This window comes from Ovis canadensis, chromosome 18 (genome assembly GCF_042477335.2).
Source record: "Ovis canadensis isolate MfBH-ARS-UI-01 breed Bighorn chromosome 18, ARS-UI_OviCan_v2, whole genome shotgun sequence".
In the NCBI taxonomy this organism is placed as follows: Eukaryota; Metazoa; Chordata; class Mammalia; order Artiodactyla; family Bovidae; genus Ovis; species Ovis canadensis.
Window position 1 is genome coordinate 74,546,857 of NC_091262.1, and position 544,803 is coordinate 75,091,659.

At 44.9% G+C, this 544,803-nt stretch overlaps 7 protein-coding genes, 1 non-coding gene and 2 pseudogenes across 24 annotated transcripts; 6 read left to right on the top strand and 4 right to left on the bottom strand.

The window, feature by feature from the left end:
- The first annotated feature begins 6,861 nt into the window (after positions 1-6,861).
- BDKRB2 (bradykinin receptor B2) lies at positions 6,862-38,215 on the top strand. Of its 2 annotated transcripts, XM_069559399.1 has the most exons (4): positions 6,862-7,375; positions 31,082-31,189; positions 34,187-34,466; positions 34,582-38,215. In XM_069559399.1, the coding sequence occupies exons 3-4, from the start codon at positions 34,330-34,332 to the stop codon at positions 35,669-35,671; spliced, it is 1,227 nt and encodes a 408-aa protein (XP_069415500.1). In that variant the 5' UTR covers positions 6,862-7,375; positions 31,082-31,189; positions 34,187-34,329; the 3' UTR covers positions 35,672-38,215. The 2 variants fall into 2 exon arrangements, with proteins under 2 accessions (XP_069415500.1, XP_069415501.1); XM_069559400.1 differs by lacking the exon at positions 34,187-34,466 and having other exon boundaries at positions 6,886-7,375.
- Positions 38,216-54,417: 16,202 nt separating this feature from the next.
- On the top strand, positions 54,418-65,819 carry BDKRB1 (bradykinin receptor B1). Its single transcript, XM_069559401.1, has 2 exons — positions 54,418-54,568; positions 64,115-65,819. Exon 2 carries the CDS (start codon positions 64,125-64,127, stop codon positions 65,184-65,186), a length of 1,062 nt encoding a protein of 353 aa, XP_069415502.1. The 5' UTR covers positions 54,418-54,568; positions 64,115-64,124; the 3' UTR covers positions 65,187-65,819.
- Positions 65,820-85,940: 20,121 nt separating this feature from the next.
- Positions 85,941-159,626, bottom strand: ATG2B (autophagy related 2B). Of its 2 annotated transcripts, none has more exons than XM_069559398.1 (42): positions 158,949-159,626; positions 150,834-150,996; positions 147,329-147,481; positions 146,304-146,406; positions 143,082-143,244; positions 142,108-142,287; positions 137,646-137,742; positions 136,969-137,154; positions 135,821-135,975; positions 135,625-135,730; positions 134,690-134,951; positions 133,305-133,455; positions 132,487-132,579; positions 132,162-132,350; positions 129,882-130,155; positions 127,151-127,253; positions 124,144-124,339; positions 123,716-123,858; positions 118,623-118,780; positions 118,062-118,234; positions 117,446-117,596; positions 116,067-116,266; positions 115,422-115,502; positions 114,133-114,239; positions 113,883-113,975; positions 113,246-113,316; positions 112,240-112,316; positions 111,810-111,974; positions 109,078-109,219; positions 106,770-106,972; positions 105,790-106,016; positions 104,847-104,955; positions 103,729-103,923; positions 102,632-102,733; positions 97,265-97,343; positions 95,991-96,198; positions 92,928-92,997; positions 92,574-92,656; positions 91,900-92,021; positions 91,156-91,310; positions 90,350-90,499; positions 85,941-87,268 (listed from the first exon to the last, which is right to left on the bottom strand). In XM_069559398.1, the coding sequence occupies exons 1-42, from the start codon at positions 159,108-159,110 to the stop codon at positions 87,038-87,040; spliced, it is 6,231 nt and encodes a 2,076-aa protein (XP_069415499.1). In that variant the 5' UTR covers positions 159,111-159,626; the 3' UTR covers positions 85,941-87,037. The 2 variants fall into 2 exon arrangements, with proteins under 2 accessions (XP_069415499.1, XP_069415498.1); XM_069559397.1 differs by having other exon boundaries at positions 111,804-111,974.
- On the bottom strand, positions 101,658-101,729 carry TRNAS-AGA (transfer RNA serine (anticodon AGA)). The gene has a single exon. It is a non-coding gene; the product is annotated as a tRNA-Ser (tRNA).
- Positions 159,627-159,698: 72 nt separating the features above from the next.
- On the top strand, positions 159,699-179,919 carry GSKIP (GSK3B interacting protein). Of its 4 annotated transcripts, XM_069559404.1 has the most exons (4): positions 159,731-159,789; positions 161,663-161,757; positions 174,030-174,288; positions 178,150-179,919. In XM_069559404.1, the coding sequence occupies exons 3-4, from the start codon at positions 174,031-174,033 to the stop codon at positions 178,309-178,311; spliced, it is 420 nt and encodes a 139-aa protein (XP_069415505.1). In that variant the 5' UTR covers positions 159,731-159,789; positions 161,663-161,757; position 174,030; the 3' UTR covers positions 178,312-179,919. The 4 variants fall into 4 exon arrangements, with proteins under 4 accessions (XP_069415504.1, XP_069415507.1, XP_069415505.1 ...); XM_069559403.1 differs by lacking the exon at positions 161,663-161,757 and having other exon boundaries at positions 159,699-159,789; XM_069559406.1 differs by lacking the exon at positions 161,663-161,757 and having other exon boundaries at positions 159,707-159,789; positions 174,004-174,288.
- Positions 179,920-180,032: 113 nt separating this feature from the next.
- On the bottom strand, positions 180,033-193,320 carry LOC138929782 (large ribosomal subunit protein P1 pseudogene; annotated as a pseudogene).
- AK7 (adenylate kinase 7) lies at positions 183,406-252,987 on the top strand. 2 transcript variants are annotated; one of them, XM_069559402.1, is made up of 18 exons: positions 183,406-183,552; positions 189,168-189,356; positions 197,232-197,340; positions 206,349-206,443; positions 213,547-213,657; positions 217,856-217,936; positions 219,223-219,311; positions 223,277-223,367; positions 225,188-225,265; positions 226,757-226,906; positions 230,669-230,797; positions 231,989-232,118; positions 238,806-238,934; positions 239,173-239,241; positions 243,338-243,535; positions 248,054-248,274; positions 252,055-252,213; positions 252,745-252,987. In XM_069559402.1, the coding sequence occupies exons 1-18, from the start codon at positions 183,448-183,450 to the stop codon at positions 252,781-252,783; spliced, it is 2,172 nt and encodes a 723-aa protein (XP_069415503.1). In that variant the 5' UTR covers positions 183,406-183,447; the 3' UTR covers positions 252,784-252,987. The 2 variants fall into 2 exon arrangements, 1 of the variants encoding a protein (XP_069415503.1); XR_011250282.1 differs by lacking the exon at positions 248,054-248,274.
- On the bottom strand, positions 243,777-244,676 carry LOC138423732 (small ribosomal subunit protein eS19 pseudogene; annotated as a pseudogene).
- Positions 252,988-264,821: 11,834 nt separating the features above from the next.
- On the top strand, positions 264,822-319,307 carry PAPOLA (poly(A) polymerase alpha). Of its 11 annotated transcripts, none has more exons than XR_011250284.1 (23): positions 264,822-265,108; positions 279,904-280,077; positions 280,487-280,553; positions 283,220-283,301; positions 285,042-285,151; positions 285,617-285,670; positions 287,996-288,107; positions 288,756-288,845; positions 288,936-289,074; positions 290,629-290,701; positions 292,028-292,148; positions 293,092-293,176; positions 297,709-297,762; positions 298,302-298,421; positions 299,551-299,660; positions 302,027-302,148; positions 305,175-305,317; positions 307,646-307,746; positions 307,942-308,162; positions 311,847-311,909; positions 313,763-313,837; positions 315,837-316,098; positions 319,038-319,307. XR_011250284.1 is itself a non-coding variant. In XM_069559408.1 (22 exons), the coding sequence occupies exons 1-22, from the start codon at positions 265,101-265,103 to the stop codon at positions 315,930-315,932; spliced, it is 2,220 nt and encodes a 739-aa protein (XP_069415509.1). In that variant the 5' UTR covers positions 264,822-265,100; the 3' UTR covers positions 315,933-316,812. The 11 variants fall into 11 exon arrangements, 6 of the variants coding, with proteins under 6 accessions (XP_069415509.1, XP_069415512.1, XP_069415514.1 ...); XR_011250283.1 differs by having other exon boundaries at positions 264,885-265,108; positions 279,892-280,077; XR_011250286.1 differs by lacking the exon at positions 311,847-311,909.
- A 181,587-nt stretch (positions 319,308-500,894) lies between these two features.
- Positions 500,895-501,779, top strand: LOC138423570 (small ribosomal subunit protein eS4, X isoform). The gene has a single exon (XM_069559629.1). The coding sequence runs from the start codon at positions 500,915-500,917 to the stop codon at positions 501,704-501,706; it is 792 nt and encodes a 263-aa protein (XP_069415730.1). The 5' UTR covers positions 500,895-500,914; the 3' UTR covers positions 501,707-501,779.
- Positions 501,780-544,803: the final 43,024 nt, after the last annotated feature.

Sequence of the window (544,803 nt, forward strand, 5' to 3'; positions counted from 1 at the left end):
TTTTTGTGCCTACTTTAAAATTTTTTTTTAGTTTTATGTTGGAGTATGGTTGACTAACAATGCTGTGTTAGTTTCAGGTGTTCAGCAAAGTGATTCAGCTATACATATAAATGCAGCTATTCTTTTTCAAATTATTTTCCCTAGTAGGTTGTTACAGAATACTGAGCAAAGCTCCCTATGCTATCCAGGGCAAAGCATTTTTAAAGGCCAGGTGAGGGGCGGGTGTCCCAGAGTCTGTGATCAGCTCACACACAGTTCTCTGATTGGCTGATGGTGAGGTGACAGGGCCGTGTCACAGGGTTAATCTTATCAGTCCTTAGGTGCCAGCAGATCCAGGGGGGTATGAGCTTGAGGTCATCCAGTAGTTAATTTTTTCCATTTGGTGGTGGTTTTAGCATCTGGAAAACTCAGGAAATGTGCATCGGGTACTGGTATCCAGCTACTTCAAAGAGGAAGAATCTACAGCAAAGGACACAGGGGTGGTATCTGCCCAGGAAGCCCCTATAGGGTCCTGCTTGGTTTTAGAATGCCCCCTGGGGCACAATCCTTCCCCACCCCAGCAGCACCAGTGCACTAAGTGTGTGAACCTGTGAGGACCAGCAAGACGCAACTACTGAGAAACTGTCTGGTTCTTCCTGCAAAAGCCAAGTGCAGAATCACCACGGTGCCTGGCACCTCCTCTTCTGAGTATGTACAAAAGATTGAACATAGGAACCCAAACGAATACTTCTACGTGAATGCTCATGGGAGCCTTATTCACAACAGACGAAAGGAAGAAACAGCCCCAAAGTCCACCCCGGGGGAGAAGGGGCAGATGGGTGTGGTCCAGATGCGATGCAACATTGTTGAGCCACAAACAAGAATGAAAGATTGACACGTGCTGCCAGGCGACTGGGTCTCAAAAACATGACCCAGAGTGCAAGAAAGCATGTGAACTGTTAGTTGCTCAGTCGTCTCCGACTCTTTGCAACCCCACGGACTGTAGCCCGCCAGGCTCCTCTGTCCCTGGAATTCTCCAGGCATGAATACTGGAGTGGGTTGCCATTCCCTTCTCCAGGAGATCTTTCTGATCTTGGAATTGAACTCAGGTCTCCCGCATTGTAGGTGGGTTCTTTACCATCTGAGCCACCAGGGAAGCCCAGAGTGTAAGAAGTCAGGCCCAAAAGACCACAAGTCATAGGATTCCATTTCTAGTAAATATCCACATTAGGTAAATTCAAAGACACTGCCCCCAGAATAAATCTCTCTGAGCATCAGCCTCTTGATCAGGGGTGTGAGGTGGGAAGGGGAAAGGAGGGGCCTCAGCTCAGTGCCAGACTGGTGGGCACAATGCCAGCCCGATGGGCACCAGGCCAGTTAATCAGACAGCCTGCTGCCAAGATGGGGGTGGAACACACTCCCAGGTTCTCTGGGAGGCACGAGGACCCTGCAGGCAGGGCCAGCTGCCCAGGGACCATGGCTCAGCACTTAGTCCCAGGAGATGAGGGGCCAGGGGTGCTAGGAACCAGCCTCGGCTGCTCACCTGAGGCTTTCCCAAACTCAGCAACCCCGAGAGCAGGAAGTGAGCAATCGCCTCTAGACCTAAAAGCAGCGTCAGCCCCAGGGCCAAGAACAGAGTTAGGAAGCAGCGTTGCCATAATGACTGGCAACCAAGACCCCCTCCTGAAACCAAACCCGGGGGCTGACAACCTGCCGGCCCCACAGGACCAGGCCCTGGTCCACCTCCCAGGACAACAGTGAGGGAGACAGACAGACAGAAAGACTGGCTGTCTTGTGCACGAGCTCCCTCCACCTCCTTCCCCACATTCCTCTCCGTTCTCAGCTCTGAAGTTCTTTGCACCAGAAATAGCAAGGATTTCACTCACTCCCTAAATCTGGGTAAGGGGTGTGGGAAAGTCCAGTAAGACAAAAGTTGTGGGAAAAACTCCCATATCAAAAAGTTAAATAAAAACAGATGAGTTTGTTTTCTGCTGTGTTTCCACTGTTCTGGAAAGAAAAAAAAAAACATATGCACATATAAATTATAAAATACAAATGGCGTCATTTTGGTGATTTCACATATGAGCTAAAAGGACTGATATTTGCACTTCCAGCTGAGCAGTATAAAGGTGAATGGTAAAATGCATATTAATAAACTAAATTTTTAGTTTTCCTTTACCCAGGAGGACAGTAAACAGCTAGTAATTCATCACTGGGTGGCGGGCAGTTCAGAGCTGAAAAGTGACCACAGGCGGTACCTCTGCTTCCTGTAGCATTGTAGGGGCTCCTGGATATCAGGGGACAGAGGCAGAACATGTGGGGTTGGGGGTGGCTACACACTGCCTGGGCACACTCTGCAGGGTCCATCAGGCATGGGCATCCATGCCAACCAGTCCACATTACAGGCTTTGTGCATGCTTTTCTCTAAAGCAGAATGTCTGCTCACCCAGTTTTTCAGGACTGGTCTGCCTGGGGTGTGGGGCTTCCTCGGTGACTCAGTGGTAGAGAATACACCTGCCAATGGAGGAGCTGCAAGAGACATGGGTTCAATCCTTGGGTCAGGAAGACCCGCTGGAGGAGGGCATGGCAACCCACTCTAGTATTTTTGCCTGAAAAGTCCTGTAGACAGAGGAGCCTGGCAGACTTCAGTCCATGGAGTCACAAAGAGTCAGACATGACTGAAGCAACTTAGCACACTAGCAGTCACTGCCTGGGATGTGCCGAGTGGCTGCTGAGAACAGAGGTTGCTTCTGGTCAAGACTATAGAGTTCTAGGCAAAAGCACAGCCCATTCCTGAAGGCAGATGGAAAAGGACCTTACTGGGGACGGGACTGAGGACCTCAGCCTCAAACATAGACCTTTGTAGAGACTGTTCCGCAACACCGGGTTAGAGAGGCAGATACATATCAACAAACGTGTGTGTACATGTCATAGCCTGCTTTGTGCTGTTCTATTCTATGGGGTCTCTTCTCCACCCTATAGAAAAGGTTTGATTTGGGGGCTTTTGCCCAAAAACTGAGCTGTGTCTTCCTTCCCTCAGCAGGAGCTCACAGTGGGCCCGCTATGCTCTAGATAACAAATAGTGATAAATAAGACAGAAGCCCCTGCCTTGTGGGGTTCCTGTCCGGGGACCACGGACAAAAACCCCAGAGCTGGGAAGGAAGACAGTCAGGCTGCTGAGTGCAGGCGGGGTGCTGTCCCCACCAGGCACATTAGGGAAAAGCCCCATAAGCAGCCCCTAAGAGAAGAGTGGATGTTTCCCAAGGAAGGGCGCTCCAGGCAGAGAGCACCGCAGGTATGTTTCAGCTGCCATCTGCTGCACCCAGGAGCCTTAGTGACTCCATGATGCTGAAGCTTAGGCTTGGACATGAGCTAGAGAGGCCTGGGGTGGGTTCTTTCCAAGCCACAGAGGGGCCCTGGTTGAATGCAGAGACTTGTCCAGGTCATGCAGGAGGAACTTGGTCCCTGCTCTGTTCATCCTGAAAACAGCCGCTGGCTGAAGCCAGAGTCCAAGCAGAGCTGAGCCCCACTGTGACCCGAGCCAAGCAGATGAGTGCAAAGGGGTATAAGAAGTCAGGGGTGCCAGATTTCACAGGAAAGGTTTCATCAAGTTTTCTCAAAGCAAAAATGAAGTGCTGATTCAGATATAAACGAGTGTGGGTTCTGACTGAGTCCGTGAGAAGTTCATTTTCAAATGGTTCCCCACCCAAGCTGTGCCCCTGGGCAGGGGACTGGCCTCAGTGATAGGCTTGGAGCCACTTTTCACCTCTGTACCCCAATACTGAATTAATTCTCAGAGACAGAATTTTGAGTGAATTTTAAAAAAAGAAAATCTTTATTGCTTTGCCAGGCCAAGAGGGCCACAGCAGGCTAATACCCTCAAAACTATGTGTCCCCAACCCCTGGGGGCTTGTGAGGAGTTTTATAGTCAAGGGGCTGGGTTGCTGACAAGGATGAGGGTGCGTGCAGGGCCCATACTTCTTCAGTCCCGAGACCATCCAGTAATGAAGGATGAGCTATGACCGTCTCTGGAATGAAGAGGGCTTCATCAAGTGGTTAACATCTTCCATTTGGTGTGGATTTTTGTTCTGCTGAAAAGGCTCAAAGATACATTATGTGTATCCCTTGAAGGGGAGCTGGGACCCTGCCCCAAGGTTGCACTATTGTTTCTTGACTGCTCTTCCCTTGTCTCTTCATTCCCTGATTAGCATGCTTGAACCTACCCTTTGGAACTCAGGGAAGGGGACACAGAAAGGCTTTTGTGCCCAAGAGCCCCATAGGGTCCTGCTCAGTTTCAGGCTCCTCCCAGGCATGGGAGTATAGGATTCATTCACTTCTGCCTATGGCATGTCTGATAAACGAGTGGATGGATGGGAGGGTGGGGGTTGGATGGGAGGACGGGTGAATGGGTAGATACAAGTGTGGATGAATGGAAGAGTGGGTGATTATTTTACAAGATTTAAGGATTCTTTTGCTAGGGAGAGACCATACAATGACACTCAGATTGATGAAAAGCAGCATGTTTTGTTACTTACAGCTCCAAAGGAGAGAGGGCTTCCAGTCAGGGCCACACAGGGGTTGTACCAGGGACACGGAAGCAACAAGCTGGTGCTGTAAGAGAGCTTACGTCCAGCAAGCAGGATGGGTTAGGCAGCTTTCTCAGGCTCCCTGTGGATTGGCTAATCTGAATGATTTTGCAAGTTCTGGGGCATGGGGTTGTCTGTAGGCACCTGGCCCCAGTCTGGTTAGGGCGGGCACAGAGTGGCCTGAAGTGTGACATCCTGAGAGAACAAGCGATGGCAGTGTGAGCCCAGCTGTTCAAGGAGAACTGCCCGGCTGCCAGCCAGGACTTCAAAACCGAGTCAAGATAGCATCCCCTTTCCCCTACCAACAAACTATGTTACGTGGTGGACGGAGATTTCTACAGACGGACAGATGCCTGTTGGAGCTCTCTCAGTCAACAGTACTTACAGAAGCATTGGCACTGGATTCAGGTCTCTGGGGATTTTTCATCCGGTAGATGAAGAACCCTAGAATATGGGAGCTGGAAGGGACTTCACCAGGTCTCTATCTGACGTCCAGGGGTCTGAAGATGCTTTGGATCATCAAAGATCATTTCAGTGATGTGATGAAAACTATAGATCCTCTCTCCCAGAAAAAGCCCTTAGCACTGTTCTGTATACCACGTTAGAGGCCGGGTAGACCCTGGGCAGCTCTGTCCACAGAGCCCTGCCCCCACCTGGAAGGTTAGAAGCCTCAGATTAAGGAGTTCTGGCAGGGTAGAACCAGTCACTGTGCAGAGGAGTCACTGAGACACCAGCTTGGGGAAGGGACCACAATCAAGTTTATGTGACCAGTTTATAGCCAAGCTAGGCCTAAACCCCAGATCTGCCCATAAACCTTTCCAGAACTTCCCCATCTCTCTGATGATTGTTGCTGTTCAGTTGCTTAGTCGTGTCCGACTCTTTGTGACCCCATGGACTTCAACATGCCAGGCTCCCCAGTCCTTCACCAACTCCTGGAGTTTGCTCAACCTCATGTCCCTTGAGTCGGTAATGCCATCCAATCATCTCATCCTCTGTCGGTCCCTTCTCCTCCTGCCTTCAATCTTTCCCAGCATCAGGGTCTTTCCCAATGGGTCGCTCTTGACATCAGGTGGCTATCTGATGATCAAGTCGGATTCCACTGCTGGTTTGAAGAGTTGGTAGAGAGAAGTTTCAAGCGAAGGGGAGACAGAAAGTGGGGTTCTGACCCTCCGTCTATCCCCCAGTTCCCCCAGGCTCATGTTATCTTCTCTGTTTTAAAAGAAAGCCTTTAAGACTTGTTTTCAAAAACATTTGAAGGCCCGTGCACTTTCCAGCTTCTAAGCTTCGGGAGTGTTAAGTGCTGTGGATTGTCAGTAAGTCTCCAGGGAGAAGCCAAGAAAGTCAATCAGTGTTTAAGTGAGAGGACACCATAGCCAGACAGCCCCCCCAAAATGGCTGAGTCTCAGGAGCACAAAACCCCCTAAGTGTCACCGGGAAACAGGACCGGGACAGGCCTTCTATCTCTGAAGATGTTTCTGAGTTTCTACTGCCATCATTCCTTTGGAAGCATGTGGTGTGTGTTTCTGTGTGTGTATGTCTGTGTGTGTTAGCTGCTCAGTTGTATCCAACTCTGTGACACCATGGACTGTAGCCACCAGTGTCCTCTGTCCATGGGATTCTCCAGCCAAGAGTACTAAGATGGGTACCCATTCCCTTCTTTAGGAGATCTTCCCGACTCAGGGATTGAACCCACGTCTCCTGCATTCCATGCTGTTGCTGCTAAGTTGCTTCAGTTGTGTCTAACTCTGTGCGACCCCATAGACGGCAGCGCACCAGGCTCCCCCGTCCCTGGGATTCTCCAGGCAAGAACACTGGAGTGGGTTGCCATTGCCTTCTCCACCTGCATTCCATAGATGGCATTGAAAAAAAAAAAAAAATTAGAACTCCCTGCCTCCCTGGTCAAACTCTGCTTCTACCTTCCGTGTAAATGCCCACTGTTTATACCTAAACTCAGACACAAAACAACCACCTAGGAAAAACAAATCGTGATTCATTGCTATTTAGAAAAATGTGTTCGCTTGCGGAGTGTGTCAGCTACCTCAACACCAGAAAGAAGAAAGCTAGTATTTTAGGGGTCACCTGCTAGGTATCCGATTTTCACATCCATAGTTTCATTTAATTGAGAAAAGGAATGGGAAAGTGGTTAAGAAAAGACTCTGGAGCCACACTGCCTGGGTTCCAGGGAGGATTAGCTGAGTGAATGCATTTATGTCTTTACAAAGCGCCTGCCACAGTAAAAGTCAAATGCTTGTCAGGACTGTTCCTAATCCTCACCACACCCCCTCTGAGTATTGTCACCATCAGCTCCATTTCAGAGTTCAGAGAGGTTAAGTCACTTGCCCGAGGCTTTTCGCTAGGGAAGCCGGGCTGAAAAACCCGGGCTGACTCGGAGCGCAGAACGTTTGCCAACTGGAGCCTCTCAAGGGCAGCCTGTCTACACAATAGAACACTCCGCGGACTAACTTGGAAGTCTTCCACGCGGCTCGCCCAGCTCCCCCGGCTCAGAAGCCAGGAGGAGCCCCGGGCAGCCGCAGCCACCCTGCCTGGCCTCTGCAGGTCTGGGTTCTAGAAACTGTAGCCATCCTGGCTAGGCAGGGTGCTGGGCAGAAGCTGGAGTGCTGGGCTAGGCTGGAGGTGGAGGGAGGAAGTGCCCAGAAGGGCGATGACATCACGACCCAGCCCTTGAAAGATGAGCTGTTCCCGCTGCCACTTCAGCTCCACTCCGGAGGCTCCTGGGAGGACTGGGGACCTGGAGCAGCCTCGCTGGACGAGGGAGCCACGGAGGTGTCCTCGATCATGCTCCAGACAAGGTGGGTGCTGGGCGGGGGCTGGACAGGCAGACCCAGCACAGAGGGAGGTGGGCAGATGGTTGACAGGTCGGGGGCTGATCCCCAGGCTGGGAGAGAAGTTTTGTTCAGCTGCTGGGGAGCTTGGAAAAGTTCCTTTCCTTCCCTACAAGTAACAGGAAAGGTTCCCAGCAAGAGAAATGTTCTTGTTTTGTTTTAGGTGTGTCTTCTTTTTGAACTGAGGAGACAGGCAGGCAGGCATGTGTTTGTGTGAGCAATTTAGCGGTCTGATTTTATAGGGTTCCGGGTGGATTCTTGCACTAAAGCAGGGAGAAGCGAGCGAGGTGCAGTGGAAAAGGTGTGGCGTTTAGACTCCAGAACCTGGCTTTGCACTCACAGCCCTGCCGCTCGTTGGCCCTGTGTGACCCTGGACAAGTTACTTAACCTCTCTGAGCCTCAGTTTCTCATCTGTAAAGTACCCTGCTCACCTACTTCCCGGGGTGGCTGGAGTTATTCAGAGCACAGATGGAAGGGGTTGTAAACTTTTGCTGATTTGCATTTGAGGTGGCTGTGATGATTCAGATGAGCTTCTCATCCCTCCTGTCTGGTCCTGGGTGGCTAGGATGGAGGGCTGAAACAGTGCCTTGGTTCAGAGCATCAGCTCTGCATCCAGACCTACTTGGCACCAAGTTCTGCTCTCACCTCCTGGGTAACGTGTTTGCGTCCATTTTTCTTCTAGTTTCCTGAGCCAGAAAGCTGACTGGCAGGGTGGTGGCCAAGAGAGAAATAGGCTGATTAAGTGTCACGTATGCAGTAGGTGCTCAATAAACCGTAGCCATTATCAGAGCTGCCAAGGGCAGGTCGTTTTACCAGCCTGGGTCAGGGTGGGAGGTGGGCCTTTGCTCTCCCCGGGGCAAGTTAGAATGTGCCTCTCTGAGTTAGGCTCCCTGCGTCTCCCGACAACCTCAGGAAGTGGGAGCTCCGGCCCAGGTATGAGCCGTTGCAGGGGGTCGGGGGAGGTGGGGGCAGGACCAACCTTGCCCCATATTCCTCCTCTGCAGCAAGAGAAGGGCTCGGCTGGCTGGGGGGTAGAGTGTGCAGCCCCACAGGTCGCTGGAGTCCTGCTGCGTTCTGTGTCCTTCTGTGCCCCAGCAGTACTTGAAGTGGTGGGGATATTCCACAACAGGAGACCCAAACGCTTGAAGGGCGCGTTTATTGTTCTCCTGCTCAGAACAGGAGCCAAACAGGGGTTGGAGCCAGGAGAAGCAGTTTTGAAAACATTGTAAACGCAGGCTCTGTGCTGGCCCCGCAGACAGGACTACAGGGTCTCATCCCTGCTCTGACCTGAACTCACAAAACCCCTGCAATCATGGGCTCTGGGGTCCTCACAGAACAGATGAGGAAAAAGAGCCTCCGAGTCAGGATGCAACCCAGCAAAGCCCTTCGCTTAGGGTCTCGGAAGTCCTCAACCTCTTGGTGACTCAAGTCTATCACTTATAAGAAGGAGGAGGTTCTGATGATTCACTGATGGTGAGATATAAGGACTTGGGATTAGGCAGAATTGGGGAGATGCTGTCCCACGGCATCAAACAGGGGAAACAGCTGTGCCACGTGGTCTCTGCTAACACAATGATTCTGTCTGGATAAAAAGTTCAGAGGGCGTCCGAGGGTAAGACTAAGCGCTGTCTTTCTGACCTGTGCCACCTCAGGGTCAGAGAGGGTGCACCCGGGGCACGGGAGGGGGGCTGCAGACCCAGCAGGGGATTCTGGTTTTCAAAATAAAAGCAGGGAGCATATCTGTCCCATTCACAGCCACCTTGCCTGCTCTTAAACCGTGCCTAGTATAAAGCAGACGCCAGTCAGTATTTGCTGAATGACTAAATAGTGGATGCATGAATGAACGGATGGATGGATAAATGAATAAGTGAATACTGATCACTTAGCAAGCACTACCAGCATACAGCATGTTGCTAAGTTAAAGAAGCCAATCTGAAAATGCTCCTATTACATAACAGCCTGGAAAAGGCAAAACTATGAAGACAGTGAAAAGATGAGTGTTTGCCAGAGCTGAGGGCAGGGAGGGATGAACACAGAGAGCACAGAGGATTTTTTACAGCAGTGAAACTACTCTGCATGAAATTATGACGGTTTGGGTCTTCCCTGGCGGTTCAGTGGTTAAAACTCCACGCCTCCATTGCAGGGGGCCTGGGTTCCGTACCTGGCTGAGGCCTTGATGCCCTGTGTGCCGCACAGCACGCAGCACACCATGATGGTGGATACATGTCATGATACATTTGTCCAACTCCATAGCATGTACAACAGCCAGAGAGAGCCCTAGTGTAAACCATAGACTGGGTGACACCATGTATCAGTGTAGGTTCAAGGACTGTAAGGACACAGCACTCTGGGTGCAGGATGTTGATTTGTGCACATGTGGAGCGGGAGGTACAATATTTGGAAACTCTGTACTTTCTGCTCAATTTTTCTGCGAACTTAGTTCAGTTCAGTTCAGTCGCTCAGTTGTGTCTGACTCTTTGCGACCCCATGAATCACAGCATGCCAGACCTCCCTGTCCATCACTAACTCCCAGAGTTCATTCAGACTCACGTCCATCGAGTCAGTGATGCCATCCAGCCATCTCATCCTATGTCGTCCCCTTCTCCTCCTGCCCCCAATCCCTCCCAGGATCAGAGTCTTTTCCAATGAGTGAACTTAAAACTGCTCTAAAAATAAAGTCTATCTAAAATTTTTTAAACACACACAGTGTTTTGAAGATTCAGAAGGCACGTAGGGTATCCCGTGAGTCTAATGAGCAAAACTTCCTAAGACTTTATACTAAGATTCAGGACATCACTTCTGATGCCCGCCCAGCCCAGGAGTCCCCTGAACTCCAAGTAACCGTCTTAGTGCACATGCTTTCAGGAACAGGAAGCTCACTACTTTTTAAGTCTACCTGCTTCATCTTGGGAGGATTGTAGTGTTAAAAAGTCCTTCCTTACTTAGACTGAAGCTAAATCCCTCTTCCACTAACCACTGGCCCACTTTCTATCTCTTGGAGTTGGACTGTATAATTCTCATCCTATGGGTCCTCCCTGAGCAAAACATCTACAGCTCCTCAATCAAAACACACTTTTCAGAACAAACCCAAGGAGTAAGGTGTTCCTTTGACTCTGGGATCTCAAGGGTTCTGGAGGCTAGAAAAATGTAAACCCCCTCTAGAAAAAAAAAAATCATCAGTGCACAAAGCAGAGTGGAACAAGCATGGTCTCTGGGTTCAAATTCTGACTGCTCCCTGCTGGAGAAGTTCTCTGAGCCTCAGTTTTCTCATCTGTACAATGGGGATAGTCATTCTTGCTTCTGAGGACCAAGGAGGGTTAGCTCAGAGGGTGTTGATGCAGTGCAAGTGGGCTTGGGGGACAGGTTCACTGCAGGTGCCCACCTAGCAGAGGGACAGCCTTTAAGACCACCAGGGTGTTGTCTGCCCTGCAGTGGGGTCATTGCAGCCTGTTCCCAGGGAACAGTCACCCCGCAGTGTACACCTAGACTCCTTATTCCTAGGCAGTGCATCTGTGGGTGGCGACAGCTGGATCCCTGTCAGTCTTCCCTTGAGGGCTTAAAATTCGGGTTTCTACTCCACACGCCCTAGCACCACTGGGCCCCTTCTGATCTCTGCGGCCAGTGGAACACTGGGCTGGGAGGGGGGTGGTCACAGAGATTTGGCTTCCAGACCTCGATCCAAACTTGCTAGCAGGCTGAGACACCTCAGTGAGGTCACTTTGCTTGTCTGAGCCTCACGAAATCAGCAGTACCCGTGCTGGACACCCCATGGGGCATTATGAACTGTAGAGTGCCAGGCATCGGGCAGCCCCGGGGCCTCTGTGACTGTTGCTGTGCTGTGTGTACCTGTGACATCGCATCTCCTCTTCCCTCCTTCGGGTCCCCAGGCGACCACACTCCAGGGTGGGTGTGGCCTGACCAGGAAAGACCAGCTGTGGACCACACTGCCTTAGCAAGGGGCTTTCTGGGGAAGCAAACTCGAGGGGGCCCTGCCCCAGGCCCCAAAGCCACCAACCCCAGACCCATCCTCTTAACCGCCATGGCTGAGATTCAGGGTCCCCAAACCTTCTAACTCGGGTTCCATCACTGTCCCTTCCATCTCATCTCAGGAACCGACAGACACACTGTCCCTGAGAACTCAGGGCCCCAGACAGCTCCCAGCCTAGCTCCCCTGCACTGGGATTTGGGGCTCAGGAAACACCATGTGGTGTCCTGCCTCCCCCACCCAACTGGAAGCCCCTCCTGCGAAAAGACTGACACAGCCCACTGGGAATGCCTGCCCAGCAGGGAAGACACCCTGACTGCCGAGGGAGGCTCTCTGGGGTCTTTCCAGAGCCTCTGAGATCTCACCTTCCCCAGCCAAATTTGATGAAATTAACCCCATCAAATAATTCAAGAAAAGGAAAGACCTGTTACAGGGGAAGAGTAGTTGGTCAGTTAAACCAGTTCAGTTCTAAGGTATGGCTAACAGATTGGAGGTAATGTGATTGTGAAGCTTTGTAACTGTTTAAGCAGCTACATGCTTAAATAAATGTAAAAATTAGGAAATAATCTGGAACAAAAAATTTCTTATGATTTCAGCTATATCTGAAAATGGGAAAAGAAAAAGAAGGGAGAAAGAAAAGTGTGCTAAAGATTTTTAAAATTGAAGTATTATTGATTTTGGAGAAAGAAATGGCAACCCTCTCCAGTATTTTTACCTGGGAAATCCCAGGGACAGAGGAGCCTGGTGTGCTACAGTTCATGAGGTTACAAAGAGTTGGACACAAGTGAGTGACTAAACCACCACCACTACCACGACCATGGTTGATTTACACTAAATATTTTATCTTAGCTGGAAAAAGAGTTACTCTTTTACTATTAATGCTAACAGGTGAACACAAGATTTAATATATTTGTTAAAAATGTAAAGATCATCATTAGAAGAACTGAAGAGTATATATATATAATTGTATATTATATTTGTAATATATTATTATAAATTATGATGTTAATGATAATTATGTTACTTTGTACTCGACAGAGTCAATACATTCTAAGGAATATTGATATAAATTGACTATGTTCTAGGCCCTAAAGAAAAGTTTAATATAGCTCTCTTACAGGCTGCATCACTTGACAATATTGTGGAAATTAACATCAAATACAGAAACGAAGCACAACAAATCACTGTAAATTTTACAAAACACTATTCCTCAGAACTCTTCTATCAGAGAGCATCAAAAGTGAAGTTATAGATCTTTGAGAAGTAACTAGTTATAAGAACATGGTTAATCAAATTTCTGCTGCTGCTGCTGCTAAATCGCTTCAGTTGTGTCCGACTCTGTGCAACCCCATAGACGGCCTCCTACCAGGCTCCCCCGTCCCTGGGATTCTCCAGGCAAGAATACTGGAGTGGGGTGCCATTGCCTTCTCCAATGCATGAAAGTGAAAAGTGAAAGTGAAGTCACTCAGTTGTGTCTGACTGTTAGCGACCTCATGGATTACAGCCTACCAGGCTCCTCCATCCATGGAATTTTCCAAGCAAGAGTACTGGAGTGGGGTGCCATTGCCTTCTCTGAATCAAATTTACAGGATGCAGCCAAAGCGATCTTCATAGGAAAATTCATGTTAAAATAATTATTATTATAAAGATTATCATATTATTTTTATACATAAACAGTAGAGATCACAAGTCAATGAATAAAATGTTCAGTTCAAGAAGTTCAGTTCAGTTCAGTCACTCAGTTGTGTTCGACTCTTTGCGACCCCATGAATCACCGCATGCCAGGCCTCCCTGTCCATCACCAACTTCCGGAGTTCACTCAAACTCATGTCCATCGAGTCAGTGATGCCATCCAGCCATCTCATCCTATGTCGTCCCCTTCTCCTCCTGCCCCCAATCCCTCCCAGCATCAGAGTCTTTTCCAATGAGTCAACTCTTTGCATCAGGTGGCCAAAGTACTGGAGTTTCAGCTTTAGCATCAGTCCTTCTAATGAACACCCAAGACTGATCTCCTTTAGGATGGACTGGTTGGATCTCCTTGTAGTCCAAGGGACTCTCAAGAGTCTTCTCCAACACCACAGTTCAAAAGCATCAATTCTTCGGCACTCGGCTTTCTTCACAGTCCAACTCTCACATGCATACATGACCACTGGAAAAACCATAGCCTTGACTAGACGGACCTTTGTTGGCAAAGTAACGAAGTTAGATAGACCCAAAAAAATTAGAAGAAAGAAAAAGATGTAGGAGAAAAACTAATGGTGACAAAACAAGATGATTAATTAGAAAGGGGGAAAAATGTTAATATCAGTATCTCATCTAAGGGAAAACCAAAACCTGGCTCTTTGAAAATAAGGGAGGAGAAGGAAATAGAGGAAGTGATTTGTGCTACGTGGAGAATTCTAAGTTGAGGGAGTGATGAGCGGTCACTTCACTGATGGTCAAGAGCGGCCTGCAGCAGAGCTGGGGCTCAGCATCCTGGCCTTCTCAGGCCGTGGGAAGGAGGTTCTGCTTGGCTAGAGGTTTCTGTCAGCCCCATGAAGGCCTTTTTTCATCCTGGCCTCCTGCTCTCTGGTGGGGAGGGGAGGAAGTGCTGGGTGGGAGGGTGGGTGTTCCATGTCCCTGAAGGCGGGAGAGCAGAGCTAAAGGCCTTACCCAGTGCCGTGGCCCAGGGCCTGCTTCACCATTTTATGTGTAAGTCTCATCAGGTCCCATGGACCAACAGCCTCACAGATGTGCTAAGTATGTAGCCACTGGTCCTTTTTAAAAGGATCAATATTTTAAAATTGGGATGTGTGAATGTGAAAGTCACTCAGTTGTATCCCACTCTTTGCTACCCCGTGGACTCTACAGTCCGTGGAATTCTCCAGGCCAGAATACTGAAATGGGTAACCTTTCCCTTCTCCAGGGCATCTTCCCAACCCAGGGATCAAACTAAGGTCTCCTGCATTGCAGGCAGATTCTTTACCTACTGAGCCACAAGGGAAGTCCAAAACCAGGATATGTCAAAAAAAAAAAAAAAGCTTAGATTGCTAACTTCTCTAGAAATGCAGGTGTCTCTGGCAAGGCTGAATTTGAATCCCCCCACCTGGCCACACTCAGCTCTTTAGGTAAGACCTTGAGCCTCCAGGTGCCCACTGCTCACCCAGCACGAGCATCTGGTATCTCCATTACCCCACCTTAGTGGGCCCCTGTGGGCATTTGAATTCAAGGCTCTGCTTTGCACCTTGGGAAATACAGGCTTAGTGAAGGCCACCAGGGTAGAACTGAGCTATTTATAATGTGGTGAAAGAACTCTCAGAGCAGATTTATGAGGGCCTGTGCTCCCCCCACCACATCCATCCCCCACAGGCTCACTGAAAAGAAAACCCCACGTAAGGGAAAGCAAAGGCAGGCCTTTCCCCACACCAGCCTCCAAGGGTTAAGCTATGAAAAGGGCCTGTGATAAAGCTGCCAAGAGACTTAGAGATGGGGCACTTCCCAAGCTTAAAGCAGGAACACCCAACTGTGGAGCTGAAACCGTATTGGATGGCTTGACCCTTCCCAGCTGAGATGGGACAAAGCTGGTGTGAAACCAAAGAAAATCTGAGCTACCCAGGATCCTATGCACATGACCTCTCCAGTCCTCTGAGCTTTCATTCATGCTGTTTCCACGCCTACAACGCTTTTCCACATCTTCTTTGAGCTTCTTCACCTGCCTTATTCCTAGTCAGCCTTTAAGACGAAGGGATCCTTCCTTCCAGGCAGTCTTCTACACCCTTCCCAGAGGGCTAGGTCTCTCCTCGGTGCCCCAACAATGGCCTTTGGCCCCTTAGGGACAGGACCAGTCATGCTGTGTTGGGGCCGTCTGTGTGTCTGTCTCTCCTGCAGTCCATGAGCCCCTCAAAGGCCAGGGGCTCACCTCAGCCATCTGTCTATCTCCAGCCCCCCCTTCAGTGCCTAGCAGAGCGTCAGGCTGCAGCGTGCAAGGGGGCCTGAAGCACCCTCCTAGCTGTTGCAGGCTGTACATTGTCACTGTGGACAGAGGTCAAGTTCTCTCCCAGGAGGCTCCGGACCTGTAAAGTGCAGGGCACGTCTAAATGGGGAAGGACAGGTGGTGGGCTAGACGAGGCTGGAGCCCAGACACAGGCATCGTGGCCGCCATACCCCTGACAAAGCTGCCCCCGTGCAGGAGTGGAGGAAACATTCTCTGAGGGGACAGAGATGCTCAGGGGCTTGCTGGCCTGAGCCCACCCGCCTTGTGCTCGGGGCCTGGTCTGGTTCCCCCTCAAGGACATCGTGCTTCCCTGGGCAGGCCAAGATGTCAGGGTGGGAATCAGGAGGTGCATTCCGGCCAGCCATGAGGAGACAAGCCCTGCCACTGGCAGGGGGTGGGGGAGAGGCAGGGAGAGAAGACGGGGAAAGAGGGGCAGGGGCTGGACACTCTGGGGAAAATCTGGGCCCTGGCCCGGGTGCTTCCCACTCTAGGGTGTCATCTCCAAACCCCATCTGAGTGCTGAGTGCCCTAATTGGACCACCTTACATGTCCCTAGCAGTGGACATGTGTGTTTACCGCAAAAATAAATCACAGTTGTGGGGACTTTCCTTGCAAGTTGCCTGGGGAATTTCTTTTGAGTGTGTGTGGATTGTGGTAGCTGGGACTGAGGGAGTGGAGGTGGGCCCCTAGGAGAGTCACCGCATGAAACACTCCTGGGTCTGGGGGGGCCTCAGGGGCAGCAGTTACTCCAAGGTGGGGAAGGGAGCCGAGTATTAATGAGATCCAGGACTGATCCCATTGGGTCCTCGCCACTACTTGCAGGCAGGACATAATGACCCCAGTTGTACAAATGGGGGGATCCAGGCCCAGAGAGGGGGCCACTGGCTCAGTCACACCTCTTGGTAATTGTCATAGCTGAGATCTGGAAGCCCCCAAACAGAAGCCTACCTCCCAGCCTCTTTCGTTTGCTGCACAAAGGCAGGATCTGGCCTGCGGATGCTCTGGGCGGTGGCGGGGGTAGGGGGAAGTTGGGGGGAAGGATGGGTGATCAGATAACCCAGAGGTGGGGAGAGAGGGAAAGTGGTGGGCAGCATGCAAAGGAAGGGTTTCCCACAGCAGCAAACACATCCAACCCAACAGAGGAGCATCTCCAGACTCAGGAGAGAAGCAGGCTGCGATAGTGAATGGTCTTCCTCCAGGGAAGGCAGCAGAGAGCCACGCTGAATGAGAAAGGGCTCAGGGAACATGCCATCCTTGCTGTCGTCATGAGAAAGCCACCCAAAGATGAAACCTGGGTGACAGAGACATGAGTCAGAAGGAGGAACAGAGGCTGGGGAAGGATGTTTTTGGTTCCTTGGGACCCCAAATGCAAAGAATCAGCCTGAATCCTGTGACAGTAAGTGGCCTTTGGTGGAGCAAGAAAATCCCACCTCCCCCAGAGTTTCCCTCAGTCATTCCCCATCCAGGTGCTCTTTCCTGGGTTCTTAGAAGCCCGTGATTCCACCTGCTTGATACCGACCAGGGTTCCTGGCACTCCCCAGTCAATAAGAATTGACTAGAAGCTGGACAAGAAATTCAGGCAAGACCTTATAGGGGTCCCTGATGCAGCAGGGAAGAACTAGAACAGATAATCTTCCCTTTCTTGGTCCCCAAGGTGAGGTGAGCTGGTTCCTTAGACAGGATAAGGGTGGGAGGGTGTCCAGGGATGGCTTAGGTGTTTTGCCCATTCCTTTGGAGGGCCATTGCTCCTGACACCCTGTTTTTGTCCCAGACTTTTCAGATCTGGCAGTTGGGTTTTTTGCTCTTTTTGTGTCTTCTTGTCTGAAATTTGTACCAACTGCACATGCACACAGCTATTTTTAGTCCCTGTCACTTTCTTTGTGTTTCGTAGCTAGGGGAGATGTAGTGTGTTCTCACGCAAGCATTGCAGCGCTGCAGCAAAGGGTCCCGAGTCCCAGGCTGTCTCATGCTCAGGACTGGTGGTTGGGTAAGACAGGAAATCATTGAAGACACAGCTCATAAATGCACGAACCATTTCATTCTAAATGAAAACCTGATTGCTCATTGATTTACCAGTTTTCGTGTAAGCAGAGTCTTTTCTTTGAACTTGAGCTGTCTGATTATCTCTTATACAAGCTAAACCAAGAACAAATAGAAGAGAAAACTTGGCTTATTTAAATAATTTTCTTCCAAGAGTAATCAACGTTCTTCACAGAAAATGTGAAGGCTACTACAAAGAATGAAGGGAACAGAAAGGGAACCCAGCATTCCATTGCTCGTTTGCAATAATGACTAATTATTAGTAGGGCATGTGTGCAGGCTCTGTCATGTCTGACTCTTTGCAACCCCACGATTGTAGCCCGCCAGGCTCCTCTGTCCAGGGGATTATCCCAGCAGGAATACTGGAGCGGGTTGCTGTTTTCTCCTCCAGGAGACCTTCCCGACTCAGGGATCAAACCCGAGTCTCGTGCGGCTCCTGCATTGACAGGCGAATTCTTTACCACTGAGCCACCTGGGAGGCCTGGTTATTAGTAGTAGTAATTTGGTATTCTGCCTTCCAGAGTTTATTCCTGCTGTGTTATACATATGATTTAGTGCCCAGCGTTTTCCCCACCTGACATTCTCTGCAAAGTGTTCACTCTCTTTTGGTGAACTCCTTGGAGCATCACTGTTCAATTGTTTAATCAGACTTCTAGTCTGAAAATTGTTTGCTTGTTTCTTATTTCCCTAATCCAAGGGTGGGAGGCTTTTCCTGTCCTTTTGATTGTTTTCAGAAATAACCAGCAAAAAGTAAAGGGTATTTTTTTAGGTTCTTGATTTGCTTCACTGAATTATCCCCAAATCCAATTTTCTGGGGGCAGGTTTGATACAACCCTCTGTATGTAGAGAAGACATAGAAGCTCTCATCCTCCAGCCTCCCTCCTTCAGCGTGTGACTGGCCCACTAAACATCTGCAAACCAGATTGTTTTATTGTTGTCGTAACTCCGAGGATTCCTGAGGTATCAGGGCCAGGCAGCCAGGAGCTGGAGATGGTGGACAGTGTGGTGTCTCACTCTTATAAGAGTAATCCCTAATTGAGTGCCCACGTGGGTGCCAAGTCACTTCAGTTGCGTCCAACTCTTTGAGACCCCATGACCTATAGCCCGCTTGGCTCCTCTGTCCATGGGATTCTCCAGGCAAGAATACTGGAGTGGGTTGCCATGCCTTCCTCCAGGGGCTCTTCCTGACCCCGGGATCAAACCTGGGGTTCCTGCGTTGCAGGACCACTGAGCCACCAGGGAAGCCCAGTTGACTGCCTACGAATCGTCAATCCCATGTCAGCAATAAGGAAACCAAGGTTCCTAGAGGTCCAGGGACCGAGCAGTGAGAAGAGGCACGGATCTGTGGTCCTGCGTCTCCCTCCTGGCCTTTGAATGGAGTGTGCCGGAGGGTGAGCAGCTTGGGCGTGGCCTCCCCCTGGCCCAGGCCCCCCATGGGCCAGGCGGGGCATCTTCCAGGCTCTTCCTTCTGCTTCCCGAACTGTTTCATAGCCGGGGACTAGGCGAGCTCATGCATGTCAGAAATGCTCCTCCACCCCAATTCAAAGAGTTGGAAATTTCCAGCTGCTTTAGCACTAGGAGTGATGAGCCCTGGGGGCCTGCAAGCAGTGTCTGTGGGGGTGTCGGGGCCCCGGACCAGGACACACAGCCCCCTAGTGCCAGCTGAGCTGCAAACTACAGTTCCTCTGTAGGGTTATAGGAGGGAGATACCAGTCCCCTCAGCTCCCCGCTACTTCTCCCCCTGACGCCCACTAGGAGAAGGCCGCCTAGGGAGGGTGGAGTAAGTGCAGAGGTTGGGTGGTCTAAGGCCAAACCTTGCTTCACAGCTGGGTGGCTTTTGGGGGATTAGTAACCTCTCTTCCCAGGTGGCTCAGTGGGAAGGAATCCACCTGTCAATGCAGGAGACATGGGTTTGATTCCTGGGTTGGGAAGATCTCCTGGAAAAGGAAATGGCAACCCACTCCAGTATTCTTGCCTGGAAAACTCCATGAACAGAGGAGCCTGGCTGGCTACAGTTTATGGTGTCACAAAAGAGACGAATACGACTTAGAGACTAAAACAGCAACACTGACCTCTCTGAAGTACATTTTCACCCTGAAGTTGGATGGTGTCACACTCAGAGTGACGCTGCTGTAGTGTTCTTGGGGAATTAAGGGAGATCAGGTCTGTGAATCTACTGACAGTGGGCAATTCCAGTACCTTCACATCATACAAATTCAAGATACGCGTCCATGTACACACTGCTCTATTTAAAATGGACACCCAACAGGGATCTAGTCTATAGCACATGGAACTCTGCGCAATGTCATGTGGCAGCCTGGATGCGAGGGGAGTGTGGGGGAGAATGGATACCTGCATATAGGACTGAGTTCCTTTCCTGAAGCTATCACAAGGTTGTTAATCAGCTATACTCCAATACAAACTAAAAAGCTAAAAAATAATAATATATATGTCTCAAACCAGAAAGGCTGAGGGGCAGGGAAGCCATGGGGTTAGATGGGACAACCACATGTACTCCCTGGGGCTAAATTCATAGCATTTAAGGAAGCTTGGTCCAAATACACCAAAAACACTGCCCAGACTTTACTTGAATTCTTCCAGTGACAGGGAGCTCACTACTGCTAATAGCAATACAATTCAGCAAACATTCAAAAGCAGTTATGCTGCTAGGACTTCAAATTCAGAGAAGCAAAGACTCTGTTTTGTGCTTGAGTGACTGACAATGTGGTGATCAAGACATGTGTAAAGAGAAAGAAAACTGCAGTGTGTGTGTGTATGTGTGTGTGTCTGTGTGTGTAGGTTTGTGTGCACATAGTGAAGTGAAAGCCGCTCAGTTGTGTCTGACTCCTTGCAATCCCATGGACTACACAGCCTGTGGAATCCTCCAGACCAGAATACTGGTGTAGGTTGCCATTTCCTCCTCCAGGGGATTGTCCCCACCCAGGGATCAAACCCGTGTCTCTTCTGTCTCCTGCATTGCAAGGGGATTCTTTACCACTGACCCATCTGGGAAGCCACTGTTAATGTAGAGTTGGACCCCCAAAAAATCTCTAAATGGCAAAATTCTTCTAGCTTGAAAATTCCATGGTCCTGACACATCTGGGGTACTTGGAACTTTACAAAGTATTTTTGCATCTAAATCCCTGAGTCCAAATCCTACCCCATCCCTGTCCACTTACTAGCTGATAAACTTGGCCAAGGCCATTTACCTAAACTTGCACAAGCCCTCTCTTGAATCCGAGCCTGTTTTATTGTTTATTAAGATGAGGACAAGGCTGTGAGCCCCACCCTCCTTACAGGACTGAGGGAGGCACTTCTGCACTGCGTCTCAGGCCAGGCTCTGAGGCTGAATTCTGCTGAGGCTCGGTTTAGCAATGTCTCTCTAGAGCTGTTGCAAGGACTGAGCCGGCTGATATTCGTTAAGTGCTCAGAACAGCTGGCGTACGGCAGATGGTGCATGAGTTGCTGTCAGCATCATCGTCATCATTGTTATTCATCCTCTGCACTACTTCCTGATCACCAGCCCTGGGCCCTACGTACCGGGGTTTCTCTGTAAGGTACTTGAAAATGTGGGCAACCAAAATTAAAGTTGTAGGCACTTTGCGCATTGTGGCCAGTCTTCACAAACCCTTTTCAAGGGAGGTTATACCTATTGGGGCTTCCCTTGTGACTCAGTGGTAAAGAATCCGCCTGCCCATGAAACCCACTCCAGTATTCTTGCCTGGGAAATCCCATGGACAGAGGAGCCTGGTAGGGGTGGGCTAGTCCATGGGGTTGCAAAAGAATTAGACAAGACTGAGCATTGTTGTTTACAATGAAAGGCCCATTTCACCAAGAGGCTACATCGCCTGCCCCAGGTCATCCAGCCAGACAAAAACCAAGACACGTCCCAGGTTTGCCCAGCTCCCATGTCCAGGCATAATATGAGTACCTAAGAGAGGAACAGCGGGCTGACATTTCCCATCCTCTCTGCTTCTCCATTCCTGGGGGATGCCAGGCCCATTCCTTTGCAGATCACCCTTTCATTCTTTTCTAAAGAAGGTATAACATGAACAGACCCTGGAGCTCTGGAATTCTGAAGGTTGACTCCCTGGATTCCAAGGGGATCAGCCTCCTGCTGTGGAATCACGCAGAGGGTAGTAGTCACATGGTTGGGGAAGGCTTTTTTATTTGAAGTATAATTGATTTACAATGTTGTGTTACTTTCTGCTGTACAGCAAAGTGATTTAGTTATACACATATATACATTCTTTTTCAAATTATTTTCCATTGTGTTTTTATCACAGGATTTTGAATATAGTTCCCTGTGCTATAGGACCTTGTTCTTTATCCATCCTATATGTACCAGTTTGCATCTGTTAATCCCAAACTCTCATTCCGTCCATTCCCTGGCTCCGTTCCCGCTTGGCAACCACGAGTCTATTCTATGATTGTGAATCTGTTTCAAAGATAAGTTCGTTTGTTATGCTTCAAGTTCTACATACAAGTGATATCATTGGGTGTTTGCCTTTCTCTTTCTGACTTACTTCACTTAGTATGATAATCTCCAGGTCTATCCATGTTGCTGCAAATGGCATCATTTCATTCTTTTACATGACTGAGTAATATTCCATTGTACATATGTACCACATTTTCTTTATCCAGTCATCTGTTGATGGACATTTAGGTTGCTTCCATGTCTTGGCTATTGTGAATAATGCAACTTCATGAACATGGGGTGCATGACTTTTTTGAGTTAGTTTTTTCCAGATATATGCCCTGGAGTAGGATTGCTGGATTAAATGATAATTTTATTTTTTAGTTTTCTGAGGAAACTCCATACTGGTCTTCATGATGGCTACACCAACTTACATTTCCACCAGCAGTGTAGGAGGGTTCCCTTTTCTCCACACCTTCTTTAGCATTTGACACTTGCAGACTCCTTAATGAATGACGGCCTTTCTGACTGGTGTAAGGCAATACCCCTGTAGTTGACCTGACTGTGGCTTTGACTTGGGCAGGCCTGACGGGGTGGGACAGGTACCCTGAACCTGGGAAGCCTGGAGGCTTCAGGGAGCCTAGCAGGAAGATACTTCTGCTTCACCACGCCCAGAGAAGGGAAACTTGCTAAGACTGACTCATTCTGCCCATCTCTATAAGAGTTTTTGGGTGCCAGTGAGTGAGGCGATAAACCCTGAGAAAGCAGTGCACCGACCCTGTTGTCTCTGCTTGCATGCTTCTCAGAACGGGGAGCTCACTGCTCCCTCACAGCAGCTCATTTCCCCTCTAGAGACATGATTCTACAGATGTCTCCAGAACCAGGTAGTACAAGCTCTCATTCTCCCAATGAGGAAATGAAGTCCCAGAGTTGTCAAGGTCACCCCTGGTACCCAGTGATGGAGGCAGGACTAGAACCCAGGCTTGATGCCCAAAGCCCTGGACCCTTCTACCTGTTTGCTATAGAGTCTCAGACAAGGGAGGGATCCCTGCTGACTTGAGAAGTCAAGGAAGGCCTCTCAGAGGAGGTGATGCTTCAGTGGTCCTTGAAGGGTGCCACTGGGATGTGGCTTGATGTCCACGTTCTTTCTGCCTGCCCAGCACACCTCTGCCTTTCCTGCTGTATCGCACACTGAGCGCAGCAAACATGAGGAGTAAAAGTTTGTTGAACGAATGAATAAATGGGCAGAAAGGCCACTCCCGGGAGGTAGATGGGTGTGGGTCCCTTCACAGCCAAGGGCATCTTGCTGAGACCCTGTGCAGGAAGGGATAAAACAGCACCTGCCTCAAGTTTGGTGCTCACCACTTATTCTTGGGCAGGACCCAAACCTCTTCGTGCCATGAAGGGTTGTTTTTTCTCTGCGGTTGGCTCAGAGTCTCCACAGTATTTTCCTCCCACGTGTTTTATAAACCAGGCTGGGTGGGAAGACTGGTCACGGCACACAAACTTGCGTGTGGCTGAAACCCCTGGCCAGCTCTCCCCTCCTCCTGCCCCAGCAAGGCCAAGGCCACCCTTGGGGACACCTTCAGGGAGCTGGGGCGTCTACTGGGAAATGAGGATCTTCAGGCCACCAAGTCTGAGCGGTTCCTGAACAAAGGCTTTGCTGGAAAACACACTCCCTCTGGACCTTACATAGTTTTGGCTTTTACTCTTTTGCAAAGATTTCTATTTCTTCCCTTTATAAATTATTTACATGCTCATGATGAAAAACCTCAGAACATACAGAAAAGTGAAAAGCAGACATCTTTCTTTTTAAAAAGTCTTTTTATTGAAGTATAATTGATTTACAATATTGTGTTAGTTTCTGGTATATACAAAGTGATATATATGGTGTGTGTGTATATATATATTTACATATATATATATTCATATATGCTTGCTAAGTCACTTCAGTCGTGTCCAACTCTTTGCGACCCTATGAACTGCAGCCCTCCAGGCTCCTCTGTCCATGAGATTCTCCAAGCAAGAATACGGGAATGGGTTGCCATGCCCTGCTCCAGGGAATCTTCCTGACCCAGGGATCAAACCCACATCTGTTACATCTCCTGCTTTGGCAGATGGGTTCCTTATCACTAGCACCACCTGGGAAGCCCTTGCAGGATCATATGGTAGCTCCATTCTTAGTGTTTTGAGGAACCTCCAAACTGTCATCCATAGTGGCTACACCAACTTACATTCCCACCAACAGTGGACGAAGGTTCTCTTTCCTCCACACCCACATTTTTCTAATAGTCATTCTAACTGGTGTGAGGTGATACCTCAGTGTAGCTTTGATTTGTATTCCTCTAATAATTAGTGATGGTGAGCATCTTTTCATGTTCTTATCAGCCACATGGACATCTTCTTTGGAGAGATGTATATTTAAGGTCTTCTCTCCATTTTTTGATAGGGTTGTTGGGGTTTTTTGGTTGTTGAGTTGTGTGAGCTGTTTGTACATTTTGGAAATTCAGCCCTTGTGTGTTGAATCGTTTTGTAAATATATTCTTCCAGAAGAACATCTTTCTAATCACGCAAAGGCAGCTGCTCTTACAGTTTCGGTGTGCGTCCCAGTACACCTTTGCAAGGGCTGGGAGTATGAGGCTTGGGTTTTGGAACATGTTCACAATCAGGCCTTAGCACACAGCCCTGTCTTCTGCACAGGATGAAGGCAGTTGTGGGATGATTTAGAGAAAATAAAACAAACAGGGGGCTTAAGTACCATAATTCCAGGACCGGGGTTCAATGTTGAGCTCTGGCGCTAAGTGGCTGTGTGTCCTGGGAGAATGTCCGCTGTCTCTGGGCCTCTGTGTCCACTTCTGTAACATGAAGGGGTCTAATGAAAAAGTGTCCAGGAGCCCTTCCCCCCAAATATTCCATAATCCTATCAGGCTAACCTGGGATTCTGGAATTATCCTGGAGCAGAGGGGAGAAGGAAGAATATGCCGGGTACAGGAACCCAGCTTTCCAGTAAGATGGCCCCTCGGGTTCTGTTCCCACTGGCCCCAGACCTGTGAGCACATCCCAATGCCTGGTCACCTCTGGCCTGGACAGACCCCTGACAGGTCACTCCAGCAGGAAACAGGCCAGGCTGTGGCCCTGCCTGCATACTGGCGTTTACTCGCTGTGTGACTTTAGGCATCTCCTCACCTCTCTGAGCCTCAGTTTCCCCCTCTGTCATGAGGAACTGGGGGTAAGTTGAACATTTTCTTTTTAAGTAGAACTCCTTTCTCCAAAAAGATTGTTTGCAGAAACCTAACATAGAGCAGAGAGGAGGGAAGCCTGACACATATAGCTCCTTTAAAGGGCGTCAAGCATTGTCCTAAGCACTTTACGTTCATGACCCTGTCTCTCCTGACAGCAACCCTGCAGAGCGGGCGCTGTTAGCTCTCCATTTGACAGACGGAGACGCTGAGGCCCTGAGGGGGTTGGTTATCCACAGCTAGTGAGTGTTGGAGCTGGGATTCTGAGGTGGTTGGATCTCAGTAGTGAAAGTCCAGGCCCCCTGTCTTTCCAACCCATTGAGGACATCCCCCAGCACCCAGCCCATGCTCTTCCGCGCACACACACACACTCTGTGGTTTGCCCTTTGCAGCTCCTCTCAAGGTCTAAACCACAAGTGACTGATGAGATTGAGACATTGAGGTTTCCTGCCCCCCCAAAACCCACATCACTGATGCTGAGCAGGGCCTGGGGGGCCCACGGGGCCCTGCTTGGCATCATCACCAAAGGTCCCAAGGCCCAAGGCCCATGGGCTACCAGCTTCCAGCCTGTGCTGATCTCCAAGCCGCACTCATGCGGCCAGCAGAGCCCTGGTTTGAATTGTCCACCCACAGCCACCTGCACAGACCTTCTTCCCTTGAAGAATGAAGTAACAGTGCCCCCTTCAGACCAGGGGCAGCCAGGCCTGAAAGCCCACATGACCCCTCAACTATTCACAGGGGGTGCCTTGCATCAGGAACTTTAAGGAGGGGGGTGAGGCCTTCCCAGGCAAGAAAAATGCCTTGGCATTTGGACTCAGGTAGATCTGGGTTTGAATCCTGACTCTGCCTATGGCTAGCTGTGTGATCTTGAACCATCTCAGATTACTTAGCTAAGTCTCTGCCTTCCTGTCTGGTATATGGGAATATACCATATATTTATACTCCCATATATGTTATATATATGGGTATTTATATTCCCATATATATAACATATATGGGAATATACATCAACCACACAGTATGGTCTTCAGGATGTACCAGGCAGAGCACACAGTAAGTTCTTCCACTTCCCTTTGTCTCTACTCTCTGAAGATGTGTCTGCTGGGGAGGAAGAGAAAAGTAAGGATCACCCTGCCTTCTATCTGTCAGTAAACAATCATTTATTGAGCACCTAGTAGGAGTCAGAGAAAGGAAGACACACACAAGCATTTCTGATAGGCCTGCACTAATCAACGTGGTGGAGAAGGAGGAGGGGGAGAGGAGGGAAGAGAACTCCGCTGCTCGAAGGTTCAGCTGAGAAAAAGAGCCAGTGAAAAAGAGACTGGAGTGCGGGGCTTGAGGCATGTGCTTGGTCGCATCTGACTCTTTGCGACCCCATGGACTAGTTATCCCCCAGGCTCCTCTGTCTATGGGGATTCTCCAGGCAAGAATACTGGAGTGGGTAGCCATTCCCTTCTCCTGGGGATTTTTCTGACCCAGGGATTGAACCCAAGCTTCCTGCATTAGCAGGCAGATTCCTTATCTGAGCCACCAGGGAAGCTTGGCAATGGGAGACAGGTACTAATGAATTTATTGCAAGGAATTGGCTTACATGATTGTAGGGCTGACTAGGCAAGCCCAGAATCCATCAGTGAGGCGAACAGGAGAGGCGACCAGAACTCTCAGGCATGGCCTGTGCACAAGTGGAACTTCTTCTGGGAAACCCTGCTTCTGCTCTGTCAACTGATTAAGCCAGGCCCACCTAGATACTCAGGATGATTCCTTTGCTTAACATCTGATGAGGGATTTCAATAACACCTTCAAAATGCCTTTACAGCAACATCTAGATCCATATTAGGTTGAATAATAGGGGGCTGTAGCCTAGACACATTGGCACATAAAACTAACCATCGCAGGGCACTTTGGGAGGCTCCATGGAAGGGTTGGTAACTGAGTAGGTCTCAACTTCAAAAGGTAGAAAGTGGGGACGGGGATTCAGGCATCGGGGGCAGCCTTGGGAAGCAGATGTGGGTCATCATGGCTGGAGTCCCATGGGGATACATTACCTACAAAGGGATAGAAATCAAGGAATGGTTTAATAAATAACAATAAACCAACACAATGCATTCTCTTAAAAGCATCCTTATGATGCTATAGAACAACATGGAAAATTTTTCTTGGTCTGATGGTCTATGTAAAACCACAGGAGATGAAAGGCTGGTTGAAGGTGTATGAAAAGAGTTGTTTGGGGATAGAATTCTGGGAGATTTGAGCATTTTTAAATGCTCTACTGTGGTCATATTATCTCTTTTTTTAAAAAGAGACATTTATTTTTTTAAGGGGAAAGATTGGTATTCGGCTATCAGCTAGGATTGCTCATTCATTCATTAAAACGACAAAGCTCAATGTCTGGAAAAGAAGCACAATAAGCTAATTCTAAGAAAGTGGAAACAGATGAAGACCAGCAGGAGCCCCAGACTCTGTGAGGATGAGAGTCCGGGAGGCATGCCCTGTCATCGCTGCAGAAAGCAGGGTCGGTGGCGGAGGGCGGGGGGAGTTCTGCTTCTCCCGGCTCCCCAACTTCCCGCCAACCCACCCCACCTCCACACGTGTTTCCAAAACGTTCCAGGCCCATAAAGTGTCCAAATGCCAGAAGGGCCTACATGCACGTCGGACTGAATGGATCTGATTCAGCTCTCTAGTTGTTCCTGGAATAGACGTTGAATCCCCAGAACCCCGTCCATCTCCCCACAGACAGCTCTGGCCTTTTCTCGGGGAAAAAGAGAAAAAGCCCCTTGGAAACTGTGCTCAGGCCACTTCTCCCTGGTATCGAGGCTGTTACCGTGCGTGCGGCCCCACAGCCTCCCCTGCCCCGGTACTGACAGTGGTCTGCAGTTCACCTTGGTAACTGTATAAACAACATCCTTCCTCAATGATCACGTGAAACAGATTTTAGAAGAAACCATTTATTCCAGGGAGGTGTCCGGGAAAGGGCTCTGAGCTGGATTTGGGAGACCTTGCTTCTTTCTAGCTCTGGCCTCGACTCCAACCTGGGTGGTCTGAGAGATTGTACTTATTTATGGAGCAAGGGTTTTCCAAGAGACTGAGATGTGCGAAACAGTACAGGCGCGGCGAAGGGTGGCGAGACGAGCGAGGGGAGATGAGCGAGGCAGGTGTTCTTTAATACCACAGTTGCGCATGCGCACGCGCACACAAGGCTGTCGCAGCGAGACCGGATGCAAAAGGCGAAAGTTGACGAGACCACCCTCGGACCGAGGAGAGACCTGTGTGGTCTCACGGGCTTCCCTGGATTAGGTGGGCTGGTGATGTCCCAGCGGCCTGCTCATCTCTCCGTGCGGCTGTGGAACTGTGTCTGTAAAGCATCGCTGGGGCTGTGCCACGCGGGGGCTCCTGCAGCAGACTGGCCCCCCCGGGTGCCCCTCTGGGTGGTGCCCGTTCTGGACACATTCACCACGTGCTTTGTGCGCTTGACACGGATTGCCTTGTTTGCTCCTCACAGCCAGCATCTGACAGTTGAGAAAAGCGAGGCACCGTGAGGTTAAAGAGCAACCCGATGGAGGGGGACCAAATTCCAGGTCTTCCTCCAGAGCGGGTAAGCCTGACCACCGGGCCGGGCCTCTTGTTTGTGACCTGGGTTTTCGGCTGGACCCCTCGGGCTGTGTTTCCCTCTTTCTGTCATTCTACGCACAAGCTCTGACATCTCCGTCACCTGTTCAACTACTTTTTTTTTTCTTTTTTGGATTTCATTTTTTCTTTTCTTTTCTGGGCCACGCTATGCAGCATGTGGGATCTTAGTTCCCCAACCAGGAATCGAACCCATGCCCCCCGCATTGGGAGCGGGGAGTCTTTACCACCGGACCATCAGGGAAATCCCACAACTATTTCTTTAATAGCGACTCGCTTCTTAACTGTTAACTGTATATCACCAACTTAAATGGAAAATGAGTATCATTTGTCACCAAAAATGCCCTGTTGAAATAAATACAATGGACCATAAGCAAGCCTATTAAAGTCTGGTTAGATTTGGGTGTCCAGCCCAGGCACTGGGCCTGCTGGTTTTGTTGAAAAGGGAGTTACAAACATCAGAGGGGTGATGAAGACACACAGCCCCAACCTGACACTTTCCTCCAGGGTTAACCTGGCGTTAGTGTGGCTGCTAACCACATTGAAAGGAGTGGGCCAATGATTGGGGTTTATTTATTATCCGATCCACAACCCTCGCTTTGGGAACTATCTCCCAGCTTCAGTACACACCCACGAAACACTGGGCGCAGTTGGTCACCGAGTCAGGGTTCCATAAAGGCAAACCCTGGCCCTGGTGAAAGTCATGCTGTGTGTCCTGGGACGGCCACAGCCTCACAGCCCTTCGGAGGTGGATTCTTGGGGAACCAAAATAGACTCCCTCTGGCACTGAAATAGAAATGAAGAATTTCCCTGGTGGTCCAGTGGCTAAGACTCCATGCTTCCAATGCAGGGGTTTGCAGGTTCAATTCCCAATCAGAGAACTAAGACCCCACAGGCTGTGGGTGGCTCGGGCAAAAAAAAAAGTGGAAATGACTCTCAGCAGCACCACGAGCCAGTGTTTATGTGATTCGACAGAAGGAAATACTTTTAAAGTTAAGTCTTCTTGGATCCAATTCTGAGGGAGATAGAGAACAAGTGAATCAGGATGTTGGATGTTTTTTTCTAAAACATCAGTTTGAAAAACAAAGGAAAATCCCAACTGTAGAGTCACCGGCCCGTCACCCCCACACAGACACGAGGATCAGAGTCTGGGGGGAGCATGGGTCTACTCCCCCACCCCCAGCTGTGTCAGTGAGAAAACTGAGGTCCAGGGAGGGCTAAGGGACTCCCTCAAATAGCACCCAGAGGACGGCACACCGACCATTGCCACCCCCTGTGTACCCAGGGGCCCACCACAGCCAGCTCCCCACCCCCCAGGCCCTCAGATGCACCCCTGACATCTGAGTTTGTAATCCCCAGATGTATTAGTTCAGGTCCAGTAGTAGGCTGAGAGGCCATGATCAAGCTGCCTAATATGCAGAGGAGTTTAAAGAGGGTCTACTTACAGAGTGTAGACAGCATGTCAGGGTGACCTCTGCGGACGACCCTTTCCTCCCAACCCGAGGCCTGAACCACGAGAGGAGACGGCAGTTGTCAGAATCACTGGGCTTGGAAAGGCCCCAGTGGGAGCTATGCACCGGCGCTGGGCCCAGCCAGTCCCTGGAGGTCCTCAAGGGAGGGAGCTAGGAGCCAGATCCCCTCCTCCTTCCCCTCCCTCCCCCAGCCTCCTGCTGCTGCCCTGGGGCCAATCCCCACGGAAGCCGGACTGCAGCCCCTCCTGGTGTGGTCTCTGCATCCTGGGGCAGGGCCAAGGAGAAGTAGGAATGACGATGCTCCCACACACGGAGCATCCGAAGCAGATGCAGGGAAACTAGAGTCGCCTCAGACCCCCACCTTCCCCCTGGTCCGCAAACCGCCCGCTCTCTGGACACAGGAGACAGAAAAGGCCTCCACTTTGTTTTGAACAGGAGAGCAATGTTGACGGACATTAACAAACGATTAGGATCCCGATGGGCTGACTCTGCCAGATCTGGGACGCCTAACCAGGCAGACCCATACCAGAGGGCATGGTGGGGGGGATCACTACCCAGGGTGACAGAGCTGGGAGGCCCTGGGTTACCTGGGTGGCTGTCACTGTCTCGATGGAAATGGTGACCTCAGCAGGCAAGCTGATGGCCCTTGCCTGGACAAGGAGCCCCACGGGGAGGGGAGCTCAGCTCCACCCTGCCCATCAAGTCTCCAGCACTGAGGGTCATGTCTGGCTTCTCCATGAGACCATGAGCCCCTGGAGGACGGACACTGTTCCTGTGCCCGCATCGTGTCCTGGCACTGGGTGTGTGATGGGTACTTAATAAATATTTAAGTGAAGACCCCCGTTTCTCTCCCTAGAGGAGAATGCATGTGTTTTATGGTCTCCAGTCCCACCATCTAACCATCTCCATCATTTCTCCTCCAGGGAGGCCCTCACTCACCTGCCCCTCTGAGTCCCAATGTTCTCAGCCTGGAAGAGACCAATGTTTGCATCCATTCATGAGGACACCGTGCCCATCACTGCCTCCTTTGGGTGAGTCAGAGGGGCTTTACTATTTCCGGGACAGGGGTGTGGGCACTCTGGGGTACACCTAGGAGAGCATGCCCCTCCTCTCTGGGACGATAATGGAAGCCCACTGGAAACAACACGCAACGTTAAATCCTGAGTCAAAAGTCCTCAAGGGCTGGTGTTCAAATCCCCCAGGGCCTGTCAGGGGCAGAAGGAAGAGGACTGACTGTTCTGCTTCTGGGCTGGGTGTTGCCAGAGGAGGGACACACCATACAGGGGGTCACATGTGAACCAGCGCAGGGTCGAGGGAAGATGTGAAAAAGAAGAGATGGAAACTCTGAAGGCAGTGCAAGAAATCAGACAGAGGCTGAGCCAGGTCTCCATGGAGACAGGATGTCTCCAACACATGGCCGACATCCGAGGAAGGTCTGGACACTCTAAGGAGAGAATGTTGGGGGTGGATCTTGAGTGGAAGCAGAGAAAAGGGACGGTCAGTCCTGAGGGGGCAGTGTTAGGGAGAGTGGGCAGTGGGGCCCAGCTGGAGCTTCCTATGGCAGGTGTGACCTGCTATGGAGATGACCAATGGTCATCTCAGTAGAGGCCATGGAACATGAGTCCGATCACTCCCAATGAAGCCCTCCCCAGGCCACCTTCTAACAACCCTGTGGCTCCTCGGAGTCAGGTATGGGCCAGGTGCCATCCTGTTAGGAAGGACTACCTTGCTGGAAAATTAACAAGTAGCATCAGGTGGGACACTCTGGTCTCTAGAGAGCCAGACCACAAGAGACAGCACTCCAGGTCTGGGGCTCTGGGGAAACAGGGCTTTTCTTCCTGCAGAAATGGGGCCAAAGGCTGGACCAATGGGAGCACGCAGGGCAGATCTTACCTTCAGAGGATCCGCAGAGAAGACTGCCAGTGTCCACGGGTCAGGACTTTAGGACTTGTCTCTGTTCCGTGATGTCTGGGGCCTCACTTGGGAGACCCACAGGCTAGGGGACCAGAATCAGCCAGAGGTTTCACTGGGGCCAGAGGATCCACACCCAGGGCGACAAGTCGGGGCCTCTGCACGGAGCCTCTCCGTGTGGCTGCTTGAGCATCCTTACAACGTGTCGGCCAGCCTCTTCCGGAGCAAGAAACCCAAGAGGCCCAGGAGGAAGCTGCAAAGCCACTCACGCCTTAATCTTGGACGTCACACACTGGCACTGCCACCTTGGGTGGAAAATGAGTCGCTCAGTATGGCCACATTCACTGGAGGAGGAATTAGACTCCACCCTTTGCAAGGAGGTTTATCAAAGAATTTGTGGACATATTAAAACCACCCTCCATGAGAAGAGTATTTCTAGTTCCATCGCTTGCTCCTTGAAGCACTCAGGGACAAAGCCTCGGACTGTCCTTTTTTTCTCTTCTTCAGCCTCATCCCTTGTCACTTCCCAACATCTCATCCACCTTCCAGAACCTGCCAGTGGCTTCCCCACTTCTGGGCTCTGCTCAGGCTGCCCCTTCCGCCTGATCCGCCCTCCCTCCCTCTCGGCCCCCGTTGGCATGCCCTTCATCCTCTGAGCCCCAGCTCTGGAGTCACCTCTGAACTCCCCCCCCTCCTCCCACCTAGGTCCCTTGACCCTCCTGCCACCCCGAGGCCTCATGTGCCTCGTTCCCACACTGGGTCTGAGGTGTCAGGAGCTCTGGCAGGGCAGGGATGTGTGGTGTCCCTTTCTGGGTCCCTACAGCCAAAGTGGAGCTCAACTCGGAGGAGATGCTCAAGAAACATGTAAGGATAAACTGCATCAATGAGTGAGTTCATCACAGGTCCCCAGTCTGGCCCTTCCAAGACAGTCAGCTGCTCCAGAATGTATAGGGGCTTGTCCTGGGAAATCCCAGAGGCAGTCAGCAGATTCTTTCCCATAATCTATTGCTCAGCTACTCTCTCCCAGGGCTACCCAACCATCAAACTGCCCAAGAAGAGTCCCTCCACCTCCACTTTTCCCACATCCACCCAAAAGAGCACTTGGAACACGTTCAGTTAGTCCTTCCCTCTGCCTTGCGCTTTTAGTTTTTTGATATGTCTTTACACCTACTCTTTGATTTGAACCTTGCAATAGCCATGCAAGGCAAATCAATGAGAGAGTAATACTATACTCCAAAGAAAACAAAGTGGAAGCTCAGATGTAATTTACCCAAGACCACACAGCTAGGATTGGAGCCCATGTCTGTCCAAGCCCCATGCCTCTTTGCCGAAGGCAGAAAGGAACTAGCCTTAGAGAAACACTTGCAGAAAGTGAACTGCCCTCTGGTCTCTCACCCCAGAATGAAAGAGAAGCCAGTGGGTTAATGATAAAATCAGCAATGTGAGAGTGAGGACTGGGACTTCCCTGGTGGTCCAGTGGTTAAGATTTTGTCTCCCAAAGCAGAGGGTACGGGTTCGATCCCTGGTTGGGGAGATAACATCCCACGTGCCTCTGGGCCAAAAACCAAAATCTAAACCTGAAGCAATGTTGTAACAAATTCAATAAGGGCTTTAAAAATGGTCCACATCAAAAAAAATCTTAAAAAAAAGACAAAAACCAAGAGTGGTGCTCGAGTTGGACACTGTTTATTTTAATAAGTTCACACACACAAAAAAAAAGGTAATTATTCTTGTTTATTGAACCGAGTGCAGTGCTTGGGACTTTCTGTACTTTATCTCAGATCTTCACCACAATGCCAAGAAGATTTTGTTATTTCTAGTTTATGAAGTAGACCATTACGATCCGGAGAGGTTAGTTAACTTACTCAAGGTCACACAGCTAATGAATGAGTCAGGACTGAACCCAGAGGACTCTCTGACGTCAAAGCCCCCACCCTCCCTTTCCGTCAAGCAACCTCATCAATGCTATGCTGATGGAAGGTAGCGAAGCTTGACAGCTACTCTCTGCCAGGAAGAGACAGGGCGTGGGCAGATGAGCTGTGGTCTCGGAGCCAGGCTGGAATCCCCCTGTCTGGCATGATACCACGTTTCTCTTCTAATTAATGGCTCACTCACAGGCAGGCCACAAGAGGCTGAAAGAGACCAGCGCCCTTAGGAGGAGTCCCTGTGATAAGGAAGGAATGTGCTGTGGATCCTCCCACCACGGAAGCTTCCAGGAGGGCCAGCATCTAAGACTCACGCTTGTTCATACGGGTGATGGATGCTGGCCAAGGAAACCTCCCAGTGGAGCCTGGAGGCCAAGAACACAAGCTCTCAGTTTAAGTGCAAGGAGCACAGAGACCTTTCCAAGACCCGCAGGGACTCAGATGCACCCGGACTGTCTATGAACACGGCACAGTAAGGGCCTGAGTTCCACCTCTAACTAGATGCACCCCCTCGCCCTCTGCACCAGTTGCTACTCCTTCCTCCCATCACCCCGAGGTGTAACTGCCTCTTTTCCACTTTCTTGCAGCGCCGAAATGTTCAACCTCACCTCCCAGGTCCTTGAACCTGCTCTCAACAGCACCCTGCCTGAGAGCAGCAGCTGCTTCCAGTCCAACTTGGGGAACTGGCTCAACACCATCCAGCCCCCCTTCCTCTGGATCCTCTTTCTGCTCGCTGCCCTGGAGAACACCTTTGTCCTCAGTGTCTTCTGCCTGCACAAGAGCAGCTGCACGGTGGCAGAGATCTACCTGGGCAACCTGGCCGTGGCAGACCTGATCCTGGCCTGCGGGCTGCCCTTCTGGGCCGTCACCATTGCCAACAACTTCGACTGGCTCTTTGGGGAAGCCCTCTGCCGCGTGGTGAACACCATGCTCTACATGAACCTCTACAGCAGCATCTGTTTCCTCATGCTGGTGAGCATCGACCGCTACCTGGCCCTGGTGAAGACTATGTCCATGGGCCGGATGCGCGGGGTGCGCTGGGCCAAGCTCTACAGCCTGGTGATCTGGGGCTGCACGCTGCTTCTGAGCTCGCCCATGCTGGCCTTCCGCACCATGCAGGAGTACAACAGTGAGGGCCACAACGTCACTGCCTGCGTCATCATCTACCCATCCAGCAGCTGGGAGGTCTTCACCAACATCCTCCTGAACTCGGTGGGCTTCCTGCTGCCCCTGAGTGTCATCACCTTCTGCACCGTACAGATCATGCAGGTGCTGCGTAACAACGAGATGCAGAAGTTCAAGGAGATCCAGACGGAGAGGAAGGCCACGCTGCTGGTCCTGGCCGTCCTGCTGCTGTTCGTGGTCTGCTGGCTGCCCTTCCAGATCAGCACCTTCCTGGACACTCTGCTGCGCCTCCAGGTGCTCTCGGGCTGCTGGTACGTGAAGATCGACATCTTCACGCAGATCGCGTCCTTCGTGGCTTACAGCAACAGCTGCCTCAACCCGCTGGTGTACGTGATCGTTGGCAAGCGCTTCCGCAAGAAGTCGCGGGAGGTGTACGCACGGCTGTGCCGGCCAGGCGGCTGTGCGTCGGCGGAGCCCAGCCAGACGGAGAACTCCATGGGCACGCTGCGGACCTCCATCTCCGTGGAACGCCACATTCATAAACTGCAGTAGCGGGTGGGGAGCAGCCAGCGAGCAGATGGTACCCGGGGATACCGATGCGTGTGATGATGGATGGACGGCAGCTCTCGGGATGCGCCCCCAGGAGGAAGGAAGGCATCCCAATTGTGACCTTGGGCAGTGAGTCGGTGTCTCCAGTAAATTCCTGCCCCGCCCAAACTGTGGTGAGCAGGGCTGCGAGGTTGGAAGGTGCAGGGCCCCAGGAGCCCAGGAGCCCAGGGCCAAGGGCCCCAGAAATAATGACAGTATTACCCTTCTTACTGGCTTCCATCCCTGGGCCAGTCTGCTGCTTCCCGAGGAGCAGAGGAGCCTGGGGACAGCGACAGGAGTGGCCGAGCTCCCCTCCTACGCGGTGTGCCACTCTGCCGGAGCACGACAGCTCAGATCTCCAGAAATGCCGCCCGGCTTTGGGGCAGCCGCTGAGAGGGCCGCGCACACTGGCTGACGTGTAGTTTTGGGTTTCTTGAATCCGCTCAGCTAGGGCTTTGGAGGATGATTCCTCAGGTCAACGAAGGTTAAACTCTGAGTGATCCACAGCGAGAGCCCAGAGACCAGGACTCTCGTTCCCCTTGCAGAAAGACAAGTGGTCTGTGCCAAAGAGGAACCCAGTAAGTACTTACCCAGCACTTGCTCTATACGCAGCGTGGAACCCTGTGGGCAAGAAAAAAGAAAATAATCTGTCCTGAAGGAACTTACAGACTCGCGATGATTCAGCAGCCACCACAAGGCTGTTCCAGACGCGGTCAAGCCAGGCACTGTGGACAGGGCGGGGAGGAGGAGTCAGGCGTGCCAGCTCAGAGGATAACTGGCTGCACGTGGCCGCGCCCGCGCCTGGGTTTCCTCCCGGTAACACGAGGCTGTTGTGGGGATTAAAGGAGGTAATAGGCACAGAAGTACTTTGACAAATGAAAGGTGCTATGTAAATATGAGGCATTATTATGCCCGCAGAATGGGAATAAATTTATTCCAAGGAGAAAGACAAGTTCAGCAAAATGTCTGTAGAAGAGAATCGGTGTTGAAGCTAATGGTTGTGGAAAACACTCCTTAGTGTCTGACACATACTAAGTGCTCCGTATGTTAAGCTCCCTTCCACCACCTGCCCTTCCCATCAATTTGCACGCGTGCACGTGCGCGCGTGCGCGCGCGCGCGCACACACACACATACACACACACACACGCACAAGCATTTTCAGGAAAGGTCACCCCTTCCGTGGAGGCGGGAGAACACCCTCCCCAGCCCACCTTCACCGGCTCATTCACCCGAAGAAGCAACTGCAGAGGGGCCGCGGGCCCTGCCTCCTGCGGGCGGGGCCAGGTGGGGAAGGGCGTGGTGGGCAGCGATGGGAGGGGCGGAGGGCAGGTACCAGGTGTCAGGCGGGAGGAAAATGGACCAGCATCCTTGGCCCTTAATGGACAGGCGCCTGGCCCCAAGCCCCAGGTCCTCCAGGGGGAATTCCTTTCTTCTTTTTCTACACGTTTTATAATCTGCCTCCTGAGGCCGGCCCTCTGGGAGAACAGACCATCCGACCCAACATCAAGCTCTTACAGTCAAGTCAGGGACGGGTGCTCAATAGCAATGGAGTTTAGGAGCTTCTGGTAATGTAGGCAGCACCCTGGAAGCACTCACTGGATCAGTAGATGGGTGATTCATTAGCGGGCTCTATCCTCCCCAGGGGTTTTATCCTCCCCAGGGCCAGCAGGATTGGGATGGAAAAGAGCCCATAAATCCTGACCAATCCAGCTCTGGATTTTAAAAGAAAAGGGGTCACAAAAAGATTTACTCCCCATCCCAGCCTTTGTTTGCTGCCATACAAGCCCCTGTGCCCACATAAACTCGTAGCTAGAGAAAGAACACAGGTGAAGTAAGAAGTACAAACCGTTTCATATTAGAATGAAGTGAAACCATGCGTGGATGTGCTGGTAAAGAAGCTGCCTGCAGTGCAGGAGACTCCGATCCGATTCCTGGAGAAGGGATAGGCTACCCACTCCAGTATTCTTGGGCTTCCCTTGTGGCTCAGGTGGTATAGCATCTGCCCGCAATGCTGGAGACTGGGTCAATCCTGGGTTGGGAAGATCCCCTGGAGAAGGGATAGGCCACCCACTCCAGTATTCTGTCCTGGAGAATGCCATGGACTGTATAGTCCATGGGGTCGCAAAGAGTCAGACATGACTGAGCAACTTTCACTCACAAACCACATGCATAATGAGAGTGGAGTTTCACAAAAAGAGGCTGGGCTGGGCTTTGGGGTGTGAGGAACTCATTCGTCAGCGGGTGTGTATGTTCTGAGGGTCTCCTGCCAGCAGAGCTCTGGGCTCCTAATGGCCATCTAGGGCCCACCCATGGGCAGAGGAGTAATTTGTCTGTGGGAGGGGAGCTGCCCTGTGGGTTGTGTTGATACTGTGATAAAGAATATCTGTCCTGTGAAAGACCCAAAGAGCTATCACATTATAAAGAGGGATTATTTCACAACTGAGGAGAAATGGGTGAATGGTGTAAATGTGCCTTTTCTGTCCAAAATAATAAAGGGATGAGGCATTTTTGTGTGGTTCTTTCTTTTGTTACAACTCCCAAAACTCTGAATCTTGTCACAGACAGTGCCATAGGCAGTTAGAAGTCTTGGGGGCATGGGTTCCATTTATTTCCACTCAACCTACTTAAAGGCTCTGTGCTATAAATTAGTGGTGTCCAAACCATTGTAATTGCATATCCATATAAGTAAAAAAATTTTGATTTTTACCCAATATGTACACTTATTAACAGGTGTTAAAATGTACACTCTTGAACATACCTAAGTAGAAATTTAAGAAATTTCAACCATTTGAATATTTTCTCCCGTCCCACATTGGTGACTCAATAAACTCCCATCAGGTGCCCATGAGACCCCATGAGGTCCTAGAATCATAAGTAAAAGTGAAAACGTGAAAGTATTAGTCGCTCAGTCATGTCTGACTCTTTGCAACCTCATAGACTGTAGCCTGCCAGGGTCCTCTGTCCATGAAATTCTCCAGGTGGCTCAGATGGTAATGAATCTTCCTGCAGTGCAGGAGACACGGGTTCAATCCCTGAGTTGGGAAGATCCCCTGAAGAGGGGAATGATTATCCACCCCAGTGTTCTTGTCTGGAGAATTCCATGGACAGAGGAGTCTGGCGGGCTACAGTCCATGGGTTCTGAAAAATCATAAGGATGACAGCAATTCATTTGTGCATGTGATATGTATCTATTAAGTATCTTCCATTTGATTTCCATTTGGCGAGGTCTAGATCAAACAGCTGTCTAACCACTGCTTGCATTCTCACAATGATGAGTGGGGAACGCATCACCCACTCCATTTTGAGACCCCTTCATTATTCATGTATTCAGTCATTCATTAAACAAAATTTGCATTCTGTGTCTACAGAAATGGCACTGCTCCATCTCTTCATCCATCCATCTCTGCTAGAAACCTGGGGTTCATGGTAAAGAAGAACAACCATCTCTGTTATTCCTTCCCCCTAGTGAATTGGTACCTTTTTAGATTCCCCCCAAGTGTTTCCTGGATCTATCTGTTTCTTTCTATGTCTAACCATCATCTCTTACTGGTCTCCCCAACTCTGACATTAACCACAGCCGTCCCACGATCTCCCAGTTCTTATTTTCCACTGTGCAGCCACTGACATCTTTTAAGAAGGCAAAGACGATGATAGGGAGGCTATACATGTAAAGAAGAATGTTTAGAACGTGATGACATAAAGCAAGATTCTCTATGACCCACCTCCTAGAGTAATGGAAGTAAAAAGAAAAGTAAACAAGTGGGACTTGATTAAACTTAAAAGCTTTTGCACAGCTGCCGGAGTCCAGCTCCAGCAGCCAGGGAAACAGCCTGAAGGGGTGAGCGGTGTCAGCAAAGAATGATGCAGCCTCTGACTCGAGGTGCAGGACTACATGTTTATTTCAAGCATCAGGTCTTCTTTTATACTTTGACAAAAGCAGTAGGTCAGAGGTTTGACATTTTCAGTTCCCCCTCACCCAGGTTTATTGTCTCATTGTTGCCCTTCAAACAGAGTTCCTGCTTCAGCCATTCTCTCAGAATCATGTTTACTTGTGATTACACTGTAACTCATGCTTATGTCTGGGCTGCATACCACATTTCTCAGTTTATTTCTTATCTTTCTAAGTCCTGCTTGCCCCTAGTATCCTAAGCTCACTATCTCCTAAAAAGGCTTCTAACTATTCTTAATTATTTCTAAACCTTAAACTCAGCAAACTTCCTTTGCCATAAACATTTCCCTCACAAACAGGTCTCAGATAACAATCCTTCCTATGGCCTCAAGCTGTGGCCTACGTGCTCATCCTGGGACATTCTTTCCAAAAACCCTTGAACAAATGTCAGTGGTTACTTTATAGATTATTTTCTGGGCACAACTGCAGAAGGCTTTGTGCTTTCTCATGCTTCTCTCAAGAACAATAAGCACCTTAACATTCTTTCCTGCCAACTCAACCAAAGAAAGAAAGAACAAGCCAGAATCACAAAACCTAACTCCTTCATCTCGGCACCATGCCTGCAGGATGAGGAGAGGGGGTTGCAGCCATGCCTCCGTTTTGTCAGTAATGCCTAAAGCGGCCCCTGACACGCAACAAAGGAAACTATATGCAAGGTGAAAAGACAACCCTCAGAATGGGAGAAAAAAATAGCAAATGAAACAAATAACTCACAAATAGTTAAGTTTCAAAATACCTAAGCAGCTCATATAATTCAATACCAAAAGAACAAACAACCAAATCAAAAAGTGGAAAAAAGACCTAAACAGACATTTCTCCATAGAAGACATACAGAAAGCTAACAAATATGTGAAAAGATGCTCAATATCACTCATTATTGGAGAAAAGCCAATCAAAACTATGATGTGATATCACTTCACACCATTCATAATGGCCATCATCAAAAAGTCTACAAACAATAAATGCTGGAGAGAGTGTGGGAACCTTCTTGCACTGTTGGTGAGAAAGTAAATTGATACAGCCACTATGGAAGATGGAATGGAGATCCCTTAAAAAACTAGGAATAAAACCACTAGATGACCCAGCAATCTCATTCCTAGGCATGTACTCTGAGTAAACCTGAAATGAAAAAGACACATGTACCCCAACGTTCACTGCAGCTCTATTTACAGTAGCTAGGACATAGAAACAACTTAGACATCCATCAACAGATGAATGGAAAAAGAAGTGGTGGTACATATACACAATGGAATATTAGTCAGCCATAAAAAGGAATGCATTTGAGTCAGTTCTTGAACCTAGAGCCTATTATACAGAGTGAAGTAAGTCAGAAAGAGAAAGATAAATATCAGTTCAGTTCAGTTCAGTTGCTCAGTCGTGTCTGACTCTTTGTGACCCCATGAATTGCAGCACGCCAGGCCTCCCTGTCCAAAGCCAACTCCCAGAGTTCACCCAAACTCATATCCATCGAGTTGGTGTTGCCATCCAGCCATCTCATCCTCTGTTGTCCCCTTCTTCTCCTGCCCCCAATCCCTCCCAGCATCAGAGTCTTTTCCAATGAGTCAACTCTTCACATGAGGTGGCCAAAGTATTGGAGTTTCAGCTTTAGCATCATTCCTTCCAAACAACACCCAGGACTGATCTCCTTTAGAATGGACCGGTTGGATCTCCTTGCAGTCCAAGGGACTCTCAAGAGTTTTCTCCAACACCACAGTTCAAAATCATCAATTCTTCGGCACTCAGCTTTCTTCACAGTCCAAATCTCACATCCATACATGACCACTGGAAAAACTATAGCCTTGACTAGACGGACCTTTGTTGGCAAAGTAGTGTCTCTGCTTTTCAATATGCTATCTAGGTTGGTCATAACTTTCCTTCCAAGGAGTAAGTGTCTTTTAATTTCATGGCTACAGTCACCATCTGCAGTGATTTTGGAGCCCCCCAAAAATAAAGCTGGGCACAAGTGTCTGACACTGTTTCCACTGTTTCCCCATCTATTTCCCATGAAGTGATGGGATCAGATGCCATGATCTTCGTTTTCTGAATGTTGAGCTTTAAGCCAACTTTCTCACTTTCCTCTTTCACTTTCATCAAGAGGCTTTTTAGTTCCTCTTCACTTTCTGCCATAAGGGTGGTGTCATCTGCATATCTGAGGTTATTGATATTTCTCCCAGCAATCTTGATTCCAGCTTGTGCTGCTTCCAGCCCAGCATTTCTCATGATGTACTCTGCATAGAAGTTAAATAAGCAGGGTGACAATATACAGCCTTGACGTATTCCTTTTCCTATTTGGAACCAGTCTGTTGTTTCATGTCCAGTTCTGACCAGCATACTGGTTTCTCAAGAGGCAGGTCAGGTGGTCTGGTATTCCCATCTCATTCAGAATTTTCCACAGTTTATTGTGATCCACACAGTCAAAGCTTTGGCATAGTCATATACTAATGCATATATACGGAATATAGGAAGATGGCACTGATGACTTTATTTGCAGGGCAGCAATGGAGAAACAGACATAGCGAACAGTCTTGTGGACACGGGGAGAGGGGCGGAGAGGGTGAGATGTATGGAGAGAAACTAACATTAGATGTATGGAGAGAAACTCACAAGAAAACTTACATTACCATTTGTAAAATAGACAGCCAACGGGAATTTGCTGTAGGTCTCAGGGAACTCAAACAGGGGCTCTGCATCAACCTAGAGGGGTGATGGGGAGGAAGATGGGAGGGAGGTGCAAGAGGAAGGGGACATATATACACCTATGGCTGATTTCGTATTGAGGTAGTGTACCACCACTCTTGGGATAAAGTTCCACTTCTAAAACGTGGCCCACAAGACCCTTCATTAGCTGGCCTCCGGCTTGCCTCTTTCCCTCTCCCCAGTCCCTGGCTCATTCCCTACCCTCAGTCCATGTTGGACACAAGTGTCTGGCAGGTATTTCATTCCCCCTCTGTTGCCTACACTTCCCTCCCTGCCTGGACCCCAACAGGACCTTGAGTTTGGAGAAAGCTACCCACAAGTGTGCCAGAGTGCTCACTCATCGGGGGACTTTGTTCACGGATGGGGTGTGACTCAAGAAAGTCTGGGATCCAGGGCTCTGAGCAGGGCTCTGAGCAGACAGAAACAGGGCCAGAAAGCCTCCCTCCCACCTCCTCTGCTCCCAGCCAGGTAGCAAGAGCAGCTCTCATCTCCTGACCCTTCTTGTCCCCCAGAGAGCTGATGCATTGGGGAGAAGTCCAGGTGGGTGTCTGGTGGACTCAGAAGCAAGCAATAGATCCAGCTCCTGAGTCTTCCCTGGCTAGAAAGGGTGAGGGCCCAGTGCCCGGAGTTTCAGACTGTCTGTCATCTGCCAGGTGCCTTGATGGGAACTAGTGCTGGTGATGCCGGCTCCCAGCAGTGATGAAGCCACTTATGATTCAGAGGTGCAGACTCCATCTGTGGACTCCCGTGACACATTCCATCACTTCCTAGTTCCTCCATCCCCGGGCATGCTGCAGAGCCTCACACAGCCCTGACCTCTGGCCAAGCCCCGGGAGGATGTAGGGGTCCGAGTTGAGCAAGCAGGTCACAGTTTAGCAATAGCCATGGCTGAAAGTTTAATGGTTTGTTTGTGGATTTTTGGCTGAGGTTCAAGGGGCCCCATGCAAATATCTCACCCTCTACTGAGCTCTTATTTACTTTTTTCTTGGCTGCTGTGGTTAACTACAGGATATCAAATATAGTTCCTTGTATGGTACAATAGGACCTTGTGGTTTATCCATCACTGAGCTCTTTTTAGAACTGACCCTCATGACCACTCAGGTAGGCAGGTGCCTGTCCCACTGCTGGTTCAGGATGTGGAAACAGGAAATAACCTGCTCAGGCCACTTGGTTCTTCAGGAAGGTGCTCAGAAGCCCGCCTGCTCTTGGTGTGTTTGTGACTTGGCAGGTGGATGCAAATACTGACACAGGAGGCTCCCGAGGTGACTTCATGCATGAAGGGTATCCGAGCCTCAGCTTGGGCTGTTTCTGCCCCAATAAACAGACTTTGTATTTTCTGGGGCTTGTGAATTCTTGCTTGCTACAGAATCACCTCCCCAGAGGCAGGTGGTTGACACCGCACAATGAGATATTTACTGAGATAAGATTTCCATGCCTTGTTCATTCCAGTGGCTTTTAGTGAATTCACAGGGTTGTGTAACCATCACTGCCCTCTAATTCCATTGCCTTCCTCTTTCCACATCCATTAGCAGTCACTTCCTCCCTACCGCCTCTGGAAGCCACTGATTTTCTCTCTGTCTCTAGATTTGTCAGTTTGGACATTTCATGGAGCTGTAATCACACACTGTGTGCCTTTTGTGCCTGGCTTCTTTTACTGAGCCTATAGGGAGATATAATGTTGGATTGTAGGGGAAGAACCTTGCAGGCCAGGCCTCAAGTCCCTGCCATGCCACCTATCACCGTGGGATCCTGGCAAACCACGAAACTCATTTCCCCCACACTGGCCTTTGGCCTCGGTTTTCTCATCTGTGAAGTGGGCAAATAGTACAATAAGTATACCTACGTCATGCAGAAATACTGACTCTGGAAAGGAGGCTTTGGAAACTGTAAAGGGAGGCCCCAACTTGGCAGAGACCACTCTGGACTTGGAGTCAGGGCCCTTATCCATGGACCAGCCCTGTGACTTCTTGGCTGTGAGGGTTTAGAGAAAATCAGTTAACTTATCTGAGCTTCCGGAGGGTTTTGCCTATAAAATGAGGATTCGGGTGTTGTGAAGGTTAAGTGAGGTAAAGGTGCTCTAATGAGTTTAATAGTGTCTCCTTCCTTCCCCAAATTCACATCCACTTGGAACTTTAGATATTACCTTACTGGGGGATAAGGTCATTGTGGAAGACCCTTCTCTGGTGGCTCAGATGGTAAAGAATCTGCCTGCAATGCGGGAGACCCAGGTTTGATCGCTGGGTCAGAAAGATCCCCTGGAGAAGGAAATGGCAACCCATTCCAGTGTTCTAGCCTGGAAAATTCCATGGACAGAGGAGCCTGGAAGGCTGTAGTCCATGGGGTTGAAAAGAGTTGGACATGACTGAGCGACTAACACTTTACACTTTCACTCTCATATGGGGTGAGGATGGGCCCTAAATCCAGTGACTATAGTCCTGATGAGGAGAGAAGAGGGTCCACAGAGACACAGAGATGGGAGAGGTTGGAAGCAGAGACCCGGAGCGATGGGATGTCAGGATTGCCACCAGAAGCCGGGCAGAGGCAGAGGACAGACTCCCCCTCCAACCCTCCAGGAGGAACCAAGCCTGCCAAGACCTTGAATGTGGACTTCTGGCCTCCTGCCATGCAAGAGAATAAATTCCTGCTCCCTTAAGCCTCCCCGCACGTGGTACCTCACTCCAGCGCTGTAGGAGACCAGTACAGGTATTTTCACAGCTCTGAGCCAGTGTTCACCATAGAGATGCTGGTCCCAGTCGACACAAAGCCCTTCCCCCAGCAACGGAGGCCCGAAGCAGACACGCTCCATGTTTCCGCGGCCAGCAGTGCTAGTTGGTGATAGAAGTTTCCTAAGAACAAATGGGATGCGGCATGTTACAGAATTTCAGAGATGTCTTTAGGGGAGATACTGAGGCCTCCCTCAAGGTACTGTAGCGTGCTGGGGGCTGACCCAGACCCCAGAGCGTGTGTGCCATGGGCCTCGACACCCCGTCTCTGCTGACCCAGCATCGGGACTGCCCCATTTCTCCCCTCCTTCCTCAAAACACAGGTGATTCCGGGAGCCTCAGCCCAGGTTAAGAATCGGCCACAGGGCCCAGCTCCTGGCTTCCGGGCAGCTCTGTGGCTAGCCCACGTTGGTGGGAGGTTGTTTATCAACAAGCCTGAAAGATGGCCCAAGACGAGCTCTGAGGCTCCTCTGAACACCTCCCTGCACGCTGAGTCACTGCACGGCCCGCTTAGTGGGCCACCAGGCACCCCTGCCGGTTCCTCCCCCAAGTCCTGGCGGAGACGGTGGACCTTACAAAGCCTTCCTGTTCTCGAGCTACCACTGGCCCGTGCAACAGGGAAGTGACAAAACCAGAGCCGCTCCTGCCAGCTCCTGGTCAAGGGCCGCTGTGTCAGCATCATCTCCTGTGATCCCCAAACTTGGAGAAGAGGCCCACTTCACAGATTAAGAGACTGAGGCTCCAAGGCAGGCGAGGGGGTAGATAAACTAGGGGCTTTGGATTATACATCCCTCTACTGTATATAAAATAGATAAACAACAAGGACCTACTGTAGAGCACAGGGAACTATATTCAATATCTTATAATAACCTATAATGGAAAAGAATCTAAAAAATAATTATATATACCTGAATCATATATATATGATATATATGATGAAACTGAATCACTTTACTGTACACTTAAAACTAACACCATATTGTAAATTAGTTATACTTTAATTTTTTAAAATGGTTTTAAAAATCCAGAAAAAATAAAGAGACTGAGGCCTCAGGAGGTGGTATAGGAAATAACCCAAGTTCACCCAGTTCCACAGGGATGGAGCTGGGATTTAAACCCCTTCGAGGTGACTTGTTGGCCAGACGTGCCCACCCAGACTTCCCCACCAGACCTCAAGGACTGGGGTCTTGCTTTGGAATCAGATTCTTTCACAAAGTATTGGTCCCCTTAGAGGAAGATAAAACAATGAGACTGCTGACATCTTGACTACTGAATGGCCTTCAGGGTAGTCAGACCCCTCCCCCTTCAGATCCATCACGGAAGAAGAGAAACTCTCCTTTGATGCCCACCTCCCCCTCCCCATTAGTTGCCCAAATTCTTCCTCTTCCACTCAGTACTGACCCCCATTTTCTTCTAGAGCTGTAGGGCTCCCCTTCCAAAGTTTAAGCCATTCTGATGCTATTATTTATGTACTCATTGGAAAGGACCCTGATGCTGGGAAAGATTGAGGTCAGGAGGAGAAGGGGGTGATGGAGGATGAGATGGTTGGATGGCATTGCTGACTCAATGGCATGAGTTTGAGCAAACTCAAGGAGATAGTGAAGGACAAGGAAGCCTGGCAAGCTGCAGTCCACGGGGTCACAAAGAGTCAGACACGACCGAGCCACTGACACTTTCACTTTCAACTTAAGTTCAAAACCAGCTTTTTGACTCTGTTTCTAAGAACCACATTCCTGCCTTTATCTTCCCCATCTTCATAAGTGGTACCACCCAGTTACCCCTAGAAAAATCTTTGATGCTTCCCTCTTCCTCATTCACCAGGTTCTCCTGGTTCTACCTCCAAACAGCATCTCAAATCCATCCTCACTCTGGTTCCTCTTCCAGCCTTAAACCCTTCCAGCCACACAGGAGCTAGGGTGACCTTTCCAAATGTTTAAAACCCTTTGGTGGCTTCTCGTTTCTGGGGGATGTGCCATCCTGACACTCCTTAAGGAAAGAAGGAGCTGCTACTCCAGCTGCTGAGATGCTGCTCAGTTAAAGCCCTTCTTCACCCAAGATCATGCCATCTTCCGGGGAATCCTTCATCCAGTGGCTGAGAGAAGGAGGGAAGCCCAGCCCTCCTGCCCCAACTCAGAGAGCTCGGAAGGGTCATCCCATCCAGGAATTTTCACGGGTCTGCGGAGGCTTCTCTTAAGACTCCCTGTAGCTCACTTCTCCCTTTGTCCAATCCGTCTTCCTTCCTTTCAGTTTCACAGGTCCTGCTCCCTCGGACCTCCTGCGACCTGCAATGCCATAGACCTGGGAAACTCTGAACTCTACCAGCTGTTGTGCCAGGCTCTGTCTCGGCTGGCCCTGCCACTGTTCACCTCCTCTCCAGCGGTTCAACTTTCTATGCTTGCTTCTTCAGCTCCTCACGCACATCAGGCTGTTGCAGCCTCAGGACCTTTGCTTATGCCGTTCCCTCTGCCCACCCTGAGCTCCTCCAACTCTACAATCGGTTTCTCTTCCTTTTCCCAGTTTTCCCTCTGCCTCCCTGACCTCCCTCAGTATGAACCCTCACACCCTCTCTGTTTTGTGGAACACTACATCCTGAGCTGTTTCTTTCTAGAACTTGCCACAGTTACAATCACAAGTGGTTTTCTCTGTCTGCTGGTCTGTCAAGGATGACCCTGAGTCTTGCAGAAAAGGTGAAAATTCTCTTTAGCATTCAGTTCGCCTATACACAGAGTTTTGCAGCACAGAGAAGCATCCCCAGTTAGGGGGACCAACATGATCTATGTTAAAGATAAACACTCTCAACATCAACTCTGTCTCCATTAAAAATATATGAGCACTCCTGGTTTTTAAGGAATGAATGTGCAAGCGTGCTTAGTCATGTCCCACTCTTTGCAACTCCGAGGACTCTAGCCTACCAGGCTACTCTGTCCATGAAATTTTCCAGGCAAGAATACTGGAGTGGGTTGCCATTTCCTACTCCAGGGTTTTTAAGGAAAAGGAATGTATTGGCTTGGCCAAAATGTTCATTTGGGAACATCTTATGGAAAAACCTCCCTAAACTTTGGCCAACCTGACACTTCATGCCCCTATTTTTCGCAATGCATGTGGATCAGTTAGGCATCTAGGTTGACTGGCCCTTCCCCAAAGATTACACAGAGAAAAGTCATAAAACTGGGAAACGCTACATCAACATACACGCATTCATCTTATCCTGTGAACATCTATATAATGTGATATTGACCGTTTTCACGCACATGTGTGATCTTTAGGACGGCTCTCAAAGTAGTCAGGGCACCTTCTCAGGTGAAGAAAGCGAGGGTCAGAGTGTGTCCAGGACAGTCTGGGTCCTCCAGTTCTCTTCTGGGAGTCTGACAAGTGGACAGCCTCCCTTTCTGTACCCACTCTCTCAGATCTAAAACTGTTTTCTTGTATTATTTATCTGGTTTTGGTTGTGCTGGATCTTAGCGGTCATGTGTGGCTTTTCGCTAGTTGCAGTGAGCAGGGACCCCTCTCTGGCTGCGGTGCGCAGGCCTCTCTTCGCAGTGGCCTCTCCCGTTGCGGAGCGTGGGCCCTCGGCGCTCGGGCTTCAGTAGCTGCAGCACGTGGTCTCAGGCTGCGGAGCACAGACTCAACAGTTGTGGCGCATGGGCCCAGCTGCTTTGAGGCATGTGGGATCCTCCCAGAGCAGGCCTCGAACCCGTGTACCCTGCATTGGCAAGCATCTACTCTACTACCAGGGAAGTCCCTCTAAAACTGTTTAATTTCCTTCTCTGCTCAAACCAAGAGCCCTTCCCTAAAGGCCACCTGCACAGGGCCTGCCCCAGGGTAGGACTTCTGAGATCTCACAGAAAGAATAAATAAATGGGGTAGAACAGAGGTAAGGGTTAGAATTGGGTTTTCTGACTCCAAGTTCCAAGTGAGTCTTCCACAAATACGTCTGTGTACCTGGGCATTTATGATATGCATGTGGGTCCTTTCATCTACAGTGTTTTTCTCAGCTTGCCTGCCATCCAAACTCCTATTCCTCTCTCAAAACTCAGCTCAAATATCCCTCCGCCATGAATTTTCCCAGCTCGTCGTTGAGCAGAATTAAATCCTTTCAGTCTTGACACTCAGATGGAATTTTGGCACTTCGTTGCCACTTTGCATTCCACAAAGGATGGTCCCCAGGTGTCTGTCTGTCTTTGTCCTCAGCCAGACCAAGAGCTGTTTATGGGACCAGTGAGGGCTTTGTTCATCTCTGTCTCTCCAGTGCCCACAAAGGACCTGGCACCCACACGTAGTTTGGAACATATATGTTGATATAGAGGCAAGCTGTTGATATTCTTGTATATAAATATTGTATCATCCCAGAAGTTTATTTGGGTTTTTCCATGAGATGTTGCAGAAAACTCAAATGAATTTTCTGGCCAACACAATAAATAGGTTTTTGAAGTCATTCAGCAAATATTTGTTAAGCACATGAGCCCTGTTATAGGAGTTGTGAACAAGACTTTAATCAAAAGTAATAAACCCTTTGCTGGATGCAGCTCACATTCTGGTGAGAGAAAGAGGAAGTGAAAGATAAACAGATGAATTTAACCAGGTGATGATAACCACTGTAACAAACCGTGAAGCCAGCCAAGTGGAGGGGAGATATCTCAGGGAGGGGCTCTCTGATAAGGGTGGGTGTGTGAGGACCACACAGACCTGAGGGAGTGAGTGTGCAGGTCCCAATGAGAAGGGCACTCCAGCCAGAGAGACTGGCCAGTGCAAAGGTCCTGAGGCAGGAGACAAAGTGGCTTATTCAAGACAGAGTGAGGAAAGAACTTCCCAGGCTTCCAATGCAGGGGGTGTGGGTTCCATCGCTGGTTGGAGAGCTAAGATCTCATATGCCTCCTGGCCAAAAGAAAAAAAAAGAGAGAAGCAATATTGTATCAAGTTCATATAAAGACTTTAAGAAATAGTCCTCTTAAAAAAAAGTAAACAGAGCAAGGATGCCAGGGAGCAGGCAGAGGCAGTGAGAGGGACGCCCAGAAATGCAGCAGGGGGCGGGCCCCCGTGGCCTTGAGGACCTCTATCAAGTCTTCATGTCCTCCTGGGCCTGAGACAGGACACACCATGGTCCGACTTCGGCTTTCCAACACACGGGAGCATAGCCGGCGCTCTCCGGCCAGGCCCCTTCCGAGTGCTGTCCTGGGAGGCTTCCTGAATGTCAGCACGTGCCAGGCCTGGGCTGTGTTAGCTCCCGGGATCCTCCCAGCTTCCCTAAGAGGAGGGTCCGGTGGGCCCACTGCCCAGTTAAGAGAACCTGATCTCCTCGAGTAAGGCCGACGTGGGGAGGGAGAGTTTTCCGTGAATTTTCTTAAACATTCCTGGTCCACGGCACCCCTGTCCTGGCAGAGTTTCTCTGCAGGGTGACCGGTGTCCAGAGCCCTTGGCTTCTAAATGGCCCTGAACGCAGGCCAGGGCAGCGCCGGTGGCTGTCTGAATGCCCAGGACACACAGGTGGGCAGCTGTGTCTCCAGTAGATTTCTGGGTCTTTGGGCTTTGGTAAACCTACATGGAGGATTTTATTTTCATCCTCCTGACATCATGACCCCTTACTATGACCCCACCCCTCCTGCCCTCCCACCCCCGGTGCTACAGTTGGGTTCTCTCCAACCATGACGCTTGCCACACTTGGCTGTGAGTGTCTTTTGCACACCTGCCTTGTCCATGTGACCGTGAACAACCCAGGGTGGACACTGAGCCATCCTCTCTGCCTCTGGCTCCCAGCTTGCACCTGGCCCCAGGGAGCTGCTCCCCAAGTGTTTGCAGAACAGGAGGGAACGCGACCAGACCTGTGCTCACAGAGGAGCAAAGGTTAGAGTGGGATTTGAATGACGGATGGACTTGAAGCAGAGACAGAGGACTGGGACGTGATTTCTAGCGAATGCTCACAGGTAGGCGAGTCCAGATGTATTAGGTCCATGGGACACCCCTGTCAGCTGGAACAAGACCCAGGTCGAGGCTGGCTCCAGGCGAAATAGCAGGACCAACAAGGAGCCTGTGCATTCCAAACAGTCGGGCCGGTGAAGTGACAAAATCTAAGTGCTTCTGGAATATTCATCTCGCCCAAGGATAGACTGAAAGGAGAAAACTCAGAAAGCAAGGAGATTGGTTTGGGGTTCTTTGCTGCAGAATTATTCATTGCAGGAGTGTTTAAAACTCAGATGGGAAGAAATGCTCGGGCAGGGGTGAAGCGCACTAGCTGGACAGAAATGAGAGCACTGCCATCCTGGCGGGAAGTTGCGCCGTGGTGTTTTCCTTTCTTTATCTGCAGTGGAAACAGTCAGAGAGACGCCAGATGTTGTAAGGCCTGAGTGGGGACCCCCACCCCAGATGCTTAGCATATAGTTGTCATTCGTAGAGATGTGCTGGGTGAAATATACCAGTCTTTGACCTTGAAGAAGCTGCTGGATGTGACTAGAAAGGAGAAGAGACCAGTGACTCCAAGGTTTAGGTGCTGAAGAGCTGGAAAGTGACATTGAATGTCACGGTGGGAACATGACCTGTGTGTCCCCAACCTCGAACTCCAGCTCATCCTTTCCTTGAATCTGCTTTGAGCGTCTTCTGAGCTCACTGTACCTACCTGGGGTCCCTCCGTGTTAGCATTAAGGACAATCCCAGGGAAGGTCATCTGACCATCCAGCTGGCTGGGCTACCCTCTGTTTGTGGACTGCAGCCCTGGGTCTTCCACTGGCCTCCTCTTTGTGCCTTAAGATGGTATCTGTTGTAATGACTTAAATTTTTTTTTTTTTAATTTATTGGTTGCATTGGGTCTCAGCTGCAGCCTGTGGGTTTAGTTGCTCTGCAGCATGTGGGATCTTGGTTTCCCTCCCAAGGATCAGACCTGCAAACCCTGCATTGGAAGGCAGGTTCTTAACCACTGGTGGTCACTGGACCACCAGGGAAATCCCTTATTGTAATAAATCACTTTAAATTGGTTACAATAATCGCTTTAAACCTGTTAAAATAATTTTAGGGGCTTCCCAGGTGGCATCAGTGGTAAAGAACCCACGTGCCAACGCAGGAGACGCTAGAGATGTGAATTCCATCCCCGGGTCAGGAAGATCCCCTGGAGAAGGGCATGGCAACCCACTCCAGTATTCTTGCCTGGAGAATCCCACGGACAGAGGAGCCTGGCAGGCTACAGTCCATGGGGTCACAGAGTCGGACACGACTGAGCACATTACAAGTCAGTTTTATTAATTAATGTGTATTAAGTTCACAAACAGTCTGAACAAAGCCTTTCACAATCCACTGCGTGATTCTCGATCAGAATACAGACTACAGGAATTCTGAAGCATTCTTTACTCTTCTGATATAATGATCAGAGGATTGTGATTTCTGTGGTTTATGAAATGGGGGCGAATTATTTTTTAGTAAACGTGGGTGTACATTCATTTTATGACCTTTAAGGGATGGGTTACCTATACTTATCTTGGATATCTGTGAAGATGTCTCCATGTCAGCCGTGTCAGCTAGTATTTGTGACTTCTATCTGTTGCTTTTGTAAATGCCTACACCGATACCCCCAAGGTCCCAGTACCCAGGGGACTTTCACCCCGAGTGGCTCACACCAGGCCCTGCCACGCCACTGTCAGTCTCCTCCCACATTCTCCACGTTCCAGCAGTCCGCGGTCCCTTCCTGCAGGTGGGGTTCCTGCATCCTGTCCTCAGAATTCAGGCTCCCACACCCCACAGCCCCAGAGGCAGAAGGAAATCCTGTCTTCCCCGGAAATCCACTTCCCTTTCTGCATTGCAAGCAAGTTGACAGTGGGGGCATCCATTTTTTTTTTTTTTTTAGAAAACTTTTCATCACACACATGGGGTGAGGCCCCCAAGGCCTCGGGGCCACAGGGCCGCTTACTCGGCCCTCTCTAGTGCCTGTGACACACTGAGAGTCCCGGCCATGTGGCCCTGCCACACACGCGCCACTTCCCACAGTCCATCCTCGGCATGAGATGAAGCCACGTCAGGGCCTGCGAGCCTCACCTCCGGGCAGGACTGGTGTCATCTTCTCTTGTGGGTACCCCTGTGCTGGAGCAGGTGGACATCTCCTGAGACCAGATGCTTCTCAGAAACAGTCCTGCCTAAATGCATAGCAAAGGGAGAAAAAACTAACCGCCCTCTGTGGCTGGGAGGGCTGGCAGGTGAGACCCCGATTTATGTTACTAATCAGGAAGCACTAGGATTCTGGAACTTTCTCTGGTCAAAATCTACCCCAAAATGATGGCAGGCATCCTCGGGACTTTACAGTCTCAAATCTTTCCTGACACGAAAGGTCCTTCCCCAGAGATAGATTCCAGCTTCCTCCCAAAAATACACATCTGCTTCACGGAGTGTTCCTTAAAAAAAAAAACCCACAAAACCTGCCTCCACAAGTTTAAGACGTCCAGCAATGTGGGCAAACCGCTGGCAAGTTCACGAGTGCAGTTTGTCCCCACTGAGATGTCATTATCGGAAAATGGAGACACGGTGAAAAGGCCAGATTCTGAAGACAAAGGGGATGTTTTCTGCTCCAGACACTCCAGGTTCACGGTCAGGTCAAGAAACACAAGCAGAGCATCCGAGAGGCAGGACTGGGGTTTGGGGAGCACTAGGGCCTGAGATTTGGGGGTCACTCCCCCAAAGCGGGAATCAAGCCCTGGTGTGGAGGCATTCTCCTGCCGTCAGGGAGGGAGCTTAAGAGCACCTTCATTTTTAGGAGCTAAAATAAAAAGTATTTGGCATTTGGCCCAAGGCTCTTGAGGTCTGACTCTCAAAGAAAGCCTGAAATTTCTGTCTGAACATGAGGTCCTGAATGGTTCAACTTGGCATCTGCAGATGTACATCAAAAACGGATTTCAGAACTGCCGGGGGGATTAGGGAAAGTGCATCTGATCTTACTCAGCTCTGCATGCCGCATGAGTCAAGCTTTCTGTGGCTCGCTGTTTGCTTAATGGGGTCCACAGTGATGGATTCTTGGCAACACACCTTTCATGATTAAAATTCAAAAGGAGGCATTCAAGTCAGCTCCCAGGAAATTTGCTGCAGAACCCCAGGCATTCAGGTCCCCAGTGTGAGCAGACCAAGTCATCACTCAGTGTCCATCAATGCCCGGCGAGGCTTGTGGGGCTCAGTGACGCCAAAATACGTTTCCAGGGTGGGTTGACCACTATACCATTCTTGGGCAGGATTGCAGGCCTTTCCAGATGTTGCCAAAGTAGAGATGGAGATGGTAGCTGAGTAATCGCTTGCCAGCCCCTAAGTGCAAAGCAGTTTTCATTTCAAAATCCCAGTTTGCTTCCTCCATCTGAAAGACTCATTTTTTCAGCAGTCCAGCCAATGACATCATCATCAGAGCGGGGGTTATGTAATTTAAGGCCACGACGCTTCCACGGTGGTTCCCAGAACAGAAAACATCTCCAAAGACAGCTCTCACCATCAGAAAGCCCAGCTGAAGTTGTGATACCTTTCATTTTGCCTGAGTAAGTAAATGAGCATCTTTTTTTCCTCTCTCTTACAAAAGTAAAATAGAAGATCCATACCTCAGAAGAACGTTTCATTTTACAGCTTATACTGGCAGAGTTTTCAACTTTCTTTGGATGTATTTTTTAAACATAATTTTAAATCAATTTAAGAGACCTGTATCCCATGCCTCCTTTGGGTTTTAGCTGCTTTTCCAGAAGAGAGGAGAAAGGACGTTTGAAATAGGAGATTATTTCCAGCAGCTCTTTACTGCAAACTCACGTGAAATATGTAGAGGCTGAATACAGCCGTCAGAGCCCCGAGTGGACTCTGACCAGTTACAGTCTACGAATTCTGAGTATAAAAGTCAAATTGGTCTCCAAGGATCACTTACAAAATTTCGTAACACTAATAGCTGGTTGGGTTATTTGTGGATTGAAAACAGCATCTTATATTGAACAACGTATTTTATGTCAGGTAAATATGGGAGGGAAGGGAGATAACTTCACATGTTCAACTTTATAAGAAATGTTGTGTGTTGGTTACTTTGTTAAAATGGTGATAGCCAGAAACAAACATATAAGGATTTTACAATGTTATAAAATATTAGACAAAATAAACCTACTCCTCTACTAAGAGAAATTGTGTTATCTGGCCATTTGTGGTGGAACATGATCAAGGTTTTATGATTTTTTAAATTAGATGAAGCCTTCTTGAAAATTCTAAAAAGGAAAATATAATGAATATTAAGTATCTGTTTACTATTCATAAAATATTTAAACTTTTATTTTTTATGAAAATTGTCCTTTGAAAATATGAGTCTAATGTTATATAGATATTCAAAGATAAGGATTACATCATGTAAAAAAAAATTGAACAATTTTTTGAAGTTTTGATTCTAGTCCATTTTCCCTTAACATAAACGTTTGAGGAAATCAAAAGGAAATGGAAGAGAAAAATGCATGAAACTGAGGAATAGTTTTGCTAAGTGATGTGCTATGATGTTATTTTTCAAAACTGCTTCTTGCTGAATTAATAGACGAAAATTAAAGAGAAATTCAAAATAAAAAAAACAGTGTCTTATGATGCCACTGGGTTGACATCCTTTAATATCTGTGTCTGTATTTCAAATGCCTTTATCGTCACCTCACTGTTGAAACTGGGATTAATTTGAAGAAGGCTATTTTGTTAAAGAAGCAGCACATGCCGATGTTTTCATGTGGGGAACTCAGAAAATACCAGATGGAAATTACAGAATAAGTCATTTCTAACATCCTTGCCCAGTATCACTTGTGAGTTTTTCAAATAGGATCAAATATGACTAATAATATCAATAGCTGCTGGATTCTGACCACATACTATGTACCAGGCAAATATCAGAGCTAAAACTCGGAGCAAACAAAAGATTTCTGCTCTCTGGCCAACTTTACATAAACATGAGCAGCAGCTGGTAAAGACCTCCTGAAAATAAGCTCGGCTTGAGCAGACTCATGCTGTGGCTGCCGCAGCCACAGACACAGCCAGGTCCCCTGGGATGGAGGGGGTTGTCTGCTGAACCAGCCAGACTCGGGCTGAAGTAAGAGGTCTCTGCAGGCGGCGCAGGTGACAACCCCTGGTTTCCTGGGCAGGGTGAGGCCTTGCCCCATGTATTAGTATCCAAATGGGGTTGGAACAAATTAGCACAAACTCAGGGGGCGCCAGTGGTAAAGAGCGTGCCTGCCAATGGCAAGAGACATAAGAGGCGCCGGTTCGATCCCTGGGTCAGGAAGACTCCCTGGAGAAGGGCATGGCAACCCACTCCAGCATTCTAGCCTGGAGAATCCTATGGACAGAGGAGCCTGGTGGGCTACAGTCCAGGGGATCGCAAAGAGTCGGACATGACTAAAGCAACTGAGCACGCACGCAGAGTGCCTTGAAACAGCACAAAATTATCTTACCGTTCTGGAGGTCAGAACTTTAAAGTCAGCTGTGATGAACTCAAGTCAAGGTGTTGGCAGAGCTGGGCTCCCTCTGGAGGCTTTTTCCAGCTTCTAGAGGCCGCCTGTGTTCCTTAGCCAGTGGCCCCTTCTCCATCTTCATAGCATCTTCTAATCTCTTTCTGACTCTGACCCCCTCCCCCACCTCCCTGTTTCACTTATAAATGGAACCACTTTCATCTGTGATGACATCAAGCCCACCTCCAAAATCCAGCATCTTCTCGCCATCTCAAGGTTCTTAATCCCATCTGCAAGGTCCCTTCCTCCATGTAGGGGACATATCTGCAGGTCCCAAGGACCAGGACATGAACATCTTTGGGGACTGTTGTTCTGCCAACCCCACATCCCTGGGGTTTGGCCCCAGCTTTGGTCTGGCGGTGCCTGGGCAGCTCCTGCTTCTTGCTACCCTGTAGTCCCTGAGGAGCACACAGGAGCCAGGCCCCATGCACTGCTCCCCAAGGCCACCCTTTCCTGCCCTGTCCCACACTTCAGAGGGGACTGAGCCTCCTGTCTCACATGTTCAAGGTGACCTGGAGGAGGAAGGAGAGAGAAGCTAAGCAGAGCGATCAGGGGGTTCTCTCAGTGCCCACAACAAACCTCTTCGCTCCTTCCAGCTCCTTCTTAAACCTCTCGGGGGTGAAGACTTTGAGGCTGGAGACAAATGAGAATCCTGCTGCCAAGAAGCCAGGCCTCCTGGAGCTCAGCTTTCCAAATTAAGTTGCTTAGTTTCCTAGTGTGCTGGGTGCCAGCTAACCCTTGAACTGGTCCACAGCTCTCAAAAAGCAGAAAGGGGCTCTTTTGATACTTTCTAACCTAGTGTTCCAACAGCAGAGTAGCCCACGTGAAGGAGAGGCTGCTTACACTGGACGGACCAGGGTACTTATCATCATCATTAGTAGTGCTGTTATTGCTACTGTACTCATCGCTGTGATTATTGTTGTGCGGTTTATCACTATTCAAGCCTCGTATTGGATGCTTTGCAGCCTGCAAGGGGATTCTACAAGCTGGATCTCATTCAATCCTCACCATGACGCTTCGTAATAATTGCTGTTACTCCCATTCTACAGATGAACAAACTGAGGCTCAGAGAAGTTACCTGGCTTGCCCTAAATCACAGCTTGGGGGCGCCAGGACCTAAGCCCAGGCTCCCTGACCCCAGGTGTGTTCTCTTTATGGTCACAGCACACTGGGTGAAAGAGGCCTGAACTCTGAGCTGAGCCTGGAAGAAGAGCCGTGCATAAAACAGACTGGCTCCCATCACTGGGTGAACGTGGGCAAGTCACTTCTCTTTACCTCTATTTGCTCATCTGTACAATGGGCACAAAGACATCCGTCCTCCTCCCAGGCAAGTTGTCAGGATTGGGCTACCTAAAGCCCCGCACAGCCCGCAGATACTGGTGTGGCTGCCAGTGAAGGGTCAGGTCAGGTGCCGGGGGCTCACTCTGCACCCCAGTGTCTGAGGAGACTGGGGATGAGGTGATATGCGGGCTTTCCATAGCACATAGAGCTTCCTCAGCATGCACAGAGAAGCACACAGGGAGGAATGGCATGACACCCAGTGGCGGTTTTAGGAGGCAGCTCCCACCCGTGTGTGTAGTACAAGGGGGCTGGAGGTGGGAGCCTGTGCTCACCACATTCCTGAGAAGTCAGGTTTCCTGGGTGTGTTGCTTTCCTGTGGCTACAATAGCACATCGCTATAAAACACTTCCAATGATTGTATTATATTGATGGAGTTATAAAGCAGTTCAATCAAAAGCTATTTTCAAAAAATACGCATATTTAATTACATTGGGTCGGTCAGAAAGTTCTTTCAGGTTACCGAAAAACTCAAAACTTTTTGGCCAATGCAATATATATGTGCATGCATGCTTGTCACTCCAGTCGTGTATGTGTATGTATATATGCATCCATCAGTGAATGTTATATTATATTAATATAGCTATAAAGTGCTTGCGTGCGTGCTCAGTAGCTTCAGTTGTGTCTGACTCCATGTGACCCTATGGACTGTAGCCCACCAGGCTCCTCTGTCCATGGGATTCTCCAGGCAAGAATACTGGAGTGAGTAGCCATGCCCTCCTCCAGGGGATCTTCCCGACCCGGGACTGAGCCCACATCTCCTACATTGCAAGTGGGTTCTTTACCACCTGAGGCACCAGAGAAGCCAGTTATAAAGTAGTTCTAATTGAAAACTATCTTCAGGGACTTTCCTGGTGATCCAGTGGCTAAGACTTCACGCTTTCAATGCAGACATCCCAGGTTCAATCTCTGGCCGGGGAACTGGATCCCAGATGCCACAGCTGAGACTTGGCACAGCCACATTTAAAAAGAAAAAAAACACCTATTTTCAAAAAAATTATGTATTTAACTATGTATGTATGAATGTATATGCATATATACACACACACCAACAAATTGCTTGTAAATATTATATTGATGGAGTTATAAAGTAGTTCTAGTAAATGTTTTTCCCCCTGAAATCTAAATACATACATAAATATAATAGCAAAATGAAACATTTTCTTTATGTTAAACATTACAAAATATTTTAAGCAAGATAATTAGTTTGGGTACATATCCATGTGCTACAATCAGTTTCTTAGGCTTGTACCTGACTCTCATACGTCACTGGCATTTTCAGAAGAATGTGTTTTTCTTTCAGTATGGTCCTATTATTTTGAATGGTCCCATATAATTGCCTGAATTATTTCTTCAAATTTTATGGTTAATAAATTGAAATTAAGCACCTTCAATTGTCTCTTCTCTTGGGCCAGAATACATTTAATGAAGATGGTCTCTCTGCAGGTGTTGAGGTATCTGACAAATTCTGAATAAATTCTGCCAAGCAGAGGCTATTCTCAAGTCTGATACTTTGCATATGGAATTATGTAAATATTTCAACCCAGATATTTTCACAGGTGCTGTCTTTTTGCCTTAATTTGAGCTCCTTCAAGAAATATTTTTAGCACATTAGACTCTTCAAATAAGTTGTAGCTACTTAAAAGTTTTGAACGCTTTGTCAAATTCAGATACAGAAAATTATGGGCTTTCTTATTTCATCTCATTTTTGTACAGAATATGAACTTCTCCAATTGAAAAATTCTTCCCACAAACTGAGATATTCCAAAGCTCATTATATAACTCAAAAATTAAATTTTCTGTGTCATTTGACCTCTCCTCACTTAGTTTGATCATTTTCTCCTTTCCTCCTTTGGCTATAAATTTCAATTATTTTCTGCATAAAGCTTTATTTTCAATAACTATGCTCTGCTAAAAGCTCTAGAAGCTGTTGTTTGGTGCTCCATTCCTCACTGATTTAGAACAAATTCAGCAAAAATTCTCAACTCTGCTATAACAAATAGTTTAATAACATTTTAGGGCACTTAGAGTCCACATCTTCTAAAATTGATTGATGAAGGACAGCAGAGAAAGAAAATACATGCTAAAGTTGTTTTTAATTCCTCATCAACTTCATCACAAAAGTTTGCAGTTCAGTAAGTCTGAACTACGAAACTTAACACTGCAAAACTTTGTAAATCTTGTCAACTATAATGAAATTTGGGGCCTTCCCGGTGGCGCAGAAGAATCCACCTGCTAATGCAGGAGATGTGAGAGATGCAGGTTCGATCTCTGGGTTGGGAAGATCTCCTGAAGGAGGAAATGCCAACCCACTCCAGTATTCTCGCTTGGAAAATTCCATGGACAGAGGAGCCTGCCAGGTTATAATCCATTGGGTCACAAAATCTCACACGACTGAGCAACTGAGCATGTACACACACTTAATGAAACTTACATGCAATTACACATTGGGTCTGCACTGCAACTTGTTGGAAGTACATTTCTGCTTCACTGGTCTCTTATTTTAGCAAGAGTATTGTTGTCTCTGTGACACTGGGCCCCACCAAAATGTGTGTGATCATCAGAAAAACACAACTTTCTTCCCAACGTGAACAATTTAAACTGAATTTAGAATAGCATTCACAAAATGTCCATTGTTTCACTTTGCCAGGGTGAACTTTCATAAGTTTTGGCTTTGATTCCATGAACTGGATTAAAAAATTGAATCGTGATTGAAATTGACTCATTTTTCTGTTGGAAGACAGTTATCAAACTGGCTCCGCTTCACTGCCTGTGGATTTCTTACGGAACTTTCTCACTAATCAGCTTTCACTTCTATTGTCGTGTGGGTCCAAGATAACATGATGCTGAAAATGAGCTGACTTAAAGAATACTTGTCTGCTCTAAGTGAAAAGTCATCCTTCCAGGGTGACCTATGACAGTATCTTCTGCAGTGATAAAGTGAAATTGATGTTTTCGGGCTGATCTTTGAAAAATAACAGTTTCTGAAGTAGCAGCTTTGTGTTGGGTTTCCTTGCGGTCAGAAAAATCGCTAAAGGCCCCCTTTGTGATGTAAGCATCAATACTTCGTGCAAGTTACATATTCATCATCAATTTCCCAGAGACAGAAGTTCAGGGCTTAAACTGTCATTAAACTTTTTTTGCTCATTGCTGCCAGAAGGGCTTATTGCTAAATTGAAAAGTATCACCAAATAACAAAATAAATATTTTGCTATGGATTTATGCCCTGAAATCAATGATGAAATAAGAGCATTCCTATTATTCTTTATGCTCTAGGTCAGAACTCTTTAAGCCGCCTCCTAACCCCTCACTTCCTGTGTCCTCTGCTGATGGGTCAGCTGGCAGCGTAGCAGCTGGTTCTCTTCTCTGCCTACACTCTCCCTTGGTGATTTCACCCAGTCCTGTGGCTTTAAATACCAAATACCATCCATGTGATTACAACTCCTAATGATGGGGACTTCCCCGCTGGCCCAGTGGCTGACTCTGAGCTCCTAGTCTTTGAGTTTGAGGGGGTTTGATTTTGATCCCTGGTCAGGGAACTAGATCTTCCAAGCCACAGTTAAGAGTTTGCATGCCATAACTAAGATCGAAGATCCCTCGTGCCACAGCTAAGACTCAGTGAATCCAAATAATACAATAAATATTAAAAACAAAAACAAAAAAACCACTTCCCAAGGATGAGGATGTATCAGTCTCTCAAACTTGGTCTCTTGACACCAATCTTGTGTAGCTTACTACCTTGACATCCCCACCTGATGTCCAACAGACAGCTCAGCCGCACATGTCCAAAGGTCAAGTCCTGACCGTTCCCCCAAAAAACTTGCCCTGTCTCCACTCCATCATCTCCAGCTCAGTTGATGGCAATTTCATATTTCCAGGTTCAGTTCAGTTCAGTTCAGTCACTCAGTTGTGTCCAACTCTTTGCAACCCCATGGACTGTAGCATGCCAGGACTCCCTGTCCATCACCAACTCCTGGAGTTTACCCAAACCCATGTCCATTGAGTCAGTGATGCCATCCAACCACCTCATCCTCTGTCGTCCCCTTCTCCTCCTGCTCTCAATCTTTCCCAGCATCATGGTCTTTTCAAATGAGTCAGCTCTTTGCATCAGCTGGCCAAAGTATTGGAGTTTCAGCTTCAACATCAGTTCTTCCAATGAACACCCAGGACTGATCTCCTTTAGGATGGACTGGTTGGATCTCCTTGCAGTCCAAGGGACTCTCAAGAGTCTTTTACAACACCACAGTTCAAAAGCATCAGTTCTTCGGCGCTCAGCTTTCTTTATAGTCCAACTCTCACATCCATACATGATCACTGGAAAAACCATAGCCTTGACTAGATGGACCTTTGTTGTCAAAGTAATGTCTCTGCTTTTTAATATGCTGTTTAGCTTGGTCATAACTTTCCTTCCAAGGGGTTAGCATCTTTTAATTTCATGGCTGCAGTCACCATCTACAGTGATTTGGGAGCCCAAGAAAATAAATTCAGCCACTGTTTCCACTGTTTCCCCATCTATTTGCCATTTCCAGGTTCTCAGGCCCAAAATCTAGGCATCATGCAACCCCTCCTTTCTCATGACACATACTCAATTGGAAAATCGTGGTGGCCCTACCCTCGGAATATGTCTAAAGCCTGGCCACGGCTCATCGCCTCCACGGCTGCCCCTCCCGGGCTAACGAGTTTATTCACTGAGCTTCCTGTCACTGCCTCTCTCCTCCCATGAGGCTAGAAACATCTTGAGGGCAGGGCGGGTTGGCTGTTTGTTACTGCTCGTCCCAAATGCCTAGAATTGTGCCTGGCATGTAGTGGGTGCTCAGTACATACTTGTCCAGTGGATGAACGAATGGAGGGACCCGTGGTTTTGACCCAATGTGAATGGCGCAGCATGCGGCTTTCAGTGTCACAGCGAGAAGGTCGGATGAGGAAAGTCAGGCTCAGCGTCACAAAGCGATCACCTAAGTCTGCAGAGCCAAATAGACTCTCTGGAGATGAGCTGTCTTAGGCGGTATCTTGTGTTGGATACTGTGAGTTGTGCCCAGCTGAAGATCTCTCAAGCATCACTAAGGATAAGCAAGATGATAACAACAGTTAACAGGTAGCAAGTGCCTACGGAGAGCCGGAGACCATTTGAAGCGCTATGCATATGTTAGCTCATCCAAACGGGGGGAGGGTTTTTAGGTGTGAAGCCCCAGAAACTCCACACCTTCTACTATGGACTCCACCCTCTCCATCCTACTGGTTCCAATTCCAGTGGACCAGTATCTCCACTGGCCAGGTTTCTCCCTTGCTTCATTCTGTCTTCAGCCATCAGCCACTGTCTCCTGTCTACTTAGATGGTGAGCACTTTCAGGGGGCTGGGCCCTGTATCTCCAGTGCCTGGCAAAGTACTGGCACAACGTAGGTGCTCATTAAATATTTGTTGCGCTGCTAATCATAATAGCATGGTTGTAAATAAGACTCATCCTCCCCTTCCACTGAGTGCTTCCTCTAAGCCAGGCGATCAGGTCAGGTATTCCATAGATACAGTTCTTGACATAATCCCACAAGAAGGATACAATTAGCTCCAATTTTCAAAAAGGAAAATAAAACTCAGGGGGTCTAAGTGGCCCACAACACATGGTTGTGTCAGGATTTGAACTTGGGGCTCAAAGCCTTGGTCGTCTTTTCCTTTATACTCAGAGTTGGCAAGCTTTTTCTCTAAGGGAAAAGTGAAAGTGTTAGTCAGTAGTTGCTCAGTCTTGCCCGACTCTCTGAGACTCCATGAGCTATAGCCCACCAGGCTCCTCTGTCCATGGAATTCTCCAGGTAAGAATACTGGAGTGGATAGCCATTCCCTCCTCCAGGGGATCTTCCTGACCCAGGGCTCAAACCCTGGTCTCCTGCATTGCAGGTGGATTCTTTACCATCTGAGTCACTAGCAAAGCTCTAAGGGAATGGATGATTAATATTTGCAGGCCAAATGGCCACTGTGGCAGCCACTCAACTCTGCACACCCATGGCTGATTCATGTCAATGTATGGCAAAAACCACTACAATATTGTAAAGTAATTAGCCTCCAATTAAAATAAATTAATTAATTTACAAAACTTCTGCTAGTGTAACACAAAATGTAAATGATTGGGTGTGGCCATGTGCCTATAAAACTTCATTTTCCAAAACCGGAGGCAGGCTGGATAGGTTGCGGATTAGAGTAGGCTGCCTCCTGCGTGATGCTCTGCGTACTGTTCCTCGCAGGTCACCGTGAATGGCGTCCTGGGCCCTCCTGGAGCTCCAGACTCCCAACCAGAGCCAGCCCCTGTCCCTGAACGCCACGTCCTGTGACGAAGCTTGGGAAGCCTGGGCCCTGCTGCACCGAGTGTTGCCCACCTGCATCCTCTCCATCTGCCTCTGCGGGCTGCTGGGGAACCTCTTCGTGCTATCCGTCTTCCTCGTGGCCCGACGGCGTCTGAACGCGGCTGAAATCTACCTGGCCAACCTGGCGGCTTCTGACCTTGTGTTCGTCTTGGGCTTGCCCTTCTGGGCGGAGAACATCCGGAATGAATTCAACTGGCCTTTCGGAGTGCTCCTTTGCCGCCTGGTCAACGGCGTCATCAAGGCCAACCTCTTCATCAGCATCTTCCTGGTCGTGGCCATCAGCCAGGACCGCTACTGTGCACTGGTGTATCCCATGGCCAGCCGGAGGCGGCGGCGGCGGCTGTGGGCCCAGGGCACCTGTCTGCTCATCTGGGCCGTGGGGGCCCTCCTGAGTCTCCCCACGTTCCTGCTGCGCTCCATCAAGGCTGTGCCGGAGTTGAATGTCTCCGCCTGTGTGCTGCGGTACCCCCACGACGCCTGGCCCTTTGCAAGGATGGTGGAGTTAACCCTGCTGAGTTTTCTCCTCCCCTTGGCTGCAATCGTTTTCTTCAACTATCGCATCTTGGCAGCCCTGCGGGGGAGGCGGGAGATCAGCAGGACGAGGTGTGGAGGGCCCAGGGATGATGGTAGGACCACCGCCCTGATCCTCACCCTCGTGTCTGCCTTCCTGCTCTGCTGGGCACCCTACCACTTCTTTGCCTTCCTGGAATTTCTGTTCCAGGTGAGGGCTGTCAGAGGCTGCTTCTGGGAGAATTTCATCGATCTGGGCCTGCAGTGTGCCAACTTCTTTGCTTTCGTCAACAGCTGCCTGAATCCAGTGATTTATGTCTTTTGGGGCCAGCTTTTCAGAACCAAAGTCTGGGAACTTTATAAACAATGCATTCCTGGGAGTCTGACTCCTGTAGCCTCGTCTCATAGGAAAGAGATCCTCCAACTTTTCTGGAGGCATTAACACAGCGGGGAGCCAGGAAGTGTGGCTTCCTTATCCATTGTTACTGACATCATAAATACGGAGAAGGGGGCAACAGAGGGTGAGATGGTTGGATGACATCACCGATTCAATGGACATGAGTTTGCGCAAACTCTGGGAGTTGGCGAGGGACGGGGAGGCCTGGTGCGCTGCAATCCCTTCTGTCACAAAGAGTCGGACATGACTTAGTGACTTAACAGCGACAGTAGACTGAATGATCCCCCTCATCACCCCCGCACATAACCAGGACCTCTTCCCTAGAGCCTGGGAAAGTCTATGTGGTAATGGGGGCTTTGCAGGCATGATTAAGCTAAGGATCTTGAGATGAGGAGGTTACCCTGGGCTATTTGGATGAGTCTAGTATCATCACAAAGTTCTTTACAAAGGGCAGGCAGAAGTGTCCAAGTCAGAGAAGGTTGGAAGGATGCAATGAAGGGGCCACAAGCCAAGGACTGCAGGTGCCCTGTAGAGGATGAAATGGCAGGGAAATGGACTCTCCCTGGAGCCTCCAGCAGGAACCAGCTGTGCTGACCTCCTGACTGCAGCCCAGTGACACTACTTTGGAGGCCTGACCTCCAGAACCGGAAGATAATAAATCTGTGTTGTTTTTAATAAGTCACCGAGTTTATGGTTAATTTGTCACAGCGGTAGGAAACAAATTTCCAATAAGCATCTCTTACTGCCATTCCAACTGTCCTTCCAAAATGTTCTAGGTTAACTACCAGGAACAGAGAGATGATATAGCTAGAGATCCTATCTGCAAGGAACTTACGGAGATCAAAATAATTACAGTATAAAAAAAGTAAATGAGAAATCGTGTACAGGTGACACAAACCCGTGCCCAGGGCGTTCAGAGGGAAGGAGGATGGGCTCCTTCCAGCATCGCCAAAATAGAGGTTGCCAAGGGAGTAAACGGTGAGCCGAGTTTGACAAGGGGTAGACTCTGGTACGGGCTTCCCTGGTGGCTCAGCAGATGCAGGAGACGCAAGAGATGCAGGTTCGATCGCTGTGTCAGGAAGATCCCCTGGAGGAGAAAATGGCAACTCACTGCAGTATTCTTGCCTGGGGAATTCCATGGATAGAGGAGCCTGGAGGGCTACCAGTCCGTGGGGTCACAAAAGAGTCGGACATGAGTAATCGACTAAACCACAACAGGAACCTGGTACATGGAGAGAGGGAGGCAGAACCGGGACACACAGGTAGAAAGCGCGGGCTGCGGGTGAAAGAATGCTTCCGTGCCCTTCTTGCTGCCAGGATCCCACTGGTGACTCTGAGAGGATCTGCCTTCCAGGAGCCCAAGGCAACAGGGATGAGAGTTAGGAGAGTGTCACAGAGCGGGAGCATCTGCTGTCAGGTGAGAACACACAGAAGGGGCGTCCAGCCTCGGGGGCGGGGAGGGAGCCATCCAGAGGGGCTTCCTGGAGGAAGAGACCTAAAATCCCCAAAAGACAAGCAAAACGGGGAAAAGGAGTGCTCTCGAGAAAAGAAACAAATCAGACCCAGAGGCAGGAGGGTTCACAGGTTAAGAGGGAGGAAGAAAGAAGGAAGGACGAGGCTGCCAGGGAGGGATTTGAGGTGTGAGGAGAAGCAGGTGTTGGGAGGATCTCTGATGGTCAAGGGCAGGAGGGAAGCATGGAGGTGTTTCAGGGGCTGTGAGCGCCTGGCTGGAGGTATGCATTTTTGCTAGATGATCATTTTGTTTGTTTGTTTGGTTCTGGCCCTGCTGGTCTTCATTGCTGCTCTAGGGCTCTCTCTAGTTGCGGCAAGCAGGAGCTCCTCGCTAGCTGGAGTGCACGGCTGCTCGTGGCAGCGGCTCCTCTTGCTGTGGAGCACAGGCTCTGGAGTGAGCAGCCTCTGTAGTTGTGGTTCACGGGTGTGGCTACATCTCTGCACGTGGGATCTTCCCGGATCAGGGGTGGAGTCTGTGACCTCTGCGTTGGCAGGTAAACTCTTAACCACTGGACCATCAGGGAGCCCACATGCATTTCTTATGTGAATTAATCACTCTGGCCAAGCTCAGTGGGCCCAGGTATGGCAGATAGTGGACTGCTCCAGGGGTGGGATTTGTCAGATGAGCAGCCATCGTTTAAGGGTGTTGGGGATTTGGGTGGTACTATGGAAAATGGCTAAATTAGGGAAGCAAATGAACATAGGAGATGAGGGAAGCAGAGTGATGCTGATGTGGTTAAAGGGCAGGGGTTAAAGGGAGCATCCAGAGCAAGATAGAAGCAAGAAAAATAGGAGGTTGTGGCCACAGAGTAGGAAGGTTTGCACTGAGCGTTCCACAGGTGGGGCCACCCCAGGAGAGCACGGGATCAAGGGTGGCCACGCGGGCCCCCTGGTGGCTCAGTGATAAAGAATCCGCCTCCCAGTTGGGGGACACTGGTTTGACCCCTGATCTAGGAAGGTCTCACCTGCCGCGGGGCAGCAAAGCCAGGGAGCCGCACCTAGGAGCCCACGCGCCCCAGAACCCTTCCTCTGCGACAACAGAAGCCGCCGCAGTGGGGAGCCCGTGCACCGCAGCTACAGAGGAGCCCCCACTCGCTGCAACTAGAGAAAAAGCCCGCACAGCAGCAAGGGCCCTGCACAGCCAACAATTAAATAAGTAAATAAACTTTAATGGAGTCTGCTAATTAAGACTTCCCTGGTGGCTCAGACGGTAAAGCATCTCCCTACAATGCGGGAGAACTGGGTTCAATCCCTGGGTCGGGAAGATCTCCTGCAGAAGGAAATGGCAACCCACTCCAGGATTCTTGCCTGGAGAATCCCATGGATGGAGGAGCCTGGTAGGCTACAGTCCATGGGGTCGCAAAGAGTTGGACACAGCTGAGTGACTTCATTTTCACTTTTCACTTTCATTAATTAAGATAAGGCAGTCAAAGACCAGTGAGGTGGGGGGTGGGCAGTCAGGCAGGCAAGGTGCTGGAAGGACCTGGGGAGGAGAGGTCAGTGGGCCCGGTGCCAAAGACAGTCTCCAAGGAAGGGCTGGGGAGAGGGGATCTCTCCTGCTGCACGAGAAGGGCCCGTCCTCATGGGACATCAAAGAAGACCCAGGTTCATTCAGGAAATGGCAAGGAGGCAGTGTTCCTGGAGCCCGGTGATGGAGAGGCAGGCAGGGGCTGGGCTGCCAGACACCTACGCCATCAGGGACAACCCTTTGATCTGCGGCCCAGCTCCTGTCGGCTTCCTGGAGAGGAGAGAGAGGTTCAGGGGGCCTGCATTTAGGTCAACAGGCAGGATCCCGCCTCCCCACATATCTACTCTGGACCAGGGGGTGTTTGACAGATATTTAAATTCCATAAAAAGTCCCCACCCTCGGGCTTCGCTTGAGCACTTGGAAGCTCTTGCAGTGCAGAGTCTGCACTCTTGTTCATTCAGCTAATGTCTATTAAGCATCTGCTGTGGCCAGGTGCTTAAGGCAGGATCTGAAGCAGGAGACAAGGCCGAGACACAGCCTGGTCCTCTTAGGGCTGACCTCCTGGGGCTTCCCCAGGACATCAATTCTTTGGAGCTGGGTAGCAGTGCTGCTGCCAACAGGCAGGCCCCCTCCCCAGGGGAGGAGGCTGGACTCAGCCAGCTTGCTTGACTCCAATGCAGTGTAGTTTCTGAGCCCCTGCATAGGACCCAGTGAGCAAAGCCCCAACAGCATAGTGGCCAGAATGGACAGAAGCATCCAGGCAGGAAGGGAGAGCTGAAAAGAGAAAATAAGACCCAGTCTCTTGTGCACAGATTCCAACATGTCCTCTACCCTTCTTTCTTGGGCCCTTCTTTAAAGTTGCGGCTTCAAAAATCCTGACAGGGCTCACGAAAAACAATCCCACATGCTATGGAAGAGCGTGCTGGCCTGAGAAGTCACGGCATTGCTCGTTGACCTGAAGTTCAACAGCAGACGGTCAACACGGGCTCTGATAAGCACACAGATGATTTATGGGATGCCTGTCACATTAACCAAAGCACAGTGCTCGCTCCTACAGCTGGGGAGCTGTAGGCCACCCCACCATAAGAATTCTGTTGTCCTTCTGCTGGGAAGGTCAATTACTCATTTGCAGGTAGAAAAATTCCTACCTTAGTTAAAAGGATCGATGTTGAGGGAGAAATGAATATTTCTGAGTTCCCATGGCTCTTGTTGACGTGCTCGCCTTGGGTATTTCACACCTGGGTCCAGGCCCAGGCTCACCTTATAGAGCTCACACCTGGCATGGCCGGATGAATCAGCCATTCATCTGGTGGGGTTTATCACTGGTGGCTCAGCCAATGCAGGGGACACTGGCTCAATCCCTGATCAAGGAAGATCAGGCAACTAGGGGTGCACGTGCCCCAGAACCCGTGCTCTGTAATAACAGAAGCCGCTGCAGTGAGAAGCCAGCACATCGCAGCTAGAGAGGAGCCCCATTCGCTGCAACTAGAGGAAAAGCCCGCACAGAAAAAGACCCAGCACAGTCAAAAATTAATTAAGTAAATAAAAGTTAATGGAACCTATTAATTAAGAAAAGACCCACCCTCACAGCTCCACGCCCCTGTTTTTTTTTTTTTCTCTCTCTCTCTCTTCTGAAGGGCTGCGTACAGCTTCTTCTCCAGCCCACTTCCAGCTTCGAACCTGTCCTGTGAATCCGTGGCTGCCGGCCACCCTCCCCTGTGGCATCCATCACCCCAACTGTCATGGAAAATAAGCAGCGCTAAGCCCCCCTAAATCCCAGCCTGGGGAGTCTCCCAAGTGTTGCAATGGACACAGACATTTTCTTATTCTCCGGAGATGAGTCACGGGTTTGATGAGGAGCAGGTGGGAAGTTTCCTCCTGTGAACTAGAAGACGCTTTAAATATCATCAAAATGAGTGCATGTCAAACTGGTGCAATCTGAAAAATTATATGGTCAGCTTCCTGGCTGTGATATCATACCATACTCAGACATTACTCGTAGGGGGTACTGAGTAAAGAGTACAAGGGATCTATGAATCTAATAAAAAATTTTAAAAAGAAAATAGCATCAAGCTCAACGTCATTTCACAGATAAGGATGGGTGGATATTCACTCAGTGATCGGGAAACCCAGCCCCAAGATGGGTGGAAACTTGCTCAGTGAGCGGGACTCCTGAAGCAGGGCTTGGTCCAGACCAGGGATGCCCATGAGACTGGGAGGTCAGAGAAGAGGCCTGAGCACCAGGGATCCTACCATCTGAGTTGCCTTGATGGTGGCAGAGCTCCCTGTATCTAGGGTAGGATTTAAGGCAGTGGGCAGGAGGCCAGGCTTACTTTCCAGGAGATTTTGGAGACAGAAGACATCAGAAGGCCATGCCAGTCAACAGAGATGCTGAACAGGGATGTCATGTTCAGGCCTGCATTTCAGAGAGATAATTTCACAAGAACATAGGACAATGGCTGGAAGAATGTATCAGTCATCTATTGCTGCATTAAAAAAAAAAAAAAAAAGCCCAAACAATGATTTAAAGCAAGCACCTCAGCTCACAGTTCTGCAGCTGACCACTTGGGCTGGGTTCAGCTGGGTGGCTCTTCCGCTGGTCTTGGCTAGGTTCACCGGGCCCACCTGTGGTCAGCAGCCAGTTACCTGGTAGCTCTGCTTCTAGGGGTTGAGCAGGGAGGTGCAGTAAACACAGAGCTGACCTCAGATGGAGTCAAAACCCACAATGGATTAGGTGTAATGAATGATGGGGGACTGGGGAATACCCCAACTCTGACCTTCCCAAACTCAGATGGAATCAGAGCAGGTAATTCATTCAGTGCTTTGACTACACGTATTAGTGTCCAATATGGACACTTAAAGGAAATCAACCCTGAATACTCACTGGAAGGACTGATACTGAAACTGAAGCTCCAGTATTTTGGCCACCTGATGTGAAGAAACAACTCATTGAAAAAGACCCTGATGCTGGGAAAGACTGAGGGCAGAAGGAGAAGAGGGTGTCAGAAGATGAGATGGCTGGATGGCATCACTGATACAATAGACATGAACTTGGGCAAACTCCAGGAGATGGTGAGGGACAGGGAGGCTTGGCAAGCTGCAGTCCACGGGGTTGCAAAGAGTCAGAAACCCCTGGCCGACTGAACAACAATAACAATAATTGTGTGAGGCATGGGGTGCAGAGTAAATAAGACCTTTCCACCCTAGGGGGTTCACAGGATGTGGAAGAGACCATCCAGTGCAACCTGTTCAATGTACTGATGGAAAAACTGAGGCCCAGAGTGCTTTGCCCGTCACATGGTGACGCCATCCACACGGCATCTGGGGTCAGAGCCAGCTCTTTTCCCACTGTGTTTATTCCTCCAGCCCAGGCAAATGGCTCCCTGGAAAACACTTCCTGAGAACTCCTTGTCTTTCCAGTGGAATCGCCCTTGCCCAGTGCTGATGGAGGTGGTGGGAAGGACAGGAAGTCCTCTTCACCCTCCTGGGAGAGACATGACTGCTGGTCTCCAACAATGTCAGTTCTCCTGTCCTTCTGGGAAGCAGGAGGGTTGAACTTCCTCACCCTGTTGGAGTTAAGTGTGGTCTTTGCACTCCTTTGCCCAGTGTGAAGGCAACCTGTGTGTCCCTTCTAGGCAAGAGCATTTCAGAGCACAGCTCTCCTCTCCTCTGCTATAGCAAACCCAGACAGTGGTGTCATTAAGAGGTGGAGCCCATCAGCCTGGATCCCTGAGGGACTACGTACCAACAGCCCTGTGTTAAACGCGAGTGAGAAATCTACGCTTGTTGTTTCAAGCCAGAGGGCTGGAGGATGTTTGTTACTGCAGCAGAATCCAGCCCATCCTCACTGATTAGCCAAGTTTCAATGAGGAGGGGTTGCTTCCAACCTCTGGGCCTCTTGCCCACCCCTTAACTCCTCTCTGAGGAAGAAAAGTGACTTAGCTGATTGACCAGTTTCAAGAAAAAAAGAATTGAACTTGCAGAGCTCAGCACCCCCTTCCATATTCACTCTTTGGAAAGTGCTGTCTGCAGACACTGGGCTTCTTTCAGCCATGAGGCTCTGCCCCAGAAGGGGAAACTCAGCATCGGCCTGTGTGGGTAAGTCCACCTGTCTCGGATTCAGAACTAAGAAGCCCACTGTGGCCACATGCCTGAGCGACACTGTGTGATAGAGGTCTTCTTAGAAACAAAGATAACGTGGCAGCCCCATCTGCTGACTCTTGTTGCCTCCTGTTTAAAACTGAGACACGAAAACAGGACTGTCCTCAAACCCCGACTCCTAGTTTCCTGCCCATCCCATACTCCAAGGGACTCAAATTCCAAATATCTTAGATAAAAACAGGGACAACTCAGACTTCCCTGGTACCATGGATAAGAATCTGCCTGCCAGTGCAGGGGACATGGGTTGAATCCCCGGTCTGGGAAGATCCCACATGCCGTGGAGCCACTAAGCCCGTGTTCCACAACGCCTGAGCATCTGGAGCATGAGAGCCACCACCGCTGAACCCCAAGCGCCTGGAGCCTGCGCTCGGCAACAAGAGGAACTGCTGCAGTGAGAAGCCTGGGCGCTTCAACTAGAGGGGAGCCCCCACTCGCCAAAACTGAAGAAAGCCCACTTGAAGAAACGAAGACCCAGTGAAATTAAAAAAAAAGAATGAAAGCCTGGTATGTATGTCACTTCTGTCTTGTCTGACTGTTTGCAACCCCATGGACGGTATCCCTGGAGAAGGAAATGGCAACCCACTCCAGTGTTCTTGCCTGGAGAATCCCAGGGACAGAGGAGCCTGGTGGGCTGCTGTCCATGGGGTTGCACAGAGTCAGACACGACTGAAGTGACTTAGCAGCAGCAGCAGGACGACATCCCACCAGGCTCCTCTGTCCATGGGATTCTGCAGGCAAGAACACTGCAGTGGGTTGCCATGCCCTCCTCCAGGGGATCTTCCTGACCCAGGGATCAAACCCACACCTCTTACGTCTCCTGCACTGGCAGGTGTGTTGTTCACCACCAGCGCCACCTGGGAAGACTGCTGGTGAAATGCAAATCTGATTCCTGAGAGTTTCCACAAAAGTTCTTGGCAAAGTTGGCACAAGTGTTCTTGACACTAGACACTTAGGGCAGACAGCTCTCGGTTGGGAGGGCCGTCCTGGGCATGGCAGGCTGTTTGGCAGCATCTCAGGCCTCTAACCACTGGATGCCAAGAGCGCCCGCCATCCCCAGTATGACAACCTCAGAGTCTCCAGATGTGACTGAATGTCTTCTGGGAGCAAAATCACCTTCCATCCCTAGCTGAGAACCACATTTTGGCTAATGTGATCCAGTTACGTTGACAATGGCCTCAAGGAAAGGCTAGCGATCTGGGGGGACTTCTCGGAGGGGGAGGACTTCAGCCCTGAAGGACTGAACTTAACAAAGGGAAGGGGAGGAGCCATGGTCCTAGGAAAGCCTGTACAAAGGGAGGCTGGAAAGCCAGCAGAGATAAAGGGTTGGCGGACGGGTACCACACATGCCACCGTTGGGACAGTTAAATTGCCAAGCAGAGAATCAATCACTCAGCATAGCACACACGGTCAATGTTTGCTAATCTCACTCCAGCAGAGGGTCTCCTCCAGTCCAAACAGTGACCTCAGTTGATAGCAACTAGCCACCACTGATTCTGGCATCACTCCCCGAGGCTGAACAATGAATCCCTCACTCCCGACCCGCACCTTGTGGCTGCTCCCTGTGGCATTTTTCCTGCCTTGCACTATAGACTGCCTTGTGATGGGCAGGGGTGGGTAAGATCGGGAGAGACGGAGAAAAGGCAGGAATGCGATTCAGTCATAATGAGCAAACTACCACATTTTAAGGAAAGACAGGATCCGGCAGACTCGGCTGAGAGGGAGGCCACTGAGATGAGGAGGGAGGTGCAGGGGCCGTGTTGTCTTTATTTAAAATGTTCCCGCTCTGTTCATCATGAGTATTTTACATTTATTCTGAGTTTTTAAAAACGTTGCATTCAGAGGCCTCCCTGGTGGTACAGTGGATAAGGATCCGCCAGCCAATGCAGGGGACCCGGGTTCGATCCCTGGTTCGGGAGGATTCTACGTGCTGTGAAACAGCTGGGCCATGCACCATGGCTACTAAATCTGCGCTCTGGAGCCCACATGCCGCAGCTACTGAGTCCCGTGTGCCTGGAGCCTGCGCCCTGCAGGAAGAGAAGCCACCACACCCAGGAGCCCATGCATGGCAGCAAAGAGTGTCTTCCACTCACAGCCACTATAGAAAAGCCTGCACGCAACAGCGGAGGCCCAGCACAGCCTAACTGATTTAAAAGAACATACGGCACTCAGTTACTATTTTGGTCACTGCAGTGCCCCTCTACACTGCTGCTGCTGCTAAGTCGCTTCATTCGTGTCCGACCCCGTGCGACCCAACAGACGGCAGCCCACCAGGCTCCTTTGTCCCTGGGATTCTGGAGTGGGTTGCCATTTCCTTCTCCAACACATGCATGCATGCTAAGTCGCTTCAGTCGTGTCCAACTCTATGTGACCCTATGGACAGCAGCAGCCCACCAGGCTCCTCTGTCCACAGGATTTACCAGGCAAGAATACTGGAGTGGGCTGCCATTTCCTTCCCCATGCCCCTATACACTACCCCTTTCCTGAAACTTTGTGCCCAAGGGAGGACCCCGGCCGCCTCACCTTAGTCCCAGCCCTGAGTAGTGGGATTCGGGGACGGGGGCTGCATTTTCCCAGAGAAATGAATTAGCAGAGAAGCTCCTCTTTCAGACTCAGTTTACATACCGGCTCCCCCACCTTGCAGGGAAAACACAACAAAAGATCTTTATATGAATATAAAGCACGTTTCAATTATCTCAGGTCACAAATATTTGCTTATCAACTTGCTGTGAACACTGACAACTTTCACAAGCCCTGGGGATCGAGAGAGGGGCCAGGCATGCTTTACCACCCAACCTGGTATTTACAGGGAGAAATTAATTGTGAAATCAAATGACATTTTTATATTCAATTTGAAGCCATGTCCTTGACTAAGAGGAAGCTGCCACAGACTAGCCTTGTGAAAGGGTTGGGATAATTAGGATTTTTCTAAAACCTTCCCACTCTGTGTGGGGCCAGGATTTGCTCAGGTTCAGCTGGGCTACGGGAGCTTGGTGGGGCAAAGGCAAGAAATCAAAGTTCCACTCAGGAGGAGAGCGGGCGCCCCCTGCTGGTATCCAAGGAGGAATGCTCTTTCCCCAGAAATGTTTCTGCATAAATTTTCAAAGCTAAATCCTTTGGAACATACAGCAGATATGTTCCAAAATGTAACAAAACACGAAATGTGAAGAGACAATTTCTCTTGAGCCCTGTTGGTGGATTCTTACGTAGATACAACTTCTACAAAAGGGAAATTGGCACTCAAAACAGCCACTCAAATTTTAAATGGATGTCACATATCATCGATTCGGCGTTTCCCCTCGTAGTGGTCCATCTGTGAGATAAGCGAAGACAGGCTGCAGATCAACCGAGACAGGCTTGGACATGGGACCCTTTGCTGCAGTGCTGCAAAGCTTGTGTGTGTGTTAAGTCACTTCAGGCATGTCTGACTTTGTCTGAGCCTATGGACTGTAGCCTGCCAGGCTCCTCTATCCATGGGATTCTCCAGGCAAGAATACTGGAGTGGGTTGCCATGCCCTCCTCCAGGGGATATTTCTGAACCGGCATCTCTTACGTCTCCTACAGTAGCAAAGCTTACACCAGGAAAAATGTTTCCTTGAGCTACAAAATACAAAGAAACTATATGGGACTAAAAATAACTGCTTGAAAAAAAAAAAATGCATGTATGCTGTAGGTGGGGCAAATTCTGGACAAAAGATAGAAAAAGACCAAAAACTCAACTGCCACTTCTGAGCAAAAACAAGGTGTTGGGAGAAAAAGCAGGGTCCTGCAATGCCCCTTGCACATACACCTAAGCCAGGGGCAAACCACCTAAACCACCCCTCCAGCTTGATGCCTGGACACACCCCTGCCCTTCACCCCCTATGAGGAACCAGCTTGCCCCCTCTTGAGAGCAAGCAAGCAAGCCTGTTGCATGTTTTCACACCCTCCTGCGACTGCAGGGGCCCCAATAAAGCCTTGCCTGAATTTCTCCTGATTGGGGAAGGCCAAGAATCCTTGTCCATGGGATTTTCCAGGCAAGAATACTGGAGTGGGTTGCCATTTCCTCTTCCAGGGGATCTTCCTGACCCACGGATCGAACCCGTGTGTCTTACGTCTCCTGCATTGGCAGGCAGATTGTTTACTGCTACCGTCACCTGAGACGCCCGGTTAGTATGAAAACCACTGAGAAACTGAGGTGCAGCCAAGTTAGGGGACTAGCTCAAGGTCAGTCTTTGGGGTAGAGAGTGGGCTGGAACCCCAGTTTAGCAAACGGGACATAAAGACTAAAAAGATGACTTTCAAAATGAAACCCGGTATGAAAGATTAAGGAGAGTTTTGCGGAAGATAGTATTTAAAAGAAAACAGGTGGGATGAAGGGGAAGTAAGTAAAACCAGTTTAAACTTAAATATTTGGCCTTACTGTTACATATATGAAAAGAGAATCTCTAACAATTGAGCTATGATATTGATGAAATGAAGTGAAATGAAAGTCACTCAGTCATGTCCACCTCTTTGCAACCCCATAGATAGTCCACACCAACTCTATGGACATGAGTTTGAGTAAACTGTGGGAGTTGGTGATGGACAGCAAGGCCTGGGGTGCTGCAGTCCATGGGGTCACAGAGTCAGACATGACTGAGCAACTGAACTGAACTGAACTAAGATAGTCCATGGAATTCTCCAAGCAAGAATACTGGAGTGGGCAGCCAGTATTGATGATATTGATAATGATTTTTAAATAGCATAGTTTTTTGAGGGGTGTGGGGATTGTGCATAACTTTTACTAAATGTTAAGTGCTTTTCAAATCATAGCCTTGAGCTCTTCATTGCTCTAAAAATAAATAGGCCACATCTGGGCTGACAAAGGCTCTCATTAGGTTTTGGAAGCAACGTTAATACTTGGCAGTGAGCAGTCATGTTTTCCTTTATACCTCAATGAAATCTAAATGTAAGAGAATGTTTTGCCCTCTTCTGACAGCCTTAGAAATTCTTGCTGTAAAGATGTGCTAATGTTCATTTTCCTCAGAAAACCCAGAACCGCAAAGACTTTGCCTCCAGCACCCTCCTTGACTTTTATTTCCACGTGCTACCCAAGATGTACCCTTCAAGTCAAATTTCCCTGGAACCAGTCAATCCTGAACATCAGGCTGAAAAGGGAACTGGCTTCTCTGGCTTTCCCAAAGCTGCCCCGGCTCTGTGTTTAATGCCAGGAAAGCAGACGTCTGGATGGCAGCAAAAGAGGAGACCAGGTGGCATCTTCAAAATCAGGAATTCCAGTTCTAAGACTATTTTGAGTGACTTCTCCTTTCCTTGGCTTCGTAAAATGCCACCCAATTTCTCAGAAGCAAGACAGACTGATTTTATAAGGAACAAAAGGCTGGAATAATTAGCCATGTCTAATCTGTCTTATATTAGATTTTGATATCTTCTCAGGGGGTTCCAAGTTCCCCAAAGTCGAGGACCATATCTTTCATAGGACTTGCCAGGTGACACTACTGGTAAAGGTTTCACTTGAAAATGCAGGAGACACAAGAGATGCAGCTTCAATCAATCCCTGGATTGGGAAGATTCCCCTGGAGGAGGAAATGACAACTCACTCCAGTATTTTTGCCTGGAGAATCCCATGGACAGAGGAGCCTGGTGGGCTAGAGTCCATGAGGTCACCAGGAGTTGGATACAACGAACACACACACACACACATGTATCTTTCAAATCTACCCCAGGGCGTTACTCATCGCAGGCATTCAGGAAACGGTAACCATAATATCTAACACTTAGATAGTGCTTACTATGTGTCAGCCACTATTCTAAGCACTTAGCATACGTGAACTCAAATAATCCTCATAAAATCCTATTATTAGCTCCATTTTATAGAGGAGGAAACTGATGCACAGAAAGGTTCAGCAACTTCCCCAAGGCCACACAGCTAACAAGCAGTGCAGCCTGGTTTTCTATCCAGGCAGTTTGACTCAAAAATATACATTCTTAGCCACTACCCCTGTGGCCCCCAATGTGTCTGCACAGTAGTCACCTGGAGAGCTTCGAAAACACACCTTCAAAAAGGGCATTTAATACATTGAACTGTGATTTAATTAGGATTTCCCTGGTGGCTCTGACGGTAAAGCATCTGTCTACAATGCAGGAGACCTGGGTTCGATCCCTGTGTTGGGAATATCCCCTGGAGAAGGAAATGGCAACCCACTCCAGGACTGTTGCCTGGGTTTTGGAATTTTTAAAAGCTCCTCGGGTGATTCCAATACACTGACAAGTTTTGAGAAGCACTACATTATACTATCCTGCCTCATCCCTCAGCCAATGTTTGCTGAATCTAATTTGTTTGCTCCATGAGGAACTGCTTTCAGGAGTGTAAACAAACAAAGGGGGGGGGGGGAAAGTCCAACTTAGTTGTATCAAATTACCTTGGAGTGTAACTAAGTGTAATTCCAGCAGAGCATGTGCTAAGAGCATGGGTCTGGAGTCAGACATTCTCTGATTAAAATCTCTGCACGAATCTCTGCAGGTAGCAGGTGTGAGTGGAAAATGTTGCCTGCCGATCAGTAAACAAACGATGGCTACAGCCACCTAGCCGCTGCAGCTGCCTTGGTGGTGAGGAAAGGCAGGATGCAGACAAACGGGTTGCCTGTTGCCGTGCCTGCAGCCACTGCGGCCGCCCCTACTGTGTGTACCCTGAGGGGACTCAGGATGAGAAAACACCAGGGGCTCAACCCAGATAGCTGAGGCGCACACCAAAGGAACGGGGCGAAGGAGTCTAGACTCTCACACCTTCCCACCCCCACCCCCCACCCCGCCCCCGCAGAAAAGTGCTAAAGTCCTTAATTTGAGACGAGTGTCTTCTTCAATTAACAGCTATCTTTGGATGTCCAACCACCTGGTATTTGCAAAAACTTCTATTTGCCTTGGCTCCCTCCATACCTCTTTAGAGAAGTCGCTCAGAGCTATCTGAGAGGCTGTCTTCTAGGTTGAAATGCTCAGAAAGGCTACAAAATAAAAAATTATTCTCGACCTTGAGGTTGTGTTTTTTTTTTTTTCCCCGACAGGAGTCTGGCTAGCTTCTCAACAATCCCTATTTCCTTCCTGGGCACACAGCAAGACTACATTCCCCAGCTTCCCTTGCAGCTGGATGGGATCACAGCTGCAAGGTCAGCTAGGTCAGATAAGATTCTGACCAATAGAATGTGGGCAAAAGTCTCCAGCCCTAGGCGATCCTCTCTCTCCTGTGAGGCAGAGCCACAAGATGGAAGAAGCCCGGGCTCCTCCATCACCACTTAGAGGAGGGCTGCCAGATATTCAGCAGCACTGGACTTGATGGAAATGAGAAATAAACTTTTTTTGTTAAACTGCTAGGATTTGGGGGTTTATCTGCCATCAGCATATTAAAAAGCAGAGACATTACTTTGTCAACAAAGGTCCGTCTAGTCAAGGCTATGGTTTTTCCAGGAGTCATGTAAGGATGTGAAAGTTGGACTATAAAGAAAGCTGAGCGCTGAAAAATGGATGCTTTTGAACTGCGGTGTTGGAGAAGACTCTTGAGAGTCCCTTGGACTGCAAGGAGATCCAACCAGTCCATCCTAAAGGTGATCAGTCCTGGGTGTTCATTGGAAGGACTGATGTTGAAGCTGAAACTCCAATACTTTGGCCACCTGATGAGAAGAGCTGACTCATTTGAAAAGACCCTGATGCTGGGAAAGATTGAGGGCAGGAGAAGGGATCACAGAGAATAAGATGGTTGGATGGCATCACTGACTCAATGGACATGAATTTGGGTAAACTCCAGGAGTTGGACTGGGAGGCCTGGCATGCCGCAGTTCGTGGGGTTGTGAAGAGTTGGACACGACTGAGCAACTGAATGGAACTGAACTGTCATCAGTGACTAACGTTTGTTAACTAGCACGTTGTATGGCTTTGGGTAGGTGACTTATCCTAAGGCTCTTGTGTTGGCATGTGCAGAATGAAGACAATAGTGTCTGAATGCTGGACAGCTTTCATTTGCCCCCCTCAGATCCATTCTCCACCCCTCTGCTCTGTTTTCCACTGTGCTTTCTGCCAGGATAAGCTTGAGATACTGGACTATAGGCTCAACCTGTGAGAAGCTCCAGCAGGAGATGGGAGGGTGGGAGCCCAAGGAGGCCAAATAGTTGTCGTACCCCTCTGGCTCCTTGGCTCCACCTAAGGCTATAGCCACTGTCCGGCAGCCCTCTCCTTCAGCTACAGGTTCTGTGAGTCCCTGCTTTGTCCCTCAGGCCTGCGAGGAGGCTTAGCCTCAGTATCCCGAAGGACGGACTAGAGGAGGAGAAGGAGCCTCACATTCCTGCAGCCAAGGGGAGCAGGAAAACGTCAGCCATCACTGGAGTCACAGACCTGAGGCCCGGGGAAGACCCAGAGTCAGCTCTCAAGGCGCTTCGGGTCTCCTGCGCCCCTGCTCACCTATGCCAAGTCCCCTCCTTACGCTGCCCTCGGTCACCTCAGTGGCTGTCTGCTCCCTGCCAGGACTCCAGCTGATAGTGAATGTGAACGCCATGTTGTTGAGGCTGAACAAAGTAGTAGTCACATAGCAAATACTTAACACACTTGACTTTAAAATGAGAAATGTGCCACAAAGTGTCTTGACAGGAGTGTGTGCTATCGTAAAGAGGTGAGAGTGGCTGGGCCTGTCTGAAAATTATCATCTTTAAGCTGAGATAAGGAGGAACCAGGCAGAATATTCTAGAACGTAACGTGGGGAAGCTCTTAGGCACTGTTCGCACTCCAGGTTGCACATGATTTTCACCAGGGAAGCTTTTAACCCAGCGATTTGCACCAGGGTTTTTTTTTTTTTTGCCACCCAGAGGACATTTGGCCAAGTCTGGAGACCTTTTGGTTTACACAGCTGGGGAGGTGCGACTTGCATGTACTAAGCCCAAGGACGTTATGAAACATCTCACAATGTGCAGGACAGACCCGCAGAACGTAACCAGCCCCAAGGGCAAGATTCTTTTAACTGGAAGGACTCTAATTTAGCCCCATTCCCAGCCTTATGACTGTGACTGGAACCCAACCAGGAGAGGGGAGAGGGGTGAAGACACAGGATAAGCAACTTTGTCAGACTCAAGCATTCTAAGAGCCTTTAACCTCAACTTTTTAGCAGAACTTCTTTCTTGGTTTCCTTATTAGTGAAGAGTTTTCACTAATTTAGACAATTGCACCTCTTAAATGAAATCCTAGAATGAGCATGGGCAACTACCTGACCTCTCTGAACCTCAGTCTCTTCCTCTGGAAAACAAAGACTATTATAACCATCCCTCAGAGGGGCTATGAAGTTATGCAAATAATATAATACCTGGCTCACAGCAGGCACCTCACAAAGCTTCGCTTCCCTCTCTCTCACGAGTATGGGGGAGAAATGGATACATACGAATGTATGGCTGAATCCCTTTGCTGTCTACCTGAAACTCTCACAACATTGTTAATTGGCTATATCCCAATATAAAATAAGTTTTTTTTATAAAAAGTCATGTGTGAGGTGTGTTGTGACCCATGACTTTTCTCTGATGGTGCAAAGTGAACGGTCATGTAATGAGATCTGTCATCAAAGTATCTTTCAAACTATTGTCTTTAAGAATAAATATTTCTTTAAAATATTCCTAAGTAATAAGATTCCTCCAAAAAGAACAGATTTTTCAAGTATTTATCTAGGTCCCTAAGACCAAAACTATGTGTTTGCTGCAAGTCTACATTTTAGAGATAAAATAACTAATGCAGCAATTAATATCCAAAAGGGGGAAGGAGTGGCAGACTCTAACAGAATATGCCCTGTATACTGATATCTCAGAAACCGGTAGCAGGTAAGCTACAAGATTTGCTCTAAGTACCAGGATCAGAGGAAGACCATTTCCCAAGAACAGGATCTGACACAGACCTACCCTCTGCTTCGAAAAATGTTAATACAGGCTTTTTATACAGGAAGCATTTCTTGGAGAGAGAGACCATAGTGTTTAAAGCAAACTCCGAAGAGTAAATATTTTAATTTTCTTCAAGAATATCCTTAAATTCATAATACTTTAAATAGTCACACTAACAAGTTAACATAGCCACAAAAATACTCAGACAGCATCAGTATTCTTAAAGTATTTACATTTAGAATTACTTCCATGAGGAAACAGCAACGACGACAGTCAACATACACGACGTGCTTTTCACTTGTGGTGAGAACAATTCAATGTCCAAAATAAATCGGGATGGATTAATGTAAGAGCTGAACTGGAGTCCCTACCAAATTTCGCAATGGAAAAGCAAACAGTCCTGTTGCCAACAGTCTTGTGTGACTGGCAAATTATACAAACAACGTTAAGACAAATCCAACTAGAAATTGGAAGCTGCCATGTCATATATACAAAATACATGGGAAACAGCAAAGTAAACATATTCTTAAAGGAGGGGCTGCGATTTCAACCCCGCCTCCCACCACCACCGCCCCGCAGCCCCGAGACACACACAGCACTAGAGATGCCCTTGAGTCAGCTAATGTCAAGTCTACAATCTCCTGAAATACATCAGAGAGCACTCTGGTGTTTTCTATGAGGCTACGTGCTTGAAACCAAGGGGCTGACACTGGGTACAGGAGGCAAAAAAAAAAAATGTGCAACACCTGTTTTTCAAAATCACTGACATTTCAAAATATGAATTGTTGAAACTCACTTAAATTTCGTATTCCCCGCCCCAAAGAAACTAATTGTGATGTACTAGACGGCCTTCTCTATCTTTGACTTGTAGACACTACCATGAAAAGGAAATTATTTTGATTAAAACTGGCTGACTTGCAACTGTGCATATAAAGTCTATTACAGGGAGCCGAGTGCCTAGCATGATCCTGAAACTATTGAGATAAAAATATATTGGCATTAAAGCACTCAGTTATTCTCAATGAAAAGACTGACTGTTATCTTCCAGTAAAAAGAAACAAGATTTTTTGGTAAGAGGAAAAAAAATCTTTTTTCCCCACCTTCATTATCTATACACTATCTAAACAACTTTCCTTTTTAACCTGAGACTCACAAACTTATATTTGATTTATTCAATTTGGTACCAATGGGTACATCCAATTGATGCATCTGCAGATAACCAAGTATTACTTTGTATTTGCATAGGGCCTTTTACTTTCAAGAGGCTTAAAGAACTTTACAGACATTTTCTCTCATGTCTTAGGTCATGTCAAGAGGACGTGAAGGGAAGCAGGGAACAGACTGCTCGCCACAGACCACTAGCCCTGCCACAGTCCCCATGAAGCTGAGGAAAGACTCCACGAAGGTCAGAGAAAACTGAAGCAAAGCAGAGTTAAATGATTATCCTTAAGTCAGGTCACGTGGCTTTTATATATGAGATCTAAATTAATGTTAAGATAATAAACTGTTAATCCTAAAACTACTTAGTGCAAAAGTGTGGACTTCTGGTTTAAAACTGCTGAACTCCACCTCTGCCCTGTCTCTTCTCTCTGGTGAGGGCAAGCTTGAGGCACACGACCCAACTCGACAGTACCCAAGGGTGGCAAGCGGCCCCCAAGCAGCAGGCGTAGTTGTTTGACCTGTTTGAGAATTGAACAAAGGCACCAAACCTACAGAACGGAGTTTTTAAAGGAGGTGGTTAAAAAGTTATTCCCTTAAAAACTGAAACTATTTCAACAGCATTTAAAAGTGACACACAGCAGGACCAAGAAATACTAGCTTTTTGTCTTTTTGCCATTTTAGGCACATTGCTACTTGGGAAGATTTTTTTTTTTTCTTGAGTTCTGTATTATAAAAATATTGATGTTGCATACATGTGCTTAAGTGGGAATCCAAATTGGACTCAAGCTTTACTAAAATGGAAGTCTTTGCTATGATATCTACAAAAAATATGCCATTCTATCTGTCCTAAAAGGCGAGCGCTGAGTGGACATTGTACTTGTAAACAATAGCCATCTGTGGACAGACAGGCAGGGAAACTGGGGGATCCCAATCAGCCCGAATCAAGAGAAGACGTCACCATGGCCCCTGCTGCCCTTATAACGTAAGGCAGTCTTACTGTGCTCCTGTAAGCCTGTGAGGTTCTGAAACTCACTGATGCTTCCTGATCGAGCTTGCTTACCTGGACCCTCGGGGGGATACACACACGGACTCAATGCAGCGATACATGGACATGCTCAGTCTGCCCCATGCAGAGGTCAGCCTTGAAGGCACCGTTCAGAAACACATTAGTCGAAGAGATCAGAGACCCGGAGGAGCTGGGGCTTCTGCGGGTGCCATACGGCCAGGGCTCTTGCTTGACAATGCCACCTGTTCAAGGTGTCACAGGCCTCGGGCCCACGACTAAGTGCTACATCCCACACCATCATTCACACTCGCATGCTTGCTCGCACACATGTGCACACTCCAATCATCTGAAAATCTCTGCTGTCGTAAGAAGCCTCTTCATTTACAGAGGGGGACACTGAGGCTTAGAGCTGAACGTCTTGGCAAAGTCACCACTTGGTAAGTCACAGACCTGGCCACACAAGCATCCTGCCAACACGCTTTACTGTGTCAGCATGGCGTAAAAGTTCGAAAAGACACTATTAAAAAAGAAAAAAATTAAGGATATTTAACAATGGCAAAGTGTTCAAACACACACAGTTCATCCACGTAAACACCTCAGGTAAAGAGCATCTTGGTTAAAGTGACAACGAACAGATCCTTGACACTGAATCTTTCTGAGACACAAGGTTTCTGATCCCTCAGGTAGATTCTATCAAAAGCAGGAGGGCAGAAGAGACAGCCATGGAAATTACATAATAAATCTATGCTTAATGGGACTTATAAACTCAACCTGTCAAAAAATGGGTCCATTTGCAACTCAGAGTACAGAGAAGAGGATGATTATTTCTCCCTATACTAATTAAGTTCAATTAGATACAGTATGGAAAATATATTTAAAAGTTAAGGAGATTTTATATTTTTAAATTTGAGCATTTTTCAGTTGGATTGCTCATCACAGATACCATACCCAGCATGTTCTGTGTAAGGGAAAATGCTGGGATTGATGCAAGGGTGCCCAGAGAGCGCCCCAGAAGCAGGCTGAAGCTTCATACAGTAAACAGCCATGATTCATGTTTACTCAGGACCACGTTCTAGGTGGGCTCCATCCAGCTGGGGCCTAGTAACAAATGGTCCTCTGACGCTTCAATAGGTGGTTTTCTGAGCACTGGCCTTTCAAGTTTTTCAGCAGTAAAAAGAGAACAAGACAGCATTACACGCTACTTAACAAAATTTTACAAATTTTAAATGTTCAGATTTTTGCTTTCTTGTAGAAAGTTTCAAGAATGAAACTGATTCAATGCCATTTTTCAAACCCCAAACTGAAAGTAGTTCTGAAATTCAACTTCAACTTGATGACATCCCCCCATTCTAGGAAATGAGAGAGTTCACATCATGACACTTTAAATAGAGGATGCATACAAAGTCCTATGTTTTCTTCCTGCTAGATTAATCTAAAGTCAGAGATGGAGTTCTGGAGAACCATTTCCTTCTCACATCTAGGTAATGATCTGCTTAACATTAACCAAAATCAATTTTGAGAAAGTGTTCCCAAGGATTTTGGAGTAAATCCTAGCATTGCATCTATGAATATGCTCTAAGAGAAGCAAAATATTCATGGAAGCATAAAACAACTTTACCTTTAAATAAAAATACTTTATTCATTCCTGACAGAATATCAAAATGTACATTGTTAACCAAGTAAAAATGGTGCTTCAAAATAGCTGACTAGGGCATATTTGGAGGATTTTTGGCTAATTTCAAAAGAGTAAAAACCACTTTCAATCTCTCTTTCCACAAACCACTTTCAATCTCCCTTTCCACACACCCCTAATAAGCTTGCATTATACCTGCTTAAATTTGAACAAATAAACAATTATATGGGCCCCAGTTCATCATAGAATGCACATTTTCATTACACTTAGAATAAACGAAAGTTACTACATTTGAGTTACCTTTCTTTGCCAAAAACCTTCAGACTTAGTCCTCTTTATAGTTTGTGTAACTCTGTAAATTACATGTAGAATATAGCACATGACTTGTATTAATCTAAACACACAAAACACACACACACACACACACATAATAAAGTGCAACACAACAGAACAAGCCTGCGACATTCATGTTCTCAAACTCCCACAGAAGGATTTTCTGAGCAAATGGAAACGACGTTCTTGACTGTGTGAACACTAAATCCAACAGACTGGGTTATTTTTTCCTCACTGATATTTATATTGAAAATCCTATTTGCTTTTCATTTTCCCTGTGGCTTCTGTCTCTCATTTTTAATGAAAGTTTCGAAGCTGTGATTCTCTTTAAACCTGGAGAAAAAGCAACTCCTTGGAGCAACGTAAATATAGTGCTTTCAAAGTACTCAAAATGTTTCTGAGCACCCTGTACTGTAAAAGGAGGTTTCCAATGACAGCTTGTCTGTAACAAGGAAGATTACAGTCATTTTAATAAAAGCAAGCATTTCACTAACTTGGCAGCAAATGCTTTACGGACTTTTGACATCAGCCACCAAACATGTCTACTGGAAAGTACCAACTAGCTCTAAAATGTCAAAAGGTTTTGGTTGCATGTTGCTTTGATACTAAATTATTTCACTAAGAAATGGTTTTGTTCCTGAGATGAGCACGATAACAGTGAATGAGTTTCCTCTGACGTTGCCGGTGGGACCCTCTGCTCCACATCTCCCCGCCTCGTCTTCATCAAGAACCTCGTCTGAAACATCAGTCATCCCCATGGCGCCACTTCTGCGACTCGTCCTGCCGAACATCTGGTCTGATCTGGTTTCTCATGCCGCCCAGGACGTTCGATGTCGCTTCTGTGGCGACGATCAGAGGTTTCACCACGGCCGGGGGGAGCTGGCGCAGGACTTCCCCCACGGCGCCTGTCACCCCCCGGCTCTCGTGTTCCCGAGCGGCAGTTTCATAAATGGTCTGAGCCGTGTCTGCGATTCCCTGAGGAAAGAGGGGAGAGAAGGGAGTAAATCACTGCTCAGAAGACTCTCTAAATAATCTCGTAACACACTAACTACAGAGTTCATCAAGAGCAGGTCTGTAACCAGATGGAAATCAAAGCAGAAACTGTACTTTTGAGATAACCCAGGATAATTACTTTTATGACAATTCTAAGGGAAAGTAGTAGTCCTTCGGTTGTGTCCAACTCTTTGTGACCCCATGGACCATAGCCCACTAGGCTCCTCTGTCCATGGAATTCTCCAGCCAAGAATACTAGAGTGGGCTGCCATTTCCTTCTCCAAAGGGAAAGTAAGGGACAATTACAATTCAGCATTTTGTTGTGACACTTACGTACAGAAAATGTAGCTAGACTATACAGTTTCACACAGGGATGTGCACGGAAATAGTTAATACTCCAAGAATAGCTTCTCTGGCACAATTAATCACTCTGGTTAAATCAAATTTAGCAAACAAAGCTTCCTGAATAAATATAATCACTAAATGAACATGGCGATAGCTCCTATGACTCAACTGCAACAGGAAAACCTAATTCTACTGAGCTCCAAAAAATAAGTTAATTAGTTTTAAATTACTGGCTATGCAGCAGAAAAGATAACTGGAACATTCAATTAAGATAAGAGACTAAATAAAACACTTTATTAAATAGAGAAAACTCTGAGAACACAAAGCAGGAACACGTTTAATAAGCAGAAATGAAGTTTTTGCAGCATTTTTCATCCTTCTTACAACAGTGTGACATGAAAATAATCATGACTGCTGAGCTTTAGAGCTGAACATGTAAATGTGTGGGTCAAGCCAGGGTGGTAAAACGTCGCACGGTTGTCACTGGTCAGTCGTCACATACGGGTTTCAAATCTTTCCTGTTTAACTCAGGATCCCTAAGGGCCACAAAGCACTGTCCTCTTGTGACCATGTCAGTGAAGGGCATAGAGAGAAGAACTTCACACTCTCAGGGAAATTGAGGAACCTTGTCCTGGCCCCAAATCTAGTCTGCACTTTCACAATCTGTGAAGTGTTAGTTGCGCAATCGTGCCTGACTCTTTGTGACACCATGGACTGTAGCCTGCCAAGCCCCTCTGTACGCTGGATTTTCCAGGCAAGAATACCGAAGTGGGTAGCCATTCCCTCTTCAGGGGATCTTCCTGACCCAGGAACCATCGTCTCCTGCGTCTCCTGCCCCGGCAGGCATTCTTTACTACTGCGCCACCCGGGAAGCCCAAAGTACTGCACACCCCAGTGCGGTAATATCCTGCTGCCAGCAGCCCCTGCTACGCCTCAAAGCCCAGGATCGTTTTTACAAACCTGATTTCTAACATGTCTACTGATAACTGGCCCAATCCTGACATCTACAGGAAGAGAACTGACAGGTAACCAGCTCTCTTTATTCTCCCGACTAAATCTCTTTTTAAAGAGAGGTGACCAATGGCCTTGCCTTTATTTAGCCATTAATACACAGCTTTACTTCAGTGGTCTTCCTGCATTTGGAACCACAGAGGTTACTTTCGTTAGGTAAAAGACTGTCCTAAGGCACTTCTGTCTGTCGGAATACGACAGGGGAAAATATCATTAATGAAATCCTAATACACAAATAATAAGTAAAATTGTTAGGGGAAGCACACTGATTAAAACCGCCCACCCTGGCCAGGCACCATGGTAACCATTTGCATGAGTTGTTTTATGACAGGAGATCCTGATAAGGAATACAGAACTAATAAGCCACCACCAACTGGAAGAGTTCAGGAAAGGTCTAAAGGAGACACCATGTGTCCGTCCACTTCCCAGAATCCCTCTCGCTAGCATTCGTCTTGGCTGAGTGATGTGTGTGCCACCAGGAAAGACTCTGAATTAGAATGATAATCCCATCAGCATAAAACCCGAGACTGCGAGCCATGCAGCAGAGCAGTTCTCCTGGGTTCCCTTACCCTACTGCTCTCCAGCCGGGTGCCCTTTCCAATAAAATCTCTTGCTTTGTCAGCACATGTGTCTCCTCGGACAATTCATTTCCGAGTGTTAGACAAGAGCCCAGTTTCGGGCCCTGGAAGGGGTCCGCCTTCCTGCAACAAAATGACCTCAAACTTCCTCATATGTCAATTAAAAAAAGAAAAAGATTAAGACAGGGAGGGAATGCTCCTGTCAACATCCATAAAGAACCAGGCTTCACCGGTGCAACTAAATTACAATCTGGCAATGCTTAATAAATCTGGCAACGCTTAATAAGTCTCAGGATTCAAACAGTTACAAATCACCAATTCCACCTTTAACAATCTCTTACACATGTGAACAAGTCAGTTCAGTTCAGTTCAATCGCTCAGTCGTGTCCAACTCTTTGCAACCCCATGAATTGCAGCATGCCAGGCCTCCCTCTCCATCACCAACTCCTGGAGTTCACAAGGGGCATTTAAATGACATTCCAATAGCAGTATTTTAGGAGAAAAAATGTAAATTGTCCACCAACACGAAGATAAATAAATTATGCTATATTCACACAATGAAACATGATAAAAGTTTAAATCAGACCTACATATATCAACAAGGATGTATCTTGAAAGACAAAATTTACAGATATATATGATACCATTTATGCTAACTTTTAAAATATAAACAATAGTATTTGCTTATGATGACATACTTATATGAAACTATAAAAATATGCACAGAAAAAAAATGTACCATCTTAAGGATTGTGAATGCATGGGAATGGAATTAGGTTTGTGATTAACCTAAAAAATTTTGCTTTTTAAACAAATCTGAGGAAACTAGCAAAATACAAACATGGGTAAACTTCCCTGGTGAGTTCATGGTGTTTCTACCACCCTTGCTTGCTTCTGTCCATAAAGAGACCAGTCTTCCCATGAGATCGCTAGTCTTCTTGAGAGCCTGCAGGCCAGGATGTAGCCCTCCCCTTTCCTACACACATATCTGCACTCATCAGTGGCAAAACAGTCCCAAAGCCATCCCAGGGGTTCCTTCAGAACAAAGCCCAAGCCCTGCTGCTCTTCAGACAAACTCCTGGAAAGGACGCAGACTGCTCCTGGTCCATCCCCTGGGGCAGCCACTCACCTCCTTCACGACACTGTAGGCCTTGGCCACCCCTTCCCTCAGGTCCACTGGCTGGTGGGCTAACCGGTGATGGGGGAACCTTCTGACCTTCTTGGGCTCGATAGAAAGGGTGCCTGGAGACACCATGTCATACGCAGTCTCTGCCGCTGCCTGGATCATTTCATCAGAGAGGAAAGAGTGAGTCAGAACAAAGTCTGGGGAGTTATGCTGCAGCAGCACACTTCCTAAGGGGAGTGAGGAACCACAGAGGGACTTGCACCCTCAGGCAGGTCCTTCTGCAGCGTCTGAATTCTAACAACCAGAATGCATTCCTTTTATAACAAGAACGTTAACGTATACATTAGTATCTGCACTGAGCAGCTTTTTTCAGTTCCTCATCTCTCCTCTGAGAACACTGTTACCACGCTAGACAAGAATGCATGGTCTGTGCACAACTGGGTAAGAACAATTGGAGCTTAATACTTACTAGCAAACCTGAATACAACTATCAGCTCTCTAGTGCCTTCACTGCGTTCAGCTATGATCTTCCCACATAAATGTGGTGAAGTAAATCTGTGGCTAACTTAATAGTTATAGTTTACCTGAAATAGGCAAACAAGTTTGGCACTGTAGTCCACCACTTTATTCTACTTATTATTTAACAATGGACAGCTAATAAAAAAAATTTAATGATACTAAGTCATTACAAATAAAATATTCTCAGTGTTTTATACATTTTCACAGTGCCATTTTAAAACCAAAATAAGTCAAGTGTTTCTAATGGCTCTCCTTCTTTCTGGAGATTAAGCTGGTCTATGGAAAGATACCTGTATGGTTTGAACCATTCTGTTTGTGAGCTCGAGAGCAGCCATCGCCGTCGAGGTGCCAAAGGAGGCAGCCCCTCTCTGAAATCCTCTGACAATGCGACCGTCCTTTCGGTACTGCTCAATTGGTAACCAGACCAAGTCCTTGAGGCCTTGCACTAGAATAGCAGTCAACATACAGAAATTAATAGGAGTGCTGGAGTACAGCAGGTGAAGACAAATACTGCTTGCTTCCATTTATACAAGGTACCTAGAATAGGCAATGTATATTCCTCAAATTCATAGAGTCGGAAAATACACTGGCAGATGCCAGAGGTGGGTTAGGCGGGTGGTGAGGAATGAGGACTTAAGTGTTCAATGGGGACAGAGTTCAGTTTAGGAAAGTGACGAGTTCGGGAGGCAGATGATGGTGAGAGCCGCACAATGTGAACGTCCTCAGTGCCCCTGACATGCACAGTTAAATGTGGCCAGAACAGTATGCTTTACATTATGTGACTTTTACCACAACAAGAAAACATTTAAAAAGAAAAATACGAGCACTGGAGCTCAAATCTCTGCTATCATCCTAACCCCTGGATTTTTAACCCCTAAAATGGGAAGCAACATTTTTTGTCTATGACTAACAGGTCGATTTTTCTAGAAAGATGATCCTCACATAGATTCTCAAAGGCATCATAATCCCAAAAGGGTTAAGAATCACTGATCAGGTAAAATAAATTATCTTCTAATTAAAAAAAGAACACTCACCTAGTTGTACTAGTGAATGCATAGGCCCAACACCTCCCAGGATTCCTGGAAGCTGGTTCTTCTTAATGTCAGTAAGCCATTCGGTGATTGCATATGAGAATAATTTGTCCACACCTAGCAAACTAGAGAAAATGACTATTAATATATGGGAAGAAGAGTGAAATTTATAGGTTTACACAGTTTTTTTTTTTACTTAAGACAAAAAAGTCTACAAATTACATGGACAAAATTTTATAGATGTTCAATTTTACTACATATATATGTGTGTGTGTATACATACATTTAACCTAATTGTAATGCTAATAATTTCTATAAAAGGCTAAGGTAATATATACAAGTGTGCATTTCCACTGTTTTTACTTCTTTAACATCTAAACTTTGGCATAGGATTAATTCAATGTCTATAAATTGTCACACAGTTCTTAGCTACTAAGGACCATTACCTTGTGAACTTCCATATAGGCTAATTTATAACTTTGGGAAATTATTTAAAAAAATCCTAACTACAGCTGCTTTTTGGGGAAATGCTCTCTTCAAACTGCTACTATTCTCTCAGAATAAAAAAAAAATGCCCCTAGCCGGTAAAAATCCTCTAAAAATGAGCTCTTTGCAAATAACATTGTAAAATAATTAAATTATTACATCTTAAAGTCTCATATGATAAATCAACTTACCCATGCCGATAGAAAAGCCTCTTCAGCTTTAGTTCAGAGCAGTTTAACTGGGCGAGACCAATCAAAATCCCAGCTAATGTACCCTTTAAAATTAAAAAAAAATTCACTAATTAAGCTAAAACACCTAAAATATTTATAGCAAAAAAATACATGTATTTTATAAGACCCAACTGACATCTAAATTTTACTCATAGATTCTTAAGTAAATTATATTTACTTTAAAAATAGAATTAAATTTTAAAATCTTACACTTCATTTCAAACATATAAACTACAATCGAAAAAGTTTCCTAAAAACTGAGCCACTAGAAAAACAAATGAGGTAATTCTGTATATTTGTGCAAAATTTCCAGACCTGATCCATTGATACATGTTTCCCATGATAATCAAGTCGAATAGGAACTTCTGATGTGAATCTAAATTCTCTGAAGATAAAGAAAGAAGGGGAGTTATTTATATTAAAAACTGCTAATAGCTGAAATTAGATGTAAATTAACCTTTTCAACTGGAGAATCAAAACCACAAAATAAATAATGTGGATATATTAAGATCTAAATAAAAGAGAATGTCTTTAAGCCATATACCTTCTTAAGACAATACAACAACTAAACGATGTTAATCTTATAAATTTTATTTTATTTTAAAAACCCTTTCCTTGTTTACTAAACAAAATTTAAGTTAGAGAAATTTATTCTGGCAGGTATTCTATTTATGCAGAGAGTAAACTAACAAAAATAACTTTCAAGATTAAACCAAATAATATAATCATCACCAAGAAGTAAAAAAGAAGAGCTGAGGCATTTATTTTAGTTCCATGATGAAACACACCTCCAGAAGACCCAGACATGAACCCTAGTTTTATCAGTTATATGGGATACAGTCAAGGCAAGTAATTTAAACTTTCTCAGCCTAAGTGTCTTCCCATCAGTTAATTTTTAAATCCCACCTACATTGGTGAATTTTGACAATCTTGAAATTAATGCTTGTAAACAGGATACTGACACACTTGGGAATTCTGAATGAAATTACAATTATACACATCAAACAAAAGCAGTTGGCTTCCAAAAGTTGGACTGTAAATTGCAAGTTGAAACACATTTTACTATAGAATTAATGTCAGTGGTTATATACTAAGTTATCCCAAGTCATCCTGCAAAAGTCCTTAACCAACACTAAGAAGGAAGTGCTGAATCTACATCAGTGACTACAGGAAGTCTGGGGTCCAGGTCACCCCTCATCTTCTGAACACCCATCTGTATCTGGTTCTACAGCAACAGCCCCTCAACACCTGTGTCACCCTTCTCACTCTGTTCCTCCAAGGCATGTAAGAGCACAGATCAAATGTTTTAATTATCTGTAAGCTCAACTCAATAGAGGGGATTTTTCTCTACTCTGTCCACTGTACCTAGAACAAAATCTGACATACATAAACTGTTCAATAAATATTTGTGGAGTGAATAAATGTTTGTAGGCGAGGAGACTATTATGTCATTAACTGGAAAATGTACTGAATTTGGGATTAAGAAAACCTCCATTCTAATCCTGGCTTGGCAACTGTGTGGCCTTGAGCAAGTCACCTCTCCTCTCTTGCATTAAGTTCCTCATCAGTAAAGTGAGTAATCTAAACTATCTCACTAAGTATTACACCAGGGTCCTAGACACTCTAGCAGTTTTTGAGAGTAGAAATAGAAATCTACAAGCTATTAAGTAGTCTAATGGAAAAAACAAATATTTACCTAAGTAAGTGAGGCTACACAAACTGATTAAAAAGTGCCAAGTTTCCATGTTCTCAGACCAAAACTGTAACGATTTGATTTTCTTTTTATAATGGTTATCCAGTGTTCACAAAGAACAAAAATCGGCAGCTTATACGTGATTAATAGAAAATGAGAATTCAAATTATTTCTTAGGATACACAATTTTTTGGTAGAAAAAAATTTTAATAAAAAAGCAAAGTAGGAAAATAATAAAAGAGGCTCTTCCTTTATGATGGAAAAGTTTAGAATCACCAGAGATCCTCTATTTCAGGATCTTTCCAATTCTCACATTCTATTATATTTTCTGACTATTTTCATCAATACACAAGATATTCAAAACATGAAAACACTTTAAAATAGTTGTACTGCCTACTTAGAACTTCCCAGGTGACTCAGTGGTAAAGAATCTCCTGCCAATGCAGGAGACAAGGATTTAACTCCTGAGTAAGGAAGATTCCCTGGAGAAGGAAATGGCAACCCACTTCAGGATTCTTGCCTGGAGAATCCTATGGATTGAGGAGCCTGGGGGGCTACAGTCCATCAGGTTGCAAAGAGTCAGACATGACTCAGTGACTGAACGACAACTGCCCACTTTGGGCCACACCTAAAGTCTAACCTTAGAGAGAAAGACAGAACTTGGGAACACTGCTGTCAGCAGGAGAGGAGTACAGAAAACCAGGGAAAGGAGCTGTCTCTCATAACAGAGGTGGTTTTGATCTTTGACCTCTTTCCTTCCAATAGATCCTAGGCTCCATCCCCACTATCAAGGGCTGGGAAAGAAAGAAGGGAAGAATGAATGGAACTGGAAACGGCAGACAACCAGTTAGTGGTTGGCTGTAGTCACAGCAGCCAGCAGCAGTATAGGGACCTGGGTTTCCCTATGATGCCAACTTAGCCAGAGGGCAGAGGGTCACAGAGACACAGCAGTGATGGGGAAGGGCAGAGAAACCAGACAGAAAATCCCCATGAGGGAAGAGGGAGGGATGCTGAAAGTGAGGTGCGTAAGGGAAAAAGACAGCATCATGGTCATGGAGACACTAACAGGCTGATCAGGAAGAGAGGGACAGAAAGAGGAAAAAGGAAGAAACTAAGAGAAGAGAAAATTCCTGCTACAGGATCAACAGGAGGACGAGTCCTGAGCCAGGGTTATTATGTGTAAATGAGAGGTACATGTGGATGGGGCCCACATATAAATGTGTGTGTGTGTTTGCGCGTGCTCAGCCATGTCCAACTCTGTGTGTGTCTGAGTGTGTCTGTGTGTGTGTGTGTGTTTGTGTGTGCTCAGCCATGTCCAACTCTTTAGAGTCCCGTGGACTGTAACCCATCAGGCCCCACTGACCATGGTATTTTCCAGGCAAGAATACTGGAGTGGGTTGCCATTTCCTCTTCCTGACTCAGGGATTGAACCCGCGTCTCTTGTGTCTCCTACACTGGCAGGCGGATTCTTTACCACTGACACCACCCAGGAAGCCCCATATAAATAAGCATGCATGCTTGTATGCGGAGTCGTTTCAGTCATGTCTGACTCATACCCACTGATTATTTGCCAGTGCAGAGAAAAGCTAAAGTAATCCCACGATTTCTGTGTCACACAAACACATTAAAGAACAACTTTCAAACTCTAAAATAACATCTTTTGTTATCAAAATTAAATGATTTACCTAAAAAACACGGGCTGATCACTAAACAACGCTTCTTCAGGAGAGAAGTCCTTCTCTTCTTCCCCATTAACCGCTTGCACTGAATTGGCACTGCCATTTGGGGAAGGCTGCTTTGGCCCAGGGAAAGAAAGAACTAGATTTGGCTCTTTTGAGGTGCTTAAATGCCTTGGCAAACTGCAGGTGACATCAGCCCCAGGAGACTTTTTAACTGAAAAGGTAATGTGCACATTTGGCAAATTAGGTATGCTTCTTTAGAGCAACTTAGACCAATCTACAATTAACTTGTTTTACAGTATTTCGTTTAATAAATATAACTACTGCTACAGATAAATCTTTCACAGTAGCCCCCTCTCCATCTTTAGTTTCACTTTCCAACTACGGTCCAAAACTATGAAATGGAAAATGTCAGAAATAAACAACTTCTAAGTTTTCAATCTCACACCACTGAGCAGGATGATGAAATCTTGCACCATTTCTCTGCCCCACCGGAAGGTGAATCAGCCCTCTGTCCAGCATATCCCGCCCGTGAGTCACTGGGTGGACGTCTCAGTTATCAGGTCGGTGCTTATGGTAAGTAACCCTTATCTGATTAATAATGACCCCAAAGTGCAAGAACAATGATGCTGGCAATTCCAATACACCAAAGAAAAGCCATAATATATAAAGTGAAAAGATGAAAGTTCTTAATAAGAAAAAAAAAAAAATATGCTCATCTTGCTAAGATCTACAGTAAGAACAAATTTGTAAAACTGTGATGAAGGAAAAAGGAATTCATGCCCATTTTGCTGTCGTACCTCAAACTACAAAGGTTATAGCTACAGTGCATAGTAAGTGTTTAGCTAAGATGGAAAAGGCATTAAATTTGTATAAGATATTTTGAAAGAAAGAGACCATACGCACCTAACTTTTATTATAGTTTACTGTTACAATTGTTCTTATTAGTTATTATTGTTAGTCTCTTACTGTGCCTAATTTATAAATTAAACTTTGTCATAGGCTAGTATGTAAAGAAAAAACGTAGTACATTTAGGGCTTGGTACTATCTGCAGTTTCAGGCACCCCCTGGGGGTCTTGGAACGCACCTCCTGAGGATAAGGGGAACTACAGTACTTTTACATAAACTGCATATGCACAACTTAAGAAAAATAATCATGGAACACATTTATATAAATGAGAGAAAAGATCTGAAAGTACATTCTCAAAAAGGTCTCGTAACAATCCAAATCAATCCAAGTACACATTAGAGACTGTTTCAGATTCTACAGATTTAATACCTTCTGGATCTGGAGTCATGAGCAGCTCTACTTCTGCAGAAAGACTTGTGAAGAAATCCTTCAAGAAGAACAAGGCATCCTAAAATTGAGAGATGTAATTATAACTAAAAGGGTTTAAAAAGGTGCAGCTATTTTTAAAACTGTGAAAGGAAGTAATGTGAAGTCTCACATTTCACTCATTGTTCATATACAGCTATAATTTATCCAGTGCCTACGCTGTGCCCGGCACTGTACCTATTCTCAATTCCTTTCTCTCTCACACTCTTCCTTAATTCTCACAACTCTGAGAAAATTAATTTATAGATGTGGAAATTAATGTACAGATGAGTTAGAAATTAAATGCTATTTCTAAATCAAAGAACATTTTAGTTTTCATAGAAATATACCAGTCTCTTTCTTATTTAGCATTGGGTCTCTGAATTGGTAGCATTAGTATTACTAACAATAATAATAGCAGCTAGCAAGTACTCAATACTTAGATGTGACTTAAAAGTTCTTAATGTCTTATTTCTGCTTTTACCACTGTGTTATACTGCCTGAGTACATTTTCTTCACTGGACATGATATTCAAAATAAAAACTAAAAGTAAATAAAATCACCCACTCAGTGTGGAATCTTCTGAAACTGGACTGGTCTTGATGTTGTATATGCAAGCCATATTTGCCCATTATTAGCAGCTTCATAGCAACTGACAAATCCATTTTGGAGAATATGAAAATTAAATACCTGAGCCTGTTCTTTCTTATTCTTCTTTCCATTAAAAACAATCTTAAATTAATTTAAAACATTAAAACTGCACCAAAACACAATGTGAAAGTGAATTACAAGGTCACAATATGCCACAGCGCACTGAAAGCCTGAGCAGCATTCCAAAGGGTCTGACCTACTACTGATCACACTTGTCAGAGGTATCAACGATGGATGTTAAAAAGGTACTTTTTAGGTAATGCTGCATACGAGAAACTGAGGGCTAGATGGAAGAACAAGCTTCAGTAGTATTAGAATATTCTGGTTCTGCAGTCGGGGAGTAAGTTGATGAATTGTTCATTATATTATTAGTCTTTACACATATGTATTTATGTAGACATTTGTATATTATTTATATTTTATATATTTATTATAAATCACTATATATGTGGTACATGTGCATGTTAAGTCACTTCAGTCATGTCCGACTCTTTGCGATCTTATGGACTATAGGCTTCTAGGCTCCTCTGTCCACGGGATTCTCCAGGCAAGAACACTAGCGGGCTGCCACGCCCTCCTCCAGGGGTCTTCCCAACGTGGGGATGAAATCTGCATCTCTTACGTCTCCTGCGTTGGCAGGCAGTTGTTTACCACTAGCACCACCTGGGAAACCCAGATATGATATATACATATATCAAATGTTACATGTTAATAGTATATAAAACGCTATTCTTTTGCCACCAGATGGCAATATTTTAATACTATAAATGTTTTGCCTCTATGACTGCCTTCAAAAAAGAGAGAAAAGGATGACTAACAAGGCAGCGGTTTTTACACATTTTTACTACAAACAACAGACAAAGAGATACTAACCATCAGCTTTTCAAAATGTTCTCCAAATGGCTGATTTTGGTGTCTATACTGAACTCTGCTGTTGTTCAGTCGCTCAGTCGTGTCCGACTCTGCAACCCCATAGAATGCAGGCGGCACGCCAGCTTCCCTGCCCTTTACCATCTCCTGGAGCTTGCTCAAACTCATGTCCACTGAGTCAGTGATGCCATCCAACCATCTCATCCTCTGTCGCCCTCTTCTCCTGCCCTCACTCTTTCCTACAACTCAGTAAGACAAACAACCTAACTTTGAAACTAGAAAAATACAGACACCTCAAAAAAGATGTACAAATGTTGAAAAAGCTCATGAGATGATGCTCAGCATTGTCAATCATCAGGGAAATCAAATTAAACTGGCAATGAACACCAAATAAGATAGCCAAAATTAACAAGACAACACCGAGTTTGGTCAGAGCATGGAGCAGCTGCCGCTCTCATCTGTTGCTGCCGAGAACCTGCAATGGTACAACCATGGCAGCTTCTTATGATCGTAAACACACATTCACCCTATGACCTAGACATCCTGTTTATAATTATCCAAGAAAACTGAAAAATATGTCCTTTAAAAGACTTAAAATTTCATAACAGCTTTATCCATTAAGAGCCAAAAACAAGAAAACAATCCATTGTAAATTAGCAAGTAAATGAATAAACAAGTTGTTGTACCCATACAATGAAACACTGTTCAGGAATAAAAATGAATGGACTGCTGATACATGCTATAACACAGAAAACACATTATGTCCTGGACATAATGTTGAGAACAGGAACCCAGATACAATTCCATCTATAAGCTGCAGAACAAAAAAAGCTGCTCTACAGTGATGAAATGGCATCAGCGGTTGCTTTGGGACGGTGGACTGACCACAAAGGGACCCAAGCGAATTTTGTAGAGAACAGAAGTTGCTCTGTATCTCGACTGGGGCAGCAGTCACTCAAGTGTATGTATTTGTCAAACTCAAACTGTATATCTAAAAATCTCTGCCCATTATTGTATACAAATTATACCTCAGTACAATCATTTTTTTTAATTTAAAAAGTATGGTTTATTTATACTAAATTTGAACTATAAAACAGTTATTTCTAGCTTTAAGGTCCTATGATAAAGGCTACTATCAGTGACACATGACTTAACGTTTAAAAGAAATACTTGCAATGTCATACTCAGGCGATGCTGAAAAAAAATCACAAACATGTGAACTGGTGCTGCTACATGCTCACCATTTCCAGCCTCAGCCAGGCCCTTGTCCTACCCCACGGCCTCGCGTCTCATCTCATAACCTGCATTAGGCCCTCAGTGCCTTTACAAATATTCAGTTTTACATTCCTTAGGACCAGCTTGAGTGTTACCTCCAGAAAGCCTTTCCTGATCACCCCCTATCTTCCAAATGCCCAGCCCAGGCTAAAAGCCCTCTTTCAGTGGGACTTATCTTTATGCCTATCTTCATCACACGGTGTTAAAGTCCTCTGTTTTTTTGGCAGTCTCTCCATTACACAGAGATTTCTGAGGAAGAGATGTTTCTTCATCTATGTATTCCCAGCATCCTAGTTCAGACCTGGGACAATCACTCAGCAAATGATTTGGAATTAATACGATTCATTGGAAAAGACCCTGATGCTCAGAAAGATTGACGGCAGGAGAAGGGGACGACAGAGGATGAGATGGTTGGATGGCATCACCAACTCGATGAACATGAGTTTGAGCAAGCTCTGGGAGTTGGTGATGGACAGGGAAGCCTGGCGTGCTACAGTCCATGGGGTCGCAAAGAGTTGGACATGACTGAGCAACTGAACTGAACTGATGTCTTCCCTACACAGATTTCCAGGCAGTTCAATACTAAAATGATCACTAGACTAAGAAAGTCAGGAAATCTGGCCCCTTCAGATTTTGGATCTCAAGCATCCTACTTACACAACCTCCATCATCTCCTTACTTCCCGTCATGGAAACCACTCCACCTTAATGACCCCAGTGTCCTGCCTGTCCTACCGGTACCGTGAGCTTTGAGCAATGCAGCTTTTTAAAAACATGAGCAAACAACATGTTGCTCTGATCCAGTTCAGTTTAGTCATAACATTTATTTCCCTGATTTTTTTTTGCTAAGATTAATATTTTTCCATTTTAAAATCATACTGTTTTATAGTTCTACAGAAGAAATTAACATTCAATATTAAAGAAAAGGCTTATTAGAGAAAATTGGGCTTGCTAAGGCTGATAAAGTCATGCCATAAAGATAAATCTTGCTCAAATTCTTGCTCACACTGGTGATTTTTCACAGACTGAATTTCATAAATACTGCATCACAGTCCTATTAGGCCAATATGGATAAATTAAAATACAGACTTCAAAAGATTCTTATCATAATGAGAAAACATAAATCTAAGTACACACTGGTGAGTCTGACCCAGCTCAGAAGCTACACATAGTAACGTAAAGTTGTGCTATACGTCTGTGCTTCACAATACATTTTCTCTGGGCTAGGCCTATAGTTTGTTTACAGTATAAACATCATTTAAGATTATTTCTGATATATCTGCTACTTATTTAAATAGTGACTCAACAATATTTAATCAACATTATTGAGCAAACAAATACTACTACCCAACATATACGCTGCTTCCAAACCCGAGCTCACACCGATATATATGATACAATAGGAAGGCTTCATTATTTCAAAGTGAAAGTGAAAGTGAAGTCGCTCAGTCGTGTCCTACTCTTTGCGACCCCATGGACTGTAGCCTACCAGGCTCCTCCCTCCATGGGATTCTCCAGGCAAGAGTACTGGAGTGGGTTGCCATTTCCTTCTCCAGGGGATCTTCCCAACCCAGGGATCGAACCCGGGTATCCTGCATTCTAGGCAGACGCTTTAACCTCTGAGCCACCAGGGAAGCCCCCTATTTCAAAAGCAGATTATTATAAAAACTCCATTTATTTTATATAGTTGTTATATGCTTCAGTTAATGATGGTAACAGTTAACACTTGTGACCTTTAACACTGTGTGCAAGGCACCAAGGTAAGTATTTCACAGACGCTAGTCTCATTTAATCCTCATGTTTTAAAAAATGCTACATGTACTATGTTTTCCATTTTATCAGTGAAGAAATTGAGGCTTAGAGAGTTAGTTACTTATCCAAAACCACACAATTAGTAAAAGAGAACTGAGATGTGAGCCTTTCACCACTACACTGCAAAGCATCCCATCTTCAGAAGCCTTGAACAGAGCTTGTACAGGAGGCACCAACTATGCTTTAGACTGCTCTCTGCGTGAGTGCAAAACCCAGAACTGTTTGATGGGGTGCTTGCTAGAATACAGGAACATGAATTTCTTTATTTCCATAAATCTGTTTCATTTGTGACCTGTTTAAGTGCCAATCTACTAATTTGTCATTTTGCCCAGGAATTCCTTTACAGGTGCTGTGATTATAGCCCCCTATACCTTTCAATAATATATATCAGGGAGTCCTTCCATCTCCTGAAAACACCTGTGTATCTGCATCAGGAGTATGTGTGTAAAGATCAGAGAACATAAGAGACAGGTATTAAGTGTTCTGTCATGTAGACAGCAAGTAGGAGACAGAAGGAAAACATCTAATAATGTTTACTCACAGTTCAGATTTCAAACACCTAATGAATTTGTCCTGTCCTTTACCAGCAAAAGTCTGTTTTAATTATGCAAACTCCATACACTTTAAATAATAACATTATAATTCTAATAAATTAAATTTCTCACTTTGAACACAGGATATCTATTTAATCATACCTCCATGCAATTATGTTTGCAATACAAACCTGGTCAATATTGAGGCGAAGTGGCATTAGTGATACTCTTAGGCAGCACTCCTGTGGGGACCTGCCAGACTCTGGACGCACGTGTAATGCTTTAATTGTCAACTGCAAGACGAGAAAGAGAAACACATTTTTCTCCAACGACATTATGACCTTGCTTTTATTTAAAAAAAGAGAGAGAGAGAAATCTAGTCCTATATTAGAACAGAAAGTTAGTTTACCCTCTTTCCTTAGAATCCGGAATCTAACTTTTTTTTGTAAGATACTCTTTCAAGAATCTGATGAAAGATATGGATTCTTTTTAGAGGAAAAAAAAAGCAAATGATAATGTCATACATGCAGTCTCAAAGGAGTCTGCTAAGCCCCTGAATCGAAATCCATAGATCCATACTCCAAAGGTAACCTCCATAATGTTTTCTTCTCAAAGTCCTGAGCTGAGAATTTCTATGCTACTAAAATGGTAAAAGTCAGAAATCTGGAGCACTGCTAACAATTCTGTGTCAGTATCATGTGTGTGTGTGTGTTCTGTGTCAGTATCATGTGTGTGTGTGTGTGTGTTCTGTGTCAGTATCGTGTATGTGTGTGTGTGTGTGTGTGTGTGTGTGTGTGTGTGTGTGTGACCATGCTGTGTGGCTTACTTCCCTAACCAGGTTATCACACCTGGGCCCTTGGCAATCAAAGTGCAGAGTCCAAACTATTGGACCAAAAGAGAATTCCTTGTGTGTTTTGTGTAGATCACAATGGACTTCTGGTTTCCTCAGGTAATTTGTTACAGAGTTTCTGTTTCATTTTTTGGTCCTCTGGCTGTGAGGCATGCGGGATCTTAGCTCTATGACCAGGGATCAAACACACACCCCCTGTTGGAAGGCAAAGTCTTAACCACTGGGCCACCAGGGAAGTCTCAAAATAATTTTTTAAAAATAAAACTTTAAGCAGCATATTTAAAAGGGATTTTAATAGTAAAGTGAAAATCTCATAATTTTCCCCAATCTAAATCTTCTGCAGTTATAATAGGTATAATTTATATATATTTTAGATATAATAGAAATACTTTTCCTAAACAAATATAACAACAAAATATATGAAGTTTTAAATCTTACCATGTTGGAATGAGCTTTCCGAGGCATTTCTTTACTGCAATACAGGTACAAAAATTTATTCATTTGTGATGTTGCCAGACGATCTCGAATTTCAAGATCCTGCACGATGAACACCTGCCGGGACACCGGGTGCTCCACAAGGCTAGACTCGCATTCTGGTTTGCAGGGCGGGTAGACCTCATGCTGAAACTTCACCTTCACAGACGGGAAAGAATACAGAACCACCTCTACACTCTAGTTAAAACAGATTTTCTCTTTAAAATGTAAAATATCACATTTTCATTAAATTTTCAGCTTCTGATTCCACTTTCAGAGAACAGTGTAACACTCCTACATTTGTTCACATATTTACTTATTAACCCATGTGTACTGGATCATACAAGGATAAGCCTGACTGACATTTCCTGTCTGACCTTGGTAAAATCCTCATCCTTTTCAAGCAAAACCTTCAACAGGATTAAGTCATAAAATTATCATCTTGTTTCCCTAATGAAACTGCTTAGAGGCAAGGTTCAAGTTCCAGAAGGGGGCAAGGATACAATTAAGTATATGGAGCTGCCACCACTACCATGATAAGCACCCTAACATATGACACCTATCAGAACCCCAGACAAGCTGCCAGAAGTAAATGCATCAGTGTCTCTGCAGTCTGGCCCCACTCGTCTCTACATGTTCACACAGGACCTGACCTGTGTGGTTATTCCACGGCAGGCCTCCCCAGAGACACTCCAGGGCAGCAGTTCCCCAAGTGTGGTCCTGGGTAAAGTAGCATCAGAATCACCTGGGAACGTAGTGAAAATGCAAATTCATGGGCTCCACTGCAGCCCTGCTGAACTAGAAACTCTGGACCCAGCAACCTGTGTTTTACTAAGTCCTCAAGGGGGTTCTGGTGCTTGTTCAACTCTGAGACACTGCTCTAGGGGGTAGCCTGGAAAAACAAAAACTCTAAATCTTTTCAGAATATCTGAAAAAGAGTTAAGAGGTAAGATTTATACAAGTCTGCTGCACTTTTCCACTTAGGCTCCAAGATCATACAGGGGAGGGGGCAGGATAGAACCAAAGAACCCTCACTAATGCTCCTACTTCAGTGGATTTTTCCTTTTAAAATGCCATCTTACCTTGCTTAACTGTATTTCCATTAAAAAGTCATGGTTTCTTCCTTTTCCCCCACATACCATATTATGTCCATGTCTTGTAGGTGTGTGAGAAGGTGAGCTATGGGGACTACTATAAATGAAAAAATAAAATCTTTTATTAAAGGAATAGTCAAAGGAAGGCAACGAATGACATCAGGAAAAATAACAAGATGAAAAGAGAAAACAAGATTACAGACATATCAAAACACTGCCACAAACTGTATTTATACATTAAAACCACATCTTTTATACCTTGGAGGCACTGAGAGCTAAATTTTATTACTGTCATCACAGCAATCATCTACTTGCTAAATATTTAAAACTACAGAAAAACCTAACTATGATGTTGGTGTGCATATCACAAGACAGACTTAGAAATGAGACCTCCTTATAAGTTCCTGTTACTTCAGAAACCCCTGAGAATCAGAAGACAAGTCCGAGAAATTCCAATTAATACAGAAAAGAATTACAGTAAAGTGTCAAGTTTTTTCAAAAGCACTTTTAAATGGAAAAAGTCCTCACAATGTTGTATCTAAGGTTCCTGCTACATGAAGCCTTTTCTGACCCTCCCCACCCCAATGAGAATGCTTGCCCCCAGTCTCCACCTAGTCTCTCTGTCTCGTTTTCTTTCAGAACTAAAGGATAATGCACTCACTTTTAATAGGTACTTCAGAGGCATCGACCCTGTACTTGGTACCCTGCCGGGTGCTGGATGCTACAGAACCAGGAGCACACAAGGTCCCTAACTCCTGACAGACCCTTCACTTCACTGCCCTCATTTGCTCATGTAACTGTTTCTCCCTTTTGAACACAGATAGGCTCTGGGTCATACTTATTAATAATTCTTGAAAGAGTAAATCCTATATATTTTTTATGAAAAGGATATATTGGCCTGCCAAATAGATGTATGTAGAAATTAACTTACATGTAACTTTTAGCTGGAGAAGTAGGAGGGGCTGTTCCAAAATCTTTTCCTCCATAAAGATGCCAGACGAGAGAGACTTCTTTAACCAGGTATCGAACGACAGGAACCGGAAAGTGTAACGGGGCTTTGCTAGTATCTGTCTTCGTAACAGGCAGACTAAAATAATTGTCTTTTATCACAATTGCATCATCAACCATTATTTTTACAACTGGTTCTTCTTCCTTCTCCTAAGACAAAGGAACAGTTAATACATACTCTCTTATCTAAGTAGAAACCATTGAGTACCATTCACATCTCAAGGGAACTTCTTGATTCTGCATTCTTTTGAATAATTTCCTTATATAAAGTGGACACTAAATACTGACAATAATTGTCACATAATACACTTTGTTTCATTCACTACAAAATGAATTCGCTCTTCTATGTGAATTATTCCTAAGAATTTTTTATAGTCTACAATTTGGCTTTTACTACTTGTTTGATAATAAAAAGGTATAGAGTCGATACTTAACCATTTTGTTTAGTGAACTGTGGATTCATTAAATGCAGACTATGCTTTTTAAATGTGAGCATGACAATAAAGTGGAAATTATATATATTAGTCAACCATCAGCCTCACACAAACCATGTCTTATCTTTCCCAATTCTTGTGTTAACACCTCTGTATAGAACTCTTCTGCCATTTAATTTCATTACCCTGAAGAGGTACTTCAGGGTGCAAACTACATACTTCCTCTGTAAGTTCAATAAACCATGCAGGAGATTTTACAAATAGCATTCTTCCGAGTCCCTCACAGATGTGTCATAAAAAGGGTAAAGTATAACAAACATTTACAAAGCATCAGTAGTAAATTACAAAAGGAAGTAATTCTGAATTGTGAAGAGTTAACAAAATCTAAAGAATCTTTTTCAGGTGTCCTTTGGTCACTTCTATTTATAACATTATTTCAAGACTTTTAATTTTGTTATCTATTTACTACCTGAACAGTTGCTCTTGGTGCAAAAAGAATGCAAAAGTCGTCATTTTCCGTGGGCACGCCTGTCACTGCATCACTAATCAAGTGGTGGGTGAATGAGGCGTAAGTGGGGCCAGGCTCCTGGGACACGTTTCCACTCTCATCAGGAAACAGGAAGAGGTCTGAACAACATGGTTCCTGAACTTGAGATTTTTCATCGGAAACACCTAGGGGATAAGATTACAACAGTCAATTTCGGCACATTTCGGAACATCAACAATAACAATATTTATTAGACACTTTAGTCATGTGTCAGTTATGCATTATGTTAGAGCTCTCACCCACAGTATCTCATTTATTTCTTACCATAATCTTCTGACTTCTAATGAAAAGACTAATAATAAGTTTGAAGTTTCCTAAGAAAACAGCAAACGATGGACTCATAAAGTTACAGACGTCTCCTCAAAGTTATTTAGTGTCAGAGAAGTTCAGGAATTCAGCAGCAGGTGAGTGTTGACTGCAGTTCTACTTTGGCCAGAATTTCGTACTGAATTATGTCCTGTAGGTGGCATTCTGGAAGAACCTCTCCTTGGACAATATAGCGAGGGGAAGGGAAATAGTTGCACCCAGTATTGCCTCACCTACAACTACGGGAAATCTCTACTTGGGGTCCGGGGGTGAGGGGATTGGAACAGTTCCTGAGCGTGTCTTCAGCCAGGGAATGATTCCGAGCAATAAAAAGACTCCTTGGGGCACTGGATACACAAACAGAACACAGATCAGCTACCTCAATATAAAGACAAAAAGTTGCATGCGTGCAAAAATCTGTATGTAGGAAACTTCCTGGTGGTCCAGTGGTTAGCAAGTGGACTTGCTTCCACTGCACGGGGTACAGGTTGGGGAACTAGGATCCCTCATGCTACACAGGTGCAGCCAAAAAATAAAATTAAAAAAATAAATCTGTATGTGAACACTTATTTTTATACATTTATATCACATATTAGACTCATTAATTCTTTCCCCATTCACTCATTCAAACCAAATCCTGTGATATGGACTAAAGACACTAAGATGAAAGTGGTGACATCTTAGCCTCACAAGGGTCACAAACTAAACTTTAAATTCTTCTGTGGCAGCATGTTGAACCCATTCACCCTTGTAAGTGCCCAGCACCCAGTACAGAATCTTGGGTAATGAAGCTGCTCAATAAATATTCATTAAATGTTCTTTCCAGCATAAGTAGGTTAGCTGCAAACATTTATTACAAATAATGCCTAGTACATAGGGAGCTAAAAATTCCCATTTGCTTCCTCAGCTCTGATTTATTCTAAATTAGAATGAAAGCAACACTGAATGCGAGACTTTTATCACATTATGAAACAATTTTTTAAAATTAAGATTTCACAACATGTAGAAATAAGAATGCTCATCTAAATAGAATAAAATGTTTTCTATATAAATACTTCAAAAATATTTAGACACTTCCACTTGGCTTTCAGAATTCTCTGTCTGGCACCTCCCAATTATCTAATGTTATTATCTAATTCTTCTCAATAAGAAGGGAACTTTTGCTACAGTATTAATAGCCTGAGTTACTACATCATTAAGGCTCACACATGCCTATCTGTGATTCTATTAGCATTAATGACCTTGCTAAAATTATCTTCTCTCTCCCTCTACACACCTAAGTCCTATCTACTTTTTCAAAGCCAACTCATCTCAGCTTTCACCAGTCTAAAGAGAGGATTCCAAATTTTTTCCAAACTGATAATAGAGTATATACTACCTTCTGAAGTGTTTTCTTCCATCATTTCTCAATCATTCTAAATACTAGCATCAGTCTGGTTTAGCGCCAGTTTACTTTACTAAACTATAAGCTACCAGAAAACATAAGCTTTATCTTATAATTTATCTGTCTCTCCTATAAAAATCTGTTGTTGTTGTTGTTCAGTTGCTCAGTCACGTCCAACTCTTTGTGACCCCATGGACTGTAGCCTGCCAGGCTCCTCTGTCCATGGGATTTCCTAGGCCAGAATATTGGCCATGAGTTGCCATTTCCTCCTCCAGGAGATCTTCCCCACCCAGGCAGCAAACCCACATCTCCTGCATTGGCAGGCAGATTCCTTACTGCTAAGCCACCAGGGAAGCCTCTAGCCAGTATTATTTATTTACTAGATACTCAATAAACACAAACTGACTGACTAATAAATACCCACCCAAACTCAGATTTGTCTTTTTAGTTACTTATTGAGCAATCTGTAAGAATGCAAACAACGTTAGCCTCAACTACAACATCGCAGCTCTCAGGGAAAAAGTCCTGGGTCTGTCTCACCATTAGACTGTGGTTTTACAGATGAAGCTGCTTCTTGCATGTCAATCTCCTCCATAGCATCACTCATCAAATCTCGTAGTATCTGTTGATCTGCTTCAGGAAGTACTGGACCACGTGAGGATGACCGACCAACAGAATCTACCTACAGCCAAAAACACTAATTAGAAACAATTGAAAATGCTCTAAACAGCACATTACTTGAAAGTTATTTTAACCTGGAAATAGACCACATTTTATACAAACATCAGAAACAGGAACATATTCATTTTTCTATATTCTACTCAATAGCTGTTACATTTTTAAGTCTTTAGTATCATCATTTTCACCCCAACAACTGCTGGCAAATAGAAATAAGTGTGTTATCATCTCAATGCCAGCACTGTTTAACTGAATCTTGATGAGGTAACAGATTAGAAGAGAAGAAAGGTGAAAAACACTGCACTGAAGCTGGGGGAGAAAGGATCTCTCTGTAGAGGCTGATCTGCTCAAATCTGACTGCTGCCATGACCTTCACCTTTGAGGCAAAGCCACTGCAGAGCCAAGTCTCATTTCTTGGAACAAACATATACCTAAAGACAGTAGGGGGAATATATGAGAGGGGAGAGCTACTAACTGGTGGGTCATGAGGTTCAAGTCTAGCACCAATGCTTAACAATTTATGTTAATGAATTATGGATTCATTAAATCCAAATCGTGCATTTAAAATGTCAGCATGACTGTAAAATGGAAAGACTTCATTTGGAACTGAAAGTGAAAGTGAAGTTGCTCAGTTGTGCCCGACTCTCTGCAACCCCATGGACTGTAGCCTACCAGGCTCCTCCGTCCACGGGATTTTCCAGGCAAGAGTACTGGAGTGGGTTGCCATTTCCTTCTCCATTTGGAAAGGATAATTCAAAATAATTTCTAATAAACTGTAGATTAACTTCTATGCAGTGTACATCATGCGAAATGCTGGGCTGGATGAAGCACTAGCTGGAATCAAGATTGCAAGGAAAAATATCAAAAACCTCAGGAATGCAGATGATACCATCTCTATGGAAGAAAGCAAGAGGAACTAAAGACCCTCTTGATGAAGGTGAAAGAGAAGAGTGAAAAAGCTGGCTTAAAACTCAATATTCAAAATTGAAGATCAGGGCATCCAGTCCCATCACTCGTGGCAAATAGATGGGGAAACACTGGAAAGAGTGTCAGACTTTATTTTCCTGGGCTCCAGAATCACTGCAGATGGTGACTGCAGCCATGAAATTAAAAGATGCTTGCTCCTTGGAAGAAAAGCTATGACAAACGTAGACAGCATATTAAAAAGCAGAGACACAATTTTGCCAACAAAGGTCCGTAGAGTCAAACCTATGGTCTTTCTAGTAGTGATGTGTTCGGGTGACAGCTGAACCATAAAGAAAGGTGAGCATCAAAGAGTTGATGCTTTTGAACTGTGGGGCTGGAGAACTCTTGAGAATCCCTTGGAGAGCAAAGATATCAAACCAGTCAATCCTCAAGGGAATGAACCCTGAATATTCACTGGAAGGACTGATGCTGAAGCTAAAGCTCCAATACTCTGGCCACCTGAAGCAAAGAAGTGACTCACTGGGGAAGACCCTGATGCTGGGAAAGACTGAAGGCAAGAGGAGAAGGGGACGACACAGGATGAGATGGTTGGATGGCATCACCGACTCAACGGACATGAGTTTGAGCAAACTCTAGGAGACAATGAAGGGAAGCCTGGCGTGCTGCAGTCTGTAAAGCTGCAAAAAGTCAGACATAAATGAGCAACTGAACAACAAAAAAAAACTGGAAATTGTTTTTAAAAAGAGAAGAACTAGGTAGGGACAGTATGTCATCAATCACTTTATTATCAATAAGACAATAGCAGGAACAAGGAAACAAAAACAGAAGTGTAACCTAAATGAGGAGTAAGATCAGCCCGAACGAAAGGTAACACAAGGCCTGCCAGATCATTAGTGTAGATCTATTGACCTAAGGGGGCTGAGAATTCTGTTCACGGAAGAGGCCATGAAGAAGAATGAAAACACTGAAAAACAGAAAGCGCTAAACAAACTGGACACTGTTCAATCTGGACATAAGAGGGCAAAGAAGTGACAGCTGGGGGCACAGGAAAGCACTGAACTGGGCATCGAAACAGAGGCATATTGTGGCTGTATCTGCTCTTAATTAGGGTAAATTCCCTAAATTCTCTGGGTCTTAACTTATTCATCTACAAAACAGAGACAATAACCTTTAACCTGTTGACTGTGCTGGGTAAGAGGAAATCACATTGAGAAAGCATACTCAAAATTGGATCCTTTCAAACATGAAAGATAATATCATATAAATGAGTCTTCTGGTAATAATACTAATTCTTGCCATCTACCTTCTCATAGCAGTTTTACACACAACTTGCATATAACAAGCTCTCACATGATGATAAATGTTTTCTTTCTTCCCTGAGGACATACGAAAATAACTTAAGTGTGGGAAAACATATGCTGGTTGAGAAGATAAACGTTCTGAAATCAAGAGCATCAAACAGCAGAACTGTTTTCCCAAAAGGCCCATGGAATCACCTTTCTAGGCCCCACTGCCTTAAAACTAAGGAACAGACAGATATTTTTCAGTTTCCTTTTTACCCTACAACTGCCAAGAAGACCTCACTAATGTCCCCATGCCACTCATCTGGATGGAATCGGGCAGAGTTAGTGATTTCTAAAGAATAAGGTTGGTAGCTATACCTTCACCTTTCTTTGAGGAGCTCCTGGCTTCACGTCTGCCTTGTTAGTGGCATGTAAGTCCCCATAGCTTGCAATGTATTGAATTAGATTCATTAGAGCAGCACAAGAGTCTGAGCACGTTCTAACATGGACAACGTCACTCGAACAGTGCAATTCAAAGTGTGGTTCAGTCTGGACAGGACAGAAGGAAAAAAGGATAAGAACGTTTACTAAAACAAGAGAAAAAACATTTTTTCATAGGTTTACATTAAATAAAATATTATAATTTGTTTTCCCACAGGAAATATGTATTTATAATAACTCAATCTTAATTTTAAAATATTTTATCCATTTCTGACCAAAATTAGGCAAGTGGAAAAAAGCTCAGTATGTTTTTAGCCTCTTTTATAAAATAAAAATACTCAAGTAAAAATATCCATTTATTTTAATAACTTACTTGCTCTCCATCGGAATCAGACTTTACTGCAGTTATGGTTAATTCCAAAAGTCCCATATCCATCACACGAACATAATCTAAAAAATTTTTAATTAATAAAATAACTGAGTATAACTTTCAAAAAATGCTTATCCAACAGACATCTAATAAAACTAGCATTTCTTTAAAATTTGTGGCAGGCAGTACTATAAATACTTATAATGGAAATATAGCTTCAACCTACAAAAATCCTACAGTTCTCTTTATTTTTAGTTAGAAACAAAATCTGCCTTATATTAAGTATACATAATTTGATGCATTTCACCAATGTTATTGATATTACAAACTGGTATTACAATATTCAAATTTATAAGACCCTTCAGTTCAGTTCAGTCGCTCAGTTGTGTCTGACTCTCTGCGACCCCATGGACTGCAGCACACCTGGCCTCCCTGTCCATCACGAACTCTAGGAGTTTACTCAAACTCATGTCCATTGAGTCGGTGATGCCATCCAACCATCTCATCCTCTGTCGTCCCCTTCTCCTCCTGCCTTCAATCTTTCCCAGCATCAGGGTCTTTTCAAATGAGTCAGCTCTTCACATCAGGTGGCCATAGTATTGGAGTTTCAGCTTCAGCATCAGTCCTTCCAATGAACACTCAGGACTGATCTCCTTTAGGATGGACTGGTTGGATCTCCTTGCAGTCCAAGGGACTCTCAAGAGTCTTCTCCAACACCACAGTTCAAAAGCATTAATTCTTCGGTACTCAGCTTTCTTTACAATCCAGCTCTCACATCCATACATGACTACTGGGAAAACCACAGCCTTGACTAGACGGACCTTTGTTGGCAAAGTAATGTCTCTGCTTTTTAATATTCTGTCTAGGTTGGTCATAACTTTTCTTCCAAGGAGTAAGCGTCTTTTAATTTCATGGCATTATTTCAGAGTTAAAATATTTTAAAAATATTGAGATACAAAAAATAAAACTACATTCATCTATCCTAGATGCTATTTTTTTTAACTCTTACCTCTATTCAAATTTATAGTAACAGTATTACACTTGTCAGACAGGTGTAAAGCAGCTTCATCCAAAATTATTCTGGGGGAGAAAAAAAAGGTAAAATCAAGACCTGAAAAACTAACCTCAAATATATGCTGCATGATCACGTACTTGTAACATTCTATCTCATATAAATGTTATCAAAGTCATATGAAGAATCTAACTTATAAATGTCATTGAACATTTTCTTTAAAACTCACTGTTTATGAGTAACAAATATTTAAATGGTGTGACTGAGATTAAACATCTGCTCAAATTAATTTTAAATTTTTAGCAGTTTTAATAGATTGCCAAATCACAAAGTTTAAATTAGGAAAATAAAGTGCATCAAGTATTATAGGAAGTTTATACATAAATGTTTTAAAAAGTAAACTAACAATCTCAAGAGTTAATTTTTGCCCTAAAAAATGAAATACAGTAACGAACTGAAGAGATATGACGAATCACCTGAGAAACAAAAATGGAAAACTTAAATAAGGGAACATGACTAACAGTAAAAGAATGTTGCTTTTAACAAATAATTGAGACTTTCATTACAGGGTTTAAGTCTCTATTAGTATGTGTTGAACGGCTGCATTCAGTAGACAGTGAGGTTTACATGGTACCTGAGAGTTGAAGATGATTTATCCAAGGCAACACTACTTGAAACGCTGAATGTTTCAACAGTAAGAAGGGATCGGATTGGCAAATAAAGAGGCCTAATATGACACAGAAACAAGAGAACATTAGTCTGTCACAACAAAAGAACCCTCCTTTAAAGAGCATTTTGAACCTTAGCTCTACTGAATACTTTTTTCAAAACTTAGGACATATCTTAAAGAGTAAAACTTTATTTTGCTCCACGTATGAACTCACCTATAATCAAGTGCACAGCTCCAGAGATGAACATGAAAGGTTGTAAATGAAGTTGGAGGATTGTATCCCAGAACAGGTTCATCAGCAATATTCAAGAAGTATAAAATCTATAATCACAAAAATATAAAATGCCCTGCTTTAGAAGAAAAAAAGAGTTTTGATATGATATCCTTAATACCAACATGAAATAAAATAGCTTACAAAAAAATCAACCATTTAGTGAAAAACCATAATGTTAGAAGAAAAAAAAAATCATCATTTGAAGGAATTTACAAAAAGTATTTGCAAAACTAGGATTTGAAATGAAGAGATTCATCTAACAATCACACTGCTACAAGGATCTTAGAAAAATCATCTATGAAACTAACAAAAGTATGTATAATCTACCATCAACATGATTTTGCTTGGAATAATTTTTTTTGAAAACAAACAAACAAACAAATTTTCCTAAAGTCTGTTTAAAACTCTCCTTCTGGTTTTCTATAAACCCATTGTTGGGAGAAGTTCATTTCCCTTTCATTTATACCCAGCTCAGTCTGAAAACCAATCCTCTCACCACCATTTATCCTCCTATATTTCTATCTAAATAAAAAGGTTAGGCTGAATCTCTCTCTTACCAACAGCCAGCAGACTAACCATATCTCTACCCTCTCTCTGTATACACTTTATGTTTCAGGATGTTTCTTAAAGCATTTAAGTTTAAAACAACTTATTTTCCAAGAGCAAAGAAAAGGTTTCTAAGAAAAATGAACAAGAATTACATAGAGCACAGTTTTTATTCTCACGTAAAGAAGAGTGAACTTTACCCAAAGTTTCCTCTGAAAAAATATAATTAACCAAATACAGTTATTACATTGGAAATTTATCACATAAATCCTTATAAATGCCTCAATGTATATTGTTGGCCTAGGGAATAATTCTGAAACTATGGTACTTGAATATATGGTTATTTAAAAAGGAAAAAAAAAGAATACACAGTTATAAGTGCAAGTCAACACATCATTTATTTTCCCCTATGACAGATACTGTATCGGTCCCTTCCTTTTAATGACAGAAGATAACTCTGTCTTCGAGATGTTTAAGAACCAAACATTAGGGTAAAAAATCAATTACATTCTGGGGTGGTGATAATGTCCTGTTTTCTAACATAGGCAATGTTTATACAGGAGTATTTACTTCATGAAAATTCAATGAGCACTGAAGATTTATGATTTGTGAACTCTTCAGTATGTGCAGTACATAACAACAGAGTAAAAAATAAATCAATACATACGGCCCAGCTCTCTTACCTGCTCATGCCAGCTAAGCCCAGAAGGAAGCATTCTATGCTGGAGAGTAGCTCCTTTTAGCCCTACAGCAATGAGAAACTCCTACACAGAACAACACAAAAAGGTATGTTTATCACCTACATGACCTTCTAGTTCAAAACTTGAAAAGCTTTTCTAAGAAAACAAATATCTTGTATTTATGCAATCATTTTTATTAGCTAGTAACTGAATCAGCTGAGAGCTGAGAATTGATGCTTTTGAACTGTGGTGTTGGAGAAGACTCTTCAGAGTCCCTTGGACTGCAAAGAGATTAAACCAGTCCATCCTAAAGGAGTCCTGAATGTTCATTGGAAGGACTGATGCTGAAGCTGAGGCTTCAATACTCTGACCACCTGAAGTGAAGAACTGACTCATTGGAAAAGACCCTGATGCTGGGGAAGATTGAGGGCAGGAGGAGAAGGGGAAACAGAGGATGAGATGGTTGGATGGCATCACTGACTCAATGGACATGAGTTTGAGCAAGCTCTGGAAGTTGGTGATGGACAGGGAAGGCTGGGGTGCTGCAGTCCATGGGGTTGCAAAGAGTCAGACATGACTGAGCAACTAAACTGAAGTGAACCAAATCAGGAACAAGTATTTAATGGTATAAAAGTATAAAATACACACCTTTGTATTGGACTCTGATTTATCAGACACTATTTTAACTGCAACAGACAGCATATTCAAAGTGTCTCCTCCAACACCATCTGAAGAAGTTCGACTGAGGCCATCTTCTTCAGAGGAATAAATAGTAGGTTCTAACCAATGTGGGCGGGTTGAACTAGGCAGTCGTGTTTCTGTAGAAGGAACTGCTCCATCCACTATGCCTATATCCACAATGAGAGGACAATATAACAGAATGATTACATGAAATTAACTCACAAACTTCTGTAACCCAAACAAAAATCCATGTTCTTCCACTGAACATAACATAATCCTGGAGGCAAAAAGACCAAGAACTAGCTTGGCATTAATAATTCATTCTTCTCTACTAATGTTGGAATAAGTGACAAACAAAAAATTGAGATTTGAAATGTCAAGGAAGTTACATTTAAATTGGGAAATCTGATAAACATTAAGAATGTGCAAGTTTCCCACTTCTATTCATGAAGTAACACAAGGAATGTGCTGAAAGACCAGTATATTCTGTATGTACTACCAAAAGGAAATACCACTTGAGAGAAAATAATCAACTGATCAGTGTATAATAAGATATGGTCTATCCATAAAATGGGCTATTCCTTGGCAGTAAAAAGGAATGAAACACGGGTACATTTGGATTAACCTTGAAAACATGCCAAGAAGCCAATCACAAAAAATCTTCTATTGTAGGATTGCATTTACATGAAACAGCCAGAATATGCAAATCCCTGGAGACTGAGAATAAATGAGTGGTTTCTTAAGGCTGGCTTCCCTGGTGGCTCAAACAGTCAAGAATCTGCATGCCATTGAGGCAACCCAGGTTCGATCCCTGAATCGGAAAGATCCCCTGGAGAAGGGAATGTCTGGAGAATCCCACTGACAAAGGTATTTCTTGCCTGGAGAATCCCATTGACAGAGGAGCCTGGAGGGCTACGGTTCATAGGGTCACGCAGCATCAGACATGACTGAGTGACTAACACTTCTTAAGGCTAGAGGGGACTGCAGGACTTCGGGGGTTTACCGCTGACCTTCTTTTGGGGGTGATGAAAATGTTCTCAAGTTGACTATGATAACCGTTACACAACTCTATGAAATACTAAAAACCACTGAAATGTATACTTTCAATGGGTGAATTACATGGAATGTGAATTATATCTCAATAAAGTCATTGTAAAAAAAAAAAAAGAACATAAAAACCAACTTTTAATTTACAATAATTATTACTTTGCCAGTGGAACAGAACATCCCATGGAAAATAATTTCTAATATCGATTTCTGTTCTCAGTACATTTTGTTTATCAAGCAAGATTTAAACGTGTCTAGCCAGCAGTGAACAAAGCACACCTACTGCACACCTGCCCTACCTTTGTGGTAGAGACTGAAGCTGCTGCAGTGAAGGCACACGTAGTGCTTGTCGTCAAAGCCTTCATACTTTGTCACACAAAACAACGAGCCGCTGCTGAACTCGAACCAGAATTCACCATGCTTGTTTTCCAACAGATCTCCATTATCTTGCTAATAAGATCAGAAAACACAGAGAAGCCATTAGTTAAGCGCAAAAAAGTAGGAACAGCCCTCGAGATGCTCCTTCTTGATTCGGGTCAGGAGGATCTCCCCACTGCGGCAAAGCTGTCGGGTTCCTGAACCATCCAATGTGGCGGTATGAAAAATGCTATGTCACAGACCTCTTCGGCCAAATGATCCCGTCCTGCATCCTCCTTTACAACAGGTAAATTACTGTTACCACTTCAAGAGTGCAACTGGCGTATTTTCCAAAAGAAGGTTCATATAATGTTTATCTTTTGATCTGCCATGAAAGCTAAATTTCCAAAGCTGCTGTCATCATGGCCCGCCTCAGAAAACTGACGGCTATCACTCACTGAAACAACCTCAAACCACCTCAATGACTGACTGAGTGTATCATGGCAGTTTTAAAATGAGATGCACTTGAAAAATCACTTTAGATTTGTAAATCCTTACCTTTACATCTGTAAACACTGCAATTAACCCATGATTAATACTCAGAAGAACTGAGAGAAAACTCTGTGAGTTCTTGTTCTGGGAGTCTAGTTTTTTTTTCCTACGAGAACGATAATTGGGATCAACAGTAGAAAAATACTGCAAAGTCTCCTCCTCAGATCCACTTTCCTCATCTATGAGAAATAAATGGCACAATTACAGCTGTTCTAACAGCTTATTAAAATAAAAGGGCATTCAAACTTGAACATTATCACAAGAATATTCATTTTCCCTGTTTATTTTTACAAAGAATCAGGTATGATAATAAAAATGTACCTCCTATGTTTTTCTCTACCACTGAACTTCAGACAGTGTATATACTATCACTATAACATTTAATTAATAACATTATTAATAAACAGAAGTGGGAAAATACTATAAGTCAGTAAAAGACATAATAAAATATTGTTATAAATGGGGAACACCAAACAAACATTTTTAAATCCATCAATTTAAAAGGTTACTACTTTGTTTACTGGTAAACCAGGCATTCTAATTCAGAAGAAATCTAAAATATATTACCATAGTGAACTGTAGATTTAAATGGACTAAAACTATCCTTGCTGAAGGTATTAATCAGCTGACTGGCTACTGAAAGCCCAATACCATACGAAATATTTTCAAATGTCTCTACTGGTGAAGGAGCTGTTGGTTCCCATAGCAGCAAATCATTAAAGATCCTATAAAGACAAAAGTTGAAAAATAAATACATAACTCCTACTTCAACTAAAGGCAAACCACAGGATACTCCTTTAAGAAGTCACATAAATAGCAATTTTTCTAAAGGGTGAAATGAAATTTCTTTCAATGGAAAAATAATTGATATACTTTTCAGGGCAGTGAGAAAGGAAGCTGTACAATTACATACCTAGTTAGCTATCTGCCTAGTTTCACCAGTGTTAATACAGATCAAATTACATACATCTGAACGCATTTAAAGGAGGTTTATTAAAAATAACAACACATAAATAACAAAAGGAAGACTGTTCATGTATATGAAAACACTCTGTAAACTACAGCCTCAATCCTATAGGACAGCCAAGGGAGAATTATTTTCATTTTACACTTGAAGAAACTGCCTCATAAAGGTTAAGTGACCTGCCCAAGGTCACAAAGCTCATTAATGGGAGAGCCGGGACCAGAGCCCAGATTACGTCCAGCTCCCTGCTCAGTTCTTTCCATTCCTCATGGTCTCTAGGGATATCTGCTTTTTCTTTCTTCAGCAGAAAGCACAGCTTCACTGAGAAATTTGTATGAGATGAAGAAGCATATAGAACAGGGAATAAAGAGAGGAAAATCTTCTAACTCATGGAACAGCCAAGTTAATACTGATAACTGCTGGGGTGATACATGTCCAGCCAGGCTAACATCACATCCCACTTTTTGAAAGAGATATTTGTCATTTCTCAGATATCCCCAGCCCCACCACTCACCTCCATGTTGTCATGAAAACCGAGACTTTACAATGCCCTTTACAGAGATTTTTGTTAGGCCTGGACCCACTGAGTATCCTTCACAGGCATAATGCAGTAGTCACTGCACCTAGAATACTCTATTTTCTTGTTTCCCTTCCCTAGGCTGTAAGCCCCTCAGAGAGAGGACTTTGTGGCTCAGTCATCTTTACACGTGCCGAGCACGGTGGCTGTGACACAGCAGGCACTGAAGGCTTGAAGGGAGGACCAGCGGATGACTCACATGGAAGGACTGCCAAAAGCACAGGCTCATCGTAAAGCCTAGCTGTGAATACCACTCAAGGTGACAAGCGATGACGCAACCCTGGCCCCTTCCTGTAAGAAGCCACTGGTCTAGGAACTTCCTGGGCCAACTCCTGAGCTTTTGAGGCCCTAGAAAGTATAAGCCAGGACTGAGTACTGTCACTCTCCATAAACTGCAATCCCCACCCATAAGGGCTCTTTTTGGAAGCATCACTGGGTAAAAAACACCAGACACTCAGGGCAGAAGCATGTCTCATCTCAGACACACAGACAGCGATGCCCACATCTGTTCAGTACTCATGTGGCTCCTCATCTCTTGGGCACACTACTCACAGGACAAAGAAACAAGTATCTAAATCCAGGTCTTAGTCTAAACTCCTATATGAAGAAACAGTGAAAGTATAAAATGAAGAATTTCCTCAGGAAACTTTCCTTTGCCTTATTCCCTACAGCTATAGGTTAAAGAGAAATTATTACTTGAAATAAAACCTGGAGTTTGTAGTATGAGGCCTGCAAACCTAAGCTTCATATGATTTTACTGTTTTCATGATTTTACATTTTGGTCTAAACACAGTCTTGACATCATTAATACATAAGATGATGTTTTAAATCAAGAAAGGAAACATTTAAGATATTTAGAGATATCACCGTGGTTTTGTGGCTATGAGCCTGAAACATAATGAAGGCTCAGTAAATATCTGATTTAATAAACTAGGTAGAGAATTTTTTGTATTCTATTCTAAAGGACTTTTGACATAGGAGAAAAAAAAAATCTTTCTGTATCTAAGACTATCTTTCTAAGAAGAATCAAAGCACTAAAGGGCACGCTCAGTCACTCAGTCATGTCCAACCCTACGACCTCATGGACTGCAGCCCACCAGGCTCCTCTGTTCACGGGATTTTCCAGGCAAGAACACTGGAGAGGGTTGCCATTTTCTACTCCAAGACTAAAGGAATAAACCATTACTTTAAATGTCTGCAGTAAAGGCAGAGTTGGTTATAATTCCTGCTCAGAAAGATATTTTTAAATTTTATATATAGTAAAGGGCATTACTGAGACATTTAACAAAATGTTAATGGGGTCTGAGAGTTAGATGTTAATGTATAATATTAATTTTCTCATTCTGATGGCTGAACTATGGTTAGGTAGAAGAATGTCCCTGTTTGTGAGAAATACACATGCAACTGCTCAAGGCTGAAGGGACAGAAACTCAGCAACTTACTGTCAAATGGTTGAGGGGATAAAAATCTCTTTATACTGTACCTGCAACATTCCTATAAGTTTGAGAATGTCTGAAAATTTTTAACATAAAAAAATGTAAATACAAAGCCAAATGAAGGGCAAAGAATTCATACTCTGAGTAACGGAGATACGTGATTTCTATGATCCAGAGGGTGGGAAGACTGCAGTATTTATACAGCCCTAGGGACCTGGGAGACAGAGAAGTGAGCAGAGTGAGAGAGAACAGAAGCTCTCTTAAGCAACCCTACCTAAGCAGCTCCCCAGATGAACAGGTGATCTCCAGCTTCCCGATTTACCACCCCACCTGCCAGACCGACAGGCCCCCCAGATCACCGATTACTATATTCCTTGTGAGTCACCTTGGGTCCACTGCATTTGGCCCCAGATCCGCTCATGCCAGCTACATGCAATTGTAAGCAGTTTAATTCAATACTGTGCTAACTGATGACTTTTAAGTATACAGAATGAAGGGAAAACATCTTAAAAACCTGAAAGGATTCTGCACTCAGACTGGCTTGAAACTATTTTTTCACTCTACTTTAAAGAAGTTGAAACTGATAGCTGTAGCCAAAGCCTTGCATACACATCAAGCAAACAAATTCTAACCAGTGGCTCATAATCAAAAAAGGCCTGGGCCTGTATTTTAAAACAAGTGGTAAATGAATAAATATTTGTAAATGCAATGTTTCAGGTGTGTATTACAATTTTGATGTCCCAATTTAACCTGCTCAATCAATGCAGAAGGAGACAGAAGCGGATGACGGCCTCTGACCTCTGGGCTGGAACTTGCATTAATTGTTTCATTTTGCTCAGTCTTAGCCTTGCACCTTAGTTAGTTTGGTAGACATTCCTCAGCCAAAAAACAAGGAGAGTGATCTAGAGATCAGTGGTTTCCAAACTCTAAATCATGTATAAATCCAAATCCTATTTGGCACTAAGTAAATCTACAGCAGGCTTCCCTGGTAGCACAATGGTAGAGAATCCACTTGCCAACGCAGGAGACGCCAGAGATGAAGCTTCGATCCCTGGACTGGGACAATTCACTGGAGGAGGAAACAGCAGCCCACTCCAGTATTCTTGCCTGGGAAATCCCATGGACAGAAGAGCCTGGCAGGCTACAGTCCATGGGGTCACAAAGAGTTGAACACAACTGAGTGACTGAGTACACAAACACGCAAATCTATAGAAGAAACAACAGTCTGCAGCTTCTGAAGATTAACAAAAATTTGGACAACTTGTTTACATGTAGGAAGCTACAATAACAGACACTAAGGACATCTTTTTTGCTAGAAACCCACATGGCCACCTTTCCACTATGCCAGAGTGGAGGGGAATGACGACAATAAAAGAGGACTACTGTGTGTTTACTCTTTGTCAGGCACTGTTCTCAGAACTTTCCAAACATTATACCATTTAATGCTGCAAACCAGCCTCTGAGGGCTGTACAAGTATCACTGCCATTTTACAGGTGAGGAAATGGAGCTCGTGGGGACTAGGTAAACTGTCCAAGATCTTCATCTGTGATCTTTCTACTCTAGAAGGCCATTTATTTCAAAATACTTGCTTGGTATATATGTTTAAAGGTATTTAAATATGGTAAATTTAAGTTTTTATACAAAAGTTGTAAGTTAGAGTTTCTAACAAGATGTGTTTGTGTGGTTTTTTTTTTTAACTCTCAGGAGGGACACTTCTTGTACAAAGACTCTAGGACTCTGATTCTACACCAGTGTCACTTGGCCCTCTATCCAAGTATCTTCCAACTCTTTTCACATCACTGTCAGTTCAGTTCAGTCGCTCAGTCATGTCTGACTCTTTGCGACCCCATGGGCTGCAGTACCCTAGCCTTCCCAGTCCATCACCAACTCCTGGAACTTGCCGAAACTCATGTCCATTGAGTCGGTAATGCCATCCAACTATCTCGTCCTCTGTCGTCCCCTTCTCCTCCTGCCTTCAATCTTTCCCACATCGGAGTCTTTTCCAATGAGTCAGTTCTTCGCGTCAGGTGGCCAAAGTATTGAAGTTTCAGCTTCAGCATCAGTCCTTCCAATGAACATTCAGGACTGATTTCCTTTAGGATGGACTGGTTTGACCTCCTTGCAGTCCAAAGGACTGGTTAGAATTAGAAGCTCTAACTTATAACGTGTGTATAAAAACTTAAATTTACCATATTTAAATACCCTGAAACATATATACCAAGCAAGTATTTTGAAATAAATGGCCTTCTAGAGTAGAAAGATCATAGACCCTGAAGAACTTGGATAATTTACCTAGTCCTCATGAGCTCCGTTTCCTCACTTATAAAATGGCAGCCATAACTTGTAGAGGCCTCAGTGCATTGTCCTATCACTGTGCACAGAGGCATTTTCTCAGTACTCTGTGGTAAGGGGACAGAGGGCAACCAGGTGACCTAGGGTGCAGGGGGTAAGTGCTTCACACACAAGAAACCCTGTTACCAGACGCACTGCTTAGGAGACACTACTGTGACAACAGCCCACCACACAGTGCTGGCTCTACAGTCAACACCATATACCGCACGCTGCAAGAGTTGACAACACTGAAACAGGAAAAGGAAGAGGGAAGAGGGAACCAGGGAGGTGGGGTGGCAGAGAGACAGGAAAGCTCAACCCCAGAGATTTAAGCAGATATGTGTAACTCACCTATTATAAAGCTTCTCATAAAAGCTTTTATTAGGCAGTGTTATATGAATATTGGGTAATGTAAGTTCCAGCACATAGTGAGAATTGCTGATTGCTTTATTCTGAAACTCGGTCATTTCTACAGGGTCTCCTGGCATCACCATCTAGAACATAACAGTTTAGTGGAAAAAAAAAAAGCATCAAATAACCATTTTATATTTAAAAGAGTAATAATATCTGCTTATCCTACCCATATGAAGTGGTATGTGAGCAAAGAAGTAAGCATATAACTTTTAACCAAGGGGGAAAAAAAAGCATGTATTATTCAATTTTGGAGCTAAAAATCTAGCAAAAAATCGTATACAAAGTATTTAAAAAATAAAGCACTAAAACCATGGCTATCTGACAGAGGGCAAATCTGTTGTTGCTTGCTCACACTTTTACTTTACCTGTTCATTTTCAAACATTACTCTACGGGAAGAGAAGGGAGACGGGGCTGGCCTTCTCAGATCACAGACATCCTTCAGGGAATGAGCTCCTCCCTCCTCTTCCTCCTGATAGTGGCCATCACTTTCCTCTTCCTCCTCAGCTGCTATTCTCTCCAAAATGGAATGCATGGCTGGTGGGTTCACTTTCAGTACAATTCTGACAGCAAAGAGGATTTTAAAAAGCAAGATCTAAGTGTAAACTGCAAAACTAACTTGCGTACAACCAACACAAAGGCCACTGATTAAATCATTAATGACAGGCATAAAGTTTGATTATATCGAATGTAACCCACTCCTGTAATCTTAAAAGTGGAATTGATGAAATAAGCAAATAAAAGAAAGGCATTAACATTTCACACTTGGATAACCGGAAATACTCATCTTTTGAGAATAAAAGGGATATTCAAAATTTCATTAACAAAGTTATAGTTACCAAAGGGGTAAGGAGGTTGGGGGAGAGATAAATGAAGAATTTAAGATTAGCAGATACACACTAATATATATAAAACAGATAAACATCAAGCTCCTACTTATAGCAAGGGCAACTATATTCAATGTAATAAATTGCAATGGAAAAGAATATGAAAAAGAATATGTGTGTGTGTGTGTGTGTGTAACTGAATCACTTTCCTGTACACCAGAAATCAACACACTATTATAAATCAACTATAAATCAATAAATTTTTTTTAAATTTCATTAACAACTAGCACATTTACCTTAGAATTCTATTTATTATCATTAAACTAAATCCTACATGCCAGCTGTTTGGATATTGTGGAAAACTCGCATACCGAAGAAACCTCATGTTATATAAACTGCTCAAATGGAAAAAGGAGAGATTAGCTGGGGAGTATTTTAGAACTGCAATAACAAGAGTAATCTTCCCCTTTAGGAATTTCAGTAATAAAAAGCTAGTGTTATTGGGGGTGTTCTGTATTATAGCTACAAACCCCAAACATCAGCTTTGGAAGACACAGAAGGCGCTTCTGTCCAGATAAGGCCAGTCCTTTCCTAACTGCTGCGGCACATCACTAGCACAAGGCTCTGTGGTCTCCTTCGCATTGCACCGGCCCGCGCCAGGAGGCACGGCACTCTCAGACAAGACAGCTCTGCTGCGTCTACAGCAGTTTCCTTGGTTTTCCTAAGAAGGCAGTGCCAGTTGCTACTAGCTATAAAACAACTGCTTCCTAATTTATAGATATCCTAATGTGAACTGTGCTTTCAGATTACCTAACTGAAGTAGATTCATTCATGATGAAAACTCCTGGTCGTTACCAGCCATGCACTGACATGCCTGTCCTAGGAGTCTGCCAGGTCGCATACACAGGGCGTGGGGATGTAGAAGGCAGCAGGTAGAAAAATGGCACAGGAACGATCACAATTGTTTGTTTTGTTTGTTTTTGGCTGCACCATGTGACTTGTGGCATCTTTAATTCCCCAACCAGGAACTGAATCTGCATCCCCTACAGTGGAAGTGCAGAGTCCTAACCACTGGTGACTGCCAGGTGAGTCCCACGATCACCATAATTTTTTACTCATAGGCTCAGTTTTCTTTATTCACATACTCAGTTTTCAGTATAATAAAGGATCATTCCTGCTGCTGCATTCCTGCTAAGTCAGTTCAGTCATGTCTAAGTTTCTTCAACCCCACGGACTGTAGCCCGCCAGGCTCCTCTGTCCATGGGATGCTCCAGGCAAGAATACTGGAGTGGGTTGCTATGTCCCTCTCCAGGGTATCTTCCTGACCCAGGGATCAAACCTGCATCTCCAGCAGCTCCTGCACTGCCGGTGGACTCTTCACCGCTGAACCACTGGGGAAGCCCACTATCAGGCTAATTTAATTTAAAAAAATCATTTCTCCTGCCTAAGAAATCCTAAAGCAGTAGTTCTCTAAATCCAACTGCACATTGGAATCACGAGGTGTACTTTTTTCCCACTGAAGTATAGTTGATTTACAATGTTATGTTAATTTCTGCTGTGCATCAAAGCAATTCAGTTATACATGTACATGCATTCTCGTATATTCTTTCCATTATGGTTATTATAGGATACTGAACATAGTTCCCTGTGCTATACAGTAGGGCCCTGTTGTTTATCCATTCGATATATAACAGAATCTGCTAATCCCAAGCTCCCACTCCATTCTGCCCGTATCCCCTTCCCCCTTGACAGCCACGAGACTGTTCCCTGTGAGTCTATCCTGCATCCTAGGTAAGTCCATCTGTGTTCTGTTTCAGATGCCACATCTAAGTGATACTATATGACATGTCTCTCTCTTTCTGACTTACTTCCCCTTAGTATCTGAATCTCTAGTTCCATCCATGTTGCTGAAAGGGCATCATCTCTTTCTTTTTTATTGAGTGGTTGACGGTATACAGGTGGCACATCTTTTTTAATCCATTCACCGGTCTACGTACATTGAGGCTGTTTCCATGTCTTGGCTATTTTGAATAGTACTGCTATGAACATATCACCTGGTATAATTTTTAAACTACACTGATACACAGGCTCTATCTCAGAATCTCAAGGTGGGGCCCAAGAATCAGTGTTTTGCAAAAGCTTCCCAGATATGAAAACACTTTCCTGAAACAACCGCTGACTACGAAATTCATCTGACAATTAACCAAATGGTGCTGTGTAATTTCTCTTCTACTAAAGCCCTTTATAAAAATGAACTATTTTTAGAATGGTTAATGATTCTTTTGTCCATCTAATTAGGCTAGGTAACCTGAGGCCAGAGAACATACTATACATGTCCATCTCAGTCAGTTTTCTCAGTCACCTCTGATAAAGTAGTACTCACTAACATATTTTAAATTTTTCCATTTTCCTCTGGGTTCTCTCATCAAAGCTGGATACTTTTAGCTTAAAGTTATGGCCAAAATGTCAGTCAAAAAAACTACAGTAATTTATTTTTAAAAGGGAAGTCTCATTAAATGCATGTGTCATATACACTGGCTTACTCACCGCGGCCAGTCAAAGTCATCTGATGACGTTGTATCTCCATCTCCTCCACTAGCCACATGGAAAAACTTAATGGATGGTTCTCCTTTATCTTCCTGGAATGACCCTAGTAAAACAAGACTGATTAATGGAAATGCATTTCTTCCCCCACATTAAGAGAAAAGATACTTGCTTCCTTAGATGAGCACAGATCCTCTAAATCAGGGACATGGTGCAGCACTAAGTTCAACAACACGTATTCATTTCTGCTGCACATGTACACATGAGGAGACAGGATGAGCAGATCAATTAAAGATGCTACATTCTGTACAAACTCAAATTCTTATGCACCGATGGTTAACCAATGGTGTAAGGTGCATAATCGTAACATATTAAATATAGCAATTGCCACTTACTGAGTGCCACTTATGATCATTCTACATGAAAGTTTATGCCGTTAATCTAGGAATGCAGAGATAACAACTACATTTCTAAATGTTTATTTTGACAAGCACTGTTTAAGAATTACCTCTTCACAATAACCTCATATATGCTTTTTCATTCCATTTTACAAAGAATGACTTTCCACCAGAACAATGAGTTTCTTATCACTAAAAGATAAGGGAAGATTCTAGATACCCCTTAAAGGTCTTTTCATGAGATGATAATTGGCAACAGTCACTACCCTGCTTATTTAACTTCTATGCAGAGTACATCAGGAGAAACACTGGGCTGGAAGAAGCACAAGCTGGAATCAAGATTGCCGGGAGAAATATCAATAACCTCAGATATGCAGATGACACCACCCTTATGGCAGAAAGTGAAGAGGAACTCAAAAGCCTCTTGATGAAAGTGAAAGAGGAGAGTGAAAAAGTTGGCTTAAAGCTCAACATTCAGAAAACGAAGATCATGGCATCTGGTCCCATCACTTCATGGCAAATAGATGGGGAAACAGTGTCAGACTTTATTTTTTTACAGATGGTGACTGCAGCCATGAAGTTAAAAGACACTTACTCCTTGGAAGTTATGACCTACCTAGATAGCATATTCAAAAGCAGAGACATTACTTTGCCAACGAAGGTCCGTCTAGTCAAGGCTATGGTTTTTCCAGTGGTCATATATGGATGTGACAGTTGGACTGTGAAGAAGGCTGAGCGCCAAATAATTGATGCTTTTGAACTGTGGTCTTGGAGAAGACTCTTGAGAGTCCCTTGGACTGCAAGGAGATCCAACCAGCCCATTCTGAAGGAGATCAGCCCTGGGATTTCTTTGGAAGGAATGATGCTAAAGCTGAAGCTCCAGTACTTTGGCCACCTCATGCGAAGAGTTGACTCATTGGAAAAGACTCTGATGCTGGGAGGGATTGGGGGCAGGAGGAGAAGGGGACGACAGAGGATGAGATGGCTGGATGGCATCACTGACTCAATGGACGTGAGTCTGAGTGAACTCTGGAAGTTGGTAATGGACAGGGAGGCCTGACATGCTGCAATTCATGGGGTCGCAAAGAGTTGGACACGACTGAGCGACTTGACTGAACTGAACTGAAAGATATGTAAAACTCAGACAGAACAAGGGAAGGAAAACTGTAGCCTACAGACAAGGAGGCGAGCATAACAGAAGGGGGTGAGGTGGCAGGAGGATGTCGTGGCGGAGGCTGAGAGGGTTGGGGTGGCGGACATGGGGAGGGGACCGGCAGAGGACAGACTGTTTAGGAACCACAGAATATGTCAGGATCTTCCAGAGACTTGGGTCACTCCAAGTCCATATATTGTCTTCACTAGTTGACAAAAGCAAAGTAATATGGGAAAACTTAGAACAGACTATACAAAGAAAACTCACTGGAGATTGGTATGATGGTTCAAAGTTCAAGCTCTAGAATAAGACTTGGGTTTGAATCTTGACTGTGCCATTTACTACACTGACCTTGGGAGGTACCTCTTAAGAAATAGGCAGATTCCTCACATATGATAAAAATAATTATCATGAAAATGATAATGAAATGAAATAACAAGCCTCCTATAACTATGATGATTAAAGGAAACAAGATCAGGTGTGTGCAGTGTTCAGCACATAGCAAATACAGAGTGACAGTCAAAAAATTTTGACTACTATTAACCCTACAACAAGAAAGTGGTAGGTGGTACTGAAGGTAGGCTATTGGAGCAACTTAAGTCCGTGCACCATAACTACTGAGCCCATGTGCCGCAACTGCTGAAGCTCACGCACCTAGAGCCTGTGCTCCGCAACAAGAGGAGCAATCACAGTGAGAAGCCTGTGTGTGCACCACAATTACAGGGCAGCCCCTGCCCATCGCAACTAGAGAAAAGCCCGTGCAGCCATGAAGACCCAGCACAGCCAAAAATAAGTAAGTCCTTTTTAAAAGTAAGCTAAAGCACTATTACTCACAAAGTGAATAAATTCTCATGCACTGCAGTTTCTTTTAAAAAAGTGACCTATATCACATTTGTATACAATAATGGAAAACAGGCGTTACTCTTGTTTTCTAACATATGTCCTTTAATTTTATTATATTTAGGGACTGTCATATATTTCTTTGGAGAAGGAAATGGCCATCCACTCCGGTGCTATTGCCTGGAAAATCCCATGGACAGAGGAGCCTGATAGGTTACAGTCCATAGGGTCGAAAAGAGGCAGACACGACTGAGCGACTTCCCTTTCACTATATACTTCTTACTTTAAGTTTCAGTAGCAATTGTTTTTATTCTGACTCTTTTACAGACATGGTCAATCTTACCAACTAGTTCTCTAAATGTAAGCTCCAATTTAACTTGTTCAGGGGTTGATCCTCCTAGGAATTCAGTTTTAAACTCTAGATCTGTGAATGCTAAATGAAGAATCTCCTTCTGAAGTGACTTCTTAAACCATGGTCCTCTCTCTTGATCTGATCGAAGATCAGGTATTGGGAAGCGAACAGAAAGGTTTAATGCTGGTGTGGCAACTTGTACTGATACCCGGCAGTTTGCAGGATTCTGTGAGTCATCTAGAAATACTTCAGTGAAAGCTTTGTGCTGAAATACAAAACATCAAAAATATGCCAAAATGTTAAATTAAGCAAATGAACACAAATGACACTGGCATTTAACATTACGATGTATACAATCACTATTTCCTCATTTAGGTTAATGCATTAAAATACAATTAATATTACTATATTACTTTAGTGTAATGAAATTTATAATGCAACAGCTACCAAAAAAGTCAGAATTATTGGCAAAAGTTATACCCTCATATAAAGAAATAATTCAAATTAATACTGAACCAAAGTGAAGACTCAGGTGTTTTAGATGTATATAATATTTTACTACAGACTAAAAAAGGGGCAATGTGTAAATTAGCTTATCAAAAAACTCAGTATGATTAAAAATCACTATAGAACCAAGCATTCAATCTGAAGGATTTCCCCACCAATATGCTATTTCAAAGACTCCAATGTAAAATCACGTGAATTATGCCAAATGCAAAGGCCCATTCCTGATTCATCCTTGTATTTCCAGAACTAAGTCCAAGCCTGGCACATCAAAGGTTTGAAATAAATATTCCCTAAATGACTCACTCTGAGCTCCCATCTAACTCAAGGATATGACCCCATCAGATGACCCTTAGAAGCCAAAACATGCATGCAACGTTGACTTAAAGCCACATTATAATAAAATGGTCAAAGTACATGCCTTTCAGATAAAAATCTATTCATATTTTTTTCTCTGCAATGAATTACAACTTGTAAAGCTTTAGTCCAGAGTACAGTGTAGATGATAACACTCCTCAATTTCATGGATCAGTCTCTGACAGCCTAGATTAGAAAGTTCTGCTTTTATACTAAAATCAGATCTGATTCTTTCTCTCCCCTATTATGACTTTCACATATTAATCTCCACTCTCAGCAAAAGTTGCTCAAGAGAGCAGCACTGAAACATGTACATTACCATGTGTGACACAGAGAGCTAGTGGCAAGTTGCTGTATAACACAGGCAGCTCACCCCGTGCTCTACGACCACCTAGAAGTTTGGGAGCGGGAGAGAGGGAGGTTCAAGAAGGAGGGGACGTATGCATATTTATGGCTGATTTACGCTGTCGTATGGTAGAAACCAACATAATACCATAAAGCAATTATACTTCAATTAAAAAAAATTTTTAATTGCTTAAGAGATTAAATCATTATCCCAATGTATCTATGGCTAACAGCAAATACAGACACTAACCCACAGAACTTAAAATAACTAGCAACTGTTGGCAAGAAAAGTTAAAGAATCTTGATTTAATGTGAATACCCACTGATAATTAAGGGAGAGGCAATACACAGAAAACTATCTTTTCCTTTTAGCCAAAGTTGTCTCTATTTGTGCATACTCCTAAAATTCCTAACAGACATCTTGCAAATCTGACTTACTTGCTTTGCTTAGAAAAGACACCAGGCACCAGATCTAAGTAAAAGTGACACAATGTGATGCTCAGTAACACAGTATGATAAATGACGCTCCCATTTCCAAGATTATATCCTACATGATATGGGCTACCTTTTATAGGAGATTCAAGTGGTTCACTATAGGCGTGAACAAATGAAGTTTTGTGAAGATATTATAGTCACAGTTTATAAAACTCAGATAAACACAGAAAAGGAAATCTAATTCTACTATTCTATTGTAATCGATGCTTCCGAATGGTATACATTTCCATTCAGTCTTTTTCTATATGATCTTACTTACACATTTATAATAGAAGCTTATGTGTATTCTACTTTCTTCACCTCATATTTCTTTAGGAGTCTTCTTCCTGTTGCTATACCCTCTTTGTAACCATCATTTAAAGAGGCAGCATAAAATCCCATTCAGTACATGATCACAACTCATTCAGCTATTCTACCACCTAGACATAAAAGGTGCTTCCATTTTTTCATTATTACATATAATGCTATAATAACAAAATCTATTAAGACTACTTAACTCAGAAATCATCTCAATAAGTCTATTAGCTAGTTATAATTATGATGAGTATTTGCAACTTTTGAAATACTTACCAAACTAATATGCTTATTATATGAAGTATACATATGTGATGCCATCATCTCCACTGTAGTGAGTTTCTGCGGTTGAAGCAAGGAATTTAACCTGTCCACAATACTGATATCCAGCTCACAAAACACTGGATTTAACTTAACCTGTAATTCTGCCTTCTGAGGAACGGAACTAAGTCTTGCTTGACTACCCTTAAAAAAAAGAGAGAGAGAACAGGAAAGAATTAATATGATCACTGATAATTCCATAAAATTAAATCCTTGTGATTATGATACAATAGACATCAAATGAAAATTTACCAGTGGTAACCACACAAAAAACTCTTACCTGAGGTCCTTTATTCTCAGAATGCTTATAATGAAGCTGAAGACACACAGGGAGGTGAGAATCAGTTCGTTCTTTGGAATGGAACATCAAAAGCTTAAACAAAGAGGAAGATAACTTAAATGTACAATATTAGGAAGAATTAACAGAGGAGATAATATAATAGTGGGGAGAGTTTTTTGAAGTTGGAAAGGCTGGTGTAAGCTTCAGTTCTGTCGCTTACTAGCAATATGACTCTTACACAAACTAGTGAGCTTCTGCAATCTTCAGCATCACATTTGCAAAGTGTATGCAAGTGTTCAAATAAAACACATTGAAAATAAGTCACCAGGACAAGGTAAAAGCAATAAAAATGCTACTTTGATAGCTTTTAAAAGTTTCTCTAGGACATGCTTTTAAGGAAAGGGGAAAAAATTAGATTAATAATAAATGAGCACAAGATATTCCACTTATCTTGCACAGTGCTTAGCACATAGTAGGCATTCAATAGTATTTGTTGAATAATAGAATTCTTCTAAAATTAAGTGTTCTTGCAAAATGAGTGAAATTAAATCATTTGTCATAAACCTGTCTGACTCTAGAACAAGTTAACTCTAAAAATGTAACACATTCCAACAGTGGCCTTGAATATCACACTAAAAATCTGTTTCCCCAAAAAAAAAAAAATCTGTTTCCACAAAACACAAATGCAAACACACACAATAAACTTCTGCTGATACAATTTCCTATGCCTTTTTAAGAAAATCACTGCTGTTCACACAGTTCTTAAAGAGCAAGACAGACGTAAAGAATAACCCTAAAGGAAAAGTATCAGAATTTACCTCTGTATAGTGAGGAGGAACAGAATGAGAATCAGTCGGAAACAAGCATTCCAAAAGTTCCATTTGCCCAATGGACATATCAGTACTGAAATATCGGGAAGCTGATCTTTGTCTTTGTTCATAGGACACTTTGATGCCAGTGCCTATAAATCTGTCATAAAAAATGCAGCATGAGAGTTTCTGTATAATTCTAGATTAAATGATGTGTCAAAGAATACTGTAGAGCTATTAATGCCTACCTGTGCTGCCAAGTTCAAACAGTTAGTAATAACTAATATTCTTAAGGATATTAACCAGAAAGATTGCTTCAAATTCCCTGTTCCCTGATGTAAGATAAAAAATCATATCTGTTGATAGGAAATTATCCAGGATTTTTTCCCCCAACACTGTCCTTCCCTCTTCTACATTGTAAAATTTACACTGCAGTGAAAAAAATCTTTCAAATCTGGAAAACATATGCACATAGTTCTTAAAAATATCTAGAAGGATCATGCAGTATTTTGAAAACTTTATAGTCAGTAAAACTCAAATGAAGGCCTACCTCTAGCTTTTGTTGCTTTTATTGTATTTCCTACTGGCAGATATTTGAAACTGTCCAAAATGGGAAGAAAAAAAAAACACTTTTGCAGTCTTATTATAAATATTATGGTCCTAACCTATTAATTTTAATACTTAAAATAGTTAAAGATAAAACAAAAGCCCAAAGTGTTTTCTAAAAATATTAATAAATGTCCCTAAGTCATTATATATGATAGGACAATTTACAGGCTACTTTCAAGTTAAAATAGTAGTTGCATGCTAACAATATTACACGTATGTAAAAATTTAGTTATCTCCTTATCTATTAGGACTCAACCTATGGAAAGACAGGTGGCTATTTGAATAGTTTTTGTTTTTTTTTTAAGTAGAAGTTGAAAATGTAGCATCCAAGCTCATGATGAGCCTCAGTTATCATTTCCCACCCAGTGGTCAGTGGCACAGGAATCACTTTCGAGTCCCTTCTCACTAGTCCATCTACTCTCACCACCACTGCCATCTCTGCTAAGCCAGTGACAGTAAGAACTATTTTTATGATTATAATGGTGTCAGTGGAGAATGATGGCAAAATGTGGTCAAAGAAACCTGAGAAGAGCACCTCAGGGAGCTAAAGATAACTTAGACAACTCCAAATAAATAGATCTTACATCTGTATATTTCACATGCCAAATAACCTGAATGGGAGTCTATGGTAAAAATCTTACAGTATCGCAAGAAATCCTCACTCATTCCACTCATTTACAAATCAAATGTGAATTAGGAAAACAAATGGAGAGAGGTCAATAGATAAATGAAAAAATTCACATCTGGTTCTTTTTCAAGAATTATTAACAAATGTAAGAGTTTACCTAAGGTGATCATGTGAGCAAGCTTCTGCAAATACTGCTCGAAAAGACTTAAAATCTTCTGTTGAAAATTGTGCTGGATCAATTTTTTCTATACAAGTAAAGAAAGCTATCGCCATTGGTGTCAATGGATTAACATTCAGTGATGATTCAGGTGGAGATAAAGGATCAATGTGAAGCACAGAGACTGAAAACGTTCCCACAGCTACTCTAAAAATAAGTTCAGGCCTGGATTCATCCACTGAAACAGACCTAGAGGGAAGAGCTGAAATACATGTGTTAAAATTATATTCAGAAAAGTCAACACTTAAACAATCCATTATATCAAATGTGTTAGTTTTAAAACTTGAGATTTTAGTCTTCAAAACATATGATCACACAATAGTTTCAGTGATATTAAAAAAGGAACATAATAAACTGTAATCTTTCTACATTTGATATGCGAGATCCTTGATATGTGAAGTACAAAAAAAACCCTGCTACAATACAAACAAAGCTTTTGAATTAACAAAACTGTACTGGAATAAGTGAGAGATTAACTAGAAGCTGCTCATCAAATTTTCCTTTAATCCTGTGTCTATTTCAATTAAAATTTGCAGAAAGGAAACCTGAGGTTCTCTTTTAAGGGATGTGTAAACAGAGAAACAAAAATTAGACCAGTTGATTGAGACTCCTAAATTATAATAATAATATGAAACTTAGGGTGTACTTTTTACTAAATTATTTAATACAATAAATAGGCAACTGTTCTAAAACATTTCATAGTGAATTGTTCAACAGTGCCTCATTTTCTTGCTAGACTTTGTTAAAAGATCTACGCCAAAAAAATATTTATGAAGAAAGAGAAAAGAATCAGTAGAATGGCATATTTTTTTAATAATTATTTTCAGATTCCATTGGAAACTATCAACAAATGTCTTTCTTTTTTTTTTACGTACCAGTCTTTTGTAAAGATGCTGGGTGAACTAGGTTGGAGGGTAATGCTGATCCTCTTACTGGCTGTTCTTTATGATGATCAAGGAAGTCTCCCCATGTTGGCTGAAGCTATAGTATAATTTTTTTAAGCATATGAATAAGGTGTAAAATTTTAGAAATAACTTGTTAAAGAACAGAACAAAAAATTAAATACTTTACCACAGTAGTACTTAATGGAGATCCTGCTGGGGTGTTTGTATATGTACTAGTTAATGATAACTCAAGGTCCATATTTGGGGGTTCCCCAAGGGGTGGAAGAGAAGAGAGACTGTGCGACATGTCCATATCAGCCATGGAGAAGAAAACTTCTTCTTCTAGAGAGAATTAAACTTTGTCAGTTTTATTATAATTCCACCAATTCACATCTTTAAATAAGATCTTCATATATATTAATGTTATATTGTTCCCTCAGATTATCTGAGATATAGTGATGTTCTAAATTTTATGTTACTTCCAATGGGGTCATTTCTTTGCATTCAAGATATTAATGTCATAGAAAAACTCAGCTGAATATAGATTAACAAAAGGTTAAGCTAGCCCATTGGTGAACTTTTTAAAAAAACATATGATATGCTGCTTCATATGGTATAATGTAATGTCATTAAGTGTCATATGATTTTCAAATAGTATCTTTTAATCTCTGGTGTCATGGATACAGCTATTTCTTGGAAAAAAAAAAGAGCTGAATATTTTATTTAGAATTCTATTTATGTTTTACTTCTTCCTGCAAATTGTTTTACCTTCAGGCAAATGAAGTTTGTTATGGCCAAAATTTCTTGAATAGATTTTAATTTTTTACTTAGGTCAACATTCCATATTGAAATTGATTCTTATTATTTAAATTGATTTGTATTAGTGCTTACACATTAAGACACACCTATAAATGCAAAGTAAACTAGGTAAAGATTATGTTGTTGTTTATTTACATATAATTGACAGAAAGATTAATGGACAAAGGTTTCTGTTTAAAGGAATCTACTGTAAATCATTATGTAAGCACATAATTTGATAAAATGAACAATTATTCCCATTTTATCTTTTGCGTAAACCCACATTTTTAATTGACTTTCCTTAGAATAAATCATGTTTTACAAAACAAGACTACACAATCAAAAAAGGAAACTGCATCACTTGTGTGCCAGTCACTGTCAAGCTGTGGTTCGATCAACTTATAAATTTAAACCTTCTTAAAGTGTAGACTGTTGGTTTTTTCATTACTAAACTCCATTTATGGCAGCCACAGTTAAATGTACTTTGCTCTATGATGATAATGTATCAATCTAGAGTCAACTTTTTGAGTTGCTTACCCCGGCTAGAAGGTGTACGAGCCGTTTCTGTCTCATAAAAGCTTTGCTCTGAGGACACGCCGGCAGAGAGGGAATCTTTCCTCAAATAATATCGGTTCAATTCCATTTGAATTCGATATTCATCTTCTTGCTGCATAGGTCGATTTTTTCTATCTTTATTAGCTAATCCAATTTTGCTTGAATTTTCTACGTGTATACAAAAGAAAAGCAAGAGTAATTAAATTTGGACTTAATTAAGCATTCCCTCCCAACCCACTTATCCAATGCCAATGGCAACTTAGTACCACAGTCAGTGCAGAACCACCAGTATTTAATGTTAATCAGAGATCTAGTCAATAGCTCTAAGCAGCTAGCTAGGAATCACAAGATCTTATCTATTATTAAATATATATGTCATTAAAGTTTTTTTAAGTGTGTGCTATTTACTGAGTTTAACAATTATACTTTCTCAGTTGCATGAAGTACTACCTCCCACCAAGGAAGTAAGTCAGTCTGAATGCTAATCTATTGCATCATAATGTAATTTGAAAGAATCAAATTTAACTACTGAGGATTCTAATTCACAATACATCTTTAAGTTCATACATTCCTATACAATAATATAATTTCCCATTTCTATGCTATATATTTTAACTAAAATTTTTTAAAGAACTAGAAATAACAACAGTTATACTTGCCTGGTCCAGCAATAGCTGCTAACATGTCCAAAAGCAAGTGCACCTGCCTGGGTGACAGGAATAGATGTATAGAGTCTATCTGTCCATCAATATCCAACTTCAAAAAAAGAAAGAAAGGAAACTACTCAGAATGAACACTCTTTATAAACTCATTACCATAAATGCCAGTATATTTCAGAACACCGAGGGGAATTCTAATTAGTTAGCCTTGGATTCCTTCACTTCAGATTCTCTCTACTAATTCACACAACCAAATGAAAAGACATATAAGGTCATCAACTTTTATTTTAAGGAGAAAATCCTCCTGAGAAATTCCATGTTGGAAAGACCAATGTCACTCTTTGTGTCTCTTGAGTTTTCTGAGTATTTAAGGTGTTTGAGGAAGCCTTAAGACACAGTCTCCAAGAAAATTAAGATAGCAGCAATCGAGTATTCATTCCCATTATGGTTTCAAAAGACTCAAATCACAATCTTTAAAGCTTGATTCAAACCAAGGACAAACAAAGGTAGCCTTCCTAAATTTGCCCATGGATCAATCACACTCCTATCCAGAACAGCAAGGATCTTTTCTATCAACAGTGTGCCCTTCCAAATGCCCATGAAACCTCTCCACTGACATGAAGCCACAGCAGGGGATGCTCATGTGGAATTCCCTTCCCTTTTCCACCTCTTGGTCCATTTTTCCTTCTAGAAATAAAAGCCCAATCCCACTCTCACTCTTGACTTCCTCAGCATACACTCTGACAAAAACAATCACTCTATTCCCTAAGTCACATTCTAAAAAGCTAAATATCCCTGCCTTACTTTTCATTCGTCTCTTCTTAGTCCTAATGTTAATACTGACTCCTATGATCTTTATGCCATTTTACAGGAGAAAAACAAATTTCTGATTCTAAGAACAAAAAATAAATTAGATAGTGACTTTGAGAAATTTCTATGGTATAACTCATAAAGCAACACATTCTCCAATAATAATTATTATCACCTTTTTTTGAGTATTGGGACACTGTGTTAGATGTTTTTATTTCCTCTAATTCTTAGTAGCGTTCCTCTTTTACAAATGAGAAAACAGGTTCACAAAGATTAAGTGATTCACACAAGGCCATATAACAGATTCAGGGCCAGGATTTTAACCTAGGCTGACCCACAAAGTACTGGTTTTACAGGGATCCTTACTGACTGCTGACTTCCCAGTCCTTGAATCAGCAAGGAGTTATGGCTGGGGACAGTGGGGAAATCTCTTTGTGATTATATGCTGAGCTTAAAAATTGATTTTTAATTTCTTAGCATTGAAAACATAGTCTCTAATCTGCATTTAGAACACATGATTAAGAGTTTCACTTCTAATTGTCATAGAAATATGTCATTATTAGTCATTCTTAGTTTGGCATACAAAGAAAAAAGTATATGTAACTTTCCTCTGGAAATATAAAACATTTTAACAACGAAAATTTGTTGTTGTTCAGTCACTCAGTCGTGTCCGACTCTTTGTGACCCAATGGACTACAGCATGTCAGGCTTCAAATTTCAAACTCAGTGTAACACAGCAATTAAAACAAAATGTCTCTAAATTCAATTGAGGCAGTCCCCTATTTTCATATATAATGTATTCCTGAAGACATCTGATAAAACTAAATACGTGAAACATCAAACTTACACACTATTTGAGTGGTGAATAGTCTCCGAGAACTGAAAAAGTAACATGAAATCTCTCATAACATTTTGATCCCATAGTTTAAAGACTTAAGTGCAAAGAAAGAGACTAAAGATCTGAAACTTGAGGCCCCTAATTAATGCCATCTTTGTTCACACTGTATTAAGTTCAGGAGGTCTGTTTCTGGATGCTGCTATTCAGAATTTTAATTTTTCTGTTTAGCACTCATTTTCATTAAGAACAAAATGTACTCAAATATCCCAGTTGCTACAAAAAAATTACCATATAGGCAAGAAGAGTATCTCCAAATATTAAACCCTGGCTAACAGCAATGCAATAGTTCCAAGGTTCATCTGTTACCTAATACACAGATGTTCAAAAGTAATACCTAAAAGGCACTTACATAAATCAGTTCACAACATGCAAAAAGTTTGGATATGCACAAAAATCAAAAATACAAATGTTGAGGACTAATGGCAACCCACTCCAGTGTTCTTGCCTGGAGAATCCCAGGGACGGGGGAGCCTGGTGGGCTGCAGTCCATGGGGTCGCACAGAGTCGGACACGACTGAAGCGACGCAGTAGCAGCAGCAATAATTGACCAAAACAGAGCCCAAGAAGGTATTGCTATGGTTCTTCCTTCTTAAAGGATTAGAAAATGCAATCTACAGAGGCACGGATGTATTCAGTTTCCCAAGGATCTTGGCACAATAAGGATTCCTGTAATGTGTACACATACCCGTGGCTCTCTGCTCCATTAACCATTCCATCCTTTTACTCTGTGAAGAGGCTTAAGACCTGTGAAAGGGTTTCATACCACCTGAGGTAGAACAGCCATGAAATTAAAAGACACTTGCTCCTTGGAAGAAAAGTTATGACCAACCTAGACAGCATATTAAAAAGCAGAGACATTATTTTGCCAGCAAAGGTCCGTATAGTCAAAGCTATGGTTTTTCCAGTAGTCATGTATGGATGTGAGAGTTGGACTATAAAGAAAGCTGAGCGAAGAAGAATTGATCTTTTTGAACTGTGGTGTTGAAGACTCTTGAGAGTCCCTTGGACAGCAAGAAGATCCAGCCAGTTCATCCTAAAGGAAATCAATCCTGAATATTCTTTGGAAGGACTGATGCTGAAGCTGAAACTCTTAATACTTTGGCCACCTGATACAAAGAACTGACTCATTTGAAAAGACCCTGATGCTGGGAAAGATTGAAGATGGGAGGAGAAGGGGACAACAGAGGGATGAGACGGTTGGATGGCATCACCAATCCAATGGACATGAGTTTGAGTAAACTCCGGGAGTTGGTGATGTACAGGGAAGCCTGGCACACTGCAGTCCATGGGGTCGTAGAGAGTCGGACATGACTGAGCCACTGAACTGAACTCAACTGTAGAACAGAAATCAAAGAGGAGGAGGAATAATCAGTAAGAACAACATCAGGGAATTTCCCCGGTGGTTGCGGTTAAGATGTGGGCTTTTACTGCTGTGGACCCAGGCTCAATCCCTGCTGTGGACCAGGGCGCAATTCTTGGTCAGGGAACTAAAATCCCACAAGCCACGTGATGTGGCCAAAAAAAAAAAAAAAAAAAAGGAAACCAATCATAGTAACAGGAACATTAACATTTCAATCTGCACCTTCCTCCCCCTCCGACTCTAATCAGGTGCTCCATTCCAGAGAAAGATTTCTGGGGATCCTTCAATCTTCTGAAAACCTTTTTGTGTGTTTTCACATGTATAGAGTGGTTCCCTCTTACACATTCCCACAGCCGTGTCTATGCCTCTTACACTATCTTTTATTAAGACAAAGACTGCATTCCTTTCATTTCTATGTCTGTCCCAACAACCTGCATGGGCTCTGCCATACAGTAGTCAGTCAAATGTCTAGAGCTAGTTATATCTGTGAAAATACAAATGAATAAATCCTGATATTTTCCTAAACTGCATTTTACATAGATTATATGGTAAATTAGGTTTAAGAACCTGAAATTAATAACCTGAAAGACAAATAATTAACTAACTAAAAAAATGCAAGTTTCCTGACTCTCCAAACTATTCAGTATTGCTTCTTAAGAAAGAGGTACAGTTGTCTTTACAGTGACTTCTACAAGCTATGCAACATTATGGAAAAAACTCATCTCTCTTCATAAATATTATACAACTATAAACATGGGCATTCTGTTCAAACACATAGGTGGATAGTTTTATATACACATAGTTAAACATCTCCTTCAGCTAACATGGGGGCTTCCCTGGTGGCTCAGATGGTAACAAATCTGCCTGTAATGCAGAAGACTCAAATTCGATCCCTGGGTCAGGAAGATACCCTGGTGAAGGAAATGGTAACCCACTCCAGTACTTTTCCCTGGAGAATTCCATGGACAGAGGAGCCTGGCAGCTATAGTTCATGGGGTTGCAAAGAGTTGGACATGACTGAGCAACTAACTTTCACTTTCAGCTAACACGCTTTCTCAATTTCTCCTTCTTTTAACATTTTAATTTCATGATGAAAAAGATTCTTTAAGAAACTCCTAGTTATCTGAACTAAAGAACATTTTTGAAAGTGGGGGAAAGTTGAGCGCAGGAGACAGTTTCAAACCCTGAGCTGCAGCAGGTGGGCAAAGGTGGGCCTCAGGTGAACTCCAAGATGTGCAGACAGAGGCACCAGCTGCGGGTAAAAATGCTGACTCCAAGGCAGTGGGTAACCTGGTCACAGGACAATCTATGTGAACCAATCAGAGGGTCACAGCATCAAGAACGCCTCCAGGTTTACTTTGTTTTTATCTACAGAAAATAAAACAACTACTGACCTTAGCTCCAGGAAGTACTTCATTCTGTTTCAATGTGAGACTCAACTCCAGCCTACCATTGAGCCCTCCTATCTGCACTGGGTCAGAAGGTGCTACTTCTGGCAAATTCCTTGTTAGTTGTGGGTGAGGCTCATAAACAATTTTTGGATTCCAGCTAGGTGACAGCTTTGGCTCTGTTTCCTATAGTAACGCAAGAAGAAAAAATGTAATTCCTTCAAATACTTCAGTTTAAGTAAACTGAGATGTAAAACACGATTGTTAATTTAAGAACACAGTATTTACATGAAAACTGTATTGTGACAATGGATAAACCAGTATTGTAGAACAGTATAAAACATAGCACAGTACCTTAATAAAGGCAAATTATGGAAAAGTACTTTAGGAAAAAAAGCACAGCATCTGTTCAAATTACATAAGAAAATTTAATATATATCCAATAATTAAGAAAATACTATTTGTGAAATAAACTAAAAGACAAATTATGAAGTGACTGATTTATGAAAGGGCTCTCCAATCTGAGAAGGGATGAACATAGTTCTTTTTCCTTAATTGTAAAATTCTGACAAAATATGACTTGTAACATAACATTTTCAACAATACATGCATCATGGAAGGTAAATGTGAACATTGCTTACTTGCCTGTTTTTATTATAAAAAAGATATTAGATGTTAATATGCCATTTCTCCCGAAGACATAAAATCCAATGTTTCTCTATTAAATTAATACACAGCAAATGTATTTCTGGTAGAAATGGCATTAATTACAAATGTATTTTTTTTTACAAATTATTTTTTTTTTACAAATGTATTTTTAAATCTGAAATATATGTCCCCATTACTGAATATTTGTGTTAAGATCACAAGGAAACCCATCAGAACACATCACACATCCTAGAAAATTTTAATAGTCCTCAAGTAAACCTTCTGAAAATCTGTGCCTTCACTTTCTGGCTTCTCTGATTTGTTTTCCTTACCACTGGCGCAGTTGAACACACTGGGGAGGATTTTGCAGATGCAGAAAACTCATCCCAGAAGAGAGACACTCCAGAGAGCTGAAGTAACTTGTGAGCAAAAGCTGTGGGTTGATGTACATTAATTCCTGAGGACTCGTCAGCAGTTTCATCACAGTACATGGTTCTGAAAGTTAAAAACAAAAAGAGCATTTTAATGAAACTCTTAGGAATACCTATTTGCAATCATAAGAAATACACACAGCTGCTGAAATTAAAGAAATTTTTCAAGTGTTAGCTCTTCTTAGAATATACCTATCACATGTGTCAGCATTATCATGCTTTACTCTCGTAAATATTTTCATGAACATTAAATTAACCCCAAGAAGGTAATATTTTGAGGCTCCTAAATTTGGGGGAAAAAATGAATAACTTCCTAAAGTTAGCTCCAAGGAAAATAATTCCTGTGCTCCCTCACAAACATCTCTTGAAACACTGAGACAGCACTTGACTCTAAACACGAGTCTGATGTGTCATTGCTTGAATTTCTGTAACTATTCAATGAGTCCTCACCACTCATTTTCAGCTTAAATAAAACTGTTGTCATTGTCATTCAGTAGCTAAGCAGTGTCTGATTCTTTGTGTAGCACATGCTGTGTGGCCTGCGGCATGCCAGGCTTCCCTGTCTTTCACCATCTCCCAGAGTTTGTTCAAACTCATCTCCACTGAGTCGGTGGTAACATTCAACCAGCTCATCCTCTGTCATCCGCTTCTCCACTTGCCCTCAATCTTTCCCAGCATCAGGGTCTTTTCAAATGAGTTGGCTGTTTGCATCAGGTATCAAAGTACTAGAGCTTCAGCATCAGTCCTTCCAAAGAATATTCAGGACCAATTTCCTTTACAATTGACTGGCTTGATCACCGTGCTGTCCAAGGGACTCTCAAGAGTCTTCTCCAGCACCACAACTTGAAAGCATCAATTCTTTAGTGCTCAGCCTTCTTTATGATCCAACTCTCACATCCGTACATGACTACTGGAAAAACCATAGCTTTGACTAGATGGACCTTTGTCAGCAAAGTGATGTCTCTGTTTTTTAACATGCTATCTAGGTTTGTCACCGGAGAAGGCAATGGTACCCCACTCCAGTACTCTTGCCTGGAAAATCCCATGGACGGAGGAGCCTGGTAGGCTGCAGTCCATGGGGTTGCTAAGAGTCGGACACAACTGAGTGACTTCACTTTCACTTTTCACTTTCATGCATTGGAGAAGGAGATGGCAACCCACTCCAGTGTTCTTGCCTGGAGAATCCCAGGGACGGGGGAGCCTGGTGGGCTGCCGTCTACGGGGTCGCACAGAGTCGGACACGACTGAACCGACTTAGCAGCAGCAAGTTTGTCATGGCTTTTCTTCCAAGGAGCAAGTGTCTTTTAATTTCGGGGCTGCAGTCACCATCCAGTGATTTTGGAGCCCAAGAAAATAAAATCTGTCACTGTTTCCAAAGTAACACTGTTCTAATTGCAGAAGATTTTAGATACTTTTTAAATACACCATTTTAAGGTTCAGTTCAGTTCAGTTGCTCAGTCGTGTCCGACTCTTTGCAACCCCATGAATCACAGCTCACCAGACCTCCCTGTCCATCACCAACTCCCGGAGTTCATTCAGACTCACAACCATTGAGTCGGTGATGCCATTCAGCCATCTCATCCTCTGTTGTCCCTTTTTCCTCCTGCCCCCAAATCCCTCCCAGCATCAGAGTCTTTTCCAATGAGTCAACTCTTCACATGAGGTGGCCAAAGTATTGGAGTTTCAGCTTTAGCATCATTCCTTCCGAAGAATACCCAGGACTGATCTCCTTTAGAATGAACTGGTTGGACCTCCTTGCAGTCCAAGGGACTCTCAAGAGTCTTCTCCAACACCACAGTTCAAAAACATCAATTCTTTGGCTCTCAGCTTTCTTCACAGTCCAACTCTAGGCTCCGTACATGACCACAGGAAAAACCATAGCCTTGACTAGATGGACATTTAAGGTAATGCAACTTAATTTCAAATATCTGTTAACAGTAACTGATTCACTAATAGGTATGTTTTGTCAAAGAAAGAAATCGAAACACATCTGTTTAAAACTCAGTAAAGGCTCCCAACATATCCACAAAGTGTCTTTGGTACTCAGTGTACATACTTCACTCTGCTCATCTCTGCTGGCAGTTCATGTGAAGAGTCATAACCTCAAAACAACACTCTGCAGTGTGTATGTAAATCAACCCCTGTTTTAGGTCTATTTATAGGAGTTGCAGGTGGGCATACAGTGAAAACTAAAAGTGATGTATTTATATCTCTTTAAGTAATCTCTACTGTACATACTGACCTTAAAATACCCTTACAGAATCCTCCAAGAAAACAGTAGTCTTAGCCTAAAGCAGCAAATAGATCAAAGAAAGCAACACAAAAATCCTTTCACATTAATGAGACCCATCTAAATAGTACATTGTTCATATGAAAAACCTGAAATACTCCAGCAGGGTACCTTAAATTTAGTATCACTCAAATAGTCATTATTTTGACTTGATATCAGCTAAATGAGCATTACTTTGTGAATTCAAATATTCAAATAGTATTATATGTAATTATACCCCAACTGGTACTTTGTTTTTAATAACTGGATTGGAACACAACTTGGAGAACAGCACTGTACTCAGAAATAATGTAATATATTAACTGAATATAATCACATCTAATCTCCTAACAGTATATTAAAAGGCAGAGACATTACTTTATCAACAAAGGTCCATCTAGTCAAGGCGATAGTTTTTCCAGTGGTCATGTATGGATGTGAGAGTTGGACTATAAAGAAAGCTGAGTGCCGAAGAATTGATGCTTGTGAACCGTGGTGTTGGAGAAGACTCTTGAAGGGTCCCTTGGACTGCAAGGAGATCCAACCAGTCCATCCTAAAGGAGATCAGTCCTGGGTGTTCTTTGGAAGGACTGATGCTGAAGCTGAAACTCTTAATACTTTGGCCACCTGATGTGAAGAGCTAACTCATTTGAAAAGACCCTGATGCTGGGAAAGATTGAGGGCAGGAGGAAAGGGGGACGACAGAGGATGAGATGGCTGGATGGCATCACCAACTCAGTGGACAATGGGTTTGGGTGGACTCTGGGAGTTGTACCTTGAATCTGATGAGTCACACCTTATTATTTATAAAGAAAAGAACAGGGTAATTTGTTTTCAGATATAAGAAGTCTTACCTTTCTATTCGAATTTCAAGTGCAGTTCCAGTTTTGGAATTTTCTGGCACATGTTCAATTCTCAAGACAGTGTCTATAAAAGTGACTTTTACTCTTCTTAGTACTAGAATAAACCAAATAAATACTAAATTAGTTTAATAAGAACTTACAAAATAAACGTTGAATTTCGTACCTTAAAAAAAAGCCCCAAATTTTGAGTCTTGTAACAAATATTTTGTGGGCTGAGAACATACAGTGTGTTACATCTCAGCCTGGGTCAATGACTAACACCACCTGTTGAATTCTAATCCCTTCATTAAAGTGAAGTCGCTCAGTCGTGTCCGACTCTTTGCGACCCCATGGACTGTAGCCTACCAGGCTGCTCCTTCCATGGGATTCTCCAGGCAAGAGTACTGGAGTGGGTTGCCATTTCCTTCTCCAGGGGATCTTCCCGACCCAGGGATAGAACCCGGGTCTCCCTCATTCCAGGCAGACACTTTAACCTCTGAGCCACCAGGGAAGTCCCTAATCCCTTCATTATGCAAGCATAATAAAATAAACAAAGGAGATACTAGGGTAAAAAAAGAACATGAAATTAAACTGAATACTGTGTAATTTTTTAAATTACTTATTTGTTTGATTTTGGTGGTGCTGGGTCTTCAGTGCTGGGCTCAGACTTTCTCTAGGTGGGGCATGACGGGGCTGCTCGTCACGGCAGAGCGTGGGCTTCAGCAGTTGCAGCACGCAGGCCCAGCAGCTGTGGTACAACAGCCTAGTTGTTCTGCAGCATGTGGAATCTTCCTGGACCAGGGATTGAACCCATGTCCCCTGCATTGGCAGGTGGGTTTCCATCCACTGTGACACCAGGGAAGTCCAAATACTGTATAATTTTTTAAATAACTTCAATTCTAAAGTTCTGAAGTAAGAATAGCAATTTTTTTAAAAAACTACTCCAATGAGTTTTTCTTACACAATGCTTACTAAATCTAGGTACTAAATTATTAAATACAATCTAAAATTTTTTAAAATACTCAACAATGCCAAACCTGTTTCGATGGTTTCAGCAAATTTTTCAAGTCCTTCAAAAGGCTGAGATCCTTCTCCTTGTTCATCTGTTAGTTTCTGGCTAAGACATTCTTTTGCCAGTTGCATACTGCTGGTCATGAAGCTTGACCAGTACATGGGCTCAGAACCAGACGCTGCAGAAAACACGGACAAATCCTCAGTAACTTCTCATGGTTACAACTAAGCCATTCCCTAAAATTACACATTTCAAACTAGTAAGTTCTTAATCCCCCAAGAGATATTTAGCATCATGGTATCACCCAGGGATACAGTATTCTAGAACTTACTCCTGAGATTTAAACATCACCTTATAATATCCAAGAAGGGAGGAAAAAATCACAGAAAGAAGTTGAGACACATGTTCTCATTACATGGTATATATCTGCCAAATACTAATTCACATATTTACTCAAGTATTTAGTGGATATTTTATATGGGTGGTATTGTTCAAAATGCTGTAGAACAGAGGTCAACAAAATTTCTGCAAAGGATCAGATAATAAATATTTGAGGCTTTGAGGCCATATGGTCTCTATCACAACTACTCAACTCTCTCACTCTAGTACAAAAGCAGCCAGAGAGAATTAATGAATGAGTGAATATTTATACCAGGTGATATTCCAATAAAAATTTATTTATAAAAACAGATAACAGACCAATTTGGTCTCCAGGCCATAGTTAGCTGACTCCATTTATAAGGTAGAAAAATACAATAATTATTAAATCTGCCCTCAAAGAGACTACAAGATAGTGGAAGAAATGAGATATAATTAAGAAGAATTAATACACAACAACTGAGTGTCAACAGAAAATATCATATCAGGTAAAAGAAGAGGCTAAATCTTCTAGCTGAGGGAATTCATCAGAAAGTAGAGGTAGCAGCTGACGTGGGCTTCAGAAGGTTAGTATAAATGTAGATAAACCAGAAGAGCAGCCCTGGAGAAGGAACACACAAACTGTGTACAGTCCTTTCCAGGTGTATCCTTATAAGAGAACTCTATCACACTTCCTTATGTTACCTAAAACAAACTGACAAGAGATGAGTAGAATTACTGCCTTCTAAAATTAAAGTTAAAAGTCCTTCTAATGAAATGTTTTTAAAATAAGGGTAAAATATTTCACTTTCCATAGGAATGTACTAGTATGTCTCCTCAGCTTGGTTAAAATATAAAGTATTCTTATTAATTAAATACCAGGTTACTAAGAATTTCCATGCACAGATTACCAATTTTAAAAATACAGACAAACTAAATTTTACTAAGCATAATTTAAACTTTGGTGTTTTAGGCAGCACTTGGGATTATAACTCTTCAAACACATCTTTACAAACATCAATTGTCACTGGAAGCATTTACGTTCATAATTTAAGATGATTCACCATCGTGACCGTACACGCTTATAACATGCCAGACACAAATACTCTTCAGTGGACAATCCAGTACACCCCACAGCACCGTGGCAGGAACAGTGGCTCCAGAACTAGACTCCCTGGGCCCAGATCCTGTCTGCTCCACTGAACTAGCTGTGACCTTGGTCAAGTTATTAAACAACAATTTACGCATCAATTTCCTATTCAGTCAAATGAATACAATTAAAAGGATCTATTTCAAAGAGTTATTGTGAGGATACTACTTGTAAACTACTCAGAACAGTATCTGGCATGCAAGAAGCACAATATACAGGTCTGATAAATCAGAACCCATCATATACATAATTAAAGCTACTACGTGTATATACTTGTACACAACGACTTGCTACTACTTTAAACCTTTCCCTCCCGAAGTTTTCTTTTGAAAATGTTCAGTCCTAAGATGTATACAATGCATACCCTGCACCTAGATTCATCAAGGTTACACATACGCGCATACACACTCACACACACAAGCTTTCGCTAAACTAGATATTGTAACACTCATCCCTAATAACTGGAGCATGTAACTCCTAAGAACGAGATCAGTCTCCTGCAAAAGCTCAGTACCATTAACACACCCAAGTGATGTGACATCATCACAATATATTATATACATTCAGTGAGGTGGCTCAGCAGTGAAAAATCTACCTGCAATGCAGGAGACGTGTGTTTAATCCCTGGGTCGGGAAGATCCCCTGGAGGAACGCAAGAATCCTCCAACCCACTCCAGTATTCTTGTCCGGAGAATCCCATGGACAGAGGAGCCTGGCGGGCTACGGTCCAGGGGGTTGCAAGAGTCGACACGATTTAGCTACTAAGCCACCACCATCACCACCATACACTCAATACCCCAATCTTCCCACCTGCCTCAATACACCCTCCCCAGGAAAACAAAGAGAAAAAAACAGTTACATATTGCAATTAGTTATCAAGTCTTTAGTCTCCTTTAATCTAAATATTTCCTCTACCTTCACTGTCTTTCATAATTGAACCATTAAAAAAAAAAAAAAAGTACCAACCAGATAGTTAACAGGCTTTCTCTCGTTTTGGATTTGCCTGACTGCTTACTCAGTGTCCGACTCAAGACTAAGCACTTTTAGCAAGAACATAAGTGATCCCCTCCTTCTCGGCCCATCACATCAGAACACATGTGATGATGAGATCAAGTCTGCTCACTCAGTTATGGTGGTGACTGTCAATTTTCTCCACTGAGAAGAACCTTTTTCTCTCTGCAAATAATATGTAAATGGAACGAGATATTCCGATACTGTCTAAATATCAAGATCCTCAACGCTTCTGAATGGTGTCAGCATCAACTGATGATCCTCGCCTGAATTAATTTCTACTATGGTGTTTGCAAACATGGTGATATTCCATCTTTTATTTTTTATATGTTTATCAGTAGTGGCAATCCTCCTTTCCCCTCTTACGTACTTATTTACTTATTCGTAGTGACATGGACTTCGGGGTTTGATTTTTGTTTTAGTGTGTTATAATTCATTATTGTCATCCTTTCTGATACTCAAATTTTCTAGATTTGGCCAATGGGAGCCCCTTCAAACCCAATCCTGTGTCCTTTTAACATTTCTCCATCAGTCTTTGAGCACTTCCTTGCTTCTGGCACAATACTTTGAATTTTGAAAACAAAAATCATTCTTTATTCAGTATCTTATAATAACCTACAATGGAAAAGAATCTGAAAAAATATAGAGAGATATATAAAAGAACAAGTATACACACACACACACATAAATGAATCATTTTGCTGTACACCTGACATTGTAAATCAACTATACTTAAAAAAAAGCATAAGTCACTTTAGGTAACTGGTAACCAGTAACTAAATCAATCACCTATATACTAAAGTTCTTGTGGGTAAGGAGAGAGAGAAGTAACTCTGAAGATACAATCACACCCATCACCCTACATGGGCCACATCCTAAAATTTTACCTACTGAGAATCTTACAAATACCTGCAAGGTACTAAATTAAACACTCAATTTAATGCAATTAGGCTACTTTCCCAATCTCTGAAAAGTAAAAATAGAAACAAACAGAAACACCTAACATACCTACCTAGGCGGGGTCGAGGTCGGAAGACCATTTCTAACCCTCTCACTTCCAGTGCACAATTGTCCTGCAACAAGGAGCCCCATGGAACGGACAGAGAAATTGACTGTATGAATCCTTCCGTGACTTCTAAAGGTGCATCTGCTGACTCCAGGATCTCATTGAGACACTAAACAGAAAAAACAAGTGCATTTTGAAATCACAAGAACAAGAAAGTAAAACTGTTAACTTACTCAAAAAAGAAAGAGAAGAGTGAAAAAGCTGGCTTAAAGCTCCACATTCAAAAAACTAAGATCAAAGCATCCAGACCCATCATTTCATGGGAAATCAATGGGGGAAAAGTGAAAAGAGTGACAGATTTTATTTTCTTGGGCTCCAAAATCACTGCAGATGGTGACTGCAGCCATGAAACTAAAAGACACTTGCTCCTCAGAAGAAAAGCTATGACAAACCTAGAGAGCATTTTAAAAGGCAGAGACATCACTTTGCCAACAAAGGTTCATATGGTCAAAGCTATGGTTTTTCCAGTAGTCATGTATGGATGTAAGAGGCAGAGCACTGAAGAACTGATGCTTTCGAGTTGTGGTGCTGGAGAAGACTCCTGAGAGTCCCTTGGACAGCAAGGTGATCAAACCAGTCAATCCTGATTGAGTGAGCAGGATTGATTAAAGGAAATCAACCCTGAATCTGCATTGGAAGGACTGATGCTAAAGCTGAAGCTCCAGTACTTTGGCCACCTGATGCAAAGAGCCGACTCATTGGAAAAGACCCTGATGCTGGGAAAGACTGAGGGCAGGAGGAGAAGGGGACGACAGAGGATGAGATGGCAGGATGGCATCACCAACTCAATGGACATGAGTCTGAGCAAACTCAGGGAGACAGTGAAGGACTGGAAAGCCTGGCATGCTGCAGTCCACTGGATCACAAAGAGGTGGACATGACTTAGTGATTGAACAACTGAACAACAAATATGTTTATACATGTCTCAGGCATTAAGGATAAAGAAATCAGAGACCAAGATACAGATGATTCCTGGTCCTCATTAAGCTGACAAAATAGCTTACTATGAAAGACATATGTGATGAGTTGCATGACAGAACCTAGTCTGGAGACTCAAGGCAGGCCACCTGAGGAAGTGCTATTTAAAGCTGAGACCAGGGGGCTGAGGAGTTAATTGCACACAATGGTCCAAACAGATACAGTAGCATGTAGGATTCAAAGAAGGCAGAGGTCAGTATGTGCAAATATATATATGTGAGACACAAGAGTATTTGGGCAGAGGGAAAAAGCTGCTTTAGGCTTTAGTGTAGCATGCCAGGCTGATGAGCCAGAGATAAGGCTACACAGATAAGGGTAAGCGGGATCCAAAAACCCTTGTAATTAATGTTAGAGGGTCTGAAATTTACCTCAAGGGCAATGTGAAACCACTGAAAGGTTTTAAGCAAGGGTGCCATGATGAGAAAAGAACTATTCCATGGGTCACTCTTAGGAGGAAAGTAAAACTCAAGCAGAAAGGCTGTTACAAATAAGAGAAACTAAGAGAAATTGGCTTGGCAAGGATAGAGACAATGAGAAGAGCAAGAGGTGGATGGATTTTTTTTTTTTTAATAAATATTAGGAAGTAGAAATAACTGGCATAATGAGTGGTAAAGAAAAGAAGGAACCAAAAATAATTCCCAAGTTGCTGGCCTGGCCAACGGCTTTGACAGTGTTGCCACGTACTGAGTTAGGGGAGGTAGAGGTAAGAAGTTCAGTTCCAGAGAATATATTTGAGCAGACTCCCGGGTGGATATGCCTAGGACACAAGTGGGTGCTCTGGTCTAGAGTTCAGGAGAGCCATGTGGGCCTGTAATACAGAGGGGCTTTATCAACACAGAAGGTAAATGAAGCCACAGGAGTAAGGAGAGACCGCCTTTCAGAACTAACGTAGAGTAAAAAGACCAGAGACCGAGGACAGAATCCTGATAAACACCAGCATTTAAGCAACAAGTCAAGAAAAAGGAACTTGCAAAGGGAACAACAGCAACAACAAAATAATAATAATCAGAGAAGTAGGAAGAAAATCTTGTCCCAGAAAACTGTAGAGACACAACATAAAGAATGATCAAGCGTAACAAAAACTAAGAAGAAGTCAAAGATTTTTTTAATGTCCCCTGAATTTAGTGACAGGGGTTAAGTGATCCCGTTGAAAGCAATTTCAGTAAAGGATTAACTACAACAGAAAGATGACAGATGGATATAAATACAGTTAGAAGAATAATTAAATGGGTTTTTTTTTTAACAGACAATGTACCTTTACATAAAAGCAACAGATACTTATCAAATACCAGTCTATATGAAGATGCTTCCTGTACGCCATGTTGCATAAGGGTAGTGTAATTCTTCATCTACAAAGCTCACACTGAACGTGGAGATTTAGAATGGCACACATTATTTCACTGGAGGTTACTACTTTAACAGGCTTTCTTCACACTGGTATTTGTGTGATCCTACAGATTTCCTAACGAGTACATGAGCCTGGCTGGTTTTAAAGTATAAGTATCCAGATCCCTAAACTCCAAATGGGCTTTCCTGGTGGCTCAGTGGTAAGGAATCCACCTGCCAAGCAGGAGACTCGGGTTCCACCCCTGGGTTGGGAAGATCTCCAGGAGGAGGAAATGGCAAAGCGCTCCAGTATTCTTGCCTGGGAAATCCCAGAGGAGCCTGGAGGGCTACAGTCCATGGGGTTGCAAAGAGCAGGACGTGACTGAGAGACAGAGCACACACTCAATCTCCAAATACATTCTTTCCTAAAATGGACCTTCTGAGAAGTGGCATCGTGTTGGGTCCTCTTTCCCATATTCCCTTGTACAGTCCCCCTCTCCACTGAGCCAAAAAAACGTGTATCTTTTCCCCCTCCTGAATCATCCCTTAGGCACTGCCTGCTGCTGGTGCGACCCCATAGACGGCAGCGCACCAGGCTCCCCCGTCCCTGGGATTCTCCAGGCAAGAACACTGGAGTGGGATGCCATTTCCTTTTCCAATGCGTGAAAGTAGGCAGAACTACCAATTAAGTCTTCTGGCCTTTCCCCACTTGATACACATTTTTTGGCATTGCCATAAAAAAAGATCAAAGAACTAAGTGATTCTGTTACTGCAAAATCCCTACAATTCTCATCTACTTATTAATGACGAGTATTTCTCAAGCTTAAAAGTTTAGAATGAAATTTATGCTGAACCCTATCAAATTCTAGTTGTATGTATATTCATCCATGGATACCTGAAGAAAGCAGGGGAGAGGAGAAAACACACCCAAAACATCAATAAATATATTTCTAATAAAAGTTCTTATGTTTAGTTTTTCAAATGTATAATACATTTATATTGTTTTGATCAACTGCACTTATAACTGTAATAACAAAACAATCCAGAGGAAAATTTTAACACTTAAAAGTTTAATGATATGTGAAGGAGATACTGATAAGATTAACATGGTAAGTCCTGGAGCAAACCGCTTAAACGACCAAAAAAATTCAAAAAAAAGAAAAAGAAAAAATAGTGAAGAAATCTTTTGTGGGAATTAAAATGTTACACTAGAAAAATATTCACTATGCAAAAGAAAGCTTAATTGTGACAAAAATTTTCAGTATAATTTAAATTTAGTTACATATATTATTATAGAGAAATTACAGCATGATCAATAAAAGATGTAAGAATAAAATACATGAATTAGGATAAAAATACATGAATTATGAAAAAATTGTGCAGAGAAGTTGAACAGACATATGAATTCAACAGAAAAATATACACTGTTAAATTTCCAGCTACTAATGATGACCTTGTTTAAATATGTTTATATATATATATATATGTTTTATATATATATATATAAAATGGTGGGTATTATATATATATATGTATGTTTTTTATATATATATATATATAAAATGGTGGGTATTTAGATCTTACTGGGTTAAAAAAAAACTATATTTTTATTATATAAGTATTTACAACACAACAAAAATTATCCTCAACTATTTAAACTTATCTGGAGAAAGAAATGGCAACCCACTCCAGTACTCTTGCCTGGAAAATTCCATGGATGGAGGAGCTTGGTAGGCTACAGTCCATGAGGTCGCAAAGAGTCGGACACGACTGAGCGACTTCACTTTCTTTCTTTCTATAGTTCCTTTTGGAGAAGGAAATGGCAACCCACTCCAGGGTTCTTGCCTGAAGAATCCCATGGACAGAGGGGCCTGGTGGGCTGCGGTCTATGGGGTTGCAAAGGGTCGGACGCAACAGACACACACACATTTAAACTTATAATGAAAAAATTTTAAGTCAATTTTAAAATGGACAAGGTATATAGTAGTTTTAAGACATAGCAGCTCAAAAAAAAAGAAAACAAAATACAGTAGCTCAGTCATTTACAAGCTGGGTGGTTCCAGACAAGTTTTTAACATGAATCTCAATTTCCTCATCCATAAAACAGCCAGCCAGTCCGCCAGCGCATGCTCAGTCATGTCTGACTCTCTGCAACCATTCTGTCAAGAATGCTAAAGTGGGCTGCCCTTTCCCACTCCAGGGGATCTTCCCAACCCAGGGATTGAACCCGTATCTCTTGTGTCTCCTGTACTGACAGGCAGCTTCTCTACCACCTGTGCCACCTGAGAACCCCCCCATCCATAGAATAGGGAAAATACCAATGTCTCAAGGTTACTGTGAGTGTAAACGAAATAACACGTAAAGGTACCAACATGGTTCCTGGTACCAAGTCAATACTTTATAAGCGCCAACTATTGTTCCTTGTCTTCCCCAGTGCCTAGCTAGCACAATGGTAAGCACTATTAGGAATTTAAGGTGCGCTTGGCAGAATGAAGAAAAGTAAACAGTTAAGTTGTATGCTTCTTTTTAATACGTATCATAAGACTAACTAGGAAAAGAATATATCCTTATTAGTTTAAACCCAGGCATCACCATTCAAATAAAGTTAAAACAGATGTAAAAGTGGTACTATACTTAATATACAAATAGATATCTGCATTCTGACTCAGGCCACGCGTCAGACTGGTACCAAGAGAAGACAATGGGAAGGGTGAAGAGTGGTGCCCTTGGCTGGATGTTTCATTTCAACGCACTGACACTGGAGCATATAGTCTACACAATGAAAACAGACCTTCCCACAGCAGAATCTCTGTGAGAGACAGAAAGTGACAGGGAGTTTCTGATTTTCTTATGAGCGAACATTCAGAAACTGAACTTACAGATAATAAGCAATTTTCCTCTTCACAAAGATTAGAATTTTAAATGCACTTACCTTTTATGTGATGACACATGACGATCAGTAATATATGCCATTATACTCCAATAGCAGTTATACTCCAAAAAAACCAAACATAACTTTTTTTGATAGGTAAAAAGTGGATTTATTTAGAGAGAAACACACTCCACAGAGAGAGTGTGGGCCATTGCGGAGGGTGAGTCTGGCAGCCCACAATCTGTCATTTAAAGGTAAAGATACCACTTCATTAATGAGTGAGAAAAGTAGCTTCTTTTCAAAGGGTATTTCTACTATGGAGAGGACATTTTAAAAACTTACATTTGGAAATGTTTCCACTGTTATATGATTTTGTAGCTGAAAAAATATCTATTAAAACCCTATTTTTTAAGTCATCATCTAGACAGGTTACAAAGGTTTGGAAACATGAAAAATTACCTCAATAAATTTAGTCTTTTGAACAAAGCTCTTAAAAAGGGGTTTTAAAGTTTATATATATACATAGATATATAAATGCAACATCATCCAACTAATTAGCATGAATGATTGAGATCAAGGAAGAAGGGAATGTCAAATGGTTTCAACACAATCTTGTGCATAACTGACAGTTGAGAATTGAAACCTCAGAACATTTTCAGTGACAGTATTCTCCCATTTGGATTTATGAATCTCTGTGAGGTATCTTTTTTTTTTCATCATGAAAGTCATTAAAATCAAATGTCAGAAGTAAATGAATTTGGAATCAGAAGTTTAAATAGTTATATCTAAATGTTATACCAAGATTTATCTTAGTCATTAACACAGCACACTATAATTAAAGAAATCAGCAACAGCCTATGTTTACTGGATATTTTATTTGACATCTTGGCTGGGCATATTCTTCACCTTCAAGAAGCAGAATAAAACATAACCTTTGGATTAAGTCCAACCATAAGTCATTTTTCCAATGATCCTGAAGTCAAATTGCAAAATTCAAATCTTACCACCTGTGATTTTCCTATGAGAATTAAATAAAACCTCACAAATGAGAGTGCCCAGACAGTGCCTGAAATAAACAAATGCTCAATTATATTAACTGCTCCTTCTTTGGCTTGAAGCCATGTGATTAATGAAGAAATAATAGGCTTAGGAATTAGACTTGAATTCTCACTATTCCACTTGCTAAAACCATCTGTAAAAGGGAAATATGACTACCCATCTTATAGGGTTTTAAGAAAAGTCATGAAAAGTCATTAAAGAATAATGCATACATACAACACTGTAAATCAACTATACTTCAATAAATAAATGAATACTAAAAATTTAAAAATAATGCAGCAAAGTCATTTGACCTAAACAAGACTGTTAATAAATGTCAAACCTTCCTCCTTCAAGATAGCTTAGTCATAACTATCAAAAGGACAGACTTACAGGTCAATGAATTTTAAAATATCCATCAGAATCCCTATCTTTTGGTAAGAATTATGGCAATGGAGTTCCCTGACACAGTGCCTGGCATGGAGAGGATGCTCCATTAATATTTACTGAATTCAGGTGAATTACTATATACACTGCCACTGTGATAACTGTGGCAGCATGGGCTAGCCTGGGAGGGTGGGAGGAGGACTTGGTCCTTCCATTACTCAAGCCAGGATTCTTCCCACTATTCTGCGTGTACTCTCCCTAGTTGAGGTCATCCACTTGCTGATAAAATTATATGCTTATTTATACCAGTACAAATTCACTCAACAGTCATAATAAGGTGTTACCATAATGTGAGTTTTTTGGGTTTCTATGACTAAGGAAGTCATTACTATATTAAAATGCTTTTACATAAAAGGAAAAAACAAAACACTTGAGCTTTTTACACAACTTACACTAAAAAAAAAGTTTCCTTTTCTTTTGCCCAATTACCACAGCAAAGTCACCTATGTTGATAATTTCCTTAATGTAAACCCTGTTGGAAAGGTTTTAGAATAGTAACAGAACAGTGATACTTCAGAACAGTAAAACCCATTCAAACTGTGAGCAGCAAACTCTAGTGGAACAAATAAAGAGCTGAGGAACGTGGGAGAGCCCCTTCATTCTTGCCAAACTCAAAGCTGAAATACACATGAAGTAAAGTACTACACGCTGAGAACACGGATGCAGGTGCAAGGAAGCACCTGTTAATATGAGTCAATGCACCACCTCTGGATGACAGACAGAAGACAGGTTTTTAAGAGTGCAGCTTCAGCGCTTTTGCAACACCCTCTTTTACGACCTGTCACAGTGAAGCAAACAGGCACAGCCAAGCATCCCTATTTTAGGGCCACAAGACCATCCTGCGATTGGCCTTTACAGGATCCAAAGCAAACAAACCGGCAGAAGAGACCTAACTTTCTTCTAAATGCCAGACGCTGGACTGAGGCCGCGGGGTGAAAGCGACCAACCCCAAATAAATAAAGGAATACCCCAGGCATTGACATCCCCGCAGGTCCTCCCCATCCTCGGTCTTTCCGGGGAGTGTCATCCTACGAAATACGACTTGTCTGCACACAACTCCGAGATCCCTCCTACCCTAAAGGGGCAGCAGAGTACGGGTCACTTCCTTCCATGCTTCGCAGACCCCTACCCCAAACCACGGATTCCACTGATTGCCACAGTGTGGAATCCATTACCTCTGCTAAGTTTCTGGAACACGTGATTTGGAAGGGCAAACTTGCTAGAAACGGACTGAACGACACTTGTTAACACATTTCTCGGAGTCCTACCCTACCTGGAGCCAAACAACCTCCAGGGAGGGACGGAACGTCACCCGTCCTCGATGACACTGGTTCAGATCGCCCTGAGGAGGAGACTGTGTCCCCCTCCCTGCAACCCGGCTGGCCGCCAGCACCTCTTACCCATTTGTCCAAGGGGACCTGAGCGAGGGACCCGGTGCCCTGGTACAGGTCCAGGCTGAGCTGCTCCAGGCTCAGCTTCTCCTGCAGGAAGTGGCCCAGGTACCTCTGCAAGAGGTACCGACAGGCCCTCTTCTTGATGGACTCCGAAAACGGCCAAGGCATGGTGAGGGCTGGCAGCTGGGCCGGCAGGACTGCGGGCGGCTCCGGCCTGGGGGCTCCGGCCAGGCTCCGGTTCCAGGCCGCGGCGGGGACAGCGGCGGCGTTGGCGGCGGCGCCTCGGGTCCCGGGGCCGGCCTGCCCAGGCCTCGGCGAAGCCTAAGCCCGGGGAGGCCCCTCCATGCCCGCTTGGCGCCGGGCTTCCCTCAGGGCGACCCCATCGCCTGTGCGGCGCCGCTCGCGCTAGGCCTGGCGGGGACAAGTCGCGGAGGAGTCCCCGTTAGCCCCAAGCCCGGGGGGGGGCGGTTCCGAGGAGGGTCCTTTTCGGCACTGGAAAGAGGGTACAAGAGAGCACGCGGGGAGACGGCAGGGCCTGAGGCCACGGTGAGGCGGACACCTCCACAGCGGCCGCGCGACGAATTTGTTGTCATCCGCGGAGCGCGCGCTCCCGGCTCTGGGACGCTCCCGGCGCGGCGCGTGCGCGACACCCCGACAGCCGGCGCGCCGCCGAGCACAGGCGGAAGTGACGCCACACTGGGGGGCCGGGGAGGCGGGGAAAAGGGCCAGGAAGGGAGCAGTTCCGGCTCCGAGGGGGCGGGGCGAGGGCGGGGAGGGCAGGGGGCGGGGCCGCGGGTCGGTTCCAGACTCCGGGGGAGGGAGGAGACGGAGGACTTGGGACGCGCAGGTGAGCGGGTTAGGGGCCGGCGGCGGGCGTCTGGCAACCGGCAGACCGACCGGGCGGTCTTCGGGGATGAGCCGAGGGCCTTCTGTGGGGGACGGGGCGCGGAGAACCAGGCCGTGAGGGGACGCCTTGCAGAAGGGGGTCCTGTGCCCGGGCTGAGGGGGCTCTGGGGGCGGCTCTGGCCTGGGCCGTTCCCGCTCACCTTAGACTCGGATCCAGGAAACGGGCGCTCGGGGCGCCGCCGGTTCCCTGGGGAAGGGCTGCAGCCTCTCGGGAGCATCCCTGCCCTCCCCCACCCTCAACCCTACCCCCAGTTATTGACCAGTGCCCGTTGTCAGCAAGTTATTCGTCGCCCGCCTCGTCCAGGTATTGTTTTCCGAAGCTTCCTCTTCTCTACCGTCTTGTCTGGTGGCTTACAGCTTCCAAGGTGCTTTATTCATCCCTCGGTGTGCTACGCCAGCACACACCCAAAAACTTGAGTTTCCGAGGCGTTTGTGGGCAGAACCGCTTTCTCGGATCCATGCCAAAGCCTGCCGACCCCGCGGAGACCTGGGCAAAAGTACTTGTGCTGGTGTGGCAGTCTGCGCAGTCGTGTTTCTGCCTTTTAGGAGGCAACTCCTGCAGAGGCGGAGCCGACTCGCAACTTGGTCCACCCCGAGGAGGCCTGCGTGTGTCGTTCGGTGTTCGGTGGCCTGAAAGCCAGGTGTCCCGGGTTAGAATCTTGTGCCGGGTACTTGTTAGCCCTGCGTTTGTTCAAGAGGCCCCTTGAACCGGCCACCGCCCGCCCTGTCTGAGTCTTTGCCAACTTTAAGCGTGTTGTTATTGTTGTTCAGTCGCCCAGTCGTGTCCGACTCTTTGCGACCCCATGGACTGCAGCACGCCAGGCCTCCTTGTCCCTCACCATCTCCCGAAGTTTGCCCAAGTTCATGTCCATTGCATCGGTGATGCCATCCACCTTCTCATCCTCTGACGCCCTCTTCTTAAGCATATTAGTAATATCTTATCTCCAGAGATTGTTAGGATGCTTAAGCGATTTCCGTAGGGTCCGGATTGTTGTTTAGTCGCTCCCGTCCCTCTCTTTTGCTACCCCATGGACAGGCCCCCATGGACTGCAGCACGCCAGGCTTCCCTGTCCATGGGATTCTCCGGGTAAGAATAGTAGAGTGGTTGCCATCTCCTCCAGATCTTCCCGACCCAGAGATCGAACCCACATTGGCAGGCGGGTTCTTGACCACTGAGCCAAAATAATGGGAAGATACCCATTATTTTTATTTAAATCAGGAGTAACATGGAAAAATGTGTGGTCACGAGCACAGACTCGAAGAACTGGAGGAAGTAAGATTAGCATGTAAAAATGAATGTATGAATTAAGAAGGTACAGAGGAATTCAGGGAGCTATGATCTATAGTGAAAGGGGCATTCCTTTATTCAGTAAATATTTATCGATTGTCTACTGTGTGCCAGGGATTGTTCTGGGTGCTGGGGGGTACAGCAGTGACCAGATTAAGTCCCTGCCCTCATGGAGTGCTTACATTTTATTGAAGGGAGGGGAAGCAAACAACAAATATATGCAGTAGTAAACGCTATAGAAAAAAATAATGGAGAGGAGATAGATTTGCCACTTCTATATAGGGAATAAGGGAAAGCCTCTCTTGTTTAACAGGTAACATTTTGGCAGAGACTTAGGGAAAGCTGGGGAGCAAGGTAAGTGATGCCAGGAAGAGTTTTCCAGGCAGGGGGAATAGAGTGCAAGGCCCTATGGCAAGAGATGCTTAGCAAGCACAAGGAACATCGGGAGGTAGTGAGGGAAAAAGGAGAAGCTGGAGGCTTGGGGGTGAGAGGGCAGTCTCTATAAGGACTTTCCCTTTTTACTCAGTCAGTGAATGGATTTGAGGAAAGAAGTACCATAACCTGGCTAAAGTCTTCACAGGATCGTGCTGACTGCTGTGTTGAGAATAGACTTATATGGAGGTAAGAGGCCCAGAGATGAAAAAGCAAGGCCAGTGTGAAAGATATTGCAGTGATCTAGGACATCTCTTGTGGCTCAGCTGGTAAAGAATCTGCCTGCAATGAAGGAGACCTGGGTTCTATCCCAGAGTTGGGAAGATCCCCTGGAGAAGGGAACGGCTGCCCACTCCAGTATTCTGGCCTGGAGAATTCCATGGTCTGCATAAGTCCATGGGGTTGCGAGGAGTTGGACACGACTGAGTGACTTTCACTTTCCGGCAGAAGTGACAGTGGCTTGGATGAGAGCGGTAAAAGTGAAGATGGGAAAAAACAGTTGGATTCTGGATATATTTGAAAGATAAGAAACTGTACTTATAAATAATTATAATGCTTCCCATAAAAGGAGAGTAAACAAAATAATAGGAAAGTGCAGGAGCCAGCCTGACAGGGAGTTAAGATTTGGGGAGTTTTGAACCAGACTTTTGATGAATGGACAGAGTTTACTTTTCAAATTGAAATGTTAAATAATTGATTCCTTTTTGGAATAGAGAATTACATTAGACTGTCCAGAGAATGTGTGAAATTTCAAATATCAGAATAGGAAAATAAAAACTGGGAGATTTTGTAAAAACAAACATACTGTTTTCAGAGTGTTAAGTGTGTTGCTGGGTCCATTTTATGCTTTCTGGGAGAAATTCAGCATAAATTGTTAAGGTTTAAGATTTGTCCTTAATTCTACCTCTAGTTCAAATAGGGTACAAACTTATCCTAACAGCGTTTTATGTTTTATCACAGACAAAGAACTATCACAAAATGTTAACAGTTGATCATTAATTGAGGTTGATGAAAGTAATTAGCAACCAAACATTGTAATAACAGGTCAGAGGCTACATACCAGAGGCTGAATGGTCATGACAAAAAAAATCATCCTTGCAAGGAATCCATGTTAACATGTAAAATAAAAGAAAAGCTGAGATGATTTTGGCCTTGAAGACTTGTGCCTGTGGTGACAGGAGTAAGATGGTAGTGTTCCGTGTCACATGCTTCTCAGAGCCGTAAAAGGCCAAAGCCATAGCCACTCCACACACTGTAAAGAGCCTTGGAAGTGGAAGTGATAGTCAATCAGTCGTGTCCAACTCTTTTGTGACCAGGCTTCTCTGTCTGTGGAATTCTCTGGGCAAGAATACTGGAGCGGGTTGCCATTCTCTTCTCCAGGGGATCTTCCCGACCTAGGGATTGAACCCAGGTCTCCTGCATCGCAGGCAGATTCTTTACCAAATGAGCTACCAGGGAAGCCCAAGGAGCCCTGAACTTGGAGTCAAAGAGCTTCGGTCAAAGGTCAATCTTGGGGCATCGCTGGTGGTCCGGTAGCTAAGACTCCAAGCTCCCAGTGTGGAGGGCCCAGGTATGATCCTGGTCAGAGAACTAGATCCCACATGCTGCAACTAAGACCTGCGCAGCCAGATAAATATTTTTACTTTTTAAAAAAGGTCAGTCTTTCTTCTTTAAAGATATGTAAGTGCTTTTATTTTTAATGTATAATAGTTAACATAATATTTCTTGCTTACTGTGCCCAGTACCATGCTAAGCGCTTTCCGCATTTTCACTCATTTAGTCCTGTCGGGATCCCTTTAAGGTAGATGCTCTTGTTGGCTTCATTTTGGGGAGGAGGAATGTGTGACTAGAGGGATTGATATCTCTTTCCCCAAGTCTCTGATTAAGTGACAGAGCTGAGATTCTAGCCCTGATCAGTCTGTTCAGAAGAGCCCTTTAACCGTCACACTATGTGGCCACTGCTTGTTCACAACAGGATTTTTCCAGAATGTGCTGTGTGATACAAATGAAAGTACAGTTGACCGTTGAACAACACTGTGGTTAAGGACACCAACCCGCCCAAAATTCAAAATTCACCCATAACTTACAGTCAGTTCTCTAAATATACAGTTGCACATTCGCCAGTTCACTCAGCACAGATTATGTAGTACTGCAGTATTTATTATTGAAAATCAATCTGCACGTGAGTAGACATGTGCAGTTCAAACCTGTGTTGTTCAAGGGTCAACTGTGATCATGATTAAGATACTACATTCTAGCCCTCAGCTGACTGTTGTAATGGCAACTGAAAAATCAAACTTTCTTTCAAAATATAAGTTTCATGTCTGTATACTGCCTTGAAATCATTCTGGCCCTGTTCTTTTATTATGCTGTATATATGACTCTTTCTAGGCCCATTCTTTTGCCATCAAGGAAAAATCTACAGTCTTTTGCTGGCTCTTGGATGCTGTGTAAATTTGTGATGAAACAAAATCTACTAAATTAAGAAGTAGAGAATAAAGAACTTTGTGATCTTGATATCTTGGTCTTAGATATCTTGATAACTAGTTTCATGAGTTCTCCCCAAACTACTAACACAGCCCCCAAATAAACCAACAGATGAAGTAAGAGCTGGTTCTTAAATAATTTATGTATGATGTTATAAGGAATCATTTGGAAATTTTACGCAAGGTGATGCAATGTACCAGATTAAAATCGCCTGTAAGGTATTCCAATTTTTGAAGGTGCTGGCAACAGAATATCGCCCAGAGTCTGGTAGACAGCCAGATTTTAAATGGAAAACAAAGAGGTTTTCTATTTCTCTATCTCTTTAGATATGTCTATATCTCTTTTAGCTAGAATGTACCTTATATTAAATACAGTACCAATCCTCTATATAACCTAGAGGGTTATATAGAAACAAAAAGCTAGCTCCCAGTGTTATCTTGGTTTTGGTGGTTAAGCATTCATTTTTTTAGTCTTTTTTTAGAAATCTCATTTAGTTTCTTGTTTTGAAGGAAAGGTTGTTTATGGGGTTGTAGTTTGGTTGCTTATTTACAGTTTAAAAAAAGTTCTCCAGGAGTATACTTCTTGTTGCCAGATGGAATTCTGCCTGATTCATGAGCTGCCTAATTAAATTAAATCTTAAGAGAAAAAAAACACTTCTCAAGTGAACACTATGTATTTCTTTACCTTACCTTCTTCCTTAATCATCTGAAGCACTTCGCTTGATTTTTTATTATTACTGGGTTGTGTATGTGTGTCTTTGTTGAAAGTAGGGTGCAGAGTAATTTTATAAATGAGTGTATGAATGGAAAAATAAGCCGTTTTTATCTAAATTACAAGTACTGTGTGTTAGTAATGCTGCAAGTGATACTGATTTAAATTTTAATTTCAAAATAGACATCTCAGAGCTCTTGAAAACATTAAATGTTATGTGTTATGGAAAATGAAGGTTAAACTAGCTTTGTTGTCATTGTTTAGGTGCCAAGTCATGTCTGACTGTTTGCAACCCCATGGACTGTAGCCTGCCAAGCTCCTCTATCCATGGGATTTCTCAGGCAAGAATCCTGGAGAAGGTTGCCATTGCCTTCTCCAGGGATCTTGCTGACCCAGGGACTGTCCCGTGTCTCCTGCATTGGCACACGGATTCATTACGCTGAGCCACCAGGGAAGCCCAACTTAAAGAGGACATGGCTTGAAACTGCCATTTGCTATAAAATTTTAGGCAATTTTGCATCAAACTTCATAATATTGTTACTTTAACAGTGATACGTATTTCCAGAAGTGTCTACCATGTTTATCCTGTAGCTTTTTGCCCCATGTCATGGAGCTAACTTAAGTACTATAGCTTGAGAAGCAGAAAGTACTTCTTCTTTGGTTTATTCATTCAGAAAGTATTCGGTGAAGACCTGCTTTATGCCAGACACTGTGCTCATGATAGTCATACCACAGACCTCCATTTGCCATGAAGTATGATATGTACAGAAGTATCAAAACAAATTCTAAGGAAGCAGGATATAGTTAACTCCACCTTACAGTTTTTTAAGTAAAATAGTATGGGTCTTATAAAAATATATAGTAAGCATGTGTCAAAAATATAATTAACTCATTGATGAAACAACAAACAAGATGGTAAAGTTGATTCAAAGGCAAGAGAGATGAAAATCAATGAAAGAAGAACTGATTAAACAAGACTGCAGGGACTTCCCTGGAAGTCCAGTGGCTAAGACTGTAAGCTCCTGATGCAGGGGGCCTGGGTTCAGTCCCTGCTCAGGAAACTAGATCCCACATGCCGCAATTAGGGTTTGCATGCCGCACCTAAAACCCAGTACAGCCAAATAAATAAATAAAATTTTAAAAATAAGATTGCAAAATTAGCTCAAAACTGGGTAACAGGATTCTACATATGGCTAAGATAAAGTGACAGGGACCAGATTTACCCTTCCACCTGAATCAAAACAGTGGGCAGAAATACGTGAAACAATGGTTTTAAGATTTTGGACATTAAGCAGCGAAGGACAGTGATGCCTGGAGAGAATTTCTAAGCATGGCCTTGGAAGGAGAAGCCCAGGCAGAACCCAGGAGTCTGCCTGAATTGAAGATAAGAAGCTAGGAGTCCAGGAAGGCCAGGCAGCTGGGAAAGAGTACTAGATGGTAGAGAGCTTCTTAGTGAGTACCATGGATATATGCAGAGGATCCCCTCCAGTCTGCAGCTAAACAGACTGATCAACAGCTAGGTGTGAAGAAGCTACCCAAAAGAATTAGAGGAATTTTCAGAGTTCAAACAGGACCAGCGATAGTTACAGTTCCTCTCACCCAGAATGAAAAAAAATCTCATAATTCATAGGCCATCAGGTAGAATACCCAAAAAAGGTTTTACCACCACAGTGGAGAAACAACCAGAGGCTAAATCAGTTTTGCTGCTACTTTAAAAAGCCTAGAAGCAGGACCTGAAAGGATCAAGCTTTTCACAGATAACTGCATCCCAGAGCAATGCTCAATAATATTTATAGGAATAAAAAATATATTCAGCAAATACAAGGTAAAAATCCGTGAAGTCTGACATCCAGTCAAAAATATCAGGCATGTAAAGAGCAGTTCAGTTCAGTCACTCAGTCATGTCCAACTCTTTGCGACCCCATGAATCGCAGCAGGCCTGCGATGGCCTCCCTGTCTATCACCATCTCCCGGAGTTCACTCAGACTCACGTCCATCGAGTTGGTGATGCCATCCAGCCATCTCATCCTCGGTCGTCCCCTTCTCCTCCTGCCCCCAATCCCTCCCAGCATCAGAGTCTTTTCCAATGAGTCAACTCTTCACATGAGGTGGCCAAAGTACTGGAGCTTCAGCTTTAGCATCATTCCTTCCAAAGAAATCCCAGGGTGATCTCCTTCAGAATGGACTGGTTGGATCTCCTTGCAGTCCAAGGGACTCTCAAGAGTCTTCTCCAACACCACAGTTCAAAAGCATCAATTATTTGGTGCTCAGCCTTCTTCACAGTCCAACTCTCACATCCACACATGACCACAGGAAAAACCATAGCCTTGACTAGACGGACCTTAGTCAGCAAAGTAATGTCTCTGCTTTTGAATATGCTATCTAGGTTGGTCATAGCTTTTCTTCCAAGGAGTAAGTGTCTTTTAATTTCATGGCTGCAGTCACCATCTGCAGTGATTTTGGAGCCCCAAAAAATAAAGTCTGACACTGTTCCCACTGTTTCCCCATCTATTTCCCATGAAGTGATGGGACCAGATGCCATGATCTTTGTTTTCTGAATGTTGAGCTTTAAGCCAGCTTTTTCACTCTCCTCTTTCACTTTCATCAAGAGGCTTTTTAGTTCCTCTTCACTTTCTGCCATAAGGGTGGTGTCACCTGCATATCTGAGGTTATTGATATTTCTCCCGGCAATCTTGATTCCAGCTTGTTTCTTCCAGTCCAGCGTTTCTCATGGTGTACTCTGCATATAAGTTAAATATAGCAGTATACAACCCATAACAACTAGAAAAACTATCAGTTGAAACTAACCCAGAAATATCCATGACATTAAAACATTTATTACAATTGTTCCACATGTTCAAAAAATAGAGAAAAGAGGGAGACATGGAAATTGTGGTGTTTTTTAAGACGGACCCAAGTAGAAGAGATTAGATACTTCCAAAAAAAAAAAAAAGATTAGAAAAGAATGTGAATACATAGCAACAGAAACTGTTCAAAGTAAAACACAAAGAGGAAAAGAGTAAAAAATGAGCGCAGATAAAAATAAATTTTTTTAAATAAAAACTAGGAAGTTAATTCTAAATTTTAAAAAAAAAACGGTTGAAGATATTATAAGTTAAAGATGTATACTGTAAACTCTAAAGCAACCACCAAAAACATTCAGAGTTAAAAGCCATCAATAGGTTTAAAATAGAATCCTAAAAAGTGATCAGTTCAAAAGTAGAAAAATAAGGAAAAGGAAATAAGGTACAGGTGGGACAGATAGAGAACAAAAGAGATAGTAACCACATCAATCATAGTAATCATATTAAACATAAATGGTCTAAACAGTCCAATTAAAAGTAGAATTATCAGTTTGAAAAAGCAGGACCAAACTATTTGCTGCTTACAGGAAACCTACTTAAAGACACTGCTCTTCCCATTGTCAAGAGCTTAAAACAGCCGATTTTATCAAAATCAGATTCTGTTGCTTTAGGTATTAGCTCCCTCTCAAATTGGGTCATTCACATTAACTACTCTCAGCACTTTCCTTGTTGTAGGCTACCTAAGTTAGTTTGCTTACAGTTCCTGGCACTCCCTGAATTTTGGTTATGCGTTGTTCCCTTCGAAGAATCCTTCACAACTCTCAAGTCTTCTCTGCCTATTAATATCTCTTCATCTGCGCTCATTCAAGCCCAGTTTTGACTGACCTCTTTCATGAGTCAAGCTCCATAGTAACTAACAATTATGTAGTAAATCATGGAATGTCAGAGCTATCAAAACCAGTCAAGAATTTCCTGTTCATTCCCCTTTGTTCTATAAACAAGAAAACCATGAACCCTTTGAGGTTGTATGGCCAGCCCAAGTTTATACATGTTTAGTGGTAAGTCTGTAGTAGGACCAAGGCATATCATTGTGTTCTCTAATTATACATTTCTTATGTTGCATGTATACGGCATTGATATTTATGTACATATTTGATGTGCTTGTCATATATCCCAAATGAGGCTGTGAACTACCAGTAAACGTATTTAATTAATCTTCTAAGGCTTAGAAAAATGCTGGATACATAGAGTCTAAATTGACAAGAATAAAAACTAGAAGTAATTCATTAGTTTTTACCATTTGAAACGCTGGTGGTTAATTTCCCTCCATAGAATAGCTAAGATAGATTTTCTAACATGCTTGTTTCCAAATCTTGCTACTCATACATAAAATAAGCTGAAGTTAGTACCTTATGTCTATTGATTTTTTTTCAACAATGTCAATCCTAAAGGAAATCAACCCTGATTAGTCATTGGAAGGACTGATGCTGAAGCCGAAGCTCCAATACTTTGGCCACCTGATGCGAAGAGCCAACTCATTGGAAAAGACCCTGATGCTGGGAGAAATTGAAGACAGAAGGAGAAGGGGATGACAGAGGATGAGGTGGTTAGCATCACCAACTTAATGGACATGAATCTGAGCAAACTCCAGGAGAGAGTGGACAGAGGAGCCTGGCATCCTGCATTCCATGGGGTCACAGAGTCAGACAGGACTTAGCAACTGAACAACAACAAATTCATTGTGTTATCCACAAGTATTCACAGAGGCCTAGTCCTGTGCTACCTGACACAGTAGCCACTGGCTTTTTAAATTTAAATGAATGAAAATTAAATAAAATTTGAAATTCAGTTCCTCAGTCACTCTTGTAAGACTTCAAGTGAGTAGAAGCCACATATGCTTGGTAGCTACTGTGTTAGCACAAGTAAAGAACTCAAAACATAGAAATATGAATTTAAAGAGAAGGTAGAAATATGAAAATTCATGTTTCTGTGTTTTGATAGGCTAATTGTGGTAGTATATATAAATAAATGCACATATCATGAGGTACCTGCTCCAAACACCTGTAGTTACTGGGATGCGTGATGAAAATGTGGAAGCCTCTCCTCCGGTGCCCCGTCCACAAGGCTCCCTGCCGCGCTTCTGCGGCTCCTGTCACACACCGAGTTCGTGGTGTTGGGCTCTGTGATCACTCCTCTAGAGAGGATCTGGTTGGATGAGCCAGTCACCATCCACATCAGGTAACTGAACAGAGCTCCTGATTCAGGACAATACATAAACCCCTTACCAGCCTCGAAATATTGCTTTTAAATAAAACAGGCGTCCCCAGTACGTTTCTCTGTGATTATGGTGCTGGAGTTAACAGAATACAGATCATGAATCCTGTGAGTAAGGAACCTTCCCAAAGAAGGCAGTGGACTGGACAAGTACTCCTTTTGAAAGTGACTTATGACTGTTCCAAAAAGGAAAGTCAGAAAATGAAGACTCTTTGCCTACCTGTATACTCCTTTCCCTGCTTATAGGATATGGACAATGATAGGCAGGGTAATGACAACCCCCGCCCTGCCCCCGCAAAGATGTCCACGTCCTAGTCCTAGTCCCCAGAAACTGACTATATTACTTGCTATGACAAGAGGAACTTTGTAGTTCCTTAACCCTAAGCCTCGGAGAAGGCAATGGCACCCCACTCCAGTACTCTTGCCTGGGAAATCCCAGGGACAGAGGAGCCTGGTAGGCTGCCCTCTATGGGGTCGCACAGAGTCGGACATGACTGATGCGACTAAGCCTCGGACGGGGAAATATGCTGGATGTTCAGCTGGGCCCACTATAATCAATCACGAAGGTCCTTATAAAAGGGAGCACAGGAGAAAATGGAGGTATGGCCACGACCAGAGACTGAAGCGATGTGCTCTGAGAGCAGAGGAAGGGGCCAGCAGCCAAGAAATGCAGGCAACTTCTGGTAGCTGGAAAGGCAAGGAAACAGATTCTCCCCCGAAGGCTCCAGAAAGACTGCAGCCCTGCCAACACTTTGATTTTAGATTTCACCCTGCCAGAATCATAAGAATTAATTTGTTTTAAGTCACTAAGTGTGGTAATTTGTTAACAGCAGCAATAGGAAAGTAATACACATGTTGATACTCACATTCTACAAAGTTTTCACTAAGCACTTTCTACATAACAGGCACAAAAATATCAGGGTTTCTTTTTTAAAAAATATTTTTGAAAATTTATTTATTGGCTGTGCTGGGTCGTCATTGCCAAGCAGGCATTTCCTTAGTTGTGGCGAACAGTGGCTTCTCTCTAGTTGTGGTGCGTGGGTTTCTCATTGTGGTGGCTTCTCTTGTGCAGCACGGGCTCTGTGCACACAGGCTTTGTAGTTGAGGTGCGTGGGCTCAGTAGCTGTGGCTCCTGGGCTCTAGAGCACAGGCTTGGTACTCATGCACATGAGCATAGTTGCTCTGTGGCGTGTGGGGTCTTCCCAGATTAGGGATCAAACCCCAGTCTCTTGCATTAACAGGCTGATGCTTTACCACTGAGCTACCAGGGAAGCCCAGGGCTCAGGTTTTTGGGGTTTTTTTTTAAACCTCTCTATAAAGCTGTTGAAGAGCTGGGTTATGAGTGCTTTTCATTTGGGGGAGGCTCCTAATTCAGTATGCTTTCAGTTACCAGTAAAGTAACAGGAATTTATTGGCTGCACTAACTGAAAAATGCAAAGACTGGGCAGCATCAGGGCTCGGGCTTAGTTTCTCTGTGCATCTCTTGCCTCTGTTCTCTTCCCATTGTTTCCCTCATCTTGGGGTGTGTACCAGGAGCAGCCGGGGCCAGGTGCTGCAAACTACTCTGCGTGAAAGTGACTGGGAAGATTTCTGTGTGTGAAGTTCAGGACAGTCTTCAAATGGGATTGGGGTCAATCTTGCTCAGATTTCTTGGTTACTCTACTCAATAGGGGAAGGGGAGGTAATATAATTCCCCTTGGAAAATCTGGGTACTATTTGGAAGGGGAAATGATATTGATGAATAATCAAAAGCTTGTCATAACCAACAAAAGATAATTGTAATAATACCTTAAAATAATGATAGGTTAAAATATTATTAACTTGTATAATGCTTCAATATGAAAATCTATCGATTTATATGTATCATCGAAAGTTCTGGATATGTCTGCTCTTTTATGCATCATTCAGAAGCATTTCAGAGAAACATCTAAAAGTTCACAGTCTTGGGAAAGGTGTCTTTCTCTTTTTTTTGCCCCCTTGGTACTAATTACTCCACAACAGTTTGATGACCTGCTTTACTGGCCCGTGCGGATTTCTTACATTCTAGTACTGGAGTCTTCAGCTTTCCGTGTCCTTGTGGTCCTAGTTGCAATGAATTAGACTCTTTAAAAGCTTGGCTCTCGTCAAGCTTTCTCATGTAAACATCTTTTTCATGTAAGTTATTATTTCTGACATCTGTAATTGAGATACTTGATTACTTGAGCAAAATAAAGATGTCTGGCATTCAGGATATTAAGAGATTTATAGTAGACAGGCATGTTTCAAAATCTTCAAACCTGACTTTGTAAAAAAATAAATAAAATGGGCTCATTTCTTATATGTAAAACCAAGTATAATATTAAGGAATATAATGATTATTTCTAGAGCAGGGAGAGATTTTTAGAAAATCAAATATTTTCACTTTCATATATAGTAAGTCAATGTGAGATTTCAGTTATCTGACAAATTCTTCTAGCAATAATTGATAAATTTATAATTAACTTGTATTGTTAGTGACTAATTCTGTCAAGTGTTGTGGGAAACAAGATAAAGGGCCAGTTACAACATATCATTACTTGAAATAGGATTGAAGGATTATATTATTTGTACATTTGCTAAGTAGTTTTTTGAAATAGCTTCACATAGTTTATCATAAACTGTCTTTAGCAAATAGTTTTGACTTTTACAATATGCAAATAACCTGCAGTTATGGAAACTCTAGTCCCTTAAGAGGTTTGCTAATAATTCAGAGCATTGGCCTGACAGTAGAATCACCCAGAAACTCTGAAAAAATACCCAGAAATATCTCCCAGAGGTTTTGATTCAGTGTCTCTGAGATGGGGTTTCTGCCACAATTGAGAACCACTAATTTTGAACATTACACAAGTAGAGCACAAGTTGGTAACTTTAGGAAAAGGGATGGAAATTGTAAAGTAATAGACAAATAGTACAAATAAATGTTCGTTAGCAAGTTGAAGAATTGTCCTATAGTTAGGTCAGTGGATGCTTAATCCATATAAGAAAAATAAAATCTTAATTTACTTTCATAAAGTTTACTGGTGAAAAGAAATTATATCTTATTCTGAAAAGCTGTTTTTATATTCCAAAGCAGTCTCACATTTATTCACTTTTCTTATTCATATATTTTGAATTTTTAACAGTCCTCAACTGTTCCACAAGTCACAGAAGAGAGAGGCAGAAGCAGACTGGCAATAATACTGGATCAAGTAAACACAGAAAATAATATTTTTGAAAGTATAATATATGAGCCAATTCAAGCAACCAGTAAAAAAAAAAAAAAAAAAGGGTGGTGTTGGGACAGTAGGCTATCCACTTGGAAAATAAAGCTATACAGAATAAATTCCAGACCAATCAGAGAGTTAACTATAGAGATAGAGAATGAGAATTCAGAAGATGATTTAGAGGGCTTTAAAATGTAATCATGGAATGGGGCAGGTTGCTTCTTGGGCAAAACCCCAAATCCAGAAGTCACAAAAGGAACTATTGAGAGTGTCCTGTAGCAGGTAAAGACTTAAGCTCTGACTTGAGGCAACTTCAGTTCATTACCATTTCTGTTTTGTTTTGTTTTTTCATAGCTATATGATCTTGGAACTAAAAATATACCATAAAAAATACCTTTTAAAAAAATCTTATAAATAGCCCAAAAGTTGTTTAATCAAAGAAATGCATATTCTTTGTCTCTCACACTGGCAAATATTAAAAAGAGTTGGAAAGGGTGCCATGAAAAAGAACTCAGTCCCTCATACTCTGTCGGTGGAGTATCAGTCATGCAGCCTTTTTTGAAGGTGGATCAGCAGTATCTATTGAAGGTTAAAATGAGCATGTACTTTGACTCAGCAATCCAGTTCTAAATATCCTTCACATTTGTAAAGAAATAGGTACTAAGATTTTTACATTGGCATTGTTTGACATAGCTAAAAATTAATATTCTGAATTCTTACAGTATGGGGTTAACCTTTTGGGAAGAAGTGGAGAAGAGATTTTTTTTTTTTTAACCTATAAGTGTCTGTAGTTTTGCTATGAAAAACTACTGAAAATGGTTTTAGGCAATATTTTCACTAAAAATTGTTAGCTTATTATGATATTTTCTAATAAATGGCAGTTGCAAGGCACAGCTGCTTTTTAATCAAATATTAATGTGTGAATATCTTTTTATAAGCCTGTTTCATACCCGGTTTTCTGCAGAATGGAAACAGACTGTAATCCCATGGAGCTGAGCGGCGTGTCAGGATTTGAAGAAGAGGCTGAGCTTAATGGCTTTGAAGGAACTGATATGAAAGACATGAGGCTGGAAGCCGAAGCAGTTGTAAATGATGTTCTCTTTGCTGTTAACACCATGTTTGTCTCAAAAACCCTGCGCTGTGCAGACGATGTGGCCTATATCAATGTGGAAACAAGAGAAAGGAACAGATACTGCCTGGAGCTCACTGAAGCAGGGCTCAGGGTAAGTCCCTTTTCCCTTTAGAAAAAAAAAAAAAATCTTTACCATTTGATCCAAAAGGTTCAGGAATCAGGGAATGAGAAAGAGTTTTAGGTGAGAACTTGACACCCAGTAGCTTCCAAGATTTTTTTTTTAAAGAAAAATTTTTTTTTCTTTCCCCTAAGAATTTTTTTTATTAATTCTGAAGTCTTTCAGTCAACATAAGAATGGATTTTGGGGGGAAAAAAAAAACAGATTTGATTCTGAGTATTTTGTTGTAACTGTCTTCCCCCAAATAAACTGATTTCTTATCTCTTGCTAAGCATGTCTACCAAAATTATGCATTCTCTACACTGGATGACTTTTTCAGTCATTGTGTTGAATCTTCTTCCACGTCATATAAATATTTCTTCTACTAAAACAACATACTAGAAGGAATTCCCTGCTGGTCCAGTGGTTAGGACTCCACTCTTTCACTGCTGAGGGCTCGGATTTGATCCCTGGTAAGGGAAGTAAGATCCCAGAAGCTGCTCAGCCATACATAGAGAAATAGATAGATCATGCTTGACTCCACCATTCACTAGCTGTTAGATCAGAATTAAGTCACAGCAGAATGCTCTGCCTCCAAATTTCCAAGAATAAATTTCCATTTATTACATGTAAGCTTTTCTAGGCAGAACGACCTCTCTGCATCCTTTAAACCAGAATCCTGACTTTAGAATAATAGAAAGCACTATCTGAGAACAACTTCTCGTTTAAAAAAAAAAATTTTTTTTTAACCTGTGGAACAAAGGAATGGACATTAGAAATGTCTAGTTTAATGTTACTCATGTCTATTTAACTTTACTAATTAACCTTGGCAATTCCCACACAGTCCTGTGGTTAGGACTCAGCGATTTCATAGCCAAATTCAACCTCTGGTCAGGAACTGAGATCCTGCAAGTCACACGGTACATCCTAAATAAATAAATAGCCTTCAAGCTTGGTCAGAAATCTCTGACTTTTCTGTTTCTAAATCCATTAAGAGTAGTTCTCCCAAAGTTGCACAGGATCATGAAGTAGTAGAGTACATGGTTTAAGCAAGTAAGAATGTCATGTGATACATTAAACAAGCATGTGACCATCTCTTTATTTCAGTGGATTCAGTTTCCCTAAGATGTGTGTGAGTCACATGTTCTGTGTATCCCCTGGTGGAGGCTCACTTACATTGAAACCTGAGTTGTAACTACTCTCATTTCCCACACAACTGCATCTTGGCTTTGAGAATAATCCTGGAAATCTTTATGCTTCCCTTCCTAAATCCCTAAGTTTGTACCCAAAACTTGCAGTGTTTAGAAGTGGACCTTAAATAGAAATAGGTAAAGCAAAAGTAGAAATAAATAACCCTAGGTAAATTAATTTTCTCTGGCACTGTTAAATTCTGGTGAGGTAGGAAGGTTTTGTTGACAGTTGGAAATCTTTGTGAATTTGAGTGACGTTGGGTGAGTCAGTCAGTCTGAGTCCCTGCTTCTTTATCTGTAACTTGGAGGTTTAAAACAAAAGCTGAAAAAAGTTTTGGGGGACGTTATGTGAATAAAGTTTGCACAAAGATCTGGGTCAGTTATAAAACCTGGCATGTAGGTACTCAAATATTTATTTTTTTTCTGTCTGATTCAGTTGACATTTATTGAGTAACTATCCTGTGTCAGAAATTAGACATCAAACCATGTAAATAAGACATGATCCATGTTCCCAGGAAGACCACAGATATCAGGGGAAAGAGAGGAGCAAACAGAATCATAGTACGCTGTAGACTGGACTGAGACAGGGCATGGTTCCACAGTGGTGCAGTTCATCTTCCTTAGGTGTCTGCCTCTGCTTTTCATTAAAAACAACAGCACTGCTTCTGTTTCTAGCATAAACATGCATCTCCTATGGCTTGAGTAGATGTCACAAAAATTTAGAGTTTGTATGAGGAATTCACAGGCTTTAGTAAAGTCAGCAAAACTGACGTTGATTTTGCCCTACACTGTGCTGGTGAACCAGGGTATAAGTCTTATAATCTCGTTGGAAAAAAAAGCTTTAGCTGTGTTTAAAGGAAAAAACAAACAGGAAAAACACACTCACAGGTTAACATTTCCTTTTATCTCACAGAATTGAGCAGATAAGTCATGTATTAGTAACATGAAACTGGCATTTCTAATTATAACTAATTATAAACTAATTATAACTAATTATAAACCAGAATTAAAACTATAAGTAAATTTTACAACTCTTTATTTTTAAAAAAAAGCCCAAATCACATAAATAATGATAAAAGTATGAACTAATAGGGACTTCCCTCATGGTCCAGTGATTAAGAACCCACTTGCCAATGCAGGGGACACAGGTTCCTTCCTTCATCCAAGAGGATTCCTCATGCCATGGGACAACTAAGCCCGTGTCCCACAACTACTGAACCAGTGTGCTCCAGCTACTGGAGCCCAGGAGCCCTAGAGGCTGTGCTCTGCAGCAAGAGAAGCCACCACAACGAGAAGCCTGCATACTGCGCCTGGAGAGTAGCCACCGCTGACTGCAGCTAGAGGAAACACACAGCAAGGAAGCCTCGGCACAGTCACACAGAAATAATTTTTTAAAATAAGAATAAAAAAGCCCCACGGTGTTATTAATTATAGTGAATATAATTATTATAGTCTTTATAAAAAGGCCCTCAGTATATGTAGAATTAAGTAGAAACATGTTTTAGACTATGAAAATGAAATTCTGTTTTTGTATAGCTTTTTCAACTCTGTATTTTCAGGATCAGTTCAGTTCAGTCGCTCAGTCGTGTCCAACTCTTTGTGACCCCATGAATCGCAGCATGCCAGGCCTCCCTGTCCCTCACCAGCTCCCGGATTTCATTCAAACTCATGTCCATCGAGTCCGTGATGCCATCCAGCCATCTCATCCTCTGTCATCCCCTTCTCCTCCTGCTCCCAATCCCTCCCAGCATCAGGGTCTTTTCCAATGAGTCAACTCTTCGCATGAGATGGCCAAAGTATTGGAGTTTCAGCTTTAGCATCAGTCCCTCCAGTGAATACCCAGGGCTGATCTCCTTCAGAATGGACTGGTTGGATCTCCTTGCAGTCCAAGGAACTCTCAAGAGTCTTGTCCAACACCACAGTTCAAAAGCATCAGTTCTTCAGTGCTCAGCTTTCTTCACAGTCCAACTCTCACATCCATATATGACCACTGGAAAAACCATAGCCTTGACTAGACGAACCTTTGTTGGCAGAGTAATGTCTCTGCTTTTCAGTATGCTATCTAGGTTGGTCATAACTTTCCTTCCAAGGAGTAAGTGTCTTTCAATTTCATGGCTGCAATCACCATCTGCAGTGATTTTTGAGCCCAAAACATAGTCTGACACTGTTTCCACTGTTTCCCCATCTATTTGCCATGAAGTGATGGGACCAGATGCCATGATCTTGGTTTTCTGATTGTTGAGCTTTAAGCCAACTTTTTCACTCTCCACTTTCACTTTCATCAAGAGGCATGTTAGTCCCTCTTCACTTTTCTGCCATAAGGGTGGTGTCATCTGCATATCTGAGGTTATTGATATTTCTCCCGGCAATCTTGATTCCAACTTGTGCTTCTCCAGCCCGGCGTTTCTCATGATTTTCAGGATCAAGAGTAGGTAAATCAAACCTTTTAAATTTTGAGAAAAAACTGGTGAGAGCATTTTGCTGGTGATGTTCCTTATTTTATAAATTGCTTAAATATTATAGGTTGTATGGATATTTAAAATGTGTATTCTAACTATTAATTGAGAAATGCATAATGTCATTAGAGAATGACCCATGTAAAAACTTGTGTTTTTTTTTGCTTTCTGTACCAAGATGAAATCTGATTATTTAATTTTTCTTGTAGGTGGTAGGGTATGCTTTCGACCAGGTGGATGATCATTTACAGACTCCCTACCACGAAACAGTCTACTCCCTGTTGGATACGCTTAGCCCTGCGTACCGGGAAGCATTTGGAAATGCGCTCCTTCAAAGACTGGAAGCTTTGAAAAGAGAGGGACAGTCATGACTAAGCTTTTTTTCCTGTTAGAGGGGGCTGCTGCTGGTACACAAGGTTGACATACAGCTTGAAACTGCTGCATATGGTCATAGCAGAAAATGCATCTTTGATTTTGTATCTTTTATTTTTTTTGCTTCACATGTAGGCTTTTGATTGATGATTGAATTGTCTTTCTTAGTTTCTGATTCATTTAGGAAATCCTAAGGTCACTGCTGTGACACCATCATTAAGACATTCAGATTTCTTCATATAGTGTCTCTGCATTTCAGAAACCTAAGCAGTATTTCATTTGCTTATCGCAAGACTGCCAGCACTCTCTCTTACTTAGGAAATTCTAGATTTGCACAGTAATAGAGGAAATAAAATGACCTAACTTCAGACTTTGATTCAGCTCGCTAAATCAGGGGTTTACTACTAGCTCAGACTAACTTTGTAGTAATTATCTTGCTACTAGCCTTATTGGAAACAAATTATCAACTAGTTTCCCCGGCACAAATTTTTAAATTCACTGCTTCATTGAATCTATTTATATTATTAATATGGACTGATAAAAATGAGTTCATTATATATTACATAGCTAGTATTTACATGAAACATAGGTACTGAAATAGTACTGTATTCCTTGTTTGCAACAGCCAGCCAACGAAGAGGACAAACCGTTAGCAAATGAATGTAACAATTACTTGTTTCCAAGATATTTAAGCACATAAACAAATACAGGAACAGGCTCCATTCTCTTCCTAACAAAAAGCATCTTCAGCGTGTGTGATTTAAAAGAAAGGAGATTCTGATTTCCTAGAAAATGATATTTTGGCCTGTGTTGATTCTTCTTATGAATGTTTGTTTACATGATGTACAGTATATATTCAGAAAGTATTTTTGCTTCAGCGTTTACTTTGTATGATGTGGTGCTTTGGTATTCCCACAGCACCCCTCCTTCCCAACAGATGTACAGTGTTCTGTCTAGATGCAAAATCTACAATGTCACAGGAGCGCATTGTATAGGTTTGAAACCAAAGGATGAATGAAGCATTCAGAGACTTACTATTTGAAAAAGGGAGACTCTGTATTTTATATTTTACTACAGGTACTAATATTTATAATAAAATAAACTATACCATGCTGCTACATCTTTTCAAGTACATGTTGAATATTAAGAATTGGGAAGTTGTTTTTTTAATACTAGTCAAAGCAGCAGCTATACAAATGTTGAACTAAAATTCTGCATCTGGACATATCTTCATAATTTGTCATTTGAAGACTTTTATAAGTCATTATTAAACAGTAGTACTTTTAGACTCTTGAAGATCATATAGACCAGAGCAAGTTTAAAGTTTGGTTTGGGTCATTATTCATTGTCAGAGTTCATCGGAATGCTTAAATTATGTTTGACAAATGAATATTCATCCTCAGCTTTATTTTCATATGCTTAAGTGTTTGGGGAATGAAGTCTAACTTCAGCTTGAACTTTCTCATGCTTAATCTCAGGCTAAATGTAAAGGGTATTTGTACAGTTTGAATAAAATTCTGTTTACTAATTTTGAGTTAAGTATGGAGAAAAGTGATTGTATGTTTAAAGTTGAAAGTGTTCATTTTGTGATAAATATTTGATTCCAAGAGCTTCCATTTTTGAATTCCATGTTGTTCCATTTCATTGTGAAGTGATATTACTATGAAAGAGCAACAGAGAGAGAAGACATTAATAAAACTACAGATATTAAAACCTCCACTAGTTATTAAATCCTTCATTTTATTTAGATTTTTTTGAAGACTTTAACCAGATAAATTAAGCCTTGATTTCACTTCCAAAAGAAAAAAGAACCTCCAGATAAGTGATTATTATAAATCAATAAAGAAAAAAAGAGAATAAGGGGCAAACACTATATGATCAACTCAGGAAAATATACAAATGTACAGTAGCCACTTGAAAGATATTCAACCAAACCAGTAACTCAGGAAAGGAAAATAGGTTTTATCTATTTGAGTCATTTTACCTAATAATTTAATAATGTGTCAGGCTTAAATTATATCAGTAAAGATTTAGTGAAGGACACAGTTACCTTCTCATGGAGGCTATGTTGGTGAAACCTTTCTGGAAGATACTGGTAATAGAGCCTTTACAAAGCTTATAACTCACATGCTGGTTATTTAATAGCCTCAAAGGCTAGGGACATGATTGAGCAGAATATATACAACAAAGATGTCATTTTCACTAATGAAAGATTTAGAAGTCTCTCAAAAAGTGGTTAAGCTATGCCAGATCCTCTTGATGGAAAAATATGCAGCCATTAAAAATTGGGGAAAGTTATACTACAGGAAAAAAAATAAGCTTTTAAAACTATTTGAAAATAATCGTATATATAACAGAAAGAAAAATGGAATAAAAAGTATTCTACAGTTAATATAGTAATCAGTAGGTTGTAAGATAGGTTATTTTCATTTTCTTTTACATATATTCTCCTTTACCTTAAGTGTAGGGGAAATGCAACATGATAATGTTCAAGCCAGCTGAAGAACTCTCCTTTCTAACAAAAGCACAAGCTGTGCTGAGTTGATCCTGCTCCCAGGATCCTTGAAGAGGTAGTATGTTTGTGAAAAGAATACACACACCTCATTTCCCATGATAACTCTTCCCACCTGTCCTCCAGGTCCAGAATCAGTCTTTACACATCCCACACAGCTCAGCAGCAGCTACTGGGGTTCTGAGCCTTCATTCCCGTCTTTCATCACAAAGCTACACTGTTCTCTCCTCCAGTGTTCAAAAACCACAAAATATGCAGTTTGATTGTTACAGGGAAACAGGATAGGAAACCACTGAGATTCTGATACGTGCCACTTTAACTTCAGAATTCTGCCTTCTTCCCCTTCATTTGTGTATGACGTTCAACTGAAACTTGGACAGATTGTGGCACTTGCTCAGCAGCCCACCTGTGAGCAGGAAAGGAAAGTCAGCACCCAGGTCTTCTGACTCCGTCAGTCATCCCCATACGGTGTGTCAATAAAAGCATCCCCTGAACTTTGTGGTTGTGTGAAAGCTAATTTTGAAAGAGGAAAGGAACAGGGAATTACACTCAGTATCTTGTAATTATGTATGTAATTGGATCACTGCTATACACCTAAAACAAGATTGTACAGTAAATCAACTATACTTGAAAAGTAAAAATATATATTTTTAAAGGAATAATAGTAAAAGGTAACTGGCATAATAGAACTGATCAATAGAATCTCCTTTCCTAACCTACCAATATGCTATACAATTCTCTGGAAGCCATCCCCTTGTAACTATGGCACTAGCTCATTTACCTGTTATCATAATGTAAACAGTAAGAATGAAACAAAAGTGAGTCATATTTTATAGTAGCATGATCGGTTGAATAAAAGTACTTACCTGCTTAACAGCATTTCATTCGGGACAAACTGAAAATCCGGAAATGAGGCATCTAGTGAATTTTAGAATATTCCATCTAACAGGTCTCTATAAAAAATGAACAATATTTATTCCAAGTTCTGTACTGGTCTTGCAAGAGTATTTTTACATTTAAATTGACAGCTAAAGAAAAAAAAATGTTGCTGTGAGCAAACTGTTCCCAAATTGTTTGCAGAATTTCAAAGTGTTATCAAAACAAAGAAGTTTCAATGAGACAAATGTATAAAAAGGAAAGGGAGTGGGGACAAAAAAAGGAATGAAAAGGCTCCCATTTGTGCAAGTGTGATTTAGCATCACAGAAAAAGCAATTTCACTTTTGGAGACCATTTCAGAAAATACTTACATATATCTTATTTAATCCTGACAGCCCTGTTAGGTTGGTGGTTTCACCCCTGTTTTATAGTCACTTAACAGCTCGTGTGGAGAAGGCAATGGCACCCCACTCCAGTACTCTTGCCTGGAAAATCCCATGGACAGGGGAGCCTGGTGGGCTGCCATCTATGAGGTCACACAGAGTTGGACTCGACTGAAGCGACTTGGCAGCAGCAGCAACAGCTCATGTAAGGTTAAAAGTTTGGCTCCAGTCTCCCACAAATAAGTGCCAAGGTAGAAGTCGAAGCCAAGTCCCCCAAGTGTCCAGAACCCCCAGGCTGTCCAGCTCCCTGGCCATTTCCATTTTTTGGAGGCAATTAGTATTTTTTTTTTAGGTGAAAGTAAAGTGTTAGCCTCTCAGTCGTGTCTGACTCTTTGTGCCCCAGTGGACTGTAGCCTGCCAGGCTCCTCTGTCCATGGAATTCTCCAGGCAAGACTGGGTAGCCATTCCCTTCTCCAAGGGATCTTCCCAACCCAGGGATCAAACACGTGTCTCCTGCACTGCAGGCAGATTCTTTACCATCTGAGCCACCAAGGAAACATTAAAAAAAAAAAAAAGTGTTAAATATTTACATTTAAGAAGTTAATATTTAAAGCACAAAAATATCTACTATTCTAAGATAACAGGCTATATATACAGTCCACCATGGCCTTTGTGGTTCTGTGTTAACATCTTTTAATTCGGCCGCAACCTCATGTCCAACCTGATTCGGAAAGGGCAGTCTACGTTCTATCCCTTTGTGGGAGAGGGTGAATCCCAGCACAAATGGCCTCCAGCTACCCCCACCAGGCCAGGAACTGCCTAACCTCTGAAGCCCAGTGGACTACCACCACTGGCAAGAGCAGTGGGGACCACACTCGCTGTGGGTCCTGAGTCCTGACCCTGAAAGTCCATGGCAACAGCCCTCCTTTGCAGTAGAAGATTAAGTCAAACCCTCCGGATCAGACCATCCTACAAAGGGCATGTTAATTCACTTCAACATTTCAGGGAAGGCCTAGGCTACGGGCTTTTTAACTTATCATCAGATTCATCAATATCTTTAGTGCTCCGGGTCTGGGGAACACTGGGACGTGTTTCCGGAGTTTCCGAATGAAAGAGAGGAAAGACAACAGAGGGCAGGCACTGCCCGAGGGCACTGGCTGCAAGCTCTCGGGCGGGGACGCGGCGGGCCAGGCCTGCGCCCTAGGCTGGGAAAACCCTCAGGGCGCGGGAAATCGGAGGCCCCGCCCCCGCCCCTGGAACGCCCCGCACCGCGCCTAGGCCCCGCCCCCGAAGGGCCGGCTCCACCCACCTCCTTGGCAACCAAAGGGACGCTTTCTCCTTAGCAACCAGCTCGACTCCCACCATGGCTGAAGAAGAGGAAAGTGCTGCCCCTGCGGAGAAAGCTATCCGGATCCAGAGGGTGTTTATAAACCTGCTGGACTCATACAGCAGCAGAAACATCGGGAAGGTAAGCGGCGGTGGGTCAAAGCTGAATCCCAGCCCCCAGCTCCCCCAGTCCCGGCTCCAGGCCCCCAAACCCGGTTGCACCTTAGCCGCGGACTTTATCAGGGTCTCCCCTAAGGGACCCTCCATCGTCCGGGACACAGACAGTGCCCTGGCTCCCCAGTCCGCCCCTAGGCTAGACCAGCGCCCGACCTAGAAGACCAGGGTTTTGGAGATCGCCGGTCCAGTCCGGGTTTCTCCCTTGTTTAGGGGCTGAAACTGAAGCTCGGAAGGAGTTGAGGGCTTGCCGAAGACAAGCTGGGGGCTTAGCGAGCTTGGGGCTCAGGTCTCCGGCTTCTAATCAGGTTCCCTTTCCACTCCCGCCGAGGAGTCTCAAGCAGGAAGGTGACGGACAAAGTTCAAAACTAAATGCAGTAACAAAACGTCACAAAGACAGGGGTTGTGTTTGTTGTTCAGTTGCTAAAGTGAAAGCAAAGCCGCTCAGTCGCGTCCGACTCTGCGACCCCATGGACGTAGCCTACCAGGCTCCGCGGTCCATGGGATTTTCCAGACAAGAATACTGGAGTGGGCTGCCATTTCCTTCTCCAGGGGATCTTCCCAACCCAGGGACCGAACCCGGGTCTCCTGCATTGCAGACAGACGCTTTACCGTCTGAGCCACTAGGGAAAAGTTATGTCCAATTTTTTGGGATCCCATGGACTGTATAGCCCGTCAGGCTCCTCTGTCCATGGGATTTCCCTGGCAAGAATACTCGAGTGGCTTGCCATTTCCTTCTACAGGGAATCTTCCCAATCCAGGGATGGAACCTACCTCTCCTGCATTGGCAGGCAGATGCTTTACCACTGAGGCGCCAGAGAAAGCAGTAGTAGGAAATTATTTGCGTCTTTCAAAAAGATAGATACAAATATAGAGAAGATGTGTATGTGTGTTTGTGTGTGTGTGTGTGTGTGCACGCTCAGTGGTGGCCAGCTTTCCATGGACTGTGGCCCGCCAGCCTCCTCTGTCCATGGAATTTCCCAGGCAAGAATACTGGAATGGGTTGCCGTTTCCGATTGGAGCAGATCTTCCCAATTCAGGGATCAGACCCCGGTCTCCAGCAATTGGCAGGCACAATCTTTACCACTGTGCTACCTAGGAAGCCCAAAGAAGATAAGTAGATAGATGATAGATAGATAGATAATCTACATACAGAAAACGTCTCAAAGGATACACAGGACATTGAACTATTATCACATTTAACTATTATTATTCTGGAGGATGGGATTCATTTGTTCACAACCTCCTATTAAATGGCATTCACAGTTAACAAGACCCAACAAAGTTTCTGCCTTTGAAGTTCCTGCCTCTCTGGAAGGAGGTAGACAATAAATAATTTTTAACATAAACAAGATATTTCAATTTCTACTAAGTACTCTGCAGGAAAGAGAATAGAAAATGTGGTCTTGGGGAGGAGAGGGTGGCTGCTTTAAATGGAGTTGCATGAAGGGCACTCTTGAGAGGTGACATTTAATCTGACATGTACAGAATGAAGGTCCAGCCCGAGGAACTAGCTCCCAGAGGGCACAGCAAAGGTTGCAGAGGACAGTGGCAAGGGTGTAGTGAATCAGGGGCCCCAGGGACAGCAGTCACCGTGTCCGGGACCCATGGGACTTTGGGGCCCATAAAAATGTTTTAATTTCTCTTAAATTTGAAAGGAAGCAAATTTAAAATTTAGCAACAAAGATTGTGTGTTGTTATAGAAATACAGTCATAAATATCATTTTTATTAATAATATATTTTATGGAGGAAAGTCAGAAGGTGGCCCTGCTCAGCAACTAAACAGTGCCTCACACAAAGCCAGCACTTCATCAGTGTTTGTTATGTAAATTCACAAAGTGTGTGTGCTCAGTCACGTCCAACTCTTCTGTGACCCTTTGGCCTATATCTGTCAGGCTCCTGTCCATGGGATTTTTCAGGCAAGAATACTAGAGTGGGTTGCCATTTCCTCCTCCAGGGGATCTTCCCGTCCCAAGGGTCTCCTGTGTCTCCTGCATTGCTGGCGAATCCTTTACCCCCTGAGTCTCAGGGTAGCTCAACGAAGCAAGTGAAAGTCACCCGGTCGTGTCCGACTCTTTGCAACGCCATGGACTATACAGCCCGTTGAATTCTCCAGGCCAGAATACTGGAGTGGCTGGCCTTTCCCTTCTCCAGGGGATCTTCCCAACCCAGGGATTGAACCCAAGTCTCCTGCATTGTGGGCAGATTCTTTACCAGCTGAGCCACAGGGAAGCCCCAGTGAAGCAAAGTCAAGCATAAAGACTAAGACCTTGTGGGGCTTTTGTCAGGAATTTAGTTTATGTTCTAAATACAATGATAGGCACTGGAGTACTTAAAAAGAGAGGTGACGTGATTGAAATTAGGAGGGAGGAAGGGAAGATAATTTAACCTTTTACTTTACCCCATTCTGATCACTGATTATTTTTTACAACAGCATATTTTTATAATAAAACTTTTAGTTTGTAGAGATTTTTTCAAAAGCTGATCAATAACAGAATGTTCTGGTTATTCCTAAACAAACCAGGATTTGACTTTCTCAAATTACAAGGAATTGCGTTGTCTGCACTAAGCAACATGGGAGTAGAAATATAAAGCATTAAAAAAAAACAACATGTAAACCATGTCTCCTGACCTCAGTTGGGCAATGCATCCCAGCCCCTTCTCCAGTCTGGAAAGGGGCCGGGTGGCAACCGTGCAGCTTTGAATATCATATCAGAAGATCTGGCATCACCCCTCCCTCCCCATGCAATCTTGGGCAAATTGCTTACTGCTGGGCCTCAGTCTCCTTGTCTGTGAAATGGGATAATAAAGTTGAAGATGTATGTTTGAGAGGTAAACAAAAATATGTATGTCAGATTCAGGAAGAGATTCCAATAAGAGATTGAACCTGACATCTTGCCTACTAACTTGGACTGTTTTTGGTTTTTTTAATCAAAATAAGTGGGGAAGGACTTTTTGTTTATTTGGTTTTGTAATGTTTTTACTCCCAAGAAGTGATATCTTCATGATTATTTACATATGTTTAATCTAAGAATTATATGTCTAATGTATAAATTAAAATTAGTTTTATTTATATATGAAACTTGTGAACATTGCATAAACCACTCACAAAGAGAGCTTTGTAAACACAAGAAAAGAAGCCTCCTTCTATTTCATTATTCATAGCCACTGGCCACATGCGGCTGTTGCATGTTTACACGTGTCTAGTGTAAACGGATCTGTGCTGTAAGAGTAAAATACACATCAAATTTCAAACACTTACTGTGGGAAATAAAGAATATATAATATCTCAGTAAACCTAACCGAAGCAGAAGATATTAAGAAGAGGTGGCAAGAATACACATAGGCACTGTGCAAAGAAGATCTTCACGACCCAGATAATCATGATGGTGTGATCACTAATCTAGAGCCAGACATCCTGGAATGTGAAGTCAACTGGGCCTTAGAAAGCATCACTACGAACAAAGCTAGTGGAGGTGATAGAATTCCAGTAGAGCTATTTCAAATCCTGAAAGATGATGCTGTGAAAGTGCTGCACTCAATATGCCAGCAACTTTGGAAAACTCAGCAGTGGCCACAGGACTGGAAAAGGTCAGTTTTCATTCCAATTCCAAAGAAAGGCAAAGCAAAAGAATGCTCAAACTACCGCACAATTGCACTGATCTCACATGCTAGTAAAGTAATGCTCAAAATTCTCCAAGCCAGGCTTCAGCAATACGTGAACCGTGAACTCCCTGATGTTCAAGCTGGTTTTAGAAAAGGCAGAGGAACCAGAGATCAAAGTGCCAACATCCGCTGGATCATGGAAAAAGCAAGAGAGTTCCAGAAAAACATCTATTTCTGCTTTATTGACTATGCCAAAGCCTTTGACTGTGTGGATCACAATAAACTGTGGAAAATTCTGAGAGAGATAGGAATACCAGACCTTTTGACCTGCCTCTTGGGAAATCTGTATGCAGGTCAGGAAGAAACAGCTAGAACTGGACATGAAACAACAGACTGGTTCCAAATAGGAAAAGGAGTACGTCAAGGCTGTATATTGTCACCCTATTTATTTAACTTATATGCAGAGTACATCATGAGAAATGCTGGGCTGGAAGAAACACAAGCTGGAATCAAGATTGCCGGGAGAAATATCAATAACCTCAGATATGCAGATGACACCACCCTTATGGCAGAAAGTGAAGAGGAACTAAAAAGCCTCTTGATGAAAGTGAAAGAGGAGAGTGAAAAAGTTGGCTTAAAGCTCAACATTCAGAAAACGAAGATCATGGCATCTGGTCCCATCACTTCATGGCAAATAGATGGGGAAACAGAGGAAACAGTGTCAGACTTCATTTTGGGGGGCTCCAAAATCACTGCAGATGGTGATTACAGACATGAAATTAAAAGACACTTACTCCTTGGAAGAAAAGTTATGACCAACCTAGATAGTATATTCAAAAGGAGAGACATTACTTTGCCAACTAAGGTCCGTCTAGTCAAGGCTATGGTTTTTCCTATGGTCATGTATGGATGTGAGAGTTGGACTGTGAAGAAAGCTGAGCGCCAAAGAATTGATGCTTTTGAACTGTGGTATTGGAGAAGACTCTTGAGAGTCCCTTGGACTGCAAGGAGATCCAACCAGTCCATTCTGAAGGAGATCACCCTGGGATTTCCTTGGAGGGAATGATGCTGAAGCTGAAACACCAGTACTTTGGCCATCTCATGCGAAGAGTTGACTCATTGGAAAAGACTTTGATTCTGGGAGGGATTGGGGGCAGGAGGAGAAGGGGACGACCGAGGATGAGATGGCTGGATGGCATCACCAACTCGATGGATGTGAGTCTGAGTGAAATCCGGGAGATGGTGATGGACAGGGAGGCCTGGTGTGCTGCGATTCATGTCGTCGCTAAGAGTCGGACACGGCTGAGCGACTGAACTCAACTGAACTGAATGTTTATATTGGTATGTTAAACTGATAATAATTTGGATACCTTGGGTTAAAACATACCTAAATTCTTTTAAAATTTGAGCATTACCTACATTCACCTGTTTCTTTTTATTAATGTGGCTACTAGCAGATTTGAGTTCCCTAAGCAGATCGCATCACATGTCTATATTCCTGTTAGACAAAATCATCATGGTGAATTTAGCCCAGCTCTGCCTTTTGCTAGTGCAGGATAATATCCTTAATGAGGGACTTTCCTGGTGGTCCAGTGGTTAAGACTCCGTGCTCCCAATGCAGGTTCCCTGGATTTTATCCCTGGTCAGGGAACTAGATCCTTCATGCTGCAACTGAAGATCCTAACCCAGTCAAATAAATTTAAAAAAAAATTTAAATATGTCCTTAATGAGCTCTTAAAGCTCTCTGAGCCTGAGTTCCCTGCCTATAAAATGGGGACTCATAATACAGTACCCATTTCACTGTATTCTTGTGGGAATTAAACCAGTTTCGGTGAGATACCAGTGTCAAAAGCTCTAGCTTTGCACAAGTGGAACCACTATCAAGCCTTCAAAAAAGTTCAGCTTTTAGAATCATCATTCATACTGGTTTCATTCTGAGCTGTTCTGAGTATTCAGAAAATTTCTCTTTGTTGCAGTTTCTTTCTAACTGTGTCGTCGGGGCTTCACTTGAAGAAATTACGGAGGAGGAAGAAGAGGATGATGAAAATAAATCAGCGATGCCAGAAGCCTCCATGGCCAAACTGAAGGAAGGCACGTTCCAGATCGTGGGCACACTTTCCAAGCTGGACGTCCCCCGACCCGAGTTTGCCGTGGAGACCTACTGTGTAAGTCCAGGGGGGCTGCTGAGAGGGGAGAAAGGAAAGCACCACCCTCTGCTCAAATGCCCTGACGATGTGTTGCTTCTCATCCCCTCTCTCCTGCCAACGTGAGACTGTCGGAAAGGTGGGAGTAGGTCTCCCTGTGATGGAGACTAACACCTCTCATCTCTCCACTTTAAAGGTTTGCCTGCAGGGACTTCCTGGAGGTCCAGTAGTTAAGACTCTCTGAGCTTCCTCTGCAGGAGGCACAGCTTCCATTCCCGGGCTGGCAAGCTGCAGGGAGCACCCCCTTCCCCCGCCCCCGCCCAAGAAAAAGCAGCAAAGAACTTAAATGATATAAATGAGACATTCTTAGAAGGTTAGAAGGTGTGGCTCTCACTTGAACTTTCAGACTCATAAAATTCTGCATCCTGTGTTTAAAACGCATTCTGCCCTGCCTCACCCTAACATGACTTTGGACCCTGGAGAGTGTTATTTGTGGAAGACACCTCCTTTGTAATAAGCCACTAGAGAGCAACACACCATTACATTGCTGTCTTATTGAGAAGTAGTACTGCCTTCAAAAAACAGAACCTATACAACCCTTATCCTGAGACATTTAAATACCTCCAGGAAGGGCAGCCCTCCCAGGCTAACCTCTCCCACCACCCTGCCTGCCATTCTCCAGATCCTAAGGGACAGCTTTGCACATTCTGAGCCCTGGAATAGCCTTCCCACTTCCCTCCCTATATATCTTTCATGCTTTAACCCAGAATGTTGTCTCCTCCAGGAAGCCCTTCATGATTCCCCACTCCTAGTTTAGATTCTGAGCTCTTTGCCTGTCCAGATCCTTTTACACTTTTTACATCCCATTGTTATTATGTGTCTATTGTGGATTACACTGGCTGTCACTATCTGTTCCGTGAAAGTGGACACAGCGCCCCATTTATTCTCATGTGTATCCATGAATGGTGACAGACAGCACTGACCCTTAATAAGTACTCGTAACTGAATGAACGCGTCCCCTCCCACCAACTTTGGGAACTTCACCACTTACCCCTTTTTACCCTCTCTGGCTCTTTCTTTTTTTAAAAGACTTATTTCTTTTTGGCCGTGGTGAGTCTTCCTTGCTGAGCACAGGCTTTCTCTAGTGGCAGCTAGTGGGGGGCTACTCTCTAGATGCTCGGGCTTCTCATTGCAGTGGCTTCTCCTGGTGCAGAGCTCTAGGTGTGCAGGCTGAGTATTTGCGACTCTTGGCCTCTAGAGTGCTGGCTCAGTAGCCTTGAGGGCTTCGTTGCCCCGAGGCACGCGAGTTCTTCCTGGCCAGGGATCTAACCAGTGTCCCTTGCATTGCAAAGCAGAGTCTTAAGCCCTGGACCACCAGGGAAGCCCTCTTCTATGTCTTCACTTGCCACTGGCTTCTTTCTTTCTACCTCCACATATGCTGATATCTTCCCACTAGGAAACACACACACCCCTCCTGCCTCTTTCTCTGCCCCTGGCCCTGCCACCACTGAACTTGGGAGAGGGCTCAGCACCGCCACAGGCCTCACTCCTGCACTCTCCAGCCCGCACCCCTTCACAGGAGGTATCCTGGCCATTGTCTCTCTTCCCCACTTCCCTGCAGCAGCACTTGGCTGACTGCCCACGTGCATCCGCTCCTTCTCTTTAAATGTAGTTTTTTCCCAAAGCTCCCTCCCCTCTCATAACAGGCATTCTTCCTAACTCTTATCCAGTCCTGCAGCTTCAGCTTCAAGGCAATGCCTTTCTGATCCTTCCCCAGCCCTGCTGACTAAGCACACATCTGGCTGCTTTGTAGCCCCTCCCCAGATGTCCTGCAGCACTTTCACATCATCATACCCAAAACGAAGTCTCCCACACTCCCCTACAAAACCACTCTGCCCTGCTTTGTATGCGGGGCCTCACTGTCTGTATCTGTTTGGACTATTTGGCATTGCGAGTCATAGTGGGGAAAGGGGCGATGTAAACTGGCTTATGCAATAAGGACATTCATTAGCTTATGTGGCTGGTGGTCTCAAGGAAGAACCTGCTTCAGGCCTGGTGTGATCCAGGGATGGTAGCCCTTTTCCAGCTCTTTCTTTGGCTCTGTCTCTCTGAGGGTGACTTCATTCCTCAGGTTGGCAGCAAGGCTGCAACATTCCAGGGATCTGCACACCTACACAGCCACACCCTGATGAAGAAAACTTTCAGAAGTTCTTATAGAAAGGAGGATGAACTTTCCAGCAGTACCCCACACTCCCTGTCTGGAGTTGAGTCACTTGCCTGTTCCTGAACCAATCTCTTATCTGGAATCAATAAGGCCCCTACTTGAAGTTAGAGGATGAAGTTAATTTCCCACAGGCTGAGAAAGGGAGCAGTTGAACAAAATTTGGAATCTGTTGGGAAAGAGGAAGAGGGAATGGATATTTGTAGACAACCAAGAGTGTCCTTTATACCATTCATCATGCACTTGCCCCCATCACAGCTGCGAGCCTGGTATTGCTGTGGGCTTTTGCCTCCCTACTGTTAACTGGAAAAAAAAAAAAAAAAAACTACTCAGAGTGTAAGAACTGTGAGTTCAGTTTTGTTTGGGGTTTACTGAGGACTATAGCCTGAGAAACAGCCTCTCAGAGAGCTCTGAGGACCTGCTCCAAAGACGTAGGTGGCATATAAGGTGGTTTATTTAACTCTGCATGTAAGTGAAATAAGTAGGGTTGACAACATATAGCCTTGACGTACCCCTTTCCCAATTCTGAACCAGTCCGTTGTTCCATGTCTGGCTCTCACTGTTGCTTCTTGATCTGCATACGTTTCTCAGGAGGTCAGGTGGTCTGGTATTCCCATCTCTTAAAACATTTTCCAGTTTGTAAAGCAGTATGTATGTGATTTGAGTGAAGGGGGAGTTGCTGCTGCTGCTGCTGCTGCTGCTGCTGCTGCTAAGTCGCTTCAGTCATGTCCGACTCTGTGCAACCCCAGAGAGGGCAGCCCACCAGGCTCCCCCGTCCCTGGGATTCTCCAGGCAAGAACACTGGAGTGGGTTGCCGTTTCCTTCTCCAATGCATGAAAGTGAAAAGTGAAAGTGAAGTCGCTGAATCAGGTCCGACTCCTAGCGACCCCATGGACTACAGCCTACCAGGCTCCTCCATCCATAGGATTTTCCAGGCAAGAGTACTGGAGTGGGTTGCCATTGTCTTCTCCAGAAGGGGGAGTAGGTGCAATTAAACACATGCAATTAACACATCTCAGTAAAAGGTCGCTACTAGTCACGAGGAGCAGATGTCTCCATTACTGATCTCGGTGCTTTTCTAGGTATTAGAACATGCAAGATAATGGGGGTCATAAAAATTTCTCCTCAAAATACCTACCTCTCTGAAGGCCCGTTCTGACGGTTTTTCCCGAAGCACAGGATGCCTCCTTCCTGACCTCCCCGCTGATTTCCGTTCAGGGGGTGTTGGAGGTCAGCAAGCGCAATAGCTAATGACCTCATCCTTTTAGAGCCGGATGGCTGGTGACATCCTTTAGCTGGCACCACTGCCTCCCATATCCTCTTGGTCATGAGATCCTCAACCCAGCTTTCTCTTTTTTTTTAAGAGCTCGGCTTTTTACTGGACGTGTTACCAAAGAGGTTTAGTCAAAAAGACCAAGGCCCACGTCATCATCAGACTCTTTAGATTCTTCTTTCTTTGCTTCTGCTTTCTGCTCCTCAGCTGGGGCAACAGTGGTGGGGGTAGGGGGGACAGGACCTCCTGCTGGGGCAGGTCTACCAGCCCTGCCCCCTCCCGCCACTCCCCCCTCCCCTCCCCCATCATTGCAGATGAAACTCCCCATGCTGACATTGGCCGAAGCCTTTGTGAGCAGCCTGGCCAGAAGGCTCAACATTAACACTGACTGCTTTAATGAGGGCATTGCTATCATCCTCTGCAACCGTCACCTCATCCTCATGGAGGATGAGGTCTGAGTAGATGCTGGTGGGCTCCAAGACCGAAGCCATGGTAAGGGCGAGCGCTAGGCTGGGGTGTCAGGCAGGGTGCTAGCCGCAGGGTGAAATGACGGTCTCACTCTAACGTGGTCTTAGCTTCCCTGGGAAGACCGAGAACCTTAACCCAGCTGAAGGAAGGGAGGCCTCAACCCATCTCTTGAATAGCTCTCTAAACAATGTCTTCTTTCCATTCTCCTGGCTAATTGCATTGGTTCAGATCCTCACCACTGATCTCTATTTATATCTGGATTTGATTCAGTGAATTAGTATTGAGCCCTTTCTTTGTTTGGCCTTGTTACATGGCAAGTGGGATCTTAGTTCTCTGACCAGGGATCCAACCAGCATCCCCTGCCTTGGTAGCTCAGCGTCTTAACTCCTGGACTTCCAGGGAAGTCCTTGGAGTACTTTAAAGGCCCAAAGATGACTGCAGGGCTCACAGACTTGCAGGGACTCTTCAATCTAAACTAGCAGCTCCAGGCAGGACAGTGACTTGATGACTGAGGTATGCGCACAGCCATGTCCAGAGCACTCTGCAAAGGTCAGTTTGAGTTTTCGTCTTATGTAGAGAACCAGACAAGTGAGCTCCAAACTTCTCCCCATCCCACAGATCAAGACCCATCCCCCCAGCTCCTCTGATCTGGAGATCCAACACAGTTGGCCCTCCTTTTTGGAGTTTGGGGACTGCTGGAAATGCTGGGACTGAGGCCGAGCCTCCAGGGCTGAGTAGAACTTACCAAGCAGGTAAGGGGACGAGGAAATAACATGTAAAGGGGACACCTGGGTGAGGGTATGGTGTGCTTTGGAACAGAAAGCATCAGTATAGCTCGAGCTTGGATTCTAGGGGAGCCAAGGGAAGAAGCAAGTATGGCATAAAAGGTGAGACCAAGTGGAGAACGGAAGATAGCAGGCTAGCCCGGAGTTTCTTCCTGGCTCAGCAAATGGCCTGCTAGTCTGTGAACTTCCTAGGCTCTGCTCAGTGAGCTTGTATTCACCCTGTCAGTCCAGCTCAAATGTCAATCCCTGTGAGTCATAATCACATACTCGCCTGGTCCATCAGAGCTCAAATGCACCTCTATGATAGCCCTTTCTACACTGGGGGCGCCATGAAAGGATGCACAGGCTGCACACTGCTCAAGGACGTTCAACTGCGGGCGTGAGCAGGGCCTGAACCGTGATGTGTTCTGCTGGCTGCAGTGTGTCCCGGAGTGGGCGCCGTATCTTTTGTCCAAGAGCAGGTTACCTTTTTCTACTTTGTATAAAAGCTTCACGTGCTTAGATGCATCCTTGTCCACATTAGACCGTAGTTATTTGCTAAAATTTTGCCAACACACGCACACCCAATACTCTGTATTGTCAACAGTCATACATCAATCATTTTTTGCCTTTCTCCTTAGGGTCAAAATCAGTGCCCACAATTATTTATTGGGGGACCAAATGAATGCACAGTATCTGATAGGATGACCGTTCTCTTGAAAATGTGCCTGTTTCAACTTAAATCCATCCAGCTATGATTTACTGGATATACATGTTTTCTTCTGGACACATCTCACATGCTTTCATGGACTCAGATGCTTCATCTTCTTTCTCTTGGAAGAGATCTAGAACACACTGTGTCAGGAACACATGACTTTGATTTCTTCCCATCCCCCAATCTTTCTCATTGTGTCCTTGCTGACTATAGCTAAGTCCCAGGTGTACCAGGACCATGGTGTGCTCTCGTCATGCTGTTGACAAGGTGAAAAATCTATGTTTGTTTCTTTAAAAAAAATTTTATTTTTACTGTATGTGCGTCTTGTGGGATCTTGGTTTCCCTGACCAGGGATTGAACCCAGGCCCTCAGCACCGAAAGTGCAAAGTGCTAACCACTGGCCAGCCAGGGAGTTCCAAAAATCCATGTTTGAATCAGGACTTTCAGAATATCTTCTCTCTTGCACATTCTGTCCAGAAAAGAAATCAAGTGGATAATATTATGGGCTGAATCATGTCCAAAATACGTGAAGTCCTAATCCCCCAGGACCTCCGATGAGACCTTATTTGAACGTAGGGTCTTTATAGAAGATATCAAGTTAGAAGGAGTTCCTTTGAGTGGGTCTCTAATCCAGTATGCCTGGCGTCCTTATAAAAAGGGGACATTTGGACAGAAATATAGGGAGACTTTCATGTAAAGATGAAGGTAAAGATGTGGGTGATGTTTCTATAAGCCAAGGAACGCCAAATAGTGCCAGGGAACCACCAGAAGCTAGGATGTTGCTGTGGAATTTAACAAGAATCTGAGAAACCTAGACAGCGTATTAAAAAGCAAAGACATCACTGCCAACAAAGGTCCGTCTAATCAGAGCTATGGTTTTTCCAGTAGTCATGTGTGGATGTGAGAGTTAGACCACAAAGAAGGCTGAGCACCAAAGAACTAATGCTTTCCCACTAAGGTGCTGGAGTAGACTCTTGAGAGTTCGTTGAACTGCAAGAAGATCAAACCAGTCAATCCTGAAGGAAATCAACCCTAAATATTCATTAGCAGGACTGATGCCAAAGCTGAAGCTGCCATACTTTGGCCACCTGATGAGAAGATCTGACTCATTGGAAAAGACCCTGATGCTGGGAAAGATTGAAGACAAAAGGAGATGGGGTGGGTCAGAGGGTGCAGCAGAGAATGAGATAGTTAGATAGCATCACCAACTCAAGGGACCTGAATATGAGCAAACTCCCAGAGGCAGTGAAGGACAGGGAAGCCTAACTGTGCTGCAGTCCATGGGATCGAAGAGTCGGACACAACTGAGCGACTGAACACACACACACAACCTCTGATGAAAGGCATCTCCCCTCTTGTGATTCTCCAAAAGAAGCTGTGGTAAAGAGATCAAGTTTGATCTGAAGTGTCCTGCTCTCATGCAACCAGTCAAGGATCTATGGAGGAATATCTGATCCCTGAGACAGGAGGAAGAGCAACCAGTGCAAATCCTGGTCCTTTTATGGTTGATACCCACCCACGGTACGGTACTACCAAAATCTGCTGGCCCCACACAGCAGGGAATAACTAGTTAAACACAATAATCGTCAAAGTTACTTTCATATCATATAAGACTTTTTTTTTTTTTAACCATTAGAAGTTTCTGTATTGCAGGGATTCCCAGGTGGCTCAGTGGTTAAAGAATCCACCTGTTAATGCAGGAGACACGGGTTTGATCCCTGGCCTGGGAAGATCCCACGTGCCACGGAGCAACTAAGTCCATGGAGAACCAGAGCCCAGAACTCTAGAACCCAGAAGCTCCAACTACTAAAGCCCACACACCCTAAAGCCTGTGCATTGAGAAGCCTGCCCACGGCCACTAAAGATTAGCCCCCACTCTCCAAACTAAAGGAAAACCCGCAGAGCAATGAAGACCCAGCACAGCCAAAAATTAGTAAAGTTTTTTTAGTTCTGAATTTTTTAAATACTCCCAGCTGTCAACTGCGATAAGTGACCTTACATTTCGAGACTAGATTTGTTCCACCTTGAGGATTCTGAAATAATCCACGTTAATCACTTATCAGCACTTCTGAGTCATTGATGGTCTATAACGGCTCAAAGAAACTGGCCCAAAGCTTGAGTTCGTTTTAAATGCCTCACACATTTTCTTCCAGTGTGTTCTAATTCTTCCCTCCTGAATCAGGGTTTAAACGGCAGGCAGAAATAGTACCTAAGATCTTTATGTAATTATCTTATTTGTCTGTTCCCGGCTGTTTTCATAAACTTTGTTATTTGAAAACTACACACAGAAGAGAGCCAAGATTTCATTTTAAATTAAAAAAAAAATCCTTCTCTGTGATTTTTCTTCCTGTGGGACTATCCAGGCAGCATGTCTCATCTGGAAATTGTCACTCCCATCTAAATATTAAGGTGACCCTGCTTCTTGCAACAAATTACTGTCAACTTTCTTTTTCAGGGCATGTCTCAAGAAGACCTTCTATTGCGCCTGCTGGAATGTGATGTTATCATTTATAACATCACTGAGAGCCCCCAGCAAGCAGAGGAAGCCATCTGGGCAGTCTCCGGTTAGTGAGATGCACCCTCCATCTCCAGGGGCGGGACTTTCGTGCCATATACCTTACCTAAGAGCCATCCCAGGAACACCAGGCAAATTAGAACCATGGGAGAACTGATCTGAAATTTACCTAAAAGAGGAGGTGAGATCAAACTAGTAGATATGCCTATGGATAATGTTACAACATTTACAGAGGCATATGAAAATATTTAAGAGTTTATGTGAGCAAAAATCAATTCATACTGGGAATCCCCTGGAGGTCCAGTGGTTAGGACTGTGTGCTTTCATTGCGAAGGGCCCAGGTTCAAAGCCTAAGATCCCCACAGCTAGGCAGACAAAAAAAAAAAAGAATCTATTCATGTTGGGCGGCACCAAATTTGAAGTGCTTAGGAGATCCACTTACAGGAGCTAGGGGCAAGAGTGAGAAAACCCAGAAGCAATGCAATTATTTGATTGGCTACAGCTTAAATATTAGTCACGCAGTCATGTCTGACTGGGAGAAGGCAATGGCAACCCACTCCAGTGTTCTTGCCTGGAGAATCCCAGGGACAGGGGAGCCTGGTGGGCTTCCGTCTATGGGTTCGCACAGAGTCAGACATGACTGAAGCGACTTAGCAGCAGCAGCAGCAGCATGTCTGACTCTTTGTGACCCCATGGACTGTGTGGCCTGCCAGACTCCTCTATCTGTGGAATTCTCCAGGCAAGAAATACTCGAGTAGGTAGCCATTCCCTTCTCCAGGAGATCTAACTGACCCAGGGATCGAATTTGGGTCTCCCACATCGCAGGCAGATTCTTTACCATCTAAGTGACCAGGGAAGAGAGAAGCCAGAAGCTTGCAATTATTTGATTGGCTGCAGCTTAAGCATTTCCCTTATTTGGGAGAGTCTATCGACTATTTGTGCTTAGTTTCTTTAGGTTTGGGTTTGCTCATCTAGGCTGCTAAGGTGCTAGGGCCACCTCAGTCTAATGGCTTCCTTGCCAAGTTAATTTAGCAACAGGTACTCCTGAAGGAGAGACTTTTTTAAATTGAAGTATAGTTGATGTGGTGGTTTAGTCACTAAGTTGTGTCCAACTCTAGTGACCCCATGGACTGTAGCACGACAAACTCCTCTGTCCACAAGATTTTCCAGGCAAGAATATGAGAGTGGGTTGCCATTTCCTTCTCCGGGGATCTTCCCAACCCAGGGATCGAACCCAGGTCACCTGCATTGCAGGATTCTTTACTGTCTGAGTTACAGGGAAGCCCAAAATTGATGTACAATGTTATAAAGTGTACAGTGTTATGAGTCATACTTTTTGAAGGTTATACTCTACTTACTGTTATTATAAAATGTTGGCTGTATTTCCTGTGTTGCACAATATATCCTTATAGCTTCTTTTATACCTAATGTTATTTTTAGTCACTCAGTCGTGTCTGACTCTTTGCGACCCCATGGACTGCAGCACACCAGGCCTCCCCGTCCCTTACCATCTCCTGAAATTTGTCCAAGTTCATGTCCATTACATCGGTGATGCCATCCAGCCATCTCATCCTCTGACACCCTCTTCTCCTTCTGCCTTCAATCTTTCCCAGCATCAGGGACTTTTCCAATGAGTCAGCTGTTCACATCAGATGACGAAAATACTGGAGCTTCAGGTTCAGCATCAATCCTTCCAACGAGAATTCAGGATTGACTTCCCTTCAGATTGACTGGTTTGATCTCCTTGCTGACTAAGGGACTTTCAGGAGTCTTCTCCAGCACCGCAGTTGGAAGGCATCACTGCTTTGGTGCTCCACCTTTTGCATGGTCCAGCTCTCACAACCGTACATGGCCACTGGGAAGACCATGGCCTTGACTATCCCTAATAGTTTGTACCTTTTAATTCCCTACCCTTATCTAGCCCCTCCCTCTTCCCTTTCCCCACTGGTAACCACTAGTTTTTTCTCTAGTTCCGTGAGTCTCCTTCTTTTTTGTTATATTCACTAGTTTGTGTATTTTTTAGATTCCACATATAAGTATATTAGATAATATTTGTCCTGCTCTGTCTGACTTATTTTACTCAGCATAGTAAGTCTATCCATGTTGTTACAAATGGCAAAATGTCATTCTTTTTTTATAGTTGAGTATAGTATACAGTACTCCAGTGTACACACACTAAAATATATATCTATCTATATGAATTCTTCTTTATCCCTTCATCTGTTGAAGGACCATAGATTGCTTGCATATCTTGGCTGTTGTAAATAATGCTGCTGTGAACATGGGGTACATGTATCTTTTTGAATTAGTGTCTTTGTTTTTTCAGATATAGACCCAAGAGTGGAACTGTTGGGTCATATGATAGTTCTATTTTTAGTTTTTGTGAAACTTTCATATTGTTTTCCACAGCAGCTGCACCAATGTACTTTCCTGGCAATGGTGTACAACGGTTCCCTTTTCTCCACATCCTCACCAGAAGTTGTTATTTGTTGTCTTTTTGATAACAGCCATTCTAACGGCTGTGAGGTGATACCTTATTGATTGTGGTTTTGATTTGCATTTCCTAAGGCAATGGCACCCCACTCCAGTACTCTTGCCTGGAAAATCCATGGACAGAGGAGCCTGGTGGGCTGCAGTCCATGGGGTTGAGAGGAGTCAGACACAACTGAGCGACTTCACTTTCACTTTTCACTTTCATGCATTGGAGAAGGAAATGGCAACCCACCCCAGTGTTCTTGCCTGGAGAATCCCAGGGACGGGGGAGCCTGCTGGGCTGCCGTCTATGGGGTCGCACAGAGTCAGACACGACTGAAGCGACTCAGCAGCAGCAGCAGCAGCAGCAGCAGCAGCAGCAGTGATTAGGGATGTTGAGCATCTGTTCACATGTTTGTGGGTCATCTGCATTTCCTCTTTGGAAAAATATCTATCTACTTCTGCCCATTTTTAAAATTGTGTTGTTTGTTTTTTTGATGTTGAGTTGAATGAGCTGTTTATATATGTTGGATATTAATCCCTTATTGTTTTTACCCATTTGCAAATAGTTTCTTCCCATTAGTACGTTGTCTTTTCATTTTGTTAGTGGCTGTGCAAAAGCTTTTAAATTTAATTAGGTCCCATTTGTTTATTTATTTATTTTTATTTCCTTTGCTTTATGAGACAGATCGAAAAAAATACTGCTATAATTGATGTCAAAAAGTGTTCTGCCTGTTTTCCTCTAGGAGTTTTATGGTTTCCAGTATTACAGTTAAGTCTTTAATCCATTTTGAGTTTATTTTTGCATATGATGTTAGGGAGTGTCCTGAGTTCATTCTTTTACATGTAACTGTCCAGTTTTCCCAGTGTCATTTATGGAAGAGACTATCTTTTTCTCCATTGGGTAGTCTTGCCTCCTTTGTCAAAGATAGACCATAAGTGCGTGGGTTTATTTCTGGGCTATCTAGTCTATTCCACTGGTCTATGTGTTCAAAGAATAGAATTTTTTAATCATTTAAAGAAATGAAACATTAATGTTCAAAATTTAACCTTTATTCATTCTACGGACACTGCTCAAGGAGGTGGGGTTGAATGTATTGGGAAGATACAAAGACAAATAAAAGTGATACCTCAAGACTTTATAGGCCCACGGTAGAGCTAAGGGACTCGGGAGAAACTTTTGTGCAGGACAGAGAATGGCATGTTGATACAAAATGTGTCACGAGATGGATGTGACTTTAGGAGAAGAGGAATTATTTCTAACTCTACAGATTCGATTCAGTTCAACAGATGTTCCCTGATAGCAGGGGTTGGGAAGAACTTGCATGTTTTAAATGCTTTGAAAAAGGTAATAAACTCTAAGGAACAAAGTAATGTTTAGCAATTTGGTGCTTTATAATTCATATCCTTATTAAATCCAGAGTAACTGAGCTTATTTGAATTGTCATTCTAGACCAGGAGGACAGCGAAAAAGACACAAGCACCTTACTTTGCAGTATTTTTTACTTTTATGGTAGGTGGTTCCCTGGTGGCTCAGACTGTAACAAATCTTCCTACAGTGCAGGAGACCCAGGTTCTATCCCTGGGCTGGGAAGATCCCTGGAGGAAGAAATGGCTACCCACTCCAGTATTCTTGTCTGGAGAATTCCATGGACAGAGAAGCCTGGCGGGCTATATAGTCCATGGGTCACAAAGAGTTGGACACAACTGAAAGACTGTCACTTACACTTCAATATCTTCATTTTGGGGAGTTTAGTCCAGGAGTCAGCAAACTTTTTCTGTAAAAAGCCAGGTTTTTGGCTTTTCAAGCCAACTTCTCTGCCACTGTAACAGAAATGCAACTATACACAAAAATGTAAATGAATGAACCGGGTTCCAATAAAACTTAAAAAAAAAATTAATTAATTAATTAATTTGGCTGCTCCAGGTCTTAGTTGCAGTGTGGGGGATCTAGTTCCCTGACCAAAGATCAAAGCCAGGCCTCCTGCTTTGGAAGCACGGAATCTTATCCACTAGACCACTAGGGAAGTTCCATTCAATAAAACTTTATTTACAAAAACAAGCAGTACCTTGCCAACCCCTGAATAAGAAAATAGAAAAACTGTATTTTGGCTTATGTTCAAAGAAATGGAATGAAGCTTTAGGAATATTTGTACCATATTCAGAGAAATAATGATGGGAAAGTACTCTCTCTGGATGTGCGGAAGTCCTCAGGAGCTTAGAATGTTTGATTTCTCATTTATCACTGTGGGCCTAAGTTTCATTCAGATACAAATCGAAAACATGAGCAATGTGTCATATTTCAGAACAGAGCTTTATAATTGCCTACTCCCCACATTTTGTCCCTTTGCAAATATCAACAGATGATGTATAATTGCACTTTCTAAGATAATTGCACCAACTAAAATAATAATCAGACCTCATGTTTACTGAGTTCTCATTTTGTGCTGGTCTTTGGAAATTGATTTTTTCTATATAATACATACTCAGAGTTTTTCTTAAATTTTAATTCTTTTCTGATAGAAAACCTGGATGTATTTCAAAAATTTTAAAAAGCACAGAAGGATTTAGAAGAAAAAAAAATTTCATGCATTTCTTTCCCAGCCCATCCTTACTCCCCCAAAGGAACCTTATTTATCCCACTTGTTCCTTTTAATACACACACACAAAAATGCCTGTACTGATGTCCTTTGATTATGAATTTTAGATATTAACCACTGACTTCCCGCTATAACAGATGAGCTTCAGCACCTTATAGGATCCTTCCCATTAATCATCACGGGAACATTGAAGATTTGATCGGGTGGCCTCAGCCTGCAGCGGCTTGGAGCGGGGTTTCAGTTCCCGGCCAGAGATTGAGATCAATCGAGGCGGTGAGAGCATCTAGTCCTAGCCACTAGACCAGGGGTCAGTGACAAGGCCCTGGCCCCTTGGCTTTGCAGAAATGAGTTCCCATGAAGAAGGACAGTAGTGAAACAAGTAAAATGTTTATTAGGAGGAAAAGAGTACAAGTAAGTGTGGATAGACACGAGTGGACTCGGAGAGGGAGTCTGAGTGCCGTTGAGGTAGTTTCAGTCACTTTTATGGGGCCTTTCTCCTGGGTTTCTTTTGGCAAATCAAAATGATTTGCCAGACTCAGAGTCCATATTTGGTGTTTCTGAGGATCCTCCCATGTGTGCGTGCGCATCTCTCAGCCAAGACGGAATCCACCGAAGAGGCCTATGGGTAGTGAGCATCACTTACTGCGGGGTGGTGCCCCCTCCCTTTCTGACCTCCAGGGAGCCTTTCTGTGCGTCCTGTGCATACTAAGGGAGGTCTCCTGACTTCAAGAATGAGAAAAATAAGTGGTCTCTTATCTAGAGTCACTTGGACAGCGAGATCAAACCAAGTCAGTCCTGAAGGAAATCAGTTCAGTTCAGTTCAGTTCAGTTGCTCAGTCATGTCCGACTCTTTGCAACCCCATGGACTGCAGCATGCCAGGTCTCCCTGTCCAGCCAACTCCCGGAGTTTACTCACACTCATGTCCATTGAGTCAGTGATGCCATCCAGCTATCTCATCCTCTGTCGTCCCCTTCGCTTCCTGCCTTCAATCTTTCCCAGCATCAGGGTCTTTTCAAATCAGTCAGTTCTTCACATCAGGTGGCGAAAGTATTGGAGTTTCAGCTTCAGCATCAGTCCTTCCAATGAATATTCAGGACTGATTTCCTTTAGGATGGACTGGTTGGATCTCTTTGCAGTCCAAGGGACTCTCAAGAGTCTTCTCCAACACCACAGTTCAAAAGCATTAATTCTTCAGTGCTTAGCTTTCTTTATAGTCCAACTCTCACATCCATACATGACTACTGGAAAATCAACCCTGAACATTCATTGGAAGGACTGATGCTGGAGCTCCAATACTTTGGCCATCTGATGCAAAGAGCCAATTCATTGGAAAAAGACCCTGATTCCGGCAAAGATTGTGGGCAGGAGGAGTAGGGTGACAGGGGATGAGATGGTTGGATGGCATCACTGACACAATGGACATGAGTTTGAGCAAACTCAGAGAGACAGTGAAGGACAGGGAAGCCTGGCATGCTGCAGTTCATGGGGTAGCACAGAGTAGGACATGACTTAGCAACTGAACAACAACATCAGATCACAGAGAACAAATTTCCAACTCTTTGCTCCAGGGACCCATCTATCTCCTGCCCCAGGTTCTCAAACTTTGATACCACAGTTCTTTTCATGGGGACTCTTTGGTGGCTCAGCAGTAAAGAATTCGCGTGCCAGTTCAGGAGACTCAGGAGACTTGAGTTTGATCCTGGGTTTAGGAAGATCCACTGGAGGAGGAAATGGCCACCTGCTCTGGTATTCTTGCTTGGAAAATCCCATGGACAGAGGAGCCTGGTGGGCTACAGTCCATGGATTGCAAAGAGTTGGACACGACAGTGAGTTCCACTCAACTCCAATGTTTAAATGTGTGGAGAGCCCTCCTGGAAAATAACAAGCGTTTTGGACACCAAATACTCATGGGTCCAGTCCACCGCTATTCTAAATTCCAGTGTCTACATATTGTTCATAATCAAGCATCGAGGTGTTACCAAAACCCTCCACCCACAAACCCACAGCCCCCAGCCAGAGCTCATGGGCGGCTCTACCCCAACCAGGGACAGCTAGGGGGATGGAAAATTACTTCTTTCCACAAGGACTTAAGCTAAATAGCACTGCTTTATGTGAAATCATGAGAGGGCCTGGTCCCATTGAAAAAAAAAGAACAAATAATGCTATTTATAGCAACATGAATGGACCTAGAGAATATCATACTAAGTGAAGTAAGTTAGAGAAAGACAAATATCATGTGATGTCACTTACATGTGAAAGCCTAAAAAATGTAAATGAATTTATTTACAAAGTAGAAATAGACTCACAGACACAGAAAAGAAACATGGTTATGGGTTGGTGGGGGGTGGATAACTTAAGAGTTCAGGATTAACATGTACACACTATTATATATAAACTAGACGAACAATAAGGATCTACTGTATAGCACAGGGTTCCATAGTCACGGTCTTATAATAACCTATAACGGAAAAGATTCTGAAAAAAAAAAAAAAGAATGTATAGATATAGATTTTATTTTCAGTTGCTAAGAGTGTCCAACTCGTTGTAACCCCATGGACAGTAGCCTGCCAGGCTCCTCTGTCCACGGGATTTCCCAACCAAGACTCCTAAAGTGGGTTGCCATTTCCTTCTCCAGGGATCTTCCCAACCAGGGAATCAAACCTGCATCTCCTGCATTGGCAGGCGGATTCTTTACCACTGAGCCACCAGGGAACCCATATAGGTATAGATGGATACAACTGAATCACTTTGCTGTACACCTGAAGCTAGCATCACATTGAAAGTTCAGTTCAGTTCAGTCGCTCAGTCGTGTCCGACTCTGCGACCCCATGAATCGCAGCACGCCAGGCCTCCCTGTCCATCACCATCTCCCGGAGTTCACTCAGACTCACGTCCATCGAGTCAGTGATGCCATCCAGCCATCTCATCCTCTGTCGTCCCCTTTTTCTCCTGCCCACAATCCCTCCCAACATGGAAAGTTAGCAATATTTAAATTTTTTTAAAAAGATTTTTAAACAACAGAGAGGCCTAGCCTTCTGATTCAAGCCTCCCACTCCACTCTCCATGAAGCCAGGGAAGAGACATAGTGGGGACCACAGGCCAGACAACCAGGCTTCTAGAACTGGACTCTGTCCCACGGCTTCATTCCATGATTCTGGGCAAATGGGAAGTGTGCTTCCCTTCCCTTATCTATAGAAACAGAGCCGTTGGCATCTACCTCCTGATGGTAAGAATTCAGTGCCTGCCTGTATTGCTCAATCATGTCTGACTCTTTGCAGCCTCATGGACTGTAGCCTGCCAGGCTCCTCTGTCCATGGAATTCTCCAGGCAAGAATACTGGAGTGGGTTGCCATGCCCTCCTCCAGGGGATCTTCCTAACCCAGGGATTGAACCCGATCTCCTGCTTTGAAGGCAGATTCCTTACCATTTGAGACACCAGGAATTATTCACGAAAGCCCATGAATTGTTGCCATTCATGCCCTGGTGGCTCGGTCGGTAAAGAATCTGCCTGCAATGCAGGAGACGCATGGTCCATCCTTGGGTCAGAACGATCCCCTGTAGGAGGAAATGGCAACCCACTCCAGTATTCTTGCCTGGAGAATCCCGCGGACGGAAGAGCCTGGCCGGCTACAGTCCATGGGGGTGGCAAGGAGTCGGACACAGCTAAGCGACTAAAACACCACCATGTCAGCTATAATTACCAATATCACGAGCCCACCTAAAGATGGATGCACACCACGGCAGGCCAGGAAATAGGAAGGGGCTGGACTGTGAGCTGGGCGCTGAGGAAGTCGGATGGCTGGAGGAGGGCGGCCGGGAGCAGAGACTAGGAGGGGCAGTGAGGCGTCAGAGGGGGCGCCCCCTGGTGTAAAGTCGCTGCTTGAAAGAGGAGTCACTTCAAGCCAGGCTGGTAATGAAAAGTCCACAGCATTTTAACACGTTCTGCATGGATCCAAGTAACCACTCCGCTTTTTGGCCCCGCAGTCCTGAACGAAGAAAGCAGCCATTTCGAAAAGCGGAAGGTGTTTATTTTGGTCTCCACGGTGATGACCTGGGCGCGGTCCAAACCCCTGGACCCGGTAAGTAGTGCGCTAGCTTTTCTTTTACGCAGCATTGCGGCCTCCGGCCTCCGTACCTTGTAATGCGCAAGGGGAGAGAGCTTGCTGCAGTTCTCAATGTGCTTACACTCCTGAACTCTGCCCCTGAGTAAGCACTCCGCAGCGTTCATGGACAGGGAAGCCTGGCGTGCTGCATGTTAGCCTGGGGTTGCAAATAGTCGGAGACGACTGAGCGACTGAACTGAGAGTTCATGGGCTCCAAGCCACTCCATTCCAAGGGGCCACGTTGTTTTACAAGCCCCTGAGAAAGAAGAGGAAAATGCTGCCTGTCCAACTATAACAAACCTTATCACTTTTTATTTTAAATGTATGAAAAGCGTGCTCTTTTAGACTTACCTGTACCTATATTTTTGTCGTTTATATTCCCGTGCATACATTAAAAGGGAAAATATAAGCAAATACAAAATATAAGCAAAAATATAAGCAAATACAGTGGTTCTAGTATTCCCCAAACTTCTTCAAACTCAGAGTTCAGGGGCTTCCCTGGTGGTCCAGTGGCTAAGACTCCACACTCCCAATGCAGGGGTTTGACCCCTGGCTGGGGCAGTAGTAAAGAATCTGCCTGCCAATGCAGGAGACCCAGGTGACGCAGGTTTGATCCCTGGGTAGAGAAGATCCCCTGGAGGAGGAAATGGCAACCTGCTCTAGTATTCTTGCCTGGGAAATCCCATAGACAGAGAAGCCTGGCAGGCTAGTCTGTGGAGCTGGCTACAGTCTGTGGGGTTGCAAAGACTCAGACACGACTGAGTGACTGAGGACACACTTTCCTATAAAGCTGATATAATCGGGCTTGTCCGCTGATATCAGATTTCCATCTGCTGCTCTATCTCCATGCCTCTGTGCCTGTGAACTGCCTTTTCATCCCAGTACTGAATCACACTATAATCTTGGAAAAGACATCCTAAAAGGCAATTAGACCAACATGCGCAGTACCTAAGTCAATATAAAGATGATATGTGCTCAAGGTGACCCCAAGCTGACCCAGGCTCCAACGAGGATGGCATGGCGGATGCTTCCTCGCTGAGCACGTTGTGATAAGCCAGTGATGACAGGACACATTCCAATTTCAGAGATGTTAAAATGGGGAAGCAAAAAGGCGCATGTTAGACTCAATGGAATGCTTTATTTATAACAAGGAAGTATTTAAGCATTTATCACACTTCTTGCATCAGAGGTAATTTATTTGTTTAATTCTCTCTCCCTCAGTGGACGCAGAAGTCCTCGAGGGCAGGAACCGGAGGGTTTCTGTCCATTTCTTGTGAATCTCACTCACCTCCTCCACTTGGTTGCCATCGCCTCAAGGAGCAGGCCTGTCACTTTATTCCTGTTGAAGTTCCAACCCTCAGAGTATCTACTAAAGTGTCTGCTACAAAACAGTCGTTGGTCACTTGACTGGCTGGTCATTTCACTGGCCTGATTGATTGTCCTCACTCCTTCAGTTATTAACAAACTCATACAGACTTAAGCAAAATGGGGATTTATTGACTCATAACTGGGTAGTCAGACAATGGGCTTCAGGTACAGCTGTATCTAGGGGCTTAAACAGTGCTCAGAATGAACCTACTCTTTCTCTCCCTTCAATTGCTTCTTTTCTCCTCTAGGCTTATTCTCGGGTAAGTTCTCCACTCCTTCTGGCTCCCAGGAGCTCCCAGGTTTTTATCTCTAGAGCTTGACATCTCTTCTCCCTTTAGGCCATGTCCCTCCCCAGCTCTGGAATATGCCATTCTTACAGGTCTTACATCACAGGCTTAACCATGAACCAGTCACTGTGACCGGGGGAATGCTGAACTCTGATTGACCAGACCTGGGATGATGTACCCACTTCTACAGGCAGGAATGATCAGCCTCCTTAACTAAATAGGCCGAGAGTGGGGAAGAGATGGTTCCTCCAAAGAAAATATGGGGAAATGGCTCCAGTGTTAACTTCTGTGTCCCTTTGGCATGTTCCCATCCTCTCACCGTGGTTTGTTTGTTTTTTTAAAACGATTTTTTGTTGTTGTTCGGTCACTCAGTCATGTCTGACTCTTTGCAACCCCATCGAGTGCAGCCTCCCTGTCCTTCACCATCTCCCAGAACTTGCTCAAACTCATGTCCTCTGAGTCGATGATGCCATCCAGCCATCTCATCCTCTGTTGCCCCCTTCTCCTCTTGCCCTCAGTCTTCCACAGCATCAGGGTCTTTCTCAATGAGTTGGCTCTTTGCATCAGGTGGTCAAAGGATTGGAGCTTCAGCTTCAGCATCAGTCCTTCCAATGGTTACTCAGAATTGATTGCCTTTAGGATTGACTGGTTTGATCTTCTTGCTGTCCAAGGGACTCTCAAGAGTCTTCTCCAGCACCACAACCTGAAAGCATAAATTATTCAATTCTCAGTCTTCTTTATGCTCCAACTCTCACATCCATACATGACTACTGGAAAAACCATGTCTTTGACTATGTGGACCCTTGTCAGCTAAGTGCTGTCTCTGCTTTTCAACATGCTGTCTAGGTTTGTCATAGATTTTCTCCCGAGTAAGCATCTTTTAATTTCGTGGCCGCAGTCACAATCCACAGTGTTTTTCGAGCCCAAGAAAATAAAATCTGCTGCTGTTTTCTCGTTTTCTCCATCTATTGGCCATGAAGTGATGGGACCAGATGCCATGATCTTAGTTTTTTTGAATGTTGAATTTTAAGCCAGCTGTATCACTCTCCTCTTTCACCTTCATCAAGAGGGTCTTTAGTTCCTCTTTGCTTTCTGCCATTTGAGTGGTATTATCTGCATATCTGAGGTTGTTGATACTTCTCCCGGCAGTCTTGATTGCAGCTTGAGCTTCACCCAGCCCGGCATTTCTCATGATATACTCTGCATATAAGGTAAATAAGCAGGGTGACAATATATACAGCCTTGACATACTCCATTCTCATTTTGATCCAGTCTGTTGTTCCAGCTTCAGTTCTGTCCAATCATGTGGCCACACCCAACTGCAAGGAAGCCTGAGAGATGCCATCTAGCTCTGTGCCCAGGAAGTCAGCTGAGTCCAGGCTCCTCAGGGAAGGGCTCATCCCTAATGAAGAGAGCTTAAACAAGAGGCAGCCTTTGTCCCCCTGGGGATGTTGTCGTGCCTGGATGTGACACCTGAAGCTGCTGCTGACAGTCTTCTGTGAGCCTGACGAGGAAGACCACACCCTGAGGGAGGCAGACTTAAAAAGGCATCCACAGGGCGGAGAAGACGCCCATCACACGACACCAGAAGGCGCTCGATTTGGGGCTGTTACTTACGAGAAATAATGCATCCTCGCACTTTTGAGGCCATTTTGATTTCCAGTTTTGTTATTTGTAGCCAAAAACATCTAAACAAATACAAAACTGCATTTAAGATTTTTTAAATACAAAAGGATAAGTAGAATGTTTTCATTTGTAAATATTAAACAATTTTAATAAGTTGGAGAATCTTAATATACCCAGGTTTTTTCCATAGTATCTGTTTTAGAAGTATAGGGAGTTCCTCAGTGGTTCAGCGGTTAAGACTCCATCTTCCAATGCAGAGGGCACAGGTTTGATCCCTGGTTGCAGAACTAAGGTCCCATGTGCCATGGGGTACCACCAAAAATTTAAAAATAGTAATAAAAGTATAGCTATGTATTTGTTTTTTTATACTGAGTGAAGAGGGGGGACCAGAGATGACATTGGCTTAACCGGATAGCCCAGAAGAGCAGATGGGATCTGTCATCACACATACCGACCAGGTGGGAGAAAGAGAATAATGACCAGGGGGAAAAGAGTCCAGCAAGTCATCCGCACTGGGAGTCAAACACAATGACCAATTAAAAAGAGGGTCCCCCAGAGTCTTACCAGACAGCAGGTTCACCCAGTGTCCTCGAAGAAAAGGGAGATGACTCTACATAGTCAGTTCTCCGCTTCCTAAGAAGATGAGGCCTATCAGTGAGCCTGTTGATTGTAATGAGGTGTTAATAAGGCAGGTGGTTTCTAGAAATGGCAACACATCAGTATACAACAATAGAAGAGTCCTGGTTTTATGCCGGCAGTATGGCGACTCTTCACTTACTGGAAAATCGACTGATACAAATGTTTGCAAGAGACTAGAACCTGTATGAAAGATGCAAGTTTAAAAGACATTTTATTTGTCATTTGTTTGTAACACGTAAAATTTAAGGACTAGAGGGAACATAGCCCCACAATTGGTAGGGAAGTTTCAAAATGTACAAACCAGATCTCAGTCCCAACCAGGAATTGGAGATGACGGCTCGAAGCCTGCAGCCCAGGATTGGCTAGACCTTACGGGCCCAGTGCAGCTGGCCAGAGAGGGTGGCCCAGTCTTAGTCTCAGAATGCAGGGGAGACACTGACTGGCTGTCCAGACCTGTGACCAGGGAACCAGGTCACCTGAAATGTAACTGTTTCTGTCACTGCCATAAGGACTGAGGGTGGTACAAGGCCCAGGAGAGGGCACTGGGCAGCCAGCCACAGGGAGCAGGAAGGTCAGTTAGGCAGGCTGGCCACCGTGCCACAGTCACTGGGACCAGGGAGATGCCAGGACTCAGTCCATCCTGAAGGCAAAGCTGATTATCGATCCGCTGGGAGTAGGACTGCCACATGTAGCTAATAAAAATACAGGACACCCAGGTAAATTTAAATTTCAGATAAACTGCAAATAATGTGTCATGTAAGTGTATCTCATGCCCTAAGACATCCTCATACTTGAAAAAATATTTGTTTATCACATTCAAATTTAGCTGGGTGTCCTCTGTTTTATCTGGCAATCCTACATATGAGCCACTGGGTATATTTAAGAGGTCAGCTAATTAGATAACATGTATTCATTAAGTATCTACTATGGATACAGAATTGGGGTGGACTTACTGGATCTTCCCCAAAAAACTCTTTCTCCGTCTTTCTCCCAGTAGTGTCCACCTTGTCCACTGCTCACCTTCTCTCCTTTTCATCCATCAGTCAGCTCATCACTCAATTCTGTTAATTACTCATCCAAAATGTCTCCTAAATGCATCCTGTTCTCATTGTATCTGTGGGCGACCAGGATGGCCTCGGAACTGGCAGCTGCCATCACATCCTTCCAAGGCAGTCTCCAACAAACAGCTTGTGACCTTGTTCAAATATAATTCAGATCATGCCACTGTTGTTGTTCAGTCGCTAAGTCATGACTTTGCGACCCCATGGACGGCAGCATACCAGGCTTCCCTGTCCTCCACTATCTCCTGGAGTTTGCTCAAGTTCATGTCCATTAAGTCGGTAACATTATAGTCCTGCTTAAAATGCTGAAAGTCCTCCCATGCCTTCTCATGTCTTTAGGATGACTCTAAACTCCTTCACCTGGTCCACAAACCCTGGCAGCCTGGCACTGCCTACCTCCTCCTCTACCAATCCCCAGCTTGGCTCTAGTCATCTCAGCCCTTCTTCCCATTTCTCAAACCTGCCAACAATTGTTCTGCCTCAGGGTTCTCATCCTTGTGTTCATTCTGTCTCTCTGATTAAGTTTGGATAAGCCCTGGACTCAGATGCTTTTGTCCGGTTATTTATCTTAGAGCACTGTGACGTGATTGGAAGGCTTCTGATTAGACTGTATTTTTTGAAATCCTGGGACTTTCCTGGAGGTCCAGTGGTTAAGACTCTGTGCTTCCATGACACGGGGCACTGGTTCAGTCCCTGATCAGGGAACTAAGATCCCATATGCTATGCAGCTTGGTCAAAAAGAAAAATCAGAAATCCTACTCCAAGTAGGACCTCTAAATCTGTATGGACTGGGGAGAAATCTGTACCATGGATTTCAGTTTCTCCATTTTGTTCTACAGGAAGTTTCTGTTGAACTGTCCCTCCGAGGGACTCTAGGAGCGTGAGTTGTGGAGGGACCAAGAGATGAACATCTCAGTGGACTGTCGGGAAATATTCTCCATTCCTGATTCTTAGGGCAAACTGATGTCCTATCTAATGAAGCCAGTTTTTAAAGCCTAAGACAGAAACTTGAGCAGAGTATGTTCTAATTAACACGGGGTTGACTTGAGGGAAAGACGCAGTGGGGAAAAGAAGAAGAAGAAAAAAGCTTCCCAATTTAGATTTAAAAAATGAAATGGCAGGGGACTTCCCTGGTGGTTCAGTGGGTCAGAATCTGGCTGCCAGTGCGGGAGACACGGGTTCAGTCCCTGGTTCAGGAAGATTCTCCGTGACGAGGAGCAAGCTTATGCAGCGCAACTGCTGAGCCGATGTGCCCTAGAGCCTGTGTTCCTCAAAAAGAGAAGCTGCGGCGATGAGAAGCCCGCGTACTGAAGCCAGAGAACAGCCCCCACTCGCGGCAACTGGAGAAAAGTCCACGAAGCAACGAAGACCCAGCCCAGCCAAAAATAAAATTAAAAGAATAAATGAGACTACACACACGTCAAGAACTATGAAGAAGTGAGTTTATTTTTAATGTCGTTATAGAATCACCTCTCTACAGAATAAAAGAAGACGTTTAAATTTTAAAATTTTGTTTAGATGAAGTATAAATGATAGAATTTGGGGAAGTCCCTGGTGGTTCAGTGGTTGGACCCAGCACTCTCACCACCAGGGGCCAGGGTTTGAGCCCTGGTCGGGGAACTGAAATCTCTCAAGCTCTGAGGTGTGGTCCAAAAAAAAAAAATAAAAGATAGAATTTGACTAGCTGAAACATTTTCAAGAAAGTTAAGTCACTGTAGAAATGAGCAGTAGTTTTCAGAACACTTTGAGCTTAAAGGAAAGTTTTTTTTCCTTCTTTTCCATACTGCCTCTTAAGTTATAACATACCCTGCACAAGTTTCTGTCTTAGGCTTTAAAATCTGGCTTCATCAGATAGGATATCAATTTGTCCTAAGAATCAGGAATGAAAAATGCTTCCAGACCGTCCACTGAGCTGTTCATCACTTGCTCTCTCCACAACTCGCGCTCCTATACAGTCCCTCAGAGGGACAGTTCAGCATTTCTTCCTGGAGAATCAAAGGGATACACTGAAATCCATGGTACAGATTTCCCTAGCACCTTGGGGCTTGGAAGTTTCCATTGTGCTAACGCATGGACTCTGCGCTTTTTTTTCTCGTAGGATGACTCTGAGGTCCCATTTACTGAAGAGGATTATCGAAGAAGAAAGCAACATCCTAATTTTCTGGACCACATAAATGCTGAAAAAATGGTTCTCAAATTTGGGAAAAACGTAAGTCTCAAGTAGTAGAACCTTTTGAGTAGGAAAAGCTCTCCTGGAGGCAGCTTGCAATGCGCCTGGTCAGGACCATTCCACGTGCTCTGCATACATCACCTTAGCCGGCTCCCTATGTCTGCATTTAGGTCCCATGTCCTTACACAGACCGCCAAGCTTCAGGCTCCCTCAGAGAGGCCGTGTCCTGGCCCAAGTTCTGGCCCAGCCCCCTAAGATGGAAGCCTTTTATGGGGTCCTCAGCAGAGCCCAGTGTAGATCCAAAGGGCTCGTTGGTCCAGAAGAGGCAAGTAGCTCAAGAGTGGGAATGTGTGTATGCGTGTGCAAAGTCTTTGTTCCCCAATCAGAGATTGAACCCTGTCCCTTGGCAGTGAAAGCACCAAATCCTAGCCTCTGGATTTTCAGGGAGTTCCCTCTAAGATGAGGTTTATATGCACTTTTCAGAGTAGCTGTAAGAAATAAATGAGACAGAGTCTGGGAAAAGGGGAAAATGCAGTTTCCTCTTCCTCATTCCCACTTTGGGGCTTCCCAGGTGATTCAGTGGTAAAGAATCCACCTGCCAATGCAGGGGATGTGGTTTCTGTCCCTGGGTTGGGAAGATACCCTGAAGAAGGAAATGGCAACCTACTCCAGTATTCTTGCCTGGGAAATCCCATGGACAGAGGAGCCTGATGGACTACAGTCCATGGGGTCACAAGAGAGTCAGACACAACTTAGCAAACAAACAACAACATGTGGGGTGTAGTTCACCAGCCACGTCCCCTGCATTAGGAGCGTAGAGTCTTAGCCACACAGGGAAAGCCCTGTGTTTTGTACATAATTATTCTAATTTCACAAATGCAGACTTTGTGGGAAAGAGGTGTCAAGTGGTAGGGAGCTGTGATTGAAACCTGGATCCATCAGACACCAAAGCCTGTGGGTTTTATTTTTTTCCTGACTCCAAAACTCCAGCATTCAATGGTTGATCTTGACACATCTATGTCACTGATTGTTGACATACCTCTAGCTGAGAATTCACATAAACAAAGATAATAGCTTATTAGCCTTCACTTGCAGAAAGTTTTTATCATTCTGAAATCCATATATTGTAAATTTTTTTAATTTCTCTATATCAAAATATATGATAGGGGTGCCTTGGTGATGAATAAATAGTAACAAGCTAAAAATTGAAAGCTTGCTTACCGTGTACCAGGTACTATGCCAGATGTATTACTTACAGTACCTCATGTAATCCTCATATACCTCATAGGTAATCCTCACAATTTTGTGAATTAAGTGATATTATCATTAGCCTCATTTAACTTATGTAGCATTTATTTAGAACCCCCAAACTCTAAGTTTTCATCCACTGCCATTTTCCCATACTCACGAGACCTTCAGTTGCTGCCGCTGCTAAGTCGCTTCAGTCGTGTCCGACTCTGTGCGACCTCATAGATGGCACCCCACTAGGCTCCTCTGTCCCTGGGATTCTCCAGGCAAGAACACTGGAGTGGGTTGCCATTTCCTTCTCCAATGAAAAGTGAAAGTGAAGTCGCTCAGTCATGCCCGACTCTTAGTGACCGCATGGACTCTAGCCTATGAGACTCCTCCATGGGATTTTAGGCAAGAATACTGGAGTGGGGTGCCATCGCCTTCTCCCAGACCTTCAGTAATGGTAGGTAATTATAGTTCTAAGACGACACCTAGTGGTCTCAGAGGATATTACAGTAGGAACTCTGTTCCCAAAACTGTGCTACTAGTAAATTTTTTTCTTTTTTACTTTGGCAATACAAACACTGTGAATATAAAATACTTGAAGAAAAAAAAATATGAGACTGGGAATTCTAATCCATTTTCTATCCATTAGCTTATGATCTTAGCCAAGTCATTCAACTTTTGGAGTTAAATAGGTAATATAAAAGGGTTTAGACTAGACAATCTAAATTTCTTCCAGCTCCAAATCCTGTATCTATATTATATTAAACCTGTCCCAATAGAAAAATCCATCATTTCTTGGTCACTTATGTCTAAATCACTGGTTGAGAAAGCATGATCACACATGCAAAAACAATGGGAGTGAGTGTTGGTCGCTCAGTCGTGCCCGACTCTTTGAGACCCTGTGGACTGCAGCCCACCAGGATCCTCCGTCCATGGGATTTACCAGACAAGGATACTGGAGTGGGTTGCCATTTCTTCTCCAGGGGATCTTTCCAACCCCGAGATTGAACCCGGGTCTCCTGCACTGCAGGCAGATTCTTTACCGACAGCTACGAGGGAAGCCCTTAATGGATGTGAATGGCAATCTAAAATGGAGAAATAAGGGAATTCCCTGGCGGCCCAGTGTTTAGGACTCTGCATTTTCAGTGCAGGGGGCGTGGGCTCAATCCCTGGTCAGGGAACTAAGATCCGGAGTGCCTGTGCAATGTAGCCATAAATAAATAAATAAAGTGGAGAAATAGCATCACCTTAGTATCTTTTTTTATTACAAAAACATGACCTTTGTCCCATGCTGTAAAATGACACCATCAAAATTTAGGGTTTTTTATTCCAAGTTTTCTTTTTAAATTTTTTTTAATTAAAATATAGGTGATATACAATGTTGGGCCAATCTCTGCTGTACAGCAAAGAGACTCAGGCATACACACACATGCATTCACTTATGTTCTTTTCCATTACGGTTTATTACAAGGTAATGAATGCAGTTCCCTGTGCTTTATACAGTAGGACCTGTTGTTTACCCATTCTAAATGTAACAGTTTACATCTACCAACCCCAAACTCCCAGTGCACCCCCTCTCTCTTCTCTCTTTCTCCTCATCAACCACAGTTACTCTCTACGTCTGTGAGCCTGTTTCTGTTCCGTAGATACATTCATTTGTGTCATATTTTAGCTACCATGTGTAAGTGATCTCATATGTATTTGTCTTTCTCTTTCTGACTTACTTCACCAAGTATGATCATCTCTGGCTGCAAATGGCATTATTTAGTCCTTTTTGAGGGCTGAGTAGTATTCCATGGTATATACGTACCACATCTTTATCCATTCCTCTGTTAATTATCCCAAGCTTTGTTAACCACTCTTTTCTGAACAGTTAGGGAGTAAGGTTGCTCTGGCCAACTTGTTCGTCCTAATAACTCTTCTCTAACCTAGTGTTTTTCATCAAGTAGATAGACGCTTGGAAAGAATCTTGTGTCTCACATCTGTGTACCAGGCCCTGTGGGTAGGAGCTGGTCTCACAGCCATGAGCAAAGCAGACGTGGTCGCTGCACTCCTGGGGCTGGTTGTCCAGTGTTTACCTACTGCCACCACTTCGGCAGCCGTCACATTCATAGTTACAGGCTGTACTATAGACACAAGACTGTGGACCAGTTTTGGAGAAGGGAATGGTGACCCGCTCCAGTGTTCTTACCTGGAGGATCCCAGGGCAGGGGAGCCTGGTGGGCTGCCGTCTATGGGTTGCACAGGGTCGGACACAACTGAAGTGGCTTAGCAGCAGCAGCAGCAGTGGACCAATTAAGCATTTTGAGGCAAGTTCATAAGCTTTTCAAATCCTTTGGGGACTTTTGATATCACGTTCTCTAGGACAGGCAGGAAAAGCTAGGGGACCTGGTCACCTTGCCCTTGCCTTGCTTATCCACTAGTCCCATTGTACAGGAATATAGATCAATTACAATTCCCTGTTAGCTCAGCTGGTAAAGAATCCGCCTGCAATGCAGGAGACCTGGGTTCAATCCTGGGTTGGGAAGATCCCCTGGAGAAGGGAAAGGCTACCCACTCCAGTATTCTGGGCTGGAGAATCCATTGACTGTATAGTCCATGGACTCGCAAAGAGTCAGATAGGACTGAATGACTTTAACTTTTCACAAAGTTCTCTCATACTGGTGGTGGTGGTGGTGGGGTGTTCCCATCTCTACTTGTGTTCCATCTTCATTTAACAATTCTCTCTTCAACTTACCAACATCCAGCCTCCCCCAGTCGAATCTCAGTGGTGATAGGGTGGGGGGTGTCTGTCCTGATAATTGTACTTGGGACACCGATGAGCATGTTCTAATCGGCTGAAGGATTAACAAGAGGCCAGGCACACAAAATATGTTAGGAGGTTTTGAAAGAGGTGATGAGACTTACTAAACTGCTCATTAAACAAAAATCACTAAAATAATCTGATTCACTGTGATTTATAATAATACATTTAGCTTTTCTTTTGTATTTTATCTAATAGGTCAGAAAATTCGCCACTTACGTAGTTGCTGCTGGACTTCAGTATGGAATTGAAGGAGGCATCTTGCATGCTTTTTTTAAGGTATGACTTTGCTATAACTATGAGGATTTTTTTTTAAGATGGCGAATTTCTAAATATTTTTTTTTCTAATGTATTTATTTTTTCATTAAAAAGAAAATCTTCCGTTGGGTTGGACCATTCAATCCCATGACTGGTGCCACTGACTCAAACATCAGTGTCCAGTGGAACTCCCTGTCCTGCAGGTCCAGCACTCCAACCTGCGTGTTTCGCAAATCCGAACTGTACCTATGGTCACTTCCAAATCTGCACCTCTTCCTGGCGCCCCATATCAGAAGACTGGGCCGCCTTGCACCCAGCTACACCAGCAAAAGCCCAACTCCTCCCTCCTTTTCGTCCTCCATGAGATCCCCAAGCCCCATGGAGACGATCTCCCCAGAATCTCCCTTTCTTCAACCCAACACTCCCAACTCCCCACCCACCGACTCGCTGAAACCCTCTCTCGTCCTCCCTCACCTGTCGTGGCTTAGATTTCTCCATTTAAGCTCTTACTTCCCATAATCCCTTCACAAGAAAGTGAAAGTGGAAGTGTTGGTCACTCCATTGTGTCCGCCTCTTTGTGACCCCACGGACTGTAGCCCACCAGGCTCCTCTGTCCATGGGATTCTTCAGGCAAGAATACTGCGGTGCGTTGCCATTCCCTTCTCCAGGGGATCCTAAAGCAAATCTAGTCATTTCACTTCCCTGCTTAAAGCCCTTAAATGGTTTTCCCCAAGTCCAAAATATCTAGTGATCTGCTGAGGCCCCCACCCCTACCTCTTTCACTCAGGATAGTTAAACAGTACCCAGACTATTTATTTACTGAAATGTTTAATGAAGGGAAAAGACAAGGATTTGGACTCTGTGAAGATCATGGTTCAAATGCAGTGTAAAGGACTTATCAGAAGTCTAATTCCTGGAAGGTACTTTTATCCACTAAGCATTTCATCTACAAACTGATGATAATAACCCCCAACCAGTGGGGGTACTTTGAAATTTTAATGCTCATAAAAATGAAAATTAAAGACATTATACATACGGCAGTATGTTCTGTCTACGTGGATAACAGGCAGATGACTACTAAAGATAGCTAATGAAAAGTATTTCAGCCCTGAGGTTGCACTTTATTTCTCTTAATAGGATTTGATTAACTAAATCTCATCAGAACTGATTTATAAGACATCTTAAGCTGATTACTTCATCAGATAGATAGACCTTTTTGAATGTCCCCAATGATGGCTCTCTTTGTGAGCTGTAATAGTCAGGCACATGGAATTGGGGGAAAATGCTTTTGCTTTTCTTTATTCTAGCTAGCTTGGTTGGGTGAAGTCCCTGCATTACCAGTGTTTGGAGATGGAACAAATGTCATTCCAGCCATTCACGTTCTTGATCTAGCAGGGTAAGTGTTCTCCCAGCCATGTGACTGCCCTAGAATTAACTGACCGACGTGTTTGTTTCTTACCAAGTGCTAAGATCCTCATGTGTATTATTGTATTTCTTCTTCACAACAACCCTAAGTAAAAGGTACTTTTACCAGCTCCACTTTGAAATAGTGTCTGTCTGATGAAATAGTGTCTGTCTGATGAAATAGTGTCTGTCTGATGAAATAATGATGAAATACTATTGAAATAGCGTCTGATGAAATAGTGTCTGTTATCAAAGAGTTCCCCACTTCCGACAGCAAGTTCAAGTTCACCCTAGGAGCAATGTTTTTCAGACTCACAGAGTATCCCCAGATCCCCGTATCCTTTGCACATGCTGACTTAAACACTAGGTAACAGATGGGGTTCACTTTATTTGCAATTCATCACATCTGCATAAGCAGTGCCTCTCTGAGAGTCTTTCTGGTTTCTTTTTCTTTCTCTCTCTCTCTTTTATAAATTTGGCCATGTGGCCAGTAGGAACTTAGTTCCTTGACCAGGGGCTAGAACCCATGCCCCCTGCAGTGAGAGCGTGGAGCCCTAACCACTGGACTGCTAGGGCGTTCCCCCTCTCTGGTTTCTAGCTCCCCTCTCTTTCTCTCCATTAGTCCATTAGTCCCAATCCAAGGCAGTATTTACTGGGAAACAATGAGACTTAAACTTCAGGACCCTTCCCCTGCGTGGGTCCCTGCCAGAGCCCTAAACTTAATCTTCATTATTGTTCTCAGAGGATTCCCTAAGCTTCAGACTCTACTCAAAACCTCAATCTGCTCCAGGCCACATTAACACTGAACACAGTGAGGCTGAGACAGACTCTTTTTTTCTGCAGAAACTTTACATGACCATGTTATCAAGTTTTAAAGATGTGAAAGCATCTTCCGTTCAGTTCAATTCAGTTGCTCAGTCGTGTCCGACTCTTTGCGACCCCATGAATCGCAGCACGCCAGGCCTCCCTGTCCATCACCATTTCCCAGAGTTCACTCAGACCATCGAGTCCGTGATGCCATCCAGCCATCTCATCCTCGGTCGTCCCCTTCTCCTCCTGCCCCCAATCCCTCCCAGCATCAGAGTCTTTTCCAATGAGTCAACTCTTCACATGAGGTGGCCAAAGTACTGGAGTTTCAGCTTCAGCATCATTCCTTCCAAAGAAATCCCAGGACTGATCTCCTTCAGAATGGACTGGTTGGATCTCCTTGCAGTCCAAGGGACTCTCAAGAGTCTTCTCCAACACCACAGTTCAAAAGCATCAATTCTTTGTCGCTCAGCCTTCTTCACAGTCCAACTCTCACATCCATACATGACCACTGGGAAAACCATAGCCTTGACTAGACGGACCTTAATCAGCAAAGTAACGTCTCTGCTTTTGAATATACTATCTAGGTTGGTCATAACTTTTCTTCCAAGGAGTAACTGTCTTTTAATTTCATGGCGGCAGTCACAATCTGCAGTGATTTTGGAGCCCCAAAAAATAAAGTCTGACATTCTTTCCACTGTTTCCCCATCTTTTTCCCATGAAGTGATGGGACCAGATGCCATGATCTTCATTTTCTGAATGTTGAGCTTTAAGCCAATTTTTTCACTTTCATCACTTTCATCAAGAGGCTTTTTAGTTCCTCTTCACTTTCTGCCATAAGGGTTGTGTCATCTGCATATCTGAGGTGATTGATATTTCTCCCAGCAATCTTGATTCCAGCTTGTGTTTCTTCCCGTCCAGCGTTTCTCATGGTGTACTCTGCATAGAAGTTAAATAAATAGGGTGACAATATACAGCCTTGATGTTCTCCTTTTTCTATTTGGAACCAGTCTGTTGTTCCATGTCCAGTTCTAACTGTTGCTTCCTGGCCTGCATACAGATTTTTCAAGAGGCAGGTTAGGTGGTCTGGTATTCCCATCTCTTTCAGAATTTCCCACAGTTTATTGTGATCCACACAGTCAAAGGCTTTGGCATAGTCAATAAAGCAGAAATAGATGTTTTTCTGGAACTCTCTTGCTTTTTCCATGATCCAGCGGATGTTGGCAATTTGATCTCTGATTCCTCTGCCTTTTCTAAAACCAGCTTGAACATCAGGGAGTTCACAGTTCACGTATTGCTGAAGCCTGACTCAAATTGAAGAAAGTAGGGAAAACTGCTAGACCATTCAGGTATGACCTAAATCAAATCCCTTATGATTATACAGTGGAAGTGAAAAATAGATTTAAGGACCTAGATCTGATAGATAGAGTGCCTGATGAACTATGGAATGAGGTTCGTGACATTGTACAGGAGACAGGGATCAAGACCATCCCGATGGAGAAGAAATGCAAAAAAGAAAAATGGCAGTCTGGGGAGGCCTTACAAATAGCTGTGAAAAGAAGAGAGGCAAAAAGCAAAGGAGAAAAAGGAAAGATATAAGCATCTGAATGCAGAGTTCCAAAGAATAGCAAGAAGAGATAAGAAAGCCTTCTTCAGTGATCAATGCAAAGAAATAGAGGAAAACAACAGAATGGAAAAGACTAGAGATCTTTTCAAGAAAATTAGAGATACCAAGGGAACATTTCATGCAAAGATGGGCTTGATAAAGGACAGAAATGGTATGGACCTAACAGAAGCAGAAGATATTAAGAAGAGGTGGCAAGAATACACACAAGAACTGTACAAAAAAGATCTTCATGACCCGGATAATCATGATGATGTGATCACTCATCTAGAGCCAGACATCTTGGAATGTGAAGTCAAGTGGGCCTTAGAAAGCATCAGTACGAACAAAGCTAGTGGAGGTGATGGAATTCCAGTTGAGCTGTTTCAAATCCTGAAAGATGATGCTGTGAAAGTGCTGCACTCAATATGCCAGCAACTTTGGAAAACTCAGCAGTGGCCACAGGACTGGAAAAGGTCAGTTTTCATTCCAATTCCAAAGAAAGGCAAAGCAAAAGAATGCTCAAACTACCGCACAATTGCACTGATCTCACATGCTAGTAAAGTAATGCTCAAAATTCTCCAAGCCAGGCTTCAGCAATACGTGAACCGTGAAAGCATCTTGCTTATTAAATTAATTAAATTATTCCCATTACACAAGGACTCAGGGGCCCTTTCGGTAGAATTTTTTCCCTGCTAATTTCTTGAAGATTGTCAAATATTTAACAAAAGAAGCTAAAAGAGGCAATGTCCTGTGAAATTAATATAAAACAAATATGAAATAGAGATTTAGACAGGTGAATTTGTTTTATTTCCATTTGACTAGAAGGGAAGCTATGATAGAGGTAGAATCCACAGTCTCATGACAATCTTCTGTTCACTGTTGTTCCTCTGGAATTGTTTTTCATCTGTATGCAAATCCCTGCTCTGCCTCAGTAGCTGTGTGAATTTGGGGAAGTTGCTTAACTTCTCTGGGTCTGATTTCCTCATTTGTGAGATGGGGATGATAATAGCCTTACTTGAATGTTGTGAGAATTCAGTTGGGGTAAAACCTAGGGTAGCCCACAGCACAGAGTTGATGGCGTTAAGCCCTCAGAAATGTTGGCCATCATTCATTATTAATCCAAGGTGGGAAGCCTAAGCCACTCCGTGCTATGTGACTTAAGGAGTCATAGCTTCTGTGAATCCGTGTCTTACTTTGTGAAAGGCCTTCCCCAAAGCACTGTCATGAGACTTCAGTGAGCTACTGGGTGAACAGACTTCATCGACGCAAGTCCTGACAGGGCTCAGCTACTCTTGTAAGCAGATGGATCTGTTTTTCAATTCTGGCCCTTCTACCTTCCCAGTAACTCTTCAGCCCGAGAAATGTCACTTAACTCTTTACCAGCTTCCTTCTCTGTAGCCTGGGGACCATCATTCCAACCTTGACCCAGTTAAATCATCACAGCCCCTGGTCCATGGGGGTAACAATCAGCGAATCCTGTTTACATAAACAAACATCTCCTGTGTTTATTCTCTCTGGGGATGATGCTCCCTGGGGGTCTGCAGAGTGATACAGAACATCATAGACCACGTGCCGAAGCTCCGCTACCTGGTGGCTGTGGACGAGTCAGTTCACACCCTGGAAGACTTTGTCAAGGTACAGCCGTGTCATCCCGGGCTGGGTGGCATCTGTTAAATCACTTTACCCCAGGCCCTCAAGGTGGAATCAGGGGTACTAACAAGATTGGGTGCAGGGTGGGGGTGGGGCCTAAAATAGAATATCCTTAAACCCAAGCTTGGGCTTCCCTGGTGGCTCAGTGGGAAAGAATCCACCTGCCAATGCATGAGATTTGGGTTCGATCCCTGCATCAGTAAGAGCCCCTGGAGAAGGAAATGGCAACCTAGTCCAGTGTTTTTGCCTGGGAAATCCCATGGACGGAGGAGCCTGGCAGGCTACAGTCCACGGGGTCTGTACAACAACAAAACCGAAGCTTACTATTTGCATCTGCAGCTTACATATGCTTGGAGAAGGCAATGGCACCCCACTCCAGTACTCTTGCCTGGAAAGTCCCATGGACGGAGGAGCCTGGTAGGCTACAGTTTATGGGGTTGCAGAAGAGTCAGACAGGACTGAGAGACTTCACTTTCACTTTTCACCTGATGCATTGGAGAAGGAAATGGCAACCCACTCCAGTGTTCTTGCTGGGAGAATCCCAGGGGTGGGGGAGCCTGGTGGGCTGCCATCTATGGGGTCCACAGAGTCGGACACGACTGAAGCGACTTAGCAGCAGCAGCAGCATACATATGCTGGGAAATTACAACCACAATAGTCTCTCTCCAGTATATGCGCAGAAAGGAGCAGAAAAGGCCACTGTAGGGTTCAGACACAAATGACGCACCGGAGTATGAGAATCTGTCTGTGACCTGTGCCCCAAAGTACTGATAATGGTCAAGTTCTCCAAACCTACTGGCAGCTTCCAGGAGCTCTGGATCTTTGAAGATCTCCTCTCCCATCCAGGCTGCTCTGGCTAAAGGTCACCTTGTGGCCCAGCTGGCTCAGCCAGTGCAATCTTCCCTTGGCCCTCCCCAGGGCACCCTCTACTCATCTTTTTCGGGAGGAGGGTCCCACACAGAGCAGCATGTGGGATCTTAGTTCCCAGACCAGAGACGGAAGCTGGGCCCTCTGCAATCAGAGTGTGGAATCCTAACCACTGAACTGCCAGGGAACTGACCTCGACTCCTCTTTACGGTTCAGCTCAGGCACTTCCGTGCTGGTCCAGTGGCTAGGACTCGAGCTCGTGCTGCAGGAGGTGCAGGTCGATCCCTGATGGTGGAAGTACTTCCTGCCGAGTGCGTGTGTGCCCAGTCGCTTAGTGGGGTCCAACTCTGTGCGACACTATGGACTGTAGCCCTCCAGGCTCCTCTGTCCACGGGGTTCTCCAGGGACGAATACTGGAGTGGGTTGCTATTTCCTCCTCCAGGGGATCTTCCCTACCCAGGGATCAAACCCATGTCTCCTGCCAGTGCAGGTGGATTCTTTACAACTGAGCCACCTGGGAAGCCCACCGCATGCTGAAAGGTGTGGCCAAAATAAGTAAATATTCACCTCGGACACCTTCCTCTGCACCCTCCCTACCTCCACCCCACCTCCCCTGCAGCCCCAGCACCTCTTTTCCATATTCCTAACCTCAGGCATTACACACCAGCCTCTGAGTACACGTCTTTCTCTCCCATTTCAGATTGGGAGCTCCCTGAGGGCAGGGATTGGGCTTTTAGTTTATTCATCTCTGTGTCCAGTTCCCAGCATGCAGTGAGGATCCTTTGCTCTGTGTGGAACAAATAAACCAGTCATGTCCTCAGGGCTCTCCCTCATTGCTTTGCAGATTTTTTTTATTCAGTTATGTTTATATTTATTTGAGAAATTTTATATCAAAATCTTACAGGTCAACCAAAATAATATTTGTTTTTCTCTAACAGTGCATCAGTAGAAGTACTGGCCCTGGGAAAATCCAGAAAGTACCCAAGGAAAATGCTTTCCTAACCAAGGACTTAACAGTTAGTATATGAGAGATTTTTTTGTTTTGTTTTTCCTACTCTTTTCCTGAAGGTATTGCTTCTTAAGGGATCTGGAGTCAGAGGATCTGGCTTGCAGGTTAATTTCAGCTTCTCCTTTACAGTGGAAATTCTAACCTATGGCAACTTCTTCTCTTCTGTGAGCCTGTTTTTTTTTGTTTTTTTCCTTTGTTTCCTTTGCTTGTTTGTTTTTTCTCTGAAAATCCGTCAGAGATCATGGTCAGAAAATATATTTGAAAGCTGTCTAATGTATAAAATGCTATACAAAGACTGGATGTTGTTCTCTTTGGCTCCTTTCTAAAATTCAAAGAGGAGGCTGAATTTCTGATTTCATCACCGCAACAAGAAGAGGACAGTTTTAGCCATGCAGTGCATTCTTCTAGCTTGTTTTAGGATATAATCTTTTTTTTTAAGAAATAAATTCTAGCAAAAGAGTTGACTGGGCATGATTCTGAAAGGACTGATATCGTTGCTTGCTTCTGAGAAGCAGAACTGGGTGGGTGGTGATTGGGGCCAAAGAGGGCACGTTTCCCCCTCTACTTTTTTTTTTTTAAGTGTTAAGTATAGTTGATTTCCATTGTGATGTTCGTTTCAGGTGTACAGCAAAGTGATTCAGTTATATGCACATGTATCTATTTTTTTCAGATTCTTTTCCCCTGTAGGTTATTACAAAATATTGAGTCAAGCTCTCTGTATGATACACTAGGTCCTGTTGGTTATCTGCGTTACATATAGTAGTGTGTATATGTTTCCCTTGTACTTTTTGTTCTTTTGGATTTTGAACCATGAGATTGCACTACTCAAAAAATTGGTAGAATTAAAAAAAAACTTTTTTTTTTTTAAAAAGGAAGAAATCTTCCACTCAGACTTCTAGTATCTTTCTTTTTTTTTTGCCACATTGCATGGCCAAACCCATGCCTCCTGCAGTAGAACCACAGAGGCTTAACCACTGGACCACCAAGGAAGCCCCTCTCCCTACTCTTTGTTTGTGTAACTGCACAAGGCAGGACACCGCCCGCATTAGAGAGCAAGTGTGGGGAGACTTTGGGGTCACAGAGTCTCACTGCAGGTGCTCTGTCAAAACTTGTCATTCAGTCACTAAGTCGTGTCCAACTCTCTGTGACCCCGTGGACTGCAGCACGCCAGGCTTCCCTGTTCTTCACCGTCTTCCAGAGTTTGCTCAAACTCATGTCCACTGAGTCAGTGATGCCATTTAACCATCTCAGCCTCTGCCATCCTCTTCTCCTTTTGCCTTCAATCTTTCCCAGCATCAGGGTCTTTTCCAATGAGTCGGCTCTTCCCATCAGGTGGCCAAAGTATCAAAACTTAGAGCTGTCTTCACTGACTTTCATGTTTAGTGAATGTGTCCATATTTTTCTTCAATAACTTTGGTGATTTGGGTTTGTTATAACTGTCACATGGTCAGGCTGGGGGTGGCAGGAGACAAGTCTTTGACGTCCTTTTCTCTCTTAGCAAGAGAATATTGACCACTTACTGGTCAATTTGAGGATGGAAGCACTCTTTGTGAAGGAGAATTTTAACATTCGATGGTTCGCCCAAGCAGGATTTGTGGAAAATATCAACAGCATCCTCAAAGAGTACAAGCAAAGCAGAAGATTATTGGTAAGTATAACCACTTCCTATTTAAGCTTCTGATTTAAGCAAAGTACATGAGGCTTTGGTGTAAGTACACCAATGGAAGTACTTTTCTTTCACATGTCTGAATTTCTAAATTCAAGTTCTTTTTCATATCTGACCCGTTGTTCAGGTCTTGTTATGCCCAAATCGCGAAATCTCCCAATGACACCAGGGAGCCGGTATCCGATGCAAAAGCAAGAGAGTTTTTTATTACCAAGCTCGAGCTGGGGCTCCCACTGTTACCGACGCAGTGGCTAAGGAGAGGAGCCCTGAGTTTTGGGTTACACTGCTTGTATAGGGAATATTCAGGTGAAAGGGTAACAAAGGGGGTGTTCAGGCTGAAGGACTACTGATTGGTTACTGTCTTCTATAGGGTTGTGTGTGGATTTCTGATTTTTTTTTTTTGCTTCCACGGTAAATCATTACTTCCACGGTAAATCATTACTTCCACAGTAAATCATTACTTCCAAGGTAAATCATGAAGGTAAATCATTACTTCCAAGGTAAATCACAAAGGTGAATCATTACTTCCAAGGTAAATCACAAATTCTTGAACTTAAAGTCAGGAGGTTTAACCTAAAGGCTGATTGGCTCATGCACAGTGGGGCAAGTTTAGGCAATATCCAAAGTCTAAGTCTGTTTGCCCGGAACCTTTACAAAATGGAGTTCTTTTACAAGATGGAGTAGCTTAGGCTCTTCAGTCTAACAATCTACATCTATATTCTATGGAAACTTGCCAATCGAATATTAAAAATTTTTCAGTTGACGCTGATGACTGTTATGCTTGACACCCACTGAACATGATAGAAAGCCCCAGACTGAGTGTCACAGAGCTGTTTCTAAAGGGAAAATGTCAGGTACCTTACTGGGCCATGTGTCACCTGGGTATCCATCTGGGTAGGCAGGAGGTAGGGAAGTCTGATGATTACTCTGATCTTTTCTGATTGGCCAGGGGATTGGCTGGTCATTTTAATTTTTTTTTTTTAAGATTTTGTTGTTGTTGTGGATTGTTTTTAAAGTCTTTATTGAATTTGCTACAATATTGCTTCTGTTTTATGTTTTGTTTTTTTGGCTGCAAGGCACGTAGGATCTTAGCTCCCCAACCAAGGGTTAAACCTGCACCTCCTGCATTGGCAGGCAAAATCTTAACCACTGAATCAGCAGAGAAGGCCCTGCTGATCATTTTAGCAATCTCAACTTTCCGTAGATGTTCTTATCTCCATATTCCAGATAGGGAAACCAAAGCTCAGAGAGATGGAGCAATTTCTTCAAGGTCACACAGCTAGTCAGGGATTCAAACTAGCTAAGATGCCAGCTTAGCTTGAACGGCCGGACTGCGGAGCCTCCACAGCTCCATCTCTGAGGTCAGGTAAACGCAGCACTTGCCCAGATCTTTGGATTTCTCCCAGGGAGGCCTTCCAAAGATGAGAGTGAATATGACAGGAGAAAGCATTTTGAAAACTACATTCTATGAGTAACAGGTGCTCTGATCGTTGAATTGCCATTGTGCATGGAAATACTGAACAAAAGCCAGCAGAGTTGCATTTGTAGCCTAAAAATCATACTTTCCGGAAAAGGATGCCTTGTTGAGAATCAGTAAAAGATGCACCACTTTGCAAAAGAAACAATGATGCTTTTAAGCATCTGAGACACCCACGATGGCTGTCCTTGGAGACTGTCCTGAAGCACAGAACAATTCAAGAGGTTAGACTAGTGTTGTCATCTGTGGGTCAACTTAGAACAATACCAAGTCAGACTGGAGATAGGGCAAGACACCTTAAAGAGACCATGTGGTTTCTGATGAGCAAAACTGGACAGAATATGATAGAAGGAGTAAGCATACCTAAAGATTAAACTGAGTCTGTCCATCCCTGGGGCATTGGGCAGCAGGGCAGCATAGAACAACAAACATGACCGAGGGCAATGTAGACAACGCCATGCCAGTGGCATCGAGCCAAGGGCCCCCACAGTCCTGTTCCTTTAACAAAGCAAAGCCGTCCCTGTGCAGAGCCAGGTGCATTCAGCCACCTTGATCTATTGCCACTCAACAGCCCATTCATCCAGCTCTCCTCACTCTGATCAAAGCTCATCACGTATATTATCTATATGTGTCTGCCTTGAGGGGTAATATACCAAACACGTGCCCTTGGAGTGTTCTGAGCCCAGTGGCAACCCTACTTATCATTATAAATGAGTAAGCTACCAGTTCCTGTTTTGTACCCTGATAAGGTGGCTTCCCTGATGGCTCAGCAGGTAAAGAATCCACCTTCAGTGTAGGAGACGCAGGAGACATGGGTTCGATCCCTGGGTTGGGAAGATCCCCTGGAGGAGGAAATGGTGACCCACTCCAGTATTCTTGCCTAAAAAATCCCATGGACAGAGGAGCCTGGCAGGCTACAGTCCATAGAGTCACCAAGAGTCAGATGCAACTTAGCAGGCAGCACACAAGGTGAGCATCCCTACCCCAGGAGACAGACCCACTCTTGGTGTGTGGATGACACAAGGCACGTGAAGCCTGCCCAGTTGACCACCGGCCCTCATGTCTTGGTGAAGGCACCCTGTGCCCCTTGGAGCCCAGCTCTGTGCATCAAGACTCAGCTCCAGTGTTGCTCTGCTGACTCCTTCCCCCTCCATGCCCACCACCTTGGTCATCGCCATGACCCTGAGCGCCTGGCCCTGAGCAGACAGGATCATTCATGTCCATCACACCTTACCCAGCGCCCCCGCAGGGGCTCTGCTCACTCTCTTCACAGCCTGACAAACAGTAATAACAATGGTAGTAGTGGTACTAATAATGATAGTAGTAATCATGATAATCAACTCCATGTATGAAATTATGTAGCCTTTAAGCACATGGACACTCTGCCCATGGAAATTTCTTTTCTTTGGCATGATTTTCTTTTTTAATTTAAAATTTTGAATATTTGCCTTGCAAAATACCAAGCTTCAGTTTCACAACCGTTTGAACCATTTCAAAAGAAATAACTTATTTCTCACCGATATTTTTATTTCTGTTAGAAATAAACATTTGCTCACCAGTTATGAATGTGGTGAGCTTCTTTAGCATTCAAGCAAGTTTTTCAGCAGAGGAAAAAAATTTTTTAATGGGTGTATTTTTAAAAAACTAGAATAAATTAACTGGTTTAAAAAGGAAAAGATAATTCAAGACCAAGTTTAATCCCAGAAACAATGTTTAAGAGGCAATAAATTAAGCACTTTCTAAGAGTAGACTAGAAGCTCTTCTCTCTCTTTGCTGTCTTCACAAGGGTAACACTGCAAAGGTGAAATTGTAGTGTGGAATGCTCAAGTACTTGGCTTTTTTTGTTTTTAAGTACTTTTAGGGTGCTCCTGAGCACGACTGAGCAACTTCACTTTGACTTTTCACTTTCATATTGGAGAAGGAAATGGCAACCCACTCCAGCATTCTTGCCTAGAGAATCCCAGGGATGGGGGAGCCTGGTGGGCTGCCGTCTATGGGGTCACACAGAGTCGGACACGACTGAAGCAACTTAGCAGCAGCAGGGTGCTCCTGAACACAGTTTGCTGTGTCTTGTCCCCCATGCCCAGATCAGGACACATAGTAGTTACTCACTAAATACCAAGAGAAAGCAACTCTGGGCTCTTGATGAAGGACTGAACCGGCCTGCGGAATCCTGAGACTTCAAAGGGCTGATCCTTGAAATAAAGATCTCCGCTTAGCTACAGATCATTGAGAGCCCCTGTGTCATCCCTTTTCTTCTCTTTTAGCCGATCAAGATTTGCATTCTCGGTCCTCCTGCTGTGGGAAAATCCAGCATCGCTGAAGTTTTAGCCAAATACTATAAACTGCACCACATTAAAATGAAGGATGTCATCTCTGAAGCCATAGCGAAACTGGTAACAATTTTAGCAACTTTATTGGGAATTTCAATAATTTAAAAATACCTTTTCTTAGTCTTATAATTAAGAAGTCACTGATCTTCCGTGGCATCCTTCAAAGAGATTTGTTATTTTAACTGGAGTTTGTTGTTATGAAAATTATTATGAAAATACAGAATCCCAAAGGGTTTTCCTTCGTAAGGTGGAAGCATCTTTCATGGGTGGACCTTAAACTTTTGTCTGTCTCTAGTTGTTGCTCAAAATATATCTTGTATTCTCTCTGTTGACTGTTATTCTTTTTAAAACTGTATAGTTGTACAATTTAAAAATTGTATAGGATAGTTAATTTATAATATTGTATAACTTACACATGTACAATAGTAATTTACAATTTTTAAAGATTATATTCCATTTACAGTTATTATAAAGCATTGGCTATACTCCCAGTGTTGTACAGTATATCCTTGTATCTTATTTTAGAAATAATAGTTTGTGCCTCTTAACTTTCTGCCCTTACATAGCCCCTCCCCACTTCCCTCTCCACATTGGTATGCCCTTACATAGCCCCTCCCCACTTCCCTCTCCACATTGGTAACCACTAGTTTGTCCTCTTTGTCTCCGAGTCTATTTCTTTCTGGTTATATTCATTAGTTTGCTGTATTTTTTAGATTCCACGTATAAGTGATATCATACAGTATTTGTTCTTCTCTGTCTGACTTATTTCATTTAGCATAATGCCCTCCAAGTCCATCCATTTATTGCAAGAGGCAAATTTTCATTATTTTTCATGGCTGAGTAGTATTCCATCGTGTGATATAAATATATATCTGTCGATAGACCTTAGGTTGCTTCCCTATCTTGGCAATCATAATACTGCTATGATTGAGGTGCATGCATCTTTTCAAATTAATGTTTTTGTGTTTTTTGGATATCTGTTCTTGTTTAGTCACTGTGTCCGTGGGTAGAAAGAGGGTTGATTCTTAAGTGGTTCTGGCGTTAGCACAGAAATAGATTACTCGTCTAAAAGAGAGTAAGAAAACCCACAAGACGCTCGTGTGTCTTCATAGATACAAGCATCTTCTGTATGCCTGTCCTTGAGTACCTCCCCTGTTTGGGTACCAGCCTTTTCCAGGATCGTTTGCCACAAGGTTTATGAGCAGCCAATCAATGCAGGACATCATGCTGTTTGAATATCTTTGTGCTATGTAGGAGGCAATCATTACACCTAAGGATGTAACAGAAGGAGAAGAAGAAGGTGAAGAGGAGGAAGAGGAGGATAATGTGGAGGACGCTCAGGAGCTCTTGGAGGGCATCAAGGAAAGCATGGACCAGAACGCAGGTAACCATTTTGTGATATTCCTGTAACAGTGGGTTTTTTCCCTTGTTATAAAAACTACTTTGTGTTGTTGTTCAGTTGCTAAGTTGTGTCTGACTCTCCAACCTCGTGGGCTGCAGCACTTTAGGCTCCTCTGTCCTCTACTATCTGTTGGAGTTTTTTTCAAATTCATGTCCATTGAGTTGGTGATACTATCACTATCTCATCCTCTGTTGCCCGCTTCTCCTGCCTTCAGTCTTTCCCAGCACCAGGATTTTCCAGTGAATCAGCTCTTTGCATCAAGTGGCCAAAGTATTGGAGCTTCAGCTTCAGCATCAGTCCCTCCAATGAATATTCAGAGTTGATTTAAGATTAAAAAAAAAAAAAAAAAGATGGGAAAGAACTACCTAAGTTTTAAAAAATTGTGTGTAGTCAAAAGTATTTGTAAAGTATCAAAATCTGTAATTAAACAGCAAAAGACATATCAGGGAAAAAATATTTACCACCAAATATGGCAAAGAGTTAATAGTTAATAAAATTCTCAGGCAAAGTAATAAGAAAATCATTAAGTCCTGAATAGGAAAACATGGATGAAAAACTTGGGCCAATGATTCACTCATTCAGGAAGAAATATAAATAAATAGAAAAATTTTCTCACTCACATGATAATTTGAACCAGTTTGCGGAACACATGCATTGCAGTAAAATGTCCCTTTAAACTTAAACTCTGTACTCAATCTTTCCTTACCCTGGGATGGAATTTCAGGCTGGTCCCACTGCAGCTCTTAGATAATAAGTAAATGGCTTCTCTGTTTATTCATACTTTAGGAAGGCCATTCCAGCCAAATAATCATAAATGAGGTTTTGAAATGAGATGTCTTTAAGGAAGCTTGCTACCCAGGCAGGAAAGCATCAGCAGCAGTTAGGAAAATAGAAACCATTTCATTTTTATATAATTGAGATCCTCTATAGCACTGGCTATGAAAGTGAAAGTCGCTCAGTCATGTCTGACTCTGTGACGCCGTGGACTGAACTCTCCAGACCAGAATACTGGAGTGGGTAGCCTTTCCCTTCTCCAGGGGATCTTCCCAACTCAGGGATCGAATCAGGGTTTCCTGCATTGCAGGCAGATTCCTTACCAGCTGAGTTGCCAGGGAAGCCCAAGAATACTGGAGTGGGTAGCCTATCCTTTCTCCAGGGGATCTTCCAGACCCAGGAATTGAACCAGGGTCTCCTGCATTGCAGGCAGATTCTATACCAGCTGGTACAGAAGCGTTGGCTATAGGCCAGTCCAAAGTGTCAGCAAGGGTGAACTCTCATCCAGTGGAGAGTTCCTCCCCTCCCATCCTATCAAGCACCTTTGGTTTCTTTCCTCTTACTCACTCCTTCCACCTTGCTGGTGGCAGTTTCTGACCCTCCAAGGTTGGGCTGGGGCAAGTGGGGATTAGGGAACGAGGTGGTGGTTGTTTAGTCGGTAAGTCATGTCCAACTCTTGCAACCCCATGGTCTGTAGCCAGCCAGGCTCCTCTGCCCATGGGATTTCCCAGGCAAGAATATCGAAGTGGTTGGCGTTTCCCCCTCCAGGGGATCTTCCTGACCCAGGGATCGAACTTGGATCTCCTGCAGTGCAGGCAGATTCTTTACCACCTGAGCCACAGGGAAGCCAGGGAAGGAGGACAAAGGTGTAAACAAGCTCTCCCACTGAGGACTGCCCACCGCCTTCCCCTGGGGCACTGCTCTGGGCCGCCCTCTGTCTCTAGTCTTCTGACACTCCCCCTTCTGTCCTCCAGATGCTCTTCTTACTAGCTATTTATCTTCAGGACTCCTCACCCTCCTCCCAACTCTGGTTTAACCCTCCACCTCCTCCTCGCCTGCCCCTAAGCCACTCCAGTCTAGTTTACAGGGCAGAGAATATGTTTTTGTCTGCATACACTGAGGGTTCCTTTAAACCAGCTAGCTTTCTGAGTCTGGGTTTTTGCTTTGATGTGGGCCAGGTGGGAAGGAAATGGAAGTTAGAATTCCAGAGAGATTTCCCAGAGGTAAAGGAAATAACCCTGAATACTCGTTGGAAAGACTGGTGCTGAAGCTGAAGCTCCAACGCTTTGGCCACCTGATGTGCAGAGCCAACCTCTTAGAAAAGACCCTGATGCTGGGAAAGATTGAGGGCAGGAGGAGAAGTGGACGACAGAGGATGAGATGGTTGGCTGGCATCACCGACTCAATGGACATGAGTTTAAGCAAACTCTGGGAGACAGTGAAGGACTGGTGTGCCCCCATTCATGGGGTCCCAAAGAGTTGGAGACAACTTAGCGACTGAACAACAATACTGAGCATTCACTTAAACCAGCTGGTTATCTGAGTCTGAATTTTTGCTCTGGTGTGGGCTGGGTGTGGAGGAAATGGAATTTAAAATCCCAGAGGTGAAGGTACACAGAAAACACAGGTCAACACTTTAAGATATGACACTGCCCTTGCCTCGCCTGTTTCCCTCATAGCCCAGTTGGTTAAGAATCTGCCTGCAATGCAGGAGACCCTGGTTCGATTCCTGGGTCAGGAAGATTCCCTGAAGAAAGGATAGACTACCCACTCTGGTATTCTTGGGCTTCCCTTGTGGTTCAGCTGGTAAAGAATCTGCCTGTAAGTGGGACACCTGGGTTCGATCTCTGGGTTGGGAAGATCCCCTGGAGAAGGGAATGGCTGGCTACCCACTCCAGTACTCTGGCCTGGAGAATTCCATGGACTGAATAGTCCATGGGGTCGCAAAGAGTCAGACTTTCACTGAGCGACTTTCACTTTCACTTTCTTTGCATTGCCTGTGATAGCAGGGAATCCCCATCTTGGTTTCAGAGTCTTGCAGTGTCCCGGCTCTTACCATTTAGGGGAGAGGAAGGAAGCAAAACAAGACATCCCAATGTGAGGACACCTGTGGAGGAAGCCTGCAAGGCCACTTGGAAGGGTGGGGCCCGGGGACTGTAGGAATCCACAGGTGACCATGGTCACGTGTACATACGCTGTAAGCCTGGGGTCCAAGGCCAGAACCAGACAGACACGGGACAATGTTTATTGACAGGATCATACAGTTGGTCTTTGCAAGGACCCCAAAGTCTTATCCAATGACTTTGTGTAAACAGGGTGACATGAAGTACTGACTGGGCTCTTTTCATGTTTGGGTGGGAGTGACCACACAGAATAAGAATTACGGTCGAGAGCAGTCATTACATCACCAAAGTTCAAGAAGGGCCTGTCCTTGGCAGGAGATTCTGTTCTTCCCACTGATGCTGTTGTTGCCATTCAGTTGCTAAGTCACATCTGACTCTTTGCAACCCTATGGACTGCAGCACAGCAGGCTCCTCTGTCCTCTGCTATCTCCCAGCATTTGCTCACATTTATGTCCACTGAGTCAGTGATGCTATCAAGCCCTCTCATCCTCTGCCGCCCCCTTCTCCTTTTGCCTTCAATCTATCCCAGCATGCAGGAGAGGCCAAACTGGATCAGTAGCCAGGGTCTCCAGTTGGTGCTAGTGATAAAGAACCTGCCTGCCAATGCTGGAGACATAAGAGATGCGGGTTCGATCCCTGGGTTGGGAAGATCCCCTGGAGAAGGGAATGGCAACCCACTCCAGTATTCTTGCCTGGAGAATCTCACGGGCAGTGGAGCCTGGTAGGCTACCGTGCAAAGGGTTGCAAAGGGTCGGACTGAAGCAACTTAGCACGCACAGGGAAGGAGGCAAACCTCCTTGCTGTCACAGTCCCACCCACCCGCTCAGTTTCGACAAGATGGCAATAGTGCCTTCAGTTCCCCTTAACCCCAGGAAAGTGCTTTTTTCTTCAAGTTTGTCCAAAACTCCTTCCTATTCACATTTACCTGAAACTTGAACACAGACCCAGGTTATGTTTAAACAAAAGAAGACCTGTGAACCCACAGTGCAAACCTCTGTGGAAATTTCATAGCATGAAGAGGCAGAAGTCCTCACCTGACCCAACGTGTCATCGTGTGAGTCTAAGAACTCTAGCAAGACGGAACTCACAGTCCCGCAGGGAGGCACCTCTGAATTCTTATCGATTCATGATTCCACTCCTGTTGGTCCCTGACTGTGCAGCCAAAATAAGCACTTGTTTAAACCACAGAATTCACTAGTTCTAGATCCTTTTTGCATTGTGGATTTGTTGAATCTGGTTGGTGGGATTCCAGGTGATCAGTGGACTACCCTTTTAACTAACATTTCGGTGAGTTTGAAATTAAAAAGTTGGGGATGGGGTGAGAAAAATACGTAAATATATTAACTTTGTAGTGTCTCTACGGTGCATGCATGCTAAGACGAATCTTTGTGACCCACTAGGCTCCTCTGTCCATAGCCTTCTCCAGGCAAGAATACTTTAGTGGATGGCCATGCCCTCCTCCAGGGGATCTTCCCGACCCACGGATCGAACCCTATTATGCATGGATTATTTTAAAGACCTTGGTTGAACTTTTTTTTCTTTCTCCTGTATTTTGGCTGCGCTGCTTGGCATGCAGGATTTTAGTTCCCCGACTAGGGAACTAACTGGCGACCCCTGCAATGGAATTGGTCTTTCTTAACCAGTGGACCACCAGGGAAGCTTCCCAGCTATCTATGTTTAAACTGTCTTTTAGCAATTATAATTATGGGTTAACATTAGCATTTTAAATATTACTGTTATTTGAAAGGCAGACTTCAAATTTAACAAAAAAAGAAAACAACGTAGCAGTGTGGTGTTTTAAGGCCAGTCCAGCAGGGCTGTGCTCATTTATTTTAAAGCAGAAGTAACTATCACCTTCCAAAATGTTCTGGGCCAGCCAAGGTCATGGCTGTATCTCCAGGAGGTCACAGTTCTCTAGAGAAAGGCACTTAGGTTTGGCCCTTTGTGTACTCACATTCCATGGTTATCATAAACTGCTTGCTCAGGGCTTCCCTGGTGGCACAGTGGATAAGAATCCGCCTGCCAGTGCAGAGTGCGCAGGTTCGATCCCCGGTCCAGGAAAATGCCACATGCTTTGACGCAACTAAGCCTGAGCACCACAACTACTGAGCGCGTGTGCCCCAACTACTGAGGCCCACATGCCTGGAGCACGTGCTCCGCAACATGAGAAGCCGCCGCAGTGAGAAGCCCCCTTTCGCCGCAACTAGAAAAAGCCCGCGTGCAGCAACGAAGACCCAGTGCAGCCAAAAATAAAAGTAAGATAAACTGCTGCTCAAGCCCCTTTCTGGCGTATTGAGCGTTTAGTTCTGAAACAAACAGAACAAATGGCCAAGCTCACTGCCTGCAATAAACCAAGGGATGCCACGGAGGAGGCTGAAGCTCGATTTCTGAGTGTGTGCCTTTCCTTATCAGGGAAGCTTTTGAGAATTGGAAATACTGTTTAAATAAAACTCATCTTTGGATATCAGTGGATCCTTGACATTTTTAAAATGTGGCTTTATTTCTTGACAGCACTGTGAACCTTACTGAAAAGGAATGTCAAATCACTTTGAGGAATTTCATTATGTTAAATAACATCTTTATCTTTTTGTTTCTGCCATAATATTTAAGTTTCTGAAAGATGCGATTATTTTCTGAGTCAGTTACTGCCTAATGATTTGTGTGACAATGAAAGGTGGAAGAAAGGAGAGGTGTTTTCAATAGATCCTCTCGTTGTCGTTGAATAATAAAAAAGGCTTCAAATTATTTTATATTATACATCCACTGATAAGCTGAAAGTATAGTGCTACCCTGGGAAGTTTCAGAGATCAGTTTCTAAACTCACCAAACTTGCATTATTGTCGAGTCGCTCGGTCTTGTCCGACTCTTGCGACCCCATGGGCTCTAGCCCATCAGGCTCCTCCATCCATGGGATTTTCCAGGCAAGAATACTGGAGTGGGTTGCCATTTCCTTCTCCAAAACTTCCATTACCATAATGTATATATTAAGCCATATAAAAAGGCAGGGTTGTTTCTTAGAAGTGATAGCTGTTCAACAGTTAACAATGGAAGGATAGATGAATATTTTAGAGAAGTTACATCATATTGTCTTGGAAACACTGTGACAGTTTTAGGACAAACTCCTCCCTCCTTAGCCTCCCCAAGCAACTGCAGGAACCCCACATTCAAGCTGGAGAGGAAACTGTCCAGTGGGGTAAAGGTCTGAAATGCCGACTGGAAGAGACAGGGAGCAGGGGACTGGTGCCTTTAAGGGTCAGGATCAAGCTTGATTTTTATTCAAAAGCAGCAAATATTTATTGGGCATGTGCTATTAATAAATCATGTGGCAGCAGCATGCAAGAATACTATCCCACTGAATTCTCACAATGGAAGCATTTTTTTTATTGTGTATTAAAGCATAGAAGTATAATATCAAAACAGAATTGAGTAAACCCTGAAGACTCTGGATTTGTCCACTTACTGCTCTTTCAACTTCATCCAAAAGTTGTAACCACGGTTAAAAAAAAAAACAAAACACCCCACCTGGAAGTGCAGACACCAGAATTTGCTTCCCTTCTTACTTGCAGACGAGTTCATTAGTTTTTCCTACTTTACAGGGCATTAGAAGTCATGTGTCATGGTTTAAATACCAAACCACATATTTTTCACTGTGATGCAAAGATAAGAGTCTTTTCAATAGTGATTTTGACTACACAAGAATTTTTGAGGTCACTTAAGAATGTAACCTGTATATGTAGAATATGACTGCACAGTAATTTTCTTTTTTAATCAGGTCGCCTGGAAGATCAATATATTATCAGATTTATGAAAGAAAAGCTAAAATCCATGCCTTGCAGGAATCAAGGTTACATTTTGGATGGATTCCCAAAGACCTATGATCAGGCCAAAGATCTGTTCAGCCGTAAGTTTGGGTGTTCCTTTTATTTTGAATGTTTACATTCAGATAAGATGCAACTTTATTGTTCAGAGTAATAACAGTCACAATTAAACAAAAAAAATCAGAGGGACTATATTTAAAATACAAGCTTTCCTCATTATAGCTAGTTTTCACGAATGACTCAGTTAAAATATTTAAATTTTTGAGCTGTCCTTCATAATAATATGTAATGAACTCAATGATGTGTATTTTGTTTTACTAGAAGAAGATGAGGAGGAGGAGGAAGAAGTCAGAGGCAAAATGTTTCCCTATGATAAATTAATCATACCTGGTAAGTTTAAACTACTACAAGGTCATATTTAAAGGAATGTCATTTGATATCTCTTTTGTACCGAAACAACATTTTTTATGTTGATAAAGTAGGTTTGTCTGTATCAGGAAAAAATTAAAGCAATACCCTTAATATCAAACTTCCAACCTAAAGAATGCTCCGGGGGTCATGGACAGAGTCCCTTTGAGAATATTCATATCTGCTATTCCCTCCTGTGACAGAGCAGAAAAGTTAGCCAATCTGTTGGTGCCCTGACTTCTTTTCTTTTTTGTTTTTTCTGTACTTTTTAAAAACTTGAGATATAGTTGATTTACAACATTATATAAATTTCAGGTATATGGCATAATACAGTATGCTGCTGCTGCTGCTAAGTCGCTTCATTCATGTCCAACTCTGTGCGACCCCATAGACGGCAGCCCACCAGGCTCCCCCGTCCCTGGGATTCTCCAGGCAAGAACACTGGAGTGGCTTCCATCTCCTTCTCCAATGCATGAAAGTGAAAAGTGAAAGTGAAGTCGCTCAGTCGTGTCCGACTCTTTGTGACTCCATGGACTGTAGCCCACCAGGCTCCTCCGTCCATGGGATTCTCCAGGCAAGAGTACTGGAGTGGGTTGCCATTTCCTTCTCCAGGGCATCTTCCCGACCCAGGGATCGAACCCAGGTCTCCTGCACTGCAGGCAGACGTTTTAACCTCTGAGCCATGTCTGCATAGTGATTCACAATTTTTTTTAAAGTCTTTATTGAATGTGTTACAACATTGCTTCTACATTTTGGTTTTTCAGCCATGAGGCATATGGGATCTTAGCTCCCAACCAGGGATTAAACCCTCACCCCCTGTAGTGGAAGGTGAAGTCTTAACTACCAGACCACCAGGGAAGCCCTGATTCCCTTTTTAAAACATTTTTTTCCTTTTTTTTTTTTTTGATTTAACAATTTTTAAAAACTATGCTCCATTTGTAGTTATAACAAAATATTGCCCCTATTCCATGTGCTCTACAGTGTCCTAGGGAGAGTTGTCAGTTGGCGAGACCACCAGAGACTAGGTCACTGCCCTTCCTTCCTGCCCTGCTTTAGGTCCTGGCCATGCCATTGTCTTTTCTGGAAGACATCCAGAATCCAGAATCGAGACTGGGCAGGAAGAAGCTGCTCGGGTCCCTCACACCACCGCGAGTTTATCCTATTAGATATTTACCCAGAGGTCTCACAACATACCTTTAAAGAGAAGTATCAACAATGTGTTCCATGAAAAAGGATTTGCTGAGTACCTAGCAGGCATTTCTTCTGACTCTGCCATGAACTGTAAAAGTTTCTTTTTTTTTTTTTTAATCAGTTTGCATGAGGTTTAATAAAGTTCCGGTCATATGATAAATACAAGAATAGCTATTTTCTTAGCCATTTTTCTAGCCCAGGGATATAACTTGGAAGAGGCTGCTCACTGTGTCAAAGTCCCCGAGAGAGACAATTCACAGCTGTAATCCTTTCCTCCTCCTGGCCCAGGCACAGCTTGTGATGAAGCTTCTGGAAGCAGAGACATCAGAGAGCAGTCATCCTCAAGGATGGATATATACTGTTTGCCTGAGGCAGGAACACGAAATGCCAGAGGAATGGGTTCTCTTAGGTTTCCCATTAATTTATGTACTTGCCTCCAAAAAGGTTAAAAAGTAAAGTCAACTGGTCTAAATAAGCGCATCTGTCCAGTTTATGAGACTTTAGCACTTCTGGGTGATAGGCATACATTGTAAACCCCATGGTAAATCCTCCTGTTCTCCCTGAGGCAGCTGGATAAAATTCAGCTCAACCCACCATCTGCCACGTAACAGGCACGACTCACGATGGGAGCTTGTTGAGCTGCTCCATGAGCTTGGGAGGCAGGAATTACTCCCTTGTTTACTGGATCCAGAGTCTGAAGTCCAGAGACTGATCAAATGTGAGGACTTGAATTCAGACTCATATCTTCTCATCCCACTACCTCCAAAAACCAGAGCGCATGAAACCCCTCGCTAAGATAAGAAAATGGAAACACAAGAGGTAAAAAGACACGCGGTTCTTAGTCCTGATCCACGGGGCTGCTCTCTGCTGGGTATGGTCCAAACACGTCTATGATGAAATCTCTTTGGAATGTCTAGTCTGTTCTTTTCAATTAGCCCCCCTTCCCCCTTTTTAAAAGAAATTGTCATTAGTTTCTCTCTTCCTGAAAAAAATCAGATCATTGTCTCATTTGAACTGTGGGATTTTAATTTATGGAAATGACTGAGACGTGAGAGGCTAATGCCATTGAAAGAATTTATTGCTCAAATTTCCCCAGAGAAGGGAGTTGTGGCAACCATCCAGGGCCAATGGGGGAAGCACCAGGGCTGGTCAGGAGGCCGGGGAAAGTCTAGGACGCAGCCTTTCTTGAGGTTACTGTGGGAAAGGCAGGGGATTGACTAGTATGAGTAGCTGCAGTGGGCTTTGGTCTCTAGCTTCTTGGTCCTGGCCGTGGCCCTGGGATGAGTAAAGGCAGGAGAAATATTAACTTGGTGTGTGAGTTACATAAAAGGGGTGGTTGGCTTGCATACGTGAAGTGTGCTCTCAGGGGTGGATAAAATGCTCACTGTCATTAATAATGATCCATGTGTCAAATATTCGATAAGCACTGACTGTGTTATACTGAACATAGATGTTTCATAGCATGAAGTGAGCAAATAGGTTGATCTATGAAAAATTAAAGTCCCAGGGAAGTCCCTGTTTATATTAACTTGGCAAATTGGCCATCAAAGCATTTTGCTCATAGCTGTGAGTCTCTTTGGGAAACGGTGATATTGTGCTGGAAATGTGGCAAGGTGACAATTGACTGGGAGGCTGATAACAGATATCACAGGGTTATTAGAGATTTGTATTTACAATTTCTCCTTTTTTATTTTTGGCCATGCCACATGGCTTGTAGGATCTTAGCTCCTTGACCAGAGATTGAACCTGTCTCTTGGCAGTAAAAGTGTGGAGTCCTAAACACTGGACTTCAAGGGAATTCCCAATTTTTGCTGTTTTTATTGAAAAGAGGGAAGGAAGGAAAGCAGAAAGGAAGAAAAGAAGGAGGAAGGGAAAGAAAAACAATAGATCTCACAAAATCCCCATTGACTGGGCTTCCCAGATGGCTTAGAGGTGAAGAATGTGCCCAGTGCAGGAGCCGTAGGCGATGCAGTTTCGATCCCTGGGTGGGAAGGATCCCCTGGAGGAGGAAATGGCAACCCACTCTGTTGTAGCCATGCGCTCCGGGAAACAAACTCACTCAGAAGGTCAGTGCAGATAGTGGAGTGCAGTTTATTGCACCGGCGGGCCCCAGGCAGAGTCTTCTCTTAGCCAAGGACCCCTGACCAGTTTTTGTGAAAACCTTATATACCCTAAGTGTACTTGCTCAAACCCACCTCCCCAAATTCCTTGAAACTAGTCTGGACAAGGTAAAAGAGAGATGCAATCAAAGTTAACCCACGATTCATGTGTCACAAGACTAGATAAAGGGTGGACATTTATCAATAGGCCTGTGGTCATATTCCGATAAACATAATGGAATTTATGACTTTGTTCTGTTACAGAGATAATTAGTGTATTCTTTTAGGCAATGGAGAGTCCAAGTCCAAGTTCTGAGGCTCTTTTATCCGGGGGGTCTGGTTTCCCATTGGTATGCCGCTTCTATAGACACAAAGTTCAGAGTGCATTGGGAGGGTGGCCATTTGTGTAGCCTGATGTTCGCAGCCTGGCCTAAGATGGAGTCCAGCTCTGTCTGCTTCCTCCTTCAACTTCAGCATTCTTGCCTGGGAAATCCCATGGACAGGGGAGCCTGGTGGGCTACAGTCCATGGGGTCGCTAAGAGTCGGACACGACTGAGCGACTGAGCACATGCGCATGGGCTTCATGGTGGGGGTGATCTCTGGAAACACGGGTGATTTGTATCTGTCCTCCACCAGAGGCAGCAAGAAGGCCAATTGGTCAGGCCCTCTGCGGGAACGGGATTTCCCAGCTGGTAACCAGACGTCTGGGTTGAGCAGTGGCGGGTCTGCCAGCACCTGCTTGCCAGCTCCAGGGTCCCTGTGTAAACTCACGAGCTCCTTCTCTCCAGAGTTCGTGTGTTCGCTGGATGCATCGGATGAGTTCCTCAAGGAGCGGGTGATGAACCTCCCCGAGAGCATCGTGACAGGGACCCACTACAGCCAGGACCGGTTCCTCCGGGCTCTGAGCAACTACCGGGACGTCAACACCGAAGATGAGACTGTCCTCAACTACTTCGATGAACTTGAAATTCACCCAATCCATATAGGTACGAAATAAACTCAAGGATAAAGTGAACATGGAGCGCCACTGCCCAGTACCTGGACCCCCAGCCAACCTGGGGCACGCCTGTCATAGGGCTGGGGGAGCGCAGGATAGTACAAGCGTGTGTCTAGGGCCCAGGACGTCACAAGAAAAGACAGGGGAGCTGTCTACTTGAGGATTTAGTGGAGTGGGTGGCTGGTGGGGAGTGTTACTGTTGTACGAAAACGTGGATGTATTACGAAGTTGAACGCCAAGTTGCGTTATTTGTTTTACCAAATTGGCTTTTTTTTTTTTAAATGAATGAGACAGTTGATTAAACCAGTATCATTTGTTGCAAAGCTTCTTGTTGGCAGCTGCCACCTGTGCCGTGATTCTGTCCAGGTCTCTATGTCCATGAGGTCAGTTTGTGGCCCCCGTCCTGGTCCTGTTCCACCAATTTCAGTATCTCCAGGGCTTGGAGGACCCGGCGGGCCACACCCTTGGAGCCTCTGCCGAAGTAGCTGGGCATGACACCATTCTCTGATGCCCCCCATCCCGACAGATCTGGATTTCAGAGCCAACCCCAGTGCCAGCCCGGAGGTACAGGTGCCAGGCTGTGGCAGCTGCTCATGTAGAACCACTTCTCATTGTAGGGAGCGAGCTCTTTATGTTTGGCCAGCTTGACCGTGTCCACCCATTCAGGGACTTTCAGCTTCCCGGACCTTTTAAGGAAGGCTGCTGGAGTTCTGATGCACTTCTGCGGCTTCGTGTCTTTTACAGTAACTCCAGGCACAATGCGCCCTCTGTGCTGCTAGCCAGGGGAAAGGGGCATTTTAAAAAATATTTATTTATTTGGCTACACTGGGTCTTCATTGTGGCATGTGAGATCTAGTTCCCTGACCAGGGATCAAACCCAGGCCCCCCTACATTGAGAGCGAGGAGTCTTAGCCACTGGAACATCAGGGAAATCCCCAAATTGGAATTTTTTTTAAGGGTACTTCAAAGTTAGGTGGTTTGCTGCCAGCTGCATTGGGCCATTTCCCCAGCGTCCTTGGGAGCAGCATCCTGTTCCCGTAGCTTTGCGAGGCACTGGTATTCCTCACAAAGCCCCTCCTGGCTTTTAGACTGGCCAGCTCACCCCTTGTTGCTGTTGTTTGCTGTTTCATCCCTAAGTTGTGTCTGACTCTTGTGACCCCATGGACTGCAGCACGCCAGGCTTCACTATCTCCCGGAGTTTGCTCAAACTCATGTTTATTGAGGAGAAGGCAATGGCAACCCACTCCAGTACTCGCGCCTGGAAAATCCCATGGATGGAGGAGCCTGATAGGCTGCAGTCCATGGAGCGCTAAGAGTCAGACACGACTGAGTGGCTTCACTTTCACTTTTCCTTTCATGCATTGGAGAAGGAAATGGCAACCCACTCCAGTGTTCTTGCCTGGAGAATCCCAGAGACGGGGGAGCTTGCTGGGCTGCCGTCTATGGGGTCGCACAGAGTCAGACATGACTGAAGCAACTTAGCAGCAGCAGCAGCATGTTCATTGAGTTGGTGATGCTATCTAACCATCTTATCCTCTGCTGCCCCCTTCTCCTCCTGCCTTCAATCTTTCCCAGCATCAAGGTCTTTCCAATGAGTCACCTCTTTGCATCAAGTGGCTGAAGTAATGGAACTTCAGCTTTACCATCAGTCCTTCCAATGAATATTCAGGGTTGATTTCCTTCAGGATTGAGTGGTTGGATCTCCTTGCTGTGCAAGGGACTCTCAAGAGTCTTCCCCAACACCACAATTCAGAGGCATCAATTCTTCAGCTCTTAGTCTTCTTTATGGTCCAAATCTTACTCCATACATGACTACTGGAAATACCATAGCTTTGACTAGATCTTTGTTGGCAAAGAATGTCTCTGCTTTTTGGTATGCTGTCTAAGCATTAACTCACTCTTAGCTACTCAGAAATCAAATAGCTCTTCCTGTTTCCTGTAAACACTTAACTCAGAGCTGAGCAGCCAGCAAGCACGCAGTGAACATGCTCTCTCATCAACCTCACTGCAGCCTCATCGTTGCTACCTCCAGATCCCACCTGTCATGACTGGTTTCTCCTCCTCTTGGCTCAGTGAACCCCTGAACTTCCTTTCTGGTTTTCTGGATCTTGACACTTTCTGCTTCCTCTGGGTTTGCTGAAAAAATCGCTAATCTGATGGCAGCTTAGTGCCCAGGTTGACTTTTGGGGCCTCCCAAGGCCTCTCTCCATCCCCTCAAACCAGCTGGGGCACATCCCAGTCCTGGAGTACTGGGAGGCTTAGAGCTGACGGAAACTGTCAGCAGGAGAGCTGACTCCAGTTTCTGGCTCTGCTTCTGTGAAATAGGAAAATAATCCTTGGCTTGTTGCTAATGGTGGGGATTAGAGATAGGAAGTGTCTGGCACATTAGCGAAGTTCAACAGCTGGTAGTTAATCTTATAATTAGTACAACAGTAAGGCAGAGAATGATGTGTATTATGAAATGAGAATACATTTATCAGTCTGCAAATTCTGCTCTGTTTTGCACCCTCAGAAGTGATTGGATTTTGTCTTCGTCTGGACAGGCCTGTACATGTTGCACGCCAGGTTCTATAGGTAGAAGCTAAGGAGTCCACACCTACTAGTATGGAAAGCAGTTTACACGATTTACCCAGAGAACTAGGAAGGAGTGGTGAGCAAACTTCATAAAAGTAGTGATTGTCATCTTTTTCAGTAAATCCCCCCCCAAACTATTTGTGGAATGATGAGGGAGAAACAAGGCAGAAATGATGAGGTGGAATGAATGAGTGATCACTGTCTTCTGCCTCATTCCACGCCCGTCACTTTTGGCCTCATCTTCACACTTACAACCACAGAGACAAGGGAAGAGCAAAGGGGTGTAATGTATCCCAGTGATGGGCATGGGGGAGGGCGTCAAGGTCAGGAAGGCAGCCCAGCCTCTGGAGGGTCTTGAATGGGGCCCTGGAAGGATGCTGGCACCTGCGTCCTCGCTCTGCACCTCTGTACCCCACTTCTCTCTCAGCATCTCTTTCTGCCCTTTATTTATTTATTTTTTTGGCTGCACCATGCATCATCTTAGTTCCCTAACCAGGAATGGAACCCGAGCCCCCAGCATTGGAAGTGAGGAGTCTTAACCGCTGAATTGCCAGGGATGTCCATGCCGCATCTTTTTTCTCTTTTGCTCTTTGGACCAGAGTCTCTCTCTCTCCTTTCTTTGGCCCACGTGGTAAACGAAGGCTGCCCCACAGCCCTGCAGTTCCCATGTTAACACTGGGAGCCAAGCTTGTAGCTGGATGTGTCTTTTTCCATCCTAATTGCATATACTTAGATGAGCAGATGGGAAGTCATGGTTGGGTCAGGTGCCCACGCCCCAGCTAATCATCCTTCCCAAGGTCAGGGCAGAAGAACCTGGAGGCAGTAGTGTTGTTCTATCTTTCAAGTACATCAGGGGTGTAATACTCTACTAGGGGAGCCAAGGAGAAATGCACTGAAATGTCAGAGCTCAGGGAACCAGGAAGTGAGATTTTTTTTTTTTTGGTGTGGTTTTTGGTTTGGTTTTGCTTTTGATGGGCTTGTTTCCACCCACCTACCAATGCACTTGGCTCCATTCTTCCCCTCATCCCATGTTGGAACCTGGCAGTGCTTCTAGTCTAGGTCAAGGTTCTACAGTCCAAACACGGGGGCATGGGGAATGCAGCAGTAGCTGTGCTTGGGGGCTGGTGAGCAGTTACTCCTGAGGAAGGGCTGGAGGTGCTTGGCTCTTGAATGCGCCTACTGCTCACCCTTCTGTGCAGAGACCCTCCAAGAAAGCCCTGGAGACTGGTGTAGAATTTACTATTCAGTGAGTTGTGCAGGGAGGAACTTCCTGTTGTCAGCAAGCCTTCCCCACTCTCCCTTTCCCCTCCCAGATCCCCTTCTCCCCCTCCTCTTTTTTCTCGTTCTCCTTCTGGTCTTCTTGTTAACATCAGTCACATATTCTGGAGTTTGGAGTTTTTCTGATTCAATCAGGCTAACTGAAAAAGTTAATTAAAAAAAAATGAATTGAAAATGTATCCCAGAATCACTGATTCTCAGAAACAGAAAACAAAAGAAACCTGGAGGTCACTCAGCCCCCTCTCCGCCCCCATCCAGGTGCAGGACTTCCTTTTGTGGAAATCCCCCCAAGTGAAGTGCCCTAGTCTCTGCTTAAATGCCTCCCAGGGTGGAGAACTCAATCCTTTGAGGAGGTCCACAGCCCCATCCATCCACTCAAATCAGAGGCAGGTGTCACAGCTCAGAGACCTGAGCCCCAGGCTTGCTCACCGTAACTCTCAGAGACAAGTTTGATATTTGCCAGTCAGGCCAGAAATTCTAAACTGTGCTGGTAAACTCGAAAAGGAAACCCCCATATAGTAATTTACACAATTCGCCATTACAGGATTACAGTAATAAAGAATTTTCCTGAGTCTGGTCTCAGGATAGATTGCGAGCAGGGACCAGACTAGAAAAAAGTCTGTGTGGGTCTCTTTCTTTCTCCTAATCATTAAAGATGTAGGAAGACTTGAAGATGCTCAGAACAGACTTGCCATCAAACAGCTCATCAAGGAGGTCGGGGAGCCTCGCAATTATGGTTTAACGGATGAAGAAAAGGCGGAAGAGGAGCTGAAGGCTGCTGAGGAACGGCTGGCCAGGGAGGCCCTGGAGGAGGCAGAGAGAGAGCACAAGGAGGCAGTGGAGACGGCCGAGAAGGTCGCCCGCTGGGAGGAATGGGTGCGTGTGTGCACGTGCGTGGGGTCGGGGTGCGGGGCGAGGGGCTGGCGAAGCCATCCGGGCCTGTCGCACTTCCCTTCCTGCTAACAGAAAAATGCTGTGGAAATCACCGAAACGATTTTGTTGTTGTTTGTCGTTGTTATTTTTTCATATATATCATTTAAAAAAAAATTTCTTTCCTATGTACCATTTAAAAGAACATGCCCTTGGTCTTTTGCTTAGTGTAAACAATAACAGTAAAAACAGCTAGGACTTCCCTGGTGGGCCAGTGGTTAAGAATCTCCCTGTCAGTGCAGGGGACACAAAGTGTGACCCCTGGTCCCGGAAGATTCCGCGTGCCATGGAGCAACTCAGCCCATCCACCACAATCACTGAGCCCGAGACCCTAGAGCCCACGCACAGTAACAAAGGCCCAGCACTGCCAAAAAAAAAGTTAAAAAAAAAATACCAACGAGCCACTGATGTAGCATGAACAATACTGCTGCAAAAGTGTGCCATTTGGCTGCATTGTCAATCTGGCGATTTCGTTTGGTTTCCCTCCATTTACCCATCTAACCTGGGTGGTCAGCCTCGTTTCACCCTCCTTCTCATCACTGAGTCTTCTTATCTATTCTGCCTCCAAAAACCGCACGTAGATCCACCCACCCACAGGGCTCCACTTCTGCTGACCAGGTGCTAGACTTATGTGGTGCCTTCTGGTTGTCTCCCCAGCTCCACCCCCTCCATCTCCAATCTGCCCCCCTGCTGATGCCTGGCGGTCCATCTAAAATACAGACCTACCGCGGCCATTCCCTGATTAAACTCTTCACAGACTGTTCATCATCATTAGGTGAAAGCACAAACTCCTTATTGTGGGCCCCAGGGTCCTCTGTGACCTGGCTCCTTCTAAGGCCATTTAAACAACCTGCCACCTGTGTGATTCACTTCATCCTCGCTTTCAGCCTTTGCTAAATGAAGCCTTTCAGTTCAGTTGCTCAGTCGTGTCCGACTCTTTGCGACCTCATGAATAGCAGCACGCCGGGCCTCCCTGTCCATCACCAACTCATGGAGTTCACTCAGACTCACGTCCGTCGAGTCGGTGATGCCATCCAGCCATCTCATTTAGTCTTTGTCAAATTAAGTCTTTCTAATGAGGCCTTTCCTGGGCACCATATTTAAAGTTCAACACCTGCCCCTCAGCATAACATGTCATATCCCTCTCTATACATTTACATTTCCCCTTTGGGGACCTCCCTGGCAGCCCAGAGGTTGAGACTTCCAGCGTCCATTGCAGGAGGCATGGGTTTGACCCCTGGCAGGAGAACTAAGATCCCGCATGTTGTGCAGCATGGCCACAGTGATTCAAAAGTGAATTTGCACTTATGGTTTGTACTCTTTGCACTTACTTCACCTCTGTCCATGGGATTCTCCAGGCAAGAAGACTGTAGTAGGTTGCCCTGCCCTTCTCCAAAGGATCTTCTGGAAGTAGGGATCAAACCAGTGTCTCCTGCATTGGCAGGCAGATTCTTTATCACTAAGCCACCAGGAAAGCCTAAAGCAATGTATATTTTATATCTTTGTCTTGTTTAATGTCTTTTGCTCTTTTGTTTAACTAGTGTCCAGGAGTAGGCTGGACTTACGTGCTTAAGCCCCACCCAATCCCCTAGGCTGAAAAGGGAGATTTCTTAAAGGAAATCTGGAATTATTAGTCCTGAGAGAGAGGGACTGGATGCTGAGCAAGGCATAAACACAAGCCCACCAGACCAGTACCTTCTAGACTTTCTATTCAGTTCAGTTCAGTTCAGTCGCTCAGTCGTGTCCGATTCTTTTCAACCCCATGAATCACAGCACGCCAGGCCTCCCTGTCCATCACCAACTCCCAGAATTCACTCAGACTCACGTCCATCAAGTCAGTGATGCCATCCAGCCATGTCATCCTCAGTCGTCCCCTTCTTCTCCTGCCCTCAATCCCTCCCAGCATCAGAGTCTTTTCCAATGAGTCAACTCTTCGCATGAGGTGGCCAAAGTACTGGAGTTTCAGCTTCAGCATCATTCCTTCCAAAGAAATCCCAGGGTTGATCTCCTTCAGAATGGACTGGTTGGATCTCCTTGCAGTCCAAGGGACTCTCAAGAGTCTTCTCCAACACCACAGTTCAAAAGCATCAATTCTTTGGTGCTCAGCCTTCTTCACAGTCCAACTCTCACATCCATACATGACCACTGGAAAAACCATAGCCTTGACTAGATGGACCTTAGTCAGTAAAGTAATGTCTCTGCTTTTGAATATACTATCTAGGTTGGTCATAACTTTTCTTTCCAAGGAGTAAGCGTCTTTCAATTTCACGGCTGCAATCACCATCTGCAGTGATTTTGGAGCCCCCCAAAATAAAGTCTGACACTGTTTCCACTGTTTCTCCATCTATTTCCCATGGAGTGATGGGACCGGATGCCATGATCTTCATTTTTCGAATGTTGAGCTTTAAGCCAACTTTTTCACTCTCCTCTTTCACTTTCATTAAGAGGCTTTTTAGTTCCCCTTCACTTTCTGCCATAAGGGTGGTGTCATCTGCATATCTGAGGTTATTGATATTTCTCCCGGCAATCTTGATTCCAGCTTGTGTTTCTTCCAGTCCAGCGTTTCTCATGATGTACTCTGCATGTAAGTTAAATAAGCAGGGAGACAACATACAGCCTTTATGTACTCCTTTTCCTATTTGGAACCAGTCTGTTGTTCCATGTCCAGTTCTAACTGTTGCTTCCTGACCTGCATACAGATTTCTCAAGAGGCAGGTTAGGTGGTCTGGTATTCCCATCTCTTTCAGAATTTTCCACAGTTTATTGTGATCCACACAGTCAAAGGCTTTGGCATAGTCAATAAAGCAGAAATAGATGTTTTTCTGGAACTCTCTTGCTTTTTCCATGATCCAGCAGATGTTGGCAATTTGATCTCTGGTTCCTCTGCCTTTTCTAAAACCAGCTTGAACATCAGGAAGTTCATGGTTCACGTATTGCTGAAGCCTAGCTTGGAGAATTTTGAGCATTACTTTACTAACGTGTGAGATCAGTGCAATTGTGCGGTAGTTTGAGCATTTTTTGGCATTGCCTTTCTTTGGGATTGGAATGAAAACTGACCTTTTCCAGTCCTGTGGCCACTGCTGAGTTTTCCAAAGTTGCTGGCATATTGAGTGCAGCACTTTCACAGCATCATCTTTCAGGATTTGAAATAGCTCTACTGGAATTCCATCACCTCCACTAGCTTTGTTCGTAGTGATGCTTTCTAAGGCCCACTTGACTTCACATTCCAAGATGTCTGGTTCTAGATCACACCATCATGATTATCCGGGTCGTGAAGAGCCTTTTTGTACAGTTTTTCTGTGTATTCTTGCCATCTCTTTTTAATATCTTCTGCTTCTGTTAGATCCATACCATTTCTGTCCTTTATCGAGCCCATCTTTGCATGAATTATTCCCTTGATATCTCTAATTTTCTTGAAGAAATCTCTAGTCTTTCAGACTTCTACAATTCTATGATCCTGCCTTCCTTCCTTTCCCTCACTTTGCTTGACCTGGGCAGCTAGAAATTATTTCAGTGTAAGAAGTGAGATAGGTATCCAGTTTATTATTTTCGAAGTGACTATGCACTTGGTAAAACACCATTTACATCTTTTCTCTGCCAATTGGAAATACCATCTTTATCATAACGTAATGAACACTGCTACTTCTCGTGGACTCCGGGGTGAGTTGTATGAAACTGCTCTTCTTTTTCTGTCTATTTACCCTACCCATAATGTTCTATTTGTAGAATAAACGACTAGAGGAAGTGAAAAGAGAAGAAAGAGAATTACTGGAGGCCCAGTCTATTCCCTTGAGAAACTATTTAATGACCTACGTTATGCCGACACTTATGCAGGGTCTGAATGAGTGTTGTAAGGTCAGACCTGATGATCCTGTTGATTTTCTGGTAAGAGATTTAAGTGTCGCCTTTTGTTTTTTTTTAATATCAATTTGAAAATAAAATATGCCCAAATCTAAATGAAAAACCAATTGAGACAAAACAACTGTGTGTCTGGTTATTTTGGAAATAGCCTCTACTACCTTCATCATAGTTTATAATAAGTTTCATCATAGTTTATAAGACTTTTATTACTCACTTTAAAGTAAAAAGTTTATCTACTTCCATTTTTATTAAGTATTGGTTTGTTTTATTATTAAATGTCTAGACTTAAAGTAATGGAAACTATGTTAATAATGAGGACTATTTCTTATTTAGTCGCTTCCAACTCTTATGTAACCCTATGGACTTGCAGTCCTCCAGTCTCCTCTGTCCATGAGATTTCCAGCAGAGAATACTGGAGTGGGGTTGTCATTTCCTTGTCCAACTTCCATTTTTAAGTACAATGAATTTTCACTTTTATAGTACAAACTAATATACTATTAATTCTAAAAAATAATACATTTTAAATTGCTGACACTTTTTTTTTTTCAATTACAGGCAGAATATCTTTTCAAGAATAATCCTGAAACGCAGTAAAACTTTGAAGATATCATGTCATGTGCTTTACCGAGCTGGAGATGAGTTTAACATAGTAATTTGAAAAACTGCTTAAAAAAAAAAAATGTTTTTCTAGTTTGGGGGAAATTCTTTTCTTTCTTCCTGCAATCAAATATTTTATTAAGTAAAATCATAAAAAGCCCTATGCTAATGAGTCACTACTTCATTAAAACCATGCGTGCTGAGTTGCTTTTGTCGTGTCTGTGTGACCCTATGGACTGTGTGACCCGCCATGCTCCTCTGTCCATGGGATTCTCCAGGCAAGAATACTGGAATGGGTTGCCATTTCCTCCTCCAGGGGATATTCCTGAACCAGAGATCGAACCCGTGTCCCCTGTGTTTCCTTCATTGGTAGGCAGATTCTTTACCTCTAGCACCTCCTGGGAAGCCTAATTAAAACCATATTTGCGAGGTAAATTGTTAAGGTGTATCTGTGTATAGCTCATGGGATAAATGTTGATTTACTGTTTCACTCTTCATCTGAGTATTCTGCATGATAATGTTCATAGTAACTCAATTTACAGCATGAAGAAAGTCAGACTACATATTATTCCAACATGTGAGCTAATGAGTTTATGTGACTTGTTATGGCCCCTGCACCAATGGTGTTAGAAATGAAAATACATCAGAACAGTTTATGCTTTTTGAGTCACAGGAAGTCAAACAGGGTTGGTTTCTGCAAGGTGGTTTCTGAGTTTAAGATCAGCACCCAACCTATGAGGCAGAGACAATTATAAACCTCTTGGTAGAAAAATTCATGTAACAGGATGAATAATTTTTAACATCTGTGATAAGTATAAAGTGGCTGAATATTCTTAACAAACTAACTTTACCATATAGCATAAATAATCAATCCCAATGGCCCTTTCCAGTTCTAAAAATCCCATAATTCCCACAACTACACTGGATGAGAAATCGATTTCAGTTCAGTTGCTCAGTCGTGTTCGACTCTTTGCGACCCCATGGACTGCAGCATGCCTACGTTTATCTTAATGACATGTATCATTTCTTTAAATAATATCTGAATATAACTGCACTACACTTTTTACACTACGTTTTTGTGTGGCAAAATATACACAGCACAAATTTATCATTGCAACCATGTCAAAGTGTATAATTCAGTGGTACTAAGTAAATCTGTGACATTGTCCACTCATCACAACAATCTAGCAGCAGAGCTTTTTCATCACCCCAAATGGAAGCCCTGTACCAATTATCACTCTGCATCATCCCCTCGCCACAAGCTTCTAGCAAACACAAATCTGTGTCTATGGATTTGTCTACTCTGGAGAATCATAAAATGTGTGGCCCTTTGTGTCTGGCTTCTTTCACTTAGCATGTTTCCAAGCTCCATCCATGTTGTAGTGTGTATCAATATTTCATTCCTTTCTCTAGTGGTGTCTATCACTCTACACATAGACTGTATTTTGTTTAATCATTCATGCCTTGATGGACAGTTGGGTTGTTTCCACCTTTTGGCTGTTGTGAATAGAGCTGCTGTGAACATTTGAACGCAAGTTCCTGTTTAAACCCCTGTAGTCAATTTTCGGTAGAAACCTAGCTGTAGAAATATAGTCATACGGTAATTCTGTGTTTGACCTACTGGGGGAATTACCAGACTAGTGGGTATATAGTAATATCACATTGTGACTAAGTATATTTTCATGTGCCTGATGACCACTTGTGTATGTCCTTGGGAGAAATCTATATTTGAACCTTTTGCTCACTTTTTATTTGGGTTGTTTATCTTTTTGTTACTGAATTGTTAAAAGTTATTTATGTATTCTAGATAGAACACTCTTATCAGCTATGTGATTGGCAAATATTTCTTCCCATTCTGTGGCTTGTCTTTTCACTCTCTTGATAATGCCCTTTAATGCATAAAACTTTTAATTTTGATGATATCCAAGTTACCAATTTTTCTTTTATGTCACTGCACTGTTTTGTCCCCATTTTTATTATTCTTCGCTTTTTTTTTCTTACTCTTAAATTATATGTATTTTTTAAACTTTTTGATTTGTATTGGACGATAGCTGATTAACAATGTTTTGGGTGAACAGCAATAGGACTTAGCCATACAAATACATGTATCCATTCTCCCCCAAACCCTGCTTCCATCCAAGCTGGCACATAATACTGAGTAAAGTTCCATGTGCTATACAATAGGTCCTTGTTGGTTATCCATTCTGAATATAACAGTTGGTACACGATCTTCCCAAACTCCCTAACTATTCCCTCCCCCTGGCAATCGTAAGTTCATTTTCTAAGCCTTTGCATCTCTTTCTGTTTTGTAAGTTCATGTGTATCATTTCTTTTTAGATTCCACATATAAGGGATGTCATACAATATTTTTCTTTCTCTGTCCGACCTCCTTCACTATGACAATTTCTAGGTCTAACCATGTTGCTGCAAATGCACTGCACTATTTTTGATCCTTATTTCAATTGAAAATACTAAGTAACTAAAGAGAACCTGGGATATCAGGTCCATGAATCAAGGTAAATTGGAAGTGGTCAAATAGGAGATGGCAATAATGAACGTCGACATTTTAGGAATCAGCAAATTAAAATGGACTGGAATGGGTGAATTTAATTCAGATGACCATTATATATACTACTGTGGGCAAGAATCCCTTAAAAGAAATGGAGTAGCCATCATAGTCAACAAGAGAGTCCAAAATGCAGTACTTAGATGCAATCTCAAAAACGACAGAATGATCTCTGTTCACTTCCAAGGCAAACCATTCAATATCATGGTGATCCAAGTCTATGTCTCGACCAGTAATGCTGAAGAAGCTGAAGTTGAATGGTTCTATGAAGACCTACAAGACCTTCTAGAACTAACATCCAAAAAAGATGTCCTTTTCATTATAGGGGACTGGAAAGAAAAGTAGGAAGTCAAGAGATACCTGGAGTAACAGGCAAATTTAGCCTTGGAATATAGAATGAAGCAGGGCAAAGGCTAACAGAGTTCTGCCAAGAGAACGCGCTGGTCATAGCAAACACCGTCTTCCAACAACACAAGAGAGACTCTACACATGGACATCACCAGATGGTCAACACTGAAATCAGACTGATTATATTCTTTGCACCCAAAGATGTAGAAGCTCTATACAGTCAGCAAAAACAAGACCAGGAGCTGACTGTGGCTCAGATCATGAACTCTTTATTGCCAAATTTAGACTTAAATTGAAGAAAGTAGGGAAAAGCACTAGACCATTCTGGTATGACCTAAATCAAATCCCTTACAATTATACAGTGGAAGTGAGAATATTTAAGGGACTAGATCTGATAGAATGCCTGATGAACTATGGATGGAGGTTTGTGATATTGTACAGGAGACAGGGAGCAAGACCATCCCCAAGAAAAAGAAATGCCAAAAAGCAAAATGGCTGGCTGAGGAGGCCTTACAAATAGCTGTGAAAAGAAGCCAAAAGCAAAGGAGAAAAGGAAAGATATACCCATCTGAATGCAGAGTTCCAAAGACTATCAAGAGAGATAAGAAAGCCTTCCTCAGCGTTCAATGCAAAGAAATAGAGGAAAACAACAGAATGGGGAAGACTAGAGATCTCTTCAAGAAAATTAGAGATACCAAGGGAACATTTCATGCAAAGATGGGCTCGATAAAGGACAGAAATGGTATGGACCTAACAGAAGCAGAAGATACTAAGAGGTGGCAAGAATACACAGAAGAACTGTACAAAAAAGATCTTCACGACCCAGATAATCATGATGGTGTGATCACTCACCTAGAGTCAGACATTCTGGAATGTGAAGTCAAGTGGGCCTTAGGAAGCATCACTATGAATAAAACTAGTGGAGGTGATGGAATTCCAGTTGAGCTGTTTCAAATCCTGAAAGATGATGCTGTGAAAGCGCTGCACTCAATATGCCAGCAACTTTGGAAAACTCAGCAGTGGCCACAGGACTGGAAAAGGTCAGTTTTCCAAAGAATGCTCAATCTACCACACAACTGTACTCATCTCACACACTAGTAATGGAGAAGGAAATGGCAACCCACTCCAGTATCCGTGGAGAATCCCAGGGACAGAGAAGCCTGGTGGGCTGTAGTCTATGGGGTCACACAGAGTCGGACATGACTGAAGTGACTTAGCAGCAGCAGTACACGCTAATAAAGTAATGCTCAAAATTCTCCAAGCCAGGCTTCAACAATACATAAACTGTGAACTTCCAGATGTTCAAGCTGGAAAGGCAGAGGAACCAGAGATCAAATGGCCAATATCCACTGGATTACTGAAAAAGCAAGAGAGTTCGAGAAAAACCTCTATTTCTGCTTTATTGACTATGCCAAAGCCTTTGACTATGTGACTCACCACAAACTGGAAAATTCTGAAAGAGATGGGACTACCAGACCACCTGACCTGCCACTTGAGAAATCTGTATGCAGGTCAGGAAGCAACAGTTAGAACTGGACATGGAACAACAGACTGGTTCCTAATAGGAAAAGGAGTACGTCAAGACTGTATATTGTCACTGTGCCTGTTTAACTTAGATGCAGAGAAACACTGGGCTGGATGAAGCAGAAGCTGGAATCAAGATTCCTGGGAGAATCAGATATGCAGATGACACCACCCTTATGGCAGAAAGTGAAGAAGAACTAAAGAGCCTCTTGATGAAAGTGAGAGGAGAGTGAAAAAGTTGGCTTAAAGCTCAACATTCAGAAAACGAAGATCATGGCATCCAGTCCCATCACTTCATGGCAAATAGATGGGAAAACAGTGGAAACAGTGTCAGACTTTATTTCTGGGGGCTCCAAAATCACTGCAGATGGTGATTGCAACCAAGAAACTAAAAGACACTTACTCCTTGGAAGCAAAGTTATGACCAACCTAGACAGCATATTCAGAGAAGGCAATGGCACCCCACTCCAGTACTCTTGCCTGGAAAATCCATGGACGGAGGAGCCTGGTGGGCTGCAGTCCACAGGGTCGCTAAGAGTAGGACACGACTGAGCGACTTCACTTTCACTTTTCTCTTTCATGCACTGGAGAAGGAAATGGCGACCCACTCCCGTGTTCTTGCCTGGAGAATCCCAGGGACGGGGGAGCCTGGTGGGCTGGCGTCTATGGGGTCGCACAGTCAGACACGACTGAAGCGACTTAGCAGCAGCAGCAGCAGCAGCAGCAGCAGCAGCAGCAGCAGACAGCCTATTAAAAAGCAGAGGCATTACTTTGCCAAGAAAAATCCCTCTAGTCAAGGCTATGGTTTTTCCAGTGGTCCTGTATGGATGAGAGTTAGACTATAAATAAAGCTGAGCACCAAAGAATTGATGCTTTTGAACTGTGGTGTTGGAGAAGACTCTTGAGAGTCCCTTGGACTGCAAGGGGATCCGACCAGTCCATCCTAAAGATCAGTCCTGGATGTTCATTGGCAGGACTGATGCTGAAGCTGAAACTTCAATACTTTGGCCACCTCAGTCGAAGAGTTGACTCATTGGAAAAGACCCTAATGCTGGGAGGGATTGGGGGCAGGAGGAGAAGGGGATGACTGAGGATGAGATGGCTAGATGGCATCACCAACCTGATGGACATGAGTTTGGGTAAACTTTGGGAGTTGGTGATGGACAGGGAGGCCTGGAGTGCTGTGATTCATGGGATCACAAGAGTCAGACACGACTGAACTGAACTGAGGCTTACAAGCAGGCAGGCGAGAGACTGCTGCACTCCAGCAATGTCTACAGTGAGGCTACAGGGCTACACTTTTTTAATCAAAGGAAAAGTGGGAAGAGGAAGAAAAACTTTTCTGTCATTTTTTTTTTGACAGTTGGCCCCCCCAAAAAAAAGCCAGTTATAGACCAGAATTACAAGGGCTGAAGATTTGCAGTTTTGAGACACTGGTTATAAATTATCTTTAGAGATGAAAGAGAGCATGGTCAACACGATCATGGAACTTTCATTCTTGAGTAGACGTCATGCTTCCATCATTAGTCCCTCTTTGTCAGCTACAAATCGGCACTTACCAAGAGCACTGTCAAGACTGAACAACAAAGGCGTTTCCCATCAGCCTCTAAGGAGACTGAACCCCAAGCTGCTATAGCTGTTGACCCTTAACAACCCCTGAGGGAGTTCAGGGTGGTGTGAGGCACTTGGTGTGTCAGGGACTGTGGTGGGACAAGTCTTTAGATAGGTGGATGTTTTTAGGAACAGATTTTATGATCTCAGTCCCCTCCTATCTAGAGAAGCACTAAATCCCTTCAGTGTTAGTCACTCAGTTGTGTCTGACTCTTTGTGACCCCATGGAGTGCAGCCCATCAGGCTCCTCTGTCCATGCGATTTTCCAGGCAAGGATACGGGAGTGGGTTGCCATTTCCTTCTCCAGGGTATCTTCCCAACCCAGGGATTGAACCCCGGTCTCCTGCACTGCAGGCAGATCCTTTAGCGACTGAGCTACAAGGGAAGCCCAAATCCCTTCACAGGGATATCAGATCCTCATGACTAACAAAAAAACCTTTTGTAAATTGAGTGCTTCATGGTACTGAACTCCCCCTTCACCAAATCCTTAAATATTGGCCTTCTCCCACTGCCACTTTGGAGCAGTCTCTCAGAGCTGTCTGAGATGTTGCCTCCTGGGCTGTGGTCCTCATTTTGTCCCAAATAAAACTTAACTCTCAATTCTCAAGTTGTAATTTTTTAGTCAACATCCTCCGGGTTGGGCAGGGGAGGTATGTTGTTGTTGTTCCTACGTGGTCAAGCTAGGTCTACAAAATACCGTTTTCATGGGTGCAGGGAGTGTCTCTTCGGGATCACTAACTTACTAAGCTCAGTGGGTAGGATGTGGGGCTCCTGGCACCACTGTTTCATTGTTCTGGGGCACGTCTCCTGCTTCTGCAGCCTGGTCTTGTTGCTGAGCAAGCCTGTTTGGTTTTGGGGTCAAGCACCCCTGCTTGCTTTCTTTTTGACAGTGCTGGGTCTCTGTTGCTGCGAGGGCTTTTCCCTCAGCAGGGAGGGGCTGCTCTCCAGTTGTGGAGTGCGGGCTTCTGGTTGCAGTGGCTTCTCTTGCTGTGGACCACAGGCTCGAGGCACACAGATTTCAGCAGCCGCAGCACGAGGGCTTATAGCTGTGGTGCACAAGCTTTAGTTGCCCTGCGACACGGGGAGTCTTCCCGAAGCAGGGACTGAACCCACGTCCCCTGCATTGGCAGGCGAATTCTTATCCACTATACCACCAGGGATTAGGGTGATGGCAGAGTAGAGTCTGGATGTCAGGTGGATTTGAGAGGTGGAACCAGTAGGACTTGAGGATGGATTGGGTACGGGCAGTGAGGAAAAGGAAGGATCAAGGATACTGACTTGTTCTGAGCCTAAAGGATGACTGAGCTATTCAGAGAGAGGCAGAGATAAGAGAAAGCACAGGTTCGGGCCAGTTCTAATTAAAGTGCTACTGCAGTTCTGAGACAGGAAGCAGGCAGGGCAAAACTTTTAAAAGAATGACCTATGACATAGCCCACAACATAACCTGATTAGAATCTACTAGGTCCAAGACTTCCCTAGTGGCTCAGATTAAAGCAACTGCCTACAATGCGGGAGACCTGGGTTCGATCCCTGGGTAGGGAAGATCCCCTGGAAAAGGAGATGGCAACTCACTCCAGTACGCTTGCTTGCAAAATCCCATGGACAGAGGAGACTGGGACGGTCGCAAACAGTTGGACACGGCTGAGCAACTTCACTTCACTTCAGGTCCGAGGAGGCAGAAAAGCAGACTTCCACCTGAGTTTGAGCCTCAGTATATGCTCACTGTAGCACATGAGCACGCTAAATGACATACCCCGGGTGCCATGACTTGCCAAGGACAACCACAGAAGGTCAAAAAGTGGGCAGTGGCCCAATTCCTGGAAATCCTCTCTTACCCCCAAATAGCTAGAATACTCCTCCTACTCATTAGCCTATGAAATTACCCACCCCTACAAAAACTGACAACCCCCATTCTCCCCTGCAGCTCCTGCCTCCTGACATGGCCCACACTCTATCTATGGAGTGTGTATCCTCCCCCGATAGACCTGTTTTCACTTTACTGTGGCTTACTCTTGAACTCTATCCTGCTCGAAGCCAAGAACCCACGCTTGGTGGCTGAGACTCAGACAAGACCTGTGATGTGACCATCCTCTCTCTTCCCTGGAAGTCCTTCCTTTCATGCAAATGACAGAAGACACATTCTTCAAAACAGCAACATCTAAAAGGGGAGTGAGAACTTCATGAAAAGATAGCTCAAGAGTACAGCACTATTAGATAGAAGTGTTTGCTATTATTTTGACTTTAGTGACTCAGAAATCTGCCTTTTGATTGAAATTTTAAAAAGTATATACCAGTCGTAGCCAAATGAGTCATTATAGTTTATTATTTGGATTAAAAAAAATCTCTGTATCACACAGTGTCTCCAATGATCACCTCTTAAATAACACAGAAATACAAACCAGGTAATCCTCAATAGGTGAAGAAATTAAAAAATATTTTCTGTGCATGGGACTTACCTGGTGGTCCAATGGCTAAGACTCCGACTCTTTGCAACCCTAAGGCCCTACTGTCCACAGGAGTCTCCGGGCAAGAACACTGGAGTGGGTTGCCATTTTCTTCTCCAGGGGACCTTCCTGACCCAGGGATCAAACCCACATCTCTTAAGTCTCCTGCATCGGCAAGCTAGTTCTTTACCACTAGGACCACCAATTAAATAAATAAATATTTTTAAAAATTCCTCTGCATTTTTTTATTTGCATGCACTATGTACCTAAGAGAACCAATCTGGGAATCTTCCCACCAGGACACTGTTTGTGTGGAAAATGCAACTTGAATGATACTTAAGATTCAGGTAGAAAAATATCTCCCCCCTTTCTTAGCAGCTGGTGGAAAGCAGGCCGTGGGGCAGACTGTTGCAATAAGGCAGCAGCTAGAGGTAGTGGGATGGAGCTCCAAGGACATGCAAGGCAAGGCTAACACTATAATTGGCTTTATCTCACTCTCCACTGTCCATGGCTCAAACTACATCCTTAATTGACGATTTGTGACCACCTAGCTCATTACTCACTTCTGAAATATGAGTTGGATTAGATTGTAGTGGCCCAGTGAGGCAAAGCCCTTCCAGAACTGAAATAGGATTCCAAGACACCATCAGTTGCTTTCAGAGTTTATAATCTGTCTCCAGCCTTTACATCTCAATTCCTGGAGTGTTTTCAATAGCCTCACAGACTTTTCTGAAGGTCCCAAAGGCACATCAAAATCAACCCATATCAAACCATTCTCACAATCTTATCTCCTGGCTCAGTTATCTTCTTGTCTCCTAATTCATTTGTTTTGTCCCCTTCCTAGAACCTTCATAATCATCTTTGTTTTCTCCCTGCCCTCCTACGTCTAAACCAGGATTAACCACAATGCCTAAATCTCTCTCAAATTGGATTAATTGGAAAAGACCCCCAATGCTGGGAAAAACTGGGAGCAAAAGGTGGCAGAGGGTGAGATGGTTAGACAGCATCTCTCGCTTAATGGAAATGAATTTGAGCAAACTGGGAAATAGTGAAGGACAGGGGAGCCTGCTGTGCTGCAGTCCATAGGGTCTCAAAGGGTTGGGAACGACTTGGCAACTGAACAACAATCTTATTCCCATAACTTCCAAAGGCTTCCCCATTCACAAAAAGATCCATATCTTTCAGAAAGGCTACAGGTCTCAGGTCAGACTGTGTCAGCTATAAATTGGCCCTTGCCAAAAGCACTTGCCATCTGCCTCTGCAGGACTGAACCCTTTGCTGCTGCAGCTCTTGACCTCCAATAGGATCTGAAAGGAGTTCAGGGTGGAGAATGAGGCATTTTGTGCTCCAGGGAAACTGGTGGAACAGGTCTGTAGAGAGTTATTTTCAGGAACTGATTTCATGACCCCAATCCTTGCATCTCCTTATATCTAGAAAAGTACTAAATCCCTTCCTGGTGACATCAGCTCCTCCTGACTAACAGAAAACCTTTCCTAAGATTAAGTGCTTGATTGTGTAAACTCCTCCTTCACCAAAATCACATATATTGACCTTCCTGCACTACCCCTTTGGAGCAGTTTCTCCAAGCTATCTGAGGTGCTGTCTCCTGGGCTGCAGTCCTCATTTGGCCCCAAATAAAACTTAACTCACATGGTGTGCCTCTTTTTCAAGTCAACAGTTGGCTCCTCTGAAAGACTGTTTGACCGCAGTATCTAAAGTTGAACTGATTTATTTTTATTCTTGGTTCTTATTACGAAGTATAATTCCCTTCGTTCATGGGTTTATCTGCTCTCACTCACCCAGAATGTAAGGTAAGTGGGTCAGTATTTGACCATCATCAGTGCCCATTTTTATGAGCAACTTATAAACATGTTATTAATTTCACTAGAGCTTAGATTTTCAAAAAATCTAAAGACAAGTCTATTACTGGGCCCCCAACTAAAGCCACAAGAGCTAAGGGCTAACGAGTAGAACTGGAATAAAACACGTCTGTCTCCAGGCCACTGCTGTTCAGTACAATTGAGGGCCACATATATAATTTATATTTTTGTAGCAGTCGTGTTTTAAAAGATGTTTATTTGGCTGCATTGGAGCTTAATTGCACACACAGGATCTTTAGTTGTCACTTGTCTCATGCAAACTCTTTAGTTGAGGCATGCAGGGTCTAGTTTCCTGACCAGGGATGGAATCCAGGCCCTCTTGCATTGTGAACAGAGTCTTTCCCACTGGACCACCAGTAGTCACATTTTAAAAAGTAAAAACAAACAGTTGGAATTTTCATATTTTTAATGCATTATATTTAAATCAAGATATAAAAAACTGTCAGTGAGGTATTTCACATTCTTCTGTTCATACTAGTATCTCCGACAACACATGTGATTTGTACTTACATCATATCTTAAACGGAATAGCTTCATTTTACATGTGACAAACGGCTACCCTATTGGACAATGTGGGTTTTAGATCCTTGTGGTTTTCCAGTCCCACTAAACGTTTGGTGAAAAAAAGGGAAATCTTTGGTTAGACTTCCTGAGAATTTACAAGGGCATATTAACATGTTTAAAGAATTTAGAACTTTAATTTCCCCTATGACTGCTCCCCTGCCCTCCATTAAGCTCTGTGTGACCCTCTGAAATGCGTTCTAAATTCGAAGGAAGGAGAATCAAAGTCTAGTCAGTCTGGGACATTCTTTCTGAAACTGGCTGGAGGTTCGGAGTGAACGCTTAGGGACAGAATGGATTGAAAAAAACACAGCCTTGGGGAAACTGGAGGCGAAAAGGCCTTTGCTAACATTCCAAGGGTTACGGCCACCTACGTTTCTACTGAGTGACAGCTTTATTAGTGAGTTCCAGGGCCCCAGTTGTCAAAAAAAAAAAAAAAAAAAGCTCGTGTTCCCGAAGCCGCGGTCATCAGAGTCCTAGCCTTCAAATTTCCATTCACTGAAGTTATTTCTCGAGCGCCTGCGTACACATTAGCGGGCAGAACAACTTCCAGGCCTCGACCCCACGCTCCTCTCTGTTGCTGGCTGTGCCAAGCACCCCTCTTGCATTATCGCATTCAACAGGCGCCAGTCCCCTGGGAAGCAGGCAGACACTCAACTCCTCAAAAAAGCAAGGAGAGGCTGGGTGACTTGTTACAATTCAGTGATACCGTGCCGAGCTCCGCGCTCGACTGGCACCCGGGGCGAGTGGCGGGCCCGCGAGGGCGCCTCAGGCCCCTCCAAGAGCCTCCACCAACCGGTCTGAGTAGCAGCGCGACCTCGGGCGGCGAGACCTGGGCGACCTCACAATGCACCAGAAGCGACGCCCCTCTCCGGGCCCTGCCGCGCGCAGTCCGGGCCGCATCGGCGACGAGACCAGCCCAAGAGGGGACACGCTCCCCTCCGCCGCTCAGAGAAGGAACCCCTCACCTTTCTCACCCTGTCCCGCACCCGGACTGCAGCCGCGGAAGGTGGACAGGATCCGGGCGGAAGTTTCCGGGGCTCCAGCCGGAAGTCGCTGGGGCGCAAGCAGGCTATTGAACTACCCTTCCCGTGAGGCTTCGCGGCGCCTGCGGCTGCTGCGCGCAGGCGCGCGTCCGGCGTGCGTGGCGACGTCACCGGTTCTAGAACGTTGCTGTGGTAGCGCTCGGGCGCCATGTTAGGACGAAGGGGAAGGAGGAGAAGCGCTTAAAGCGGCGGGAGCGGGTGCGGGAGTGGGGTAGGACCCAGGGCTAAGGCAGGCCCCCGCCCCCCTCCCTCCCGCCTCAGTGGATCATGCCCAGGGCGGCAGCGGCGGCGGTTGCGGGGGGGAAGTGACTGGGCGGTGCCGGCGCAGGAGACGATGCCGTTGTAAGTGATTTGTATTCTGTTTTCTCCCGCATGCCGACGGGGCCTTGGGGGGCGTCGGGCGAGGGGGAGGGGTCGCGGGAGCCGGGCCCTCGCCCCGCGGGGGAGGCCGGCAGGACTGGGGCTCTTCCTGTTTCCTCCCTCCCGTTCGCCGCTTCACTTCCCCCTTGTGCTCCGTTCCCGCTTCCCACTACCCCCCCCCCCCCCCAACTCCCTCGCTTTGGCGGCTGTCCGGCCGGGGGCCTTCCCCTTCCGAAAAGGGCCGGAGGAACCTCTTTAACTAGAGTGCTCGAGCTTGGTCCGATAATAGAAAGGAGGCGAGAAAAAAAAAAAAAAAACCCGGTGGCCAGCGGCCCGGGCGGAAGGCCCTGCTGCTCCTCGCGGGGTCTGCGCTCGGGGTTCGGGCTTGGCCCCCCGCCCCCACCCCGGCGCCTGGCGGGCTCATTCTGCTGCTTCTGTTCCCGGCCTACGTCTCCTCACCGTTTCCAAGTTGGCCCACGTCGTGCGCCAGTGTTAACCCACTTCACGTCCCAGCTTGCATGAACACGAGTTTAAAAAAAAAAACAAAATCCAGTTTTGAGCGTCGAGCCCCGCTGTTTGAAACCTCTATCCCCTCCACCCGCCCCAATCCCCTCCAGTCTTCAGTCCCCGGAAAAGGGGCATTTTCCCGGGCGCCCTCATCGAAAGGCCTTGCGTTACGTATTGCTCTCCCGGTTTTGTTTTGATAGGGTCGCCGGAGTTCTTCCTGCTTCCGTCTCTCCATCTGCAGTGATAACTTTTTTTGTTTTTCTGATGGTAGACTTTTTCTTACTGTAGTTTGTCTTCGGCTTTTAATCCCACTAGGCCTACATCTTTTACTTTCTTTGCCTTGTAGAGTTTTTTTTTTTTTTAGTTTTCTTTTTCTATTTGAAGGACTGGGATGTAATTTGAGAACTCATTGTTGATAGAAAGATTACAGCGTTTTTTCCCTGCGTGTATACACAGCAGTGCAGAGGCCTAAATAGTGAGACTGCATTTCTTACATTTTTGAAGATTCAAGGGTAAGAAACGAAGGGCTGAGGCGTTCTCTTCGTTGTAGCCCCCAAGCATGTAATCGACCCTTGAAGTTTTGCTTCAAGGTAGAAGAGAAATTTTAGAGTTTCTGACACCTACTTTAGCGCCTCAGGTTTTTTTGTTTTTGTTTTAAGTAAAATTAACTTTTCTGCAAATATGTGTGATTATAGTTTTACAGTTTTATTTATGTACGTATATGTGTCTCTTTTCAGGTGAGGCTGTAACTTTGAAACAGGCATTAAACGCACCTGTCGTACTTTACACGATATTTTAGAAAGGAATTTCACCCTCCTTCTCACCCACTCCAGTCATTTTGTTAAGAGGCCTATCAGAGTATTATTTCTGTAATGAGAATATTTGTTTTAATTAAATATATAGACCTAAAGTCTTGTAATCTGCAAGGCCCCTGTTAATTGATTTCTTCCTTTTATGGAACGATAAAAAGGGTTACTAGGAGAACCGAGTCTTAGCAGGATTTTTGTGGCATTTTTTAATTCAGCAGCTATTAAAGTCAACCTTAATGTTTGCAGTAATGCCACATGACTGTGTTAGCTCACATTTTACTGCTGTTTTTAAAAAAGGACTTCTCTTTCTGATAATCTATCATGTCAGTATTAAACACGAAATGTGTTCTTAAAGTGGTTTAATTTATGTCTTTTAGAAATTGACAGTTCTTTTATACCTACTTTTTCCCAACATTGGGGAAGGGAAGTATACATTTCTTTTAAAGACCTAAGTACTCAGATTTTTGGGAAGTTAGTTCAGATGTTTAAAATGGGAGAGACAGTGAAGGCAGCAGATTCCCACACATGGATATTGCCTTTCTAGTGTGTTTCTTGAAATGTGGACAGATATTCATTAGCTGTCCCTCTTGTTTTTAACCCTAAGTGTACTATAGCCCTTTTGAAATAAACTAAGTCGCTTCAGTTGTGTCAGACTCTGTTGGACCCCATAGACGGTAGCCCACCAGGCTCCACCGTCCCTGGGATTCTCCAGGCAAGAACACTGGAGTGAGTTGCCATTTCCTTCTCCAATGCATAAAAGTGAAAGTGAAATCGCTCAGTCGTGCCCGACTCTTAGCGACCCCATGGACTGCAGCCTACCAGGCTCCTTTGTCCATGGGATTTTCCAGGCAAGAGTATTGGAGTGGAGTGCCATTGCCTTCTCCGATTGAAATAAACTGGAAAGGCCAAAGACAGCCAAGTTAAATAGGCTCCCTGCCCCCCATTAGTTTACTTTGTTTTTCATGTTTTGGTGTCATTAATTTCATGTTTTGAATTGTGATTTGCAAACTGTATTAGTGTTTGACTTCCAGTTACATGTTCAGTATGGCTGTTAAAATTGTATAGGGGGTGGGGTAAAGGTGTAGACCGTAGATAAGTTGTCAGAATGGATAAAATCAAAACAGTATTGAAGTTAAGTCATTAGAAAATCATTAGAAAACATTGTGAACAAGTCTCCTGTATATTGTCCCAAAGCATATCTAATTGCACATATAATTTTGAAAAGCTGACATGGGTTAAGAGCCATGGTGATGAAGTTTCCAAGATTTTTGATAGTCTTCAGACCCATTAATACAGGATTTCTCATGTTGGTAGTATTGATATTTTAGGCGAATAATTCTGTCCTGTGTATTGTAGGGTGTCTAACAACATCCCTGACCTCTAGATTTCAGGATTCTCACTCCCCATATTCTGGTAATGACAACCAAAAATGTGTCCAAATGTTGCCAGGTGTACCCTGGGGACCAAAATCTTGTTGAGAGCCACTGCACTAATATAAAGTATAATACTGTATGGGGACTGTATTCCAATTTCTGCCTTATTCTGTGCTGGTTAGATCTTTATTTATTTTTCAGCTCACTTCTGGCTATCACTGGTAATGAAAAGACTTCAAGGAGAATAAACGTTATCAATGATTTAACATTCATGCCACATTTGTAGGGTATTATTGGAAGAGATATTTAGCAAGAGTTGGCTGGAGACAATAGCTTTCCTTCCAGATACTTGGAGTTGTCACCAAAAAGGGGGGAATTGGAGTAGTTTCATGTAGCGATAAGAGCTAGAAGTGGGACCGTTTGGTGGAAAGTAATATTGTGTAGCAGTGGTTTTCAGACTGTGACCTGTAGAAGTCTGGACGTCAGGGGTCTTTGATCCTTCGAGAGTGCATAAAAGCTAAACTGTTCACAGTGTTGAGATGTTATATCTTTTTCAGTCTGTTGATATTTGCACCAGTGCTGTGAAAGTGATGGGTGATGATGCTTGTGCTTTACGAAGAATTGAGGCAGAGGCGCCGTATCCTTCCAGTTGTCATTATTTCACTACACACATGCACACAGACACACAGTTTGAAAAAAAAGTCCTTGATGAAGCAGTAAAAATATTAATTTTACTAAGACTCTTGACCCTTCAGTTTGTCTTTTAAGTAAATTGTGATTTTAAAAAATAAATAAATAGTGATTAAATGGAAAGTACACATTAAGCTGCTAAAAAGAAGGATGGTTGTTTTGTGAAGAGCTCAGCTGGTTGATTTGTGAGCTAAGCTAGTACTTTTCTTATGGAGTTCTGTTTTTACCTGAAAGAACAAGTGATGAACCATGATGTTCATACTTGATGACTTAGCATTTGCTTGAAAAATGGAGTCTGTCTTTAAGGAAAACAACTGACAATGTAGTCAGTGATAAAATTTGAGCTTTCAAGCAAAACTTAGAATTTTGCAATGCTTGTTTTTGCCATTGTGAACTTAGTCAGCCTCCCAATAATTAAAAATATTTCTGATTTGATTGATGGTGATATTAATGAACACTTTAAAAATACTGTGGTTTTTAAAATGTGTCAACATTTGGAAGGCAGGTGTAAGTGCAGGATGGACCAATGGATTTTAATACAAGAATACAAAGGGTTTTTTGCTGTGGTTTCTGCTTTCATATTGTAACTAGGCTTTAAGAAATTACCACTTGGGGCATTTTGGTGTAGTATTAAAGAAGAATATCCACAGTTATTTGAAAAGACTGTTAAAATACTCTTCCTTTCCACTTACAGTGGTGTAAATCCGGGTTTTCTTCCTGTGCATCTGCCGAAACAGTTTATCGAAAAGGATTGCATGCAGAAGCAGACATGAGAATCCAGCTGTTTTTTATTAAACCAGAATTAAAGAGACTTGCAAAAATGTAGAATAGTGCTGTTCTCACTAAATCTTTTGTTTTAGAAAACAGTTATTAAAAAAATCACTTATGTTGGCATATGATAGATCTCTTGTCACTTAAATGAATTGGCATTTTAAAAAATTTCCGTTGGAATCTCTAATGCAGTAAACAGTGACAGACATAATCCACATAAACATGAGCTTATTTGAGTCTTTATGACTTGTAAAAGAGTCCTAAGACCCAAAAGTTTGAGAAGTGCTGATGTATAGTAACAGCTGACAGCTGTCAGGCTGCTGTTTGCAATGGTGGCGTCAGTGCAGCATCTCTGGTGGGTTTGGAACTGTCTGGAGGAATGGACACACCTGATATAAAGACGTTTTTTGTTGTCAGTGAAAAACAGTGTATTAAGTAATCTTTAAGAAGGGTAGCGTCTGAGAGTTTTTGATTATCACACTTTAAGATTTAGAGGTTTTGTAATGAGCTGCTTCATAATGCTGGTTGTGGTTTTGAAATGTGATTGTTGTTTATTCAGTCGGTTGTGTCGACTCTTGATGACCCCGTGGACTGCAGCCTGTCATGCTCCTCTGTCCATGGGATTTCCGAGGCAATAATAATGGAGTGGGTAGCCATTCCCGTCTCCAGAGGATCTTCTTGCACCAGAATCCAGCTTGCATCTCCTGCATTGCAGGTGGATTCTTTACTGCTGAGCCATGGGAAAGCCCATGTGATATTTTACCGTAAACATGTTTTCAATTCATGCTATTTTGATGGAGAAATTGGGAGGGAAGGTATTGGATCTGGGTAAATTTATAAGCCTATTCACTTCCTACTCTCTGACTGCCCCCCACCACCACTCCCTTAAGCCTTCTAGCTTGAAAACATCTTTTAAAATGTTTTGATTCATCAGAATATTCCATTTCTTGGCAGCTGAACTACTTCAAGTTAACATTACAATTAAATTTCACCTTCAGTTGCTTGTAGCCAAGTTTATAGAAGCTCACTTTAGGCAAAATGAGGCCAGTTGGAGTCCCAGCTATTTTTCACTTTTGGATGGTGGAAGAGGCTTGTCTTTTATTTGGTATGTTCATCGTCCTGATTCTTCAGCAGCTTTTAAATGACTGTACAGTCTCAGTTTCTGACTCATGAAACAGCCCCATTGCAGGGGAGATTCGTTCTTGAATGAATGAATGAATGAATGTGACAGTTGCTCAGTCATGTCTGGTTGTGACCCTGTGGACTATATGGTCTGTTGAATTCTCCAGGCCAGAATATTGGAGTGGGTAGCTGTTCCGTTCTCCAGGGGATCTTCCAATTCAGGATCGAACCTAGGTCTCCCGCATTGCAGGCAGATTCTTAACCATCTGAGCCATCAGGGAAGCCCACTAAGTTGTAGATTGGAACCCAATTCGACTCTGGGTTCCATGTTTCATTCTCATCCTCGTACTGTAGCATTTCCTGTGTACCTCAACTCAGTTGGCGCCTGTTGATGTGTCTTAAGTATACTTAAGTTTCAAGATCGGGTTCTCAAAAAATATTTGTTTAATCTTTGGATTGCAGGTTTGCAGAATTTTATAGCATTCTGATTTGAAAACTTAAGAATTTGGGGAAGAAGAAAATGTAGAAATTAAAAATAGATAATCTTTATTCCTCTTCTGTTACAGAATTGTCTCAAATTTCTATTCCCTCTATATTTCAGAAACCAGATTCTTGTATTTTACAGTCTTTGTAGTTCTTAAGGTTTTATTTAAGAATAGTATTCCTGTCATTTTGGTTATTAGCATCTAAATTGTATATCCTGGAGTTAATGTGTATAATACTATGATATAATATGTTGTTGAATATTTTTTTCTGATACACTTAAAAATTTTTTTAGATTCTCTAGTTACATTTCCCTCATTTTCAAATTATGCATGACAAATACTGATGCAGGAATGCTGTCATTTGGCCACTTTTGTTGTTTTTACTTCTAGCCCCTTTCGGACATCAAAGTGACAGTTAGAAGTGCCCTTAGGAAAGAGGGGAAAATACCTGGCCTTTGTTACAGTTGAGTAATGAGTGCTTTTCTCTGGATAATCAACCGTTTATTTCCAAAGTTTGACCTTGGGATTCATCATAATTTGTTCCCCCTGAGGGTGAACTATTGCTTCATCTGTAGGTGCTCTGATGCTTACTAAATACTGGTTGGATGAGCCACCTGGATTACCTATTTTAAGATTGTAGTTAGGTTCTAACTATATTTAGTACCTCTTACACAGGCTGAAGGTGATATAGCCATTTAGAGTAACGTCTTAGCAAATACTGTAAGCTTGACTGTTAAGCTACTAGTAAAATTTAAATGTATTTTAAACTTCTTGTGAAAGAGTAGATTGTATTATTTCTGCTAAGAATTAGTATTTAGTGCACATTCAGATATTTTAGAGAGATCACATATTCTTATTTTGTTCAGTGTCCTTTTATCCTGCTTGAGTGGACACATTATGTTTACGGTTAAGGCCTTTAAACAGCAAATTATATAATTTATACCTAAAGATTATATATAAAGATATATATATCATGTTATTATGATTTATCTGATTACTTTCAAGGAAGGTAAGCTAAGCTTTCAGTTTTAACTTTACTGACTAAAACTAACAAGAAATGAGTGTTTTCTGTTGACTAGTATCTACATTTTGAGGCAATTGGCCCTGTTAATATGATGGGTCTCCAGTTCCCATATGAGGTCTCCAAATGTCCCATATGAGGAGGCAAGGATTCATCAGTAGCTTGAGCTTTGTTTAAATTGAGGTGAAAGCCATTAAATATTAACCATTTCCGAAAACACCGTTGGTGATTTGTTGTCCTTTCGGTTAGTGTGCCATCTGCTGAGACTGCTCTTCTGTTCTCCAGTTGTTTATAGAGCGCACATCTCCTGATCCTTTTCCTTTGGCAGAGCCTTGATTCTTTCTTTCTGTGCTGTTTATTATAAGCTTTTACTTTGCACCCATCTTTTGTTTAAAGATCTGAATCTCTGACCAAATTTGAGATTGCCACTGAGGATAGAGACTATCTTTGTATTCCTGATTTTAGTGTTGTCTCTCATACATATTTGGGATCCTAATTCAGTAAGTTTCAGCCTAGTAATATAGTTTTTTGGAAAAAATAAATGAGGAAAAAGTGCTTTTAGGAAAATTGGATTACTGAAGTTTGATAGATAACCTTGAATGCTTTGCCAGTGCTCTAAAGCTGTAAATCATGGTTTGTATTTAATTTTCTAATCACAGAGCATTACACTGAAGAGGCCATCTTAAAGTTTTTATTTCAGTTCTTTAACTGTTTGAATAGGATAAACTACAGAGCCAATAATGAAAATGCTAATTATTGATTTAAATTGAGCAGTTATTTGGTGTCTCTTGCTGTTGGGGAATGATTTCAGGGGTGGGGGGTTTAGCCTCTTTACCATCACAAACTTAATGGTGAATAGTAAGAATTAGATTTTCAACTTCTGTATGATTTCATCAATTAAAAAAATACTTAAAACAAAATGTTAGAAGATGAAATTATTCCACCAGTCAATTCTGCTTGTTACATTTCTATGCATGTATAGACATAATAGACATAGGTGGTACAGATGGTAAGGAATCTGCCCGCAGTGCAGGAGACCCAGGTTAGATCCCTGGATGGGGAAGATCCCCTGGAGAAGGGAATGACAACCTACTCCAGTATTCTTGCCTAGCAGCCCACAGTCCATGGGGTTGCAGAGTCAGACACAACTGAGCCACTGAACAGCAAGATGGATGTAACACACAAATGATTTTTGAAGATACAAGACTGTATGTTATGAAAGATGTCTGGAGGCTTAACTATTACAGTCAAATGCCTGAGGTCATACCCTGACCCAGTGAATTTAGGTCAGCCTTTCCTCTCTTTGGGCTTCCCTGGTGGCTCAGAGGTTAAAGCGTCTGCCTGCAATGCGGGAGACCCGGGTTTGATCCCTGGGTTGGGAAGATCCCCTGGAGAAGGAAATGGTAACCCACTCCAGTATTCTTGCCTGGAGAATCCCATGGATGGAGAAGCCTGGTAAGCTACAGTCCATGGGGTTGCAGAGAGTTGGACGTGACTGAGCGACTTCACTTTCACTTTCCTCTCTTTAGTTTCTTCATCTGTAAAATGGAGACAGGTAATAGTAGAGTCATTCGAACAGTTGGGAATAATGTGAAGTGCTTGCCACACTGGAATATCCTGAGGTTTCAATAAATACTATTATCATACTTACATTCTGCAACACCTAGCATGGTGAGCATCATCCATGCTGCTACCTCGTTCTTTTTATGTAGCGTAGATTTAAGTTGTAAGAATGCACCATAATTCGTCAGTCCTATATCATATTAATGGATATTTAGGTGGTTTCCAGTTCGTAGTGCGCTGTGAACAACGTTCCAGCGAACAGCCTTGGGTAACTTTTGTACTATTCCTATGAGAAAGGTCAAATTCCAGAATCTGTGGGGTCAAGAGAGGTATTTATTTACAAATACCAAGCATGGTCCCTTTATAGAGGATAATGCTGGAATAGGCACTGCCCATTTCAAGATCATTGTTGCTCTACAGGATTTTGGGCCCATATTTGGCCTGTCTCTCTCGAATCCATTGTATAGGAATGAGCAGTAGAGATTTGTGCTTTCCTGTACACATTTTATGTATTAAAAAGGTAAATTAAAGAGCATCAGTCTGCCAATTTCAGGGCCTTCAGTTTGAGTCCTGGTGTCCTAGTGAATTGTGTAAGATAGATTGCTAGAGGTGAAATTGCTAGATATAGCTTTAGAAAAAAATTTGATGACTCCAGACTGCTTTTAAAAATTATATGCCAAGTTTACCTCCTTTGATGGATAAGAGTGCTCATTTTCTTATACCATTGCTAATATTAGATGTTTATAAGTCTTTCATTTTTACCAGATATACATCAGCCCTCTTTTTCTCCAATCTGACAGAAAAAAAATGATTGTCTTAATGTGCTTCCTTGATTTGCAATGAAACTTTTTAAAAAGTTGATATAAGAACATATTAAGGATACAGGTTTCCCTCGGTATCCGAAAGAGAGGGGTCCTATGAAACCTTTTGTAAGCCAAAATGGCATAAAATGAAGAAGCAGCTACCTTACATGCATCTTGCTAACAGATGCACAGAATAAGTTGAGATAAAGCATAGTGGATCACAGACACCATTCAAAGTTATGGCAGTTTGATAGTGAACACACATATTTTCTGGGAAAGGAGGTTGGTGGTAGTGCCACTCTTGCCTCTCAGGGTGCAGGCTCTCTCTGAAACAGCTTGCAAAACAAATGAGCAGTGTTTTTGCCTCTTTTTATAAAAGTGAAAATCCTCCTTGGATTTCATTCAGTTAGTGAAAGCAAGTACTAATGCAGGTTTTCATTGGAGTGTTCCTTACTTTCCTCACTTACTTGAAGTGGTCATCAATATACTACATCCATGACTGATCATACTTTGACTGTTTGAAAGTATGGCTACTTAAGTGAAGTCACTCAGTCGTGTCTGACTCTTCGCAGCCCCAAGGACTGTAGCCCACCACACTCTTCCATCCATGAGATTTTCCAGGCAAGAGTACTGGAGTGAGTTGCCATTTCCTTCTCCACAGGATCTTCCAAACCCAGGGATCAAACCCAGGTCTCCGACATGGTAGGCAGACGCTTTACTGTCTGAGCCACCAGGGAAATCACTTAACTGGTTTACAAATCATAGGAACTTGCAGCATTTGAGTTAGCTTTATGTTTATGGCAGTAGAGTGGTTCTTAATGTTTCAGAGTGCAAGTATTGTTTAAACTGGATGCCTAAGCTTTTGAAACAAATCTCTAGCCAAAATAAGCAGCCTACATTCATACTCCAGTTTCACAAAAATGTTGTCATTTCTAAGTACCCTAATTAGATTTAGATCTTAGACAGCCTAGCATGGGGAAGGGAAGGATCTTTGTGTTTGGAAACTGGTGTTCTGTGACATAAATGTGTTACTGTATTTAAATTTTTAGTTTGCCATCCAAAGCAGAGAAGAGCTTTAATGACTCCGTAGAGGTACAGCTTAATAAAAGTGACACAGCTAATGGCAGAGGTGACATCAGAGCAGCATAACTAGTAGAAGTGAAGTCAGGCCTGCTTTCTCTTTATCAGATTGCTTTTGGGTTGAGAGCAGATTTTGTGGACCCAGTTTTGAATGCCTTTATACCAGAAGTCGTGTGGTTTTTAGGAAGCCCTGTTTTAGGAGGGTGATGTTTGGTAGCAGTGTGGATGGCAGACTGGCATAGTCAGGGGGTAGAAGGAGTGGGACCAAGAGTGCCAAGAGCAGAACAAGTATTGGAATCGAGTTGTGATATAAAATGTTGTTGAAGTATAAAAAACAAGAAAAAAATAAAGGTGGGCATGTGTTATGTGCAAGCTTTGCCTTGGTGTAAATTATTTTAAATATTATAAAGAAAATGCCCCTATAAGAGAGAACTCTGAAAATATTTAGTATTGTGCTCTCTTCCTCCCTCCTGACCTCCAAAACAGTAGAATGGGGGAAGGAGTGTTGCTGCTGCTGCTAAGTCGCTTCAGTTGTGTCCGACTCTGTGCAACCCCAGAGATGGAAGCCCACCAGGCTCCCCGGTCCCTGGGATTCTCCAGGAAAGGACACTGGAGTGGGTTACCATTTCCTTCTCCAATGCATGAAAGTGAAGTCGCTCAGTCGTGTCCGACTGTTAGCGACCCCGTGGACTGCAGCCCACCAGGCTCCTTCATCCATGGGATTTTCCAGGCAGGAGTACTGGGGTGGGGTGCCATTGCCTTCTCCGGAGGAGTGTTGGGCTGCCCTTTGTAATTTTGTGCATGTGAGCTCACTCACTCAGTCCTGTCCAACTCCTTGTAACCCCGTGGACGAGCCCACCATGGCTCCTCTGCCCTTGGGACTTCTAAGCAAGAATACTGGAGTGGGTTGCCATTTCCTTATCCAGGGGATCTTCCCAATCCGGGGATCCAACTCTCATCTTCTTCATTGGCAGGCAGATTCTTTACCACTGAACCACTGGGAGAGCCCTTTGTAATTTTGAAGGGTAGGGCACAATTCATCTCTTGCTCTGATCCAGAAAGGATTAAGATTTAAAAAGGCTTTAGTCATATTTTGAAAGCTGGCAAGATGTTTACATTAAAGGTGGATGAAGAGGATGGATCAGGGCAGAGGTATAAAACTAGAAATTAGGGTACTAAAATAGTTCTTACAGAAGTACAGTGATTTTTGGATTTTTGCAGAGAACTTGCAGGATGGCCATCAGTTTTGCTGTAAGAATTCAGGCGGTAGCCTAAAGGTAGACACGAATATGTTCATGAGATGAAAGTGAACCAGTTATTCAGGAAAAGCACAAGCATTCTTGATATTTAAATGGAAAGCCAGAAAGAAATTTTAATGGATCACAAATACTCTGGCTCTGTATCTAGTTTTTTTCCTTATTGTTTTATATAATTGAAGAAGTTGGGATTCCCTGGTGGCTCAGACGGTAAAGCGTCAGCCTACAATGTGGGAGGCCCGGGTTCGATCCCTGGGTCAGGAAGATCCCCTGGAGAAGGAAATGGCAACCCACTCCAGTACTCTTGCCTAGAAAATTCCTTGGATGGAGAAGCCTGGTGGGCTACAGTCCATGGGATTTTTTTCCTTATTGTTTTATATAATTATAGAAGTTATTATTATTATTTTTTAATAGTTAAGTGTGAAGAAAACCGCATTTGGTAAAAATGTCTCTAAAAAGTGATGGATCATGGACAGGTGGCTCCTATGTTCAAGAATTTGAGGAAGAGCTTTGCTTTCTTGGGATTGATAGCTAGCTGTCTGGTGTATGGTTCCAGGAGAAATTCTGTAAAGGAGAACTTTTCACCCATTATTAGAATGTGTATATTATTTTTGTTAGAAACAAGACAGCCAAAAAGATCCTTAAATTTTGTCCCTCTCCTTAATTTCTAATATTAAAATTAAATGGAAAAATTTGACTTCTGCCATTCAATCGTAGCTAATGTTTCTACATTTCAGACATTCAGAGCATCTGGCGTCCTAGAATTCCTAGTCTACCTACGTAGGCTAAGCTTAAGCCATTTTTATTGGAGGCATAGGTGTCTTATGCCTTTCAGAACATGTATTTATTTCTTTGCTTTCATTTGGTTGTGATTTATTTTTATTTCTTTCATACACGTTCTTGAATTAGTATATATTCTATATATAACTTGTATTAAATATGTACACATAAGAGAGGTGATATATATGTTCTTTTTTGCATTAGATGAGTCAGGTAAATGTGGTTTATCTTCTGTGATGTGACTACATTTTGAATAAACATTTATAGCTGGGGTATGATTTGTTTCCCCATCAGAATGTTAATGTGGAAACTAATGTAGACATCAACATCCCCCCCCCCCCAATTAAAGTAAGCAAACTTGGTGTGAATTTAGAAGTCTGAGCTTACTTGGTGTGAATTTAGAAATCTGAGCCTCTATCCAGTATTTTTGGCAGTATAGTTGAAATAGACAGTGGACTTTCCTAGCATTGTTTTTTTGTGTGACAATGAAGAGCTTGAATATTTGAGAAAGAAAAAAATGAGTCTGCCAAGAAAGCTTAATGCCACAGAGAATGGGCACCCATATTTTGGTGATACTCAAACTCAACTGGTAATGAATTTAGCCCCTTCAGAAAGGAAAAGAGTGCAAATGAACTATTACTTGCTCAAAAAAAAAAATCAGTAGATGTTTAAGTTAGGAAAACATGAATTCAGTTTATACTTGGCTTGAAAGCTTTTATTGTTTACTTGAACCAAATATGGCTAGAGTGAACTTTATATTTGTTTTCTTTTCTGGCTCTACTTACATTAAAATCATTTATAAAAAGTATTTATAATCCTGGGTTGGTCATGAAGGGCTGTAGTTTACTTGGAGAAACTCATATGAAGCAGTGAACAATGCACGAGAATTTAATTACGCTAAAATACGTGGTAAGTGTATTTTTTTACACTTAATATGTAATTTATCTGGAATCTATTAGAGCATGGTGGGAAGAAATGGTTGGACAGTTTTGTGGGCTACCTTTTTTATGTTAGTTTTATGGAACCTGAGAATAGCTATTTGTTGACTGACAAAAATATGTATTAACCAAGATACTATAAATGTATTTGCACTTATGTTAACTTCTATATTTTAATCATATAATGTGAGATATTTAGTCTCTTGACAGTGCTTGGTGCTCACGTGGAGCCCCAGCTCTGTGAATTGACATCATAGTCTTATATAGTAGTGGAGTTTATATTACAGTTACTAGGAGGAAGTGATCTGATGTAAATTAATTGCTATAAGAGATAAATCTGATTCATATTAATTCAGCAAATGTTACTGTAAAATCTGACTTAAAATTGAGACAATGCATAACTTGTTCAGGAAGCATAAACTATTTAATGCTGTACAGCCTATTGACTAATTAGTAAACACTGTGGGTTTCCTGGCATTCTTAGGTATTGTGTTGATATCAGAAGACAGTATAAGACGGGGTCCCACCTAGTATAAAACAGAACCCAGGACAGTAGTGAATGCATAATGGGACTTAGCTACATAGGATTCCTGCACCTTATTGTTCTAGTAGGCTATTGCACTTAAATTTAAATATGTATATGTACACATATATATATATTTAGAACTTGGAAAGAAATAGAGATATGTGTGTATATAAAATAAGTTATTTCTTAAAGAACAGAATTTGGGGCAAATAACTGATTGAAATGTTAGCTTTTTCTCCTTACCTGGTTTTGTACATTATTTGACCAGGCAGTTTTTTGTTAATAATTGTGCTGCTTTAGAATCCCTGTCCATTGACTTATAAAGGGAGGGGAACAAAAACAAGAATTGCTTGCACACAAAAAAATTGAGTCAGATTAATTTCCTAAACCATTTAGAACATACTGGACCTTTTCACTAGTTATGTTAAAACCCTGTTGGTTGTAAAAATCTAGAATTTCTCTTAAAACGGAAAAACATTTGACTAATCATTGTTAAAGTGTAAATCTCTTAGCGAAAATACTGTAACAAGTTTAGTGTGAATATAGTTCTCCCCCTCCAAGTTATGTTGCTGTTATTTGCCTCATTATCTATGAATTTTATTCATTGCTAGTCAGATGTTAAGTTCCACTTGGTGAATCTCTTGTGTTGGTAAAACTTTTTGTATTTATCTCATCTCTTTAGAAATAACAATTTAACAGATTTGGCTTCTTTTCAAGAAATTTGAAATTTCTCAGAAGTTCACTGTATCCTTGATTACATTTTCTCTAGCAATATATTTGATCGGCTATTCATGATTTATTTAGATGTTTAGATAGTAGCTAAGTTAGTAGATAGTAGTAGATAGATAGTAGCTAACCACTCCTTGGAGTGGGAGGAGAACTAAAGTTTTCTTCTTGGTCATTTAGTTTTTGCATTATTTTTTGTTTTAAAACATGTTTTTGGAGTATGGTAGGGAATCAACTATGTTTAGAAATGCATTTTTTCTAGTTATGCTGATTTGTTTCAAATTGTGGAAATTTTTTGGCAGTAATTTTATCCAGTTCTGTTTGCAGTCCAGTTACAACACAGGGATCACAGCAAACACAGCCGCCACAGAAGCACTATGGCATTACTTCTCCCATCAGCTTAGCAGCCCCCAAGGAGACTGACTGCCTACTCACACAGAAGCTAGTTGAGACCCTGAAGCCCTTTGGGGTTTTTGAAGAGGAAGAGGAACTGCAGCGCAGGTCAGTGTGTGTATGTTTATGTATTCTTTTAAGGTACAATTTTTTATTAACATAGTAGGCTAATTTTTAGGAATTCTGTACTGAGAGTCAGAATTTTTCACCCCATTATATATCTGTTTCAAACAAGAATGATACCTCGAAAAAACTTTCCATCTATATAAAGGTCTGTTTCCTTTATTTTGATTTGCAATAATTTTGGTTAGTATAGTACTACAGCATTGTCAGGAGAAAGAGGAATGCCTTGCTTAGCTAAAAGATTGTCTTGTCCAGTGTAACAGTGCCTACATGTAGCTAACTATTATAAACTTTCTTTCTGATAACTTAAAAACTGGTTAAAATTTAGGAAGCTGCATATTAAAAGTAATCTGGAATAACAAACAACCTGATAACTGATATCCTCTATCAACAGGATTTTAATTTTGGGAAAATTAAATAACCTGGTAAAAGAGTGGATACGAGAAATCAGTGAAAGCAAGGTAAGGTGACTTAACAGTATAGGAAGAAATTTATCAGCTGAACACAGCAGTTGGCTTATCTATTCTTACTGAGTGAATTTAGAGTCTTTAATGTTTAGAATCTTTTGTTTTAGACTGTTGACACTAGAATTTGGTGTCTAGCTATTTTGAAAACAGGAAAAACTGAATTAAATTCAGTGATTTTATAAATACATTTTGGTTGAACACTTCAAAGCTGAAATTCTGTGATTACTTACACATGTCAGAAATATTATTTCCCCAAAAGGTGCTTTAAAAAATGTATTAAATATATACATTAAATATTCAAGACTCTTGTTACCTTTTAAGGAATTCTACAACAGTGAGCATTCTTAGGCCTTCAGATATTAAACTCAAACTGAATATTTAGTTTTTTATAATAACATTCCTTGAGTTTTTAATATTTCATAATAAAGAAATAATACAACTGTTGAATTAATGTCTAGGCTTCTGGTAAAGGAAATGTGTTCTTAAAAAGTTGTGTAGAAGCCATTTTTTAAAAAATTCTGTAAATAGTGGTTGTTTTTCCCGGGTAGTTGAAAATGCGTATTTAGTCTATAATACAGTTGAGAAATTGATGGTAAGAGAACTGGAAATAGAAGAAAACCTGAGGCAAGGTGTCAAGGTGGAAGAAAAGTTAGAATCTTCTGGCTTTAGTCAAATTTACAATATTGTTTTCTTAAAGCACTGTATATATATTTCAAGAACTGGACTAAAACTTTAGCAGCCAGATTATTCAAAATTGAGGATTCTTTAAGTACTACATACTTGTCATTGATAGAGTTTTGGTAAAAATATATTTTGAAAAGAACTTCTTTTGAGCTAAAGCAAAGGATGTGCATGTTTAAGTATTTTTACTCATTTGTTGAACTTTGTGATTCTTCATTCTTGGGTAGAAAACACAGCTTTGCTTTAATGGCTTATTAGACCTTTAAGTTGAAAACCATAGACAAGGCCAAAACTTGAGATTTATTTAATATGAAACAAGATTTCCAACTCATTGATAGTTTTGTTTCAGTAATTTGAGTACCTTGTTTCATTAACTGATAATTCTTGATATAATTCTTCTTCCTCATTTTCCTGAGGGTACGAAAATTTATTTGGATTAATGAATTAATTTCATTAATTTCATGGGCTTGCCTGGTGGCTCTGCTGGTAAATAATCCACCTGCAATGCGGGAGACCTGGGTTTAATCCCTGGGTTGGGAAGATTCTCTGGAGAAGGGAAAGGCTACCCACTCCAGTATTCTGGCCTGGAGAATTCCATGGACTGTATATAGTCCATGAGGGTCACGAAGAGTCGGACACGACTGAGCAACTTTCACTTGGTGAAGCTACTGTTCGTTCCTAGTCACGTTCGTGCCCTTTTCTCTCTAGGCTGTCAGTAGTAGATTGGTCAGAGATGGGGCTTCAGCAGTTAGGCTTTACGGGTGTGATCTTTCATGTCTCTTTTCCTATTGGGCATTTCTTCTTTTGTTGGTTTTAAGACTTGATGCAGAATTTCTTCATATTGACACTGTTGATACACTTGAACCACATAGGTCTCTCTTTGGATCCAGTTCCCCAACCCAGGATTGAACCTGTGCCCTTGCAGAATCTAAACCACTGGACGACCAGGGAATTCCTTATATAGTTCTTTTTTAGGGATTATGCTGGAAGATGTTAAAAGCAGCACTCTTCCAATTGAATGCACTTGCCCCTGTCTGGTCTCCCCAAACTGTGACAACCAAAAATATCTCCAGTTAAATCAGTAGAGAATTTTTAATGTATTAGTTACAATTAATTTATAAATATTTGGGAAATTTTATATAAAATTTGAATTTTCACTTAGTTTGATTTATTTGCCATCCTGTATTCTGACACTTAAAAAAGGTTTTCAGTTGAATTGTTTTTCTGTGATGTATTAATTAAGAAACAAGAGAGTCCCTGAGCTTGTTACACTTTGTGTTTAGGGTTTTTGGAGTATGGAGTAACAATTTGGTGTTTTTGGAAGGGTGGTGGGGAAGAGCTGTCTTTATGTTCTCCTACTGAACAAGACTTCACTGAGGAATTAGAAAGTTCAGAGAGACTGACCTAGCACACATGAAGACTTTGTGTGTGTGGAGAGACATTATCCTCCTTATCCCCAGGGGCGGTTAAGTATTCTCCATAGTGTAGTAGTGCCAGGGTCATGAAGATGAAAATCACCAATAAGTTTCATTTTTCTCAGAATCATCCCACTAAACTATTAAATCATCCTACTGAACTATTAAGAGTAGCATTATTGGCCTTAAAGTCACTCTTGATACAGTAAAATACCGTTATATTCTCACATTGATGATTTATGCAGCACCTTGTCATGATTAAAATATGTGATTCTAATATTACTTCTGTGGAATCACATGATCTCCTCGACCACCGTCGTCTTTATAGCAGTTTCCAAAAATGTGACAAAATATTAGCACTGATTAAAAGTTGAAAATCGCTTAAATTTTAAGTTAGGTTACTCTGTGAAGGCCTGGTATTTTATAGAGCTTATAGTTTGTTTACCTTGTATATAAATTTGCATGGAAAGTGTTTTGTTTTTTTGTCTAATGTACAGTGTTACTTGAAATAGTTACCTTTGTGCTCCACTGGCAAAATGACTAATTTTTTATTTGCTTCAACAGAATCTTCCACAGTCTGTAATTGAAAATGTTGGTGGGAAAATTTTTACATTTGGATCTTATAGATTAGGAGTACATACAAAAGGTAAATACTGTTTTAATTATCTTGAGAAAGAATACTTTTAAAATGAAAAAAAATTGTAAGCACATCCATCTCAGTTACTTATGGTGTATTGTTATACAACTTAGGTTTGTATGGAAGTACTTCAGGAAGCCTAAATTTGATAAGAATGATATAAAGTGATGCCTTCTATACCTGTACTCTTCAATGTAGTATTGAGTAAAATAAATTTATGTGTAATAGAATTACCCATATTTTCATTGTTGAATAACCACAAGTGGTTAGTGGCTATTATATTAGAAAGTGCACGTAAAGTACAATTTTTGCCATTGGGGAGTGATTTTGGGCAGTGCTGCTCTGTATATCATTTGGTCTACCTGAAGAATATCAGTTTGGAAATCAGAACAAAAATGAATTAAAGTTTTTCGGGGGAAATTCGTGGTTTTCCTTTTCCTTTTTATTACAAAGTCATGAAATATACTTAAGGAAAAAAACAAAAAAAATGTGTATCTTCAGTCAGTATCAATCACTAATAATATTTTCTTAGTTACATTTGTAGGTTTTTCCCCCTGTTGGGGAGAACATTATTGAGGTCTTTTTTTTTTTTTTTTAAACTGAGCGTAGTTAGTAAGCCTTTGGTCTTCATGATCTTATTTATTGTTCAATATTCTTATGTAACAGATAGGAGTCTGAGACTTAAAGAGACAATACAACTTGAACAGTTGCTTCTAGCCATCTCCTGGCAGAGCTAGAATTCTAACTCTGGCAGTCTGAGGCTGTAGTTTTCAACCATTAACCACTAGCCTCTGTTAAAACTATCTGTCAGGGAACAGTCCCTGGTGGTCCAGTGTTTAAGACTTGGCTTTGCAGTGCAGGGGATGTGGGAGCTAAGATCTCACCTGCATCCTGGCCAAAAAGACCAAAGCATAAGATAGAAACAGTATGGTAACAAATTGAGTAAAGACTTTTGGAAACAGTTATCTGCCAGTCTCGTATTCTCTGCATTGTGGCGTTATTCCTTCTCCCCACCTCCTGCTGCTCTGTGCTGGAAGCAGTGCATTTGCTTTGGATGTTTGCTGTGAACTTTACGTTCTTTTCTCCCTTCATGAATACGCCAGGTGTCCTGCCTTCAGAGTTAGTGCCTCAGGTATTGAGTCTTTTAGGAAAATGACCATGTTGACTTGATTTCATATTGATCTCCTCTGTTTATGACCCCGGTTACTGGTTTTGATCATTTTTTTGTGTGCTTCCTTATGTACTCAATGCTGGCCTCCTATCAGGTCCTAAATTAATAGCAACCGTCTTACATGGTCTACCTTTTTGGATTCTTGCCGATGGTGCTTCTTGCAGTGTATAGGTCCCGTTTAGGTGCAGATAGGAGCCTGGAAGCAGCAGTCATAATGTACAGACAGTAACTGTATGCTTTTTGTTTCCCTGATGAACATGGCTGTGACTAGTGACACCAAGATACTGGGTGTATTCTTGACTAATTCCTTCTCTTATCATAAAAGTTCCCATCTGAGTCAGGTTTCTTTGACTCCCAGTTGACCTGGGCCATTGCAAATAGAAGTTGCTTTAGGAAAAAATATATCCCATCAATTAGGGTCATGTTTTTATTATACTGACTGGTAGCTTTTCTTTTTGTTTTTTTTAAGGAAAGGGGTGCAGTTTTAGAGGCTCATTACTGTCAACTACTGCCATGATAAGGTGCAAAATAATTTTCTTGTAATACTAATTAGTAGTTGGACTTAATTTTTTTTCTAGGTGCTGATATTGATGCATTGTGTGTCGCACCAAGACATGTTGATCGAAGTGATTTTTTCACCTCATTCTATGATAAGTTGAAACTACAGGAAGAAGTAAAAGATTTAAGAGTACGTAAATGTTCTGGGTGAAAGGGGAGGAATTAAAAAAGTCAATTTAGTCAGTTGCATGAGTTTTTTATGGTGTAGCTATCAACTTTATTGAACTCTTGTAATTTGCCAGACCATTTTAAGCTTAAGATAATACATGCTTGTATTTTATTCTTTACAGCAGTCTAAAAATCATAAATCTGTAATCTCATGTACAGAGTAGGAAGTGAGGCAAAGAAAATAAACACTAAGCAACTTGGCCCTCATCATAATCATAGTAGCAGAGATCAAGGGTTTGAACCAAAGCTTGTCTGATTTAGGATTCTAGTGTCTTTAAAGTATTTACTGAGAACCTAGTTTGTGTCAGGCATTATGGTAAATTATATTTAAACAGTTTTAAGTATTGCATTTATTTAAGTGTACTAAAACTAGTATAATTCTAATGTATGGTTTCAGAGACACTAAACTTACTTAATTTTCTCACAGGCTGTTGAAGAGGCATTTGTACCAGTTATCAAACTGTGTTTTGATGGGATAGAGGTAAGGTTCAAATAGACAGTTCTTACTATTGTAATTTTGATAGATGCAGGTTAAAAACTTGATTTATTTAGAGTTTTGTAATTGGTGAGATGGTGTGATATTAATAAGAATTTTTTTAAATGGAAATGGTAACCTGTTCTTTTATAACATTTTTTGTCCTTTTTTAAAAAAAGAGACTTGTGAAACTAGAAGTTAAAATACAGACAGAAATGTACTGACTTTGAAATGCTGCTGCAGAACAGTTTCCTTGATAGGTTTTCCATATGCAGATTCTATGTACTTTTAATCTCACTAAGGCAGTCCATGGGTCACAAAGAGACATGACTGAGCTACTGAACTGAACTGAAAGCAATATAACAGTGTATTTTTGCAAATAGAACTTTTCCTTGACTTTCATTTAAGTGAAATATGTAAGAAGTTGAGAGGAAATCGTGGCCTGGTGGTGTGTGTACTGGAGTGTTTTCTGATAGAGGGGGGTAGCTGAGCTCAGGTTCTTGAGGTGACGGGCCGTTTTCTCTGCTGTCTTCAGCATGTCATGGCAGCAGCTGCAACAAGGCTGACAGTGCAGCAGCTCCAGCATTTGTTACGTTACTTCCGCACACATGATGGTGCCGGAGCACCACTGATAGTAATTCTAGTTATGAAGTTTACAAACTGGAAAGATAATGCTTCACTTTTGAAAAAGTGGTTTTTGTAATTGCTGCATAAGGTGCCTGATATATATGACTAATACGTTGACATAAAATGCTAAATTCGGTAAAGGATTATCAAGTTCAGGCAGTTTTGATTTACTAAAGTGAAAGTCACTCAGTTGTGTCCGACTCTTTGCAACCCCATGGACTCCATGGAATTCTCCAGGCCAGAATACTGGAGTGGGTAGCCTTCCCCTTCTCCAGGGGATCTCCCTGACCCAGGAATCGAACCCAGCTCTCCCTCACTGCAGGCGGATTCTTTACCAGCTGAGCCATACTCACTGTCAATTTATTAAATTTAAAAAGCAACCTGTAATGTAGGTGACGCCTTGTTTCCCAAGTTTTTATTTTTTGGTTAAGACCCGCCTCATTGTGTAAACTTTCAGAATGGAGACAAACGTCAAATGGTTAGTTGAAATATTTAATGTGTTTGTTACCACTGAGTTGCTTTTTGAGTTTATATTTTTCCCTTTTGAAAGTGAAAGTCAAGTCGCTCAGTTGTATCCAACTCTTTGCGACCCCATGTCTGTAGCCTACCATGCTCATCTGTCCATGGGGTTTTCCAAGCAAGAGTACTGAAGGGGGTTGCCATTTCCTTCTCCAGAGGATCTTACAGGGATTGAACCTGGGTCTCCCCCATTGTAGGCAGACGCTTTACCGTCTGAGTCACCAGGGAAGTTCGTAGTCTTTATTATTCCTGTCTAAATTGAGGGAGATACTAGATTTTGGTATCTGTATCATTGGAAAATTAGACTATACCAAAAACTTGATTTGTGTAGTTTTTTTCCTGATCTTATAGGTAGGTGCATGTTAAATGACTTTTCACAGTAAGCTCTTAAAGTATACCTTTTTAAAGTGGTCTTATGAAAAGACTTGTTTCTCTAGTAGCAGAGTTTGGAACCATGAAATCATCCTCTCAGGAATAATTACCAAATCTTTGCCAAGTTTTCTTTTGCTTCCACCTTTCCTTGAAAAAAGAAAAAAAAACCCAATTTTGTCAGTAGCATTCTATGAATAGACCTCAAAATTAGCCAGTTTTTGTTTCTGTTAGTCAAAACTAAGTTGGAGAAATAGACTGTAATATTATAAATATGTAAGTTCATAAATACAAGAAGCTTCCTGACATGTTTATTTGGGCCAGATTTAATCATATTAGCCTTATATTCGGGAACCTTTCAGCATATAATCAATACACAGTTCACGTATTAATGGATGGAAACTTAAACAGTTAACTAAGTAATCCAGTATGTAACATTTAGCAAGGGTAGTGAATTAAACATAGTAAGTATGATTAAAATGACAAGTAACTATTTATAAAAGTTCAGTTTAGTATTACCATGCTTTAAGATCTGGTAAAAATACCTATGGTAAGAATTTTGTTTGAACTTTTGGAATTGTCATGTTAACAGCTGATGAAAAGATTCTGGTTTTAAGGAGTATTGTTTTTTTTTTTTAAAGAAATGTCTTAAAACTGGTTTGGAAAAGACTAGTACATGCATATGTGTAACTGAATAACTTTGCTGTACAGCTGAAACTAATACAACATTGTTAATCAACTCTATTCCTGCATAAAATTAAAAGTTCAAAAAACAGTTTGACAGATACGGAGCGTTAAACTTTGTTTTTGTTTTAGATTGATATTTTGTTTGCAAGATTAGCACTGCAGACTATTCCAGAAGACTTGGATTTAAGAGATGACAGTCTGCTTAAAAACTTAGATATAAGATGTATAAGAAGTCTTAACGGTATGTAAAAGCCTACTTCCTTTTACATAATAGCAGTTTTGGTCAAATATGAAATGGCTTTCAACTCAGGTCTTGTAATGAAGCTTTTAATAGCCCTATTATTTATCTGTGAGTCATATAAAATGAGCTTTTTACTTAATAGTTAGACTGCAGTGAGATATTTAGTAATTTGTTGTACTCGTTGATGTCTTGCACTATTATTTCTTTGCTCTCTGGAAATTTTAAATACTGTCTGACATTTGTACTTTGTTGCCAGAGGTTTAGGTCTCACTTCGTAACTGTTTAAATTTTGATCCCGATAACCTTCATAACGTTTTCATAACGTTGCTGCATTTGAACACTTACTTTAGCATTGCTTGTTACAGTGCTCTTAAAGAACAGTTCTTAGAGAGTTAAGTGGATCATGCTGTATTCAGTGTGTCTGAACTGGAAGACATTTTAATTCTGGGTTGAAAATTTGAGATGAAGCAGAGTACAGTTCAGACTCTTTAGTTTAGGTTAGTGCTTGTAGTTCCTCTTTATGAACATTACTGATTTTACCAAGCAGATTTTTATTTAATTTGACATTAGTCTCAAAATTTAAAAGAAATACTCTGATTAAACCTTTGATGATTTATTTTTTTTTTTCTTTTTACTCCTGTTAATCAGGTTGCAGGGTAACCGATGAAATTTTACATCTAGTACCAAACATTGACAACTTCAGGTTAACCCTGAGAGCTATCAAACTGTGGGCCAAACGTGAGTTCAGAATTTGTTGGCTAGCTTATTAAACATGTTTAAGCTTTTGTTCAACACTAACCTTTCCTTTTTGCTTTTCCCTATCAACAGGCCACAACATCTATTCCAATATATTAGGTTTCCTCGGTGGTGTTTCCTGGGCTATGCTAGTAGCAAGAACTTGCCAGCTTTATCCAAATGCAATAGCATCAACTCTTGTACATAAATTTTTCTTGGTATTTTCTAAATGGTATGTGTTTAGATTATATTAAAATAAAATTGATTGTAGACACTGAAGTTTAGTCTTATTTCTATGACATTTCTGCAGCTGGTCTCAGATTCAAATTTAAGTTCACGATGTAGCAGTGTAGATAGCCTTGGGGAGATCATGTTGTATGTAAAGTGACAAGCCTAATTCTGTTCGTTTTGCCAGCTTTCCCAGGGTAGTAGGGCAGGTCCTGTTTGTACATCCATGCGTAAACCTACTCTCCAAACAAACTGAATTTTAGCTGTAATGTTTGCTAAAATCCAGTGAGTTGATAGGTTGGGATATTAATTACTTTGGATAAAACTTGACACCTCGTGTACTCTTTGAATTCTTCTAAATCTGTAGACCGTTTCTCATGGTTGTTTGCTTTCAGCTGCCCATTTATCTTTGGTAGAATATTAAAGATATAAATGTTTATATAACTTTTAAGGGTAACTATAAGTGCTTGAAAAGCAATTGATTATCCCTTTGAGATTAATTATTAACCCAGGAAAGGTTTTTTTAAAGCTCTTCCTCATTTAAGCTTGGTCACATTTGTCAACCATTATATAGGTAGGAAAGATTGCTATTTCATATTAGTTGCTTTGACCCAAAAGGTTAGAGTTCTTGGTTTTTAATCAAATTGATCTGAAAGGTTTGTCTTCCGTATTTGTGTCAACCTCTCTACCTTCTCCCTCTAAAATAGTGTTTTAGTAGTTTTATAAAAATTAAAGAGTTATTCAGAGATAGTTTATAATTAGAGCTTTGTCACACTTTTCAGAACACACCCTGTAATTTATGGATTTGATAGCATTTAATTATATATAACCAAAATTGGTGAGAAAAATGTCAGAATTTCTCTTAATGCTGCACGTACATAGCAAATAACATTTTTAAGAAGCTAATCTTGATACTGTGTGGTGCAGTCCATGGGTTCGCAAAGAGTCAGGCACAGCTTATGAATGAACAGCAACAACAATCTTGATACTAAAGGTGCCAACTGTTTTCCAGTTTTTAATCTCTTCTATAAAGACTTGAGTAGCTAACTCACAGGACACAGCTTTAAAACAGTGTGTTCACATCATTACTCATATTCATATTAATAACCTTTAAATCATGAGATAGAGATTATAATTATTCATACTCCTTTGCCTGTAATGAATTAAGCTTTTCATCCTGGGTTTTCTTTGGAGCTAGCATAAAGATAGGGTTTTTGTCTTTTCATGGGAGATTCTATCCTGTTCAACATTGAGATGAACACATCAGATTGTCTTGGGGTAGTACTTTTTAATTTGAATAGTGCTTTATCAGTTCTTTGAGAGGTAGAGAAGATGTTTGACTTCAGTCTGAGAAAGCTACCAGGTGGTTGGAGTTAATTTCATAGAAAAAAATTAATCCAAATAGTCTTAATGTCGACAGAGGAGTAAAAAGTTATATATACCAAGAGTGCAAAATGAATGAAGAAGAATCACATTCACAAATGCTGTATGTTTAGCAAAATACGTGTAGATGGTAATATCCAGTAGTCTTATCAAGTGCTACAATCTTTTTAAACAGGGAATGGCCAAATCCAGTCCTATTGAAACAGCCTGAAGAATGCAATCTTAATTTGCCTGTATGGGACCCAAGGGTTAGTGTATTATTTTTTCCCCTACAAATTCACACTGTGCAATAACGAGTAGAAGTCATCTGCATAAACTGAGGGAGACTTCCCATTCTGTTACGTATGAGTGGACATGTTCGTATCACATTTTCTTTTTAATCTCAACTAGAATTGTCCTCTGCTGTGAGAAGCATAATTATGTACCTTGGAACCACATTTAATTGTACGTAGTTTATAATATCAAAGTCACTAACAATTTATATATAGAACTACCTTGTAAGTCAAAGTTGTGTGGGCATTTGTGCTTAAAAATAATAAAAGGATACTAAAAATCCCTGTATTTTTTTTTTGTTCGATCTAAATATTCTGTTAAAATTGGGTTATTGTAGGGAAACTGTTGCTTAATGTTTAATCATGACAGATAACGTCTAAGCAATATCACTTCAATTACTATGATGTAATTGTAAAAATTGGTCTGGCGAATTCAGATTACAAAAGCATGGTTGGGCTGAAGAGGAGCCTCCATTCTGCTTTTTTGGAAGTTATGATCTTCACTGCTAACTCAGTTTAAATGTTAACAACATGCACTTTATTAATGGATAAAAGAAATTTAGGTTTGTAAGGCTTTCTAGGTTTATAAAATTCTATTAATCTACACTGTTTATTTTTCATTACAGTATCAAAAATATTTTCAGTTTTAAGCCTTGTTGATGGCATCAGGTTGTGTATTTTCAGGTTTTCCAAACCTCAAGACATTTAATTTGGGAAGGATATGAATTTACAGTTTTTTCTGTCAAAAAAAATGCCACTTTCATCATTAGTTATATGGATTAAGATTAATAGTTATTAAATTGTTTTGTTATCTTTTAAAATTATACCAACATGGACAATGTAGTTGTACCCTGTGTTAATGAGCTACTCCTGATAAGTTAAGGGTATATTAAAGACTAAGTTTCCAGCTTGTTTAAAGTTTTTACACAGAACATGCTGTAATGTGACGTTTCTCAAAAATGTAATTGTGTGTACATCCCTATTTCTGTTGTTGACAAGAGAAAAACTAAACATCAGTAGGTGCCAGTTAGAACCTTTATTTTGCTCAACAGGCTCACTGTTTCTAGTAAGGTCACCAGAGTAGTCATGCCCAAATGATTGAAACAACCCATTAGTTAAGACCAAGTCACAGTTTCTGTAAAGAATTCCTTAAAAAAAGTCTTTTTACATGGTTTTTCTTTCTCAACTCCAGCTATGAATGAAATAAAATTTAATCATTGGTTCAGTTTAACAAGGGGTAAAAAGTCCAAGTATCTGTTGACTATGTACTTGAAGAAACTGATTGGCTGTTGTTGTATGTAGGTAAACCCCAGTGATAGGTACCATCTTATGCCTATAATTACACCAGCATACCCACAACAGAACTCCACGTACAATGTGTCCGTTTCAACACGGATGGTCATGGTTGAGGAGTTTAAACAAGGTAAGTGTTTATCCTTATGCTCTCCTTTATACAGGAAGGATTTACATACCATTGTTCACCCAGTAATCGGGTATTCAATTAAATGGAAGAAAGCATTCACCAAAGTGGATTCTGGTGTTATTAATTACAGATTATATTTGAGAATTGAAAAACTCAGTTTAGTTTCTTTCAAGCAAATTATTCTTGATTATATATTGGAAGATTTAACATTTAAAGCTATGTCCTTAGCTGGGCCTTTATGGTTTAGTGCCATACTATTGCCATGTGAAATTTTAAATAATCAGTTTCTCTCCATTGATTGACATAAGAGGCTTTTAGCAGGCTGTATACTTGAAAAAAGCTTTGGGTAGGATTTTGGCCACACTGCCCACTGTTTTGGAATAACCTCTAAACTTCTGAATCCTATGAGTATTGCTAATTTGAAGGAGTAGCTATGGTAAATGGTCTTTGAGGGAAGTAGCTTGAACTGGATTATTTAATTTGACACAAGTCAAGGAAATAGAATCAGCTATATGACTGCCAACTTCAAACGCAGATTTGTAAAGTTGTTTTTGTAGTCTAAAGGGGTACTTCATGGGAAGATGTTACTGTCCTTTTACAGGAAATTTTTTTAGAAGGGCAGGAAAGTTTATGGAAAATTTTTTTTTTTCCTTGGGTAACTCAGTGCTTCAGTTTTAGGAGAGAGGAATTCTATGAGCATGGCATTTTAAAGTATTGGCAATTTTCCAGAAACATGGATCTCAAGTTCTCCAGCTTTTTTTGTTTTTGAAAAGAGTGTATGTATGTAAGAATCTTTATGCTGTAGAGTTTATAGACTAAAATTGCTGTGTTAAAATTATGATTTTAGGATTATAATGAATGCATGTAGTATATTTAAAAGATCTTTAAAATTCTAGATTCTTAGACTGAAGCATGCAAATATTTTAATATGTTTTTAATTTAGGTCTTGCTATCACAGATGAAATTTTGCTGAGTAAGGCAGAGTGGTCCAAACTTTTTGAAGCTCCAAACTTCTTTCAAAAGTACAAGTATGTATTTTAAGGCATGTCGGACATGTTGCTCTCTTAAGTATTGGTTTTAATGGTAGCATATGTGACATCTCTTGCTAGACTAATGTAGTTTGAATTTTCCTTTAAACATCTATACAAGTTTTCTTGTCACAAAGGGCATACTGTTTCAGAAAACATATTATTTTGTCAAGGTATAGTGTAGTCCCTACAGTTTTGCTGCTGATGTAACCGAATTTCTGCATTTGTAGCAACATCAGTTCTGAGGGTTTGCTAGTCATCACCAAAACTCTAAATCTGTATACCTTGGCAAAGGAGTGAACTGTTAAAATCTGTAGTTAATATTCTCTTCTAAGTAATTATTTTCATCCAGTTCTGGAAGCTTATTCTTAAGATTCTCTATAATACAGGCAGAGCTAATAAAATGTCAATATATGTAGTCAGCAAAATGTTTTTAAGTCGTTACAGTACATGATTGGCCTACCATTTCCCCCTACTGTTCATAAAGCCCCTCAAGTATTTCTACAAATATTTTCATGGAATCTCAGTGGGTGTCATATTTTTTACTAATGGTTTTAATATAATGATTTAATACTTCAGTATAGGTTAATAGCCTGATTGTGTTGGTTTTGATGAAAACTGTAAGTTATAATAAATCATACTTTAAAAAAAAAAAACGGACTTGCACTTTTATTTGCCCTGAGCTGAAAACTTGCCAAAGTCCCACTTAAAAAAAAATTTTTTTTCTTTAATGCTTGAAACTTTCCTGACCATTTGATCTTATGTTGGATTGTGTTTTGTAATAATCTAAGCAAGATTGCTTTATGCTATTTCCCCAATTAAAAACAAGAATGATGACCTTCATGATGTCTCTGTGTTTTGTTTCTGTATCTTTTGCATGAAAAAGCAATAATGGAGCCAGCTTAATTGTTGTGTTCTGGGAGCACTGCATTGTCAGTAAAAATTTTAAACAGCATAACAGTGAATGTTCTTGCTTACTATTCCCCATAAGTTGTGCTTTTCCATTTGGTGGACAAGTTTGCATCGTTTTTTATTTTAACCACTGTTGAGCGAGTACCTTTGAACATTTAAACTAATAAACATATTTTGATACTGTAAAAACTGGCATGAGAGAGCACATGATTACTTGTAAAGAGAATAAAGAAACTGATCTTGTAGAAGTGTCAGCATCTCTTAATCCCTGAGAATCCAAGATGAAGCTAGATAGATTCTTCTTTTTGTCCCATTTTCTTGTAGGAATGAGAAGTGGGTAGAATGAAGTTCTTCTAAGTATGTACTTAAGTGGTTTCTTTCTCTTTTTTCACTTTAAGAAAGATTAGTGTTGAAGCTGAACAAATCTTGATATTGTCATCTATTTAAATTTGTATTACTAGAACTTTGAAGGGTTTTTGTGTGTGTGTGTGCGTGTTTTGATGCTTGTTTAATTTTTCTTTTAAAACTTAGGTTATCCTTCAAAACCTGTGCCAAAAAGTACATGTAAGGTGGTCTGTTGACTAATTATCTTTACTGAATTCTCTTGAAACAAATTATTTTAGGTTATTAAAAACAACTTGAAACATAGAAATGAGGATGTAGCAACAAAAAGAGGAAATTAGATAATTTCAGCTGTGAGTCCTGGGAAAAAAATTTGAAAACATGACAACAAGCAGCTGATTTTACCTATACCAAATTCACTTATGTTTTAACTTTTCTCAAAAATTTTTCCTCTTAAAAAATTTGTAATTGTTATCATTAGACTGAGTATTCCCAGGTTTGAATTTTTCTTTTACTATATTGTATGAAATACCCCAAAGACTAGCTGTTCAACTGAATTGAAATGCTTTTTTCTTGTCAAAGTTGGTTAAGCTTATTCAAGTATATCCTGAAAGTGTTTTGTTTGTATAGGATTCTAAGTCATCTGTGGTCTACCTGCCTACCTTTCTTGGAAGGGAGGAAACCAGGAAGGAAAGTTTCACTTGTCTTAGAAAGCTTGTGGAAAAGGGATAACATTGCCTTGTGGAATTTTACAGTCTTAAGAAAATACTTTTCATGTTCTACCGTTAAAGATACTAAAGCCGACATAAGTAACCAGCAGTAAAGTAAATCACTGTTGACATAGGAAGTGTGAAGACTTCCTTCAGATCTTCAGTTTCCTTAGGAAATAAGGAAGGAAAGGTATTAGGGGAGAAAAACTAAATGTTCTCAGGAATAAGACTAATAATTTATCATTTCAAGGAGTCTGTATATATAGAATAATTTAGCCTCAGAATGTGTTAAAAGCTTTAAGAACAATGAACTCTATAAACCTGAGTTACTTAAAGATGGAATCGCAAAGATTTTTGCCAAAGAGATAAATTAGATTTTCGGTATAATGTCTTGAGTTGTTACCTACCCAGGGAAAATGTTCATGTGATGAAATGGCCAGGAAACCTACCCAAAAAGATGCTTTTGGGGGGATGAATAGTTGTGAGGTAATAACAACTAAATTAAGTGTTTTTAAAGAGGTTTTAATTTATTTGTGATAGATTTTTATTAGGTTTTTCTTTTAATTGAAAACTGATAATCTTTAAATTTGGGGAAAAGTTAATCATTACATTGGCATCAAAGCCTTGTGAAGCCATTTTAGTACCTTAAGCACAATCATGACATTGTGAAATAGAGGATAGTATTTTTTTGAAGCAACAACAAAATTAAATATAGTCTAGATTTAGACCTATTTTTAGTCTCTGTGCTCTGATAGGAAACTTATTAATGGCAGGTTATTTCTATTAAACATAATTACTGTTTTAAATCTCCCACTTCATATTTGGTTAAATGTAGCTGAATCAAGAATGTTTAATGTCAGCATACATACTTGGTGGTGGTTTAACACTTTCAACTATATTTAAACGGATGCCTTTATTGTAAACAATGTGCAGAGTAGACCCCTCCCCTGCCCTGGCCCCTTGGATTTCAGTAAGAACCAAAGTTGAACTCTCTAAGCTTTAGAACTTTAAACTTTGAATTAATTGCCAACGAGATTATGTTCAAGTGAACTTTATATTTTGCCATAAATAGAGAACACTGTGTATCATTTAAGCTTTTGTTAAAGACTCAGATGGTCATTAAGAGCATCTATTTCACTAGTGTGGTGCTAGAGTGTTTTGGAGATCTGAGTTTTGTCCTAATAGGTGAACCCAGACAACTTTGTCTTGAGTTTTTGTGTGCATGCCTGCTTTTTATACTTTGTCTTCTCCTGTTACAAGTTGTTATACTTTGATTTTCTTCTCCATACCCCTGCCTCCCAGACCTGCCCGCTCCCCGCCCGCCCTTTAAAGATTGTTGTCCATTTTCAAACTCCCAGGAAATTGGAACTCAGGTTACTGAGCTTATTAGGGTTTTGATTGACTTACAAGAGCATTTAGGGCCCTAAGACAGTTTTTTGTATATGTCAAATGCATGAGCTTTTAGTGCTTTTATGTGACTTCTGACTTCTTTTTATTTGGGCTATCTGTCATGTTCCATATATTTGGTTTGCTCTAAATAATTGCTGAACAAATTAAACTGGTGAAGGAAAGGAAGTATTGGCCTATGGAGTTGGACTGCGTATTTACTTTTCTCTGCATGTGTTCATATTTATGTGTATTATCTCTGTTAACCTTAAGTTTATACATGAAGTTTATTTAAAATTGTGGGCATACTCTGGCTTTTCCAACTAGTATCTGGATTCAGTAATGATGTCAGTTTGCTTTCTGAAGTAAAGTTTCTGGTGAGAAGTTTGACTTCTGTCACCTCTAAAATGGGTTTTGTAGAAAAGTATATTGGATTGAATTTTTTTTTTCAGTCTTATGAAGTTGAGTTACACTTTAGTTTTAAACAGTTTGTTTCAAAAACATTTAAAAATAGATACTTGGTCATGATTGTGTTTTCTGAATTGAAAATTTGATTTTGTGCTAATTTGAATGGAATTGAATTCCACATAGAAATCACATTACTTTGTTAATCTCATGTTAAAGATGTCTGCTTCTTTGTTATTGAAATTCAGTGTTTGAAAAAAATCACGAGGCCTTACTTAAGTATTCAGTTTAATTTTTGCTACCTTTTAATTTGAATTAAAAAGCATAATGTATTGGATACTATTTTTGAAATTACTGATATAATATGTGTATATTTAGTGATCCTGCTTTTGTGGCTAAAGCCTTGGTGCTTTATTTCCATCAAAGCAATTTTGCCTTTAATGGGTTATATTTTAGTGAGGTGGCTCTTTAAAGATAAGGCACTCCACTAGAATCATTGTACCAAATTATCAGTGATGTTTAGTCAACGTTTTTGAATTAAGCTGCTTTGGGGGTAATTTTTCGTAAAATTACTTTCTTTTACAGAAGAATTAAACTTGCCTAGTAGTCGCTAAACTTGTGGAATTTAGTCTTTATGATTTTACGTGCAAACTGAAATTGCAGTTCTCTCTTGCTAAATTGATCTGTAACTGTCACGAAGCTTATTACATTATGGTGTTAATATCCAGCACGAAGCACTTAAATGAAATAAATAGCATGTTGTCTTTATCTTCAAAGGCATTATATTGTACTTCTAGCAAGTGCACCAACTGAAAAACAGCGCCTAGAATGGTGAGTATCAGATTAGACTTTACAAAACAAAAACAGTGCTTCAAAACGAATCAGATAGCCCCAGAACACAGTAGGAGACGGAAGTCCTTAAAACATCAAGTTTGATTTTGTTCATCAATGCAGCTTTACTAGTTAAATGGAAGTTTTAATGGAAGTATAGAAATTTGGAGATCCATATACAACTTTTTTTTTTGTTTGTCTTATAGAGATCCATGTATTATTTCTTAACTGTATTTAAAGTGCTTTCTTCTAGTTTACTGATTTTTTTGTCTGTAAATATTTCTGGGGATGTCTTTTGTAACTTTCCTAGTTTGAAATGTGACTAGATTTGCTTCTCCCTGTGGTTTTTACTTCATTATTTTTGAGCTAGAACATAAGGTTTTAATTTTATCTATGGGAATTGAGACAGTTGAACTGCCCTTGTGTATTTAAGTTATCTTCATATTATAGCTTTATACAAACTTACTTGATTTTGTGCATTTTGTTTTATTTTTTAATTAAAAAATAATTTTCATTAATAATGAGTGACATTTGTTCAGGGTGGGCTTGGTGGAATCAAAAATCCGAATCCTGGTTGGAAGTTTGGAGAAGAATGAGTTTATTACACTGGCTCATGTGAATCCCCAGTCATTTCCAGCACCCAAAGAAAATCCTGACAAGTAAGCAATCCTCTAAAGTCTAGATACCCCATCTTTTCAGCTTTTGCTCATGGAAGTTTTATAGGCAGTTTTTAATAATTCGAGTCACTATTCTTTTGAGCACATCAGGGTCAGACCAGTGAGTTCGAATTCTTCACTTTAGCAATATATTTTCTCCCCTTTTTATAGAGTGGTTTTTAGAATAGCTGCTATATCAAACATCAATCTTTGCTTTTTGATTTTTTTTTACAAAGTGAAAATGCTTTGGTTTGACCTTGCAAAAATTTGTTTTGTTGTGGATTCTGGGACATTAAAAACATAAGTTACTAAAAGCTACCTCTCTTTTAAGGATCTTTTATAGGTTAATTTCCAGTTTGATTGTTGCTGTTTTATTAAGTATATGAAATTCTACTTTGCCTATAACCACTTTATTTGGTGGGCAAGGGGAGTTCTAATAGCTTTTTTTTTTTTTTTTCAAAGATCGAAAATTGGTAAATAGATCACTTAAGTTGGTGGTGTAATAGAATAGCTGTTACTGTTTTTACAGATTAATTTCTTTTGCATTCATGTAAAAGAGTTGCCATTTGAGTTTTTCATAAATTTTTTCTGTTGATGCAATCTTAGTCATTAAAAGACCTATCCATTCAATAGATATATCATTAAATGTTCAAAAGTAGCTGAATCAACCATTATTCTTGTTACTGCTGTGGTCAGACTTCATGCTACCTTTTCAGTAGAGTTTTAAAAGTTTAAGGAATTATATATTAAGGTCTAGTTAAATTTTTATATCTAGACTAGTTTTGTTTCAGATTTTTCTAAATGTCATTAATTTATGTAACTTTCTTGATCATTGTAACATTTGTAACTTTCTTGATCATATGTAACATTCCTTTGATCATTAAAAACACTGGCTATTAGTACATAGATAATGAAGAGGATATTTGTCGTAGGACTCCAGTTTTTTATAAAGCAGTAGAAATACAGAGGGCAGATGTAGAGGAGACAGTTGAGTTTTGGTGGAGTTTGGTTTATAACTGAGTTTGCTTGTGTATTTGTATTCTGAGTTTTTCCATGTACATCAGATTGTGAAGCATATTGATAACTTTTCATGAAATCCTGATAAATTATTGTGATACTCTTTATTTTACAGGGAAGAATTTCGCACGATGTGGGTGATTGGGTTAGTGTTTAAAAAAACAGAAAACTCTGAAAATCTCAGTGTTGATCTCACCTATGATATTCAGTCTTTCACAGATACAGGTATATTTCTCCTTGGATAATCAAAACATGTGCTTGCGTATTTGAATTGTCTTCATTTATACCATAGTAGAATTTGTAATAACTTGGGAATTTGTAATTACTTGGGAATATTTTATAGTGATCATCAAAATAACCTTAATATTTTTGGATTAGGTATTAGTTTCAGTAATATCTAATAACGTTAAATAATTTTTTCCTTTTGTGGTATACCTAAAACAGTTGAATCACTTTAAGTTGCCTATGATTACTTTATGAAATTAGAAATAGCCTGGATATTTGATTCTCTTAAAAGACTTGAGTCTGTGTCTGATTGCCTTAATAGTCCTGAACCTTAGAAAATTTTGAAGCTAAACTTTGGTGAAATGAGGTTATTTATCCTGTGAATTATAGACTCAAGTTTTAATTCATGAATGTGCTTAGTCGCTCTATTGTGTCCGACTCTGCGGCCCCATGGACTGTAGCCCTCTAGGCTCTGCCCATGAGGATTCTCTAGGCAGGAATACTGGAGTGGTTGCCATTTCCTTCTCCAGTTCGTGAATAGGGAATACGATATGAGTTACATTTTGGATTGACCTGAGATAGAAGGTGGTATGGTTTAACTAAAACCTTACTACTAGAAGTAGTTGGCAGAAGCTAAGGTTCTACAGAAGTAACAAATCATGTAGAGATACTTGGACTAGAAAATTTTTTGTGCATTATACCTTGTTGAACTGCTTATCACAGTTTGTACTCATGAGCCATCAAGATTTTATAGCATATTGGGGAAAGAAATATTTGGTTGTCCTGTATCTTGAAACGTTTTAATGGAATACTTTGTGGGATTTTCTAACAAAACAAATGTAACATGTTGAAAACTTAAGTTCTTGCCCTTGTCTCCATGAGATCTGGCAGCTGTGAATTTACAGTTGTTCAAGTTAGAGATCTTGCAGTCTTTGAATCCTGTTTTCCCCATACTTGGTATTAACCTATTAAAAAAAACATCTTATCCCTATTTTCAGAGTACATTGAGATTCTTGCTACTATTTGCTATTTCTACTGCTTTTACCCAAGCCTCTTACCACTGGTCTTTTGGAGTACTGCCATTGTACTTTTCTTATTCTGCCCTTCATCTGTTCTCAGTCAGCATCCAGATGATACTAAGCTAAATCATGTCTCACCTACTAAAAGCATACCCTTCTCACTCTGAATCAGTCCATATCCTTACTGTGGTTTGCAAGCCTTTATGTGACCTAGTCTTCTCATTATGACTCTGATGTCATTTATTTGTAATTGTGTACATATATATATATAAAATTTCTTTATATGTGTATATAAAACTTGTAATAAGTTCAGAATCCTTTATCCCTGTGGCTTGAGGTCAGGAAAGTAATAAAGTAATATTTCCAGTGGGGAGCAACATTCTATAGTCAAAGACAGTAATATTTCTATACAATATTTACATACAGTATAGGTACAAATAGTTCAGCTCAGAATTTGTCTTTGGGGATTTTAGGATTACAGATAAGGGCCTGCGGATCTTCTACTTTTCCTTCTCCCCATGGCCTTTTTGTCATTCCTCAGACATCCCAAGCATGCTCAGGACCTTTTGTTCTTGGTGTTTGCTCATCCTAGAAAGGATCCCACAAGGTACTCTGAGCTTATTTACCAGCTTTCATGTAGTCTCCACTCACATGTAATCTCTCCCTGCTAAGCTTCCTGTTTTCTTCCCCTACTCAGTTTTTTCCTCCATAGCACTTATCACCCATCTGATATGAAATATACATTGCATTTTATTCTGTTTGTTTCTCCACTAGAATGAAGTTTGAGGTTTTTTTGGTTTATTTCCTGCTATATTCCCCATATCAAGAACGTGATATTTTCCATTTGGATACCTTCTGACTTTTGATTTATTGCAGTTGTTACATACTTGGTCTAGAATTTTAAATTATATTGCTAGCATAAATAGAATCCCAGGGACGGGGGAGCCTGGTGGGCTGTCGTCTCTGGGGTTGCACAGAGTCGGACAAGACTAAAGTGACTTAGCAGCAGCAGCATAAATAAGTATGAATTTAAGAAACCTCTTTTCTCCAATTCTGTCACTCCTTGAGGAGTTAACTCTTTTATTACTCTAAGAGTTATTACACTGGAAGAATTAATATATTCTGTTTTTATTCATTATGTATACCTTGTGGTAAAAGACATTTATTAGAGTTTGCTCAGGCAATGAATTATGTCAGATCAGAGATGACATTTTGACCAGATAATTTTACTGATAGGCAGTATTAACGAAGAACGGGTTCCTACTTTAGAATAGCTTCTCATGAATGAGTTTAACTGCCTTTATTAGCATGTTTCTTTTGCTTGTAACAATTTCCTAATTTGTATAGTTTATAGGCAAGCAATAAACAGCAAGATGTTTGAGGTGGACATGAAAATTGCTGCAATGCATGTAAAAAGAAAGCAACTCCATCAACTACTACCTAGTCACGTGCTTCAGAAAAAGAAAAAGGTAAATTTAGAAAGTACTTAAAAAGCATTACTAATCAATGTTTTATGTATCCAGCCTATCAGTATTTCAGAATTTAGGCTCAGTCGATAAGTTGTATTTGAAATACAGATCACAGCATTTTGAAAATCTCTTACATGGGGAAATTCCATTATGTGAAACTTCGCTCCTAATCAGTTACTTACACACACTTCCTTCAGACTTCAGATTAGTTGAAGTACCTCACAGCATTATTTTATGTATATATTTGTGTTCTCTTTTCAGAAATCTCCTCTTCTTACCAGTTTAACATCACACATTAGTATGTGCTTTCTTTTGAAAAGCAAAGAAAGTTAAATTACGTAATATGTAGATCAAGTAAATTACATGACTTTTTAAATGAAAATGATTTTATTTTATAAGAATTGCATGTGCATGTTATTTAAACTTAGAAGTTGTTATAAGCTGACTGGCAGTGGTGACCAGAGGTAATGCTTTGCATTCTGTTCTCCTGTTGCTGATGCTTCCTGTTGGATGACTTTGGTTAGCCACGTTTTTCTTATTTGGACTTATTATAGTGTACTTATTAAAATTTTAGTGCAGAAATAACATTTTTACTTTAAGTGGTTTCCAAAGTGTTTTATTTTTAAAATGAAATACAGCAGTGAAAATACTTGAGCTCGAGGTACATATGTTGGGTTAAAAGTACAGATAGTTAAAAGTACAGATATTCATAGGTTTGTAATATATTTTTTAAGATAGAATACAAAATAAAAGTATGTATTACAGGATAAGGACTGTTACCCTCTGGATGATGGTTTATTATCTGGGCCTGGGATTGGGAAGAAAGGGAAGAAGTTAACACACAGTTCAAGTTCAGGCTCCACTGCCTCCTAGCTGTGAGACTTGGGCAAATTGTATTATAAATATCATGTTCTTGATTTGCCTTAGAATTGTGGTACTTTTGCCTACCTTATTACGTATTTTGTGAGGATAAAATATACCTAAATCTGTAAAATTAGTGCCTGGCACATACTGAATCCTCAGGTTTGTTTCTGTTACCACCACCATCATTATTATTCGTAACATAGAGGTACTATTTTTTTAGGTGTAAAATACATAAAAGTATATTTCATTTTTAAAAATAGCATTTCATTAAAGCCTTCATACACGCTTATTTGTTACTTCTCATGAATTATCAAATTAATCTAGAAAGTGACAAAATATATTTCCTGTTATTGAGCTTATTATTTTTTGTCATAAAGTTAACAGAATTTATCATTATTTTATTTTTAAAATAAAAGTTTGTCCTCTGTACCTTGGTGTCACATTATTAATGGGTTTAAGCAGCTATACTTGCATGTGTGTTTACTGCATACAAAAATATATAACCATTTTATGCGTTTTTAGAAGTGAATGTGCATAATTAGATTATGTTCTTCCATGCTTAGCCATTTTAGTGAAATAGAAATATTTATAAAGGAAGTAATTAGGTTTTCCTGAACCTTTAATTCAGATTAAAAACTGAATTAAAACCTTTAATTCAGATTAAAAACTGAATTAAAACCTTTAATTCAGATTAAAGACTTCTAAAACTCCTGTTTACATGGCAGTGTTATATTTGGAACAACTAGCTTGTAATTAAAGTAAATTAATTTTTTATTCTATTACTTAAGGTAGTATTTAGATAAAATCTTCTCGGTTATAAAATGTATCATTAGTGAGCAGACATTTATTTAGTCCAAAAATTGTATCAAATAGAGTTTAACCACAGTCTCACTGCCGATTTCACCTGTCTCAACATTTTAGTGTATATCTATTTAGACTCTTAGTGCATGTATGTAACCCCAGATCATGTACTTTTTAAGAGGTTTTTAATGATACCTGCTCTTTTGTGACCTGCTTTTTTGAGGTGCTTTCAACTTTGTGACCATTTAGCCAGATTATATTACAAATACTGTCTGGTTGGTATTTCTTTGTATGGCTATAGTATGATTAAATCTCATCTTCCCCATTTGGTCAGTATTGATTTATATTCACAAGTGGTATCTCTGAGGCATTCACTCAAAGATTAGGTTATCTTGTCATTTGGGAAGTGGAGTAGGTATACATCCCTTGTACACACACACAGGCATACACATACATATGGGGTATGAGTTTTTTTTAATAATGCAAATTACCTCCATTAAAATGTTTCTGTAGGTGAGTGAACACAAACTAAAAGTGTTCTGAAAAAAATGAAGAAATCAATTTGATGTTATAATAGTGCTGATTGCAGAAACAGAAACTTTAAGTTAATCTAAAATCAGCTTTTATCCCAGAGCACTGTTTATAGTTTTTTAGCTTTTGGTTTTCCTGCAATGAGAACTTATTTTGAATGCTTTGTTAAGAGTCAGGACCAACATTTGGATTTACATGTGGTCATTAAGTTTTCAGGAAATTATTTTTGGTTTTATTTTAACAGGATAGTTTATACTATTAAATATACCGTTAAAATCCTAAGCTGCAGATAGAGCTTTGGCAATCTCTTGCTTTTCAGAGAGGTTCATACAAATAACTAGGAATAGGCACTGAATTGTACTACTTGATGATTTTTTTTTTAATCAACACATTTTTTATCTTTGTTGTAGAACAATTTGAACTCTACAAACGAAAAATTACTTCTAATCCCGCTAGCCAGAGATACTCATTGTTGCTATCATCTTTTACTGTTGAAGTGTGTGTGTGTGTTTATAGTCCTCTAACTTAAGTTACGTGCATCTTATTTAAAGTGCTTTTTAATTTGAGGTGTGTCTTACATGGTTTGTATGTTTAATATATCATTCCTCCCCCACCCCCCACCCCCCGAGGAACTGTAGTTAAATTGAGGACCCTAAGAAGTCAGAAAGTATGTGTCCCAAATCTGCCTTTTATATTTTGGCATGACACTTCTGGTTATCCTAACCTTATTGATTTGTGCTTTTCAGTAGAAGTCATTTTAAAGGATGTTCATGTTTCAGAGATCTGGATAACATAAAGGTATAATTGACTAAATACTGTATTAATTGCAGCATTCAACAGAAGGCGTCAAGTTGACACCTCTGAATGACAGCAGCCTCGACTTGTCTATGGACAGTGACAACAGCATGTCTGTGCCTTCACCTACTAGTGCTATGAAGACCAGTCCGTTGAACAGTTCTGGCAGCTCTCAGGGGTAAGGACAAAGGGAAGGGAAGTGGAGTGGCTGTTTGAATAACCAATTTCTTAAGTTGAAATACCTACTGCCTGTGGTGAACTACATGGTGTGCTAAGGAGAACCACAAAGAGGGACGCAGTCGCATTTCTGTCCTAGAGATGCTTAATCACCTACGTAGCAGGGGGTAAATATCTGAAAATACTGGCGATCTTCCAGAGAAGATTTATGTGGGCTTTTTTTAGTGGAAATTTCTTTTGAAGAATTGTCTCTTCAAGAGCATGTAAAGCAGCTTCCCTGATAGCCCAGTTGGTAAAGAATCCCCCTGCAATGCAGGAGACCCTGGTTCAATTCCTGGATTGGGAAGATCCCCTTGGAAAAGGGAACGGCTGCCCACTCCAGTATTTTTGGGCTTCCCTCTAGGTTCAGCTGGTAAAGAATCTGCCTGCAACACGGGAGACCTGGGTTCGATCACTGGGTTGGGAAGATCCCCTTGGAGAAGGGAATGGCTGCCCACTCCAGTATTCAGGCCTGGAGAATTCCAGGGGCTGTATAGTCCATGGGGTTGCAAAGAGTCAGACATGACTGAGCATCACAAAGCAGCTAAACATTTTTATCTTGAAGAAAAAACATGGCTGTGGTGGCAAAAATTAGAACGAAAAAGCCATATTTATGTTTTAACTTCTGTAAATCTTCATAGTGTATCATCGCTGATTTTTTTTAATGGATATACTACTGTATTTTCAAAGGGAGCTGTTTATTGTAGATTTGGGGGGCGCTGCTGGTATTTTAAATGGTGATGGTTACATTGATCATTTGTTTAGTGAGTTGGTACTTAAACCAGGAACACTTTTCTAAATGCATGTTATATATATTGTTTTTTGAAAAGAGCAGTTTTAAAAATTGAGTTGTTAAGGTATATTGTGAAATAATAGCCAGCAGCAAAGATGCAGGTTGGGATGAATCTTTGGATTAGCATGAAGCAGAAAATGCCAAGGTGCAGTAGATGACGGGGATTTAGTTTTCTTCTCTTTGGCTTTGAATATGTGATGTGTTTTTAGGCCATTCATACATAATCTGAAGTCTTTGGGCATCAGCCTGGTCCTTAAATCTTGCAGTTTTAAAGCAATTCTGCATTTGTATAGCATTAACTTCCAGATTCGTATTTTTAATGGTTTCATCTGGGGGTTTTTTGTTGTTTTTTGAGTGAAGAAGCAAAAATTTTAATAAGAATTTTGGAAGTTGTATAAAAACCTTTGTGTACTTTGAGTTTTTTCACATGTATGTAAAATAGATCTTTGCTCAACCATTTACTATGTACTATCCTTTGCTATTTTATTTGCTATTTCAGGTTTTCTCTTGTATCTGTGGTGGTTCTCTTTTATTCTTTTCTGTTTAATCATTAGATGCTTGTGCCTTTTCAGGGCTCTCCTTTAGTCCTTTATGCCTTCTCTGTATTCGCTTTGAGGGTGTGGCATCACCCACTCCCTTGACCTCATGTCCTCCCATGTACCAGTGAGCTCAGAACTTTAATAAGCTGACTGCTCTCGCTGCTTGTGCGTGTCTTGTAAGCATCAGAAACCCAGGTCCTCTAGTTTTGCCCACCTTGACATGGTGTTCAGCAATTGGAGAGTGTAAGTTATAGTGGAGGGAGAGTGAGTAACAGGAGATACAGGGTTTACTTGAGAGAGAAAAGTTAGAGATAGGAGAGTGAAGGAGGGGTGATTTGAGTTTCCTGAGACAAAGGGTGAGTGGGATCCGGAACACTGAAGGAGAGATTGGGTTTTGAGATCATTTGTTGTTTTATCTGGGCCACTGGATGGCCTTTTAGGATTTCATGAACCCTTAGGTTTTGCACGTCGAATCTTATTTCTCAGACCATTTTCTTGTTTTACAGCTTTTGATGGTATTTTTTTATACCCCAAATCATTTAAGTCAGTTACCCTAAATCAAACAAGAACAGATCTTTTTTTTAGCTCTTCTAATATGGTAGTCATTGGCTATATGTGCCAGTTTAATTAATGTTAAATGAAACCAAACATTCTGTTTCCCATTAGCTGTATTTCACATGCAGAGTAGCTACCTGTGTATAGTGGTTACCATACTGGTTAGGGTAGATATAGATCATAGCTACAAAAATTCTGTTGAGCAGCACTGTTTTAAAATGTTTCTGTGCTTTTGATTGTTGATTATATTTTGTTAGTTACTGATGTATACATATGTATGAGAAATAAAACGAAAGAATCAATCATTTACTTTAAAAATAACTTCACATATTAGATTTTGTTACTGAGTTTTATATATCTCTTTGCTCTTTTTCACTTTTTAATTTTTGTTCCCCATTTTTAGCAGAAACAGTCCTGCTCCAGCTGTAACAGCAGCATCTGTGACCAACATACAGGCTACTGAAGTTTCTGTGCCACAAGTAAATTCCAGTGAAAGCTCAGGGGGTAAGGAGATGCCAGATAAGGAAATACTTACATTATATTTGGTTTTAGCCTTCATTTTGAAAAATGGCTTTGTTTGTTATGTAGTTTGAATTTAGTTTTTTAATACCATTGTTTTTATTTCCCTGTAGAGTTAAAAAACTTGTAACTTGGTGTTCTGTAATTTAGTGCTTATGTATTTATATACTTACTACTTAGGTACATCGAGTGAAAGCATTCCTCAAACTGCCGCACAACCAGCCATTTCATCACCACCAAAGCCTACGGTCTCCAGAGTTGTTTCCTCAACACGTCTGGTAAACCCATCACCGAGACCTTCAGGAAATGCAGCAGCAAAGATACCTAATCCTATAGTAGGAGTCAAGAGGACATCCTCACCTCATAAAGAAGAGAGCCCCAAGAAAACCAAAACAGAAGAGGTATCTATATTTAGTCAGTCTTGAGAATAACCACCTGGCCCGTTTTGATATCCAGTGGAAGAAAACCTTGTGAGCTCAAATTGAGAAGCAGTAAGGAGGACAGCTCTTAGATCGTTTTAGATAGTGCTCCAGTGCTGCGGTTTGCTCTTTTACCCTTTGCCGCTCTTTTCAGTAGCTCACTCTTTCATACAGCTGTGTTTCTTGTTTAAGTTTCTGTGCCATGTCTAGGCTGTAACACGCCTTAGCATGGGTTTGCATGTCATCTTCACGTATTGCTCTCTCATAGTTGCGTCTTTCACAGGTGCCAGTTCTTCAGTAGTCCCTTTGCAGACAGTTTTCTGCTTCTGTACTCTGTATTCCAGGTGGAGTTTTGGAGCTTCTGCACTGTACTTGGTATCAAAGGGTCACTGAGAGGTTCTCAGGGAATTCTTACTGAATGCCTGGCCATAAGTTGCCACATCAGATTAGTTTTGGTACCTTGAATGATTGTGATTATATCCTCCAGCCCTTTAGGAAATTTTCTAATAGTACTTCCATTTTTCACAGTGGTTGGTTTACCTCATCAAAGTCTCAGTTTTAGGAAAACTGTTAGAAGTGTACATTGATTTTGGTGTTTATCTTAAAATAGAAGTAGCCTTGTAACACACTTTCATTGTTTCCTGGAATTACTCTTACTGTGTTTTCCTGTTAAATGAGGCATTCACCATTGTCCCAGAGATGACAGCCCAAGACAACAATTTTGTGAAGATTTTTGGCTGATAACTTGTTATTTACGAACCTCCTCGTTAACGTGAAAGTTTCTTTAGAATGGTGGCAAGAAAGGAGGGGTCTTATATAGTGATTTGATTTTTAATGGTGAAAGATTATTATTGTTATTCCAAGCTTAATCTGAACCCTTTTGGTTTAGATTTTTTGGAAACAGTCACTGTTAACTAAATATGAATAATTTAATGAATTTTGTCACTCTGACAATGCTAAATGAGAATGAAAAATGGGTATATCATGTTTTGTACCATGTATTCTGAAACACATCTGTCTCTGTAATATCTCAAGGCAAGTTGATTTTCAGCCTCAGTTTTTTAGATTTTGTTGTTTTGATTTTGCTTTTTAAAATACAGATTTTAGGGCTTCCTCCAAATACACGGAATCAGACTCTCCAAGAATTAGACCTACTAATGTTTTTATTAAAGACCCCAGTTCTACATGATACTGTTGTGCAGCAACCTAAGAATATAGTTTTGATGTAATACCACTTTCTGTCTAGTGATGCTTGTTTGGAGTTGTCAGAGCATTTCACAATTCATGTTTCTTTTTGCCTGTAAGGTATACGTAAGCATAACTCTAGATACCTATCATTCTGTTGCTTCATGTTAATGGCCTAATTCCTTTCCCTGTGAGAGTTCCAAAATATGTATCAGCACAATACTTAAAATTTCATTTGTGCTTGCCTTGGTAGGAAATACTCTTGTTTCATGTCTAGTTCAGAGAGGCAATAGGAATATAGAATTTTTTAACGTCATACAGAAAAATTTAAATATGCACATGAGATCATTTAATTTTTAAATAAAAATTCAAATATATACAAGAGTACCCATCATGCAATTTCAAGTGAATTCAGCCAGTCCCTGTACCCTTAATTCTTTTTGCTTTCCATTTCTGCTGTACTTGGATTATTTAGATGCAAAATTCAGGCTTCAGTCACATTATTTCATTAGTATTTTTAAAATCATGTATCTAAAAGGTAATAATTACAGGAAAGAAATATAAGGAAAAAAAGCCCACCTTAAAAAAAATGAGCAATCAGATATCTAGTGAGTACTCAAATGCCCATGATTGTGTCATTGATTTTTTTAGTAGTTTTTGTTTATCAAACTCTGTAAGATCCTTAATTGATTTTTCTTAAGTATCTTTAAAAATACAGGTTCAAAAAAAATAAATAAAAATACAGGTTCATTGCTGCCCTCTCCTCCGTATAATCTTTTGTTTTATGTATTTTCTCACAGTTTGCATCTTACTTAGGACAGCTTCGTGGAGTTGACTAACAGAAGTAGAATTTTAAGATAATGAATGGATCTTAGAATTTTAGGTTTTCTCATAGACTGATCTCCTTTCCCAAAAGAGGAACTTGAGGTTCAATAACCTTCCCATTTATAACACTAATGAAAGTCAGAGTAAGGATTAGAACTCAGGCCTAAATGTCATGGTGCTAAAGGTGAAAAAGTCTGTTACAGATGCTTTGATTTTGAAGGTCTCCTACTAGGTGCTTCGTTATTTGTTAATGAGTACTTAGTATTAGAGGTTTGAGTAAACCAGAAACAAACACTGGCTTACTCAGTGATGTACTAACATGTGTACAGATATGTTAGGTATCGTCAGGTAGTTTAGTTTTACTTTTTGCTTAATTTTTATCATATGCTAAATCTTTTTGGTAGAAATGTAAAATAAATATAGAAAAGGTTTGCCTTATCACCTGAATTCTATGGCTAAATGCTGTTCTGTATGTGTATATATATGTGTGTAGATATGTATATATATAATTTTTAAGTTATGGAAAATTTCAAACATATACGAAATTGTAATGAACAAGTTATGTTTATGTCACTCAAGTGTTAACAGTTAACAACTCAGGGCCAGTCTCGTTTCATCTACAAATCTACTCTCTTGCCCATTGTTATGAAGCAAATCCCAAGCATGTCGTTTCAATCATAAATATTTGTGTGATTTTATATTGGTAAATATACTGATAACGTTTATGTATATGTATGTATACATATATATGTATACACCTATCTTATATTTACTGATAGTAATAATAATTCTATAGTGTCACATAGCCAGTCAGTATTGAAATTTGCCCAGTTGTGACTTAAGTTACTATTTTTTAAGTTTGTATGTTTGCAGTGTACAAATAAAAGTCCTTAAGGGAATTGGTTGATACTGGTGTTAAATCTTTTCTGCTCTGTAAGTTAGCTGTGTTTCTTATGTCTTGTTTTAAAGCCACATTTACAAGTAAATTTCAGTTCTACCTAGTAAGGAGCGCAGAGAAGTCAGGGTCAAAATTGTTTTTCTTAGGAAAGTGGTGTTTATTCCAAGTCACTTGCTACGGGAATGAGGAAATACAGCCGTTTTCGGTTTCTCATTTCTCCTCTTTACCAAAAATAAGTTGTTTGTTTTAAATAGAATTATAATAAATTAGGGAGGAAAGAAAGACCTGAGAACATTTTTCAGGCTTCCTCCAGGTTGTTAAACACTAAGCCAAGGGGATTCTGTGGTTAAGTTTGGGAAAATTAAAAAGAGACAGTCTTCCTATAGCTTCTCAGAACCTTTTATGTACTAATATATATGAATCTCCCAAAAAGGAGGTGATAGTATTCCAAGTTCCTATGTTTGATCAATGAGCTCTTTTTTTCTCTTCCTTACAAAAAAGTATTCTATGAACTCCATAGTTTGGGGAATATACTTCTGTCGATGACTGATTAACAATGACAGTGTTCCTCATGTTCTTTTTAAAGCCGAATCTGTTAACACGAAAAAAAAAATTTAAGCAAACCAGCAATCTATTTTAAGGACATACTTGATCTTACAGGTTAATTATTTTATACTTTAAAAATTTTTATAAATCATTGGCAAAAAGCAATCTAAATTTTCGTTTTAGAGAATAAAGCTTTTTTTTTTTAAAAACAGGATGAAACAAGTGAAGATGCTAACTGTCTTGCTTTGAGTGGACATGATAAAACAGAAACAAAGGTATACTAATTTAGCCTCAGAATTCATGTTCAGTTACTAGTCCAGAAGGTATGATGGGAATGTCTTTAGAGCACTGCGCTGCATTTTGTTCTACAGGTTTTAGGTTATTTTCAGTATTGTGTTCAGAGATGTGTTTGTTCCTTTTTAATACTCATTTATGGCATTGAAAATGAATTTCTCAAGTATATGAAGTCCTCCTAGAGGTGGGGGTATCTGGTGGGCACTAAATGGAATAGCATAGTGAGATGTTCCTGCCTGTAATGGAATTTGTATTTAAGTAGAGAAGATAAGAGATAGATGTGGTTGATTACATTAAAATGAAAGCAGTTGATGGTGATGAGAGGCAAGACTACAGAAATAATAAAGACATCACAGAAGGGAGAACAGAGTATTTGGAGTGATCCTTGAAGGATTCATAGGGTTTGGGGTAGTGTAAGATGAGAAGGTCATCTCACTCTTGAGGTGAGAGTGTGGTATATTTACAGAGCCGGTTTTTGGCACACAGCTCTGGCTAGAACCTGGGGTGCAGGGGGCTTGAATCAAGGTAGACGGGATGGGAAAGATTGGTGTAGCCAAGTATTAGATTTTGAATATAATTTTTTTCAGAAATTGAAGCGTACTGAAGGCTTTTAACTTTATTCTCCTTGTAGAAAAATTGCAAATCTTCCTCCTTACCCGCAAATTATCTAGATCGATAGGTTAGCAAATATTATTTTGGTGTCTATAGGTTTTGTTTGTGCCTACATATACCAGTGCCTTCTGCTTTCAAATCTTTATTCACTCTGTAAAGCAAGAAAAATAGTTATGCCATTGAGTCATCTGTAGATATTATTTATAGCTGCATTGAATGCTATTTTAAGGCTGTTAAACCCTATTTTATTCAACTAGTTGCCTATTAGCAATTATTTCTGTTAAAAAAGGGAAATTGCCCTTTGCTACAGTGTTGACTGTAGCTAAATACCTACCATCCATTTATGTTTGTTTTATTAGGATAAATTAATGAAAGAGCAATTACTGGGACAAACAGGTGTTTTTAAAAGTTGATATGTGTTGCTAAGGTATGCTTCAGAGAGACTGCACTCCTCCATTGCTACTACACTATTTACCGTTTTCAGTGTCATAGGAGAAATTTGGTATTTTGTAGTTTTATTATTGTATATATTTTATAGAAATTCACATTTTTGTATGTTTATTTTCACTTAAGTGTACGTATCTCTGTTATTTTTTGTGCACTGCTTTGAAAAAGGCTAGGGCAGTGGAATGACACAGTTCACCCTGTATTTTCTGGTGATTTTCAGAGTAGAATTAGTGCATTGGTTATCTAGAAGGGGAATAGAAACCAAAAGGAAGGAGGACTGTTTTAGAGACATTTTCTTCTTTTAATTAAAGGCCTGAGAACAGTTTTTGTGCTTCTCGGTAATTTAATAATACTGAATTGGTTTTTTTTTTTTTTCACATAGCTTAACCTGAGCTTGGGTTTATACTCTGTTAATTATTGTCCGGGCAACATTTCATAATATGCATATATGTGTCTTTAATTAGTGCTTGTTTAAAATGTCCAAGATGAAGTTAGTTGGAAAGTCATGAGAAATTTTGACCATGCCTTATAAAGTTTAAGTAGGCAAATAGAAATTCATGTGTTATCTGAAATGGTTAAATAACCTACGAGGTTTTTTTTTTTCTTTTGATGATTAACCATTTGATGTGATAGATGGTTTTGTAATGTAGTCACATCTTTCTCTTGATCCCTCCTGTCTTCCAATTTGTCTTTTTTATTAACCACCAAACCCAGTTATGTTTTTTTTTATCATTTTTTTAAGTCTCTTTCCTCCCCCGTCCTCTTTGTCTCACAGGAACAACTTGATACAGAGACAAGTACAACTCAATCAGAAACCATTCAGACAGCGACTTCTCTGTTGGCCTCTCAGGTACTAAGTGCAAAAAGCAAGGGGAATTTTATAAATGTTGTTAAGATTAGTGTCGTATAATTAATTAAAGTGAGTACATCAGAAATTTATTTATCTTTTTGAAAGTAAGTGTTCACCTACAAATCTATTTATAGTATTCAGAGGTGGAGCACTGGTTGTGATGAAACGTTGTTTTGCACAGTCAGGATGCTGACTCATCCCCTTTTTATATTATTTGACATTGCGGATCATTTAAATCCTCACTGCACAATATGCAGTCTTCACCTGGAGGTTTTGTTATAAGTCAGAGAGTGAACTTTAAATTAGAACTTAAAATCCTTCTTCATAGATTGCTTTTAAAATGTTTTATTTTCAAAATGTGTTTCTGCTTCACTTTTCACTTCTGCTTTTCAGTTATTTATTTAGTGTAATCCATAGTTCTTTAAAGCTGTTTTTTCATTTGTCCTAGAAATTCTACTGTGGACAGTCCCTTGCGTACAGTAGACACTTGGACTCTTTTCATTAATTTGTGAACCTTCATTTTGTTTGTGAAATAATTGTTTTCTTCTCGAATCCTTTCAAATTGAAAATACTCCAAAGTCTAGGTCAGGCTCTGACATCAAGTAAATACTTGCTTTAAGTAGACATTAAACTGGTTAACCTCCACAAAGCTGCTGCCCAGTGGTGCTGCGGGACTGGGAGGACAGTCGGACTGTGCTGCTTTGTGGCTCAGTTATTTCAGCGTGAGAATTTTGAGATGAGTTTTTGCTGGCTGTTAACCTTCGTAGTTCCAGTTGATATAAATGCTATGATTACTTTCTGAAATGTTTTATTTTCATAACCTTTAGCTAAATAAAAATTTTGTGGGGTGGAGTGGAGTAATTCCAACATTAGGAAGTATTGTACTTGATACTGATACACAAACTTATTTATCAAAATTCAGTTTTGTGATTGTGACTGCATGCCTTTTGGTTAGCCACATTAATCTCTAGGGAACTATTTTCATAGTTTGTTTTGTTGACTTCATCCCTCTAGTGATTCATACCCTTGGGTGTTTGCCTTTTAGATGTTTTTATAAGGAATTAGAATTTTCTTTCTAATGAAAAGATCCCTAGCACCATTGAGAGAAAAATCACCAAGTTATATATATGATATAAAAAGTCATGTCGATTAAAAAAATTTTTTTATCTTTATTTGGTGATAGAAGGGAGGTATTAATATTGTGACTGTGCCTAACAATGAATCTTTGAGATTAACTTGAAATATTTACAGATGAAATGATAGGATCTCTGGGATTTGCTTCAGAATAATCTGGGAGTAAAGGTGGGAGAACAGTGGATTGGCTTTGAAGTCGGTAATGAATACATGGGCATTCATGATATAAGGCTCTACTTCTGTGTATGTTTGGAATTTTCCATAATTAAACAATTAAAAATGCCATCTTGTTTTTTTTTGTTGTTAAAAAGGCTTTGTGAGTAATTGTTTTTAACATAATAAAGCCACCCTAAATTTTGAATAAATCAAATTGTTGCTCAGTTGTGTAGATTTTAATTTTAATTGACAGTGTCAGAAAATAATACATTCACTGTTAACTGCTACTGCTGCTCCTGTGTGTAAAGTGAACTTTAAGTATTCTCCCACATGGTGGTGCTCCAGTGCCAGTTAATATGACTATTAGTGCTCTAACTGAACATGAACTTAATAAGTGTATGATAGGTTATTGTTTGGAAGACTGTGTTTATTAAGTTGTTTTTGAATTTACTTAGTTTTTGTATATTGCTTAAAATGTTATCAAAATATTGGTCCTTATTTGAAAATTTCTACAAGTGTTAAAACAATTCTGTAGTAATAGTCATTTTTTGGTGTGCTCCATTTTAACAACATTTTAGAGTGTTTTTAAGATTTTAATTCTTATGAGAAGGCCCTCTCCATTTCTTAGGAAGTAAAGCAGTGAAAAATCAATCCCATTGATAAGTTACAGTACTTTGAACAATGTTGTGTTCTTTGCTTTTATTCTCAGAAAACATCCAGTACAGACCTTTCTGATATCCCTGCTCTCCCTGCAAACCCTATTCCTGTTATCAAGAATTCAATAAAACTGAGATTGAATCGGTAAAAACAACCTCAGGGGTCCAGAAACAATGTCTGCCAACTCAACCTGTTGTCTTCAAATGCTAAAAAAGGAGAACGGAGGGTACAAGACTAGACATGACTGAAAGTGGATTGAGGGTTTTTTTGTGACCTCCCTTACTGGGCTAATCAGCACTTGATCGGAAGTCCAGGTTAGTATGTGAAGCCAGGAGTACCATTATTATTGTGTTAGCAACAGTTGCATTAACTATTTCAAAAAATTACTGCCTTTTAAAAAAAAAAAAAACCTCCAGCTCTGTTTGTATTCATAATCGACATCTGGACTGGGCTTATGTTTGCTGCATTGTTTGGAAAATTTGCAATACAAACTGGCATAAGAATTCTTTATTCTGATGATGCACTTTTATGTATTTTTTATTATTATTAGAAAGTAGAAATAATTTTAGATTTTCAGCTTGATGGATTTTCATTTTTTCCTGAAGAATTTCCTTTACCATTAGTCTTCAAATTGGATGCCGTTGCGCAGTGATGTACTGTTATGCTTCAGAGAAAGGATAAGAGTACATCTAGGTCAGTCCCTCTGAGGTAGCTGTAACCTTTAAAAATGAAATGTCAACACTAGGGTATATATTTGACATTGAAAGAAAAATTAGGAAATACTTCGTTTTGATGGGGTCATGATTAAGAAATGATATTGGTTTTTATTTATAGAATTGTTTAGAGTGCATACAAATCAGCGATCAGCCAGCGAATATTTTTCTTTGAGCTTGTTAAAGCTCCATATTCTTTTGCCTTCAATCTGTTGTCTTTGAAACCAAGCTTTTTGCTCCCTCCCTCTTCTTCCCTCCCCCGACCCCTTTTGCTTGTATGTGTAAGGTAGGACTTCTTGCATAAAAAAAACAAAATGCCAGTATTTTCTTAAGCCATGATGTGTAACCAGTGACTCTGTGGCTATATGGCACAGAACACTAAATTTTGGTCCCATGGCTGAAACTTTAGGGTGACTAAAAATAATGCCTGTGAAACATGACATCTATCTTGGATGGCCGTTTGATCTCTAAATATGAGGAATTTTGTACACTCCACAGAACTCCTGTCTATAGCAGAGTTGATTTTCAATATTAAATGTGGGCAAAAACACATTTTCTCCAAGAATTTTAAACTAATTTTTATTTTTAAATGGTTGACCAAAACTTGTCAGTAAATTTTACATGTAGAAACATTTAAAAATCATTTCTAGCAAGCACTTGACATCTAGTCAGCTCTCTACTCCTTTTTCCATTTTGTTTTATCCTATCAGTAAATAATTCCTCATAATTAAGCAGCAGAGCATTCATCTTTACAAATATATGAGGAAGCCAGATGTTGATAAACTTATTCTTTCTTAATCTGGACAAAGTAAACCTAACATTTTTCTGGTGAGCATGTTTTATGAATCCTCCATTGTGCTCCATTCTGTCACATGTGCATTTTTCATGCTAAACTGCAATTACTTAAACTCTTCCCCGTTCCCTCTAAATTAATTTTCCAAAGTTGGAGTCTAGTCTTTTCCCCCTTAGGCTATGCATTAATTGAGGCTTTCTTTTCACCATACTTTTTGTAATGTCTAGTATACAGTATTTCTACTTCCCACATCTTTGCTCTGCACAGTCACCTTGCCCTTCCTCCCACCACCTAAGAAGATAAGATGATCAGACTAACAGGTGAAGTCTACAAGGTGTCTGTGTGTTTTGTGTAGCTTCAGAGTTAGATCGAAATTGCCAGGCACAGATTTAGTCTTGTCATTTTGTTTACACATTGGGGAAAAAGAATTCAGTTTATTAAACGTTTCATGTAACTGCACCCAAGTTTTGCCAAGCTGGGAACTTGGACCTTTTCTGTGTAGTGACTTTTTAATTCTAGTTTTCATAACCTGGAGATCAGACTGTTGCTTTCGCATGATGTACGTAGTGTCTCATGACTGGAGTTTGCTTTGTTTTATAGTATCTGTACTCCTTGTATTTTTCAAGAGCTATTTTGTAAACAGATGATGTATTTCTCCATTGAAAACACAATAAAAAAAAAAAAAAACAGCACAATCCCACAGTTGGCTGGTTTCTTTTGACTGACTTTTTTTTTTTTTCCCAGTGATACCATTATTGCTACTTGTAAGTTATAGTATAGCTCTAAGTGAAGATTTGCTGAAGAATTTACTTTTGTTACTTTCAGGAAAGCTCTATATCTGATTAATTTTTGCCATTAGTAGCAGCCTAATAATAATAATTGATACCTCACATAATCAGGTATTTGTTTTTCATACAATTGATCATTAGGGAGGAAAACATGAATATAGTACTTGATAATTAATTTTCAGCTGACCCATCCTCCAGAATACTTGCTCTGTTTGTATAGACACCGTCTCTTTTCTTTGTATTTATTCCATGTAGATAGCAGTGTACGTACTGCTGCTGTGCTTCCTTTCAAAGCTGGTGGTTTTCAAAGCATTTGGTGCTTTATCTCTAATGTCAGCAGGTGGCACTGTTGTTTTTCAGTGAATTTAGGATCCTGCATTTCTCATTTTATTAAACGCAGATCAGATTCTACTTTTCTTAAATCTTTAAATGGTCAACAAGGCATACATAATTTACGGATTAGGAATGAGCTTTGTGTGCATGTGGTGGTCAGCTTTTGGGTATGGTTATCTTAGGTGCTTTGGGTGGAGGGATTGACATTCTTACGTTAAATTATTTCAAGGGATGTGCAGTTGTGCATATTTTCATCCCTGAAACTCCAGATTCTAATACCTTTACTATATGTAAAAATAATATATGATTGCAGTGTGGAATAACCTTTTATCAAGGAACATTTAACTTTTGGGACTATTCAGTAAAAGAGAAACTTGTTAAAAACCCTTGACTGCATTGTTAACACCTGCAGAATAGAGCTTACCACACCTACTGTGATAAGACGCCAACGGGGAACTGGATATCGCAACCTTGGGAGTTTTGTCACCACATAGCCTTTTGACATTTCATGCATCTTGCTGAATTAGTAAAATGATAATTGAAAATGTGTTTTGTGGTTCTGGGTATATTCTGGAGTAAAGTGTGTATTTTTCTAATTAATACCTCTGTTTTTTTTCTCCACACAGAAAAATGTTTTAGAGCTCTGCATAGTATTAATTCTGGCTGCACTCAAGGTGGCAATAAATGATCAGCAGCTCCAAGTAGTAATTGATATATAAAAGGATAAATCATTAATATACACAAACTTGTAGACCAAGCCCTGGAAATATTAACTGTTCGTGCGCTTCAGTGCACTTAAGCAGAAAGATAAACTGTTTACCTAAAAAGGCATTGAACAGTCCTTTGGATATACTTTGGCCTATTTTAAAATAAAAGAATAGTACAAGGAAAATTAATTGCCTTTTACCCTGAATTGTATGTTTTGCTTTTTTTAAAAAAATTCTCCACTTTATTTCTTTTCTGTTAGCTTTTCTTCAAACCAAAATCACACATGGGTGCTGTCTCAATTGCAGACCTGAACTTGGGGTGGGGGGGGCGGAATTGTGTGTTCTGTAATAAACATGACCTTCAGTCATAGAGAGACAAGTGGTCTGTTTAATTATGTGTAATATGTTTCTCATTTGTAAAATCAATTTATTCATCCTTACTCCATACTTGTCAGTTTGAAAATTCTTGTGACATTTTATGTAGGTTTTGGCACCAAGAACGATGGCATCAGTAGTCCTGAGCCATGTATCGCAGAAGTGATTGTATGTACTTAATTCTAGAAATGATTGCAAATACTTAGAAAGTCATTTCAACTTCAGCTTTTCTTCGTTAGAGACATGCTTTTGTCTTAATGTTCTGGGAAATTCATTGCAGCTGATCAAACCATACACATTTGCTGAACGGGATGGAATTTTAAGTAACATTGTTCCTTTCCCAGTCTTGTCTCACTTCACAGGACTTTGCTTGAAAGGGTAGAGTTGCGGTTGTGCACAGGTTCCTGTTTCAGAAAGCTCACATTTGTGTGATAGGTTGTGACTGTAATTGTACTTTGGTCATCTTTTTAAATGCTTCATGTTTTCAGATAGCTGCAAACCACATTTACAATGGGCACAGTTTTGTTTAGTTTATCGAGTTTAGCCACCTAATACTTAAAATGATGATGTTGAAAATAATCATACTTTACAATAATGTAAATAAGGCCATGCAGTCACTTTTTTCCTGTTTCGGATCTCTTCAGATTTCACTAATAGGTGAAATGAAGAACAGAACAGTTGGTGTGCGTGCTCCAGTCAAAGCTTTGTAGTTTTTACTATGATATTCCCAAGGTACAAGATAATACCTTATCAAAAATAGTTTTCTCCTTGCCACCCAGCTTAGAGTTTTTGTTTACACGTGTTATTTTTATTTTTTAGTGGGAAGAATGGATTTATGTTAAATCTTTCAAAGTCCTTAATGGGTCCCAGAATTGACCAGGGAAAGAGTTTGTTGGTTTTGTTTCAACTTTACAGAATAAACAGTTCTAGAAGCCCCAGAGCTGATTGACCCTGGCCTTGAACTTAACACTCAGGTCCTTTTCTACCTGAGCACAGACATCACAGCCCTAAGACAATTTACCTAAGACACACTATAGCAAAATGCATTATTTAGGACAGTATAAATTCAGTTGTATCAGAATCTTAAAAACATAAAAATTTGTTTTACTTATAGATGTAGAATATTTTTCAAACAATTGTGTCAATAGATTGAAATATAAAACAGATCAAAAGGGAATTAAAGGTAAATCCTGATCTGTTAAGTCATGGGCTGAGTGGTGTAATTAATAGTTCCAGTGATGAAGTATCACTAATCTAAGTACCATGCATTTCAATATTTAGAACTACCAAACATTATACTCAGTTTATAGTTAACTTGGGTGTTTTAAATTTCATATTAGTCATGTGATTATGACACAAATTAAAAAATGTATATATAAAGTCTCTACAAATAAGCTGTTTAGGAACGCTTCCATTAATTAAAGCTATTTTTTTGATTCAACAGATTTCAGTCCCAAAATATGTATTTTAAGTTCAAAAATGTCAGTTTTATGAGTTTCATTCAGGTCATTGCAGACATTTGCCTCAGCCCTGTATGTTTTCTAATCATGATATATAAGGGGTTATCAATTTTATGGAAAGGCAGAATAACAAAGTTATCTGTGGGAAGTAAAGTGATCTTGTATCACTACTGTGCCCCATTTCAGTCCCTGTACACAAACGTGGATGTTGAGTAGGTTGTTTTCAGGATTTTAGACATAAGAAAGTGGGTAGATGTATTTTAATATAATAATGTAGAATATCCCAACTTTGTGCTTATTCCCTGTGGATGCTGTCTTTCTCTTGGCACAACACCCTCCTTACAAACTTTCACACTGTGTGGTGCCTGGTGCTATGTGATTTCCAGAAATCTGGCATGAAAACTGGTCCTTGTTTGCGTTTTCTGACTGCAGTGGAGCTGTTAATAAAGAGATTGATGATAAAGTTGTCGAGAAGAGACAGTTGGGCAGAACTACTCCCCATGAGTGACAGAGGGCATGATCTGCCTTCACAGCCAAGAAAGCCGCCCCCAGCGGCGAGCCGACCGTGCCTGGACCCTGTGCCAAGACTATTAGAAGGAGCGTTAGCGTACTACTAGGTTATCGCAGCTCTTTAATTTAGACTTGGTCTCACATTTCCATTTTTAATCTATGTTTATGGCATGTTCAGGACAAATATATTTGTGAATGTGACACACTTCCCAATTGTAAAATAATTATCTTTGCAAACTCTTAAAAGCACTCCTAATTCATTCTAAACTGATTTAGTAAAATTAGGTTTTATTTATAAAATATTAAGGTTCTTACAGAAAGCCTAAGTCCTTGAAGTCTGAGAATAAGCACTGGCTGCTTGTTCAGTTAAGTATTGGTTATGGGATGTTAAGTATCTTGGTCATAGTGATTATAATTGTATATATTTTTCATCTATCACTCCTAATAAGCTTGAGTGAGTGGTATTTGGTTATGCTGTTCTGTTTTGTGTGGTCTCCTTGAGAGTCAATGAGGATTTTTGTCACTCTATAACACTCCTTTAAAGATAGAGATCCTGCTGATGATCTATTTTTTAAACCATCCTAGGTCACATGTCTTCTGCTTTAGTTTTCCTGAATATGTGACTGTTTTGGACAGGCTTCTCTTCTGTGTTGTTGTGGCCTTTGTCTTGTTAAATAAATGACCCAAATGTGGACAATTTAGTTTCTTGACAACGAAAGAAAAAGTTTTTATTTTTAAAAAGTTAATTTTGCAAGTATGGTTTTTGCCTGTGCCAGTCAACAGTTGAATTCTAAGTATGTGTATCTATCACAAGGCTTACATTTTTATTTTTCAATGTGTTGATAAAATCTCAGAGAAGGAACCTAATGGGGTATCTAGTTCATTGTACTCGTGACAGGCTCATCCATTTCCACGGAGGGAGGAGTCCCTATTTCATCCTTGCCTTGTCAAGGCAGTAGTTAAAATTTTAGATTGGGCTCACAGTGATTTCCTTGATCTGCAGCCATCTTTTTCTTTTTTTAAATTTATTTTTAATTAGATAATTACAATATTGTGTTGATTCTGCCATACATCATCATGGATCAGCCATAAATATACATCTGTCCCCTCCCTCCCACCTCCCATTCCACCCCTCTAAGTGATCTTCAGTAATCTTACCGTTACCTTTAGAAGCAGGTTCTGACTGATCTGTACTTCCTTTAACGTGAGACCTTCAAAATGGATTTCTGCATGTTTGTTCTGTTGGGCTTACTTTTGATTTGGGAGGAAATAAGGTGGATGTTTGCAGGGCCTTGATGCAGTGAGCCTTCCTTGAATCACATCACCTTGAACCTCAGGGTGTCTGAGAGCCTGTTCTCTCATCGCCAGGTTTGTTCTTGGTGTCCCCTGGATCTCCCAAGAAGGTTCATTGGCTAGACTTCCCAGGGTTGGTTCTGATCACAGCCGTGTGAACTGAAATCTATAAAATAGATGCTGTGGTGGCTAGAAGAAAGGCGAGCTATGAAGAATCCTAGTGTTTTTCATCAGCTGCTTCTTGGCCTTGTAGTACTTTCTTTAAAATTTTTAAATTCAGAGCTCTTGTTTTTCATTTTCACTTGTTTGGCTGCATTGGGTCTTTGTTCCATCATTTTGTTACTTGGGGTCTTTTTGTTACAGCACGGGCTCTAGAGTGTGCCAGCTCAGTAGTTGTAACACACAGGCTCTCTAGTTGGAGTCCTGTGGGCTTAGTCACTCTGTGGCATGTGGGATCTTAGTTTCCCGACCAGGGATTGAACTCAGGTCTGCCACAATGGAGGGTGGATTCTTAAATGCTGGGCCACCAGGGAAGTCCCAGCCTTGTAGTACTTTTATGAAGAGTTTTGGATTTGATTGTTGTTAAGCAAACAGGCTATGGGAGAGGTTGAAAATTTTACTGTATTTCCAGAAGAGTTTTAAATAGCTTAGACCTTTGAAATGGCTAACAGTGAAGTTTTTAAAAAGGATAATACAGTTGAGATAAAGGGGAAGTAAATCTATAATAAGATGAGGTCAGAAACTTAACGAAAATAATGTCCCCTTTGCTCTTGTCTGTTCAGTAATGTTTTCAAATTCTCTCTGATCCAACTCTTAGCAGCCGCATGGAATGTAGCCTGCCAGGCTCCTCTGCTAAGGGATTCTCCAGGCCAGAGTACTGGAGTGGGTGGCTGTTTCCTTCTACAGGGGATCTTCCCGACCCAGGAATCAAACCAAGGTCTCCTGCATTGCAGGCAGATTCTTTACCAGCTGAGCTACCAGGGAGCTCTAGGTCAGCACTTTTTTAACTTGCTGGCTTCATGGGATTTATATCCTAGTGAGTTAATTTTTTATTAGTAATGGCTGGTAGGAAAATGTCATTAATTCAGAATTATTTGTAAGTTCTTGTGATTTTTGGTTTGCTGATGTCAATGGAGCTTCCATGAGTAAAGGATTAGAAGTTAAAGCATCTAAGGGGCTCTGACTTGAGTGGTATTTTTTTTGAAACCTGTCATACTGGTTTCCATGAAGAGAAGACAGGGTAGGGAGAATCCCACCTGGTGTTTGAGACATGACCAGATACCGGAGTCAATTGGAAGGTAGAGCCTCATGGAGAATAAGACATGGGGTGTAGGCTTCTTGTTCAGTAGAAGACTTGAGCTGCCGTTTGTGAAAGTGGCATTGTGCTAGAGGTGCCTAGTCCCTGGTTTAGGAATTGAATCTCATAAGATACTGGATCATCTGTGTCAGGCTTGTCACATGCTAGGGAACAGTCTTCAGCAAGGCTGTTCATTAAGACATCCTGTATTGACTGCTGTTTATCATGTAGCTGAACTGAAACATTTAACGAACAGCTTTTCTGTGCTGGTAGCATAAAGAATGCCTGTTTGGGAGAGGTGCAGTCAGATTTTGCACTTCAACATTTACTCAGCAAGACTCAATTGGCCTTAAAGTTTTGACAGTTTTAGTTCTTAGCCAAATGGCGTTGGGCAGTTTGAGCTTTGGTCCAAGGTAGGGTTTAGGAAATCCACATTGGAAAGGGTTAAATGGGATAGTCTATTAAACTTTGTGTCAGGTCAATCTGATTTTTGTTTGTAAATCAAAATCATCTGGATTTTGTTTGTAAATCATTATTTGAACCAAATACTGTCACCAGTTAGTTGCTTGAAATTTTGTATCTATAGCCTGAACATTCCTCACTGAAGCTTCCTATAATAATGGGAGGGGAAGAAAAGGATGGTTCTAAGTAGTTTCCCTCTGATTTATAGGTTGAGTATTGCCAGAACTTAGCCTTGCAGTTGAATTGTACTCAAGGTTACATCAGAACTTGAACCTTTATGCTTCTGAAGCCATTGCCTGTGGTAATATTTGGTGCTGAAGGTGAGAACCTGGTCTGGTGGCCAAAACAAAAAGCCCAGGTCTTCAGGAAGTACTAATCCTATCCTGTCCACCAGAGCTTGGTGACCCTGGGCAAGTTGTTTAAAGCTTTCTTTTCAGCTTCCAAGTAAAACATAATTTTTTCTGTCTTTTATTTCTTTTTGGAATTTAACGTGGATTAACGAGTAAATAACATGTCTAGAGAAACAGATTTTTAAGGACTTTGTTAAACCTAATTTGAATTTGGTAGAAGGCAGGTACAGAGGCCAACTGCGGACAGCACAGGAATATGACAGACCCCGCCCCCCCCGCCCCCCACCCATTCCCAAAGCTGTCTTCCTGATAGGAAATTTGGGCAAGACCAGAGAATCTCCCTTCTCTGGAGAAAGTCTGGAGTCATCTGTAAACGGTGGCGCCATCTGCTATGTCGGAACCAACCTCATAGAGTGTTCTAACGGTGACGCTGCTTGACACCAAGCACTTACTTTCTTGACTTGGAGAAAGTCTGGAGTCGGGCAAGGCTCTCTTTCTTGTCTTCCTTTCTTTTAATTAATGTGGGAAGTGGGCAGACTGGCCTCTTCATCAGGAAACGTTCTCTGCCTGAGTGCCAAGAGAAGTGCAGGGCACAGCTTCAGAGGGGCACAGCATGCCAGTGCTCCGCCCGAGGCTTCAAACAGTGGGCCTGGGAAGCCTTTCGGACAGTGTGGTGTCAAGCAGTAAGTGTCACTGTTAGAACACCCTATGAGGTTGGTCCCGACATAGCAGATGGCGCCACTGTTTACAGATGAGACCAGGCTTAGTTTGAGAAACGCCTTGCCTGTAGTCTCAGTCAGTTTGCATTCAAACTTGCTTTATTCTAAGGACGTAATACTGAAATAGGCCCTTGTGTTTTCCCACTTGACACTTGCTTTTTAGTATGTTTCTTTGGCTATTGGAAAGCAGGGTTATTAGCTCTTTTTTTTTTTTTTTGCCTAGGCTTCTCATTTCAGAACAGCTCAAATGCATTTTCTGCTATCTGGATGTCCTTACAGCTAGCCTACTGGAAGTGAGAGGGACGGAAATCTGCAAAGACAGTCTGCAGTGGGAGATGAACTTGGAAGAGTCTAGAGGAAGTGAAGGGGTATTTATTAGTGCTGGAGAGGTTCAGGCTGTGGCTAGTTCATTCACATCCACTTGACAATTAGCTTGTCTAAAGTTAGGATTTTTTTTTTAAGAAATGTTAATTTTCCATATGAAGGTGATTTCTTGCCTTTTTTTAAAGCCAATTAAGACAGCAGAGTACCTAGAGTCTGCAGTAGCTGAGATTCACTGAGTGTCCATATTGTGCTGGGCACTCGGGCCCTCCTGGGTGTCACCACCCTTAGCCACATTGACAACTCTGTCACCGTTAAGCAGCAGTGGAGCCAGTATGGGTGCAAGCTGTCTGGTTCCAAAGCCCAGGCCCTTTCTGCTTTGAGACACTGACTCATTCAACAGCTGTGTAGAGGCCCTGGGTATCTGTGGTCAACGAAACTGGCATTATAACAGCCCCTGTTAGGCAAGCTTGTCGTTCACAGGGAATAAGGATGGCCAACAAAACAAATGAGTCACAGGTCACACTAGAGGGCCCCGAAGCAAGACAACCTGGTGCTGTCAAAATGGCAGGAGCCCTCTCATAGTGGACAGGTGTCCGGTGAGGCAGTGGCAGTGAGAGGTGCCGAGCAAGAGGGGACAATATTTTTCTGAAGCAGCAAAGAGTTTGAGGATGGACCCAGAGTTCCTCATGCCTGAGCAGGAGCTGGGGTTGAGAGAAGCATCTTGGCATGAGGGTGAAACAGCAGGGGAGTTGGTGTTGCAGTCGGAGCCAGGGCTGGTCAGTCGGGAACCAGGAGATGTCGAAGCTTTGCTGTGAAGGGGCCTCAGACCCGGTCCAAGCTCTGAGGGAGTTATACCTTACGTGGGGGTTGGGGCACAAACGGAAAGAACACGGCAGCGTCCAGTCTCCCTCGGCCTCACCGCGGACCCTGCCTCCAGACCACTGCCTCTCCCTGCAGACCTCACCGTGTGGGCGGCCGAGAGGAACAGCCCTTTGCCAGTGACCAGCCCGCGCTGGGGTACCTTGGGCCCTCCCACTGCCATCCCCTGGCCCTGGCTCCACGTTTCATTCCAGATCCAGGGTCCAGCCCTCCATCTTGCTCACCCCTACTCTGTGACTACGGCTCAGGACACTCTTCTCCTGCCTGTTGGGGGTAGACCACCCTGCCCTGTAAGATGGGCTCTGTGGACCCCCACCTCATACAGCTCTTTCAGCCCCACGAAGGATTATCTTCCAAATCCCGTGGTCCTGACTGAACCTGTTCCCCGCGCTGGGCTCAGCATGCAGTCAGGAGCCGCTACCCCTGCAGCGAGACTGCCACCCTCCCCCCCAGCCTGGCCGCTACCGCTTGCCTACGACCCCCCAGGTCTGCACTAGTAGCCCTTCTCTCGTCGCTGTTCTGGGTCCCAGGTCCCTGAAACAAGTTCATCGGGCTTGTGATCTGTCACAGAGGCCAGCTGAGGCTGTGAGCCGTGTGCCCTTTCCCTTCTGACACTTGTGTGGGGGCTGTGAATCACCTAGGAAGACAGGGGCCCACGTCTCTGCTGGGTCCTCCCCCAGAAAGCCTTTCAGCCCTTGACATCCGTCACTGTGGGGGCTCGGCTTTGCTAAGCAGAATGTTTACCAGTCTTTATTAAGGCTAGAAGCCGCTCTGCCTATTCACTGAGAGACACGGCCACCCCCACCTTGCCCTCATTGCCACCTCCCAGCCACGACCCACAGCCAGCCTGTGCCTGGGCTCGCTGCTCCCTCCCTGTCCTGTGATCCCTGTGCCCGGTGACTGGATCGGTCTCAGTGCCCCCAAGTCGTGGAGGGGAAGTGGGAGGTGTCCGCTGTCGTCATTGGTGGGAGAGGCTACCGTTTGACCGAAGGCACCTTGCGGCCGGAGCGGGAGACCCCGGAGATGACAGCCCCACGGGCTGCGGGGCAGCGCCCGTCCTCCTGACTCCGGCGTTTGCTGTAACGACAGCCTCCGCGGAAGGCTGGAGGGGAGGGTACCCGCCAACAATAAACATCTCTCAGTGGGGAGGGGAGGTCTAGGGGGGAGGCGGGGAGAGGAGAAATGAGGACAAATCTTTGGGAACCTTGGCTAGAAAGAGCCCAGAGGCGTGTGGCCCGAGAGGGCAAGACGCACACAGTTCAGGGTCCCTGCTCCCCGACCCCTGGACAACCTTACCCGGAACCTCGGCTCCAAAACGCAAGCCACTCCGCAGCGCAGCCTCCGACTGAGGGGTGGGGACCTGGGTGTGTGCGCAGCTTCCCCGGGGTGGGGGTTGGGTGGGCGGTGGGGCTTGTCCAGAGCAGATGGCCTTGCACGTCCGTGATGCAGGGACACCGCTCCCCGCCTGCTGCCCGGCCAGCTCCCCACGCTGGTGATGGTCAGCTGCTGGCCTCCACCCTGGAGGGAATGGTCCCCCTTCCCCAGGAGACCTGGAGCGGCACCTCCCAGGCAGAGAGGCCAGGTGAGGGGGGCGTGGCTGTGCGTCAGGAGGGGCGTGACCCCGTCCGCACTTCCCAGGCCAGAGATTCTGGTTCAGTTCAGTTCAGTCGTTCAGTCCCTCAGTCGTGTCCGACTCTATGCGACCCCGTGGACTGCAGCATGCCAGGCCTCCCTGTCCATCACCAACTCCCAGAACTTGCTCAAACGCATGTCCATCGAGTCAGTGATGCCATCCAACCATCTCATCCTCTGTTGCCCCCTTCTTCTCCCACCTTCAATCTTTCCCAGCATCAGGGTCTTTTCAAATGAGTCAGCTCTTCACATCGGGTGCCCAAAGTATTGGAACTTGAGTTTCAGCATCAGTCCTTCCAATATTCAGGACTGATTTTCCTTTAGGATGGACTGGTTGGATCTCCTTGCTGTTCAAGGGATTCTCAGAGTCTTCTTCATCACCACAGGCTCTGGTAGGAGGGGTCAGATGAGGGCAGTGGAGCAGGGCCCGCCCTCCCTTCGGCCACTCTCCGTCTGTCCCTCTTGGGCTGGGCCAGCTTGCACTCCTGTAGGCTGTGGCTTAGGCATCATCTTCTGAGAAAGTCATTTTGACCCCTGAGACTGGGTCTGACCCCTGCACTCCCACAGCACTCAGCTGTATCTCTTAGCACTCACCCTGTTGCTGTGTCACCCCACCTGGGAACTGAGCTCTCTGAAAGCTGGGGCCATTTCTTGATACCTGCCTAGAGCCACAGTCCACGATGTGGGGTAATGCTTGTCAGCACGAGTTCAGGGAATAAAGAAATTCCGCCCTGAGGAGTACCAAGGTGGATCCCAGCTAACATTTACTAAGACTTGATGGACTAGTGAAAATGAAAGTCGCTCAGTTATGTCCACCTGTTTGTGACCCCGTGGACTGTCCATGGAATTCTCCAGGCCAGAATACTGGAGTGGGTAGCCTTTCCCTTTTCCAGGGGATCTTCCCAACCCAGGGATCGAACCCAGGTCTCCCGAATTGCAGGCAGATTCTTTACCAGCTGAGCCACAAGGGAAGCCCAAGAACCCTGGAGTGGGTAGCCTATCCCTTCTCCAGGCGATCTTCCTGACCCAGGAATTGAACCCGGGTCTCCTGCATTGCGGGCAGATTCTTTACCAGCTGAGCTATCGGGAATACTACGCTAAATGTCCTCCTTGGGTCGACAATCCTTTAAGCAGATAATATTATGGTTCCCATTTTATAGATAATGAAACTGAGGCCCAGAGCTGTTATATACTTGTCCAAGGTCCCACACCTTCCAGTGGAAGGAGCCAGTTGCTATGACAGGAATGTTCAGGGTGAGGGACTGAACACAGGGGTGCTTGACTGTGTACCAAGTCCCGTTTGGCACTCCCTGCATCTCTCACTCAGTAATCCAAGTAGTCCTGTGGGACTAGGATTGCCACCTGAAGCCTAAGAATTCAGAGAAATTCAGTGACTTGTTCAAGAGTCCCTGCCAGAAAGCGGCCACGTTGAAACGCAAACCCTCTGACGAGCCCTGAGCAGACAGACAGTGAAGAAAGGAACCTGACGGTCAAGGGGTTCCTCAAGACAGAAGCTATTTCTGCCTGTCGTCTCTCCCCCTTGTTGGGAGGAGACTCTGAAGTGACAACTCCTGTTGTTTACTTAATAAACTATGACAGGGAGCCCAGCTCATGGCAACATGGGTGGGACTGGAAGGTTCTTGTAGATCTCAGGGGTCAATATCCAAACCTCTTCTTTGGATTAGGACTAATTGCTGGCTACCCAAAGTCTTCCAGGTCATGACCTCCCTGGCTAGGGCAGGTTTTTTAGAATAATATGCCAGGGGGCTAAACAAATTCCTGAGGATAGCCAGAGCTAGGCTAGCCAGCTCTGGACCAGGGCTGGCAAAGGAAGCTAACTTATGTGATTTCCCAAAAGCCCAATCTTGGCCTCTGAGTCCTTTTTATAAATAAATGGACGTGAAATCGTTGCCCTAATTCTCATTTCTTTATTTTGTTAAATATTTATTTTATTATTTGGTTATGCCAGGTCTTAGTTGTGGCACGCAGAATCTAGGGATTGAACCCAGGCCCCCTGCATTGGGGGTGCAGAGTTTTAGCCACTGGACCAGGAAAGTCCCTCTCATTTCTTTAAGAGGAGGCTAAGAGCATTCAAGAGAGAGCAACGCCAGATTCACAGTAAGCCTTAACTGTTTGTCCTCCCAAGGAGTACGGGCTGATTTGAAAGTATTTCCTGCAATTGTTACAAAGGGAGTTGGTGTAAAAGGTGAGAGGAAGACTCGGGAAGGAGGGCAGACTATCAAGGCTCCAATTGAGTGTCTCTTTATCTGGCCCTCTGGCTTGCAACTTGCTTCTCGGCAGCTCAGCCCCGAATCTCATGAACCAAGTCTTTCGGAGCTCTGGAAAGAAGGTCACACCGCCCATGGCTGAGGCTGGGCCCCGCCTCTGCAGGTGCATAGCACGCCTCTGTGTGGCAATCTCACGGATCATTCCTGGGTACCAACCAATTCATGGCCATGCTTGTGAATCTGTTTTCAAAGCATGAACCAGATCATCCTAGATGCCTTTGGCTTCAGCAGGCTTCATGTGTCCCCAGTTAAATGTTGTCACACCGAGAGTTTGTGAAGTAGGCTTTGTTATTATAACTTCTTTTCTACAGGTTAGGAAACTAATTCAGATAAGAGGTGTCCAAGTTGTAAGATGTGCAAGTCTAACATAGACAGCTGCTTTGCTAATCGATTTGCTAATTGTGCTGGGGGAGGGAAGGACAGCTGCTTTTTAGCCTTTGTTGTTCAGTCGCTCAGTTGTGTCGAGCTCTTTGCCGTCCCATGGACTGAGCACGCCAGGCTTCTCTGTCACCATCTCCTGGAGTTTGCTCAAACCCATGTCCATTGAGTCAATGACGTCATCCAACCATCTCATCCTCTGTCACTCCCGTCTCCTCCTGCCCTCTGTCTTTCCCAGCATCGGGGTCATTTTCAGTGAGTTGACTCTTTCCATCAGGTGGCCAAAGCGTTGAAGCTTTAGCATCAGTCCTTCCAATGAATATTCAGGGTTGATTTCCTTTAGGATTGACTGGTTTGATCTCCTTGCCGTTGAAGGGACTCTCAAGAGTCTTCTCTAGCACCACAGTTCAAAAGCATCAATTCTTTGGTGCTCAGGCTTCTTTATGGTCCAACTCTCACATCTGTACATGACTCCTGGAAAATTTTTTGCCTCAGTTGACTTTTTAAGAGATGCACATTTTGAACCCTTAGGTTGCATCTTTTCTCTGCTTTCCTATACAGACTGGTGAGGTTTTTATATTTCTCACGGTTTGGGCAGGGCAGTCACGTATGGGCTCAGGGACTTCTATGGCAGTCCAGTGGTTGTGACTCTGAGCTTCCACAGCAGGGGACATGGGTTCAGTCCCTGGTCAGGGAACAGATCTCACAGGCTGGGGAAAAAAACAAAACAGGAATAGACTCAGAGTGAAGTGAAAGAAAGGTACAAGTCAGAGGATACACTCAATCCCCACCCCTGATGTGATGCTGATCCTGGGGATTCCTGTGAATAGGCTGATGGTCTGTTCATCATCCGTGTGCGCCTCACATGGCTTTCTCTGAGGCTGCAGACTACCCTATACTTTAAGTTCTCATTACAGTTTGCTTTTGCTTAGAAGTCCGCTAAGTGTTCAGCATAGGATCTAGTCTTTTTATTCCCAGCAGTATGTAGGCATGTTGAAGACAAGGACCAAACCTTCAGCTTCCCGCCCACCACCCCCCTCCACACAGTGCTTAGCAGAATATTGGCCTGGATAAGACTGACCTTCGAAGGATCTCCTGGATCTTTCTTTACCTATATGAACAAAAATTAAACACCACTGTAGTTGCACATGGGCTTCCCAGGTGGCGCAGAAGTAAAGAATCCACCTGCCAAGGCAGGAAACCCAGGAGACCCAGGTTCAGTTCCAGGGTCAGGAAGATCCCCTGGAGAAGGAATAGGCAACCCACACCAGTACTCTTGCCTGGAGAATCCTATGGACAGAGGAACCTGGCCGGCTACAGTCCATGGGATCCACAAAGGGTCAAACACAACTGAGTGACCGAGCATGCACTCAAATACGTAATTGCATATAAAAGCAAAAAAGCCAAACAAACACAAAGCCCAAAATGAAACCCACAACTGACTGTGTCTCTTTCAGAAAATTCTGTCTTCTCTCTGGGCCTCAGTTTTTCCATCAATAAAATGAGGCCAATTGAAAGGGGCTCTTGGAGGTATTTCCCACTCTAAGCTCCTTTGGGTTCCAAGTCTCCTGTTTGGTGGAGAATGTTCCCCCTACCACTGCAATCTATGGTTTGATGAAGACTGCGTTTCTCCTGCCATTCCATTGGCCTCTGTCCTGCCTGGCTCTTGCCTGCCAGCCTGACACCCCCTGGCATCCGCGCCCCCCCCCCCCCCCCCCGCACCTCTCTTTGTTTGCTGGCTCTGAAACAAGCCCAGCCCCTCCTGGCTTCCCAGGCAGTCCTGATGAATGCAGATACTGCCTTTTTTGCATATTAGCACCGGTGCCAGTCTGAACCCAGCTGTGTGCAACGTAAGGTGAAATATAGATTCCGCAGCCCAGCCTCGGCTTCTCCACGCGGCTAATGGAAAGCTTTCCGAGTGGGCCCACATTGCATATGCATAAGCTCTCCTTTGGCGACGGGGTGGGCAGAGAGTGAGTTCGCTCTCTGTTCCACTGTGTGTCTTTGTGCTTCTTTGGGTTTCCTTCAAGATCAGCAGGCCATCTGGGCCGAACAGTTATTTGAAGTGGCTTGACTGGGCTCTTGGGGTCTCTGGGGCTTGAGTCTTGAACCAGAGCCCACCCTCCTGCCCACCCATTCAGCGTGGCAGCCAGAGCCTTTATTTGTTAGCAGCAACCAGGGGGAACCAAGGGTCTCCTTCACCTCCTGCAGGATAAAGATCAAGCTTCTTTGCTGGCATTAGAGGCCTGACCCTGGCTGTTTCCAGGCCCCCTGTCACCCCTGCCCTCCAGCCTCCAGATTTATGGCCAGCTCTAACCAAGCCAGGCCTTCTCTTACCTCAGGGCCTTTGCACCGGCTGTTTCTTTGCCCTCTCCCAGGCACTCTTGCAGGGCCCGGGGCAGGGAGGAGGATGCAGACCCCACAGTCTGTGTTCCTGGGCGGTGGTCTAGGCTCTGGCACACACCTGTGCTTGGGACTCACAACCGTCCCCACTGGCCCCTAGGCCCTCCCGGCTCTGCCCAGTGTCTGCACATGGTACAGAAGGCCCAGGGCCAATGCCTTAAAAATATATATATATATTTATTTTATCTTTTGGCTGTGTAATCTTTCATTGCAACACACCGGCTTCTCTCTAGTTGAGGCACCCAGGCTCAGCGGTTGTGAAATGCGAGCCTAGTTGCCCTGTGACACGTGGGATCTTCTTACTTGGTTCCCAGACTAGGGATAGAACTCTCGTCGCCAATTCTTAATCACTGGACCACCTGGAAGTCCCAGGGCTGATGCCCTTTTTAATCTCCTTCATAAAAAGTTCAGCTTGAAAACCTTGCTGTTTCTTGCCATAAATGTGTTTTGCAGAGGATCAAGGTTAGGAAGAAAAGCCAGTCTGAGAGGATCATTTCTGTACCTTTAATGAGAAGGAACTACACGGCGAGAGTGCCGGTTGGTACAGGTCTTGCCTTGTAGGCTCCTGGAGAGGAAGCCCCTCAGATGCCCCTGCGGGAATGGAGAGGAAGTCGGGCTGCCTGTCTGCCTGGGTCACAGTCGGTGGGGTGGGGTCCGCCCTCTCCTCCCTGCCCTCCGTATGCCTCTGCCAGGCCTCCTAGGCACCCATCCTCTCCTCGACTGGGATGGCTTCAAGGGACAGCAGAGGGGATCAATGGAGTTTATATAGCTTCTCCTGTATATATTTAGAGATAAGAAGTTCATTTAGGGATTAGGGGCTGCTTCTTGTCTATGCATCATTAGGCATACCACATCTGCTACTGAGCTAGCAATCAGCAGAATATTGAGAAAAGTTATAAAGAAATCTCGGCAGTTCATTTTCATTCCCACCTCCCTTCCCAGTGTCCTGGCTCTCAGATTCTTTGAAGTAGGGGGAGCCGGGCGGGGGCTGTTGAAACCAGCCTCAGGACCCAGCACTGGATTTTTAGAGAAGCAGCTCAACTTTGACCTGTCGCCTTCATGCCGTGTGTGTGTGTGTGTGTGTGTGTGTGTGTGTGAGTGTATGCTCACATGCGCGTGGGCATGTGTGAGCATGGAGGGTACACCGCGGTGGAGAGGGAATGATCTGCGGAAAAGTTCTGTTGTCTTTTCCTGTGATGGCTGGGAAGGGGCCGATGGCAGTCCTGGGTGACCTTGACCAAGCTGATTCCTGTTCTGTGGTCCAAGAAAATGTGGGCATTGGGCTTGGTGGCCTCCCGTGTGCTGAGTAAGCGGTCAAAGAGGACCTCCATCACCTCCTCTCCCCCTTTCCCCCAAGCAAGGACCCTTGGGCTCCACTGGCCCAGGCTGGGGGCAGAGGGCTGCTCAGCAGAGCACTGGCCCTTGGTTCTGGAGGCTCCGCGCTGCAAACCAGGGGTAGCTGGTGGGTCGCCAGATGCTCTGGATGCTTCATCAGGCCCAGAGGGCTGGGTCGCTGGGCTCCCTCCCTGGGGACCAAAGATTATCCTGACCCGTTTGGCCTCAGGTGAGGGTAGGGTGGTGGCCGGAGGCTCAGCCCCTCCCGGGCGGCCTTCGCCAGCGTGACATGTGGCGGGTTAAACTGCAGGTGTCACTGTTAGCCCTGAAATGGGGGCTCGGCTCGCGGCCCCGGGGCGGCCCACAAAGGAACTTGCCGGCTCGGGCCGGTGGGCTCGGCCCAGAGGCGCGCGGAGCTCCTCTTCCTCCCGCCGCCCCGGCCCCGGCCCCCTAGCCCCCCGGCCCCCCCGACCCCAACCCCCGGGAAGAGCGGAGACCGGGCGGATCCTGCCCGGCCCTGTCGCCGCAGAGGCGCGGCGCTCACAGGGCGAGCCCGCGGCTCCGAGCGCCTGCATCCGGAGGACGGCGCCAACCTCGAGGTTCTGGGGCTCGGCCTTTGACCTCCGCCGACCCCCAGGAAGGAGGGGGCGCGAAGGGACGGGCTCCGCTGAGGACCCGCCGGGACGCAGCTGCGAGGCGGGTTCCGCGCGGGGCCAGCGCTCGGCCCGCAGCTCTTGCCTGCGCTCAGCGCGTATGGCCGGGGACGCCTCGGGGGTCACATCCCCGCGACCAGCTTGGCCGGGCCGGGATCAAGTCGTCCGCCCAGCGCGTTTCCCTTTGCTCGGCTTCACCTCGAGAGAGGAGAGACCCCCCGGACAGCGACCGGGTGTTCGCGCTCGCTTCCTTGTCCCCAAATGGTAGAACGCGCCCCCTGTCAGACTGCCAACAGTTTAATGGATCAGGGTGGAAAAGACCCCCTTTTAGAAGTCTGTTTTGTTTTTTTTTTTAAACACAACCGCTGGTGCTGGTTTTTTTCCAAAGATTTTAACCCAGAAACCCCATCAGTCTGCACTGGCTGAGAAATACCAGTTGCCACCGGACACGGTCAGGTAGCAGAGAATACCTGCCTGGCTTCTCTTTGGGGGGACTATTGAACCCCCAAATTCCTCCCCATTTGTTTTGCTCGCCTCGATTTTAATTCTACATTTCATTTCAGCCTGAGAAAATTACTGGACATGAAAAACATTATATATATATATTTGGACCAGGCTTTGGAGGTCTCTCTCCTGGGGCTGGGGTCCTCCCCCAGGTCTAGCAGCTGAGGCTGCCGGGAGGGGGACCCCTGTGCTCCCTTCTCTTAATTTCTGTTTAAAGGGAACACAGAAAGAAGGACGTGTATTGGAGGGGAGTGAGGGCACGGAATATTTCCAGGCCTTAAAAAAAAAGAAGAAAAATAAATTTTTGAATAAGAATGGTCCATGTACTGTGACCGCAGGGCAAATGCAAATGTCTGTTTTCAAACACAGACTCGTGAATTCTTATTAGAGATCGTGACTGCGCCTCCAAGCAGGACATTACATATTCATCATGATATGGACCTGTTTCTCCACTTCAGGTGTGGCCTTCCCAGTACCCTGGTCCTTTTCATCCTGGGGGGGAAGAAGGAGAAACAGAAAAAGAAAAAAGCCCCAAGCCCGTGACCAAGCCACATTTGGTCTGTTTTCTTCCGTTCCTAAAGCGTTAAGGGAATAGGAGATAAAAAGATGCATGCAGAAAAAGAAGAAGCCGTAGCGATCCTCCACAAAGATCTTTTTGGTGTCAACTTAAATGTACACAAATAGTGGATGATGATCTCTTTTATTGGACTAACATTTATCCAGTAATATCCACACACTTTTAAAACCATTGAGGCCTCCTCTTCAGGTGTTCATTTGAATAGAAATAGCTGAATGAGTGTTTTTATAATTGATCCCCTGAGAACTGAATGTCTAGTGCTGCATAACCAACATTTTCCCATTGCTAGGTTTTTTTTTTCCCCCCAAATTGCCACTCTGCAAAATTAGGATTTTGTACAGTTTTGATAAGAGAATTAACCTCCCACGTGCCAAACTCCCTGAGTCTGAGGGGCTTTCAGGGAGTCAGCCTGTGCAGGGTTTGCTTTTGATACCAGCTCACTTCAGGGGGTTTGCTACCTCTTGGTCTTGGGGACAAACCTCCGAAGACCTGGTGGGAGGTGGATTTGATGGAAGCGGTGAAAGACAGAGGGAAGGAAGGTGGCTTCTGCACACTCTTGGGGGTCCCTGGGCCCAGAAATCTCAGCTTGTGATTTTTTCCTTTCTATATAATCAACAGTGCAAGCCTTGTGCTAACCCTGACCCTACCCCGTCACGAGGATGTTTAAACGGTCAGCTCTGGCCTGATGTAGCCTCTGTGCATGCATGGAGCCCTGGGCTTTGCAGAAAACATGAAAAGACGTCTTGTCTCTCGAATTTTCAGTGGTTTCTCAAGTGCTTTATTTTAATATTCACTTTTCAGGTTATCATCTTGATATAGGGTCACTGCAGAAAATTTGAAAGCTATGTAGAAATATAAAGTTGAAAGTAAACACTACCCCAAATTGTACCACCCAGGGCTAAACATTACTGTATTATCTTCCAGTCTTTTTTTCCCTCTGTGTGTATATATTAAAGAACTGTGTATATACATATGAAATTGGGATCACACTGTACCTAGGGTTTTATTCCCCCCCACCTTTAATAGTATATACAAAGCATCTCTTGTGTCTTTAAGCATCATCTGTCTATCAGCTACACACACCACCATCAAACGGCTGTAGCTGAATGAATTTCATTACCCCCTATTGATGGACAGTAACGTGGGGAGTTTTTCTTTTCTGACTGTGTACAAAGGAAATGTCCTTGGCTTTTTTGAGGCTTAGTTTTTAAAATTTTTATTCTAATTAAAAAATAGATGTGCAACAAGCAACAAAGATTTACTTTATAGCATAGAGGACTATAGTCAATCTTTTGTAATAACCTATGATGGAAAATAATTTCAAAAAGAATGTGTGTGTATTTGTAAAACCGGATCTCCTCGTTGTGTACCTGAAACATTGTAAGTCAACTATACTTCAATAAAATATATCATTGTTATTGTTGTTCAAAATAAAACACCTATTAATATAATAAAAGGAGAAGTTTCAGGTGTACAGTAAAGTGATTCAGTAATACATATACATATATCGATTGTTTTTCAAATCTTTTCCCATTTAGGTTATTACAGAATATTGAGTAGAGTTCCTTGTGCTGTATAGTAGGTCTTTGGTGGTTATCTATTTTATATATAATAGTGTGTATAGGGTTAGTCGCTCAGTCATGTCTGACTCTTTGTGACCCCATGGATATTAGTCCATCAGGCTCCTCTGTCCATGGAATCCTCCAGACAAGAATACTGGAGTGGGTTGCCATTACCTTCTCCAGGATATCTTCCTGACCCAGGGATCTGACCGGGATCTCCTGCAGTGCAGCCAGATTCTTTACCAGCTGAGCCACCAGGGAAGCCCACTGTGTATATATCAGTCCCAAACTCCCACTGTTTCTCCCCATCACCACCTTTCCCTTTAGTAACCATAGTTTGTTTTCAAAAACTGTGTCTGTTTCTGTTTTGTAAATAAGTTCATTTGTACCATTTTTTAAAAAAAGATTTCATTTATCAGTGATATTGTATGTGATTTGTTTTTCTCTGTCCGACTCACTTCACTTAGTGTGATAATCTTTAGGTCTATCCATGTTGCCGTTAATGGCATTATTTCTCTTTTTAATGACTGAGTAATATTCCACTATATATATACCACATCTGCTTTATCCATTCCTCTGCTGATGGACATTTAGGTTGCTTCCATGTCTTGGCTGTTGTAAACAGTGCTGCTGTGGACCCTGGAGTGCTGTCCTTTTGAACCATGGTTTTCTCTGAATATATGCCCAGGAGTGGGATGTTGAATCATAGAGTAGGTTTATTTTTAGTTGCTCTTTTTTAAGGCTGAGCCTTACAGAATGCAGGATCTTAGTTCCCCATCCAGGGTTCAAACCTGCACTGCCTTCCATGGACGTTCAGAGTCCTAACCACTGGACAGCCAGGGAACGCCCTGTTTTTAAGGACCCTCCATCCTATTCTCCATAGTGGCTGCACCAATTTACATTTCCACCAAGAGTGTAGGAGGGTTCCCTTTTCAAGGGAGGCTTATTTAAACTGAGTAAGAACATTACTTAGGGGGAAAATTTTTTTCCCTTTGGGGCCTAGAAGTGATGGAAAAAGCCATTCGTTGCCGCAGAAACTGATGGGTGCGAGGCCAGGTCTGGGCCCCCTCCTGCTGCCAGGCCCCGGGCTCTCTGTCAGCTGCGTCCCTTCCCACTCTGAGTAGAACTGCTTTCCGGTCATCCTTGTTTAGCTAGGCTGCTTTCAGCTGCAGGTATCAGAAAACATCAGCCCAAGGAGTTTCAAAAGCGAGGACACTGTCTCTGTCACGTGATGGGCTTTCTGGAGGTGACAGCTCCAGGCTGGCTAATTCGGTGACTTCCCTCCCCCAGGGGCATTCAAAAGCGAGGACACTGTCTCTGTCACGTGATGGGCTTTCTGGAGGTGACAGCTCCAGGCTGGCTAATTCGGTGACTTCCCTCCCCCGGGGGCATCCTCAGCACCTCAGCTCAGCCGCCACCTCCCCTTATAGGGCACATTGGCTGCCCGGGCCAGCCTTGCTGTCCAGACGTGATGGAGAGTGACGAAGTCCAGTGGAAAAGGGACCATTGCACATTGCATCAAATGCTTTTATGAATTTATTAATTAATTTACTATCAGCAAGGACAACCTCTTCCAGAAGCCCAGGCCAGTTTCCCCATTCAGCTGCCCTCACTTAACTGGTTAAAACCACATGCCCGTCATCAGGCCTGTCTTGGGTAGGAGAAGGGGGCTCATCCTTCCTGAGGCTGAGACTGAGAGCTCCCTGGGGCAGGAGCGGGGGCACTCTGGGTGCCTGGATGTGCCCTCTCATCCTTCAGGTCTTAGACCCTGGGGGCCCCTGAAGTGAAGTGAAAGTTGTTCAGTCGTGTCTGATTCTTTGCAACCCCAAACAGTCCATGGTTTTCCATGGTTTTCTCCAGGCCAGAATATTGGAGTGGGTAGCCTTTTCCTTCTCCAGGGGATCTTCCCAACCCAGGGTATCAAACCCAGGCCTCCTGCATTGCAGGCAGATTCTTTACCAGCTGAACCACAAGGGAAGCCCAGGAACACTGGAGTGGGTAGCCTATCCCTTCGCCAGGGGATCTTCCCAACCCTGGAATAGAATCGGGGTCTCCAGCATTGCAGGCAGATTCTTTACCAGCTGAGCCACCAGGGGCCCCTATGCCCCACCTTCTCCAGACCTCTGGAGGCTGTGGGTACTGATTTTTTCAAGCTGCAGGTTCACCCAGACCCTAAGGCAGCCCTCACCAGGTGACCAGGATGTTGACTGCCCCAACCTCATTGGCTGGGGAGGTACCTGGGGTCCACTGTGAGATCTGGGCCAGCTCAATGCGGGTCTCCCCAGACCCTGGAGTGCTTGGGAGCCTCAGTGATGGCTCTGTCTGAGGGGTCCCGAGAGGCTGCCCCCTTGCTGTTGGTCACGTCCTGGGCGCCCTGCGCTCTGCTTCTCTACAGTGTGGGTCTGCCCTCTCGGTGCTGTCCCTCCCACTTCTGGAAACAGAATATTACAGTTGCTGTGGACACTCCCTCCTCCACAGGGACTTGTTTAGATCGAGAGGGGCTGAGCCCACTCCAACCCCAGTGCTGTGGGCGCACCCAGAGGGCTGGATGGCCAGTCACGGCCCCACACCCCCAGAGCAATCTGGTTGGTTACAATGGGGATGCTCACGTGATCCAAAAGTGGTTTGATAAGAGTTGAATCTGGGGATGTCTGCTGGAATGCATGGGAAAGAGGTGTGCTTTCTGAGGTCTCCAGGATGTGAGTCTGGAGCTGATGGTCCCATCTCACCACCACGGAGGAGAATCCGCCCGAGAATGAAGCCAACATAGAAGAAAGTAGAGTTAGAACACACACAGAGAGAGACCAGGTCCTGATAATACCCCTAATACCCATGGACGCCCTGGATCCAGCCATTCCTGAAGCAGAACTACCTCTGAAACTATCATTTATGGAAGGCGACAATTTTCCTTTTCACATAAACCAGTTTGGGTTGGGTTTTTATTCCATTTGAAGAGTCTTGACTAAAGCGCCTACTCAACAGACTGTCTTCCAAAACCAAGATCCCATAGTCAGATTTCAATGACCATCTCCAGTGCTGAGGCAGGTCAGGCCCAGAGCCACTTTCTTTGGGTCTGGAAACTGAAGGCTGGTCACCCTTTCCGGGGCTGCTTCCTCCAGTCCACAGAGTTTCTCAGCAGAACTGCTTCTGTGCCCATTGAGTGATCTGGTATCTTTCTTTGAGAAGACGTCAGGCAGAAACAGGAAAGGCATTTCCCCTCCCTCTCCACATCGACTCCTCCACCTGCCCAGGCTTTCACAACTCGGAGTCGTTTCCTGATAATTCAGCTGAAAATTTCCATGGCTCAGTTTCTGCTTCCCTGAGGTGACCCCTCCGGCTCCTCTAATGACTCAGCTCCTTCTTGAGGCCTGTGGTCGGCCCATCTCTGCCCACGTCATGGTTTAGCCAAGCTCGGCTTATTTTCTGTGTTTATTCTTCTTCATAAATCTCGTCTCCAGCCTGTTAATGGCCGCGGATGTGTTCTAAGGGATGCTTCGCAATCTTCATGGTTCTGGTGTTGCAAGGTCTCCGGTCAGGCAGCAAGAGGCTTTCCTTCCGAAAGGCTGCATGTCCCTCTGCCCAGATGCTCAGGGGACCAGAAGGGAAAGGAAGTGGGAAACGCAGGCCTGGCATAAGTTGGGGGGCGGGGAGGGTGCAGAACAAGGCCCAGGACCTTCTCCCCGGGGGGCAGCTACCTCTCAGGGCTGGCCCATGTCGCCACACAGGAATCAGGCCCAGCATTTGTATAGCTTATGATTTCCCAAGGGAAAGTGGAAATCCATGTTTTTATGTAAAATTTCTTATTTAAAAAAAAACCCACTGGCAACATTTAAAAAACAAATTTAATGCTCTTAAGATGAACTATCCCTTGGTCCATCAGTTTGTGACTTTTGTCTGTGTGGATCAAAGAAGTGACAAGGTGTCAGACCATAAAGAGCAGGGTGGTCCAGTGGACAGACACAGGGCTGGGACCAGGGAAGCCTGGATTCTGCTCCTACCCCATGTACTGTGTAACCTGGGCACATTATTTGGTCTCTGAAAATCCCTGGCAGTTCATGGACATTGCCTTAACCCTGCCAAGGGATGGGTTGTATTAATCCCATTGGGAATAATGAGGAGAAGACGAGAGGTGGTCAAAGAGCCCAGCTGGGAAGGGGCAGAGCCTCTGTCCTCAGCACTGGGCTGTCTGGGCCACCAGCCGGCTCAGGCTCCTGTGTGTCTGTGGTCAAGACCACTCAGGTTGGTTGCAGAGTCCACGACCCCCCAAGGTCACAGGCAGCATGTCTTCCTCTGGACTTGAGATGAGTTTCCTCTCCCTCTCCTCCAGTCTATACGTCCCTCTCTGTGTTCAGCATCTTTTGCTTCTGTAGCCCCGTTTGCTTGCCATGTTCCTGTTTCTGGATGATGGTTCCAAGACTCTTGGCCCTGGGTGAGTGACATCATTCTCTAAATCAGAACATCTTCCACAGAAATACTGTGCAGAGCACATCCCCGCCACGAGCTGGGGTCTCTGCTCCTAGGACTAAGGGGGCCTGACCTTGCTTGCTTTCCAATCTTCAATACTCTTTTCCTTTGCCCAAGATAATGAATGGTTTCTGAAAAGAGGGAGATTCAAAAGCTCAGGCATCTAGGCCTGTGAGCTCTCAGCTGGCTTCTTGTTTCACCAATGATGCTTAACAGCGATAAAGTGACTCACTGGAGTGCCCCCTTGCCACACACTGTGAGGACATCACCACAATCTGCAGAAGCTTTGCGCTTTCATATTGTTCTTATAAAACAGACAAAGGCAAGCTATTTGTATTATCCTAATTTACAGATGGGAAAACAGAGGCCAAGCCTGCTTAAAAACAGGTGGCTCGGAAAACCCACACAGGAAAGCAATAGATAAAACTCACCTGGCCTACATCTTCCACCTCATGGTCTGTGTGACGTCCTCCTGTCCACTCAACCCTGCCCCTGCTTGTCTTCACTGGGGCATATTAACTAACTTGGATTCAGAAGCAGAACTTATATGTTCCTAGAAAATGTTACCTGGCACTTGCTCTTCTTCTGTTTCTCCACCAGCTCTTCTTTGGGGCTGGTTCTTCGACTTGTTGTTGGTTAGTTGCTAAATTGTGTCCAACTCTGTGACCCCCGTGGATTGTAGTCCACCAGGCTCCTCTATCCATGGCATTTCCCACGCAAGAATACTGGAGTGGGTTGCATTTTCTTCTCCAGGGGATCTTCCAGACCCAGGGATCAAACCTGTGTCTCCTACATTGCGGGAAGATTCTTTACCAATGAGTCCCCAGGGAAGACTCCTGGAATATAAAAATCAGTCACGGACTAGGAAGACATGTGTTTGAGCTCAGGCTGTGATAACAAAGCACTACTGACTGGGTGCCTTAAACAACAGTGCATGTTATTGTTGTTGTTGTTTAGTCGCTCAGTTGTGTCTGACTTGTTGCAACCCCCCACACACTGCAGCAGGCCGGGCTTCTCTGTCCTTCACTATCTCCTGGCATTTGCTCAAATTCACATCCATTGAGTTGATGATGCCACCCAACCATCTCATTCTCTGTAGCCCTCTTCTCCTCCTGCTCTCAATCTTTCCCAGCATCAGGGTCTTTTCCAATGAGTTGGCTCTTCCCATCAAGTGGCCAAAGTGTTTGAGCTTCAGCTTCAGCATCAGTCCTTTCAATAAATATTCGGGGTTGATTTCCTTTCGGATGGACTGCTTTGATTTCCTAGTTGTCTAAGGGACTCTCAACAGCAATGCATAATAGAAATTAAATATAATAAAAATAGCCTTGGTATGTGTCAGCACATGGAGTCCTCCACTGTCCTAGGCATTTTACAGTTTGAGCCATGAATGGTCACCACAGCCTATGAGGGGGGCTCCACCACAATCTTCATTTCACAGGTGAAGAAACAAGCGTGAGCAGGTAAAGTGACTTGTCCAATGTCACACAGGCAGTAGTTAGCAAGGATAAGTCTACCTAGCCAGGGACGGGGGAGCCCGGTGGGCTGCCTGCCATCTATGGGGTTGCACAGAGTCAGACACGACTGACGCGACTTAGCAGCAGCAGCAGCTAGCCCTGTGGTCTGTGAAGTCCTCCCCAAAGCTCTGCAGAAGTTGCCCTCTTCTGGGCCCCTCAGGTCACAGCCTCCCTCCTTGGGGCTCTCCTGGCCTCCTGCTAGCCCACACCTCCGGAGGACGTTCTGGTCTACACATGCGCGGCACATTTGGCCACGCCCCCTCCTCCGCCAGCTCTGTAGCCTAGGTATTTCTGAGCCTGGACCCCCTCGGGCCATGTAGCATTCAGCTTCCTCCGCTGTGAATTAGGACCGGTGACACCCCACGCCGAGGCAGCTGTGTGCCCGGTACATGCAGTGTGTTCACTGTCTCTACTTTTGCTCACCACGTGCACTGGCCTGGACATCTGGGCTGGCTCTGTTGAGGCATTGATCCCAGCGATTCTGCTTCAGGCCCACGCAGGCCTCCCTACCATTCCTGGTCCAGCCTGCATCCTCCTCCTTCCAGATGGGGCCTCCTGGTTTCTCTTGGTCTCTGCGAGCCAAGTCGCAGAAGTGTGGACAGGCGACTCTTCCTTGGTGAGCTCAGGCTTAGACACGGAGGATGAAACAGGAAGAACGGAGGGGCTGTGGGGGCCTCTCCTAGCTCCAGAGGGAGGGGCGAGAATGGCTTACTCATCCCCTTTCTTCCTCCAGCCTTGGACCCTGCAGTGTCCTGCCAAGAAGGTACGTGCATCTCCTCAGATTCCAAGGACGGCTGCCAAGTGTGGGGTCCCTGAGAGAGTATGGCCAAGGTAGGAGAGATCCCCCCTACCCGGGGCACACAATAGCCACGCGAATGGGACCCCACACTCTTGTCTGCTGTCCTGACCACTGGTTTTTATTCTCACAGTAATTTCCAGAGGATCTTCCCAACCCAGGGATCGAACCCAGGTCTCCCACATGTCGGGCAGATTCTTTACCACATGAGCCACCAGGGAAGCCTCACAATTATTAGGACAGCTTACCCAAGTCACCTGCATTTGCAGCCTCCTCCTGGCTTTGTGGGGGCGGGGGTGGTGGTGGTGGTGGGCTCTCCTGACATTAGAATGACTGGGGGGAACAGTCCTCTGTGTGAGTGAGGGGCCTCATGTTTATTCCCAGGTGGTCCAGTGGCTAAGATTCCACGTTGCCAGTTCAGGAGGCCCAGGTTCAATCCCTGGTTAGGGTGCTAGATCCTACACGCCACAGCTAAGACCTAAGACCCCACACAGTCAAACAGATAAACAAATATATTTAAAAAATTCTGTCTCATATTTATTCCCATCTTTGCATATGGCTCTCTGCCCCTCTGTCAGAATCGGCCAGTCTTTTGCTAAGAGTAATTTCAAAGTTTCAAGTTTTGGGAGATGAGGGGTTGACTTTGGGGGCAGAGATGGAAAGAGTTGAATGGCCCTATAAGATAAAAGGAAGAAATCGTCAGTGTTCCTGTGAGTCAGGGAGCAGAGGCAAAGGGGAGAGCAAGCCAGGAAGCAGAAACTTGCAGAGAACTGGGGGACTAGGATGGGCGAGACCCCAGAACCAGTGTGGAAGGAAGGGGGTACCCCAAATCCCAGTAATTGAGAAAAATAATATTTTACTGCCATATTAAAAAACTCAAAATTACTGAAAAAAAAAAAAAAACCACGATGAACAAAATTTTATACAGGTTCAACTGTGCAGGAGGTTTCCCTGGTAACTCAGCTGGTAAAGAATCAGCCTGCAATGCAGGAGACCCCAGTTTGATTCCTGGATCTGAAAGATACCCTGGAGAAGGGATAGGCTACCCACTCCAGTATTCATGGGCTTCCCTGGTGGCTCAGCTGGTAAAGAATCTGCCTGCAATGTAGGAGACCTGGGTGGGTTCAATCCCTGGGTTGGGAAGATCTCCTGGAGGAAGGCGTGGCAACCCGCTCCAGAATTCTTGCCTGGAGAATCCCCACAGACAAAGGAACTTGGCGGGCTACAATCCATGGGGTTGCAAAGAGACTGAGTGACTAACACTTTCACTTTTTCAACTGTGCCATATTGGAACCTGGGGCAAGAAGACAAACCAGTAAGAATGATCCTGTTTCTGTTTAAAGTGATGACGTTTTGTTCATCGTGGACTTTTTCCCATGACTTTTGGCATTTAGTTATTATTTACCTTGACTTTTGGCACCCTCTTAAATCCTGTGTCCAAGGTGAGTGCCTGATCCCGGCCCTGGGAAGAAGGCGGGGCCGAGAGCACATGGCAAGGCCACCCTGGGGTCTCTGGCTGTCTCATTGCTGTGATGGGGCCCCGCAGCCCCCTGACTCCAGTTGAGTCCCCCGTGTACACAGGGACCTCCTATGAGTGATATCTTGTAGAAATTTCAGGGGAAGCTCCACTTACAGCGTCTAGATGGACGCCAGAGGAGCAAAGGCGGCCTGTGTGAGATGACCCTTGGACCCGGCAGGTGGAGACCGATGGTCGTGGCTCTTCCTTGGCCAGGGCTTGCGGCTGAACTTACTCTCCTGGGGCAGGCGGGCCAGCTGACCTCAGGTCAGAGAGATGATGCCAGCTCCCCGGCTGTCCAAGGCTGACCTTTTTGTCTTCACCCCCTGTGGGCATTGCTTGTCCATTCTGGGGGCCACCCCAGCTAACAGGGCAGCTCTCATCCCAGGAGATCTTTGGGGTGGGAGGAGCCCAGCTTCTGAGGGTGTTGGGAGTCCATCATAGCCCCAAACTAGTGCTCACTTTCACAGCTGGAGGGCCGTCCTGTGGTTCATCTCTGCATTTCCAGGGATAATTGCCTGCCAGGAAAACTGCCTCTCTCTGTTCCCATGTCCTGGGCAGGCATTGCTAATGAGCTCCAGCCGCCAAGCCCAAAGGCCCGCCCACCCCAACCCAGGACTCAGGACGTCCAGGTGAACTTACAGGAACTGGGCAGAAAGATGAGCCTTGTCATCTTTAGCTGTGTCCATGCCTTTCTCTCTCCCCCTCGATGGTGATTTCTTTTTGCTTAAAAGTCCTGGAGGGAAAATTTTTGGATGAAGAACCTATGGAGAAATTTGTATTAAGGCTGAGAAGATGAAACTGTGAATTTGTGTTTCATAGTTTGTTTCAAAAACAACCAAAAAAAAAAAAAAAAAAAGAAAAACAACCCAGTAGTCTTACTAAGGAGATTCCTAAACACATTTTATAGGTTATAAGTGGCTCAGATGGTAAAGAATCCACCTGGAATGCGAGAGACCCAGGTTTGATCCCTGGGTTGGGAAGATCCCCTGGAGGGGAAAATGGCAACCCACTCCAGAGTTCTTGCCTGGAGAATTCCATGGACAGAGGAGCCTGGTGGGTTACCGTCCATGGGGTCACAAAGAGTCAGATGGGACTGAGCGACTGACACACACACATCCGTCTAATGGAGGGTGGTGTACGGTTGATTTCTTCAAGTGCTAGTCGCCTGAGAAATGTTCCAGGAGCACTGACGTCAGCAGGTTCACGAACTCTTAAATGTTCCCTTTGCCTGCCCTCAGTTCCTGTGCGCCTTTGAGCCCAGGCTGTCCAGAAACTGAGTTTGAATCCTGGCTCCACTGCAGGGACCACTTACTTCTTGAGGTCTGGTCCTCTCGTCTGCCAGATTGGAGAATGGCTTTCTCTCAGGCTGTTGGGAAGGTCCGTGAAGTTTCAGGATTCAGAGCGCTTGGCACCGTGCACACCGTAGGTACTTCATGAATGCCGACCTTCTCTTTCTGTTCCCCTTCTCACTCTTCCCTGTGGGGTCCTTCATCCAAAAGGCGATGCCTTTCTGCTCGAGTCCCTCCCAGTCACATCTCAGACTTACTTTTTTTTTTTTAATTTATTTTTTTTACTGAAGTAGAGTTGATTTACCATGTTGATTTCTACTAGACAGTGAAGTGACTCAGTTATCCATATCCATACATTCTTTTTCACTTTATTTTCCATCGTGGCTTATCACAGGGGCTTGAATACAGTTCTCTGAGCTGCACAGTGGGACCTCGTTGTTTTTCCATTCTCTGTGTGGTAGTTTGCATCTGCTAATCACAACCCGCCCCGCCCCCCCCCCGCCCCCCTTGGCCACCACAAGTCTGTTTTCTGTGTTATACTCTTGATTTGAATGTTCAGTTTCCAAACCTCGATGTAGATGAAAAGGTAAAGTTGAACACTTATACCAGGGGCAGGCAGATTGAAGTTTTGGGGAACCCTCATAAAATTGGAAACTCCATTTTGGGCTCAGGGTCTTGGAAGCATTCTCAGCAAGGGAGGGGACCTGAGTTTTGGCATTTCACAGGCAGCAAGCTGGGGCCTGGGGAGCACCACGTGCTTGTGCCTCAGAGTCCAGACCCGACCCCTTCCTCCTGGGAGCCCTCCCTGCTGGCTGGCTGTAAGCCCCAAGAGTGCACCCTGGGCAGGGAGGGGTCTGGGGAGGGGAACCCTAATTGCCTTTACCCAGGCTCGGGTTTGCCAGCTCTGGGTGGAAGCCCGGCATTTTGCTAGGGCTGTTCTTGAAATCTGGCCGACACCCCGACCGGAGCTCCCCTGCAGTTCCTCTGCCTGGGGACTGAGATGGCCGCCCACCCTCGGGCTCATTGGCTGGAGCCCAACCATGTGGAGCCTCCAGGATCCAGGCTGGGTCCGGCAGACCTGCCTGAGCGTGACCAGCTCATTGAGGCTTCCTACACGGAGGGCCAGGGCGTCCCCCATCTCCCCTCCCCTCCCCCTCCTCCCCCACCAATGCCGTCCTGTCCTTTCTCCTCCGCATCGAGTGGTCTTCTTCCCCTCCCCCTTCTTCCCCACTCCAGCTTCCTCCTCCAGCCTCCCCAAGGGTGGTGGGCTATGGAAGGCGGTCTTCCCTTCGGAGGTCTCTGCAGAAGTCTCGAGGACCCCCCTAGCCTCTCACCATGCTAACGCGGGCCCCACTGACATCCCAGGGACGACTGCGGAGCTGTCCATTGCCTGGAAAGGGCTGACAGCAGACACAGCCCTGGTCGGGCAGAGCGAGTCCCCAGCCAGCTGGTGAGGGGATGGGCCTGAGCCAGGTAATTATTGCCTGGTGCAGAGGTCGAAAGCCGCAGAGCGGCGGGTGTACTAATGAAACACAAATGGGACATCTGTGTTCAGGAGTTCAGCAAACCATGGAAAACCCAACTTTGCCAAGAGTTTATGTACTACCGAGGGCAGGCGCACTCCTTCCAGCTAAGAGAGCAGTGAACACACCACAACCATTTCCCCCGTCCCCCCTGCTTTGCTCCTCCACATCCTTTATCTGGGGGGTGTTGCAACTTCTTTCATTCTCTGTCCTCCGCAGGTCGTCGGGGCTGGAGGTGTGTGGGCGGGGCGAGCGCTCCTCTCGATGTAGCTCTGAAAGCCCCTGCGCTGGGGGGTCTTGGGCAGGCTTGTGAGGAGGGGGTGAGGGAACAAGGCGCAGTTTCTTTCTCCATCTCCTCTGGCGGCGTGGTTCCGAGACTCCCTGCCTTCAGCAGTGGAGTGTGGGCCCGTCTGAAGTCTGGGCCGAGGGGGACCACTGGAAGGTGCTGAGTGCCACGTGCTGATGAAACGTTCAGGGGTGGGAGGTGATGCCAAGCAGGTTGGCTTCGCCCAGACCTGCCGTTCGCTCCCGGGGTCATCTCGGCAAGTCATGTGCCCTCTGGAGCCTCAGTTCTCAGGCCCGTGGAGGTGGGGGATGGCTGAGGCCCCATGTATCTGTTCAGAGACCCGGGCTCTGACTGTCGTGCCCCACACAAGAGAACCTGCTGAGGGCAGGGCAGCTCTGTGGAGCTGGAGGAGGCGCTGGCCCAGGAGGGACCAGAACCAGGGTGTGGCCCAGGCCCCTGGGCAGCGGGAGGTGGTGGCCGTGACCTGTGACTCACTCCAGTGCCCCCGCCCCACGTCTTGGCACAGTCTTGGCTCTTCAAATGCTGGGGGCAGACTCGAGCCCAGCCGCTTGGGAGTGGGTGGGCACTAGAAACGTGGTTGCTCAGGGTCAGCCTTGCTTCCGGGGGCTACTTCTGGAGGAGAGGGGACTGCAGGGTGCCAGCCGGCCGCCATGGGGCTACTGAGGCACTGTGACAGACAGTCCTGAGTGGGGTGCGTCTGTCGTCTGACAGCCTGAAGCCAGGACCGCCCGGGGACCTGCCTGCTCCCGCCTCGTTGCTTGCTCCTGACTCGGCCTCGCTTGCAGCCTCTTGTTCATCTCCAGGGCTAATGCCCAGGCTGGTCCTTTTAGGAGCACACCTCCACTGCGGTCCACATCTACCCTTGGGGATGTGACTGCTTCCGTCGCCATGACAACCAAGAAGCTCCAGGCCCTTGCTCTAGGGTACCAGACCTAGAGCCTCCCAGATTGTTTGCTGGGTGCTGGGTGCAGAACTGGGGTCTTTGCTGGCAGTGGGCTTCCCTGGTGGCTCAGCTGGTGAAGAATCCACCTGAAATGCAGGAGACCCTGGTTCGATCCCTGGGTTGGGATGCTCCCCTGGAGAAGGGAATGGCTACCCACTCCAGTATTCTGGCCTGGAGAATTCCACAGACTGTATAGTCCATGGGGTTGCAAAGAGTCGGACACGACTGAGCGACTTTCACTGGCATCTGGGGAGCGGCCCATGGCAGTGGCACCAGACTGCGCTGGTCAGTGGAGTGGAGGCGGGGGTGGGGGCTAGGTCGGGTTTCCTGAGGCTAAGGCAGTGCCTCCACCTGGCCAGGCAGTGCCGGCCGGGGATCCCAGCCACAGTGAACCAGTGTCTCTAGCCGAGGCATTAATTCCACTGAGGTATGAACAATGCTATTCTTAGAGGGGTCAGAGAGTGGACCACAGTCAGGGTGTGAGGCCCAGGGTATATCACTGGGGATGGATCAGAGCAGTAGCCCAGCAGGAAGGAGGAGGGTGGGGTGGGTCCTGAATGGCCCAGAGGGGCTGGGACTTGCCCTTTTGGGGTTGGTGGCCTCCTTCCTTGGCGCCCCTACCCCTTCCCAGGGAGTTGAAATCCCTGAGCTGAAGGAGAAGAGTTCATGAAGACCAGCTTAGGCATTTTCCAGATCAGCAACTGGTCAGACCAAGCATTCCACTGGAGATGCAGAGCTCTGGGCAGTAAACTCGCCCAAGGCTGCTGGTTCTGAGTGGAGGTGAGCCCGTGGCTCTCAGGAGGAAAGCGCCAGAGACAGGCCTGTGCATCATTTCCGATCAAGGCTTTACCGATTCTTGTTACTCGCTTTCTGTATTTCGTTAGGAAGTGCAAAGAACGGTTTGCCTGTAGTTGGAAGTGTTCACTCTCAAAGCTTTGTGTGAGAAGGCGTGGCTGACACTCTTGTGCTTGCTCTGGATCTTTTCCCTCCTTCCCTCTGGGTGGAGTCTAACCTGTTGCTTCCTCCTCCACCTGGCCTTGGCTTTGCAACCTGTGACGGGGCTGAGGTTCCTACTCCCCTTGGCAGTGAAGCTGGGCAGCTGAATTTCCACATCTGACGTTGGGGTTTCCTCAGGGTCCTTTGTATGTGAGGCAACAAATCCCTCTTTCGTTTAAGCCTCTTTGCATGTGTATTTCCGTTACTTGCAGCCCAAATCCTCGCAGTGGCTCTTGTACAGGAAGAGTAACTTTCCTATGGGAGACTGACTGTGAGGCATGAAGCCTTCACAGGGGCAGCAGGTCCTGTGGACGCTGTCACAGGTCTCTACAGGCACCCTGATTCGAGGGATGTGGCATCAGCTCCACGTTTCTGATGAGGACGACGAGCCAAGGACGGACCACTCCCTGGAGACAAAGCCAGAACCAGGAGGGAGTGGGGAGGACTGCAGAGGTTGCCCTGGGCGCTGACAGTGAAGGGTGAAATTGAAGCCACACCTGAGCTGCACGAAGCCAGGTGTCTGTGCCTCCCTGGGAGTTCAGTGTGGCTGGCACTGGTGGGGGTAAGGGGTACTCCCTTTAGTAATGGCGACACATGAGGCGTTTACTAACTGCTTACTCTGTGCCAACTACTGCTGCTGCTACTATTACTACCGTTCCACCTCCCAGGACCCCCCAGGTATGCCTATAAGATTCTTCCTTATCATTCCCGTTTTAGGTGAGAAAACCCAAGTGAAAAAATGTAAGCAACGGGGGTGGGCGTCTGAATTGGAACTCATTTCTGCAGGAGCTTTTAACCAAAAGTCTGACGTCTCCCTGCAGAAGGCCGCCAAGTAAAGGCAGGGGATGGAGCTGAGGCCCAGTCTGGAGTCAGAGGACAGTGTATGGATTCATGGTTCAACAGGCACCTTGCCCAGGGAGCCCCCCAGGCCCCAGACTGCCAGCAGCTCCTGGGTGGGACATCCGGTGCTCCACTCCCGAGGCCTAGCACAGTGCCTGACACATAAGAGGTGCCCCAGGTGTTTGTTGAATGAATGCATGAGCGTCTGTATTAAGTGGCTGGATTGTCCCAAGCAGTTGCTTAGAATCAGGAAATCAATCACGAGCTAATGGGCCTTTATTTATTCATTGGTCACATCTCGAGGCATGTCTGATCTTCGTTCCCCGACCAGGAATGGAACCCGCACCCCCTGCGGTGGAAACACAAAGTCTTAACCACTGGACTGCCAGGGAGGTCCCTGAAAAGGGCTTTTGGACAAGAGCTTCTCAGATTACATAGGCAAAAACACGCCAAAGAAGGTCTAAGCTCACGTGGTGGACTGGGAAGAGCAGGACTGGAATTTGTGTCTCCTGGTGTCCTGTCCAGCGTGGCCCAGGGCTTCATGTTTTATCTGCAGGGACCCAGTGTGGACAGGAGGGATGGGGAGGGGAAGAAGGCGGTGGGTGTACGTATAGTGGGGGCAGGGATGAGAAAGGGTAGGGACCTGATACCAGCAGGGAGCTGCCAGGAGCTGTGGTCCGCTGAGGGCATCGTGAAGAGGAGCCTGGGGGACGGGTCTCTGAGCTGCCATGCTTTGCCTGGGGCCTTCTCAGGATGAGGAGTGGCTTTGATTGGCCAGCCCTTCTGGCTGAGAATGTTCAGGAAAGAAGCATTTACTGCACTTCCTTCCAGTCCCAAGCTGCCGAACCGGGGGGATCTTGGGTTTGGAGTATCTGGAGCAAAGAGCTGCCACCACGGTCTTGCCCTGGAGCGGAGGAGAGCAGGGCTGTGACCATGGCCTGTGGTGTTTCCTGCCCCAGAGCCCCCAGCACCCTCTGAGCTGGCAGGACCGATGGGAGAGGCTCCGTGGGGCTTGACTTTGTACTGCCAGGGATGAACTTTGCTCAAAAGTGCTCTGTAGGCAGAAAGAGGAGTAGTGAAAAGGCTTTCATGTGCTATTTCCAGATTGCTGGCCCCGAACATTTATCACTTACTGATGCATATAATTTGCCTGATGACTCAGTTTCATATATTTTAGTTTCCAAAGATAAACAGTTTTTGCATATTTCCTGCAAATGGGGGTTATATTTAATAATCTTAGGGTAGGAGGGCTGGGTGCTGGGGACAGGGAATTCAAGGAAGGCAGAGAGCTCGGAGCAGCTTCAGCTCAGCTAGGGTCGTGGCACACGCTTGGACATTTGGCAGGAGGTGTTTGGCTGGGAAGGGCTCTGGGAAGGGGCCTATGGTCCAAAGATGGGCTGGTTTTGGAGGCGGTTGAATTGAGTCAACGGGGCTTTCCTCGTGGCTCAGTGGTAAAGAATCTGCTTGCCAATACAAGAGATGTGAGAGGTGCGAGTTCAGTCTCTGGGTCGGGAAGATTCGCTGGAGACGGAAGTGGTAACCCACCCCAGTATCCTTACCTGGGAAATCCCATGGACAGAGGAGCCTGGCAGACTGCAGTCTATGAAGTCACAAAAGAGTCGGGCACGACTTAGCGACTAAACAACAACAACCAGCTGAGTCAACATGGCCTTTGGAGTCTGTGTTCAGGTCCACTGGGCTTTGGTCAGAGGTAAGGTGTGGCTGGGCATCAGTGTGGGGGCCCTGGGGTTTTGAGCCAAGGCAAAGAGGCACCCCCCAGCTGCCCTCGGAGTCCAGACCTGGCCCTGGCTGGCCAGTGAGACATCACTGCATCTGGTCACAAGCAGGGCGACTTGAAAGGAGGGACAGGTTCCCTTTAATGACAGTCAGAGCCCTGAGTTGGAACCCTGGGAGGGGGCAGAGGCTCAGGGAGATGATGGTTTTCAACAGCAGGAGCAGGTGCAGGCTCCAGCTCCGTCTCTGTTACTGACTTGGGTGCAGCTTGGACGGAGAGTATGATCATTTTGAATCTTGGCCGTCCTATTTACCCAATGGGGTTCCTCAAGAGTTGGGATGACATGGTATGAAAATGTACTTAGAACAATGCCTGCACAGAGTAAATGCTCAAGAAAGTCTTCTCCTCCAAACGTGTACTTAGAGGTGTATTAGGTGCTCGGGGAAATTGGAAATATGTGCTAGGGATTTCTCTCCTTAAAGACATCATGTCTAATCAAAGCAGCAAAGCACAGTCTGGGGAAGTTCAGCTGTGAACGTCAAAGAGGCTCTGATCTGGTTGTCGTATTTGTTAGGAACCAGGCATCACTTCATGGGAAATAGGTGGGGAAACAGTGAAAACAGTGTCAGACTTTATTTTGGGGGGCTCCAAAATCATTGCAGATGGTGATTGCAGCCATAAAATTAAAAGACGTTTACTCCTTGGAAGGAAAGTTATGACCAACCTAGATAGCATATTCAAAAGCAGAGACATTACTTTGCCGACTAAGGTCCATCTGGTCAAGGCTATGGTTTTTCCTGTGGTCATGTATGGATGTGAGAGTTGGACTGTGAAGAAGGCTGAGTGCCAAAGAATTGATGCTTTTGAACTGTGGTGTTGGAGAAGACTCTGGAGAGTCCCTTGGACTGCAAGGAGATCCAACCAGTCCATTCTGAAGGAGATCAGTCCTGGGATTTCTTTGGAAGGAATGATGCTGAAGCTGAAACTCCAGTACCTTGGCCACCTCATGCGAAGAGTTGACTCATTGGAAAAGACTCTGATGCTGGGAGGGATTGGGGGCAGGAGGAGAAGGGGATGACAGAGGATGAGATGGCTGGATGGCATCACCAACTCGATGGACGTGAGTCTGAGTGAACTCCAGGAGTTAATGATGGACAGGGAGGCCTGGCGTGCTGCGATTCATGGGGTCGCAAAGAGTCGGACACGACTGAGTGACTGAGCGACTGACCTGAACTGAACTGGACTGGAGGTGACAAGAGACAGAAACCCGGCTCAAACAGCTCGAGCAGCTTCCCATAACCAGACAGATCATGGGGGCCTCCTCGACAGTTGGCTGCAGGGACCCGAGCAATGTTGCTGGGACCTGGCCTTGCTCCCTGTCTCCAGGGAGGCTCAGTTCTCAGACAGGCTGTCCCCACGGGGCACCAGGCTGACTGCTGGAAGCTCCAGGGTCAAGTCCACTTTCTTAGAAGCGCCAATGGGAATAAATGCTTCCCTTTCCCTCAGCCCCAGTGAGAGGTTTAGAAATGGGCGCTTCTCTGGTGGCTCAGTGGTAAAAGAATCTGCCTGCCAATGCAAGAGACCTGGGTTCAACCCCCGAGCTGGGAAAACCCCATGTGTCACAGAGCAACTACGCCCATGTGCCGCAGCTGTTGAGCCTGTGCTCGGGAGCCCCAGGGCCACACTGCCCACCTGAAGCCCGCCTGCCCTAGAACCCATGCTCCACAGCGGGAGAAGCCACCACAGTGAGAAGCCTGAGCACCACGCCTAGAGACAGCCCCTGCTCGCTGCAGCTAGAGAAAAACCCTTGCAGTGACCAAGACCCAGCAGTCATGTCTGACTCTGCAAGCCAATGGACTGTAAGCCCACCACGCTCCTCTGTCCGTGGGATTCTCCAGGCAAGAATACTAAAGTGGGTTGCCATGCCTTCCTCCAGGGGATCTTCCCAACCCAGGGATTGATTCCCGTCACCTGGAAAGTCCTAATAAATAAATAAAATCATGCTTTAAAAGGCTGAGTAATGAATCTCGTTGACTTGGTTGGCCTGGTTCGGGCCGTGTGCCCATCTTTGAGCAAACATCTGTGGCATCAGTTCAGTTCAGTTGCTCAGTCGTGTCTGACTCTTTGCGACCCTATGGACTGCAGCACGCCAGGCCTCCCTGTCCATCATCAACTCCTGGAGTTTACTCAAGCTCATGTCCATTGAGTTGGTGATGCCATCCAACCATCTCATCTTCTGTGGTCCCCTTCTTCTCCCGCCTTCAATCTTTCCCAGCATCAGGTGGCCAAAATATTGGAGTTTCAGCTTCAGAATTAGTCCTTCCAATGAATATTCAGGACTGATTTCCTCTAGGATGGACTGGTTGGATCTCCTTGCAGTCCAAGGGACTCTCCAGAGTCTTCTCCAACACCACAGTTCAAAAGCATCAATTCTTCAGCATTCAGCTTTCTTTATAGTCCAACACTCACATCCATACGTGACTACTGGAAAAACCATGGCCTTGACTATACGGAACTTTGTTGGCAAAGTAATGTCTCTGCTTTTTAATGTGCTATCTAGGTTGGTCATAACTTTTCTTCCAAGGGGCAAGTGTCTTTTAATTCCGAGGCTGCAGTCAAAATCTGCAGTGATTTTTGAGCCCCCCAAAATAAAGTCAGCCACTGTTTCCACTGTTTCCCCATCTATTTGCCATGAAGTGATGGGACTGGATGCCATGATCTTCATTTTCTGAATGTTGAGCTTTAAGCCAACTTTTTCACTCTTCTCTTTCACTTTCATCAAGAGGCTCTTTAGTTCTTCACTTTCTGCCATAAGGGTGGTGTTGTCTGCATACCTGAGGTTATTGATATTTCTCCCAGCAATCTTGATTCCAGCTTGTGTTTCATAGGTGTTACCGGATGGGGTGACTGGTAGATGGTCTACATTCTCCTTTCCTTCCAGAGGATTATACATCCCCTGCCTCCCTTGCCACCCGGCTTGCAATGTACCTCCCCTCTCCACTGACCTTGAGCTTGGTGAGGGATTTGCTCTGGTCAACAGCATACCAGCAGAGGTGATATATTTAACATTACAAGTTTCCCGTCATCTTCTCCCTCTGCCTCGAGGAAGCGCTGTCACACATAGAGGCTAGATCCAAAAGTAAGGGAGATGCCAGCATAGAGCCGCAGCCAACCTGAAGCCTATGTGAAATGCAGGCGAGAAATAAACGTTTGCCGCTGCAAGGCCCTGAGATCTGGGGATCATTTGTTACTACAGCACCATGCAGTCGTGTGGTAATAAGAGAAATAACGTGCACAATTAATGTAATGCACGTGAATCATCCTGAAGCCATCTCCTCAACACTCGCCCCTGCCATGCACTGGTCCATGGGAAAAATGTCTTCCATGAAACCAGTCCCTGATGCCAAAAAGGTTGGGGGCCACTGCCCTAGACCATTTCTACACAGGCCAGATTGAGTCTGATCGCAGATCCAGTATTCTCCAAGGGCTCCCTTTAAAACACAATCCTGGCCATATTACTTCCTTGCTTAAAATCCCTCAGCAGGTCCCCACCGCCCCAGTCTAGACCTCCAAGCAGCCCATGCATGAATGCCCACCATGACCTGCCACAGAGTCCAGTCACCGTGTGCACCTGTAAACCAAAGCCCCTCCCCTGCTTTGTTGTTGTTTCGTTGTCAGCTGTGTCCGACTCTTTGTGACCCCAAGGGCTGTAGCTCACCAGGCTCCTCTGTCCGTGGGATTCTCCAGGCAAGAATACCAGAGTGGGTTGCCATTTCCTTCCCCAGGGTATCTTTCCGACCCGGGGATCAAACCCATGTCTGCTGCATTGTCAAGTGGATTCTTAAGCACTGCACTGCCTGGGAAGCGCTTTTGTAGCATCAGCTGGACAATTATAGCCTCCTGCTTGATCTGATTGTATTCTAGTTTTATTGAAAACTGCCTCTTTAGAAATGGAATGGAGAGAAACCCTGGTGATTAAATCAATCAATGAACAGCCACCAGGGAAGCCCTTGCTTGCAGGGGGACGAATCTGCCATTGAGACTCCACCTGGATGATGGCTGTAACCCCCAAACTGCTTCTGCTCAGCCCCTCCAGTCCACTCTCCATGCAGGCATTCACACGATCTTCTCCGGAGGTGAGCTCATGTCTGCCAGCCACACTGAACTTCACATGTTCAGTGAAGCCCAAACTCCTTGCCACGGTGAGGCAGCTGGGCTTTTCCTTGACCGTGACCCGGAATCCCATCCCGCATGCTCTTCTTACCGTGGAGCCCTGACACTTGTCTCACTGAAAGGTAGGGTCTTTGTTTCTCCCTTTTGAATCTGGGTGAACATTGGCCTATGGTGGAGAGGACATGCCTTCTGAGGGTAGATTGTATCACAGAGGGTCCAGCTGGTTCTCCCGGGACACTCACTCTTGGAGCCCAGCTGCCACCCTGGGAGCAAACCTGAGCAGCTCCTGGAAAGGCCCATGTGGAATGGGATGCAGGCCTGTAGCCCAGAACTGGAGCCTGCACGTGAGTGACCATTCTGGAAAGGAACTCTTCACCACCCCGTCCAGCCGCCCCAGTGACACCATTTCGGGTAGGGACAAGCCTTCCCTGCCAAGCTCTGTCCAAACTGCATATCCCTGACAAAAAGAAATGACTGTGGCTGTTTTAAGGCACCAAGTTTTGGGGCATTTTGTTACGCAGCAGCCGGTGACTGTTGCACAAGGCTCACAAACCTTGAGAGATCTGGCTCCTCCTGGCTCCAACCCCTTCCATTCTCATTCACGCATTCTGTGCACCCTGCTTTTGAACTTTCTATTTCTTAGATGAGCTAAGCCCAGTCCTGCCTCAGGACCTTTGCCTAAGCTATTTTCTCTGCTGGGTGCCTTCTTCCTTCATTCCACCTGAGGGTTCTGTCTCATGTGTGAGAAGTCTTAAATGTCATTTCAGAGAGCTCCCTGACCACCCAGTGAAAGAAACTCCTCCCTCTTGATGACCCCACATCCACTATCAAATCACTGCTTTCGTCATTGGGTCAGGTGGACCTGATTCCTGCCTCGTGGCTTCTGTGTTTGTTCTCTACTGTCCTGCCTTAGTGGTTAGTTAAGCTTTGGAGAAAGTTACAGCCAGATTCGGATGTTTTCAGGGAGGTACAGGAAGGAGCATGTCTCCCCTTGTCCCCAGTGGTGGGCAGTGGAAGACAGCCCAGGAGACCCCCAAGGCCCAGGGCTGAGACTCAGGGTCAGAGCAAGGTCACTCAGTCCCTCAGACTTTCTCACTCAGAGGTGATCTTTACAGGGATAGACTAGGAGGTGGATCTGGGATGTGCTGTGGTTGCAGCCATTTTCCTGGTGGAAAGATGAGGAGGGGTGGTCCTCCAGCAGCTGGGAGCCCGTGGGTGGCTGGGGAGAGGCCCTGGCTGGACCTCGCATCCGCGGCTCCTCCTTCTCCCGTCGTCTAAAGCGAGCTCTTCCCTAGTGCTCCCTGCACCTTCCCCACGCTGCGGGCCTGGTGGAAGCCATGGTAGACACTGTGGCTATGCTTGTCCTCCTTCGGGACCAGTCTTAATGACATCCTGCTGATAGGTATCATTGCCCCCATTTTCCAGATGAGAAGCCCAAGGCTGAGGGAAATGAACCAGCAGAGGCAGAGCCAGGCTCCGAGCTGTGCCTGGGCTACTCCTTGGTCCTGGCGCCTGAGGGCACTTGCTCCCTGAAGGCAGGTCCCTCTATTCCCTGCGATGGGGGTGCTGGGCTTCCTCTCCCAGGCCTGAGAGCTCATCTCCTGGGTTTGGAGCCTCATCTGCAGGGTACAAAGAGCTGTTGTACAATTATCCTTTCAACACACAAGGACATCAAGGCCCAGAGAGATGCAAAAGTGCTTACCAGTGTCACTTGGTGGACCCAGCTCCTGACTGCAGACTCTGGTCTATTAAAAGCCCCAATCCTGGGCACAACTGCCAGGGCTGGTGCACAGGATGCAGGACAAGGATGGTCTCCTGCCCTCGCCCCCTCGGCCACACCCACACGCCTGCTTAGCTCCTTTCTTTCCTCCCCACTCCTCTCTCCACCTCTGGACCTAAGCTCATCCCCTTCCCTCTGCCTGGAACAGTCTCTCCTCTTTGCATCACCCCATCCAGCTGTTCCTCCCATTCTGTGATGTTCACTATCATAATCACTTGCTCTGAGCATCCTTCCCCGACACCCGCAGACCAGCATCTTTCTGTGTGTTTGTCCTTTAAAGCCCTTATCACACGATTCATTTCAGGCTCTGGCTCCCTCCCGGGTCATCTCCGTGGGGCAGGGGTCAGCACCATGCTGTCCACCTCTGTCCTCACCCCTGTGCAGGTGACTCTGAGAGGTGGTCGGCAGGATGGATGGGTGGATGTTTCCACTCCTTTAACGAGGCCTTGAAACCAGCAATAGTGGGGTCAGTAGCCCCATATGTCCCCAGTGGATCCCGGGAGGACCCCCTGGGAGGTGGCCCACATACCTGTCCCTGCAATGGACAAAGTCCATTCCTGGGACTTCCTTGCTGGTCTGGTGGTTAAGCATCCACCTTCCAATGAGGGGATCATGGGTTCGATCACTGGTTGGGGAGCTAAGATTCCACATGCAAGGTCACGTGCTGCAACTACTGACCCTGAGGGCCACGACTAGAGAGCCTGTGTGTCACAACTGAGACCCAAGGCAGCCAATAAAGGAATAAATATCCTCCTTTCTCTGCCCCTCCCCCCACCGGGCTCAGTGATTCTTCCGAAGCTGCATTGGGTGTGGTGACCCAACTGCCTCCTGCCGTTCCAGGGCCAGCCTGAAAAATGGTGTCCACAGCCTGGGGAGGGGGATGTGAAGAGGCGAGCCCGAGGTAGGCATGGGTCTCTAGACTGACCTCTGCTGTCCCTGCTGCCTCTGTGGATGAAGTGCAAAGTCCTCTAGTCAGCGTATGCTTGCCTGGAGAATCCCATGGACAGAGGAGCCTGGCGGGCTACAGTCCACGGGGTCTCACAGTCAGACATGACTGAAGCGACTTAGCACGCATGCACTAGGCAGCGTAGGGGGAGGCGTGGAGCCTGGCAGGGGGACTGAGGCTGCCCGGGTAGGGGGGTTTGCACTATACCGCTGGGCAGCCCAGGTCACTTGTTTGACCCTCTGAGCCTCGGTCTCCTCCTGGGGAACCTGGAGGCAACGATGTGTGACAGGGAGGTCATTGCCACGGTCTTTCTCATGCATACCGAGGTTCACAGTGACCATGATCGTTGTTGACCTCTACCTTCCTAGTCTCTTTCAATATCCTTTCTTGCCTAAAGGAATTATTAGAGGAGCTGGAGCCCCCTCCTCTCGCGCTGTGGACCCCCACACCCCCAATGCCCCCGTGGAGTCAGAGCACCAGCGGCCTCAGATGGCGTTCTGGCTCATGTGTCTGCTCTGAGGCCCGGGCCTTGCCCACGACTGTGTGTCTGATGTGAGCAAAGGCCTGGCGCAGAGACGATGTTTGCTCTAGCTTTGCTGGATGAAAGCACAGACCAAAGTCTTGGTGAGAGAGGGGAGAGAGGCTTCAACCCTCCTCGCTTACACAAAGGGACTGCCACCTAGTTCTTCCCACCTTGGCAGCTCCCAGGCATGTCTTTGGCATCCCTCCAGTTTGGATTTTCATGGATGTGGAGCACAGTGACCCATCTCATCTAAATCCAAGCTCTTCCTCCCCTTCTGTGCCTGTCCAACTGGAGGCCCCCTCCCTAGCGCCCCACAGGCCCAGTTCTGCCAGGCCTATGCCCAGCCAGGAAGATTCTGGAACCCGCTTCCCTGCTGTCCAGGGATGTGGGTGCCCATGGGGAGGGAGGGGCCTTTGGCAGCCCCCCTTCCCAGCCCATCCAGCACCCCCACCTGGAGTCCCCAGCATGCTGCCTATCATATGATCACAGGCTTTCGGCTATGTGTCTCTATATATTCTTTCTTCTGACTGTAAAACTGATATGTGTCTATTGTGGGAAATTTGGAAAATACACAAAATGACAAAGAAGAGAGTAACAGCTAGTGTTAACCATTTTGGCATGTTAAATTTGGGCTGCGACTGCATTTCTGATTTTCTTGCTTGTTTTTAAAAAATCTTTATTGAAGTAGAGTTGATTTACAATGCTGTGCGTAATTCCTGCTGTACAGCAAAGTGGTTCAGTTACACGTATATGTTCTTTTTCATATTCTTTTCCATTATGATTTATCACAGGAAATTGACTATAGTTCCCAGTCTTGCTTCTCTTTTTTGATGAAGTTTTCTCAACTTTGCCTTCTGAGCTGTTTATTGAAGTTTAAGTTTCTTCAGTCTTGCTTTTAACTTCTTAGAAAGTGAAAGTCACTCAGTCGTGTCCAACTCTTTGCAACCCCGTGGACTACATAGTCCATGGAATTCTCCAGGCCAGAAAACTGGAGTGGATTGCCTTTCCCTTCTGCAGGGGATCTTCCCAACCCGGGGACTGAACTCAGGTCTCCCACATTGCAGGCGGATTCTTTACCAGCTGAGCCACCAGGGAAGCCCCCCTTTAACTTTTGCCCTCTGCTTGTTCCTTTTATTGTTGTTGCTTGGTTAGCATCCAGTCTTAATTTATCAGATGTGGTATTTTTCTATTTTTCCATGATTTCTTTTGCTGTTTCCTTATAATTATTTTCTTCCTCTTTCCATGAAATTCTTCAGGCAAGCATACTGGAGAGGGTAAGCATTCTCTTCTCCAGGGGATCTTCCTGACCCAGAGATCAAACTCGGGTCTCCTGCATTCCTCTGAGCTGCCAGGGAAGTCCTTTTTTTTTCTACCTTTCTCTTAAAGGCTTTTCTCCTGTTCTGATGATTGTGTGTGGTGATCCTCGCCTGTGCGTCCATAGTTAGGAGTGAGGCGCTAAAATGCTGAGTGGAAGCTCTGGGTGCAGAGCTGGTGTTTCTCATAGATGATGACTGGGTGGTCATCAGGTCCTTCTCTTGGGAGTCCCCAGGTGTCAGTATCTGTAGATTTTCCTCTTGGACACAGTCCTCAAGGGGGAATCTTCAGATCTCCTACTGGGGGCAGGACCATGTGCAGAGGACAGGCTGGGGCGTAAGTCCAGCTGCCAAGTCTGAACCAAGTGAGGACAGGGGACTAAGTGTCTCATCAAACCTTCTCTTCAGCCCCTATTTGCAGTAGGGTCTTTGCTGTGCCTGGATTCTTGAACCTGGTTCATTTTCATCACAAGTGAGCTTGATTCCAGTCTTCTCCTGGGTCAGTTTCCTAGGCACACAAGACAGGGGTGGGGAAGGATATCTGGTTTGCCTGGGACCATCTTGGTTTTAGCATCAGAAGTCCTACATCTCAGGAAACCCCTCAGGCCCAGGTGACCGGGACAGCCGGTGGGCTTGCTGTCCATTTTCTGACTTTTCAACCTGTCCTCTGTCTTCAGCCGCATCCGAGCCTCCAGTCTTCAGTCATCCTGGTCCTTCTGAATCCTGGTTCTGACTAGGCTTCTGCGGGGGGACCTGACTCGCTTCATGTTGCGGATCCTCCTCTCCACCCCTTGAAATCAATGGAATTTTAGCTCTCTGGTGTGCTATGTCAGTTACTACCCATACAGCAACTTCCCATCTTCCAGCATTTTGTTGACATCTCTCACTGCCTGGGTAGTCATCCCTGTTTTCTTTGTTCTCATGAATTTTAAACTGTTTTCTTCACTTACCACCATTTAGGTCGAGTTCCTGAAACTGGTTTCCCTTCTCCTTTCCAATGGCAAGAACCTCCACACATCAACGTAGGCTACCACCCACTGGCCTCCCAGCTCGAAGGGTGACCAGCCTCCCTCCTCCATTCCCATCCTCCATTTTCAATATCTCACGATACTAAGTCTCTTCGAAGAATGAAGTTTGTTGAATCTTAGTTCTGTATTTAAATGGATCCAATCTCTGCCACTGATGCTTCCACCGTAATTCTTTCTCTTGTGGTTTCTCATTTGAACTGACTGATTACGAGGACAAGTCAGGTTTTCAAGGGTTCAGGTTGCTCTAGTCAGGGACTTTCATTGTGTTTGCGATCGTCTCCTGTTACAGCGATGCTCACATGTTCACAGCATCTTTTCAGATTATACTTCTCCTGGCTACTCTAGAGCCCTGGAGCTGTTTCTCTGGCACTTTCTGACATTGAATGTGGCTGCAGACAAGTCTTTGGTCAGTGAGATACTGTTTCTCTCTGCGGGTGGTTTGCTTTTTCCATTTTGACCTTCAAATAACTCATTTTTATTCTTGATGCTCTAGAGTGTAAACGGGCAGTGTTTCTTTGTTGATGGCTCTGAGTTAAGTTTTTCTGGAACTCTGAGAGCATGTGTGTGTGTGTGTGTGTGTGTGTGTGTGTGTGTGTATAAAGTGAAAGTGTTAATTGTGTCCAGCTCTTTGTGGGCCCATGGACTATAGCCCACTAGGCTCCTCTGTCCATGGAATTCTCCAGGCAAGAATACTGGAGTGAGTAGTTAGTCCCTTCTCCAGAGGATCTTCCCAACCTGGGGACTGAACCCAGGTCTCCTGCATTGCAGGCAGATTCTTTATTGTCTGAGCCACCAGGGAATCCATATATATATATATATATATATATTCTTTGATACATTGATAAACATATCCACTTAAGAGAAACTTTCTTATATTATTTCTTTAAATGCATCTTTTGCTCTATTGTTGGGTTGTTTGCTCTGGGGCACACATTTATTATGTTGTACTATTTTTATCTGTTTTTCCTACTAACTTATCTTTAATTACTTTGATCTCTTTCATCTGCATTCACTGATTTTCTCAAGCTTTTCCATTATACCAGCAGGTTTGGTTTTGAGTGTGTTCCTCATTGTTTAAAAAGTTTGGACTCTTGTCGCAGTGTTTTTGCTTCAATCTTTTCCCTTAGGTCTCAGCAATCTCCCTCTTCATCTCTTCCCGTTGAGTTATTATCTTGTTTTATTGAGTTGCCATGCTCATATTCAATGAGGAATTTCCTTTTCTTTCCAGAGAGGTTGTGCTTCCCTGCAGGCCAGGGTCTTGGTTTTTTGGTCCTCTCTCCTTTCCCGTCCCCTTTCCCCTGAGGACTGCCGCAGGGGTGCAGTGTTAATATTGTTGGGTTTCCTCCTTTGAGGCAGCTCTGCCCAGATGTCGTGTGCTGTGTTGGGATGCACTCGGGAAATACCTGTGGGTGTGTGGTTGACCCCTGGCTCCTTTCCCAGCATGTTTGAGATCAGTTTATTTTTCAAGCTGCAGTCTGAGGGTGTGTGGAGTTTGTCCACTTTTCTATAACTGTGGGGTGGTTGGGAGTGGGGGACAGCTCAGCTGCGGGAGCGGGAGGTCTTTCTCAAGATGTGGGGGCTCCATGGTTCTGTGCTCACGTCAAGATCCTCTGCCAGGGTTGGCTTCCTTGGTTGTGGGGTAGATCCCTTCCCAGGATGGGTTTCGGATGGTCCTCCAGTGTGGACGGGCCCTGAGGACTCCCTTCTGTTGAGCTGTGGGGCCCCTTCTAACTCTGTTCCCATTGGGCCATTAGGGGTCAGGGCTGAAGAAGGGAGGGGTAGGTGGGCTCTTGGAGTGAGGGCCTAGAGAGAGCCTGGAGCAGGGACAGAGAGAGGGGCTCTGGGCTGGGCATTCAGATGCCGGAGCCTGAGGGGGATGTCCAACTTGCCAGTGTCCACTCTGACTTAAACCTTCCTGCTTGGGCTCCATCAGTGGTCCACGGCAGGTTAGCAAGACCTTCCTGCTTGGGCTCCATCACTGAGAATGGTCCATGGGGATTAGCAAGACCTTCCTACTTGGGCTCCATCACTGAGAATCATCCACGGGGGGTTAGTAGCCTGGCATGTGTCTGGTCTGGGAGAACTCCCTTGAGAAGCATCATGTGGATGCTCAGGTGCAATGAGGAGGCAGGGGACTGACCCCAGCCCACGGCGGGGGTTGACGTGCTGGTAGATAGTCTGAGGTCCAAGACCAGATCCCTCACGGGCCCCCACTCCCACCACTCTGACCTCAGGGGCCACAGCACCCCTCACTCCTTACCCTGTGGGGCTCATGCACCACTCTGAAACCACAGGCCGATGAGGACCAGGCATGGGTCACAGGGGGGCTGGAGAGAAATGACTGTCCGTCCCTGGCCCACTGGACCATGCATGGGTCACAAGGGGGCTGGAGAGAAATGACTGTCCGTCCCTGGCCCACTGGGCCAGAGGGGAGTGGTCTCCTTAGGTAACCCCATCATCACAGACTCCAACCGCCCGGAACAGAGTCAGATGTGGCAAATTCTCCCTCCACCTGCTCCTCTGAAAGTGGACACTGGAGTTGATGCCTCTTCTCCTGGGAGCTGATTCCAGACGCTCAAAGGGGATGGCATTTCCCCTTAGCTCCTCTCCTCGCTCCCCTGCTTTTGTCTCCTCCACACACCAAGAGGTCTGGCTGTGAGCGCCTGTTCCTGTGTCCACTCACCCCTCCTCGTGCAAGCCCTGCATCCTGTCCCCCCAGTGCCCAGCACATAGTAGGTGCTCACTAAATGCCTACGGACGAGGTGGATGACTCCCTGAAAATAAACAGGTCTTCTCACCTTCACCGGTGCCTCTCCACCTTGTTCCCCCACTGTACCGGAGCCCATCAGGGCACACCTTGAAGGAGCGTGCCATGTTAAGGCTAATAGGATTCATTCATAATCACATCGTTAAGTAAAATTTATGTTTGGTGGAATTAGCCGGGCTCCCTGAGGGCAGCGTCATAAACCAGAGAGATGCTTGGTATCAAAGTCCCGTCTCCCCGTTTAAAAGAGTTTGTCATTCTTTTGCGGCGGTGGTTAAGAGCTCCTGGAGGCCCACGGATGCTTATTTACTGATCCACAGATGACGGATGGTGTATCCCTGCTTTGTTTGGAAGGGAAAACTTGAACAGCTTGTCTGCACCTCTCCACTCGGACATTAAATCAACATGGCTCTATTAGTGGCCTGGGATGCCAGCTGAGCTGTCTCTGAGCCTGTCACCGTGATGTCTTCATCTGTAACCAGAGCAGACGTGAGCTCCTGGCAGCTTCGGGAGGTGACAACAAATGCAATTAGCTCCTCTCCACGGCTCCGCAGCACCACTGCGAAGCGGCCTGACGCGGAGGGCGGCAGCGGCACCCGGCACAGTGGGGCACGGCGTTCGCAGGGAAGGAGAGGGAGGGGTGGGGAGCGGCAGAGGAAGGGGAGGGAACAAAGGGACCAAGCTTAATTGTTGGAGTGACTTTCTGCATGAGCGGAGAGACCTCGTGCCAGAGCGGCCTGAAACGGGCCAGCCCCTCCGGGTCTTGGATGGCTGACGAGGCTGCCAGAAGCCCAGCGTTTTGGAGTCAACCCCCCACTTTGAAAGCGTGCTCGACTTGGATGCTGGCTGTCTTGGGGGACAAGTCAGCATCCCATCCCCTTCCTCCTCTGCCTCCTCCCTGCCTTTCTCCTCTGCCTGCTCCACACACTGTCCAGAAGATAACAGGACTTCTGGGGCTGGTGGGAGGGGAGCGTGGGATACCACTCTTGGTCAAGGTGGGGCCCAAAAGACAGGTTCGGTCTCTCGGAAGCGATGGAGGTGGAGGTGGGTGCGTGATGAGGCTGCAGGGTAGAGTGATAGAGCAAGGGCAGAAGGTGCTAGAAGGAAGCAGGTGGGGACGAGGTCACACCTCCCAGCATCCAGTGGGCACAGAGGAGGTGATGCCGGACACAGAGCCTTGGCAGCTGGTTCAGTGTGGAGAGTGTGGAGGGAAAAGAAAAAGGAAGAAGAAAAAGAACAACCTCCCTCAAAAGCCCAACTCGAGGCAGCTCGCCAGGCTGAGAGTTCACAAAAGTTTCCGAGTTCCTGGGAGGAACGCAACGTGAACGATGTCTCGGGTCATTTATTTCTTAATGATGACTCCCCGGCAAGCTCTGGGATGCTTCCAGCCATCCGCCAGGCCCGGATGCACTTTCTGGAGTCAGGCGTTCTCTGAGCTCCAAGAATAGCCAGAAATGGAGGTTGGTGGGGACTGGGATGGCAGGGAAGGGGACCCTTGAGATCTTGGGAGGAATGGAACCAAGAAAAGGGGAAAGGAAAGGAGGGAGGTAGAAGGCCTCAGAACACGGCTGTCAGTGAGACTTAGATGGACAAAGATGTCTGGTCTGCATGCCTCCCTCCACCCATGGTAAGAGGCTTGAGTGATGGGAAGCAGGAGGGATGATGGAGTCAGAACGCTCGCCTGAGCTCGCCCACAAGCTGGGCTGCCTTACACACTGTCCTACCCTCTCTGTGCTTCTGGTTTGCGTGTTAACAACAGTGAAGAGGGCAGTGTCCTTCCAGGAGGGAACCATAGTGAGGAGCACCGGATGGGTACTCAGGGGTGGTTTTCTTTTTTTTTCTTCCCCGCTTTGGCCTCATCTTCCTGGTTCTTTGAGGATTGCCAAGATGGAGAAACAGGTCCCTGCCTGCAGAAGCCAGGCCTTGGGAATGCCTTCGGAGTTTCAACCACATGAAATGGGCCAGAGCCACTTCCAGGAAAGGGCTCGGAGCGTGGACCCCTTCCTGGGAGAGGCAGCAAGCAGGAACCTGCCATTGTCGCCTGCCGGAGCCAGCAGGAATGGAATCAGTGACTAATGGCTGGCAGCGCGGGGGTCTCTGCTGCCAGTTTGCTGGTGGGGCTGGCGCTTCTCACCGTAACCTGGGCCCATCTACCTGCGGGGGGCTGGCAGCGGCAGGGCCCTCAGGCGAGTGATGTAAGGGGGAGAGACGGGGAAGCGAGGGGCAGGGGCCGGGACACGGCTTTGGGGTCCTTCTTTCAGGAGCAGGTTGTTGTGAATGTACATGATCACAGTCCAGCTCATTCTGGATTAATTGGGCAGGATATAGAGGCATCTGGCTGCAGTGTAGAGCGACCCAAGCCTCCGCGTGCACTGGAGCACCGGACGGCTTTTGGAATCGGCCCAGTGCTGCCAGGCACAATTATTTTCAGCAATGTCTTTCTGCCACCAAAACTTAGGACTGTGGACTTTGGCATGAGAGCTAAGTGCCGATTTGCAAGCTCACAAATTGACACAATCCTTGATGCAAGATGTTGTGCCGGGGCTGAATGGCAGAGAGATGCACCCCCACCCACTGCCACGTGGTGGCTGAGCATGTCTGGGGCGTGTATGTGTGTGTGTGTGTGTGTGTGTGTGTGTGTGTGTGTGTGTGATGGGGGTGAAAATGAGTCAGGGGGGAGCCAGGGGCAAGCTCACAAAGGGTCTTAGAGGCCAACTGGAGAGTTTGGACGTCAGCCTGTGCCTTTGAGAAGGCCATCACTCGTCTCAGCCCACAGTCCCTCCAAAAAGCCTTCCCAGGCCCCAAAGACCCTGTCAAGGCACCCCAGGTGCTCCCACTTGTGCCATTTGCTATATCTGCTATAGTTTATAATTTGTATGGCGGTCCATCCTTTCCTTGCTATTGCCATTGAAGCTTTGAGCTTCTTGAAAGAAGAGTGATGTTTGTTCGTATCAATTCCCTAGCACCCAGCCCAGGGCAGCTGCATTAGACTCCAAGTCGATCTTGGTGGAGTGGTCCCCCCTTGATGGGGGAAGTGCAGCCAGGTTGGCAGCCACAAGAGTGGACCCAGATTTAGGAAACCACAAGGATAACGCTTCAGTGGTCCAGGTGAGCAGTGAGGAGGCTTGAGCTTGAGAAGAAGAGATGGAGTGGAGGTGATGTAAGAGGAAGATGCTGAGGAAGTTGAAAGAGTGAGCGAGATCTGGTTATTCTTTCCACATGAGGCACCAGAAGGAAGGAGTCTGGGATGACTCTGCTTCTCTGGTTTGGGTGGGAGGTGGCAGTCACACAGGCAAAGGAGGAGCCGGCATTTGGGAGTGAGGAGAGTTCAGCTATGGGTGAATGGAGGCTGCAGGGGTGCCTGAGGGACACCCAGGTGGAACATTCCCATTGGCTCCACAGGTCTGGACCTCTGCCAGGGGAGGGGGGTACCTGAGTTGAAGTTGTATGGGTCGTCAGCCATGTCCATGGAGGTGCATGGCTGAGAACACCCAGGGAATGTCTGAGAGTTGAAATGGCAAGAGAGTGACGGGGAGGGAAGCAGTTGAGAGCTGGGAAGAGAAGCCCGCGTGGAATCTAAGGAAGGGGAGCTGGAAAGCTTTAGGAAATGCAGGAGTGAGTGATGGTGACTCAGGACCAATGAGCAGAGGGTTCAGGTTTGGGGAGGGGATGTTGCTGTTGTTCAGTCCCTAAATCATGCCTGTTTGCAACCTCATGGACTGCAGCACGCCAGGCCTCCCTGTCCATCACCGACTCCCAGAGCTTGCTCAAACTCATGTCCATCGAGTCAGTGATGCCATCAAACCATCTCATCCTCTGTGCTCTCTTCTCCTCTTACCCTCAGTCTTTCCCAGCATCAGGGTCTTTTCCAGTGAGTTGGCTCTTCACATCAGGTGGCCAAAGTATTAGAGCTTCAGCTTCAGCATCAGTCCTTCCAATGAATATTCAGGGTTGATTTCCTTTGGGATTGACTGAACAGAAAGGTTATTATGTGCCCGCACTCCCTGGAAACCTGGCTGGGATCCCTGTTGGTGGGGGTCAGGGTGGGGTGCACAGGGCGCCTCTTGAGTCCCAGTGTGCAGCCACTGAAGACCACCGATTGGGAGCCAGGGCTACAGCGGGGAGGGCTCCAGAGCCCAATAGGGGGGAAGAGAAGAGGGCTGGCAGTGGCTTTTCCTGGGACCCTTCCTGTCCCCAGGGCTGGATGGAAGAGCTGGGTCCAAATCCTGGCTCTCCCACCTGCTGGCTGGAGCCCTGGAGGTGCCTTGTAATCTCTCTGAGTGTCAATTTCCCTTCAGTTGGGAGTTCAGTGTGGACTAAGGGAGATGACGCCCAGAGGCACAGTGCCGCTGATGTGGCCTCTTACTGCTCCTTAGAACAGCGGAGGCCCTTGTCCCTCCGCTTTCAAAATGAGAACCTGACGCTCTGGGAGGTTAAGTGCTGGGTCCACAGACACACTCAGTAAGGGGCGGCCTGACTCAGGAGCCCAGCACTGAACCACGTGAAGAAGCCCTTCAGGAGTCTTGGCCCTGCTGCTGCTCACAGCTGAATATGGAATCAGGGAGGATGTGAGAGGGAACACAGTTAATATCATTCCAGGGAGCGCTGGGGTGTTGCACGGGGTCAGACAGAAATCCTTCTCCCTATGGGCTCTGGATGCCTTTGGGTATTGCAGATAGAATCTCACAGTCTGCTTTGCCTGAGGGTGCCTTCTTGGTGTGGCCATAGCCTCAGGGATCCCACCTGCTTTTGAAGACTTAAGAAGGCCCCGCCAAAGCCATCTCTTTCCCTGGAGGTTTGTTTCAAGTGGCCAATGAAACTCCAATACTTTGGCCACCTGGTGTGAAGAACCGACTCATTGGAAAAGACCCTGATGGTGGGAAAGATTGAAGGCAGGAGGAGAAGGGGATGACAGAGGATGAGATGGTTGGATGGCATCACCGACTCGGTGGACATGAGTTTGAGTAGCCTCCGGGTGTTGGTGATGGACAGGAAAGCCTGGTGTGCTGCAGTCCATGCGGTCACAAAGAATCGGACACGACTGAGCGGCTGAACTGAACTGATGTCCCTTCATCTTTCCGTTCTCCTACAGTTCCCTTCCCCTCTCCCTTCATGATGCGTGCACCCCCAGTCACTTCAGTCGTGTCTGACTCTTTGGGACCCCACGGACTGTAGCCTGCCCAGCTCCTCTCTCCATGGTATTCTCCAGGCAAGAATACTGGAGTGGGTTGCCATGTCCTTCTCTAGGGGATCTTCCTGACCCAGAGATCGAACCTGCGTCGCCTGCTTTGCAGGCAGATTCTTTACCACTGAGCCACTGTGGGACGCCCTTCAGGAAGCAACACTTAATTACTGCCCTCCCTCATTCTTCTGTGTTTGGGGCTGGGGAGGAACCCTAGGTGGGTCACCTGGTGCAGTGGAAAAGACCAAAAGCCCACCTGTCGCCAGATGCATGCTCAGAGCCTTGGAAGGTGGAGATGTGTGCAACATGCTGGTGAGCATGGAGGAAGAGGAGGGTTCATGGACTCGGCCTTATAGTCCTAAGGTGGGGGCACAGTGCAGGCAGCAAACGCACCCTAAGTGGGAGGGTGGAGGGGCAAGTACATGATCTGTGTCTGGGGAGCAGAGAGCTCTTAGGACAGGATGGCCCCATCCTTTCATCTTGCTTAGCCAATCAAGGCCTCCCACCCCGTTTAGCCCAAAACAAGCGTCGCATTAATGTCTTTGTTGGAAAGAATTCCATAGAATTGTTGTCGATTCACAGGATCCCAACAACACTTTCCCAATCTTTCCTCACTGAGTCTAATGAAGATGCAGAAAGGCGAGAGGGGAAGGGGACCCAAGAACCCTGGGTTCCGGTTTAGGAGGCAGAGCCTGATCAATATAGCGGGTCTGGGCAAGAATGCCTTGGAGTCCAAGAGGTCAGAGGGAGCTGACTCTACTGTGCTGTGTCGCTTAGTCATGTCTGACTCTTTGTGACCCCATGGACTGTAGCCCATCAGGCTCTTCTGTCCATGGGGATTCTCCAGGCCAGAATACTGGAGTGGGTTTCCACGCCCTTTTCCAGGGGGTCTTCCCAACCCAGGGGTCAAACCCAGGTCTCCTGTATTGCAGGCAGATTCTTTACCAACCACCAGGGAAGCTGGCAGGAGACCTCAAAGGGGTTCTGACTGGGCGCAGGGAGCTTTTCCTTCTCCACATTTCTTTCAACTTGCTGTTAAAATACCCCCAGGACCAGGGGATATTAACTCTGTTCAGGAGGGGAAGATGGACTAAGCCATGCGACCACAGCAGTGTGGATAATTCAGGGGAGGAGCAATTTCTTATTGGGCATGACTGGTCCATTATAAGCTCCATGATGACAGGAGGCATGGTTGTTGAGTCACTGGTAAGTCCCCAATGCCTTGTGTAGCCCCAGACACATGAAAGGTACTCAGTAAGTATTCACTGGATAAGTCAATGAACAAATGTTAATCCACTGAACCATAGACACCTGGTCTCAATAATAATATTATCTGCTTTGCCCGTAAAGTCTAAAGGGTGACCAATACCAACTTCATCCAGATCATAGCAACAGCCCGTGGCCTTTCTGACGAATAGTGTACATTGCAAGAATGAACACAAATGGGTAGCAATCGAAACATAAAGCAAAGTGCTGCATTCGCCCTCTTTGTGTAGGGATGGTCCATGGGAAGGCAGGTCCTACCTCAACGCGTGATGCTAACCTTCCTTCAGCTTTCTACAACATCCCCTTCCTTAACCAGTTCCCCCTTTATCTCCATCCTTCATGGCTTCCTCTTGTCAAGTGTATACTTTCAGTTTGAAATGGTTCAGTGTTGGATGTTGAGGATATAAATTGGACCTATAACCTCACTCATTCTTCTCAGTCAGAGATGCAGTGTCATCGGCTCTGGCTCAAGCTCCGCACCCATTCTCTTCCCCATAGCCACCAAATCTCATCTAATTAATGCACATCCCTTCAATTTCATGCTATATCTACACACATATCTGCAATATAGATATATAAATATTATGTGGCATTATTTCTGTATTTAGTTCCTTAAAATTGTATTATACTGTACATTCAGTGGGTTTCCCTGGTGGCTCAGTGGTAAAGAATCTGCCTCCAGTAGTCATGTATGGATGTGAGAATTAGACTATAAAGAAAGCTGAGCACCAAAGAATCGATGCTTTTGAACTGTGGTGTTGGAGAAGACTCTTGAGAGTCCCTTGGATTGCAAGGAGATCCAACTAGTCAATCCTAAATTGGAAGGACTGATGCTGAAGCTGAAACTCCAATAATTTGGCCACCTGATGTGAAGAGCTGACTCATTGGAAAAGACCCTGATGCTGGGAAAGATTGAGACAGGAGGAGAAGGGGATGATAGAGGATGAAATGGTTGGATGGCATCACCAACGTGATGGACATGAGTTTGAGTAGGCTCTGGGAGTTGGTGATGGACAGGGAAGCCTGGTGTGCTGCAGTCTATGAAGGTTGCAATGAATCAGACATGACTGAGTGACTGAACTGACTGAGCTCACCAATGCAGGAGACACGGGTTCGATTCTTGGGTCAGGAAGATCCCCTGGAGGAGAAAATGGTGACCCACTCCAGTATCCAGTATCCAGTATCCTTGCCTGGGAAACCCCATGGATAGAGGAGCCTGGCGAGCTACAGTCCATGGGGTCACAAAAGAATCAGATATGACTTAGCGACTAAATAACAAAAAACACATTCAAACAATACAAGATTTTCCCCCTCAATCAACATGCTCTCCGACTCATCCAGGTTATAAATGGAGAGCTAGTTCATCTGATAAATTGTTGCATAGTTTTCCGATGTGTGAACATGCCACTTTCCATCTATATATTCTCCCAACAGTGAGCGTTTTTATTTTCGATTTTGCCATAATAAATGATGCTATAATGAACATTCTTGTAGCTGTCAGTTTACATAAGAGTCTCGTGAGGGTATCCCTCGAGAAATGGAATCGCAGAGTTGTGGAGTGTGTGTGTGATGGGGGGAAAGACACAGCCACGCCAGTTCGCAGTCTTCCCACCTCTCGTGTCTTGGTTGGCCTTGTGACTTGCTTTGACCGACAGACTCTATCTGCTGATGGAAGGAGCTGCATCCACTCCTGTGGCCTTAAGCAAGCCTCCTACCTGGCCCACCCCCTTTGCTCTTTACTGCCTCCGCTTCTCCTTAGGGCCAAGGTCATGTGTTAATGAGAAGTGCTGTCAGCCTGACAGCCTCTCCATGGACCAGCCATCCAACAGGGAAAAGGTGGTAAGAGGACGAAAGAGGCAGAGCAATCTTTCTTGAAATATTGTTTTAAATGTTTTAATTAGCTTATTTTTAAAAATTACAGTTCAATTTATTTATTTATTTGGCTGTGCTGGGTCTTATGTGGCATGTGGGATCTTAGTTCCCTGACCAGGGATCAAATTTGGGCCCCCTGCATTGCAAGCGGAGTCTCAACCACTGGGCCATCAAGAGAAGTCTCAATTTACTTTTTATTTTCTACTGAAGAACAGTTGATATACAATGTTGTGTTAGTTTCAAGTGTACTGCAAACGGATTTAATTTTATATGTATATGAGTCAATGAGTGAATGTTGATCCATTGAACCATAGACACCCATATATATGTGTGTACATGTATATATATTCTTTTTTAGATTCTTTTCCCTTACAGGTTATTACATAATATTGAGAAGAATCCCCTATGCTATACAGTACATCCTTGTTGGTTATCTATTTTATACCTAGTAGTGTGTATTTAAAACCCTCTTTGGTTTAAAAGTTAGACAAGGTTATCAGTTTCTTGTTTTTCAAGACTGTTTTGGAGAAATTAAATCCATGATGCACGTACATCGTCTCTCTCCTGTCCATGCTGCCTTCACGTTTTACCCAGTTCTTGCTAAAATGTGATCAACTGGGCCTCCGTCTGAGCTTGGGTTTCTATCCCAACTGATAAAGCCCTCCCCAACCCTGTCCACTCCCCAGGATCAAATGTGGGGTGAATTTGCTTCCTCCTCTCAGCTTTTCCAAACTGTGTGCCCAAGAGGAAGGCAATACTCAACACTCCACCACGCACAGTTCCTGGGCCTTTGTGCCTCTTTGGGACACCTCCCCAGCTGTGCACTGATAATTAACAACCAGATCCGAGGGCCTAGGGGAGCCCACGACAGCAGCAGCTGATCACCTCTGATGGCCCTGGAGAGTGTGTTCCTCAAGTCAAAGCACTGCCCTCAGGGACTCAGGGTGACCCACTTCTTGGTGGCGGTCTAGATCACTGATCACAGAGAGTGGATTTTCCAGCCATTGTGTCTGGGAGTAGATGAGCATGTTCACAGAACACAGATGCACTTAAACTCTGTGTCAGGGGCTTCCATGACCATCCCCGGGACCACTGGTGTGTGTGTGGGGGTATTTCTCAGCAGCCAGTTGACTTGGGTTTCCTGCTCCCCAACTGGAAAGATTCTATTCCCTGAGGGAAAACTTCTGCATTCCCCCTTCCTGGAAAATAGCCTCCAGAACACTTGGTAGAATTTAGGACTTTTCAGCTTCCCTGATAGGAGAAGGCAATGGCACCCCACTCCAGTACTCTTGCCTGGAAAATCCCATGGACGGAGGAGGCTTGTAGGCTGCAGTCCATGGGGTTGCTAGGAGTCGGACACGACTAAAGCGACTTAGCAGCAGCAGCAGCAGCCTCCCTGTTAGCTCAGTTGGTAAAGAATCCGCCTGCAATGCAAGACTTCTTCAGCGGCGGTCCTCGAGTTTTCAGACTTGAACCAACATCCGCTTCAATCACTGGCCGTCTTCACTCGCTGGGTCACCTTCTCCATCAGGGCACTTTTTCCTGTGCCTTCTGTTTTCCTGACACCCAGATCCCGGATGGAGGGAGGGTGTCCGTTTCTCCTTGGGAAGAGGATGCTCATGGACCACTCAGCGGAGCTAAATCAAGCTGTCAGCCCGTCCACCACCTCCCCCAGCCTGCTGTCCTGGTGTGGTGGGTGGGCTCTAGAGCCAGCCTTCCAGCCCCTGTTGGGGGGTCTTGCGAAGCCCCTCCTCCACTCTCTCTTCTACTTGGCAGTTTAGGTGGACTTCTGCTCTTGCTTGCAGGGGTGGCTGTTCCTCCCACTGCCCCAGGTACCTCCTTATAGAAGGCTGGAAAGATCTGACAACTTTCCAGAGCCAAGGCCATGCTCTCCAAGGCCCAGAGAGAACCCAAAACTCATCCACCTGCCCGGTGGCTTTTCCCTTTCCCTTTCCACCTCGTCTTCCTCCCTGCAGCCTTCCATCCCGTGACCTGGGGGAACTTCTCCACCCCTGTGCTGGCTCCCATGGTCCAGCATGGCCACCTTCCTTTCCGGCCATCCAGCCCTGGCCCCCGTCTCCCCAGAGTGCAGCCACCCAGGGCTTCCATGCCGGCCTGGCTCACTTGGAAGACTGCAGCCCCTCCAGTTTTCTGCCTCTAAGTCCCAGGCTGTCAGTTGGCTGACCCTCTCTTGTCCCCATAGCTCCTGTCTGGATACAAAACTTTTCAGTTGACTCCCTGTTTCCTTGAGTTTCTGGTGATTCCTCCCACCAAAGTGAAGAGAGAGGCTTAAGGGATAGTCCTCTGTCCACAGAACATCGTGAATGTTGGCTCCTCCATCTCCCTTCCCCTTCCCCAGGGTCTTTGCGCCCACTGTAAGATACGCACTTGACTTTGAACCTTCCCCCCTGTGTTTCTGGCGCTTGCCTTTCTGAGCCAAGCCAGTGCCTTTAGTTAGAATGCCTCCGCTAGGCAACTGGTCTGGCTGCAGAGAGTCAAGGCCACACATCTCACCCTCCCAGACGCCTTCCCACTCTTCTGTCTACCCCGCTGTCTGGTGCAGGCGAGATGCTCAGTGAGCAAGTCTGGAGCAAGCGCAGGAGTGGACCAGGGAGGGTCATGTCTCAAGATGCTGGAGGAGGTGCGGGTGTTCTGGCTCCAGGTGCAGAGGGCAGAGGCTGGGGAGAGGGAGGAGAGCAGCAGGGAGGATCAGTGGTCTTGGGGCAGCCAAGGAGGTGGGCCTGATTCTGGTCCTGCCTCCTGCCTGCAAGCTGTGAGCTCTGATCAGGGCTGGGCCCGGCCACCCGCCCTCCTCTGAAGCCATCGAAGCTGGAGCCCACCCCGAGCTGAGCTGGGGGGAGGGAAAGAAAGAAACTCTCTTGCCAGCGCTTTCTTCCCTTTTATGGTTTTTGGCCTGCCCCCTGGTGCTCACACAGCCGCCATCTGGCTCTCTCTGCTGCAGCCCAGCCCCCGCAGGCTCACAGGCCTTCCTGGGAGGGGCTGTTCGCTGTGAAAACCCAGGGTCCGGGGTGCAGCATGTGGCGTGCCAGGCTGGAATTTCTGAAAGTCAGGGACTGACTCCCCAGCCTGGTCCCTGGCCAGCCTTCGCCGACTCCTGCGAGGAGGAAGACTCAGTTTCCTTCAGAATGGAGCCCTGCAAGGATCAGGCAGGTCCCTGTCTGACAGCTCAGCCCAGGGGGAGCAGGGGAGGGGTGGGGGGTACTCAGAGACATCCTGGGGACAGCTGAATGATACCTCTGGGCCTGCAGTCTCCTGGAGGCACCCCACCCTCAGAATCCCAATTCACGGGCTGACAGCTTTTATAGACAGCCCTCCTCATCATCCCCTCACACACATCCCCCTCCCTGGTTTTATTTTTAAGGTAATAATAACAACAGCAATTAGCGCTTCCTTTGTATGGTTCCAATAAAGGAATAATTTAAAGGGCTCAGCGTGCTTTAAGAGAAGGGGAATTGCCCCTTCTCATCCTCACGGGGAGGCAGTGGCAGAAAGCTTGCAAGGACAGCCCGTCATGATGGACTTGGGGCTCACCTTGGGGGACCACTGCTCCAAGGCCACCCCACCTTCCAGGAGCCCCAAGCTCCACCCGGTGTGGCCAGAAGGGGCTCAAACGCACACTCCAAAGATTCTCCAGCAGCAACTGACAGACAAGCTAACAGATCAAACACGACACTTCAAAGGGAAGAAGAGCCACAGGATGAAGCCGGGCGGACTTCAGTCCCCAAACGCGGGGGACACAGAGGCTCCTCCCTGCCCAGGGCTCGGCCAGCATCTGAATTCCAGCCCAGAGCACTGGGGATGGGTCCTTGGGGAGGACGTGACCAGTTCCCGCTCTCTCCGTGCTCAAGCACTCGGAGGGGCTAATTAGTGCTTTTAATATGCAAATCAGAGCCTGGGCAGATTAAATCTAGGGGAAAAAAACAGCTGGTGAATATGTTATTTTAATTATTACTCCAAAGGAAATATGGGCCTGGCTTAAGAGGATGGCAGGTGGGTGTGTATCAAGTTCCTGTGGAAGGACCCTTGGTTAAGGGGAGGTCGACTTAGCAGCAGCAGCAGCCTAGAAAGGGAGACCTGGGGTGGGGGAGGGTGCTGGAGGGCGTGGAGCCCCACTGGCTCTGCAGTCTCAGGACCTCAGTTTCATCCTTGATGATATTAGGAGTGTGGACAAGGTGATCCCATCCATCTATCCATCCATCCAGCCATCCATCCATCCATTCATTCATTTAACAGACACTAACCAGCTACCTACCATGTGCCAGGAGCTGAGACAGCAATAAGGTCTTTGTCTTAATGGAGCTTGCATTGTAGTGGGGGAGGCTGGCAATCCACATGCAATATACAAGCAAAACAAGTCCCGTTGATGGAGGTATAAGAAAGAAACAAACCAGAGGCTGGGCTAGAGACTAATACGGAAAACTATATTGTTTGGTTAGGACGGCAAAGACAACTTATTGGAGACGCCATTGCAGCTGGGATCTGGAGGATGGAATGGAGCCGAGGTGTGTTATGGACAATCCTTGTGTTTTTGGGTGTCATTGAGCGTCCCCACAGTGGGCTCATCTGACCCCGGGATTGTTGATCCAAACCCACTGAAGCGGTCTTATTACAGGAGGTGGAGGAGCGTGACGGACGTGACATTCTCACAGTAAACGAAAACATATCCAAGGGAGGTGATCCTGACTCAGTTTCTCCTTTGAAACAGGAGTGAGGAAGAAAAGCTCACTGGGAGAAGTCTGTCTTTCCCTGGTCCTTCTCATCACATTGGGTCCAATGACTCAAGACTCTGATCCAGTAAATACACTTATCAGGGAGGCAGGTGACACCTGCACACGTCTCCCTTCTGTGTGTGTGTGTGCTGGTGACCTCGGCAAGAAACATAACTTCCAATTCCTGCATCCTTGGAAACTTGGAGAAAACTTTCTAACAGATTCCTACCCTCCTGTTAGAGATTGAAGCCAAAGGGGGCCCCCCAAATCTCCCCTGACCGCCACCAGGGCAGAGTCCACCTGATGCGCCTGCAGGCTCGCCACTCGGATGCCTCGGGCTTGGCGCCTGACTTTCTGAGTGGGGTTCACTTTTATGGGAAATGACAAAACAAAACTCAGAGATCAAGGTATGTCATATCTCTAGTCACAAACAGAGGGACCTGAGTTCTGCTTTCTTAGGTCCAGGAGCAGAATAATGGGGAAATGGATGAAAAATTCATTCTTCTCCACCAACTTTGCCTGGAGGCAGCAGGAGAAAAAATTCTTTGCACAGGACGGAGAGTCAAGAAGTCAGGGTGTATGATGAATGTGACGCAGACAGACACAGAGGACAGAGAAAGTAGAGAAAAGAGATGAGAGAGAAAGAAGAAAAACGGAAACAAGACAGAGGCGAGACAAAGAAGAGGAAGCGGCAGGGTTGAGGCAGGAGGTGAGGAACAAAGGAGGGAGAGGAAGCAGGAGATGAAACAGGAGAGAGGAGAGGCGGGAAGAGAGGGATAAAGGAGGGGAGGGAAGGGAGGAGGAAGCTGGGTGGATTCGGGCAAGACACCCCGAGTGCAGGTGGGTGGCGGGAACCCTGCACCAGCGCCCTCCAGCATGCCTCCCCCAGCGCGGCAGGCTGTCCCCAAGCACCCTCTGTCAACAGCAAGGACAAAATGAGGCTTGTTTCTAAAGAAACGAGTGTGCAGCACATATGTGGGCCCCAGGGCTCCTATAGAGTCGGGAGGAAGTGAGTGAGGGACCACCCGGGGCGATCCTTGGCCCACCTGCCCAGGTTTGTGCTGACTGACCCTGGGCCATTGTGCCCCACTGGGCACAGTGGAGACTGTTATTTATTATCCCTGTTTTAAAGACAAAAGAAGGTGCTATCAACTGGGATAGAGAAAGAAAAGGCAACATGTAGCACCAGGTTTTCTATAGGCAGTGACATTGAGGGACCTTGGGGATGCTCTGCAGACAGCTGGATGTAGGTCTGGATGAGGCGTAGCTTTGACAGCCATCAGCCAAGGACTGGGGATTGTCACGGTGGAAACGAGACGGGACGCCTCTTTGGGTGGCTGGGAGGAGTAAGGGGGCGGGCTGAAGACAGGGCTCTGGAGAACTCCTGTTTTGTGCTGGGGCAGAGGAGGTGGATCGAGAGAAGAGGTAGAGGAGGGCTGGTCAGGGGGATTGTGGGGAGCACGTCCTGAAGGCGAGGAGGTAAGGGTGGAGGGAGCGGTCGACAGAGTCAAGTGCTCCAGAGCAGCCCCCAAGAGAAGGATTGGGAGGCATCCCTGGGTTTATCAGCTGGGAGATGACTGGTAACCCAGGCAAGAGGAGCTTGGGAGAAGCCAGAATGCAGAAGTTACCCTCCAAGTTTGAAGAATGGATGGGAGCACGGTGCATGTACCCATAGGGCAGTGTTTCAAGTCATATTTATTCATTATCCATTTCGGTGTAAAAAACTACCCTGAAACTTAGAGACTTAAAATAACAATTGTTTATTATCTTGCATCCACCTGATGTGAAGAGCTGACTCATTGGACCCTGATGCTGGGAAAGGTTGAAGTTGGGAGGAGAAGGGGACATCAGAAGATGAGATGGTTGGATGGCATCACCAACACAATGGACATGAATCAAAGCAAACTCTGGGAGATAGTGAAGGACAGAGAAACCTAGCATTCTGCAGTTCATAAGGTTGCAAAGAATCAGCCATGACTTAGTGACTGAACAACAAAATTATCTTGCATGGTTTCTGAGGGTCAGGAGTCCATAGGTGGCTTAGCACAGAAGTTCTGGCTCAGGGCGTCTCAAAATATGGCAGTCAAGATGTTGGGCCAGGGGCTGCATTCATCTGAAGGCTTGACTGAGGCTGCAGAATCTGCTTCTGAGAAAGCTCATTCACATGACTGTCAGCTGGAGGCTCAGTTCTGTGCTGCGTGGGCCTCTCCACAGGACTGATTGAGCGTCCTCATGACGTGGCAGCTGGCTTCTCCCAGAACAGGTCAGACAGAGAGGAGAAAGCTGTCTTGCCTTTAAAGGTCTAGTTTTGGAAGTCAACATACCACTTCTGCCAGGTTTATTAAGGCAGATTACTATGTCTAGCCCACACTCAAGGCTGACTAGGGGAGGATAAGAGAGGCGAGGATCAGGAGAGGAGATGAGGATGACCCAAGTGGGCATTTCCTGGGAGCTCGTGTCTCAGCCCAGGTTGCCTAGAAAATCAAGTGGAGGCAAAAGCTTGGGTGCTCACACTTTACTGGGGACTGGAAAACCCCGGGGAGCAAGAGGGAAGGATCGGGGAGAGAGAATATGCGAGGGTGTTCCCGAGTACTGTGGTCAGAACGTGTCTCACCAGGATTCTGTTCAAACCCTCGCCCCCAGCGCGATGGTGTCAGGAGATGGAGCGTTTGGGAGGTGATCAGGACATGAGGGTGGAGCCCACGTGAATGGGATTAGTGCCCTTATGAAAGAGGCCCCATGGAGCTTCCTCACCCTCTCTACCATATGAGATGACGAGGAGAAAACACTGACCCGGAAAAGGGCAGAACCTGACCACGCTGGAAACCTGATCTCAGCCCTCCAGGCTCCAGCACTGTGAGAAATTTTTGTTGTTTATAATTGAAATTGGGAGATGAGGGGTGGACATACATGCCCTGCTGCTACTATGTATAAAATAGAAAACTAATCAGAGCTTCCTGGATACAGCCCAGGGAACTCTACTCAGCACTCTGCGGTGACCTACGTGGGAAGGAAATCCAAAAAGGGGGACACACGTGTATACATATAGCTGATTCACTTTGCTGCACAGCAGAAACTAATAAATCATTGTAAAGCAATTATACTAAAAAATAATTAATTAAAAAAAATAAGCCACCCAGGCTGCCGCCTTCTGTTAGAGCCACCCGAATGGACAAAGGCACTGAGCTTCAATCACGTTCAGCTGACGGCTTGTCCTGGCAGGATGTCTTTTTGAGGCCCATGAACTACTGCAGACTTGAACATTTGTCCTGGGGAAGGAAAAGACCCAATTGCTGACTCTGCTTTCCCAACAGTGATAATTTGCCTCCTGGGCCGTCCACCTTTTGCTCTTACAGGGAACACTACCCGGCTCCTCCAGAAGCTGCCAGGGCAGCTCCGTGTCCTGAGCGTGGCAGTGGTCATTGCAGCACAAGCCTAAAGCCTGCAGACTCATGGGCCCAGAGGGGGCAAGTCCCTGCAGGGGTGAGGGTGCCTCCAGATACACCAGCAGGAGCAGAGATGCCCGGGAGCCTGAGGTGAGGGGATGTTGCAGGAGTGATCTGGAGAGCTGGGTTTGGCCACAGAGGGAGCAGCGAGGCAAGCAGGAGGCACGTCATGGCAACGTGATCCTGCCCTGAAACTGGCAAGTCGTTGTTGTTCAGTGGCTGAGTGGTGCCCAACTCTTTGTGACCCCATGGACCCTAGCACACGTGCCTCTCAGCTAGCTGCTCACAGTTCAGAGGCAGACAGACAGACTGGTAGACTGCCAGTTACCAAACAGTTTTGAGTGCTGTGCTAAAGGTGAGCAAATGACCTGCTGGGAGCCCAGGGGAGGGCCCTTGTCCTGGGCTGGAGCAATAATGAGGGCTTATTGTAAAGTGAGGCTTCCCTGGCAGCTCCGTGGTAAAGAATTCGACTTGCCAGTGCAAGAGATGCAGGTTTGATCCCTGATCCCTGGGTCAGGAAGATCCCCTGAAGAAGGAAATGGCAACTCACTCCAGTGTTCTTGCCTGGGACGTCCCATGGACAGAGCAGACTGATGGGCTACAGTCCATGGGGTCACAAAAAACTTGGACACAACTTAGAGACTAAACAACAATAACATTTTAAAGTGAAAGTGGGAAAGTATCTTTGGCAGGCAAGTATACATTATGGCCATAAAAATATCTAGTGAGCTCCCAGATAAAAACAAAGATGATGATAATGGTATAAAATGATGATTAAAAAAATTATTATCTAACAATAACATTACGACAGCAAGATAAAAATGCTCATTTTCAACACAGCATTTCCATCATCCCCTTTCAGCATCTCAGTGATGAGAAAACCAAGGTGGAGAGAAGAGAGGTGATCTGCCCAGAGAGACAGTTATCAGTGGCAAGACTGGGACCACATGTCATCCTTTGGATCAGGTTGGGAGATAACATTGACCTCCTCTATTTCCATCAGTTCAGTTCAGTCGCTCAGTCGTGTCTGACTTTGTGACCCCATGAACTGCAGCACGCCAGGCCTCCCTGTCCATCACCGACTCCTGGAGTCCCCCCAAACCTATGTCCGTTGTGTCAGTGATGCCATCCAACCATCTCATCCTCTGTCATCCCCTTCTCCTGCCCTCAATCTTTCCCAGCATCAGGTCTTTTCAAATGAGTCAGATCTGTGCACCAGGTGGCCAAAGTATTGGAGTTTCAGCTTCAGCATCATTCCTTCCAATGAACACCCAGGACTGATCTCCTTTAGGATGGACTGGTTGGATCTCCTTGCAGTCCAAGGGACTCTCAACAGTCTTCTCCAACACCACACTTCAAAAGCATCAATTCTTTAGCACTCAGCTTTCTTTATAGTCCAACTCTCACATCCATACATGACCACTGGAAAAACCATAGCCTTGATTAGACAGACCTTTGTTAGCAAAGTAATGTCTCTGCTTTTCAATATGCTGTCTAGGTTGGTCATAACTTTCCTTCCAAGGAGTGAGCGTCTTTTAATTTCATGGCTGCAGTCACCAACTGCAGTGATTTTGGAGCCCAGAAAAATAAAGTCTGACACTGTTTCCACTGTTTCCCCATTTATTTGCCATGAAGTGATGGGACCGGATGCCACGATCTTAGTTTTCTGAATGTTGAGCTTTAAGCCAACTTTTTCACTCTCCACTTTCACTTTCATCAAGAGGCTTTTTAGTTCCTCTTCACTTTCTGCCATAAGGGTGGTGTCATCTGCATATCTGAGGTTATTGATATTTCTCCTGGCAATCTTGATTCCAGCTTGTGCTTCTTCCAGCCCAGTGTTTCTCATGATGTACTCTGCATATAAGTTAAATAAGCAGAGTGACAATATACAGCCTTGACGTACTCCTTTTCCTATTTGGAACCAGTCTGTTGTTCCATGTCCAGTTCTAACTGTTGCTTCCTGACCTGCATACAGGTTTCTCTATTTCCATAGCTTTGTATAATTGTTAAAAATTACCTATTTATTTATTATTTTATTTTTGGCTGTGCTGGGTTCTAATTGCTGCACATGCGCTTTGTCTAGCTGTGGTGAGTGGGCATGCTCTTTCTTTAGCTGTGGCGCGAGGGCTTCTCACTGCAGTGGCTTTTCTCCTTGCAGGGCATGGGTTCTAGGAGTATGGGCTCAGTAGCTGTGCCATGGGTTTAGTTGCTCCATGCCATCCAGATTCTTCCTGGACCAAGGATTGAACCCGTGTTGCCTACATTGGCAGGTGGATTCTTAACCACTGGACCACCCAGGAAGTCCTCCATAGCTTTTATAAATTTTGGAGTAATTTCTCATTTATTGGCTTCTCTGATAGCTCAGTTGGTAAAGAATCCACCTGCAATGCAGACGACCCCAGTTCAATTCCTGGGTAAGGAAGATCTGCTGGAGAAGGGAAAAGCTACCCACTCCAGTATTCTGGCCTGGAGAACTCTATGGACTGTATAGTCCATGGGGTCGTAAAGAGTTGGACACGACTGAGCGTCTTTCACTTTCCATTTATTATCTCATTAGAATTTCATCATAATCCCATGATTCACATAAGCATCAATATTCTCAATTTACAGCAGAGGAAGCCAAGGATGCTGGGAGTGGCATGTGTACCAGTAAGACACAGACCGAGGTCTCCTGCCCCAGGCCTGTTCCGTGCTGTCAGGAGCTGAGGGTCAGGAGTCCTTCCCTGCTTGCCTTGGTTTTGCTGTGGTGTGTCAAAGTGAGTTTTGACCAAGGCTTGCTTTTCTAGATCTGCAACATTTTAGAAGATAGGAAGAAACTCCACCTCCCCCATTACACACGGAAAAACAACTATTCTTTGTATTCTTAGAGCAGGGGTTGGCACACTAAGGCCTGTGGGCCAATCTGGCTTGTTGAGTGTTTTTGTAAATAAAGTTTTATTGGAATGTAGCCACGCCCATCTGTTGACACACTGTCTATGGCAGTTTCTGCACTACTCCACCAGAGTCGAGTAGTTATGACAGAGGCTGGCTGGCCTGCAGAGCTTAAACTATTTACTGTCTGGACTTTAATAGGAAACACTTGCCTGTTGTTGAGCCCTGTATGGTCTGAATGTTTGTGTCCCCCTTAAATTCACATGTTGAAATCTTGACTCTGGATGGTATGGTGTTAGGAGGTGGGGCTTCAGGGAGGTGCTCAGGTCAGGAGGGTGGGGCCCTTTGCTGGGATTAGTGCCCATGTACAAGAGGCCCCAGCGGAATCACTAGTCTCCTCCCCCAACGTGAGAATACAGGGAGAAGGCATTGGCTATGAACCAGGAAGAGGGTCTCTTCAGCAAAGCCTGGCCATGCCGGTGCCATGATCCTGAACCTCCTGCATGCAGGGAATTGGGAGAAATAAATGCTTGCTGTTTCTAAGTCACCCAGGGTGTGGTATTTTGTTATAGCAGCCTGAATGGACTAACACCTACAATGGGCTATTTTAGGCCCTGGCTCAATACATATCTATTAAATGGAAGAACTGATGTTGAAGCTAAAATTCCAATACTTTGGCCACCTGATAAGAAGAACTGACTCATTTGAAAAGACCCCGATGCTGGAAAAGATGGAAGGCAGGAGGATAAGGGGATGACAGAGGATGAATTGGTTGGATGGCATCGATTCAATGGACATGAGTCTGAGTAAACTCCGGGAGTTGGTGATGGACAGGGAGGCTTGGCATGCTGCAGTCCATGGGGTCACAAAGAGTCAGATACGACTGAGTGACTGAACTGAACTGAATCATGAGCCCCTAGTAAGAACATTAACCCCCCCCACCAAATCCCATTTGTGGTTGGATAGCTTATATTCCTTCCCTTCACTTTGACCTTAAGGGGTGACTGAAGAAGAGGTGAATTGAATTGAGGGTTGTGCTTTTCTCATTGAGGAACTTTTCTGAATTCCTCTGAAGTCCAGCTTGGTGGCTGGGGTGGGTGGTGATGAAGAGGTCACTGCATCAGAGAAAGAATGCTATCCTCCCATCTGGGAATCCCAAAGCCAAGGGGTGCACCACAGAGGAATTTGGAGGAAGGAGTCATGCTCAGAACTGAGGCTGATGCACGTGCAGGTAACACACTCACAAGGCTTCAAGGCACACATTTTAGGAATGGGAAGAAAGCGGGAGACAGGAGGACCTGCAGTTGGTGCATCTTCAGCTGCATTTCCAGGGGCTTTGCCCTCCAAGGCTGATTGGCATTCATCACCACGCACATCCAGAGCATCCATTGAACACCTGGTGGGATGCAGTCAAGGGCACCGGGATCGTGGAGGGGCCTCCAGCGGTCGCTCGGTTGAGTGTCCTGCTTTCAGGGCAGGGAGAGTCATCCCCAGCGGTTGGCAGTGTTCCAGAAGCCAAGTCAGGCCTCACTCCAGTTGAAGGACTTCTGGTCAGGACTCTGCTGATCCTCAAACCGGCTGGAAATTTCGAGTCAGCTCAGCGCTGGGAGTTTTGTGTCATTTATGGAATCTGAGGATCCTTTCTTCTAAGAGTTGGTGGGGGGCTTTCTGATGGAAGCTTGGATATCCCCAGGGATAGGGCTTCACTCCCCACCCCTCTCAAAAACGCCCATCCTTCTTTTGAGTACTCCCTTGCTAGAGTCCCTCCTTTTGTCGATCTGAGATATACCTTCCTGCAAAGTGTCCACCCATCAGTCCTCAACCTGTCAGCTAAGAGCGATGAGCAACCCTACTCCTTTTGCTTGTTAACTGGAAAAGTGGTGTGGAGGTTCAGTGCCTTGGAAATCAGACTGGTCCCCTGCTCACTAGAGATGTGACCTCGAGTGAGCAGTTGAACCTCCTGAGCTCCGGTTCCCTCACCAGAAATGGAAAAGACGCAGGAGTGACCCCATAGCTGTGCTAAGGAGCAAATGAGAGGATGAGCGAGAAGCACCCAGTACAGAGCATTGCTCACAAAAATGGCAGCCGTCTTGTAATTGCCAAGATCCAAAAAGTTCTGCAGGGGGAATTGGTGGGCGAGGGCGTGGAGATGGGTAAAGCTGTGCCCTTCTGATGAAAGCTGGGTTCTGAAGTGGAAGAAGGATTAATTTATTATACATAATAATAAAGCGATGTTTGGACATGTGATTAATGACATGAAATGGTATGGACCTAACACAAGCAGAAGATATTAAGAAGAGGTGGCAAGAATACACAGAAAAACTGTATAAAAAAGATCTTCACAACCCAGATAATCACAATGGTGTGACCACTCACCTAGAACCAGACATCCTAGAATGTGAAGTCAAGTGGGCTTTAGAAAGCATCACTACGAACAAAGCTAGTGGAGGTGATGGAATTCCAGTTGAGCTATTTCAAATCCTGAAAGATGATGCTATGAAAGTGCTGCACTCAATATGCCAGCAAATTTGGAAAACTCAGCAGTGGCCACAGGACTGGAAAAGGTCAGTTTTCATTCCAATCCCAAAGAAAGGCAATGCCAAAGATTGCTCAAACTACCGCACGATTGCACTCATCTCACATGCTAGTAAAGTAATGCTCAAAATTCTCCAAGCCAGGCTTCAGCAATATGTGAACCGTGAACTTCCAGATGTTCAAGCTGGTTTTAGAAAAGGCAGAGGAACCAGAGATCAACTTGCCAACATTCACTGGATCATCAAAAAAGCAAGAGAGTTCCAGAAAAACATCTATTTCTGCTTTATTGACTATGCCAAAGCCTTTGACTATGTGGATCACAATAAACTGTGGAAAATTCTGGAAGAGATGGGAATCCCAGAGCACCTGACCTGCCTCTTGAGAAATCTGTATGCAGGTCAGGAAGCAACAGTTAGAACTGGACATGGAACAACAGACTGGTTCCAAATAGGAAAAGGAGTACGTCAAGGCTGTATATTGTCACCCTGCTTATTTAACTTATATGCAGAGTACATCATGAGAAACGCTGGGCTAGAAGAAACACAAGCTGGAATCAAGATTGCCAGGAGAAATATCAATAACCCTGAGTTATGTGGATGACACCACCCTTATGACAGAAAGTGAAGAGGAACTAAAAAGCCTCTTGATGAAAGTGAAAGAGGAGAGTGAAAAAGTTGGCTTAAAGCTCAACATTCAGAAAACGAAGACCATGGCATCTGGTCCCATCACAGTGGAAATAATGTCAGACTTTATTTTGGGGGGCTCCAAAATCACTGCAGATGGTGATTGCAGCCATGAAATTAAAAGACGCTTACTCCTTGGAAGGAAAGTTATGACCAACCTAGGTAGCATATTCAAAAGCAGAGACATTACTTTGCCAACAAAGTTCCATCTAGTCAAGGCTATGGTTTTTCCAGTGGTCATGTGTTCTTGCCTGGAGAATCCCAGGGACGGGGGAGCCTGGTGGGCTGCTGTCTATGGGGTTGCACAGAGTCGGACATGAATGAAGCGACTTAGCAGCAGCAGCAGCAGCAGCAGTATGTATGGATGTGAGAGCTGGGCTGTGAAGAAAGCTGAGTGCCGAAGAATTGATGCTTTTGAACTGTGGTGTTGGAGAAGACTCTTGAGAGTCCCGTGGACTGCAAGGAGATCCAACCAGTCCCTCCTAAAGGAGATCAGTCCTGGGTGTTCATTGGAAGGACTGATGCTGAAGCTGAAACTCCAATACTTTGGCCACCTCATGCGAAGAGTTGACTCGTTGGAAAAGACTCTGATGCTGGGAGGGATTGGGGGCAGGAGGAGAAGGGGACGACAGAGGATGAGATGGCTGGATGGCATCACCGACTCGATGGACATGAGTCTGAGTGAACTCCGGGAGTTGGTGATGGACAGGGAGGCCTGGCGTGCTGTGATTCATGGGGTTACAAAGAGTCAGACACGACTGAACGACTGAACTGAACTGAATCTTTAAATACTTTTACAGATATAGGAATGGAAACCTATGGAAGGAAGGGGATGCCAGCAGGATTGGGCAGAGGGAGGGGCAAAGCTGTGGTGTGGATGTGAGAATGACTGGGTGGAACCCATGGTGAGCTTTGAAACCAGAGAGGCCCTCGTCATTGTCCTGAGCTGGACTTCTACGGGAGTAGTCACAGGGTGCAGGCTGCCTGAGAAGGCATGTGACCTTGGCTTAGGGGACTCTCCACAGAGAGCAGGCTGACTGCTGACAGTGCTCCCAGCAGTTGGGACAGAAGCCCCCTCGTTGGGAAGATGTGTGGCATCTTCACAGTGTCCTCCTCTGCCCACCTCTGGCACCTCTGGCACCTCTGTGTCCACGTCTTCATGGATGTTCGGGGAGCCTCTCCTTTGGGATGCAGGGGGCACTTTTTTTCCTGCAGGAAACTCGGAAGAGAAAGGTTGATGGGCTACTGCTCCGGATGCTGCAGCTAGCCTCAGGGCCACTAGCTTATAGGTAGAGTGGCATTTCTCTCCTCCACTCCCTGCTTTAGATCCCCAGGCCCTCCAGCCAGCCTCTTTGGTGGTCACAGGACCTTGTCTGGCCGTAGGGCCTGGACCCTCATCCCTGAGTGATCAGACCCCCAGTTGCTCTGCTCCTCCCAGGCCTGGGAGTAGTGGCAACAGCTAGATCAGCCTTGGTGAATGGGAACCACTTTGGCTGTTGGGACCAGGCACGGCCCCCACGGCCACTCAGCTCATGTGTGCCTTGTGCCAGCCCTCGGGTAGCTGATGAGGAGTCTTGCTGATGTCGGCTGGCCAGGCCATTCAGTTGTTTAGTGCTTCTTCAGTGGTGGGTCATGTGATAAAAAGACCTTCATCTCTTGTGCCCATTCCCATCTGTCCATCTATGTGTCTCCTTCCCAGACTTCCTTGTCCCAGATCTTCCAGTCTTCCTCTCTTCAAGCCCCTTACCAGCTTGCTAAGGTATAGAAAAGAAAAGAAAGTGAAGTCGCTCCACTGTGTCCGACTCTTTGTGACCCCAGGGACTGTAGCTTACCAGGCTACTCCGTCCATGGAATTCTCCAGGCAAGAGTACTGGAGTGGGTTACTACTTCCTTCTCCAGGGGATTTTCCTGACATGGGGATCAAACCTGGGTCTCCCACATTGCAGGCAGGTGCTTTACCATCTGAACCACCAGGGAAGCCCTGCTAAGGTATTCGAGACTATGTATTCTAACTGGGGGCACAGATGGTAAAGAATCCACCTAGCAATGCAGGAGAACCAGATTTGGTCCCTGGGTTGAGAAGATCCCCTGGAGAAGGAAATGGCAACCCACTGCATTATTCTTGCCTGGAGAATCCCATGGACAGAAGAGCCTGGTGGGCTATAGTCCTTGGGGTTGCAGAGAGTTGGACACGACTGAGTGACTAACACTTTCACTTTCACACTTTTCATTCTAACTCTATGTCTCAAAAGTGAATGATCAGGGTTACCACTTGAGCCCTGCCCACTGGGAGGATTTCCCCTCAACCTTGATGTCTGGGGCCACCCCTGAGTTGGGCTGAAATGAAAATGCATCCATTTCAGCTTGCACCCTCTACTCCTTCTGAGCCCCTTGGCGGCTACTCCCAGCCTGTTGTTTCTCACAGCCATCAAAACCTGGCTTTTGATGGCCGACATTACTATTGCTATCAGGGAAACTAGTGCTGGGCATGCATCTTAGCACCAGCCCTACAGAGGGGGCTGCCCACCAAACTTTGTAATGATGCTGGTGCTCCTAGCCCAGGACCTGATAAATGACTTCTCTTCTAGGGCTTTCTTCATAACCTGTGTGTCTTCTGACCTTTCCTAGCACATTCAATCCAATAGCCTTTCAATCTCTGGGCCTTTCAGCCCCTTCTTGTACTGCCTACCGTGCCAATCCTGGCATTTCAACCTCAGTGGGAGCACTGGTTTTTTTTCCCCACCGTTCTGGATCCATCTGAAGTAACAAGTTTGCACCATTATCTGGTGTCCTGGTCTGGAGGTTAAATCCTGTACTCTGGGAAAGCTCACCTAAAATGACAATCTCCGCTTTCCAGCCTTATTCTCTGGTCTCCTGGGCCGAGCACCCTTGGAGGAGTGGGAAAGAAAGAAAAATCCTCTCTGTTCTAGAGTGTGTGGTGTGTGTGTGTGTGTGTGTGTGTGTGTGTGTGGTGGATGGAGAATGGTGGGTGGCTAATGGTGGGTGGCTGTCCAAAAGCTCTGGGTGCCAGCTGGTGCTGGCAGAAGGAAAAAAAGGAAAAGGATTTCTTACTGTGGTGTCTCTGCCTGCGTCCTAGAAAAATCCCCTCTGGAACTGGGGTTCCTGAAATGATCAGCTAGTAAAGGAAGTCACGAGCTCCAGCTCTCAGGAGGGATCAGTGGTACCAGGGCTGGAAGGTGCACGAGCCTCATTTACGGGTCCAGAGCCCTGGTCCCACCCAGAGCTGGATTAAGCCTCTTCGGATGAGGACTGGCAGTCCTCAAGGATACAGGGAGGGATCAGGGAGGAACAGAGCTGGGAGCAGAGGGTGCTCAGAAGACACGGGCGTGATCTCTTGTGAGACCGAAAGTGAAAGTTGCTCAGTCGTGTCCGACTCTTTGCAACCCCATGGACTGTATGGTCGATGGAATTCTGCAGGCCAGAAAAATAGAGTGGGTAGCCTTTCCCTTCTCCAGGGGATCTTCCCAACCCAGGGATGGGACCCAGGTCTCCCGCACCACAGGCAGATTATTTACCAGCTGAGCCACCAGGGAAGCGCTGTGAGATTGAAGCACGTTCCCAGATCTTTAAACCTTAACCTCTTCTCCTTCAACCTTATAATTCCCTTTCCAAAACTGCCCTGACCCTAACCTCTCAGTAAAGAAACCGGGCATTTGCTGCACAGTCTGGTCTTGTGGAATCTGAGGGATCAAGTTGGTGAGGGGTTGGGGTAGAGGTGAGACTTATTTAATCCAACCCTCTGCAAGGGCATTGACATTCCTGATTTTGTTTGCCTTTTTTTTTTTTTTTAAATAGATTTACAGATTTAAATACCATAAAATTTACTTATTTAAGTTGACAATTCAATGATTCTTACTGGGTTGGGAGGATCCCCTGGAGGAAGGCATGGCCACCCACTTCAGTATTCTTGACTTGAGAACCACATGGATAGAAGAACCTGGTGGACTACAGTCCATGGGATTGCAGAGTCGGACATGACTGAAGTGACTTAGCACGCATGCATTATAAATATAATCACCACCTTAATCCAGTTTTAGAAGCTTTTCATCATCCTGGTGGTGGTGGTTTAGTCACTAAGTCATGTCCGACTCTTTGTGACCCCATGGACTGTAGCCCTCCAGGCTCCTCTGTCCATGGGATTCTCCAGGCAAGAGTACTGGAGTGGGTTGCCATTTCCTTCTCCAGGGGATCTTCCCTATCCACGGATTGAACCCGGATCTCCTGTACTGCAGGCAGATTCTTGACCGACTGAGCTACCAGGGAAGCCATCATCCTGGTGATGCCACCATTTTTGGCCAGTCCCTGCTCCACTCCCAGCCCAGGATAACCACTGATCTGCATTCTGTGTCTATCACTGTGCCTTTGCAGGACATTTCATACAAATGAGATTATACAACATGTAGTCTTTGCTTCTGACTTCTAGCACTTCGTGTGGTGTTTTGAGGTTTATCCAACGTTTTTGAGACATTCCTGCCTTTCCATTGCTGAGTACACTTCCACCGAAAGGATACACATTTGGTTCATCCGTTCACCAGTTGGTGGACACTTGGATTGTTTTGAGCTTTGGGGCTGTTCTGAATGATGTTGCTACGAGCATTCACGTACAAAGCTTGGTGTGGACAACTGTTTTCATTTCTCTTGAATAGATACCTGAGAATGGGATTGCTGGGCTGTATGGTAAGTTTATGTTTAGCTTTTGAAGAAACTGCCACACTGTTTTTTAAGAGCTGCTCTGTTTTACATGCCCACCAGCAATATATGAAGGTTCACATCCTTGCCAAACTTGTTATTGTCTTTTTGATTATAGCCATTTTAGTGGGTGTATAATGGTATCTCATTGTGGTCTCGATTTGCATGTGCCTTAATGACTAATGATGTTGACATTTTTCCTGTGCTTATCAGCCATTTGTATATTTTCTTTGGTGATGTCTCTTCAATTTTGTCTATTTTTAAATTGGGGTTTTTGTCTTCTAATTATCGAGTTGTAAGAGTTCTTTATGTCCTCTGGATACAAATCTTTTGTCAAATATATGATTGGTAAATATTTTCTTCTGGGATGTGTCTTCTCTTTTCATTTTCTTCAGGGTGTCTTTCAAAGCACAAAAGCTTTTAATTAAAAAATTTTTTTAATTTATTTATTTTTGGCCGTGCTGGGTCTCTGCTGCTGTGCGTGGCCTTCCTCTCATGGTGCACGGGCTTCTCAGTGCGGTGGCTTCTCGTGCTGCAGAGCACAGGCTCTGAAACACACAGGCAAAAGCTTTTAAATTTGTCGCAGCTCAATTTATCACTTTTTCCTTGTATGGACTGTGCTTTTGGGGTCATTCCTAAGAACTCTTTGCCTAAGGCTAGATTAAAAGTGTTTTTCTAAGTTTTCCTGGAAACGTTTTCTAGTTTTAGTTAATTTTGAATTAATGTTTGTGTCTGATGTGAGAAAAGGTTCTAAATTCAGCCTTTTGAATATGAGTATCGGATGGTCAGAGTACCACTTGTTGAAAACATGATTCCTTCCCCATTAAATCACTTTGGCACCTTGGCTGAAAATCAATTGATCATAAATGTAATAGTGGTATAATCTGGACTCTCAATTCTGTTCTATTGATCCTGTCCTGATGCCAGGACCACATTATCTTGATTAGAGTAGCTTTGTAGTGAGTTCTTTTTGTTGCTGTTGTTGTAAGTTTTAAAGTTAGGTAGGATAAATTCTTCCACTTTGTTCTTTTTAAAACTTGCCTTGGTTATTCTTGGTCATTTGCATTTCCATATGAATTTTAGGATCAGCCAAACAATTACGACCAAAATAAAAGCCTTACTGTGTTTTTAATAGGGATTATGTTAAATGTTTAGATCAATTTGGGAAGACTTGTTATCCTAACAATATTGAGTCTCCAATCTGTGGACATGGATCAACAACCCAAATGTCTCTCCACTGATTTAAATTTTCTTCAAATTATCTCACCAGTATTTTATAATTTCAATGTCCAACTTTGCATTTCTTTATTAAATTCAGTCCTAAATATTTGATTCTTTCAGATATTATTGTGAATGAGATTTTTCCCCTTAGTTTCATTTTCCGATTGTATGTATACAATATGGAAGTGCAATTTGTTTTTTATATTTATCTTTCATCTTGTGACCCTGCTGAACCCTCTTATTGGTTCTAGCAGCTGTGTGTGTGTGTGTTCCTTAGGCTTTTCTACACAGAATTGTTATTAATGAATAAAGATAGTTCTAATTCTCTTCCAATCTGGATACCTTTTGTTTATTTTCCTTGCCTTACTGTACTGGCTAGAACTGCCAGTAGAATATTGAAAAGAAGAGGCGAGACTGGATATCCTGCGTTGTTCTTAATTTTAGGGGGAAAATGTACATTCATTTACCATCATGTTGGCTATTAGCAACAGGTTTTCTGTAGAGGCTCTTTAAGTTGAGGAATTTCCCTTCCATTCCTACTGTTCAGAGAGTTTTTATCATGCATGTTATATTTTTGTCAAATACAGTTTTTCTGTATCTTCAGAAGATTTTTGTCCTTTGTTCTGTTAATATAGTATATTAAATTGATGGATTTTCAGATATTAAACCAACCTTGCATTTCTGGGACAAATCCTACTTGGTTATGGTGAATAATCCTTTTTATATATTGCTGGATTTGGTTTGCTAACACTTTGTTAAAATTTTAACATCTATGTTCGTGAAGTATGTTGATCTAGCTTTCTTTTCTTGTGATGTCTTGTCTGACTTAGGTATCATGGTGAACCTTGATAACCAAATGAGTTTTCTGGAACTTTGTAAAGGGTTGGTACCATTTCTTCTTTAAACATTTGATAGAATTCATTGCTGAAGACTGGCTTTTTCTTTGTGGGAAGATTTTTCTATTATTAATTTGAAAAGTTAAAACAAATGATAGATTTATTAAAAATTTCCATCTTTTCAAAACAGTGTAGGTAATTTGTGTCTCTCTAGGAATTTGTTCTGGAGAAGAAAATGGCAACCCACTCCAGTGTTCTTGCCTGGAGAATCCCAGGTATGGTGGAGACTGGTGGGCTGCCGTCTCTGGGGTCGCACAGAGTCGGACACGACTGAAGCAACTTAGCAGCAGCAGCAGCAGGAATTTGTTCAGCTTAAGTTGTCTAATTTATTGTCATAAAATTGTTCATAGTGTCCCATGTTAACTTCCAGTTCATAAAGATGTTTCCTTTTTTGTTCTTGATCTTGATAATTTGTGTCTTTTTTCTTCTTGATGAGTCTAGGTTTGTCAACTTTGTTGAACTTCTGAAAGAATGAACTTTTGGTTTCATTGATTTTTTTCTATTGCTTTTATGTTTTATTTTTCATTGGATTCCATTACATCTTTATTATTTACTTCCTTTTGTTTGCTTTGAATTTGGTTTTATCTCTCTCTCTCTCTTTTTTTTTTCAATTTTCTTAAGGTGGAAGCTTAAGGTATTAATCCGAGATTTTTTTCTTTTTTAAAATTAATGTTTAAAGCTATATCTTTCCCTCTAACCACTGATTTGATTGCCTCCTATAAATTTTAATGTCTTTTTTTCCTCTGGTTAAAATATTTCCTGATTTCTCTTGTGGTTTTTTCTTTGACCTATGCATTAATTAGAAGTGTGTTGCTTAATTTCCAAATATTTGGAGATTTCCCAAATTTCTTTCTGCTTTTGATTTTAATTTAATTCCTTTGTGACTGGATAGCATACTTTGTATGATTTCAGTTCTTTCAAGTTTATTGAGACTTGCTTTATGACCCAGAACATGATCTATTCTTGAGACTGTTCCATGTTGAGGAGAATGTGTATTCTGCTGTCATTGGGTGAGTATTCTATAGATGCTGGTTAGGTCATGTTGGTTGACATGTTGGTTGTTCTCTTTTGTATTCTTGGTGATTTGCCTAATTATGCTGTTGAGGGTTGGGTATTGAAGTCTACATCTATTATTGAATTGTTTATCCTTTCGATTAAATTTTTAAAATATTTAAATTGTGGTCAAAAATAAAATTTACCATCTTAAAAATAGATTCACAATGTTGTGCAACAGATGTCTAGAACTTTTATATGTGTGTTTGCTTGTAATAAATCCAACATCCATAAATCCATCCAACAGTGTCATAACTACTGTTTTGTGCAATCTTATGTCTTTTAAAATTAGGGAAATTTTTCAGATAAATGCAGCTATTTATATTATCCACATAGTTACCTTTTCTGGTGCTTTTCATTTCTTTAATTGAAGTAACTGTCTGATGTTATTTCTTTTCAGTGTAAATTATTTCTTTTTGTACTTTTTTAAAGGAAGGTCTGCTAGCATAAATTATCTCAGTCATTGTTTGTTTGAGAATGTCTCCATATTACTTTTCAGGTTTGAAGAATAGTTTTAGTGGATACAAAATTCTTAGTTGACATTTTTTTCCTTCAAGCTTTTGAATATGTGACTCTACTGACTTCTGGTTTCTGTTGAAAAGCCTGTCGTTAACTGTATTGATGTTTTTCTATGGGTAACGAGTTGTTTTTCTCTTGCTATTTCAAGATTTTCTCTATTTATTCATTAGTTTTACTGTGATGTGTTTAGGGTGAATCTCTGTGTTTATTCTACTTATGGTTCATTGAGCTTCTAGAATATAGCATTTTTTTTTAAATCAAATTTGAAACATTTTGGTCACTATTTTTTATTATCATCCTCAGCCCCATCTCTCTTTCTTATCCTCCTGAGGTTCTTATTATACATATATTAAAATTTTTTTTAAGTTTTCTCACATGTCCCCAGAAGCAGAAGTAGAAGATATTAAGAAGAGGTGGCAAGAATACACAGAAGAACTATACAAAAAAGATCTTCATGAGCCAGATAACCATGATGGTGTGATCACTCACCTAGAGCCAGATATTCTGGAGTGTGAAGTCAAGTGGGCCTTAGGAAGCATCACTACAAACAAAGCTAATGGAGGTGATGGAATTCCAGCTGAGCTATTTCAAATCCTAAAAGATGATGCTGTAAAAGTGTTGCACTCAATATGCTAGCAAATTTGGAAAACTCAGCAGGAGTAACAGGATTGGAAAAGGTCATTTTTCATTCCATTTCCAAAGAAGGGCAATGTCAAAAATGTTCAGCTACCACTCAATTGCACTTATCTCACATGCTAGCAAAGTAATGCTCAAAATTCTCCAAGTGAGGCTTCGACAGTATGTGAACTAAGAACTTCCAGATGTTCAAGCTGGATTTAGAAAAGGGAGAGGAACCAGCAATCAAACTGCCAACATCCACTGGATCATGGAAAAAGCAAGAGAGTTCCAGAAAGACATCTACCTTTGCTTTACTGACTACGCCAAAGCCTTTGACTTTGTGGATCACAACAAACTGTGGATAATTCTTCAAGAGCTGGGAATACCAGACCACCTTATCTGCCTCCTGAGAAATCTATATGCAGGTCAAGAAGCAACAGTTAGAACTGGACATGGAACAATGGACTGGTTCCAAGTTGGGAAAAGAGTACATTAAGGCTGTATATTGTCACCTTGCTTATTTAACTTATATTTAGAGTACACTATGCGAAATGCCGGACTTAATGAAGCACAGTTGAAATCAAGATTGCAGAGAGAAATATCAATAACCTCAGATATGCAGATGACACCACCCTTATGGCAGACAGTGAAGAGGAACTAGAGAGCCTCTTGATGAAAGTGAAAAAGCCGACTTAAAACTCAACATTCAAAAAATGAAGATCATGGCCTCCAGTTCCGTGACTTCATGGCAAATAGATGGGCAAACAGTGGAAACAGTGAGAGACTTTATTTTCTTGGGCTCCAAAATCACTGCAGATGGTGACTGCAGCCACGAAATTAAAAGACGCTTGCTCCTTGGAAGAAAAGCTATGACAAACCTAGTGAAGTTGCTCAGTCGGGTTCGCCTCTTTGCCACCACATGGACTGTGCCTGCCAGGCTCCTCCATCCATGGGACTTTCCAGGCAAGAATACTGGAGTGGGTTGCCATTTCCTTCTCCAGGGGAAGAAAATGGGGGATCGAACTGGGGGATCCCAACCCAGGGATCGAAACTGGGTCTCCTGCACTGCAGGCAGATTCTTTACCCTCTGAGCCACCAGAGAAGCCATGATGAGCCCAGACAGCATATTAAAAAGCTGAGACATTACTTGGACAACAAAGGTCCGTCTAGTCAAAGCTATGGTTTTTCCAGTAGTCGTGTATGGATATGAGAGTTGGACCATAAAAGAAAGCTGAGCACTGAAGAATTGATAATTTTGAACTGTGGTGTTGGAGAAGGCTCTTGAGAGTCCCTTGGACTGCAAAGAGGTCAACCCAGTCCATCCTAAAGGAGATCAGTCCTGAATATTTATTGAAAGCACTGATGCTAAAGCTGAAACTCCAGTACTTTGGCCACCTGATGGGAAGAACTGACTGATTAGAAAAGACCCTGATGCTGGAAAAGATTGAAGGCAGGAGGAGAAGGGGGCAACAAAGGATGAAATGGTTGGATGGCATCACCGACTAAGTGAACATCAGTTTGAGCAAACTCCGGGACTTGGTGATGGACAGGGAAGCCTGGCATGCTGCAGTCCTTGGGGTTACAAATAGTTGGACATGACTGAGTGACTGAACTGAACATGTCTCAAGGTGCTGTCATTATTATTCACTCTTTCCCCTCTCTTTTTTTCCAGATTAGAAAATTCTATTGATCTGTCTTCAAATTTGTTGACCCTTTCTTATCCCCATGTCACATCTGGTATTCAGTCCCTCTTATGAATCTTTCTTCAGTTAGTTGTACCTTTTGAGTCCAAAGTTTTCATTTGTTTCTTTTAAAAATAATTTCTATCTTTGCTGATATTCTCTATTTGTTGAGTCATTGTTACATTTTCTTTTAACTTTCTGTATTTTCTTTTTTCACTTTTATTATTTATCTATTTGGCTGTGCCAGGTCTCAGCTGCGTCACTTAGACCCTTAGCTGTGTGTGGGATCTAGTTTCCTGATCAAGGATTGAACCCGGCCCCCCTGCAATGGAAATGTGAAGTTTTACCCACTGGGCCACTAGAGAAGTTCCTTATATTTTCTTTTAATTTTTGAAAGATGGCTTCCTTTAGTTTTTTGAATATGTTTATCATAGCTGCTCTGATTTTTTTTTTGGTCTGCTAATTCCAACATTGGGGCTCCCTTAGGCAAGATTTCCACTGACTGCTTTTCCCCCTTCTTTCCTTAGTTAACATGTCTCACTCACACTTTCCTGTTTCTTTGCAGAGTTTATAACTTCTTTTGAAAACCGAATAATTCAAGATTATATAGTGTAGCAACTCTGGATTCTGATCTCTTTTCCTCCAAGGGAGGTTGTTACGGCTATTTGGCTGCTGTTTAGTAACTTGCATTGTTCTCATCTGAAGGGCAGTAGTTTTTCATGTACAACTGCTTCTCACTTTGGTGTGTTGCTTTGGTTGATTTCTAGATCTCTGAAATGGGTTTTGGGGGCAGTTTTGTCCAGTTTTATCATTGCTCCTTGCTCTGCTATCCCAGAATGTCCTGCTAGCACTGATTTTTAAGGGCTCAGAGTTAGAGATGCAGTCATGGGACCAACTAGAGGACATTTGTAAGAACAAACCTAGTGAGCTCCTAAATTTGCAAATTCTGCCCCTTTGAGAATGGAGAGAGAGGACTCTGAGAATGGATGAATGGATGAGAATCCTCATCCATCCATCCATCCCTCCCTCCCTCAGTCCATCCATTCAGTCATTCTTTTATTTATGAAACCTTCATTAGGTCTTCATTCCATCTCAGGCACTGCGCTAATTGCTCAGAGAACAAGAGCAGCCAAGATAAGGTTCTTGCTCTCAAGTAAAGCACATCATAGAAGAAAGCGTTGGTGATGACCAGTGTGCCAGCAGGCACCCTGAGAGTCTGCACAGAGGCAGACCAGGAGGGGCGGGTAGGAGAGCACAGCTCTGTGGGTTGTCCTCTGGCTCTGCCCAGCTTCTCCAGCCCTTGCCCTCTGCTCCTCTCTCCAAAAACTTCAGGCCGCACCCCGAGACCGCAGCAGCCTCTCTCTCATCCAAGGCGGAGCCCGCTGAGCTTTGAGGGGAACTGTCTTCCCTGCTTCATATCACCAAACTCTAGACAGCAGTTCTTTATCTTCCACTGAGAACTGTTTCATGCTCTGGCATAGCGAAGTGTCTGCAGACAGAGATAAGCTGTGTTTTCACATTTTTGTCTACAAAATTAATGATCTACAACTACAATAAAACCATCATCTCCTGTCACCATGGGGCTCATAGGGCATTCTGAGCTTGAAAAATAACAACACAAACCCTCAGTGGCAAAAAGTGCAGATGTTTTTATTTTTCCTTCCTCAGCGTGTGTGTTTGTTAGAAACATGGAATCAGAAAATGCTATTGTTGGAATGCTCCTGAAAAAAGGTTCTCTAGCCTGAAGCCTTTGTTTTACCGGCGGAGAGATGGGCCATGTATTCAGCGGGGGTTGATCAGTGGCTCTGTCGAGGCAAGATTTAGAATCTCCCCTGTCACCTTGCTTTCTGTTCTTCAGCAGTGAGTCTCAGTTCTCTGCTTGAGCAGGAAGGCCGCAGCCCGGCTTGAAAATCTGGCTCCTGGAAAGTGCCCCAGCCTTGGGTCTCCTGGTACCTTGTCTTCGCTTGCTGAGTACAGATTCTAACCCTGGCTCAGGACTCAGCTTCAGGCTAACCCTTTATGTCTCTTTTCAGACTCGGGAAGCTTTGAGGTGGTAAGATGCAATGGCTCAGAGCAGGCTGACCCTTGGCAGGTAAGGCACATGTGTGGTTGCACGAGTTGTTAGAACACTGAAATGTTCACATTCCAGTGGTAAACAGCTGCTGCCTGATCTCTGCAGACACCCTTCTCCTCTCCCCGCTCCTCCCGGCTTCATAGCCCAGAGCACCTGGTAATCCAGCAGCAGAAGGGTTAATTGTGGCTGGCGGGGGCCCCCCAGGACCCAGCTCTCACCCTAAAGCTGGTATCTTCTCTGCTATCCTACTGCTTGTTAGCTAGTTTGCCTATCAGCCCTGGTTAGGAGCATGGGCTCTGGAGGCTATGTGCGGTGAGTCTGTTAGAGTCTATCAGAGTTTGGTTCTGTGACAACAGCACAAAATTCTTTAAGCTTCGGGCCTTCCCTGGTGGTCTAGTGGTTATGAATCTGCCTGCCAACGCGGGGGACTTGAGTTTGATCCTTGATTGGGGATCAAGGATGCCGTGGGGCAGCCAAGCCCACGTGCCACAAACAACTGCTGAGCCCTTGCACATGCCTAGAGTCTGTGATCTGCAGCGAAGAGCAGCCCCTGCTCTCTACCACTGGAGAAGCAAAGGCCCGGTGCAGCCATAAATAAATCAATAAATAAGCCTTAAAAAAAAAAAAAGCCCCAGTCTTCCCATCTGCAAACTGGGATAAATACACACCCCATAAAGTAATTTTGAGATGCACATGGATAAAAATGTCTGGGTTTCTGTCTTGCTAGTTCTCAGTGCTCACAGCCCTTGCTTCCTCTCTGCATCCCTGAGTCAGTAGTGAGGATTCCCTGTGGGCCTCTGTCTTATCCTCAAGTTGTCTATAGCCATATTTGGGAGCAAGGACAGAAAGTAAGCTCTGACTGATGGTACCTCGCTGGTGACCCCTGTCACCTTCTGGGCTCTGGCCTCTGCCTGCCCAGACAGGTTGTTGTATCTTCCTTCTAAGGACCACAGGATCTACTTCCTCAGAGCCAGCTCTCTCCTCCTGCTACCCACATTCTGCCGACAGCCAGGGCTGCTGTCAGCCCATTCAATGCCTTTGTGAGAATTAGAAAAAGTAGATTCTCTGAAAAAGGGTATGATCTGGCAACTGGGCCACAGGCCAGATTTCAGCTTCCATCACCACGCTGGCCATGTGTCCTTTGCGCAGTGCACATCCTGTGCAACTGTATGTGACGCCCCTGCCGGCAGCACTTAGGAACATCCAAGAAGAGTGTCAATAGATTTATACACTAACAACTAACTGTGATCATTAGTCCAGGTTTATAACCAAACGGCATGACTAATAAAGAAGGTGTCCCAAGTCCTTAATACTTATTTAGTAATCAGTTGTTGAGAGCCTTTGAAGCAACAGGCATACCCAGACCTGAATTTGATCCCTAGGGAACATGGTATCTAGGAGAGAGACAGTGCATAGATGCAGAGTCTCAGTCCTGGACCAGTCAGGACTTGACCCTGGAGTCCAAGGCAGGGAGGTCCCCCCAGGGCTGGAATCCAGGAAGGAGTGAGTGGCTCTGAGCAAGGGGGCAGCTCTCTGACTCCTTCACTGGGCCTTCCTGCCAGGTGGCCTTTGCTCTAAGTTCAGTCTAGTCGAGAAACTCAGCTTTCCTGCTTGGAAGTCCCCCAGCTGTTTCTTTTTCTTTCTCTGGGAGGCTGAGGCTGAATTCTGATGGCTCAGCCCAGCTGCCCCCTGGAGGTGAGCCGTTGCAGTTTGGAAGCGGACACCACATTCACTGTACAGGCAAATGCGATGATGTCAGAGGCATGACATATAGAACCTGCGCGGGTTTGCAGATGAGGGAGTTCTGCCCGATGCCTGTTCCTGGAACAGAATCACCTTTTGTACGGTATTAATGTAAAAGTTTCATTTAAAAGACACCAGCTGTGGTGCTACCACAGGTTTATTCATATGGGACCTTCACTGGGTCAACTTAATACTTAACTACTGCTTATTATCCCATCAGTCTTCAGGGACAACCCATGATCTAATTGCCCAGCATTTATGTTGCTTGGTAACCACAAATAGAGAATAATAGTCCTTAAAGGGGCAGTGTGGAATTTCATGCCCCTGCAGTGAAGTACACTTCATTTCCCAGAGCACCCTGTGTTTTTTAATTCAGTGAATAAAAATGTGTAATGAATAATTAATTATGTGCTTGGAGGCACAATAGCTGCCTACTTTTGAATATTCATCAGTGGCATTATTAATTCACTAGAAATCCCAGGGAGGGATGGGATAGGCTTTTAGCTTAGCTGGAGGACTTAAAGATAATGCTCTGCAGCATGGACAAACTTTTTCAGAGCTGAGTTTTCTTCGGGAGACACTTTCTGGGTAATTTTCCTCTTTTAAGCACGTTTCGCTCTGGCCTGGATTCCTGCAGAGGCGGTGGGGGTTGCAGAAGCCACTAGAGATGGTGACAAAGGCCCGCTCTGGACCTCCCGCCGGGAAAGTCCTTTAATAACCAGTCCTGCTGGCCCTGGGTAGTCCAGAGTGTGCTCACGGGGGCGATGGGCCCGGTGTCCGCTAAGAGTGAAAGCGGAGAGGCTGTTCCGACAGCCTTGCACTTTCCCACGAGGATGATGGTCTCTCCGTCCACAGCTGTGGGAGGACTGATCTGTCCACAACAGGTGCTGGGCAGCTTGTGTGGCTCCCGTGGGCGAGTCTGTGTCACAGCCAGGGCTGGGATCCTGCCCTCTGGGCCGCCTCTTCCAGTTCTCCTAAACACAGCTCTTGATGGGCGTCACAATGAGGGATCCTACTCTGTTGCCTTCTGCAGCTTTCTGGCATCTTCCGTGAGGATATGACTCCTGATCCCAGTTCCTCATGTAGCCTTTGGAATCTTCTTGCAGCTGGGATTACCGGCTGCCTCTCCTGCACCTGGCTCCCTGTTCTTTCTTACAAATGTGACCTCTGCATCCTGAAAGCAACACCTCTCTGCCTCCGTTGCAGCTAGTGGTGGTCATGTGACTAGGTTCCAGCCAATGATATGATAGTTGCAGAAGTTGCTAGGCAGAGTTTCTGGGAGCATTCTTAAAAGGAAGGGGCACGGGAGTTCTGTTTGCCCTTCTGCCTTGCTTCTCTCCTCCAGGCTGCATTGTAGATGAGATGGTTGATGTGCCAGCAGCCATCTTGGGCTGTGAGGTAACCCTGAGGATGGACATAGAGTGCTTGGAGGTAAAGCAGGAAAACTAGAAGGAGTCTGGGTCCCTGGTAACCACGGCACTGCCATACCAGTCGAGTTGCCTCCTTCCTATCTTACGTCACAGAAGAGAAATGAATCTCTGACTTGTTTAATCTGAATTGTTTTGGGCCTCCTCTTGTGCACTGCTCAACCAAATCTTTATCTGGTTCCCCTGTTCAGAGTGCTGTCATAGTCCCTGCATAATTCTTTGTAGATTTCTTAGCTTTTCCTCTTTCTGACAGCTGTGAAAGTCCTTGCAAAAGTTAAAACTCTTGCTGCTGCTGCTGCTAAGTCGCTTCAGTCGTGAGTGATATGATATAGCCCATAAAACCCAAGCAGAAATAGGTGTTTGAAAGCAGTGTTTTTGTCAGGAGGGCTACAGACCCACTCTATTTTCTTCTTGAAGCCTCAGACTCTTGACTGGAAAAGGTAGGGGGTCTAGCCATCTCTCTGTAACTGTGGTTCGGCGAAGTTCTTTCATTTGGAGCTTCACTCAGTGAAAGGACTATTCCAACTTGGTCGAAGCCTGCTCTGAAATGAGAACTTCCCCAGTTCACCATGTCCAAGATGTTATTAAACGCAAGCCACACTGTTATTTTATGTATCACCATGGGAGACAAAGGCAGTGCTTCCTTGGTGGCTCAGATGGCAAAGAATCTGTGTGCAATCTGCAAGACCAGGGTTTGATCCCTGGGTCAGAAAGATGCCCTGGAGAAGACAATGGCAACCCTCTCCAGTACTATTGCCTGGAGAATTCCATGGACAGACAGGAACCTGGCAGGGTCCATGGGGTACCAAAGAGTTGGAAATGACTGAGTGACTAACATGAAAGAAAAAAAAAATTCTACCATTTATAATTGTGAGATACTAATATGCCCCAATTTCAGAAATGTGAGATGTGAAAAATGTGCCTTCAGAATCAATGCAATAGGGTACATATCATTAACTATACAGCTAACTTAAGCATAATTACCCACAACAGCTACTCCATGGAATTTTGATAATAACTTCCATTCTTGCCAAGAAATAGGTGAGTCCTTTCTGGATCCCAAGCAGTTTTCGTTCCACAAAGAAAATATCAGGAAGGGGAGCCATTTTTTTGGAGTTAGACCCTTATTTCTATTTGTAAAACATATCTGTGTCTCCATACATGGGGATCTTCAAAGTTTCATCTCAGTGCTAATTCTCTCTTACTGGTAATCCTGGAGGAGGTCTGCCTTTTCCACCCTGCTCAGGAGAAAGCATGGAGCTGGGGGATTCAGCCTCTACCAGCCACCCCTAGCCCTGGGCTTCCCCCTTCTTTGGCATCTCAGATCACTTCCCAAGTGGTAAACTATCTGCACCAAAGTTCTTCTTATCGGGCTTGCTTGGGGAGAAACTGTGTATCAGAAAGAGCAACTTCCTGATTGGAGACTGGACTGGAAATGGTTTCTTCCAATAGACGAGAAAGTAGACACCGTATTATAAAAAAAAAAACAAACTCCCTTGTGGCTGCAGCTTTGGGGCTGTGATTGAGACAGTCGCGCTCCCAAATGAGTTGCACCTCCAGAGTCCCAGGCCTTTGGGTGGTCTCCTCCCCCATGGACTCCGGTCTGGGCCGTAGGACTTGCTGTCATCAGTAAAACATCAACGAACATGATGCAAGTAGAGACAAGGTAGTCTTGCGCGATTGAGGCTGCTCTTCTGGAATATTTCTGTTGTCCACAGGGTCACAAAAGAGTTGGACATGAAAAGCTTAGGGACTGAACAAAAGCTAATGGCTATAAAGACCTCAAGCCCATGCTGCCCTTGAACTCCCAAGACAATGATGCACATAAGTGCCCTCTCCAGTCCCCCTGTTCCCAGGACTTCCTTGGCATTCCTTCCCTTCCTCCATGGCCTCTGGACAGGGTCACGCTATAGGGGACTTCTCACCTGTCAACCTGTCAAAGCTACACCCAAATAAAGCAGTCTGCACGCTACTGCCACCTCGTGGCCATTTCCCCCATCACCCCTGGACTCCCTGGAACTCACTGCAGTTGGGGCATAGGACCAGAATGACCTCACCAGGGCTGAAGCCCACAACATCGTTGGTTGGTGGACAGTGTCCACCCCTGGGAGTCGTGGGGGCTGAGAGCCGGTGAAGGCAGGGCACCGGGGTTGGGGAGTGGCCCACAGCAAGGTGTCTGAGATGGATGCTGGCTGGGATGGGGGAGGGGGAAGCTCCTGGAATCACAGAGGAAAGGAGAGGAAGGGTAATTGGTTTTCTCAAGAGTTTCTAGGGATTGTGTTCTTGTTTGGACTTCACTGTTCTCAATGGGATATTGTTCTGGCACTGGACCCTTTAGGCTTTGTGTCTGACACACAATGAATATCCTTCAAATACACTTAAAAAAAAAACTCTCTAATCAAGAAATAAAACTTTCTAGATGTTTCTCTTTCACCAAATTCCTGACTGAGATACAATGTTTTCACTTTGAACAAGTGAGACAACCACATCCATACAGTCATGGCTTAAATGATTTTTTTTTTCTCAGCAAAGTCATACTTTTATTAAAATTGACCAGGAAGTTCAGGTGCATGGATTTAGAACAAGGAAGACCTTCTTCCGTTTTTTTCCATAGCTTGGGTTGAGACCGGAAGTAATATTGACGTGGGTACCTTGGATTCCTGGGAGTATAACATTGGCTTCCAGTATAATAACTGGAAGAAAGCAGTTACTGCTACATTCCAGACTTATTCCCCCCTTAAGTTTCAAGTAAGGAGCGGAGGAGTCATGAATAATAAATATGGAGATAAGAGAATGAAACTGGGAAATCAATTTACTGCAAAATATTTGCATCTTTTATTAAAGGGAACTGTGTACAAGACCCATAACAGGGTGGATGGTTTCTATTTTGATTTGATTTGGGAGCACTATACCCCTGGGAGGACTTATCTTTCCCGTTGCTGTCAACATCTTGTGGTGTGTTAGGGTTCTCAGGTACTTAGATACTCTAACTCTCTAGTTTTACAGACATGGAAACTGAGGTCTGGAGTTATTACATGGGTTGCTGGTAGAGCCACAGTTCTTCTGGAAGAAATTCCATTGTCCCACAGACATAAGGAATGGGTTAAAACCATAAGTCATACGAGTGTGTATCTCCACAGACTTTCACATCTTCACTCAAAGTTAGGAAGACAACTCTTTATAAAAGCACACATAAAGAGAAGTGAATATCTAGATATGTTTGACACCTATTGGAGAGAGATGAGAGAGAAGAAATTTTCATTGTGTATATACCCATCATCTCTGCACTAAGAACATGCGTGCATGCTAAGTTGCTTCAGCTGTGTCTGACTCTTTGCAACCCTAGGGACTGTAACCCACCAGGTTCCTCTGTCCTTGGGACTCTCCAGGCAAGAATGCTGGAGTAGGTTGCCATGCCCTCCTCCAGGGGATGTTCCCAACCCAGGGAGCGAACTCGAGTCTCTTAACTTCTCCTGCATTGCAGGTAGGTTCTTTACCACTAGCACCACCTGGAAAGCGAGTTACAGCAGACCTCTTTCTTCAGTGAAATGGTGGGGCATTTGTGGGATATTTCCTGCCTAATTCAGACTCTCTTTGCTATAGGAATAATGCTTTAAAACTAATGTGCTACTGCTGTCTGATGATACCTGAAGCTTGGGGTGGCTACTCACTTCAGTCTGTGGTGAGAGCCTCTTCCTGTCGGGTCTGTCTGCAGTTCATGACATCCAGAAGACCACGGTTCTGTTTGGTGGCTTCCACTCTGGGCCGATCTTCCCAGGAATCGACTTCTCCCTTTCAGCTGCTGCCTTTGCAGACCCATGGGTCCCCTGTGATGGGCAGGAGCCCCCCAAGATTGCTGGCCAGAACCCTCTCCCGTTCCCACAGAGCTTCTTCCAAGCTCCCTGCACTATTTCACCTGCCTCCTCTCTCCAAGGTTGGCTGTGCCTCCCGCTGGCGGGGTGAACAGAAGCTGTCAGGGTGCGTGTGCAGAGCATGGCTACAGACCACCTGCTCTCAGTACAGTGCCCGGCACAGAGCGTGGTTGCCATGTGGCTGAACCGATAGGCACCAGCTCTAGGAGGTGCGGGTCCAGGGGAAGAGGAGCTCAATCGAAATGAGCAAAGGTAGCATTGCTGTATCTATGAACTGGGGGGAAATGAAGTCATGCACTTGGGAATGCCTTGTTTCAGAGGGGAAGTCTTAGTTGCTTCAGTCGTGTCCTCCTCTTTGCGACCCTATGGACTGTAGCCCACCAGGCTCCTCTGTCCATGGGATTTCCTAGGCAAAAATACTGGAGTGGATTGCCATTTCCTCCTCCAGGGGATCTTCCTGACCCAGGGATCGAACACGGGTCTCCTGCACTGCAGGCAGATTCTTCACTCTCTGAGCCACCATGGGAAGACTGATTTACAACCAGTTCCCTTGTCAACTATCCACATGACTTTTGGAAAATATACCATCCACTTCATCCCACCATCCATGCAATCATTCACTTGTTTTGCTGACTCTACATGTGGACATCACCAGATGGTCAATATCAGAATCAGACTGATTATATTTTTTGCAGCTGAAGATGGAGAAGCTCTATACAGTCAGCAAAAACAAGACCAGGGGCTGACTGTGGCTCAGATCATGAACCCCTTATTGCCAAATTCAGATTTAAATTGAAGAAAGTAGGAAAACCACTAGGCCATTCAAGTATAATTAGTGGAAGTGACAAATAAATTCAAGGGATTAGATCTGATAGACAGTGCCTATACTGCCTATCGCTTCTCTGGTGGCTCAGAGATTAAAGCATCTGCCTCTAATACGGGAGACCTGGGTTCGATCCCTGGGTTGGGAAGATCCCCTGGGGAAGGAAATGGCAACCCACTCCAGTACTCTTGCCTGGAGAAACCCATGGACAGAGGAGCCTGGTGGGCTACAGTCCATGGGGTCGCAAAGAGTCAGACACGACTGAGCAACCTAACTTATACTGCCTATCAGAACAGTGGACGGAGAACTATGGACAGAGATTCATAATATTGTACAGGAGGCAGTGATTAAGACCATCCCCAAGAAAAAGAAATGCAAAAAGGTAAAATGGTTGTCGGAGGAGGCCTTACACATAGCTGAGGAAAGAAGAGAAGCGAAAGGCAAAGGAGAAAAGGAAACATATACCAATTTGAAAGCAGAGTTCCAAAGAACAGCAAGGAAAGATAAGAAAGCCTTCCTAAGTGAACAATGCAAAGAAACAGAGGAAAACAATAGAATGGGAAAGACTAGAGATCTCTTCAAGAAAATTAGAGATACCAAGGGAACATTTCATGCAAAGATGAGCACAGTTAAGGGCAGAAACAGTATGGACCTAACAGAAGCAGAAGATATTAAGAAGAGGTGGCAAGAATACACAGAAGAACTATACAAAGAAGATCCTCATGAGCTAGATAATCATGATGGTATGATCACTCACCTAAAGCCAGACCAGACATCTTAGAGTGCAAAGTCAAGTGGGCCTTAGGAAGCATCACTATGAACAAAGCTAGTGGAGGTAATGGAATTCCAGCTGAGCTATTTAAAATCCTAAAAATGATGCTGTGAAAGTGTGACACTCAATATGCCAGCAAATTTGGAAAACTCAGCAGAGTTTTGGTTTCACTCAGCAGTGTTTCTGGTCAGTTTTCATTCCAATCCCAAAGAAAGGCAATGACAAAGAATGCTCAAACTACCACTCAGTTGCACTCATCTCACACGCTAGCAAAGTAATGCTCAAAAAACTCCCAGCTAGGCTTCAACAGTACATGAACCATGAACTTCCAGATGTAAAAGCTGAATCTAGAAAAGGCAGAAGAACGAGAAATCAAATTGCCAACATCTGTTGAATCATAGAAAAAGCAAGAGAGTTCCAGAAAGACATCTAATTCTGCTTTATTGATTACGCCAAAGCCTTTGACTGTGTGGATCACAACAAACTGTGGGAAATTCTGAAAGAGATGGGAACACAGACCCACCTCACTTGCCTCCTGAGAAATGCACATCAAGAAGCAACAGTTAGAACTGGACATGGAGCAATGGACTGGTCCCAAACTGGTAAAGGAATACGTCAAGAGTGTATACTGTCACCCTGCTTATTTAACTTATATGCAGAGGATGTCATGCAAAATGCCAGACTGGATGAAGCACAAGCTGGAATCAAGATTTCCAGGAGAAATATCAATAACCTCAGATATGCAGATGACACCACCCTTATGGCAGAAAGTGAAGAGGAACTAAAGAGCCTCTTGATGAAAGTGAAAGAGGAGAGTGAAAGAGCTGGCTTAAAACTCAGTATTCAAAAAATGAAGATCATGGCCTCTGGTCCCATCACTTCATGGCAAATAGATGGGGAAACAATGGAAACAGTGAGAGACTTTAATATCTTGGGCTCCCAAATCACTGCAGATGGTGACTGTAACCGTGAAGTTAAAAGTCATTTGCTCCTTGGAAGAAAAGCTATGACAAACCTAGACAGGGTATTAACAAACTGAGACATTACTTTGCCAACAAAGGTCCATCTAGTCAGAGCTATGTAGTTATGTTTTCCAGTAGTTATGTATGGATGTGAGGATTGGACCATTAAGAAAGCTGAGCTTGAAAAAATTGATGCTTTTGAACTGTAGTGTTGGAGAAGGCTCTTGAGAGTCCCTTGGACTGCAAAGAGATCAAACCAGTCAATCCCAAAGGAAATCAATCCTGAATATTCACTGGAAGGACTGATGCTGAAGACGCCTGATGGGAAGACTCAACTCATTGGAAAAGACCTTGATGCAGGGAAAGATCGAAGGTGGGAGGAGAAGGGGACAACAGAAAATGAGATGGTTGAATGGCATCACCAACACAATGGACAAGAGTTTGAGCAAGGTCTGGAAGATGGTGAAGGACAGGGAAGCCTGTCGTGCTGCAGTCCATGGGGTCTCAAAGAGTCAAACATGACCGAGCGATTGAACAGCAACAATCACTCATCACCTGCCTCGAGCTGGGTGAGATGCCGGATGCTGAGAATACAGACACAGTGAAGATGCATGCCCTACTTGTATGATGCTCAGTCCGATAAAAGCGTGAATACAACAGGAAGAAGACTGAGGAACCAAGTCGAAGGGAGCCCAGTGGAAGGAGGTTTCATTCCAGCTGCACCAAGTGTTCAGGAAAGAGAGTGGCGCTGGAGCTGGAAGGATGGATGGGAATGTATCAGGTGAAAAAAGAGGAAGAACAGAGGGCTTATGCCCTGCAGGAGGAAGCCAGAGGTAATGGGACTGCAGAAGGGCCTGAAGAATGGGGAGCCTTTGCAAATTCCTACCTACAACAGAAAAGCCGGGGAGGGGGACAGAATATTCTTTAGCCCAACCAGCCAGTTGCCATGATGATACTGGGGAATCAGCTGCTGAGCTTGTTGTCCTTTTGGGGTAAGGAGCACTGCCAAGAATTTTGCAATCTATTGGTTGCTATCCTTTTGAATTTGAGTCCCTGACTTGGGTCTCAGAACTCCTGGCTCCATACCATCTGCAGACACAGGGAGTGTCCTCGTGGGAGAGCTGGGGAAATTGGGTCCCAGGGGAGAGCAGGACAGGGGTCGAAAGTCACATACAGCCGTGTGCAGCCAGAATGTTAGTTGGCAATCCTTATAGAAGCATTTAGAGATGAAGAGAAAATAGTGCTGGAAAGAGAATGAAAATCAGAGGGAAGAAGACGTGGGGTTCCATTTATTAGAAATCTGACTCACACGTGATGCTTCAAGAATGAAGTATTGGATGCTTCTTCTGCTTCCTGGGGCTGTTTCTCCTACTAATGTGCCCTGCTGCGTTCTGGCGGCCCGCCTCTCCTCCTTTGTGTGTATTCTGGGAGGACCTGTCAATCAAAGGGCCAATGAGCACGTGACCCAGGCTCAACCTATCAGATTCTCTCCTGAAATTCTCATGCAAGTTCTGTTCAGTTCAGTCACTCAGTTGTGTCCCACTCTTTGCGACCTCATGGACTGCCGCTGGCCAGACCTCCCTAACCAACACCAACTGCCGGAGTTTACTCAAACTATGTCCATTGAGTCGGTGATGCTATCCAACCATCTCCTCCTCTGCCGTCCCCTTCTCCTCCCACCTTCACTCTTTCCCAGCATCAGGATCTTTTCAAAGGAGTCAGTTCTGAAAAAAAAAAAAAAGAAAGAAAGAAAGAAAAGCTGGTGCTGGTTCATCCCAGAAATGACCTTTTGAAGGATGCTGGACGGTCCTCACTGCCTGCCTTCCCGGAGCCACCGTGCTTCTGTCTCTGTGGGTTTAGTCCAGCTTTCCCTTCACTTTTGTGAATGTATGGTCTTGAGTGCGCCACTCTGTCTGGCTTAGCCTCCATTTCCTCCTCTGTATAATGGGATAATAATCCCACCTTGCTGTGCTGTTGTGATGAACCAGTGGGGCCAATGCATTCTGCACACTGTGAAGTGCCCTCGAAGTTCAAGGGGGCGTTAGTATCATGACTATGACCCAGGAACAGCTAGTGGTCACTGAAAGCAAAGCACAGGCGTGTTTCAGATGGCCCAAGTGAGAGTATTAAGGCACTTTCTACCAGCGAGTCCATTTAAAATGTGCTGCAGAGGCAGCCCCCGGGGGAATAGACTCTGCTGAATCCATAGTTTTGCATGCTGTTCATTAGAAAGAGTTTCTAAAAATAGGCCCAGGTCAGAGAAGGTGTCCCAGACAAGAAGCATTTTTCAGAGTGTGACCCAAATCCCTGTGATCTTGTTCCCCAGCAGCAGCAGGGCTGCCTGGGAGACAGGCCTGGCCCAGCTCGGTCTCAGTGATCATTGTCCGTCTCCAGTGAGGCCTGCGAGCCTTTTATCTGCACGTTTAGGCCAGGAAGTCCCACCCGGAACCACATCTTCTAAAGCGCTGGATGCCGACTGCTGCCGGGTCCCATCCAGCCTGCTTTCACACGGCTTCCTTTTTGGACCGCTGTTGCAGCCCTGAGCGTGGATCTGAGGGGCACACCTGTGATGCGCCCCAAGATTCTTCGGTTCCTGCCTCTCCTTCAGGCTCCTCGCCTGAGCTTCAAGCTGTGCAGGCGGCGACCTGCTGCACATTTCTGCGGAAAGGTCCACAAACACCCACCACCCCCCCCCCCCAGTCCATGACAAACGCGTTCTGCTCCACACCCACTCCCCAGCTCTGCACCTCCTTCCCCACCTCCTCACCCTGACACTTGGAGTCCCACTGACCTTCCTGATCTGCCGCTCTCACCCGCCACCCTCACTCCAGCCCTCCAGCAAGTTCTGCAGACATTCATCCTCTAAATATCTCCAGGCTCTTCCCACACTCTCGTCTTCCCTCCGGAAGCTGAGAGTGATAAACCGAAAGCTTGCTTTCTTTCTTTCTTTCTTTTACTTTCCTTTCTCTCCCCTTCCTCCCTCTCCCCATCTCCCTTCCCTCCTCCTTTTTCTCCCTCCTTCTTTCCTTCCTTCTTTTTTTGAAGAAGGTGAAAGGGAAAAGCAAGAACAGCAAATGGGAAGGTGAGGGGCTGTATAATTCTGATCAGGACAGACCCCCTAAATCTTCTCCCAATTCATGAAGAGAGAAGCAGATGTTCCAATAGATAATGGACCAAGGCTGCTGCAGGTCCATCTCATGTCTTTGTGAAAATAAGGAAAACTCGCCCCTTTCTCTGGATAGACACGGCTTTGACCCAGAGTGCACAGCTTGGCAAGCAGAGGGCTGACCAGATTTCAACCTCTGATGGCTGCCTTGTGCAGTAAGATACCTATACAACCTTACAGGGCAGACTTGCAAATGAATTGCCTGAAATCCCACCACCAGGATGCTGAGATGGGAACTGAGGACTTTAGTTAGGTTCTGGGCTCTTTCAGGTATACTCCTGTGGTTGGTGGGGCCCCTTCTTCTCTCATAAGCTGCAGCAGCATTTCAAAAGCAGGTGACAAAACAGCTCCTGCCAGTACCCTGTCCTAGGCCTTAGGTCCTCATGGAGTGGACCAGGACTGTCGTGATTAAGAGCAGAAAGTTTCCCAGCACAGAATTGTGATAGCTTAGTGCGGTAGTGGTTGAGTAGCAGTAAGGTGCCCTTGGACAAGAGGCGTCTCTTCTAGCCCCCAGAATGGTTCTCCCGCCCATCACCCATGGAGGCTATGGAGTGCAAGGAGTGTGTGTGTGTGTGTGTGTGTGTGTGTGTGTGACTGACACTGACAACACTCAGGATGTGATGGAGCCCTCCCTCACACAGACAGGGACCTTGGTGTCTAAGTGATCCAACAGGGCTTTCTGAGAGCACAGGACCCTGGGTCTGTCTTTGACAAGGGAGTTCCATTTCAACCTCATTTTGTGCAAGAGAAGGTAAGCTGTGTGCCTAGTGAATATTACCAAATCAAGGGAACTTTAAACCGATTTATATATATATTCTATCTATTTGTATAATCAAGGGATTGAGATAGAGGATGAGATGGTTAGATAGCATCACCAACTCAATGAACATGAATTTGAGCAAACCCCAGGAGACAGTGGAGGACAGGGAAGCCTGGCATGCTGCAGTTCATGGGATCACAAAGAGTCAGACACAACTCAGTAACTGAACAACCACAACAATCAAGGGGTATTTTAAAAGCACTGGAAGGGGCTGGCTTTGTTAAGCAGAGAACCAACAAATGTCCCTCACATTTCCTGAGCAGGTCTGAACCTGGCTGACTCTGAAGCCTACCTCCTTATCTACTTCACTCTTTCTGGAACTGAATAAATGATGGGATCAGACAACCTCTGGAGGTCTTCTTTGCACAGGGCACTGCACACATGTTCTCTTATCAAGTGATCGGACAACTCCATGAAGCAGTGGTGCACCATCATCCTCTCCACTTCATTGACAGGTAAACTGACATTCTGAAAGGGTGACTGGCCCGGGCTCACTGCTCAGCAGCCACATGTCCTGAGGGCTCATCCTATTTGATCGTCCATTTCTGTAGCTAAAGAATGGGGGAGATAACACCCCTCAAGGCAACTTTACAAGTCGTTGGGATAGCAAAAAGGAAAGTAGTAGAGAATATGCTTTGGAAGGGCATCAGTGATATGCAAATAGGAGGCATAGCCAATTGATGGCAGCACTCAGGAGCCCCAAAAGGCCAGAGGAGTCAAGTCCTGCAATACCCTACCCCCTTAAATCTATCTATATGCTTGGAGGCCAGAGAGCGCCTTCCATCAGCCCAGTGAAGCTGGCATGAGGAAACCCGTTTCTGCAGGGTTATTTTTCCAACTCACTTCCTTATACCCCTTGACCAGGAGGCATCCCCAGTAGCTCTCAAAGCAATCCGGAAATGCAGACAGTGGAATCCTGTCTTCAGATTCATTTTCTCTATTTCCAATTTCTTTTGTGCCCTGGCAATGATTCCCAGTGAAAGGAATCAATCTACTCAAAAAAGAAAAAGGGCTGTTCTTTCCGATTGTACACTGGGCAAGCATTAGGTTTCCACCTGCTTCTCTGCTGTGGCCAGGACGTTTCAGCGGAGTTCAAAAGCATTCCTATTTTCCTTCTCAAACTCCTGACATCAAGGGCAGATGCTGCCCTGATCCATCCAGGACTGCTGTGATGCAGGAGATCAGGGGCCATGGCTTGTGAGGCCAGAGACCTGGTCCCACTCTGTCACTAACTGGGTGTTTGACTTAGATGAGGGGCAATTTTACCCTCAGGGGACAATGGCAATGTCTGCAGATAGTTCTGGTTGTCATGACTGGCACGGTGTTCCTGGCGTGAAGTTCCTTCCCCAGCTGGTAGGTGGGGGCCAGGGGTGTCGCTAAACCTCCTACAAAATGCACAGACTCTCCCCTGTCCTGTCTTGCCAAAGGCTTATCTGGATCCAGATATCAGCGATGCACAGGTTGACAAAGTCCCTAGAGGAAGCCCTCCTGCTTGCTGGCCCAGAGTTTCTCCTGTGAGCTTGGCGGCGGGGGGGGAAGCTACACTGGTGACACCCAAGGTGCCCCCAAAGCTTCTGATTTAATTGTGTCTCTGGCTTGGGGGGTGACTCAGAAGGTTCTGCATCACTGAATTCCTGCCCCTGTGACATTAGCACCCCGTTATAGCACCTCTGACACCAGGGCGCCCACGTGATGTGACCTTCAGCTGGGGGACACCAGCAGGAGGCTCTTTGTGGTGATGGTCACCAAGAAATGCCACCTGGGAAGGCAGGCAGACACTCTCAGCCCCCCAAAACCCTTCTTTTGTTTGTTTGCTCATCTCCTCCTTAAATAGGGCACCATGGCTCATTGGATCTTCTCAGCAGGTTATCACTTGGACACTGAGTCCAGCAACTTGCCCAAACTCTCCAGAGTGTTCCAGTTTCATTTGGTTTCTTAAGATGAGTCTGAGCCAACGAAGAGATCCTAGCAGTTGGTATTTGATTTCAGAGTCTCTGTCCCCTCTGATTTCTCATTTTGTCCACCGAAGGGTTTCATCAGACCCCCGCCTGGGCTGACCCCCACCCCTCTCTGTCCCTCATCTTCTCCTTTGTTCTTCCTTACCTGCGTTTGAGTCAGATGCCTGGTGGGACTTGTGTCCTGACTCCACCGTTTCTTACTTGTGATGTGGTGGTCACAGAGGCTCCCTGCCCTGGGCTCCTTTCCAGAAAACCTGCAGTGGGCAGGGCAGTAGGCAGACAGTCTTTGGTGGCTGCGCCTGCAGGCATGTCCTGCCCTGACTGTTCTCAGCCAGGGTCTGAGTTCAGTGGGCGGTGGAGCTGGATCACCGCTGCCCGAGTGACCAGCACGCCTCTTACAAGCAGTCTGTGCTCTGAGGTCCCACCAGCCTCGGTGAGGTTTCTCAGGGTCTCCCTGCTGTCCCGGCTCCTTCCATCTTCCTCCCACCCCTCCTAGAGGACCCGCATCTCAGTCTGAAGGCTGTCTCCGCCCACTCCTGCTCCCCGTCCCCTTCATCCTTCCCTGCTTCTTCTTCTTCTTTTTCAAAATTCTTTATTTATTTGGCTGCACTGGGTCTTTGTTCTGCACATGAACGCTGGTTGTGGCTCTCAGGCTCTAGGGCATGGGCTTAGGAGTTGTGGCATGTGAACTTATTTACCCCAAAGCATATGGGATCTTAGTTCCCTAACCAGGGATCGAACCCATGTCCCAAGCATTGTGAGGCGGATTCTTAACCACTGGATGGCCAGGGAGGTCCCCCGCATCTGCTTCTTGAAGGACCTGAACTGGCAGATCTGAGCAAGTCAGCGAACATGCCTGAGTCTGTTTCCTTGCCAGTAAAACAGAGAGATGTTATCAGATCTGCAGTAACTCACAAGGTTATTGCAAGGAATAAATGACAAAGTACATGTATAACTTTGTACACCATGTAGCAGTACAAATTACTGGGTTGGTGCAAATATGTGCTTACTTGCTAAGTTGTGTCTGACTCTTTGTGACCCCATGGATTGTAGCCCACCAGGCTCCTCCGTCCATGGGAATTTCCAGGCAAGAATATTGGAGTGGGTTGCCATTTCTTTCTCCAGGGGATCTTCCCAACCAAGGGATTGAACCCACATCTCTTGCGTCTCCTGCATTGGCAGGTGGAGTGCCACCTGGGAAGTCCTGATACAAATATAATGCCCCCATTGTTCCATCAAAACTTGCTGGTCTTATGTCTCATTTCCTTAGAGTCGCTTGCAGGTCAGGCCCAGGTAAGCAAGGTTGCTATTGATGTTTCAATTGGAACTATTCTTTGTCAGGTGGGATCGCATCCTATCTACTATCAAAGTCCATCTGCGAAGAGTCAGCAGTTTTCTCCCGCCTCTATAACTGCGACCACCAACAATGACCTTGTATCATTTCCACATGACTGCTATGGGGACCACCTGGTCCTTGGGTGAGAACCACTGTGCCAAACTGAGTCCAGCTGAGATGTTAGTGGTCCTTCTTCCTCCCAAAGCATTTACACTTCATCTTACTCCTTGGAAGAAAAGTTATGACCAATCTTGATAGCATATTCAAAAGCAGAGACATTACTTTGCCAACAAAGGTCTGTCTAGTCAAGGCTATGGTTTTTCCTGTGGTCATGTGTGGATGTGAGAGTTGGACTGTGAAGAAGGCTGAGGGCCGAAGAATTGATGCTTTTGAACTGTGGTGTTGGAGAAGACTCTTGAGAGTCCCTTGGACTGCAAGGAGATCCAACCAGTCCATTCTGAAGGAGATCAGCCCTGGGATTTCTTTGGAAGGAATGATGCTAAAGCTGAAACTCCAGTACTTTGGCCACCTCATGGGAAGAGTTGAGTCATTGGAAAAGACTCTGATGCTGGGAGGGATTGGGGGCAGGAGGAAAAGGGGACGACAGAGGATGAGATGGCTGGATGGCATCACGGACTCGATGGATGTAAGTCTGAGTGAACTCCGGGAGTTGGTGATGGACAGGGAGGCCTGGTGTGCTGTGATTCATGGGGTCGCAAAGAGTCGGACACAACTGAGTGACTGAACTGAACTGAACTTAGTCCTTTAAGGATGAGTGCCTGAAGTCTCTCATTTTTTGTCCTGTAACATCTACATATATTTTTGTAGGCTGCCTGACTCCTCTATTGAATGAAGTGGCAAAAGAAGAAAATTAGTGAAATAGTAAATCCATCTTCTGCTGCTGTTCTGATGTTCAGGTCGCCCCCATATGAAGTTGCCTTCTTCCTCAGCCAGAGTTCCTGCCCCAGCCACTGGCAGCAGCTACAGCTGGTAGTGAAGTTCGTTGTCCAGAGTTCTTTTTACTGCCCACTTGGAAAGGCTTTCAAGTGATTACCTTCTCTGGCACCTTTTTTTTTTTTTTTAAGTATTTATTTATTTATTTGTGTGGACTTTTGGTTGTAGCATGTGGGATCTCATTTCCTGACTGGGGATGGAACCTGGGGCTCCTGCATTGGGAGAGTAAGTCGTAGCCACTGGACCAGCAGGGAAGCCCACTTTCTCCAGCATCTTATCCTTTGCTTTTGATCCGTGGCATCTCTTAGTAACTATGTAGCCAGGGGCAAATCACAGCCTCCTTCAGTTCCTTAACGATAAAGTAAAAACCTTAAAAAGAGGATAACACCCTCCATCTTGGGCTGTTATCTTAGGGTAATAGCTGAGAAGCTATGCCTTAGGTGGAATCTTATTTGCATAAAGGGCCACCATATTCCCCAGCCCTCATCCTTGTTCTCTGACTTTTCATTCCTTCAGTCCCTGGGTTGGGAAGATCTGCTGGAAAAGGGACTGGCTACCCACTCCAGTATTTCTACTTGGAGAATTCCATGGACAAAGGAGCCTGGCAGGCTAGATTCTGTGGGGTCGCAAAGAGTTGGACACAACTGAACGACTGAGACTTTCACCCTTACTGAGTGGAGCCCGTTTCTTGACCCCATGTATGTGGTCTTAATGACTTGCCTTGATCAACAGAATTAAGCAGAAGTGATGAAACTGTTTCTGAGCCTAGGTCTCAAAGAGACTTTGCACATTGCCATGTGCTCTGTCGGATTCCTGCCTGTGCAGGGTGGGTGCTCCCAGGCCGGCCTGCCCGAGGATGAGAGAGCACAGGGAGCAGAGACTAGCTCTCCCAGCAGAGACCAGCTCAGACCCGCCAGCCCCGAGCCAAGCTGGACACTGACTTCTGCGGACCAACAATGTTGCCCACCACATCAGTAAACAAAAAGTGCTGCTGGAATCCAGCCCTCAGCCACCGAAGCTGCCCTGATGATGCACCCTGAGGGATTCAGGATGAAAAAAAAAAAAAGACAGGATACTGGCTCTAGATAGCTAAGGTGCATATCAAATGAATGATTACAATGAGTCCAGACTATTGCATCTTGCTAAACACAGAAGGGGCTTCCCTGGTGGCTCAGTTGGTAAAGAATCTGCCTGTAATGTAGGAGACCTGGGTTGGAGTCCTGGGTCAGGAATATCCCCTAGGGAAGGGAATGGCTACACACTTCAGTGTTCTCGCCTGAGCGACTAACACACAGACACATACATAGAGAGGTGCTATTTTCTTTAATTAACGTAATCTTTTTGTTACTGGAAGGGAGAACCCTTGCAGGGCCCGAGAGTGAGCTCCTGTCTAACGCTTGGAAATGGATTGTCCCAGGAGATAAAACACGTGCAGACAAAGCAAGAGACTTTATTGGGAAGGGGCACCCGGGTGGAGAGCACCAGAGTAAGGGAACCTAGGAGAACTGCTCTGCCACGTGGCTCGCAGTCTCCCGTTTTATGGTAACACGATTAGCTTTCCGGGTCCCCTCTGGCCAGTCATCCTGCTTGTGCCCATATTGGCTCTGACTCGGTCCTTCCCAGTGGTATGTGTATCTCTCAGCCAGGATGGATTCCAGCGTGAGGGTTTCTGGGAGGTTGACAGGACATATTATGGGTTGGAGTCTCCTCCTGCCTTTTGGCCCCTCCTAAATTTTCCCAGTTGGCTTTCAGTGGTGCACACATTTCTTATCGGGACCTCCTGTTTGGAGACAGCTCTGACAAGCAGTTATTATTGTGCCTGGCCAAGGTGGGCGGTTTTGGTCAAAGGTTCCCTAGCATTTTGATGTTCTGACTACCTGGTTTTTGTTGCAAAAGCTCCTATCTATCTTGGCTCCTCCATCACCTCTTTGGAGAAGTCCCTCAGAGCTTTTTGAGAGGTTGTGCTCTAGGCTTAAATGCTTAGAAAGTTCACAGGATAAAGCATAATTCTCTACTTTTAGGCTGTGCGTTTTTTTTCAGTCAACACTAACAGACGCACAAGTGAGTCCAACTGAGACCAGAAGGCCCACCAGTCAAAGCTGCCCACCCATGGAATCCCAAGTAAAAGAAGTCACTATTTGATTCCACTCCATTTGGGGATGTTTGTTATGCAGCAGATTCTAACAGATGCACTTTGGATACAGGAGAAGGAAGGTGAGTGGCTTTGAGCCAGTCGTCCCTGGAGTGGGCAGCTTCAGGGCAGCTCTTGAGGAAGCACAGAGAAATCAGATTCCAGAGCGGATTCCTCTGCCTCCTCAGGGCAGGACAAGGAGTGCTGAGCATTGGGTATCATATGTCAGGGACCAAAAATTGCATGCAAGCAGGAAAAAAGAAAAAAAAAAAAGCCTGGGTCTAAGATTGTTATTTATAGCAAAAAAATTAAACAGGGAAGCTCTGTCAGTTTTCTGAATTACTGACAGTTGCAGAAATGTTAATACAAATCTTTATAAGACTGGCCAGATGTTCGATATTAAACAAGCATCTGTTTTGTATAAAAGACTTTTTATGCCCTCGCCACTGTCTCTTTCTCTCTCTCGCCTTCTCACCCACACTCCCTTGATCCCACGATATATCAGGGCAGTAGCTGAGGGTAATTGCCTCAGCTCTAGTTTTATTTCGTTTCTGAATGCCGGTGTCCACGGTGTCAAAAATACACCCCAAAAAATAACCCTGGGAAAGGTTAATAATGGCCTTTCTGGTGTCATATTCTGCACTTTATGTGTTGTGGTAATTATTATCATTAGGGCTGTAAGAATGTCTGGTTATCTTTCTTAATCACATACTATAGAGGAGCGCTTCTGAACACATATCTATTATTTAATCAAAATTTCACAGTTATTGGCATTTGTGCTCCACCAGGGCTGTGTTTATTTTCTGTTTGCGGGGGGGAGCACTGCCTCCCAGAAGAGAGGGGGCCCCGCGTCCATACCCACTTTCATCACTGTCATAGCGTGTGACACTCTGGGCTATTAATATCAGAGACGCCAAGCACATGTTATTCCTCCCTGCTCCCCTCTTTGGGTCGCATTCTAGGAAAAGCACTTTTATTAACAAATAAAAGGGGGGAAAGGCATGGCATTGATGAACCGTGCTGCCTGGCAGAGGAGAGTTGGGGCTGAGACCTTTAGGGATGTACTGCTTCCAGGGATGGGGGTGGAAAGCAGGTCCGTGGGACCACTACGCATGTCCTGTGTGGGCCACGTGGGGGCGTGCCCACCCACTGCTCTGGAGGGAACTGCCCCTCAGAGGAAGGGGACTAACACTCAAAGAGGCATCACTGTCCCATTTTATAGCTAGGCAAGTCGAGGCTCAGAGAGAATCACCTGCTCAGTCACCTATGCAGCGGGCTGCAATGTGAGGCTGACTGCTTGCTTGATTCTGCTGTGTTTCCATCATAAAGCCATGCCGGGCCCCCACCAACCAGCATGGGCCAAACACTGGCCACCAGCCTTCTGGGGCTACAGAGCACTTGAAACGCGGCTAGTCCAATCTGAGATGCTTTGTGAAGTGTTACATGCACGTGGCATCTGAGATACAATATTAAAAAAAAAAGAATGTGAACTATCACATTAGTATTTTTTAATATTGATTTCAAGTAGAAATGATAATCTTTTGGATATAATAGGTTTAATAAAATAGATGATTGAAACTAATTTCACTTTTTTTTTTTTCTTTTTAAAATGTCACTACCAAGGCTTCCCTGGTGGCTCAGTGGTAAAGAATCCGCCTGCCCACACAGGAGACGCAGGTTCGGTCCCTGATTCAGGAAGATCCCACATGCGGTGGAGCAACTAGCCTGTGCGTCACAGCTATTGAGCCGGTGCTCTAAAGCCTGGGACCCACAGCAGCTGAGCGCATGCGTGTTAGAGCCCGACCTTCCCGGGAGAAGCCAGCTCAGTGAGAAAGCCGCACACCACGACGCGACAGCGGCCCCCACTCACCGCAGCTAGAGTAAAGCTTGCGCAGCGGTGAAGACCCAGCACAGCCAGACGTACACAAAAACACATAAAATTATCAAAAAGTAAAACGTCGCTGTCCAAAACTACCTCTGTGGCTTGTAGTTGTGGCTCACGTTATGTTTTGATTGGGCGGCGCTGCCCCAAGATGTGAGTTTGTAAATTTCCCCCATTCTGAGTGTCACGGCTTGCTGGGGGGCGCGGGGGTGGAGAGGGCTTCTAGTGAGTGGAGGCCAGGAAAGCTGCTCGGAACCCTGCAGGCACAGGGCGGCCCCCACCACCAATCCAGCCCAGAATGTTAGTGACGCTGAGGTTGAGAAACCCTGGTTTAGAATCATACCGTGTATATTTCGCTTTCCTCTTGGGGTCCCCCAAGGATGTCGCTCATGTTCTAAAAGAGAAGCAGTACGTGAATGTGACGATATTAGTCATTTCTTCCTCTGTTTCGCTCAGGACACCCTTCTTCCTCATCTTTACTCCCGATGAAATTAAAAGTCCATGTGTGCCGGGGTCCAGCCCCCGCAGGATCCAGGGGAACCTGAAGGAAAAACGGCGTCGGCGGATGATTTAGAAAGAGATAAGGAAAGAATATTGTAGATAAGGAAATAGAGGAGAGAACGAGGCTGATATTCCTTGGTTTACATAGAAAGCTAATAAAGTCTTAGAAGCCCAGGCAGGAAAGTGAATGCAGAGAGCCTCTGTGTTCCAAGGGGTCAGCCTGAAAAAGAAAGTAAGAGAGAAAAAAAGAGAAAAAAAGAAAAACACGGGGTGACCAAGCTTTTTCAAGCGAGGCCCAATAGCTTTATTTTTAAAAGGTACTTTTATACCTTGTCTTATACATAGAGGGAAATGAAAGATGCAAAGTCATACAGAGTCAGCCCAAGCATTACATCTGTTTTGTCTTTATCGAAACCAGGATTTTTTTCTGCAAACCTTTCCCATAAACAATATTGTGTACATTATCTTCTGGCCTTGGAGGCCTGTGAACATTTTATGACCCTCTTTTGATAAAGGCTGCTCAACCAGAAAACTTATTTTCCCTCAAAGTGTTTCTTCTTATATTTTTAATCTATGTCAGCCTCAGAAAGTATTAAACAAGTTACTCACGAAGCAAAGGTGCAGTGAGTTACAAGAAAGAACCAATTAGCTCAAAAGTCTGATGTGGTTAATTTCAAGGCTACACTTGTTTTTCTTACTTTTCAACTATGTTAACTAATGTACTCCCAGGTGCACGGTGGATAAGAGACATGGGAACTTAGCAACAAGCATTGGCCCAGTAATGAAATCCTACGCCAGTACTACTCTAATAACTTTTAACTCTTTAAAAGGCTCTATGTTTTAGGCTTTCCATGCCTCTCATAGTTGGGAGGCTGTAAATAATCATATATGTAGCTGCAAGAGTCTCGATATACCTGCCAAGCAAGCTATAATGCTAACATAGGGGGTTTGATTTGAAATATTCCTCTCATGTCCAAGAGACTTATTAGCTATAGCCCTAAGTTAATTTTCTCTAGAGAAAGGTGGTCAGGAATAGCCCCCTGTTAATGTCAGAGGAGTTGGTGAAAGTCATGAAACAGTAGAACAGACAGATTCTGGTTTGGGGGTAGATGCTCGAGAAAGCCTAGGGAGCCAGTTGAGTCCTGAAGCCTCACTTAACAGTCCTCTTCCACATGACCTGTCACGGGTGAGATCTCCCGTGGCGGCTCCCGGCACATGTGCACGTGGGCTCAGTTGCTTCTGTCGTGTCCAGTTCTTTGCAACCCCATGGACTGTTGCTCGCCAGGCTCCTCTGTCCATAGGATCCTCCAGGCAAGAATACTAGAGTGGGTTGCCAAGCCCTCCTCCAGGGATCTTCCCCACCCAGGGACTGAACCAGCGTCTCTTGCATTTTGCAGGTGGATGCTTTACTCCTGAGCCACCGGGAAAGCCCCTAAACCCACCACTGCCCACAGTTGTCACAGATTCCTGCTGCACAGCTGACATTTTTTGAAACTGTGCGATATCTGTGCCATATCTCCTCGATGGCCTTTTCCAGGTAGCAAAGTCTCTCTTCCCACGAGACAAAGAGCTTCTAGGACAGGATGGAGTGCTGTTGGATTTGGGAAGTCCTGGCTGGAGGAGGGGATTAACGAGGGGCCCACCCTGTGTAGGATACAGGCTCCCAGTCACTGGGCAAACTCCAGGGAGGAGAGCCTCAGACCTGGCCTGGACTCCAGCTGGGAGAAGAGGTCCAGAGGGAATGACCTGAGCCCCAGAGTGGACACCTGCCGCCATGAAAATGGTCCAGGTGTACGGCAGGTGAGGAAGACCATTCTGCCATGAGGGCAGACTCTCCAGGCCACCCGAGGGTCTGTGGAGTCTCTGGGCGGCCAACGTGGTATGATGCTCCTGGATGACTTTGATGTGGCCAGGGCAAACCCACGGGGACCTGAAAAGTGGGGTCCTCAGCTGGAAATACGGAGAGGTGAGACACACCTCCGAGCAGAGGGGGCAGTGCTCAGATGGGGATGGAAACCCACCTTCAGCCACAAGCAGAGCATGACTGGGCTTCAGCTTAGGGTCTCCAGGCAGCCCAGGAGGGTGTGGCCAGGGAAATACATTCGTAGTGATTGTGTACCTGGTGTGACGCTCAGGCCATTAGCTCAGGGGTATGAGAAATGCCCCTCTCATTTCTCGTAACTCAGCCAAGGCAGAAATAGCCAGATGTTGTTATTTAGTTGCTAAGTGGTGTCTGACTCTTTGAGACACCATGGACTGCAGCACACCAGGCTCCTCTGCCCTTCACTATCTTCTGAAGTTTTCTCAGATTCGTGTCCACTGAGTCAGTGATGCCATCCAACCGTCTCATCCTCTGCTGTCCCCTTCTACTTTTGTCTTCACTCTTTCCCAGCATCAGGGTCTTTTCCAATGAGTTGGCTCTTTGCATCAGGTGGCTGAAATATTGGAGCTTCAGCTTCAGCATCAGTCCTTCCAATGAATATTCAGGACTGATTTCCTTTAGAATGGACTGGTTTGATTTCCTTGCAGTCCAAGGGACTCTCACAAGTCTTCTCCAACACCACAGTTCAGGGGCATCAATTCTTCAGTGTTCAACTTTCTTTATGGTCCAGCTCTTACATTTGTACATGACTACTGGGAAAACTATAAGGAAAAATAAATTTGACTTTACGACTTTTAGTTTCATTTTTAAAGACAAATGCCAGTCACAACTTTTAGCAGTGACATGAAATGTCAGTTCTTGGTTTCAATAAGTTCATTCTTCTTGGCCCCTTGTTCCCCCTCAGGTGAGGAGATATCAGATTTCCAGGTGATGAGACCTCCCTCTCCCAGCCTTCATAAGTTCCTTTCCTCCTCATGTCTCTGGAGCTGTGTGATCCCGGGGCTCTTTATTCCTCTGACTTGGCACTTTGGAGACGATCTTATTAGAGCAGAGCTTGCACTGGTCTGGGCCAAGGCCATGGGAAGGGTGTGTCCAGGCCCCACTGGTGAGAAGTGTTCTGTCTTGGGTGGAACTCCAATGCCATTCCATGTTCTATGTCACACCAGAAATAACTCCTCTGGATAAGAACACTCAGCCATTACTGCTTAATCATATCACACCCAATATTATGTGGTCTACGATTATAGTCTGGGGAAGTCAAAATACAACCCAGGATGGGGAATTGTTAAAGTGATTGAAACATGGAAATGAATCTGAGCGGAAAGGTCTAAATCTTACCTGGGTTAGCATTATTGTTATAATAAATAATCATAATAATCCCATACATTTTATAGCTTACAAAATCCTTCTTATACATTACTTCATTTGACTAGGCTAGGGGGAATAAATCTGCAGGCTTAATTTCTCTTGGAAATATCAATCTCTAGCCTATACTATACCTGGCTGCCTTTTTAATGGTCCCGAAGCATAGCTTCCCTGTTCACTCCCCAGCTCAGAAACTTTTCTGCATCTAGAGAAGGAACTCCTTATCCTGGTATTTCAGATCCTCCGGGATCCTGCCAAAACCTCTCTTTTCAGCTTGTCTCTTGATGGTCTTCAATCCCGCATCTAGCCTTCATACTTGACCACAGCACTTCCTGCCTCTAGGGTGCACCACGCAGGTCCTCTACCCTTGGTACCCTCATCCTGTGGATGCTCTTCCTGCATCTCCTCGTATGCACATGGCCAAGCCCCAACTCACAACTGCAGGGCCCAGCCACAGACACATTCCTGAGTCCTCTTACAGACAGAGATCCCTTTTCTTCATGGGCCCTGAGCACTTCCTCTGACCCTCTCTCAGGACGGTGAAGTGAAAGTCGCTTAGTCGTGTCCGACTCTTCGTGACCCTGTGGGCTATAGCCCACGAGGCTCCTCTGGAGTGGGTAGCCTTTCCCTTCTCCAGGAGATCTTCACGACCCAGGGATCAAACCCAAGTCTCCCGCACTGCAGACAGATTCTTTACCACCTGAGCCACCAGGGAAGCCCACCCTGCTCTGTAATAGGATAACAGCACACACAACTGATTTCCACCATTGAGCTGTAAGCAACTTGGGTGGGCAGGATGTCAGCTGCACCCTCCTGCTTCTGCTATGCATCCAACCAAGCATCTAGCCCAAGATCGGCCAAACCTCTTCTGTAAAGGGCCAAATCATCAATAGTTGAGGCTTTACAGATGGTATGATCTCTGTTGCAACGATCAAGTCTCCCTTTGTGTTGCGAAAGCTGCCGTGGCCAAGGTGTCAACAAATGGGCGTGGCTGTTTTACTGAAACTTTATTTACAAAAACAAGCCTCAAGCTGGTCCATGGCTATGATGTGCTGATGCCCTGGCTCAGCCAAATGACTAGCAAAGGTGATACAGAAATGATTGCTGATGAATGGGTGGGTGCATGAAAGAAAGAAAAAGACATGAGTGTTTGAGAATTGGGTCTACCCAAGCACACGGGGTCAGGCCCAGAGCCCTGTTAGCACGTGTCCATTTGCACAAGAGGGAAAAAATTATTGCCTGGGCCCCGGGATGTTCTCACACTTGAAGGGGTCCCTGAGAGGAGCTGGGTGTCCCCTGGGCTCGGTCGCAGCAGAAGAGAGTTGGAAGCAGAGCTAGGGCCACTCGTGGGCCAGTGACGGGCGTGTTGGGAGGTTTGCTCCGGGTCTCCGGTCACCCCTCTGAGTAAGAAGCTGGCATCTTGGGGTTTTTGCTTCTGCAGAGTACATCCTGATTTGGACAGCGTGGATGCCATATTATCAGGCTGTTCACTTCTTGTCTCTTAGTCAACCATCATCAAGAGAGTGGTCTCAAATGTCCTGAGAGAGAGCCAGGCAGGAGATGGGCCCTGAGAGTGCCCAGCAGAATCTTGTGCAAGAAAGGAGCCTGGAGCCAGTCTCCCTTAAGATGGTGCCTGATACCCATGTAAACCCTTTGGTCCACGCAGGGTTTCCCTACATCTCATCTCACGTGATGCTCCCCGCAGCTGTTCAAGGTGAGCAGCGGCTATTACTACTGTTCCCAGTTTCCACGCAAAGAAGGCTTGGAGAACGGTAGGAGGATTTGCTCAAGGCCACAAAAGGGGGCGCTGTGTCCTCTTCTCCAGTTGAAGCGGAGCTGAAGCCAGGACCCAGGCAGCCCCCCTCCAACCTGGAGCTCCTCGGAGTTGAGAATTGCTGTCTCAAGGTGGGACAACTCCCTTGCAAAAACTCCGCCTGCAAGACCCTTGGCCATCACAACGCACAGCCACGTTCATCAGTACGCTCGCCTTTCCATAGGATGAGCAGAAACCCCACCCTCTGGAATCTCACTGTGTGGAGAGAGCTGTCTTTCAAACAGGAAACCCTGCCACAGGCATAGGTGAGGGTATAAACAGAGCCCCACCTCACAAAGAAAAATGAACTGCTGGCGACCCATCTGGGGAGGGGCGCAGAACGGAACTGGTAATCCATGTAGTCATGAAGATGTTTCAAAGCTGAAAGTGGACTATTTTCAGGTCTTTCCCAGATAACCGAGGACATGAATGATTACCTGAATGTCCCTCTCCTCCTTTCAGATGAAAACACCGGTAAGAAGAAAACAAAATGATGCTTCTGAAGAAGAAATCGAATTATAGGGACAGAGCAAAGATATGATCTCTCATCCATGTTTTATTTTTTTTTAATAAAAATGCTCCTTGGGACATAAATAAGCTTCCGTCTAGTAACATCCCATCATGGCTTTCCATACAAGTAAAGAGCGCAAGGATAAGAGACTCAGATGGTGAAGAATCTGCCTGCAGTGCAGGAGACTTGAGTTCGATTGTGGGGTTGTGACGATCTCTTGGAGGAGGAGATGGCAACCCACTCTAGCATTCTTGCCTGGAGAATCGCATGGACAGAGGAGCCTGGTGGACTACAGTCCGTGGGGTCGCACAGAGTTGGACACGATCGAGCAACTAACACTTTCACTTTTTTCACATTTCTATCTAATAACACCCCATTATTGCCTTCCATACAAGTGAAGAGCTGGAGATTAACTTTAAGAAGTTGAACACAGAGTACAAACTTGTATTTTTGCATTTTGTCAAATGGGCAAGTTCAGGACCAAACCACTTAAGAACAGTGGGAAAAGAACTTGAAAGAGAACGATCCATTCAGTCCTTAAACAAAACTATATACAACAAATGAAGGCTGCTTTTTGAAATCTTCTTCATTTTTCTGTATTTTTTCCTTTTAATGGACAAGAGGAAAAATGATCAGATTAAGAGACAGAATCAAGAAGACCCAAGTGGGGCCAAGATGCTGCTTCCTTTCACTCTTCTGGGAGAGATGATAAAAACCTCCTCTTAAAGAGAAGGGAGCTCCTGGATTTTCTTCCTTTTGCCAAGACTTCTGCTCACCCCTGCATTACTCCTTTCACTTTTCACTTCTCAAGCCTCACTTTTCTCTCTTTCTCCCTGTCTCCTCCTCTTCCTCCAAGGTTTAAAGCCCTGCCCCCCAACTCTCAACATTTAACAAATCCTTAATGATGCAACCTGAAGTTGCCATGGCAACCGATTTCCTCTCAGAGGAGGTGGTAGAGAGGCCTGTGAATGGGCTGCCATTGAAATCGCAAAATAATTTTCCTTTTCTTTTAAAATTAAGTAGGCTGTCTACAGTGTTTCACTGTGGTTTTCCCTGCCCCTAAAGAGCAAGTCTCCCGTGCACTGAAATATTCAGTTATTGCATCGCCCTGGTCTCTTTTATGACTTCCCTCTTCACGGCTACACAGAGGGTCCCTCTGGAAAACAGCGAGAGCTTACTCCTCTTTTGTCAGTGTGAGAAACGCTTCTGAGGAAGTCCAGTGACATTGGATGTGTTTCTCCTCCTTCTCTTTTCGAATCGCCTTTGGTTTCCCATTCTTAAAAGCAACCAAGTTTCTTTCTCCGTGAATCTGGTTTATTTATTGAACTGAAGTATAGCTGTATGATGGTTTGTTAGTTTCTGGTGTACAGCAAAGTGTTTCAGTTATATATAAATAAATATGCAGATATACATATGTGTATATATATGTATATTTGTTCTTTTTCAGATTCCTTTCCATTATAGGTTTTTTAAAATCAGATATTGAATATAGTTCCTTACGCTATACAGTAAGTCCTTGTTTATTTTATGTACAGTAGTGTGTACATTAGTCCCAAATTCCTCATTTATCCTTCTCCCTCCTCTCTTTCCCCTTTGGTAACCATAAGTTTGTTTTCCTTTTTAGAGAAAATATTTACTATTTATTTATTTGGCTGCACCAAGTCTTCGTGGTGGCATGATGAGATCTTTAGTTGAAGCGTGTGAGCTCTTAGCTGTGCCATGTGGGATCTGGTTCCCTGACTAGGGATTGAACCCAGGCCCCTTGAATTAGGAGCCCAGAGTCTTAGCCACTGGGAAATCCCATAAGTTTGTTTACTATGTCTGTGGGTCTGTTTCTGCTTAATAAATGAGTTTCTTTGTACCATTAATTTTTTTAGATTTCACTTATAAGCAGTATCATATATTTGTCTTTCTCTGTATCTGACTTAATTCAGTTTGTCTGATAATCTCTGGGTCCATCCGTGTTGCGGCAAATGGCATCATTTCACTCTTTTTTGTGGCTGGGTAGTATTCCACTGTATACACGTACCATCTCATCTTTATCCATTCATCTGTCATCTCTTTGATTCTTGAGGACAGCCTTGAAAATAGCGTGTCAGAGCACAAAGAAGCCTGAAGTTCTGCGTTGGTGTGACCCCGTGCGACTCTGCGGAAGCTGTCCCTCCTCCGAGCGTGTGCCTTGGCTGTTTCCCAGCATGGGGTGATTGCAAAGAGTCAGATACGGCTGAAGCGACTTAGCAGGCTCACAGGCACGCACAGCATGGGCTGAATCTCTGCTTCTGTTCCCTCATCACCTCAATCAAACCCAACTGGTCTACTTTCCTGCCTCAGTGTAGGCTGCTCCCTGAACAAGCCCTGTGCAAGGGCATAAGGCGTCAGTCCCAGACAGAACTCATCACTTCATTCTCACGTTCTTCTCAGGTCCCGGCACGTGGTGAGCTGTAGCCGTCTCAAGGGGCAGAAACCTGGAAGGCAGCTCTGAATCTTCTCCCTGCAGCTCTGCGGTCCTCAGGTTAACAAGCTCTCATGTCTCCATCTGGAGGGCTTCCGACCACGCCCAACAGGGCTCCACCGACCCCTGCAGCAGCCTTTCTACCAACCCCGCTCCTCTGGGCCACAAAGCACCCTCTCTGATACAAACTCAGTGAGACAGGCCCCTGCCCCACACACCGCCCTTGCCCCGGGAGTGCAAGTCCCTGTCCGTGGTGGTGTCCTTCAGGCTTGCGGAGCCTTTGGAGGTGACGACACAACTGGGGCAGGCTCTAGGCCAAGGGCAGGAAGGGTTGGGGTCCTGGAGGAGGGGGAAGCTGGGTGGGATTCTCCGCAGCGTCGCCTGTCTCATCAGGACAGAGGCAGGGTGGAAGCCGGAGCCTCTTAAGTCCCACGCTGTTTCTGGAGGGAGAGGACTGGTTCCAAGAGCAGGGGACCCCAATCTCTGTCCTTCAGACCAGTAGGATGCAACCCACAAGCCACGACACTGTGCTTGTCTCTTGATATTGGAGTGGCGCGGGTGTTTGTCTAATTCCCATTTGCTGGCGCACCTGCTCTCAGCTGGCCCTGTGCCGGGTCCTGGGATGAAGAAGCAAGTATGGTTCCATCCCTGTTTCCCAGCCTAGGGAAGGAGCTGGCTCTGGAAGGGAGCCCTGGAGACCCGGGAGAGCCAGGGAGCCAGGTGGGGCCTCATAGCTCCCTGGGAGCCACAGGGAGGCAAGGACCGCAACCTCTGTAGCCACTGGCTTGGCGTCTGAAACGGGTGGACTGCACCCTCCCATGGCTGAGCTGGGAGCTCCCCAGCCCTGAGGGCTTCCTGACACCCCACCCGGTCACCGTGGCCTTGGTCAGACTGCACAAGTGCACAGAGTCTCAGCTTCCCTGTCTGCAAAGTGGGAAGAGTCAGGACCCTCTCCTCCCAAACCAGAGTGGAAGTCTGAGGAGACGAGGAGAGGAGGATGCTCAGGCAGGAACACAAGGCTCTGGGAGCCCTGGGGAGTGGGGAGCTGGTCAGGAGAGGTGTCCTAGGGGAGGGGTGAGAAACAGCAGGAGTGTGTGTGGGGTGCATGCTGTTACTGTGATGTGTTTGTGTGTCTGTGTATGTTTGTGTGTGTCTGTGATATGTGGGTATATGATAGATGTGTATGTGTGTATTGCCTCTGTGTTGTATGTGTGTATGTGATGGGGTGTGTGTATGTGTGACAGGTGTGTGTGTCTGAGTGTGGTGTATGTATCTCTGTTTCCATCTCTGTGTGTGTGTGTGTGATGGGGGTGTGTGTGTGTATTGTCTCAGGTACATATGTGTGTATGTTATAGGATGTGTGTGTATGTGTGTGTGCTGTGTGTATCTCTGTGTTTCTATCTGTGTGTGTGGTTTGTGACTGTGTGTATGTGTGTGGTGTGTGCCTCTCTGGGGGTGTGTGCATGTGTGGTGTCATCACAGGTACATGTTGGTGAGAGAGGAGGCTGGAGAAGCTGATGAGGGTCGTGTCACTGAGGATGGCCACACCGGTCTTATTAAATGGTTTTGACTTTGTCCTGAGGGGCCCTAGGAGCCGTGGGCAGGTTGACAGAGGGGATGTGACGTGTGGTCAGCCCCTCAGGCAGGCAGGAGGGTGGGGGAGACACCGGAGGGGGAAAGGACTGTCAGGAACAAGCTGGGAGGCCCAGTAGGTGGAGGCAGGCCAGAGGCCAACGGTGGAGACAGGGAGGCGTCTGGATCATTCCTAACACCTTCTGAGGCCCCTGTACACAGGCCCGTGCTGGGCGCTGGACATCGGGACACAAACAAGCCTCATCTCTGCCCCGCGGTGGCTCACAGGTGTGCAACCCACCTCTGCTCCCCACTCCAGGCGTTTGGGAGGTTCTAGAATGCTTCTCACATCACTGGGATTTGAGACAAGATTGTGCGGCCAAGTAGACAATTTCCTTTCTGATTTCCAAACCTATAATTTGTCAGCCTTGGAAGAGCTGTCACTTAGCACCCAGAGCCAGTAGTTCTTGACACCTAGTGGGCACACTATAAATACGTGGGGAATGAATGAATGAGTGATTCCTGGGTGTCTTCTCCACTTTGTTCAGGGAGCTGATAAGTCCATTGTGGGCATTCCTGACTGCTTGTAGCAGGAAGTGTCCCGGGTTAGGACCCCAGCCTTGCTCTGCAGATAACCAGTTCTGTGCACCCTTAGAGGATGAAGCTTTCGGGCCTCAGTTTCCTTCCATGCTCTGCCGCCCTCCCCCACCACCACCGAGCTTAAGTGAGGATGGGATGGGAGGCGGCTTTGCAGGTGATAAAGTGTAAAGGATCTGTGGCTCGCTCATCAGGGAGAGGCTGGGGTGATGGGAAGACAAGACAGAATCCATGGGAGTGCCAAGCGAGACCACATTCCACAACAAGAGCAGGGTTCTCAGGCACTTTCCACTTAGTCTCACCCAGGAGGGACCAGGTAACTTTGTGAGCATAAGTGCCTTAGGGACTGGAGAATTCAATTAAATCCCGATACGCTTCACACTCACCATCCAGTTTCTGCACACCCAACCCAATACCCCTGAACTATCTCAAGTCTGCCCAGCTCTGGCTCCCTTCTCTTTGTATTGTCCCCACTATCTACTGAGATAAATGGAGGTCCCCAAGGAAAATTCTTTCCTTTGAGCCTCGGCAGACCTCCTAAGCAAAGATGATTTATCCGGCATGATTGGAGGTTAAAGAATGGCTCAAAGCCTTGAATGGAAACAGAAAGAGTATCTATTTGCTTGGAGAGCTTCCTCTTCTACTCCTTCACAGGAGGCATCAATAGCATGGACGGAACAAAGCCTGCGATGCGCCGGGCAGAGTAGCCCCAAAGCAGAAGGCAGGGTGATTCACTGGGAGTCAAGGTCTCCCTGCGATTGTGCGGGAATACTCGGTAATGATGATAAAGCACTCAGAAAGTAATGATGTACTTAAATGGACATGTGAAGTGCTTTTAATTTTTTTTTTTTTTGACAAAGACGAAACTGAAGTGGGCAGCTTCAGTGAAACAGACACCTCTTTCCCTAACTTATGCTGAGTGGTTGATCGAGGAACGTGAGCGCCCTTGCCGAAGGCATTATCACCAACAAAAGATTCTTTTCAGAGGCCGGGAAGCAGACCTTGGCCTCTATTGCCTTCTCTTGCCTGTGAAAGCATTTTTGTTAATGTGCGGCTGGCTTCGGGAGAGGGGGACTCCACCAGTGTCTGCAGGATATGGACGTTTGGCGCAAAACTTGTCGATGGAGGGGGTGAGGTACAGTTGGTGGTGGGATGAGGGAAGCATACTGGATCCTTTTCAGGAGAGAAGGAGTCTAGTTCTGGGTGTAAGTTATCAGATGGGACCCTAAGGAGACCCACAGAGTGGGACATGTATTGGTTAGCTGTTGCTAGAAGGTGCTGTGTAACAAACCACCCCCAAACTCTGTAGGCTCAGCTGGGCAGCTGTGCTTCACTGTAGGTCTGGTCTTGCTCAGCAGGGAGTTCTGTCCCGTATGTGTTAACTTTGGGACTTTGACAGAATGGGCAGCTGCTACCCTGGGGGAGGGATTCTTGCGGCAATGGCAGAACCATAAGACAATACGGTCTCCTAAGGCATAGGTCTGAAAGTGGCTAACTCACTCCCGTGCATGCCACTGGCCAGAAAAACTTACACGGTCAACCTCACAGTCAGCGGGTGGAGGGAGCAGTCTGTTAGTGACGAGACCATGGCAAGGGTGTGAATAGGGAGGAATGGAGAGCTGGGGCCGGTCATTTGATTCCCACGTGAAATAGCATCTGTTGAGCATCTCCCACGCGCCATTTACTTAGGCTTGTGTACTGTATGCATTTTCCCATGTTTCTTCCCAGATATTCTGGAAAACAGGAATGATGACCCCTACTTTGAAGATGAGGTTTGACAAGGTAAAGTAACCTGAAGACTCTTACACAGCAGAATGAGATTAAAAGCTAGCTAGGTCTTCCCAACTTCAAAAAGCAGTCTTTTCCACCCCCTAGTTCATCCATTCATCCATCAGTCAATGAAACATCCAACCATTCATCCATCCAGACATCCGTCATTCATCCAACAAAGCATCTATCCCTCCAGCCATTCATTCAAAATTCCATTCACATAGACATCCTTCCAATCAGTATTTCTTGAGCACTGGTCATAAGAAAGATGATGAGCATGAGGGTAAGTGGAGAAAGTGAAAGAGTGAAAAGATAGTCAGGTTTTCAAAGCACCTACCATGTGCAGAGCACTTTCGATATGACATTTAGTCTAATTCTCACAACAGCCTGAGGATTATGTGTGGCTTGGCAATGGGGAAAACAAGGCTCAGAAAGGTTTGTCCGTTGCTCAAGATCATTCAGCTGGTAAAGGCAGAAAGTGAAAATAGAAAGTGTTAGTCACTCAGTTGTGTCCAACTCTGCGATCCCATGGACAGAAATTCAGTCCATGGGATTCTACAGGCAAGAATACTGGATTGGGTGGCCATGCCTTTCTCCAGCAGATCTTCCTGACCCAGGCATCAAACATGGGTCTCCCACGCTGTGGGAAGATTCTTTACCATCTGAGTTACCAGGGAAACCAAAGCCAGAACACAAATCCAGTCCTTCTGAAGCTCAAAGCCCTCTTGTTCCCAGGTACCATGCCACCTGCCCTCCTTAGACTCGTTGCAGCAGAAGGGCACATAAAGCTATCATTCTTGAGCATTTCATGTATGAAACTTACATCATGTCTCCTCCATGCATGACCCTTGCCCAAGAAAGCCTTAACTGATCGCTACAAAGCTGGAATTTGCTCCATGGCACAGACCTCTGATGGCTAAAGATGGACAGACGATGCCAAGAGAGCCAGGACAGATGGCTTCTCGTGGTGCCATGCTGATGAAGCCCTGTTGGGAGGAATCCTGTGAGAGCATCACCTGTGCTCTGCACGCCCTCCTCAGACTCCTGAACGCTGACGAGAGGCTCATCGTTGCTTCTGCCTGGCTGCAGGGTCTTTCTGAGCCTCTGACAACAGCCTGCTGAGGACTGAGGTCACAGAGCCAGAAGAAGTTAGAGTTAGAAAGCACTTGAGGGGATTATCTTGTCCTAAGGGGGAGACTGAGCCAGGAGAGTGTAGCAGGAGCTTCTGGGGCTCCCCCTCGACCACCTGGACCCTCTGGGATCGCTTGACCATCTCACACCCACTGCTTCCACTCCCAAGAGCCTGCTGTGGGCCTTTGGCTGAAGGACTGCCATCGGGTACCCGAAGATCACTTAGCTCACGTGAGCGAAGGGCTGGAGGTACCAGGAAGTGAGGTAAGAGTACCACCACACTTGGCCCCTGAGTGGACAACGCTGAGACGTGTCCCCTGCTCAGGGGTTGCCCCAAAGTTGCTGTCTGGGAGACTTTGCTAGGTACCACTCCCTTGATGGCTGTCTTTCTGGCCGGCCCTACTTCCTTGCTCCCTTACACATTTCTACTGGGAACACCTCCTAAGGGATTATTTCACAGGCATCCACATTGTGGGGGCTGCTTCTGAGGAGCCTCTTCCAAGCCATAGAGGTGAAATGGTCTAAAGGAGAAAAAAAAAAAACTACTGATCTTGCACCAAGTAGAGTCAATTCAGTTTTATTTACAGCTGGATTGACCATCTCTGAGTCCAGATGACCCAAAGCCAGTGGTGTGATTGGGCTTTAATCAGATGGACCAGGTCGTCAGTCTGATCAGCTCAGCAAACATATTGAGCATCAGCCATGTGCGAGGCACACCATGGTGTCAGGGTGGAGAGCGAAACATGGCTAGTGAACAAATAAACCCATTTCATGTGGTCAAGAGTGATGATAAAGGGTGTGTGCAGAGAACACAGAGAGACCCTGGGCCTGTTGTGGGCATGGGATGGGCAGGTAAGGACATTCCTGTAGGAGGGGAGCACAACTGGGGAGGCGGATAAGTCTGGGTCAGGGAGGCCTTCCCGGGCAGAGGGAACAGTGTGAACAAAGGCATGGAGGCACCAAGCAGCACAGAGTGGCTCAGAGCTGCTGAAATGGAAGTTCAAGACAGCGAGGGCCGGGAGGTATGACTGGAGGAGTCAGCACGGGCAGCACCAGAGCTTCCTTGTAGGCCGCTGGAAGTTCAGCTGTTGCCCTGGGGAGCCCATGCAGAGTTCAGGCAGGATGATGGCTGGAGGCCATTGCCATGGTGATGAGAACCTAAAACAAGGAGATGCTGGGATGGAGGGGGCGCCTGTGTTGTACTTCAGGCTCCAGTCCTATCAAAGACCTCAGATCCCCTCCATCCTCCCTACCTTTCTCACGATGCTGTGTCTTTGGTCCTTCTGGCTCCTCTTCCTAAACTCCTTCACCCTGCTTGACCACTCGGTTCTGCCTCACTCGCCCCTGCCTCACTCGCCCCTGCCTCACTCGCCCTTCAAAGCCCAGCTCAAGCTCCACCTCCTATGATAGGCTTTCTCTAACTTCCCACAATCAGATGAGTAATGACATCATCCTCAGTGTCCCAGGGACACTCCCTGGGATGTTCCCACTGGTCCAAGAGCCCCTTAAGAGTTGGGGCAATGTTTCCATTTCCTGTCCTCTGTGCCCAGTACCACACCTCTTGGCCCACAGATGTGATCCAAAACACTGGGTAAAGAAGAGATGAAAATGACTTCTTGTTAAGGGTTGACTTGGAGACAGGGACCCTACCCCTTGTCTGTGACTCTGGTGGCTGGCAGAGCCGGGTACGGAGTAGAGAATGATGAAACAGGAATCGATTGCCCATCACAGTGTGGGCTGATTAAAGGAGCGTGGTCTCAGGTTTTCTTAGTGAAATTGCATGATGCCTCTACCAATATAGCTTCTAGTGTAGATGAGCTCAGAGTTGTCAGGGGTCCAACGCCAGCATATTCATCACTTACACCACAGTCTAATGCAGGTGTTCCTCACCCGGCAAGCAACCTGTCCTCTGGCCACTGGGGCCCTTTCCATCTGTGTTTCTTCATCCTCAGAGTGCTCTCTCAGTTAGCCAATGGATAATGAAAAAGCTTGTAGGAGCTCACGGGAGGGGAGCACAGGTTGGGCCCAAGAAATGGGACTCTCTATTTTGCTTACAATCCTTCGGTCAGAACTCAATCATTCAGTCACTCAAAACTGGGAAGCAGGAACATCTGGTCTACCTGCCTGGCCCTGAAGAAAAAGAAAAGCGTGTTGATGAACACACAGCAGCGTCTACAACAGGCAAGTAACTTAACCTCTCTGAGTTAGTCTCTGCTGTAAATGGGGAGTAATCACACCCACTTCCTCGGTCATTGTGAGGGTTCATTGTGCTAAGACATAGAACGTGCTTTCCACAGGAACTGGCAGCTTGGGAAATGTTAGCTTGATCTCCGTTTTTCTTTTTTAAAAAATAATTTTGTTTTTAAAATTATTTTTGGCGGTGCTGGTGCTTTGTTGCTGCAAGGGCTCGTCTCTAGTTGCAGTGTGTCGGCTTCTCACGCTGCGGCTTCTCTTTTTGCAGAGCGTGGACTCCAGGGCACACGGGGTTCAGTAGCTGTGGCTCCAGAGCCCTACAGCACAGGATGGGTAGTTGTGGCTCATGGGCTTCGTTGCTCTGGGGCATGTGGGATCGTCCTGGATCAGGGATTGAATCTGTGTCTCCTGCACTGGCAGGCAGATTTTTTTTTTTTTTTTTTACCACTGAGCTACCAGGGAAGCCCTCACCATCCTTCTTAGACTGCTGTTATCAAGCCTGGGCTCAGCACCATCATGTGGGAATCGAAAGCATCATTGTCTCTAGCAGCATCTCAGAGAATCTCCCCTCTCTAGACCAGGAAGAAACCCCACAGACCCCCTTTCCACAGGCTGTCTGAGACCAAGCTCTCTCATCTTCCCCAGACTAGACGTAGAAGCAACATAGAGCAAGGGGCTCTGAGAGCTTGCGTTAACCTCCGGCCTTGGACCAGGCTGTGTGTTCTTGGCCTGCAGGTGTCTCCTAGTCATAGCCTGTCCCCTGAGCCCTGGCAAGTGTTGTCATTGTCATTCAAAATACCCTGAAAAATAAACTTTATTGAATCCATTTCCACCCTGAATGGAAACACACAAGTCTGTCTCTTTCAACAGAAAAGCTTTCAGAAGGTCCCCCCCCCATCAAATTCCTCCTTCTTTAAATAAAAGACTCCCTTTTCTCCCCCTCTTTCTCCCTCAGCAGCGTTGTTCAGCAGGCGGTATTATGGGAGGTTTTTCTACAGCAGAAGCCTTTGGTGACCCTCGTCTTAAGGAACTGCTTAAGCATTCAATAATAGCCCATACAGTGGCTCTCTAAAAATAAACATCTGCTTACAAAGAATTTAACCTGGGGACGTCACATTTTAGAGGCGAGGGCATTCTTAATGGACTCTCAGTGCAGAGCCGAAAAGGAGTCCATTGCAGCTGAAAACTGACATCCTCTCATTGTCATGATACCAGGGATGTTGTTAACAGCTGGGCCAGATGGACTCCAAAGGGTGGTGGTGATGGCGGCTCGCCAGGAGCTGGGAAAGAAAAGGAGCACCCCCGGCCTGAATTCTTGGGGAAAATCTGCTCGGTAAAGCCATCTCCTCCTCTGTGTGGGGTGCCTGGGACAGATTCTCTAGTTGTTGGACCTTCCTTGGCCCAGCCATGAAGAGGGGGGGTCTCCTGCATTGCAGGCAGATTCTTTACCAGCTGAGCCACGAGGGAAGCCATGTTATTGATACCGATTGAAAAGATGAAATGCCCTGTGCTGGGTCCCAGGAGGCAGAACTGGGAAGCACCCAAGAGCATGGTTTGTTCTTGTTGTTAAGTCACTAAGTCATGTCCTACTCTTTGCAACCCCACCAGCTTTCACACGCCAGGCTTCCCTGTCCTTCACTGTCTCTTAGAGTTTGCTCAAATTCATGTCCATTGAATCAGTGATGCTGTCTAACCATCTCATCCTCTGTTACCTTCTTTCTCTTTTGCCTTTAATCTCTCCCAGCATCAGGGTCTTTTCCATTGAGCCAGCTGTTTGCATCAGGTGGCCAAAGTATTGGAGCTTCAGCCTCAGCATCAGAGCCTGGTTGGAAAGACCCAAACATTTGGTGGGGTTTGTTTGAAGTCAGTTTGAACAACTGATGTTACAAGTGTTGTTTCTCAGGTTCTGCCCACCACAGCCTGGTGAGAATGTGACCTGGTTTCTGAGATGAGGAAGCCGTGGCTCTGAACTGGGATTATGTCACCCAGGCTGTAGGGTAAGAGGAGTTTCATACGAGTCCCGTAGAGTCCACTGACTCAGAATTTCTTTCCTGTAACGCACAACCTGAAAAGAATAACCAGTAGCCTGTTCTGTTGGACTGCTCATCAGCATAAATGCCATCAGTTTACAAGGCACAAAATGCTTAAGTGATACATGGGTCAGGTGAGGGGAGGTAGCCATGATGAGGTCTCTGCTCAGTTGTGAAGCTCCAGGTGGTTGACCAGTTAGAGGGCCAGGCAAGGACAAGTGTTGGTGATGGTAGGGAAAGACTGGGAGTTTCATACCTAGATTTTGCAGCCATTTTGGAAAACAGTCTGGCAGTTTCTCAAACGGTTAAACATAGAGTTATGATATGATCCCTGTAGTCCCTTGGATGGCAAGGAGATCAAACCAGTCGACCCCGAAAGGAAATTAAGCCTGAATGTTCATTAGAAGTACTGATGCTGAAGCTCCAATACTTTGGCCACCCGATATGAAGAACCAACTCATTGGAAAAGACCTTGATGCCGGGAAAGCTTGAAAGCAAAAAGAGAAGGGGGCAACAGAGGATAAGATGGTTGGAAGGCATCATTGACTCAATGAACTTGAGTCTGAGCAAATTCAGGGAGATAGCAAAGGACAGGGGAGCCTAGTGTGCTGCAGTCCATGGGGTTGCAAAGAGTTGGACACAACCAAGCGACTAAATGACAATGACATGATCCAACAATTCCACTCCTAGGTATAGACACCCAAGTGTAATGAAAATGTGTCCATGTAAAAACCTGTATACAAGTGTTCACAGCAGCATTGCTCATAATAACCAAAAAGGAGGAACAACCCAAATGCTCATCAATAGGCGAATGGATAAACAAAATGAGACATGCCTGTGTGAGTTCTCCAGTTCTACTGGAGTGGGTAGCCACTCCCTTCTCCAGAGGATCTTCCTGACCCAGGGATTGAACACAGGTTTCCTGCATTGTACGCGGATTCTTTACCATCTGATCCACCAGGGTCTGCATTGCGGGGGAATATTACTCACCCATAAAAAGGACAAAGCACTGATATGCTACATCGTGGAGGCGTCTTGAAAACTCCTTAGGTTAGATGACAGAAGCGAATCACATAAGACAGTATATCGAGTGACTCCTTTTCTATAAAATGAGCACACTAGACAATTAGAGATAGGAGTACAGAGATAGGAAAAAGATGAGAGTCTGCTTGGATTTAGGGGAAGAGGGGGATGAGGGCAACCCTAAAGGGTACAGAGTTTGTTTTTTGAGGTGATGAAAATGTTCAAAATTGATTGTGATGATAACTGCACTCATCTGAGAATATACTAAAAATTGTGGACTTGTACAGTTTAAATAGGTCAGTTGTATAGTTTGTGATCCTGTTTCAACAAAACTGTTATAAAAAGAGGAGTTGGAGAGGGTGGGTGCCTAAAAAAGAAGATTGGGGTGCCATTTCCAGAAGACTAGGAAGTAGATGCTGGGCAGACACAAGCAGTCAATGTCCACTTTTGCTCGGCTTTTTAATCATGCATGGGCTTCCCTCATAGCTCAGTTGGTAAAGAATCCGCCTGTAATGCAGGAGACCCCTGTTCGATTCCTGGGTCAGGAAGATCCACTGGCGAAGGGATAGGCTACCCACTCCAGTATTCTTGGGCTTCCCTGGTGACTCACCTGGTAAAGAATTGGCCTGCAATGTGGCAGGTCTGGGTTCGATCCCTGGGTTGGGAAGATCCCCTGGAGAAGGGAAAGACTACCCATTCTAATATTCTGGCCTGGAGCATTCCATGGACTATATAGTCCACAGGGTCGCAAAGAGTCAGACACTACTGAGTGACTTTCACTCACCTCACTTAATCATGCATAAGGATTAAAGGATGACACAAGCAAAGGAGCCTCTCATTTTTATTTATTTTTGGCCGTCCTGGGTCTTCGATGCTGCATGCAGTCTTTATCTAGCTGCTCAGGCTTCTCATTTCGATGGCTTCTCTTGCTGCACAGCATGGGCTCCAGGGCACAGGGCTCAGCAGTTGCGGCTCCCAGGCTCTAGAGCACATGATCTGCAGTTGTGCACAGGCCTCGTTGCCCTGCAGCATGTAGGATCTTCCCGGATCAGGGATTGAACCCATGTCCCCTGTGTTGGCAGGCGAATTCTTTACCACTGGATCACCAGGGAAGTCCTCCTTCCTGCTTTGAAGTCGGAAACTGATGTAGGCCAGCATTTGTGGGAGGCAGAAAGCAGGTGAGACGTGTCCCATGGTCAACAACTTGGAGGGATGCTGGGGTCCTGTAAGAGATCTTTCCCATCTCTCACGTGTATGCTGTGAGCCTGGCTGAGTGTCTCAGCTCACCAGTGAGTGTCTGGTGTGGTCAGTTTTATAAGGAACCCGTTTGGGAAACATTTGAGCCTGTTATCATCTGAGGCCCCAGAACTTGATTCAGATAGTGAGTGTCTGGTGTGGTCAGTTTTATAAGGAACCCATTTGGGAAACATTTGAGCCTGTTATCATCTGAGGCCCCAGAACTTGATTCAGATAGTGAAGGACAGGGAAGCCCGGTGTGCTGCAGTTCATGGTGTCGCAAAGAGTCAGACACGACTGAGCAACTGGACAACAGCAGCAGCAATAGTCACACCTGAGATGCTGTTGATCCAATCTGAAGTCCTCATTGTGTTGACCTGGCCCCTTTCAGCCTGCCTTTCGGCCAGCGGCTCTTACACAGTACTCCAAAGCTACTTGGGCATGGGCACCAGGAGGCTGGGCATGGCTGGGAAGGCCTCTTGTGTGTCACAGAGCAGGCCAGTGCGACTATGTGGCCTGGGGGTCTTGCTCTGCCACGGAAGCACCAAGCCCTGACTATTCCCAGGGGAGAGACTTCACGCTGCTGAAGCCCGAGCCAGCCTCAGACAGCGGGGGGCCCTGGTCTCTGACATGGGGTCCCTTCCAGTGGCTCCCCGCCAGGTCCCCTGCTCAACCTCTTCAGGACCACTCACTTGACCTTTCTGAAGACATGCTTCTTCTTATGAAATGGACTCATACTGCCTATTTCCTGATTGACAGAGTTGTTTAAGCAAGATTTGTTTTGTGAGAACACCTGGCAGGGTAGCTCAGAGTAAATAAATAGATGCTCATTAAAACTTTTCATCATCGTCATCCAGGAAGGGGCGATCAGCCCTTTCCAGGTCACTCAGGCAGACAGAGTCGTCTGCAGAGTGTCATGTGCTATATCCTTCTCGTGCTTCCTGGAATTGGGAAATGGCATTCCCCCGTGTTTTCTGGAGGAAACCGAGGTGTGTCCTGATGACTCGGCTGGGGTCAAGGTCCCCTCCAAGGATAGTTTTCAGCCCAGATGGCTCAGAGTCTTGTCTTTTTCCCTGGTGAGCCCCCGAATTCCCCCGAGGTGAGCCTGGCACTGCTTCAGCAGGAGACCTGGCAGGGCGTTAATGAGGGGCCTGTTTAAAAGCCAGAAAACATCGCCCCCCAGACATTCGCCTGATATATTCATGCCATAGGTCATTGGCTGGGGTGCCCTAATTAACGGGATCTGCCTGTCGGGCCTGGTTTGAGGGCGGTGTGAGTCTGTGGAGATGCTCACTGCTTCTGTCAGACTAGGCAGAGACGATGGGAGAATGAACTCTGGGAGGATGAGCCCTGGGCTGCTGGCCCAGCAGAGGGCAGGGGCCTGGGGGCCAGTCCCTGGAGCCAGTCGAGGAGTGGCCCGTGCCCAGCTGACAGCCCCAGTTGCCAAGTAGGTGTTTTGGTGTCATTAGGAGAGAGGAATATATTGAGGGCTTACTATTTGCCTGGCACAGGGCTATATGCTGGGGAACCAGTAGCGGGGAAAGTGGGCAGAAATCCCTGCCCTTGTTTAGCCTGCAGTTTGTTGCAGAAACAAGCCACTAAGAAAACCAATCATAGAGGGTGGTGGAGGGTCATACGTGCTTCTGGGGAAAATCAAGCAGGACTGGGCGTGGATGGCGAGGGTAGTGCTGCAAGGAGGGGGTGGGTAGGACCATGGCTCCCGGTCCACGAGGGATGGGTGGCCAAGGGGGCAATGGGCACCAGTTGACAGGCTGTGGGGTGGCGGCTTGGTGAAACCAGAGGAAAGCAGAGCCTCTGGAAGGAGGATGTGAGTGCTCGTGTTAACAATAGGCCTTGAATCTGGACGTTGGATGGCTCCTCCGATGAAGTTTCTGACTCAATTGCACGGATGCATTGAAGGGCAAAAACTAGACTCCGTTTTGCAACATCCGCCTGCATGTCCCACGGAGGCTCCTTTCCAGGGTGCAGGCCAGGCAGTAAGAATTCATTCAAATGAATGTGGTTTTTATCTTGTGATAAGCAACGTGAACTGTGCTGCATTTGGGGCTGTTAAAAGCGTTCATTTGGTAAACACGCACATTTGCTGTGTATCACAGATTTTGTGGCCATTGTAGCATTTCTACATTTCTGGCCCTCTCTTGACTTCTGAAAAAGTAACTCTGATCCCTGAGCTGGCCATTCAGCATGGATTAAACATTTCTTTTTCTGGTTCTCTAACTGTCTTTTTCTTTTTTTAATATCAGCTTGGTTGAGTAGAATCCACATACCATACAATTCACCCATTAAAAGTACAAATTCTATGGCTCTTATTATATTCACAGAGGTATGCAACCATTACAATTTTAAAACATTTTCATCATCCCAGAAGAAATCCTACGCTCATTAGCAGTCATTCTCTGGATTAAATGCTTTTTTCTTTTCTCCAGTAATCTTGGGCTTCCTTTGTGGCTCAGCTGGTAAAGAAGCTGCCCGCAACGCGTGAGACCTGGGTTTGATCCCTGGGTTGGGAAGATCCCCTGGGGAAGGGAAAGGCTACCCACTCCAGTATTCTGGTCTGGAGAATTCCATGGACTGTATAGTCCATGGGGTCGCAAAGAGTTGGACACGACTGAGCGACTTTCACTTCACTTTTCTTTTTTTTAAATTAGGTATCTTTTCCCCCCTAATATTTTGGCCGGGTCTTGCAGCATGTGGTATCTTAATTTCCTGTAAGTAACAACAGTAATAGTACTATAATGAACAGCACAGGGAATATTTGAACCCATGTCCCCTGCATTGGCAGTGCAGAATTTTAGCCAGTGGACTGCCAGGGAAGTCACTTAAACACTTCATGATTGCTGACTTCATGCCCAGCATCATCCCAGGTGCCAGAGGTAGGGCAGTGAGTAAGCAAACAAGAAGATATGCTCTCCTGGAACTTGTGGTCACAATGGGTAGAGACAGACAAGGAAAATACGCTGTAGGTCAGATGGTAGTATGTGCTGTGAAGACAAATTGGAGACGGGGGACAGAGAGTTGGGGAGTAAGACAGAGCCTGGGAGGGGAAATGGGGAGCGTGGTAGAGGGAATAGGACCTGGGGGTTCCTGCCCTGGAGCCCGTGGGGATGAGAAGTGCCATGGAGCGTGGTAGAGGGAATAGGACCTGGGGGTTCCTGCCCTGGAGCCGGTGGGGATGAGAAGTGCCATGGGAACTCAGATGCCTTGGGGTGGCCAGATGTGACCCAAAGGAGAGACCAAAACCATGGTCCTCCCCACCCTCTCTCTGCAGCACTACCCCCGCCATCCACACCTGGTCCTGCTTGATTTTTCCCAGCAGCACGTGTGACCCTCCACCACCCTCTTTGCAGGTGCCTTGGGGTGGCCTGATGTAACCCAAAGGAGAGGCGCTGTGTTATTTGTCCCCAAGACCTCCAGGCACGTGGTGGTAGTGAGGCACTGCGTGGTGGAGGTTGTGGTGTAGGGCCTAAGGGTCTGCCAGGGGCTGCCTGGTTCCCCGGGGGCTCTCTCTTCACCCCTGCTAAGGGTGCCCTGGGAAGCCCAAGGCAGGAAGACTTCGTCAGAGTCGACAGAACTGCTAGGCTTGGTTTGGGTTTGTGATGGTGAGGGGAGGCAGAGAAGACCCACGTCCACTGCCTGGCTGAAGGCTCGCTGTGTCTCCTTCCTCCTGAGGCCATTCTCTGGCCCCCGGGGCAGTGGAACCACCAGGGTGCTAGTGGCCTGATTTTAATTCTTAGGCAACGAGGAAGGGCAGTCAGTGGATAAATGCCCCAGCTCGTTTGGTTCTGGGGGAGAGGTTTTGGGGCGTGATCTACGAAGGCTCTCCCGGGACCCCGGAGCCACGCTTTGTAGGTTCTCCTCCCATCCAGTGTCCCTTTCTCATATCCCACGTGTTTTTCCTGGGATCATCTCTCAAATAAACTACTAGCACCTAAATCCTTGTCTCAGGCTCTGCTTTGCAGAAGCCCAAACTAAGATGGGGGAGAGGCAGTCGATCCACATCATTGCATTCAACCCACAGGCTTCCACCAGTTGACAAATGCTGCCGGTGGGGGCGTGTGGAAAGTGATGTTAGGTGACTCTGGGTCTCTCCCGCCCCGAGCTTCGTGGGGGACCTGGTGCAGATAGTCTCTGAGTGCCTTTCACTCCCACCTCAACTTGCCCTGTATGCCAGGGCCATCAGCCCTCCTCAGTCTCTGGATGGTCTGAGTTCTTGTCCAAGTTCCTGGTCAAGAGCTCAAAGTTCACAAAGAAACAGGGTCAGAAAAGATCACAAGCATTAGAAAGTGAGATTCAAATCTCACTTCCAGCCTTTCAAGAAACACTACCTTTGCAAGCATCCAGCCATGAGACCTGGGCAGGGCTCCAAGGCCTCTCTGAGCTGTGCTCCCTTCTTCTGTGAAATGGGCGTGACCCTCCCCATCACAGCCTGCTGTCGTCTCATTGCAGCAATCTGCAATCAGCAAATCCCACTGATGGGCAGTGCATGGCCTGTGGCGATGGTCATCCTCAGTGAGAACCCAAGGTCCTGAGTGTGAGGTCATGGGGGTGAGCTAGAATTGAGGTTCCCACATCCCAGATTTCCAGCATCTCAAATAGTTAAACCATGTATTCACTCATTCAATGCTTTTTCTTCTCTTTTGCATGAAAGAAAAGAAAAAAATTGAAGTCACCCAGTCGTGTCCGACTCTTAGCATCCCTGTGGACTGTCATCCTACCAGGCTCCTCCATCCATGGAATTTTCCAAGCAAAAGTACTGGAGTGAGTCACCATTTCCTTCTCCAGAGGATCTTTCTGACCCAAGGATCAAACCCAGGTCTCCTGCATAGCAGGCAGCTGCTTTACTGTCTGAGCCACCAGGGAAGCTCTCTTGCGTGAGGGCTCCCAAATTCCCAGTCCGGCCCACGAAACTGGAAGTGGTGCCATCCATCCATCTTGCCAGGGAAAAGCTAGGGAGCCCTGTCCCACACCTCAACCCTCTGGGGGAGGATTGAGGTAGGAGCACCCCTTCTTTGAAAGCTTCTCCCTCTTCTAGGGAGAAGGAGAGCTAACCGGTCCAGGACTGGGTCTCACTTGAGCGGCGTTAACAGGACACGATTGCTGCTCCTGTGTCCGCAGTGGCTCACAAGCCACAGTCCATCTCCGGGTGGCACTGTTCACCATGTCACCATGGAGCAAAATCAGGACGCAGGTCCAGCACGGTCCCCACCCGGTGGACACTCACAAAGCTTCTATTTGAGTGTTTGTAGCCTGGGAGCCTGTTCCCAAACTCTAGGCCTATAATCAACCTTGGACTGATTTTAAATTACAAACTTCTACTCTCCGACATGGTGGCTATGCCTTTCATTGTGAACTGTTTCAAATGCACTTCCAACGGTGCAGGATATAAACAAACATAAGAGCTTCTTTTTTGGGATAGGAAGAGAAGGATGAATTTTGTTTTTGCTTCATGTCATTCTGTTTAATCATCATGGCTAAATGTATAACTAAATGAGATTTTTTTTTTTCTCTCTAAAAGCAATCTGGCACAGTTAGACGGCGCTACTATCTCTTGCTTCCCAAAGTTTTTCACACAGAATGGTTCTGTGGTCAGGCCTCTATTTTATAAATAAACTCCCAAACTAGGGAGGCCCCTTTGTGCGAAGACTTGTCCTGTTTTTTGAGTAGGAAAATGTGATCACCTTCAAGGGGCTCAAGATAGGTTTAGGGCCAGCTGGGATCCCTGTTCAGCCACCAAGTGGCAACCAGGACTTGGGCAAGTCACAGCATCCAGGCAGACCTCAGTTTCCTCGTCTATGAAACGACGTGGCTGAAAGAGATGATCTGAAAGGCTCTTTCTAGCCCTAGTTTTTTTCCCCACCCCCAGGTCTCTATTGAATGAATCAAAACAGTTGTTAGTGTGAGTGCTGACATAAATATCCATTTCCCATAGCTCTGAAATCTCCGGGTCAGATTTCATGCTTACCTGCCCCACGGAGATTGAATCTGCCTGCTGGGATGAAGTCTTTGTACGCAGATTCTTAAAGGATAATAAGTTCTTTTCTTATCTGGCAGTGCACTAGGGATAAGATGACTGTAATTTCTTGTCTGCAAGGACTCGGCTTCAAAAGGAGAATTCCTACTTGCAGAAGCTCGGGGACAGCAGCGACAAGAAAAACGTACGTGAAATTAGAGAGAAGACAGAAAGATCCAGGCAGAGTTATTCTGGATATTTTCCATCATTCAGATTGTCTAGGAAATAGGGAGAGCCTATTGTCTGCTTCAAAAACCCGTCAGGAAATTATTAAAAATTCTGAATTCCTGTATAATCACCAGATCTCCTAAAGTGTACAAATTATACACGTGGTGAATGGGAGTAAATTTATTAATAGAAACTGATTTGAAATGAACTAAAAGTTGGGCACTCTTTGTTGTGGTGCTAAATGAGGTTTGAAAAGAGGAATCTTTGAAGTAGACACATCTATGTTATACTTGAAGGGAGAGAAAAACCTATCAATAGATTGTTGGGACATTTCTTTTTCTTTCCATTTGTATTGAAGAAGCAATATGACAGCCATATTAAAGAAAACTGTGAAAAACCGCTTAAGTCTGAATATCCAAATCTTCCAATAATTCTTTTTGTTTTTCTATGTTTTATTATAATAAGTGTCTATGAGCACGCATAGTTTTATAGCTGTCTAAACACAATGTGGGCTTCCCAGGTGTTGCAGTGGTAAGGAATCCACCTGCCAGTACAGGAGACGCAGGAGACGTGGATTTGATCCCTGCATCAGGAAGATCCCCTAGAGTAGAAAAGGGCAACCCCTTCCAGGGTTCTTGCCTGGGAAATCCCGTGAGCAGAGGAGCCTGGCGGGCTACAGACCACGCAGTCACAAAGACTGAGCATGCACGCCCGGCTAACACAGTGTACATAATATTTTACGCGTTAATCTTTTCCTTTTAACAACACATCATCAACATCTTTCCTGGTGGTGAAAAAGCGTTAGTTGCTCAGTCGTGTCTCACTCTTTGTGACTCTGTGGTCTGTCCATGGAATTCTCCAGGCAAGAATCCTGGAGTGGGTTGCCATTTCCTTCTCCAGAGGATCTTCCTGACCCAGGGATCGAACCCACATCTCCTGCACTGGAGGCAGATTCTTCACTGTCAGAGCCACCAGGGGTACAATCCGTTTGTTACCATAATGTTTCAAAGCTGCGTAATACTCCTGCCTATGGAATTCTATCAATTGAGGTCATCATTCCCCGAGAGTAATATTCTTGGATTTTCTCCCCTCCATTTTCACTGATGCTGACCAAGTTTCAGGTGATAAATTCCCCCTCCCCCGTCTCTTGAATTAGTCCCAGGAAGGGAGATTAGATGCAAAAGCACATTTAAGGTTTCTGATTGCTATCGCCATTTGCCATTCTAAAGTAGTCCATTATAAACCTGTACTCCAGGCTCAATCTCTCCCCGTACTACTTCAGCTCAGTCTCACTTGCCTTGCGTAGGACCGTTTAACATATTTTTCCCCTAATTAATTGCCATAACATATATCTCCAGGGTGTTTTAAAATGATCTAATCATTAGCTAGAATGACTGTTTTTCCTTGGGTTCACTGTTTGTGCACCTTCTTCAGTGGTTTTGTACAGATTCTTTATTCCATCTGTGTGTGTGTTCTTTTTTGCCTGCACTGGGTCATCATTAGGGCTTATGGGCTTAATTGCCCCATGGCATGTGGGATCTTAATTCCCTGACCAGGGATCAGACCTGAACCCCCTGCTTTGGACAGAGGATTCTTAGCCACTGGACCGCCAGGCAAGTCCCTGTGCGTGCCCTTCGTTCTTCCTCCGGCCGTTGTAGCAGTGGCCCCAGCAGGAGAGGCGGTTGCTGCTGAGAGTGACTGGCGCGGCCACAGCGGCAGCCGCAGTGACGGTAGCGGGCTTCTTGGTGGTCGTGGAGGAGCAGTGGCGGTCGTGCCGCAGCCCAGGCAGCCTCGGTGGCGCTGCTGTGTGTGATGCATTGTGGCCTCAGGAGCAGCAGCTCTGGGAGCGTTTATGATCGTAGCTGCGGGGTGCTGGGGCTGGTGGTGAGGTGGGCCAGGCCTGGGACCCTTTGTTGCAGCGTCTGCACTTGAGCAAACATCTCCTTGAGGAACAGAATACAGAGAAATGATAAAGAACTGAAAATAACCACAGGCATGCGCAGCTGGGGCAAATTACGGGCAACAAGATACCAAAAAAGACCAACCCCCCCGAAGGCTGCTTCTGAGGTGTCAGGAGCAAAACCAAGGTCCTGCTCGTGACCCCTGTGCCCAGCATCACCAAAGTGGTGGGCAGCCCACCCTCCAGCTGCCCCCAGACCCACCCCTCCCTCCAGCCCATTGAAGGAACCAGCTGGTGCCCCGCGCAGGGAACAAGAAAGGGCGCCTGTGACTCGTTTTCCCTCCCACCAGTTGCAGCTCGATCCCCAGTAAAGCCTTGGCTGAATTTCTCCTCTGGCTTCTCATCACTTCCTATTGATGAAGCACTCAAGAGTGCTGGTTGGTAACAACAGCAGTTGTTAACAGTAACAACAGTAACGGAGGCAGCAGTGGTAGGAGGGTCCTGCTCGTGGTACTGTGACGAGGCCACTGATGCGAGCAGTGACAAAAGCAGCAGTAGCAAGAGTACTCAGCAGCAGCAGTAATAGTACTCAGCAGCAGCAGTAATAGTACTCAGCGGCAGCGGTAACAGCACTCAGGGGCAGTGGTAACAGTACTCAGTGGCAGCGGTAACAGTACTCAGCAGCAGCAGTAACAGTCCTCAGTGGCAGCAGTAATAGTACTCAGCGGCAGCGGTAACAGCACTCAGCGGCAGCGGTAACAGCACTCAGCAGCAGTGGTGACAGTACTCAGCCAGCAGCAGTAACAGTCCTCAGCGGCAGTGGTAATAGTACTCAGGGGCAGTGGTAACAGTACTCAGCGGCAGCGGTAACAGCACTCAGCAGCAGTGGTGACAGTACTCAGCCAGCAGCAGTAACAGTCCTCAGTGGCAGTGGCAACAGTCCTCAGCGGCAGTGGTAACAGTACTCAGGGGCAGTGGTAACAGCACTCAGCAGCAGTGGTGACAGTACTCAGCCAGCAGCAGTAACAGTCCTCAGCGGCAGTGGCAACAGTCCTCAGCGGCAGTGGTAATAGTACTCAGGGGCAGTGGTAACAGTACTCAGCGGCAGCGGTAACAGCACTCAGCGATAGCGGTGACAGCACTCAGCGATAGCGGTGACAGTACTCAGTGGCAGCGGTGACAGCACTCAGCAGCAGCAGTGACAGTACTCAGCGGCAGCGGTGACAGTACTCAGCGGCAGCGGTGACAGCACTCAGCGGCAGTGGTGACAGTATGCAGAGGCAGTGGTAACAGTACTCAGTGGCAGCAGTAACAGCACTCAGCGGCAGCGGTGACAGTACGCAGAGGCAGTGGTAACAGTACTCAGCGGCAGCAGTGACAGTACTCAGCGGCAGCGGTGACAGTATGCAGAGGCAGTGGTAATAGTACTCAGTGGCAGCAGTAACAGTACTCAGCAGAAGCGGTAAAGCACTCAGTACTCAGCAGCAGCAGTAACAGTACACAGCAGCAGTGGTAACGGTACTCAGTGGTAGCAGTAAGAGTACTCAGCAGAAGCGGTAAAGCACTCAGAACTCAGCAGCAGCAGCAACAGTACACAGCGGCAGTGGTAACAGTACTCAGGGGCAGTGGTAACAGCACTCAGCAGCAGTGGTGACAGTACTCAGCCAGCAGCAGTAACAGTCCTCAGCGGCAGTGGCAACAGTCCTCAGCGGCAGTGGTAACAGTACTCAGGGGCAGTGGTAACAGTACTCAGCAGCAGCGGTGACAGTCCTCAGTGGCAGCAGTAATAGTACTCAGCAGCAGCGGTAACAGCACTCAGCGGCAGCAGTGACAGTACTCAGCGGCAGCGGTGACAGTACTCAGCAGAAGCGGTAAAGCACTCAGTACTCAGCAGCAGCAGTAACAGTGCACAGAGGCAGTGGTAACAGTCCTCAGCGGCAGCAGTGACAGCACTCAGGGGCAACAGTGACAGCACTCAGCGGCAGTGGTAACAGCGCTCAGCGGCAGCAGTAACAGCACTCAGTGGCAGCGGTAAAGCACTCGGTACTCAGCAGCAGCAGTAACAGTACACAGCAGCAGTGGTAACGGTACTCAGTGGTAGCAGTAAGAGTACTCAGCAGAAGCGGTAAAGCACTCAGAACTCAGCAGCAGCAGCAACAGTACACAGCGGCAGTGGTAACAGTGCTCAGCAGCAGCAGCGGTAATCACTAACAGTTGTTGTTGTTTAGTTGCTCAGTCGTGTCCGACTCTAGCGACCCCATGGACTGTGGCCCGCCAGGCTCCTCTGTCCGTGGGATTTCCCAGGCAAGACTACTGGAGTGGGTTTCCTTCTCCAGGGGATCCTCCCAGTCCAGGGATCAAACCCACATCTCCTGCATTGGCAGGAGGATTCTTGAGGCGCAGGGCGGCCCCATAGTAACAGTACCCGCAGTAATAGCGGTGCTGATGGGAGAGGTCATACCAGCAGCAATGGTACTGGTGGGTTTGGTGGCTGCTGTGGTAACAGCCCTGAGCACTGAATGTTAGTTCCCTGGTATTCACACCCCCCAACAAGTCTGTGAAGCTTTCCACCACCCGCCTTTTATGGACCAGGAAACAGAGAGGCAAATGCTTGGCCACGTGGCCTGCAGAGTATGACTGTGCCCCAGTGCCGTCTTCCTGGGGAGCCCTCATGTTCCCTTAACCCCACGAGAGCCCACTTACAATCATCTCCTGAGTGCCTGCCGTGTGCCAGGCCATGGGGCTCGATTGAGTGAGCAGGGGACCCTGCCCTTCAGAAACCAGCCCTTCCCTCCGGTGGAGGGGACTGACCCCCCTGCAGAGGAGCAGGCAGGAGGGTTCAAGCCCCAGAAGGACCACCGTGCATGGAGGGGCAGGTGGCAGGAGGAGATGTCCTAAGAGAACTGAGCTGAGGGGAGGAGTAGGGGGTCCTGATGCCATGGAAGCTGAGTGGTAAGATTCCTCGTAGGCTTGGGTGACCAGGTGGCCTGACCCTCAGTGGGGAGTGAGAATGGGCACTGATTCAGAAAGTAGGGGCTGATCCTGGCGCAACAGGAGGCCACCCTGCTTCATTCTGGGGCTTCCACTGATAAGCAAAGGCTTCTTTTCCTGGGTTTGGGTTTTATCCATCTTGTATTCTCCCTAGAACCCAGCTTTGGGCTATGCAGCCATTTAGCAGGTGGAGGAGTCGATGCACAGTGTAGCCACAATAATCTGGCCTGTGAGCCCCAGCTCAGGTTCCTCCCTCAGCTTCCCACTGCACTTAGGCTAGAGTCCAGCCTGCCGGTCCCACAAGGTGGTCTGGGCTCCCATGTCATCGGAAGAGGAGTTGGCTGGGAGTTTGGCGCCCGAGTCCTGAAGAGGTGAACAGGCTTTGGAACCAGCTACCTGGGTTGAAATCCCCACTCTGCCACTTACTGCCCAAGCACTGGACCCCATTCACTCATCTCAGCACAGATGGAAGGAGAATCTACTTTCTCAGATTAAATAAGATGATGCATCTCGGACATTGTTCCTGGCACAGGGGTGTTACCTGCTATGAGTATTTTCTCCACAACTGATTCATCAAGGGCTCCCAAATGAATAAGTCCTCATTAGAAAGTGACCCGAAACATCCCTCCCTCACATGCTCTGGGAAGAGCCCTTGTAGTCCGGACTGATGGTGGCCCTCACAGCACACAACAGATGCAAATGCTATGATCATCCCTCTGAGGCTTAGAGAGACACAACCAAGCTCTTTTCATTTTTTGGAAAAAAAAAGAAAGAAAGCAATCTCACTTAAGAAAAGAGGAAAACTGGCCTCGTCTCAGTTTATCTGAAACCTTTTCATATTTTCAGTTTTAATAAGATGTGACGGAAGCTGACATTTTGCAAGCACCAAGAACTCGCGTCACTTTGAAAACTTGCAAGTTGATTTGAAGAAGCACCAAGAGGTAGCCAAGACGCGCTCTGCTCACAGATGGTGGGGGATTAGGTGCCAGTTTGCCGAAAAGCTTGGAATCGGCAGACGGTGGAGGGCAGCTGGTGGAGGCCACCCGTGGGCAGGCAGCATGGGCCCCCCGGCAGGAGGGCCTTGAGGCCTGGGCCATGCCTCACCTGGCCCAGGTGAGGGGCCTCCAGGTCCTTGCTCAGTCTCCCTATGGGACTGAGGGACTTGCTAGCTCCTGATGCAAGCAAGGCCCAGAACTCAGGCTCAGCTCCCCATTCTTGCTACCACCTAGCTTTGAAGACATCATGTCTTTGGGCCTGAATTTTATCACTGGGAGAAAGAAGGGAGCGAATACTGACATAGAGCAGTAAGAACAGCTGCTTGGTGGGCTTGTTATAAGGAGCAAAACCACCCCTTTAAATGATAAAGTCTAGTTAAAGTGAAAAAAAGAGAGTGTTCGTTGCTCAGTTGGTCTGCCTCTTTGCGACCCCATGGATTGTATCCTCTGTCCATGGGATTCTCTGGGCAAGAATACTGGAGTGGGTTGCCATTCTCTTCTCCAGGGGATCTTCCTGACCCAGGGATTGAACCCTGGTCTCCTGCATTACAGGTGGAATCTTCACCATCTGAGCCACCAGGGAAGCCCCAAATATCTATCTAAATAACCCCCTAAAATGAGATGACATGGGAGAGCAAGGGCACATGGGGTCCAGGGGGAATTTATAACTAATTATGTGGCTCAGCTGGTAAAGAGTCTGCCTGCAATGCAGGAGAGCTGGGTTCGATCCCTAGATTGGGAAGATCTCCTGGAGAAGGGAAAGGCTACCCACTCTAGTATTCTGGCCTGGAGAATTCCATGGACTGCATAGTCCATGGGGCCTAAAGAGTCAGACACGGCTGAGCACCTTTCACTTTCATGGAATATATACAAGGAGCCTCTATTCTGCTCTTCTGGGTATCAGCTGACCCAAGAACTGGAGCGGCAAAGATGAGCACCTCCCAGGAGTTTGACCGGCTCCTCAGTTCGCAGGGGAAAGATGACGGGGCTGCTCAGAGGAGGAGAGGGGTAGAGTCCACCCGTGCGGGGGACAAAGGAGGACCCGCGCGGGGGAAAGGCATCCAGACACAAGGCACAGCAGGATCAAGCCACAGCCCGAGTGGGCGGGGCCTGTGGGGAAATGGTCCCTGAGCCATCCACGTGACCGGGACTCAAGGGAGGCCCGCAGGCTGGGAAGGAGGCCGATCGCGGGCTTCAGTCTCTTCCAAACACACACGGATCTCGTAGCTGTCTGGCTGCATTCTGGGCCTGTCAGACGGTTGAACTGTACGTGCGCAACATGCCTGGGTCTCTGTACATCCTTCCCCTGGCCCGCGGCCTAAGCTTCTCCCCCGACGTCAGACTCGAGGCCCAGAGGTGGCTCTGAGATAGCGTGTCCTCTCCTCTTGAGTTGACAAGGACAGAGACCAGTTCCCCTCTTGAGTGAGTCCTGGCTCCCTGAAGCTGGTGTGTGCAGGGCCTGAGCTGTCCCCTGCCAGGCACACAGGGAGACACGGGGAGAGGCCTGGTGGCTTAGTCTTGTCCCCTGATGCTCCAGGTCCCTGCCCAGCACACCGCACCTGGCCTCTGAACGATCTCGCCTTACCCTATAGCCTCAGGAACTACAGGTTCATGGTGATGTTGAAACGGTAGCTCATGTACCTACTGATCTGACTGAAAGAATCATAAGAGCACGGCAGCCCCAGGAACTCAGGTCTGGGACACAATTGGTCCCTGGCCTCAGGACAGAGGTCTTTCTGTTTGTGGCCCACAGGTCTGAGCAAGGAGGGAGCTTATGGTCCCCACACGGGTCTCCCAGGGCACCCAGCCTCTGAGGGGACACACATCTGTCCAGCAGCAAAGTTATGAAAGGTCACTGGTCATTCAGGTCCAGGTTCAGATTGCTGCTCTGCCACCTCCAAGCTGTGTGTCTTTGGGCGAATCACCTGTCCTCTCTGTGCCTCCTGAGACACTAATGCTGCTGCCGAGGGTGTGGGTGAACTGAGATTAAATGAGGGGAGGGTGGTGAAGTCCAGAGTGCCGTGAACATAGAAAGTACTCAGAAAATCCTGGTTGGATCTGAGTCCTAAGACCTCTCTCCCCTGGAGGTGAGGATGCAGGTCACAATGGAATAGTGGATTATTGTGGGTGATTGTCCACTCAGAAGTAGCCGCTGTAACACCAGCTTTCCATACCAGGGTGGAAGTACACACCTGGCCCTTCTCTCCAACCTGTAAAAGTTTTCCCTGAACTCTTCATAAATGCGAGGAGTCAAAGAGGAAGGCTCTTTGGATTCAAAGGAACATTTAATTAGAAGCCCATCAACCAGCCTCCCCACAACTAGTAATAATAGCTAATATTTATGAAGCATTTGCAGGGGGCCCGGGCCCTGTGTGAAGGGTTCCCCCAGCCTCACCCTGTTCGATGCTTACACCAGCCCTTGGAAGGATGTACCACATTCATCTCCATCAGTCATGGGATGGAAGTTTCTAGAAAACAGGGCTTGCCCAGTCTCATGTGCTAAGTGGCTGAGTTAGGACTCAAACCTGGGCTCCATGTCCCAAAGCCCAAGCCCACCAGATGAGTCTCTCAAATGCAGAAAGTCTCCTGCAGACCAACTTGGCCCAGTTCTCTAGCCCTGGGGAGAAAGACATTTCCTCTCTTACTGTAGCCTAATCCGGAAAGGAAGCATCTTCACATTTCACAGCCGCAATTCTTTCCTGCACATAAAATCCATCAATGCTCCTGGCCCCCTTCCCTCCTCTGTGTGCGTATTACAGGCTGTTGGCATGTGTGTCTAAATAACCACCAATCAGCCCAGATCCTTGCAGACAGAAGCATTTGGCACCAAAAGGTGGCTTGCAAACCCTTCACCTTGCCCCCTGCACACTCTGAGCACCCACCCCCCTTTACGCATCTCAAAACTCAGAGTAGGGGGCTTCTCTCTCTGTGCTTACACACAGCTCTGTAAAAATCTCTGTTGGACTGAAATAACCTAGGTTTCTGTCTTGCTCATCAAGCTGTGAGTGTTTCTAGGCCAGGCTAAAAGGAGAAGTGTGTGTTCTCAGGTCACATGGCATAGTGGTGGTGGTTTACTCACTAAGTCGTGTCTGACTCTTATGACCCCATGGACTGTAGCCTGCCAGGCTACTCTGTCTATGGGATTTTCCAGGCAAGAATACTGGAGTGGGTTACCATTTCCTTCTCCATCACATGGCATATGGAGGCAGAACTGGGGTTTCTGTCTTCTTATTATGCCCCCAGGGGATCATGCCCTTATTCAATCTCAAAGGATTCTACAAAGGGCCTGGCCTAGGTTCCCAGCAAATGTTTGTTGAGTGACTGACTGAAGAAGAGAATGAATGAATGAGCAGTTGTCAAATTTCCAAGAGAACTGCGGAGGAGGAACCGTTTGGAGTGATTTAGGCGTCCTGCTTAGAAGAAAGACCTAGATTCACAGAGCACTGGCTGATGGCCTTGTTCCCTACGTCAGACATGGATTATGTTTTCAGAGCACTGGAGGACAGTCTTGTCAATGATAGAGCTGAAAATCCTGCCAAAGGCATTTCCTGCAAATCACCTTTTGTTCCTTAGTGACTCCGCAGAAATGGAATTTGTTGCATCTGGTAAATGAGGACAATTAGTTCTTTTAGTCTGTTCATGGAAGGGATGGTTTTTCATGGCCTTTGAACGACTGGAATCATTTTTCAACAGACATGAAGAGACACAAATGCCACATCCATCCAGACAGGAGGGTGGCACAGCACTTCTTATCAGGGTTTAATTTACAAACCAGGTAAGTTTGACTTTGTGAATCATTATTCAATTGCCTGGGATGAATGACCCCTAATTTTCACTGGCTTTGCCTCTGTTTCAACAGTCCCCAAGAGGAGTTGCTAGAAGTTTCTTGGTAGAAGAGAGCTTAGAGCTGTCACTCACCCTCTCCATTCTAGACAGGAAGACACCCAGTTTCCCAGAGAAAAGCGGCACGGTTAGAAAGTGGCCGGTCTCACTCCGGAGCCGGGGTCTCCTGCCCCCGGCTGCAGCCAGAGTCATCCGCTGAAACCAGCACCAAGCTGGCCAGCGTCACCACGAGGCTGCGGGCCCTGCTGCTCTGAGACCTTGAGTGCCCCTCTTGATAAGAGGTGGGGTTTTTAAAATTTTTTTTATTGTGGTATAAGTCACATAATACCAAGCATACTATTTTAACCATATTTAACTGTCAGCTCAGGGGCACCAAGTACATTCATATTGTACAAGCTTCACCATCATCCATCTCCCCCAGTGTTCACTTTCCTAAACTGAAACTCTGTCCCCATTAAACACTAAATCCTCATTCCTCCTCCCCACTGCCCGCTCCTGGCCTGTGGTATCCATCAATGTACTTTGTGCTTCTTTTCGAATTTGACTATTCTAGGGGTTGGAGATGGCACCCCACTTCAGTACTCTTGCCTGGAAAATCCCATGGACGGAGGAGCCTGGTAGGCTGCAGTCCACGGGGTCACGAAGAGTCGGACACGAGTGGGCGACTTCACTTCACTATTCTAGGGGTAGTCCATGGGGTCGCAAAGAGTCAGACGTAACTGAGCGACTTTCACTTACTCACTCATCATTCTAGGTACCTCGTATAAGTGGAATCAAGCAGTATTTGTCTGTACCTAGTATATACTGGAGCGCATTTTTAAGGTTAACTTAATTTTTAAAGTATTTGAAGGTATTGGCAGATAGCTGTAGTGAGTTATAACAATGATAATACACCCTGTACTGTAACGCCCCCTCCTAGAAATTTACCTCCAGAAAGTAATCAGAAATTAGCTAAAGATGTTTGCAACAAGATGTCCATGACTTCGTTACTTAGAAAAAAGAAAGCAAGCTCAGGAAAGAACACCACAGGATGGGCTATTAGGTTGCCATGAAAATAAAGTTTTGAAGACTAGAATGACTTTGGAACATGTTCAGGATAAAATAGTAAGTGAGGAAGGGAGGCCCAAAACATGTGGACACAGAACAATTTCAAACATGTGGAAACAGACAATATACACACACAAAGAAGGCTGGAAAGAAATGTACCGAAACGTGAGTAGGGCTCATTCATTCAGTGATTGGGCATCACATTTATGTTTTATCTATTTTAATTGATGCATAGTTGATTTACAAAGTTGCAGGTGTACAGCAGATTGATTATACATATACATAAATATATATTTTTTAGATTACTTTCCTTGATAGGCTATTGCAAGATACTGAGTACAGTTCTCTGTGCTCTGCAGAAGGCCCTTGTTTATCTATTTTATATACAGTAGCATGCGCTGCATTTATTGATCACCTACTGTATATCAGGCACTGCGCATTTCACCAGAGATATGGCACATGAATTAGGACGGGTTTCTGCCTTCATGGACCTTACTGCCTAGGGCAGGGGTGAAAGAAGAGGCAACATGAAGGAAAGAATCATGAAAATAAACTTAGAAATTGGGATCATTGCCATTAAGAAGATCATTTCTGAAGAGAGGGGTTATGGGTGATTATTATGTTAATTTTGATTTTTCTTGTTATGTTCTTCTGACTTTTCTTTAGCTCTTAGAGTTTCTACCATGGGCCTGTAATGACTTTATTATTAGGAAAACAGAGGGCCTGAATACACACACAAGCACCAGACCCTTGGGACATGCACAGCTTCCTGTGCCCTCATATTGACAAAGGAGCCTCGTGGACAGAACTGTGGCTTAGCCCCTTAGATGCTGGGAACACCCGTGGCTGGGACAGCCTTTGGAGCTTTTGGAACTGTATGAGGTTCCTATTGCTGCCGTAATAAATGGCCACAGTGGCTGAAGCAACCCAAGGGTATTCTGTCACAGTTCTGGAAGACACAAGTCTGCGGTGAGTTTCAGTGGGTAAAAAGTCATAGCATGGACAGGGCTGGCTCCTTCTCAGGTTCTAGGAGAGAATGTTTCCTCGCCTTTGGCAGTTTCCGGCAATTGCCTGCAATTCTTGGCTCACAACCCTTTCCTCCTTGCTTCCAACATCACATGACCTTCTCTTTTTCCTATAGACAGGTATTCTTCGGCTTCTATCTCATAAGGACTTCAGTGATTACACATTTAGGGCCCATCTGAATAAGCCAGGATCATCTTCCTAAAGTATGATCTCTAACTTCATTAACACTTCCTTTTGTCCTGTAAGGCAACATTCTCAGGTCCCAGGAATTAGGACCTGATCTCTTTGGGGGCCTCTATTCAGATGGCCACAGTGGCTTATCAAAAATTTGCTGTTTTATCAAATGTTAAACCTTGTTAGCCAGTCTTAGAAGCGCCTTTGTCTAATGCATGTGGGTGTGTTTTCTTGAAAGAAAAAAAAAAAAACAAAGAATGCAGCGTCTGAAGATTTGTTTGTTCCAGGAGCACTCCTCAAATCCTCGGGAGCTGTCCTCATACCCCACCAGATCTGCTGTTTATTGTACAGGATTTACTTGATGGCTTGCATCAAAAATGGGGGAAGGGATGAGTACACAAATCAAGAGAGAGAAAGTGAGAGGGAGAGAGGGGAGAATGATTGTAAGCTAAGGCTTGCATTTCAAACACTCAGTCCAGTTACAACGTTGACATCAAGCATTGTGTGTGTTCCTGGGAGAGGCCTCTCTGAGTTGTGTATCTCATGGGTGTCATTGGATGTTATTGTTGCCTTGCTAAATATTCATGGATGAATATGTGGAATAAATTCTCTTGTAAACTGACAGAGGGCAAGTAAGGCCTGTCCTTGAGTCTCTCATCTGCATCTTCATTTCTGAAAGACTGTCTATTTGGGCATGAGTGTGTGTGTGTGCGTGCATATGAGTGTGGGCGCTGTGTACTTGGTTAATTTAAGCGGAGGCATTCCATTTTCAGAGTAGCGAAGATGTGTCTCCCCAGCGTGATGATGCTCAGACAAGAAGAGTTTTGCTCACTGAATGACTTTGTCTTGCTTTAAAACCAGTGTCTCTGGACCCATTAGGGAGCTATGGTTTGCTTGTTCAGAAGTGGGGTGGGTTCCAAGGAGGAGCGAGACAAAAAGCCACACAGGATGCGTGCATACACACACTTACACACTAACAGAGAAGAGCTTCTTTGGGTTCAGGACCAAGTTTTTGAGCGTGGCCATGGGCCACAGTGGGCTTCCCTGGTGGCTCAGCTGGTAAAGAATCTGCCTGCAATGCAAGAAATCTGGGTTCAGTCCCTGGGTTAGGAAGATCCCCTGGAGGAGGAAATGGCAACCCACACCAGTATTCTTGACTGAGAAGTCCCATGGACAGAGGAACCTGGTGGGCCACAGTCCCAGGGGTCACAAAGAGTGGCATACAACTGAGCTACTAACACTTTCATGGGCCAGAGTGCTTCAGGGTGGAGAAGGAGGGAGTGGGCCAGGGAGGCTGTGAGGATGTAAGTTACAGATCCAGGCGACACAGAGAGGACAAAGGAGGACAATGATTACTGGAGGCTCTGCTAAGATGCCATCTGCCCTATGACACATATTCTGACCCTTTTTCTTATCCTCCACTGGGTTTTACCAGTTGCCCAGGGCTATGGGCTGAATTGTATCTCCCCCAAATTAGTATGTTGGAGCCCAGTGTGATGGTGTTTGGAAATAGGGCTTTTGGGAGATAATTAGGTTGTGAGGGTGGGGTCCTCATGATGGAATTAGTGCCCTAGTTAGAACAGACAGCAGAGAGCTGTCTCCCTGTCTCCCCACCATGTGAGGACATTGCAAGAAGGCTGCCCTCTCTAAGTTGAGGAGAGACCTCACTGGAAACTGACCACGCTGGCACTCTGATTGTGGACTTCTAGCCTCAAGAATTTTGAGAAATAAACTTCTACATTTCGGGCCCCAATCTATGGTGTTTTGTTATGGTAGCCTGAGCAGACCCAGGACACCCTGCCTTGGGGTCTTCATGGTACACAGCCCAGGAATCTACTAGGTGTTGTTCAGTCATTAAGTCATGTCCAGCTCTTTGTGACCCCATGGACTGCAGCATGCCAGGCTTCCGTGTCCTTCACTATCTCCTGGGGTTTGCTCCAACCCTTGTCCATTGAGTTGGCGATGCTATCTAACCACCTCATCCTCTGCCACCTTCTTCTCCTTTTGCTTTCAATCTTTCCCAGCATCAGGGCCTTTTCCTACGATCAGCTCTTCACATCAGGTGCCCAAAATACTGGAGCTTCAGCTTCAGCTTCAGTCATCTCAACAAATATTCAGGGTTGATTTCCTTTAAGACTGACTGGTTTGATCTCCTTGCAGTCCAAGGGACTCTCAAGAGTCTTCTCCAGCACCACAATTTGAAAGCATCAATTAGAACAAACTCTAATTATTGGTTTATATCTTTGTCTCCCCTGAGAGTCTGAGGGCTCCTCAAGGTCAAGGGCTTTCTTACTGCTGTGTCCCTAGGACCCCAGCCATATTCCATATACTTGGTAGGTAGGTACTTGTGGCAGACACTGCCTGTTGCATCCCAATGTCTATTGACCCCGTGGTCCACCGTCATAGGATTTTTGCTGTGCATCTGGCCGCCTAGAATGAAAACTGCATTTCTTGGCCTTCTTTGCAGTTAGGTGTGGCCATGTGACTCTTTTCTGGCCAATGAGAACATGAAGGAATTGAGGGTTTAACTTCCATATCAGGCCTTTGAAGAGCAAGCCAGACCCTCCCGTCTTCCTTTGCTTCTCTGGTTGGCTGGCATTTGGATGTGATGGAAAACCACCTGGGCCATGCAGTCAAGGGCAACACACTAAGAGGGCACAGCAACAAGCGAGAGCAGGCCTTGCCCATGACACTGTGAGGCTGCCATCCAGCCCTGTACTATTTATGTCCCAACTGTTTACCTAGGACAGAACCTCTTTGCTTGATAAGGGCCTGTTATTTGGGGTCTCCATTATAGTAGCCCAGTTAAGTATTCATACAACACTCAGAATGTTTGCTCACAGATAACAGGCTCTGAGCCTTCCCAGAAACCCTCAGCCAGGGTATGTCTTTGTCCCTCACCGGAAGCAGAATAATCCCCTCTCCCATCCCCCACCAATGATGTCCATGTCCTAATCTTCCAAACCCATGAATATGTTCCCTTACACGGCCAAAGGAACTTTGCAGATGCTACTAAGTTAAGGATCCTGAGGTGGGAAGATTGTCCTGGATTATCTGGATGGGCCCAATGTAATCACGAGGGTCCTTGGGAGAAAGAAGACTTGACAATGCAGGCAGAGGTCAGAGTGATGTGAGGAAGGGGCTGTGAGCCAGGGCAACCTCTATTGTTTGGTCACTCAGTCGTGTGCAACTCTTTGTGACCCCATGGACTGCAGCATGCCAGGCTTCCCTGTCCTTCACTATCTCCCAGAGTTTGCTCAAACTCAGGTCCACTGAGTTGATAATGACATTCGATTGGCAAGGCACTAGAAAAGGCAAAGAAGTGGATTCCTCCCTGGCGCCTCTGAAAGGAACCAGCCGTGCCAATCAGCTTTAGACTTCTTACCTCTAGAGCAGTAAGAGAATACACTCGTGTTATTTTAAGCCACTGAACTTGTGATAGCTTGTTACAGCCACAACAGGAAGCGAATACACATCTCTTTGTCCCGAGGGCTGTGTGCATGACTGAACATGGGTATTGAGTTCAAGTTGCCAGATGGATCTGGGCTTGAACCTGGTCTAGTGGAAAGATGCTCTGAGCTCGGTGCACATGGGAGAGACCAGCAAAAAGCCTCTGCAGATGTGAGTTCCAGGGCTCCGGGACTTCAATAGTGGACTGGATGCTGTGATTCCTCCCCCGGCCCATGAGCTCTGATGCAGAGACCTGGGACCTCCTCTTTCCTCAGTGTCCCCTTCCCTCCAATCGAACAGTCTTTTTTGCTTTTCAGCTGATCATGTTATCACCTTGACCTTGCTCAGAAGCATTTGTTGACACTCTTTCAAGTCCAAACTCCCTAGCATGGTACTCAGAGCTCTCTCCACTCAGACCGAAGAGGCTGACATTCGGGGCCCAGCCTGCCAGCATGCCCCACCTTGGTGCAGTTGGTCTGGTCCCTTCATCCCTCTAAGACTTAATTTCCTCACCTGTAAAACAGTAGCAGTAAAATATTTGGCTCAAAGGCTAGTATTCTTGCCTGGAGAATTCCACCGACAGAGGAGTCTGGCAGGCTACAGTCCATGGGGTTGCAAAGAGTCAGGCACGACTGAGCAACTATCACTCCAGACAACCAGGACAGCTGACCACCCTACTCCATCGAGACTGCTAGCTCTCTCTCTTCTATCCCATAGCAATGGATATGTGCTGACTGAGCATATATGCCAAGATATATGCTGCTTGAGGAGAAGAGAGCTGTGGAAACCCTGGCCCACATTTTTGGTGCCATATCGGTAGACCAGCGCTCATTGATCAACTCGGAAGCGGACTTTGTGACCATGATCTTGTGGTGCTCAATCGAAATGCCAAACATTAGTTACGCTTGGAAAGAACTTAAAGAGCAGCTGGGGGAGGATATTGATTCCAAAGTGAAGGGAACGGTCTTTCTCAAAGGAAAGCAGGGTGTTTGCTTTGATATCCCTACTGCATCAGTAACAGAAGTACGGAAAAAGTGGCATGCTGCACGGCGCGGGCTGCGTTCTGTGGTCACGGAGTAACCAGAGCTAGAAGGTCCATGGGAAGGATACCGCAACTTCAGAGGACAGTGGGAAGGCAATCGAGGCTTCGGGGGACAGGGCAAGGGCAACCGAGGTGTCAGGGGACAGCGGGAAAGAAGTAGGAGCTTCAGAGGATGTGGCAACAAAAGCAACAGATTCTAAAACAAAGGCCAGAAGCGGAGTTTTAATAAAGCATTTGGACAGTAATTTGAAGTAGAGGATTTATTTGGCAAAAACAGAACTATGCTCAGCAACGTGGAGCTGAACATTATTTTTCACACCAAGTTAAAAGCACATTGTATTTCCTTCCTGACCGCTTGCCCAGTCCCCATTTCTTCAAGAGAGAAAAGCTTCATCTAAATTATTTCATCTGATTGACGACTGTCATTTATAACTTTATTGCTACTTCTGTCTTGGGTAGTCCTTTGGAAAAGGTATATGGATTCATTACATATTCTAATGTATTGTCTATAGATTATAAGATAAAGTCCTGCTGATACCTTTTAAGTTGACCTGTTTATATACTTAGAAATGTCTCTTAATGGTAGGCTTCCCTGGTGGCTCAGATAGTAAAGACTCTCCTGCAATGCAGGATCCCTGGGTCAGGAAGATCCCCTGGAGAAGGAAATGGCAACCTACTCCAGTACTCTTGCCTGGAGAATTCCACGGACAGAGGAGTCTGGCAGGCTAGAGTCCATGGTGCTGCAAAGAGTCAGGCATGACTGAGCAACTATTACTCACTCATTCTATAGCAGATTATTTGAATTCTACAGCGCTTTACAATTTTCAAAAGTTCACAAACATGATTTTATATAATCCCATAATAACCCCCTTTTTCACTGCATCTTCCCCCTCCCTCTTCCCACTGATAAGCACTAGCTTATTCTCTCTGTTGTAGACTACTAGCTCTCGAAGGCAAGAACTGGTCTTACTCAACACCACGTCCCCAAAATTCAGCATGACTGAGGCTGGGATGTAGTTGGAAATAAACCAAAGTCCAGTTAAGGATGGAAGAAAGGAAAGATGGAGGGAGGAGAGGAGAGAGGGAGGAAAGAACAGAAAGTGGAATATAGCACTTTGACACGTCACTTGTCTTTTCTCTTCTTAGAGAGTCAGACTCTCCTCCCACCTCCCGGGACCCTTGTACTTTCAGAGGAGGCCATGAGACTTTCACTCCAGGGAAGGGAGGGCCGATACTGCCTAGAACAAAGAAGGTTTGCTTTACTTTGTGCTTCAACTGGCTTTTAAAAATAAAAACCCGTTGTGAGGCAATGTTCTTAAAAGCCAGGCTTTCCACAGAGAAAAGCCGTTTCCTCAGAACGCCTCCAGAGCTGGGTTTTTACATCTCGAGTACCAAAGCATGGAGGACTGATTGTCGAGTCGATGATAAGGTAGGAAGGAGGGCGGTGCTCACCACAGAGGAAGGGAGGACATTCAGGCTGGGGACCCGGGTCCTGGCAGAGAGGAAGGGAAGGGCCCCTCAAGTCCCAGGGTCAAGTTCTCCATTCTCAGCGTGGAGACTCCCACTGAAACACCAGGTGGATACAGAAGTGGGAAGCGGAGATGGATGAGAGAGAAATTCTAGTATGGTGGGCCCAAGGCATGTTCTCTGACCTGCCCCCTCTGGCAAGATGCAGAGAAAGCAACTGAGAGTCAGTGGGCCCTGCGAGGCCCAGAAGGGCAGAGCCTGGTGCCCCAGAGGTGAGCCGGGTCCGGAGGAGGAGACCACATGGGACCTTGGGACCAGAACACACTACCAAAGTGGGAGGCCCAGAGACGCGACAGCCACACTATCCCTGGGGACACTGACGGGACCAGGGCTGCTACCTGTGGTCCGCGGGGTGAGTAATGCCTGAACTGGAGGTCCGCTGGAGCTTCCTGCAGAGCCACCTGGACCCCTTGGCCCCAGACTCCGTCTGGGGAAGGAAGAAGGAAGGATCCCTGCAAATCAAGAAGGCCTGAAAGAGGCTCAGCTCTCACCTGCATGCTACAGAGCAGCTTCATTGGGAAAAATCAGCATTTCTGCCATCACAGGACTAGAGGCTGGAAGGCAAGATGAAAGCAGTTGTAGCCAACAGAGTAAGTTACATTTTCCTGCACAGCTGCATTCTCCCAGTCTAGGACTGAAGGGAAGATGGAATGTGGGGGATGAAACTTGCCACAGGAACTTGTCTTCCTGGCCTTCTGGAACTTTCTCAGTGGCTTGTAGCCGAGTCCTGCAAAGGGAACAAGGATGAAGATGCAGGTGGGTGGGGTGCTTTGCCCCCGGGAGGGGTTGAGGCCCCTGAAGGAACCAGGGAGGAGTCTGTCTCCAACCTCCAGACCTGACAGATCCCTGAGGCATGCGGCGGGACTCACCTGGAGACAGTCTGTTGGACGTTTGGTTTTTTCTTTTAAGAGTTAAAGTTCTGGGCTTCCCTGGTGGCTCAGCATTAAAGAATCCACCTGCTGATGCTGGACACGTGGGTTCGATCCCTGATCCAGGGAGGTCCCACATGTGGTGGAGCAGCTAAGCCCACACACCGCAACTGCTGAGCCTGTGCTTCAGGGCCCAGGAGCCGCAGCTGCTGAAGCCCGCCTGTCCTAGGGCCTGAGCTCAGCAACATGAGCCACGGCAGTGAGAAGCCGAGCACGGCCCCCAGAGAGCAGCCCCTGCTCACCGCAACTAGATGACGTCCACCAGCAGTGAAGACCCAGCACAGCCAAAAATAAACAGATAAATGAAGTGTCGGGGTCCCCACCGTGACCTTTCTGTAGGTATTCCTGAAGGCCCCCCAGGGAACATTGCCACGGCACCCAGGACATGGAGCTGCGAGAGAAGTGGCCTGCCTGTCTCTCGGGCCACTCCTGTCCGGATGCTCAGAGCCAGCTGTGGAGAGGCTCCCTATCACCTCCACAGCACGGGCTGAGCCGGCCTGTGCATGGGTCGATAGCCATCTCCCACCCTGCAGCCTTCTCGAGCTGCTTCTCCTATCGGGGTCCCTGGGGTGGAAAACCTCCTCCATGTCCAAGGATTGGGAGGTGGGCCTGAGGTCAGTGGGCACAGTCTGTTCTAGAACCATGGGGCATCAGAGCTGCCAGGTCTCCTTCCCCTGCAACCTGCCCCCACCCCGGAGGTGAGGAGAGCGGGCTCAGGAGCCAAGGTGACTCACTTGAGGTCCACAGAGTGAACGACAGAGCAAGATAAACTTGCCCAGGCTCAGCCCTCCTTCCCAGGCACCAGCCTGCCTCTTATTCGGTTTCCTCTGCCCTTGAAATCCACTCTTTCTGGCCCACAGGGAACAAAATGAGACTCCTTCCCATGCTTCTCCTGAGAGTCCCCTTTCTGAGGACAAACGTTGCCCCAAATCACAAATCTGTGAACTCACTGTTATTCATGAGAGCAATGACTTAACTGGACATGCCCTCCTTCAGCTCTCTTCCCTCTCTAGTACATGGAAGGACCCCACTTCCTTCTTCCTGTGGCTGGAGAGGCCACATGACCTGTCCTGACCTACAGGCTGCAAGAGGAAGTGACAGGCATCACTTCCTGTCTGAAGCATTTAATGGCTTGCAGAGAGACCCTCTAGCATTTTCCATTAAATGCATCCCATTGGTCAGCTGAGATTTTGAGGTTGCGTATTATGGCAGCAGAGCCTAGACCATCCTGGTGATCACATGTGTAGACTGCTTAATGCAAAACCTGGCCCATCTTCTGGTAAAAGAACTCCCCAGCACGGCCTGATGATTTGGGGTGGGAATGAGAGGAGGGCAGGGTCCTCCTGTGTGAGGGGTGACACGAATTCATAGTGGAGGAGGTGACTTGCTTGTTACAGACAGAAGCAAAGTGGTCCTCAGACTTCAGTCTGCCTCAGGATGACACAGTGTGAGGGTGTGGACAGTTCCGCACAAATACAGATGCTTCTCACTTCTGAAACCCCACTTTCTGATTCTTTAGGTCTGAGACTGGGTCCGGGACTCTGGGTTTTCAACAGGAGGTCCAGGTGATTCTGTTGCTTGAGGTCTTTGGGCTGTGACTTCACTGACCCTCATGCAACACTCCTGGCGGGTTTGGCTTTGAGTCCCAGTTCAGACACTAGCTGTCAACTTTGAGTCAGATGGTAAATTCGCTGAAATTCAGTTGCTTCTTCTACAAAATGTACATAATGCTACTTGTCTCCCAAGTGCTGTGTGAAAATTCAGTGAGATAAAGTCCCCAGCAGGGTGCCTGCCCCAGAGTGAGCATTTAGTAAGGATTACTAGTTTCAATGACAGGGGTGATAGCAATTATTATTGTTTTGGTATTGAAAAGAGAAATCTGTGAGGCTTGAATGAGGTGGAGGCATGGTGGGGGAGTCTCTTGAATCAACACACCATTCCGATATTGAGAGTCACCATCCCCCTAGGATCTGTGAGGCCAGTTCTGGCCGCCGTGACTATGATGGTCACCTGGGAGCTCTTCCTCTTGGAAAATCTGACCCAGCCTTGGGCATTGTGGCCTCCCGGAGAAGGGAGTTGGGCAGGTGAACAGCATGTGCCCCCTGCAAGCACCCAGAGTGATGAGGCGCCTGTCTGCCTGCCGGTCTGTCCTCCCACCACATCACACTCTTATTGGGGTTGACAGTGCCTGAGCCATCGCCACGGTCCCGAAGTCCAGTCAAGGCTTGTCACCATAATGGACTCAATTAACACTAGCTCTTGCGCAAAGAGCCAGGTCTTGTCCAAACCACAAGGGATCTCTAGGAGGCCTCCCCTGTGTCTAAAGTTGCAAGTTGTCCATTTATTCAGCCAGGAAGTGTCCTTTCCAGGTAACTGAGTATGCTTTATTTCCTCTCTCTCTTCTTTTTCTTTTCTTTTTTTTTTTTTTAGCTTTTTATTTTATATTGCAGTATAGCCAATGAACAATGTTGTGATGGTTCCAGATGAACAGAGAAGGGACTCAGCCATACGTATACATGTACTCGTTCTCCCCCAAACTCCCTTCCCATCCAGGCTGCCACTTAGCACTGAGCAGAGCTCCCTGTGTTACACAGTTCCTCTCTTACTTCTCATGAATGGAAGCAACCTCTCCAGCCTCTTGGCCTGATGAGCTCCCACTTGCCTTTGAGGACTGGGCCCAGTGTCTCATTTCCCAGGAAGCCTCTCCAGCAGGGTGGGTCTGCTTCCACTTTCTGCCCTTTGAGCCCTCCCTGGCATTGAACTCCCATCCTGCAGCTTCTGCTGATGTCAGTTTCCCCCCAAAGAGTCTGAGCTCTTGAACTATGGGGGATATGTGTCAGTCATGCTTGGTTCTCACACATGAGAAAGTGACTGCATTCTCAAGGCACATATGTGTGATGAAACATGGGGATGGATGTCAACCCGCAGTTTAACCTTAACAACTCAACAACCACAGGCCACACCAGCAACCTCCAGGGGAGGGTGGGCCCTGAGGCTGGAACACAGGCTTGTTAAGGGGCTATCAGAGATGCATTTAGGAGAATGACTTTCACAGGACAATCCCAGTAGTAAAGGGGAGCCTCTTCCCTGACCTACTGTGTTGCCACAGTGAGCCCTGGCTCGTTTCTTTATGGGTCACGTCAGCTTTAAGCTTTTTCTTCTTCTGTTTGTCCCCCCAAAGAACCCATGAAAGAAGGAGTGATAAGAGAGAGACCCCAAGTTCCTGGATTCTGGCTTTCCTGGCTTTTGGTCAGCTCAGATCGCAGATGCTAAGTCCTCAGGGCCAGGAACTTGACCCTGACTCCCGATTAGAGCACGTGCACCTTTGGGAGAGGTGTTCAGTTATGGCTGGAGACTGACTGGCGGGCCAGAGGCCAGATACTAGCTGGGAAAGGAAAAAGCACTTGCCTCCCAACCTCCAGGGCTTCCCCGGTGGCTTGGAGGTAAAGAATCTGCTTGCAATTGCAGGAGCCGTAGGAGGCACGGGTTCGATCCCTGGGTTGGGAAGATCTCCTGGAGGAGGGCATGGCAACCCACTCCAGTATTCTTGCCTGGAGAATCCCCAGGACAGAGGAGCCTGGTGGGCTATAGCCCACAGGGTTGCAAAGAGTCGGACACAACTGAAGTGACTTGGCACACATGCACGCCCAAACTCTAGTTCATATGGAAGAGAAATTGATTCTGTAGGAGCTGATTATCAAATTGGAGAATGGTTTGAACACTTGACTCCTTTTTTTCCTGCCGCCTGACAGGGTGGAGTAGAACCCCTGTGGGAGGAGAGAAAGAAACATGCCCAGCACATCCCAGCTCTGTGTTGCAAGGGGTTGAGGGAACCAAGGAGTCCCAGCTCCCCCAGTATCCTCACCTTCCTCAGCCTCGCTTTCCTTATCTGTTAAGGGGGTTATAAATCCTTTTTTGCCTAAAGCAGAGTCTGGCTGGCATGGGAACTTTGATGTCTGCAAAGCATGTGGGTCGATGAGCAAGTGGTTATCCATCTCCCTGGCCAGAAGCTTTGTGGGAGACTTCCCTGGTGGCCCGATGGCTGACTCTGTGATCCCAATGCAGGGAGCCTGGGTTCGATCCCTGGTCAGGGAACCAAGATCCCACATATGGCTAAGCTGACAAGCCACAGCTAGAGAAGCCTGCACACTGCGATGAAGACCTAGCACAGCCAAAGTAACTAACAAAATAAAGTTTTTAAAAAGCTTGGCACGAGAGTCATAATGGAGATCTGTGGTTTCAGTGGGTTTTGTGTGCCTGCCAATCCCATTTGGCCAAGGCTTAGGAATCCAGCCTGGGTTCTGCCAGTAGGGTCTCGATGGGACTGGATACTGTGTCCACACTCGAAGGTCACCATGTAGGCTTCCCATCAATCCTGCCCCCGTGTCACCTGGGCCTCAGCATCTAACTGCTGCGGCAGCCTTTGCTGCCATGTGCCTAACCCCGTGATAGGCAGAAGCCCGTGTACGGCACAATGTCTGAGTTGCCCGGGTTGCTAGCACAATCTGCATTGACTTTGAACAACACACACTGACCCTTTTACGGTTCTGTAAGCCATCAGCTGGGTACAAGGTGAAAGTCAAGGGGTCAGCAGGGCAAGCTCCTCTTGGAGGCTCTAGGGAGACTTGGTTCTTGCCTTTTCCACCTTCTAGAGACCACCTGGATCCCTTGGCTTGTGGCCCCTTCTTTGGTCTTTAAAGCCAGACGTGTAACGTCTTCAGATCTTTCTGCTCTGTCCTCATTTCACATTTTCCCTCTCTCTCCTCTAACCCTCCTGCCTCCCTTTATAAGGACATTTGTGATCGCACTAGGACCCACCTGAATTACCTGGGATCATCTCTCCATCTCAAGATCCTTAACTCGCTTGCCACCTGCAAAGTCCATTCTGCTGTGTAAGGCGATAGAGCCACAGGTTCTGGGGGGGGGGGCAGGATGTGAATGTCGCAGGGCTGTTGTTCAGCCCTTCCCCACGTGTTCTCTGCCCTCCAGGTGGAGCGAAGGGGTAGCACCCCCATGTTTCAGGACTACTTAGCAGGATGAAGGAACTGGGCCCCTGAGGGGTGGTGGCAAGATATTGTTACATGATTTAGCCCTGTGTGCATTAGAAGGCCATTATACAAAGTAGCAAATAATAAATGCCAACTTCCATAATAAGGTAACAAAGTAAATAATACATTAAGGAAATGCAGCTCTCCAGGGTTGGAGCAGCAGTGGATGGTAACTGAGGCCTGTGGGGCGTGAGGTCATAAAGCTGTGGGCACCGCATGAAGGGGAAGTGGGGCGGGGCCAGGTTGGTGCTGTGTCCAGTGGGGAGGGGTCACCACCAATGCTGAGATGGGCAGGGAGCGTCTTTCTGGAGCCCTTTATGAGATTTTCTGTGAAGCTGCCTGGCCACACTCACTTCACAGCTGCCTGCTCTGCTGCCTCTTCTAGTGGGGTGACTGTGGACCTTGGAGGCATCCTGTCATTTGTTGCATAGGTGGCTCTGAGTTCCAAAGACCTAGGTTTGAAGCCTGATCCTGACACTTACTAGTAAGAGCATCCATCTCAGCATCTGTCTCATAGCACTGTTCCAAAGTCTTGAGAATCTCTTGGACTGCAAGGAGATCCAACCAGTCAATCCTAAACGAAATCAACCCTGAATATTCACTGGAAGGACTGATGCTGAAGCTGAAGTTCCAGAACTTTGGCCGCCTGATGCAAAGAGCCGACTCATTAGAAAAGACCCTGATGCTGGTAAAGACTGAAGCAGGGAGAGAAGGGGATGACAGATTGGTTGGATTGCATCACTGACTCAATGCACATGAGTTTGAGCAAGCTCCAGGAGATGGTGAAGGACAAGGAAGCCTGATGTGCTGCAATCCGTGCGATCTCAGAGAATTCAACAGAACTGAACGACTGAACAAAAAGATCAGATGGGAGCAGGTGTGCAAGGCTCCACGTGTCAGGCTCAGGAGACGACGATTAGCTCTTTGTTTTCAGCTCTTGTGATGGTAACTGGCTGAATAACAGCCACAAAAATATCCAGGCCTGAATTCCTGGAGTCTGTAACCATGTCAGCTTACATGGCAAATGGTGTGTTGCAGAGGTGATCAACTTAAGAATCCTGAGATGGGTAGAGGCTCCTGGACTATCCAGGTGATCCTCCCTGTAATCAGGAGGGTCCTTACAGGGGGAGGCAGGAGTGGTTTGACGCTGAAGAGGGCAGTATGATGACTGAAGCAAGGTGCTACATACTTGGCTTTGAAGGTGGAGGAAGGGGGCCAGGAGCCAAGGAATGTAAACCAGGCTGCTCTAGAAACTGGAAAAGGCCAGGCTGTAGACTTCCGTCCAGAGCCTCCAGAGGGTGCTCAGCCCTGCGGACAATGAACACTGACCTTGGACTTCTGAGCTCCAGAACAGTAAGTGACTAATATGTTGTTTTCTTTCTTTCTTTCTTTTTTTTTTTTTTTAATTTTTGGCATACCTTGTTATTTTAAAAAATTAGTTATTTTTGGCTGTATCAAGTCTTAGTTGTGATTAGTTGTGGGCTTCTCTCTTGTGATTCAAGGACACAGATGCCCCCCAGCATGTGGGATCTTAGTTCCCCAACCGAGGGTTGACTCTGAGTCCCCTTTATTAAGAGGAGGATTCTTAACCACTGGACCACCGGGGAAGTCCCTAGCATGCTGTTTTAAACTACCAAGATAGTGGTAATTCGTTACAGCGCCATAGGAAACCAGCGCCATGATCATTCACATCCCAGTCCCTGCATGCAGAAGAAGAGGATTGCCTAGAGGGGTTCCAGGTGGTCCCCTAGGGACTCTGGTTCTTGGATCTGCACATTCAACATTGACTGAACATACTGAGTACGTTTCGGGTACTTTTCCTCAGCGTCAGACCTACAAAATAAGGCAAGACGGTGCCCGTTCTGTTGTAACGAGAAAGCTTGACACAGCACCAGTATGCTGACTGTCTGCGGACTCTGAAGTCACACTGACCTGGACCACCAATCCTGGCTCTAGTTAGCTGTGAGTCTCTCCAAGCAAAGTGTTTACAATCTTGGGGCCTCCTGGTCTGGGTCTTTAAGGTGGGAATCCTAATGGTATTTCTCTCATGGGGTGGCTGTGGGGATTAAATGAGTAAATCCATGAAAAGATTGTAGACGGAAGTCTGGAACATACGTTATTTATTAAGCGTCAGCTATTACTATGAGAGACTACCTACCACATTTTAAGGGGAACAGCAAGTGCAAAGGTCCTGGGAGCAGGAGGAAGCTGTGAATTCAAGAGACAAGACGAAGTTCAGAAGAGGGAAAGAGTGGCATCAGGTGAGGATGTGGGGAAGTGAAGGCCACCTGAAGTATGTTCTTGGAGGCCACGTGAGGATTTATCTGTGTCTTAAGAACCAGGTGAAGCTTTGGAGTGGGTTTTAGGCAAGAGAGTGCTATAATGTGACTTGTACCTTTTAAAGATGACTCCGATGTCTGAGTGGACATTGGAAGCAAGAGAAGTCAGAGAGGCTGTAAGGGGATCTGAGATAGGGCTTTTGGAGGCGGGGAGTCAGGGAGGCATCACAGAGGAAGGGACAGGTGTCTCAGATCTGAATCAAGAACATTAAGAGGCTGAGAAGAAATCAAAAGTCGGAAGAGGCAAGAGAAACAAGTTTTCATAGGTCCAATGGCATGGAGGAGCCTAGTGAGCATGGAGCAGAATGGAAGATGGGGTGGGAAACAGGTGGGAAAGGCGAGCGACATCTTGTGTGGAAAGGAATAGATATCAGAAAAGACCCTCATGTCCAGGACTGCCCTGTGCAGTGGTGCAGGCTGGTCACTGCACAGGGGTACCCAGGCAGGTGGGGGGCAGGCCGTGGGGATGATGAGAGGTGCTGACCACCTGCCATGTTCAGCTGGTGAAGTTGGGCTGGATCTGCCCAGAGAAAGGGTCATTTTCTACTTCCCACAAATGTACCTTTGAGTTCTGAGAGTGACCTTGCCCTGGGCTAATCCTGGTTGTGTTGACTTCAAGAATAAGATGGAAGACTTGGGGCAGAGCCACTGCTCACTCTCTGAGTGATCTCCGACAGGTCTGTAACCCTCTGAGCTTCATTTTCGTCGTCTGTAAAAGGGGCGCAATCCTCTCTCGTCTGTGTTGCTCACCTGAGCCCCAGGGTTTAGAAGGATGAAAGGAGACTGTGCATTCCTTCTTTCTGTAAACTGCGAAGCCCCAGGCAGCATGAGCTGTCCACCTGCATGTAACCGCCTTTCCACCCCTCCTGAGTGCTCTCACCCTGTGTGTGCTGGACAAGGTCCTCGACTGCTGGGTCAGCAAGAGACTTTCCCAGATACAGCTGGTCCTCTTAACACTTATTTCTCTTAACAATGCTTACTGCCCGGCAATCATTCCAGTTCATACTTAGACTCTTCTTTTGCTTTTATCTTGCTTCATGAAACTGTCAATAAGATCCTCTCTGCCTCAGTCACTTTTGTATTTCCAGCACCGAGTATACCTGGCATATATTAAAGTGAAAGTGTTGGCTGTTCAGTTGTATCTGACTCTTTGCAACTCAACGGATGGTAGCCCCCCAGAATCCTCTGTCCATGGGATTCTCCAGGCAAGAATACTGGAGTGGGTTGCCATTTCCTTCTCCAGGGGGTCTTCCCGACCCAGAGATTGAACCCGGATCACTCACATTGCGGGCAGATTCTTTACCATCTGAGCCACCAGGGAAGCCAGTGCATAACATATTAGGTGCTCAGTAAAGATCTGCTGAATGAACCAAAAGAATGAATGGATTCTGTGCTGCTGGAAAGCACTGCAAATGAGTGGGGACCATCTCTCTTTCTCTCATATAAATTTATACACAGATACCAACCAGGGGCACATATACATGGTGGCAGCACCGGGGCCAGCTGGGACTGGTGGGAGGAAAAGTGCCTAAACTTTCGAGGTTAAAAAAAAAAAAGAGAGAGAGAGAAATGGACACTTGAAGGTGGGCACAGAGAGAGGAGATACCTATTTATCTGTGTCTCTATTTATCATCTATCATACCTATGTCCCTACCATCTAACCTATCTATTTATCTGCCTATCGTCTGCCCATCTATCATACCTATTATCTTTGTATCCACCATCTATCTATCATGCCTATTTGTCTATCTATCTATGTAGTAGTTAGTCACTCAGTCATGTCTGACTCTTTGCAACCCAGGCTCCTCTGTCCGTGGAATTCTCCAGGCAAGAATACTGGAGTGGGTAGCCATTCCCTTCTCCAGAGGATCTTCCTGAACCAGGAATCGAAGCCAAATCTACTTTGCAGACAGATTCTTTATCCACGTATCTCTCATCTACCTATGATGTTGATTTGTCTATCTATTATTTATCATCTATCTATCATTGACTTACTTTGTTGTTGTTAAGCATATTAGGAATTTTCCAGGACGTACATGGCAACTGGAGTGACCCACTTGCCCCTCATTCTAACACAAACCTCAGTTAAGAGTGGTTGATCTGAAGTCACTTATGGCTGATTTTTCTGCACAGGGAAAAGGCCAAGTGACAGAGAGATTTTAAAAGGGCACCAAAAAAATACTAGCTCTTTTGATTTGGATCCATCACGTTTTAATTACGAATGATGAGAATGTTTCAGAAAGGGAATTTTGTTTCCTCTGGGATCCTTTCTGTGGCTGCTCCTTTGGAGAGGAATTTCAGACTTACAGTTCAGGAATCACGCCATGGTAATTGTGGTCTGATGGACAGCCTTAGCAAAGAGAGAAGCTCTCAAAGTCTCGTCCTGTGTCCTGTGAGTATGTCTGGGAAACTGGTCCTTCCCATCTGCTCTGATTTCCCTCTGAGCCAATGAAGCAAGGCGTCTTCCCTGTCTTGCATTTTCTGGAATTTAGCTCTAACTCATTTTGGAGAGAAGCTTCTTAGACCCAGGGATCTGTGCTTCTTGGTGATCTCTTCAACACAAATGTAGAAAAATTAAATTTTTTTCCATAATGAGATTTTCCCTAATGTCAATTTATTTATTGGATGCCTTCTGAGCTGTCCTCAGGAGCTGGGACTGTGGCCCTGGCCCCTGCTTCTGTCATATACGCTTTCACTCATCAGAAGGGTTTGGAAAATATTTTACCCTTGACAGTGACCTGTATTACAATTAAAGCTTATGATGTGGGCTTCTTATTTGCCTAAGGAGACAACAAGATTTGCTATGTAATTTGAGAAGCACTTACAATACAGCTATCCATGCTGTAAGCTGATTATAAATAAAGTTCAGCCCAATTGCTTCCATCAGAATATCAGGATTCACAGTCAAAGAAAAGGGCACAACCCCGATGTGCAGTTGCTCGGCATCGCCTCGGTACATAAATCAGATTCTCTTAGCAACTGCTGCATATCATGTTTATTAAACACCTTCTGGCTATTACAGAGCAGGGTACTAAAGAAATCCCTCCCAAAGTCTCAGAAAATCTCTTTGCATATCCGCTATTTTTAAAGTCTGCTGGGGGTCAGCAGTATTCTTTCTGCCGAAGAGACAGTTGGGGGCTTAGGGCTTGGGTGGGCTCTAGAAGTCCCATGGGGAAAGGGGGTTGATTTTTTTTTTTCTTCTCACTTCGAAAACAGAGTAACGTGTTGGGTCCCAATGCAGTGACCTTCAAGTTCCATCCGGTGGAAGAGAAAATAATCTCTTCTGTGGCTGCAAACTGGGGGCTCTTGGAGTTGAAAGTGAAAGTGTTAGTCACTCAGTCATGTCCGACTCTGTGACCCCCATGGACTGTAGCCCACCAGGCTTCTCTGTCCATGGGATTTTCCAGGGAAGAATACTGAAGTGGGTTGTCATTCATTTCTGCAAGGGATCTTCCCAACCCAGGGATCAAACCCAGGTCTCCCGCATTGCTGGAAGATTCTTTACCATCTGAGCCACCAGGGAGCTGAATGGGCTTCGAGACAATGTTGTATCCAACACCCTGGCAGGACAGATGGGAAAGAGAGAGAAGCAGGGAGAGGAGGTGAGGTACGCACACCTCATCACAGGGGACTGACAGCCAGGGGGCCTGCCCACAGCCCTCAGCTTCAGTGCATGACAGCTTTCCAGTTTCTTTATTCATCCAGCTTATTTATTGTAATAAACAAACATGGCTGCATTCTTAATGTATATTATTCAAGCTGCACATACCTAGAGATAGCAAAAGGCTCCTTGTCACAGTCACTCACCTCCCTCGCCCCACCTACACACAGTGTGACAACATCTGAAGCAAGATATGGATGTGATTAAGGACCCTGTGATGGGAATCATCCCAAAAGATCTGCGCTCAGTTGCCAAGTTTTGCCTGACTCTGTGATCCGACGGACGATAGCCCGCCAGGCTCCTCTGTCCATGGGATTTCCCAGGCAAGAATACTGGAGTGGGTTGCCATTTCCTTTTCTAGGGAATCTTCTTGACCTAGGGATCGAAACCGCCTCTCCTGCGTCTCCTGCACTGGCAGGTGAATTCTTCACCACTGCTCATTCCACAGTGGCTCAAGTGGTAAAGAACCTATTACCACTTGTTGGTAAGTCGCTAAGTCTTGTTGTTTAGTTGCTAAGTCATGTTCAACTCTGTGTGAGCCCATGGACTGCAGGCTTCTCTATCCTCCACTCTCTCCTGGAGTTTGTTCAAATTCATGTCCATTCAGTCAGTCATGCCATCCAACCATCTCATCCTCTGTTGTCCCCTTCTCCTCGTGCCTTCAGTCTTTCCCAGCATCAGGGTCTTTTCCAATGAGTCAGCTCTTTGCATCAGTTGGCTGAAGTATCAGAGCTTCAGCTTCAGCCTCAGTCCTTCCAGTGAATATTCAGGATTGATTTCCTTTAGGATTGACTGGTTGGATCTGCTTATAGTCCCAGTGAGCCTCAGGAGTCTTCTCCAGCACCACAATTTGAAACCATCAATTCTTCCGTGTTCAGCATATGCATGCACATATATGCATTCTTTTCGTATTGTTTTCCATGGTTTATCACAGGGTATTGAGTCTAGATCCCTGTGGAATGCAGTAGTTCCTTGTTGCTTGCTCCTTCTATACATCTAACAGTTTGCATCTGCTAACCCCAGGCTCACGCTCCAGCCCTCCGCCACCCACCTCCCCCTGGGCAGCCACAACTCTATTCTCTGTGTCTGTGAGTCCGCTTCTGTTTTGTAGACAAGTTCATCTGTGTCGTATTTGAGATTCCACAGATAACTGACATCACATGATATTAGTCTTTCTCTCTCTGACTTCACTTCGTATGATCTTCTTTAAGTCCATCCATGTGGCTGCCTGTGATATTATTTCATTCTTTTTATGGCTTAATAGTATTCCATGTATATACCACATCTTCTTTACCTATTTATCTGCAATCTGCTGCTGCTTCTCCCGTAACTACATCTTAGAGATCCTCCTAGGTCACTAGAGAGGAATCTAGCCCATTCTTTTTGATGGTGAGGGAGTGTTCCACAAGAGCAATGCACGTCCTCTCTTGAACTCGCCTTCTGTGAAATGGCAACCCACTCCAGTACTCTTGCCTGGAAAATCCCATGGACGGAGGAACCTGGTAGGCTACAGTCCTTGGAGTCGCAAAGAGTCGGACATGACTGAGCGACATTTACTTTACTCGGTTATAAGCATTTAGCTCACTTCCACATTTTTGCTCTTGTAAGCAATGTTTCAGTGGATGTATCCTGCAAGCTACCTGTGTGGGTGTTTGAGAACTTCTCTAAGATAGATGCCTGGGAGGGAAATTGCTGGATCCAAGGGTACGTGTGGTTTTGGTTTTCATAGATTCTGCCTGATTGTTCTCTGAAAGGACTGAACTAATTCACATCCCCTCCAGGGGTATTGAAGGCTTTTTTTTTTTTTTTTTTTTTAAGGCAGGAAGATAACTTTACTGATGATTTTGTATTAAGGACTTCACTTTAGAAAATTATATTCAATTCCACCAAGGGATCTTATAAAACCCAAGCCTTAAAATATCATGCAGTCATAAATTCCACTGTAGGAAAAAAAATCAGGAATGGTGGGAAAAGAGAAAAAAAAAAAAAAAGCAAATATTGCCCATTGTCCTTCCATCTTCTGATAATCTCATTAGCAGCTTTTCTTTCTTGAAGTAGAGTGTACACTTAGATAATCCGGGATCACGCTGTACCTACCGTTACTGTTTATGACTTTTTTTCATTCCAATATATGTCATGTAATCTTGTCCACAGCAACTACCACAAATCTACACAATCATTTCAATGGTTGTACAAGATTTTTTTTCAGGCCCCCAGAGCTGGACATTTAGCCTGCTTCCAGTTTTTCACCACTATAAGCAAAGCTGTAAGGATTTCTGCTCACACATCTGGTAACACAGATTTCATCTCTGTTTTCTGCTTCCCTGTTCTTCTTTCAGAGCCCCTTCGAGGTTCCTGAAACATGCTGCAGCTACTCAGACGTGGGGGCATTGCCCCGGTGTCGCGGGTCTGCTGGTCACCGCTTCCCTGTCTCTGGTGAGCCCATCTCAGACCCTCCCAGGCACCACCGGGGACAGCCCTGAGCTCCTAAAATGACAAAATCCCTCTTCTGCCCAGAGAGACTCGTATTAGTTTCCCGGGGCTGCTGGGGAAAGAAAATCGTATTCTCTCCCAGTTCTAGAGGCAGAAGCCTAACAGCAAGGTGTCCGCTGAGCCATGCTCCCACTGAAGGCTCTAAGAAAGAACGCTTCCTGGTCTCTCCCAGCTTCTGGAGGCTCCTGGCACTCCTTGGCTCATGGCAGCATCAGTCCAGTCTCTCGCTCTGTCTTCACATGGCCTTCTCTGCGTCTCTCCTCTGAGCATCTTTTATAACGACTTGTCATGGGATTTAGGGCCCACTGGATAGTCTAGAATGGTCTCATCTAGAGATGTTAGGTTTAAGTATGTCTGCAAAGATGCTTTTTCCAAATAAGCTTACGTTCCTAGGCATCAGGGGTTAAGAAGTAAACATAGCTTTGAGGGAGCCGCCACCCAGTCCTCAACAAACCCCTCATGTGGTTGCCTTCCACACTAGGGCGCCCCTCGCCTGATTTCCCCATGGGCTCTGGGCCCTCTGAGCAGCCGAAACACCTTCTCACACCCCGAGTGCTCTGCAGCCTTTTGGTTCTGAAAGCCTTTGAAGACACGGCCTTTGGGGTGGTTTCTTAAAGCCTGATCACAGAGAGACCCCGTTTGAGGGGGTCAGTATGATTGCCCGGAAGCCCCTCTGAGGAGGTCTTAGTAGCTTACCTCCTTCAGGGGCCGCTTCTCTTTACTCCTCTTCCAGCCTTCATCTCGTGCATCATGGCCTGAGGCAGGAGGCCAAGTCAGGCTGGGGTCTGGAGTCCCTTAGATAAGCAGCCACGGCACCAACCAAGGAATGAAGACTGTGCTTTAAAAGGCACGAGTCCATCAGGTCATAAAAACGTAATGGAGCCTGGTCGGCATTTCAGAGCCTTGAGTTCCTACTTTGAAGCTCCTGGACCTTGGCGAATCTCCTTTCTTTATGGGTTGATTTGATGTTTAGAAACGGTCAGGACTGGAACGGCTCGTAAGACGGATGATGAAAAGCTGAAGAAGCCATCCGGAATGAAGAGGTTGAGGGTTGATGAAGCTGGGAGCGTGTGCAAAACGGAAGGCGCTTCTGAATGTGGCGTCTGGGGGAGCTGAACCCCGCCACCCCCGACCCTGCCCACTGCCATCACTGCCTCAAAGGGACTAACACGGAGACTCAGAAATTCTCGTACTTTAGGTCTTTCTCATTTTCTTCTTTCTATTACTCAGAAGTAAGGGTGAGCAGGGAATTCCCTGGCAGTCCAGTGATTGGGGCTCCAGATTTCCACTGTAGGGGACACAGGTTCGATCCCCGGTTGGAGAACTAAGACCGTACAAGCCACAAAGGACAGCCAAAAAAACAGTAATAATGATAATAAGGGTGAGCAGTTTGAGGGGAGGACATTTGCATTTTTACCTCCTGATTCTTTGTTCTCTCACCCTCCATCCAGATAGAGAGCTGTCATATTTGATGAGAGATCTGAACAGAGCTCCCAAATCACCCTTGTTCTCAGCCCTTAATACATTTATGAACCAGAAAAATATGAAAGAGTTGAGGTCCAGAGGACTCACACAGTCACTAACTTTTGAATTTTTTTAACTCAAAAGTGTAGAAAGAATGAAACACTTTTTCGGGTACTGTCACCATCGTGTTATAAAGGAAAAATAATTTTAAGGAAATAAAAAAGAAAAAGAAAGGAAAACTAAAAAAATAAAAAATAAACAAAAGGATTCTAGCAGCAAAAAAAAAAAAAGAGGGAAAAAATAACATCGTTTCCAAGTAAAGAACTGTCCTACAAATTAAACGGATTTTGCTTTGAGAAAAACTCACCATATTTGTCTCACTCTTCTCACGTGGCTGCTGGTTAGTGAGAACTTTGCTAAGAACCCAAGGGTCCACCGAAGCCCCGGGCCTCCCATGAACAGGAGCTGGAAAACTAGAAATCACAGACTTAGGTGTTGGCCATGGTTTTCTTAAAGGCTGACAGCCGCTCCATAGGGTGGATGCTGTGGCTCCATTTTACGTGTGAGTCTCAGTGATTTTGCTCAAATCCACACGTGCATCTCTAAGTGGGGTCAGGATGGGAACCTCACGGGCTTGACTCCAAACCCTGTGATTTTCCCTCCCTCCACGTCACGTTCCATCCAATTGATCGTAGGCTTTACAGACTTACCAGCCCAAGCACTCACGGGGCTATTTCTTCACGTGAGGCCCTGTGCTAGGCACTGGGGATACAGAGACGAATAAAACTCAGTTCCTGACCCAACGAGCTCACTTTCCAATCCAAGCAAACAACAGATTCACAGAAAAACCCAGATGATACACAGCCGTGAAATGTCAGGGGGCTGAGCATGTGCCCCAGTCACTGTGAGAGTTTCCAGGAGCCAGGGTCCTTAGGGAAGGTGACAGCGGAAGATATACACAGTACTGTGTCTGTAATCAACATGAAATCTACATGAATGAGGAGATGAAAAGGTTTCCAATAACCATCCGGTCAGGAGCAGGCTCATGGTGCTGGCGAGCCTGTGAATCTTCCCCGGGGGCGATTTGATAATCTACACCGTTTTAAGAAATGTGCATTCCCTTTGCACCAACAATGCCACTGCTAGGAAATTATTTCAACTCCTAAATAAATTCTCTGATTACGATCAGAGACGTGTGCACCAGCAAACATACCAAGGATGTTCATTACAGTCCTGTGTGTAATACTAAAAACCTATTTAAAAAATAAATGCTTGTCTTGAAAGAGAAATCTGCTCCATAAGGAAGCAAAAGCAGAGTCAAGCCTCGCCCGGATTCCAGTTCAGGGGTTTCCTTTAAAGACAGAGGTGTGTGGGGTCTGGGATCCGACGATGCTGGAAACTGAAGTGTGTGACCCGGAGCCGGTCACCACCTCTTCGGTGCTCAGTTTGGGGCGAAGGAGGTGGAGATACAAGAAGCTGCCTCCCCAGGGTTACTCAGAGGGCTGTGAGAGGCAGGACGGTACTCAAAACTCATCTAGCAATGGGGTGGAGGCCCGGGAGAGGGACAACCCTCTGAGGAGGTGTCAGGGGGAGCTGTTATTTTAAAAATTCATTTCTGGTCTCAGCTTTAAACCTGGTGAATTTTACAGAAACCTGGTGCAGGACCTGTCAGGGATGGAGATGAGCCGGGGATGATGGTGGGGGCGGGGGCGGACGTTGCCTGTCCGTGGTGAGCCCTGGGGCTCGTTGCTTCGGGAGCCCCTTGACTCGCTCAGATGGGGGTGCAGAATCGCGGGTCTGTGCCACTTGGGTCATTTACGCTCCCCTGGTATTTAGCACGAGAGGAGGAGTAATTGCCCTGGCAGTGTCCTGGCTGAATTCCAATTTGGGTGATTGCATTCTGCCTACTTAAAATTCCCTTCTCCGGTATCCATGGTAGAAGCGATTCTTCAAACCCTCTCCTGTAAGGGGGGAAAAAAAATTAAAAGAAAAGAATCAGCCTAGCCTTGTCTACTATGGAATATAGGACTTTTCTGTATACCCCAGAAGTGGTTTCTTTTCAAACGGGGAGCAAAGGAGTCCCATTGGAATAAACTTGTCAAACATGCTGGAATTTTCCAAAGAGAAAAATTCCATTTTTCAAAAAGGGGAAGCAGTGGAAAGGGAAGCTGTGTATCCGAATACGGAAAATTCACCTAAAAGACTCGAAAGGGAAAATGTCAGTCGCTCAGCTGCGTCCGACTCTCTGCGACCCCATGGACTGTAGCCCACCAGGCTCCTCTGTCCATGGCATTCTCCAGGCAAGAATACTGTAGTGGGCTGCCATTCCCTTCTCCAGGGGATCTTCCCATCCCAGGGATGGAACCTGGATCTCCTGCACTGCAGGCAGATTCTTTACCATCTGAATCACCAGGGAAGCCAGTAAAACACTCAGAGTCTTTTAGGTGAAGCTCCTGAGTTGTCTGCTCCCGCTGTCGGTCAGCTTCGTCAGACCTCTGTCCCCCACCAACTGCTCACCCTCCCCTAACCTCCCCATAACACCTCCTGCCTGTTGCATGCTCAGAGTTGCTTAATTATAGAATATGAAATTGTTCCCTTTCGTTTGGATTGCTACTGGAAATGATGTATGGATAACAGCTTGAGAATTCAAATTATACTACGGATCAACAGGACCCGAGAGAAGAAAAAAATGTTTTGACTATTACACTAAACAAACCGGGCTGGATGTCAGGGAGACACCGGGCCGTGGAAATTTCCGAGTGCATGAGTTTCACTTGTCCTAAGTGGCTTTATTAATTAATGTGTGCCAGGACTTTCCAACATTTGTACCTGATGCATTTTTTTTTAAAACACACAAGCAGGAGCGCGCCCGCGTGCGCGCACACACACACACGCACCACACATGGCTCAGGAATAACAGGGAAGTTGGATTTCATGAAATTTGCCCCTCCCTCTGTGTTCCACTGCACTTGCAAGCGATTCTTCAGAAGTCTCAGCTTCCTATTTCCACTGGTCTGAAAGAAATCACAATTAACCCCTGATTTACGGGAGGGCTGAAGCATCTGAAATATGGGAAACCTCCACGAGGGAGACAGCAACACAGTGAGTCTTCTGTGCAGGATGTTGTGGGAAGCTGGTCTTCAATCACCGTGTCTGTGCGTGTGGATTTACAACAGCGTCCGTGCGCAGCTGAATAAAACACCCAAGCACTTGACGCAGGTGAAACCTGCATTCCTCAGGGTGTTCTCACCCCCCTGCTCCCCTGGGCTGTACAAAAATGACTGGCCCACATATCTCTGTGTTCCCCCTTCCACTACTGGGCAGAGATGGCCATAAGCTAATGACTTCACAGTGACTTCTGCTGCTCTTCCTACCTCTTCTGTGTCTGGGCGAGGTGGGAATAACACACAATCACCCTGGGCCTCCTTTCCTTGTAGCCATCCACCCTCAGATGGGCTAACAGTCAAGGATGCATGGAGAGCTTTCACTCTGCTGATGCTGATGCGAGAAGAAGGAAATCTTCCTGCCTGAAAATCCTAATAATTTGGGGGTTGAGCCCACACATCTGGCTCCTTGGTGGTGGTGGGGCCTATACCTAACTGCCAGGGTGTCTTCCTAAAAGAACCCAGGGGCGTTCCTGTCAATGCAGCAATGTAACTGCCTGAAGAGATCGACCCTCTGGTGAATATCCAGCTCCGTTCTGTGGCTTAACATTTGGACTGAGTCAGGTTGACACTAGGTTGACACTGAATTCCCACCCAGGCTGGCTCCACATGGTCCAGAAGGGTATGTTTTGATGTTGGGAATGGGGAAAGCTTTGGGTCAGAGCTCTGGAGCCGTGCGGAAAAGCTGCTCTGTGTTATTTCTGCCCTTGGTCGCGCAGAGTCCTGCAGAGCTGAGCTCTCTGCACACACCTCCCTCCTTCCTCCTTTCTTGGTGCCTGTGCAGCTCCATACGTTAACCCTGGCGAGTGCAAGCTTGGGGTTCCTCACCCAGGGGGTTCTCACCACCAGCCTGTGGCTTGGGCTCCATCTGCAAAAACAAACCTAACAGAGAGGGCTGAGAAGCAGCAGCAACTCAGGGAGCAAACTGACAGGTTTCCGTTTCCTCCAGATCATTCCTATCTTCTCTCAAACCTGATTTTCTGCCTCCCAAATCCTGTTTTAAAATTTTTCAAATGACTGCTTATTCAGAAATATGATGACGGAAACTCTATGAACTAGGAGCTCGTTTTAATGGGTATGGCTCCAAACAACATCCCACAAAAGAAAAGAGAAATAAAAGGAAGTATTTCGATCAAACCTGGTCAAAATATACCAATCCATACACCACCACCACCCCACCCCTTTCTAAATGGAGCATTATTTTCCTGGTCTCAGCCGCGATGTATTAGTATCATCGCCTTTAACAACTGGGTTTGATTTTCTTACAGTGCAGCTGACTGACAAGAAAGAGGTGAGGAGTGAACGCTGCAATTTGAGAACCTCTTTGGTCAGCTCTTGGAAAAGAACGAACTCTCTCCTGTGGAAACGAGCTCAAGGTTTTTCAAGAAGCCAGCATGAGCAACTTGGATTCCGAAACCGAGGCAGAAGTGAGTGGCAGCGAGACTTTCAGGGGGTGGGGGAAGAAGCGGCTTGTGTTTAGTGCTTCTCCGCTGTACGGAGCTTCCGATCGCTGGCAATGTTTACCAGAAAACAAAACCCATTTTGTGAGTCCTTCCTTGGATAAAGCACAGATCACCGCCTCCCCCCAGCACACACACCCTCCACTGCAGCTGTTTTGTTCTTCAAATACATTATCACTTTTTAAACTGATGGTAAAGGAAAGAATACATTCATTTTTCTGCCCAACAAGGCTGCAGGAGAAAGGAGGCTCAGCCGCTGAGAAACAACAAGGCATAATGTTGTTTTTCAAAACACCACCAGCTTTGCCTTCTTCCTTTTAATAGTACTCATTTTCCTTCTTAGAAAAGGGGTTAAAATTAGTAGGCACATTTCATATTAGCGTATTTCATGCAATAAAGCATAAATTATTTAAAATAACACGACCTTTTATCTTGCACCTTTTGAAGGAAGCAAATTAAAAATGTAAATTGGGAGCTAATTAATATGCAAATGTATTCATTCGCAGTTAACAATTAGCAATTAAACCTGCAGTGTCTACAAAGAGCACGGACAAAATTAGTAACTTAATTTATCATTAAAAAATGAAAACGTACACAAAATTTTAATTGACTTTCAAAATATTTCCCCTGCTTTTTTCTTTCCATTTTTTAATACCAGAAAAAAAAATTTTTTTTTAAAATATTGTGCCCAAGCTGTACAGATGAAACTGGGCACAGGCAGGATTCGGGGGAGTTCATTAAATAGGATTGGAGGAAAGCATGTTAGGAAAAGTTTGCCTTTTATATGAGGTATTAAAAGATGACATTTAAGAGTGTTGACTTGTGTTTCATAGTCGACTTCAACAGAGAAATAAATACGCAGATTCTTCTGTGTTTGGGAATATGGACGACAGAGATTTGTGCAGACTAGTGGAGTGGGGTGTGCACTCTGCCTGTGTGCATAGACAGGGGACTGGCTGTGTGTGTGTGCATGCGTGCATGCGTCTACCCGCACCTTCTAGAAGACGCATAACAAACACACAGGGTCATTTAAATGCTTCTGGTTCAGCTTTGAGAATTCCAGTACAAAACAGTTGCATGGAGAATCAGCAACAAATAGCTCAGATGTAAATAAGACGCTGTAGGTTGATCATGATATACATTACCATTCAGTGTTTCATCTCTGCTTCTCGCTACAACCCAGACTCTCACATGTTCCACTTTCTCTCATGGAGGATTTCAAGAGCAAACCCTCTGCACGTTTTCCTGAACTGGGGGTTCATTCGCGACATCCCTTCTGCATCAGCCTAGCTCTCTGCCTGCAGATGTTGGCTTACATTTTTACATACTCACTTTCTAATGCTATGCGGCATAGGACAGAACCCAGCAAACATCGGATCTGTTGCTGGCAACCTTATTTTGGTTATTTAAACAGCACCTGCTGCTCCGGCTCCATTGAGAGCTTGCTATTTCATTCACAAGTGTTTTCTTGTGGTTTCGCTTCGCCATTCTGCATTCTCTCCTTCGTGAACTTGGTTCTTGTTCCGGACGGGGTGGCATCTTGCTGTCTCTTTGTGCCGGGCGCCCTTCTGGTGAGAGCTGGACCTCGTTCTCACCTGCTGGCTCGGGATTTCACTGTCAGCAGGGACATTGCCGTGTGCTGCTGCAGTACTTCGAGGGTAGTTTGAACCGGGATCAGGGATCTGACTGCTTTCCTCACCAGGCCCCAAACTGGCCAGGGTGCGGTTGAGCTCACATTTTCCACCTTATCCTTTATTCCCAGTCATGAGAGGCAAATGGCATCTAGGGTGAAAATATCAAAGACCACAAGGCCGTGGCAATAAGCATCAAGTCAATTTCATTTGGTTCCACAAATGGCAATTCTGCCTTCCTGACGGATGTATCAACAGTGACAAATTGTTCTTGATTAAATTGTTATTATTCTTATGCATTTAGCTGGCTGTTTGCATAAGGCTAGAGGAGATATATGTATGTACAAGGAAATCTTCTCTCTTCATTATTGTACCAAAGGAATACATTGGTTTTTCTCCTAAATTTGTACTTCTTTGGGGCCCTCTTAACGCCTTCCCAAAATATCCTATGCTCCAGAACTTTCCAACAATAAGAGCAGCCATTTAGGAACAAACAAAAAGACTTAGCCTTAATGGAAAATCAGATAACACGCTAAATACAGCTCCTGACTTTGGCAAAATTGTGATTTGGATCTGGAAATTTCTGTTTTCTAGGAAGAAATTTTAAATCAGGCCCCCACCTTCACTCTAAGGATAGAAAGGATTTTCATCCCCATGAACCAGCTACAAACCCCAGGCTGGGGAGTGAGAGGTTTGGAGGTTCATAGAAGGCACTTTGGAACCAGCTTACAAACACTAATGCTTTTCTTTTATAGGAAATAAGCACCATTCTGTTTCAGTGGGGAAAAACTGCGGGTCTCATCAGCGGTCACTTTTCATGGACTTTTTAGGTTTTGAGCATCTTAGAAGCCTTTTTATTCCCTCTGAAATCTCAGATGGACGCTGAAAGAGAATAAAGACTTCTCCCCTCCAACCGGCACAGGACTTGATAGGAACAGCCGCCAAACCAAATGAAAACAGAAGCCCGCACACCGTACACCTCATCAGCCAAAACAGACCCGCACGGCCCTCCGTACTTTCTTTTTTTTTTTTTTTTAATGTGTGTGTGTGTGCCTCTGCGCCCGCGATATTAAGCAGCTAACAACAATCTGAGAATTAAGTTACCACAATTAGGAATTAGAAGCAGGTGGCATAATAATGGTGCTTTTTTCATTTCATTTATTAGCAAAAAGGAGAGAGAGAGGAGCTTCATTTATTTTCATCAGCGCTTCAGTAAAAGCATAGCAATTTGCAACACAAAAATCATTTCAAGTACCTCAGCCTCGTGCAACCCTCGTTTTCTTTTTTGCTTTAAAAGCCTTTTAAAGTTCATTCTCCCACCAACCCGTTCCCCACCCCCCCCCCGCCCATTCTGAAGGATATGTGTGTGGTGTGTGGTGTGTGTGTCTTATGTGGAGTGGTGCGTGCTCGTGGGATCAGACTACTTCTCCTAAGCAGTTTTGGGGATGCAGAGTGGAACCCAGAGTTGGAGGGGCCTCTGGGTTAAGCGGCATCTCACGCTGTCCTTTTTCCTGCTTGTCAGTTAATTTCACTCGGGCTTGTCTCCGCCCTGGAGAGAGTCAATTCAGGTGCACCCTCTCCCTTAATCCATCCAAGTGCGCAACATCCCTCCGCCCAGCTATGGCCAGGCCAGCGCCCCTGGCGTCCCACGCGCACCCCATTCCCGGCGGGCACCCGGCACCTTGCAGGCCCCCTTGCTGTGCGCGTCCGGGGGCCGCTCCTCGCTTTGCCGGCGCGGCGCAGCGACCCTTGCGCGCCCTCTAGCGTCGACATCTGGGATCGCCACGGGCTGGCCCGGCAGGAGCCAAGGGCAGCATCAGGCGCTCGGGAGGATGCTGGGGGTGCCAGGGGTACCCAGGCGCACGCGTTGGCGGGAGTCCCCTATGAATCGGTCGCTGGGGATGCGATTCTGCCGCAAACTCTGGGAAGCCCCTTCCCTGTCTGGGGCCTCTCGCTCGAGTTGCCCCACATTTGATATTCCCTGGGTCCTGGGCGAGTAGGCCCCAGGCCCGGCCGGCCTCCCACTTTGGTTTAATGCCGCCGCCTGGACCCCGCGGCGATCTCAGTGCCCGTGGGGCCAGATTTCCTCCAGAGAGCGCGGCAGGCTCAGCGCGACCTGCTTCTCGGTGTCTGCCCTGCCCATGTCCGTCTCTCGGGGCTCTCCGGCCTCTGCATGCCCCTGAGTCTCTTTTTCTCTCCCTATTTCATTTATTTGAGAGCAGCACATCCTCATCCATATTGTCCCAATTTCTGTCTTGCCATCTCTCCCGTCTGCCTCTTTTTTCCCCCTACAGTTTTCTCAGTTTCTTTCCTTGCGTCCTTTCCCTTTCCCTCCATTTCTGCTGTTTCTTCTCTATCAGTCATCCAACTTTACATTTCTGACCCTTTCCCTCTTTCTGCCCACCCCCGCCCCCCCACCCGCTGCCCCCCATCCCGTGTATCTCCTGCCCCTGCCCCGGGAACTTCACAGATAAATCACCGGCCTCTAGTTTAATCATCTTTAATGCAAGCCGATTTCCTCCTCATCCCCTGCATTCCAATCAGTTGCGTTCCAAACCTTGGAAGATGAGCTGCTGGTCTTCTGGGGGTCACAGGCACGCACCTTCTGCAGCCCAGCCTGGCCTGGCTGTTTGTTTGTGGTTTGTTTTGTGTTTTTGCTACAAAAACACAGCGTATAGGAATTCTTTAGAGTCCACTATTTGCATCTGAGGAGTGGCATTTAGTGAGGATGGAAATGTGGTTGGAAGGTAGTGGGGGCAGGAGAGAGGGTAGAGAGATGACCCTCTGCAGACTCTCAACTTCCTGGGAAAAGGAAGGCTCCTGCCTGGAGATTTGATAGCCTCTGATCCAGGCACACCGCTTTTAAAGATGGGTCCGGTTTCATTCGCCGTGAAGCTTTTCAAAGGCTGTTGGGATTTGAGGAAAGGATCAAGCACCCAAATAATAAAAGGAATTCAGATCAAAACAATGGATTAGTACATTAGCCTATAAAGTGAGCAAAGATTAGTACAACCAAACTCCAGGCTGGTGAGAGAGGAGAGAAGGTGGAGCGCATGTAGAGCTTTGGGGAGTATAAATGGATACAACCCTTTTGGAAAGAAATTTGGCAATCTGTGTCAAGAACCTTTGAAATGCTCATACCTTTTGACCCTGTAATTCCACTTCTGGGAATCAAGCCCAGAGAAGTAATCAGAAATGAGGAAAGAGCTTAATGCCCAGAGATGGAAATCGAGCTGCCATTTATGAAACAAAAATGGGAAATAACTGAAACGTCCAGTAGAAGTGGACTGTTTAAGTAAGCTCTGGTCTACCCACCGCCTTAAATTGATGCTGGCATGGAGAATCATGTTTGTAAGAGCACAAAGATGAGACGAAATCAGGATTCAAAGCTGAGCCCATGGTGTGATCACAGTGACACTCGACAAAGTGAAAGTCACACACAGAAAACACCATCACGTGTGTTTCTGCACGGGGGAACTAGGGGTGATATTTTCCCCTCCTTATTATTCTAGCCCTCTTTTGACGTCTCATTTTTTGGAAGTAGCATGAATTTTCCTTTAGAATCGAATAAAACAGCTGCTTTTCTTTTTCCTTTTTAAAAGTGGTTGTGAAAGTGACAAGGGCTTGGAGAAGAAAGGTTACTATGGATAAACAGAAGGAAACCAGGTCGCAGGATGAACTGGGGCTGTGAAACAGAAGTGATGAAGTGCTCAGATCCCAAGATGATGTCGGGATAAGAGACAATGCCTGGCTTCTGGAGGAGAATGGGCTTGGGTTGGAATCCTGCATCTAGTCCCTGACCTGGGCAGTGCGGGGCTACTCCTAAAGTTTCCTGCCACCTTGGCTGTTAAACGTGGGTTGGTTCCTTCACCCTGCCCTGACCTCTGGGTCCGCAGCTTACATCTTCTGTGGCCCTCACCAGCTTCCTGTGTGCTGATGCCTCCCTGAGGAAGATGCAAAGAACACCGGATTTGGAGAGAAAGCTACCTCTGGTTGGCGTTTTAATTCAAAACCCTCTTTGCGATCTGCATGTGGGCATTCCCTCAGCTGTAGCAGTAGCTCTGGGCACCATGTACCACAGACAGCAATGTAGCTGATTCCTAAAGCGTGCTGAGTGGTACGCTCTCCTGGAAATGGTCCAAACTGCTGTACAAGCAAAGCCTCTGCTTGTAACCCAGGGCTGTAAATTTCATGACATTTAGCCAGGAGAACTTAGCCAGGAGTCTCATCACAGACAGGACACTTGTTACCCTGTTTATCTTTCTCTCCTTTTCTTTCTTTCTCTTTCCTTTCCGTCTTTCTTTCTCTCTCATTTCTTTCTTTCTCATCTTTCTTTCTGTCCTTTATTCAAGGCTGACCCTGGATAAAACTGGGAGGTTGAGAAAGTTTATTTTAGATGATCTTTCACTTCCCTTTTCAGAATTTTTCCTCTCTTGCCAGAAATTCATTCTCTCCTCCTACCCGACAGCTCTGCCCAGTAGAACATTCTATGATGCTGGAAATGGTGTATAATCGGTGCTGTCTGATATGGTAGCCACTGGCCACCTGTGACTATTGAGCACTTAAAATGTATCTAGTGCCCCTGAGCAACTGAATTTTTCATTTCACTTCATTTTAATTAATTTAAATTTAAATCAGATAGCCACATATGGCGGGTGACTGCAGTATCGGATGGCTCAGCCCTATAAAAACCTGTCCTCGGTTCTGCCTCTGGCCTCCCCCAAACTCAGATCCATCCTTTACGTCCAAACATCATCAGCTTTTCAGGCCTCGGTCTAGATGTCACCTCGGGGGTGTGTCGGAGCCAGCTCGGACCGGCCCGCACCAGCTCCCAAGAGCACACATGTGCCTCTCTTCATAACTCTGCAGTGATTTCCCACTGGGAGCTTGACTCAGTTGTCATCACAGTCTTTACCCCACGGAAATGGGCAGATCAAGTCCATTTTCTCCACGGAACTGGTTGTTAAATATTTACCATCACACCTTTGTGTAACAGCCACGACTTGCACACCCCTGAGAGCAGGTATCTCCTGTTTAAACAATTAGGTGTTTATTTATTTTCAGCTGTGCTGGGTCTTCGTTGCTGCGCGGGCTTTCTTCTCTAGTTGTGGCAAGCAGGGGCTACTCTCCCGGCGTGGTGCAAGAGCTGCTCAGTATGGTGGCTTCTCTTGTGAAACACTGGCTCTAGGCCACGTAGGCTACAGTCGTTGTGGCGCACAGGCTTAGTTGGCCTGCGGCATGTGGAGCCTTCCTGGACCAGGGGTGCAGCCTTCCTGGACCAGGGGTGGAGCCTTCCTGGACCAGGGGTGGAGCCTTCCTGGACCAGGGGTGGAGCCTTCCTGGACCAGGGGTGGAGCCTTCCTGGACCAGGGGTGGAGCCTTCCTGGACCAGGGGTGGAGCCTTCCTGGACCAGGGGTGGAGCCTTCCTGGACCAGGGGTGGAGCCTTCCTGGACCAGGGGTGGAGCCTTCCTGGACCAGGGGTGGAGCCTTCCTGGACCAGGGGTGGAGCCTTCCTGGACCAGGGGTGGAGCCTTCCTGGACCAGGGGTGGAGCCTTCCTGGACCAGGGGTGGAGCCTTCCTGGACCAGGGGTGGAGCCTTCCTGGACCAGGGGTGGAGCCTTCCTGGACCAGGGGTGGAGCCTTCCTGGACCAGGGGTGGAGCCTTCCTGGACCAGGGGTGGAGCCTTCCTGGACCAGGGGTGGAGCCTTCCTGGACCAGGGGTGGAGCCTTCCTGGACCAGGGGTGGAGCCTTCCTGGACCAGGGGTGGAGCCTTCCTGGACCAGGGGTGGAGCCTTCCTGGACCAGGGGTGGAGCCTTCCTGGACCAGGGGTGGAGCCTTCCTGGACCAGGGGTGGAGCCTTCCTGGACCAGGGGTGGAGCCTTCCTGGACCAGGGGTGGAGCCTTCCTGGACCAGGGGTGGAACCTGTGTCCCTTGCACTGGCAGATGGATTCTTAACCACAACCACCAGGGAAGCCGGTGTCTCCTTTTGCTCTCTGGGCACCTCCCTTGTCTCGCCCTCGTCCTGGCTCCACTGAGCTAATTTCCCACCTGCTCCTGGGGGTCAGATTGGGCCCGTCATCTGGGATTCAGTGGATTCCAGGGCTTACATCTCTCAGCGGGTTCTCATGCTGCTTGCGCATGTTTGCCTCCTCCGTTAGATTTCAGGTTCTTCAAATGAAGGTAGTTCTTGTTTGGTTTGGTGCGGAATCTCCAGGGCCTAGCACACAGTAGGTGCTTGATAAGTACTTGTTGGATAAAGCTTTTTAAAGGCTTAGTGGAAAGAACTTGGAGCTGAGAGCCTGTATCTGGGGCAGCCCTGGGTTCGAGTTCTGCCCTGGTTTTCTTCTCAGTCATGTGACACTAAGTATGCTCCGCCCCCACCCATGTTGCATGTACATAACAGTCTCTTTCCTGCCCATTTCCTGGACATCTTGTAAGGGTCAAGTAAGATATCACAATGCTTTGAAAAGTCATACACGTAAACAAATTGCTTCCAGAAGTCCAGCGACATTTTGAATTTTCTGTGGTTCTTTGTCATCTTAGGTTGGAGTGTCAGAGAGGACCAGAGGGGGTCTATCATCTCCTACAAATTTAACTGAAATGGGACTAGCACAGCAGCCAGTGAGTGTGCAGGAGAGGGCGTGAGACTTTGCAGCTCACCAGACACCCACCTTGAAGGGGAGGTTGCAAGTTCTTTTCTTTCTCTCATCAGGGAAGTGGAGATGGCTCCAGCCTAGGAGTCTTCTTTCTGTTCACGGAGTCGCGTGGTGGTGGGGAAAGCTGAACTCCTGGGTGTGAAATTGTTCTCTTCTGACATGTAGGAAAGAGATTCTCTTCTGAGAGCCCACAAATATTTGTCAGTTATTTTTCTCTTGGAGAAATGTTTTTCTCAAATCTGCGATGCTAAAGACCGTTGTGGGCATTTCAGCTTCTGTGGCCTGTGAAAGTTGACTGCATCCCAGGGCTGCTCCAAAGGGGTTAATTGCATCTAAGCATTGGAAAGTGATTATCTAATTAAACTTTGAAATGGAATGGTAAAAACGCTGGGTGACAGACTGTCTGTGGGAGGGTCCCCTGAGGTGCTCTCCATTTATTGCTAATCATCTTTCTTGCCCAGGCGGAGCCAGTTTCCAGCAGAGCACATGCTCAGACCGCGCTCTCCCCAGCTCAGGAGTCACTCAGAGATTTCTCAGGCAGATTCCTCCCTCCGTGTTGCGTGCCCTGCCTGAACTCTGCAGTTGTGCCTGGCTATCTTGAAAGGCTATCATCCCTGATCTTCAGCTCCCCCTAATTCGTATTTAAAATCAGAAGGCTATGTCTATACTTAGAACCATGGAACCAAGGAGACTTGATGGGTTGGGAGTTATGCTGGATGTTTATGGCTGTTGCCCAGAAAATTGGGGTTCGAGACCCAGGACGCCTGCCACAAAGTCTGCGCACATGTCATATCCCCCTCATTGAAATCTGCCGGCATCTAGATTCTCTGAGCCAGGGCCCCTGCCAGGTGCCCTGTGGGTGCAGAGTGAGTCTGGACCACGTGCTCCGGAGCAGCCTGTGGGCGAGAGGGGAACAAGCTGGAGGAGCCGACGTGGAGATCATTCTTTGCCACTTGAAAAGCAATCTCGTTTGTTCTTCATTTGTCCTGGTGATGTGGTTCCCTACATCCCTGCCATTGTCTAGATGTAGAAAATGAGGCTCAGACCCCTTAAACAACCTCCTTGAGTCCTTCAACACTGCACTTCCTAACCTCGAAACTCGTGTCTTCTTTTTTAAGTTATATTATTAATGTATGGTTAATTTACAATGTTGTGTTAGTTTCTGCTGTACAGCAAAGTGATTCAGTTACAGGTATATATACAGCTTTTCATATTCTTCTCCATCATGGCTTTCCATCATTCCATCACAGGATATTGAATCTCGTTCCCTGTGTGATACAGTAGGACCTTGTTGTTCATCCATTTTCTTTCATTTTTATTTTTAATTGGAGGATAATTGCTTTACGATGTTATGTTGGTTTCTCTCTATATATTGAATCTAGGAAAATGGTACCGATGAACCTATTTGCGGGGCAGGAACAGAGACGCAGATGTAGAGAATGAACTTGTAGACACAGCAGGGGAAGGGAAGGGTGGGACAAATTAAGAGAGCAGCCTTGAATTATATATATTACCATGCTTATCCCTTTTATATATAATAGTTTGCAGCCACTAATCCCAAACTCCCATGCTATCCCTCCCCTCCCCCTTCCCCCTTGACAATCACAAGTCTGTCCTTTACAAGTCTGTGAGTCTGTTTCTGTGTGGTTGGTAAGGAACTCGTGTCTTTTTATCTGCTGGGCTGGATGCCACGGAGACCTTGACAAGGAAAGATTCCTGCCCTCTGGGAATAAGAAGGAAAATGTCACAGCAGAGATGACGTTTGACTTTGACGTTCACTGATGGAGCTCGGCCAGTAAGAGAAAAGACACAGAGAAAGGCAAGTGGGCGTAGAGTTTGGGGACCAAAACGTTGGCAGAAGTGATGTGAAGCCTTGTACCTTGCTTTTATGGTTTTATTTTTGAACGATGCCTTGATGTGGTGGTAAACATTTTGGAGCCCCCGTCATGTGCCAGACCCTGGGGTGTTAGAGATGAGCCAAGCAGATGAGGTGGTCCTTCTTATGTTCTAGTCGAACAGTGGCAGGGTTTTGAAGAAGACAGGCCATGCTCAGATCTGAGTTTTAGAACAGTCCTTGTGGTGATGGTTCGCAGGAGGGGACGGGGTTAGAAGGTCCTTGAGGAGACTCCCGTGAAAGGGTAGAAAGTGACAACGAGGGGCTGGCTTGGGGCCTCAGCAGCAGGGATCAGGAGGAGTGGACAGACTTGACAGCAGCTTAACCTGAAATTCCAGAATGATTTCTGTGTGTGCCTTTGTCTGAATTAAGGCATTGCAGTCACTTAAATTCCTCTTTAGAATTGCCGTTGCTAAACAACACTTCAATGTTTTGCCCTCAGCAAAGGTTACACAATGATATCAGGAGAGTCACCCAAGGAACACCACTGCAGTTTTTTTCTTTTTTGTAAAATGACTATTGGGGACATAATTCATTATGCTGCTCAATGCCACGTATGCAAATCTCCCTATGACAAATGCATTCCAGGGCGCTGGGCCAAGAAAAATTGGTTCTCCTGACATGCAGGCTGGATCGTACCTCTAGACAATAAGAACCCCATGGCCTGCCATCATTCCAGCCAGGATCCAGGTGTCGGGAAACCCAAAGTTAAGTTTAGGCTGCGTTTTTGTAGCATTGTTGTTTAGTCGCCAAGTTGTGTCTGACTCTTTGTGACCCCATGGACTGTAGCCCACCAGGCTTCTCTGTCAACGAGATTTCCCAGGCAAGAATACTGGAGTGGGTTGCCATTTCCATCTCCAGGGGATCTTCCTGACCCAGGGCTTGAACCCATGTCTCCTGCATTGCAGGTGGATTCTTTGTTACTGCGCCCCCTGGGGAGACCTTTGGTAGCATTACCTGAACAATTATGCCTCCCTGCTTGATCTGACTGTATTCTAGTTTTATGGGAAGCTCCCTTTTTAGATATGGAGTAGAGCAAAAGCCCAGTGATTGTCAGTCCATGAAGGGCTTACAGTAGCTTCCGGCAGCATTGAGCCTGCGTATGGCTCCTGAACATCGTTTCCCAAACTCTGTTCCCTGGTGTACAGAGGTTCCGTGAGATGTTCCAGAGCAGGGGAACAGTCCCAGCTGGGGGCTTCTTTTCATCTTTAGTGCATTTTAAAGTAGATATTAGAAAAATATCTACTTAAGAGTTTTGGTAAAGCTGTTCTAACATTCAAACAAGAGTGGTTGCATGGTGTTGTTGAGTCCCTGGACATAAAGTGACCTGGGAAATGACTCCATCTCTTTGCGACTCAGTTTCTTCATCTGTAAAATGGCACTAATTGTAGTATCTGCCTCAGAGGCTTAGGACAGTGCCTGGCACACAGGGAGCCTTTGACTAGCGGCAGTTTTTGTTTCTGAGTGATCGTCCCCTTCTGGGAAAAGCTCTCCTGCCCCTGACAACAGAGGGGAATCACGTGACAGATCGGCTGATGCAGGAAGCACGATGTTTAGCAGCAGGTTGTACATTTTGCCTTCCTGCTGCCAAGCTGTGTGTTTTCTATTTAAAAATTGCCGGTCTTTGTTATGCATTTTATCTCACAATTTTAACATTTATTGGTGCAATTATTCAATGTTTACTTTATATTAAGCATATGGATCAAATTTTGATCATTTCTTTTCACAATTAATTCAACTGTGAGACCATTTTTTTGCTGTCGACTTTCATTTAAATGATATCTCGTGAGCCTCCTATGGGCACCCTGACAAAACAGTACGATTTAAACAATATTCCATGGTCAAACAAGTTGGGGAATACTGCCTGAGGTTATATCTTAGTTGAGTATGCCCCCTTTGGGCAAGATTATTACATGGAAATGCAGATGAAGCACCAGCCAACTTGCTCCTTCAAAACATCACCACTCTTTAGAATGAAAATTTGATTTATTTAAGCCGTGAGTGTTTTTAACTTGGGTAATAGTTCTACTCATCAGCACCAGCTTGAAACCAGTGTCTGTGTGTTTATCATTAGTTCATTCATTCAAAAGTAATGTGCTCTCTTTTCGTGCCTAGCGCAGCCATGGCTCGGGGTCCCAAGAAGCACCTGAAACGCGTAGCAGCTCCAAAACATTGGATGCTGGATAAACTGACTGGTGTGTTTGCCCCTCGTCCATCTACCGGCCCCCACAAGCTAAGGGAATGTCTCCCCCTAATCATTTTCCTAAGGAATAGACTTAAGTATGCCTTAACTGGAGATGAAGTAAAGAAGATTTGCATGCAGCGTTTCATTAAGATCGATGGCAAAGTCCGCACAGATATAACCTACCCTGCTGGTTTTATGGATGTCATCAGCATTGATAAGACTGGAGAGAATTTTCGTTTGATCTATGACACCAAGGGTCGTTTTGCTGTTCATCGTATTACACCTGAGGAGGCCAAGTATAAATTGTGCAAAGTAAGAAAGATATTTGTGGGGACAAAAGGAATCCCTCATCTGGTAACCCATGATGCTCGTACCATCCGTTACCCTGATCCCCTCATCAAGGTGAATGATACCATTCAGATTGACTTGGAGACTGGCAAGATTACTGATTTCATCAAATTTGACACTGGTAACCTGTGCATGGTGACTGGAGGTGCTAACCTGGGAAGAATTGGTGTGATTACAAACCGGGAGAGACATCCAGGTTCTTTTGATGTAGTTCATGTGAAAGATGCAAACGGCAACAGCTTTGCCACTCGGCTCTCGAACATTTTCGTTATTGGCAAAGGCAACAAACCATGGATCTCTCTTCCCCGTGGAAAGGGTATTCGCCTTACCATTGCTGAGGAGAGAGATAAGAGATTGGCAGCCAAACAGAGCAGTGGATAAAACAATCGCTATGTGATGTGATTGGAAAGGTCTTTGTAATTAAAGATAATACCAAGTGAAAAAAAAAAAAAAAGTAATGTGCTGAGTCTTTCCTATGGTCCAGGTACCATGCTAAACATTGGCAACAGTGAGTTCTAGCTTCCATGTTCTTGATCTGTGTTATTCAATATGGTAGCCACAAGCCACATGTGGCTACTGAGCACTTGAAAGGTGGCTGGTCTGAGGTGAGATGGGGGCACAAGTTAAATTCACACTGAACTTTAAAGACAATATGAAAAGGAAAGCAAAGAACTTCCCTGGAGATCCAGTGATTGGGACTCCATACTTTCACTGCTAAGGATGCAGGTTCAATCCCTGGTCCAGGAACTAAGATCCCGCAGGCCCTTGGCCAAAAAACAAACAAATGGAAAGGGAAGCAAACTGTTTATTCTTTATTTCTAATACATTGTAGACAGATGTTTTACCGTCTGAGGCACCAGGGAAGCCCTATATAATGCATTATATTAATTATATATTGCATATATTATATAATGCATTGTATATAATTATATATATGTATAAAATGAATTAGAAATAAAGAATAAAGAGTTAAAATTAATGTCGGTTGCATATTGAAATAATTGTGTTTTGGATATGTTGGGTAAAATACAATTTATTATTAGAGTGAATTTCACCTTCTGCTTTTCCCCACTTTTGTTTCTGTGCAGCCACTGGAGACTTTAGATTACATATAGAGCTCATATTCTATTTTTGTTGGACAACAGGGGTCTAGATGGTTCACAGACATATAGTTGGTTAATTATGACACAACACATGGAGTGCTATAGTTTTCTAGATCCCCCTCTCACTGGAGCCTGACTTGGAGAATAGACTTCAAATGCAGGATGTAGGGGTCAGCAAAGGCTCTGAAGTTGAAATCAGTAGTCTGGAGTTGGGATCCAGGGAACTGAGAGAGAACACAAATATATTGGGGTCAAATGGTGGTTTGAGGGTGTATCCATCAGCTTTTGCTGTGTAACAAACAATCACAAAATCACAGAGACATACAACAATGTGCAAAGCATACATTTGTATCTCACTCATATCTCTGCAGATTGGCTGGTGTGGCTGATCTAAGCTGGACTTGGATTCTCCCTGAGGATAGTGCTTAGGCCTGCTCCAAGGGCATTATGCCAGGACCCAGGACAAAGCGGCAGCAGCTCATGTAGCTATTGAGCACTTGAAATGTGGCTAGTCTGAGGTGAGATGGCAACACAAGTTAAATTCACACTGAACTTTAAAGACGATATGAAAGGGAAACCAAAGAACTTCCCTGGTGGTCTAGTGATTAGAACTCTATGCTTTCACTGCTAAGGATGCAGGTTCAGTCCCTGGTCCGGGAACTAAAATCTGGGAAAAGTTCTCACGTGATGATATAGTACAAGAGGCAAATCCCACTTGTAAAATAATTTGTAACCCTTAGCTCAGTCACACTAATAACATCCCCTTAGCCAAAGCAAGTCATGTGGCTGGAACCAGAATCCAGCAGCAGGGAAGTATACCCTGCCCGTGTGTACCAGGAGGCCAAGCAGAGTCCCAGTAGCCAAACCCTACATCTACTGGACAGAGAAACTGTTCCCGTGGAGGTGGGGAGGAGGAAGGAGTGGATTTTGTTGAATAATAATCTGATCTATTAATGGGGTGGGGGGCATGATTAGAAAAAAGGCAAAGTTATGAATGCCTATTATGAAGGAAGCAGAGAACTCACGGTCCATGGGTAGGGTGACCACATAGTTGCCATCCACACTGAATACTTCTGAGAGTGAAAGGCACATATGCATAATTACACTGGAACAATAGGATAAACCTTGATTGACTCGGGAAAACCAGGACATATATGGTCACCCTAGCTACAAAACCAAACTTCCACCACCGATGTGTTTTGTTTTACTTTTACGGCATTTTTTTACGCTCTCTTTTCTTTTTAAAATTGGCTTGAGTGTTCTTCAAAGAGGCAAATTCTCTCATGTTCAGCGCAAGCCCAGGCACTCTCTTTGGTCTCACGTGTAATCAGATCACCTCTCAGGCATCGGAGATGTGGCTCCTGGAAATGGAGCTTGCTTACAGCAGTCAGATCCTGCACGGATGATGTGTTGGAGTCCTAGGGCTGCTGTTCCAATGGCAGCCCATTTGGTGGCTTAACAGAACACAAATGTATTCTCTCCCAGTTCTGGAGGCCACAAGTTTGAAATCAAGGTGTCAGCATGTTTGGTTCTTTTTGGAAGCTGTGCGTGAGACTCTGATCCAGGCTTCTTTCCTGGCGACCAGTGGCTGCCCCCAGTCCTTGGTGTCCCTTGGCTTGCGGTTGTATCATTGCTGTCTCTGCCTCCATCTTCCCGTGGCTTTCTCCCCAAGTCTCCCTGTGTCTGTGTGTCAAATCCCCCTCTCCTTTCTCTTTTAAGGACCCGAGTCCTAAATCCAGGATGATCTCATCTGAGATTGACTTAATGACCTCTGCAAAGACCTTATTTCCAAATACAAAAGCGCCTAGGGGATGGGACTCGGGCATATCTTTTCTGGACGACACATTTCAACCGAGGGCAGGTGGGTTTCCAGGTGGGCGGTGGAGAGCAGAGTGAGTGTGTGTGGGTGGGTGCAAGGTATGTGATGGCGGCCCTAGCAGAGCTGCCTGTCCCTCCCGGGAGTGGGGACTGGGGGAGCGCTCTGCAGGGGAGAAGGCTTCAGGGTGGCTCTCGAGGCTAAACGGAGTTGGGATGGGGGGAGAAGGCAGGGCAGCAGGTGGAGGTCTGGCCAGGGAGGAGCTCACATGGCTCAGAGGAGCTGGTCTTCCGCACCCCTGTTCCTGCTTCTCTGGGATCAGTCAGGTAAGCTGGGCCAGTAATGCTGAGTCCCCAGGGACCCGCCAGGGCTGGCACCCTTCCTAAGCAGGTGTTAAATCGGCAGAGAAGGATGGGAATCCCAGCCCGAAGCCCTTCGATGGGGTCCGGCGTCCTCGGAAGGGAGGGCAGAGCTGTTGCTGTAGGACTGAGAGCAAAGGTTAGGGGCTCGGTCTGGATCCGAGGTGGGATGGAATCGTGAGACCCTGGGGCGGAGTATGGAACCAGGGCCATAGGTGGTCTCTGCTTGCTGCTCCTGAGGGCGAGTGAGGCGAGAGGGTGTGAGGTGTCCTAACAGCACGGGACTGAAGCCCGAGAAGCATTTCCGGGGCAGTGGGTGTCATTCATTCACTTGCTCATCGATTTGTTCATTCTGCATGCCTTTCCTCAATACCCCTGCCCGGCCGGCCCTGACCCGGGGGAGAGCCTGAGACACGCATGGGCTCTAGAGGCCTTGGAGATGCTTCCGTCCCGGCCCGGAGGCTCTGTGTCAAAGCAGAGTGTGCCTGCTGCTCTGACGGGTAGGAGATGGTGTAGCAGAGGGTCCAGAGGATATCTCGCCAGAACCCTGAGGCGGGGGTTCTGATCCAGGGAAGCTCTGAAGGGACCCCCTCCCATTGCCCCAGGACAACCCCAGGGTGCCCCCAGCCCCAGGACTCTGCTTTTCTCATTTTCCAGGGAAAGGCTCCTTTGCCCCCCTGTTTGGGGAAGGACCATGTCCTGATCTGGGCCTTGGTGCTGTGCTCAGGGGCCAGCAGGCTCTCGGCAGATGTTAAATGCAATGAGACCCACTTACTTTGGCAGCCCCTGCTCCGGTGCCCACTGACAACTCAAGGAGACACACATCTGAGCGCACGTGTGTGCGCACGCGCACACACACACACACACACACACACAGCCTGTGGGGTCTGGCAGATGCGATTAGCCTCTGGGTCCCTCAGAATTAGATGCAGGTGGCTAATTGTCCATGCCAGGAGGCAACTGTGGGCACAATTACTCATGTCTCTGTCCCCACTTGGGGCTAATAATGGGTGAAGGGAGGGGAGGAAGCCCCAGGGGAGGGGAGGAAGCCGGATGGACTAGTCTCTCCTTTCAGCCTGGGCTGTGACCAACAGCTTTGGGGGCAGTGTTCATCCTTTGGGCCTGGGGAGGGCTGCGGGGCAGGCGAAGGGGAGGCTTCCAGCTCTTGGGAGGATCAGGGGCCCCCTTGGGTCCTCACCCCCATCCCTGATCCACCGGCACAACAGAGTCTGTGCGACCCAATCTATTAATGGTGCCTTCAATCCCTTGCTTTTGTGTAGCTGGTTAGAGTTTTCAGAAACCCTTTGCACATGCTATTGCGTCCAGCAGCCATGAGACTGGGGGGTGTGTTGTCCTTACAGCCCATTTTACAGATGAGAAAATGGAGGTTCGCCGGACAGTTGGCAGAGCCTCTGTTAGAACCCAGTCCTGGGATGCCAAGCCCAAGGGTTGCCTTTTACTTCCCCAAGCTGTCTTCTGTCCCTCCTTGTCTTCCTTTCCTAGGGAAGGGTCAGGGGAGCAGAGGGGTGACTCCCCAGGCACCAGTCAGCAGCGTAAAGCAGAGTAGGGCAGAGACATTCTCAGTGTGAAAGTTGCCTCAGTAAATTCAATATTATTTTACTTTTGGCTGTGCTGGGTGTTCATAGCTTTACACAGGTTGTCTCTTGCTATGGCACGTGGGGGCTCCTCCCTAGTTGCAGTGAGCGGGCTTCTCATTGAGGTGGCTTCTCTTCTTGCAGAGCAAGGGCTTTAGATTTCTCAGTCTCCAGTAGTTGAGGCTCATGGACATAGTTGCCCCACGGCACGTGGGATCTGAGTTCCAAGACCAGGAATCGAACCCATGTCCCCTACATTGGCAGGTGGATCCTTAACCACTGGACCACCAGGAAAGTCCCGCCTCGGTACATTTTAAACAGCACTTGTTTAAACATTGAAGGTCCTCCCTGTTCAAGACCTGTTCAAGGAACCACGAGGAGATGGAAATGGAAGAAGTGGTCTCTGCTTGTAAGGTGTCTGCCATCCAGTAGAGAGAACAAGATGCCTACATGGCATCCATTCTACCAGCCTGGGCTCCAAACACTTCCCTAATCAGTCCCATAACTTGCGGGGCAACTTTGGTAGCTTCTCATGACCTCTCTGGGCCTCAGTTTCCAGAGCTGCTTAAGCAGGGGACCAAGCCTCAGTGGTATCTCAGGCTGCATCCGGTTTCTCTGGCTGATTTCCAACAATGCAGTTTAACCCACCCAGAGGAGGCGATTACTTCTGACTGGGGAGGAGGAACTGGAGGTGTGTAGGATTTGGAGGAGGGGCACAGCCAGAAGCGTGTTTGATTTGGCAGGAGTAGGCCTGAATCCTAATCCAGGTTCTGCTTAAACCTGCTTTGGGGATTGCGGGTGTGGGGCTCATCATCTCAGGGCATATCACTCTAACCTTTCATGGAAGCTGGTCTCTAAGATGCCTTCAGATGAATCCCGCCCTTTTATTGTTGTTCAGTTGCTAAGTCATGTCCAGCTGTTTGGGACCCCATGAACTGCAGCGTGCCAGGCTTTCCTGTCCTTCACTATCTCCCAGAGTTTGCTCAAACCCATGTGCATCGAGTCAGTGATGCCATCCAGCCATCTTATCCTCTGCCACTCCCTTCTTCTCCTTCCCTCAATCCCAGTATCAGGGTCTTTTCCAATGAGTCAGCTGTTCGCATCAGGTGGCCAAAGTATTGTAGCTTCAACTTCAGCATCAGTCCTTCCAATGAATAGAGTTGATTTCCTTTAGGATTGACTGGTTGAATCTCCTTGCTGTCCTTGGGACTCTCAAGAGTCTCCTCCAGCACCGCAGTTTGAAAGCATCAACATACATAAAGAAAGGGTACTTTCATATTTTAATTATATTTTACAATATTTTTTAAAAAGATGAAACCATGGAAGTGAGAATATCAGTGCAGTTTTCACAACAAAAGCAACTCAGCTTCTCTTGAGCTTCTAATTCTGAGAAGTCTGGTGTGCAGTCAGAATGGCCATCACTAAAAAGTCTGCAAATAACAAATGCTGGAGCGGGTGTGGAGAAAAGGGAATCCTTCTACGCTGTTGGTGGGAATGTAAGCTGGTGTGGCCGCTATGGAAAACAGTACGGAGTTTCCTCAAAACACTAAAAATAGAGTTGGCATATGTCAGCGATCCATCCCTGGGCATGGATCTGAACAAAACTACAATTCAAAAGGAGACATGCACCCCAGGGTTCACAGCAGCACCACTCACGATAGTCAAGACACGGGAGCAGCCAAAATGTCCATCGACAAGAGGAACAGATAAAGATGTGGTACCTGTACACAGTGGAGTATTCAGTTCAGTTCAGTTCAGTCGCTCAGTCGTGTCCGACTCTTTGTGACCCCATGAGTCACAGCACGCCAGGCCTCCCTGTCCATCAGCAACTCCTGGAGTTCATTCAGACTCACGTCCGTTGAGTCCGTGATGCCATCCAGCCATCTCGTCCTCTGTCATCCCCTTCTCCTCCTGCCCCCAATCCCTCCCAGCATCAAAATCTTTTCCACTGAGTCAACTCTTCGCATGAGGAGGTTAAAGTACTGGAGTTTCAGCTTTAGCATCCCTCCTTCCAAAGAACACCCAGGGCTGATCTCTTTAAGAATGGACTGGTTGGATCTCCTTGCAGTCCAAGGGACTCTCAAGAGTCTTCTCCAACACCACAGTTCAAAAGCATCAATTTTTCGGTGCTCAGCCTTCTTCATAGTCCAACTCTCACATCCATATATGACCACAGGAAAAACCATAGCCTTGACTAGAAGGACCTTAGTTGGCAAAGTAATGTCTCTGCTTTTGAATATGCTATCTAGATTGGTCATAACTTTCCTTCCAAGGAGTAAGTGTCTTTTAATTTCATGGCTGCAGTCATCATCTGCAGTGATTTTGCAAAATAAAGTCTGACACTGTTTCCACTGTTTCCCCATCTATTTCCCATGGAGTGATGGGACTGGATGCCATGATCTTCGTTTTCTGAATGTTGAGCTTTAAGCCAACTTTTTCACTCTCCTCTTTCAGTTTCATCAAGAGGCTTTTTAGTTCCTCTTCACTGTACACAATGGAGTATTACTCAACCATAAAAAAGAATGAGATAATGCTGCTTGCAGCAACATGGATGGGCCTGGAGGTGATCACACTAAGTGAGGTAAGTCGGACAAAGACAAACGCCATAGGATGTCACTTATATGAGGAAGCTAAAATATGACACGAATGAACGTATCTACAAAACAGAAACAGACTCACAGACACAGAGAACACTCTTGCGGTTGCCGAGGGGAAGGAGGGCTGGGGGAGGGCTGCAGAGGGAGTTTGGGGTTAGCAGATGCAAGCTCTCTTATACATAGAATGGATAAACAACAGTTCCTGCTGTATAGCACAGGAAACTAGATTCAATATCTGATGATAAGCCATCATGGAAAAGAATGTAAAAAAGAATGTGTATATCTATACATATATATACACACACACATATCTGTATCATCATATATATTACATGTATATACATATAATCGTATAATAATATATGTGTGTGTATATATGTATACACATATAACTGAATCACCTTGGTGTACAGTGGAAAGTAGCACAACAATGTAAATCAACTATACTTCAATAAATAAATATAAATATATAATACTTTAAAAGCCTGGCGTGCATTAAAGTGGTATGCATTCATTAAGCCACATGGTGGGGCATTCATTTATTCATTCATTCATTCACCTGCTTATCTACCCACTGTTCTATTAACTCAGTCAGCTATCATCTGGTCACACCCACACCAGCCTCAGTCGGAGAAAACCGCCAATGCACAGTAGAAGCCTAGAGAGAAATTCTCGGAGCAGGGAAACAGTTAAAATAAATCAAAATAAAATCGGAGCTGGCTCCGGTGCTTATTCTTGATGACACACAGGAAACTATCAACCAGCCATGCTACGTAATTGACCACTGAGGATTTTTTCGCTCTCAGTCAGTTTGAGATGTACCGAATCCAATATCATATCAGTGATTTGATTTGTTAATAATCAAATTGCAAATACCTTTTCATTTGGCTTCAAAAAGCAAACAGCCATTCGGAATAATTTTTATGGGTCTTGGAATGCAATATAAACTTAAAATATTGTGTTTGCAAGTCCTATTGGCATGACCGTATTATAATTTATATTGGCCTATTTTGATGTACAGTGGCATAATGAAACTTTAAAAAATACCTTCTGCAGAGCTGCATCTAAAGCCAAGCCGGCAGCACAGATTAATGTAAGAACATCATGGGGATTCTTTGCATATTTTCTTAAGGAGATTTCTAGAGAATAACTATTCTACTCACCCAAACTTTAACTTCAGTGGGGACTGCAAAGGTTTTCAGAGTGTCACCTTTCGCTGCCCACTGGCTCTCCCCGTCCTGCCCCACTCTTCTCCCTCCCATGCTATTTGCACCCCTCCCTACTATTTGCATTTTTCTGAGTGTATTGCGTGTGTACCTTTCTGTAATCAGTGTTCTGTTCCCGCTACCTGTAATGTGCTTCCTCTCTTCTTTGCTTAGGGAATATCTCTTAGACATTCTGGCTAAAATACCATCCCTGCTGGGAACTTCCTCTGACACCCCCAGAAGTTATTATTTCCATCCTCCCACAGTAATTTAAAGAGGCGTCTATGATAGCACTTGTCACAGTGTATTATTGTTATTTGTTTACACAACTGTGACATGTTCAATATAGAAGGTCCAGTGTCTACCACCATGCCTCATCCATAATACATGCTCAGGAAGTGTTTGGGGAATATGGCTGTGGGTGGATGGTTGGATAGATGGATGAGGTGGGTAGATGTATGTATGTATGTATGTATGTATGTATGTATGTATGGGTGGATGGATAAATGAGGTTGGAGGGTATATAAATGGATGGATGGGTGGGGTGGGTAGATGGATGGATGGGTGCATGGATGAGGTGGGTGGGTGGGTGGATGGATGGATAGGTGTATGTATGTATGTATGGATGGATGAAGTGAGTGGATGGATGAGGTGGGTAGATGAATGGATGGATGGATAGATATATGGATGGATGGATGGATGGACGGATGGATGGATGGATGAGGTGGGTAGGTGGATGGTGGGTAGATAGATATATGGATGGATAGATGGATGAGGTGGGTGGATGGATGGCTGAGTGGGGAGTGTAGATGGGTGGATGGATGAATGGATGGGTGAGTGGATGGATGGATAAGCTGGGTAGTGGATGGATGGATTGAAGGGGCATATCCTCCTAGAGGATAATGCTATATTTGGCATTCACAGCCTTCAAGCACAAGTTGTAGAGAGGCTTCAAGATATAGATAGGTTGTTGGACAAATGAATCTATTAGATTTCTCCCAATCAGAGAGCCCCTTACTTCATATATTCTTGTACAGAATATAATGCATCAGCACAGAAAAGCAATGGAGACTTACTTTGCTTTTAGTGCTCTGGGAAAGAAATCATTCTTTCTTTTGTAATAGATAGATGTGCGAGGCTCCCAATTATAGCTGAATGAGACAGAAAGGAAGGAACGTATTTACTGAATGAACTACGCTAGCGGTAAAGAACCCACCTGCCAATGAAGGAGGCGTAAGAGACGTAGGTTTGAGCCTTAGGTCAGGAAGATCCCCTGGAGAAGAGAATGGCGACTAAATCACCATCATCCCACATCAACTTCACCCCCAATTAATTCATAACAATTTAAGCTGCCAGATGCCTGAAGATTTGAGATCTACTCTTGATGACTCCTAGGTTCTGTACCTTGCTTGGAGAGGTTTTGCCCATTTAGCACTCTAAAACATGTTCTCTGATGCTTTTACAGTTTAGAATTTCACTCAGTTTTCTGACTTATCTTAAATTGATTATTGCATATGGTTTGATGTTGGGTACTAAAATTATTTCTAAATGGAGAGTCAGTTATTCCAAAGTCATTTACTGAATGTTCCATGCTTTCCATTGATTTATAATGCCACCTTTACCACAAGCCAAATTGTCATTTATACAATGGTTCTTTTTTTTGCACTACCTATCTTATTTCATTAATACATGTGTCTGTTTTTGTGTTGATACTATATTGCTTCAGCTACTATAATATTTTAGGATGTTTGATATTTTTGTTTTCTTAGACTCCCTTTTGTATTTTCTTTTACAAATGCATTTGAAATCAGCTTACTAAGTTCTATAAAATTTTTATTGAAATACATAACATCTAAAGGTTAACTTAGGGAGTATTAACATCTTTATAGCAGAGTTCACCATCTAAAAGCAGTATGCTATTGATTTCTTAGGGTTTTTTTTTTCCCAAAGAGGATATGCAGATTGCTTGTAAAGTTTATTTCTACATATCTGTTGGTTTGTTTGTCAATATTTGGATTTTGACAAATAAAAATTTTCTTATGTATTTTTAATTGGTCCCTGTTATGTAGAGAAAACCTATTCTCTCTATATCTATCTTCTAGTCCTTTTTAAAACCTCTTATCATTTCTAGTCCTTTTTAGCAGGAAAGCAGATAATAATGCCTGCACATAATGGAAATTTTAATCTTCCTTTCTAATAGTATTATTTTATTCTCACCTAATTGCTTTGGCTGGGACATCCAGGAAAGTGTTGAATAATAAAGAACAGCTATCCTTTTCTTGTTCCTGATTTTAATGGGAATGCTTCTCTGATACATCACTGGAAATTATATTCGTGGTGACTTCTGGTAAGTGCCGCATGAATATGCTAGCCAGAGCATGGCCTATCACGGTGAACTCCCCATAAGAGAGGAATTATCATTGTCTTGTTTAAGCCACGGTATTTTGGAGTCTTTTTGTTTTACCGTTTACCTATGAACGAATTAGTGCATATTTGGGATTCTACTCTACTGGATCAAGCATCATTTTTTCCTTAATCAACTAATGATAGGTTTTAAAAATAATTTTTATTGGAGTATAGTTGATTTACGTTGTTGTGTTAGTTTCTGTCGTACAGAATATCCAATCCTTTTTAGATTCTCTCCCCTCACAGGCCATTACAGAGTATTGCCTAGCGTTCCCTGGGCTATCTATTTTATATAGTCCCTGTTAGCTGCCTATAGGTCCTTATTAGCTATCTATTTTATATATGCTGCTAAGTCGCTTCAGTCGTGTCTGACTCTGTGCGACCCCATAGATGGCAGCCCACCAGGCTCCCACCCTGTCCCTGGGATTCTCCAGGCAAGAACACTGGAGTGGGTTGCCATTTCCTTCTCCAATGCAGGAAAGTGAAAAGTGAAAGTGAAGTCGCTCAGTCATGTCTGACTCTTAGCGACCCCATGGACTACAGCCTACCAGGCTCCTCCATCCATGGGATTTTCCAGGCAAGAGTACTGGAGTGGGGTGCCACTGCCTTCTCCATTTTATATATCAGTTCAGTTCAGTTCAGTCACTCAGTCGTGTCCTACTTTTTGCGACCCCATGAATCACAGCACGCCAGGCCTCCCTGTCCATCACCAACTCCTGGAGTTCACTCAAACTCATGTCCATCAAGGCGGTGATGCCATCCAGCCATCTCATCCTCTGTCGTACCCTTCTCCTCCTGCCCCCAATCCCTCCCAGCATCAGAGTCTTTTCCAATGAGTCAACTCTTCGCATGAGGTGGCCAAAGTACTGGAGTTTCAGCTTTAGCATCATTCCTTCCAAAGAACACCCAGGACTGATCTCCTTTAGGATAGACTGTTTGGATCTCCTTGAAGTCCAAGGGACTCTCAAGAGTCTTCTCCAACACCACAGTTCAAAAGCATCAATTCTTCAGTGCTCAGCTTTCTTCACAGTCCGACTCTCACATCCATACATGACCACAGGAAAAACCATAGCCTTGACTAGATGGACCTTTGTTGGCAAAGTAATGTCTCTGCTTTTCAATATGCTATCTAGGTTGGTCATAACTTTTCTTCCAAGGAGTAAGCGTCTTTTAATTTCATGGCTGCAGTCACCATCTGCAGAGATTTTGGAGCCCAAAAAGATAAAGTCTGACACTGTTTCCACTGTTTCCCCATTTATTTGCCATGAAGTGATAGGACCAGATGCCATGATCTTCGTTTTCTGAATGTTGAGCTTTAAGCCAACTTTTCCCTCTCCTCTTTCACTTTCATCAAGAGGCTTTTTAGTTCCTCTTCACTTTCTGCCATAAGGGTGGTGTCATCTGCATATCTGAGGTTATTTTATATTATATTATTTATATTTATATTATGAGGCTATTACTATTTTATATATAGTAGTGTGTATATGTCAGTCCCAATCTCCCAGTTTATCCTTCCCCTCCACTTTCCCCCTTGGTGACCATAAGTTTGTTTTCTACATCTATGAGTCCATCTCTGTGTTGAAAACGTTCATTGGTACCATTTTTCGATAATGTTTTCTTTAAGATTTGCTGCTAAAGTTATGAACAATGTTGGCCTATAGGGTTTTCTTAATGTGTGCACTATTCTTGCTTTTAGTATCAGGGCCTTGCCAACCTGAAAGGATAAACTAGGAAAATTTCTGTCCTCTTCCATACTCTATTATAGTTAATATATCTGTGAAACTCTTTTTTGGTGATTTAGAAGAATTTTTTCTTCAAACCCTTTGGCATAGTGAGTTTTTAGAAATAAAAAGTCTCTGCCACCTTCAGCCAGGGTGGCAGAGACTGCTAATTGTCCACAATATCTATTCTTTCCTTTTTTTAAGCTACACTTAAAAAATACTTGGTTTGTAGCTAGGTATAAGTGCCTGGAATGAGACAACTTTCTCTTGCTTCTCTTGTGGCTGGATGTGACCAAGTTTCAAAGTTCAGGTGGTGAAAGATTTCAGAATTCAGGTTATAAACACACTTAGGTACAAGTTCTGGCACATGCCTTTAAAGGTGAGAGTGTTCCCTTCCTTTCCCTCAATGTGCTGCCGATAAAGTGAACCCAAGGAGGAAGCAGCTGACAGTGAGCTGAGATGGAGATCAATAAAGCAGAGGGAACCTGAGTTCTTAGTGCCACGCCAGCTCTGGACGGTTGGTGGAAAGTTCATTTTCTTTTAAGCCACTTATTTTGGGTTCTTGCTATAACTACTCACCCCACATCTAATTAGTGTAAGTCACTTAGTCATGTCTGACTCTTCCCAACCCCATGGACTGTAACCCGCCAGGCCCCTCTGTCCATGGAATTCTCCAGGAAATAATGCTGGAGTGGGTAGCCATTCCCTTCTCCAGGGGATCTTCCTGATCCAGGACTTGAACCCAAGTCTCCTGCATTGCAGGTGGATTCTTTACCATCTGAGCCACCAGGCGCCAGGGAAGTCATCTAATTGGTAAAAACCGCATTTTCAATGACTTCTATTTTTTTAAAGTCTCCTTTCCCTAGTTGTACTGCTTTCTCGTTTTCATTGTATATTTGTTTTCTCTTTGTCTCTTATCAGTGTCGTTCTGGCCTCTTCTGTAAACACACCAGGCGTGGTGTTCATGCAGGGTATTTGCATCTGCTGTTCTCTCTGCCTGGACTGCTCTTTTCCAGATATCTGCCTGGAAAACTCTTTCCCCACCCTCCCTCCCTTTCTTTTTTCTTTTCTCTGGGTCTATTATACATGACAGCATATAATATGACTCCAGGTTGCTATTAACATGGTCACAGCTGGGGAAGGGAGGCCCCAGGAGGCACACTCAGGAGTTGCATTCAGTGACAGAAGACAACCTCCTCCAGGCCCAGAGCAGGTCAGCCTTGACTAACCAGGAATGGAGGGACAGCGGAAAATGCTGCTTAATTTGGGCACCTATGTTCCTGGGTGTATGGGGGCTACTGGGGCCACCATGACAAAACACCACATGCTGGGCGGCTTTAACAACAGAAATGCGTTTTCCCCGCCATTTCTGTAGGTCAGAAGCCTGAAGGCATGGTATGGGCCCCGGGGAAGCTTTGCAGGGGCCCTGGCCTACTGAGAAGGGTTTGAGTTTTAGGGTGGGCAGTCAGCGAAGATATTTGAGGTCTGATGACTTCAGAGCCACACTGCTGACCCCCTGGGTCTCTGTCCTAGCTCCCCAGGACTTGCTTTTGAGCTGTTTCATGCCGTCTTCAGTTGCTCAAACACACCCACCATGTCTTTTAATGAGGGGTGTGTGTGTGTGTGTGTGTGTGTTAGTCGCTCAGTCGTGTCCAACTCTTTGCGACCCCACAGACTGTAGCCTGCCAGGCTCCTCTCTCCATGGAATTTCCCAGGCAAGAATACTACAGTGGGTTGCCATTTCCTCCCCCAGAGGATCTTCCCGACCCAGGGATCAAACCCAGGTCTCCTGCATTGCAGACGGATTCTTTACCATCTGAGCCACCTGGGATGCTTCTAGAAAAAAGGTCTGAGTGAGAACACTCTCCTAAGACCTGCGTGAGTATGTGCTAAGTCGCTTCAGTCATGTCTGACTCTTTGCCATCTTATGGACTCTAGCCAGCCAGACCTTTCTCCTGAGCTGCCTCCTTTTTTCCCAACCTAAGCACTTCGGCCACATGGATCACGATCCTTCTCCTGAAGGAACAGAATTCTGTATGCAAAAAAAAAAAATCTTTTTAGAAATTTGTCTGCCCATGCTTCCAGAGCTTCTAAAACTCACTGTTGAGAATAAAAACAAAGCTCTAGCTTGAAAAGATGAGATCCAAAGGGTAGGAGACGGAGGTACTACCCGTCTTGGCTGAATTGTTGGGAAAACTCGTAAGTTCAAAGTTTAAAGTTTCTCATATGTATGTTTTTTTTTTAAAAAAAAATATTTAGTTATTTATTTGACTGTGCCAGATCTCAGTGGCTCCAGGAGAGATCTTGTAGTTGCAGCATGTGGGATCTTAATTCCGGCACGTGGGATCTAGTTCCCTGATCAGGGATGGAACACAGGCCGCCTCGGCTGGGAGTGCAGAGTCTTAGCCACTGGACCACCAGGGAGTTCCCTCACGCTTTTTATTTTTTAAGAGTAGTAGATGCGGATAAACTGATCTACAGCAAGGAGCTAACGAGTAAAACGAGGCAAAGTAACAAAACACAGAGATCCACGATAGACTTTCATTTCACAATACAGTCTATGCACAAAAGTCCCTGGTTGGAGCACTCATTTGGAATTTGTTGCTCAATGAGGATCACACTCATTGAGGTTTGAATAACGGAAAATTCCCAGTCACTGTTCTGACGAGTGGGATTTTCCAGGCTCTTGTGAGTGACGAGCCAGACAGGCCCGCTCAGCCCAGGCCCGACATGAGAGGGAGATGCTAGCCGGCCCACCTTTCTTCCTCTGAACAAAAGCAGTGATGGCTTTGTCAGGTCCCATTTGGAAACACAGTATCAATCTTGCCTTATCCATATTATTGATGGGTTGTGGGTATTCTACTGTAATTATGTCAAAAATGAAAGATTTCAAAATGTGATTGGCAGGCTGATTACAGTAATGCATGTGATTAAACCCAGGGCCTGCTTGTGTAACTAAAGGGAGACTGTCAGCGGCAATTAACTGTATTTTCTTTAAAGTTTGCCAAGATTTCTCTCGGTTTTCATTGTGTTGTTGTGAAAGAACCCACCAAGGCACCTGGTGGTAGGCAGTCTTCCTTACAAGGGCCAATGGGATTGGAGGGAAGGAAAAAAGAAACCCTGCCTCTTACAGGTGAACTTTGCCAGCCTCAGCGGCTAGGACCAAGGACAGGGGCCGCTCAAATTCTCTCTCCACATCCCTCTCTTTCTTTCTGAAACAGTTTTATTTATTTTTTATTTTTGGCTGCAATGCTTCTTGCTATGCCCAGGCTTTTTCTGGCTGCGGCAAGCGGGGGCTGCCCTCTAGCTGCGTTGTGCAGGGTTCTTATTGCTGTGGCTTCTCTTGTTGCAGAGCACGGGCTCTAGAGTTCCCGGGTGTCAGTGGTTGTGGTCCGCAGGCTTAGCTGCCCCGTGGCATGTGGGATCTTCCCGGACCAGGGATCAAACCTATGACCCCTGCATTGGCAGGTGGATTCTTAATCACTGGACCAACAGGGAAGTCCCTCTCTCACTCTCTGTCTCGGGCTCTCTTGGTGTCCACCTGTCTTTCTTTCAATTCAAAACCCTTGGAGGAAGCCAGAAAGAGAAACACCAATACAGTATATTAACGCTTATATATGAAATTTAGAAAGACAGTGAAAGAGGAGAGGGAAAAGTTGGCTTAAAGCTCAACATTCAGAAAATGAAGATCATGGCATCTGGTCCTATCACTTCATGGCAAATAAATGGGGAAACAGTGGAAACAGTGTCAGACTTTATCTTTTTGGGCTCCAAAATCTCTGCAGATGGTGACTGCAGCCATGAAATTAAAAGACGCTTACTCCTTGGAAGAAAAGTTATGACCAACCTAGATAGCATATTGAAAAGCAGAGACATTACTTTGCCAACAAAGGTCCATCTAGTCAAGGCTATGGTTTTTCCTGTGGTCATGTATGGATGTGAGAGTCGGACTGTGAAGAAAGCTGAGCACTGAAGAATTGATGCTTTTGAACTGTGGTGTTGGAGAAGACTCTTGAGAGTCCCTTGGACTTCAAGGAGATCCAACCAGTCTATCCTAAAGGAGATCAGTCCTGGGTGTTCTTTGGAAGGAAGGATGCTAAAGCTGAAACTCCAGTACTTTGGCCACCTCACGGGAAAAGTTGACTCATTGGAAAAGACTCTGATGCTGTGAGGGATTGGGGGCAGGAGGAGAAGGGGACCACAGAGGATGAGATGGCTGGATGGCATCACCGCCTTGATGGACATGAGTTTGAGTGAACTCTGGGAGATGGTGATGGACAGGGAGGCCTGGAGTGCTGCGATTCATGGGGTCGCAAAGAGTCGGACATGACTGAGTGACTGAACTGAACTGAATGACCCGATATGCAAGACAGCAAAATAGACACAGATGTAAAGAACAGGCTTTTGGACTATATGGGAGAAGGCAAGAGTGGGACAATATGAGCATTGAAACATGTGTATTACCATATGCAAAATAGAAGACCAGTGCAAATTCGATGGATGGAGCAGGGCACCCAAAACTGCTGCTCTGGGACAACCCAGAGGGATGGGATAGGGAGGGCGGTTCAAAGGGTTTCAGGATGGTGGGACATATGTACACCCATGACTGATTCATGTTGATGTAGGCCATGTCATGTCCAGTGGTTAAGAATCCATGTCGATGTATGGCAAAAACCACCACAATATTGTAAAGTAATTAGCCTCCAATTAAAATTAATTAATTAAAAAAAAAACCTTTGGAGGAAGGGATTTGCTAGCTCACCTTGGGTCAGATATCCAATCAGATGCCCAACTGGCTGCCCTTATGTATGATGCAACTTTCTCCTTCTCACCTCTACCCTTGGCCTTGGCCTCAGATGGGTGGACTTGATGAACAGGTTCCCTGCCAGATGTGAAGGGGCAGGTGGTCACAGCTGTCTAGGTGACCCCAGGAGGGGCCTGGCTTAAATTCATGTCCATCGAGTCAGTGATGCTATCTAATCATCACATCATCTGCTGCCCCCTTCTCCTTTTCCCTTCAATCTTTACCAGCCTCAGGGTCTTTTCCAATGAGTCAGCTCTTTGCATCAGGTGGGGGTCACTCAAATCTTACATGTCACTTCCTCTCAGGAGCCTTTCCTGAGTCCCTAGACGGGGTGGGTGCCTCTTCTCTGCACCTCGGTGCCGCCATTGTTTTGAACTTGTGTAGAGAGTATCTCTCTCAAGAGGACTCATGAGTGCAACGAAAGACTATGTCTTACCCACCTCTGTGCATGAGGCTCAGGACATAGAATGAGCTTGACGGATGCATCTTTGTTAAACAAACAACCTCTTGTGTTACCTTCCTATGGCTATTGTAACAGAGTACCACAAATTGGGTGGTAAATGTCAAGAGAAAGCTCTGTGTCATGGCTCTGGAGGCCAGAGGGCTGAAGTCAAGGTGTCAGAGGTCCATGTGTTCTCTGAGGCTCTGGGGAGGATGGGTTCCAGGCCTCTCTCCCCCTGCTGGTGTCCCCTTGGCTTGGTGGTCTCCCCATGGGTATGCTGCTGCTGCTAAGTCACTTCAGTCATGTCCAACTCTGTGCGACCCAATAGACAGCAGCCCACCGGGCTCCCCATCCCTGGGATTCTCCAGGCAGGAATACTGGAGTGGGTTGCCATTTCCTTCTCCAATGCATGAAAGTGAAAAGTGAAAGTGAAGTCGCTCAGTCGTGTTCGACTCTTAGCGACCCCATGGACTGCGGCCCACCAGGCTCCTCCGTCCATTGGATTTTCCAGGCAAGAGTACTGGGGTGGGGTGCCATTGCCTTCCCTGCCCTGTGGGTATGTCTATATTCAAATTTCCCCTTTTTATAAGGACATCAGTCACTCTGGAGCAGGGGCCCTCCTTATTCCAAGAGGACCTCATCTGAACTTAAATTCCATCTCCAATGAGTCCGTGTGTAAATAAGGCTATCTTTCTGGGTACTGAGAGTCAGGACTTAAACATGAAATTTGGGGAGACCCAATAATTCAACTCACAGCAACTGCTTAGAAAGCTGGTCTCAAGGCTCATTCTCCCAGACCTAAGAGATGGTCTGCAAGGTCACTGAGGCCCACCACACACCACCTGAGACTGAGAGCCATAGATAACCAGCTCTCAGGTTGCAGAGGCTCTTAGGTTCAGAGCCAGGATCTGTGCGCTGCTCTCTCCTCCCAGAGCAGGGCCCGAGCCTCTCCAAGAGTGGCCTGGCGAGGATGCTCACGCTAGGCCTCCAAGACTCTGTTTCTCCCTCTGAGGAATGGCCTCCCCTCCCCGAGGCCTCTCAGCCCCAGCATTTCTAGTCTGAAGACAAAGGCGAGGCCAAGCTTCTCCCTTAGCTCTTCCAGGTAGACTCTGAGCCTTGGGAGGAGATAAACGGCTTGAAATCCCCCGCAAATGCCTTCCCCAAAGGGAGGTTTTCACTGGCTTTGATGCAAGGTCTTGGATTTGACACAGGAACGTAAGAACTTGCTGCAAAGATGACCTTGGCATGGGAATGAAATACCAGCTGACATGGTGATTACTGCTTGCTCCTGGAACTGCATGAAATTCTCATTGATTAGCAAAATCCACCCGCTAACGATGTTCAGATGTATGCCATGTACTTTCTCAAGAGGGCCACTGTCCCTGTGACTTCAGAACTGTGGCTGAATGAAGTGACACCTGCTGGGGCAGGAGGCAGGGTGGGAGGTAACTAGGAAAGGAGCCTGAGAAGCTTGTGTGTGTGTGTGTGTGTGTGTGTGTGCGCGCGCGTGCGCTCCAGCGCACACTGCTCCCTATCTTTTCACAGGTGATTTTTTACTCTATTTGATGCTCTGAGCTTGTCTGGTGTTCTGTGAATCTCTTGCTGGGCACTGAAGCACCGCAAAATTTAGTGGCATAAGACAATGGGCCTTCCGTTATAGGCACAGATTTGTGGGTTAGGAATGGAGACACTTGTGCTCCACAAGAGGTTGGCCTCAGCTCGGGCGTCTTGTAGAATCAGAGACGGCCAAGCAGCTCCACCAAAGCTGCAGGCTGTGTTCCTTGCCTCTTTGCCACCCTGTGTTTGCTAGGACTGGATTATTCAAGATGAATTTGCCCTCATATGTCTGATGACTGACTGGGCTGGTATCACTAGAACAGCCAGGCCCAGCTTGGCATCTTGCTCCCAGTACACACCTCCGAGTGGCTAGCTCGGGCATCCTTCCAGCACGGTGGTCTTGGGTGAACTGGACAGCTGGCCCCCTTCCGGAGTGACTAATCCAAGGCCAAGCCAAAACTCCAAGGGTTCTTATCACCTAGACTTAGAATTCAGTGTCCCTCCTCCCACATTCTGCTGACCAAGCAAGTCAGTAAGGCCAGTCGCAGTTTCAGAGGAAAGGAAACAAACTCCACGTCTCCATCAGCAGAGTGCCAGAATCAGCAGCCATCTTTATGCTTTAAAGCCCATGCTGCCTATCCACCGTGACCCAGTGTTCCAGCTGGTGGTCTCTCCACGCCCTTCTCCACAGGGTCCCAGAACCATCCTTCTTAACCACAGATCAAACCACGTCATCTTCCTGCCCCCTGCACACACCCACTCACATGCATGCACACACACACTCACAAATATAGAGTTCTTCAACTGTTACCAACCAGGTTCCCCAATCAGTAGAAACTGACTACAGACCAGAGGAGAAATTCAGGCAAGGCTTTACTGGGGCCCCTGCTTGCTTGCTTCTTGAGGGGGAGGCAAGTTTCTTCCTTCTCCGGAATGAGAGCAGGGTGTGTCCAGGGATTAGGCCAGAGCGGCGGCTTAGGCGGCCTGCCCTCCCCACCAGGGGTACTGTGTACAAGTGACATGTGCCGTGCCCTGTTTTTGTTCCCAACCCCCTGGCTTTGCTCTAGGCTGTTCAAAAGTGGCAGTTAAATTTTTCTGGTCTCTCTGTATCTTTTGTCCAGAATTTGCCCCAAATGTGCATTGTTATTCAGTCACTAAGTCGTGTCCAACTCTCTGCGACTCTATGGACTGCAGCACGCCGGGTGTCCCTGTCCTTCACCATCTCCTGGAGTTTGCTCAAATTCATGTCCATCGAGTCAGTGATGCCAAATGTGCAGGTTGGCAGTTATTTTCAGTCCCTTACAGTTTCTTTGTATCTTGTTGCTTGATGACAGGTGTGTCCAGATGCAAACAAAGGATTCCAGGTCCCAGCCTTTGTCATAATCTCCCCTGAAGCCTCCCCGAGTTCCCTGGTGTTCACAGCTCAGGAAATTCTTCAGGGCCCAGCCTCTACACACTTCTCTACTCCTCTCGCTCATCTCCTGTTCTCCATCCTAATTTAGTCACACTGCTCCCTCCATACCCACTGGAGAATTGGTTCCAGCCCCCACTACCACTGTGGATACCAAATTCTCACATGCTCAAGCCCCTTTTATATAATGGCCTAGTAGAGTTGGGCCTCTGTATCCACAGTTCTAGATCCACAGATTCAATCATCTTGGACCTGCAGATACAAAGCCCACTGTACTTGTCATTCCAAAAGTCCCCCTGTCCTTCTCTGGGGGCTTTACATGTGCTGCCTCCATAGCAGTCTTGCCTCCTCTGACTATTTCCTCCAGCAGCAGCTCATCTTTCAGACAAAGCATCTCTGACATCTGCCCCACCCCAGCCCACCCTGCAAGGTGTGCCTTTATCTCACGCACCGTGTCATATCTGTTCACGCATCCTTCCTGCCTTTTAGACAATGAGCTCCTTGCAGCCAGGAGCCATATTTCTTTCTTTTCATGTTTTTTTAAGTCTTTACTGAATTTGCTACAACACTGCTTCTGTTTAATGTTTGGGTCATAAGGCAGGTGGGATCTTAGCTCTCCAACCAGGAGTTGAACTCACACCCCTGGCATTGGAAGGTGAAGTCTTAACCACTGGACCAAAAGGGAAGTCCCAGGAGCCGTATTTCTGAGGGTGTTGTCTTTGCCTGAGAGAGGACACGGAAGCAGTGTGCATACTTTGGTCACCGGATGCGAAGAGCCAACAGATTGGAAAAGATCCTGATGCTGGGAAAGACTGAGGGCAAGAGGAGAAGGGGGTGGCAGAGGATGGGATGAGATGGTTAGATGGTGCCACTGATCCAGTGAACATGAGTTTGAGCAACTCTGGGAGATAGTGAAGGACAGGGACTCCTGACATGTGGCAGTTCATGGGGTGGGAAAGCGTCGGACACAACTTAGCGACTATACAGCAATGTTACAGATGAAGTGACCCAACCAAAAACACACATTGGGAGTAAAAAAGAGGGTTAGAATCAAGCTTCTTGGGCTTGGTTCTGAATTCTGGATGGCTTGGATGTCTTTGCTCAAGGCACGTGCCTGAAGAAGCTTGCTGCAGTCCAACCAGGATAGTTTCAATATCTGCAAATGGGTGTACGGAAAATGCAGTCCTCTGAAACGTGTCTTACTCACTGGCTGGAGGTCCAGCCCCACCGTGGGGTTAGCTTTTGCCTGGGCTGCTTCCAGAGAAGCCTTCTGGGGGAAAGGATCAATGGCAAAATTGGTAGATCCAGAAAGCCTTTTGCAATAAAAGCTTTTTATGCTTCTTGTTCAAAGCGTTTAAGTGCCTTTTAGATCACAGATTGAACCATCGACATTATAAAGTGGAACCTTTTAATACCAAAATACACTTCCAGAGTAAAATTCCATTATGGGAAAAAGCATTTCACGGCACCAGGCTAGATAATACTCTCATGTGTAATAGGATATATGAAATGTTTGATGATAAACAGAGTTTCTCAGCATTGTAATGAGACGATTCACGCCACTCTGTGTGTATGTGTATATGTTGTGGGCGCATAAGAAGTTTCATCTCATTTTGGACACCAGTTTCTTTATCTGTGAGTAGTAAGAATTGGGGTTGATGGGCACTAAGGTGCTTCCTATTGTCAGCTTATGTGGAAAAGTCATTTTCCTACTCTTGGTTTCCATTTTCTCATTCTTAAAATGAGGGCTTTTGAATCAATCAGGAAACTTTTAGTTGCAAGTGATAGCTCAAACTGTCTTAAGCAAAAAAAAAAAAGTGACTATCAGGCTCATGTCTCTACGAACCTCGAGTGTTCAGGCAACAGTGTATCCAGCATTGTTACAAGGACTTGGTGCCCCTCTCTCTCATCATGGTCAGTCAAGCTCCTTCCCTTTGCCCCAAGTTCACATTCTCCGCCAGGAGAGCAGAAAGAGAACTTTTTCTCAGTATTTCCCACCAAAGCCCCTGAGTCGAACCTCATCTGCTCAGATTGGATCATGTGTCCCTCCCTGGGCCAATCAGCATTTTCGGGTACAATTACACTAGTTGGCCAGGCCTGGGTCACGTGACCACCCAGAGTGGAAGCAGGAAGTGGGGTCTGCACCTTTCAGCTGTGAAGAAAGAGTCATCAAGGATCATTCCCTTTGGCCTCCTAGGAAGCTGCTGATAGAGGAAGGTGGAGAGGATGTGGGGCAGAGGAAATGGCAGATATGCATCTGGGGTTGAACTTGCTCTAGCTGGCCTGGAGGCTTGCTCAAGCAGTAGACGCTTATGAATAAGAAATGCTTGGTGCCAGAGGCACTTTTGAGATGATTAAATCCCATGTTTTTGCTTCAAGTTAAACAGACCAAGGCTCAGAGAGGAGAAGTGACTGACTCAAGGTCACTTGAGTCTTCAGTAGCAGGCCTACCGCAAGCACTCAGGCCTCTTACCCTCAGCTTCACGCTCTTGGACTCTCCTCTCTGAACTCTGCAGCAAGAGAGGCCTCCTGGAAAGGGGTGACCCAGGGGAGCCTCTCCTCGGTCTGGTTCGGGCTTTGCTGTTTATACTAGCTTCCGCTGATAGCAACCCTCCGGCACAGCAAATTTGAATATTTCAGGTTGGCTGCTGCCTTCTAAGTTTCCTTACACAATGAGGACTCTCAGATGTGATTTATGATTATGTTACCCATTTGCTGTGTGCTCTTGGTCAGGTCACTTAACCTCTCTGGGCAGCAGTTTCTCAATTTGTAAATTTACCCTTATATCAGAGTTCCTCCTTATTGCTCTCTCCCCACAGGTACCCCCGGGATCTCTGATGTTCTAGAAGACCTCCCAGGGGGATCTCTTGAGTGTATTAGAATACATTTCAGGAATGTATTAAATGGCTTTATGTTCTAGAAGTTCATCTAATACATTCCTCCACAATCGAGGTTTCCATGAAGGCTTGACTAACTTCTCTAAGGAAGAATTTGTATTTAACAAAGGGTTTAAAGAGTATAGGGGCTTTCTTATAATGAGAGCGTTCCAGGTAGTGTGGGATGGACATATACCCAGCTCTGGAGAAGACCACACCTGGGTTCAAACTTTGACTCCACCATCTGGTTTAACCTTAAACTTCTGGTAAAACCAGAGATGCCCTCTATTTCCATCTCTGGAGAGTGGGGATCCTTCAGAGTGGTTGTGCTTGTGCCAGAGCAGGACCCAATCTGGGGAGGACATGCGGCAGTGGGGGGCATGCCCAGCAGCACCTGAAGTCAGAAGGAAATTGTCAGCACAGCCCCCCTCTCTGTATCCCATTCAAGGGAATGGCAGTGACGTTGCCTCTCTGGTGTTATGGGTTGAATCGTGTCCCCAACAAGATAAGTTCAAGCCCTTACCCCTGTACCTGCACATGCTGCCTTATTTGGAAATAGAGTCATTGCAGTTGTAACCAAGTTAAAGATTTTGAGATGAGATCGTCCTGGGTTTAGGGTGGGTCCTAAATCCAGGGACTGGCGTCCTTAAAAGAGAAAGAAGAGGGAGATTTGATGGACACAGAGGAGGAGGCCGTGAGAAGACAGAGGCAGAGATTGGAGTGATGCTGCCGCAAGCCAAGGAGTGCTGAGACATGCCCAGAGCCACGAGAAGCTGGAAGAGGCAAGGAAAGGTTCTCCCCTAGTTTTTGATCCTGATGACACTCTGGGGGGATTGGTTTTTTTTTCATTTGTTCTTTTAATATTTAATTAATTAATTTATTTATTTATTTGGTCTTAGTTATGGTATGTGGGATCTAGTTCCCTGACCACGGATTGAACTTAGGTCCCCTGCATTGGGAGTTCGGATCCTTAGCCCCTGGACCACCTGGGAAATCCCCCTGCTGACACTTTGATTTTGGACTTCTGGTCTTCAGAACTGTGAGAGATACATTTCTGCTCTTTTAAGTCACCTGTTTGTGACAATGTGTCACGGCACTCACAGGAAACTAATACAGCTACCAACCTAAGTTTATGATAAAACAGAAACTTTGGGACTTCCCAGGTGGCTCAGTGGTAAAGAATCCACCTGCCAAGCAGGAGATGGAGATTTGATCTCTGGGTTGGGAAGATTCACTGGAGAAGGAAACGGTAGCCCACTGCAGTATTCTTGCCTGGGAAATCCCATGGACAGAGGAGCCTGGCGGGCTACAGTCCACAGGGTTGCAGAGTCAGACACAACTTAGCAACAAAACAACGACAAAAACCTTCCAGCTACTGTCTGTTCTGCTCGCCTTCATAAGCTCTTCCCTTTGTGGGACACCCCTTGTGGTCCAGTGGCTAAGACTCCAAGCTCCCAAAGCGAGGGCCCCGGTTTGACCCCTGGTCAGGGAACTAGATCCCATAGGCCACAACTAAGACCCAGTGCAGCCAAACAAATAGATAAATGGTAAAAAACAGAAACTTTGCAAGTTCTGTGGCCTTGACTCAAACTGCCTTTCTGACTACAAAGTAATTTCATCTCTCTCTCTCTCGCCCCTCCCCTCCATTCATTCTCAGCATGTGCCCTATCTTTATGTTCAGTCTGATTACCCATGGAAATTTCCCCTACTGAGCTGATTAATCAAAATACTGAGTCATTCATATTATGCTTATAAATTCCTGATGGTGCTTAAACATAGTAACAGATACGTGCAAATAAACCCAGCTACAACCAGAGTGATTATTGGTGATTTAATTCCCTCCAGGATCATAAGAGGGAGTGAAATTATATGGCAGGACTGCATTTTTAATGATATGTGTTTACTAATAGGAAACATATCAATACATTATACATGCATAGGCTTTGGTTAGTCAGCCACCTCAAACTATTCATTTGTTCATTCAACAGATTTTTATGGGCCCGGGTACCAGGCACTGTGCAAGCCCTCTGCTCTTAGGGAATCTTTCTTCTCGTGCAGGAGACAAGCAACTGACTGTGCGAAGACATTGGGTGTTGACTTTGAAGGTGAGAGCTTTAAAGGAAGAATACAGTGTGCTGAGGGAGTAAAGTTGAATGCAGTGGTTGAGGGCGTGGGCTCTGGAGGCAGAATCCTTGGATTTGAGTCCCAGCCCTTCCACGCATTAGCTGTGTGCCTAAAATAAACTACTGACATTGTTGGGCTCCCTTTCTTAGTTCCATAATCCTTCAGTTCGCTTCAGTCCCTCAGTCGTGTTTGACTCTTTGTGACCCCATGAACTGTAGCCCTCCAGGCTCTTCCATCCAAGGGGATTCTCGAGGCAAGAATACTGGAGTGGATTGCCATGCCCTCCTGCAGGGGATCTTCCTGACTCAGGAATCGAACCCAAGTCTCTTGCGTTTCCTGCATTGGGTGGCGGATTCTTTACCACCATCACCACCTAGGAAGCCCTTCAGGCCTGGTACTTTTTGCTTCTCAATGGGTAGCCTGTAATGAACCAGAAATTAACCTGAAATAACCAAGCTCCTCTGACTTGGGTAGGACTCAGTCTCCTTTGCAAGGGGCAGCAGCTGGCTCTGCTTGCTCTTTCACCTTTCCAATTGTTGCTTTCCTTTTGCGCAGCCTTGGAGGTTTTCTCATGCAGCTGACTCTTCAGTCTCAAAGGACTGTGGTTTCCTTCTTGAGTTCTAGCCACCTTGTGGCCTGTGGACTGTGGAGTGTTCTCAATGGAAAGGTCTGATAAACATGGGTCTCCCACACAGTGGCTCCCTTCTTTCAAGCGTCAAACCCCCTTCAGTCTGCCTGCGGTTGGCTACCGTCCTGTGGGAGATGAGCGTGACATAAGTGAGTCCACCATTGCTGCTGGAACGCTCTGTTTTTCTTTTTGGCTGTGCTGGGTCTGTGTTGCTGCATGTAGGCTTTCTCTAGCTGCAGTGATGGGGGCTACTCCACTGAGGCACGTGTGCTCCTCATTGAAGTGGCTTTTCTTGTTGCAGAGCACGAGCTTCAGGTGCACTGGCTCAGTAGTTGTGGCACATGGAATCTTCCTGGACAGGGGGTCGAACCCACGTCACCTGCATTGGAAGGAGGATTTTTATCCACTGCGCAACCAGGGAAGTCCTTTGACTTATTTATTTTATTTTTTTGATCTATATTCCCTCCTTGGGTTAGTTCATCCATCCTCATGGATAAGCCATTTTCATGTCTTTTCTTTGAAATTAATTTTTATTGCTTTATAATGCCATGTTAGTTTCTACTGTACAGTAAAGTGAGTCAGCCATGTGTATACGTATATCCCCTCTTTTTTGGATTTCCTTCCCATTCAGAGAGCACTGAGTGGGGTTCTCTTGGCTATACAGGAGGTCTTCATTAGTTATCTATTTAATACAAATTATAAATGGTGTATATATGTCAATCCCAGTCTCCTAGTTCACTCCGCTCTCCCTTCTTTCCCCGCTTGGTGTTCATACTGTTCTCTATGTTTGTGTATCTGTTTCTGTTTTACAAATGAGATCATCTATATAATTTTTATAGATTCCACATATATGCATTAATATACAATATTTATTTTTCTCTTTCTGACCTAGAGTCTGCATGACAGACTCTAGGTCATCCAAGTCTCTACAGATGACCCAATTTCGTTCCTTTTTTATGGCTGCGTGACATTCTATTGTCCGTTTCCATTTCTAACAAGCTGACTATGTCATGATGATTCCCAAGGTTTTCTTTCTACCCTCTGAAATCTGCATAGATATGAACATAAAGAGAGCAATGAGCCTTAAAGATGTAGAAGCTGGAGCTGAAGAAGTGGTGCAAGCAGGCAGCATTGCAAAGTTTTCAGAAAAGGAAAGTGAAACTAGGGCAGACTCTAGTGTTATAAGAACCATTATAATTTCTTTGCTTTTAAATTAATTTTTTGTTGCTTTATAATAAGGAGGAGGAGCACGTTCAGGAGGAGAACATGCTTTAAGAAGAGATAATGGGCCAACCGTGGGCCCGTGGTCTTGTCTTGTTCTCCTATCCTGAGAACCTAGCACAGCACCCCGGCTGTAGTAGGTGTTCAATAAACCTTTGTGAAACAATAAATTAACAAACTTAGATTTACACAAGCATATTCCTTGAAGGGCTCTGCACTGTGTCCTGAATCCTCTTTAAGTTCCTTCTCAGATTTTTAAAACACCCAAGGCTTTATCTCTATCCTGTAAGATCAATGCCAGGCAGAGGAAACAATAATCTACTTCACAGATTATCCTGTGGTTTAGTTTTAATTTCCGAAGATAAATGTTACCTCTGTTAGGTCATAAGTTCTGCCTCTGCTGCAGGTGTTAGCTTCTGAAAATATTGTCTGAGCTCAGCTCCCTGGTGAGAAATACAAATCCTGGGAAATTGCAACCCGGGTTTCTTTTATAATGGTCACTAATGGTCTGCAATCAAGACACACCTGTTAGAGGCAAAACAACAATTGACTTGTTTGCTTGACGTGCATATGATTTATCAACAGCCTGATTATTCACTGTCTCTCAGGGTATTATCCAGAGAAATATATGCATAAAAATAGTGGGGGAAAGTCCACTGACCTAGTTTCAGTAGGCAGTGTGGACTTATCACGGCTTTGGAGTCAAAGAATCCCAAGTATAAAAGCCCACTGTCACTAATGAGCCACAGTCATGGTTAAAGATCCTATTCTCACATAATAGGAAATTATAATCACGCTTGCCTTTCAGGATTGATAATAGGGATTACGTAAGTCAGCCACCTCTCAATGCCTCCCATAACAGATGTGCAATGCCTTTTCATTCCAGTCCCATTTTGCTGTCTTCTAGGAATTCTGTTAATTTCCACCTGATCTTGACACTTATGTCAGTTGATCAGATTTCTGAAGGTCTGGGACCATGTGTGTTTTATGTTCCTTTTGACATCAGTGGTCTTACAGCACAGAGACAAAAGCCTCAGGGGTTTTAAAAATCTGTCAAGCAACTTTAAGAGGATTCAGGACACAGTGCAGAGCCCTTCAAGGAATCTGCTAGTGTAAATCAAAGTATATTCATTTATTGTTTAACAAAGGTTTATTGAACACCTACCACAGCCCAGGTAGGAAGAGCATAATCATTGACATCTCAGAGCTGAGATCAAATCCTGCCTCAACCACTTATTGGTTGTGTGACTTTGGGCAAATTGCCTGCCTAAGTTCTCTACGGCTTAATTTCCACATCTGTAAAATGGGCTAATTATGGTACCTACCTCATAGAGCTACTGGGAAACCCAAAGGAGACACTAGATGTGAAGTACTTGGGACCATTTCTGGTGCATAGTATGTGCATATCTCCTGAGATACGTTCAGTTCAGTTCAGTTGCTCAGTTGTGTCTGACTCTTTGTGACCGCATGAATCACAGCACACCAGGACTCCCTGTCCATCACCAACTCCTGGAGTTTACTCAAACTCATGTCCATCGAGTCGGTGATGCCATCCAGCCATCTCATCCTCTATCATCCCCTTCTCCTCCTGCCTCCAATCCCTCCCAGCATCAGAGTCTTTTTCCAATGAGTCAACTCTTCCCATGAGGTGGCCAAAGTACTGGAGTTTCAGCTTTAGCATCATTCCTTCCAAAGAAATCCTAGGACTGATCTCCTTTAGGATAGACTGGTTGGATCTCCTTGCAGTCCAAGGGACTCTCAAGAGTCTTCTCCAACACCACAGTTCAAAAGCATCAATTCTTCAGTGCTCAGCTTTCTTCACAGTCCAACTCTCACATCCATACATGACCACAGGAAAAACCATAGCCTTGACTAGATGGACCTTTGTTGCAAAGTAATGTCTCTGCTTTTGAATATGCTATTTAGGTTGGTCATAACTTTCCTTCCAAGGAGTAAGCGTCTTTTAATTTCATGGCTGCAGTCACCATCTGCAGTGATTTTGGAGCCCCCCAAAATAAAGTCTGACACTGTTTCCACTGTTTCCCCATCTATTTCCCATGAAGTGATGGGACCAGATGCCATGATCTTTGTTTTCTGAATGTTGAGCTTTAAGCCAACTTTCTCACTCTCCTCTTTCACTTTCATCAAGAGGCTTTTTAGTTCCTCTTCACTTTCTGCCATAAGGGTGGTGTCATCTGCATAACTGAGGGTTATTGATATTTCTCCCAGCAATCTTGATTCCAGCTTGTGCTTTTTTTCAGCCCAGCATTTCTCATGATGTACTCTGCATATAAATTAAATAAGCAGGGTGACAATATACAGCCTTGACGTACTCCTTTTCCTATTTGGAACCAGTCTGTTCCATGTCCAGTTCTAATTGTTGCTTCCTGACCTGTGTATAGGTTTCTCAAGAGGCAGGTCAGGTGGTCTGGTATTCCTATTTCTTTCAAAATTTTCCACAGTTTCTTGTGATCCACACAGTCAAAGGCTTTGGCATAGTCAATAAAGCAGAAATAGATGTTTTTCTGGAACTCTCTTGCTTTTTCCTTGATCCAGCGGATATTGGCAATTTGATCTCTGGTTCCTCTGCCTTTTCTAAATTCAGCTTGAACATGTGGAAGTTCACGGTTCATGTATTGCTGAAGCCTGGCTTGGAGAATTTTGAGCATTACTTTACTAGCATGTGAGATGAGTGCAATTGTGCAGTAGTTTAAGCATTCTTTGGCATTGCCTTTCTTTGGGATTGAAATGAAAACTGACCTTTTCCAGTCCTGTGGCCACTGCTGAGTTTTCCAAATTTGCTGCCATATTGTGTGCAGTACTTTCATAGCATCATCTTTCAGTGTTTGAAACAGCTCAACTGGAATTCCATCACCTCCACTAGCTTTGTTCATAGTGATGCTTTCTAAGGCCCACTTGACTTCACATTCCAGGATGTCTGGCTCTAGGTGAGTGATCACACCTTTGTGATTATCTGGGTCATGAAGATCTGTTTTATGCAGTTCTTCTGTGTATTCTTGCCTCCTCGTCTTAATATCTTCTGCTTCTGTTAGGTCCATACCATTTCTGTCCTTTATCGAGCCCATCTTTGCATGAACTGTTCCCTTGGTATCTCTAATTTTCTTGAAGAGATCTCTAGTCTTTCCCATTCTGTTGTTTTCCTTTATTTCTTTGCATTGATCTCTGAGGAAGACTTTCTTATCTCTCCTTGCTATTCTTTGGAATTCTGCATTCAGATGCTTTTATCTTTCCTTTTCTCCTTTGCTTTTCACTTCTCTTCTTTTCACAGCTATTTGTAAGGCCTCCCCAGATAGCCATTTTGCTTTTTTTGCATTTCTTTTCCATGGGGATGGTCTTGCTCTCTGTCTCCTGTACAATGTCACGAACTTCAGTCCATAGTTCATCAGGTACTCCATCTATCAGATCTAGGCCCTTAAATCTATTTCTCACTTCCACTGTATAATCATAAGGGATTTGATTTAGGTCATACCTGAATGGTCTAGTGGTTTTCCCTACTTTCTTCAATTTAAGTCTGAATTTGGCAATAAGGAGTTCATGATCTGAGCCACAGTCAGCTCCTGGTCTTGTTTCTGCTGACTGTATAGCGCTTCTCCATCTTTGGCTGCAAAGAATATAATCTATCTGATTTTGGTGTTGACTATCTGGTGATACTCATGTGTAGAGTCTTCTCTTGTGTTGTTGGAAGAGGGTGTTTGCTATGACCAGTGCATTCTCTTGGCAAAACTCTATTAGCATTTGCCCTGCTTCATTCCACATTCCAAGGCCAAATTTTTTCTTGACTTCCTACTTTTGCATTTCAGTCTCCTATAATGAAAAGGACATCTTTTTTGGGTGTTAGTTCTAAAAGGTCTTGTAGGTCTTCATAGAACCATTCAACTTCAGCTTCTTCAGCGTTACTGGTTGGGGCATAGGCTTAGATTACTGTGATATTGAATGGTTTGCCTTGCAAGCGAACAGAGATCATTCTGTCATTTTTGAGACTGCATCCAAGTACTACATTTCGGACTCTTTTGTTGACCATGATGGCTACTCCATTTCTTCTAAGGGATTCCTGCCCACAGTAGTAGATATAATGGTCATCTGAGTTAAAGTCACCCATTCCAGTCCATTTTAGTTCGCTGATTCCTAGAATGTTGACATTCACTCTTGCTATCTCATGTTTGACCACTTCCAATTTGCCTTGATTCAGGGACCTAACATTCCAGGTTCCTATGCAATATTACTCTTTATAGTGTTGGACCTTGCTTCTGTCGTCCGATGCTGAGATATGTTGGTTGCTATTATTTAAAAATATTTGCCTGTAGACTAATTGATAGGCTATGGGTTTAGTTAAAGCCAGGGAGGTGGTATTGGTGATGATGTGTGGAAAAAAGGAAAAACACTTTCCACACAGTGACTATATTTAGCATCATATCTCTCCAATTCTTTTGTCATGAAAGGATTTTGTTTTGCTCAGAGCCCCTCTGAGTCTCATAATAATGCTTTTATATAGTGCCTTTTGTCTCAGAATCTTGGAGCAGTCTTGAAATCAAAACATAACAAGAGCTGGATGGTTGCAAAGATAAAAGCAACAATTTGCTTTTGTTTTTGGAAAAGCTCCTCTAACTTTCCTAGTTTGCAACTTGGCAGCTGGATGTGAACATGTATGTATATGTGACCTAGGTCCATGGCAAACCCCTGCCAATCCCCGATGGCAGCTGCTTGTAGCTTGGCTCTTGGAGATGGAGTGAAGTGCACCTCCTGATGTTCTGAAGGAAGAAAATAAGAGAAGGATGAGCAGGAGGAGGCAAAAACTTTACTGAGTGCCTACCAGGAGCCAGGAATGTTACACATGCTATATCATTGAATCCCAACAACTGCTAGCATTTACAGATGAGAGAGGAAGCTCAGTGAGGTCAATAATTTATCCAAGGTCATGCAGCAATTAAATGTAGAAAGAAGTTACAGAATCTGTTTCCTTCATAAAACCTACACTCCTATCACATTACCACACCACTTCCTCCTTTCTTTAAGGTTGTTTGCCTTCACTTTCAAAAAGCATGGGGTGGGAGAAAGGAGGAAAGCTCCACATCACTGAGAGAGTTCAAGAGTGTCAGATCCAGTGTGCAACGTGGGGAGTGGAACAAAGAGGAGAGATGGTCTGCAGACAAGTTTGAGGAAGCAAACACCAAGTATCCTAGAATTTAATAAATTCTAAGGCTCCCTGGTGGCTCAGATGGTAAAGCATCTTCCCACAATGTGGAAGACCAGGGTTCAGTCCCAGGCTTGGGAAGATCCTCTGGAGAAGGCAATGGCAACCCACTCCAGTATCCTTGCCTGGAGAATTCCATGGGCAGGGGAGCCTTGTAAATTGCAGTCCACAGGGTTGCAAAGAGTCAGACGCGACCAAGTGACTAACACACACAAGGCTCCATCAGTTGTAAAATAACTCATTATTTCATGTGCTACTAATAAGGAAAAAATAAAACCAACACCAGTTACAATGGCATTGATCAGTTATAGGACATACTCTGATTTTAGAGACTTTTCACATTTTAAAATGTGAAAAGCTTGCTTGTTAGAATTGATACAAGATGTCATTTATCAGGGTCAGTTCCTCTCCCACATTAGCTGAAGTTTAATGCAGGGTGCAATGACCATTGCAGGTATTTTAAGCACAAAGGGTTTTAATATGGGGAGTTAGGTACTTATAAAATTGCTGAAGGGCTAGACTAGCGGACACTAGTGAGAGCACAACAGAACTGCTTTACCTGGGAAGCACTAGCTCTGCTACAATCAAAAAGAGGAGGAATGAGGAGGCCGCCACAGGGACTAGAGAATTCAGGAACTCTGCCGGAGTTCTAGTCACTTGCACAGAACACAGCCCACCTCTCTCAATTCCAACAGCAATTGCAAGTTTCGGGGGAGGGTTTTCTTTAAATTAATTTATTTATTTTAACTGCTAATTACTTGACAATATTGTACATTGACCATACATTGACCTGAATCGGCCATGGGTGTACATGTGTCCCCCATCCCAAAACCCCCTCCCACCTCCCTCCCCATCCCACCCCTCTGGGTTGTCTAGTGCACCGGCTTTGAGTGCCCTGTTTCATGCATTGAACTTGGACTGGTGATCTGTTTCACATGTGGTAATATACATGTTTCAATGCTATTCTCTCAAATCATCCCACCCTCGCCTTCTCCCACAGAGTCCAAAAGTCTGTTCTTTATATCTGTGTCTCTTTTGCTGCCTCGTGAACAGGGTCATTGTTACCATGTTTCTAAATTCCATATATATGCATTAATGTACTGTATTGGTGTTTTTCTTTCTGACTTACTTCACTCTATATAAAAGGCTCCAGTTTCATCCATCTCATTAGGACTGTTTCAAATGTGTGTGTGTTTTTTTTTTAAATAGCTAAGTAATATTCCATTGTGTATAGGTACCACAGCTTTCTTATCCTTTCATCTGCTGATGGACATCTAGGTTGCTTCCATGTCCTGGCTACTATAAACAGTGCTGCAATGAACATTGGTGTACATTTGTCTCTCAATTCTGGTTTCCTTGGTGTGTATGCCCAGAAGTGGGATTGCTGGGTCGTATGGCAGTTCTCTTTCCAGTTTTTTAAGGACTCTCCACACTGTTCTCCATAGCGGCTGTACTAGTTTGGACCAACAGTGTAAGAGAGTTCCCTTTTCTCCACACCCTCTCCAGCATTTATTGCTTGTAGACTTTTGGATAGCGGCCATCCTGACTGGCGTGATATGGTACCTCATTGTGGGTTTGATATGCATCTCTCTGATAATGAGTGATGTTGAGCATCTTTTCATGTTTTTGTTAGCCATCTGTATGCCTTCTTTGGAGAAATGTCTATTTAGTTCTTTGGCCCATTTTTTGATTGGGTCATTTATTTTTCTGATATTGAGCTGCATAAGCTGCTTGTATATTTTTGAGATTCTTTGTTGTCAGTTGCTTCATTTGTTATTATTTTCTCCCATTCTGAAGGCTTTTCATCTTACTTATAGTTTTCTTTGTTGTGTAAAAGCTTTTAAGTTTACTTAGGTCCCATTTTTAAATTTTTCCTTTTGTTTCCATTACTCTGGGAGATGGGTCATGGAGGATCGTGCTGTGATTTATGTCAGAGAGCGTTTTGCCTATGTTTTCCTCTAGGAGTTTTATAGTTTCTGGTCTTACATTTGGATCTTTAAGCCATTTTGAGTTTATTTTTGTGTACAGTGTTAGAAAGTGTTCTAGTTTCATTCTTTTACAAGCGGTTGACCAGTTTTCCCAGCACCACTTGTTAAAGAGATTGTTCTTTTCTTTATTGTATATTTTTGCTTCCTTTGTCAAAGATAACATGTCCATAGGTGCATGGACTTATCTCTGGGATTTCTATTTTGTTCCATTGATCTACACTTCTGTCTTTGTGTCAGTACCATACTGTCTTGATGACTGTAGCTTTGTAGTATAGTCTGAAGTCAGGCAGGTTGATTCCTCCAGTTCCACTCTTCTCTCTCAAGATTACTTTTGCTATTCAAAGTTTTTTGTATTTCCATACAAATTGTGAAATTATTCATTCTAGTTCTGTGAAAAATACTGTTGGTAGCTTAATAGGGATTACGTTGATTCTGTAGAGTGCTTTGGGTAGTATACTCATTTTCACTATATTGATTCTTCCAATCCATGAACATAATATGTTTCTCCATCTATTTCTGTCATCTTGATTTCTTTCATCAGTATTTCATAGTTTTCTATATATAAATCTTTTGTTTCTGTAGGTAGATGAAGAAAGTCAATGGTGAATGCGATTGTTTCCTTAATTTCTCTTTCTGCATTCTCATTGTTAGCATATAGGAACGCAAGGGATTTATGTGTATTAATTTTATATCCTGCAACTTTACTATATTCATTGATTAGCTCTAGTAAATTTCTGGTGGTGTCTTTAGGGTTTTCTATGTAGAGGATCATGTTATCTGCAAAGAGTGAGAGTTTCACTTCTTTTCCAATCTGGATTCCTTTTATTTCTTTTTCTTCTCTGATTGCTATGGCTAAAACTTTAAAAACTATGTTGAATAGTAGTGGTGAGAGTGGGCACCCTTGTCTTGTTCCTGACTTTAGGGGAAATGCTTTCAATTTTTCACCACTGAGGACAATGTTTGTCGTGGGTTTATCATATATGGCTTTTATTATGTTGAGGTATGTTCCTTCTATGCCTGCTTTCTGGAGAGTTTTTATCATAAATGGATGTTGAATTTTGTCAAAGGCTTTCTCTGCATCTGTTGAGATAATTATATGGTTTTTATCTTTCAATTTGTTAATGTGGTTGTATCACATTGATTGATTTGTGAGTATTTAGGAATCCTTGCATCCCTGGGATAAAGCTCACTTGGTCATGATGTATGATCTTTTTAATATGTTGTTGGATTCTGTTTGCTAGAATTTTGTTGAGGATTTTTGCATCTATGTTCATCAGTGAACATTTTGTGACATCTTTGTCAGGTTTTGGTATTAGGGTGATGGTGGCCTCATAGAATGAGTTTGGGAGTTTACCTTCCTCTGCAATTTTCTGGAAGAATTTGAGTAGGATAGGTGTTAGCTCTTCTCTAAATTTTTGGTAGAATTCACCTGTGAAGCCAACTGGTCCTGGGCATTTGTTTGTTGGAAGATTTTTGATTATAGTTTTGATTTCTGTACTTGTGATGGGTCTGTTAAGATATTCTATTTCTTTCTGGTTCAGTTTTGGAAGGTTATACTTTTCTAAGAATTTGTCCATTTCTTCCAAGTTGTCCATTTTATTGGCATATAGTTGCTGATAGTAGTCTCTTATGAGCCTTTGTATTTCTGTGTTGTCTGTTGTGATTTCTCCATTTTCATTTCTAACCTTATTGATTTGATTCTTCTCCCTTTTTTTCTTGATGAGTCTGGCTAATGGTTTGTCTATTTTATTTACCTTCTCAAAGAACCAGCTTTTAGTTTTGTTGATTTTTTGCTGTAGTCTCCTTTATTTCTTTTTCATATATTTCTGCTTTATTTTTATGATTTGTTTCCTTCTACTAGCCCTGGGGTTCTTCATTTCATCTTTTTCTAGTTGCTTTAGGTGTAAAGTTAGGTTATTTATTTGATTTTTCTCTTGTTTCTTGAGGTAAGCTTACATTGCTATGAACCTTCCCCTTAGCACTGCTTTTACTGAATCTCATAGGTTTTGGGTTGTTGTGTTTTCATTTTCATTTGTTTCTATGCATATTTTTATTTCCTTTTTGATTTATTCTGTGATTTGTTGATTATTCAGAAGCGTGTTGTTTAGCCTCCATATGTTTGTATTTTTAATAGTTTTTGCTTGTAGTTGACACCTAATCTCACTGTATCGTGATCAGAAAAGATGCTTGAAATGATTTCAATTTTTTAAAACTTACCAAGGCTAGATTTATGACCCAGGATGTGATTTATCCTGGAGAATGTTCCGTGTGCACTTGAGAAAAAGGTGAAATTCATTATTTTGGGGTGAAATGTCCTATAGTCCAAACCACCCTTCAGTTCAGTTCAGTTCAGTTCAGTCGCTCAGTCGTGTCTGACTCTTTGTGACCTCATGAATTGCAGCACGCCAGGCCTCCCTGTTCATCACCATCTCCTGGAGTTCATTCAGACTCACGTCCATCGAGTCCATGATGCCATCCAGCCATCTCATCCTCTGTCGTCCCCTTCTCCTCCTGCCTCCAGTCCCTCTCAGCATCAGAGTCTTTTCCAATGAGTCAACTCTTCGCATGAGGTGACCAAAGTACTGGAGTTTCAGCTTTAGCATCATTCCTTCCAAAGAAATCCCAGGACTGATCTCCTTTAGGATGGACTGGTTGGATCTTCTTGCAGTCCAAGGGACTCTCAAGAGTCTTCTCCAACACCACAGTTCAAAAGCATCAATTCTTCGGTGCTCAGCCTTCTTCATAGTCCAACTCTCACATCCACACATGACTACTGGAAAAACCATAGCCTTGACTAGACAGACCTTTGTTGGCAAAGTAATGTCTCTGCTTTTGAATATACTATCTAGGTTGGTCATAACTTTCCTTCCAAGGAGTAAGCGTCTTTTAATTTCATGGCTGCAGTCACCATCTGCAGTGATTTTGGAGCCCAGAAAAATAAAGTCTGACACTGTTTCCACTGTTTCCCCATCTATTTCCCATGAAGTGATGGGACCGGATGCCATGATCTTCGTTTTCTGATAATTTTCTAGGAGAGCTCATGGAACTCACCAGAAGCTGCTGTACTCATGGATACATTTTATTGTGGGCCAAGGATGCAGATAAAAATTGCAAGGGCAAAAGCAGAGCCCAAGAGATTTCTGAATGTGGAGCTCCTCTCCCTGTGGAGTAAAGACAGTTCTACCTTCTCAGCATCAACGTGTAACCATGCACACGGAGTGTTACCAACCAGTCAGCTAAGTCTCAGTGTCCAGGGCTTTTACCGGGGCTCCATCACAAATGGGTGATTCATTGTCCATGTGCTGAGCTCAGTCTCCAGTCCCTCCAGAGGTTGACCTATACCATATGACCCAAAGAATCCACGTAGATTGCATTACTGATCCTTCTAGCATGGCCAGCCACCACGCCAAGTCATATTGTGGGACAATCTGGTGACCCAAGGCTCCCAAGCAAACACAGACACTCCTAACTGACATTCCAAGGTCTTAGAGATCACCTTGCTGAGGACAAAGTCCAGAGCTGTTTTTGGGCAAGGTTAAATTCTTTAGGATGCATTCACAATTGTACCCACCACCCGTCAACCAGGAAGCTCCTACTGCCACCAACACAGCTGCCTTCTGACACACATAGCATTGCACACATGGCACTGGAACATTGCTGCAGAAAAATCCCAAGACTCCATGACTGCACTGACACTTCACTTTGCCTCCAAATCTTTCTTGAGGAATCTCATGGGAGGAACCTAATTTACATCCAGAATCCAAAGCCCTAGGATGCCTGGGAAACACAGCTTTTAGATTTGCAGCCTCTGCAGCAGGAAATGACAGTAGAAAGCAGTAGAAATGTGTGTGAGTCTCAGTACCATATCTGCCACTCCTCTCGACAAGTAGACAGAAAGCAAGCCATCCGCTGGCCGCTCACATCACCCGCAGCTCAGGGAGTTTCACCAGCAGAGTGTGAAACATTTCAATCACTCTCAGAGGCTCACACATTAAATTTTTCTGTACCATTAATTTCTCAAATCTTGGGGAAGACAAATAACTATGGCATCTTTAAAACCTGCTCAGGAGATACAAACACACAAAATGATGAATGGTTGGTGCACGGCATGGAGAGCGATTAAATGGTTGGTCTTCTGGATCAGTCTAAACCTTGGCTTAAAGTCCAAATGTATCACTTACTAGCTGTGTGACCTTGAGTCAGTTACTTACCTTCTCTGAGCTTTAATTTCTTCATCTCTGTAGTCGGCAGAGGGATAATATCAAACTCCAAGGGTTATTGTGAAGGTTTATAAATTATTACACAATTCCTGGAAAGTGCTTAAAATTTAATAAATGGATGCTGCCATCATCATTATCATTATCATCATCAATGTCATCATTACCAGGATGAAGGGAAGGCGAGGGAAACATTTTCCTAGGACTTTAAAGCCTCTTTCATCCACTTCTGACCTTAGTGTGTTAGTCGCTCAATTGTGTCTGACTCTTTGCAACTCCATGGACTGTAACCCTCCAGGCTCCTCTGTCCGTGGGATTCTCCAGGCAAGAATACTGGAGTGGGTTGCCGTTTCCTTCTCCAGGGGATCTTCCTGACTCAGGGATTGAACCGTGGCTCCTGCATTTGCAGACATGTTCTTTACCACTGAGCCACTAGGGAAGCCTGTAATCATTGATTATTGCATCACTAAATCTGAAAGAACCTATCTCTTCTATTGCGAGAGTTGCTAGGTTAGTTCAGCTGAGTAACTAGGTCAGTGTTACCTTGACCATGAGGTCTGGCAAAACAGTGTGTTCTTCCTGCATTCTCAGTGCACAGAATCTAAGAGCCACCATATTATCTCATTACATTTTCTAAGAGTCAGCAGGTATGAGTGGTACCAGGATGGATTTAGAATTAGCCAGCCCTCTTGGCCTCCACTAGCAGTACAACCTTGAGCAAAACATTTCATTTCTCTGGGATTTTGTATCCTCATCTGGACACTGGGGATTATATTACCTACCTCTCAGAGTTACATGAGATAGTTTTCCCAGCATATAATAAATGCTCATAAAAATCATAATTACCAGAATTTGCAATCATGTCTATAATCATGTCTGGATTATAAATCTATAAGGATACTATAGATTGTATCAACCACTGTATCAAGTGGTTGGCACATGGTAAAAGTGCCGACTTTATCCTCAAAAGTCCTTGCTAAAATGGAAATAGTGTCTCTGGACCCCTGGGATGAGATCAAAAGAGGATGGAGGAGTAGGAACCTGGGCCAGGGCACTCAGAAGACTTCGGAACATATTCTGTTCCTCACTCCTCTCCCTTTCCCCTCCCCCCAGGAGGTAATAATTTCTTGGGTTGTTGTTAGGATGCCTACACTGAGCAAGGACACTCTAGCAGCTTTGTTTCATGAAGATCAAAGCCCTTTTCAGTCACAACCTCGTCTGCCTCTCATTGGCCTTGGGAGGTGTGGAACTGGTTGGTCCAGGATGATTGTGCCCATTCTATAGATGGAACAAACAAGGGCAAGGACTCATAAACTGACTCATTGTTAGGTCCAGCATCTGCTGAAGTCTGCCAGGGCAGTGTTGCTTACTAATGACATTCGTGCTTGTTTGAACTTCACAGACTGAGCTTCTGTTATGATCTAGCTACTGCCAATCTCCTCTCCCTTTCCCAAAGTTCCCTGTATTACTATTCCCTGTCTGTGTCTTTATACTCATGTTACCAGGGTTGGAGAGTGCCTGGAAATAAAGGAGGGCACTCCAGAGCCTGACTATGCAGCAAATCACACAGACGCCATGCATAGATTTTCAGCTGGTCTGTTTTTGCCAGGCAGGAGGAAAACAATTAATTCATCAGGCTGAACCCACTCATGACTCACCTTGCTTTATCTACCATGATCCATTGTCCAGGAATCTCTTTACCCAACTAAAAGCCAGCATCTTCCACAAATCTCTATCACAGCATTGAAATTATTTCCCTCTAAGATGTATCCTCATGTACTGAGGCTATGCATGAAGGGGCAGTAAAAGAAAAAAAAATTTGGAAGCTGTAAGTAGATTCAGGCAGCCTGGAATCATGTAAAGTTTTTCATTTTTTCCCCTCTTTAAGAACAGAGATAGTGCATGTGAAAAAGCGCAGTGCCTAATACATTGTAAGACCCCCGTAAACAATCATTAAATTGAAAACCCCAGAGTTCCCAGAGGTTAGTCCAACTCCTGGTCACACCTGATGTGAAGAGCCGACTCACTGGAAAGAATTCTGATGCTGGGAAAGATTGAGGGAAGGAGGAGAAGGGATCAATTTTAGCATGACAGAGGATAACGTGGTTGGATGGCATCACTGATTCAATGGACATGAGCAGTCCATGGAGTCGCAAAGAGTCAGATACGACTTAGTGACTGAACAACAATGAACATTTGTTTGGATGGTATAGATATTTTTGAATATATGGCAGGACTATACTCAAGAACTTTTCCTCTCAAGTTCAATTCTTAAATCCTAAAGCCCAGATCTATCAAGTCTCATGGGTCATCTTCTGCAGAACCCTGATCTTGATACCAAGGTATCAATGCATAAACATCCTTTGAGGGCTCCTATGTCCCAGGGCTGTAACTGTACCTACAGTACACACACAATCAAACACACAGTCTCTGTGATAGCAGTGTGGACTGATGTCCTGCCATGCACCAGTAGGACATCTCAGCACCTGTGGGTGGTGTCGAAGATGTCAGTTGCCTTGGTGCATGGTTGCATCTAAGCATTGTTTAACAGCAAGTCACCTGAGTGAGGGTGAGGGAGCCATGAGCTGCAGAATAAATACATTCCATTCTCACCTTGGAATGTTCCAGGCCCTGTTGATTTAAGTGTATTTCAAGGCCAGCCAGTTTTCAACCCGGTGTGAAGGGAGGGACCCTTTGCACTGTATGGTGAGGTTAGGGGAACATGGTGATGGTGGGACAAATAAGTCCTGTTTCAAGACTCCTTAGTGTGTGTTTGTGTATATATGTGTGTGAATATGTGTATGTGTGTGTATACATGTGTTTGTATATATGTGTGTCTATGTGTGTGTATACATGTGTCTGTGTATACATGTGTATGTATACATGTCTATGTGTGTGCACACATATGTGTATATATGTGTGTATGTGTCTGCACATGTGTACGTGTGTGTGTGCATATGTGTGTGTCCATATGTAGACTATCTTTCTCTCAGGATTTTGGCCACAGATTCTTGCTGGGGAGATTCTTCCACACCCGTGAGACGTGTGAATCTTGAGACCTTTTTGCTGACAAGTATTCACTGAGTGCTCACCTGCTATGTGTTTCCATCAGAGTCTCCACAAGAAGCAGACGACACATTTAAAACAGAGTTTATCTGCAGAGGGTTTATTTGCAGTGAGACTACTGGCAAAAGTGTGAGGGTGGGAACCATGGGGATGGAGCAGTAACCTTGGCGCAGCAGTGGTCCTGGGGTTATCAGCTGCAGGTCTGAGGCGCAGAGGGAGGGGGCTGTCACTGCAAGCTGGAGAGGAGGGCCAGGCAGCAGTGGCCTTCAGCCGACTGCAGAGGACCTTGACAACCAGGATTGAGGGGAATACTTACTTTCAGCAACATCTCTCTTTCCTTCCACTCCTCTGTGGGGTTCCCTACCGGCCAAATCCTCCAGGAGCCTGGAGCCCAGGAACCTGGTAGTGGCTTGGACAGATCAACCTCTAGGGGGAGGAGGGCAGGCTGGAGGAGCATCTGGAGCATTGGAGGGTATCTGGAGGGGCAAATTCACCTCAACAGGCAAAATACTGCACTGTCCAGTGGATAGGGATTCCAGGTTCAGTGAGGTCCAAAGTTCACACAATTTTGGGGGTCTGCTTGGCAACCCACTCCAGTACTCTTGCCTGGAAAATCCCATGGATGGAGGAGTCTGGTAGGCTGCAGTCCATGGGGTCGCTAAGAGTCAGACATGACTGAGCGACCTCACTTTCACTTTTCACTTTCATGCATTGGAGAAGGAAATGGCAACCCACTCCAGTGTTCTTGCCTGTAGAATCCCAGGGACGGGGGAGCCTGGTGGCTGCCATCTATGGGGTCGCACAGAGTTGGAGATGACTGAAGCGACTTAGCAGCAGCAGCAGCTTAAAGAAAATCATACAAAAATATCTTACCTTGGCCAAACAAAAAAATACAAAAAAACCCAAAACAAAACTAAAACCAAACAAACAAAAACCCAGAAAAACAAAAATCCACTAAAATGGTTAACAGAAGGCTTTGGATTAGACATGTGCTTAAGCCTCATTAGTTTCACTGTAAATCTCCCTCTGCCTATGACTTTGGGGAGATTGACCTAGAACAGCATCGCTGCCCTAAATAAGCTTACTGTCTCATGGATATGGATTACTGAAGGCTTAGACAACTGATTAGA

What these genes read in the sequence shown, in the direction of transcription:
- GSKIP (XM_069559403.1), top strand. Translation starts at nt 174,031, where the DNA reads ATGGAAACAGACTGTAATCCCATGGAGCTGAGCGGCGTGTCAGGATTT. An exon ending in TCACTGAAGCAGGGCTCAGG is followed by an intron (nt 174,289 to 178,149) that starts GTAAGTCCCTTT and finishes TTTTTCTTGTAG; the next exon opens with GTGGTAGGGTATGCTTTCGA.
- PAPOLA (XM_069559407.1), top strand. An exon ending in GAGAAATCAGTGAAAGCAAG is followed by an intron (nt 280,554 to 283,219) that starts GTAAGGTGACTT and finishes TTGCTTCAACAG; the next exon opens with AATCTTCCACAGTCTGTAAT. An exon ending in TCAGTCTTTCACAGATACAG is followed by an intron (nt 299,661 to 302,026) that starts GTATATTTCTCC and finishes TAATTTGTATAG; the next exon opens with TTTATAGGCAAGCAATAAAC.
- AK7 (XM_069559402.1), top strand. Translation starts at nt 183,448, where the DNA reads ATGGCTGAAGAAGAGGAAAGTGCTGCCCCTGCGGAGAAAGCTATCCGG. An exon ending in TCCTAACCAAGGACTTAACA is followed by an intron (nt 225,266 to 226,756) that starts GTTAGTATATGA and finishes TTTCTCTCTTAG; the next exon opens with CAAGAGAATATTGACCACTT. An exon ending in GGCCAAAGATCTGTTCAGCC is followed by an intron (nt 238,935 to 239,172) that starts GTAAGTTTGGGT and finishes TTGTTTTACTAG; the next exon opens with AAGAAGATGAGGAGGAGGAG.
- BDKRB1 (XM_069559401.1), top strand. Translation starts at nt 64,125, where the DNA reads ATGGCGTCCTGGGCCCTCCTGGAGCTCCAGACTCCCAACCAGAGCCAG.
- BDKRB2 (XM_069559399.1), top strand. Translation starts at nt 34,330, where the DNA reads ATGCTGGCCAAGGAAACCTCCCAGTGGAGCCTGGAGGCCAAGAACACA. An exon ending in CTGTCTATGAACACGGCACA is followed by an intron (nt 34,467 to 34,581) that starts GTAAGGGCCTGA and finishes ACTTTCTTGCAG; the next exon opens with CGCCGAAATGTTCAACCTCA.
- ATG2B (XM_069559397.1), bottom strand. Translation starts at nt 159,110, where the DNA reads ATGCCTTGGCCGTTTTCGGAGTCCATCAAGAAGAGGGCCTGTCGGTAC. An exon ending in AAGTACTTCCTGGAGCTAAG is followed by an intron (nt 137,743 to 142,107) that starts GTCAGTAGTTGT and finishes CTTTTTTTGAAG; the next exon opens with TTGGATATTGATGGACAGAT. An exon ending in TACTATAAATTTGAATAGAG is followed by an intron (nt 112,317 to 113,245) that starts GTAAGAGTTAAA and finishes AAAATTTTTTAG; the next exon opens with ATTATGTTCGTGTGATGGAT.
- LOC138423570 (XM_069559629.1), top strand. Translation starts at nt 500,915, where the DNA reads ATGGCTCGGGGTCCCAAGAAGCACCTGAAACGCGTAGCAGCTCCAAAA.